The sequence below is a fragment of the Lynx rufus genome, unplaced genomic scaffold (genome assembly GCF_022079265.1).
Source record: "Lynx rufus isolate CCGP_SWC_20201006 ecotype Redwood Valley unplaced genomic scaffold, mLynRuf1.p SCAF_7, whole genome shotgun sequence".
In the NCBI taxonomy this organism is placed as follows: Eukaryota; Metazoa; Chordata; class Mammalia; order Carnivora; family Felidae; genus Lynx; species Lynx rufus.
Genome location: NW_025814889.1, coordinates 31684838 through 32261553, shown reverse-complemented (window position 1 = coordinate 32261553; position 576716 = coordinate 31684838). Strand labels below are relative to the sequence as shown.

At 38.3% G+C, this 576716-nt stretch overlaps 3 protein-coding genes, 1 long non-coding RNA gene and 2 pseudogenes across 29 annotated transcripts; 3 read left to right on the top strand and 3 right to left on the bottom strand.

Annotated features, from left to right (window-relative positions):
• Nucleotides 1-4793: 4793 nt before the first annotated feature.
• On the bottom strand, nt 4794-237306 carry CCNY (cyclin Y). Its single transcript, XM_047067359.1, has 10 exons — nt 237059-237306; nt 83186-83260; nt 62639-62673; nt 46718-46818; nt 40326-40361; nt 36864-36921; nt 36658-36777; nt 18373-18539; nt 9367-9529; nt 4794-5542 (listed from the first exon to the last, which is right to left on the bottom strand). The coding sequence occupies exons 1-10, from the start codon at nt 237210-237212 to the stop codon at nt 5426-5428; spliced, it is 1026 nt and encodes a 341-aa protein (XP_046923315.1). The 5' UTR covers nt 237213-237306; the 3' UTR covers nt 4794-5425.
• Nucleotides 237307-272720: 35414 nt separating this feature from the next.
• On the top strand, nt 272721-274105 carry LOC124502568 (transmembrane protein 126A-like; annotated as a pseudogene).
• Nucleotides 274106-314389: 40284 nt separating this feature from the next.
• On the bottom strand, nt 314390-321394 carry LOC124501834 (52 kDa repressor of the inhibitor of the protein kinase-like; annotated as a pseudogene).
• A 17128-nt stretch (nt 321395-338522) lies between these two features.
• Nucleotides 338523-345634, top strand: LOC124502569 (uncharacterized). Its single transcript, XR_006959935.1, has 3 exons — nt 338523-339081; nt 343959-344069; nt 345229-345634. It is a non-coding gene; the product is annotated as an uncharacterized LOC124502569 (long non-coding RNA).
• Nucleotides 342812-414815, bottom strand: CREM (cAMP responsive element modulator). 20 transcript variants are annotated; one of them, XM_047067264.1, is made up of 10 exons: nt 414558-414813; nt 405671-405771; nt 394800-394923; nt 377056-377202; nt 374116-374213; nt 373380-373522; nt 364478-364666; nt 353249-353284; nt 349113-349269; nt 342812-343552 (listed from the first exon to the last, which is right to left on the bottom strand). In XM_047067264.1, exons 2-10 carry the CDS (start codon nt 405712-405714, stop codon nt 343408-343410), a joined length of 1083 nt encoding a protein of 360 aa, XP_046923220.1. In that variant the 5' UTR covers nt 405715-405771; nt 414558-414813; the 3' UTR covers nt 342812-343407. The 20 variants fall into 20 exon arrangements, with proteins under 20 accessions (XP_046923220.1, XP_046923224.1, XP_046923228.1 ...); XM_047067263.1 differs by lacking the exon at nt 342812-343552 and adding an exon at nt 343617-343963 and having other exon boundaries at nt 414558-414809; XM_047067266.1 differs by lacking the exons at nt 342812-343552; nt 414558-414813 and adding exons at nt 343617-343963; nt 414155-414360.
• A 338-nt stretch (nt 414816-415153) lies between these two features.
• Nucleotides 415154-574438, top strand: CUL2 (cullin 2). Of its 7 annotated transcripts, none has more exons than XM_047065424.1 (21): nt 415154-415998; nt 492969-493109; nt 502680-502782; nt 506794-506888; nt 514312-514417; nt 520541-520623; nt 544072-544168; nt 544261-544371; nt 547647-547809; nt 550685-550809; nt 552327-552434; nt 553375-553434; nt 554126-554254; nt 554364-554450; nt 555443-555595; nt 555857-555934; nt 561104-561170; nt 567017-567219; nt 568960-569061; nt 570392-570508; nt 571533-574438. In XM_047065424.1, exons 2-21 carry the CDS (start codon nt 492991-492993, stop codon nt 571662-571664), a joined length of 2238 nt encoding a protein of 745 aa, XP_046921380.1. In that variant the 5' UTR covers nt 415154-415998; nt 492969-492990; the 3' UTR covers nt 571665-574438. The 7 variants fall into 7 exon arrangements, with proteins under 7 accessions (XP_046921380.1, XP_046921379.1, XP_046921374.1 ...); XM_047065423.1 differs by lacking the exon at nt 415154-415998 and adding an exon at nt 470933-471024; XM_047065418.1 differs by lacking the exon at nt 415154-415998 and adding an exon at nt 471132-471273.
• The last annotated feature ends 2278 nt before the right edge of the window (nt 574439-576716 follow it).

Genomic DNA, 576716 nt, shown 5'->3' with positions numbered 1-576716 from the left:
AAGAGCAGGATGTTTAACCAACTGGGCCACCCAAGTGCCCTCAAATCTCCCCCTATAAGGACACCAGTCATTGGATTTAGGGTCTACCTTAATCCAATATGACCTCATCTTAACTAATTACATCTGCAAAGACCCCATTTCCCAATAAGGTCATTTTGCAGGTTTTGGAATGGCATGAATGTGTGTGTGTTGGGGGGCAGGGAAGACTAGAACACATTTCTTGACAGGTTTTCTTCCCTAATGAAGGCAGTAAAAGACCATATAGCAGGCTGGTTAAAATTAAGCTCTGGAGTCAGGCGTCCTGGCTCAACTCTCTGACTGTGGGCCCACCTCTGCAAGCCTAAGCATCATCATCTGGAGTAGCAGCAGCTACCTTGAAACTGATAAGCATTCAATGAATTAAAGTGTGCTACATGCTTAAAGCTGTAGTGGCCATCATAAGCATTTGATGTTTCTGTTCTCAGGTTATAATGTGATGGTTTCGAATGGCATCTCTGCTCCACTGTATTCTCTAACTGGTTAGTGCTGGTGACTAGGGAAACTATCACTTTTGTACAGTGACCTTATAACTGCCATTTTACTAAATTCTTATTTTCCAGTGGTTTCTCCTCCATGTTCCTGGTAGCAATCACATTAGCTTTAAGGACCTCACAACATACCAATCTGTAACACTGAATGATCGTAGAACTCCACGAATGTCTGTGGAAAGAAATGTTCAAGAAGCCCCTCATACACAGGTCTCTTACCAGAAACAGGTTTAGATATTCTTCTTCATGTTCATGACAGGATGAAATGTGTGTCTTATTTTCTTTACTGTCATGTCAGAACCACTGATCCAGACCAAATCAATTCAGCTTTACGTGGACGGGGGCCAGATTTTAGTCCTGATGGACTCCCACTGTGTGCAATGCCTAGTGGACAGCAGGTGCCTGGTACTTCTGACTAACCTCATGAGCAGGTCACCTGCAGTCAAAATGACCGACACAAGGGGAGATAATTCTCCCCAGTTGTTGTATGGCAAGAACCCTATCTCATGAATATGCTAGTTGCTCTTTATCCATATCCAAACAATGAAGGGCACAGAATTATTCTGGAATGCCCTTCTACTATCCTGCATTTCAAATAACTTATTTATATAAACCAAGTTTTTAAAGACCTGTACCTATATCAAGGCACTAAAAGACACAGGAAAACTTGGAGAGAACTGTAAAATCCAAACACCACTCAGTAAGGTATTTCAGAGCACATTTCTTACTGTCACAGGTCCGTCCAGAAGGCCTTCTACAAAGACCTACGACGGATAGCACAGAGGCTGGAACAAATCCTCACCTGAGTGCTCACCGCTAAGACCCACAGCAATGCAGACACACAGAACCCTGCAAAGACTTGCAGTCTAGAGATGTGAATAAAAGCAGACCATTTCAGTGCTGATCACTGAACTCTTGAAGCTTCGAACGGAAAGTGACTCAGTATTCCTTCAGCACCTTCATAAGTTCAAACTTAGAAAATCAAACAGGAAGACCGGAAAGGAAGTCAGCTGAACTGGTCAGGTCCACACTCCATCACCCATTTTGTGACTGCAAGCACATTTCTGCAGCTCCCTAAAGCAGGGGCGGGGTAGAAAGGGAGCATCTGGTTTAGATGCAATAGCTTTAGAAGGCTCTACACTCAGCAACAGCAAATCATGATCTTAATGAAGTTGTGTGTAGTACTTTCTTTGCATTCCCATATGGTTTAAGAAATAAATCTTAAGTATTCTTTTCCCATTTCAGCCTGAGGGTATGTTTCTTATTTCCTTCTCTTTTTCAACAATACAGGCTCTCTCTGGTTGGCCTTTCAAAAGACTATCCATGTCTCTAAGATCCACCCAACACAGTCTTGAGATGTGGATTCCAATGAAGTCAAAGGAGATAAAGTCATTAATACAAAATAGGGTATCAACACAAAAGTGACACGCAATATCTCAATTAGAGGTTTCTAAGAGGTGCTTGATACTTTTGTGAATTGCTCAAGACTTCCATGACTAGTAACACTTTTCCCATTGCTCTTGCAAAGAAGAGGTTCATACTCAGCATCTATAAAACCTGTTGAATTTTATCTCAACATAATATTCAAAAAAAATGCAGCAAGAAGGCACTATTTGTTCTATGTATTTATTTATTTAACACTTATTAAGTACCTACAATGAACCAGGAATTATATTTTATTGTTTAAAAAATTCAAAGCTGTAAAATATGGCCCCAGGTGAGAGGTTACCAAAAGCAGCCGGAAAGGATCAAAATCGCTCACTCCCAAAATTCTGCTTTGCAGTTAAGCTGAGGATCAAAATCCCCAGAACCAAGGGAAACCCCAAGATGGAGATGCCCCTGCCAAAGACCAAGAGTAGGAACTCGGGAGAGCCAGCCCAGAAGAGGAGCCAGACGATGGGTACAAGGCTCTGACACCGGCCTCACCTAGTGCGTTAAGGCATAGGAACACATCTCGGATCATGGTAGGATCTCCCACCTTGCCCTCCAATTTGGTTTTAAATCCCTGACTTCTTTCCCTTTTCCCAGTTAAGAAAGTGTAAAACAAATTAAAAAAAAAAAAATCACTGGGATGTACTTATTCTCCCAATGACTTTGTTAAGTCAAATCTAAAATTAAAGTCAACAAAATGTGTAGTTTTCTTCATCTTCTATTAATGATGAAAACTGTCCATTCAAAAACTACACTAAGACAATGTAGTCCTAAATAGCAATCCAGCTTTAATTGTAGGGCATCGAATCACCTTGCAAACAAATTACAGTCACTATGATTTGCCAATAGGTACTGTACTGGGTGTTGCTGGGGTTTCTTTTTGGCAAACTTAGAACAAACCAGAGAACAAAATTTAAGTGTTCATCATCATGTAGAAAAATAAAATAAACAAACCTAAAGTATCTACCTATGTGTCAAGTGATTCATACTGCAAAAGTAAAACTAAAATCTACACTTACAGCAGAGTTTTAAAAATCCTTAGTGCAAGAAACATAACCAATTAATACAGATCAATACTTATTAATGAATATGGAAAATTTTCCTATACAGAGGTAGAGTCCAGTGCACAAGGCTAAAACAATATTCAATAGTCTAAACAAGACTGAGTCAGGTTTTACGGAATCCACTTTAAATTTTAAGTTATCAGACTGTATGTACATACATACAATAAATAGACTATACAATTTTTTAAAGTAGTTTAATAAACTCCACAAAATAATAGCAGATGCATTGAAATATTTACATAATTCAATTTTCAAATCTCTCTCATTCAAATAAAAGGGATAAAAATAAGCTTTCTGCTTTAAAGGCAGCAGAACCTCTTTCCTGAAATGGATCAGTAAAATAAGATACTTTACATGAGAGGAACTAATTTATGCTTGAGAGGTATTCATATTCAGCTAAGAAAATATGTCCCTTTTTAAGCTATATAGATTAGGGAATATAAAATGATATTTTCTACATTTTTAGATCTCTAGTTAAAGTTCTAAATCCAACTCTTACTTGAAGAGAGAAGCTAATTTTGGTACCCATACAGAGTATATCAACACCATCACAAGGGAAAGATAATTAACTTTTCAGATTCAGTTTGTTTGCTTTTGGAAGTTTAGGCCAGAAACAACTTGACAATACTTCTGGTCCAAACAGTTGTTTACACATGATACAAATTTCATTGAAACCGGACCTAGCACATTTGGGTTGGGGATCTTGGGATTTCAACTTTCTGAATCCCCTCCATCTCCAAAGTACGTTCCATCAGGAGTAGGCCTGTCTGCGCACATGACCTTAGGGTACCCAAGACGAATAGGATTCCAAAGTTTTCCAAGTTCACAGAGGAGAAAGGTGAAACACAGAGTATCTGCTGCCATTTGCCTCGCAGAAACTTGAAATGGGAAAAAACTTAGAAACCTGTCATTGTGACCCAGGGAAATACGCAAAACCCCAAAGCAGTATATGCTTCATTGACTCAGATTCTTAGACTTAATATCAAATTTACTGTGATATTCTATCATTAACCTTTTTATTTTACTTGATATAAAAGATTCTTATCTAGCCCATAAGGAAATTAGGGATAGTCAGAAAACAAAAAAGTACGGTCATAATTAATGAAGCATAAACCTTCACAGTTTGAATTTTGTATAACTTCTCTAAGCACCCACAATGAAAATGCAAGTTGAGTTTTTTTTATTCAATCATCCTGTGAAAAATACCTCAGTTAATAGTTAACATTTTGCCCTTCATTGATCTTCCCACCGAATAACCCCTCACCCTTTTTTTTTAATTTTAGATTTTTAAAAAACTTTATACAAATAGACTAACTTTGATTTAAAGTAAACATATAAAAATTGAGAATATTGCTTGCAACAATGGACATGGAAGTAGAGGAATGAACTGGGCAGGGGGTACACAGAAATGGCTCCTACTCAGTAACTTCAAGCAAACACCTAGCACTCTGGAAAAAACTTCAACCAGAGGATACCCTCTGCTGCACATTGTTTCCTTCAGTTCACAAAGTCTGACTGATTTGTAACTACGACTTCAGGTCAGATAGGAAAAAAAAAACTGCAAGAAAATTGGAAGGCACAAGCACCCATGTGATCTAGAATTTTCTTGGGGTGAGGAAATAAGAAGGGAAAGGGATACTTTTGGTTCAGCACTACAGTCAAGTTAATTTTGCCACCGTTGGAGAAAAACTGTATATAATAAAGGTATACAGAAATGAAACAAGCGCATCCCACTTGTGAGGAAGAAAGCTCAGAAGACAGCTCACAGGAATAGTGCAGAGAGAAACAACCAATACTATTTATTTGGATGTCTGTGCCATGATGGGTACAAACTATATTCTCTGCTCTGTGGGACCAAAACCAAAACAGAATAAAAACAAACAAAAATCCCCCAAATCCCAAAAAAGCAGCTAGAAGGAATGCAAGAAGTCTTACAGAACATACTGATCCAAATGGAGGTGATAAACGCAGCACTCTTGTCTTTAATGCACATCCAACTTTGTTACCTACTGTTGTGTTTTTTCATCGTATTCATCTACTGACCAGATGGGGACTTAAGAAATGGCTGAGCCATTTAACCCTTTCCCTGCCTCTACACGACTTCCCTTTCCCTTTTTCTCCTTCTCCAGGATGAGAGTCCTTTTCCTCCATGAGGGAAGTGCTGTTAATCATGACGGGAAAGGCATGAAACAGGATTTCCGGAATACTGATTTCACTTCCCTCGAGGCCTTGCTGCGTGTGGGCCACGCAGCCTGGAGGCAGTCATCAAGGCAGCCTGACAGAGCTATGAATTAAAAAAAGAAAAGGAAAGGAAAACAAAAACAAAACCACCCCAAGTCTATCTTTTCTCAAACTAAAGGAGAAACTGAGGGATGGTACGGCCTCCAATGGGGACCCCCACGGTTAGGAGATGATGGCCGGGGACCACCTCGGCAGAGTCAGATTGTCAGCACTCGCTGACCGCTTCCTTGTGGGTCTTCTCAGGTCCTTGTACTTGTCCTCGCAGAGGCGCGAGATGGCCTGAGGGGCAGAAGAGAGATAAGGCAGGTCAGGGAGGGCTCCGGAGCAGGCGCCACTGTCCCCTCAGTGCCAGCCCCTCACTCCCTCCACACCCCTGACCACCGCTGCGCATGGAGGACAGTCAGGAAAAACACCAACAGGAGGTCCTGCCCTGCGGAGTTCACACCTCGTGGCCCTGATCTGTGCCTGGCACAGTGGGGGCTATTACAGAAGTGCAGACACAGGCCCTGTCTCCAAAGTGCTTACAGTCTAGTTGAGAAAATCATCTCAAAATGTGAAAAAATTACAGGATAGTGTGGCCTGGGGAGCAAGCTTAAGGGGGTGTGACCCCAGGTATGTTCCTGTTTTGAGCACCCCCCTTGCGAGGCCGTCATAACGCATCAGGGCTTCATGATGGGCCGTGCTGGGAACAGAGCTCAGTACTTGACAGTAGTCATTTATTGGAGACTGAGTCCGCACAGATGACCAGATGTCTGAGTCAACTCTACATGACTGATGAAGAAGGGAACCAGGAGGGGCCCAGAGCAGTATGGAATGAAAGCACAATCCACACTGTCTTCCCTTTCTTGATGAGGACAGTGAGACTCTGGAGGGGAAGGCCTCAGCCAAGAGCAAGGCTAGATCTTCCCTGGGGCTCAGAGCCCGGTCGTGGCTTTTTCAGGGTTGCTGCTGGGTGTAGGTAAAGGGCACGGTGATGACAAAGGCTGAGCCAGCTCACACCACCCCAGATGTCTTGTCCTAGTCACATTCACCTTCCCTTCTGTCAGAACGACCCAGGGGTGGAGCTGACTTCATTCCCGATGATGCAAACATCAAGTCTTTTAACTTGTATACAATTCAAGCAACAGGCCAAGGATGATGCAGGGGCCAGGGAGACAGACACAGTACCCACCTGCCAAGGGGTCACCATCAAGGGACAAAGGCACAGAAGCAGCCAACCCTGACCCCACATCATCACGGCTCTCACAGGAAGGACAACAATAATCCTTCCAGCTGCTCTCCCTGCTTTCCCGTTAGCTAGCTCTGCAATCTCCTCTCCCAAACTCCCTCCTGGCCTCACCCACCCTGTTCTGTGGCCCCCTCAACCCCCATCACCTAAGCCTGAGCTTGCTCCCAGCTGCAGGTTTTGCAGCATCTCTCCCCTCAGCCTGGAGGTTTCTGCAAGGCTAAGACGTCCCATGCTAAAGTCCTCATGCAAACACGGCCCACTCAGTGAGGCCACTGACCACAGCAACTCCCCACCTTTCTTCTATTTTACTCCCCTTCTAACATACTAGCCAGTTTATTATGTTTACTGTTTACTGTCCGTGTCCTCCCAGCAGAATATAAACTCCAAAAGGGCAGGTTCTGTTAGTTTTGTTCTTGATGGTGCCTGGTAACCAGTGTCGAGTATCAGAAGACCCTAAGTGAGTATGTGTAAATATGTGTCAAATGGATGTGTGAGTTCCAATCGAGATATGCACATAACAGAGGCATGCACATAACAGGGAATGCTCAAAGTATTGGAAACACAGGGTACTGTGTTTATTCTTGTTTATTCTCCAAAATAAAATGATTCTCGTTTAGTTTCCAAAACCCACCAAGTGCACTTTAGAACAGCAACTCCAGTGGCAGCAGGAGGAATGGACTGGAGGGGAAAGACGGGAGCTGAGGATGTCTTCCTCCAAATGACAGATGAATGAGGGCTATAGCACTGAGAATTCCTCATGTGAAATATATTTCATATACATAATATAGGTGACATACTCAAAGACAAAATCAGATTCTTTATAGACATTAGAGCAATGATTTTTGAAAGTAAATAATTTTCATTTATTTAAACATTTTGTGATTACCATCTGTTGTTTCTTAGCTTACAAACAGTACATGGGTCTGAATGTTACACCATAATAATGAATTTGCAATGTACTATCTTATTCTAGATTTCATTATGCAAGCTCTTTGCTTTACTCCCATCTCCTACATGCATTCAGAGATACTAATTTATTTCAAAGAGAAGTGACCAGGCTAATGAAAAGACCACTTTGCATTTGCCTTGGTTCCTGGTGTGCTCTTATTTCTACACTTTACCCTGCAACTAACATGTCAAGTCAGCCATTTGGCGGTTCATCTGAGCAGGCACAGAACTTCAGGTAACAGCAACTTCTAATATGTCTCACTCCTCCTCGCTTTCCATGACGGGATTCAGGCTTGCTAACCAGATGGACTAACAGGGATGCTGGAGTCTGGAAAATAATGAAATCTCCTTCCTTAAAAATTATTTCAAAGGCATGCCAACTGCTTTTCCAGATGGTGCCTTGTCCAGCCCTACAAAGGAGGGAAGGCCTGCATCTTAGGAAGCTCCGATTCTTGAGAGAAGAGAGTCTTGTCAGGACTACTGACTTCCTCCGCCCAGCGAGCCCATGGAGCAGTTGGCCCCAGGAGCAGGCGAGTGCTCCCTCTTCCCAATTGGATAACCTGCTGGAGTTAACAGCAGGCACCAACTGCTCCAGTCTCAGCCTGTGTGCCCACGACTTGGCTGACGTGCAACACAAGATACTGTCCCTCAGAGAACCACAGACCAGTGGCTCCTCTCCTTGGCATGAGAGGAGCCACTGGGCACTAGGGCTTCCAGAGCCTGCTTGCTGTCCAGGCTGAAACGGCTCCCATGCACCGTGAAATCAAATTCTATTTCATATGTATGCTCGTGAAAGTCTGACAACATTTGCCTTGGAGCATATCCTTCAGAGGAAGGGTTTTCCATTTCTTGCTCAAGAGAAATGGAAGAAGACTTAAACGAGAAGTTGCATCCTAATGGCTTGTACACAATTACAGCAGGTGGCAGAGTTCTGAAAACCTCACTGGCTTTTTATTTTAAATGCAGTGCTCTGCATTCAGTTGTTTCCATAGTTTTACTATGTTTCTTCTGGGGATTAGCATATTATTTACCTTTTACAATTTTAGTTAAAATTTTTGTTTTGTTAAGTTTGCAATCCATAATGATCTCTTCCCCACTACCTCTACACTTTGTTTTGTTCATAGCTAAACCTGTTAGACCACTCTGGCCATCCTGATCCTGTACTGAATAGGGGATAACGTTTCACTCAGACTGGACAATGGGGCAGGCAGCACAGACCTCTTGGGTGTCACCAAGCTTGGGACATGATTATACCATCCATTGCTTTGATCAAAGGTTCTACGGAATAAGACACAACAGTGCTTGAGGACGAAGTTACAGAGGGCTTCAGCCCCCCCTCTCTGGAGGGAGGCGCTTCACCAGTGGTCCTTCTTATCACCCCACTACTTTCCATCCAATCAAATAGTCAGATGGGAAGAGGTTGGTGCAAATATGAAGCTGAGCTACAAAAGTCATACTGCTTAACAGTGAAGGCCCTAAATCCAGACCAATGCCAATGATGCTGGCCCCAGCTCTCACTGGGCTATGGAGAAAATATTTTGAAAAAATAAAAAATAAAAAGTAGAATCAAACCTTTTGGGATTCCCAATCATTAGGGCCACCTGGTATCTTTTTCCTAATAAGAGTGCATGTCAAGAAATACTTTTTTTGTGACTTTATTTTTTTAAGAATTGGGTCTCTTTTTTTAAGATTTCAAGAATAGAATCAATGTACATCAAATAAAAACTGGTATTAAGAAGGTTATTAAAAATATGATAGTATGAATTATATAGTATGAATTGACCAACTCTAAATAGAGGGTAATTTGTCCTTATTTTACAACAACACATAGTGGGAAAAATTAGCATTGTGACTTCACACTTTCCATGGTACCAAGATGATGCATCTGCAATAGTGCATAAAACCCCAGTATGTTGAAGCATCTTACCTCAAGCTTGTGAGCCCTCTCCCTGCTCAGGGGCTCCAAGGGAAAGCTCAGGTTGTTTGCTTCTGCCAGAGAACGAAGATCAAAATAATACTTGGCATAAACACTGGAAGGAACATTGATGTTGAACTGGAGCAATTCAAGAAACTGTCGTTCTAGCTCATTCCTGCAAAGCAAAGACAAAACAGCACATGTTTAGCTGCCATACCAGGCTGCATGGCCCGCAAAGGCAAGCTGCTGGAGACCAGACTCCAGAAAATTGCAACCTCCAAGGGAGAAAAGATACCTAATTAATTGCCTGATTGGACACCAGAGTTGCAGCTTAACCACTAAATTGGTATTAAAGGCCGAATGATCGAGTGCCCAGAAGGATGAGGCCTGATTAACTGGGATGATCACTAGGAAGTGCTTCAGGGTGATTCATTTCATTGAGACCCAACACACACACAGCGGGCTCTGGCTGCAAATCTCAGCATGAACCATCACATAAGGGGCAGATGAAGCAGTCAAGGGCTGTCAAGTGAAGTCTGGTGAGGGCCTGAGACAGGAGCCCACGGGAAAGTCACTGTTAGCCTAGAGCCCTACCTTTCCTCAGTGGCTCTTCCTTGCCTCCTGGGAACAGTGGAGGAGCTGCTGTAGGGGCTTTCTTCCACAAAGCAGGGGGTGGGAGAGTGAATCACAGCCCTGGACTTGCAAAAAAGGGGACTTCCCAACCCAGAACAATGAAGGCAGCAGTTCCCAAACCTGAGCATGCATCTGGTCATGTGGAGGGCTTAACACAGACTGCAGAGTCCACCCCATCCTCTGGCTCAGCGGGTATGAGAATGTGCCTTTCTAACAAGCTCCCACAAGATGCTGATGCAGCTGGTCCCGGCCCATGCTTCTAGACCTACTCACCTACAGGGATTGGTCACAGGTATTAAGATCCATCTGGCTCACCCATCTATATAGTTGGATGAAAATGAATGATGGGAAGTCAGAATAAATGATAAAACATCTATTTGGAGAACTTTCCCATATCAATTATCTTTTAGATCAGGTTCATTTCTTGCTAGTTACTATCTGGAAGGGGAAAAGTCCTTGGTGATGGGTCTGTCTGTTGAGCACTGGTCCTGGGTTGGGCACACAGTTTCAGCGTCGCACCCTGTGCTCCCAAGCACACTACACAGCCCTCTATTTCTGTCCATCACACTTCACTCCAAGAGTCACCTTAACTCAGCCTCCTCTACCTGTCTCCTCAGAGACGGAAACTGTGACATCGGAGTTTACATACCTGGCCCCTAGCACAATGCCTGACAATTAGTGCTCAATAATTCATGTTACTGAATGGAACAGACCAAGCTCAGCCTGGGTGGAGAGACAGAGGAAGGCTTCCACAGAAGTAACAGATGAACTGAGTTTGGGAAATGCAGAGCTCTGGTGGAGAGGAAGAAGGGTAGGGGCAGGGTATTTCTGGCAGGGAGTGGGGGACAGGATACCTGATCACCATCTCCCGTGACTGAAGCTGAAGGCTGATGAACCAACCCTGTCCCACGTGCCAGGTCTCCCCAGTCCTAAGCCCTGACCCCACCTCCGCTGACTCCACCGAACGCCAAGCCACCCAATTCTGGCTCCTGTATATACAGACACCTGATTTTCTGCAATCTTAAACTAACGTAGCACCATCCTGTCCCCACAGTGTACCCTAGTCCCAGTCTGTTCCTGGTGTCACCTCACTAAGCCATCAGAGACTGAGGGGGACTCTGTCCCAGTCTCATGCTGCTGTGACAACAGGGGCCAGGAGCACTGAGGTGACAGGGAAGGAAGGCCAGGATTTGAGCAAGGGCAGGCGGCTTTAGAGATGAAAGGTATTGGGAAAATGAGTTAAGAAATGTCAGCAAGTTGCTAGTGAAGGTCTGAGGGCTTCAGATGGGAACATGGAAAAGTCACATTCAGATCTTTTCATCAGAGAAACAGCATAACTGCATTATGTTTCTAGACAGTCCAGTGAAGGTGGTGAGCTCCAAATGTGCATATTGTGCTAAATTTTATTCAAGAGTCTAAATTACTGACTTATTTGGGATAATTTTTACTTCAAATAACTTTTATTTATGCCTCCCTTAAGTGAGATGTAACAAAGATCATCCTGTGAAATACCGGAACTTAGCTAAGATTTTAATAAAACAAGAGAGCCAAAAATACTGCTAAGGCCAGAAGTGCCAAAACAAATGGGCTTGAAGGAGCTTTCCTGGGGGATGGTGGGAGCTGCCTGGGGACAGACTGCCGTCTGGTGGCCGAAGGTACCACTGCAGCTCTTACTCTCCTGATGCTAAGAAAATCTTGTCTTTTTAATTCTGTAAGAAAGCTAGTCTGTTAATCCTGCCCCAAATGGTATATAGATAGCAATGATTCTTGTTGAGGGTATACACTCTGATTAGAGTCAAGAGGAATCTTTTTTTGGACAAGATGGCATTCTCTCCAAGGTTCCTTGGGAAAAAAGAACAGCCTTTCTTCAGGCTGTTCTTGGATTTTTTTTTTTTTTTAAGTTCTGAGGGAAATATGGACTTTACAGCTGTTGTGCTAAGGCAAGATTTAGAAAATAAAAATAATTCCTCAAATCTGAACTTCCAAACTGTAGTAGTACATCTTACAGGGACATGCAACAACTTTCTATGTGATAAGTCATAATAATAACAGTGGGGTGCTTGGGTGGCTCAGTCAGTTAAGCGTCCAACTCTGTGCTGAGAGCATGGAGCCTGCTTGGGATTCTGTTTCCCTCTTTCTCTGACCCTTCCCTGCTCACACGTGCTCACTCTCTCCCCCAAAATAAATAAATAAACTTAAAAAAAAATACTAACAGTGACACAGAAAGAATGGGCTTGATGGATTTACTGCCCTCAAATGAATAATCATGAGAAAATAGTTCTGCTGTAAAATTTTACAAGAAATAAACTCAAGTCAATACACAAAACATATGTTCAGAAATATGTTATATTAGATCAAAACTGTAAAGAAACCCTGAATTCACACAATTTAGCAACTTACAAAGGGGCTTCTAAAACAGAGTAAGGAGAGTTGTTTTGATCATCTAAACATTTATCATCTGTCCACTTTTCTAGAAAAACGGGTTCACTTTAGAAACCAGCCACCCACAGTCTAGCAATCCCACTTCTGGCTATATACCTGCCAAAAGAACTGAATGCAGGGACTCAAGGAGATATTTGCACCCTGTGTTCATGGCAGCATTATTCACAATAGCCCAGAGGTAGAAGCAGTGCAAGTGTCCAAGTGTCTACTGATGGATGAGTGGATAAATACTGTATGTACACAGACTAGAATATTTTCAACTTTAAAAAAGAAGGAAATTCCAATATGTGCTACTATGTAGATGAATCTTGAGGATATTATGCTAGGTGAAATAAGCCAGTCACAAAAAGAGGAATACTGTGTGATTCTACCTAAATGAAGTATCTAGAGTAGTGAAATTTATAGAGACAAGGCAGCATGATGGCTGCCAGGCCCTGGGGGAAGGTGAAATGGGAACTTACTATTTTATACAGTTTCTGTATCCATTACCAGAATTTCTAGTTGGTGATGGTTGTACAACAATGTGAATGTACTTAATGCCACAGAACTACACATTTAAAAATGTTAAAGCAGTGAATTCTATGTCATGTATATTTTATCACAATTAAAACCAAAAACCAAAGACCAGGTACCCTACACCTATGGAGGTTTTGAGGATTTGCTCTGCGCCTCTATCTGCTCTGCAGCACTAAGACAAGTCTCTTGGCTTCTCCTTGAGATTCCTTTGTTTACATATGAAAATGACTCTTACTAGGTTATTGCAAAACAAAAACAAAACAACCCAAAGTGTAATTTTTTTGACAGCATTTTTGCCTATCAAAGTTCATCATCCTCTTTCCCATCCACAGCAGTTGTCATTAGGTGCTCAATGTTGACCTACAACGGTGTGACCACTTACTGTTAACAAGAGAGAAAGAGACCTACTGGCCCATGGCCCTGTCTTGCTGCACAACATCAGCCTGAGCCTGAAGTCTGATGTTGGTGGCCCTGAGTGTTCTACCCACAAGTTTCAGGGTTACTTGTCTTACAATGTTCTTCAACGTACATTCCCAGCCACTTGCCCACACGGTCAGCTGCCTTCCAAGCCAGAACCCCACTGTCCCTTGAAAGGGGCTCCAAGTCACGTTCCTTACTGTTAGATGGTTCTTTGGCTGGAAATGAACCTGTGCACAGAAAGGTCACATCGGGATGCTAGAACACAGGCAAGGCCAGCAACCGAGAGAAGGGTACAGAGGGAGACAGAAGGATGCCTGGAAGTACAACACATTTTATAAAGCTTTCCATCTGCAACTTGTGAATCCTCTTCCTGCTAAGGAGCTCCAAAGGAAAGCTCAGATTGCCTCTACCAGGAAATGAACACTAGCTACTGACATAACATTGACACACTGTGAAGTGCCATAGCTCTTAGCTTCCAGTGATATCCCACAATGCTCCTTCTTCATAGACAGGGGTACCTAGAAGCCATTTTCTCCCCAAGCTCATAGAGATTTCCTGGAAAAGACTGAAATCAAGCACTCATTTTAAAAAGTCCCAACAGTAAATCTACAATTCTGTATAGATGATACAAAATCACTTAAAGCTCCTATCTCTACAAGCTTGTTCAGCAACACACACCTCCGAATGGCTTCTTGACCACATTGGATTTCATTTCATTCCTTCTTTCAATAATGTTTACTGGATGTATTTGTTTGCTAAGGCTGCTATAACAAAATAGCACAAGACTGTCTAATCTCTTAGAGGGCACATCATATTGGATTAAGGTCCATTCTAATGACCTCATTCTGACTTAATTAATTCTTTAAACACTTTATCTCCAAATATGGTTACATGTTGAGGTACTAGAGGTTAGGCCTTCACATATGCATTCGAGAGAGAACGCCCTCAACCCTTCTGGTCCACCTCACGTGCAGAATACATTCACCCAATCCCAAAAGTCCAAAAGTCTTAACCCCTTCCAGCATCAACTCCAAGTCCAAAATCTCATCTAAATCTCATCTAAATCAGACATGGGTGAGGCTGGAGGTATGATTCATCCTGAGGCAAAATTCCTCTCCAGGTTTGCACCTGTGAAACCAGACAAGTATCTGCTTCCAAAGTACAATGGTTGCACAGGCATTCCCATTACAAAAGGGAGAAATTAAAAAGTAGAAAGGGGTGTTGGGTCTCAAGCAAGCCTGAAATCTAGCAGGGCAAATGCATTAGATCTTAAGGCTTGAGAATAATCTTCAGCTGATGCTCTATCACCCAGCCTGCTGAGGTGGCAGCAGCCCCACCTCCTCTGGCCAGGAGAAGGCAGCTTCAGTGTCCCCAGACCTGTACCTGCTGTGCCTATGGTGGCAAAGGCAGCCCTGCCAGTTTCCAAACTGTCTTCAGGGTCATTTTTCCCCTTTTTTGAAGACTAACACTTCACAGCAGGACAGCTCTGTTGGTCCATCTGGTAGAATCCCAGAAGTCTGAGAGCCTTCCTTCATTTTGTCCTGTCTCTGTTCACTTTAGTGTAAGCTGGCAACATGTCTGCTGAGATGGTTGATCTGATCACTGAGCCACTCTTGTAATCTCTTTGGCAAACACTGTCCAGCCATACCCTTACTCTTCTCTCCAGAGCACACTTTCTCATTCTTTGCAAAAGGGATAGGCAGAGATTAGAAAATTTGAATTTTTCCAAATCTTCAACATCTGGTCCCTTCTTACCTAAAAATTCCTTCTTCAATTTCTCTCTCCTCAGCTTTTATTAAAAGCAGCAAGGAGAAACCAGGAAGCACCTTTAACATTCTGCTTAAAAATCTCCTCAGCTAGGGGCGCCTTGGTGGCTAAGTCAGTTAAGTGTCCAACTCTTGATTTCAGCTCAGGTCATGGTCTTGGGGTTCGTGGGATGGAGCCCCGCGTTGGGCTCTGCACTGATGGTGTGGAGCCCACGTGGGATTCATTCTCTCTCTCTCTCTTTCTTCTCTCCCTCCCTCCCTGCCCAACTTGTGCTCTTCTCTCTCAAAATAAAAAAATAAAAATAAAATAAACTTTAAAAAATCTCCTCAGCTAAATATTCAAATTTGTTCCTTGAATGTTCTACTCTCCACAAACACTAGAACACAACTTGGCCAAGTTCTCTGCCACTTTATAACAAGTATTACCCTTAGCCCAGTGTCCAATAGCATGCTTCTCATTTCTGTCTGATATCTCACTTCAGAAGCACCTTTCACATTTGTATTTCTAGCAACATTCTGCATTCTGTTGGTGGTCATACATGTATACTCTAAGGTGAGAGAGGCTTCCTCTAAAGCTCTCCTCTTCCTGAGTCCTCATCACAACCACCTTTAACAACCATATTGCTACTAACAATCTCTTCAGGGTAATCTAGGGATTTTCTAACATGTGCCTCAGAACTCTTGTAGCTTCTACCCATTGCCCAGTTGCAAAGCCAGTTCAGCATCTTAGGTATTCATTACAGCAGCACCCGACTTCCCAGTATCAAAATCTGTACCAATCTACTGGGGCTGCCATAATAAAATACCATAGACTGGGGGACTTAACAGAAATTCATTTCCTCACAGTTCTGGGGGCTAGAAGGCCAAGGTCAAGGTGACAGCAAGGTTGGTTTCTTCTAAAGCCTCTCTCTTGCTTGCAGATGGTCATCTTCTCTCTGTGTCCTCACATGGCTGTCCTTCTGCCTATGCTGTCTGACCCACCCTAATGATCCCATTTAACTTAATTACCTCTTGAATGACCTTCTCTCCAATACAGATACATTCTGAGTCCTGGGGGTTAACTTCAACACAGGATTTTGACAGAACACAATTCGGCCCATAACACTGGGTATCTGTTGCAGCGCTCGGAGGAGCGCTGGTCTTCATGCTGGCGTATGTGCTCCCTTACAACACACAAAGTGTTCCGAGTACGCCTAAAAATACAACTGCATTAGGGAACAGATTTCTAGACCTGTATCTTTCATTTCTCATTCTTTAAAGTGACTTCCCCAAGAACACACCAAGTGTGTGGGTTCTCCTTTTGGCTCCTCCTTTCCCACTCCTCTGCTCTGGGAGAGAAAGGCAGGCCACCACCAGCCCTTACTGAGGCTCACTGTCCTGGAAGGAAAAGCCTGCATGGCCATGGCAGGGCAAACATGTGATTACCAAGCATCTGCTCTTTTTATCTTCCTGTGAACTGCCCTCCTCCCCATTGAGGCCCTAGGCCCTTATCCCATTCCTTAGCTCAGGATGGCATACAAGTCTCACTTGCCTGACTGCCTGTGAGTCCCATATTTTTATGGGGCTCCCATATATGCAAAATGGAATGTGTTTTTCTCCTGTTTATTTGTCTTACATCAATTTAATTATCAGACCAAACAACCTAACAAGGGAAGAAGGGAAAGTTTTTCCTCCCTTATACATACATCATCAGCACAAACAAGAAAATGACAACCATGATGTCATTCCCGCAGCACACAATCCAGTGTCAAATGATGTCAAGAAGTTGAGAGAGTAACTCCCAATAAAGGAAACAAGTCAGCACTTCTTACCACCTTGCACCCTCCTTTGTGGTCTGAATAACAATTATTTTAGTAGCTGTTTACACATTGAAATATAATCAAGACTAATTTTCCTTACTATCAAAAACTTATTTAGACTTTTCTTACTTTTTATAAGAAAGAATTAGAGACACAGGAAGGAGTTTTTAGGTCTATAGCAGAAATAAGCTCTGCAACAAAAGACCTACGAATATAAACAAGTGTGCTTCACAGGGTACCACAAAAATGAGGTGCCATCAAATCAGTAACCAGAGGCAAGAAGGGTGCTAGGTGGTGATATGTCCACATGACACCCCCACAATGGAACCGTGAGGGTTCCGCATCTCCAGGATTATTGGGTCTAGGGAATGGAGGTAGACTGACACAGCTGGGAACCTCCTCCAGCCTAAAGCTTTCTCAAGGAAGCTGAACGAACATGAGAAGACTTTCAGCAAGAGCAGAAATGCCTAAAAACCATAAGGAACTGTAAACAGTTCATCCTGATTGTTTTACAGAACAGCTTCTTTTATCCTCTAAGAGGCTTTAAATCTATTTCCTGTATTCCCAGATCCCAGAAATCCCAGATTATAGGCCTGCAGGTCTCCTGTTAACAATCCTCACCTCAATCTATGGACTGAATCATGTGGGAAATCCTAACACTGCCCTGAGAGCTGCAGGAGTGGATGCCCCCCACCCTCAAAGCTTGTGACACTTCGCTGAGCTGGGGCTCTGAGACCAGCTGGAGGAGAAATGCAGACCAAATGAGACACATGAAAGGGCTCATGAACAAAATGCTGATTTTAAGCAACTGAACTTGCAAATTCTCTCTGAAACTAAACAGAAACAGATAGTATTTTAGCTCTTCTGCTTTTTGGGTTAGGCTGTTGGTATGGAGCACTGTTATTGGTCTGCAGTGAGATACAGAGCCAGAACAAAATCCATCACAGACTGCTTACGGCATTAGTCAACACCGGTCTTATTTATTTATTTTATTATTTTAAATTTTATTTTTGAGAGAGAGGGTGGGGGAGGGGCAGAGAGGGAGACAGACTATCCAAAGCAGGCTCTACGCTGATAGCAGAAGCTCAATGTAGGGCTCAAACTCATGAGCCATGAGATCATGACCTGAGTCGAAGTCGACCTAAGCGCCCTAGTCTACACCTTCTAAAATTAAGGTAAAGGAATGTTTGCCTAGAATATAAATACAGTTTCAGAAATTAGTTTTACAAAATCAAAAAGTGTAACCAGTGCCTGCTCATGATCCCCAATGAAGTGGAGTACAGGTTTTTGCATGTAATATTCCACAAGTGTGTCCTTGTTGTGCCCACTCACAAGAGACATTTAGTCAAATTCATTCACTCCATACCATACAGACTATTCAGAAGGGATGTGGTTCCTACCCAAACTGTGCCTCACTCCCCAACCCCAATACACACACTCACATGTCCTCCACCGTAATGTCTTTCAGGATCTGGCAGTAATCCACATTCCACACAGCCTGGTCATCCCAAACCTTGGAGGCCAAAAGGATCGCCCCTAGAACAATCCGCTTCCAGTTGGCCGGACAGATGTCTATCTCTGCGTATGTTAAAAGTCTTTCAAGGTACACCTGGGAAGACATGAAAATGCCAGAAGTAAAGGACTTGAGCTGTTTTGTCCTACCTGCTAGCACACATAAATTCTAAAACGGACTCCGTTTCACCAGCCTTTAAACAAATTTATCATCTGATCATACTTATTTTTAAAGAGTCAAAGAGCTCAGCTAGTCTAATGTAAAACAGACACATGCTGTAATTGAACAATGTGGATGTAGCTGTATCTTAAAAGACTCTAAGGTAGGAGCAAATTCCAGGTACCACAGGTTAATTTCTTACTCTATCAGCTATGATATCAATACAAATTCAACAAAAACAATATAAATTTCAACGAACAATGTAAATGGAACAAACTTATGTTTCTATATGTAAACTTTTTATTTTGAGGCAAGTGTAGATCTAAATACAATGTTGATAAACCTATTTTTTATTATTGTGCTAAAATATACATAAAATTTACCACTTAACCATTTTTAAGTGTACAGTACTGTAGCACTAAGTACATTCACACTGTTGTAAAATCACCAGCCATCTGTATTTCCAAGAGCTTTTTCACCATCCTAAATTAAAACTCTACCTACTAAACAACTCCCTGTTCCCCCTCCCCCCAGCCTTTGGCAACCACTATTCTACTTTGTCTCCATGAATCTGACTACTCTAGGAATCATTCAATACTTGTCTTTTTGTTCTGGCTTTTTTCACTGGGGACATGGCAGTGGAGCCGACAGTCCTATCCCTGAGTCCAGTGACCCCAATAACCAAGAAGGTGGGGCTGCTGTAGGAGACTCCGAGGCTTCCTGAGATGGGGAGCCCTCGTGGGGGAAAGGCAGTTACAGGTGGACGTTTTATGTCTGAGACACCCCAGAGGATGCCATCCATGCAGGAAGTGCACTCGCCTTTGTAAAGTTCAAAGGAAACAGCATTCAGATAAGAAATGCGAGTGTCTGTGACACACAAAACAGAATTAAGCATGGATACGATGACCTGGGGATACAGCTTAGGAGAGAGGAAAAAAAAGGGCCAGGTCCGAGCCTTAAGAGCCCCTCCTGTTTTAACATCTGGAGAGAGGGTGAAGGAGCAGCGAAGAAGTAAAATCTACAATGTTCTGTGCTTAAGATGTGTATACTTTGAAGAAGAAGCTACAAAGCAAACCTAGGTGTTTCTAAGTGCTGAATTGGGCTTACAATATTACACAGGTGTCAAAGAAAGAAATGGAAGTGGTCCCTTTCACAGTGAAAAATAAAATTAAAGATGTGAAAACACTTCAGGCAGTGCCTGTGTGGGTGGAGAGGAGCAGGGGAGGTGAAGGGGTGAAACAGGAGGGAGAATAGGGAGAGAGAGGGAAAGAGGGCAAGAGAAGGAGTGGGGAGAAAGAGAAGAAGGGAGGGAAAGAGGAAGAAATGATCCTTAATGGAAGCAAAACTCCAGGCCGATCAAGAAAAGTCAGACCATCAGCTCGCAGCTCCTCCACAGAGTCTCCCGTGGTTCTCTTGATCCCTAAATCACAGGCAGAGGAGAGTCATATGCTTCCTCCAAAGCAGCAGAAGTCATGGCTTCTTTTGCCAGTTTGTACTGGTCAATTGTCTGGGAAGTTTGGAGGAGGGTTCAGAATGTTTCTCTTCCACTGAAATAGGGGTTTTGCCAAGATGAGGTGGTGGCTGGCACTCAAATGTTTGCTGAAACAGTAAATAGATGAACAATGGTTCTTTTGCTTTAGAAAGGTTACTGTTCTGTTTTTAGTGCTTTATTAACGAAAAAATAATTTTTTAAATCTTAAAAACCTAGATTCTAATGGGTCATCTCAGATACCAGGTATTCCTCAGAACAGATGAGGGGCACTATACTAAAAGATAAAATCATGAGATGAAATTACTAACATATTTCAAATCCCAAAGACAAAATAGCCAATAAACTGTTAAGAAGAAGTCCAGTCCTAAATGTACTGAAAGTAATAAAATAGGAAACCATTACAGGTCAAGTCTACTTTGACTTACCCCAAATTAGTTTGGGTGACCCTCCCATTCACTCCCATTGCTGTGTTTTTCTCAGTATAGCATATGTAGTTGCCTCACCAGTCTCTCCACCTAGTAAACCACAAATTCCCAGAGGACAAGGACTGCATCTCATTCCCACTGTGTGCCCAGAATCTAGCACAATGCTCGGACAGGGTGTGACCTCACGCTGCTTAACAGATACATCATCCTGCAGAACAAATAAGGAATAGCATCCACAGAAGAGCTTTGGCTCTGGAATAAAGCAACAGGAGGGTACATTTTAGTGTAGGAGATTTAGGGAAGAAAATAATCACAAGAAAGGGAACTGCATTTATGAAGGCAGAGTGGACTTAAAGGTAAACTGAGTGCTTGGTTTATAAGAGAGGTGCAGTGGTGAACAAGGAAGTTCAGAGGACACAGCCCCAGGGAGACAGGGTCCACTCTGCTGTGCCAAGTGCAGAAAGTCAAAAAGGCTTTCAAGTAAGCCCCAGGAAGTCACAAAACATGGCATTCTAACTGCATCCTATGGACCTTTGTGGGAGCTTCCAAATGTCTCTCACTGAACAGTAGCATGACATAGCATTTCGCTGTGACAACTACTGGTGAAAACAAGTAGGTGATTGAATAGAGCTCAATGATCTTTTCAATTTTTGAAGATTTTAGTTTTTAATGGCATTGATTATATTAAATGAACAAAATGAGTGAGCTAATGTTTAGATCGTGACTTTTATTTGTGTGAAAATTAATTCTTCAGGTAAAGATCGAGGCCAGGTCAAGCAGAATTTCAGCCGGATTCTGTCTGTCCTTGGGACCCCAGATTGTGTATTTTAAGGCTGACAACTAACTCTTTTCATTTTCCATCAAGAGGAGCTACACTTGCAGTGGGCATAGCATAATGTATAAACTTGTCAAATCACTATGTTGTACACCTGACACTAATGTAACATAGTGTGTCAACTATACTCAAAAGAATTAAAAAGCAGAATCATAAAATGTGTAATAAAAGTGAACTAAGAGCAGAAAACTAAGACTGGACCTAACTAAGCTTCCAGATTTTTAAAGCATGAGAAAAAGGAGGTTGTGAAACAACATTCACCCTACACCCTAAGACTCTACTCCTGTCCATAGATAAAGTAAGCAAATCTCTCCTAGCTCCTCACTGAAACAGATTCTCACTAGCTCAGTGCAAATGGGTGGCCACTCAATTTTCTTCTTACTTACTTTATACCATAGTTGGTAGACATTAATAAGTATGCTAGATGATATTTAAGATAATATTTAATGCTAAGGAGAAAGGGGAAACCTGTTACATTGCTGGTGGGAATGCAAACTGCTATAGCCACTCTGGAAAACAGTATGGAGGTTCCTCAAAAACTTAAAAATAGAACTACCCTACAACCCAGCAACTCCACTACTAGGTATTTACCCAAAGGATACAAAAATACAGATTGAGAGGGGTACATGCACCCCAGAGCCCAAATGTCTGTTGACTGATGAATGGATAAAGATGTGGTCTGTATATACAATCTACTACTCAGCCATCAAAAAGAATGAAATTTTGCCATTTGCAACAACCTGGATACAACTAGAGGGTATTATGCTAAGTGAAATAAGTCAGAGGAAGACAAATACCATAGGATTTCACCTATATGTGGAATTTAAGAAACAAAACAGATGAACATAGGGGAAGTGGGAAAAAAAAGAGAAGGAAGCAAACCATAAGAGACTCTTAACAATAGAAAACAAATTGAGGGTTGATGGAGGGAGGTGAGGGGGTGGGCTGAAATGCCTGATAGTTATTAAAGAGGGCACTTGTCAGCTCAGAGCCTGCAGCCTGCTTCGGATTCTGTCTTCCTCTCTCTCTGCCCCTCCCCCACTGTGCTCTCTCAAAAACAAACTTTAAAAAAAAAAAGGGAGGGCACTTGTTACTGATGAGCACTGGGTGTTAATATGTAAGTGATGAATCACTAAATTCTACTCCTGGAACCAATATATGCTAACTATATGTTAACTAACTAGAATTTAAATAAAAATTTAGGGGGGAAAAAAAAGGAACTTGGTTGAAATACAAATTCTCCAAAAATAAATTTAATGCTAAAAAAGAACCTAAAAAATATCATTCCATGTCTGATCTTCCATTAGGTCTAACTAAAGGAATTAGATATTACAATACACTCCATTACCAAGGGAAGCAGGTTGTTATGTTAGGAGATGAGGCATTCATAATAAGCTCCACTTAATAGCATGTAATTTAGCAGAACTTCTCAGTAAGGCCATATTCAAGGGTCAGCTGCAATTTCTTTACTAAACTCCCAGCTGGGTATTTTAATTCTCTGCCAAGTAAAATAATAATTGATTTTTCCTAAACAATATTCCTAGACTATTCATTGCTAATAGGACATTCTTGCTCAATTAAATTTTCAGATTTAAATTCATGAGGACTATCCTAAGGAGTCTCTAGAAAATATAGGTTAGTGAGCAATTAGAGTTACAGGGTATTCAGTTGATCACACACAACAAAACTGTTCAAAGGCATGGGGGAGGAATAAAAAGCAAATACAAATACATATATAACAAAATCTTGATGATACTGAAATTATTCCAATCCTTTTTTAAAGAGTTAATCTAGAACTCCCAAGGAAGATGGGGTAGGAGGACCCTAAGCTAACCTCCTCCCATGGATACAACTAGGTTAACACCCACATCAGCATAAATAACCCAGAAAACAACCTGAAGACTGGCAGACCAAACTCTCAACAGCTAAATGTAGACAAGAGGACACATCAAGAGGATAGCAAGGGCAGAGATGCGGTTGGGAGCCAAATGGACTTGTAGGACTGTCCCCAGGAGGGAGGGGCACGTGGGCATAGAGAGGGGAGAGAAACAGAACCTCACACCAGGGAGCTTGCAGGCGGAACTCACAGGGGAAGACAAACCCCAGTAACACTGGGCTTTGAAAACAAGAGGGGCTGAATTTTGCAAGTTCTTACAATCAGTGGGGTTTAACACCACCTTCAAAATCAGTGGGTTCAGCTCTGGGAGAGCAGGGGAGTGAAAGGAAACTGAGTCTCTGCCCTTTAAACAGCACAGTAAACAGCCCCATGGAAAATAACAGCATAATAATTGCAGTCTGAAAAATGCCTGGGGCATAGGGGTGGAAGATTTGTTTACTAACCTCAAGCATGTCCGGAGGGCAGAGATCCTTGGGAGACTTCTCCAGGAACAAAGGAGCCGAGGGAGGGGGGCATTTCCCTCCTGTGCTCCCCAGCATAAACACATGGACACCTGCTGGAACCGCACAGTGCAAACATTTTCCACCTAACTTGCTCACGGTGTGCCCCACACTTCCACATTCTCCTGCGGACATGCCACCTCCAGCCAGGCCTCTGCTCCAGATGTCCTCCCACAACAGACCCAAGCAAACCTTGCTAATACTGCATGTCCTGAGCCCAGGTGCTTCTGCAAATCTACCCTCTCCAACCTGGCAGGCCTCAGTCCCTGAGGCTTAGGTCCCCTACCTTAGCGGACCAGCACAAACCTTGCTAACAATGGTTGTCTGCACCTGTGTTCTCCTGCCGTCTTGTCCTCTCTAATGAGGTCTGGCAGTATGCAAAGAGCCCCAACCAGGACTAGCACAACCCCAAAGTGACTGCTGACCCAGGAACAGGGAAGATAGTCACACATACCAGTTCAACTGTGGCCCCAGGAGTGGGCTGAGGGCAGACATCTGGTATGACTGCAGGTTCCCCCCCTCCACCAACGAAAATGTCTCTGACAACAAAACAGGGAAAGCCCACTGCTGTTCGGTGCTACTACATCTCTGGCAAATGTTTAGTCTGACTCAACTCAAGCCCAAGGCAGTCCCAGACTAGCGCACTAACAACACAGGGACTAAGCCTTCCCAAAACAGGCAAAGAGAGCCATTGTAGACAACTAGACTGAAGGCAAAAGTGGCTTAGCCACAACAGCAGGGCACACAAAACACACATGGGAGATACCCCTGAAGCGCCAGATTCTGGTGACAGAGGACATTGCACTTCAGGGCACTACAGGACCTCTTCTTCAAAAGGCCACTATTTTCAACAGCAGGAAATGTAGATGTACTTTCCTAATACATAGAAACAGACACAGAGAGACAAAATGAGGAGACAGAAGAATACGTCCCAAATGAAAGACCAGGACAAAATCACATCAAGAGACCCAAAGAAAACAGATAATAAGCATGATAGAAAATTGAAAATAATGGTCATAAAGATATTCACTGGACTTCAGAAAAGCATGCAGGACTTCAGTGAAACCCTCAACAAAGAGACAGAAAACATAAAAAAAAAAACCCAATCAGAAATGAAAAACTCAGTAACTGAAATTGAAAATACACAAGATAGAACAAATAGTAGACTAGAGAAAGTAGAACTGATGAGCAACAAGAGGACAGAGTAATGGAAAGTAATCAAGCTGAACAGGAGAGAAAAAAATAACAAAAAAATGAAAATAGGTATGGGGAATTCAGTGACAACATCAAGCATAATAACACTGCATTATAAAGATCCCAGAAAGAGAAGAGAGAGAAAAAGAGGGCAGAAAATTTATTTGAAGAAATAATAGCTGAAAACTTCTTGAATCTGGGGACGGAAACAGAAATCCAGATCCAGGAGGCATAGAGAGCCCTCAGCAAAATCAACTCAGGGATCTAGACCAAGACACACAGTAATTAAAATGGCAAAAAGTAGTAATAAAGAGAGAATGTGAAAAGCAACAAGAGAACAAAGACTGCTACATATAGGGAAACCCCATTAGGCTATCAGTAGACTTTTTAGCAGAAATTCTGCAGGCCACAAGGGAGTGGCATGATATAATCAAAGTGCTGAAAGGAAACAACCTGCAGCCAAGAATACTCCATCCAGCAAGACTATCATTCAGAATAGAGGGAGAGATGAGTTTCCCAGACAAACAGAAGTTAAAGGAATTCATGACCACTAAACCAGCCCTCCAAGAAATGTTAAAGGGGACTAAGGGGATTGTTTTGAATGGAAAAGAAAGACCATAAGCAGAAGTAAAAAAATAATAATAATAATAGAAATTAAATTAAATTAAAAAATGGCAGCACAAAAAGCAGTAAATTAAGTATATTTATAAAACAATCAAGGGATTCACAAAAGGATGTAAAGTATGACACCATATACCTAAAATATAACAGGGAAAGTAATAAATGGGTTCAAACTTAAGTGATGATCAACTTCATACAGACTGCTATATGCAGAAGATGTTATATACAAATCTAATGGTAACCATAAATCAAAAACTGGTAATAGACATGCAAAAAATAGAGAAAGGAATCCAACACACAAAAGAAATCCATATCACAAAAGAAAGCCGATAAATTATGAGCAAAGAGAGTAAGAGAAGAAAGGAACAGAGAAGAACCACAAAAACAACCATAAAACAAGTAATGGCAGTAAGTATGTAACTTTCAGTAATTACTTTGAATGTAAATGGCCTACACACTCCAGTCCAAAGACACAGGGTGACAGAATGGATAAAAAACTAAGCCCCATCTATATACTGTCTACAAGAAACTCATTTCAGACCTAACAACATATGCAGATTGAAAGTGAAGGGATGGAAAAGTACTTATCATGCAAATAGAGTGAAAAGAAAGCCAAGGTAAAAATAATTACATAGGACAAAATGGAATTTAAAACAAAGGTGGTAACAAAAAACAAAAGAGGACACATTTATAAAGGGAAAAAATCCAACAAGAAAATATAACAATTGTTAATATTTACGGACCATACGTGGGAGAACCCAAACACATAAAGCAGCTAATAACAAACATAAAGGAAGTAATCAACAGTAATAACAATAGAGGATTTTAATACCCCACTCACAGCAATTGGTAAATCATCTAAACAAAAAATCAACATGGAAATTAGCTTTAAATGCAATATTGGACCAGATGAATCTAACAGATATATTCAGAATATTCCATCCTAAAACAGCAGAATACACATTCAAGTGCACATGGGACATTCTCCTGAATAGATCATACATGAGGCCACAAAACAAGTCTCAACAATTTAAAAAAGATCAAAGTCATACATGCATCTTTTTTTTTTTTCCTAATGTGTATTTTTAAGAGAGAGAGCATGAGCAGGGGAGGGGCAGAGAGAGAGGGAGACAAAGGATCTGAAGCAGGCTCTGCACCATTAAGAGCATCTTTTCTAACCACAGCATTATGAAATTAGAAATCAACGACAAGAAATGTTCTGGAAAGAATAGAAGTTAAAACAGGTTAGTAGACAATGAATGGGTCAACCAAGAAATCAAAGAGGAAATAAAAAAAATACATGAAGATAAATGAATTTGAAAATACAATGATCCAAAACATCTGGGATGCAGCAAAAGTTGTTCTAAGAGGGAAGTTTATAGCAATACAAACCTAACTCAAGTAGCAAGAAAACCCTCAAATAAACAACCTAAATTTACACCTAAAGGAACTAGAAAAACACGTACAAATAAAACCCCAAAACAATACGAAGAACCAAATAATAAAGATTAGAGTAGAAATAAATGCAATAGACGCTAAAAAACAACAGAACAGATCAATGAACCTAGGAACTGGTTCTTTGAAAAGATCAACAAAATTGATATACCTTTAGCCAGATGCGCCCCCCCCAAAAAAAAACAGTGAGAAAGACTCATATTCAGAAATGAAAAAGGAGAAACAATAACCAACACCACAAAAATATAAAGAATTATAAGAGAATATTGTGAAATATTATAAAGCTAACAAACTGGACAATGTAGAAGAAATGGATAAATTCCTAGAAATGTATAACCTCCCAAAACTGAAACAGAAAGAAGTAGAAAATTTGAACAGACCAATTATCAGCAATGAAACTGAATCAGTAATCAAAAAACTCCCAAGAAACAAAAGTTCAGGACCAGATGGCTTCACAGGTGAATTCTATCAAACATTTAAAGAAGAGTTAATATCTATTCTTTCTGAACTATTCCCCACCCCCCACAAAGAAGAAGAAGAAGAAGAAGAAGAAGAAGAAGAAGAAGAAGAAGAAGAAGGAGGAGGAGGAAAGATTCCAAATTAATTCTATGAGACCAACATTACTCTGATTACCAAAACTAGATACAGACAACACACACAAAAAGAACTACAGGCCAGTATCTCTGATGAACACAGATGAACATAGACTCCTTAACAAAATATCAGCAAACTAAATCCAACAATACATTAAAAAAATCACTCACCACAATCAAGTGATATTTATTCCTGGGAAGCAAGGGTAGTTCAATATTTGCACATCAATCAATGTGACACATTACATTAGTAAAAGGAAGGATAAAACTTAAATGATCATTTCAAGTCATGATTGAAAACCCTCAACAAACCTCAACATAACGAAGACCATATATGAAAAACCTGCAGCTAACATCACCCTCAGCTTTTCCCCTAAGGTCAGGTACAAAACAAGAACATCATTCTCATGTTTATTCTACATAGTACTAGAAGTCCTAGCCACAGCAATCAGACAACAAAAAGAAATAAAAGGCATCCAAATCGGTAAGGAAGAAGTAAAACTTACACTATTTGCAGATGACATGATACTATCTATATACAGAAAACCTCAAAGACTCCACCAAAAAACTGCTAGAAATGATAAACAAATTCAGTAAAGCCACAGGGTACAAAATCAATGTACAGAAATTTGTATTGTATTTCTACATACCAAGAAGGAACCAGCAGAAAGAGAAATTAAAAATCCCATTTACAACTGCACCAAAAATAGTAAGATACTCAGGAATAAACCTACCCAAAGAGGTAAAACACCCCTACTCTGAAAACTATAAAGGAACTGAAGAAATGAAAGAAACTGAAGACGACACAAAGAAATGGGAAGACATTCCATGCTCATGGTTGCAAGAACAAATATTGTTACATGTCTATACTACCCAAAGTAATTTACATATTTAATGCAGTCCCTATCAAAATATCAACAGCATTTTTCACAGAACTAGAACAAACAATCCTAAAATTTGTATGGAAACACAGAAGACCCCAAATAGCCAAAGCAATCATGGAAAAGAAGAGTAAAGGTGGAGGCATCACAATTCTAGACTCCAAGTTATATTACTAAGCTGTACTAATCAAAACAGCATGGCACTGGCGCGCACACACACACACACACACACACACACACACACACACACAAAGACACATAGATCAACGGAACAGAAGACCCAAAAATAAACCCACAATTATATCGTCAATTAATCTTCAACAAAGCAGGAAAGAATATGCAGTGGGAAAAAGACAGTCTCTCCAAGAAATGGTGTTGGGAAACTGGACAACCACATGCAAAAGAATGAAACAGGGCCACTTTCTTACACTATACACAAAAATAAACTCAAAATGTATTAAAGACCTAAAACCATAAAAATCTTACAAGAGAACACAGACAGTAACTTCTTTCACATCAGGCATAGCAATTCTTTTTTTTTTTTTTTTTTTTTTTTAAGATATGCCTCCTGAGGCAAGGAAAACAAAACCAAAAATAAACTCTTGGGACTACATCAAAATAAAAAGCTTCCACACGGTAAAGGAAACTATCAACAAAACTAAAAGGCAACCTACACAATGGGAGAAAATATTTGCAAGTGGCATATCTGATCAAGGGTTAGTATCAAAAATATATAAAGAACTTAGAAAAACTTCAAACCCAAAACCAAACACTCCAATCAAAAAATGGAGAGAAGACATGAACAGACATTTCTCCAAAAAAGACATACAGATGGCCAACAGACACATGAAAAGATGCTCACCATCACCTACCATCAGGGAAATGCAAATCAAAGCCACATTGAGGTACCAACTTAAACCTGTCAGAATAGCTGAAATCAACAATACTGGAATCAACAGGTGTTGGCAAGGATGTAGAGAAAAAGGAACACTCATGCGCTTGTTGGTGGGAATGCAAACTGGTGCAGCCGATGTGGAAAACAGTATAGAGGTTCCTCAAAGTGTTAAAAATAGAAATACCCTATGATCCTGCCATCACACTACTGCATACCCAAAGCATACAAAACACTAATTCAAAGAGATACATGCACCCCAAACTTTATTGCAGCATTATTTACAATAGCCAAATTATGGAAGCAGCCTAGTGCCCCTTGATTGATGAATGAATAAAGATGATGTGGTGTGTGTGTGTGTGTGTATTGCGTGTATATATATATATATATATATATTGCATGTATATGTGTGTGTATACAATGAGATATTATTCAGCCATAAAAAAGAATGAAATCTTGCCCTTTGCAATAACATAGAAGGAGCCTGAGAGTATAATGCTAAGCAAAATAGGTCAGTCAGAAAAAGACAAATACCATATGATTCCACTCATATGTGGAATTTAAGAAACAAATGAGCAAAGGGAAAAAAGAGAGAGACAAACCAAGAAACAGACTCTTAATTATAGACAACAAACTGATGGTTCCCACAGAGGAGGGGTGCTGGGTGAAACAGGTGATGGGGATTAAGGAGTACACCTACCATGATGAGCACTTAATGATGTATGGAATTGCTGAATCACTATATTGTACACCTGAAACCACTATAATACTATAAATTAATTAACTGGAATTAAAATAAAAACTTAAAAAAAAAGAACAAGGAAAATCTGAGAAATAATTACAGACAAGAGGAGCCTAAGGAGACATGACAACTGAATGTACTGTGGTATTCTGGATACGATCCTGGAAAAGAAAAGGGATAATGGGTAAAAACTAAGGAAATCTGAATAAAGCACGAACTTTAGTTAATAATGTTTCAGTATCAGTTCCTTAACTGGAACAAAATATCATACAAATATTAAGCCAATAATAATGTTTCTGGATGTTATATAATATTATAGATGTAATAAACTGGGTGTGAGATATATGGGAACTCTGTACTATCTTCACAATTTTTCTATATATCTGAAATAAAACCTTACTCAAGAAAATATATCTATAAAAATTAACATACCAAACAACATACCAAAATATATGCAATGAAGCTTAGAGGGAAATTTATTAAATTCCTATATTAAAAAAGGAGTATCTCAAATCAGTAACTAACCTTCCACCATAAGCTAAAATTTCTTTGGTTAACTCCCACTTGGGTATTTTAATTCTCTACCAAGTGAAATAATATACAATTGATTTCTAAATAATATCTGTAAGAAACTAGAAGAAAAAGAAGAGCAAACTAAAACTAAAGCAAGCAGTAGGAAGGAATTAATATAGAGAGGAAATAAATGAAATGGAGAATAGAAAAATAGAAAATCAATAAAACTGAATGTTGGTTCTTTAGAAAGATCACTAAAATTGATAAACCTTTAGTCAGACCAAGAAAAAAAGACTGCAATTAGTAAAAGCAGAAACAAAATGAGGCATTACGACAGATTTTACAGAACTAAAAAGAATTTTAAGAGAATACTATACACAACTGTTATCCAACAAATTGGATTAAGTTATGAAACAAATTCCTAGAAAGACACAAACTGACTGAAGAAGAAATAGGTTAACTGGAACAGACCTATAAGGAAAGAGATGGAATTCCTAATATAAAAACTTCAAGAAAGAAAAATCCTGACCAATGGCTTCAGTGGTGAATTCTAACAAACACTGAAATAAGAATTAATACCAAACCTCAAACTCTTCAGAAAAACAGAAGAAGGAATGCTTCCTAACTCAGGAAGTCAGTATTACACGGATTCCAAACCAAAGAGATCACAAGAAAATCAAAGAACACTATCTGCTACAAATAGAGATGAAAAAATCCTCAACAAAATACCAGCAAACCAAATCCAGCAACACATAAAAATAATTATATACCACAATCAAGTGGGATAATTTATCCCAAGAATGCAAGGTTGATTTTAACATATCAATAAAGAACAAAAATCACATGATCTCAGTACATGCAGAAAAAGCATTTGACAGAATCAAATACTCTTTTAAGAAAAAAAAACACTCCACAAAATTAGGAACAGAAGGGAACTTCCTCAATTTGACAAAAAGCATCTATAAAAATAACATCGTATTTAACAGAAAAAGACTGAAAGCTTTCCCATTCCCTGTTAGGTCATGAATAAAACAAGGATGTGCACTCTCACCACTTTTATTCAACAATAAGCTAGAGGTCTAGCCAAGGCAAATATGCCAGAAAAACAAATAAAAAGCATCCAGCCTGGAACAGAAGAAGTAAAGTTTGCAAATGACATGATCTTGCATGTATAAAATTCTAAGGAATCTAATAAAACACTATTAGAACTAAAATGAGTTCAACATTGTGGGAGGATATAAGCTCAATTTACAAAATTAAATTCTATTCCTATACACTAGCAACAAACAATCTGAAAATGAAATTAAGAAAACAATTCTACTTAGGAATTGCATGAACCAGCATTAAATACCTAGGAATAAATTAAACAAAGTATAAGACTTATGCACTGAAAACTATAAAACTGCTGAATGAAACTGAAGAAAATCTAAATGAAAAGACACCCCATGTTCATGGATGGTAAGACTTGCTAGTGTTGGCCTAAAATATTTCCCAAATTGATCTATGTATTCAATGCAGTCCCTGTCAAAACCCTAGATGGTTTTGTTTGTTTGTTTTGCGGAAATTTAACAAGCTAACTTTAAAATTCATATGGAAATGTAAGGGTCACAGAACAGCCCAAAAAATCTTGAAGGAGAAGAACATAGTTGGGAGAGTTTTACTTTCTGACTTCAACTACAAAGGCATGGTAATCAAGACAGTGTGGTATGGACATAAGGAAATACAGATCAATGGAATAAAACTGAAAATCCAGAAATAAACTTGCACATTTATGACTGATTTTTGACAACAGTGACAAAACAATTCAACGAGGAAAGTGGAATTCAACAAATGGCAAGGGGAAAACTGGATATCCACAGCAAAAGAATGAATTTGGACCCCTACCTCCCAAAAACGAGTTAAAAATGGATCATATACCTAAATGCCTTAAACTTATCATAAGCCTTAAAATTACATAACTCCTAAAAGAAAATACAGGAGTAAATCATATCACCCTGAGCTCTTCAATGGTGTCTTAGATACAACACCAAAAGCACAAAAGATAAAACAAAAAAATATATATAAATTGGGCTTTATGAAAATGAAAACCTATGTTGTAAATGATACCTTTAAGAAAGTGAAATGACAACAAGAGAACAGGAGAAAATACTTGTGAATCATTACGTGACAAGGGACTTGTAAGCCAGAACATATAAAGAACTCTTAGAATTCAATAATACAAAGACAATCCAATTTAAAAATGGGCAAAGAATCTGAATAGACATTTCTCCAAATGGCTTCCTCTCTCCCTCCCATAACCCATCACTGCCACTCTCTAGATAGAACCATTCTTGTAGACAACACTCAGTCAGAGGCTTGGCTGGGCAATGTCTCCAGAGCTAAAGACTTTGCCACCCTCCCTTCAGAAAGCTTACCTTAATAACGTTAAGCAGTGAAACAGCAGAATAGGAGTTAAAGTTATAAAACGCCCGGGGTACGGGAAGACTACAGCAAATAGCTACTGAATGCTCCCTGTGTTTCAGGCAAAGTGTGAGGTACATCAATACCACTTTTATTTACTTCAGCAGTAGGTAGTTATTACTATACTTACTCTGACATTTAATAAATATTTATTAGGTACCTGGCTGTGTTCCAGATGCTGGTCATATTGTAGTGAACAAGAAAGACAAAAAGATTTTTTAAAAAATCTTAATTATAAAACTTACAAACAGGGGCGCCTGGGTGGCGCAGTCGGTTAAGCGTCCGACTTCAGCCAGGTCACAATCTCGCGGTCCGTGAGTTCGAGCCCCGCGTCAGGCTCTGGGCTGATAGCTCAGAGCCTGGAGCCTGTTTCCGATTCTGCGTCTCCCTCTCTCTCTGCCCCTCCCCTGTTCATGCTCTGTTTCTCTCTGTCCCAAAAATAAATAAACGTTGAAAAAAAAATTAAAAAAAAAAAAAACAAACTTACAAACAAAATAAGATAAATGAGTAAAACCTAAAGAATGTTAACTGGTGATAAGTGCTATGAAGAAAAAGAAAGCAGGAAATGATGAGAAGGGAATGTTGGGGGGGGAGGAAGCAGTTTATAGAACTACCCTTTGAGCAAAGACTTCAAGAAAGGCAGGGAGGCACCACGTGCACATCCTTCAAAGAGGATTCTAGGCCCAGATGGTGTCACGTGCCCAAGTCCCAAGGCAAGTACTGGTATATGCAGGAAAGACCAAGAGGCCCAGATAGGAAGAGTGGTAGCAGCTGAGCTGAGATGAGAGGTGGCCTAATCTTGCTACAGGTCATGTAAGGGCCTTCTCTTTGTCATCCTCAGAGAAAGATGGGGAAGCACCAGAGATTTTGAGCAAAGGAAAGTACACAGTGAGAAAAACAATGGCTCAGGACAGAGCCCTGGGCCCCTTTCAAAGGAACTGAGCCAATCACTGATGAAGGCCATCAAAATTCATCCCCTCTCCAAAATCTAAACTAAACACCAGAGGTTCAATTAGCCAGTGTTGGGCCTTAAGTGAAAAAGTGACGGAGAGTCAGGGTTAGGCCAGCTACTTCCCGGCCACGTCCATCTGAACAGAAGGCAGCCTGGAATTTAATACTGGTAGACCCAAAGGGTGGAGCAGAGGCAAGAAGAGACAGCCCCAGAGAAAGGAACCTGCTGTTGATCTCATTATAGGGTGAGGACAGGCATGTATGGGACTCCTGAGTCTTCCAATAAATCTCCTGCCTTAGCCTCTTTGTGTGGGCTTCTCATCCTCATAAATCAAAATCCTTGGCTTAGACAGGGAGCTATGGTTTGTTATCCAGGTACCACACAGGGGACTGAAAAGATTGTTCATGGCTCTAAGTATAACCCAGCTGCAATAAGTCCTGAGGGAAAGGATGGGCTGTATGGAGGGGCAGTTGGGCACCACAGCCTTCTACCCAACCCCAGCTTTCCACAGCTGTTGTTGAGAATATTACACAGTGCCCTTATGTGAAAACATCAGAGATCATCAAGGTGCAATATCAATTACCTCATCTTCTTTTTTAAAATGTGTCAGTATCAATAACAGAGCTTTTAGAATATTCTGCAAGGCTAAAAAATATATTCAGTGATATTTAGTTATTGTTACTCTTCTAAAACAAAGTTAATGAAGCTATGAAATATCTGCTTTGAGTTATAACTCCATTCTGGGTATTTGAAGGTCCTGGAAGCTCTCTTACCACAGGGAGGCTGTAGTTCTGTTCTTCGTGGGCAGCAGGACGAGAGAACTATTGTCCTTCCCCTACCACCCACCTCCTCCTGGGTGGCATGCCAAGACGCCAAGAGAATGCCCAGGAGAAAAGTAGAGATTAATGCATGTCTGTCAACTCTAGACTGAACCTGTTCTAAATGGCTACTTCTAATTCCAAGGGACACAGAGAAGGGAAGAATTATCATACAAGGGTCTTGCCCAGCGCATGCATCTATCTGCCTTCTGCCCACAGGTGTGCAGGCTGACTCTCAGTCACAAGAGAATCAGTCTGCAGTGCTGTGCCCACTATGTGGGACCCCAAAGCTGCTCATCTTTGAACTGTAACTATCAAGACCCCAGTACAAGCTAATCTCCTGCTAAGCCACCAGTTTATCTAACAGGACGAGTGAAGATGTCAGTAGTTACAATTACCAATAAAAATGTACCACTCCTTCAGTACTCTAAAGACATGAACTAACCAATTGTCCCCATGACCCTCTGGGGGAGAACACTTTAGATGTTCTCTCAACATCTGGGCTAAACTGGGGAAGCAGCAGGGATTAAGATCTCAGTCCTGTGTCCTCCACAGGACACTAGGCTTCTCCTAACAATCGAGTCAGAGTCAGGTCATAATTTTCGTAGGAATTAAACGTAAAATATGCCCACCACATTCCATCTCAGCAGCTTCAAGATAAATCTTTTTCATGGTATGAAGTTTAGTACTAATCTCATCCATGGTTTCATCTGGTTTTCCTACCCATCTTTTCTCTTCATCGCCATTTCCCTTTTCAACAATTTCAACCCTGTTTCCCTGCAGTTTGTTTTTTAAGAACTTGAAATCCTTTGGAGGAAGAAGGCTAAGCAATAAATATACTTCTCAGATATGACAGAAGAACGTAGAATCATTCTAAATCACCCAGCAATTACTTAATGAATGTCCGTTTTACCCAGTAGGTGGCAAGTTTAGTGAGAGAGTGAACAAACAAATGGATGAACAAATGAATGAATAAACAAACAGGTTTACTGTTGAATTAGCTGAAGGGCACAAAGCTCTTAGTGTGGCAGAGATACAAAAGGTCCTTGGGTGGCCTGCAAACTTTCTATTAGACAATAATCTCTTCTCAGAAACAACAGGGAATGGCATTCTGATCTTCCTCTGGTATGGCTCATTCACAGGCAGAGCTAACTTCTTACCTGAGTTGCACACAACATAAAGGTCAGTGAGAATGGGTTCCACTGTCAAATCTATTTCCCAAATGAGAGCTGACCTAAATAGCCCCTAAAGTTTTAAGAATCTAAGTAAGAATATAGATATTTATCTCTTATTTGAGTCTTAAAGTGCAGATTACCTCCAAGTTGTCTTTGAATATCTTACAGATGCATTATTATCACAAAAATCACAAAAGAGAAGACAGTAATATATAGCAGGCATTCATATAGGATGTATATGTTCTTCATCTCTAATTCATGTCATTAAAACCTTTGTAGGGAATCAACAACAGGAAACCTGGATGTTAGCAGGAAGTGAGTGGCTTTAGTTCTTCTTATTTCTCTTTAGCCCAAGGTTTTACTTACCTGCATTTAACATTTTGACATTTACTGGCTCTGAAGGTGATTTTACCACTGACTTTAGGTGGGGACTGTGGAACAGACTTCACTCCCTCTATTGGGAGATCCATTCTCTACTCTCCCAGAAGAAAAAAAAAAAGACAATCTTGAAGGCAAAGATGTGGTTTCCCTAGGGCACCTGGTGAGATCCCCTGCTTGCACCCCACCCCAGTGGACTACAGAATGGCTGTGTCATCGTGAAGGCACTCACCAGGGTGACAATGGCACATTCAGCCGTCAGCTGAGCAGCACTGAACAGTGTCCGAACAAACCGGTAAATCTGCTTCTGCTCTGGGTTGTGTTTGTCATAATCTGGTGGCACTTCGGATTTCTGGGGAAGGAAATGTTTTCAGATGACTGGCCACCCAATAAAAACAAAAGAGAAATAATTAAACAACATCAGAAGGTGGAGATTACCGAAAGAGGGTGAAGGTTTTCATCAAAAATATCTAAGAGCATCCTTCCATCTGGGTCCCTGGTAGGGAAAATAAAAGAAAATGGAGTTTACTTTCTATAAGAATGTCATTCAAAATAAAATAAAAATATATTTTGATTTAATGTGTTTTAAGAAACTGAAGTCAGTGTTAAATGTAGGAGATGCTATTGGCTACCCATGAGCAATAATTTTTCTTATGTACAATATTTAATCATTTTTGTTTGAGCACTCTATGAAATAAAGTCTATGAAATAAATTAAACCACATTTAATTGAATTAACCTAAGGTAAAAAAAATCTAGACTTTCATTTTCTGAGTTTTCAAATGAACCTAATCTAAGCAAGTGATAAACTTCTTTAAACATCTTTCTGAGCAAAGGCTGATGGATATGCTTAAACCATTACTATGTTGTAGTTGATAGGAAAGAAGTTCAAGGGCAAAAATGAACATTCAGTGTGTCCTAGAAACTAATTTGAAGTTTTCACAACATGCAACTTAAACACTTTGTTAATTAAGAGTTTCAAAATTTTACATTGAAAAACAAGAGGTGACATGTAGAAAAGCTTAATTCAGTAACCTATAAACCTATAAAAGAATGGCTCGTTGTTACCAGGGCCAGTAAATGCCATTTAAAGTGATGGCTTTCCCTGTAGGCACAGTGCTTTGAGTGGGGCTCTGTAGACACCAACCATACTTCACCAGCAACAGCTCTACTTTCATCTGTTTTATGTCACTTGCCTTCGGCCTAAAAACTATTCTTTAAAAAGCAAATTTGGAAACCATTGCTTTTAGTAACATCATATAATTTCCACAGTCTGTGCTTCCAATGCTGATTAGGCTTGTGAATATCAGAAGGGTACAGACCTGTCCCTAACATATACCCTTTGTAGCAAACACTATAATTTCTGCTCTACAAATTTACTGTCTGTATAAAAATAAAACAGAAAGAAAGAGCTTAACAGAACAACTCTGTTTTCATTACTATGTTTACACAACAGAAATTATTTTTAAAGCTTTGGGCATTCATAGCTGTGCTCATTTTCACTAGCCTACAGGAAGACAGGCAACAAAGATTTAGATAAGCCTAAGTAAAAGAAAGGTTCAACTAGGCAGGACCTGCTAACAGGGTCTGAAAACATAAAGACAGCTCCTTCTGGGTGCACCCAGTTACACTTCTTTTATAACGACCAGGCTAGTAAGAATCAGTTGGTCCCTCATCTCACTAACAGCCTCTGCAAAGATCTTCAAGGGGCTGTGTGACAAAGCCTGGCCCTGCATCCCATTTCCTTGGGCAGTTCACTCCTGTTCAATATTTCTGATGAATGAGAGACCCTAAAAAGCTATTCAGCATTCTAGAGAAATATTCACCAGAAGTAACTTTAAAAATGAAAATATAGGATCAAAAATATAAAATAAGGAATAAGAATTTAAGCTAAAATGACTGGGAAAAAAACTGACTCCTCTGAGAAAATGGATTTTCCTCTCACTTTTATTGAAAGCTATGTATCCCAGCTGAGCAGCACCCTCTCAATCAAGCTACTGGATCTTCACCAGTTCCAGAGGTTAGCCCAATATGATTTATCAGGAAAAAGTCTGCATAGTCATGCCACCTCTTTCCAAAGGCCTTCAGGTTACAATCTGTGGACTTATCATGCCTGTTCACAAACGCTCGCTTTTTTTAGTTGGATTTTCCACTTCTACTCACTAACTTTTGTTCCATTTTATCACCATTACCCCAGTAGATTATACGATTTAAGGTCTCAGTATATTGCTTAGGTTCAATCCCCAATTCCCCAATTTATTAGCTTTGCACTCTTAAGCAAATTATTTCTCTGTGCCTTAGTTTCTTTACTAAGATAAATGGAGATAATATCAGTATCACCTCATGGAACTGTTTTATAAACTAAATGAGATAATGCATATAAATAGCAACCAGGGTAGCCAGAGTAAATGCTTAATAAAGATGGTTCTTATTACTGTCAGTTGTGGCTACAAATTAACTTTGAGATGCACAACAGTCTAAGAACTGAGAAATCACTTACAGAGAGATGCTAATGCAAAAGTGGTTTGAGAACACATTCAAGTTTCACTAGTGGTATTATAGTGTTATGTAAGACTTAAATGTTTAAAAGTCTGAACTGTTATCTTAGAAACAGGCAGCAAGACCAAATCTGTACTTTCACTGATAAGTTATTCTGGGCAAGGTTCAAAGTTCCACTATGCTCCATATTCTAAGTTCTTACATCCAAAATTCTCAAGCACCAGAAAGAACTTGGAGTCACAATTACAATACTGAAAAAGGTCACTGTAGAGAACACCTTTCCAAGTGTTTGCTTCCAGGTATTTGTGTTTTCCCATAACATTGTTCATTCATTAGACGCTCTGTCATGAAAGCTCCACTTCTCTGACTTACCACAACTCTCCAATGTCCCCCTTGTAAAGCAGACTGACGATGATGTGGCTCCCCTCACTGAGAGCCATGCTAACCATGAGGTGGCTGTGCTTGTTCCCAGAATTGGTTCACACCAGTTGTACTTGTTATATTCATGTAACATATGACAATGTTAAATATCAATCAATGAAATATGACTGCAATGAGAGTGGCTTTGTTCTTATGAAAATAAAGAAGGAATGCTTTGGAAACACCCAATAAAAAGTTATCACTAAAAATAAATTTGTTGTAGATTATGTGTGGTCATAACCTGAAAGATTCTACACTCAAATTATTTTAGAAATGTCTTAAGTTTTGTCACTATTGACTTAAAAAAATATGGAAAGGATGAATTACAGGTGTGGCTTATAAAATAAAGTCACTTTGGTACTCTAACCAACGCCCCAGACTCAAAGCAAAAGTTTTGACGCTGCATAAAAATATGGCAATGAATGTACTTTTTACACATTTTATGTTGAGATAAGATGTTTAAAGTAAATTTTTAGAATGATTTTTCTATGATTTCCTGTTAACTTTAAATTAACTAAATTGTCTCCAGATTCACTTATATCAGAGAGAAGGATTCTACTACATTAAAATAGTTTATATCTAAATTTACACCATAATTTATTATACTGATTTAAAACTATAAGCATTTTTTTCTCATGTTGAAGTTGCACATAGTAAATTTTTAAAATAATTTTTATAAAAGAATGTTTAAACAAATTATACAGGAAATCAAGAGTGAAGAGGAAAGCTGAGCATTATCAAGATGTGTTCTGTTTTGCTGACTTCAAACACAAGCACCCATTTGGTTTCCTCTGATTGAGAAGCAGTTTGGCACTTACCTGGGAAGTTTTGGTAAATTGTACTAACTCTAGAAATTCCAAGAAAACATGACTAGAGAATATAAAGGCTGAAGCAAGTAGACATAATAGGGAAAAAAAGAGAGAAAAAACATAGTAGGAGATAACGTGTAACGTTTTTAGCACAAAATTAATCATCCACATACCTGTTTTTGATGTGGTAATATATTGCGAGAGCTACACTGTAAAATAAAATGCAGGGTTCAATGTTTCATAAGCATATCCAAAATGTTATATATTACCTGTCTAATCATAAAATATTTAAATTTAAGTAAAAGTCAAACAATCCATCTCAAAAGTCCCAATTAAAGCAGAATGCTGATCAAGAAATCTCTTTAAAAAAAAAAAAAATCATTCTTCAAAGTAAATCAATCTTGTACTCATTTCCAGCAATTATTAAATCTTTTCCAGAAACACCAAAACCTCAAGAGGTATTTAGAAACAAATTCTCTTTCTACTTGAAATTTTTAGCTTTCTTCACTTGTAAAATATAGACACTATGTAAAAACAGGTAGTGCAAATCAAGCACCTTTAGAAATTTCCAACTTATTACCTCCCAGTTTAGAAAATTTTTGGTTTATTTATAACTACCAGAAAAAAGTGAGTATCACCCACAGTGGTTTGCTGTTCTTTTCTCTTACATCAGTAACCTCTTGGCAATCCACCTAACTTATTCATTCACTTGCTAAAATAGTAATATAAATCCTATTTGTAACACTACCTTAAAATTTTTATTTAACATTTTAAAAGATCTGAATTTAATTAAGACACTCCCTTCTCCCGAATATTTTTTTTTCAAATAATGCTTTTCTGATTAAAAAGACGTTATATTCATATTGTAGAACTTCTGGGAAATATAGGAAGTGTAAAAAAAAAAAAAAAAAAAAGTAAACCCTTTGCCCAAAGAAGACTACTTGAGATATGCAGATATCTATTTCTGTCTCTCAATTATATGTGTAAATAGGTTTACATCCTACTTTTGTCCTCATTAATATTTTTCTTACCATTAAAGTACGCTTTAAAAACAGGACTTTAAATGGCTGATTATATTCCATTTATATAGTTACTGAATAATTTATTAACTATCCCCCTACTATTGAACATTTAAGTTGGTTCTAATATTTCGTAATTATAATTAACACCATACTGATATTTTCAGAGACAAGTATTTGTGCAACCTATGACTATATTATTTCCATAAGAAAACATTCTGTAATGTGAATTACTCAATCTAAAGTCGTTAATAACTGAAGGCTCTCCACATAAACTGACAAGTATTTTTGCAGAAAAAAAAATGTACCAGTGTATTTCCCCATCAGTGTCTGTTTTAACCCTTACACTTGCTGACACTCACCTTGAATATTCTGAAAAAATGTTCTCCAACGTAAAGTGTACTTGTTTTCAATTTGGGTTTCTCTGATCACCTATGAAGTTGGTGGGGTTATTCATGTTAACTGGCCACTTTTTTTTTTTAAATTTCCTTTTTTGTAAGCTGTCAAGATCATTCCACTACTTTTTGTTTTACTTTAAAGTTTATTGAGGAGACCAAAATTTATTTTTTAAGCTTCTAAGAATATCACTAACTGACTGCATCAGATTGTGTTCTGGGTACTTGGAGCACAGAAACTGCCATCCAGGCACGACACGGAGGGAGGTAGAGGGCTCAGTCCTAAACACAGCTGACTCAGCGTTGGATTCCAAATAGCTCAGTGGCTTACCTATGACTTCCTATGACAATAGACAAGAAATCTCTAGTCTTCCAAATGTCTCTCCAGACCTATTCCTTCAAAATGATTTTTGAAAAACATTATTCAGATAAATGTTAAAAGTCCTCATGAGCAAATGGCAATATATTCTCTTTCTCCTAACATATTCAAGAGCATCTAAGCTGATGAAGGAATTGTAACTTGGGTGAAAGGACTTCAGAATCAAATAATAATAATAATAATAATAATAATAGTAATAATACTGTTTTCAAGCATACATTAACAGCATACATTAACATTGATATGAAAAGCAGCAGATGTTATTGACTCTATTTCACAAATGAGAAAAATTCAGGTTCAGATACTGGATACCAGGATTTCTGACTAGTATAATGATTTTGTGCCCTTTAGTTCTAACACGTTGCCTCTAGGGAAAAGGATGAAATTATCATTTAATTTGTTTAACAGTCATACTGTGTGACTGCTTTCTAATCTAATGTCAGATTTAGATTGACGTTTCATATGATTGGGTTTGGTGCAGTGACTAGTTTAGTCACTTTGATTGCTTGCAAAAGATAATGGTTCTTGCCTCTTCTGTGTGGAGTGTGACATAGGAAAAATATCCCCGGACTAAGTCAGAATAAGCTGAGTGTAAAACCTGGATCCTTCATTTATTACAGTTCATTCATCTCTCAGAGCCTACATTTCCCCATCTATAAAATTAGGACAATTCAACCTACGTCACAAAGATGTTATTATAACCAAATGAAATATACAAAAGGATTATTTCAAATACAAAAATCCAAAACAAAAGACATTATTATCATGGTTACTCCCCTATCAGTAATTTCATCTCAAGCATCTCATAATTTGCTTCTGCAAACTGAGTTAAAATCTTCAGGGCCCCAAGGTCACTATCTTCCAAATCTCCTGAGCTGACTGCAAGACTGGACATTATCATGACCTTACGCCTCCATGAAAAATAGAGCCACACTGTAGGACAAATTCCACTTGAGGTTATATCCCCAAAAATTAAGAAAACCAAGCTCAGAATTCACATACAGTACAGGTCCATAGGCCAGTTTAGTCAGTCATCTTGGAAGAAGTGATTGCTGGGGGCAAAGGGCAGTCAGTGGAAAACTGCATCAGTCCCACACTTTAGGCTTCAGAGACCTACTCAGTTCTGATACATACTCAGAAAATGGTGAGGTCTCACCAAAGATGGGCTAGACCCAAACCAGAAGTACGTTTGGATCAAAGGGTTTGCTCAACTGCTTTTGCCACATAGCTTGGAATAAAGAAATACTATTTTCTTGACCAAGAAAGCAAAACAGATTTGTGACTGTTGGCCCTGTACTTGTAGGAGCCTAGAGCTAATACAGCAAAGCATGTGACAAGCCTAAAACCTTTGAAGACCAAGAGGTGGTGGGTTCTGCCAGGGCTGAGGAGCTCCCACCTGCTCCCCACCCTTTCCTTTAATCACCATACCTATGCCCCTCGTAGGGGATTCTGGCTGGGGGGGGCGGGAGGGGAGACAGAGGTCAGCTGCAGAGGTGTGTGTGTCGGAGGGGGCGGGGGGGGATGGCTAGCAAACTCTAAATTCAATACCACAGCTGTTGGCATTTAGGGGAAAGATGGGAAAATTCAAATTGTCAAAACAGAAATCGTGCCTATGAAAAGAATGAGCACAGAATGCTCCCACTTTTACACTTCAACTTTCCATTCAGAACAGCACTCACCCCTCCATGCACTCCTCAACTAGAATTTGTAAATACATGTATTCATTTTGGCAGCCCACAACTTGAAGAAGGGGTTTCTCTTAAAACTTAGGTTAGAAATCGATGTTTAGAATTCAAAGGATTTTCTCAAAGAAACAAGGTCATACTTGGTTTTCAAGAAGGAAGTTCAGCCCAAAGATACTCACCGTGTCCATAATGAAGCTCAACTGTATTAATGGTTTTGGTATTTTTAATGTCTGGGGGGAAGGGACCAAGAAGAGGCCTTGGATTTAGGTAAAGCAGAAAAAGCAGAAAAGGGAAAATAGGGGTTTCATTTTGATAGGTGCAGGATAAGTTTAAGGCACAATTTTAGAACAGGAGGGCATTCAGATTTAGCTTCTTTCTACCCTGCTTTTTGACTCTTCTCTCCCTTCCGAGTACCCCTTTCTCCTTACACCTTCAAAGACCCTGGCTGGAGCTCACCCAGGCCTGCTAACACCCTGAAATATTTTTTTACTTTTTACCTCCTTGATTATAACCCAGCCAAGAGTGAGATGGAGGCATTTACAGGGAAGATTCTGATCGTCCTACTTCAGTTAGGGACCACCCTGCTCTGAGGTCCAAAATACAAACTGTTGTTGTTTATTTTTAATTTTTTTTTTTAACGTTTATTTATTTTTGAGACAGAGAGAGACAGAGCATGAACAGGGGAGGGTCAGAGAGAGAGGGAGACACAGAATCCGAAACAGGCTCCAGGCTCTGAGCTGTCAGCACAGAGCCCGATGCAGGGCTCGAACTCACGGACCATGAGATCATGACCTGAGCCGAAGTCGGACGCTTAACCGACTGAGCCACCCAGGCGCCCCCAAAATACAAACTTTGAAAAAAAGGGGGGGGCACTTTTTAAAATAAATGAACTACTGACTGAAGAACTTTCACATTTAGCTAGTGCAAAGGAAATGTCATTTGGATCAGGGAAGTCATAGTATTCACACTGAATGTTTTGTTTCAACAGTCCACTATTTAACTGGGCCAGCTTTTCAGCTCTTTTTCCTCCATTTATTAGTCTATAATTTAGAAGTTTCAAGGAACTTTGGTGGGGGGACAGGAGAGGAACTGTCTACTTACATCAGGAGTTCTCAACCTTGGCTGCCTACTACAATCTCCTAGGGAGGGTATTAAAAATCCAGATACCAGAACTGTATGGCGAGACATTAAACTGCTGATGTCAACATGTTTTTCAGCTCCCAGGTGACTCCAGGATGTAACCAGGGGTTGGAACCACTGATTTGCACAGCAGCACATTTGTAACTTGGGTGACACTGACATATCAAAGTGCTATCCAGTTTTCCCACTAGGCTCCTAACTGTCTATGTCACAACCAGTGGCAATTTTAAGTTACCCAAGGGTAAAGTGTTGAGCAACTGAGTCGGATCCATTTGTAAATTCCAAGAGCTCTTGTTGGCCCTGAAAGTAAAGGTGCCCTCTGCTCCACTTGGCCTCCCTTCCTGTTGAAGAGGATCCCAGGATTAAAGAGAAGTTAGCAGCTTCTGTTCTGGGCTCTCTGGAACTTGTGCAGATGCTGAGAGCCACATGGTATACAGATCTTCAGGGCTTTCCACTCCTCTCCACAACCACTAGTGATTTACTCCAGAAAATACTTCCAAGAGATACTGTACTTCCTATGTCCTGGCAGTAAGCCGTGGCACAAGTGGCTTAGTGAAGGCCACACACTGTGGAGCTCTGACATGCATACCTCTTCCCAGCTACAATCATGGACTGTGAGTTTTTTTTTTTTTTTTTAAATTTTTTTTTTCAACGTTTATTTATTTTTGGGACAGAGAGAGACAGAGCGTGAATGGGGGAGGGGCAGAGAGAGAGGGAGACACAGAATCGGAAACAGGCTCCAGGCTCTGAGCCATCAGCCCAGAGCCCGACGCGGGGCTCGAACTCACAGACCGCGAGATCGTGACCTGGCTGAAGTCGGACGCTTAACCGACTGCGCCACCCAGGCGCCCCTCATGGACTGTGAGTTTATGCCCACTTGTCATTTATCAGGCCCTTAAAAGCCAAGGTAATAAGGGAAGAAGCTACATTTCTACTTAGATCTTAGAAAACATGCAACCTTTCAGGAGAGAAGGCAGCTTGCCTTGAAGTGGTTCTATCTTCCACCTCTCCCTCCCAGCTGGAGTGGATGCTGTCCACAGAAGACTGCTACAGTCAACACTACCTGACTGAGGCTGTGATTTATTGTCACACATTGATCACACTCAGAATAGGGTTTCTAAGTCTGAAAATGTAAGCCACTGAAATAATACTTCTTATTTAGGAATTAAAACACATCATACACTAAACTGGACTGTTGTTAAATGTGTAATTTCTGAAGCACATATAGAAATAAAATATCCCAGGTTTTTGGCAGTTGAACTGATGACCACAGACCTCAGCACATCAGGTTTTCTGTGACCTCTGTCAAAGGTCTTGATTATCACAATGCTAATGGAAACATAAAAGAAAAAAGTGTTCCTTTCCTCTTATCTTCTATTTTAAAATTAGGAAACTGAACCCCAAAAGGGAAAGGATTTTATCCAAAGACTCCCCTTCCTCCCTTAAACCCCACTTTAAAACAAGGCTACAAAGAGAAGGGTTTTACTAAACCCTCCCTGTTGGTGAGAGACTCAATATCAGAACTCAGATCTCTCGACTCTGGGCAAATACACTTTCACTATCAGGCCTGCTTTCTACTGTAGCCTCAAGTCTTAAAGGGGACCACAGAAGCCCTGCTTTATTTCAAAGGTAAAATATTAGCAGAGTTACTCCAGGATGGCTTTAATAAAAAGTGGGAAGGTAGGAGGTATACACAGAAATCAAATACATGCTTTCACCTATATTTGAAATAATTTTTAAATTTGCTCTTTTATGTAAATGGTAATGTGCACAAATATTTTGAACACCCCACGTTTTAACTACCCAAGTTACTTTTTAAACAGATTTCCTCAAGAGTCAATGGCTTTCTCCAGCCCAATCTTACCACTCTCAGACCCCACAACCAACCAGTTAGCTATCAGGTTAAGTAGAAAAAGCATTCAGTTAAGCAAAAGTGTGTATACCCACCATTTAATTGTATACTTGAGGTTTGGTTGACTGACTGTGCTATCATCTAGGAAAATAGTGGAGCAGGAGCTGTATTTCCTCGCTATTTGTCCTGGAGGATGCTAGAAAACAATGGCAACAAAGAAGGAAAATTAAATGGAGCTCAAAATTCTTCCAAGAAACATCATCACCTTAAACTTGATAGCAGACCATAGAAAAAAAAATGTCTTAGCAAGAAACATTAATACTACCAGCAAGAACAGTACAAAAATACTTTCTTCCTACAATGAAACTCCTTGTTCTTCCACATGTAAAAGTCACCAAAAGCACTGTTAGCCGCCTTCAGTGGGAGTACAGTATTCTCTTGCAATCAAGCATCAAAGAGTGTGTTACAGAGTCCATAAAAATCACCTGCCCTGGCTGTGTAAAAAAAGAAACACACTAATCTTTACATCAGTGAAAGCCTCTAATTAAGGCAACATCCCAGTTTTATGCATCAAGATCAAGGCAAGAGACAATTGTACCCATTTTCTCTATTCTTGAGGTACAGCTGATTTGGAGGCCATGGAAAATGCAACCAATGTAAATTTAGATCTTCTGGTTAATCTGCTTCAATATCAGGAAATGAAGTGATAAAGAATAAAGTATTCTTTTTTTAGGGGCAAAAGATATTTTAAAGGGGACGGTTTCTGATACTTTGGAAAATACAACCAATTGATGACCTTCAGGTGGTTCCTATTCAGTCTTATGACTGATTCTTTCACAAATGTATAAAATATGAGCTCTTCGAAGAACTTCAGAACTGAGAACTACTTCTGAAAGGTATTAGTAAAGAAAACAGAATTTAAATCATATACTGATGACATCTAATTGAATACTAGGTAGATTTTTGGCAATATGATTAGTAGACATTACTCCAGATAATTCTTGTTCAAAAGCAAGTAAGGGAAACAAAAAATCAAATCACCCAAACAAGTTCCCATTTGCCTGGTGCTACGTTGACGGTCCAAGTGGCATTTCCAGCAACCAATACAAATAATCCCTCAGGGATAATAAAATTGTCTGCCTCAACTGCCAAACTGCAACAAAGTCCTCAGTGACCACACTTTACAAGGAAGCCTTAAAGGTAATCAGAAACCAAATGCTCTATTCCACACTTTAAAATTTACTTCTTACTTAATAAGGTCTTCTTTGCAATAAAATTATGAAAATATGCAATAGCCTAAGAAATACAAAAACGATGATATAAATAGAATCTCCCCTCTAAACTATAAATGGTAATCGTCACTATTTGAAGTATCCAGTTCCCTCAATCACAGCTAGAGGGCACCGCACTACTGAAACATTATAAGCCTCCCTAGCACTGGTTTTATATAAATAGCATGTGGGTCAGAAGGAAATAACCAAAGTCAGGAAATTCAGTTCTTGGGCTTTCCTTCTTAAGTTCACATTGTTCTGTGCCTGTGTAAGGAAAGGGCACAAAGAAAACTTGCAAAGATCAAGTTACAATTAGAATGTCAATTTTAAAATGGCATTTTCACATCCAACAAGTTAATCACAACATTCTCATTAAGACAATCGAAAGGCACTAAAAATTCTTTTTCTCTTCTTAAGCTCTTACAGCAATCATATTTAAGTCACACAAGACACACTAAAAACTCAGAACGTAATATAGCTATTTACGGTCTTGTGAAATTTTCCTCATGGGTGCAAAATCTACCACAAACAGATACTATGTTTAACACCAAAATTCAGTAATTAATTGATGTATTAATGAATTTTCAGAGATAACAGGGTAATTTTAGGTATAATTCCAAACATGAAGCAAAAGGACAATAATAACTCACTTATTTTTTGAGTAGTTTCAACTATTCCCTCTGACATAAATTTCACAAGATTAAAATGTGAGGGGAATTGCATGAGCATCAGAGTCAATGAGAGGAGATGAGAGATGCACTCAGGTGAACACAATCTCCCTCATAGTCTAAGAAACCCCTTTCCACAAGCCCACGGGCAAGCACACCCCAGGGCACACACAGTCCCTAACAGTCAGGGTTAACTCGAGACCAGCACTACAGAGCACAGCCTCCTAGCACTCATGGTTGGTGTGCCAAAGTCCTCAATTTGCCAGGGGAACATCAACCAAGCGTTCAAACTACATCACAATTTCCAAATTGAAAATAAATCCTAGGTATTAAGTTATAAAGATTTTTAGTTGCAGGGTGCCTCATCACTCTAAAATATCATTTGGGTGTTAAGTCACTTGTTGAATGTCAGGACTACAAGATTCAGAAAATGCAAACTTCTCTGGATCTGAAATTCACATCACTAAAAAGCTGAAATAATTATAAGCCTGTAGAAGAAAAGCTCTTGACTCTGGGGTTGCTTTCCTGCTTTGGTTTCTGTTTTGAACTGTTCTGTGTAGCAGAGGGAAGAGACCAGCCCGGGCACCAGCACCTTCTGACATGCAGCACCACTACTGTGTGTGTCCTGCAACACGGACAGTTTGACCTCTGCAATGCCTCTGAAGCATCGGAGACCCACGGACATTCACAGAAAACTGTGTTCTAATTTGTTAAATATTTTTCATAAGCACAGAGCGCAGTCTTAGTATTACATAACATAATATAAAGTTAACATTAATTTATTTGTCCCATGATTCTAAAAAGTCAGTATGCTTGTAGACGTGTATGTTTGGCACATATAAACTCTTCCCCTTAGGTTCTAGTCCTGCCTCATAAATCCTACGGCCATGGTGCACCGGAGAGCAGCAGGTGAAAGGACAGGTAGGTGCTAGGGTCACAACCCCAGGTGTGACCCTGACATGGCCATACTAACTCTGTGAGCCAGGCAAGTTGCTTAGCCTCCCTCTCTGTGCCTCCTTGTCCCTGTCTGTAAAACAGAGATGAAGATAACAGACGCTACCTTACAGGTCATTATGAGGAGTAGATGAGTTAGTATTTGTAAAGTGCTTAGAGCAGGGCCAGCACATAGTACTCGTTAAATAAAAAGTACATTCAACATGTCAAAGAAAGCGATAGGAATGCTATTTATGCTAATGTCTGTTAACATATTAGAATACTAGAAGTATATAGAAGAAAATGACAAAGACAGTGTTTTACTGGAGAAGGAAGGGCATAGCATTATAGTTAGCTGCCTTAGAAAGACAGTACCAAGAATGACAGCTGTCTTGGTGAGAGATCAGATATTATAATGCCAACCATAAACTGCTTGGAAGGGGAGCAGAGAACAGTCCAATTAGCAAGAAGCCGATTATGGATTTTAAGGAAATAAGTTTTAAACTACTGTTCAAAGTATTTTGAGAAATAAAAGTTACTGTCTTTGAAATAGTATTTTACAAATTAAGTACTAAATATGCAGAATAAAAGTTTAGAATGGAAAGAAGAACATCTAGTCCACCTATTCACACCATGCCCACAGTATAAAATAACCTATTACTTCTACCAAGATCCACTAACACACAATTGCTGGACTGTATATTTAAGAGGATTTTATTGAAGAGTTATCATGTGTGCCAAATAATGAGACTATCCTTTTCTGTAACTCCAATCAGATGTCTGTCAGATACAAAGATATATACACACACGTGCACGTGCACACACACACAATCTAAGTGCAGGACAAAGAGAAATGGGGTCCAGAGATAAGACCTCCACTGGACCCTCCACAACGACCAGAAATTCTTCTCCCAACTATTTCAACCCCCCCTCACCACCTTCTCAGATCCTCTGTCTGCTGCCTCACCCTGAGCTCCTGTCTGCAGGCAGCATACATCTCAGAAAACTGAGAGGCCATCAGGCAAACACCCACTCACCTTACTGCTTCTTCTTCCCTGGAAAATGAACCTATAGTACCGCCTCACTCACCTCCAGTGAAAGACCTAACACCCTCCAGGCTGGGGCTAGTGAATGACTCAGCTTCTTCAAATTTTCTAAAAGTTGGCTCACACTCCGCACACAATACCCATTCACAAACAGCTCCAAGCTCTACCACAAAGAGTACTTTCCATCCCTAGCTCCCTCCTAGCCTCCTTTTATCCTTCTGGCTACTCAGTCCCCTTTTGTGGACTCAGCTTCTCTCAATTCAGTGGAAGGTGACTGTCTTTTAGCCTCCCTGTGTTCTTTCCCCCCAAGGGGTTCCTGCTCTATTCCTGTTAGTTCAACTTCCTCCTGCTCTCCTTTGAGCCCCAAATCTCTCCTCTCTGGCCCAGCCTCTCTCCTGAGCTTTCCACATAAATGTTCCTCGTAGGCACCTCAAATGGCAAATTAATCTCTTCTTCCATTCAATTATGATGACTTAAAACCAGAAATCTACAAAATATTCAGGAATATTTTGTCTTTCCTTTGGTCTCCTTGCAAAAAGTACTATTGATTCTACTTCCAAACTATATTTCAAAAGAATTTTCCTCTACATCTTTCCAGCCACTAACCGGCGTATGAATGGCTTCCATTATTTCTCACCTTTATTACTGCAAAAACCATCCTGCCTCTAGGTTCATTTCTCTCCAAACCAGTATTCCTCTGATGCTACTGTGATCTTTTTACAAAGCAAATCAGATCATGTCACCTCCTTGCTTAAATGATTCAGAGGTTCTCCACTGCAGGAAGAGGACATTTATCATCTCTTCATCTTCCCAGGTCACCACTTCTTCCTTGCATGTACACTACACTTAGGCATAATTAAATGATGACAGTAACAACAACTTTTATTTAATGGCCATGAAATAAAAGCCAACAGTATTCTGGATACTTTACATGTATTCATTTACAGCTCACAAACCCCTAGCAAGACAGGCAGAATTCTCATTTTACAGATAAATCAAAGGAGGTCAGAGAAATTAAGTCATGTTTCCAAGGTCAAATCTAAGATACCAGAATTCAAAGCCACATTTAGAGCCACATCTGACTCCAAAGTCCATGCGTTCCTACCAAGAGCAGAAAGGAGAGTGCCATTTATTAACAACTTGGCAAACAGGAGCTCATGGCAAGGGCTCATGGCACTGGACAGTGAAATAATAACATGTTCAGGACATACTGTGGTGTAGCAGTGGTTGGCAGAAAGGGGCCAAAGTCCTGGCTCTCCTGCAGTCCTGCTAGGAATTAGCTTGATGTGGATGAGACACTCCAGGACAGGTGAAGCAAGATTGTTGTTGGAGTTTGAAAGCCTAGAGTTCAGGATGTAGCTCTGCCACTGATTGGCTGTGTAAACTTGGGCAAGTTGGTTACGTAGGATGATGACTCGCTGGGGACAGTCCTAGTTTGCCCTTGTTGTCCCCGAGTAACCAATAAAAGCACCCCCTTTCACATTCAGTAGAGTCCCAGTTTGGGCAGTAAGTTATAAGGTCACCATATGCTTCAATGTCTTCATCTGTGAAATACGGGGAGCAGAACCCACCCCTCATTGTGGTACTGTGAGGGCTCTACCAGGACAATATGTGGAATGCTTATTAGCACATGGACATGCTCAATGAATATTATGAAGTCACTTAATAACACTTCCTTAATCTCTGTGCTTTAACTTCCCATTTTCAGTGGCTGGACAAAACTGACCTTCTTAGGGTTTTGTTAAGGGTCAAAAAAAAATAAAGCATTAAAAAATATGAGGTAGTATTAGCAGGGGAAAAAAGTTGGAAAAGTTTGGGAAAAAAATGATATAAAAATGAAAGTTCCCTCATTTTTTTTTAATCCTAAGGAGAGCAAACCATGACCTTGATTGAGAAGCTTAGATTCTCAAAGCACAGAGAAATGAAATTTGCACCATTATTCCTTTATTAAGAATTAACTGAAGGCCTAATGTGTGCAAACATGTGTAGGAAGAGCACAGGAGCACTGGACAAAGAGACAGGTGGCCAGTGCCACTACCTGCCACCACCTGAACACTCACGGTGTGCAGATAGTCTGACAAAATCATGAAGGCAGAGTGTGATAGTTTCCTCACTGGGTTAAGAAAGTATCATTACCCAAGTCACAGCCAATACAGAGTGGATACAAGGGCATTCTGTACAATTCCCAAGTCCATATAAACTCAGGGCACTTATCCAAGAGCACAGAAGCACTCACAGCCAAGAACAGGGCTGCGACACAGAACTCCACCAGCCCTTCCAATACTACCACAGGCCTCAGACACAATGACAAAAGAAGAAAACAAACAAAACAAAGACCCCTCATCTCTGATCTCAAGGTAGTAACAAACTAATATTCCATGGGGGAAAAAAAGGGGGAGACTGAACAGCTTTTGGCAGGATCAATTTTTATATCAGGAAAGACTATAAGTTCTGAAAGACTAAAAGATGAGAAGAAAAAAGTAAACAACCATGGAATTAAGAACAGAGCAGACAAAATCATTAATTTATGAAAGCAGAAAATAAACCAACATTGGATCTCAAGAACAAAAACTGGGCAAATGCCAACACTGAGGTCAAATTTTGCTCTATTGTAAGTCATGCATGCTGTCACCACAAAATAATTACATTCATAATGTACTTTACTCCCAGGTCAAATCTCAGCTTTATTATGGCTCAGTGTACTGACTCTACAATGGGAAGTACTTTTTCTCATTAAAGTTCTGGCTGTGAGGCAAAATGCAGAACTATAATCCTTTAGGCTTGGCATCATCTGACGTAGAGGGGTTCCCTGATAGCACTGAGGGCCATGCAGGGGCCCCTTGCTCCCTCAGGAGGCTTCTGCACATCAACAAGCACAGGGTTTACTTACTGCTGCAGCCACAAAAGAAACAGAGGTTTATTTTCCAACTAATATTTTTCTGTTACTTAATTTCTTAAATGCAACGGCATATATAGTCCAGGCTGTACTTTTTGGGGCAGGGTGGGGTGGGAAACAAGCATATTCCAGAATATTGGGGGTAAGTAGGGTGGATGTTCATCCAATGTAGGTCTTAAAATGTAAGAATATACATTTGCCTCAGAATGTAAGAAATTCAAGTTTCTTTCCTGTTTCGTTTGAGCTTGCTCTTCTACATAATTAGAAAACTGTTGCAGAAGTGCAAATATGCACAACTCAACTGTTTAAGGGTCCACACATATCCTATCTCCATTGCCATTCATAACTATCTTGGGAAACAATTCTGGGAGACAAGTGATATCATTCCTCTTTATGGGTGACAGAAGCAAAGCATTTCCCCAAGTCAGACAGGAACTAGGCATCACAAAGCATATCAGAACAATCAGAATTCAGGCCACTTGACTCCTAATAAAGTCTTCTTGCTACACCAAGTTGTTCTTAAGCAACATCCCTTCAGAATTCTCAATGAAAGCAGCTATACTGCTAAAAACATTTCTGGCTTCAGAAGGTCATTTCTTCTTTTAGGAAAAATTAAAAAAATAAAAGTTGTAACCTGAAGAAACAAATAGCTTATTGTTGATCAGAGTTTAAAACTGAATTCATAAGACCACAAATACAACATTAAAAATCAAAGACCAGCTACTTTGAAATGTTTGGCAATTCCTCAAAATGTTAAATATAGAATGACCATATATCCCAGCAATTCCACTGCTAGGTATATGCCCAAGAGAAATGAAAATACATGTCCACACAAAAACTTGTACAAGAATGTTCATAGGAGCACTGATGGTAATAGCCAAAAGGTGGAAACAACCCACATGTCCATCAACTGGTGATTAGATACATAAAATGTGGCCTATCCACACAATGGAACAGTATTTGGCCATGAAAAGGAGTGGAGTTCCAATACACACTCCAATATGGATGCACCCTGAAAACATGCTAAGTGAAAGAAGTCTGTCATGAAATCAGACCACATATTGTATGATTAGATTTATACAAAATGTCCATAACAGACTAATCTGTAGAAGCAGCAAGCAGAATAGTGGCTTCCAGGAGCTGGGGGGAGATGAGGAACAGAGAGTGACTGCCAAGGAGTGCAAGGGTTCTTTTGGGGTAAATAAGTATGCTCAGAAATTGACTGTGGTAATGGTTGCACAACTCTATGAATATACTAAAAGCCATTAAATTGTATACTTTAAAATGGTGAATTTTATGACATGTAAAGTATACCTCAATAAATCTGTTTTTTGGGGCGCCTGGGTGGCGCAGTCGGTTAAGCGTCCGACTTCAGCCAGGTCACGATCTCGCGGTCCGTGAGTTCGAGCCCCGCGTCAGGCTCTGGGCTGATGGCTCAGAGCCTGGAGCCTGTTTCCGATTCTGTGTCTCCCTCTCTCTCTGCCCCTCCCCCGTTCATGCTCTGTCTCTCTCTGTCCCAAAAATAAATAAACGTTGAAAAAAAAAAAAATAAATAAATAAATCTGTTTTTTAAATTAATAATTAATTATTAAATAAATAAATTTTTCACAAAAGGAAAAAATAGTCAAAAACCAAAAGCAAGAAAAAAACCTGATAGGATGGACTAGAACTGGAAATTAAGGCATCAGTACAAATTAATGATTTCTAAAATGTCTCTTTCCTAGATATGTCTGCTGAGTGGGCCAGCTAGAAATGCTGACAGCAGCAATGAGTACACATGAAGTCTAGATCCGGGTGTCTAATACTGCTTGCGGCTGAAAAAACAAATCAGGGCTCCCTGGAGAAATGGCTACTTCCAGGGAGGACCCAGGGAAGGACAAAATGAGCTTAGAATATCTTACTGTGCCAAAAATTTGGCAAGAGGGTGCCAGAAAGAAAGAAAGAGACAGAGAAAGAGAGAAAGAAATGATAGGGCCATGCCACAAGAACACAGAGCCAGTTTGGAAAGATTGCCACTAGACAAATCTAGGGAAATGTGAGCATCAAAATAATTAAAGACAGGAATGGCTATAAATCACTGAAAAAAACCCAGAAATCCAGAAGTCCATATTAAAGATGGATGGATGGTAGAATGGGCGGACGGGAAGAGAGCACTCTCCCCTGAGAGCAGAATGACAACTGCCAAATGGGGAGGAGGCAGTGGGGCTGGAAAATTAGCATTTTCCAACCAAAATATAAGGATTGGTTCAAGCAAGAATGATCAATAGATGCTAAATCTGGGGATGGAGATAAGGAGAAGGATGTTTGCATGGCCCACAGACTGCTTAATAGTTGGCAGGGGAAAAGCAGTTAAATACATGGTAGAGAATCTGGACAGCATCTTGCAGGGTGATCAAAATCAACATCACCAATGAAGTCAGATGGATATTGTGTCTCCAGATTTGAAGCACTAAGAAGGACAAGGGAGGATTCCATGAAGTAGTCTGGCTGCAAATGTTTCACACAAATCCAAAATAAGAAATAGTCTGTTAAAAATAACATAAAATAAAATAAAATACCTGGCCTTGTATTCTTCAACAATGCCAATGCCATGAAAGACAAGAAAAGGCTGAGGATCTCTCCAGATTAAAGGACATTGAGGGGCACATCAAGTGAATGCCATGTGTGATTCTGGATTGAAATCAGTACCGGAGAAAAACAAGCTACATAGGACATTATCATGCGGCCACTTAACACAGTTGGACTATGGCTACTTAATTTAAAAGAACTGTACCAATGTTAAATTCTTGATTTTGTTTTTTGTTTTCATAATTATTATTTTTTTTTTGAGAGAGAGAGAGAGAGAGAGAGAGAGAGAGAGAGAGAGCGTGCGCACGCACACACAAGCAGAGGAGTGGCAGAGGGAGAGGAAGAGAGAAAATCCCAAGCAGGCTCCAAGCCCAGTATGGAGCCCAACTCAGGACTCGATCTCACGACCATGAGATCATGATCTGAGCCAAAATCAAGAATCAAACACTTAACTGACTGAGCCATCCAGGAGCTCCAAATTCTTGATTTTGATAACAATGTTGTAGTTATACAGAGAATACCCTTGGTATTAGGAAATACACAGTACAGTATTAGGATGTAAAGGGAATGATGCAGACAATCTAACTCCCAAACATTCAGAAAAAATAATATTGGATAATGATCAGAGGATGCGTATAAAGTGATAAAACCTGGCCTAAAACTGGTGAATCTGGGTAAAGAGCATATGGGAATTTATTGTATTATTATTACAACTTCTGTAAGTTTGAATTTTTTCAAAAAAAGTTAAATATAAATGTGTGTAGAAGTTATATGTGCTTATATGACTATATACCATATATAACTATAAAACACATATAACTTTATATATATACATAACTATATATATATAACATATATATATATAACTTTATATAACATACATATATATAACACATATATAACATATATATAACATACATATATATAACATATATATAACATACATATATATAACATATATATAACATATATATAACATACATATATATAACATTTATATAACATACATATATAACATATACATATATAACATATATATGTATATACATATATAACATATATACATACATGTATATACATATATATGTATATACATATATAACATATATATACATATATGTATATACATATATAACATATATAACATATATATACATATATAACATATATAACATACATATATAACATTTATATAACATACATATATATAACATATATATAACATATATAACATACATATATATAACATATATATAACATATATATAACATACATATATATAACTATATATATATAAACATATATATATAACTTTATATAACATACATATATATAACAATGTTTATATAAAGTATAAGAGCAGACTGTAACACACAGATGCTGGAGTGGGAACCTCTGCTTAAAAGGTAAGAGGAAAGACAATCTGCTTCTTGAAGGGCTTTTCTGGCAAAGTCCTTGCTCATTCTCAGACTTCATGTTTTTTCTTTGCTTTCTCTACTCCAGAAGTCCCTAAGCAAGGTGATGAAGTTGAAACAGGTTACGAGAGCAAGGAAGTGAAAAATAAAGTGGCATAGTAAGGAGGGTGCCTGTCTGGCTCACGTGAGGAACAGCTGTGTCCCCTCTACCCTTAGTGAATGACAACAAAGGAACTAGGAAGTCACAGACTGAAGTCCTATAAGAACAGCTCCTTCTGTCCATATAGCAATGTCTAAGCAATATGAAAACCAGGTAACCGTGGTCAAGAATTTGTGCTGGCTTATTCACAGATGAGATCCTAACAGTACATACAAAAGATCAGGGTTTCAAACACAGCAACTCCCACCAACAATATGCCGTGAATTTTCTAGGACAAAGCCTAACACTGTTTCAGTGACCCCTTCACTTGTCTTAACAAGGATAATGTAGTTTTCAAAATGACCTAGGAAGGCACCAGGGAAGCAATTCCACCTGTCAGCTATATTTGTACAGAGCATTACATTTTACAAGCCTCACTTTACTTGTGCCACACAACTAGAGTAACAGAATGAAGAAAGGGAAGGGTGGGTAGGAAAAAACATGAAAGAAACAGGGCAAGAAAAGGTGCTCTATATACATAACCAAGACATTCAAAGACCTGACATCCTACACAAACTTCTCATTTGTCTCAACATTATCAGTATGCACACCATTATTATTTCTAGACACTCTAGACACTGAGAGAATATAACAAACTGTGTCCACTACTTCAGCATTCTGTGTCAAGTGAACGAGTGTGTAAGAACCAGAGTATCTAAGGTTCCCGTGGTAAGCTGTAAAAATTCTGTACTCTTGTATTACTACAACTTTCCTATAAATTTGAAGTCATTTCAAAATGTAAGTTGGATTCTTTAATCTTCCTGGACTTTTAGATTCTTACTGAGATTAAAATCGTAATGAGGCTTCTTTCATACCGTCCAAGCATATTATGTTGATGTTAACATAACAGTTAGTCAATAAGTTTGTGTTATATTGAGAGATAATTTCCCAAAGAAGCAAAACAAGATTTAGAATTTTTAAAACTTCAGTTCCTGAATCAAACTCACTTCATTCTTGGGCTTCTTCTATGGGTTAACAGATGAAGAGTATAGCCAGAAGAGACACATTTTAGAAGGAATCTACTCTTATCCCATTCAAAGCTAGAAGGCAGAAATCAATTCAGAATTCTACTACTTAAGAGGACTGTGAACTCTCTACAATAATATTCTCAAACAAAGTTGAATAGAATATATTCCACTCTGATCTTAACAATTATGAAAACACTATATCCATACTCAAAATACCAGAAAGACTTTCATCAGTTTTGGTACTGAACTTGGAAAATTAAACAAAATTTACCTATACTCTAATAGACAGTAACAGTAATAACATCAGCATATTTATATAGTGTTAAAATTAGTTTGCAAATCACCTTCCTTTCTATTATATCATCTGAGTCAGGCAGGCCAGGAATTATGACCCATTCTATGAGACGGAGACTTTTTCAAGGTCCCCAAGTTATCAGGTGGTAGGTCTAGGACTTGAGTAAAATCCTTTTGGTTCCAAGTCCAGCTAAAAGTGTGTCTGTTGCTTAACTGATAAATAACACCCTTTAGTTATTTTATTCTCTCACCAAGTTCCTAGAACTATCACCTGTCTCATTATTAAGACAAATACTGTTAACAGTTTTGCATGAGAGTAAGGTAGGCCAGCCACTCAACTTCCTGTTCATTCTTTTTATATCTTTTTTTTTTTTTTTAAAGACTTCTTAGAATGATCAATTCACTTTAGGTATGCCATCACCAAGTAGCAAAAGGATGTCATAGAAAAATTAGACCGAAGTAAAAGGCATGAGTTTTCCCTAAGTTTCAAAAGTGATTCCAGACTCTAGATACTTGCAATGCTACTCGCAATTTATAATCAGAGATTTTCACATTTTAATTAAAAGATTCATTAAAGTAGCTATCCTTAAAAAGCAAAGCCAAAACTTTAGCAAATGTTGAATAAGAGCTTTAAGTAAAGCTCTTTAGCCCACCCTCTTTTAATAACCTAAGTGTCTTTCATAATGTACTAAATTTTCCTACAACTGTTAATACTAATTACATCTAAAATATAGATGATGATTCTAATACTAATCTTTATAATTCACCCTAATTTAACTAACTGTCAAAATACCAGAGAACTTTACCCTCAAATGGTTTCAAGCTTTAGAACTTATAATAATTCTTTTAAAAGCAGCCTCCTTTTACTTATTCCTTTATAACTGTCTTAACTCTTCTCAGGCAATTAAAGGCCCATCTCTTTTCCAGCCTGGGGTTCCATTCTCTACTGTAGATCCTTTCCCTGTAGATTGTTCCCAAAGTCTACTCCTGTCACTTACTAAGGTACCAATAGCCAGGAGCCAGAAAAATCTTATTCTTCTCCACTTGGTGGAAGTTATTTCCCCTGAAGTCATCATTATCCAGGAGGGAAGCTGACTACCCCCACCATTCTCAAATGGCTTACCTACAGCCACTGCTTTCATTTTTCTTAAACAGTAGCCTCTTTGTAGATTATCTTAGCAACATGTACTAAGTAGGTTATTCAGAAACTCGGAGAAATTAAAGAAACAATATCCCTCACAATAAAGCAAATAAAAAACAAAGTGTTTTATAAGCAAGGGCAAAGAATAACCATCATTCCACAGTTTAACAACAAATTAGATACCAAATTTTGGTTAGGGCCTGTATTCAGAAATGAGTCCTACAAACTATCCCATAAAAATTAAATGATCTCTAACTTCAGATAAAGAAGCTAAACCTCCATTCAAATGGGAACTGGCAAGAACTGGCAACATCCTCTGAGAAACAGTATATAGGGATGAGAGCTAAGAGGGGAGTTCTGGAGCCAGATCACCTGGGTCCCAATTCTCGTTCCACTGTTTATTTGGCTAACTGCTTTGTGCCTCACTTTCCTCATCTGTAAAATGTAAATGATAAATAGTACCTACCCAGCATGGTTACTGAGTAAATAGGTTAAACCAATTAGAACAGCCTGGCACAAACATGGCAAAATACTCAATAGACTGTACTGTTGATGATGACTCATCCTTTGTCTACTGCTCTAACTTATAACACCCAAGTGTCTCAAAATCTGAAAAGCACAGTTGGTTTATAAGCCTAAATGAATCTGCAGTAATTTCACTCAAATGACATTTCAGTTGGTTGGAATAGCACATTCCAATGGCTTTTCCCAGCACAGGCAGAGCCAATATGCTACTTTGCAACTGGTCTATTCATGAACTGGAGGGTCATGCTGTTGGCACAGTCATCTGTTATATAAGACAGCACAGAGATTTCTTTTATGCAGGAACAAGTACATGTGAGCAGATTTCAACAACTGTGTGATTTCACTCCTTGTGTCAGGATATGAGAGGTTTTATAGTAAGAGTCTGAGGGCTGAGCTGGGTTACAACACATAGCCCACCACTCTAATCCATATTCTGAGCCCAAGAGATATTTACTCAGTGTGTGCCATGTCTGTATACAACACAAAGTGTGATGTTAAGTGGGAGAAAATATAAAAACAGATCTTCAGATTAGCACTATGAGAGCACAACTCTGTCTTGCTAGCCACAATCAGAACAGGGTGGCATGTTCTTCCTCTTTCTTCAAAACACCTTAATACAGCTGCAATGTAAAGGTAGCGTGACTGCAGTATCAGTTCCTCTTTCCCTTGCAAGCTCCTTGGCAGACGTGCTAATGAGTCAGAAAGTATCCAAGAGCATCCAGCAGGCAAATAGATGAAAAGTAAGGATTTATAAAATTAGTTCAAATCACTCAAATTTCTATGTCTAGGTATATACCACTTTTTTAAAGAAAGGTATATATTTTCCTTGTGACATAACATTTAACTTCAGAGATGCTTTACACATTGATGCTTCAAAATTTGAGAAGGCCAGGGAAGAGGTCATGAATGCTTTAAGAATCTGAAAAAAAAAACTACAGACCCCCTCTCTGACCCTTTGAACATTGTATATGCATATATACACTGACACTGCCTAAGAAGGAATTACTGACCTCCTAATGGCCAAGCATGGAGCCCCTTGAGAGCATGGGCCCAGCTTATGAATTTCTTTTCAAATGCATTTTTCCAGATTTCTAAAGGTCAGAGAAGGCAGTATTATAGCTATAAGTCTCTTTAACACAGCCTCAGTGCCATATACTTCATAATCGACAAATACTTACATACAGACAGTCTAGAAATTTTGAGGAAAAACCCTTGTAAGGTCAAATACATCATTCCTTTTTTCAGTATGAGCATATATAGCACACTTATTTTGGTAAATTTTACCTACTTCACCATTCCATACCTCATGGAGACAGTTTTCCTTCCTAAATGAAGAGACATCTATGTGGAGGGAGAGGAAAGTGGCAGGTCTCCACACTCCTGCAGGATACAAGCTGGGGTATCATGAGGTGGGGAGGTTAGTGGGAGGATGAGTGGAGCAGAGATGTAGCCAGACAGTTGCATCTGCTGTTCAAGGAGGAACAACAAAGTAGCTCACAGGGACACTTTATGCCTGGCCAGCAGGGGATGGAGATACAGCTTGGGACGGCCAAAAGTCTAGAGCTGAATTTTTGTAATCCTTTTAAAACTAAAGAGTTATCAAGTTTATTCTTCTGTGAGCAAAAGAACACATAAACTCTACTAGAGGATCTGTAAATAACAACTGAGGAGAGGAAAGAGTGTGTGGAGGCAGATAGCCTCTTTGAAACAATTCTGTGTTTATTCAAATAGAAGTGAGTTACAGACAAAAAAAATAGTAATTTGGGAGTTGGGGTAGAAGAAGGAGAGAATGAGGAATTTAAAAGAAGTGGCTTTCATTTGTACCTGCATAGTATGTGCTATGGTGTTGTTCACACACATCTTCCCATGAACAACTGCAGTTTGGGGCTTCTGAAAAAACACTTGGGGCAATGGAAATATCAAGCCATGCTTGTCCAATTACAAACCAAAGTGAGTACATCATAACATTCTTCACATTCTTCCACGTACTGATAAAATACATGAACCATCTGCACCTATTACAGACATGGTTATTTAAGCTCTTTACACAGTATAATCATTATGAAGAACACAAGGAGACAGCTTCACTTACATGGTTAATGAAGAGACTCTTGCGTTTTTCTCTCACTGTGAAGACAAAAGATGCAACAGAAATGTTACATGCCTGCATGCCAACCCCTTGCAGGTCGTTGAGAGGACTGGGCCTCTTGTGTCACAGTCCCATCCTTCCATCAACCAACATACCTAGTTGCTCAATTCCTATTTATAAGACTATGTGACCTGCACAAATGCAGATCTGAACTTGGCTAACAGAGCAAACCATACACCCACTTAAGGTATAGCACCCTAATAAAACAACTGCAGCTATGATTAACTGAGTGGTGACAGCTTTCCGGTAACTAAACAATATATTAATTAGTAAATTTCTCACAAAACCTATATGCATCCATTAATTTAAGATGATTAATCAATAATAAGAATACTTGTTTCTAACCCACCAGACCCATTAAGGTCCCTAAAATCTTGGTGAAATACTTAACAACAATACCCATAACACAGCATTAAGACCAGGGAAAGATAATGTACATCAATGGTGCTCTTTATCACAGAAACCAATTACTCTCCGTGCTGGGTGCTAATGAATAAAAACCAGGCTTCTCACTAGGCAGCCTCCTGGAGCATCCTGCAGCACCCTCTCCCTCAGAAAGGCTGGTAAAAGTCACAATAAAAAAAACATTGCCCTGGAGCGCCTGGGTGGCTCAGTAGGTTAAGCGTCCGACTTCGGCTCAGGTCATGATCTCCCAGTTCATGGGTTCAAGCCTCACGTTGGGCTCTGTGCTGACAGCTCAGAGCCTGGAGCCTGCTTTGGATTCTGTGTCTTCCTCTCTTTCTGCCCCTTAACCACTCGCTGTCTCTCTCTCTCAAAAATAAACATTAAAAAAACAACCACCAAGAAAAAAACAAAAAACACTGCCCTGTCTAAAAGATCATTTCTCCTATTGCTGTCTATGCAGCATGACCTATACTGAATGGCTCAGCCTTCCTTACACCAGATGTTAGTGTTCCCCAAAGTAGGGGTCCTCAGCCCCAAAGATGTAGAAGGGTGACAGGGAGCTCAGAGGATTATTAAAACTATTTAGTATAATTGAGTTTTGCCTCTTCTTTCCTGAAGACTTACTTCTGAGGGTACATAATAGTCAGCTAACACATTTATTGAGTAGATCACTGCAGAGGATATGAAGAATGGGCCTCCTTCAAGGAGATGACATCCTTGGTCCCTGGGAATCAATAATGCTATCTCAGGGTATCCTGAAATAATAGCATACAAATCCACCTCATCTGAGGTGGACTTTTTTCTTGGCAGGCCATGACCCAAATGCAGATTCACTAGTTTTCAAAAGCCCTTCAGCTGCTCTGACTGAGGGGCCTGTGAAATGTTTTCCTATGTTTACATTCTGTTTTCAATTCACAAGGAAACATTTCTGTTTTCCTGAGAAGTCCTAATATCCCTGGAATGACTGCTGTCCCTCTTCCTATGTCAAAGATATTTGAGATACAAAGCAAAAACCAGCCTGAGGATGCTGCTGGGAGAAGGTGCCTACACCTGGCATCAGAGGGATTCATCTGCAGGCCACTGACATGCACAGCACACAGAGTGTGAGTCACCCTGGCCATGCTGGAGACCAGACCCACACACAGAGAGCTCAAGTGCATATACAACAGTGTCTGCTATTCACAGTGTGGAGGCTGCAGGGTTTCTTCTGACCTAGTTCCAAAGAAGCATCATCCACATGTGAACCATAACAAAAGAAAAGTCAGGATCTAACAGGAAGCACTGGGTTTGAACTTCCTGGCATACGTACTTTGTGTGCATGTGTGTGTGCACATGTGCATGTCAGTACTAAATTATTATGCATCTAGTCAGAGCTGCTCTATCACATAGGGGTAGGATGACATTTCTGTGGTGGTTTCCATTGGCTGAAGGGATCTGGAAACACTTTCTATACAGGCAGTAGACCTGATGAGTTTTCCAGCAAATTCTTTGGGTGACATTTAGTCCTTCCAAGGGCATCCAGAAATAGGTTTGTGCAGAGGCTCTGTGTCTCCCAATTATGGGAACTGCCTCCAAGGTCACCTTAATGCCCTGTATCACCCAGCTTCCAGCAGACAAAAGATATCCATGCTTCAAGGAATATCAGAGATTCTTTATGGATGCTACTGGAAAAATTAAGAATTAATCAAAAACAGAGGAGAATCTTCAATAGTATGGGCTGAAAGTTTTAACAAGAAAGTTTGTAACCAAAAAATAAAACAAAACCACACTAAACAAGTAGGAATACTGTAAAAGTATATACTCTTCTTGTACATCTTCTACAAATATAAATCTGAGGGAAGAATCGGGAGATTTCCATGAAGCCCAACTGGTTCAAATTAGAATAGTAAAAACCAAACTTCATGAACAATTATAAAATACCCAAGGATAAAGTATCCAAATCTATTACAGAATTATCTTAGGCCCTCACTGTTATTATACAAATAAATACCTACATATTACCCTATTTCCCTCAGAGCAACTGGGCCTGCTGAATCTGATCCAAAATCTGGGTTCACAGGGCCTGAATCATTATTTTGTATTTTGTATTATTTTGTGATGCCACCGCTAAGAGGGCCTTTGCAAAATCAAATCTACATTGTATCTGAGAGGCTTTTCCACACATGCATACCTATGACTGACTCCGTGATGGAGTGTCTCCTGAATTCCCAAACCAACTGCCAGTCCCTACACAAACAAAAATAACTCCCAATACCCATGCTTGTACTAGGTGACCCTGGCCATAACTGCCTGGAATCACCAGGTAGATACCCATTCCTAGCTGGGCTAATTCTCTCTCCTGGGAACCTGCTGCTGCTAGCCATCACTGCCAGCACCTTATCTGATGGTATGGGGTGGGCGGGATGAAGTGCATCTCCTGTGCAGAGAAGAGTGAACACAGAAGGTCTGACTGCCATCTCTAAAATGGCTTGTTTGAAAGAGAGGTGCCTGGGAATATGGATTTGGGGATGGTTCCTGCCATTCCATAACTGTTAAAAGTGGCTCACTGCACAAACAATATGGCTTATGCTGTATGCCTGCTTTCCTCCTGGGAGTCTAGAATTTTGGTACATACTAGGCAGAGGCTGCCTACTTAGCCAGTCCTCAGTAAAAATCCTGGGCAATGGGTCTCTAAGGACTTTCCCTGGCCAGCACATATCACGAGTTGTCACTGGGAAGACCTAGTGCATCCTGCAGAACTCTATTTGGAGCCTGTCCCTGGTTTCCTCTGGACTTTGCCCATGCACCTTTTCCTTGTGCTGATTTTGCTTTGTATATGCTCTTTGTAATAAGCCATAGCCATGTGTATGACTATATTTTGAGAGCTATGACTCCTCCTACTGAATAAGCAAAACTGTTGGGGGGGTGGTGGTTAGTCTTGATCTCTAACACAGCTGCCATGCAGAGATGAATGGAGGCCAGGAGAGTGATGAGGGGAAGGTAGGTGCTTCCTTAGTTCCTAATGGATTTTAGTCCTTACTTCCAATGACTTGTAAGGTTTCTCGGATACCCTGGTGCCCTTACAATTAATGATTCCTTTTCCCCTAAGCTAGCAGGAGCAGGATTAAGATACTACCATAGGAGGGGCACCTGGGTGGCGCAGTCGGTTAAGTGTCCGACTTCAGCCAGGTCACGATCTCGCAGTCTGTGAGTTCGAGCCCCGCGTCAGGCTCTGGGCTGATGGCTCAGAGCCTGGAGCCTGTTTCCGATTCTGTGTCTCCCTCTCTCTCTGCCCCTCCCCCGTTCATGCTCTGTCTCTCTCTGTCCCAAAAATAAAAAAAAATAAAAAAAAACGTTGAAGATACTACCATAGGAGAAAAAATACTAAAAATAAGTGGAACCTCTTACAATGGTATCACCAAAAAAAGATGAATTATATTACCTAAATCCAAATCTGTCTTTAAAATAAATCTGAAACCACTGAGGCCATTACTCAGCTCTGAAATTGAAATGGCTTTTACACATTTCGTTTTGTGTAATGGGATAAGCAATATGCCAATTCATTTCTGATATTAGCTTTAATCATCTTTAAACTTGAATATTTTTGGTTACTAATAACCTATCAATCAAAATCTCTGGAGTCCTCAGAGTTCTTACATAATTGAGAGACTAATAGTCATATTTTGCTTTGTTGGGAAAACAGGCAATAAATTGGTGTCAATTATAAATCTCACTTTCCTGGGAAAGAAATAATAGCTATCTCCTTTGATCCCATCTATGATGGTTTAAGAGAATTTTTAAGTAGCTATTAAAATAGTCCATAATGACTTAAGTAGAAAACGTATTTGAGGCTTTAAAAATAAGCCCTCTAAAATCAGCAAAGACGCTACGGTTAGCATTAAAAGTCTTCTCCAGATAAAATGAGGAGAAAATGGCAGAGTCTGTAATCCGAGAGAGCCAAAACTTCACTTAGGTTGCTATGTGACATTCCCTTGTCACAATGTCACAGAAGAAAAATTTTACTTTTAAGAATACAATTTTCTATTTAAAAAATTTTTTTAATGTTTATTTATTTTTGAGACAGAGAGAGACAGAGCATGAACGGGGGAGGGGCAGAGAGAGAGGGAGACACAGAACCGGAAGCAGGCTCCAGGCTCTAAGCCATCAGCCCAGAGCCCGACGCGGGGCTCGAACTCACGGACCGTGAGATGGTGACCTGAGCTGAAGTCGGACGCTTAACCGACTGAGCCACCCAGACACCCCAAGAATACAATTTTCTTAAAAAAAAAAAAAAAAAAAAAAGCTTAAAAGCTTAATTGCTGAGGATTTGTTAACAACCTAAATGCAATTTCAGCTAATCTCCTGTATAGATAGGCATTTAAAAAATTATCTTGGTTTTCCCTGTTCCATCTGTAAAATAGATCTCCCAATGGCAAGTGGACACAAAATGTGAGGACTAAGTAAGTCCTTAAATAGGTAAGCCAACCTCCTTCCTCTGACAATGAGGAAGCTGCCCTTGCAGGCCCAGACAAGGAGTGACTACAAGGGAAAAGACAGGGATGGCTTGCTGGGTTCCCCAGGCTCCTTTCTCTGCACTACCCTCCTCCCAAGGCAATGTCCCTGGTGCCTGTAACCTGAATGAAATGAGTTCCATTTGACAACAGATAATTAGTATCTGATATGAACAGAGCTAAACTACTCCACAAAGAAAAATTATTTAGCTTATTAATTACTCTGAATGTGAGGGACTGGCAGGCCACACAGGGAGGCCTTGATGACAATGTAGAGAATTACAGAATTTTGTTTTGAGATGTAAAAGTGATTGCTGGGATAGCAGAGCCAATTGGGACCACAAAAATTTGTTTCAAAATAAATTTTTTTCTTTTCCTTTCTTTTTTCCTGTGGGTAAGCATGAATCAGGCTTTAAACAATTAAAGTTCACATTAATTTTTCTTATAATAAGTTTGAGACCACCACACAATTTCCACAGTTTTCAATAATTCAGTGAATTCAATCATTCACTTAATTCAAAACACAACCATTGAGTCCCATTAGAAAGCACAGCTTGAAGGCAAATGCAAAGACATTTTGAGGTTCCAGTCTTTCTAAGCTCATAGCCTGCCAGGGGATGTAAGTCATGAACACCAATGGCAGGCACAGATTTGTGCTGTGTAGGAACATTCACCCCATGCGTACAGGCCCTGCACTGGGCATCCTGATGAGGTCAGTACCCAACAAGGTGCCCCTCCTGCACCTTTCCCAAGAACTCTGGCCCACTCTGAATTGTCCTACACCAGCATTTATTTTTTAAACGTGAGTATAGAGGAAGGGGGCATTCTCTACATTCAAAGTGAAATCTAAATAAGCAAGGCAGATAAAACAAAAATGAAAAGGTAAGAAGAACTGCAAAGACGTCTAGGGCAGATCAGCTGTGGAAAACAGAAGATTCCAGAAGACAGAATAGGTGACAAAAGTAACAGTTCTCCATAGGTTTATGGAGAAAACCATTCAAAGATCAAGTGTCCATCTAATAAACTACCAACTAACTTTAAATGTTTTGTTTACTTTGGAGAATACTTAGGGTCAAAGGATTTACTCAGAAGCACAGAAATATAAATAAAATGGATTCTTTTAGAACTTTGCTGATTATAAAAGAAATGTATGCTTACTGTAAAAAAAAAATTGGAAAATGTAGAGCAGTATAAAGAAAAAAATACAAATAAAAATTTAAATTAGGAAAATATAGAGAAACATAAAGAAAAAATATATAATCCAACAACCCAGAGATAACTTAGTATTTTAGTGTGTTTCCTATCAATGGAAGTCTTTTCTCTATACATACTTACACAGATGTGCCATGTTCATTTTTGCATTTTAATATATTTATATATAAACATGTGCAAACATGTATGTGCACATATATCAGCACACCAACAGAAATACTGACCATTTTTCTGTTGGTGTTAGCAGTGTCATTGTTTGTATGACAATTCTTTAATACGTAAGAGTATATTAATCCTTTGTCGTTAAGTATTAAAATATTGTTCCCATTTGATGGTTTAATTTTTATGATGCATTTTGACACAAGTTCTCAATTTTAGGCAATTTCTCCTATTGGTCTTACAAGCTTACATGCCCCCTTCCCCATTATGAGATTAACATTCACTTATACTGTTTGTAGATATTTATAATTATATGCATCACTGTTAACCTACAACTAGTTGACCTACCAGAAATCTATTCTGGTACATGGTGGTGAAGTTATCACTTGATTTTTTTAAATATTAATTTATTCATGCATTTTGAGAGAGAGAGACAGAGACAGAGAGAACAGAGGAGGGGCAGAGAAAGGGGGAGAGAGAGAATCCCAAGCAGGCTCTGTGCTGTCACAGTGCAGAGCCTGACGTGGGGCTCAATCCCACGAACCATGAGGTCATGACCTGAGCCACAGAGTCAGACACCTAACCAACTGAGCCACCCAGGCACCCCTCACTTGATTTTTGAAGGTGAGATTCAAAGTGCTCTGTATAGTTTTTATAAAGGGCTGCTATCAAATGCTGTTTGCTATCTGACCTCTTCCTGGTTTGCTTCCAAGGTGTGTGGAAGCAACTTGTAAATGAGAGGGTCGACCTATCTGTATCAAGAAATGTAGACAGAAAAAGATGGGCCTGGGCACAGCAGAGCCCAGACACCACCCTTCACTCTTCCACTGGTAGTCAGTCATCACTCCTCTTCCCAGTCACACCCAGTGTTCAGCGTGAAGGACTGAACTGCAGTCAGCATAAAGAAGGACCCACATCTGAGACATGCTAAGATGGCAGAGACCGAGGTCAGGGAAGAAACTCAATCCAAGTGAGCAAATGAGTACCTACATCCCAGAATAAGGACTGCACCTACTGAGAACCTATGCTCTCTCAGGTACTGCACTCAGAGCTTTGATAGATTACATATTTGGTCTCCCTGACAAGGTCATGAGGAGGTACTCTCATCTACTTTGGTTCAGGAAGACCATATGGATCAGATGCACAAGATCATACAGACAGTGATGGATGTAAACTTGCAGCTGGTTGATTCCAGAAGGTTGTGCTTTAAATTTAAAACAAGACTATCTTCAGGAAATCTTTCCAAGGTATTATTTGCTCTTGGTACTGACTGACTCAGACTTAGCAATGGAATTCAGCTGCCATCTGCCCCTGCCAAACATGAGGGGCTGTGACAAGGACAGAAAGGGTCAGCTTGTGCTAAATGAAGGGAGACTGAAGGTCCTCACAGTTTAAAAAGGAGAGTTGAAAGTTGTTTGTTGAAAAGAGTTTATCATTACCAACACGCCAGAGGGCGATAGGCTAACAACAGAATACAGCTGTGGTGGAGATGGCATGAAGCTCCACCCCACCTGGGATGAATTACCACCCCAAGCCTTTGCTCTGGGTCTCAGCTCACTAAGCAATTTTCTGACGACTAATCTGGGAAAAGCACAGATAGGTTAGGTTAGGAGAGATGATAAAGTAAAAGGCATATTAAGGAAAAACTGACATGTTGGGTCTAATTTGATTTCAGCGGAGTTTGTACTGTGCAAACAGCTTTCTCCAGAATGGAAGGCCCAAGAGATCAGACACTGGAGCAAGGCGATGTTTCCAAGAAAAGTGGGTCATAGAGCCCAAAAAAGACCTCCCTTGTCCATTTAACTTACAGGGCTTAGTATGGCCAAGAGTCCCCACATCACCCTACTTCATTAAGTCAAGAAATGATTGTAGAAACAGGGGAGCTGTCCTGAAGCTGGGATGATCCTGTCAAGTTCAGACCTGGGAGGGGGAAGTCCAAATACACTGCCTAAGCCTAAAACAAACCTACATTCTCCTGCTCTCAAGTAATGAATGTGTTTTTAATAAAGTTAGGAAACGTGGAAGAAAGTGATGCTGCGGCACAAAACAGAAAGCCACTTTGTCACGGAGACTGTCACAATGCTGTAGCATGTCTGCCCAGGATGCATCATGATTCCCTGGCTTCATTCTTTCATTACTTTATTCATTCAAAACATTTTCTTTTTAAGTTTCTTCTACCTGCTAGCTTCTGTGCTTGGTACACAGAATGCAAAATGAGGAAAACAGTCTCTATCCTAAAGCAACATGGAATTTAGTGGATACATCAACCCACTATTTCTTTATTTACAAACAACAATAAAAAAAATCAACTCCACAATAGGGGAATATACAAACCGCACTGCATTTAATGCCACTGATTTTATGGTACACCTTTATTCTGTTTGCCACTAAGAAAGGAAAAAAAATCCTGCCAACTAAATTTTGAGAAGCCATTGCCTGTCCTGATTTCAGAGATGTTACATTTGGGGAAATGTCCATCAGAATGGGTGAAATGTGGGGATGTCCAGGAAGCACCACCTAAGAGGCAGACTTAGGGAAGGGCACTGAGGACAGAGGATGCCGCATCAGCTGTGGTGTGACAGAGCAAAGGGACTGGCCTTTCAGGACTGGAAGCAGCGCAACTGTGGGAGCACACAGCGGGAGGCACAGGAGGATTGGCAGGGAAGGCAGAAAGGGCCCAAGGGGAATGAATGCATGCCATCCCGAGGGCTCACTGTCCCTTGTGGGTGATGGAGAAGGACAGTTTGAGCAGGAGGGGTCCTAGTGGAACTGTGTTCCAGAAAACTCTTTCTGGCAGCCAGAAAACTCCTTCTGGCAGCTTCCAGAGATGGAAACAGGAAGATGGGAAAGGGCGGTGGTCATAGACCAAGGGAATATGAGCTGTGGGTCACGACACTGGAAGAAGAGATACCAACTATCTAGGTGATAGATGGGATGTAAGACGTTGATCACAGGCCTGTAAGATGATCACAGGGCTCCTGGACTGCTGGTTGGGGACCCAGACTAACCACGGGTTTATCCTTGAAAAAAACAGGAAGAGGAGGTAGACAGGAGAAAAAAGATGGTGACTTCCAATTTAGATATGACAACCTTGAGGGGTTTGTGGGATTGCCAGATGGAATGTCTATCAGGTGGTGGGAAATACGCATCTGGAAAACATAATTACAGTGCCAAGAGAGGGGATGGCTTCTCCTTGCCTGAGGTCCTGGGATAGGATGGCTCAGGGGAGTCCCAGGTATCAGCACTGAGGGACCCAGGTATCTGCTTCACATGTACAAGAGTAGGCACTGACTGTAAGCACTGACTGAGTGCTTACTAGAAGTTCAAGACATCTTCCTATTGCCTCATGACAACAATCTACCAATATGACAGCTATGATCATTGCCAATTTATAGGAAAATATGACCCAGGAGATTACATAACTATAAAGCTAACTAATGGCACTCAAGAGCCTAAGGTCAGTCCCAGAGCCCTGGCTGCCAAATTGGAGAACAAAGAATGATTCCCTGCAAGCAGGGGCTTGGCACAGGCTGAACAAAATCACAGTCAGCCCCATACTTATGGACTGGCGTTTCACTACTCTGGACTTCTGATATGTCTTAGGCCTCTACTCCCCCAGACGAGAAGGAAAAGATAGGGTAAGGCAATACTAGTTTTCATAATTCTTTCCCCAAGATGATCTTGTCAAAGGAATCTCAGGGCTGGATTAGAGCAGCAGTGTTCAAAGAACTCCTGAAGATGGCTGAGGTGTGAGGCAGGGGCTCCATCCCCACCTCCTCTTTCACAGCTACCTTTCTCCCACATCTCAGAAAAAAGACATGACAACCCATCCTGGGCATTCACCAACCCAACATGAAAGACCTCTGCAGGGGCACCAAAGGGGACAAACAAGACACTAGGACTGAGTCTGCTGCCTTTAATCCAGGTTCCATGACCCAAAGCACAGCCTGGAATCGACCCAGTCCTGTGGACATTTCTACTAGGGGTGCAGTGAGGACTTTTGGCTCCGAATCTACAGATACCACACAATGATGACAGTTTCTATTAGCACCAGGCCTCTTCAAGGTTTAGACTCCTTCAAAGATGCAGGCTCTGAAGGAGAGGCCAAGGGGAGCACAGGGATGAGCATGAAGGTGCAGCAGGCTGCCGGCAAGACACATACTTCATTATCCCTGTCTGGAAATTTACCAGGATCAGAAGAGTGAAGGTGGTCACGGGCATGTGTACTGACACGTGACATGAATTGAAGAGAAATGAAATCAGACCATTTCTGACAGAAAGTAAGTCTGATTTGACCGTCTGGTTTGACAATGATGCCTACCTTTGCCAACAAGATCATGTGAAGGACACAGAACATTCTGACAAAAATATATTTAAATCAAAAGAGAAGCTAAAAACATTAGTTCAGAGGAAAAGGACAGATGGGGATGTTTCATCCAACATATATTAGAGTTTCTTCTATGGGCTACTCACTGTACATGGCTTAGAGATGTAAATGCAGTAAAACATAATACAGTGAAGATCACCGCTGCTTTAGGGGGGTATACAGACTGCAATCGGGTCAGAGGAATCAAACAAGGGGTTCTGAAATGAATCACAGATTTATTTTCCCAAGGCTCCTGAGTGTATCAATCAGGTTAAACCCAGTGCCACCAAATGCAAATGCTATTCTTTAACAACAGATATAATTAAAAGTCATTTTTATATGTCTGGTAAAGTCTTTTTGGTGTACTTCCCAGAAACTGCAGAAGTGAGAAGTTTCTATAACTGGGTGAGAAATTCTCTTGCAAATCAAAGGATTCCAATTCCTTTCTGCCAACAAAGCTGAAGGAGAACAAGACAGAACTGTAGCTGATTATTAGGAATTATTTTGGATGATAAATCACTTGGAGATTTTTTTACATAAGAACCAGATGAAATAGAAAGCATTTAGTGATATTACTATAACAAATCTCCTACTATTCCCATGTTATTTGTGTATATGAGCAAAGTTCCTCAGCACTTACATCTATAAAAACAAAGAATTTGATGATGACTAACACCTCATTCCAGTAATGTGTAATATTCTTACATAGAAGCATCTCAGTAAGAGATGTTTTTCTAAAAATTATGTCACTTTTCTGTTCAATAATTATTCATTAAAACTTTAATATGTTTGTGTTGTTTCCATCGACTAAGGGCTAATGATAACAATAATGATACATCAATCCAGAATTTACTTTTAACATTTAGATACTCATAATTGTGAGAAATAAAAATTAAAATTAGTTCCATATTTTCATGGAATGGAGTATAACAGTGTGATAAATGACTTTTAGAAATGTATTACATTGGGGGGAGCCAAGATGGCAGAACAGTATGGAAGTTTTCTGTGTGTCTCACGTCCACGAAATATAGCCAGACCAACACTAAACCATACTACACACCTAGAAAACTGATCTGAGGATTAACACAACAATCTGCACAACCTGAACCACAGAATTCAGCAGGTATGCGGTGCAGAGAGGTGAACTTGGGGAGAGAGAAGCCACGGAGGGCACAGAACTGCTTTTGCGGGGGGGGGGGGGGGAGAAAGGACAGAGATGGGGGTAACGAGGGGGTGGGGTGGAGAATATGGGAAAAGCACCCCTCCCCAAAAGCAGCTGGAGAGAAAGTGTTAAATTGGAAACAGCCACAGGGACTAAACTAAAAAGGGAGAAAGGAGAAAGGAGAGGGCTTAAATTCCATTAAGACTGTAAACAAGGGGAGCACACAGTCTGCAACTCTGCAGCTCGATACCTGGCAGTGCTCTGGTGGGAAGGGCGAATCCCCAGGAGCAGAGTGAGGTCCAGGAGATTCTTGGGCCACATGGGGAAAAGCGGTTCCACTGCTGGAAGGACATTTGGTATAGAGGCTGTGAGGACACCTGGGCCCAACAGACCCCTGGAGAACGACCACATTTGCTGGCGCTGGAACAAGATCGTTAAGGGTGAAGCCTGGTGCCAGATGTGTGTTGTGATTTTCCAAAATCCCTGAAACACTACTGCTACACTATCTCCTGAACTTTTTCGGGGGCACACCGGCACCTGGCCACAGTCTCTTGTCACCAGCAGCAGCATGGTCTCAGGAACTTTCCTGGGTGCAGCCAGCATTTGGCCATTGCTCGGTGAGACCCCCCACAGAGGGGTGGAATGGGTCAAAGCCGCAGTCCCTCAGAAGTAAGGGGCCAGGGAAAACAGCCGTATCTGAGACAAAACTCGGGAGAGAGGTACTACCTAAGGCTTGGTCACGGACAGTGAAAAAGCAGGGAGTGGACGAAAGCTGAAGACGAAGGATGGGTGCGCAATTGCTGATTGGGGAGAACATAGTTCCGATACTAGAGAATGGGTAGCTGGGTGAGGCCACTTTCACTGCTCCCGCGCATGCGCATACGCACCTATGAGCGCTACGACAATCCACCCCAGTAGGCTAGCAGCGCCATCTAGTGGAGAACGGAGCCATTACACTAAGCCCTGCCCATCTGGGCCAACCTCACTCTTCAACAACACAAGTCTCACCACCTACTTAATTTATGGAGTATAAAGCGCTTCACAGCCTGACTTCTACGGGAAAATGTAGTAATTTCAGTCATATTTCAATCTGTTAGCAGGTCCATCTATTCAATTTTCTTTCTTTTTTTTCTCTTTTTCGTTTCTTTTCTTTTTCCTGAATACAGAAAGAGTAAAAATTCATTTTTATTTTCAATTTTTATTTAAAATATTTTTAATTTTTTCTACTACATTCTTTACTTTTGTGTAAATTTTTTCAAATTCTATTTTACTTCCATCATTTTATTTTAGTCTACTTCAGTGTATTCACTTTTTCAAATATTCAAACAATTTCCTTTTTTTCCTTTTTTCTTTTTCATTTCTTTTCTTTTTCTTGAATACAGAAAGAGAAAAAATTCATTTTTATTTTCAAGTTTTATTAAAAATATTTTTCTTTATTTTTTTCTACTATATTCTTTACTTCTGTGTAAATCTTTTCAAATTCTATTTTACTTCCATCATTTCATTTTAGTCTACTTCAGTGTATTCATTTTTTCAAATTGTCAAAGGATTTCCTTTTTTTCCCCCCTTTTTTCTCTATCAAGCCACTTTCACCACCCAGACCAAAACACACCTAGGATCTAGCATCATTTATTCGATTTCGTGTGTGTGTATGTGTGTTTTTAATTTTTTAATTTTAATATTTTTTTAATTTTAAGTTTTTCTACCTCATTAATTCCTTTTCTCCCTTCAAAATGATGAAATGAAGGAATTCACCCCAAAAGAAAGAGCAGGAAGAAACGACAGCCAGGGATTTAACCAACACAGATACAAGCAAGAGGTCTGAACCAGAATTTAGAATCACGAGTATAAGAATACTAGCTGGAGTCGAAAATAGATTAGAATTCCTTTCTGCAGAGATAAAAGAAGTAAAAGCTAGTCAGGATGAAATAAAAAATTCTATAACTGGGCTGCAATCATGGATGGATGCCGTGGCGGCAAGGATGGATGAGGCAGAACAGAGAATCAGTGAAATAGAGGACAAACTTATGGAGAATAATGCAACAGAAAAAAAAGAGGGAGATTAAGGCAAAAGAGCACAATTTAAGAATTAGAGAAATCAGTAAAAAGGAACAACCTCAGAATCATAGGGGTCCAGAAGAGGGAGAAAGAGAGAAAGATAGGAGTAGAAAGGTTATGTGAGTAAATCATAGGAGAAAACTTTCCTAACCTGAGGAAAGACACAGACATCAAAATCCAGGAAGCACAGAGGACTCCCATTAGATACAACAAAAATCAACCATCAACAAGGCATATCATAGCCAAATTCACAAAATACTAAGGCAAGGAAAGAATCATGAAAACAGCAAGGGAAAAAATGTCCTTAACCAACAAGGGAAGATAGATCAGATTTGCAGCAGACCTATCCATAGAAATATATTATATTAGACGCACCTGGATGGTTCAGTCGGTTAAGCGTCTGACTCTTGATTTCAGCTCTGGTCATGATCTCCCAGTTGGTGAGTCTGAGCTCTGTGTCAGGCCCTGGGCTGGCAGCTTGGGGCCTGCTTGGGATTCTCTGTCTCCCTCTCTCTCTCTCTCTCCGCCCCTCCCCTGCATACAGGGATGTGTGCACACTTACTCTCTCTCTCCAAAATAAACATTAAAAAATATATATATTACATTAGGATAAAACTCTATGGAGAAAATGACATGGAAATACAAGTTCAAAATGAAAAAGAAATCATATGAAATTTCCAACTGTTAAAGAAGAGTTGTTCATACATTTTTAAATTATGGTATATTTATGGTGGATTATCAAATCACTAAGGTATTGAGATTTTATTTGAAACACTAAAAAAATGTTTTTAAATGTTTTATTTATTTTTAAGACAGAGAGAGAGACACAGCATGAGTGGGGATGGGGCGAAAAAGAGGGAGACACAGAATCTGAAGCAGGCTCCAGGCTCTGAGCTGTCAACACAGAGCCCAACGTGGGGCTTGAACTCACGAACTGTGAGATCATGACCTGAGCTGAAGTTGGACGCTTAAACAACTGAGCCACCCAGGCACCCCGGAACATTTTTTTAAAGACAGATAGTTTTACTCTAAAATGTCAATATTTACAATACATCAAAAACTACATCCTTGGATAGGATGAAAATTTTTTGGCAAACATAAAAATGTTCAAGGAGTTCATAGTTTTTCAAAATTAATTCCCATGGTATGTAAGCAAAGGAAAAAAAATTATGAAAATCACTAGTGTAAAAGCTTTGGGGTCCTATGGATTCTTCCATATCTAACAGCAAAAATATTCCCTATGGAACCTGATAAGCTGTAAGGGAGACACAGAGAGTGACTGACAGAGAGGTGGAGAAAAGGGCATGGTAGAACACAGCACAAGAGAGGGTAACAAAGAGAACCGGGACATGTAGGAAAGGTGACAAGAGAAAGGTCATGGGAATGCTCAGATGGAAGAGATTCTCGGCAGGGCACAGGGTCAGCTGCTTCTAAATGCCAGATAAAAGGAGTTCAAAAAGGTTGGTTCCCTCATGACAGAGAAGTTCAACACTGCCCAGGAACAAAAACATGACCCTAAACAAAGGAAGGCCACAAAACAGTTTTTTCAATTTCAGTATTTCTGAAAGAATGTGCAAAAAAACCATGGCTCATATTTTTATTTCTGAATTTTAACACTTCTACTTTGGCTTCAAGTCACTCAACAGTGGTTTTTATTCCTTTAATTGTTTCAAGGAACTCTTGAACACAGATTACATGCGCACGCACACACACACACACACAAGCACACACACATAAGTTTTTATTTTTGTACAAATTCTTTTTTAAGGCAAAAGAACCTCTATAAACCATACCTAGTTAAAATTAAAAAGATGTGGTTTGGCTGCTTTCTCCTAGTACTTAAGAGTAGGCTCTCACATCTTTAAAACAATACATAAAATAGTATAGAAAAGGAAAAGCTACTAGGAACTGTAATTCTTCCCCACAAGCCAAAATGATAGCATGAAAAACCAAGGTAGGCCAAGCTAACTAATTTCTCTCTCACCTGGCAACTCCCCAGGACCCCACCTGCTCCTGAGAGGAAGCCCTGGTCCCTTCTTTGTTGAGTGGCTCTCATAAAAGAAATACTGCAATGACATCCCATTTGTGTGAGGAAAAGACTGAGTGAGCCGTCAGTCTGGCTTTGGACAGAATATCCCTAACTTCAGCCAGCTGGTAGAGATCTAATTAGGCAAGCACTACATTATCATTCTGTTATGATAAACTTTCCAGTCTCCTTTTGAACACTGAGAAAAAGGATCCAAGGCCAGCTTAAATCTCTTTGATATCACAGAGAAAAGAATTTAGTAGATTCTAATCTAACTTCTAATGACTTAATACAGATACCACCTAGAGCAAACAGCAGGCCAGTGGGGAGCATGGCAGACAGAGAGTGTTCATCAGACCATAAAGTATTGAAGAAGGAAAGAGGATGATGGGTCTGCACAGCAGAGAGCTGCAAAGGCAAAAGAACACCTGGCTGTGGTCCCAGGCAGTAGCTGCCCTAACATAACTGCCATCACCCCAACAACAGCCTCCTACCCACAAATGTAGTCAAAACTACTAAAGGAGTACATCAACCTCAAGAAGAAAGGAGGGATCACCAGATTCAAAAGAAAGGAATCTAAAGGGTGCTGTGTGCCTTATAATCTCAGATTATGACATTTCTTCCAATTAAAAATAAATTGGTATAGGAAGGACCTACAATTTTGAACTGCTCTACTACTCTTAGAAGTATGAGGGTCTATAGGTGCCTAGGTGGCTCAGTTGGTTAAGCATTCAACTTGGGCTCAGGTCAGGATCTCATGGTTCATGGGTTTGAGCCCCACATGGGGCTCTGTGCTGACAGCTCAGAGCCTGGAGCCTGCTTCAGATTCTGTGTCTCCCTCTCTGCCCTTCCCAGCTCATACTGTCTCTCTCTCTCTCTCTCTCAAAAATAAATAAACACTTAAAAAAAAAAAAAAGAAGTATGAAGGTCTTAGGGGTGTCTGGGTGGCTCAGTCAATTGAGCATCAGACTCTTGATTTCAGCTCAGGTCATGATCTCAGGGTTGTAGGACTGAGCCCTGCGCTGGGCTCCACGCTTAGCATGGAGCCTGCTTAGGACTCTCTCTCTCTCTCCCTCTGCCCTTCTCCCCTGCTCACACTCTAAAATTAAAAAATGTTTTAAATTAAAAAAAAAAAAGTATGGGAGTCTTGTAATGAAAATGTAAGTCTATGCAAGTAAAGAATGATGACAAATAAAAAATGTCTTATGGCTGTGTCATTTGTTTCCTTCTTTCAATCATCTGAGTTGAACATATCCTCTGTACCAGGCAGAGCAGGGCACACAGGGAATACTGAGATCCTTTATCACATGTTCCTTTCCCTCTGGGAGCTATTTGGCAACACAGACAAGAAAATCGCTCTAAATACCCCCATATGGTTCACACTATGAAGAAAGCATTCAGATACTATAGCACAAGCTCACCAAAGGCCCACTTAACCCAGCCCAAAGCATCAAGGACATCTTCAGGGAAGAAGTGATAGCTGAAATGAGGCTTGGCAACTGAAGAAATGAGCTGTATAGAAGACAGAAGGGGAACTCCAGGTAAATGCAAAGGCACATGAGGGCACATGGCACACCAGGGGCAATGCAAGGGATTTCATATGGCTGAAGCACAGAGATTCAAAAGAAGGAAGTGGGCTGAGAAGTCAGGCACTTCATGGATGACGAAGGGTCCTGTCTATTATCATACTAAGGCATCTGAAATTTAATTCTAAGGCAACTGAGGAGCCACTGAAAAAAATTTAAGCCAGCAAGTGGCATAATCAGATCCGATTTACAGAAAATCTTTTCACCTAGCAATAGTAGAGACATAGGGCTGGAAAGAGATAAGGTCAAAGGCCAATCCAGAGGCTACTGAGTAATCCAAGTGAGAAAATATGAGTCTCGACTGAGGTGGCAGCAATGGGAATGGGTAAAGAGCAGTCAGATCCAAGGGACATCTAAGAGGTAAAAAATAATACAACCTTGATCACCTGGCTGCAATGGTGTGCTGGTAAAAGTTTAACAGCTGCCTTAAAAAAAAAAAAAAAACTGCCCTGATTTGTAGCATTTGCCAACTTCTATGGTGTAAAAACTCCTATTGTGGCTATTTTCAAACTCCCAAGATGGTGTCAATGAACTTGGAACTGGGAAGAGATGTGCACAACCGGCTCCTGCAAGTCAGGGTGAGTCCACTCCAGCACTACTGCTAGCAATGTGAGATTTGGGAAGAGGGGAGAGTCTAGGAAAATTCAAGGCCTCCCTGGCCTGGGGGACCTGTAGATTACAAAATGCAGGGCGTCAGGTGTAGTTACTAAGTTCTGATTGGGACATGCTGAATTAGAGACAGATATAAAGATATCCAGCAGGCAGATGGACACAAGGGATTTGAACACTGCAGAGAAAAATCTGGCTAGACATTATAGTTGAAATGGATACCATAATCATGGAACTGTGTGCAAACCCAGAAGATAAGAGAGTATAATAAAGCACAGAAACCTAGAAATACCAACATTAAAGGGATAAATGGACAAGATGCCTGAGAAAGACCTTAAAGAAAGGGAGGGTTTCTCAGGACCAATTCCCCAAATAACTCCCTGACTGATAATCAATATACCGAAGAATTAACTTATTAAAGTTACCAAATTTACCTATATTTAAAACCTATTTCTTTCAATTATTTATAAGGCAATTGTTCGTTAGAGAGACTTGTTTTCAACAAATTGGCCTGTTTAAATATAAAAGGCCAAAACAGAGTTTTAAGGAGCAAGGCAGCAAATGCCACATAAGAGGTCAAAAGAGCTAACAGAAGCCAAAATGTCCCCAAGCAACCTTACCATATATGCTCCACAGAACTGCATTGGTGGGAAGATCCCAGTGGAAAAGAGAATGCTGAGATAAGCGGAGATAGAGAGGAAAGCTCAGGGAGAGACTATTGATTATTTTTCCTTTTCTTGTATTTCTTTTTTTTTTTATGAAATTTATTGTCAAATTGGTTTCCATACAACACCCAGTGCTCATCCCAACAGGTGCCCTCCTCAATGCCCATCACCCACTTTCCCCTGCTTTCCACACCCCATCAACCCTTTTCTTGTATTTCTTGTGTGACTCAAGTAGGTTTACATGTTGAATGGAAAGATCCAGCTTTTAAGGAGAAACTGAAGGATTAAACAGAAGGGTCTGAGTAACCAATACCCTGATGTTCCAGAAGAGGAAGGGGCAATGAGATCTACAGTAAAGGTGAAGGGGGAAGATACACTTCCTCCCAACTCATTTCTGAGCAATCCTTCTGTTAGGTCAGAAAATCTCATTTCGTTTTACCATGACAATCAAGGTATATGTCATCTATTTAGAGGCTCTTTTGAAATTCTATTTGCATCTAATTAGAAAATATCTTGAATGATGTTGGTCTATACTTTGAAATCACAGGAAACAGGACCCAAACCTGAAAGTATGCCAACCTTGCATTCATTAAGTACAAAAACTTGTTTTAGATTCTCATTGTTCCAAATCGTCATCCCCACTGTCACTTTTCTTCCCTTGTAATATCCTACCCCCCAATGGCTTCCCACTTTACCAGGCCAAGAGAAAAATGTTCTGTTTTGCTTTTACCCAATATATTCAAAACTTATTTCACAGGTATTTGATGCCTAGAATCATCATTCTTACACTTGGAAACGTTGATTGTTTTGTAAATGTACCAAATTCTTTCAGATCAAGTCAGTGGCCTGCTTACGTAAAGATCACCAATATTACTTCAGCATTATGCCATGTCAAAATTGTCATCTAAACATTATGGAAAAGTTATCAGTTCTTATAAATGAAGTCTCTGTCTTAACATATGTTTGATTATTTTCTAGTCAATTTCAGATTTTCTCTAAATTAGAGCTTAGCTTAGTGATTCACGGATTGAATCACATAGAACTCTAGCATTGTAAAATAATATCCTGGTCACTACATTGTCATTTAACAAATTTCTCCTGCTACTCTTTTACAGGAAACCAACTGAGAAGTTTCATGTTCACTATACTGTATAACTTATATCTGTCCTTTTGTAGCCAAGGGCCAGGGAACAGTGAGATAAGCTAGGGGCTGAAAAAGAGAGAAAACCTCCTAATAGAAATTCCACACATACCTGGGACAAACCACAAAGATCGCAGAATAAGCTGGTTAGTAGATGTTTGGCAAAAAGAACACATCTACCTTAGTATACAGGTTCAATTCAGTTCTCAAATGGCACAACAGAGATATTACTGCTTATATTTAAGGATTATATTTTGCTTTCTTTAACTAAAAAAACAAACACTTCTGATCTTTAGAGTTTTATGTAAATATTAATTCCTAAAGGAAAATGTCTGACTCTAGTGTAAAAACTGCTACTATAGAAGGTACACAGAAATAATTCAGCAAACTTGGCAAAATGAGGATAGTTGCTGCAAACAGGAAATTCTAAAAACGTAACTTACTACAAAAGAAAGAAACCCCAGAGAACACCATCAAACAACACACTTTGGGGATTACTAAAGGGGATTCTATTTTTACCTTGAGAATCACATCCAGTAGAAAATCAAGACTTAGGTTACCAACATGAGCCTTTTTTCCCCCTAAGAAACAGAAATAAATTAGTAACCTACCGTCTGTCTGAGATTTACTGAGGAATATTGTGCTGGCCCGAGGATGGTCTGAAGGATTGAATTCCATGTTCAAATCTTTAAAGAAAGAAAAAGAAAATACATCAATATTCATTTGATAACTAAAGGAAGTCAAGATTAATTTTCAGTTTTTTTTTAACCTTAAATTGCTAATACGTTCAAGGATGTATTTTAAAAAACCTAGTTATTGTGTTGATAGATCCTTCTAGGTTCAATTGAGAACACTGCTATTTAGAAATCTGAGAAAGTCACACACACAAATTAGACACTTGCTGGGAGATCTGTTGGCCTAAAACTCCATTTTCTTTTTAAAAGTCTGCTCTGTGCCCAGGATACTACAGAACAGCAAGAAAGAGTTATACCACTGAAGGAGAATTATGTGCTACAATGGACTCACCTAAAATCTGCAGTTATGTGAGTGGTATTTCCTTATTACAGGTGATTGAAATAGAATGATCTAAGCCAAATCAGCATCCACAAACTCTGCTTAATTAACAGTTCTTTTCTAAAAAGGCGAAACTTATCCTTCAGAGTAGAGGCCTCAGATTAGCCATCTGTGGGCATAATCTGGGGCCATGGATATGTTTCATCTGATTCATCCATTTCTTTTTAATTTGAGCCAACATAAAATGATTTTTATATATCAAGCATACACCACAAAGAAAAAAAATCTATATTTCCAGCTTCTCTTGAGAAATCAGATCATTTGGCAACACTGGCTCCCCACCCCAATGGTACAATGGGCTGGGACGCAGCAGCTGCTAGCCCCTCCAGGTGGGACCTAAGATTCCACTCTCCAGTAGTCAACCTTCTCTGCAATCAGAATGAAAACTATTTTGAGTTCAATTATTTCAATAAATTTTCAAAGAAAACTAATCAATACCAATAAAAATGGATGGTATCTATCTTTAGTTTTAACAGCTAATCAAGTCAAAAATAAAAGGAAAGGGAAAAAAAAAAGGACGGTCATATACATACCAGAAGCAACACCTACTAATCACTCATCCACAGAGACTCACCTCAGCAAACCTCTGAAGTGAGGCAATCTTCACACATCAGTCAATCACTTACTGGACTATAGTTCCTGACCTCTCACTGGGTGCTTGATTAAAGAAATGCAAATTGAATCTTAAATGCTATTTCAATTATCTGGTCCTTCTTCTATGACAACTACTAAAATTATATACACAGTGTAGCAGTTTCATAGCTAAAGCCGATGGGAGGAAAAAGGCCAAAAAAGACAATTCTCATACTTGCCTCAGTTTGAACTAGATAAATTTAGGCCAGATATCTCCTGGTGAAAATGAGTTTTTATGAAGGGGTTTCCTGTTCAAGTAGAATTTTGTTCTAAAAACGTCAAATAACAAATGTGCTACTCACAATTATTTTTTTGAAGACTTCAGCATATGAAAACTGAGGGCATATATGTAATCCAGCCATGATGAATGTTGTTAACTTCCAAAACCTTAACTTATAGTCCCCACAGAAAAATATCAACTGAAAACCAATGTGCCTGTGGTGTTCCATGCTGGTGGTGGAGCAAAAGCAAGCACCCAATTCCTCAGCTTTGGACAGTGTGAGCACTGCAACCTCTTGGTTGGTTCCCTTAATACCCATTTTGGACTCATCTACCAAACCAGGTTGGTTGGTTTGTTTTCTGTTTTGTTTTGTTTTGTTTGCAGGGGTGTGGTTGTGGGAAGACTGTCTAATGACAGATTTTTAATCTAGATGTTTGAAAAATAGACAGGCCATCCTATGCAGACCAGTTCTCTTTAAGAGTCATTTCACCGCAAGCAAAAATGTAAAGTTTTTCTGTTTCAAGCCAACAGTGGAGCCCACAAGACTGCCATTTCTTAGGGAATTGAGAGCCTGCCACTTCAAAATTCAAGAATGGGGGTACCTGGGTGGCTCAGTCAATTATACATTGTCACAATCTCATGGTTCATGGGTTCAAGCCCCATGTCAGGCTCTGTGCTGACAGAGCAGGGTTCTGTCTCCCTCTCTCTCTGCCCCTCCCCTGCTCATGCTCTCTCTCTCTCTCTCTAAAATAAAAACATTAAAAAAATTTTTTTAATTCAAGAATATCCTGGAAGACAATCCCTAAAGATCAGGATTCTATGCTATAATGGTCACAAAGCCTAGAAATTGCTAAGAATGGAGACATTCACAGATTGTGAGAGAGGGCTGCCAATAACAGGGCATTTGTTCTAGTAAATAATAGTGTGCCTAGATGGTGGAATGTTATGCCACCATAAAAAAATCACGTGAACTACATTCATCATGGGGAGCACAGTATAATGTATAGAATTGTCAAATCACTACGTTGTACACCTGAAACTATATTTTGTATGCTAATATACTTCAACAAATAAAGACTATTTCATAATTAAAAAAAAACATGAAATATTCAACATGAATATTTTATTAATGTTGAAAGAGCAATACCATATGCCATTAGGTGAAGACAGCAGCATGATATCATCTGGAGGGAGGATATGCATAGGTATAGAATACATTTTAAAAGAATATATACTAACATTTGGTTACCTTTGAATAATGCAACTGAGCCCTTTTTTTCTTTTCTTTTCTTTTCTTTTCTTTCTTTCTTCTTTTTTTTTTTTTTGCTTTTCCATGTTTTCTAAGCTTCCCTTGAGCATATTTTTATTACTTTGTTTTTTTTTAAGTTTTGTAATTTCAAACACTTACATTTTAAAACAACTTGTGAAAAATGATTTCAAGCCTTCATTATCTTCTAGGTGCCTGGCCTATTATTTCTACAGCCCATGCTGGTGTTCCCATGAGATGCCCTGAGGCTCTCTTGGCTGTGGCTGTCACACCCCTTTCCCACAGGTCAGAGAGGACTGGCACACAGACACCAAGATGAGTGTCCCCACCGGCACTGGCCACGTGCTGTAAGGAACTCATGACGAAAGACTATGGGCTGTGAGAGACCCCTGAGTGGAGGTGCCTTCGTCCTGCCAGCAGCCACCATGTGTGTACACCAACACCTCCTGGTCTAAACAGAACAGGGCCACAGGCGGCAGGGGATGGTAGCAACTGCTTGTTCTTCCTGGCAGAACCCAAACAGCAGGAATCATGTTTTACACTGTCCCTACCAAGCGTGATACAGCAAGAGGCTACTGTAGGTTTCTTTCATGGCCAAGTCATAATTGTAGGTCTGAACATAACACTCACTCATGTCAGAGATGGTTTCCTGTGTGAGTGACAGGCCAGGTATCATCTCTATCCAGTTCAATGACACAGAGCAAGTCATAAAGAGTTCAGAGGAGTCTTCAAGATCAGAGTTTGACATGATACTCACAGATAAGGCAAGTGAGGCTGAGAGAGGTTAAGTGAACCAAAACTCTGGTCTCCAGCTGAAATGAAGAGTCCAGGGTTTTTCCCACTACCCCTTCTAGGCCTGATCTTGCCTCAGGTCCTGACCGCCCTAGAAGGACTAGAGTATGAAATAGGAAGCAGGCAAAAGACAACACAGAGGAAAATCCAGAAGCCCTTAAAGCTGGGTTCACATAATCTTTCTCAAGTTCTCCCTGGAATTTAAATTTTAGGATCTAGATCCTGGATGAAATAACCAGGAAATCTCTACACAAAGAAATATCAAGGAAATCTCTTCTTCTAGATGCAAGAGTACATGCAGCACTGCTGAGGACATCAGAGATCATCAGCTAATTGTCATCTGAAAGCATGCCCAGATGTTGATACATTAGAGCACAACACTTTCACAAGCTGCCAGGACATTACTCAGAAAAAAGCATTTAACAACATGCTGGTTTGCATTTTCTCCAATCCTAACCCAGATTCATATTTCCTAACCACAGAAAGGAAAGTGCTAAAACTTTTGCCACGTACAGGCCGACAGGCTAACTTTGCACAGAACAAGTCTAAAAGCCAGACCTCTCAGAGCAACTTAATGTGAAGGTGGGCCAACCACAGAACCCAGTTTATCTGTCACTGATTTAAATATGCACAACGGCAGAAGACAAAGAAAGGTACAAGGAACTGCAGCCATATCCTACACACAGGTTTAAAAGAGCAACCCCAGATCCTGAAGAGAAATATGGCAATTACAATATGTGCTTTGGCAAGAGAACTCCAACTTTTCAGGGAACAAAAAATGGGAAAAGGCAGCATTCTCACAAGCCAAGCAAAATAAACCGGCCATATCACCCAAACTTATACTCTGAAGTCAAGCATGACAAAACTACTACTTTAGACATAGAGAAAAAAATCCCCATACTGCAGACAATCAGGAAAAGTGATACTCCAAATGTTAACAAGTTGAACACACATGGAAGAGTGTAGTCCTCTCAGTTCAGCTCAGTGATGTTTCTGAATGGCAAGAATCAAAAGGAAGAAATTCATGAAATATTAAGCTTAAAATCAGAAATTATAGATGAAATAAACTTCACTGCTAAAGAATGCTAACCATTCTGCTAAAGTCCTGACAGTATACTGCCTATCTTAAAGTCATAGTTTAAACACTAATTGTTCCAATAATCCTCCTTCAATCCACCACCATATCAAGTACTCCTCACCCTCCACAAATCCTCTCCTGGAAACTCACACAGCCCTAGCCTTGCCCTCAAACTCACCTTCCCAGAGCACTCAAGGCTTTGATTTTTCCCACCTGGCCCATCAAACTCCTGAAGTACCTAATGTGCTAACTTATCCAGAAGAAGTAATAACTTACAAAATTAAATATCTACTTGACAGGGTGCCATTTAAATATAATTTTAGTGGAGACCACACTATTCTTACTAAAAAGAGTAAATCCCCACTGCAGTACTTCCATCCCCAAGAAAAGACCCACAGAGATAAGCTGGCTAGTGACACCACATAGGAGCCAACAGCTCTGCGATGTCAGCAGTTGGGCAATCTCTGGAAGGGGCACAGAGAAGGCTGAGATGCAGTTTATCCAACAAGAATTTACAATTTAGTCAGTGAGACAAGATGAAGTACATGACCCCATCAAAGTACAGGACCAGCAATAAATAATGAAGAATGAAATATCTAACCAAATCCTATGAGACAAAGAATAGTGTGCTTAAAAATGCTTAAGGAAAGCACTGCATCTGTTATACTGCGTTTTCCCCTCCTGGCAAGTCCATTCAATTCAATTAAGTTAAACTGAACAAACACTCATTGAGTCTATACTATATGCCAGGTACTGTGCTCAGTCCTGTGATAACAAAAGATGACTTTGGGTTGGTAAACATGTCTGTGTCTTTCTTTACCTTTCCTATTATCTACATGAACTATTTCCTACACATGAGAATGCATTCTTGATTTTCAAAGTAATGGTGGTGAGACAAAATATGTATTTAGATGATTTTAAAATGTTATTTCTATCACATATTTGCCTTAATAATTACATTATGATGGGTCAAATTAGCATTTTATTAGATACCATGAGTATGAATACTGTGGATGTTTGTCAAGGCAAGTCCAACCTGCCAAGTTTTTCATTCATTCATTCAACAATCAACGAGCATCTTCTAAGTGCCAGGTACTGTTGAGTTCCACATACTGAGGATACAGAAGTGAACAAAACAGATCAAGTTCCTGCTCTAACAGAGCATCCTTCTAATTCTAAGGTGTGAAATTCTAGCAGAGAAAACAAAAGAATAAAAAACCAATCAAGAACACTCTATGAATTCTACAACCCACATTAAGAATGCTGAAAATCAACTGTACTGGAGTTTTCAGAATCATTCACTCCCCAAAGAGAAGCTCAAATGGTGGAGTAGAAATAGCACCCTACATAATGTAAAAGATCTAGATTTGAATACATCTCTGCTAACTCCATGCCCTTAGGCAAATTGCCATACTATTCTGGGTTTCATTTTCCCCATCTATAAGATGGACAAATAACCTAACTTAGAGGACTCCTGTGAAGATTAGAATTTTTTCATATAAAGCAAAAAACAGGATATCTGACACACAATAGGTGCCCCATAAAGAATGGCTATTAAAATTTTAAGGTATTAAAAAAACATTACTCCACAGCATCTAGCTCAGTGCTAAAGACAAAAAACGCTCAAAATATGCATGCTAAAAAAGACAATAAAGATAATGCTAAACCATCATTATACAATATCTGTTTTCTAAGGACTCCCGGTTGGAAACTGATGTTTAAAACTTCAGTGTTTCACACTCCTGATACAGGTTCTCCTACCTCTTAAAAAAAAAAGGACAAGGTGATCCATAATGACAAGATGAACTAGCCTCTGAGGCAGTGATACTTCAGAGAGAAAAGGCAGTTTTAAGAAATGTTATGGGATTCCTAGCACTGACTTCAACCTAAATCTTGGGAAGCAGAATTTTAAACTACTGACTGCTTCTTTATCATGATGATATTTATTAATTCACAGTCAAATTAAAATATTAATGGAACAGACATTCTAATACTCTACAGCCTGAATTTCAGGTGATAACAGAGATGTTCGGTCACACCGCTCTCAGACCATTTCAGCTGAGTACAGGTGATGATGGAATCCCTTTATTCAAAACTGAAAAAAATCAAAGGGTGTGCTTGCCAGCCAGTTTAATTCAGCAGTATTTTCCTATGCCAGGTAACCTAATTTTCTTGTTCTTTCCACAGATGTCGCAATATCAAAGGTCCACAATTACTCATCTTGGCTTTTAAACCAGCACCAGCATTATAAAGGACTCATGTAATAAAATAATTCCCAGGATAAGCAGGAGTCATCATCTATCATTCCTGGCCTAGAATGCTAGGAAAACCAAAAAAGGAAAACAAGAAAGTGCAGCAAGGCCTAAAATGTACTGGGTCTAATATGGATGGAAGAGGAGGCACCAAAGACAACATGCACAAAACAGAAACTTTCCACCTTCTACCTCTTTTTTCTGCACTGCCAGCCTCAGGTGACCGTCGTTTCCTGTCTTTAGACAAATATTTGACATGATCAAAATCTCAAACTTTTAATTTCAGTTTTAGGTAGATATATTTCTAAATCTGGCTATGATCTTCAAGGCAATGATGAAATCAACAAATAGACTGTTAATTTTAAATTAGGTTCGTTTACTTTTTAAAAAATTACTATTGTCCCACTGCTTAAAAATCAGTGATTATTTCCATTTATTAGTGCAATGAGCCCAAAATCAAATGCTTGACCCCCATGCCCCGACTGGTTTGCTCCATCGGTTGCTACCAGGCAAGCCCAATGCCAACAGCCCACATCACATTCCCATTTATAATAACCACTGTTGCTGTGGCCGCAAACTGCTGGTTCCAAAATTCCAGTTAACTCTAAAGCCATCTTTTCTACTCCCGCTGATTTTGAGTTTATTCCTACAACTATTCTAACACTCTTAGATTTGGTTATTTTCTGTTTTTACTCTCTACTTTTAGCTGCCTGCACCCCTGAGGGTGGACCATGTATGCGGCTTTGTGAGCACGTATCTCTGGGTCCACACACCTATGTGGTGAATTTCCAGGTCTGAGTCTGTGCCTGCATGTTTGTGTCTCTGTGTGCATCTCTCTGCACACATGTCTGACTCTCATTCGTGTGCTCTCTTTCTCTCCATCAACCTACCTATCTGCGTCTCTACCTCTTTCCAACCTGTCTCTCAGTATCTCCTTCACTCACTCTTTTCCTCCTCTTACTCTCCCTCCCTATTCCCGTCCCCCCCCAAGTCTCTCCACTGTCTCTTTCTAATACTCTATCTTAAGATGAACCAAAGGAGATAAAGATCTTTTTTTTTTTAATGTTTGTTTATTTTTGAGAGATAGAGAGGCACAGAGCGTGAGCCAGGGAGGGGCAGACAGAGATGGAGACACAGAATCTGAAGCAGGCTCCAGGCTCTGAGCTGTCAGCACAGAGCCTGACGCGGGGGCCCAAACCCACGAACCATGAGATTGTGACCTGAGCTAAAGTCAGACACTTAACCCACTGAGCCACCGAAGTGCCCCTTAAAGATCTTAACATTGAAACTAAAGATAGATTATTCTGCCAATACAGCAGAAAAACTAAAAGCTCTCACACTACAAGCACTTAAGAATGTGAAATAAAATATAAGACATCCTTTTAAAGGCCTACAAGAGAGTATGCCAAGAAAATGAGGGACATGACCTGAGGCCTAACGAGAAACAGAACTGAGGTCTTCCAGCATGGATGGGCCATCCAGCAATGTGAGCTGGGTCTTAGGTCTCACCTATTATCCTGGCATAATTACTAATCTAACCTCATTTATTTAAAAGTGCTTTGGGGGGCGCCTGGGTGGCTCAGTAAATTGAACGTCCGGCTTAGGCTCAGGTCATCATCTCACGGCTTGTGAGTTTGAGCACTGCATTGGGTTCTGTGCTGACAACTTGGAGCCTGAAGCCTGCTTTGGATTCTGTGCCTCCCTCTCTCTCTGCCCCAACCCACTTGCATTCTGTCTCTGTCTCTCTCAAAAATAAATAAACATTAAAAAAAATTTTTTTTAATACATAAAAAAATAAAAGTGCATTGGTTTAGGGGCACCTGGTGGCTCAGTCGGTTAAGTGTCTGACTCTTGATTTTGCCTTCAGATCATGATCTCACAATTTTGTGAAATCGAGCACCGCATGGGGCTCTGCACTGTCAGTGCAGAGCCTGCCTGGGATTCTCTCTCTCCCTCTCTCCCTGCCCCTCCCCTGCTCATGCACTCTCTCTCTCAAAATAAATTTAAAAAACTAAAAAAGAAAGTGCTTTGGTTTAGAAACTTTATTTTAATGTCCTACAGGACAGAATATAAGCCCTTAGAGTGGACAGAAGTTAGAAGTGATGGTTTTACATATATGGGCTACAATCTCAACAAAACTAAATTGGAAAAAAAACAATGTCATGAACCCAGAGTTAAAAGGAGGCTGGACTGAGACAGGGAGAGAGGAAAAGGCTCCTAATCACCTAGTAACTGGTAAACATTGGTGTGTCCGTATCTCTCATGTGGTTTTGGAATTCTGCTCTATTCTACACACATAGTTCAGGAATCCCTAGATACATTTATACAAAATTGGTCGCATGTCAGATATCCCCGGCTACCTGACAGAATTAATTGTAAACCACTTGAAAAATCCTGCTTCCCAGAGCTCCACCAGCTTATGCTCTCTAAAGACAGTCTCACCATTCCAAATGGCAAGACACAGGAGGAAATAATCCATTACAAGCAAGAGTCAGAGGACACAACACATAGCAAGATTAGGCTTCCAAAAACTTGGGATAATAAAACAACTGTATAGAGACCATTAAATAAATATGTGCTACCTAAACACATAAAGAAAAATATAAGGCAAAGAGAGCATTTTGGAAAAAACCCATGTCCATATATATGTTCATATACACATACACATGTATGTATACATATACATGTAAACACATATATATTCCAGAAATTAAAAACACAGTCATTAAAATCTAAAACTGAATAGATGGGTTAAATTACAGATTAGACACACCTGAACACAGAATTGGTGGCCTGGAAAACATATCTAAGAAAATCACTTAGAACAAAGCACAGAGAGATAAAGAGTTAATAATGTATAAAATGAAAAAGTCCAACTAATAGTGGTTCTGTACTCCATAACCATTCAGGATAAAAAAGACTCTTAGCAAATCTCTTTAACCTGATAAAAGACTCTTAGCAAATCTCTTTAACCTAAACCTTAATAAAGGCTGTTAGCCCAAAACCTAAAGCAATCCTCATACTTAATGGTGAAACATTAGGTGCATTCTCCTGAGGTCAGGAATGAGGCTGGGATCCAGTTACCTTCGGTGCAACATTGTTAAGAGATGGGACAAGAAAAAAAATAATAAAAGGAGAATTTATTGGATTGGAAAGAAACGTAACTGTTGTTATTTGTATATAATCCTATACTTAGAAAATACAAGGGGCTTTACAAATCTATTGGCATTATATACAAATTAAGATATAGAAATTACTATCATTCATTTACCTTAGCAATAGTGCTCAGCTAAAGGAGCAGCACTATCTCCCTTACCCCAGGGGTGTTTAGAAGTGTATGGGGACAGTTTTGGCTGTTATGATACTAAGCAGCTGCTACTTATCTGTTACCATAGTCCCACACAATGAGTAACTGTGCCTCACAATGCCAATGGGGCATTCACGGAGAAACACTGTGGCCTAGAGCAATAAACGACTAACAAATGTAATAATGATAATATTAAAAAGGCTCAATTTACTAAGCTACAAAAAACTATTGTTAAATTTAACAAGACTGTAAGATCTTATACAGAAAATTATAGTATTTTATAAAAAGAGCTAAAATAAATGTCTATGTATAGATATTCTGCACGCACGCACACACACACACAACTCATACACACATACAATTATTCACATACACACACATCCTTATTCAGCATCATACCTACCCCATGTCAGACCCCTTGCTACATGGTGAGCTGGGGATATAGCACTGAACATCAGACAAGGTCCCTGCACACAGAATTACCAATCCAAGTGTTTGAAAGTTTAAAGATTATCACCCTGTCTACTCACAGTTCATATTACAAACTATCTCTTCTACTTTAAAACTGAAAATTCAGGCAGTGGCTTTTCCATTGTTTCACATTGCTTCACATTGCTCTCCTTTGAGCATTTTGCTGATTACTATTACATCCACTAGAGGTCAGGCAAGGAAGAACATAAAAAAGGTTATGAAAGTCATTTGGGTGGGGGGGGAGCAACAAGAACAGTGCTACTGCCTACTCCCATATTAGATTTAGTGGAAGCACAGATACAAGCTGACACATTCAAAAATATTTTGTTATACGCACAGTACTGAGACACACAACAAAACTGTTATTTGCATATAATCATCCACTTAGAAAACAGGACTAGCTCTCACTGGCTTACATGCTCAGTCATCATTCCTCTGTATAACTGGTCAGCCCTATACAACTGGCTGACCTGATTTCCCACTTATCTTTGACTTATACCCTTATACTTTGCCACTCCCCCCCACCCCCTCAGCTAATATCCTTGGTTTTTCATGGGCTTGACCAGACCATCCCCTCTGCCAAGAACAACCCTCTCTAGGTCAGCACATTGCTGTTCCCACCTCAAGTCCAAGGCTTGTAGTCCCTGGAAGATTTCCTGATTCATCTAGGTTCACTCACTTGTCCTTCTCCACTCCAACCAAGCTTGGTGCATGTTGTGTTCTAGCAATTTTCTTCTACCTCCACAACCATTGGTTTGACTGTCCAATCCCCCAAATGCATACTGACTGCATAAAGGTCAGGGAATGTATTCAGATACCTTCTATACACCACCACAGTACTGAACCAAACACACATATTAACACAAAGATTCTCCAGTACGGTCCACCCTATCAAGGAGCTTCTATCTCCTGACACATATGCACACAAATAATCATACACACAAATAATATACACAAATATAAAATATACACACAAATAATATTTCCTCAAATAATCCTTAAGAGATTCAGAATGCAGAAAGGATCACATGAGGGAGGTGCTCCAAGTTTTACTGGTAGAACAGAGATGATTTCCTAGAACAGATGAGATTTCAGCGAACCTGACAGATTTTTATTTGAAGAAAGGTGCTCAGAGCGGGACAGCATTTCAGCCAGAATGAAGAGGATGGGCCAAGGCACATGGTGGACAAAAACTTATTAGGGGATAGCCAGGAGACATACAAGCAAGCCTGGAGAGTTCAGAAAGAAAAGCAAGAAAAGTGGATTCAGGCCAAACTGCAGAACACCATGAATGCCAGAACAAGAAGCTGCATTTTTCCTGTGAACAAAGTGGGACAAGCCACTGATGATGTTCAAAAATACAAATCTGGCTGCTGGTCTCTGTTTAGAAAGATATCCACTGGAAAAAAATTTGAAAGTGAAGGGACAAGTTTAAACTTAAAAAAAAAAACAACAGAAAAATCATGCATCAGATAAATTAATTGAACAATGCTTAATTTGTCCTGGCATCAGATTATTAACCACATATTACAGTGTTTAAAGTACAGCAGAAAACAAGATCAAAAAATGTGCAATGGAAAGCTAAAAGACTGAATTCTGGTTTCTGCTTAGCCAATTAGTCATGTTACTTCTTTGAGTTTAATAAAATAAGGACAATGGTAACTGAGAGCTTCATTGGGTCCTGTGATGGTCAGAGACAGTGCAGGTTAAAGCCTTGTGGGATTCATGGGCCCCACATAAGGCCTGAGTGGAATCAGTACCACTTTAGGATAGGGACCATGTGTACAAAGTCCAAATACTCAATAAAAATTAACAGAAAATGGAAATGACATAAAAGAATGATCAAATGAAGGAGCTCTTCTCAATAACTAAAGGAAAGAAAAAAGAAAAATTGGCAAGGATCAACCATTAACACAAATGTAGATTAATTCAAAGAGAAAGAATCTCCTAGCAACCAGCCTCTCCTGAGAGGCATGAATTAGCACTACCATTGAAATAGGAAAACACCACTTGGATCACTGATATTTTAATACCAGGCAAATAACTAGGTCTTTTATGTATGGGTAATATTGAAGAAATCTGCTACTGTAGACAACTAAAAACTGTCCAAAAATGACACTCTGAAAGCCAGGAAAAGAGACATTTAACTCCCTTATCATTACTTAATTCAATAATCAACAATTATTTATTGAGAATCAATTTGATGTAGGCATTATGTGCAAGAAATATGTCAGGAAAGACCCTGTGGCCCTCTAGAGTATAAAGGCTGGAAGAAAGGCTAGCATGAAGCAGACAAATCAGTTGTGTTTTACTAGGGACAAGTGCTATCGGAGAACCAAGGAGAGAGCTGAGGCTTCCAGAAAGAATAGGTGGGTCAGCCACCCTAAAGGGGAGAAGAGTAAGGGTATTTAATGCAGACGAAACCAGTGTATCAAAGACAAAAAGTTTAAAAAAAAAAAAAAGGGCATACCAGGCCTTTAAGACACACTTAAAATATGTCATAGTACAAGGAGGAAGTGATGAGAAAGAGTTCTTGAGAAGTTAGGATTTTATTGCAAGGACACCAGGGAACTACTGAAGGAGTGATGAGACATGATCAAATACACACTTAAGAAAAATCACCAGGGATGCACAGTAGGAAAAAACAAACGAAAGGAAGACAAGACTGGAAGATAGGATATTGGGAAGGAGGCCGTGGCCATAATCCAGGTGGGAAGGAAGGTGGTTAAGGGAAATGGATGGTCCGAAGATATTATAGAGGAACAATGCACTTGATAATGGGGCCAACCACAGAGGTTAGGCACAGAGGATGGAGGAAGCACGGGAAGACTCACAGGATGGGTGTGCTGCTGGGTTTAACCTACCTGTGGGAAATTAATCCAGTTAAACCCCAAACACTTACAGCTGTGCTAAATGCCTTTAATTGCTCATGTTCCCCATTTCCTGGAACCATTTTCTCCACTCTAAAGCTAACCGGGGGCGCCTGGGTGGCTCAGTCAGTTAGGCGTCCGACTTCAGCTCAGGTCATGATCTCGCGGTCCGTGAGTTCGAGCCCCGCGTCGGGCTCTGGGCTGATGGCTCAGAGCCTGGAGCCTGCTTCCGATTCTGTGTCTCCCTCTCTCTCTGCCCCTCCCCTGTTCATGCTCTGTCTCTCTCTGTCTCAAAAATAAATAAACATTAAAAAAAAAAAATTTTAAACAAGCTAACCTGTTACCATCCAGCATAATGGAGGCAAACCCAGTATGGGCAGCAGTTTCCTGATCCTTCTCTGCCTAAGGTTTACTCTGAAAGCTTCAATGATAACTGTGTAACTCTTGACCTTCCATGATGTAGTTTCTTTGTCCATGATCAGAGAGGAGGTCAACAGCATGAATTTATTTCCCAAATCAGGCTTACAACTGCATATTTTAAATTTTTTTTTTTCAACGTTTTTTATTTATTTTTGGGACAGAGAGAGACAGAGCATGAACGGGGGAGGGGCAGAGAGAGAGGGAGACACAGAATGGGAAACAGGCTCCAGGCTCTGAGCCATCAGCCCAGAGCCCGACGCGGGGCTCGAACTCACGGACCGCGAGATCGTGACCTGGCTGAAGTCGGACGCTTAACCGACTGCGCCACCCAGGCGCCCCGACAACTGCATATTTTAAAGCAAATGATGGTAGAAATTTTAAGCTGTGCAAGTGTTTATCATTTGCTTCCATGCACAAATTCCCTTTGAAGGATTATTTTTTCACTCCCAAATTTAATCAGTTTTTTAACTATTTTAATAAATCTTTTTAAAAGTTCTGTTTGACATGTACTTCCCAAGTTCTTGTAATGATGTCATTTGTTTCAAATTATAATCAGTATCATTGATTCTGCTTCCTTTCTAAACTTGGTGTTGCTGGGGTTTCATTATTCATTACCCTCCACTAACTCATGAATCCTATCACCAATCATTGGTTTGGTTCTTCCAAAAATCATTGGTTCTTCCTTCTGCAGGAGTCTGTAATGCAGGGGGTGCCTGGTGGGCTCAGTCACTTAAGTGTCCAACTCTTGATTTCGGCTCATGTCGTGATCTAATAGTTGTGGGGCGGAGCCCTATGTTGGGCTCCCTACTGAGCATGAAGCCTGCTTGGGATTCTCCCTCCCTCCTTCTCTCTCTCTCTCTCTCCCTCTCCCCACCTTCCCACTCACACACATTCTCTCTCTCTCAAAAATAAACAAATAGCATGGAAGTTTTTTGTGTGTCTCGCGTCCATGAAACAAGCCAGACCAACACTAAACCATAGAAAACTAAACACTAAACCTAGAAAACTGATCTGAGGATTAACACAACAATCTGCACAACCTGAACCACAGAATTCAGCAGGTATGCAGTGTGGAGAGGTGAAATTGGGGAGAGAGAAGCCACGGAAGGCAGGGAGCCACTTTTGTGTGCGGAGAGAGGACACAGATGGGGCGGGCAGGGGCGGGAGGAGAATACAGGAAAAGCACCCCCTCCCCAAAAGAAGCTGGAGACAAAGTGGAAAACTGGAAACAGCCTCAGGGACTGAACTAAAAAGGGAGAAAGGAGAAAGGAGAAAGAAAGGAGAGGGTTTAAATTCCATTAAGACTGTAAACGGGGAGCACAGAGTCTGCAACTCTGCAGCTCGATACCTGATGGTGCTCTGGTGGGAAGGGCGAATCCCCAGGAAAAGAGTGGGGTCTGAGAGGTTCTCGGGCCACATGAGGAAAAGCAGTTCCACTGCTGGAAGGACATTTGGTAGAGGTTGTGAGGCCACCTGGGCCCAACAGACCACAGAGAACGGCCACATCTGCTGGTGCTGGAACAGGGTCGTTGGGGGTGAAGCCTGGTACCAGATGTGTGTTGTGATTTTCCATAATCCCTGAGGTGTTGCTGCTACACTGTCTCACAAACTTTTTCTGGGGCAAGCTGGCACCTGGCTGTAGTCTCTGGGCATCAGCAGGAGCACGGTCCTGTGGGCGTTCCTGGGTGTGGCTGGCACCCAGCCATTGCTCGGTGAGACCCTCCACAGAGGGGCAGAGTGGGTCAAGGCCGCAGTCCCTCAGAAGTGGGGGACCAGGGAAGGCAGCAGCATCTGAGACAAAACCTGGAAGGGAGGTGCTGCCTGGGGCTTGCTCACAGACAGTGTGGAAGCGGGGAGTAGACAAAAGCCGAAGACGAAGGACAGGTGTGCAATTGTTGTGCGATTGCTAATTGGGGAGAACAGAGTTCCAATACTAGAGACTGGGTAGCTGGGCAACACCATTTTCACCACTCCCGCGCATGTGCATAAGCACCTACAATTGCCACAACAATCCACCCCAGTAGGCTACCAGCACCATCTAGTGAGGAACGGAGCCCTTACACTAAGCCCCGCCCAACTGGGCCAACCTCGCTCCTCAAGAACAGAAGTCTCACCACCTGATTAGTTTATGGACTATAAAGCACTTCATAGTTTGACTTTTAGGGAAAAACAAAGTAATGTCAGTCGTATTTCAGTTGGTTAGATGATCCATCTATTCAATTTTCTTTCTTTCCTCTTTTTTCTCTTTTTTGTTTCTTTTATTTTTCTTGAATACAGAAAGAGAAAAAATTCATTTTTATTTTCAATTTTTATTAAAAATATTTTTAATTTTTTTCTACATTTTTTACTTTTGTGTAAATTTTTTCAAATTCTATTTTACTTCCATTATTTCATTTCAGTATTCACTTCTTCAAATTTCCAAATGATTTCCTTTATTCCCCCCCCTTTTTTCTCTAATCTATCAAGCCACTTTCAACACCCAGACCAAAACACACATAGGATCTAGCATCATTTATTCGATTTGGGGGGGGGGGGTGTTTGTTTTTAACTTTTTAATTTTAATATTTTTTAATTTTAATTTTTTAAATTTTTTCTACCTCATTAATTCCTTTTCTCCCTTCAAAATGACAGAATGAAGGAATTCACCCCAAAATAAAGAGCAGGAAGAAATGACAGCCAGGGACTTAACCAACACAGATACAAGCAAGATGTCTGAACCAGAATTTAGAATCACAATTATAAGAATACTAGCTGGAGTTGAAAATAGATTAGAATCCCTTTCTGCAGAGATAAAAGAAGTAAAAGCTAGTCAGGATGAAATAAAAAATTCTATAACTGAGCTGCAACCTCGAATGGATGCCGCAGTGGCAAGGATGGATGTGGCAGAACAGAAAATCAGTGATATAGACGACAAACTTATGGAGAATAATGAAGCAGCAAAAAAGGGGGAGATTAATGCAAAAGAGCATGATTTAAGAATTAGAGAAATCAGTGACTCATTAAAAAGGAACATCAGAATCATAGGGGTCCCAGAAGAGGAAGAGAGAGAGACAGATAGGGGTAGAAGGGTAATGTGAGCAAATCATAGTGGAAAACTTTCCTAACATGGAGAAAGACATCAAAATCCAGGAAGCACAGAGGACCCCCATTAGATTCAACAAAAACCAACCATCAACAAGACATATCATAGTCAAATTCACAAAATACTCAGGCAAGGAGAGAATCATGAAAGCAGCAAGAGGAAAAAAGTCCTTAACCTACAAGGGAAGACAGATCAGGTTTGCAGCGAACCTATCCACAGAAACTTGGCAGGCCAGAAAGGAGTGGCAGGATATATTCAATGTGCTGAATCAGAAAAATATGCAGCCAAGAATTCTTTATCTAGCAAGGCTGTTAGATAAATAGAAGGAGAGATAAAATGGAGTGATAAAAAGTTTCCCAGACAAACAAAAATTAAAAAGGAGTTTGTGACCATTATACCAGCCCTGCAAGAAATTTTAAGGGGGACTCTCGGAGGGGAAAAAGGATGAAAAAAAAAAAATAAAATAAAAATAAATAAATAAATAAATAAATAAATACCAAAAGCAACAAAGATTAGAAAGGACCAGAGAACACCACCAGAAACTCCAACTCTACAAGCAACATAATAGCAATAAATTCAGATCTTTCAGTACTCACTCTAAATGTCAATGGACTAAATGCTCCAATCAAAAGACACAGGAAACAGAATGGATAAGAAAACAAGATCCATCTACATGTTGTTTACAATAGACCCACTTTAGACCTAAAGATACCTTCAGATTGAAAGTAAGGGGATGGAGAACCATCTATCATGCTAATGGTCAACAAATGAATGCCAAAGTAGCCATACTTATATCAGACAATCTACACTTTAAAATAAAGACTATCAAGAGATGAAGAAGGGCATTATATCCAAATTAAGGGGTCTATCCACCAAGAAGACCTAACAATTGTAAACATTTATGCGCCAAATAAGAAAGCACCCAAATATATAAATCAATTAATCCCAAACATAAAGAAACTCATTGACAGTAATACCATAAGAGTAGGAGACTTCAACACCCCACTCACAGCAATGGACAGATCATCTAATCAAAAACTTAACAAGGAAACAATGGCTTTGAATGACACACTGGACCAGATGGACTTAACAGATATATTCAGAACAATGCATTCTAAAGCAGCGGAATACAGATTCTTCTTCAGTGCACATGGAACATTCTCCAGAACAGACCACATACTGGGGCACAAATCAGCCCTCAGCAAGTACAAAAAGATCAAGATCATACCATGCATATTTTCAGACCACAACACTATGAAACTCGAAATCAACCACAAGAAAAAATTTGGAAAGGTAACAAATACTTTGAAACCAAAGAACATCCTACTAAAGAAGGAATGGGCTAACAAAGAAGTTAAAAAGGAAATTAAAAAGTATATGGAAGCCAATGAAAATGATAACACCACAACCCAAAACCTCTGGGACGCAGCAAAGGCAGTCATAAGAGGAAAGTATATAGCAATTCAGGCCTTCCTAAAGAAGGAAGATAGATCTCAGATACACAACTTAACCTTACGCCTTAAACAGCTGGCAAAAGAACAGCAAATAAAACCCAAAATGAGTAGAATACAGGAAATAATAAAGATTAGAGCAGAAATTAATGCTATGGAAACCAAAACAAAAAAACAAAAACAAAAACAAAACAAAAAAACAGTAGAACAGATCAATTAAATCAGAAGCTGGTTCTTTGAAAGAATTAACAAAATTGTTAAGCCACCAGCCAGTTGGATCAAAGAGAAAAAGGAAAGGACCCAAATAAGTAAAATCAAGAATGAAAGAGGAGAGATCACAACCAACACAGCAGAAATAGAAACAATAATAAGAGAATATTATGAGCAATTATATGCCAATAAAATGGGCTATCTGAAAGAAATGGACAAATTCCTAGAAACATATACACTACCAAAAGTGAAACAGGAAGAAACAGAAAATTTGAACAGACCCATAACCAGTAAAGAAATTGAATTAGTAATCAAAAATCTCCCAATAAACAGGAGTCCACGGCCAGGTGGCTTTCCAGGGGAATTCTACCAAATATTTAAGGAAGAGTTAACACCTATGTTCTTGAAGGTGTTCCAAGAAATAGAAATGGAAGGAAAACTTCCATACTCTTTCTATTATGCCAGCATTACCTTGATTCCAAAACCAAAGACCCCACTAAAAAGGAGAACTATAGACCACTTTTCCTGATGAACATGGATGAAAAACTCCTCAACAAGATATTAGCCAACTGCATCCAATGGTACATTAGATTATTTTCCACGACCAAGTGGGATTTACACCTGGGATGGAGGGCTGGTTCAATATCTGCAAAACAATTAACATGATTCATCACATCAATAAAAAAAAGGACAAGAACCATATGATCCTCTCAATAGATGCAGAGAAACCATTTGACAAAATACAGCAACCTTTCTTGATAAAAATCCTCAAGAAAGTAGGGATAGAAGGAGCATACACGGAGATCATAAGAGCCATATATGAACGACCCAACGTTAATATCATCCTCAATGGGGAAAAACTGACAGCTTTCCCCCCCAAGGTCAGGAACAAGACAGGGATGTCCACTCTCGCCACTGTTATTCAACATAGTATTGGAAGTCTTAGCCTCTGCAATCAGACAACACAAAGAAATAAAAGGCATCCAAATCAGCCAGAAGGAGGTCAAACTTTCACTCTTTGCAGATGACATGATACTCTATAGGGAAACCCAAAAGATTCCACCAAAAAACTGGTAGAACTGATTCATGAATTTAGCAAAGTCACAGGATATAAAATCAATGCACAGAAATCGGTTACATTCCTATACACCAACAATGAAGTAACAGAAAAAGAAATCAAGGAGTTGTTCCCATTTACAATTGCACTAAAAACCATAAAATACATAGGAATAAATCTAACCAAAGAGGTGAAAAATCTATACACTGAAAACTATAGAAAACTTAAGAAAGAAATTGAAGACGACACACACAAAAAAAGGAAAAAGATTCAATGCTCATGGACAGGAAGAACAAATATTGTTAAAATGTCGACACTACCCAAAGCAATCTACATATTCAATGCAATCCTTATCAAAATAATACCAGCATTCTTCACAGAGCTAGAACAAATAATCCTAAAATTTGTATGGAAACAGAAAAGACCCTGAATAGCCAAAGCGATCTTGAAAAAGAAAACCAAAGCAGGAGACATCACAATCCCAGACTTCAAGCTATACTACAAAGCTGTAATCATCAAGACAGTATGGTACTAGCACAAGAACAGACACTTAGATCAATGGAACAGAATAGAGAACCCAGAAATGGACCCACAAACGTATGGCCAACTAATCTTTAACAAAGCAGGAAAGAATATCCAATGGAATAAAGACAGTCTCTTCATCAAGTGGTGCTGGGAAAACTGGACAGCGGCACGCAGATGAATGAACCTGGACCACTTTGTTAAACCATACACAAAAATAAACTCAAAATGGATGAAAGACCTAAATGTAAGACAGGAAGCCATCAAAATCCTAGAGGAAAAAGCAGGCAAAAACCTCTTTGATCTTGGCCGCAGCAACTTCTTACTTGACACGTCTCCAGAGGCAAGAGAAATAAAAGCAAACATGTACTACTGGGACCTCATCAAAATAAAAAGCTTCTGCACAGCGAAGGAAACAATTAGCACAACTAAAAGGCAACCGACAGAATGGGAGAAGGTATTTGCAAATGACATATCAGATAAAGGGTTAGTATCCAAAATCTATAAAAAACTTCTCAAACTCAACACCCAAGAAACAAATAATCCAGTGAAGAAATGGGCAAAAGACATGAATAGACACTTCTCCAAAGAAGACATCCAGATGGCTAACAGACACATGAAAAAATGCTCAACATCACTCATCATCAGGGAAATACAAATCAAAACCAAAATGAGATACCACCTTATACCTGTCAGAATGGTAACATGAACAACTCAGGCAACAACAGATGTTGGCGAGGATGCGGAGAAAGAAGATCGCTTTTGCATTATTGGTGGAAATGCAAGCTTGTGCAGCTACTCTGGAAAACAGTATGGAGGTTCCTCCAAAAACTAAAAATAGAACTACCCTATGACCCAGCAATTGCACTACTAGGTATTTATCCAAGGGATACAGGTGTGCTGTTTCAAAGGGACACATGCACCCCAATGTTTATAGCAGCACTATCAACAATAGCCAAAGTATGGAAAGAGCCCAAATGTCCATCAATGGATGAACGGATACGGAACATGTGATATACATATACATATACATATACATATACATATACATATACATATACATACACACATATAATGGAGTATTACTCGGCAATCAAAGAGTGAAATCTTGCCGTTTGCAACTATGTGGATGGAACTGGAGGGTATTATACGAAGCGAAATTAGTCAGAGAAAGACAAATATATGACTTAACTCATATGAGGACTAAGGAATCTACTCCTGAAATCATTGTTGCACTATATGCTAACTAATTGGGATGTAAATTAAAAAAAAAAAAAAAGTTAAAAAACATAATAAAATAAAAAAATAAAACCTGTAAAAAAATAATAAAATAAACATTAAAAAAAAAGATTTTATAATGCAAAACCCTAGCTTGAACTCCTCTAGTGAAGTAAGTCACCTACAAGCCATGAAGATTAGGAACATCCATCTGCTGAAAGAGATGAATGGTGTGGTGCATTCAATGAATGGAAATCCCCACAACCTTACCATTGGCTTTTTTGTTTCCATCTTCCCAAATATCCCTAATAAAGGTAGAATATCACGACACATGAACAAAAATATCACTTCTTCTCTTCTTTTGCCTTCTCCATGGCAAAGCAGTGAGCAACACCTCCTGAGGACACAAAACACTGCAGTCCAGGACACAGCCTACACAGGCGGTTCCAGACTTGCAAGCTGTTGCTGTAGGGGGAATAGCTGGTGCTTCTGACCCGGGCTGGGGAGTGACTTTTCAATCCACTTCCACCCCTGTCTGCCAAATGCAGCATGCAGTAAAGGTTATGGCAGAAAGGGACCTTACCCTCAGCATTTCTGAAAGTTAATCTGCTTCCTGTTAGGCTCAGAATGAAGCTCACCTTGGTTCCCAGCTTCAGAATGTCATAGTTTTCAAGGATTCTTACAAGCTTGTTCTCGAGGATCCTTGCGGATTGCAATGGCAAAACAACAGCAAAGGGGCAAGTGCAGGGATGGAGAGAAGTTAAATGGAGATCTTAAGGAGTGAAAATATGGGACAAAAGCAGAGAAGAAAACTATCCAGTCATGAGATCAAGATCCTTCTGTTGCTGGCAGAGTAGCTCGAATGCCATTCCAAAAGAGGCATACAAAAAAGGTCCACTTCTTAACATGGCCACTTGGAAAAACACTGTTTCTCTGGATACAAAAGTGCAATATTGTTCTTTTAGTAAAAATATCAGCTTTCCTTTATGGTAATACTAATACTAATTAAGGCCACCATAAAAATTCCTATCCTTTTGGATTCCTACTTTTGGAGGCTTATGGATGAGCTGCAAAGACTTTATTGTCAGTGTCAGAATCAAACTCCAGTATTCCATTGCTTAGAGTGTGGCCACCATTCAAGCAAATGCCTTAAGTTGGAGGCAGGAGCGGGGTGGGGAACGGACTATGAAGCAACTTACATTTTGTGTAAGGTGAGAGTGTGTAGGGGAGTGGGGCATGCTAGGGATAAAAACATAAAAGCATAAGGAAATTCAGTCCATAACAAAATTTATTTATGCATTTTAGAAGCAGGCTACATTGAATAACATCGGGGCAAATAAAGTTACTAATGTTGAGACAGCCACATAACAAATCAGACATTTTTTTTTACACAAAACCACTGAAAGCCCATACCTGCCACAAAGAATATACGACATAAGAAACTGGGCAGCAATTTGATCTTTGGGTCAAATTCTCATCAACTGGTCTAAGGGTTCCCTTCAACCCCCAAAAAAGGATCTCCAAGATGCTGGGCAATGGTCCTAAAGAAAGTGCTTCTGGACTCAACCATCAATCAAACCTCAAGCACAGGAAATAAAAAGTGTCATCCTGAATTCAGACCTTTTCCTTTTGTTTCCATAACTAGGAGGCCATCAGCCAAGCCATGAGAAGGCCTTGGGAGGTATCCAGGTCATGAGTCAGTGTTTCAGGCTGACTTTGTCCACAGTCGGCCCTGTCCTACTGCTCTTACCCTTCATATTCCTTCTGCAGTTTATGATACCTGGATGTCTGAGCCCAATCTCCACATACAAGCTCCTCTGATAACAAATACTATATCCTGTTCACTTTAAAACACATATAGTGCTTAGCACAGAGCCTTCCCTATCATGTATACTGAATAAATGATCAAGAAATAAAAGGACTGAACCTCATGTGCCAAAATGAGGAAGTAACTGAATTAGGAATCTTACAGTACTGTACTGTGTCATACTACTGTGATGCCATTTTCATGAAACTGTAGAAAACCTTTAAGTAATGGAGCAGATAAAACAATAAGTGTGTTCCACAAACATTTTTCATGCTGATTATTTCCTCAGAGCTTCTGCTACAAGTATTCCCCTTTTTCTCTCCCTTCGCTCATTTTCTATTTATAATAACAGCTTGATTCTTACTGTACCAAGGCATTTCACCTACAGGAAATCCAATTCTCCACCATAACCTTGAAGTTGCTATGCTTGTCCTCACCATAGTTTTTTTTAATGAGGTTTAGAGAAGTTAAAGAAAATCCCCCAAGCTCACTTGTAAGTAGCAGACAGATTCTGGGCCTGGAAGATCAGGGAGATCTGACGGAAGCCACAGGTCGTCATTCTTTTCTGTAACACAATGCTACCCTGGACCCATGAAGCTGGCATCCACAGATGTCATGTTAATGTCCCCTATTGTTCCACAAGCATGCAACAGCTACAAGGTCTTTACAGCTTTTGTGTCTTCATTTCCAGGCTGTCGGATGTTGTTTTACACTGTACCAATCAATGCATTTACCTCAGCCAGTAATCCCTCTTTTTTCTTTCTTTCCTTCTTTCTTTCTTCCTTCCTTCCTTCCTTCCTTCCTTCCTTCCTTCCTTCCTTCCTTCCAATCAGTCAGGAACTGGGAGATCAATTAATTATACTTATTAGACCTGGTGTGAAATACCCTCCCCCCCACTGCCATGATATGCAACATAAGGTGAGCCCCACGTAGGTGCTTACCCAGTACATGCCTGATTAAGGAATGGGTATAGTGATTACCCGCCCATCCTTAGTCTCCAGGCAAGTCATAACAGCATGATGGGCTGAGCTGGGGTAGCAGCCGGAAAGGGCACACCACCATTCTCCCAGTCCGTCTATTAGACTGGGAGTCATTCCAACAAAACATTGAATCTTCTACCATGTAACTTCCTACAAACTCTAGAAAACTGGGGCCCACCTTGCCGCAACACTAGGTGTCATGGAGCCTCAGAAGATGCCATCCACTTCAGTCCTTCCCCGCTTTGGAGGAGACTGCATGGCCCTCTCTGCTAACAGTGCCAGCCCTTCTCTCTGCTCTCCCTCACAGTGGGTTCGCATCCCTCCGCATTCCACTGAGGAATCCCATCTGGGCAAACTCCATCTCATTTTACCCTCTTCTAAACCCAAAACTTAATTTAACAGACTAAAACTTCTTTACAAAATATGATGGACTTCCCTGCATGTGCTAAATAGAATTTATTCTCTCTGATGTGGCTCAGCCTTCAGGTCCTGAGGTGTTTGAAGGAGTTCTGCTTCTCAGGTTTAACTTTTCTGTCTCCTCTCTCCCTGTGTGTGGGTCAGCACTCTTGCCTCTCCATTTTCTGCTTTTAATCGACTAAGGGTTGAGAAAGGAAGCTATTTCACTTGCTTAGGACTGAATGCAAAGGAGGAGCATGAGGAGTCTGCCTAGGGAAAGAGCCTAGGGCAGTGGTACCCCCTCATGCCCAGGGCACTGAGTCCCTGAAAGTAGAAACCCCTTGTGAATAAGACATGCAGCCAGACTTGGGGAGCACTGGTTTAAAATTTCAGCACACAGACTTTAGGAAGGGCTTCAGCCACACTCCCCATGTGTCTCCTGCATTCCAGACAGCTGAGAGAATAGATAAGCAAGATTATAGTACTTTGTTTGTCCTCTGCTTTCACCCCTCCTGGCTCACTACAATGGAATCTCTGAGGGAAGAGATCTGAGGGAAGGGACTTTCTATCTTGTTCACTGTGGAATCACTGAAGCCTACAGCGCCTAACAGAGTGTAAGCATTCCACAAATTTGATGAATGAGAAAGTAATGAATGAGTAATCTAGTTAAAATTTCTCTTCCATAATTAACATCCACAATTCAAAATCTTTTATAGACTCCTTATGAGCTAAAACAAATAAATTCAGGAAAATACCAACAAACTGTGACAGCAGGCCAAAGTTGATTCTTTTCAACCTTAAAAGACAGGCACGTACAATTTCATCAAAGTAACCAGTTATAGGTATGTAGCCACCAGGATCAACAATTCTTGAGATGTGCTGGCTGGGGTCCTTCAGCACACTGACATGCCCCCCCCCCCACCATCACCTTGCAAAAGCCCACTTCCCCTACAGAAGTCAAGGACAAATATACAGAAACTACCCTCCTAAACACAAAACACCACTTTTACCTTGTAGAGGAGGTACTGTCTCCAATTGTTTTTTAAACAAAGAAAAAAAATACATATCATGTCCTATCCCCACCAAAAAAAAAAAAAAAAGGGGGGGGGAGGGGAAAGGGAAAAGGAGGAACCAAAAAATAACAGATGGAAAAAATTTTAGAGAGAATCCAACTCATATTTTTGCATTTATGATTTCCCTAGAAGAGAGTTAAAAACTAAAGCCTGAATTTGGATTACAGTGAAATAAATGTGCAGGATCCAATATAAAGATGACTATAGATTCGTTACTTACTTCCAGCAAGGCACATCATCTGTCAGAAGAAACTAAAGGCACTAAGAGGCACAGCTCCTCTGGCTGAGCTCTGTCTACCCAGTAAGAAAGAATGGGTAGGGAGAACATGCAATGAGACCTGTGGACAAAACAACCAGGAGCTCCTAGACACCAACAGATGAGAACAAGAACACTGATTATACACCAGACTGAAGCGGGGTAGTCATAGAGATCTGAATTAGGAGTAACACCCAAAGCAAATGGAGAAAATGGAACACTAAAATCATGCCTATATAATCAGAAATTATCTGAAAGTAATAAAGAAACTAGATAAGCCAAGTAAATAAATAAGATTATAAAAGTATTACCTCAAGGATGGAAAACCAGAATATATAATTCAGGACAAACACAGTGGAGCCAACACATAAGAAAATATGGTCAGATAGCTACACTGAAGTGTAGCTAACATGTATTCCTCGCCATCCCCTTCAGAATTTTCAGAGAGAGAGAATAAAGAACTGGCTCACTGCTTGAATCAGATGGCATATATTAACAGATGACAAGAGAAAAGCAGAACAAGTCAACCTCTTTTTACAGCCATTTATATCCCACAGAATCTGAAGATTATTTTTTCAGTCCCTGTATGGCATTCTACAGCACTTCTATGATTCCTGGCAGTCAAATTCATCACATCTGCAAATGAGAAAAAACCACCCATCGGTATTTTACTCACTTTCAGATGTGATATATAAGATGATGTGATATATAAGATATTTTAAGAAAAAAAAAAGAATTTACTTCCTACCTCAATCTGTAACTACAACCTGCCTTTCAAACATTCTGATTCTGAGGAAAATAAAAAAGGAATACTGTGTCTTCTGAGGGTCACCTCAGACACAAGGAAATACGATGCATAACTAATGACAAAATTTGAGATGCAACTACCAAGGCAGAGCTGTTCTGAATTTAATCAAGTCTGTTGAGCTTCAGAGGGATGGATAATAGGCAGCCAGATGGACAAGATTTGCATTCAGAAAAGCTACACTGGAAGATCCAAATAAACGTGCCTCAGAATCCTGGCATCAAAGATCTTCTGCCCAGTTTAATAAAACCTGAATTAAAACAATCACAAAAACAAAAATGTTTAAACAATCCATTTCAATTCTAAAGCTGAATCAATAATAAGGCAATTAGCCTAGCACAATAGAAGCTCAGTCCTAATTCTTTTTTTGTTCCATGTGAGTGCTCAAGCATTGCTGCCACATCAGGCTCTGATCCAGGTTGCACTAAGAGAAACAGACACAGAGGATGAGAATGTGTGAATTACCTCTCCATAACTATTTGGTGAATGGTGAAATCAACTTTATAATCCTGAACACATGTGAGTGCAATTATACACACACCAGTGCACAACAATAACCGTTACTCCTCTGCAAAATCTGAGACAATGAGACATGGGGTAAATATGAGAGGAAAAACAGCTATAATGTTACTGCAAAGTACCTAGAGTCTGCTACTTTAAGTCAGCATGACTATAAAAGAAAAATAAAGCCAGATTTTATCACGGTCTTCAAAGGGTCATTCACGTTTTCTGGTTTATCAATCTACTAAATAGAGTTCAATAAAATAAAATAAAATGAAAGCCAAGGCTCAGCACTAGTCCTGGCTCCTTCTCCTCTTAAGACCCAGTCAAAGGACGGGTGGCCAAGCCAACCACTTCCTGCAGAGCCCTAGGCATGTTAGGTAAGTGGCCACGAGATGTCAAGGACCCATTTTTGCACTTGCCTAGCTCCAAAGACTAAGTGGAGGGGCTGAGATTCAGAGCTACCCCAGGCATGTCCAGTCTCATTGGTTCAGTTAATCGCAACTCCATGGAGAACATTTTCTTTTAAATTTTTGAAGGAAATTTAAGTGGAGCCGCTGGTAGAGTCCCTGTATCAGAGAAAAGAAGGGGAAAACATCCACATTTATTCAATTTTTTTCCTACTGCAATCTGCCAGGTTTGATGAAGTGTGATTTTCAAGGCAATATTTTTCTCAGTATTCCAAGAAATCCAAAATCAACAATATATGTTTACTTTCTATCTTTCAGTCAATCAATGTGACTGTGTTGAAAGTAGAAAATGTTACTTGTTTACATGATATAATGACCTGCCCTTTAAGAAGAGAAAAATGTTATCACTGATTAGTGTTGATTTCAGTGATGGCTTTATAACTCACGAGGAGAAAGAGGTATCTTCTTCCATGATTATAATATCCCAGAGAGAGCATTAAAATCTAAACTTTTCATGGTTACTGTCTCCAATGGAAGGGTACATTTCATTCAAAGAAAGTTTTCAGTAACATCAGGCTCTTCTGAAAACCCTCTAAGTAAAATGCCCCTTTCCACATGCCATTCCCAGCTGGTCATCCACATTATCCTGAGAAGTTTAAGCCTTTCAAAGTTTTGTTGTAAGTTAATGCCAGCCTCCTCCACAAAGCACTCACTGGACTTACTCTTTTTGGTGAGGACTATTCAACAACAAAGCCAGAACGAAGTCTGTGACCAGAGAGAGCACTCCCTTCTGGGCATAAAGTCACTTCAGTAAATGAGACTGGGCACTGCACACACCACCTCCTCCAGATACACTTTGCTCAGCACCTGCTGGACATTTAAAGGCAAAGAGAAGCCACTGAGGTTGTGAGGGACCAAGAAAAGTAATCAGACTTGCATTTTCAACGGATCCTTCAGCCCTCTGTGAAGATCTTCCTCCACTGACCAAAACCTTGCTTTCCACTTCTAACTCTCCACCATTCGTGACCAGGTTTGCCTGGTTTTTCAAGGAGCAAACTTCAGAAAGAAAAGTTGTGTTATGCCTTGGTTTACTTCTGCTTGTTGTGCCACAGTTCTTGGGTGGGTTTCATAGCCCATTCAAGGTAAACAGCGTTTCAGTAAACCTGTACCTAACCAGCTTGGCAGTGTCTTTCCTACAGAAGTCGTGTGGTCCTCCTCTTGGATACACGACCCAGGGTGGAATGGCTTATGTGCTGTAAGGTGTAAAGGCTCCAGAATGCATGGTGCTAAGATCCCGGGCCTTGGAGTCACCCAGAGCTGGCTCATGTCCCAGTTTGACCACTAATAGCTATGTGCCCTTGGGCAAGATACTAACGTGCTTACGTCACAGATATTGCCAGGATTCCTACCCACACAAAGAATAAGTAAAGGCAGTCAGAAAGAAAAAAGAAACCATGTGTTTCACTGAATTCATATCTGTTATATAGTGCAATGTTTTTTCAATCCAAGTTGGATCCTTTAGGAAGATATGGCATCAATTTGGAGGACCATGACTCATATTTTTAAAAAATAAAATAAAACAGAGTAGAAAAGTTCAGAATATAAAATGATAAGGGTGAATATTGTTTCATGTGTGTCCATGAGTATAAAATATAGATTTGGATTCAAATGTAAAATATTTTCTTACTACAGATCACAGTCAAAAACCTGGAAAACCACAAGTGGATCAGTAAAACACCAATATGGTTATTACTAGAGAGAGTGAGGCCAACTACAAAGAGCCTTAAATATACCAGGTTTCCTTTCATCTACTGATTAAAATCTTTCAAAGGATCTAGTAACTTAAGAGAAGAAACTAAAAAGAATCCAAAACAAGCTACCAAATACTGCTCAATTTAGACATCCAATAAGTAGCTCCTGCTAATCCAAATATTAGTATCACGTATCTTCTCATATAGTAATTTTATACAGTGCATCTGCAACTTTAAGTCATTAACTCCACTCCTGGGTTTCTACCTACTGAGATGATCTGATGTGCAGACAAGGCTTCAGGTTCAAAGATGTTCATTACTGCATTATTTATAATAGGAAAAGGAAAACAGGAAATAACCTAAATGTCCAGCAATAAGGAACTGAATAACTAGGTGGCAAATTTACTATAAGAAAAACTTTATAGCTGTTAAAAATGATAAATGTTTATAAAATGCTTAATACATTGGTAATTGGGGAAATCTTTGCTAAGTGAAAAAGAAGATGCAAAATTTATATGCAGTATCACCACAATTATATTTTATATAGATTGGGGGGAGCAGTTTGCTGTTTCAGTAATAGTAGTTTTCTTTTAAGCAAATCCAGCTTCTTACAATACTAGAAGAAATTACACATAAATATTCACAGAATATTCTCCTTGTATAAGTAGAATAAATATTCTCCTTGTATAAGGCAAGCTATAGGAACTTTTCCTTTTGTTTTTAACTTTTATGTATTTTCCAATTTTTCTCTAATGGGCATATTGTACATTCAAAATGGAGATAATGATATACCAAACTTCCCTTTTTAAGTATACCAATGCCACAATGTTTATAAATTCTACCATTAAGTTTTCAACCTCAAAGAACAAAGAAATTTATTCCAAAATAGCAGAAATGTCAGTAAGAACTTCAAACCATGAAATGGGAAGACAAACATTAAAAATTAAATAAGGTTGAAATTTATTTATCTCTGAATAAGAATACTGCTTCATTCTAAGATAAGCAGGGTTATGCTTTATTTAAGGCAGACCACCCCAATATTACTACTGATCTGATATGATCTAAAAAGCTACTCTGATGTCTGAATACAAGGGAAGAAATCCGTATTTCATGTCTCATTTCTGCAGCATTTAATCTAAAGGTATATTCAGAGATGCACAAAATTCATAGAACAACTAATAATCACTCTGAGCTCCCAATGTAGAATGAAGTACAAACTGTCATAGGAGGATATTTTCAACATGCTCACCAACAGTTTACATCTCCAATAGGTAGTCATTATTTACCATCTTTTCTCTGACACTCAACAGGACAAGTTCTACCCTATTCCTTCACTTGCACCCATATACATTAATTCATGCAGGAACACAGAGAAAATTATTAAACTAACAAAGTATTACTTGGATCTTGGCATACGTTACTATTTGAACTATTAAAGAAAAAGGGGAACAGGGTCTTATTAAATACTTCACTATAATACAAAGTTGAAATAAAAGTATGAATAAAAGCTCAATGTTGCTGACACTCAAGTCGCAATGGAATGGACAAAAGTGTTCCACAGAGCAATGTGTGTTGCTGGCTTGGGGTGAACAGTGGGAAGGAGACGGTGTGCACTGCCCAGACAATTCCCCAGGAGGAGTCCGTAACCCAGGCAGTCAGCAATCTCACACTGAGCTGCACTGTTCTTGGGAGTGAAGGACAAGAGCCCCAAGCCTGCCCCCAGGTAACAGGTCAAGGCTGGGCTGACCCAAAAACTAGAAGGGACTAGCTTCAGGATGCTCTTTGGTGTCTCTGTGTCTGTTCTCAACCTATATGGCAAACTTTTACTTCTCAAATCTAACCACTTCAGTTGAGTGTCATACAGAATTATTCCTCACAAAGGCTAAAAAAAGAAGAACCAAATCAAACAAAACTTGCTTGGAAAATTACTCTGGTTTCACTTGTTCAGCACAGCCTTTAGTCTGGCTATACTCTGATATCAAGAGAATCTGTGTTAATCACTGATTTTCTAGTTATTTTAAGAAGAAATGGAAAATTACCACCTCATTCTAAGTCTGAGGCACTTGGTAACATTTACAATTTCCCAAGTATGCACACAAAAAGCTAAGAATACAGCCAGCTCTAAGCCTACCAAAGAAAACAACTACACCCAAGCAGCTGATCAATCTGTGATGAACAAATCATGTTTCTTCTCTCCTCCTCTCTACTTCTAATTCACTTTTATATAAGGAAGGAGAAGTATGGGAAGAAGATTATTTCACAATTTATAAAACATACATGGTCTCAGTGTTCTTTAAGTCATCCTTCCCAACAGTACCTCCTCTGCAGGGAAATTTCATGTTTATTCTGTAAACACACTTTAAAAAGAATACTAACTTGTGTAGAAAATTTGTTAGCTGGTGTGTAAACATGCAATAAATAAACTTAAAAAAAAAAAGAAACTGGAGATCATTATTGCAAGAAACATTTTTAATAAATTTAATAAATGAATGGAAGAGTTTAATTCTAAAACCAAAATATTTTATAGTAGAATCCCCCCACCCCCAACTCACCCTTTTTAAACAAAGGAGTAAAGTCCCAGAGGAAGTAATCTCTGCAAGGTCCCAGTTAAGTGACACAGATGCCTTGGCTCCCAGCCCACTGCTCTAGCATACTCGGCGCCCTTTAGCAACACAATCTACTTTAGACAAGAAATTTGACCCCTTGCATTTAATAGTGTCCTGCTCCAAAACAGAGGAGAGAAAATTTTAAAATTAAGTAAAAAAAAAAAAAAAAAAAAAAATTAAAAAAAAATCTACCAGACCTTATTAAGAAATACTGATCTACAAAGGGTAAAAAATAAAAACCAATAATATCACCATCCCTCTTGAGTACTCATTTCCAGTATTCAGAATATAAAGCAGCAGCTCTAGAACTATGAAATCCTGACAAGGTATTCTTCCTAATACACTACAGAAATCTTTCACAGAATAATCCCTTTATCCCTGTTTATCTCAGTCAATTCAAGAAACCTACAACTCTGTCCCTTAACATCTGTCTCAGTCAACTCAAGAAACCTACAGGCTGTCCCTTAACATCCCAATTCTTACCCTCAAAAGGCTCTGCAACTCCCAAAACCCTTCCTTCTGAAACTCATAGTTATCCTCAGCAAAATACGCTATATCCGCCACACTCAGTGTTCCCTGCACCTCCCTGCTCTGAGGACACCACTTCTCTACACTGTCTGGTATTCTTCTCTCAAACTACACTGCCACATTCACACCATGACTCATTTTCCCTACGGGCCATGCTCATCACTTTCTCTCCCACATTAAAAATCAAGGTAAGTGACCCTGCCACTGTTCTGCCCTCTACCCTTGACCTGTCTGCCATGACCATGTCCTCACCCTACCCTGGCCTTCTGTCTCCACAGTCATACACCTTGTAGTAACCAATGACGACACTCCCTGACCTCAAAGCTAAGCAGTCCCCTCCAACCATCATCATCCCAGCTCACTTACTCTGGTATTCCAACCCCAGTTCCAATCAATTCTTCAACCCATCAAGACCATACACAATGAATCTACTACCTTTTTGCTACCTAATCCCTTCTGTGCCCTCACTTCCCTCTTTATCCAACTCAGAGTTAATGAGTCATCAATGTAGCGGCTCCCTGGTATAGAGTTTGTCATCACACCCCTTCATCCCTCTACAGAACTCATTGGTAAACCCCAAAGGAGGTTAAATTCAACTCTTCATGCTCTCCGTATCTGCCCCAGTGGCTGTACCCAGCTGGAGAAACATGCACAGTCATGTGACTGGTCCCACTCTTAATTCTTGACAAACCTCCAGTGGGCCCTTGGTGTTGCTACACAGCCCCTCTCTATTTGCAGAGTCCTTGCCCTCCCTCTCCTCAAACTCCTACCACCCTTCTCACACTTAACTTGCTGCCCATCCAGCTGAGAAGACAGCCTGGAGAAGCACTGTACCCACTCCCGCCTCCACTCTGCCTACCCACCTGCCTCTGCCCCTCAAACACTTCCACCCTCTGGTTCCTTTACTCCTTCCCAAGGCTGACCGCCCCACCCCATCTCTCAGCTCAGGTTACCACACTGGCAACTCCTCTTCATTTTCCCTTGCTCCTTCTTCATCTCCCCTCCCCAGGACTCAGGACTTAATCCTTATACCTCAGTCTTTTCCCTTTCTACATAAACTAGCCTACTTGGTAATCTCAGCCACCAGACTCTAAATAGCCTCAACATGCAATGACTTCCACGTGTTGTCCCCTGCACTGATCTCTCTCTCCTGAACCCCCACACTGACCATTTTACAACCTTGACTACCTACTGTATCAATCAAAATTAACATGTTCAAAACCTACTCCCCTTCCAGTCTTTCCCAACTCACCAGATGGTAGCTCCACCCCTTAAAGGATGCAGACCTGGACTCATGTTCCACTCCTGTTTCCCACACCCACACATCCAATACATTAGCAAATCTGGTCAGCCACACCTAGGATGTAACTAACCACTCCTTACTACTCATGCTGCTGCAACCCATCATCTCTCCCAGATCTCATGCTTCTGCCCTTGACTCCTCCACAGCAGCCAGAGGAATCCTGTCAAAACCTAATTTGGAGCATGTCTACTCAAACCCTGAAATGGTAACTATCTCAGAGTACCACTGAGAAAGTCCTCACAATGGCCCTAAGGTGAAACATGCTCTGCCCCTGCTGCCCCTGCAACCTAGCTCTCAGGGTCCCACTTGCTCCCTCTGCTCTCATACATGAGCCATCTTGGTGCTCCTCAAACCTACCAGGCACACACCCATTATGCCTAGAAGGTTTCTCCCCCAGATAGCCACATGGCTCATTCCCCCACAGCTCTCAGGTCTCTGCTCAACAATGTCACCTCACATAAGAATAACATCATAATAACAGTTTATATAAACATTATCACAATAATACCTAAGACACAGCGGCTATGAATCAGGCACTGTTCTAAGAACTTTATGTATATTAACCTATTTGTTGTTTAATACGATTCATTTAATGGTATTATCATTCTCATTTTACCAACAAGGAAACAAACATGCAGAAATTAAAGAGCTTGCCCAAAGTCACACAGCTAGTAAGTGCTGGAGGATGGATGTATTGCAGCTCCAGCGGTTCACTGCCTTTCCCTGGCGGCAGAGGTGCTCTCCTCCACAAGCTACAGGACGGGAGCAATGGGCTGGAGGCAAGCTGAGCACAGAAGCAGAGACGTGGAACAAGTGGCCTTTCGGGGAGGAGAACATGAGCAAGTAGGTATACCATGAGCAGCCAAGTGCTGCACCAGACACCTTTATCAAAGGAAATCCAGGGATCAACCTACACATTTTGGTTAAAAACATATCATTTGTTTCTTGCCTGTTATTTCCTTATAAACCATCAGTGATTACAGCCACATCTTCCAATAAAATTATAGACCAAGCACAAATAGCCAACATTTGCAAAATATATTGAGCAAACCAGTGAACAGCAACCACATAATACCCAAAAACTCCCCAAAGTGTCATACGTGCTCATTACTTCTGGCATTACATGGCAGAAATGCTATACTTGGGTTATTATTTATAAATCTTTCAAGGTACTTAAATGACACTGCTAAAAAACTTTAAGTAACACCTAAAACTCATAAAACTTTAGAAATTAAGATTTTATTTATATGACTTTCAATCTTGCCAGATTTTCTTAACAAACAGAACTGTGTGGCTAAAAATCCATAAGAGAAACAACTGAGATGATAAGGATGATCATTAACATCTGAAGAACCAGAGCAATGTTTCCTATCATCTGCTTTTAAGTATAAATAAAAATATCTCTCTGGTTTACCATGTTTTCACCAGTAAAGCACATCCATCTCAGTCTGTCCTGGGCCCAGCAAGCTGGTGCCAAGGAGGCTGGACACAAATGGACCATTGCTCTCCAGCAATAGAGACCCTTGCAAAGAAGGGAAGCCACTCATGAAAGACAACTTGATATAACATTGTAATTCCTATTCATGAGTTTTATGTTCAAAATATACACTATACATGGCAACTGTACGCTACCAAGCCTTTACTAAAATGTTCTGTATTTAGGGGGGGAAACTCCACATTTTTCCAGTAAGCATATCTGTCCAGTGCCTAAATCAGAGATAACACTTTAGAGATTTATTAGACTTGTTAAGTATTTTGAAAAGAATTTTGAACCTCACTGATCTGTTATCTCACTTCTCAGACAATAAGTAACAGAGTATTACACTGTGATATCAAATATTGGTTAAAAGTATATCATTGCTTTCTTGCCTGTTATTTCCTTATCAGACTATATGATTACAGCCACATTTATTTCAAAAAGGTCTAAACTGCCATCATTTCCTTTCACCTTTTCTGCTCACCAGTACCCACCAACAGAGATCAATATCTAAAAAAAAAAGTTGTATTTAAGTCTTCAGTATAGTACAATCCCAAATTTTCTCCCATGAGACACATAACCACAAAAGGTGGAGGAGACTTTCTGATTGTTTCTTAACAGAGCTTCCCAAAGACCTTTTCCTATGAGAGTAAAGGCTAAGTACAACCCATAAAACATGAAATATTTACAAGCAAAAGTACCTACTGCCTTCAACTGATTGTCAAATAGTTCAGGGGAAAAAAAACAGTATGTATGAAGAAAATAATAAAGCAAATGTGGCAAAATGTGAACTGTTGACTACAGGTGAAGTTAGTGCTTCTAGTCCAATTTGAAGTTTGAAATTGTTTGCAAATAAAACATTAAAGAAGATGTATCAGCAGGTTTACTACACAGAAGAAAAGTTATTTAAGATATGAACTATCTCCCACATACATTCCACACCTTTTCTTCCCTCTGGTTTCCACCCTGACTACCTCCTTTCCTAATCAAGCTTCTATGAAAAGTAGTCTGTCACCTCCTACACCCTGCTCCAAGTAGCTTCAAAACATGGCTTCTGTCTCCTCTCAAGTGAAACTGTTCTCACCAGAGTCATCAACGACTTCCTAGTTCCCAAATCTGCCAACAAATTTCAGCTCTAACTGCACTCCATCTTTTCTGTTAGGGATGTAGATTTAACTCCTCCTTCTAAGCTCAATGTCTCCATGCAGTTTTCCTCCTCTGACCCTTACATTTTGCTATTTCATAGAAGATTGCCCCAACTTGTGTCAATTCTTCATGCACTGCCTTGAGAAGCTCTTGAGGATCCCACAGGCTCAGTGGGAATGAGTGGTGATCATTTAGCAATGTCTGCAGTGGGGAGAGAGTGGGAGGTAAGAGTGGAGGAGGAGCAGCGTGTCTCCTGGAATCTGACATCCCTCCCTGCTCTACCTACATCTGATTTCTTGCTCTACATGCTCCGTTATGTGAAGTTATTTCCTGCTACAATTGCAACTGCTTACTTACAATACCTGCCAAATTTTATCTTTTAAGGCATTCTTCTCCACTGATTTCCAGACCTGTACTGCCAACCACCCATGGGTGGTTGCATTTACTGTCCCAGAGGTGTGAACTCATCCACCACCAAAATGCACCCTTTATTCCAAAACCACAAACTGAGTTAAGTGGCACTGCTAGTCACCTTCTTGTCCAACCAAAGCACAAACCTAAACATTTCCCAGGATCCTTCACATGTCCAAATCCAGTCAGTTCTCCCACTGAACTGTATTTAGAAGGTTCTCTCTCATCTGCATCATTACTTCCACCACCTTAAGTCCTCATCATCTGTCACTTGGACTACTGCAATATACTCCTAATTCCTCTCTCTACCTTTTGTCTCCTCCATCCCCAAACCTACTCCCCACACCGCTTTCTTAGGATTATCTTTTAAAAATACAAATCTAACTTAATTTGTAAAAAAAACCCAAAACCTATAAAACAAAAATACATGAAATGAAGGGGAAAAGTAGCAGGTCATGGCCCCATCCCACAGTCCTCTAGTTTCTCACCACCCATCATCAGTGAGGCTGACATTCCTCCCTGGGGCCCCTCCCAGCTTCATTTACTCACAGTCTGTATGTTCCAAACATGACAATGTCTTTTGTTCCCAAAAGAATCATGTTGTTTCATACCTCTGTACTTCAAATGGTTTTCCTTAGTCAGTCCTTGTCCTACAGGCAAACTCCTATTTGTCTTTTAAAACTATGTTCAATGTCAAGTCCTATAAGTAGGCCTTCCTAACTCCCACCAAAGAACCTGCTATGCAAATGATTTTAGATGTCTCTGGTCACGTTATTTCAAAACCTTTTAATTATAAAACCATCTCTCTCCCCATACTGATTATGCCTGATGCATAATTGATGGCTAATAAACTGAATTAATTTTATGTCCTTTTAAATTTTTTTTCAACGTTTATTTATTTTTGGGACAGAGAGAGACAGAGCATGAACGGGGGAGGGGCAGAGAGGGAGACACAGAATCGGAAACAGGCTCCAGGCTCTGAGCAGTCAGCACAGAGCCCGACGCGGGGCTCGAACTCACGGACCGCGAGATCGTGACCTGGCTGAAGTCGGACGCTTAACCGACTGCGCCACCCAGGCGCCCCTTATGTCCTTTTAATGACTCACATTGCTTCTGCTTAAAAGTTCTAAGTTTAACATTCAAGGTTACCAGTAATTTGTCCCTTATTTATTTCTATTATGTATATACCTACATCTTCCACTTCTACCAAACTGATGTACTTATCCATGAACCACCCCTAAATGGTCAGCAAACTTTCCCCATAAAGGTCTAGATAGTAAATATTTTAGACTTTGTGGACCATGCAGTCTCCATAGAAACTACTCAACTCTGCACTGCAGAGCAAAAGCAGCCAAAGACGAGATGTAAATGATAGTCGTCACTTCAAGCAGCATAGTCTGCCCTATGCTAATTTTCACCCCAGGTTTGTTCACACTATTCTTCTAGCCTAGAAAGCCTTGTTTTCTCTCTTCTGTATGCCTGAGTTCTGCTCAAACCCAACTCTGATCTAGTGCCTTTACTCTGAGACCTTACATGATGCTCCTTTCTCTACATTTCCTCAGTACTTAAAATAACAGCTCATTTGATATTTAACCTCTGCCATCCAGTGAACATAGAGCCATTTATTTCTCTGATTTACCACCATGAGCCTTGAAGGGCAACAAGCCCTGACTTCAAGGTCTGCAAAGGCCCAACCCTAGCCCATGACCCTATACATAACGAGCATGTTAACACTCTCTGCCAGTCACGTAGGGTAACTGACATTTCTATCCCATGTGTTATGCCCAGGTACACTCTCACTATTGCTTTATTCTTCAGACATTGAAACTGTTCTTCAAAATCCCATTTCTTTATAACTATTTCACCATTTTATATGTTTTCTATCTAAACTATAACTGAAAACTTTCCCTTTCATATATTCTTTTATAAGGTTGAGTATTTTCTTAAGTGTGATCATCTTAAATCCTAATCCCAAGTTTATTTTCCAGAGAAACACATTTTCTTTTATTTTACAATGAGTCAAAGGTAAAAAGCTTCATTAACTGAATTAACTTTATTAAAGGAATCTATACTTTAAAATAAGGTACACCAGTACCAACTGAAGTACCTACTGCTTTTTTCCATTTACAAGCCCAATTTCTAAGCTAACGTCGTGTTAATGGAGCACTAAAATTAAGAAAACAAGTGTACAAAATGCAGATACACAGGAAAAGAAACCCTGTGTCATTTTCTAAGGCCACAAGCACATAACATCTGGGAAAGCTCTTATTCTTCTTGTCAATGTCCCTGCCAGAGTAAAAGTAATTTCAAAAAAGACTGTTTCTGCTGCTTTGCTAACAATAGCTTAAAAGCCAACTTGTTCTCCACTTACAATGGCTCCATTCTGCAACATGGTAAAACAGGCTGTATTCAGAAGGAAGAGGCTAAAACACCTGTCAGTGCTGCAGAATCTCCCCCACCCCCACCACTCCACCTCACCCTCAAACCACAACATTCCCCATGGGGAAAGGTCATGCAAAGGGAACAAGAGCCCATCTTCTGAAGTGTAAGATATTATTGAGTATGTTTTTGCTCAGGCTATTTTATAATTGTAGCACTTGGAAATCAGAATTAAGTTTCTGTATTAAACTTCTACTTACTAGATTCTATGTCCCTTTAGCAAGAGGAAAGCGTCTATAAAGCTGAGATTTTCAAATATTTTATATTTCAAGCAATTTAGTCAGTATAATCTTAACATATCCCTTTCTTTAATAAAGATGAGGGAGTAAAAAAGAAGAAAATTTATCGTCTTTGATTTTCTATTACAGGCCTGGTCTCAAGTAAATATTCTATATGCATGCTATTCATTTCATTCTAGCTCCCTGAGAGACTCCTCCTTTCTATTTCCAGCAAATGGGGTCTTGTCAGGGAGGTGCTGTTAACAACATAGAATGAACTCTGGATTGGCAACGATGATACTCTCGGCTGGAGAAAAATCACACCATTTCTCAATGCCTCAATGCCTCGGTCCCATGGCTATATAATAGAAGAGCAGCCGTCCTTTAACAACTTCATGTGAACACAAAGCAAATCAAATGATATGTAAAAAGAGAGGTCTTAAAATAATGACGCTACATGAAAATCTATACATATTTCAGCTTAGTTAATTTATAAGTTAGACAATCTCTCTAACAGCATAATTAACAAGTATTATTAACAAATGTATGTAATGTTTATGAGAAGTCAAAATAACAAGGGACTGGAGTCCTAGTGTACTCAACTACATATAGGTCATTCTCCTTTGGAATTTGCTTCAAGCTCCATCATTTCTGCTACCCAGGGTCTCTATATTTCCAAAAGTCGGAAGGCCTTTTTTTTTTTTTTTCCTTGAGGTCTTTTTTTCCCTTCCTACAGGCAACTGCCACTATTGGAGATGTTCCAAGGCGCAACTGTGCAAAAACAAGATGCCACAGACGGGTCTAGAACACTGGTATAGCTGCGCTAAGAAACCTCAAAGCTTATTGGAGGACATCTAGGAAAGAACCATCTGGAGGAGACATGGGAAGTAAAAGTCCAGGGCAAGTGTAGGCAAATCCTGCCCCAAGTTGTTTTTGTAAGTAAAGTTCTACTGGAACTCAGCCAGGCCTATTCATTTGCCATGGTGACCTCTGTACTACCATGGCAGAGCTGAGCAGCTGAAACAGAGATCATGCTGGCCTTTCCAGGAACAGTCCACTGACTGCTGGTCTAGAGCTAAAGTAAAAGGCCAATGCTGAACACTGGGAACCACTTGGATACAGGGAGTACAGATGTCATTCCCCAGGAAAAGAAGAATGTCTGAGGTAAGTTAATTTCCAAGAGGCATACAGGAAAAAGTAAGCACAGACCACCCCAGAAGCTCTAGAAATAGTCCCACGTTCTCTCCCTCCTGCCTCCCAGTAATACCCTTCCGCAGCTGCTCTCTTCTAAGCAGAATCATAAGCAGATTAGCTCTTATAAGAAAAACCACAAGAAATGGAAAATAATTGTGTTTTAGCTTTCTGAAAATGATTGTTTCTTTAAAAAAATAAACAAACAATATTATTCCATCCTTTTTATCCATGTATGGAAGAAATATAAGGATAAATCATTTATTCAAGAGTCTCCTACTCTATTAATGATAATTATCTCAAAAAATGTTCAACACTTAAAAGTGTTTAAGGGGTGCCTGGGTGGCTCAGTCGGTTAAGCATCTGACTTCAGCTCAGGTCATGATGTCACAGTTCATGGGTTAGAGCACCATGTCAGGCTTTGTACCGACAGCTCAGAGCCTGGACCCTGCTTCAGATTCTGTGTTTCCCTCTCTCCCTTTGCCCCTCCCCTGCTTGTGTGTGCTCTTTCTCAAAAATAAATAAACATTTTTAAAAAAGAAAGTGTTTGAAAAGCATTTATATAACCTAAATATATACTTAAAAATAATTCATGCACTTTGCTCTCATGAGAACATGTTTATGTCCTCAAGCCCCACCATTTGCCTTTCCTTTGTACACAATGATAACACAGATAGGGTGTGTGTTGATGTGTTCTGCATATTGTGGAAGTTAATAAAGTTCTAATGCAGTTAGTTAAAGCAACCTTATAAAAGTAGTTTATTTTTTTAAGTAGTTATTTTTGTCCCCATTTCACAAAAAGGAGAACTCCATAAATGTAATTTCAACAATGTAAACAAATATATTAGAAAAACCAAACTGGGAGGAAATAAAATGTTAAAAGTGATATTCTGAGGGATATGGGGCTTCAGAGTGAATATTTTTTTCTTCTTTATATTTGTATCCAATTTTTAAATTCTCTGTTGAGCATTTATTATTACTATAAACAGAAACAAATAAATAATTTTTCAAAGCAATATTTTTAGAAGTACAATCATTCAGACCAGTTGAAGGTCAGAGAAAATAGTTTCATACATTTCAATCAAGGCTGATAGTCACTCTGTATTTGAGCACAATTAAATAACTGCCGAATCATCAAGGAGAGTTGAATCCTGTATAAAAAACACTGCATTAGAAAACAAGAAAGCCCACCATACATACCATAGATGTGTTTACTTTCAGAACCAGAATGGACCTTAGAGATCATTGGGTCCAACTTACTTTACAGATGGACAAACTGAGGCCTTTCCCAAGGATATGCCAAAAAAAAAGAAAAAAACAAGTTCTTTTGACTATACCATATTAGAAAGATTTCTATCAAGTATAGGCAAAATTAAAAGTTTCAATCTTTAAAGTTGTTAAAGTGGTAAGCTTCAAGTCTTAGGAAAGTCACATGTATGTAATTTACTTCATTCCCCAATTACGCCAATAAATAAGACATTTCTCATTATTTCTGAGTGGCTGTAAAAATAAAAGGCAATGACTACATCATTGTCATTATAAACATTTCACTACATCTTATTCAGCCTCTACTGCAAGGCTGCCTGTCCACCATGGTTAATTTCTAGATTTGTTGCTAGAGCTTAGAACAGCATCTGTGCCATTTTCTAAGCTAAAGACAATCATTTGTTTCAATGCTAGCTACTCTTTCTTTTCCTTTCTTGGCAAAACTGGATCTGTGGCTACTAATACAGAGATCTGGATTTTGTAATTCTGTTCTACAATCACCTTTAGTGACAAAGTAAGGAAGTTAGCATTTGTTTTCCACCCTTCACTCCTTAACACACACAACACACACACACACACACACACACACACACACACACCCTTTTCCTGTTTCTAATACATGTGTAACATGCAACCACAAAGTGATTTCAGTTTATGGTTCAGTTATAGGTGGGCATGCTTGCCAAAGATTAATCATTATGGTATTATCTCTGCAGATGTGAGGGTAGCATTCTCAAACCGCTGAATTCTGAGCATCTACCTTAGAGAGAATAAGGAAATCCCACAGGATTATTTTAAACAGTTCTCTCAAGAAATTCAGACCATATTCTATCACAGTAAGCAGTAGGAAATCCTGAGCCATTCTTCAGAGGCTTAAAAATGAGCAAGAAATTTTCCCTAACCAAAGTAATAAACAAAGAACATCTTCATGAATACCTATAAGAACCTAAAGAAAACTGCAATCACAAAACTAACTTTAGCAGGAATAACTCTTTTAAGATCATCCAGTTTAATCCCTTCCATCTGTAGATGGTCAAAAAGCACGCGACAGCAGCCCCTGGTCATATAGCCAGTGAGTGACAAGGCGGGGGAGGAGGGACCAGGGCTTCTATATACCAAAACTAGCACTTTTTCTTCCACATATGCAGCCTGAAGATTCCAGAAATCCAGCTTCCAAAGACAAAGGTACAAGGTAGACTACAATAGGGAAGACTGTATCATGATGGGGAAGGGGAGAGTGGCATGCTACTCACAGGTGCACTCAGCAAGCACCTTGTATCATCTGTCCCTGGTGGATTCCCTCTTCTTTCTGCTCCTAGTTGGGAAGAGAGGATGGGAATGTAGGAACCTCAGGCCCATGGAAAGTCAAATAAGGACACCCAGAAGATGACTTTCCTGGTCACAAAAGACCATTCGGAGTGCCTCTCTAATTCTCCCACCAGGGCACTTCAATCAAATCAGATAAGTCATGGGATTTGGACACCTTAGAACATTCTACTTTTAAAAATTCCCAAGTTGGTCCAGGCACTCTAATATACTGCTGGTGGGAAATGTAAACTTCTGTGGTGGGGAATTTGAAAATACCTAACAAAATCAAAATGCATATGCTACTTCCACTTTCAGGAAGATGGAATGAATGTATTTTCCCCTATTTTTCCTGCTAAATACAAAAAAAATCCCTGGACATTACATATAAAACAAACATAAGAAGACTCTGAAAGGTGGAGAGAACAAAGCAGATTGGCTAGAAACATCAGGACCAGAGGAGTAACACACAGTGGTGGGTTCTGTGATTTTTTTTTTTTCTTTTTACCTCTTACAGCTGAGACTTGGAGCTGAAGAAGCTGGTAAGTGGCAAAAGGAAGAAATGCAGACCAACAAAAACCTGCTGTCTCTAGACAAAACACAAAGGTACCCATCTAGTAAGACACGAAACTTTTAAACAATAACCACTCCAGACAAACACCTCAGAAAAGAGTGTGGCCCCAGCTCCACTCATACCAACAAAGGCTAAGTAAGAAGCTAAATGTCTACCCTCAAGAGGCAGCTACAAGGTGCCCCAACACCCCCACCACAGTAGGGTCAGAGAAGGCCAACTGGGAGCTAGCTGGGACTTCCATTGCCCACTGACCAGTAATAAAACTCCCTCAACAGCAGTAATAGAGAGCCCCCCACCTCAAACACTCCCTTTAGGTATCAACAGAACCTGAACTTCTACCCCTATCAGACAATAACAAGGCATTGCCCCTTCTGTCTCCTATCAGTGCAATGTTACAAAATAGCTAAAGGAGAAGGTTTAGGAAAGAGCCAAGGTCTTAAAGCATGATAAGAAAACCAGGTTTCAATCAAAAAATCACTCATCACACCAAGAAGCTGGAAGATCTCAAACTGGAAAAAAAAAAAAAAAAGAAAGAAAAAGAAAATCAATATATGCCAAAACTAGGATGACACTGTCTCTGCATTATTAGAAATAGTATTAGGGGCGCCTGGGTGGCCCAGTCAGTTAAGCATCCGACTTTGGCTCAGGTCATGATCTCGCGGTTCATGAGTTCAAGCCCTGCATCGGGCATCTGTGCTGATGGCTCAGAGCCTGGAGCCTGTTTCAGATTCTGTGTCTCCCTCTCTCTCTGACCCTCCCCCGTTCATACTCTGTCTCTCTCTGTCTCAAAAATGAATAAACCTTAAAAAAAATAGTATTAGAATTATCTGACAAAATTTTAAAGCAGCCACGATCATATTCAACAATCAGTTATGAACACACTTGAAACAAATGCAAAACTAGAAAGCAGTAGCACAAAAAAACCGGAGTCTCAGATCAGACACAGAAAAAGGAGAACCAAATGGAAAATTTAGAGCTGAAAAATACAACACCCAAAACAAAAAGCTCAGTCGATGGGCTCAACAGCAGAATGGAGGAAACAGAAGAAAGAATCAGTGAACCAGGGGGAAAAAGAAAAAAGAGAGAGCAAAAGAAATTATCCAACCTCAACAAAAGAGAAAAATGGAGAAACAGATTGGAATTTTTAAAAAAATCTATATCAAAAACAAAAACAAGTAAAGCCAATAGGAACTTTTGACAAAAGATCTAATATCCATGTTTCTGAAATCCCAGGAGAAGAGACAGAACTTGAAAAGTACTTGAAAAAGTAACAGCTGAGCAGTTCCCAAATTTGGCTGGCAAGAAACATAAACCTACAGACTCAAGCTGAGTGAATCCTAAACAGAATAAACCAAAGAAATTCACATCAATAACTTAACTTCTAAAAACTAGAGACAAAGAAAACTTAAAAAACAAATTTAACGTTTACATATTTTTGAGAGATAGAGACAGAGAGACAGAGCACAAGTGGCAGAAGGGCAGAGAGAGAGGAGACACAGCATCGAAAGTGGGCTGCAGGCTCTGAGCGGTCAGCACAGAGCCTGACACGGGGCTCGAACTCATAAACCGTGAGATCATGACCTGAGTCGAAGTCGGATGTTTAACCGACTAAGCCACCCAGGTGCCCCTAAAGAAAACTTCTTGAAAGCAGCCAGAGAAAAATGACACCCACCTATAAAGGAAAAACAAAAACAAACTTTCTCATCAGAAGAATGTAGCACAACTGTTAACAGGTGCTAAAAGAACTGTCTACCCAGAATCTTATACTCAGCAAAAATATCCTTCAGGAATGAAGAGGAAATCACATGAAAACTAAGAGAATTTGTTGCTACCAGACCTACCCTGAAAGAACGGCTAACAACAAAGGAAACACAAAGGAAATGACAAAAGTAAAAACCAACTTTGGAACATCAGGAATGAAAAAAGAATAGGGTATGCAAAAATATGATAAATACAAAAGGCTTTCCTTCTTCTCTGAATTTTCTAAATTATACTTGACAGTTGAAGCCAAAAGTGTAACACTATCTGATGTGGTTATGAATGGGGCAATATTTCAATTATTCAGGTTGTAACAAATGACCTGTTACTTACAAGGATAGTCACTGAATAACAACAAAACTCTGGAAACAACTTTAATGTCCACTAACAGAAGACTGGTTAAATAAACAATGGTACAGTTGTACAATAAAATGTTACATAACTGTTAAAAAGAATAAGTTAGAAATTTACATTCTGGATACAAGAAGAACCCTAAGGTAGACTGTCCTGGAAAATAAGCAGGCCAAGGCAGTGTGTATTATGCTATCATTTGTGTGAAGATAAATACACACGTTATATCAGTATATCTATAAATGCAGAGACTGCCTGTGGAGAGCTACAGAGAAGCTGGTAAGAGTGTGCTTGCTTACAGAGAACTGGCATCTATGGAGCAGAGGAGGCTTTGGGGCAAATGGGTCAATTTTCTCCATTTACTATTTTCATTCCTTTCCATTTTTTTATTATCTAAATTTAATACTTTGTAAGAGAAAGTAAAAAATTCTCAAACTGAAGACAAGACCTAGAAGGATTCATCTAAAGCTAGGAAGGAACTTACTTAAACACAGCTACAGATTTTATAAACCCTGAACTTACCAAGCAAATTCTTGCTATATGGATATCTAGCTTCATTTAAAAGAATATTTTTAATAGTCAAATAATAACTGAACTAAAAAGTATGCTAGAGGTGTACCTGGGCGGCTCAGTTGGTTGAGCGTCCGACTTCAGCTCAGGTCATGATCTCACAGTCTGTGAGTTCGAGTCCCATATCAGGCTCTGTCCTGACAGCTCAGAGCCCGGAGCCTGCTTTGGATTCTGTGTCTCCCTCTCTCTCTCTGCCCCTCCCCTGCTCATGCTCTGTATCTCTCTCTCAAAAATAAATAAAAACATTCTTAAAAAAATTTTTTTAAAAAGTATGCTATAAATGTTGAGCCTAATACCACAACTATAAGAAAGACATTTCAAAGGATCAGGTCTTTATCTGAAGACACAGGACAAACAGGACATAAAACCCTCACCTGTTTTGATAGTTCAAACCCAGTTCCATCAAGTCACACCAAATATAGAGCTTTTATAAACAGGCATTTTAAATTATGAACCTGTAAACCAGGTCACTGATAGGGAAGAAATGAAAAAAAAATTAACTCATTTTAAGCTTTCTGAAAATTCCATTTTCATCAAATGGACAGACATCAAAACTGGTACAAGTTTTAAAACCTCAGAAACATCACAATCATCACAATACATCTCTCCTTGGAGCAAGGCTCAAGCTGAGATGTGACATGGGCTAATACACTGCACACTCAAGCCAGATTCCCTCATGGTCACCCCACTGTAGACCAACTGGAAACTCTTCAGCCAAGTTGGGAGGTAAAGTGAGAAATGGCAGCAGTGGACAAGGCCATGGTGAAGAGAGTCAGAAGCGAGACTGGAGTGATGCCTGTGCTGGGTTCTGACAAAAGGAAGGCAGGGGGAGTATCAGACTCTAGAGCAGCCAATGCTTTGTGCCTCAGGACAATCTTCTTAGATACGTGTTAAAGAACAGGGAGACAGGGAATGCAAGCTGGTGCAGCCACTCTGGAAAACAGTATGGAGGTTCCTCCAAAAACTAAAAATAGAACTACCCTACGACCCAGCAATTGCACTACTAGGCATTTATCCAAGGGATACAGGTGTGCTGTTTTGAAGGAACACATGCACCCCCATGTTTATAGCAGCACTATCAACAATAGCCAAAATATGGAAAGAGCCCAAATGTCTATCGATGGATGAATGGATAAAGAAGATGTAATATATGTATGTGTGTGTGTGTATATATATATATACACACACACACACAAAATGGAGTATTCCTCGGCAATCAAAAAGAATGAAACCACGTGGATGGAGCTGGAGGGTATTATGCTAAGTGAAATTAGTCAGAAACAGACAAATATCATATGACTTCACTCATATGAGGACTTTAAGATACAAAACAGATGAACATAAGGGAAGGGAAGCAAAAGCAATACAAAAACAGGGAGGGGGACAAAACATAAGAGACTCTTAAATATGGAGAACAAACAGAGGATTACTGGAGGGGATGTGGGGGGGGAGGGTGGGCTAAATGGGTAAGGGACACTAAGAAATCTATTCCTGAAATCATTGTTGCACTATATGCTAACTAATTTGGATGTAAATTTTAAAAAATAATAAAATTTTTTTAAAAAGAGAGATTCCATGTTAAAAGATATTTGCAAATGACAATATCGGATAAAGGGTTAGTATACAAAATCTATAAAGAACTCACCAAACTCCATACCCGAAAAACAAATAATCCAGTGAAGAAACGGGCAGAAGACATGAATAGACACTTCTCTAAAGAAGACACCCAGATGGCCAACAGGCACATGAAAAGATGCTCAACGTCACCCCTCATCAGGGAAATACAAATCAAAACCACACTGAGATACCACCTCACGCCAGTCAGAGTGGCTAAAATGAACAAATAGGAGACTATAGACGCTGGAGACGATGTGGAGAAATGGGAACCCTCTTGCACGGTTGGTAGGAATGCAAACTGGTACAGCCGCTCTGGAAAACAGTGTGGAGGTTCCTCAAAAAATTAAAAATAGACCTACCCTATGACCCAGCAATAGCACTGCTAGGAATTTACCTAAGAGATACAGGAGTGCTGATGCATAGGGGCACTTGTACCCCAATGTTTATAGCAGCACTTTCAACAATAGCCAAATTATGGAAAGAGCCTAAATGTCCATCAACTGATGAATGGATAAAGAAGATGTGGTTTATATATACAATGGAATACTACGTGGCAATGAGAAAGAATGAAATCTGGCCATTTGTAGCAACGTGGATGGAACTGGACAGGGTTATGCTAAATGAAGTAAGTCAGGCAGAGAAAGACAGATACAATATGTTTTCACTCATATGTGGATCCTGAGAAACTCAACAAAAGACCAGGGGGGAGGGGAAGGGGGGAAAAAAAGTTACAGAAAGGGAGGGAGCCAAACCATAAGAGACTCTTAAATACTGAGAACAAACTGAGGGTTATGCAGGGGGGTGGGGGAGAGGGGAAAGTGGGTGATGGGAATTGAGCGGGCGATGGGAATTGAGTGGGCGATTTTGGGATGAGCACTGGGTGTTGTATGGAAACCAATTTGACAATAAATTACATATTAAAAAAAAAAAAGAACAGGGAGACATATTGAGAATTAACTTACCTTGGAAAGAGTTACTTTGTGAGCACTGTGTCCCACCATCAGACATACCTTTCAAAAACTCTGTATTCTCCAAAAGTCAATGTTCCTGGTGTGGCATTCTAGGCCCTGCTCCCTTGACCCTAAACAAAACTTCCCAAGCTCCCATCCCACTATTGCCCTCCCCTGTCCTTCATGCCCACTCTCTCAAACTGGGCTGATGTGCTGACCCTGCTCCCCCCCACCTCTCCAGTTCCCATCTATGCATTCCTCTGTCTACCTGATATGGGCTCTTATCCACTATCCAGAGTGTATCCTTTGTAATTCAGTTTATGTCTCCCTCACTTTTTAAAATTCTTGCTGACCACCTCCACCTATAATGAGCTTTCTGATTCAGAATGCTAAGAGGAACTATACATCATCATTATTACTATGGTAATATGCAAGGAACTTAAACATCTTACTGACCATTGTGTGCCAGATATTATCTCACTCAATCCTCACCCAAACCTACCAATTGATACCTACATAGCATAAATGAAGATGAGGCTCAAGGAGGTTAGGAAGGACACCTTAGTATAAGTCCACATACTCCTAAATATAAAAGCTTTTGGCTATACCAACAATTCAAAGTTTGTCACTGAAATATTCTAATGAGCAAAAAAAAGTAAGTCAACAAATAACTCAGGAAGGGCACAGAGATATAATGGCAGGTTGACCATGTCATATTATCTTTAATATAAGGAAAAATGTTGCATTCTATGAATACAATGTGCATTTGCTTATTTTAGTATAAAAATAATCCTTCGGGGGTGCCTGGGTGGCTCAGTCAGTTAAGCGTCCAACTCTTGGTTTCAGCTCAGGTCATCATCTCACAGTTTGGTTCGAGCCCCATGTTGGGCTCTGTGCTGAAAGCACGGAGCCTGCTTAAGGTTTCTCTCCCTCTCTCTGCCCCTCCCTGGTTTGGTCTCTCTCAAATAATTAAATAAATAATCTTTTTAATAATAATCTTTCACATTACTTACCCTCAGGCAGAACCAGTCCTCCATGCACGTGGGCCATATGGCCTACAGTATAGCCCTGTATGAGACCCCCTAGGCTATACTGCTTCCCAAGGATATGCAGGTTTATCCTGCACACTGGACTTAACCCTTTATAAGGGGCCTCTGTGTACATTCTATCTTATTTCACCTTCACAATAAGGCTGTGAATAGGTAGAGTGGATGTTATTTCCATTATTTTACAAATGTGAAAACAAATTACCAGGGAGGTGAGCATTTTATCTAAGGGTTCTGCAGCTACTAAATGCCCTGGCCAGGATGGGCACATGGCACTTCTGACTCCTATTCCTGTAATATTTGTTTCCAACCTTTCTCCTCCATTTACTTGCCTTCAACAGACAGTGTCCCTCCATCTCTGGGACATGTACATATCGATGTCTCATTTCCCCATGCCGTTAGAGCCTGTGAAGAAAGGGGGCTGGGTTTTCTCCTTCAGCACCTCTCCCCCTGACTCTCCTTCACCAGCCCACCATCCTTCAGCACTGCAGATAGAGAATTCTGTTCATTTACATTCTAAAATTAAGTTTGGGCAGGGAGAACATAGAAGATAATACATTAAAAGGCAAAAAAGGAAGACTAAGGGGCACAAAGTGAAGAAAAGGGGAAACGAGAACCAATAAATCAGATAGCAGGTAACTGTATACCCCCAAGTAACAGCTATAGTTATGAACAGTAAATTTGCCTAGACTTGGCTAAAAAGTACATTCTCAGGACTGCAATATAAAGGAAACAGGAAGAATCATTCCAAAGACAGCTACGTATTGACTTCATTCAAAGCATGCCTGGGATTAGAAAGTAATACTTCATTAGCAGAAAAGGGATTCTTTTTCTTAAACTTAAAAAAAAAAAAATTTGAGGGGCGCCTGGGTGGCTCAGTCGGTTAAGCGGCCAACTTCGGCTCAGGTCATGATCTCGCGGTCCGTGAGTTCGAGCCCCACGTCAGGCTCTGTGCTGACAGCTCAGAGCCTGGAGCCTGTTTCAGATTCTGTGTCTCCCTCTTTCTGACCCTCCCCCGTTCATGCTCTGTCTCTCTCTGTCTCAAAAATAAATAAATGTTAAAAAAAATTTAAAAAAAAAAAAGAGGGGCGCCTGGGTGGCGCAGTCGGTTAAGCGTCCGACTTCAGCCAGGTCACGATCTCGCGCTCCGTGAGTTCGAGCCCCGCGTCAGGCTCTGGGCGGATGGCTCGGAGCCTGGAGCCTGTTTCCGATTCTGTGTCTCCCTCTCTCTCTGCCCCTCCCCCGTTCATGCTCTGTCTCTCTCTGTCCCAAAAATAAAATAAAAAACGTTGAAAAAAAAAAAAATTAAAAAAAAAAAAAAAAAAAGAAAAAAATTTGACAAATAGTCACATCAGGACAAAGAATAAACACAGGAAATAAAGTTCAAAATTAATCCATTTGTCTTTGTTGACTTTTTAAAAAACCATTTGCCAAATAGTGCAAGTCCCTAAAATTGAACACTCATTTGAATAGTTTTAATCCCACCAATGAAGACAGGGTAAAACTCTCCAGGCAACGGCCAGTCTCCTTCCACCTTGTGGACATGCTACTCAACAGTCTGCCCAGCTGAGCCTTCATTGAGGGCCGTGGGAGTCATAACTAATTCATGAGGGTATAAAAATTACATAGCCATTGCTTTTCCCTGAACTTGTTATGCCCAAATCCCCTATTCAGACAGAGAGAAACAACATAATAACACATGGCACCAGGCCAGTCTTTTCGAGACTTGCCTTTGTAGGGGAAAAATCCAAACCCATAATGGGAGCCCACATCAGAATCACATTATCAACTTGGGCTGCACCTTCCTTCATGCTTCATGTCACTTAAAATACTCTAAAGAGAATTAATTAACAAAAGTTTATTCTCTAGCTAAAAAAAAAAAAAAATTCACAAGCAGCCACCCTCCTTCCCTCTCTTGTCTACTCACAAGAGTGTGAATATGACTGATGACACTTTGTAGCACTCCAATTTACTGTCAAGGAAATATTGCCAATACCAGTCAAATTCTCAGAATAAAAGGCATCACTGTCAAAAACTACTATTTCTGAAGACAGCAGAGCTAAGAGAATATATATATCATATATTGGATATACATTAGAAAATCTGGATATCTTTTTATCCATAACAGTTAACATCATCTGCTTAATTATTCTACCTTGCTTCTCTTCTTTGACAATAGATGTGTTTTACTATTTGACAAAAACCTGTCAGACAACTACATTGATATGAGATTTCTTTATAGTTAAAGGTTAAAAAGAAACTGAAAAAGTGTTTCATTAACTAAATAAAAAATAAGGCAAAAAAATAAATTTAAAAGCTGAGAAAAGAGTAAAGGGAAAATTATTTTCTTTCATTCAAAGGTCTCACAGTAGAAGGGGGGGCAGAGAAAATGGGGGGGGCACTTTAGCTGACATAATGTTTTAAAGAGAAGCTATGTTCATATCCCTGTCCCAAAGTGAATCCTCATTCAGGAGGTAAGACCAAGGTACTCATGGTAATAGAACATAGTCCAACTAAAAAGATTTAATAATGTTTTACCACATTCCAGATAGGTAAGGATCAAATAAAAGGCACTGATAAAAATGACAAGCAAATGAACACAATGAGCCCCAGAATGTCCTATGCTTAACAGAAGCCACTCAGGTGAGACTCCAGAGGCCAAGGTCACAGTTCTCAATTCTGCCACCGACTAGCTGTGACCCCTTTTGAGCATCAGTTTTCTCAGCTATGAAATTGAGCTAGATGTTCTATTAGGGTTACCTTCCAGTTCTAAAATTCTACATGGTGAAGAAATTGCTAAAAAAAAAACTTGGGGGAGATACCAGAAAATTTTATTGGAGATCTTGTCCTTTCTTACACTATGTAATTAAAATATGTGTTTTGTATTTCATGTTCTATTACTGTATTTTTCCTAGGAAGAACTGAAAAGTTCCTTTCCAGAAAACATTTGATTTTCTAAGCTTAAGCATAATTAAATTTATAAAACCCAAAATGTGAATTTGGTTTTGTTTCCATATTGAAGAAATTTTTATTTTGTGATCCAAATGTTTTACTGGAAGGAATGGATTATTTCTCTTGATGAGATATGTTCTACCAGATATCTTATTAAGAAAAGCAGAGAAGGGAGAAGTACTTAAAACATTATAAAAACACTCAAACAAAAGTATATATCGTAATCTTATGGCCACTGTGCACGGTAGTCTGTTCAGTTATTCTTTTTTTTTTTATATATTTATTTTTGAGAGAGACACAGAGAGAGAGAGAGAGACAGAGAAAGAGACAGAGAGGGGGGTGGAGGGGCACAGAGAGAGGGAGACACAGAATACGAAACAGGCTCCAAGCTCTGAGCTATCAGCGTAGAGCCCTACGCAGGGCTTGAACACACAAACAGCGAGATCATTACCTGAGCCAAAGTCGGACACTTAACCGACTGAGCCACCCAGGTGCCCCTGTTAAGTGATACAAAAATTACATGAAGGACTGGCTAAAATTCAAAGTTTCAGTCAAAGGTAAGCAGTTAGAAAGTTAACTTTACAAAATTTACAGAGTTCCTCTTTATTAGGGCTATTGTACAACAGGCACTCTTAGGGTTGTCGTTCCAATAGTCTTCTCAGGCAACTATGATTACTATTTTCATTCAGGATAAGGGCACCAAAGCTGAGAAAAATAAAAATATCCATCCAAATTAAAACAGCAAGTAATGGAGCCAGAATTCCAACCCAGCTCTTCTGATTCAATTCTAATGCTCCTTCCCCACTGTCAGACAATCAGTATTAACTTACACCAATAAAAATGTGCCATGTGACTCAAATATTTCACAATGATATACCAAGAAGGTTCGCACGCTGATACTCTGTCCACGATATGATCTCCCTATGCTTGTGCCATTCCTCAACAGTAGAAAATGCACCATTCTTCCCAGACACTGTGTTAAATACCTTACATACCTCAATACCATCAAATCCATGGTATAGATATTACTTTCTCCACTTTACAGATATGAAAACAGAGGATCATAATATGAAGCTACATGACTCAACATAAGACCAACACCCTCTAAGTGGTGGAGCCAGAGGGCTAACCCAGCCTGTGGGTCTCCTTAGCCTGATTATAGACCACATGCTTAGGATGCTTCACCTTACTCAACAAAATGAACGTGGCTTTACTGGGTTTTGCAATAAGAATACAAGTCAAAACTCTAAAGAATGACAGCTTAGCCATTTTTTTAAGTGCAGCATTGGCTTCTAAAGCATTTGTCTGCTAGATCAGAGAGAATTCAAAGGTTATAACCTCAAGGACTATTTCTCCCTCTCCTCTTCCTCCCCACCTATTTCTCCCTCTCTTTCTTCTTCCTCCCCACAGACCGCACCCCTGCCCCTTGAAAGCTTACAGAAGGGAGAGAGAGGGAGAGAGGGAGAGAATTAAATGTGAGCAATTTCACTTACAAGATCAAAGGACAGGAAAAAAACTATAACAAATTGTAACAAATTATATAATCATGTTTCTCTGCAATTAACAGGCTTAGTGTTTAAACACATTCATTAAAAAGGTTTATCCAGGGGTGCCTGGCTGGTTCAATTGGTTAAGCGTCCAGCTCTCGGTTTCAGCTCAGGTCATGATCTCACAGTTCGTGAGTTCAAGCCCCACGTCAGGCTCTGTGCTGACAGCTCAGAGCCTGGAGCCTGCTTCAGCATCTGTGTCTCCCTCTCTCTTTCTGCCCCTACCCCACTTGCGTTCTCTCTCTCTCCCTCTCTCTCAAAAATGAATAAACATTAAAAAAAATTTTTTAAAAGGTTTACCCAAAGTAACCAAAGATGAATTTAAATATTAAATTTTTTAAAAAATTCTATATACAGGGGCACCTGGGTGGTTTGGTCAGTTAAGCAACCGACTCTTGGCTTCGGCTCAGGTCATAATCTCACAATTCGTGAGTTTGAGCCCCACATCTGACTCCACACTGACTGTGGAGCCTGCTTAGGATTCTCTCCCTCTCTCTCTGCCCCTCCTCCACATATTTTGTCTCTCAAAATAAATAAACTTAAAAAAAATTTTTTTTAGTTCTATATATATAACTTTTTTGGAAATACACCTGTTGCATAAAACAGTAAGTTATACCAGTGACACAGGTATGAACAAAGAAATCTGTTTTCTTCTTAAATTGGGTTAAAACTTCAGTCATTACCCTCATTTCTGATAATAGTTACTCTTTAAACTCTAATTTTCATCTCTTAATCAGCTTCTGTGTTGAGCAGTTAATACTCTGCACTAAAGGTGCTATTATGCGGCCAATCTATTCCTAAAGTGAAAAATTCCTGTGCAATTCAAATGGTTATCTCTAATTCATCTATTTAATAACTTCTAATTTTCAGTCACAAAATCATCCACATGTTCTTCTTTCCCTCCCTTCTTCTTCTTCCTACTTCTCCCTCCACCTGTGCCTTTAAGAAAAAAAATCACTATGAAATCCACTATGGCTTGAACTTGAAACTCTATGGTAGGATTTCAGCATATCACCACTTTTTGTTTTGTTTTGTTTTGTTTTGTTTTGTTTTGTTTTGTTTTGTTTTGTTTTAATGATCAGCCTGAGAGGCAGGGACTTCTCTAAGGTCACAGAGTTCATGTGTGGCAGAGCCAGGAACAAGACAAGTGGGACATGCAAAGTCTTCTCTGTTCCAAAGCTGTTCTTTAATGTTATGCTAAAACTGCTACTGATAGAGCCCATCACTATTAAACTATAAATCAATACTTAAGGTCAGTTCCTGAATAATCAAGGATTATTTCAAAGGTACTCTTCTAAGACCAATTCACTTGTTTAATAGGTATTTTTTAAACACCTACCCCAGCAATAATAGAGATTCTGCATATTTCTAATACACAGACACATAAAGAGATTTACAATGTGGTTGAAATGACCCCAAAAGAGTAACAGTTACTAAATACTAGGAACTGAGCTAGGTTCCTTAAAAGAGGTTACCTCTATATTCATAGCAACCCCATTTTCTTCCCATTTTGAAGATAAGGAAACCGAAGTTAAGAGTTTAAATAACTTATCTAATGTTACACAGCCAGGGGGGACCTACATCAGTTATTTTCAAACTCTTTAGTCTTAGGACCCCTTTATAACTCTTAAAATTATAGACCTCAAATAGTTGTGGTTTATGTGAGTTGTATCTTCTGATATTTATTATTTTGGAAATTAAAATTGAGCAATTTTAATATTTCTTTATTCATCTTAAAAAGTAAGTTTTATGTTACAATAAAAATGTATTTCTACAAAAAGTAACATTTCTCAAAGCAAAAATTTTAACAGTGATGTTATCTTACATTTTTGCAAATCTCTCTCATGTCTGGCTTAAGAGAGGACAGCTAGTTTTCCTATTTGCTTCATTATTCAATCGATGCCAATACACTGCTTTGATTGAAGTAAATGTAGAAAATCTGGCCTCATATATATGAAGATGGATGGGGAAGAGTATTTTAATAGCCTTTTCAGATAATTATATTCTTCTTTGATATCCTGCCAAAAATTTGACAAGTGTTAGTTTCTTAAAGGTTAGCTGCAAATTCAGAATCTGAAATCACATCAGTGAACCTTTGTAGTATGTTACATAAAAATCCATTGGTCTCTCTTGTGCTTTGAATGGGTATTTTATTCAAGCAAGATTCCCTAAAATTTTATGTTGATCATTTGAAAAATATTTATTCATTGAATTATATAGATCTTCTAAATATTGACATATTTCATTATTCATTTTTTTAAAAAATTTTTTTAATGTTTATTTATTTTTGAGACAGAGAGAGACAGAGCATGAACAGGGGAGGGGCAGAGAGAGAGGGAGACACAGAATCTGAAACAGGCTCCAGGCTCTGAGCTATCAGCACAGAGCCCGACGCGGGGCTTGAACTCACGGACCGTGAGATCATGACCTGAGCCGAAGTCCGTCGCTTAACCGACCAAGCCACCCAGGCGCCCCTCATTATTCATTTTTTAAAAAAAAATCACATTAGTATAACCCCATCTCATCAGAAAAGTCTTTAAGTAACAGTAAACTGTTAAAAACTCAGGTAGCCAATACAAGTTTCCCCAAATTCTAATTTTTCCATGAAAGCATAAACTTTATCACTGGCAACAAATATTGACAGCCATTTCCTTAAAGGGACCATGTCGTTTTATTTATTTTCAGGAAAATAGCCACCTGAATAAATCACTCAATTGTTCTTTCAACTAAAACTGATGTTCCATGAAAAGAAAAAAAAAAAAAAAACAAAAACAAAAGGAAAGTTTAGTTTGCAACTCAATAATCCCCAGTTGCTTTTCCTGGAGACAACCATTGTACTTTGGTATGAAGCAGATGTGCTTCATATATACTTTCCATTTCTTCACACAGAATACGGAAAAAAATGTATATGCAAGAGGCAAGATGTAATAAAATTAATATTTTTATTGCTTTGTTGAGGATATTCTGAAGTAAACTTTTTTTTTCTTTTTACTGTGAGTTTGCAGCAAGAGAGAGTAACACACAATGTGCTGTCACTGCCTTAATGCCTGGTAATGAGCCAACAGTTCTACCCACCACTGCCCCTGTACCATTAGTGCAGCGTCATAGTGAAAAACACAAATAATTATTGGCATTATTTTGAAAGTATTTTTGACCTCATGAACTACCCCTGAAAGGACCAAGGACCAGATTTTGAGAGCTGCTGATCTACATACCTGAGACAGCTAGAATATAACATATCCAGTATTAGAACAAGTTGTATAGCATTTACTGAACGCTTATTACATATTGGGCACTGAGCTAATTTTTTTATGCACATATTCATTTAATGTTCAGCTAGCACTGGGGCACCTGGGTGGCTCAGTCAGTTGAGCATCTGACTTCGGCTCGGGTCATGATCTCATGGTTCATTGAGTTTAAGCCCCACATCAGGCTCTGTGCTGACACCTTGGAGTCTGGAACCTGCTTTGGATTCTGTGTCTCCCTCTCTCTGCCCCTCCCCCGCTCGACTCTGTCTCTTTTTCTCTCTCAAAAAAATAAACATTAAAAAATTTTTTTAAGAGTTTAATGTTCAGATAGCACAATGAGATGATACAGATGATAAAACTGAGGCATGAAGAGATTTAAATAACTGGCCCAATGTCTCAAAACTAGAAACTGGCAGACCAAATATTCAAACCTCAGTCACCTGACCCCACAACTTATTAACCATTTTAATCTTCTGCAGATCTAAATGATAGGTGAACTAAACATGCTAGAAAAGCAAAAAGGTACTTCCATGCAGTGCTGCCTCTAGGGTATGATGAAAAAGGACAATTGCCCAAGATGCTTTCTCTTTGCCGCCTAAGAAAAGTCAAGACCCAGGAATGCAGTAGTTAGGTGAGGAGCTGATGAGTCCTTGGTACATTTAACCAATCCCCAAATCTACACCTCCCCTCCTAAGGGCCCTTGTGGTAAATTATAGTCCCCTCCAGGATAGTCATACATGTTATTTAAACCATTAACTATCATTATTTTGATTGAAAAAAGGGAGAGAAGTCTGGATGTGGTTCAGGCCCTGAAATTACTTCAGTAAACTCTGGACTCAGTATGGGAGGTACCTAAAGAACCCAAATTTCCCAACCCAAGATGATCCTGGTGTTTCTCAATAAAAATTAAAACAAACACAAGGCTCTTCCCCACCAACTGATACTTGTTTAGTGAATCAAAATAACTTTAAAAGAGAAACTAAAGCTGGATGTTTCATCTCTTTTGTCATTTCAAGTTTTGTGTTTCACAATATCCAGTCTGATTTTTACTGCAGCATCAGCCGTAGGAAGATTAGAAAGAAAAACAAAACAAAGTTGGCAGCTTCCACCTTTAACTCCCATAGCGCTACATTTCTGGCCAGTCTCACATCCTCATTCTATTTACAGGATGAAAACTCGTTGGAGAGCCAGGACTAGATTGCATTTAATGGTTGCATTTTGGTTCGCCCAGCATTTACAAAATGCTTACTAGGTACAGGACAACAGACCAGCTCTGGGGACATGCCCCTGAGTCCCAATCTTGCTCTCAAAGAGTTCATGGGACAGTACCGGTCAGCTTAAGATGCAGACAGGCTGACAGATATAAGAGTATACATGCATATACCCCTCGACCCCTGCCAGTGCAATCTCCAATATCAACATCACGTTCTTTAACACAATCATCTCTCATTGTCCTCATTGTAACAGATTTCCCTTGGTCAAGCATGCCTTTGAGAGGTGTACAGGATCAAGAAGGAACAACTGTTGTGTGGTTGAGTGATACCTTCCTTCAAATTATTTTTCTAAACAAGAATACCTTAAGATATTCCCTTGAATATCTCAGTTTGTCAGATACAAAGACAATCTAGTGAATTTATCACGTTTCTTTTAAGACAGCATCTCTAAATCAAAGACTATGTCACACTACCCAGACTGGTTAGATCGCTAGCACTTGGTGTTGTGATTCTAGTAAAAGGTGACTAGAAATACTTGTTATGAGCTTAAAGTGTATATGGAAAAAATCCCATCAAGATGGAAAAAACAAACAAAAGGAGAAAAAATACTAAAACTAAACAGTGTGGCTGCTCTTCAAATATTTAGGTTAAAAAAAAGTACTTGTGCTGTACCCTGAGTAGGGGCCAAGCAAGGACTTTGCTACCCTAGGGAGGGTAAAACTTTCCCTAAAGCTTACTCAGTAAACACGATCCTGAAAAACTAATTCCATGTGAAAACTAAATTGTCAACGTACATACGAAATTTGAGAAACAGCCACAATAAAGACTTAAGCTAGCTTCAAAAAGGATTGTACTCAATTCTTCTCACATGTCAGGAATCTGTCTTACAAGCGGGTGAGCCGTGGGGAGTCAGATTTTTGCAGGACAGATTAACTCCAGGTGGCTGGTTTTTCCCATCTATGTTATCACTCAGTCACCAAAAGTAAGAACCAATAAAATACCACATTTGGCAGTAAAATTCAGTTTCACAAACATGCAATCTCTCTTATGTATGATCTAAATTTCTTATGCACTAATATTTGAACAATACAGACTTATACTATCTTTTTAAAAATTAAAGTTCATCAGAAAAATTTTTTTAACCTTTATTTATTTTTGAGAGAAAGAGAGCATGAGCAGGAAAGGGGCAGAGAGAGAGGGAGACACAGAATAGGAAGCAGACCCCAGGCTCTGAGCTGTCAGCACAGAGCCCAACATGGGGCTCGAACTCACAGACCACGGGATCATGACCTGAGCTGGAATGAGATGCTTAACCAACTGAGCCACCCACGCACCCCTGACAACAATTTTTTAAATGTTAAACCATGAACACCATTATGCCTCCTGACACATTTGAAAGGTTAATGTGTTCTGACACACACATTACCATGGTCAGACGACATATACAATGACTACATAATTAATCCAATTAATGCTCCAAAACCTAAGATAACATTTTACTTATGCTGCATATGGATATGCTATTTTCAGTGAATGCTATTCAGTATTACGTGTCACTAGTTAATGCTTAGAGACTTACAATAAGAAAAGTGATGTCAGATGTTATCAAGTAAATAAAGTGCTGCAAAATGACCAACTTGATGCTTTATCTATCACTCAACTACAAGGATCCAAATTTTAAAGATCTTAAGGTCACAGCAAGGGGTTTTGCCAATTTTACTATACTCTGGGAATGAAACTCCCTTTATATTTATGTCTATCTACTGTTTGACTCGCAGACTCTCTTCAAGGGAACCATTATGTACAAATGAAGCAGTTTGTCTTTTAAATTTATTGCCAAAGTCACTGGTACCAAATGATCACTGTGAAATGAAATCATGCTTTGCTAAGATAAAGAGCCAGCTTAACTTGGCTCCAAAATTGGTATTTTAAAAGAAGATATAAGATAAACCATATAATATGTAAGAAAAACCATAATTCAATATGTCTTAGGAATAAGACACATTTTCTACCACACAAAATATTTCCTTTCAGAAATCATTACTGGCCAGGTGTGCCTGGGTGGCTCAGTTGGTTAAGTGTACAACTTCAGCTCAGGTCATGGTTTCACGGTTTGTGAGTTCAGACCCCACATCGGGCTCTGTGCTGACAGCTCAGAGCCTAGAACCTGCTTCAGATTCTGTTCTCCCTTTCTCTCCCTCCGCCCCTCACCTGGTCTCTCACTCTCAAAAATAAATAAACATTAAAAAAATAAATAATTATAATAGAGTGTGGAATATACGAAATACTGTAAGCTGGATTTTATTGCCTATTTTCTTCATTTTAAAAATATATATGCTCATTGCAAATTGTTTAGAAAATACAGGAAAAATAAAAACCCCAAATCCCTCCATTTTGTCAACATTATACAGTATTTCCTTCCATTCTTTTTTCTTTTATTAATACAAAGTTGAATTCTGTGTCCATATAAAAAGTACTTTATTCTAGCACAATTAGCACTGGGACATTTCTAGATGCTATTTGGAAGGTAACATAAAGAAGCACTTCCTTACAGAAAATATTTACTTATGGGTTTTGTTTTGCCATATAATTTCTAAAATACTTACTCAAGTCATTATACATAAATCTACAGACAGAAAACACAGTTACTGAACTTTCTTGGTAATGAAATCACCACTATGATAATTTTTATAAAATTCTATCTTGGCTGAAGGGGTAAAAAAAACATAGTGTAATTCTCTTGGCACATTATCTCAATCACATAAATACTAGTTTCATGTTATTATAAGGTCCTTAAGTACTGAGAGAGATAGAAGCCTCTGCTCCTAACTGGAAATGAGGAACATTAAGACTGTGTCCTGAAACACTATCAAATCTAAAAAGATCAGGAAGTAACTATAAATTGGCTCAGAATTTAGCTATAAAAAGTCACTGGTACACCAAGATTGCATCGGTTGTTATAACAGCCCACCTGAACCTAATCCCTCCCCTCACACCAGATTCTAGCCCTTCTTATCTTCTTAGAAACCTTAACACTATAAATTATCCCTTCTCTCTTCTGCATTGGTTTTAATCTCATCTATACTTAAACATGCTCAAGTCTCATTTTTAAAGGGAAGAGGAGAAACTTTCCTTTCATTTAGTATCTCCACCCCAACCTACAGCTACCAACCAAAAGCTCTTGACAGAGTCACTAGATATGATGTCTCCATTTTCTTACCTCATCCTCACTTCTTAACTCACTCCACTCTGGCTCTCTCATCTTGCTGCCAAAACTTGCCTCCCCATGGCTGCCACTGACTAACATGTGGCTAAGTGCACAAGCTTTGCAAAACCCTCTTGACTGAAGCAGCATTTGTGTGCGCTCACCATTCCATTCTTCTCCGCACGCTTTCTTCCTGCCAATCTAGCTACCCCTTTGCAGGCTCCCTCAGACTCAGCCTCTTTACCACGCCATTAAGTATTAGAGGCACTCAAGGTCCATCCTGAAGGCTACTTCCTGACTCAGCCTCTGTACCCACTCCTTTGGTAGGCTCACTTGTGACCTCTTTGGTAGGCTCTTTGGTAGACTCAGAATCATGCTTTAGTCTTAGACCTCTCCACTATGCTCAAGACCAATCTGTCCAATTTCCTACTACACACGTCCATTTGGAGTTCAACGGCAGTTCATACTCGAATATATCCTCGTGCTCTGAACCTGACCTCTCTTGCGCTTGAAGTTGACAATGCAGTTGCACAAACCAGAATGTAGTTCCTTCACCCTGCATATCCAACACAACCTATCAATGTTACCACCTGATTCTCTCTCAAACACATTGACTTCTCTTCATTTCTACCACCTCTCACTTATACAACTCATCTTCACATATTCAATCTAGATCTTTCTAATCTATTCTCCAGAGCAGCCAGCCAATTCTATGTCTCTCTGCCTTGTATGCATCTCCCTCCAGCCTTCCATCTTTCTCTCCCCCCACTCCCTTGCTTGAACCCCTTGCTTCTCATTGCTCTTAGTAAAACTTCCAAAAGTGTTAATATGTCCTACAAGGCCTTACTTAAACTAGCTCCTGCCTGTCTCTCAGGGCTCACCCTACCTCACTCCTCCTCCCTCTCACTCTCTTGTTCTAGCCAGACTGGCTTCCCGCAGTTCTTGGATGACAGTTCACATGCTTTCCCCTCTACTCAACACACCCCACACCACCACTCCCCTAACCCATCCTTCAGATCTCAGCTCAGTGATCACATCTTCAGCAAAATCTTCTCTGAGCTAGGGGTTGTCAGGTTCTCTTTGCTCTAGGCTTTCATGGGATGCACCCAGCACTCATCTCATCAAGGTGGTTTTTTCTAATTCCCTTTTAGCCCACCTGACTACAAACAACAGAAAAGCAGTGGCAACATCTCTTTTTGTTCAACATTTTAACCCAATGCTTGATTTACAGTAAGTGCATAATAATAGACATTAAATGAATAGAAGAATAACTTATAACCAGAATGTACTTATACATGTATAGAAAGAATGAGTCAATCAAGAGTAGTCCAATTTATGCACCCACAAACTGTAAAAGTGACTTTCCCCCACCTTTATCACTAGGTAATAACAGGTATTTTACCAAAAGGAAGTGAAGTTTAGATGTCTTGGCTAAGTGGTTCCTGCGAAGAACTGTTGCCAGGCCCAGAGGGGATCGTGATCCAAGAAACAGCTTGTGGTGCTAGATTCCTCTAACAGTTGGCAAATGTCAGCACCTGGTTTGCTTTTCCTTAAACCCAACAAGGGATATAATTTGAGACTGGATTTCAGCCTGTCTTACCAAGACCTGTAACAAGTTCCACCTGGCATTATACCTTATTTTTGGTATAGTCAGTTAAAAGCTAGTTCCAACTTCCTTGTGACGTATATCATTTATTTATGTATATGACTCTGTGGTCACAACAAATTACACACACACACACACACACATACACATACATATATATAAATTTATATATTTATATAGAGAGCATGTGTGTGTATATATACCAATAAATATTATATTATTTATACAAACACATACTAACACCTATAGAGCACTTATTATGTGCCAGCATAACACAAAAGGTTTTATGTGCATTATTTCAGTTATTTCTTACCACAAGGCTTTTAGAAAGATTCTATTATATCCATTTTAAAATAAGGAAGTTGAGGGACCGAAGGGATATGTAACTTGTGCAAGATCACAGGCTGGTAAGTGGCAAAGCTGGCACTCAAAGCCAGTCTGTCGGGCTCTATACCCATGTTCTCTATCACATCTCTGTCATCTCTTCTCCCCAAGAGATCCTTTGGATAACTTTCCTATGCTTCTGCCAACTAGAGGCAATAATCGGGAGCTCATGGGGAGCTTATAAAGAATTTGTTATTTGGGCCTTTTGGGGGTGGGGCAGAGAGAGAGAGAGAGAGAGAGAGAGAGAGAGAGAGAGAATTCCAAGCAGGCTCTGCACTGTCAGCATAAAGCCTGATGTGGGGCTTGAACACACAAACTGTGAGAGCATGACCTGAGTTAAAACCAAGAGCCAGATGCTCAACTGACTGAGCCACCCAGGCTCTGAGGCTTTTTTTTTTTTTTTTAAGAGGAAAAATAAAAATACCATCTGTAGCTTAATGTTTCCATGCCAAAGGCAGGCCCTGGCCATATGATGAGCTACCACAATGGGTTTATTCTGAGATTCATCTCCACCATGGAGTGAATTTGGGGGCCAGACATACTCAATCATATGCATCAAAGAAAAGGGGGGCGGGGGAGCTGCAATGAGTAATACAATTTATTTTGTAAGTTTTTTGAAATTAGCTTTTTTGATTGCACCCTTGCTGGCATAGATGGAAAACTACGATACGTGCTTATGAAGTAAGATTTTTAAGCACTGAGAAAATAACCATGTCCCTCCCTGGAAAATGCTCATGACATACAAACCCCAGATACACAGCAACACCAGCACTCTCCACTCACACCATTACTCCTTGTCCACTTTTATCCCTTGTCTACTTTTTAAAAACAGGCTTTATTCAAAATTGTCAGAGAAAGACAAATTAAATGTGGAATTTAAGAAACGAAGCAAATTAACATGGGGGGGCGGGGAAAGAGGTGAACCAAGAAACAGACTCCTAACCATAGAGAACAAACTGATGGTTAGAGGGAGGTGAGTAGGGGGATGGGGTAAACAGGCAATGAGTATTAACGAAGGGCACTATGGATGAGTACTAAGTGTTGTATGTAAGTGATGAATCACTAAATTCCACGCCCGGAACTAATATTACACTATATGTTAACCAACTGAAAGTTAAATAACTTGAAAAAAATAAAAATAAGCTTTACTGAGGTAGTAATTTACATATTAAATGTACCTACTTGAGTTTCAACAAGTTTATATACCATATATCATAATCAAGATATAACCTCAAAACATGCCCTTGTACCCCTTCTCAATCAATGTACCTGCCCTCACTCCTGTGTCCAGGCAAGCCCTGATCTGCTTCTGTCACCGTAAACTGGAATTGTCAGTATAAATTGGATTTGCCCATTTCATATAAATGGCTGTATACAGTATCTACTCTTGTCCACTCTTTACTTATGAATCTTTACCCACGGTTTTGTGCACAGTTTTGCAAATGTTGACATTTAATGTATTCCAGCTGTTCTACTTCATGCAGGAATGCTTTATTTCAGTGAATCACAAGGGGTGCCGAGGCTGGTTCAAAACCACATTTACGTATGTGTGTGCGTGCTTGTGTCCACACACACACAGTGTGAAAACACAAAGCCCTGGCATAGCACTCTACCTAGTGCATACTGCTGGCAGCCCAGATAAGCCCAGATGGGCTGAAGTGAACAAAGAAAGCCTGGGAACCACTGGTTTACTGGCTGCTACAAAACTGAGAACCTAAGTCATAAGAGGCCTTCAGGTCTCTCATTTAAGCCTCATTTTGGTCTCAGTTTACATTTTCAACCTCAGTTTTCTGGGTTTTTTTTTCCTTCCATTCTTAATTTATGAACTCTAACAAGTGTGATATATCAAAGAGAAGAAGGTATACTCATTTCTTCATATGGACATTTGGGCAGGAAGGCAAGAATGGAACTTAAAACACTGTGTGTTCTTCCTCACACAGGGAGAGCTGTTCTCCACAACAAATACTCATTAATCCATCCCGTCTGCAGCAATTCTCAACGCTGGCTGCACAACAGGGAAGTTGCACAACAGGGAAGGCTGCACAACTTCTCTGGGAAGTTTAAAAAATGCTAATGTCTGAGTCTACCCCAAAACTTCAAAATCAGTAGGTCTGGGATGGGGCCCAGGCCTGGCAGACTGTAAGTCATTCAGGGGATTCCACTGGGCAGCCACAGTTAAGATGCACTGCCCTGGGGTTAGCCTGTAGGCAGGGCTCCTTATCTAGCTAGCCACACTAGTATGAAAGACACAACAGAGGCGACGATCTCTGATATCTGCCACAGTTCTTCATTCCGATATTTTAATGCCTCAGAACAGTCAGGGACCAATTATGTCATATGACAAAATTCATTCCTTGTAGCATTCCCCTACCGCACCAGCTTAGGCAGTGGGTTTTTCAGTTATGCTTAATAAACCTGTGATAAGGTCTGTTGCATTTAATTACTAATTTAGGGGTGCCTGGGTGGATCAATTGGTTAAGCATCTGACTTTGGCTCAGGTCATAATCCCGCAGTTCTCAAGTTCGAGCCCCGCATCGGACTGTGTGCTGACAGCTCAGTCTGGAAGCTGCTTCAGATTCTGTGTCTCCCTTTTTCCGAGCTTGGGCTCTCTCTCAAAAATAAATAAAAATATTTAAAAATATTTTTTAATTTAAGTACTAATTTAAAGCTCCCAAATATTTTTTTAAAAAAATTTTTTTTTTCAACGTTTTATTTATTTTTGGGACAGAGAGAGACAGAGCATGAATGGGGGAGGGGCAGAGAGAGAGGGAGACAGAGAATCGGAAACAGGCTCCAGGCTCTGAGCCATCAGCCCAGAGCCCAACGCGGGGCTCGAACTCACGGACCGCGAGATCGTGACCTGGCTGAAGTCGGACGCTTAACCGACTGCGCCACCCAGGCGCCCCAAAGCTCCCAAATATTTTTTAAAAATCTTAGTTCTACTCTGCATAAGACACAAATATACTTTCTTTTTATATTTTACCTCACTGTGAAAAGTTTTATTTCTTTTGGATTTTATTTTTTATTTTTTAAAATTTACATCCAAATTAGTTAGCATATAGTGCAATAATGATTTCAGGAGTAGATTCCTTAGTGCCCCTTACCCATTTAGCTCATCCCCCCCCTCCCACAACCCCTCCACAGTAACCCTCAGTTTGTTCTCCACATTTGACTCTCTTCTGTTTTGTCCCCCTCCCTGTTTTTATATTATTTTTGCTTCCCTCATGTTCATCTGTTCTGTATCTTAGAGTCCTCATATGAGTGAAGTCATATGATATTTGTCTTTCTCTGACTAATTTCACTTAGCATAATACCCTCCAGTTCCATCCACGCAGTTTCATTCTTTTTGACTGCTGATGGATACTCCATTGTATATATATATATACTACATCTTCTTTATCCATTCATCCATTGATGGACATTTGGGCTCTTTCCATACATTGGCTATTGTTGATAGTGCTGCTATAAACATTGGGGTGCATGTGTCCCTTTGAAACAGCACACCTGTATCCCGTGGATAAATGCCTAGTAGTGCAATTGCTGGGTCATAGGGTAGTTCTATTTTTAGTTTTTGGAGGAACCTCCATACTGTTTTCCAGAGTGGCTGCACCAGCTTGAATTCCCACCAACAACGCAAAAGAGATCTTTCCCCACATCCTCACCAACATCTGTTGTTACCTGAGTTGTTAATGTTAGACATTCTGACAGGTGTCAGGTGGTATCTCATTTTGGTTTTGATTTGTATTCCCCTGATGATGAGTGGTGTTGAGCATTTTTTCATGTGTCTGTTAGTTATCTGGATGTCTTCTTTGGAGAAGTGTCTATTCATGTCTTTTGCCCATTTCTTCACTGGATTATTTGTTTCTTGGGTGTTGAGTTTGAGAAGTTTTTTATAGATTTTGGATACTAACCCTTTATCTGATATGTCATTTGCAAATATCTTCTCCCATTCTGTCGGTTGTCTTTTAGTTGTGCTGATTGTTTCCTTCCCTGTGCAGAAGCTTTTTATTTTGATGAGGTCCCAGTAGTACATGTTTGCTCTTATTTCCCTTGCCTCTGGAGACGTGTCAAGTAAGAAGTTGCTGCAGCAAAGATCAAAGAGGTTTTTGCCTGCTTTTTCCTCTAGGATTTTGATGGCTTCCTGTCTTACATTTAGGTCTTTCATCCATTTTGAGTTTATTTTTGTGTATGGTGTAACAAAGTGGTCCAGGTTCATTCATCTGCGTGCCGCTGTCCAGTTTTCCCAGCACCACTTGCTGAAGAGACTGTCTTTATTCCACTGGATATTCTTTCCTGCTTTGTCAAAGATTAGTTGGCCATACGTTTGTGGGTCCATTTCTGGGTTCTCTATTCTGTTCCATTGATCTGAGTGTCTGTTCTTGTGCTAGTACCATACTGTCTTGATGATTACAGCTTTGTAGTATAGCTTGAAGTCTGGGATTGTGATGTCTCCTGCTTTGGTTTTCTTTTTCAAGATCGCCTTGGCTATTTGGGGTTTTTTCTGGTTCCAAATAAATTTTAGGAGTATTTATTCTAGCTCTGTGAAGAATGGTGGTGTTACTTTGATAGGGATTGCATTGAATATGTAGATTGCTTTGGGTAGTATCGACATTTTAACAATATTTGTTCTTCCTATCCAGGAGCATGGAATCTTTTTCCATTTTTATGTGTCTTCTTCAATGTCTATAGTTTTCAGTGTACAGACTTTTCACCTCCTTGGTTAGATTTATTCCTATGTATTTTATGGTTTTTGGTGCAACTGTAAATGGGATCGATTCCTTGATTTCTCTTTCTGTAGCTTCATTGTTGGTATATAGGAATGCAACCGATTTCTGTGCATTGATTTTATATCCTGCAACTTTGCTGAATTCATGAATCAGTTCTAGCAGTTTTTTGGTGGAATCTTTAGGGTTTTCCAAATAGAGTATCATGTCATCTGCCAAGAGTGAGAGTTTGACCTCCTCCTGGCCGATTTGGATGCCTTTTATTTCTTTGTGTTGTCTGATTGCAGAGACTAAGACTTCCAATACTATACTGAATAACAGTGGTGAGAGTGGACATCCCGGTCTTGTTCCTGACCTTAGGGGGAAAGCTGTCAGTTCTTCCCCATTGAGGATGATATTAGACACAAATATACTTTCGAAAAGCATCAAAGTTTCTACAATTGTGGTTCTATCTGTCTAGGCCAAAACAGGAAGCCCCAGAGGCACAGTAGTAGCTCTTTATAAGTCAATCTAATACAAATGAATACACCACAAAGTCTATTGTGGTACATAGGCAGGTGAAAATTTGGCTCCTTCCTCAGGAGACAATTGCCAAGGTCTTTTCTGCTGGAGTGCTTGCTTATTCAGAAATGAAAATTCAGAATATTGCTCCAGCATGGAGGAGTTTCCAGAAAGATTTTTGGCCTCAAGTGGACATTTTACATTTGAGACAGAGAGTATCAAGAAGAATCCATCAAGAAGATGGATTTTGGCTTTAAAGTCAGTGAAACCATTGGTCAGCCTCAGAAAATTTCCAGATAACCTACACTTTAATATACCACACTATGAAACAAATTCTAAGAGAATTTTTAAAAATATATTGCACACAATTCTGTCTTCCTAAACAGTGTTTTAAATAGTATTTCGCCTGTTCTTGATGCCTGTCCAATGTTACCATAAACCTCAGTGACCATGTATTAACAGTGAAGTACCCTGGGATAGTTGCATCAACACTAAATGGAGTTTGAATTGTGGTGGGGTTTTTTGAGACCTTGGTTTATATTTCTTTTTATTTTTTTAACGTTTATTTTTGAGAGAGAGAGAAAGAGAGAATCGGGGAAAGGCAGAGAGAGAGGGAGACACAGAAACTGAAATAGGCTCCAGGCTCTGGACTGTCAGCACAGAGCCCGATGCAGGGCTCGAACCCGTGAACCATGAGATCATGACCTGAGCATAAGTTGGACTTTTAACCGACTGAGCCACCCAGGTGCCCCCCTTGGTTGTTATTTCGATGGTTTTTCTGTCTCCTTCACTTCAATAACTGTTGCCAGCTGGTAAACCAGGCAACACAGCCAGTTTCTAGAGGTTTCAGAGCAAAGGCTTAAGTGCTACTCATTGTGTGTATATATTGGGGGAAGGTTGGGATGGGGCCTGAGGATATGAGAATGGGTGTGGATATGCATGTTGTATGTGTTGGTGCAGTGCTGGGCAAAGAGGAGCCAGGGTTTCCACTGAATGAAGGCTCTGATGTGAGAAGGCCGATCAGGCTTCTTGGTGGTGTTGGCTGACCACAGGGCTGAGTCTCCCAAGGAGATAGCAAGAGACTGCAGTCCCTTCCTGAAACCTCTCAGCAGCATGAAAACCTCCTCTTCCAAAGGTTCAAGGCTGGTCACGGGCACTGGCTGAGTCACTGACAAGGAATTATCTGTTGGTTTTGTTTTTAAGTTTTTCTGAATGCAAAAGCAATACATGTAACTATTTATTTAAACATTTAATACAGGGGGCACCAGTGTGGCTCATTCAGTTGAGCATCCAACTTTGGCTCAGATCATGATCTCACGGTTCTTGACTGTGGGCCTGTGTCAGCTTGCTGTCGTCAGCGCAGAGTCCACTTCAAGTCCTCTGTCCCTCCCCAGCTCACATGCACGCTCTCTCTCAAAAGTATATAAAAATTTTAAAAATTAACACAATACATAAATGTTAGTTTATGAAGTGGAAAGTCCTCTTCAGTAATGTTACACTCCCTGGGGTGCCTGGGTGGCTCAGTCGGTTAAGCGTCCGAATTTGGCTCAGGTCATGATCTTGTGGTTTGGGAGTTCGAGCCCCACATCAGGCTCTGTGCTGACAGCCTGGAGCCTCCTTCAGATTCTGTGTCTCACCCTCTCCCTGCTCCTCCCCTGTTCATGCTCTGTCTCTTGATAATAAATAAATGTTAAAAAAAAAATTTTTTTTTTAAATAGTTAGACTCCCTCCACCCAGGTATACTACTGCTCTAAACACATAGACTACTGCTCATAAAACGTTTTTCTTACTCATTCCTTTCTTCCTCTGTAGTCTGTCACTCCCCCCACACTCTGTTTACAAACCAACATTGGATCATTCTTACCTTACTGCTCTTCAATGAGCTCCTCTTACTTATTTGAGGTACCTTTTCATAGTAGTACTTCACAAAGCTTATTTTAAGCCTTGTATAATATCCCAGTCTAGGAATGTACCATAACTTATACAACCAAGCTCCAATAAAGAGTTATTGTAAACTATGCTGTGATGAACTCTCTAGACCTCTGCAAACTTGTACAACTATTTCTAGGATAAATTCCTTGACATGGAAACTCCTAGGTCAACGGGCATGAATAAATTTAAACAGATATTGTCCAGCTGCCTTCCAATCAGGTTATACCAATTTACAGAATAATTTTTAATACAATACCAATGCAATAATCTTTAGGCCTGTCCAAAGTTCCTAGCCAACATGGGGGAGAAAATAATAAAGAACAAATAAAATAAATGGGTTGTATCACTAGTTGCTTTGGGAACTGCAATTCCAAAACCAATCCTATTTGGAGGGAGACCCTCCCATATCAGTCTGGCAATCTCTGCAGCAGGGAATGGTGCCTGCCTCCCTGTATACCCAGGAACATGACTACCCATGCACAGCATGGGAAGAGGGGTTTCCACAGCTACTCTTGGGACACAGCATACAGGACCTCTTCAGAACCAGAAAAAATACCCAGAGACTAAGATCCCAGCCAGTTTATTAGGGCAAGAAGAGGGTATTAGTGGCAGAAACCATGGTTCTGTTTGCTTTTATAACCAATGCTACATCTGACATTTTTACTTTCACATCCCGAGCTGGTACAGCTGAAGGACAATGTGAATTAGGCATTTCTCTAGAACTGTACTAAAAGCAAATCAGTTCTCAACAAAAGGGCTATCTAAAATCACACAGTGCATGAGTTTTAAAGCATGAATTTTGTAACCCTTATGTGCCTACTCAGGAACATTTTGGGACACAACACATTGGTTTTGAGCTGCACTCCCATGTTGTAAGACAAGGCACTGATCCTGCCACTTGAAAGCTGGATGACCCTGGGCCAGCACTCAATAATAACAGACATGCCTCCATCAGATGATTCTGTGAGCATCAAATGAGATACTGAATGAGAAAATACTCCAGGAACCACAAATTACAGCACAGGAAGAATTACAACCCACTTTGGGCAGATGAAGAAACAAGGCCAAGTCAAAGCAACTTTTCCAAGTGCCCAGATGCATAGGCAGCCCAGGCAGTCTGACTGCAGAGTCAGGCTCTTACCCTCTCTGGGTCTGACACCATATGACTGGCATAGGAATTACCCTCCCTGGCCTCAGTTTCCTCACTGCTACACTCAGATGTCATTCAGGAAGGCTCATTCCCAACCCTGATGTTCTAAAATGTGATTTCTACTAGGCAACTGAAAAACTGACCTTTGGATAAGTGTATCATTACTGGAACTTAGAAAAAGCTAATTTGATAATTTTCAGAGGACTATGTTTATGAAAGAGTTCTGCTACTTTTAATCATTTACCTCATCTGGCTATGGCCAATCATTTACCTAATCTGACTATGGCCAGTAACCCCAGGAATTAAGGCAGGCCAAAGTTCTTGGACAAAAGATTTCCTTGCACAGGTCTCCAAAGGACTTAATTATTAAAACCAAACTCAGACATCTGCTACCATTCAACAAACTCAGGGGGAAAAATTCTTTAATAAAGTGTTAGTTTGCAGTATATAACCTGCTGCTTATAACACACATCATCAATGCACATGCTCTTCCCCCCAAAAAGGCTCTTTCAGTAGAAAACTATTAAATAAAATAAATGAAAGGAACCTACCTATAAAGAGTCAACCCGAATTAAAGGCAGACATCACAGAGATGAAATGCTACCCAAGGAGGGCCAGTCATCTTATTTTAGGAAACTGAGGGAGGTGGAAAGCTCAGTATACAAAACATACTCAGAATTGTAATTCATAAATCAAGTGATTTTTTAGCCCTGGTAATTAAGGCAGTAACTGGATGATTTCGGACCACCTAACACAATTTGAAGTCAGTTTCAAAGACTGCAATTTACTGAAAGCAAATACTATTTTATCGTGCTTTTAGAAAACTTTTGTAAGTGCCTTTACTCTAGCTAGACAATTAAATGAGTCAATAGTTTTTAACGATAAAGTAAACAGGAAAAAATGTGCAGAAGATTAAGTATCTTCATACTTAACTAGATGCTAAAAGTATTTTGTTTTGAATGGCAAAACTTCCTCCTATCCCTTCAGCTCTTAAGTGATAATAAATAAATAAATAAGTCCTTGCTTTCTCCCAAACTGAATGAATATTATGAGAAACCTCTTTTTGGTCCCATCCATTATAAACCAGATTTGACTGATTAAATGCTAACTAAAAATAGATACTTCTAAAGTTAGTAAGTTCCTAACATTTTTAATAATAAGCATAATAACTGCCATTTTGTGAACATCTACAAAGCACCTCAGTACTTACTCATATTTAAACTTCCCAAACCCCAGTGAGTTAGATCAGACCATAATATGAGGAAACTGAGGTATGAGAGGTTAAAGAAGCCTGCTGAAAGTCACACGATTAGGTAAATGTTGAAACCAGGACCCCAGACCTAATTCTAAGCCAGAAGCTTTTTCCAAAATATCAACTGCCTACATAAAACTGTGGCTGAAAACCATATGAATGGGCTAACCCATTCATGGGCCATGGTGGCCAGATGAAAACAAAAAAAGATTCCAGAGAGCAGAGATACCAAGAATTAGCAAGTGCTATACAGCACTGTTTACAACCCAGGGTCTGGAGTCAGGTTGTCTAAGTTCAAATTCTGGTTCCCCTACTTAGCAACTTGATGACCTGGCACAGTTTCTTACCCTCTCTGTGCCTGTTTCCCCACCTGTGAAACAGGCATAACAGGAGTACCTACCCTCATAAGACTTTTGAGGACTGAGTTAAAATTCACCCAAGACTGAGAACAATTTCTGACCTATACTAACCGCTGTACTCATATTAATAGCAAAAATAGAAGGAAGTACAGAACGACTTGATTCAAACCTAACAGGCCAAGAAAGAAATGAGAAGAGAAGTTATAAAAATACAAACAGGGTGAGAAATGGCATCCTGAATGAAAATGAGTGACTAAGCTCAGAAAACAGGGAGGGAACTTCCCATAACTAGAGGAAAAAGTTTACTCCAGACTCCAGGTTAATGGAATCTGGGTAGGCAAACTCACTAGCAACTGAGTAAGACTAGCAGGGTGGTTTTGAAAACAAGCCAATGGGGCCTGAAACTGAGTGCCTGACAAAAACAACCTGAGTCTTCTAAATACCAAAGAGAATTGAAAGAAAATTACTTGGCCTTAGACTGGAGATGAGAACATGAAAGCAGACTAGAAAGCTCTGGGTTGTTCATGGTAAAGGGGTCTAGAAAAACGCAGAAATGTGGCAGCTGGATAGAACAGGAGGACACTGAACTGTTAAATCTGCAACAAGCTGAGCAGGAGAAGAATTGGGATGTATTGCAATTAAAGAGGGAGTAGCATAAAACACCCATGTGCTGTTACTGATGAATCCTGCTGTTGAATTTATCCTACAGTATGAAGACATTAGCTTCCAGAGAAGAGAAAGTAACAAAAAGTCCACAAAGCAGGAATGCCCTGTTAAAGAAGAAATGTCCTGGGATGCCTGGATGGCTCAGTGGGTTAAATGTTCAACTTTGGCTCAGGTCATGATCTCACGGTTTGTGTGTTCGAGCCCCACATGAGGTTCTCAGCTGTCGGCGCAGAGCTTGCTTTGGATCCCGTCTCCCTCTCTCTCTGCCTCTCTCTCTCTCTCTCTCAAATATAAACAAACATTTTTTTAAAAAGAAGGAAAAAAAGAAATGTCCTTTCCTTTTACACTTGGCCTTAGAAAAGTAACCTAAGAAAACACATAGGTGGGCTTCTCCAAAGGTGGCTTTTTGGACACTTGTGTGCCTACATCCTGTGGCCTTAGCCGAGTTCTCTGGACTTCATCCTGCACCTAAGACCCAGCACCAAAGCAGAGCAGGCACCAGCATGAAGGCATGCAGCCTGAGCTCAGATGACAGACCTATCAATTCAGCTGGCTGTGTTGTTAAGAAATAAATGAAAATAGGCAAATTTACATTTGGCTATGACAGGCTCAAATTTGGCCTAAAATGCTACAGGGTATGATTCTGAATTAGTAAACAATGACACATTTTTCACTTCAGGCAGCCAAAAGACATAGTTCACATAAGATTTGGAAAAGACAATTCAGACTCATTTCCACCTAGATTCCAAATTAACAGTTAAGAGTTATCCTCCATTCACATTCAGCTTAGGTTTGACAAGCAAAACTGCCAAAAGAAAGCATCTATTTTTGCAACCTGGAAGCTAATTTTTTTTAAAATTTACTTATCATTCAGTTCTTATTTTTTAGATGAGAGCGTTTCCATTTTCAAATGAGATTTTGAGGTAAGACAGTGATTTTCTTCATGATTCAATTATCAGTGACTGGATAAGGTGATCCTGGATCCCACATTCACTCTCTAGAATCCCCATCACAGGTGTGGGTTTTACATCATTCAAATCACACTCTGGCCATTTTCATCTTTTTTTGCACCTCCAGTCAAAGATATTCAGAAAGAATAGGTGTAAAGTCACCAAAAAGCTACCTGTGCCGAGTCTGAGGCATAAAAATATGATCACAGCAGCTTCACATCTTCTCAAGAAAGAAGACATCAGTGAGAAAGACCCAGAATATCCAGGAGGACATAGTATCTTGAACCAGCCCCAACCAGGCCATTAGGACCAGATTCCACAACCTAGTCTCTGTTGCATACAAGGCCTAACAATTCCAGAACTTTACTAAACACTTCTCTTGCACAGAGCGGGACATGAATCATTCAGGAACTATTATATACACTCCTTACAAACAAAAAATAAAGCATGATGCAGGTTTCTCTAGGAAGCAAGGCTGTTTAAATGAAAATTTCTGGAATTTATATACATGATGATATTTCCACTATTTTATCTGTAAAAGTGAGACAGCACAGGAAAAATATCAGGAAAGCACAGGCATAGGACCCCAATTAAGAACAACAGACAGTGGTTCAGTAGGTTGAGCGTCCGACTTCGGCTCAGGTCATGATCTCACAGTTTGTGAGTTTAAGCCCTGCATCAGGCTCTGTGCTGACAGCTCAGAGCCTGAAGCTGCTTCAGATTGTGTGTGTGTCTCTCTCTGCCCCTCCCCTGCTCTCTCTCTCTCTCTCTCAAAAATAAATATTCAACCAAAATTATTTAAAAAAAAAAAAAAAGAAGAACAAAAGAAAATTAAGAACAGGAGTCACCAAGACTCTTCATGTAGAGAAAAACAAAATTGGATAAGGAAGAAATCATTTCCTGGACCAAATTTGAACTGTGCTTAATAAATATGACAGTCATGTTTCTTTTTCTTTTAATTTTAATTTATAGCATTTTATGAAATAAAGCATTCACGATCAATTCAGGGGCCCCTGCATGGTTCAGTCAGTTGAGTGTCTGACTTCAACTCAGGCCATGATCTCACAGTTCCTGAGTTCGAGCCCTGTGTCAGGCTCTATGCTGACAGCTCAGAGCCTGGAGCCTGCTTCGGATTCTGGGTCTCCCTCTCTCTCTCTGCCTCTCTCTGTCTCAAAAATAAATAAACATTGAAAATTTCCTTTAAAAAAGATCAATTCAAAGAACTAAATGAAACTAAATTTAATGGCATGTCTACAGAGGTCTAGTCTGGGATAGTCTCCAAATTATATCTCCAGTCATTTTCTCAATCTATAATTTAGCACCTCTCCACACTGCAACGAAAGGGAAAGGTCCAATGTAATCCAGCCATCACCCTTACCAGGTGCTTACCAAACACACCTGTATTAGTTATTCCAATAGGTTCCAAGTCCGTCTTCCTGCTGCAAGTTTCTTTCTACCTCAGATCCATCCTGGACCACTCTGTCAGTGTTCCAATGTCCTGAAAACACTTTCTTCATGCCACTTATTTACTTAAAATTTTTAAGGCTTATAGGATAAAATCTAAATTCTTTAGCATCATATCACACTAGAGATGCTTCACAATAAACTCAACCTACTTTTTAATTTTTCTTCAAAAACTCCTAAATAATAACTCATAGTATGTCAAGATAGCATCCTAAGTTCTTTACATGCATTAACTCACAACTACTGTATGATATAGATACTATTATTATCCCCATTCCATAGAGGAAACTGAACACAAGCAAATAAACTGCCTATGTCTGATCTCCTATGAGTAAGCAATGGGGCCAGGATTCATATAAGTTGGTCAGACTCCAGAGCCAGATGGAACCACTATGCTAGAACCACTATGCTATGTTTGTCTCTACCTTCCATGGTCCCCCTACATGCCTCTCATGCACACACTCTCCCTACTCTGAGTTCCAATAGCATATTCTCAGTTATAACTTATCTCATTTGTTATAATTTTATGTAGAACTACGTACACACCACACCTGAGTGCACAATGTCTTGCAGACAAAAGAGTTACCTTATATGAAATTCTGTCTGGGTTGCCTGGGTGGCTCAGTCCATTAAGCATACGACTTCAGCTCAGGTCACGATCTCCTGGTTCACAGGTTTGAGATCACATTGAGTTCTGTGCTGACAGCTCAGAGCCTGGAGCCTGCTTTGGATTCTGTCTCCCTCTCTCTTTGCCCCTCCCCCACTAGTTCTCTCTCTCTCTCTCTCTCTCTCTCTCTCAAAAATAATTTAAAACATTAAGAAAAATTACAAAAAAAAAAATTCTGTCCATACTACATGGCTCTCAGAGCTTGATATATAGAAACTGGTTGACTAATTCCTCTGCAGGCTCAAACAAGGACATGTTTTCTCTGCCTCGTTCTCTGCAATTTCTCCCTCCCAGGCAGAGTGAGCTTTTGCGGCACAGTAGCTTTCCTTGGAAAAGATGCAGTGATATAGCAAGGAGGGTTTCCAAGCCCTTCTATTCCTCCATCCCAACTGTAGGCAGATACAAGTATGTACTGGTTGTGAGACAAGCTCATTAAAAAAACTTTTTAATGTTTATTTATTTTTGAGAGAGAGACAGAGAGAGACAGAGTACGAGTGGGGAAGGGGCAGAGCGAGAGGGAGACACAAAATCCGAAGCAGACTCCAGGCTCTGAGCTGTCAGCAGGTAGCCCGATGCAGGGCTCAAACTCAGGAACTACAAGATCATGACCTGAGCCGAAGTTGGAGGCCCAACCGACAGGGCCCCCTAGGCAGCCTGGTTGTGAGACAAGCTCATTAAACACTCTACCCAGGCCACAGAAGAAAGTTTCCTATTTGTCCCTGCTGCCAACCATTAATGTTTGCAAGCCCTGATATAAAAGAGAGCACTTAGCTCTGTTACATAAATTCTCAGCCCTTCACTAAAACTGAGGCTAAATGATTCAGTTTCTACCTTGCAGCAAAAAATCCATTTTACACTTAACAACCTCAGCCTCAAGCTTTACTGATGATTTTTCTCCTAAAGAAGACACCCTCCAAAAGGCCATGGGTTTAAAGTTATTTTAGACTGACTGCAAATGGTATCAGCTGAATGTCACACAGCATCTTGCTGAAGGCTTCCTTGGAAACAGCTGATGAGAAAAGAGAACAGATTGCTGGAGAGGTCAACTATTCCTAGTGGCTTGCTGTTTGTTCACTCTCCTAGCTCTGTCAATCCACAGACATGTTGAGAGATCCTTAATGCATGCAGCATAAAATCTCTTACAATTCTCTGGAGCATAGCGAAATCAGTTTTGATAGCTGCTTTGTTCATTATTACTGAAGCACGCAAGTTAAAATAAATTAACACAATTAAAAGATGCAGATTTAATTCCCTCAAATACCTAAGAGAAGCCACCGAAGGCAAACACATGAGAATTAAAATTGTGCACAACCCAAACCATTACAAAGCATCCAATGTTTACAAATGCATCCTGAGGAATTGGATTTTAACCTTTCCCTTCATTAAGACAAAGAAACATACTCAAACCTTTTAATTGAAACTGACCATCATCAACTTTTCTTTCCCCTATAGATAAAACCAAAAACAGACATGAGGATTACTTATTAGCTCTTGATATACACACATGCAAAGGACCAATGATCTTGCTAGCACAGGATTAAAAAATACAGTGACAATGATGATAAGTACAGACAGTATTCTAAACTTCACTCGCTTAATAATCATTTTATGTTTGCAACTGTCCTATGAGTGACCCCGTTTTACCAATAAAGAAATTGAGGCAGAGTAGCTTAATAATTTGATCACAGTCACACAGTAAGTAGTGGATCAAGAATTCTGACTCTGATGCCAGAGCCCATGCTCTAAGCCACTATGTTCCACTGCCTATGGGGTCAGCCTTTTCTACTACTCCCTAAAAGGCACTGCAGAAAGAAAACACCTCTATTACAATCCATAAAGATGACTGTTTCTGGCATACCTCCTTGACAGAAAAGCTACTACGAGAGGTCAATGCAGTGCAGGAAGTATAGCAAAGACTGGTTAGTGTTTCATGTGCTTCCCTCATTTCCCAGTCACCCTTACAATGAGCTGGGGCCAAGTGATGGGTTCAGGCTAATAAACTGTAAAGGAGAAGTGATGTTTCTCACTTCCAAAGTAAGGCAGTTAAATACACCTCTTGCATCTCTCTCTTCTTGTTGAAGTGACCCTGGAGAAGATGGAAAAGGGTCACCTCGCCAGCATATGATTTTGTGTAAGCAAGAAATAAACCTCCATTGTATTAAAACCTGAGACTTGAGTGTTGATGAGTTGTGAAAGCTAGCATTAATGATATGACTAATATAAGAGGCTTAAGAACATGTTCCCAGGCTTGAATTTCCTTCCTGTTGTGCTTAAGCTGGACTCTTCCTTCCCCAGTTTCCCTCTAGGCTAGAGTGTGATCCCCCATCACCTGTTTGAACAAGATTATTTTGCTTCCAGAGGCCAACTTAGTCATGGCTGGAGTGATCTCTAGGGCAACAAGGTCATGTAAGCAAGTGGTTCGGGTCCGTCCTTCCAGCTGGGCCCTATTCCAACCATCTATTAAACACTCCTTATGTTTAGACAACGATAATCAAATCGCTGACATGTACTTTTGCATAAGAAAAAAAAAAAAAAAAGCCCAAGAAGCAATTGAGAACCTTGCTCTCGCTCTGTGGTATCTTCACTACCATTTTCTCAGGTAAATTTAATACAGTGTAACTTGGAAATTCAGGAGATAATTTGGCAGCTACTTGGCATCACGCTTTTCTAAATTTATGACTTACTTATAATTACAATTTCTTCTCAATCAAAAGCATTCCCCATTCTCTTGGACAATGAATGACCTGAAAAGATCCATGGGACCTCCATGAGCCCAGCTCACCTGCACTCCTCATAAAGGCTATATAAGCCAGTAAGATCTTGGTGTTGTTACCCCAGTAAAGCTATCCAAGACTTTCTACAACATTCCAGATAGTCATCAAATTTCAGATTAAACACAAACATTTAGGGAGAACTCACCACTTTTTAAAGCACCTTGCATCATTATAAAATATTTCTTAATACTGATGCCAAATTTACATCCCCCTATTTTTCAACCTTGAACCTACTCTTACCCAGAGATATTTTGTAAGACGCATAGAACATCCTCCTATTTGTAAACAACTGTCATGTGATGTCTTAGACTCAAGGCTAAGCATGCCACATTCCTCCAACCATTCTAGGTAATCTCTGTCCATCAACATTCCTTTAAATATCTTGGTCTTGGGGCGCCTGGGTGGCTCAGTCGGTTAAGCGTCCGACTTCGGCTCAGGTCATGATCTCACGGTCCGTGAGTTCAAGCCCCGCGACGGGCTCTGTGCTGACAGCTCAGAGCCTGGAGCCCGTTTCCGATTCTGTGTCTCCCTCTCTCTCTGCCCCTCCCCTGTTCATGACCTGTCTCTCTCTGTCTCAAAAATAAATAAACGTTAAAAAAAAAAAATTAGGGGCGCCTGGGTGGCGCAGTCGGTTAAGCGTCCGACTTCAGCCAGGTCACGATCTCGCAGTCCGTGAGTTCGAGCCCCGCGTCAGGCTCTGGGCTGATGGCTCAGAGCCTGGAGCCTGTTTCCGATTCTGTGTCTCCCTCTCTCTCTGCCCCTCCCCCGTTCATGCTCTGTCTCTCTCTGTCCCAGAAATAAATAAACGTTGAAAAAAAAAAAAATTAAAAAAAAAAAAAACATAAATATCTTGGTCTTATCCCTCAAAATATACCCTCAATTTTGTCAAAATCCTAAACTATGGTGCTAGAATTATAACAAATGGCCTGATAGATATGGCCTGACCTTGGAAGAAATCCCTTAGGAGAAAACAAAACGTATCTTGGCTTTTTCTTTTCTTTCCCAGTTTAGCATAGCAGCACAAACATGCTGCAAGATGGGAAAGATACAGCCTACCATAACCTTGTTTCTTTTTTTTTTTTTTTTCAACGTGTATATATTTTTGGGACAGAGAGAGACAGAGCATGAACAGGGGAGGGGCAGAGACAGAGGGAGACACAGTATCAGAAACAGGCTCCAGGCTCTGAGCCATCAGCCCAGAGCCCAACGCGGGGCTCGAACTCACAGACCGCGAGATCGTGACCTGGCTGAAGTCAGACGCTTAACCGACTGCGCCACCCAGGCGCCCCTACCATAACCTTGTTTCAAACAATATTGTAGTCAACCCAAATCCCTAAGCCTTGATCCTAGGAGATGATTTCAAGCCTCCTATATTTATATAGCTAACCTGCAGACATTTCACATGTATCACTTCTAAACATTACCTTGTTTTATCAGTCCAACATCCCAATGTACCAAGATCATTTAAACCCACACTCTGCCATTCAACACTATTAACTAGCCTCCCTCTCCAATTTTCTGGTGCTCCTTTTTTGACAAACACATTTTTTGTCATTTTAGTCTCTGATGAAATTATTTAACAGGTGAGGGTCAAGGTCGGGGTACTCTAACAACACATGGAAGAATCTGTTCAAGGTAAAATGGTGATGACAAAGTTGCATATGCTGTTTAATCAGACAGAAGCCCCTCACCCTCCACCAACCACCATTAATACTCCCAACCGACAATGTCTTTCTATATTCTCCAAAAGTTGTAAGACTTGCCCCATGTCCAGCAACAGTAAATATATGAGCGGTGTTCTCCAGACCAGCAGCAACAGTGTCACCTGAAACTTTCAGAAATGCAAAGTTTTTGGGCCCATCCCAGACCTACAGTGTCTAAAACACACCTATCAGTGATTTGGATGCTTTGAAGCAGAGCTCTAGAGCACTTCCTTGACTGTCCTGTCCAGCAACTCTCTCAAAAATGAGTATGGTATCTTTCTGCTGATTTCCGCTGTTTGAACTTAGGTCTGCTCTCAGTTAGCTCTTATTTCTGAAAGCCATTAACTGTTTAATTAGCCTTTCTAGCAAAAGTAAAAAAAAAAAAAAGCAAAGTCCACCAGTCCAGAGTGCATAGAGGTTGTCTTTGCTCCCTTTTAGGAAAATCAGAACATTATTTACCTTATCTTGTAACATTTCTTTCCCATTGTTGATTTCTCGAAAATTATCCACAATGCTTCTGTGATTACATGTGGTAGGTCCCTTAGCCTCAGAGAACTTTTTAAAATCTCTCTTAATAACTGTCCCCAATCTGGGGCTTCAAACTGTGAGACTGGTATACAACTAGAGCAAGGATGGAAGCCGGAAAGAACCAAGTTCTTTGTTTTATATCCACCTGTATCACTCATGAGCATGTCTCTTTTCTGGTCCTGCTCAAGACATAAGATTCTGTTTCACTGTTTTACTTGGTCTTCAACAGTTGGGATGGGAAAGCCTCAGTTTAGTCTGTGCTTTGACATTGTTCCAAAAATTCAGTGCTTCCCACATATCTATAGTTTCCTCTGAGGGGGACAGAACTAGGTTGATTTCTTTTTTATTACTTTGCTCTCCTGTACATTTAAGTAGTAAATAAGAATCATAGATAACTTGTTCACACAGGGGCAGAATATTTCTACCTACATATTTAACTTTTATTTTAATGTGAGTTCTCTGAAGCATTCCCTACACTATGCCTTTCTTCCCTAGGAATCATCTGCACATCAGTTTAAATTAAGACTTTCTTTTTTAACTTTAGAGTTATATTTTTCTGCTCCTTCATCTTCTTGCCACTCTGGCCCAGCCTCCAGTGAGCAGGACATCAGCCCTTTTTCTGTTCACAGCTGTTCTTTCCCAGCTGCCTGCAGTTACTTCACAGTGACTCAAACTTCTTGGAGTGTGTGGCCCAGCCGCCCTGCGTGCAGCTGTCCCACCTCAAACACTCAGACAGCAGCTGCGACAGCAGCATGCCGTCACCCACAGCCAGGCACCCATGCCTGCTTACCACCGTGGGCTCTCTCAGGCAGAGGACCTGAAAAAAAGGCAGTGAAGGCACTGAAGCTATCATTGTTACAAGCTGGGCACACCACAGCAGGCTCATTGGTATTCAAGTGAACTCACAGCAGCAGATGCCAGACTTATCCCCATGAAGGCAGCTGGCTACACAGCATCACAGCCCCCGACTTGGATTTGGGGCAGAATCTTGTTAACTCCTGGTTGCAATATATAGCCTAACAGTCTTTGGGGGCAAAACAAGGCGTTCTTAATGTAGTCTGTTTGCCTAGTAATAAGGTATCACATAGAGTAAATGTGACTTCTCCATCTCTGCACCTGGATCAAAGCAAAAGACTAATTCTTTACTTTTGCTTTTCTCCATAACTGGAAAACACGAACAGTAATTAAGCAGGATGATGGAAGGAAACAGAGTTGAGCCCCTAATAGTGAAACAGTATGGTTTGCTGGTTTGTTTTAATCAACTTCTACTGTCAGTTTCTCTAAGCCTTTGTTCATTGCACCTCCAACATCCCGAAGTAAAGCTGGAGATTTTTGGTTCCTTTCCTCTTCTGAGAATAAATTTCCCTCAGTTCATTATTACACTAATTTTGAGCAAAAAAAAAAGTACTTCAGAACGAGAAAGGAAGATGCCTTTGCTTGAAAGTAGCCACTCCCTATCCACACTCCAAAAAAATACTTTGGGAAATTTAGAATTGATTCTGTTCAGGATAGCTATTCAAAGAGAAGACTAGCAGATAATCATTTCATTTGGAAATAACAGAGCTAAAAGGAAACTGTGTTTTGGGGTCCTCTCACAGATTCTAGGGTTTCAATATTACCACACAAGCAATGAAGATTTAACTAGACAGATAAGCATCACGATCACAAAAGAACACATCTGCAGCTTTGTCTCAAGTGAATATTCTTTCACGTAGAACTTTGCACATGTCTCTGCCCCTCAGCTCCCCTGTTTTACTCTTATTAGACCTGAGAAGGAATCATCACAAAGGCAGCAAGAATCCAAGGCTTCTACGCAGTGGTCAGTATGAAACTCCACCAAAAAAGGAACTTCTGGTGCCAGACATAAGCAAACGCAACCGACACTTGGCTGGGGTCTGTCATGCTGCACCTTTGTTGTGGACAATTCTGCATGTCCTTCAGAGCACAGTTTATTTCAGTGTTCCATAAAGCACACATTCAAAAGTCTCTTTTCTTCTCTACCATCTTCTTCTCTCAAAAGAAATAAAGTGCACATTAAAATAACAGATCAATGCCACTGTATGCCTATTATTAAAAAGACAAACACCATAGTCTGGAAATTCATGCTAAGGTTTCCACAGCAACTGTTCAACTTACAACAATAACCATTCCATTCCAAAATGATTTAAAGGACTCCAGAAAAGAAAGGGGAGGGGGTGACCAAGTTATAGTACTGGGAGGAAGGAAAAGATATTCCCTTGTTTTCATGTACTTGAGTTCTCCCCATTGAAAATACTGTTTAAGTACATACTGCACCATTAATAGTCCCAATCCCAATTATCTAACAAACAGATAACTCTGGAAATATCTACTGATAGTTGTTTTGGTTGGAGGATAAGAGAGATGTTCAGGAAAAGTCCTAATTTTTAAAAAATGTTTATTTATTTTGAGAGATAGAGCATGAGTGAGGAAGGAGCAGAGAGTGATGGAGAAAGAGAATCCCAAGCAGGCTTCATGCTGTCAGCACAGAGCCCAATGTGGGGCTTCATCTCACAAACGCTTGAGATCATGATCTGAGTCAAAATGAAGAACAGACGCTTAGCCGACTAAGCCACCCAGGCACCCCAACTCCTAATTTTTTAGGACAGAAATATGCTTTCTCAATAAAGCATAGTCTTCCCCTACTTCAACAAAACATAGTTTTAACCAAGTATTTTCCCCCCAACAAAGCACAGTCTTAACCAAGCATTAAGCGGTTATTTCAAATAATCCAATCAGGTCAGCAACTACAAGGCTCCAGACAATGATACAAAGTGTCTTTTCCTTCTGTGAACTGGCTAATTCAAAGGGACCAACAGGGGGCGCCTGGGTGGCGCAGTCGGTTAAGCGTCCGACTTCAGCCAGGTCACGATCTCGCGGTCCGGGAGTTCGAGCCCCGCATCAGGCTCTGGGCTGATGGCTCGGAGCCTGGAGCCTGTTTCCGATTCTGTGTCTCCCTCTCTCTCTGCCCCTCCCCCGTTCATGCTCTGTCTCTCTCTCTGTCCCAAAAATAAAAAAAAAAAAAAAACAAAGGGACCAACAGAAATGCCCTGAACATTCATTCCTAAAGTTGAGGAGAGGGGATGAGAAGGCATTAACTGTGCTGCTTCCTCTCTAAGAGGGGAACAAGCCCTGCACCAAGGAGATTCTGAATGAAAGGCCTATTCACCAAACTACAAGTTAAAATATTTAGGACTTCACAGAGCTCACCAGGATTCCTCTATAAAACTGCCCACATCAAGTATATGTTGCGGGAAGGGAATACAAATATAAAGAAAGGCTATCCATGTGGCTTAAACCAGAAAAGAGAGATTGGCATGTCCAAAAGGCTTCGGTAAGACTCCAGCTCCACATATTTTCTGAGTGCCCCTATAAAAAGGAAAACAACAAGCCTGGCCTTTCATTGCAATATGGGTATGTGGCCTCAACCACCAGTTTGGAGGCTGATCCTGTGTTCAGCCCAAATATCCCCATTCGATAGAAGAAAGCTCCCTCAGGGTTCTCAATACAACAGCTGTAGAATTTTCTCCCCCATGTGACATCAAGGGAGCATATTATTGGGATCTGCAAAGGGGAAATCCAGTTATATATTTCCCTGCCAAAACTCTGACATATAAAAATAAAAAATCTATTGCATAAAACATATAACCCCTTTTTAATTAAGGAAAAACAAACAAACAAACATACAAAATAGCCTGTGTTTTCCTTTGCAGTAAGATGCTCATCCCTGATTTTAATCTATAAGCGTGCTTCCTGTGTTGATCCATATGGCAGGCAGGCTGGGACCTGAGATCATATAGCCATCTTCTCATCACTTCCAATATTCTAGCACCCAAATTCAGTGGTGGGGCAGGAGTCTTCCAGGAGAGGAGAGCAGAGAAGCACAAGGCACCAACCCCCAAAGGAAGCCTGACCCTGGCCAAGCATCCTTGAGCATGGAAAAAAGTCCTGAGTGTGGAAAAGAAACTCTGGGCAGTCAAGCTGAGTGTCAGCAGCCAGGCATGGGGTCCACAGCCTTCACAGCCTGTTAGGGAGTTATGATCTGAACACCACATTAGGGAGGATGTTCACAATGACTCCGTTTTCAAGATGCATTTATGATCAACTGTCTTATGATCAAGCACACACAGCAATATGTCTAAAGCAGTAACTTCATAAACTATGAAATGAAAAAAAATGGAGAAACCTAGTCAGCCTACAATATTTATTTAGGACTCAAAATGCATTTCTGCAGCAACTCTGCTATAATCCTGCGCTAGGGTGGATTTAAGGGCAGAACTAAAAGACCATGGAACCCATGTGTTGTGTATGTCTATTCCCACACAGAGGAAGCTAGGTGGGGCAACCAGGCTCTCAGGCTAACCATCTTCCAAGAATAGCTTAAGAATAACTCCTACAGATGTGGTTTAGTTAAACTATACAGTAAAAATGAAGCACATTTTCAGTTTTAAAAAAAAAAAACATTTCATCGGAAAATTTGCTTAACTGGACACTTTCATGTTATGCATTCGGTAAAATACAAGGAGCTCCCCACTTCAAGAGCAGTTACTAAAACTTATGTTTTTGGGCACCTGGGTAGCTCAGCTGGTTAAGCATCCAACTCTTGGTCTCAGCTCAGGTCATGATCTCACAGTTGGTGAGTTCAAGTCCCGCATTGGGCTCTGCACTAATGGCTTCAGATTCTTTCTCTCTCTCCGCCCCTCTCCCACTCGTGCACTCACACGCCCTCTCTCTCTCTCAAAATAAATAAGTAAAAAAAAACTTTAAACCTATGTTCTCGGAGTTTGAATTACAGACTGACATTTAAAGGAGTGGATGGCAAATGATTTCAGCCACTGGGAACTCGGTGATATCTGTATCACACAGAGCTGTTGGCCCCAGATGTCAGAATATAGGAACTAAAAGGCATCGAATGGAAATATAAATAAGCTTGGAGTAATGACCAAACAATAGGGCTCCATGACCATAACAAAAATACTTGCTAAGAGGACGAGAAAGGGCAGTAACTCTGAATCTACCTCACACAAAAGGACAAACTTCTGAGGAATGCGAATTGTATCATCTAGCCAATTTCCACTTGCTTTTGGGCCACTTCTGTTTCTCTGGCAAAATGTATCCAGTCTTCTGATTTAATGTATCAGGATCACATCTGTCTCCACACCCACTGCAAAGAAAGGCAGCTGCACACAGCCCCAGGCTCCCACCAAGTGGCTCGCACGTGGTGGAAGACCTCCTACTGGCCTGTTGGCCCTACTCCACAACCATGTGCCTGTGTGCTCCGCCTTCCACAGGCCCCTGGAATACTACTATCCTCCGCTGCTGTCACCAACACCCCACTCCATCTGTATAAGGACGTTTCTCCTACACCACTGCTTGGAGAACAGAATAGAGTCACACTGCTTTTCCATTCGCCTCTTGTCCTGGAAACATTCACATAAAAGCAGTGATTCCTGACTCTTTTATTTTAGGTCATCACTCCTTCTGAGAATCTTAACCCAAGGTTAGAAACTGGCAGTTTAAAGTCTTCTGTGATGCTACATTACATGACCATCTTTCAGCCAGGTACCAAGCTTAAAGGCAGGGCTCAAGTAAAATCTATGCCAATTTCAAAGGAGGTTCTAAAAGTCACTTATTATTATCCTGGGCACTACAGTGAGAGATGAGCATGATGAGCCTACAAAAGTGGATCCTGAGCCTGGAAAGCCAACTGGCCCCTTCCTTCTCCCTGACACACGATAATAACATCACTCTCCAGAACAGCCTCCACCTCACATGGGGAGCAACATGAGAAGCTGAAAGGAAAGCAGAAGGGAAGGACACACATGAGTAGGTGGGCAGGAAATGAGGTAGCCAACAGCTCACTGAGGCAGCTTTTGGTATCTCTTCATAAATAAGGAATCTCCTGGGATTATTCAGACATAACTCAGGCACTGCCAGCATTACAACTTCTAGGCAGAGTTCTCAGTCTTCAGTCTAGGAAAAGGGTTCTTTTGGTGCCCTGCATATAAGGCTGACCCCAGAAATATATATTGATTCCTTCCCACCACAAATTCTGTGTCTCTCCCTCACCTCCTAGAACTTATCCTCCTCAATCCAGGGCCCCATGTCAAATACCTGTCCTAGCCTCCAAAGTATACTTAACCCCTAACTATCTGAGTGTCCCTAACCTCTGACACCACCAATCAAAACTTCTTCTTCTTTAGTTTGGAGATCTCAGCTAGGTGGCCAGTCAAAAACTACCTAACTGAACTACGGTGGGAGAAAATAAGTGACAGCCCCTTAGAATCCCAAAATCCCAAAAATATTTGTATCTAAAAAAACAGTAAAATTTATTGAACTTAGTAGGCCAATTTCAGGCCAATAAAGCTAAATATATTTACCTGGGATAAAGAGACTTGAAAGGAAGAGTCTACCAGAGACCTCACTGCTGCTTGCACACAGGCCCAGATACCAGGACAAAACCCCTGGACACAGCTTCTTTTCTTCAGAATACAAAAGTTTCCTACTAGCCTCACATTTGTTTTGCCCTGTTTATTTTCCTTAAGAGTTAATGCAGCAATGGGAGAGGGACACTGGCCCTGGGAGGGAACAGGACTGTGTTATGAAGTGTAAGGTGGTGGTTCAAACAGGTCACTGGGGCATCTCTGTAATAAGCATTACTTTGAATAACCCCCCCCCCCCTTTAAACCCAACACTGGAACTGTAATAGGCAGAAAAACTGATCTGATTCTAATGCTTCCAAATTTTCCATACCAAATAGGAACTAGGATTACAACCCTTTAAAATTGAGAGGCCTAGAAACACAGAACTTTAAAGGAATCTTGCAAATGGCCATTTACCCCACAAGAAAAACAAAGCTGCATTAGTAGGCTAGAGCAGACGTACAGATTCCTGCCTGGTGAGCTTCATGGGGAAAGAGCCAGCAGAGGACTCCAGCATGCTGGACCCAACCTCAGCAACCACCCCTATAGTTGCACAGGTAGGAGGTGACCCTTGCCCAGCAGGAATCTTCTTTTCTCATAGAAGTGCCCCCTTGGCCAATGTTGAATTGTCCTGAGCTCCCCCATCAACCCTACAGAGCAAAGCTGGAGCACTGCCCCACCTCCACAAAAAGAGAACCCAGAATGGAAGAAATTGTTCCTTAGAGAGTCAGTGGAAATATCAGGGCACCATGGCTCATTAACGGTACCACAGGAGACTGCATAACATTCAATTACTCAGGACCAAGAAGAAGAGCTAATTATCCAATGCAGGGATTATCCAGGCCTCACTTCCCCCTGCACCCGTCCTTCTCTTGGCGGCCTGCCTTCTCTCATGCTTCAGCTAGGGAGGAGTGAGGTAAATAAGAGAGGTGAAACACCAGTCAGCTTGTCTGATAAGTGGTTTGGGAAGGAGTGAAACTACTAATCAAAAGGAAGCTTTCAGAATAATTACAGCTTTCTCTATTCTAGGCTCCTTCTATTGGTTTCCATATTCCATGACTCCCCTGATCTCATTACCATAGATTACAAGAGATGGTCTAATTTTCATTAGAATGACACATTCATTGCTGCATGTACTATTTATTGAGCACTTGCTCAACACTGTGCAAAACACTGTGCTGGGACAAGCGATATGAAAAAGCTTATAGAGATCCTAGCCCTCTGGGAGACCAACTGCACTGTCATATAGCAATATGTGTGCTAGAAGAGACCAGAATCTTCTCTTAGGTGCCAATCCCATGACACTCACACACTGGGCTCTCAGGTAGCCACAAAGGATGCAAGCTCTGCCTCTCCAAAGAGCCCCAAGCCCTAAATGGAGTCTTCTGTCAGAAACAACAGAACATGAGGTAATGCTTTTTCAATTTAAAAAAAAAAAAAGGCTATAGGAATTAAAAGTGACATGCAGTCACACAACACATAGCTCAGGAAGCCAGCACTACACCTATCTCTTTCTGGTGAAAGTATTTTTTTCCCCATTATTACTACCCCAGTGAACAGGACTCCAGGGAGAATAATGCAGGAGTCACTAGTTTGGGTCACTTTTAAGAAAGCAGATTAATGAGGAAACGTAGGAGGATAAAACAAAACAACTATTACTTTGTTAAAGGAAATGATGATGCTTCATTATGCATCTACTTCTCTTCACCCCTAAATTCCTAATTCCTATTTTAGAGAGGAAGAAAAAGCAGGGAACAGGAACAAAAAGAAACAAGTAGAAATGAGCATGAGGTTTCAAAAGAGAAATCCTTGAGTAGGACCCTGGGGAGACAGTAGGGAAGCACCAGCAACTTGGCTCCCTCCCCAACCTGCAGGGGCAGAATCTGTCTGAAATAACTACTTTGGCCCTTTGAAGTCTGTTGAAGACTTGGGCAACTTCCAGGGAAGAACCAGACAGTATATTGTGGTTGGGTCAATACCAGCTCCTAGCAGAGTAGTAGCAATTCATCCCCCACTCCCAGTTGTGAGTGTGTTCCTGCAGCAGCTTGCATACAGCTTGCAGGAGCCAGGGTGGGCAAAAACTAACCTGTCCTCCAAATATCAAGGATCCATGTTCTGACTGCTGACTGTAGCTTCTGACCACAGAGGCTGACAGAGGCTGGCAACTTTTGTTGCAAGCCCCTCCCCTTCTGGATGAAGTGTTACCCTGGGGACTTAAAGAGCTGGCAGCATTTTGCCCCCTTCATTTTACCCATTTTCCTCTCTGGGGAGCCAGATGTTAAAAAACTAGAAATAAAAAAAGCACACACTACATACACAGGGAAAATCAGAAAGTCATTGCACATGCCCAAGGAAAGGCTCAGAAAAGACTTAACGCTCAATACTAACAACAACAACAACAACAACAACAACAACAACAACAACAAAATAGCAAACCCTGGGGAAAGGAAAGAATCTGATTTCTAAAGTTACTACATTATAAAATTCAAATGTCCAGTATTTAACAAACAACAACAAAAAAATCACAAGACATACAAAGAAAGAGGAAAATATGACCCATTCAAAGGGAAAAAAAATCAACAGAAATGATTCCTTAAAACAATGGATAGTATACATACTAAAGAAACACTTTTTTATTAATAATTTATTTATTTTTGTAATTTACATCCAAGTTAGTTAGCATACGGTGCAACAATGATTTCAGGAGTAGATTCTTTAATACCCCTTACCCATTTGGCCCATGCCCCTTCCCACAACCCCTCCAGCAACTCTCTGTTTGTTCTCTATATTAAAGAGTCTCTTATGTTTTGTCCCCCTCCCAGTTTTTATATTAGTTTTGCTTCCCCTCCCTTATGTTCATCTGTTTTGTATCATAAAGTCCTCATATGAGTGAAGTCATATGATATTTGTCTTTCTCTGACTAGCTAATTTTGCTTAGCAAAATTCTGCTTAGCAAAAATACCCTCCAGTTCCATCCACGTAGTTGCAAATGGCAAGATGTGATTCTCTTTGATTGCTGAGTAATACTCTATTGTATATATATACCATTTCTTCTTTATCCATTCATCCATCGATGGACACTTGGGTTCTTTCCATACTTTGGCTATTGTTGATAGTGCTGCTATAAACACGGGGGTGCATGTGCCCCTTCGAAACAGCATACCTATATCCCTTGGATAAATACCTAGCAGTGCAACTGCTGGGTCGTAGGGTAGTTCTACTTTTAATTTTTCGAGGAACCTCCATGCTGTTTTCCAGAGTGGCTGCACCAGTTTGCATTCCCACCAGCAGGGCAAAAGAGATCCTCTTTCTCCATATCCTCACCAACATCTGCTGTTGCCTGAGTTATTAATGTTAGCCATTCTAACAGGTGTGAGGTGGTACCTCATTGTGGTTTTGATTTGTATTCCCCTGATGATGAGTGATGTTGAGCATTTTTTCATGTGTCTGTTAGCCATCTGGACGTCTTCTTTGGAGAAGTGTCTAATCATGTCTTTTGCCTATCTCTCCACTGGATTATTTGGTTTTTGGGTGTTGAGTTTGATAAGTTCTCTATAGATTTTGGATACTAACCCTTTATTTGATATGTCATTTGCAAATATCTTCTCCCTTTCCATCAGTTGCCTTTTAGTTTTGCTGATTGTTTCTTTCACTGTGCAGAAGCTTTTTATTTTGATGAGGTCCCAACAGTTCATTTTTGCTGTGGTTTCCCTTGCCTCTGGAGACGTGTCGAGTAAGAAGTTGCTGCGGCCAAGATCAAAGAGGTTTTTGCCTGCTTTTTCCTCTAGGATTTTCATGGTTTCCTGTCTTCCTTACATTTAGGTCTTCCATCCATTTTGAGTTTATTTTTATGTAAGGTGTAAGAAAGTGGTCCGGATTCATTTTTCTGCATGCCACAGTCCAGTTTTCCCAACACCACTTGCTGAAGAGACTGTCTTTATTCCATTGGATATTCTTCCCTGCTTTGCCATAGATTAGTTGGCCATACGTTTGTGGGTCCATTTCTGGGTTCTCTATTCTGTTCCGTTGATCTGAGTGTCTGTTTTTGTGCCAGTACCCATACAGTCTTGATGATGACAGCTTTGTAACACAGCTTGAAATCCGGGATTGTGATGCCTCTTGTTTTGGTTTTCTTTTTCAAGACTGCTTTGGCTATTCAGGGTCTTTTCTGGTTCCATACAAATTTTTTTTTAAATATATGAAATTTATTGTCAAATTGGTTTCCATACAACACCCAGTGCTCATCCCAAAGGATGCCCTCTTCAATACCCATCACCCACCCTCTCCTCCCTCCCACCCCCCATCAGCCCTCAGTTTGTTCTCAGTTTTTAAGAGTCTCTTATACTTTGGCTCTCTCCCACTCTAACCTCTCTTTTTTTTTTTTCCTTCCCCTCCCCCATGGGTTCCTGTTAAGTTTCTCAGGATCCACATAAGAGTGAAAACATATGGTATCGGTCTTTCTCCGTATGGCTTATTTCACTTAGCATAACACTCTCCAGTTCCATCCACGTTGCTACAAAGGGCCGTATTTCATTCTTTCTCATTGCCAATGTGGTTCCATACAAATTTTAGGATTATTTGTTCTAGCTCTGTGAAGAATGCTGGTGTTATTTTGATAGGGGTTGTGTGGAATATGTAGATTGCTTTTGGTAGTATAGACATTTTAATAATATTTGTTCTTCCTATCCAGGAGCATGGAATCTTTTTCCATTTTTTTTGTTGTCTTCTTCAATTTCTTTCATAAGCTTTCTATAGTTTTCAGTGTATAGATTTTTCACGTCTTTGGTCAGATTTATTCCTAGGTATTTTATGATTTTTGGTACAATTGTCAATGGGATCAATTCCTTGACTTCTCTGCCTGTTGCTTCATTATTGGTGTATAGGAATGTAACCGATTTCTGTGCATTGATTTTATACCCTGCCACTTTGCTGAATTCATGGATCAATTCTAGCAGTTTTTTGGTGGAAACTTTTGGGTTTTCCATATAGAATATCATGTCATCTGTAAAGAGTGAAAGTTTGACCTCCTCCTGGCCAATATGGATGCCTTTTATTTCTTTGTGTTGTCTGATTGCTGAGGCTAAGACTTCCAATACTATATTGAAGAACAGTGGCGAGAGTGGACATCCCTGTCTTGTTCCTCACCTTAGGAGGAAAGCTCTCAGTTTTTCCCCATTGAGGATGATATTAGCATTGGGTCTTTCATATATGACTTTTATTATCTCAAGGTATGATCCTCCTATCCCTACTTTCTTGAGGGTTTTTATCAAGAAAGGATGCTATACTTTGTCAAATGTTTTCTCTGCATCTATTGAGAGGATCATGTGGTTCTTGTCCTTTTATTAACGTGATGTATCACACTGATTGATTTGCAGATATTGAACCAGTCCTGCATCCCTGGTATAAATCCCACTTGGTCACGGTGAATAATTTTTTTAATGTATTGTTGGATCCGGTTGCTAATATATTGTTGAGGATTTTTGCATCTATGTTCACCAGGGGAATTGGTCTATGGTTCTCCTTTTTAGTGGGGTCTTTGTCTGGTTTTGGAATCAAGGTAATGCTGGCTTCATAGAAAGAGTTTGGAAGTTTTCCTTCCATTTCTATTTTTTGGAACACCTTCAAGAGAATAGGTGTTAACTCTTCTTTAAATGTTTCGTAGAATTTCCCTGGAAAGCCATCTGGCCCTGGACTTTTGTTTATTAGATTTTCAATTACCAATTCGATTTCTTTACTGGTTATGGGTCTGTTCAAATTTTTATTTCTTCCTGTTTCAATTTTGGTAGTTTATGTTTCTAGGAATTTGTCCATTTCTTCCAGATTGCCCATTTTATTGGCATATAATTGCTTGTAATATTCTCTTATTATTGTTTGTATTTCTGCTGTGTTGGTTGTCATCTCTCCTCTCCTCTTGAAAGAGGATTTTATTTATTTGGGTCCTTTCCTTTTTCTTTTTGATCAAACTGGCTAGGTGTTTATCAATTTTGTTAATTTTTTCAAAGAACCAGCTTTGGTTTCATTAATCTGTTCTACTGTTTTTTTGGTTTAGATAGCATTGATTTCTGCTCGAATCTTTATTATATCCTGTCTTCTGCTTGTTTGGGGTTTACTATAGAAACACTTTAAAACAAATGTCTTGGGGCGCCTGGGTGGCTCAGTCAGTTAAGCGTCTGACCAGCTCAGGTCATGATCTCACATTTCGTGAGTTCAAGCCCCACGTCGGGCTCTGTGCTGACAGCTCAGAGCCTGGAGCCTGCTTCGGATTCTGTGTGTCTCTCTCTCTCTGACCCTCCCCTGCTCATGCTCTGTCTCTCTCTGTCTCAAAAATAAATAAAACATATAAAAAAATTTTTTAAAAATAAAAAAATGTCTTGGGGTGCCTGGGTGGCTCAGTTAAACGTCCAGCTCTTGGTTTTAGCTCAGGTCATGATTTCATAGTTCATGAGTTCGAGCCCCCAGTAGGGCTCTGTGCTGAGAGTGCAGAGCCTGCTTGGGATTCTCTCTGCTCCTCCCCCCACTCGTGGTGGCTCTGTCTCTCAATAAATAAATAAACTTTAAGGGGAAAAAACAGTCTTAAAGATACGCAAATAACTAAAGGAAGAAGTGGGAAAAGTCAAGAAAACGATTTGTGAACAAAATGGAAATACTGATAAAGAGACAGAAGCCCAAAAAAGAAATTCTGGAGCTGAAATATATAATACCCCAAATGAAACATTCACTACAGGGATTCAAAGGCAGATCTCACCAAGGAGAAAGAAGAATCAGTGAACTAAACAATAGAACAATGGCATTTATCGAGACTAGGGACACAAACAAAAATAAGAAAAGAAGAGAGCCTAAGGGACCCACGAAACCCTATCAGGAAGACCACCATATGCATCATGGGAATCCACTGCTCTACTCACAACTCTGCAGCACCTCCAGAGCTCTCCAGGATGAGCCTGGGATTCAAGGTGTTCCTCACCTTCTCCTACGCTCTTCTACAAGGACATGCCCTTCCACCTAATTGGCCACCTGCCCCTCACCTCTCCTCTACCTGTTTCCCCACCACCAGAATGAACCCCTTTGACATCTAATGAAATCCTAAATCATTTCAAGATCTGGTTCTAATCCCAATGTCTTTGAAGTCTTCCCAGACCCTCCCAGCTGGCCATGACCTCCTCATCCTTGATAAACCCACAGATTATTTTTCAAAGCATTTAGCCCCATCTGAGTTGTAACCTCCCTGAGGGCAGGGATCCTGCCTTGGACCACTCTACATCCTTCACAACACTTAGAAGAGTACCTTCCTTTGGTCTTTATATTCATGGGAAAGACCTTTCCCTCCTTTGCCATAAAAATCAAATTAGCCAATAAAACACCAGAGGCTTAAAACTAATAGGAATAATCTATCAGAAAGTATGATTACATTCATAAATCAGGAAGAGAAAAAAGAATAAAAAGAGCGCTCCTGTCTTCAAAGATTTTACAGCTATTTTCTTCTAGGGTTATATACATTTTCTAAATGTTCTGCAATAAATATATTACTTTTATCAACACAAAATGTTGTTTCGAAAACACTTTACAAGAGCACATAATAAATGTTATCAGAACTTAGAGACGGCTAAGATTCATGTGACTAGGAACAGACAATGAGATGGTCATGGAGAAAGTGGGACCAGTACTAGCTAGGCAGGGAAGGGCAGGCAGATAAAAAGAGAACTGGGAAAAGGAAGGGAGAAGAGGTAAGGGGAAGGAGAAAGACAAAGGAGGAGGAGGAGGAGGAGGAGGAGGAGAACAGGAAGAAGGAGAAAGGGGCAAGGCAGAGAAGAATCTCAAAAGCAACAACTGAGGCTATCATTTACTGAGAATCTACTAGATCCCGGCCATTTACAAACATAATCTCTACTAGTCCTTACAACCACCCCGTGAGGTAGGTATTATTCCTATTTTAAAGATGACAAAACTCAAAACTAGGGTGTTACTTGCCCAAACCCACACATCTAGTGAATGATGGCATCTGTGCTCTTTCCACTCTGCTAGGAATTTTTCAACTGAGTTCTGTGTTTGCCAGAGGGATCTGTAGCTACTCGGCCTCAGGCCCCAGCACTGAGCAGGAAGGCTCTGGGCTCCCACTAAGCATCAACCTGAGCATTTCCACCATAAACCATTTTGTATACTTTGAGTGTCAATATAAGATGGCATTTTTTTTAAAAACCAGGAGTTCCAGCACTTCAAAACATAAACAATAGTTTGAAAACCACTGCCCAACAACAAAGACCCCTGAGGTGGCTGAGGTACATTTGGTAGGTCTGCTGGGCTGGGGAATGCCAAAGAAGAAAGCAGCCTGTCCTGGATATGTGTTAGGAAGCACAGAGAAATGAGACTGAAACATGAGGGCTCAGAAAGTTCCCAAGACCCTGACATAAGGCAAAGGTAAGGAAGCCCTTTTAAGAGTTGACAATTGTCAACCTTTGGCTCACACTAAAACCAGAGGTGCAGGCACATCCTCTAAGAAACCAACATTTAAACAAAAATTTCAGAAAACCTCATGTTTTCATCAAGGTTAGCTTCGATATAAAAAATTCCAAATGCCAAAACAAATGCAACAGATGTGCAACTCTATTTTAAAGCCACTTGAATATGTGCCAGTCTTCCCAAATAATGTAAGTTTTCTCAGCATTCCTGCCCCTGGGGTGAGGATACTGTCTGCTGGCTCACCAGGCATCTTGGGCAAGTTTTTTGGGGGTGTTTCTCCATCCCAGGTTTGCTCCTACCAATTAATCATTGAAAGATAACACAAAATGCATTTAGACAAAGTCAAAATTAATTGACAAGAATTTATCTATACTCAGCCATAAAGTAGGATCAAATTATGCTATTGTATTAATATATAACTATATTTTATAAAAAACATAATCTGATAGTTCTCACAGTTTGAAAGTATAATCCTTATAAGCAAGTCAACAAAATGCTTGGTATGAAATTTTCCTCACTTTCCATATACTAAATGCCGAGCTGATTTATTACTAAGTGATATTCTCTGTTTAGAGGAGAGCAGCCTTCTGATACACAAGCGGTAATTCATTTTGTTTATTTGGTTTCATGCTCATGACCAGTATCAGATGATGCCTTTATAAGAGATGGTAACAATAATGCATTCTTACTGCACACACAGGTTTTCTGAGCCTGGCATTTAATGGCTTTATGGAAGTCAACAGATAAAAGGGTTTTTGAATTCTCTCTGCTTTGCTGTAAAAGTCACAATTCTCTAGTTCTTAAGTTTGTTCATAAATAAAATCAGGGAGCTCAAACAGTTCTGTTTGAGCAAACACTTAGCACCCTATTATATGTACACCAGGTGCTTTGGTAATACTGGCAATTCAAAGATGATACAGACACAGAGCCTGCCCTTGAGAAATTTATGAAAGGTAGTAGGAGTGAAATACATATAAACAGATAAGTTCTACATAACTCGGTACAGATCAGGGTACAAAAACCCAGAAAGAAACAGTGGTAGGCAAAATAATGGCCCCAAAGATGTCCACATCTTAATCCCAAGAATTTGTGAATATGTTACCTTACAGTAGCAAAAAGGAATTAAAACTGCAAGGGAATTAAGGTTACTAATCCACTGACTTTAGGACAAAGAAATTGTCCTGCATTATCTGGTGAGCCCAATATAATTATACCACTTAAATGGGAAGAGGTGGGATGTCTGGGTGGTTCAGTTGGTTAAGTAAGCATCAGACTCTTGATTTCGGCCCAGGTCATGATCTCATGGTTTGTGAGTTCAAGCCCATGTCAGTGGAGCCTGCATGGGATTCTCTCTCTTCTCTCTCTCTGCCCCTTCTCTCTCTCTCTCTCTCTCTCTCTCTCTCTCTGAAAATAAGCTTTTTAAAAAAAATACAAAATGAAATGGAAAGAGGAGACAGAAGAAGAAAGAGATGTGAAGACAGAAGCAGAGTTCAAAGATGCTATGTTGCTGGCACTGAAGATAGAAGAGGGCACCAGGAGCCAAGGCAATAGCCAAGATGAGGAAAGAAAACAGGATTTGCCTCTATAACTTCCATGAAGAACTGCCAACCCCTTGACTTTAGCCCACCTAATACCCATGTCAGACTTCTGGAGTAGAGAACTGTAGGATAATACACTTGTACTGGCTTAAAGCACAATGTATGTAGTCACTTGTTAAGGCAGCAATAGAAAATTAATAAAGGGCCCTTCAGTTGGAAAATATAATTATTTATATGTGAAAAGAGCACATTTATTCTTACCAACCCTTTATCAGCCATACTCAGCCAGAAGATCAAGGCCAGTAAACCTTAAAGCTCAATCCAGAAATGCAAATGCCAAGTTGTACACATTCATCATGTTATAAAAAGTCTCCAGGGACTGCTCCTAAAACATCCTTCATATACTCACCAGCAAAAAGAGCTGTGCTTTGGGAGACAAACTACTCACCAAATTCAAGGCCACAACTATTCTGCCAGTGCTGCCACTCTGAACACTTAAGTGGCATGTATACAAATGCTCACGTACCTTCCAAAATGTCTGCTGTACGTCTATTCTGCTTCAGTCTCAGTCAACTGAGACTCTACAAATATAGCTTTCAATGGAGCACAACATTAAAATGTGATAACCAGGAAAAGCTGCAGAATCATTTTCCAAACACTGGCCTGGAGCCAGAGAGCGTCTACTCCTCTGGAATTGCTCTCCAGAGGAGTCCAAAATAGCCCCCAAATTACCTGCCAGGCCACATTCTGAAAACATTAAAGAGCATGAAAAAGCAAAGGGGGTGGCTTCCCCTGGATACCAGCCCAGTATTTGTTTGCTCACTTGAGATGACTCCAGGGAGCACAATCTCAGCAGGACTGAGGCCAGAGGGGAAGGGCCACACCTAATTTGGTTATTTTCAGGGAAGCCAGGCTTGGGTACAGAATTCTACAGCTGTGTTCGCAATCTGTCCAAAGATCTGAGGCTCTAAACATTATCTGGTGGATCCTGGTGGTAAGTTCACCCAGGGGGTAAATTCTACATTCTATAATGCATGAACTGCTAAGTTTATTATTACGTTAAATCCAAAATTTTGTCTCATTTTCTGAACTTAGAAAATTGCCCACAATAAGTTTTTAAATAACCAACTGCATGTATAACAATCACTTTTAAGAACATGTGTATGAGTATACTTCCCTCCTCCCTTTTCTTGATTTCTTTCTTTTATCTGCTCATCTCTTCTTAGGATTAACCACCTGACATTCTACTTTGCATATCTGATCAACAGACTAATTAAAGCCAGTCCCCTTTCCTCTATCCTTGTTCCATATGTGCATGCGTGCCAAGAGAACACTGAGCAAACAGTCTTGCTGCACCTTAGGGTTTACTGTTATCTTAGTGTGGAGCAGCTTCCTCTTCACTTCTATCCTCCCCTGGCACTCAGAGGGACTCACTGTCAGTCGTTCTAATTTTATGTTTTCCTACCGGAATTCCTCCAACCTCTAAACACACTAAAAGGGAAAAGAAACATATAACCACGATACACACAGCTCTCCTAGGAGAGGCCTGCAAAATTAAAATAGTTAATATGTTTTACTAAGGATTGCCTTTCCAACCCAGACCTGCCTTTTCTCTAACACCAAGGTTAACAGAAGCTAAGGATCATAAGGCCCCACAGACTCTGGCATAATACAAAGATAACAAAAGAAATCACAGAAGTATGTGGTTAATGTGAATGTGATGAATGATTTTTCTACCAGATGATACCACGGTAACCATCCCAGGTAACATGACACACATTCTGAGCTAAATCTAATGGAATTATACATCCAGAGGTCCAAAAGTACAACCATTTCCTATTCCTCTATTTATTTTAATCAGACTGTTGGAATAAATATATAAATAAAGGAGCAAGACACTTAAATCAAGGGAAACACTAGTACAATACACAGTGATGTTTAAAACTCACACATATTTATGTCTATAAACTGTCTTAATGGTCACTGAAATTGACAGTACAATGCTAACCCTTTTTCTTTCAAGTGGCTCAACAAAGAGCTACTGCCACTTTCAATTAAAATACCTAAATATCTCATTCTTGGAAGGAGAGACCACAATTTTCTCATTTTTGGAACACACATCAGTATCTTACATCAGATGGTTCTAATGATGCATACTGCCAAGGGCAACTGGGTTTTAAAACCTTTTTGTCTACTATTAGGAGGAGCACGGTGAAACTAAATTTCCCTTGTTTAAAAAGTAACATCAGGTGTTGGTGAAGATGTGGAACAACTGAAACTCTCAAACTTCGCTGCTGGGAGCATATATTTGAAAAACTGTTGACAAAGTAGTTCACGTATGAACTAACATCTGCAAGTACCTAATAACATTATATCTCAAATTCTTTCATGATTTTAAGTTTTAAAATATTTATTTATTTTTGGGAGAGTGCAAGTGGGGGAGGGGCAGAGGGAGGAGGACTGAAGATTCGAAGCAGACCTGTGCTGACAGGCTGACAGCAGCAAGTGGATGTGGGACTAGAACTCATGAACTGCAAGATCTTGACCTGAGCCAAAGTCGTCTGACTTCAGTCAACCGACTTAGCCACCCAGGTGCCCCGTAAATTTTAAATACAAGCAAAAACTCCCATGGTCCTACAGAATGAGAGAATTACAATGACTGTGCTAGCACTGTTTATTCAATCCACTGTTTAACACAGCAGTACCACAGGGGTTGGAGACACACATAATGCCCAAAGTGAGCTCAAGTTCACAAATCATTATGAACTTCCTCATATAACTAATGTGTAAACCACCATAACATATATGGAGCCAAATGCACAACATCTAACTTCCATGTAAAATAGAATGTTGATTAAAGTAAAACAAAAGGGGCACCTGGGTGGCTCATCGGTTAAGTGTCCAACTCTTGGTTTCGGCTGACAGAGCCTGTTTGGGATTCTCATTCTCTCTCTCTCTCTCTCTCTCTCTCTCTCTCTCTCTCTCTCTCTGTCTCTGCTCCTCCTCAGCTCCTACGCACTCTCAAAATAAATAAATAAACTTAAAAAAAAAAGGAAAACAAAGTAGTTACTACAGCAAATATTTGGAATTTAGACCATCAAAAGATTTGGTGGGGGAAGAATTATCACTGACACTGTTTAGAATAGCAGGCACATGGCAATTTAAAAAAATTTTTTTAAAAAGTCTTACTTTTTAGTCAGCTTTCTCACTGATCTTAAATCCTCTCCAGACAACAGACCCTTTTATTGCCTACACAGGGGCAGGGGGAGGCCAATCATTCCCACCTTCCTATTCTTGGTTAATCACTGTGTGCCAATTAGGGTTAAAAAGGGTAAGTAACAAAAGTGTGTTAATCTGAAGTTTACATACATTTTACAAATATATGAAATTTCTTTGACCTAATACCTCCACTTCTAGGCATGTATCCTGTAAAAAACATGCAAATGTGTGCCCAAAGAGACATGCAAAATGTTCCTGGCATCAATATTTGCATATACTATGAGAGACAATACACTGCATTAATGAGTTAGAAAAAAACAGAATAGCTAAATTAAATCGAGTATAAGGATACTATTGAATAGTGTATAGCAATTAAAAGGCATAAACTGGTAGAGCTCTAGGTTTTATCTCTAATATTCTAATTTTTAAATTCACATATTTATATAATTCAAATTTAACACTTTCAAATTCAATAATGAAAGATGTAAGCAACCAGATTATTAGCCACCATCAATTCTCAGCAGGCCTATAGCTGTTACAGTCTTGAGTCTCTGCTATCTTGCTACCGATGAGCTCAATCCACATGTTGGGAATAAAGGTCCCTGGATCTGATTTTGTGCGTTAATGTGAGTTCCTAGAGATGAAGTGGCGGTCCAAAAGGAATTCATCAGTCATCTAAGCACTGGCAGAAATTTCTGAGTCAAACATGGGTGTACATCTAGGGGAGAAATCAGATAGCCCTCCCAAGGCATCACATGAGGAGCCAATAGAATTCTCAGAGGGCAAAACTGCTGCCATCATAAGTCCACAAAAGTGTTTGCTAAGGGAAGCTCCTCCATAAATGCAAACTGAGAGTATGCTAGGCCAATCCTATGTATGGGACTGGCCTGGAGCCATGTCAGTGCATAAGTGTGCGGACCCAGATGGAATCAATGCATGTTCAAGTTATATTCTACTGAGTCATGATCTGTATCAATGCCATTCTTCCACTGCAAGGTCATTACTCCCATCTGCTTATCTTCCAGGCATTACAAAGCCAAATAGCTATCCTGCTAAAACACTAACAGGAAACCCTCCTTTAACTAGAATTTGTCAAGAGTAAGTTGTTATAATTCACTGTTTCTGAAAGGGTTGTCTGTGGAATGTCATACTGCCATGTGCTTATTAATACAAAGAGGATTCCATATGTAAGTAAGTTTGGGAAATGTTGCCTTTATATATTCTTACTCCCACTCCCCATAATGCATGCTATTTATCACATTAAACATTCAGCAAAGAGCTGTATAAAAGAAATCTGCTTAACTCTAAGTCAGGGATTCCCAAACTTATTTGACAAAGGAACCTTTTTTCCAACCTCAAAGGGCAGTTTCCCATAAGTGATCTTAAAAATCACCTAGGTTTACTGTTAAAACTAAGGATTCCCAGACTATAACCTCTTGATCAAAATCTTCAAGGGAGGGCTTAGGTCATTTAAAATAAACATCCCAGTTAACTTAAATCAGAGCAGTTTGAAAAACACTGACAAACTAGCACTTAGTCAAAAACCCTACTTTTTGTTAAGAATGTTTCTAAGTCAATTCCCTGATTCAAGGTCACTATTCTGAGCATTATTATCCGCTTACAGTACTAAGGAGATAAACAGTATAATATCCGTATGGGTCTTGAGAATATGACAGCAGCAGATTTTTCACCCTTTGGGTTTTCTAAATTAATCATAATCATTACAGTAATAACAACTGAGCTCTTAAATGTATTAACTCCCATAGTTTTTCACAAAAAATTTATCAGAGAAGTATAATTATTTTCCCCATTTTGAGGACATGAGGAAGCAGACTAAGGAAGTTTAAGCCATCTGCCCTAAGTCAGAGTTTCTCAGCCTCAGCACTATGGACATCGGGTGCAGGAAAACTGTCTGTCAGAGGGGTAGACAGCCTGTCCGGTGCCCCACAGGATGTTTAGCGGCATCCCTGCCTCCACCCACTAGATGCCAGTATCACTTCCCCCTCCAGTTACAACAACTAAACATGTCTCTAGACCTTGCCAAAAGTCCTCAGGGGGCAAAATCAGTTAGGAAGCAAAGGTAAGAGCAAGGAGCCAGACCTCTCACCACTAGTGTCAAGGCCAGTCAGCCTCCCACAGCAGATGCTCTTCCCCCCTTTGCACGCTTCATCCTTTGCATGCTTATAAACTGAGAAGCAAGCCCAGCAGGCCCTGCTGGGAGCTCTCACAGCTCTGTCTCACAGCCAGTCAGCACTGACGAAAGGCCTGAAAGAAGCTCAGCAGGTGACTTAGTGAGATAAAGGTGAATCAAGTGCCAGCAATTTCTGGCACAGAGTACTAAATACCTCAAGAGAAGTAATGTCTGTGTGTGTTTCTTCCTGTCTGGACACTGCAAAGGGTCCAGATGCACATATGAAAGATTCTCAATTGGCCTCTTAAAAATGAATCATAGAGGGCTGCCTGGATGACCCAGACAGTGAAGCATTCAACTCTTGATTTTGGCTCAGGTCACAATCTCATGATTTGTCAGATCAAGCCCCACAACAGGCTCTGCACTGAGCACAGAACCTGCTTGGGATTCTTTCTCTCCCCCTCTCTCTCTGCCCCCTCCCCTGTTTGCATGCACACTCTCTCTCTCTCTCAAAATAAATATTTAAAAAAATGAATCACAGAAAAAGCATCCTGCCTACAATGGCATACCTAGTTAATTCAACACCTGGGAAAGATTTTTTAACGCACTCTCTTCATATGAAAACATTATTTTCTATTACAGTTATGTAAAAAATCAATAACTATTGTTTTTTGAGTTGTTCTTTAGTATTAAAAGAATCCATTTTAAAATGATAAATTTCAATACATATTATGCAAATTTAGCAAAACACTTATTGCATGAACTAAAATTGGCACTTACCAAACAAAACTATTACACTTCAAGGTTTGCACTGTTCCACTGTTTTAATTTTTTTTTTTTTTAATTTTTTTTTTCAACGTTTATTTATTTTTGGGACAGAGAGAGACAGAGCATGAACGGGCGAGGGGCAGAGAGAGAGGGAGACACAGAATCGGAAACAGGCTCCAGGCTCTGAGCCATCAGCCCAGAGCCTGACGCGGGGCTCGAACTCACGGACCGCGAGATCGTGACCTGGCTGAAGTCGGACGCTTAACCGACTGCGCCACCCAGGCGCCCCTCCACTGTTTTAATTTTTAAGCAGAAACAAAAACTCCAAGTGGTCACACGCAATGATAGAATTATAAACCTCAATAATACTATCATTGTTCATTTCAAATCTACTGTTTAAATGCAGAAATATGTAGCCCCACAGGGGTTAAATGCAAGAAAAATGTCTGAGGCAAGCTCGAACAATTTTAAACTCTTAAAAATCTCTCAAAATGAATGCGTGTAGCTGAGTCCCCAGTGTTGGGGGCCAACTGTATAATTAGGAGTCTCTGATTTAAATTCCATGTAGTACACAATTTCTATTAAAGGATAATCAAAAAGTGCTCATTTGAAGCTTACATATATATTATTAAAATTAAGTTACTTTAGCAATTATTTAGAACACACACCAACAAAAGACTTTTGGAGAAAGAATATGTTATCACTGACACTGTTTAGAATTGCAGGCACATTTCTAGACTGTTAGACTTCACAAACTTCTTGGATGGCTTTTTTATTGTCATTAAATTCCCTACAAACAATGCACCCCTTATCACCTGCACCAGAGCAGACTATTCTCACCACTCAGTCCTTGGGATAACACAGTCTCCCTAACATGGTTCAAATGTTGGGTAAAATTAGATGGATAAAAAAGACTAATGGAAAGAGATAAGTCACAGGAAAATAATCATGATCAAGAAATGATGCAATGGTCAGATCTCTTGTTCCCATTTGTAGTCCAATTCCAGCTTACCAATATGTAAGACAAGCTGTAAAACTTCTTCAGGCAATGCAGTGAACAAGGTGAAAAGACAGGTTTTGAATGCTGGCTCCTGTGTAACCGTGGGTAAGTTACTTAACCTCTCTGGGCCTTTCAGCTTTCTCATTTTCAAGGTGAAGATATAGGGGCATCTGGGTGGCTCAGTCAGTTGAGCGTCTGACTGTTGATTTCAGCTCAGACCATGATCCCAGGGTTGTGGGATCAAGCCCCTCAACCAGCTCCATGCTGAGTATTGGTCCTGCTTGGGATTCTCTCTCTCTCTCCCTCTGCCCCTCTCCCCCATTCATGTGTGCTCTTTGTCTCTCTCTCTCTCTAAAATAAAAAAGTAAAAAAATATATTAAAAAAAAACAGAAATATAATAATATCTGCCCCCCATGGGGCTGTTGAAGGTAATAAAAAGAAAGCATAGTTAAGGGCTCTCTACATAATGGCTGCACCTGGGCAGTATCTTGAAATTACTGAATCTGGGTGATGAATATATAAGGATCTCTTTAATTTTGTTGTTTTTTTTTTTTCAAACTAAATGTTTGAACTTAGTTGTTATCCTAACATTCTTTATAGAGGCACACCTCAGAGATATTGTGGGTTCGATTCCAGAACATTGCAATAAAGCAAATCAAATGAATTTTTTGGTTTCCTATTGCACATACAAGTTATATTTAAAATTTTAAAAAAAAGTTGTATTTATACCATACTGTATTCTATTAAGTGTGCAATATCATTATGTCTAAACACAATGTACATACCTTAATTTTAAAGTATTTCAGTGATTTTTTTAGAAAAAGCTAACCATCATCAGTTTTCAGCAAATTGTAAATCACTTTGCTGGTGAAGGGTCTTATCTCCTTTTTCCTTTTTATTTTATTTTTTTAATGTTTATTTATTTTTGAGAGACAGAGGGAGACAGAGCATGAGCAGGGGAGAACAGAGAGAAAGGGAGACAAAGAATCTGATGCAGGCTCCAGGCTCTGAGCTGTCAGCACAGAGCCCAACATGGGGCTCGAACTCACAAACCATGAGATCATGACCTGAGCCGAAGTCAGATGCTTAACCGACTGAGCCACCCAGGTGCCCCTCTTATCTCAATGTTGATGGCTGCTGACTGATCAGGATGGTAGCTGTTGAAGGTTGGGGTGGCTGTGGCAATGTTTTAAAATGAGACAACTATGAAATTTGTCATACTGATAGACTCTTCCTTCCACAATTTCTGTTTGATAGCATTATACCCAGGGCAGCACTTCTCTTGGAATCAATCCTCTCAAACCCTGCTGCTACTTTATCAACTAAGTTTATGTAATATTCTAAATCCTTTGTTGTCATTTCAACAATCTTCATAGCATCTTCTCCAGGAGTGGATTCCATCTCAAGAAACCACTTTCTTTGTTCATCCATAAGAAGCAATCTTGATCTGTTAAAATTTTATCGTAAGATTACAGCAATTCAAATATAACAATAATGAAAATGTCTAAAATACTGCAAGCATTATCAAAATGTGACACAACACAATGTGAGCACATGCTGTTGGAAAATGGCACCAACTGACTTGCTCAATGCACAGCTGCCACAAACCTTCAATATGTTAAAACAAAACAAAACAAAACAGTAACTGTGAAGTATAATAGAGCAAAGAGCAATAAAATATGATATGCCTACATGTAAAACACAGGAAAAAAAAAAATTTCTAAGATCTCTTTGGACTCTAAAACCCTATTATATATCCTACACTGGAAAGACAACTCCATTCCTTGGTGCAAATCAGGAGTGAGGTTGAAGAGGAAAGACATTCCAGAAATAAGCTCAGACCACCAATCATCTCCCAGAGTAATCACTGCATAACCAATGCTTTACACATGAATGTTCAATGACTGGATGTCAGACTAATTCTAGGCATTCATTATAAAGCACAAACCAAAATGGGATGAGCATTTCCAGATCCAAGCCCTCAGTGATCTGAGAATGGTGACTGACCCCAGAAATAACCTGACTCTTTCTACCCTTCATGGATAAAAGACCAGTAACAGATACAACAATGTTAATCCTGAGTGAGGCACTTACCCCAAAAATTGCTGTAAGAATTGAATGAATACATATCACAAATGACTCAAAGGCTTTCTGCAGAAATTTTACTTTCAAAAGATGGAAGAATGGGCATTCATAATTAATCATATTTGCTAACTGTACAAATAATGAGTAAAATGTCAGCAAAACTTAGAGAATCTATTATAAACCAGGAAAAACACCTACGACCAGACAAATACACTTTCTATCAAGCTGGAATAGAATGTCTGTCTGAATGTACACAACACGTATAGTTAAAATAAAACTTTAAAGACAGGAAAAATAGTTCAGACAGACCAAAACAGTGGGGAAAAAAATTACAGTACCTTAGAAAATGACATAATTTGACTTAAGAAAACATCCTAAGAGTCATGATATGTTTCTGAAAGACACCACTGACCACAGCAAAGTCACCTTCTGAAAAAAGACAAACCATATCTCTTCCCTAGCTCCGAGTGAACCTCAAAGCAGCATCTTCCCTTCCACTAAAGCAATGCAAAAGTAAAAGCAAGTTTTAAGAACTAGAATAGAGGTTTCAACTTTGATATCCAATATTATAATTCCTCAGTATTAAAACATATAACTACATAGTAGTCTGTCAGAGTTCATGTCCTATTGGCTTCCAGAAAACATCTTCCATTAACCTAACCAATAACTGAAGGTTTTCCAAGTTCAAAAAGTCCCATCACAAAGTAGTCCTCCTCATTCAATCTACTAATCTGTGTGCATTTCTTTACCCAGCTGTGCGACCTGCTTTATTGCACAGCTTCGGCATGATAAGTACCAAAATTTCTGGAAGAGACAGCTCAAATTCCCCATCCTGTGTGGTGAAACAGGGTTTCAAATCTTCCAACAGATGGCTCCACTGACTGTTGGCCCAGATTAACTCACTACTTAACAACTCCCAGGGTAAAACAGGGCTGGGATGGAGACCAGACAAGCAAGAGAGAGCTCTCAGTAGAAGAAAGCAATATCCCTGCATTTGTGGTCTTTCTATATACCACTTTCTCTTCTTTTCCCACACACTACCCTTTGTTCCCAATAGTCTAACACTCTAAATCAGCTAAAATGCCTAATTCTATCACGGGAGAGGAGAAGTGCAGTTACAGGATCCGCAGAGCTGAGATCATGCAGAGTTATAATCATAGCTAAATCCAAAAGTCCTTCCAGCTGCTCACTCAATCACTCCCCTAGAATCAAACTGCTACTTGCTAGGTCCCTGGAGAAAGATGTCTTTGCCTGTAATACAGTCTGGCTCCGTTTCTGATGTTGGAACGCTGACAGCTTTCAAGCCCTACCCCTCCCTGCCCCACATTTGGACAAGTTGGTGAGAAAACCCAGGGCCCCCTCCTTTGGCACAAGCAGGAATTTCATATCACCCAAGCCCAAGCAGGCAGGCAAGGAAGACCTCAGCCAAACTCATCTCTACACAATAAAGCCAAGCCAGTCTCTTCTCCCTGCCCTCTCACAATACTGTTGACCTGCTTCAAAACCTGCCTCGTGCTCACAAAGCTTCAATATGTGAGTATGAGCCTTCTCATACTCTCTTGGTGGTTGTGGCCTCATCAGTCTTTGACATATGAATCGAATTTTGAGTAGGGTCCATCCTACCTTTGCAGAGTAGCAACAGCATTTCCCCCAAGCAAAAGACCCCAAATACTCCTGACTTCAATTCAAGCCTGTTCTAAGGCAGCCACTTAGCACACCAACTCCTCCAATGTCTCTCTTGACTCTGGCCATGAGAAACCTCCCTCACTAATTAAAACACACAAGTGTCCATCAGGAAGCAGGAGGACCGAGGACTGGTGCCCATTCCAGCCCATAATTATATGCCTTTAGACTGACATTCATGAGTCTCATTTTCCACACCTATAAAACAAGTATAGTAATACCATCTCCCTGTAAGATCATGGTGGGGATCAAAAGGGGCAGAATACAGGACATCACATGGACAATCATAATGCCTACATGTACCTTACATAGGTCCTTGAGGTGGGAGCCCATCTTCCTCAAAACATCCTGCATTCCAGCTCCCTCCTCCAACATGCAGCTCTGCTCTTCCAGTGTCCTTTAGGCTCCCTTCTCTCTCTGCTCTAACGGCTCTTGTAGGGAGCTACTAGTTCACTAAAACAAAACAAACCAAAAACCTTCCTAATAACTCTTTTTACCACACATACACCCCACTGTAGCATAAGAAGCAACCAGAGAGAACTCCAGGCAACCTCTTCTAGGAAGTTAGGTTCCTAGGTTAGGACATAGATTAACACCAGGTAAAATCTCTTTTTTATGTAGTAAAACACTAAAGATCACGTCTTATCACATCCACCAAGACCAACATCTGAGGTCCTCTTCCAACTCCTGAGCCCTTTAGAAAAAGAGAGGTATTTTGGTCACATCACAGAGAATCCACTTACAAAGGAAAGCAACTTCTCCAACTTAAAACAATATCTGTAATAAGAAAAAGCTTAAAAGCCAAGCAGATGTACATTTTGAAAAATCTAAATATGACAACAGTCACTTGCAGGTTAGTTATCAAAATAGCAGGGTTGGGAGAAAGTGTACAAAAAAACTCCTCCAACTCTTTAACGTATTGCTCCAGTACTCATAAACATTTGTCATCAAATGAAACAAACAAATAAGACACACTATTTAAAGTGCTGAGAAGCCAGGTCGTAATGCAAAAACGGACCTAGGTGAAACGTGATCCCAGTATTGGCACTGGTTGTTTTGGGGCAAAGTACTCCTCAACCTGCCCATGTCTGTACTGCACAGGCATCTGCATTCTGTCTACATGTCCAAATGAACAAGGGAAGAGCGGGCTATGGAAATTACACACACTCTGCCTGCCTCAGACATCTTCATGAGCTCAAATACCACCCACAAGCACCCTTCCTTGACAGGTAGGAAAACAGCCAGAAGTCAAATATACAAATTCTTCAGCTATCATTCATCATTCATGCATTCGTGCATTAATCTCATAATTATCGATGTCCTAATCCCTCTGGGACACTATGTCCAGTACCAGGGATGAAAAATAAGAGCTTGGATGAAGGAAGACAGACCTACAAATAATACAAGACAATAATATCAGTTTGGATATACATTCTTAACATCTACTGTATGCTAGTCCAGCAGTTCTCAAAATGGGGTCTCTGAATCCCTGGGGGTCACCAAGAAACTTTCAGGGGTTCTGCAAGGTCAAAACTACTTGCTTTGTAATACTGAGACTTTCTGTCTTTTCACTGTGTTGACATCAGCAGTAACGGTGCAAATGCAATGGATAGTAAATCTGCTGACACCTTTGCACAAAGCTAGTCAGTGACACCACACTGTGACAGTAGTTATTCTATTCTTTACCTCACGCACTCACAGGGGAAGAAAAGAAAAAAAAAAAGGTCAGTTTCACTTAAGAATGCCCTTGATGAAGCAGTAAAGATTATTAGTTTTATTAAAGCTCTAGCCTTGAGTGGGTATCTTTTAATATTCTGTGTGATGAAATCAGAAGCATTTCAATGGTCACCTTGAGGAAAAGCACCTAAGAATGTGGCAAAGTTTGAGTTGTAAACTTACCCAGACACTTTTTTCACAGGATACCATTCTTACCTGAAAGAACTAATGACCAACCATGACTATTCAGGCTTGCATAGTGGTTAATTTTTGAGAAAATATTTGACAAAGGAAGCCTGTTACTTTTAATACTAACGGCCAAAGATAAAACTGAGCTTTCACTAGAAGTCAGAACTCTGGAAAACTCCTATCTCCCACAATAATCTTGAAACTTCCCAATAATTAAAAGACTTTTCTGATGAGATCACTGATGAATCAAAAGCAATCTTAGATAAATAGGTTGATGAAATATGTCAACAATAGGAAGATCTGCATTAACAGTAAAGCAATATCTTCCAAATGATCCAAGCATGGTGTTACAAAATCTTGCATGGGTAAAATACCCCCTTCCAAGTACAAGCTAGATTAATAAATTTTAATATAACAAAACAAATGGTTTCAGATTCCACATTGGAATAAACTTTAATAAACTATCTTTAATAAACTATCTTTAATCTTTAATAAACTATCACCTGTCAAGTTTTGCTACAGTATCAAAGAATATCCACATTCATATTTAAAAAGCTAGAAGAAAAATACTCCCAATCCCACAGCTAACATCATAGTCAATAGTGAAGGGCTGAGAGGTTTTCCTCCAAGATCAGGAAAAAGACAAAGGTGCCCACTGTCACCACTCCTTTTCAACATAATACTGGAAGTCCTAGCCAGAACAATCAGGCAAGAAAAAGAAATAAAAGGCAGAATTACAAAGAAGGATGTAAAACTGGTTCCATTTGCAGATATGATTTTGCACACAAAAAAAATCCTAAACACTCTACCAAAAAACTGTTAGGTATCATCAATGAATTCAGTAAAATTACAGGATAAAAATTTAATGAAAAATAGTAGTGTTTCTAAGCACTAACAATAAATTATCTGAAAAAGAAAGACACTTCCATCTAAATAGCATCAAAAACAATAAAATACTTAGGAATTAATTTAGCCAAGAAGGTGAAAGATCTCTACACTGAAAATTACAAGACACAGGTGAAATAAATTGAAGGAGACACAAATAAGTGGAAAGATATTCCATGCTCATGGATTGAAAGAATTAATACTGTTGAAATATCTAAACGATCCAAAGCCATCTATAAGTTCAGTGCAATCCCTATCAAAAGTCTAATGGCATTTTTTACAGAAATGGAAAAAACAATCCTGAAATTTATTTGGAACCACGAAAGACTCCAAATAGCCAAAGCAATTCTGAGAAAGAAGAACAAAGCAGGAGGCTTCAAAAGATCAACAAAATGAAAAAACCTACAGAATGGGACAAAATATTTGCAAACCATCTATCTGATAAATATCCAAAATATATGAAGATATGAAATATATTTTTCAATCATCCAATTGAAAAATGGGCAAAGGACCTAAATAGACATTTTTCCAAGGAAGATATACAAATGGACAACAGACACATGAAAAGATGCTCAACATTACTAATCATTAGGAAAATGCAAGTCAAAACCACAATGAAATAACACCTCCTACCTGTTAGAATAGCTATCATCAAAAAAGTGAGAGATAACAAATGTCGGTGAGGATGTGGAGGAAAGGAAACCTTTGTGTACTGTTGGTGAGGCTGGAAATCAGTACTGCCACTATGGAAAACAGTAAGGAGGTTCCTCAAAAAAAAAGAAGGAAATCCTGCCATTTGTAACAACATGAATGGACCATAAGGGTATTATGCTAAGTGAAATATGTCAGAGAAAGAAAAATACTGCATGATATCACCTATATTTGGAATCTAAAAAACAAACTCATAGAAAAAGAGATCAGATCCATGGTTGCCAGAGGGGAGAATGGATGGCAGGGGACTCATATGAAGTCATATAAAATACAAACTTCCAGGAATAAGACACATAAGCACTGGAGATGTAATGTACAATATGATGACTATAGTTAACATAGCTGTCTGATATATTCGAAAGCTGCTAAAAGAATATAAGAGAGTAAATCCTAAAATTTCTCATCACAAGGAAAATCACATTTTCTTTGTTTCTTTTCATATGTATAAGAGATTCTTGATGTTAACTAAACTTTTGTGGTAATCATTAGACAATATACGTAAGTAGTTACTATGCTGTATACATTAAACTTACACAGTGCTGTATGTCAGTTTATCTCAGCATAACTGGGAAAATAAAAACATAATTTTTAAACATTTTTTAAAAGAAAATACTCCTTTCCTTCTCCAACCACATCTGTTTAAGGCTGGATTTTCTTCTAATACTTCAATCAAAGCAATGTATCACAAAACAGACTTTAGAAGCACATAATAAATGATATAATAAAAAAATATATAAAATGTAAAACAATGCTACTCTTAACACTAACTTGTTTTGTTTTGGAAACTTTAGTTATTTTTTTATAAAATATGTCATATATGTTAACATAATGGGTATAATGTTTTAATAAATTATTTTTTAAATTATCGATTTTAGTTTCTAGTATGATAAATATCTATAGACAAACTCTCTTTGAGGAGATTCAATAATTTTTCAAATTTTTTTAATAAATAAATTTTTTACTTAGATATAATTCACATACCATACAATTCACCACTTGAAAATTCAGTGGTTTTTAGTATATTCACAAGGTTATACAACCATCAGCATTATCTAATTCCAGAACATTTTCATCATCCCAAAAAGAAATCTCATACCCATTTGCAGTCAACTCCCATTCGCCCCTCTTCCATTCCCTAGCAACCACTAACCTACCTATTTCTATGAATTTGTCTATACCACATATTTCACATGAATTGAGCCATACTGTATGTTACCTTTTCTGAATGACTTCTTTTACTTAGCATGTTTTCAAGGATCATCCATGTTGTAGTATGTATCAGTACTCCACTCCTTTTTATGGCTAATTAAATAATACTCCATGTACACAGACACACCACATTGTGTTTATCCATTCGTCCACTGATGAATATTCACATTGTTCCCACTTTTTGGCTATTATGAATAACACTGTTATAAACATTTGTGTACATGTTTTGGTATTAACATATGTTTTCAATTCTCTTCAGGATATACCTAGGAGTGGAATGGCTGGGTCACACAGTAACTCTGTTTTACTTTTTGAGGAACCACTAAACTTTTTTCCATTGTGACTATACCATTTTACATTCCTGAGGGTTTCAATAATTTTTAACACTATAAATGGGGTCCTGAGACATAAATTTGAGAATTGCTAGGCTGAGGGAATACTGAGATAAAAGATAGTCCCCTTCCTTAATGAGGCCATTATGTACCACAGCTCAGACTCAGAAACTGACAGATTCAAAAATTATCCCCTAGAGTTTCTGAGATACAGTATAGGTAGCAGCTGTCCTGCCGCCAGCCCACTACCAAGCATGGAGCAGTTCTCTGCCATTGCTGACCATGGTTCTAACACCATTCATTGTCCCACCACTGTATTCTCTCTTATTCTCTCATCTCTGCTTTACTTCAGTCCTTAGTGTTTCTTTTTCTCCTATTGTTTTTGCTTTGCTCCATAGCTTTCCATAAAAGACTGCTAAATATATCAGCAGGCAAACAGGGCACTTAACTTTCTGCCCTTATTAAGCTCCTCTCCATGCACCTGCCATAGTCTGAGAACTTGTTTCTTTACCTACCGATAAAATTTGTCTCAATTACTTCTAAGTTTCAGTGGTGCTCCTGATTTCCAAGGGTATACTCTGTGTAACTGAGGTTTTGCAATATTTATTACATTTGTAAAGCAGCAAAAACTAAGGCCTAACTATACTGAAACCAAGTCTCAGATGATTTTTGGAAAGAGTAGTTTCCCCTGAATTTCAGTACCCTACCAAAATTCAAATATTATCACTTGATACTCAGAACACTGAAAACTAGTATCCTTAGGAATACAATCACAGAAGTGGGAATGTGCTTTGCAGTAACACAACCCAAAAAGCTTCCTATAAATTTTAACGGGAAAAGTGCCTGGGTGGCTCAGCCAGTTGAGTGTCTGACTCTTGATTTTGGCTCAGGTCATGATCCCAAGGCTGTGGAATCGAGCCCCACATCGGGCTCTGAACTGAGTGTGGAACCTCCTTAAGATTCTCTGTATCTCTCCCTCTGCCCCTGTCCCCTGCTCACATTCCCTCCCCAACTCCACCTCTTAAATAATTAAATAATTAAATAAATAAATATTTTAACTGGAAGAAAAGTATAAAACAAAATTGCATAGTAATGACCCCCAAAGATATCTATGTCTTAATACCCAGAACTTAGGAAGATACCACCTTTCATGGCAACAGGGAATTAACATTGCAGGCAGAATTAAAGGCGCTAATCAGCAGACTATTTTTCTTATTTACTTATTTAAGTAATCTCTACACCCACTAGGGGCTCAAACTCACGGCCCCAAGATCAAGAGTTACACTCCCTACCAACAGAGTCAGCCAGGCACCTCCCTAACCAGCAGACTTTAAAACAGGGAGAGTATCCTACACTTTCCAGATAGGCCAAATGTAATCGCCATGATCCTTAAAAGTGAAGAAGGAGACAGAAGAGGAAATCAGAGTGATGAGGTATAAGAAAGACTCAACCCACTGTCGCTGACCTTAAAGATGGGGAAAGGGGCATTACAGCCAAGGAAAGTGAGCAACTTCTTAAAGCAGGAAAAGGCAAGGATATGGACTCTCCCCTAGAGCTTCCAAAAAGAAACACAGCCCTACTGACAGCTTGACTTTTGCACATTGAGACCCATAGCAGACTTCCAAGCTACAACACAGAAATAACAAACTTGTGTTGGTGTAAGTCAAAATTTGTGGTAATTTGTTCTGGCAGCAATAAAGAACTAATATAAGTTCTTGTTTTTCCCCAGAAATTATACTTTTAAGATTCCCACCGTCCCCCACTCCAATACCCCGCCCCCACCCCATTCCATAAGAGGCAGGGATCTGTCCACACTCTTCCCCTTGAGCTTTTCAACTTCCTTTCTTATAGTTTGAACCCTTATTCTTAAGCCTTTTCTTCTGTGAAATGACAAGCATCAGAGTACATGCTTAGTTAGTACCACTTCCTAACAAGTGGTGACACATGCTTTTGTCTCCTTTGCATCCTGTTTTTAACAATACTAATTTCTTACAAAGAAATTGCAATGAAATTTCAAAGTGGCAATGACCAATTTTCCCTCTTCTGTCAGCATTATCTTTGGCATATTTACGTATCTTCCAGACACATTTATTAGGATATCTAACATGCTATGAATATAAATTGTTTCAGAATGCATATATGACAAACCACAAAGCAGTTTGCAAAGATCAAAGCTGCATCACCACTCAATAATACCTTCAGTTGGCTCAAGTATGAAAGAGTACCTGCAACTGCAAAACATGTCAACACAATCTCTTGTTTGAAAGTATGTTTTGCCACTGGTCTCTATGTCATAAGACATATTTATAGCATTGAAAATTAATGTGCACTCATTTATCACAAAGATGAATTACACATAAAATTCCTTGTGACTAGCTTTGGATATCAACAGAGTACTCTGTTAAAACATTTATATTGGTTTGTCTAGTTCTCACAGAGCAAGTTTCTTTTTACTGTTTCTCTGTTAGGAGACATTTGTATTCCTACTGAGAAACTGAAGGACCCACTACCCAGGAACAACCCCAAATGCATTAAAAATTAATAAGAAAAAAATTAACCCCATGGTAATATTCCATCTCTAGTTTCATAAGCTTTATGATATGTACACTTCACACAGCTGCCCTACTAAAACTTTGAAGCCTCAGCATTTGTTTTGAAAAGGAAAGGGCCAAAAAATAAATCATTCAATATGCCCAGAAGTCTTTGGGCAAGAACAAAGCATAGTGACTTTAACTGGTAAACTTTAACTTTATAAGCTGCGCTTCTTGCTATAAATATTATAAACACCTAATTATGTGCTATTTCCAACTAGTTTTCAATAAAAAAAACTGTACAAAATGACACTATCAACCACATGTATACTACTTTCTTAGAACAAATACTTCCTTCTATTCAATCACCATGAAAAAAAAAATGAAACTGTTATTTGGAGCACTTCAGAAAACAAATTTATATAGTCTTAAAGAGTCATTCACTTCCTCTTTATGGTATACATTTTAGTAGCTACATAAACACTGGAACAAAAGTACAAAGTAGAAGAGAATCCACCATCCTTGCACTCAAGGTAATGGGGAGAGGACACTAATCCACTCTGCTCAATCCTTCATCATCTATCCAGATATTCAGCCAAATATTGTTGGGAAGCAAAGAATCCATTATTAAATCTACTCAGCACTTATTATGTGTCAGGCCTAGACTCTACCTCCCTAAAAAGTAGGTTTTATTATCCTCACTTTCTTTTTTTTTTTATAATTTTTTTTTTTAACGTTTATTTATTTTTGAGACAGAGAGAGACAGAGCATGAACGGCGGAGGGTCAGAGAGAGGTAGACACAGAATCTGAAACAGGCTCCAGGCTCTGAGCTGTCAGCACAGAGCCCGACGCGGGGCTCGAACTCACAGACCGCGAGATCATGACTTGAGCCGAAGTCGGACACTCAACCGACTGAGACACCCAGGCACCCCTATTATCCTCACTTTCTAAATTAACAAAGTGATATCAAACTATATCCAGGGAGAAGCAGAATCAGGATTCAAACTCGAGTCAGCCCAACTCAGGCATGTCCACACTGACACGTTTTCTTATTTTATTTAAAATTACCCCTGGATTTAAAAATTCTTCCAGTGCCTAACCTGGCAGAGAAAATAAAAGCACAAATAAAAACAACATTAATTTTAAGCAGTGTGTTTCAATTCTCTATGAGATGAGATACACGGTTAACTAGCACATAATGAAACACAAAGGAGGAAGGCGGAGCAGGAAAGGGTAACTCCCGGCAAAAGAATGAGCCAATGTGAGCAAAGGCATGGCGCAAACCCTGCAAAAGAATGAGCCAATGTGAGCAAAAGCATGTCGCAAACAAGCTAGGGAATATTCAGAGAATGACAAATGGAACAGTCTGTGAAGGCACACTGTGAGAGAAATGGCCTAAAAGAGATGGATTGGAGACACACGTCATGGCCCTTGCATGCCATGGAAGACCCTGGGGCTTTATGCCAAAAACTCACATTGAGTCGCCTACAGTTTGTGAAGAGAAGATACACAAGACAGACTATTGCAAGATTAATCTTCATAGAATCAATTCAAACTACCCCATGCACACTGCTAACAAGTGAAATTCCTCTTCTATGTGACAGATAAAAATGAAGCAATCTGAGTGCAGTGGCTCCCTTCTGCCTTCATTCTCTCCTCCTTCCTCGCTGTCAAGAGTTAAGGGAATCCCTGGGAGAACGCCATTCTTTGCCTCCTCCTCTAGCTTCGCTCTTCAAATTATTTTGAATCTTTTCTTCTATACTGGCTCATCCTCTGAGCCTTCAAAACACATAAGCATCTGCCATTTGGGGGAAAAAAAAATATGCCTTTTCACTTTCAAGTCTCAAAATGAGTTGTCTGCCCTCATTGCTGCATCCTTTGTCACCTTAAAAGTAGCAGTGTAGCTTCTGTTCTCATTTCAATCTTTAAGGAACATTTTGGGATGAGCATTGGGTGTTGTATGGAAACCAATTTGACAATAAACTTCATATACTGAAAAAATAAAAATAAAATAAATAAATCTTTAAGGAACACAGGAGAGTACCATTAACAACCCACTGAATGCAATGGAATTTACTCAACCCTCACCAGCTTGCCTAGACAATACTATTGATGATCCTCTTCATCTTGAAGTTCTTTCTTCCTTTGACTTTTATGGCTGCCTCTCCTGGTTCCTGTCCCAACTGGCCATCCTTAAAAGGTTTCTTGTTCCTCTACTTGCCTTCCCAACATGGGTATTGAATTCCCAAGGCCTACTGCCACTGCCATAGGAATAACCACGTCTCTGTCCTGCCCTGATCCTCCTAATCTCAAGTCCCACATCTAAAACTGTGAGGAGGATGAAAAGACCCGTCATGTCTGGTACAGACTTGGTTTGAAAAGGGCAGGATGAGACCTTTGGAAAGGCAGATAGAAGTGAGATTTTGGAGGGTGTCACGTGCCAGTGAGGGTCAGTGAAGGTCACCGAGGAGGGAAGTGGCTTGTTCAAAGTAATGTCTGCAGAAAGTTAGCCTGGCAAAATTGTGAAGAATGGATTTAAAAGCAGAAGCAGAGGCAAGGAAGACCATTAAATAAAACCTTGGGAAGCCTTGGGAAATAAAAAACAGGCACTTCTGTGACAACAGTGGAAACAGGAAGGGGAGGTTTTGTGAGAGAGAATCGAAGTGGAATGAACAAAGAAACATTAGCTGTCCAGGTCCCCTCTCATCATCGCTCAGCCAGTCACTGAATCACCTCCTCCTGTGTTCTTGCACTGGGCTGGGCAGTGGTATTACCAACATCACCCATATACAGTCCCTATTTTGAAGGAACACACAGGCCAAGTGGGCAAGACAGGAAAAGAAATCCAGCCTCTTTTTTTAAAAACTTCATACAACAGTAAGTGAAATAAGCCACTAAGAGACAATCAACAATGAACTGGGCTTCTATCTAAGATTAGATAGGAAATGGTAGACCCAAGGAAGAAGAGTAGTAATAAGGAAAGTATGAAGTACTTCACACTATCTGGCCAAGTCTCTGGAATAACTAACTGCACAGTGATAAAAACAGAGCAGAAGACTGAGAATCTTTATCATCGAAGGTCTATAATTAGCTAAGTTTATAATTATAGTGTTCAATTTAGGTTTCATACCTAGGCCGCTTCCAGGCACACAGCAAATATACATAAATCCCCAAAGAATATGTGGGGTAACAGAACTCACTCCCCTTCTTTAAGCATATACCCTCATCTGTGAAATCCTGGGATTGAATCATGAGGCTTGAACAAGGTATAAAGCAAAGGGCAAATCATCTGCACAATTACTGAAAACACATGTTCCCCAGTCACATACCTATAAATTCTAATTTCAAAATCTGTATTTTTGTTTATTTACAAAAAACATTTTTAAGTTTATTTATTTAGAGGTGCCTGGGTGACTCAGCTGGTTAAGCATCTGACTTCAGCTCAGGTCATGATCTCGCAGTCTGTGGGTTTGAGCCCTGCATCAGGCTCTGTGCTGATAACTCAGAGCCTGGAGCCTGCTTTACCTCCGTCTCTCTCTGACCCACTCCCCTGCTCACAATCTGTCTCTCAAAAATAAACATTGAAAAAAAAATTGAGTTTATTTATTTTGAGAGTGGGGAGAAGGAGACAGGGGGAGAGAGAGAGCTAGAGCAGGGGAGGGGCAGAGAGAGGGAGAGAGAATATCCCAAGCAGGCTCTGCAAGGTCAGTGAGGAGCCCTACAGGGGACTCAAACTCACCAACTCTAAGATCATGACTTGGGCTTAAACCAAGAGCCCGAGACCCTCGACTGACTGACCCACCCAAGTGCCCCTAAAAATCTGTATTTTTGGTAATTCTGATGCACATACATGTACAGGTCACACTTAAAAACGTTCTTAAAAATGGTCTGAAAATTTTAAGGTTACACAGGTCAGAATTCAAATGCAGCTTTTAAAGTATTTGGTCACCTCTGATATAATAAAAATATTGATTTCCTGGGGGTCCAATTCATGAAATACACACATGTGATAATGGGCAGAAGCAGAAAAATATTCAATTGTACAGTAGTATACTTCATCTGTTAAACACATTTTAGTTGCAAATGTTTCTATATCTTTAGCTTACTGAAGTGTCGGTTCAGCACAGTAATAAAAATCCTATGAAAATCTTAGGTAACACAGACTCAACAGGGGAAAGCCCAATGGAGCAGTTTTCTCAAAAGCATATATTAAGTCAAGAATTTATTCTCTTAATTTATATTTCCACAAATCTTTCCCATAAACAATTGATTTCTTCTGTGTTTTCTGAAAGCAAGAATCCTAAGTTTTCAGTGATTACTGACAGAGTTCTTTTTAAGCCTTACTAGAGACCACAGCTCCTAAACTCTGTTGAGCCTTTTTACCCTTAGCTTTGCAAATGTGATTAAGAACAAACCTACCCCTGACACCAAACAATGTTCACACCCTTAACAATTTGGCCGATGCTCCTGGCGGGATGAGATATGAGGCTCCTGTGTCTAAGGTCACAGGCAGGATCTCTGTCAAGGCTCATTTGTCCTGCTTTGTCCCTCTATCCCACTGATACCCACATGGGTAGAAGTCATCACCTACGCAGTCACCAGCACTTAATATACTCATTACTCATCCTGTCCACAATACACTGTAAGGCTATTCCTGCCTGATAATTTATTAGTCTAAACTGCTTTTTATAAGTTTAGCACTGGACTACTCCCACAAAGAAAACTGGACAGATTTCCATGATGTCAGATCAGCAGGAAGTTCCACAAGATAACAGGCAGGCTACCACTATTCCATCCTGTACACCAGAAAAGCGGAACACTGAATAATCTGAATATAAACAGTGATAAGATCTCAGAATACAGTAGTAGAAAGCATACCAGTGTGGAGCCTGGAGATCTACTCATTCAGTCCAACCTGGTGACCTCAGATAACTCTGAGCCTTGGTTAAGGAGAGCCCAGTAAGATGATCTCTGAGGCCCCTCTGAGAACCTAAAAATCTATGATTTTATGACTCTTTCCACCGAAACTCTTCAACACCAACTGAGAAGGGCAATCCCCATGCCTGCAGCAGGCCTACCTCAACCCAATACGCTCAAGAGGGAAGAGATCTGCTTCTAACTCCTCTAGAAGAGGCCACCTCGGGGAGGCCAGCTCTTTCAGAACTGCATTCCAGAGATGTCTAAACTGTCAAAAGTTTTTTGTTTTTTTTTTTTTTTATTTTTTTTTTTCAACGTTTATTTATTTTTGGGACAGAGAGAGACAGAGCATGAACGGGGGAGGGGCAGAGAGAGAGGGAGACACAGAATCGGAAACAGGCTCCAGGCTCTGAGCCATCAGCCCAGAGCCTGACGCGGGGCTCGAACTCCCGGACCGCGAGATCGTGACCTGGCTGAAGTCGGACGCTTAACCGACTGCGCCACCCAGGCGCCCCTAAACTGTCAAAAGTTTTAAAGTGTTTGTTTTATTCTGTAAAACCCATGATATTTAAGCCCATGTTATAAGAAATTACCTTTACCTAGCAATATTATTAATAACTAATATTTACTGAGTGCTTACTTTGTACCAAGCACCTTATCTTTTCTTTCATTTTTATGCCTGCAACAATTCCATGAGGTAGATATTTTTATTATCCCCATTTTACAGAAAAGGAAGTTGCAACTGAAGAAAGTTATTAAGTAACAGACCCACATTCTCACAGTTCGCACATGGCAGAGCAGAGAGTCTAACCTGCAACCTGACTGGAGACCTACCTCCTGACTCATGGGTCTTCCTGCGTTTCACTAACTTTAAAGGTAAGAACAACCAATGACATTGGGAAATATCCCTGTCTCCAGACAGGAATTCTGATTTCCCTTTTTTTAACTCCCCCTCCAATATATCCTACCCACGAATACCCAGTGAATCCCCTAAAAACTCCCAACTCAATCATCCCCTGAGAAAAACATTCCTCACTGCCTAAGAATAATGCTCAAATTCCCTAGCAGAGCCTCAGATGACTTCTCCAGTCTTCTCTCTTCACTTCTATGAACTTCTTATAGTGCCAGAAATACTCTCTAAAACGCTTGCTTCAAATTCACTTTATTCAAAATAATTACTGGGCACCTACTACATATCACTTATTCATTACTTTTTGTTGAACATCTATAAGTGCTGTGTTAGACTCTGTGCTAGACTCTGGGGTATGATGGTAAACAGGATGGACTTGCCTCTGCCCTCACAGAATTGAGAGGCAAGCCTTATTCGTACCACCCTCCATGCCTAGAAAGCTCATTTTCCCCTTTTCATCAAAATTCCACATAGGCTCCAAGGTTCCACTTGAACCCTCCTCCTCCAACATGGATCTCATGGCCTGCAATACTCACACAACACTACGCATCGGTACCCCTGATATTCTTCTACGGCTACAACAAAGTCGATAATGGGCATGAAGCACAGCACAGTTCCAGGCACACTACACATATTCAATAAACATTAATCCATTCACCTCTTTCACCTTTTTACATAATAAAGATTTCTTTTTTTTGTAACTTTTCACTGTAAATCTTATTTCCCACATAAGCTCTCTATTCTTTAATGAGCAAGTATGGTTATATTGTCATCCATATGCAGCCCTACATTTTGCATATGTTCAGTACTTTTAATTAAAAGATCTCTTCATCATCCATTCTACAATGTGAGGATTTCATCTCCCTGCTAGTAGTCCAGTCATGCACCATCCCCAGCTACTGTTTTAGTATAGGTCTATTCCCACCACAATTTTAAAATTATTACTTATGGACACCTGAGTGGCTCAGTCAGTTCAGGTCATGATCTCATGGTTTGTGGGGTGAACCCCACATTGGGCTCTCTGCTGTCAGCACAGAGCCTGCTTCAGATTCTCTGTCTCCCTCTCTCTCTGCCTCTCCCCCTCTAGTGCTCTCTCAAAAATTAAATAAACATTAAAAAAATAAAATAAAAAAATTACTTAAAATAATGCAAGTAACTAAGCACCTGAAAAGATGTTCCACATCATATGTCATCAGGGAAACGCAAATTAAAACAACAAGATACCACTACACACCTAACAGAATGGCCAAAATACAAACCAGGATGCAGAACAACAGGAACCCTCACTATTAAACCGCTAGCGGGAATGCAAAATGGTACAGCTACTTTGGAAAACAATTTGGTGGTTTCTTAACACAGATGATGATACTCTTACCATACAATCCAGCAATCACATTCCTTGGTATTTAGTCAAAGGAGCTGAAAACTTATGTCCACACGAAAACTTGTTTGCAGATGTTTAGAGCACTTTTATTCATTAATTACCAAAACTTGGAAGCAACTGAGATGTCCTTCAGTAGGTGAATGGATAAACTGTGATACATTCAGAAAACAGAGTATTATTCAGCACTAAAAAGAAATGAGCTATCAAGCCATGAAAAGACATGGAGGGACCTTAAATGCATAGTACTAAGTGAAAGAAGCTGTAGGGGCAAGGGCAGGCTGCTCCAAAATGTGCCACTTTGGCATACTGATTATTCTGAATAAAAGGTACTTAAGAGACATCCTACCTAAGACGAATATTCACACCCTCTTCTGTCCCCCTGAAAGCAGGAACTAAATCTCCCATGGGAAAGCTGCCCTCCCTGTACCTGGAGGTAAAGAGACATCCTCATCACCAGAGCTGGGAAATTTAGAGCCCAGAAGGCTGCATAAATAACCCTTATTACTTTTTACTTTTAAGTGCCCCAGCCCAAATTCTACTTATAATTCCTTATAATTGATGCTTCCAAAGTTAGGGGTTTTTTTGTCTTATCAGTTCCTTGCAGATGTATTGTCTCTTTGTCTAAAAAGTATAAAAATTGCCTGCCTCAGTCATTTCCGTGAGGTGTCAATTTCATTATTGTGCCACCTTGTGCACAGAATAAAATTTTGGTTATTTCTCCTGTTAATCTGTCTCATATAAAATTTAATTCTTAGTCCAACTATAAGACCTTAACGGATAGAAAATAACTTTTCCTTTCCTTCAAAACCAATCTGAAAAGGCTATATATACTGTGTGACTCCAGCTATATGACATTCTGGAAAGGGCCAAAGTATGGAGACAGTAATAAGATGAATAGCTGCCAGAGGTTGGGGTGGAAGGGAGAAACAAACAGAAGGTATACAAAGGATTTAAGGGTAGTGAAAATATTCTGTATGATATGATAATGATGGATACATATCACTGTACATTTGCCCAAAGCCACAGAACATAGAACACCAAGAGTGGACTCTAAGGTAGACTATGGACTTTGGGTGATTATGATGTGTCAGTGTAGGCTAATCAATTGTAACAAATGTTATCACTCTTGTGGGAGATTTTGGTAGTGGGGGAAGCTATGTATGTGGGGCAGCAGGGGGTATAGGAGAAATCTCTGTACTTCTCAATTTTGCTGTGAACTTGAAACTGCTCTATTTATAAAGATAATAAAAAAAATAACACAGGCCACTTTCTTTCAAGAAGCCTCTGAACTTGAGACCTTTTGAACACTAAGATAAGGTAGCATCCTAACCAAAAGTGTGAAAAGAAAAAAGGCCCCCTTTTGTCCCAAACGTAAAGTAAGCACCTATTTTCAATGCCAGATTGGAGGCAGTGACCAGACAGCTAGCTGGCTAACTCCAAATAAAGATGTGCCAGCTTCAGGAACACAACACCACTATGCCTTTGGTATCAGAGAAGGCAGCAGCACTGGTGCACAGGGAAATAACACAGAGCCGTGTTCCTCAGCCTGTGAAGAGAGCGCTGAAGGGCTCCAGGAACCAGGTTTCTCTATTAAGCAATGCAACAGGCAGCATGTACAGAACCACAGACAGAGAGAAGGTGGGCAAGAGCTCCCAATGGACCAAATGAGCTTCACCCTTGCTCCACAGAGGCCCTTTTAAAGACATCCCCAATGTCAACCCAAGAATTTAGGGTCACTTTATTTTTGCCCTGAACAAAGCAGAAAAAATAGACAAAGATTTATGAATATGTGGATGCTACCTTAAAGCTACCTTTGTGTAAACATAAAACCCTTAAAATGTTTCTTGTTCTGATAAACCACCTTTCACAAATGCCAATTTAGAAGGTAAACTGGCACAACCTTGTGGGGAAGGTGGGAGCAGGTGGCAACAGGGAGTACTTTGGCAATGTACATTAAACAAACCAGAATCTAAATATATACCTACCCTTGACTCATAAAATCTAATCCTAAGAACTCCCTAAGGAACAAAGCAAAGATGTGGCCCCAAAATGTACATACTCGATTAGTCTTCTAAGAATTTTATGTAATATAAAAATTGTACGTAATATAGAAAAGGATGAATAGATTAGAAGAGCAAATGATGGCAGGGTCATAAAATAGAATACAGGGATTAAAAATGATGAGACTTGGGGCGCCTGGGTGGCTCAGCTAAGCATCCGACCCTTGACCTTTGCTCAGGTCATGATCTCACAGTTTGTAAGTTCAAGCCCCCAAATCAGGCTCTGCACTAGTAGTGCTTAGGATTCTTTCTCTCCTTCTCCCTTTGCCCCTTTCCCATTCTCTCTCTTTCTCTCTCAAAATAAATAAACTTTTTTAAAAAATGATGAAACAGAAGTATATTTACTGACATGGAAAAGCGAATGTGAAAAAAATTAAGTTTTATAAAAGTACCCAAAAGGTACCTCTCACACAAGGTATCCCAATGAGTCAACAAGGTAACATTGTTTCCACAGCAAGTCAGTTAAAATCCTTTTAATGGAGATTTTATCTTGAACAGTGGACAATTCAGTTACTCTATGAATGTCTGTCTATTCCCTTCTGTCACACTTAAACTGGCATCCAAAGTACACATGCAAGAACTAGCAAGGACAGCCCTAGATCTGTGCTATCCAACAAGAGACACTAGCCACATGACTATCTACATTAGATTCTTTAAAGTTAAATAAAATTCAAAATTCAGTTCCTTGGTTACACTAGCCACATTTCAAGTGCTCAGCAGGCAACATGTGGCTGTGACTACCATATTAGCACAGATATGGAACACTTCTATCATCACAGAAAACTCTAATGGAGAGCACTGCCCTAGAACAAAAGGAAAGGGTTAGTCTCAAAGAAGATAAAATAGGGCTTAACTAATAAAAAATGGAAGTGCATGCAGCCCAAGCTTCCAGGTTAGTGTCCACACTAAGCTACAGCATGGCCCATATAGCAATTGCTGAAAAACCTCAAACTCTTTTCTGTTAATACAGATGTCACCAATAACTTAAACATAAAGTATGCATCTCAGTGAAATCCTCTTAAGCTGAAACCTAAAAATGTTAATATTAGTTCAATAATATGTCCACTGCATAAAAAGGCTTCTTCACTGTTCTTGGGAAATGAATTCAGAACCGGTTCGTTTCAAAAAACAAAACAAAACAAAATCAACCTCATTTCTTTCTTATAGTTTATTTATTTTGACAGAGCAGAACAGGGGCAGAGAAAGAGGGAGAGAGAGAAGCCCAAGCAGGTTCTGCACTGTCAGTGCAAAGCTTGATCTGGGGCTCGAATTCACAAACCACGGCATCATGACCTGAGCTGAAATCACACGCTTAACTGACTGAACCACCCAGGCACCCCCAACCTCTTTTCTTAAATTTAGATCCAAATCAGTAGTAAAGCATTTGATCACTCAACTTGCACATGAAGCCCCAAATCACATGCTTTTTGCAAAATAAAAGAATCTATTTTATTCTCAAAAAGTAAATCATTGCCACCATCCCATCAAAACATATGTCTAACAAGCTAAAATGAAATTAATATTTTTAGAAAGCCAATGACTTCATTTAGAGGCACTTAGGGCATACAAAAATTGGTATCTGTGCATATATTTACACATACAGATACAAAAAGTGAGAAAGAACAAGTATGCAATTTACTAAACACACTTAATTTTTCAGGTCAATGAACATGAACAAGAAATTCAATCATCTAAAGATAAAAGAATGTCTTCCCATTCACTACAACAGATAAATAAATTCTTCCATCTGGTTTTGTAATACACTAATCATTTTGTAGTTGATAAATGAGCCTAATCACTTTTAACTTATTTTGAAATAATTTTCAGATTACAGAAGAACTGTAAAAATTTCAGTTCCCTTCCCTCAGCTTCCCCTAAGGTCAATAGGCATAGTATAATTTTTAAACTAATATTAATACTATTAGCTAAAGATTTTATTTAGGTTTATAATTATTTTCTTTTTATCTAATATTACACTTAACTGGAAATTTCTAAGCATACAAGGATTAATGGAGGCAAAAGAGAACTGACAACTCAAAACCCAGGGAAGTTAACCAAAACCATCTCAATTTGCAATAGGTAACCCAATAGCAGGTAATCCTGACAAGAGCATACAAATCAGACGATTTTAGCTCTGGTTATTCTGTGGCTTTTAATTTGTGAAGTTTATAATTTATCTACTAGCAATAGGAGGCACAGAAATGTCTCCTTATTTGTTAAGCACAGAAGAAATGAATCTAGCTTTTCTTTTGACCTTTTGATGAGGGGGCATCTGGGTGGCTCAGTTGGTTAAGTGTCCAACTGTTGATTTCAACTCAGGTCATGAGCATGGTTCGTGAGATGGAGCCCCGCATGTCTCTGTGCTGAAACTGGGGAGCCTGCTTGGGATTCTCTCCCTCTCTCTCTTCTCCTCCCTTGCTTATGCTCTTTCTCTCAAAGTAAATAAATAAACTTCAAAAAAAAAAAAAGATATTGGGGCAACTAAGTGGCTCAGTCAGCTAAGTGTCTGACTTCGGTTTAAATCATGATCTCATGGTTCTTGAAGTTAGAGCCCTGTATAAGGCTCTGTGCTGACATCTCAGAGCCTGGAGCCACTTCGGATTCTGTGTTTCCCTCTCTCTTCCCCACTAGTCCTCTCTCTCTTTCTTTCTCTCTCTCTTTCTCTCTCTCTCTCTCTCTCTCTCTCCCAAAACTAAATAAAACATTTTAATAATTAAAAAAATAAAAAGATTAACACTGCAGTTAAACAATCAACCACTCATTGCCACCCAAGTCTTTATATCAAGAGGACAGTTAAACATAAATATGAAAATAAGTATTTTTTATTTTCTAGCTGAGTAACAAATTTATGTTATTCTTGCTTTCAATTTCAAATGTCCTCAAGAGAAGATAAGCAATGTCCTCCAGGAAAGATTACCTATCTTATTTATACTCCATAAGCCTCACCAGCTCAATAAACATTACCAGGTAAGTTTGAGATAGAACAGACTCTTAAGTATGAAGCCCAGTGATAAAAATCTTTCACCTGCATTTGGAATTTCCCACCTTCCAAAGTACTAATCACCAAATTTCAACATGATAAAAAAAATCACACCTTTGTTTAAAAATACCTTTGTTTAGGGGCAGGCACCTGGACAGCTCAGCCAGTTAAGCATCGGACTTCGGCTTAGGTCATGATCTCTCTCGGTTTGTGAGTTGGAGCCTTGCGTCTGGCTCTGTGCTGACAGCTGGGAGCCTGGACCCTGCTTCATATTCTGTGCCTCCCTCTCTCTCTGCCCTCCCCTGCTCACACTCTGTGTCTCTCACTCGCTCTCTCTCAAAAATGAATAAAAGGTTAAAACAAATTTTTTTTTAAATACCTTTAAGTTGACTGTTAAACATATAGTAACATATGTGTGTGTGTATATATATATATACATGTATATATATATATATATATATATATATATATATATATATAGTGTACTTGGACTTAAACCAGCCTAGGCAAACTCACAATAAAAAAATGTCCACATTTCAACTAAAACAGTAGCTAGAAAAAATGAACTAGAAAAATGAAAAACATGCACAGAAGTGAATTGCCTAATAAACATACTAATGTAGATAATGTTCATATGGGGCACCTGGGTGGCTCAGTCGGTTGGTTGGTTAAGCGTCCAACTTCGGCTCAGGTAGCGATCTCACCAGAAGTGCGGAGCCTCCTTGGGACTATGTCTCTCTCTCTCCCTCTCTCTACTCCCCCCCCCCCACCACCACTTGTGCGCTCTCTCTCGCTCTCTCTCTCAAAATAAATAATTTTTTTTTTTTTAAAGCTGAGTTCGAGCCCCGCATCAGACCCTGTGCTAACATCTCAGAGCCTGGAGCCTACTTCAGATTCTGTGTCTCCCTGTCTCTCTGCCCGTCCCCTGCTCCCACTCTGTCTCTCTCTCAAAAATAAATAAACATTAAAAAAAAAGCTGACTTTCACATAAGAATTCAAAACTCTTTAGAAATGTCATCTTTAATATTTTACACTACTACAAATATGAATTCAAAGATTATCCTAATGATCTGACCCTCCCACCACATTTTTAAATTAGTTAAATGCAGGGCGTGCCTGGGTTGCTCAGTCGGTTGAGCATCCAACTTTGGCTCAGGTCATGATCTCTCGGTTAGTGAGTTTGAGCCCCGCATTGGGCTCTGTGCTAACCGCTCAGAGCCTGGAGTCGGCTTCGGATTCTGTGTCTCCCTCTCTCTCTGCCCCTCCCCCACTCATGCTCTGTCTGTCTCAAAAATAAATAAACATTAAAAAAATTTTAAAAAAATTAATTAGTTAAATGCATAACATTATTTTTAACCAATTTATAAACATATGTCTGGTGGTCAAAAAGCAACCTTTTGGTATATCTAATTACATGGGGGACAAATAGGATGCAGAATTTAGTCAACTTTCTGTTACTAGTGTTGATGTAGAGCAATGCTAGCTTGAATAACCTAAAGACAGGAATTAAAAAAAAAAAATTCTGTTATCTGAGTACTTCAATTTCACCCCTGCATGCCTGGTGTCTTGTTCAGATGGATGGGGACTTTATGGGTCAAAGAACTAAAAGACCAGAAATCATCTGAGATATGAGATCAAAGGATCCCAAACCACCAAGAGCACTGTAACACACATTCTCATCAAGTAAACTGACTATAAATCTGGATCCTTCCATCATCTCTCTGACACCAGTCCAAGGATAAGAACATTGAGATTTTTCCATATTACTTGAATTAGAAAATTATACTCTTTTTCTTTTTTTTTTTAAGTTTTATTTATTTTGAGGCAGAGAGAGAGAGAGAGAGAGAGAGAGAGAGAGAAAGCATTAGTGGGGGAGGGGCAGAGAGAGAGGGGGAGGGAGAGAGAGAATCCCAAGCAGGCACCACACTGTCAGCTTGGAGCCTAATGCAAGGCAGGAAACCAGGGAGATCATGACCTGAGCTGAGTCAGATGCTTAACTGACTGAGACACCCAGGCACCCCTAGAAAATTATATTCTTAGAGGAATCTATTAAAATGAATTTTGGAAAAACTATCACTTACCATCAAGAAAGACTGTATAAACCCATCTAAAGTCAAAAATTTCACCTTCTCCCTTCTCAAAGCCAATTCTTCCTCCTTACTTCTCCAACCTCCTTTACTAGAACAGCATCCATCTGCAAAGATTTAGGGTCAACTCTTGAATCTTCCCTCACTCTTACACCTTTAGGCACAAAATTATATTGCTGCTTCACTCATTTCTTTCAACAATGATTTCATAATTACTCAGTATCAGGTGGGTAGAAATACAAAGACTTCTGTGAAAGCCTTTGCTCTGACTCAGCACATTTGCAATGTCAGAGTTGGGGAAAGGGAGTGTGGCAGTAGCAAGATAGCTTCTTTGTATACCCTCCTTTTCAATCCAATTGTCTTACACAGATATTCTCAGTGAACCAACACAACTGATGTCACTGATTCTGATCTTTTCCCATTCCCATCTACTTCTCATATCTCCAACATATTAATCTTCCTGGGGCCTCTTTAATCAAGTGAGCAGACTACCCAAAAACCCTGACGCTCCCCAACTTGGCATTCAGGGCCCTATACCACATGAACACATTAGGCTGCAACGGACCCAAGACCTGTCCAGACTATTCTACCCCTCTTCTGAGAATAAACTGACTCCATTCACCATGACCCAAATAAATCCTGTACTTTCCCTCCTCTAGGCCTTTTCCACTGTCATTCCCCCTTTATCTGAAAAGTCTTATATTTTTCTATTCACAAGAACCACCCACCCAAAAGACCAAGCCCAAACCATTCTTCCCTGAAGCTATCCCAAATCACCTGCGGTCAAAAGTCATCTCTTCCACCTTTGACATCTTACAGCACATTCTTTTTGGTCTGACTTTAGCACCTACTTTTGTAACAACTAACATGGTACATATGACACAGTGCCTTAAATGATAATGTATATACTTCTTATCTTCACAATTAGAATTTCATGATCTATTCAAGTTTAGCGACCTAGAGTCAGAGGCCATGTCTTGTGTATCTCTGTAATACTTACGTGCTTAATATAATGTTGTGGTCCTCCATAGATGTTGAGTATTATTTCTTTAATGAATTAATGAAGATTTCAGTGAGCAAATTGACAATTCTCAAACCTATCTTACAAATTACTCACATATACTTGAAAAATAGCATCCAGTTTTTTTTAATTCCTGCCTACTATGTATCAAGTTTTCTTTGTCTCAAAAACATGACTTTTAGAAACATACCCTAAGGAAATGTCGGCAAAGACATGCAAACAAAATACTGTATTTTTTTTTTAAGAAAAGAAAAACTTGAAGGACAAAACCTAAGAATTCAACGCTACAGGGGCATCTAGGTGGCTCCCGGGTTCTGGTGAAGTATGGGGCTTTCTGCACACTCCTCCACCCCACACCGAACAGAGTTCCAAAATGTAAGCTCAGTTAGCTGCAACTAACCTTGGCTTCTTGGCAGAGTGTATCCCATGACACATGCACCCACTGGCCTCTCTTATTTAGTGTCACTTTGGTGTGTTGGAAAAAGGATTACAGGAAGCTGGTACCTTTGGCTTATTCTTTTCTCTGTGTGTAAGTAATCAACCATCAAAATTCAGAAGTGATTTGTTGTATCTTTACCGACCAAATTAGTCAGGCCTTGGCCTTGCCTTGTCTTGTGTGTATGAGCTCTAGAAGAGGTGGTCACAAATGGCGCCAAGTTCTTGAGACTACTGCTACAAACCAAATGATAATCTTTACATGTAAGCAGGATAAAGAAGACAGTTAGTTGCAAAAGTTCACCTTTTCAATTTCACTTGTTCTTATGTGCAGTACAATCTTGTCTTCCTCCACTAAACCCATCCTTAAGAGCAGAGATATGCTCTCTTCTACTTTCCTTTATAGTTTTATCAGTTCCGGGTAGATAGCTTTATTCAGTGGCAGTACTCAATAAATATTGCTGACCATCTCACACAATGTTATTTTGTCCCTAAGCTACAGGTAGATAAGCTGCTGCTCTTTGATTTCACAGAAACAACAGGCAAAATCATGACAGCTTAAAAAAGAGAGAGAGAGAAAGTTATTTAAGGTCACATTTTCAGGCATCATGATTTGCTACTGACGTTACAATGATGTTCTGTAAAAGAAAACATTACATCCATATTTTGTAAGAGGGAAGAAGGCAGATTTTCCAAACCAAGATAAAAACTATTTCTAAACAGCAAATATCCTGCCAGAAACTAAGGAAGTGCTCAGGAATGATGAGGACCCATCTAAAGAACACAGTCTGGAAAGGAACCAGTTTGAAGAGGCTCCCACCAACCAACTCTGGGACAACTGAAGCAACAAAAAATAACAGGTTACAACTCACTGAATACAATAAAAATCCATGACTCAATGCTGATAATTATACAAATGGGGAGAAGGAAGACCTGTTCCTTATAGTGCCTACTAGGAAAACTGAGATGATGCTAAAAATTATCAACAGACATTACAACTAATGAGTGAAACTTTGATAAGAAATAGAATACAGACTGGCATGCCTGGGTGGCTTAGTGAGTTGAGCGTCTGACTTCGGTTCAGGTCATGATCTCACAGTTTGTGAGTTTGAGCCCTGCGTTGGGCTCTGTGCTAACAACACAGAGCCTAGAACCTGCTTCGGATTCTGTTTCTCTCTCTCTCTCTCTCTCTCTCTCTCTCTCTCTCTCAATCCCTCTCTCTCCCTCTCTGCTCCCATTAATGGTCTGTCTCTGTCTCTCAAAAATGAACAAACGTTAAAAAAAAAAAAAAACTTAAAAAAAAATAAAAAGAAATAGAATACTTACATACTCTCAATCTCCATACAAATTACTTATTAATTATTATTAATTAAAGCTACTTAAGAAACCTGAATGGAGGGGCGCCTGGGTGGCGCAGTCGGTTAAGCGTCCGACTTCAGCCAGGTCACAATCTCGCGGTCCGTGAGTTCGAGCCCCGCGTCAGGCTCTGGGCTGATGGCTCAGAGCCTGGAGCCTGTTTCTGATTCTGTGTCTCCCTCTCTCTCTGCCCCTCCCCCGTTCATGCTCTGTCTCTCTCTGTCCCAAAAATAAATAAACGTTGAAAAAAAAAAAATGAAAAAAAAAAAAAAAAAAGAAACCTGAATGGTACCACCCTTAACCACACAATAAAGTTAACATCACCAATGCTGAGACAGATAACATGTGCCTCTTGATATGATGCATCATATCTGCAGTATTCCTCCCAAAAATGTATATAAAACCTGAATCTAATCAAGAGAAAACATCAAACAAACCCAAACTGAGTGATATTTTATAAAATAACATGTGCTCTTTAAAAATGCCAAGGTTGTGGGGAGCCTGGGTGGCTCAGTTGCTTAAGCAGCCGACTTCAGCTCAGGTCATGATCTCATGGTCCATGGGTTCAAGTCCCATGTCAGGCTCTGTGCTGACAGCTCAGAGCCTGCAGCCTGCATCAGATCCCGGAGCCTGCTTTGGATTCTGTGTCTCCCTCTCTCTCTGGCCCTCCCCCACTTACACTCTGTGTCTCTCTCTCTCTCTCAAAAATAAACATTAAAAAAAAATGTTTTTTAATGCCAAGGTTGTAAAATACAAAGAAATGTTTATTAGATGTTAAATGAATGCAGTATCTCTACCCATTCAAATATTTACTGAGCAACTACCATGTGCCAAGTACTGTTCTAGGTAACGGGGATATCATGGTGGATATCATAGTCCATATCCTCATGGAGTTTATCTTCTTGTGGGGAGGGCAAGACATACAACAAATATGCAAACAAGGTAAAGTGAGAAAATGAGGGAGCTGGCACAGTGGTGGGAGGGTTCCTTTCTCTGGATTATGTTTCCAGGAAAAGACTGTCTGAGGAGGTAACACAGGATGTCCAGGAGCCAACCAGCTAATCATCTCTGGTATGACCTTGTAAAGTCGAAGCAATAACAACTGCATAGACCCTGGGACAGGGACAAGCTTGGTAGTTTGAAAAACATGAAGGAAGCCCTTATGGCTGAGGTCCCTTCATGAGAAATGAGGTTTTATGTGGCAGGCAGCAACAAATACTAATTAATGACTGTGAGCCATCGGGCGGTGTTTGTGTTTTACTCGAACCATAAGAGCCAAGCAGGGTTTTAGGCAGGGCAATGACATGATCAACTCCACATTTGTTAAGGGGAGAGACAGGATTGTAAGAAAGAACAGACTAAACAGAATAAATCCTAAGAGGCAATTAATTATAAGAAGCCAGAGAAACTTGCTGTATCTTCCCAGAGATCTCTGCAACTACAATACAGAGTCATTTTTCTATACCAGACTCTAACAGGAAATAGCACTATTACCAAACCTAAATCTACAATAATGGAATATTATGTGAGTAATACATTTGGTTAAATAGTAGGAATAGATTTTTCCAAAGGAGCACCACCCAGCAAACTTTACTGAAACCAAGTTAAGTAGACCCTGCCATAATTAGAATCACTCTTCTGCTCTCCACATCCACCTTGCCCCAAAGCCACTTGCCTTGCTTCCCCCATTCATATATATCACCAGGTTCCCCGCTCAGAGACTTCTGAGCTATCTACCATACAGCAATTCCCAGAGGCTACTCTGCCAGTCTCAACTTTTAGCCAACAAAACAGTGTCTTAACATGCATATAGCTAAGCATTTACCACATACTTACTCTGCTTTAATTGCTGCTATTGACTGCTCAAATCAAACTCTAAGGGCAAAAATCTAATCAACTGAGTAATCTATAAAGCAAAAAGAAAAACACTACCAGGAAAGATTTTCAGTTTCTATCTTCATAATGCAAAAAAAAATTTTAGCTGTTTATTTTTCAGAGAGAAAGTGGTGGGGGGAGGGGCAGAGAGAAAGAGAGACAGAAGATCCGAAGTAGGCTTTGTGCTGACAGCAGCAAGCCCCGTGTGGAACTCGAACTCACCAACTGTGAAATCATGACCTGAGCCAAAGTTGGACGCTTAACTGACTGAGCCACCCAGGCACTCCATAATACAACAATCTTTACAGCTATGTCAAAGTGTACACTATTTTAAAATGCTATGGAAGTAAACAAACATGCAAAAATGTCAATAAAAACCTTCTTAGCATTTTTATAATTTATTTAATCAATTAGAGCCAAAAGCATAGTGAATGTTAAGACACTAAATGGAACATTCTAGAAGTGCTAAGTTAATTTAAGTTATATAAACTGCTAAAAAAAAAATCTAAGATGGGAGAGCTGACAGATGTTCATAGCATAAGAACATTCTGTAAAAAGTGGACAAACCTGGAATTTATAAGGGGCAAGTTCAGAGAGAAATAAATTGTAATTTTATTTATAATTTTATTCAAAACTTACTTATTTTCTAGCTTTCAAGTCACCTAAAGTCTCAAAGACTTTTTTTTTAATTTCTTAACATAACCATGCTTTTCTGCTAACGCTAAGGTTCATCTTTTCAAAAGAGGGTGCTAACTTCTCCCCAACCTGAGTTTTACCCAAATTCACTCATTTTAGGTCTACTATATTTGGGAATGCCTTAGGAAAACCAAAACAATGATCTTAAAAAACAAATATATGAGAAAACTATTTCTAACTGCCATTCTCTGAAATCTGCTTCCCCCAACCATTCACTAACCCCTCCAACCTCACCCCTTATATTCATTCTCCACAACAAACAGTGGAAAGGCTTCCTGTCTATATCCCCAACCTTGACCTTCACTACGCCATAGATGACTGGACACCTTTTGTCGGGGGGAGCCATCCTATTAAATAATCTGAGTGAACTCAATCCTTTCTCCTGGGGAATTAGAACACAGAGATTCTAGTCAGTCTTTTGTGGACCTAGAATTGAAGACATTGGGGTAGCCATTTGTACCATGTTCAAAGAAAGAAAGCTATTTTATAAAGAAAATAAAGATTTACAGAAAAATAAATATGAGACACAGAGAAAGATAAGATCAACTAAAACTGACCAGAGAATTTAAAAGCAAAATACTGAAAGAGATAGCTGCCTCAATTCCTATAAGCTATTCAACTCCCAATTCCAAGTCCTTGTAAGACTCAGTTATGTTCTGCACCATGGCAGTTCATAAAATACGCTCATATACTTCCAATAACTCTTCCTTCCCCCATTCTCCACTCTAATCAGTTTTAGTGGACTTCTGTTACAACCAAAAGAAACGTAACTAATGTTTGTGGTAACTAGCCTCCAAGAGGCCCCTAAAGTATCTCTAGGTTTTCACACTCTTATGTAATACCATCTCCTTGAGTATAGGTTGGATTTCAGAGACTTGAGCCTAACAAACAGCAATGATGGCATGTTACTTCCAAACTCAGGTTATAAAAATGCTGTAGCTTCCATCTTGGGGGTCTCTCATGCTCTCCCTCAGATTGCTTCCTCTGGAGACAGCCAGATACCACGTTGCTACCTGCCCTAAGGAAAGGCAAACATAGGAAGGAACTATTGACAACAACCAAAGAGCATCTGTTGCCATGAACATCCATTTGAGTAAGTTTAGAAGCAGATTCTCTCCTAGTTGAGCCTTGAGAGGACTATAGCCCCAGCCAACAGCTTGACTACAATCTCATGGAAGAACCTGAGCCAAAGGCTCCCAGCTAAACTATGCCTGAAGTCCTGACCCACAGAAACAGAAAAAATACTGTTGCTCTAAGCTGCTACATTTGGGGATAATTGGTTACACAGCTTAATAACTAACATAATTCTCTAAGACATAATTATCATTCAGGTTGTAAAAAAAAACAAAACAAAACAAAATTAAGATGGGTCAAGATTAACTTCTTCTTGGGAATATTTAACTTTGTTGTGGGAACTGTAGTGTTGAGTGAAAAGGCTCTAACCTTCCTGCCTCTTTTCCTCCCCCAGCCCAATCAGGGGACTTGCTCTCAGGCTGCAAACCACTATACACTAGTTGTGTGATGCTGAGGAGCAATCCCTCTTAGCTCAGTTGCCTTATCTGTAAAATGAGGATCTCTATGGTACTTGACAGTATGAATGCTCTAGGACTCTATTTTCTCATACTCAACAAAAACAGCATATTGCTTTCATAGGTCTGAAAACCTCTATTCTGTCTTCCATGTTACAACTTTGAGTAATCCTTTTACAAAATCTAGAAGATATGCAAAATACACAGAACTGTTCTCCAATGCACATCCATCCATTATGAAATCTTTTAGAACAAATGTCCTCCTAATAAGCATAATCCATTATGTAAGATTTTTGGGTATTAAGCCACCAAAAAGTTCCACATTACTTACTAACTTCAGAATGAACCTATGTCCCAATGCATCCTGGATCTTTCAGAAACAGAGTTTCCATCTGCCTGTAGCACACTTCCTGTCTCTTCCCCATTCCCACCCCTCTTGTCATTGCCATAGGGCTGTCCTGGCAAAGCCTTCCCTGACCACATACCCTTATCACCCAGGGTAGAGGTAATCATTCTGGCCTCCCTTCTACCTCTGTACATTACAATCATTTATTTATAGATCTGTCTCCCTTAATAGATCATTAGGACCTTAAGGGCAAGGTCCAAGTTATATTGCTACTGCATTCCCAGCATCCAGCAGGGAACAGGGAACTTAGCACTTAGAGGAACCAATGTTTGTTGACCTACTTAAGAACTGAACCTTAAAATCCTATAGGGGGAGGGGGCAGTGGGCATCAAATTCTCACACTTCTTAAAAATGCCCCCACCACAGGGGGAATTCAATGGACCGACTAGAGTAATCTGACTACTGTAGTCGTGACTCTGAGCCTAGGCATTGCAGGTACCACTAATTTCCCCCTAACGTGTTGGAGAATAGGCATCTCAGCCAACACCTGCCTACTAAATTCCATTTTCTCTCCAACTTCTTCTCTGTGGTTGAAGAGAACACATTCTAGAATCACATCCACATAGAGGATTTACGACTTGCTAAAATGCTAGTTTAAAAGGAAAGGAACTCGCCCCCACTTCTCTGTTTGCCTAGTTCCTCCAGTATTAGCACTCTGCTTAATACGGTCTCTTTATCTGCAGCACGAATTCCAAACTAAAAACCTGTCACCACTTTTGAACTCTGGTTCAAAAAAAAAAAAATTGTGATCAGTTTTCAGCCACAGCCACCATCAGCATTAACAGTTATTTTCAAATAAAAAATAGTTAATAAGACATGTATTCTAGATAGACTTCAGTGGAGTAAAAAAAGTGAAATGAAAGCCAAAACATCATTTACCAAGCATCTTATAATAATATCTAAATTAGATGAACTATTTACACGGTCTGAAACAAACAATACAGCTAATTTAGATCTGAGTGATCACTCCCACCATGGGCTGGCTAAATTGAACCACCAAGCTGTACAAGGAGAAATGGCTCCATAAACTGGTAAGCTAAAGACACTCAAGAAAAGCATCCGTCTTTATTAAGAGAACAGGATTTCAATGCATCATAAATACCCCTTTATATACAATACCCTAATAATTAGCTAGTTAACTGTTCACCAAAAGAGGTCCTGTAAGGGCACCTAACAAGCAGCACTTTTGTTCCTCTTGTTCCAATGCTTTTATATGCTTAAAATGAAAATATCTTAAATATTCTATAATCATAATTTTCTGTTTCAGAATTATATCCCTGGTCCCCACAAACTGCTGAAAGCCCTTATGTGGTACAAAATATGTTTTGTCATATTTTCATTTTGTGCAAACAGGCTTTGTATATAATTTGCATCTGAAAAGCAGGTGAAAGAGCTCAAGAATACATTTAGCTTGGGTAAGGCTAGACCTTCCCTGAGAGACCTTATTTCATGGAAACAGGCATATACTGGGGTTGGTTAAGCTTTAGATTCACCGTAAAAATAATACTTAATGTCACTTTGGAGAATACAGAAAAAATAAAGAGAAATAACCAAGGTCTAACTATTTCTTCATGGCTTAGCTTGATCAGATGAGTTTATCTTCCACGTCCCTTCCAGATGTGCCTTATAAACAAGGTAAGGCTCCTTCTTATGACTCCAAAAATGCTACTAATGGTTCTGCAGACACTGACAGCCCCAGAAATAGTCACAGCACCGAACACTTGGTCTTCCCATCTTTCTACCAGGAGCCTTTTCAATCCTGTAGTAATGGCTCAGGCAACCCTGTTTCCCTCTGTGCTCTGTAACAAGGGTGCTGAAAACCACCTCTCTAATGAATAGCTGCATTCTATAATGATAACGTTTCCTAACAATGTGTGCTACATGGGCGCAGAAGAGGTTGATTATACATTTTCAAACCTCAGGCTTTTGGAAAATATCTTCAAGTTCAAGAATCACTTCCATTTGTATCTTTATACTTTTACATCTAAGGGACTGACATTTTTGGCTCAAATATTTTTAGAGAAAACAATTAATTGTCAGGAATACAACACCACCACATTTCTTGGAGCATTCTTCATCTAGACAAGCTATAAATCAAGACTTAAATTTTTAACCTCTATTTCAAGAAACCAATGCCACCACGTCCTTATTCCAGCAGAAGTGTCCTCAGGTAAAGAAACTGACTCGAAATCAAATAAATAGGTACCTCCTTAAAATTTTTTCCCTAAATGTGTAACAGTGCCACACAGATGCAACAAGGGTTTCCCCACTCCGCCCCAAAGGCTTCTACTAAGATGTTCTTGAATGTCAGACCCAAGAATCAAACATCCTGTGTTCACTGCCTGCCCCTGGAGGCCAGGTTATCAAGCTGTGGTTGGTGAAATTTCAAAAGATCCATAAAATACTAAATTGCTCTGAGCATTGTCAAACCAAGCCAAAGCTACTGTCACAAAACATAGACCAGAGAATTACAGACTATACAAGACATTCCATTTTTATATTCTTTATCAGAATAGACTCTCAAAAGGAAAACCCACTGTGAGTACTATAAAATATGAAAAACCCACACACAGCACTAGCCGATTTTAAAATTGAAGTAAAAAATAAAACTGTTGGTTAAAAGAAGAAAAACTTACCGTACCTTTCAGTATATTAAAAATAAGAAAGAAAGAAAGAAAGAAAGAAAGAAAGAAAGAAAGAAAGAAAGAAAGAAAGAAAGAAAAAAAGAAAAAGAAAAAGAAAAAAAGGAAAAGGAAAAGGAAAAGGAAAAGGAAAGGAAAGGAAAGGAAAGGAAAGAAAAGAAAAGAAAAGAAAAGAAAAGAAAAGAAAAGAAAAGAAAAGAAAAAGAGAAGCTGTAAGGGAAGAAGATTAAGTGATTTTTGAATTTGAGTAAATAAATTACACAACTCCCTGGTGCACACCATCCATTGTCAGAAATGCAGGCAATGTCTATTCTGTCAATAATACCATTAGAAGCACCATCTTAGAACACGATGCTAATTCTAAAGAGTTCAAATGAACAATGCAACGCTGTGCAAAACTGGTAGAGGAGGGGCAGGGCATCATTCACATCAAGTCTGAAGTTAATGGCACTCCCTGGAGCAGTGCAGCCTAGAGTCTATAAAGTTCTACCCCAGGCCTTGAATGCGTGAAAGTGACCAAGATAGCCAAACCACTAGGAAGTTACTCTACTGTTTATTTTTCACCTTGAATCCTAGAGCCTGTAACTCAATGGTCCTCAAGAGAAGTAGAGGGAGAGTCGCTCCTTGGGGAAATTGTATTTGGCAATGTATGGAGACATTTCTGGTGTCATGACTGAGAGTGGGGGTACTCTACCAGCATCTAGTGGGTAGAGGCAAGGATGCTGCTAAACATCCTACAATGGACAGGGCAGCCCCCACCACCAACAACAAATATCCCACCCAAAATGTCAATAATGCCAAGGCTGAGAAACCCTGGTATAGCTTCATTAAGAACTCCTGCTTTACTGAAAAGGTCCCTGAATTTTACACTAAGAAGCTAGGCTCAGTAAATACACTTTCACATGTGAATGTGGCTAAACAAGACAAAAACCCATATGAACATTACTTTGAGAAATAAAAAACTAAAAAGTACATTGTCAATTTATACTGTTATTCTCTACTAAATATCAATATTATAGTTTGACACGTTTCAGTGTTAATTACAGCCAGATACAGATAGCAAGGAAAAAAGCACTCATTTGATACCATGAAGTATCAACCTTCCATGTCCAAAGTGAATATACAGATCCAGTCTGAGGACACAGGAGACTAAGGGGCAAGGACAAGGCTGCATTAAGCCATGCCTAGTGGAGGTAAGTGGCTTCCATCTAGCAGAATACTGTACACACTCACCTACAGACATGAGCCCTTTGCACTTAGATTTTCACTTCAGCCAAACACTCCTTCCCACAATCCCCTTCATTCTTTCCTTCTAGTCCTGTCACAATGTTGTCTTATAAATACCCAGGCACAAGAACAAATTTCATTTTCAAAAAACTCAACAAATGTTCCTCTCAATATGTACTAGTTAAATGAGAGAAGACAATTTTATCTGGATATCCAGTCTCCTGGTTTCATGTCAGAAGTCCACAGGGCCTCTCCCAGGAGACCATCTCCATCAACTCAGCAAATCACTGCCACGCTTGCTATCCATCCCAAATTGGTCTCAAGGATGCAGAGGCACCCAAACATCACCAATTATAAAAGCAACCATTCCACTTCTGATGCCTATTTCTCACCTCTCAGGGCCTGGCCTGGCTGTTACAATGCATGCTGCCTTGCATTTGGGTCCTCCCTGACTTATCCCACCTTAACCATTCTGCCACAGCTCCTCCTCACCTCCTTTGTTCATACACTTGACCTCCAACACCCAGAGGCTGCCAAAAGCTTCATAACCTGAGCTACAAAGTAACCCTCCTACTGCAGAAGAGAACCATACAACAGCCCAGTGTGCACAGAGAGCATGCATGGTGCTTAAGATATGTGGCCTGTCAGAAACAACCATCTTCTACAGAAGCAAATGGTTTACAAAGCAAGAATATATTCCCTACCCCTTAAATTTATCCCTGAGTGGTTAATACTTCTGAATATCAGCTTTGCTAGGCTTTACTTCCTACAAAATATAAGAAATGGAAAAATCAGACATTAGATTTACTTTACAGAAAAGAGTCAAATATATGCCAAAAATAAAGTGAATAAACAACTTGTATCTCTTCAGTAACATCAACTCTAGCTCTCAGAAGAAAAAAGGTGATCTCTAATGCTATATAAACCCTATTAACCAATGCTTTCAAGTAAAACTACACATTAAAGTAACAGCACGCTTACACACAACTGGAGAGAAAAAACTGAAAGAGAAAAAACTGTGGAAAAATAAAATTACCCATATAAACTGACAACAGAGAAAACTGGAGAGAAAAAACTGAAAAGAGAAAAAACTGTGGAAAAATAAAATTACCCATATAAACTGACAAAAGTAATACTCACTGTAAATGAAGTAATCCTTGATGAATTTGTGAGTTTGAAATTTTTGAAACTAAATTAAACAAAGCATCATGATTTCATTTTTCAACCTGGACTTTGACAGGATACACAGGAAGTCCTAAAACCTAGACTTTTAAGCAACTATACAAAGTCTGCATCCATACCTAAAACCAAGAGACAGCTTAAAGGATAATTATGATTATACTTAATGGAATAGCTGTAATCAATTAATATTCTATAAGAATATAGAGTCATAATGGACAGAATACTGAATTTAGAGTGAAATCTTTTCTTGAGAGGCAAAGAACGGACCTCTTAACCCATCTATCCATGCACTAATTCCTCTATTGGTAAATGTGCAGAGTGAGACATGGAGTTTACCAAATATAATCAAAATATTTTTAATAACTTCTTTTCCCTTTTTGCCCACCAAGAACAGAAGCATCCATCCAAAGGAAAGAATTTGTTTATAAAATGTTTTAAACACTACATTTACAGTTTTGCAACACAAAGCTATATTACGCATGAACTCCCAATGCAGGGTATTTCCTGTTCTTCCTCCTTAAAGCCAGAAGGTCTATAATCAGAGGTATCCAAAATAGAAGTGACTTGCATTTCATTGTCCAACTAAGATTTCTGCAAGGCTCAAAAAGCAAACTGGCAAGGATACAATTGCAATTGCTAACAATTATCTTTACTATACCTAGCTGTATTTTTCTCAGTGCCAAAAGCCAATTGACATGTCTACAGATGCTAGTACATTTCCACTGAGCGTGGCACTTACAACTATCATACCCAATGAAGCCCCCCTATACATCCCCAGTAGGGAATAAAGCGTACAAAATAATGACCCAGGAATTAAAATTCATGTACCAGGTAATGCAGCTACAAAGTAATGAAGCCAGGTTACAGTAATTTTTTATCAAGGTAGTATAACCATGGAAAACTAGACACTTAGCCTAGAAATATTACCATCGCCAAACATTTTAGAACTTTTTAGAACCGCCTTTCAGTCCAATTTTTCAACCATATTAAAAAACAAATCAAAAATAAAATTTTCTTTACAAAGTCAAAACTAATGTATAAAATGTCAATATTCTGGGGCGCCTGGGTGGCTCAGTTGGTTAAGCGTCCAACTTCGGTTCAGGTCATGATCTCGCAGTCCGTGAGTTCGAGCCCCGCATTAGGCTCTGTGCTGATGGCTCGGAGCCTGGAGCCTGCTTCAGATTCGCTGTCTCCCTCTCTCTCTGCCCCTCCCCCGCTTGTGCTCTGCCTCTGTCTCTCAAAAATGAATACATGTAAAAAAAAAATGTCAATATTCTGACAAAGATGAAGAAAAAAAGATCTCAAGGTTTTCCAATCCAGTTTTTAAAAACTTGGTGCACCTGGATGGCTCAGTTGATTAAGCATCCGACTCTTGATTTCAGTTCAGGTCATGATCTCACAGTTCATGAGCTCAAGCCCTACATCGGGCTCCACACTCTCAGTGTGGATTCTCTCTCTCCCTCTCTCTCTCTGCCCCTCCCCCACATTCTCTCCCTCTCTCTCTCAAAATAAACATGTTAAAAAATAATAAAATTTAAAAAATTTTTAAAAATAAAATAAAAACAACCTTCACAGCAAGGCAACAGAGATGTCCAGAGTGTAGTAGTTTGTAGCTAACCAACTCCTGAGGTGATCTCTTCTCTCAGATTCACTGAAAGACTTTCCAGGCAAAATCTTACTGATTTGAAGTTATCTGTCAGATGACAACAATTGATTGGAGCTTTGGAACACCCCTTTCCTCCAAGTAGCAGATAGTGAAAAGAGCCCCTAGAAGTAAAGGAAGAGAGCCAGAGGAAACAGCTACAAGCAGCTGAGAGAAGGAAGGGAGAAATGGGTTAGAGATCTGAGCTCTCTGCAATTGTGGATCTAGGTAGCCTCCTTCTAGAAAGAAATGGGCACAAACAACCCCCAATAACTTGTTTCAGGCTGACTGAGCTCATTTTTCAGCCCATCAGTTCTCCTTTATATTTTTTTGTTTATTTATTTTTGAGAGAGAGAGAGAGATCACAAATGGGGGTGAGGCAGAGAAAGAGGGAGAGACACAGAATCCCAAGCAGGCTCCAGGCTCTGAGCTGTCAGCACAGAGCCCAATGTGAGGCTCAAACTAATGAACCCCAAGATCATAACCTGAGATGAAGCTGGAAACTTAACCAACTGAGCCACCCAGGCACCCCAAGTAGTATTTTAATATAATAAATTTATGCACATGTGCACCTTAAAAGTTTCTCTGAAGAATAAAAACAAAACAAAACAAAACAAAACAAAAACCTGGCTTCAGCCTCCATCTAAGGGTACATACTAACATCAGTAGGAACGTCGCTCCCATGGCACAGTCAGCAGACTGCCTGGGTGGACTCTATTATTCCCAGGAGTCCCACTGCTCATTGCATGCCATCACGGTATGACTTTGGAGAGATTGCAACCCAGAAGGACAATAAATGTTAGAAAGAGTAATATTTCTATTCCAAATTCTACTGCCAGCAAGATTCCCATTCAAAGGTTATACAGCTGTGTATAACCTCATCCTACCCAGCTCTAAAATTCCAGTTATCTTTCTGGCACTACCTTATGAACACTGACTGCATTGATGTCTTTATTAGGATGAGCCCCTCAGGCTTCTAGCCTCTCTGGTTATGGAAAGTTCAAACACACTTTGTTGTATATCTTGGAACACATTTAATATTTAATGCAAGAAAATCAACATAAGTACTATGTTCAATGACACACATCCATCTAGTACTTTTTGGTTTATTAAGCATTTCAGCTTCATTTTGATTCTCATTTTAGGTACCTCAGGGCATAAGGCAAGACAGTAATCTTAGACACATTCTTTTTAAGCAAAAAGGAAAGTGAGGCCCAGCAGGACAGAGGTCCCCCGGTAAAGGCAGAGCCATGTCTGAAACACAGGTCTCCTGATTATTCAGTTCCTGCTCTCATGTGCTCCACCACACTTCACAGATCTAAAGGCACATCCCATAAACCACCTGGGAAGACCCTGTCCTGGATTTATCCTTCTTGAGCCCTGATTCATTCTTCAGGAAAGGTAGGATAGAATAATGTTGAGAGTCTCAGAGTACAGAGAAGAAACAATCTCCTGACCAAGAATCCCAGCAACAAACTACTCAACGTTTCAAGATGATGCAAAATGCTGCAGGGAAAATGAACTCTTTCCCTCCTTCCAGCCATACGCTGAAAATCTGAAAATGATACTGAACACATGATATCAACTGCTATTGCCATGGACTGAGCCTGGCTGCCTATATGTTGACTCATGAAAGGATTTGTACTCTGAAGTATGACAAGCATGATACCATCAACAGCACTCTTGTGAAAAATACCAAATACTGCTTCCTTAAAGTAAACTAAATATGACACGCTTGGAGCTAAATCTCTGACCTTGTGTGACTAAAACAGAATTTCAAAGCCACTCACAGGTCCTGCATCTTATTATTTTTTTCCTTTTGGTTCTGCTCTTTCCTAGATACCAACAAAATTTAATCTTTGTGTTGGTTTCATCCAACCAGAAATGTGAAAGTAATTTGTCTCCTTAAGATAACAGAGACAATCAGCTTTGTAGAAAAGGGTGAGAAAATTTACCATTCAACAAAATCATTTAATCTTTCACTCCTCTCAAAAAGCAGGCAGAAAAGTAAAAATCCTAATCACAAAGTATTGTCAACCCAAAGAATACAGACAATGAACGAATGGCTTAAAGCAGGCATGGGCTAGGCATGGGAAGAGGGGGACCAGATTTTAGACCCAGGTCACTCCCTACTTAGCTGTCACAGGGCAGTTGGGAGGTGGAGCTTTAGCAAGTGACAGCAGATTGAATCCCAACTCTGCCATTAACTAGCTATGAAAACTTGAGCAAATTTCTTAACCTGTGAGTCTCAATTTCCTCTTCTGTAAAATAGAGAGAAAGATATAAAGATTTTTAAAAATACAGATCAAGTAATCAGCACAGCACTTGGACCAAAGTTAACACATAGTAAATTCTACTGCCCTTGTCCATGATTGGCATAACCTGGGTAAGAGACAGCACCTCTCCAAATTTCAGTTTCCTTACCCGTAAAATGAGGGTGGGGAGCAATGACTCCATGATTCTAAAATAGAGAGGAAAATAAGTGTAGTAGAGGTCATGGAATCATCATAGTGCTTTGGAGAACAGCACTCTCAGCAAACCTTTAAAGTGTACCTCTCTGCATTGCCTAATATGCATCAGGCCATGCTTGATCAGGGTGTCTTCCCAAGTCTTACAAGCAGTGCAGCTAATAAATCTTAGCCTGGAATGAAAGTCCAGGTATAGTTTTGTTAATCAGGCTGGAAATGGTAAGTGGGTCTGAGACACAAGAAAAATGAAGCCAAAGAGATGAGGCTGCAGATATCCAAAAAAACAAAAAAAAAAAAAACAAAAAAAAACCACCAAGAACAATAATTTAAGCTAATACTATAACAGGTGCTTAGATCTTAAATTGCTCTTTTGTCTCCCCACCCTTGTAACAGTGAGAGCACTTTTTCCAGTCATCTTTCCCATACCGAGGATGAGCCCCTTAGGCTTCTAGCTTCTCTGACTATGGGAAGTGAAAACATCATTTGCTGTATATCCTAGAATACAGTTCATGTTTAATAAAGAAAATCACCATGAGTGGCTATGTTCATAATTGCATATGTTCATGTAGTACTTTTTGGTTTATTATGCATTTTGGCCTCTTTAAGTATGGAAAGCCACCGCTAAAGCCATTCATCTGAAGAGATAAGGAAAAAAAGATTAAATATATCACATTGTTAAGCAGACTTCCATTAGCCATAGTTTATTTCAGTTTAGGTTTTTTTTTTCTTTTGTTATGCTTTCTTTGTTATGTTTTCTTTCTTTTCTTTTCTTCTTTTTTTTTAAGTTTACTTATTTTGAGAGAGAAAGAGGCAGAGAGAGAGAAAAAATCCCAAGCAGGCTCCACACCATCAGTGCAGAGCCCGATGCAGAGCTCGAACTCCTGGAACCGTGAGATCATGACCTGAGATGAAATCAAGAGTTGGACGCTTAACCGACTGAGCCACCCAGATGCCCCACTTTAAAACCTTTCTTAAGTTTCATTTTCAGGATTTTGCCGTACCTGCTACCTCTCAGGTCAAAACACAAACAAAACCAAAAAGTTTCATATCCACTCTACTTTCATTATTACAAGTCTTGTCATTCTCTATTTCCCTCCTATGCTTCTCATGCAATAAATACTCAAGATGATACTCTGACTCCGATGTCTTGAAGTTGCTGACTTCACTCATTCATTCAAACAAAGAGTGTCTTCAGGGCAGCAGGCACTTGGGTTACATCAGTGAACAAAATGAAAATCTTCTAGTAAAACTTAAATACTAACAGACAGAAATAGTTGTTGTTATGACATATGTATATAAATATTTATAATGCACATTATAGGTGATATGGAAGAAAAACAGTAATTCAGAGAATGTGTACCAGGATTGCTGATGGGGTAACAGGAGAGATGTTAAATGCAGGCCCATCAGGAAGGCTTCACTGAAAAGGTGAGGCTTGAACCAAGACTGAAGGCAGTTGAGAGAGTTAGCCAAGAAGAAACACTGAGAAAAACATTCCAGGCAGAGGGACAGAGCAAAGGCCCTGGGGTGAGAACATGTCAGGTTTATTCAAAAACCAGCACTGAAGGAGGCCCATGTGGCTTGTGTGAGCTAGCAAGTGAGCCAGGAAGGCAGGAAGATCACACAGGGCCTTGAAGTCTATTATGACTCCATGGTAAAAGTCCATTGTAAAGTTCTTATTTGATGTGGAATAAGGAATCACTCAGTTTTTGAGCAAAGGAGTCACATGCTAGTTTTTTTGTTTGTTTGTTTGTTTTTAAAGGATCTCACCATGGCTGCTGTGTTGAGAACAGACTGTAGTGGGCAAGGGTAGAAGCAGGGAGACCAGTTAGGTGGCTTAGCTCAGAAGAGCAGCAGGAGAGGTTTTGAGAGCAGTTAGATTCTGGATATATTTTGAAGGTTGAGGGCCATTTTTTCCTAACAGATTAGATACAGAATAATAGAGAAATTGGCTTGTCAAAGAAGACAACTGATCTACAAAGGATGAAACTGCTAGCAATCATTTTGAGGCAAAACCCTAAATTGACACTTTGGTACAGATGTTACAGGCATCCTGTTCTACTTCCCTCGGTCTCATCAAATCTCAAATTCTCTTTAAATCCACCCCTCTTTCTCTCCTCCCACAGAAATAATCTAATTAGAGAAGGACACTCTACTGCAGATAGATGATATTTCCTCTGAGAAACTGTGGCTATGACTGCAAAGACAGACACCCTGCCCCAGGCTATCCAAGCAACAATGGAAAGTTTCCATGTGTCATGTACTGGCTGTATGACTTTGGGCAAGTCATTTCTCCTCTCTCTGCCTCATTCTTTTGTCTTAAAGTTAATACTATCCACAGGGTTATTGTGAGTATTAAAAAAATGAATAGATATCAAGCAGTTAGAGCAGCATCTGACACAGAGTACACAATATATAAGGAGTACAATTATTACTGTCACTGTCATTAAGTCTTTCTGTTATTTCTCAGTCTCAGAATAATTTTATGAGAAATAATATCTACAGAGCTGATGAGTCTAATATGTATTATTCCAAAAACATGAATAATCTAACACTAAGGTACTGAGTACAGGGCAAGTTGCTGGTAGGTGTCATAGAAGCCTAACTGCCCTAACTCAGTCACTAAAACAGTACAGGACAAATATTACCCATTGTGTGTTTTAGGCAAGGAAAACATGGATTCATACCTCATGTCTCTGTGATTTTAAGAAGCTGACCTATCACAGAAGCCCCATGAACTTCTCTGAACTTTTCAACTCTAGTTGTCTGAGATGTCTTAAGGGATATAAAGATGGTATCTAAGCACTTCAGCTTTTGTTACATACCAGAATCAAGAATGTTTCAGCTGTGGTTTTAAAGTGTTCACTAATCATCTAGCAATATAATTCAGAACTTAAAATCTGTATCTATTTCTATATGCTACTTAACTTAAATCTGTTCTCTTCTCCCAGCTTCTGATACTGAATGAATATCTATGGAAAATGCCACCGAACAACAGGTAACACTTTCAAGACTTATCCAGCCTGGGATTCTCAATCCTACCTGCATATTAGAATTACCTGGAGAGCTTTAAACATATTAATGCCAACGCCCACGCCTAGATCTCTGGTGTAATTGAAACCAACATTGAGAACTATGGATAGGCAAATCCTATAAGTATTACTTATTGAACTGGAGAGACAAAGAGAGTATTGTTTAAATAGTGAATTAGTATATCTGGATTTAAACTAGCATCATCTGGGGTGAGTTCTGGGATGGGAAGAAACTACTAACCTAGATTAGAAATCTTCTTAAACTGCCCCAGAGTCTCTTACACTATCCTGAACTTCCAAAACAAGAGGTGGTAATCTTCCATATGTTTTCTCAAAAATGACTTGATGACCAAAACTTAGTTTTCTTGCAAATGAAAGAACACACAATACTATTCTATTTTCCTTTGGCAAAATCCTTCCAAGACTTAGTGCCAAATAAATGGTTATAATTACTATTTTTCTCCATTTCCTTATTATAGTCAATAATAGCATATAGCTTGCCTTTAAGAAGTATGAATCTTCCTTTCATCTCTATTTTTTAATTCATTATCTAAAACATAAAGCTTCTTCTCAGTAATAGTGCATAACATGGAGAAATTATTTCCAAATGTTTTTGCCTGTCAGCATTGTATAAGACTGGGTAATAGCTTTCTATAATAAACTCATTCATTCATTCACTCCTTTAAAATACAATACTTACTAAATCTTTACTATACACTAGAAATGACATTTCTTTCAGCTGCTTAGATCATACCAGTGATCAAGACAGACCAGACCTGAATATTCTTCTAGATGCCTTTAAATGCATAAAATTAAAGTAGAACTATAGGGCAAAGACATCTAAATAATAGGTTAAGATAATGGAAATCTAATATAACTACACTACAAATACCATATGGAACCCTAATTTACTAAATGTCTACTATAAACCAGATGTTATATTACTCCCTTTAATATATGGTATTCATTTAATAAAACTGCTGTCCAGTAGAGATGACATTACTATTTAGAAGAAATTAAAAGAGGCTAAACAGTGAGAAAATTCTTTCTTTTAGCAGTTTAAATTTGGCTTTCCACATTAGAGGAAATTCTACATCCCAAAGCTGTCAAGAATGACTTGTGACAGAGTTGTGTCAATTCATTTCAACAAAAAAATTTTTCATCTTAGTTCAACTACATCAACTGTGAGATTTGGGGGCTTAAAAAAAAAGAAATAATCACATTGTCATAAGAATATGTTACCAATTTCACATTTTTTTAAGTTTTTTATGTAAACTGTGTTTCAAGCATAATGCATAAACTACCTATCCATAGATATTAAACCACGCAGCTTAAGGATAACTTAGTATTAACAAATATACTGAGACCAATAAAATACATAAACATTACTAGGTACAGTGATGAATCCTTTAACTTCCTTTACAAACACTACTCCAAACCAAACGTCACTCAGCTCAATCAGAAATCTATAGGACTGTAATTCCACCCCAAGGAAAAACTGGGTGACAACCCAAAGCTGTCTCCAAACCATTCTAATAATAATCTAGTTTTGTTTTTTGTGTTTTTTTAATTATTCGTGTGAAGCTATCCAATCCTACACGACCCCCCCCCCAAAAAATCCTTTTTTTTTTTTTTTAAGTTTTTAACGGAAATAGGGAACTGCCAATTGGGGTCAATTTACAAGTTTCCGGGGAAAGCTGATACATGCCAACCCTGTTAACTAACTCTAGGTAGAGACTGATTCCAAAATGGGATTCACTCCTTCCTCATTTACACCAAGGATCATCCATTCCCTTCGCCTTTTAAAGGACAAACAAGCTCACTCTGATCGTGCACAACTTGGCTTGTAGCTACGTTCAGACAGTGCCTGGAACGCAGGCTTTCGGGCCGCCCCCGCCCCAGAACTGGCCGCTCAAGTCTGGACGAGGGCCAGCTCCTGTCACCTCGCGACCTGCGCCCCTCTGCCCCCACGGTACTCCCGGGCCGCCCGCCGGCAAAGTTTCCCCGCCGCTCACTCGGGGGTACATCCGAGGGGGCCACTCGGGGTCGGGAGGACCCCGAGCTCCCGGGTTACGGAGACGAAGACATCGTCCTGCCCTGGTTACAGAAGCAGGCTGAGAAAGCAAAAGCAGCCTCGGCCATACAGACGCCCGGTTGTGCAGGCAGAGCACCGCGGATGCAGGCGGGGTGCGGGGACGTCAGAAGGGGGCTCAGCGAGGTCCCCGCCCCGCCACCCGGACTCGCCCGCACTCACCGTCGATGTTCTCCCGGTCGCTTATGTGCTGCAGGTTGCAGCCCGTGTCCTCGCGGCTCAGGTCCGTGTCCGGCCGATAGGACTCCAATCGGGAGTGGGCATTCCTCCGGAGCTTGGGGCTGGACGACACGCAGCACGAGGTAGTGTTCCCCATCTTCGGTGGCCCCCCGACTCCTGCTGCTCTCGCCTTCCTCCCCGTCCCCGGGCGCGGGGCACGGGCGGCGGGGGCGTGAAGGGGAGGCCCGCCCGCCCGCCGCCGCGGGAGGGGGCGGAAGCCGCGGCCGGCCCCCGGGTCAGCAGCAGCGGCGGCGGCGGCGGGGCCTCGCCATGGGCGGTGGCGGCGGCGGCGGCGACGAGCGGGCGGCGGCCCCGGCTCCCCAGGCTCTCCCTCGGCCTTCGCGCGCGCCCGCCCTGGCCCGGCGGGCCTGTCTGCGGCGGAGGAGCGCTCGGGTCCGCGCGACTGCGGCCGCCGAGCCTAGCTCACCCCGCCGCGGCCATGGCGGGCGGCGCCGCGCAGGCCGCCTCCCCCCTGCGCTTCCCGGTCGGCCCCCGGGTCCCCGGCGGCGGCGCTGGCCTCCGCAAGAGGTTCCGGTTCAAGCGGGGGAGACGCGTGTCCGCGCGGGGCGGAAGAGCTGGCGGGCGGACGTGGGCACGGCCCTCAAGCCCCGCGCAACGAGGCGCGGTGCTGCCCGCGAGGATGCTCGGGCGCCCTCCCCCGCCGCAGCCCCCGCCCCGCCCCGTCGCCGCCTCTTCCCTCTGCCCTGGAAGCAGATCGGCGGCCGAAGAGGGAGGTCCCGTGCCGGCGCGGCCGCGCGCGAATGTGGGGTCGGGACCTGGGGCCGCGCCTCACGCAGGCAGGCGTGAGGAGCCGCAGTCCACGCCGTTGGAAGCTTAGCGCCTCGGTGTCCTTACCCTCCCGGTCTCCGCGTCCTCCACCTCCCTCGGGCCTAACACTGGGACGAGAGGTGTGTGTGGCGGGCCTGCGCCGCCCTGGGCCCGGCCGGGTCCCGGTAGTCCGCAAAGGGGCCGGAGCGAGCGGGGGCGCAGACAAGGAGCCGGAGGGGAGGGCGCGGGGCACGGGGTGGAGGAGGGCTGGGGTCGCGGCCGCCGCCCTGGGGTGATGGAGCCTGCGTGGCTCACACCCGGCAGGGGGCGGGGGGGGGGGGGCAGGGGGAAAGCTTGCTTGCTTGCTTGCTTGCTTGCTTTTTCTTCTCTTAAGCATTAAAAAGGAAACGATGTTGATTTGGGACTTCTCACTTGTTGATGTTTGCCAGGATTTAGTGGCCTTGTATTAAGCGGTGAAATAATTCTTGGGGCCCCCTGGGTTACATTAATGTTGAATTAGCTGTAGAGTGCTTTGAGTTTCTAGGTAGTTAATGTGAAGTAGAGACAGCTAACTTAACACCAGTTATCTTTCTTTACTTTTGAATGCTGTCGGGTTGTGTCCTGCCGCGACCAGTCTGACCTGAGGCATGTTAGAGTGCCTGGCTCACAGCAGAAGTTCAGGAAATCGAGGGCTCCATTCCCTCCCGACACCCCAGAAAGACCTTCTTGCCTCAAGAGCATAAGGTGGCAGAAATAAGCTCCCCACTCTTTTTCCAAGTAGTCAACGAAGAAGGCACGAGGAGACTCAGGGAAAAAATGGTTTTGAGCACAGAAAAATCTGGCACAACCTTCTTAATTTTATATATGAGGGAACTGAAGTCGCGAAAGATTAAGTGCCTTGATTTGCTCCATGTCTCAGTACTAGTTAGTGACAGTTGCAAGTACTAAAAGGGAAGGAAAAGAGTAAGGGAACTAACACTTATGTAGCATCAGCAACGTGTTATCCAGTTAATGCTCTGAACTGGATTAATGCCATTTGTTGGGATCAGTAGCAGATGTCCTTGGAAAATAAATGGCGTCAAAGTGCTGATGCTGACAGGATGAGAAAGGAACTGTAAAGGGAAGTTCCAATGAACTGCAGCCCTGAAAAGGTGGGTAAAGAGCAACAAGACACAATAATGCTCTTTATTAAAGCAGTTCTGACCGTCTTGCTTCCCAGGAAAGTTTGGGACATAACTGCAAGTCAGTGAATGCATATATTCACATTTTCAAGGCCACAGTGTGTGGGTAAGATGGATGAAAATTGGGACAGGGGTTACCATATTGTCTGCTCTGATTGCTGTTTTATAATTTGGACATTATAAGCACCCAAATACTGAACCATATGTGTATGGCATATCCACTCATGCATATTAAATACTTTTCATTTAATTGCAGAATTTTTAGTATTTATATTAATGATATGGCTTGAAGGGGTTAATAGGAGAGACAGAGTGCCATCTGCAAGCTTACTGTGCTGGCAGGTCATTCGGGAGTGTTAACTGAAAAGAGCCTCTGGAGGTGAGGGAAGACAGGACTAGGGGTAGAGATAGCCACAGATTTTTGGCCAAAGGATGGACAGCCACTGGTCAGCAGAGGTTTTTTGGTTCCCCACCTTCCCCATCCCCTCTTTGACATTCCTGCTATGTTCCCTTTAGGAGTGCACCTGTTGGGCTTATTCAAAAGTGTGACTTTTGGTCAACAACAGGCCCAGACCTAGTGCTAAATCCTCACCAGTGATTTACCTGAGTGCCACGCCCCCTGCCCCTCCCAACACACACATACCTCAACACAAACATACCTCCTCCACAGAGAGCTACCTCCTCTTTGACACACAATGAGACTTTAGAAGAGGTTGCAGAAGCAAGGTGATACCAAGATGATAATGAAATGTGTCATTTATTGAACATCTGTTAGAAGCCATGCTCTGTACTGTTTTTTTTTTTACATCCTCAGCCTATGCTGTTTCCCACATTTTACAAATCAAGACACTTTCTGATAATTAAACCCAAGATCAGACTACTGAGAAAAGGTGTAATCAGATTTGAACCTTGGTTCTTACTGTGAAGTCTGTAAGATCCCCTTTCAGTTGTATCCACCCCAACACCTCCTGCCCCCACCAGTAGGTATCACTGAGCAGGAAGGGAGGAGAGAAGCAGGTTAGAATAATGAGAGAAGAAATCTGCAAAGCTTTGGAGTGAAAAAGAGATTCTAGTGTTGCTTCTTCCCTTTTCTATTCTTTTTGAAGGAAGCTGGCAGTGACTGCTTAGGACTAGCTCTAGACTTGAAGAAGAGAGGGGAGCCTTATTTCTGTGGGCACCGCCCTTCTGACCAGAGTAAGTAGACACACAAGAAAGTTGAAGAGAAGCAAGAGAAGCGTATGCAGAAATAACATGTGCAGTTAGCCACAGCATCTTTGACATTGTGCCACGTGGGAATCTAAATGCAAGAACACTCCCTCAGTAGGGTAAATCTAGCCCAGGATTGGGCCAGAGGGAGAGACAAAAGATGAGCACTGCAAGCCAAAAACCCTGTCCTCAACTCAGTCAGTTTTGAGAAAATACCAACCTGCATCTACTCATAACCCACACCCTGCTCTTTAAGCAAAAACAATCATTTGGGCATTTTTCTTTCCTTCGGCTTTCGCTACGATGACTATTTAAGATTGTGGTCATTGTGAAGAGTTAAATATGGAACTTGGGTGAACCAGCTAAGTCAGTGCTCCTAAATTTTTTTTTTAGGAGTAGTAGCTTTTTTTGAACAAAATTTTCAATGGAACCACAGTATTTAAAACGTGATTGGTATTAGTATTAATCTATAAAATCTACTTATAAAAAAACTACTGAGAATAAGCTACCTTAATTGAATCAGATCTTCAGTCACACTTCTATCCATGAAATATGGATCAGTCACTTGCACAATGCCCTGAATCACCTCCTAGAATACAGAAAACACTGAGCCAAGTTAACCCAGGACCTGGACTTTTGGTCAAAAGAAGAAAAATGGGTAGAGTCTTGGGGGAAAAAAACCTTCTCAGAGTATATCTGCCCTTTCCTTATCACTTGGTAACCAGGTTTCTGTGTTAGTTACTCAACATTTGTGAGGCAGTTATGAAAAAACCAAGACCCTTTGTGGTACCACCAATGCTCTTCCTGTCACCCTCTTATTTTCTAGTGACCTCCACTGTAGATAAGGCCTCTCCCTAGTACTTGAAGGTAAGTAGTCTACAATGTAACCAGCTATTGAGGAAGTATTTGCTTTGATAGCCACTTGACCTTGACCAAGGTAGGTGATTCATTTATTGATAAAATATTTCTCAGAAGTGTACTGAGCCAGGCACCTTAGGGATACAAAAATGGTAAAATATAGTTCTTGCCCTTGAGAAATTCATCATCCAGTAAGGTAAAAAAATCAAAAGATCAGATGTAGAACATGTCCATCTGTGTGAGTGATTGTGGTCACTTAGTGGTGAAATCTGAAGAATGCCAAGACTATATATTAAGTAATTTTCTCCCCTGTGGATGCATGTAAAATTCCACTATAAGAGATTTATTCCTATGAAGTAAAGAATTATACCCAGAGATTCTGTCAGAGTGAAAATTCCCACAAGCAATTAACAATGGCTAGTATATTTAAACACTAATGCCAAGTCTTTTGTACTAGAGTAACTGCCAGGAACAATATGTTGAGAAGGATTCTAAGGTCCTGTTTCCAGCCCAACAGGGAAGAATGCTGCCCTAAGGAAAGGAGGAGGAGGAGCAGGAGATAGCACTTGTGCCACATATTTCCTATCCATGAGTCAAACCTTTGTTTATGGAACAAATAATGAAGCTGGGGACAGACAGAGTCTTTGGGTTTCTGGGCAAAGGCCCACAAGGAAACTGATTTATCTACCACACAACTGAGAGTTCACCACCTGTCCCCAGGCTAACCAGCCTTAAGAAGTCTAATCTTTCTCTTGCCATTGCCAAACTCAATCTTTATTCTTCTGTGCTCAGCAGGAATAGAAATGGTAAAGGTATGTGCAATCTTTGAGAACTAGGATAAGGCAAATCCCAACATCTCACAGGGTTGGTCTGACTGGGAGAGGCTGTTACTTCTCTACTCAGGATCAGTCCTCCCATCTTCCCTTGTTATGGAATCCTCCATTTTGTGAGGACCAGCAGCATGCCCCCCTCAAAGATGACAGCTGGCCATGTGACTAGTTTGGCCAATGATATGTGAGGTGAATCTTACAAGAAAGCTCTCTGGTGGTATTTCCTCTTTTGTTTCTTGGAATGTGGACACGGTGGCTGAAATTCTAGCCTGTGCTTTGTAATACCAACTGACCTTGAAGATGAAAGCCATGAACTAAGATCTGTCCCTGTATGCTTCTTTTACATGAAAGAAATAAACTATGTTGTATAAGCCACTGTTATTTTGCATTCCCAAGTAATGTGCAGCCAAATCTGATCCTGATTTGTTGAGGATCTGATATTATCCTTTGATAGAGTTTTATGTCTCTGTGTCAGCAGTTTTCACTCATTGGCCCCCAGAAAATGGGGATTCTGACCTACAACTGGGCAGTCATCATGTGTACTTGGCTGCCCATAGTAGAACACAGTTTGGAATGGGAAAATGCAGTAGGCAGGCTCGAGCCAAGGTAAGATTTTGTAGCAAAAAGAAGTTGTTCCTCCAAAAGGCAGATTAGTCCCCATGGAAATTGAAAGAATTAACTGCCTGATGCATTATTTTAATACAGCATTCTTTCAGTATTCCCAGAACTGGAACTGAGCATACTATGCTGTATGTGTGTCTTACAGACATACTGTGGTAGATATTAAAGATCCACCTGACCCAGGAAATTAATTCTCTCCTGTTCAAAAAGTTTTTTCTGGACCTCTCTTCATGACTCCTCCACTGACTATTTGGAAAAAGGCTAGAAAGTTGGTTTCTGCTACCTTATATTCTTCCAAACACAGGCAAGAAGTCTTTCTAGTCAAAGATGGTTGGCATTAGGGATGTTGGAGGGGATTTCTCCCATGAGCCAGGCACTTTGCATACCTTTATGTTAGTTAACTGGCCTCACGTTAGACCCTGTTGCCAACATGACAAAAACCAGCAGCATTTTAAAAGTAAAATAAAGATAATTGATAAATTGTGTTAACTTATTGCCTGTACCTCACATTTATGATCTCGAGGGAACTTTAAACACTACAGCTATAATTCAACATTCAGACAGCCCTAGTGTCCCCAGGAGCAGCTGGGTAGATCCTGCTGAAGTGGGCAATCCTGTCACCTCCCTGCTTGAGGTTTGTCAATAGCCTCTCACTGGCTATAGAATAAAAACTCCACTCTGCCTGGCATTCAGGCCCACCTTTCTCCAGTCCATCAGCACTGTTCACAGTTAACAGGCCTGTCATTCTGGTCTCACTTTACTCGTGTGACCTCATTGCCTGAACACCTTTCCTCCTCTGCTGCCCAGCTCCACGTGTTTTTAATCCTTCTTAGCCTTCAAGGCCCAGCACAAGCACTGTTTTTTCTCAATCCCTCATGCTGGAAACCATAAACTCACATAGGTTTTATCTAAAACCATCCATCTTTTCTAGTTGTTGTTTTTATGCATTTATTTCTTTTATCTTGCCTACTAAACTCTAAACTCCTAAAAGACACCCTTGTTTGCTTCCCTGAATCTTCTTTGCAGCACTTTGCCACGTGCTTGGCATGTAGGAAGTGCTCAAGGACTATTTGTTACCTGATAAGAGGTTAGACAACCTGAACACGCTCCTTTTTTAACCCCCTCAGTCTTCTGGTACTTTTCTTTCTCTCCATCCTTTATTCTCAGCAAGGAAGGACCTACCGAACTGGAGGCAGGGAAAGGGGGTTGTGTTAGTGATGATTGTAGAAAGTCTTCACTGATAATTCCCTTTTATTGTGTGTTGAAATATTTGAGGAAATATTTCTTGCGTTGTAAAGCTTTTGAGATCCATAGAGATCTACAGGCAATAAAGTGTTTATTACCTTTTATGCCTTCTTGCAAATTAATTAGCCAGGAAAACAGCTTTATGAAATGAAGTTATGCTTTTCAGAGCCTGGTTCTGACCGTATTAGGAAGAAACACATTAGAGAGTGTCATTCATTAACTTGTCCACTTCAAAAAGAGAAGATGGAATCTCAGAGCTTAGATTGCCATGCTTCATGTTTTTTTTAAACCTGAAAGCACCCAAATCCAGAAGAAAAAAGGTAATATGCCGTATATGTGTATGCATGTGTGTACGTGCATGGAATATACATACATGCTCAAAAGCCATGTTCATTCAGTTGACAAATTTTGCCAGTTTGTCCAAATCAGTGAAAGGGCAGATTGCCCATGTCTAGAGACCTTTCTTGTCACCACTGGGGAGGGAATGCTCCTACATCTAGTGGGTAGGAGCCAGAGATGCTGCTAAACACCCTATAGTGCACAGGACAGCCCCCACAATAAGCACTGTACAGCCCAAAATGGCAGGAGTGCCAAGGTTGAGAAACCCTGTCTAAATTTGCCAGTTATTCACTTCACAAATGTTATTCATTCTTTCTATTAGGAGGTACACATCCTTACACTTTTCATAGCATCTGAAAGAAGATAACAGCAATTACACTCTATCACGAATTCATTATCTAGTTTAGCTTCCCACTGAAAATGGTTTAAAAGGAAAAAGTAATACTTGTTTAAAAAAGAAAAAGAAAGATTGTTGATTTCAAAATACTTCTTATAACTTCTACAGGAGGTCTTTTAAACAGTCATTCTGGTTCCAGTTTTCCCACGTCATTCTAGAAATATATATATATGTGAGCTTGGAAACATGCCCAGTTGCAGATAAGCAGGCCTGTAACAGACATTTTTTTTTTTTTTAACTAAATGAGAAAAAAAATCTAAGAGCTTAGAAGCTTAAGAGCCTCTTTGAGAACATTGTTGAGATGATGTGCAAGGCACAGAAAACACCACTGGATTTACTCTATTTAAAGTCAGATTAATGACATTTCCTTCGTATTAGCTCTCATTCAGTGTTTTGCTAATACTTTCCCCTTTTTTGAGGGGAGCATGATTTCCTTCAGCCATTTGATCATTTCCCATATATTTTCTTTTATGATAATGTGATCGTATTGTGTATATATATATATATATATATAAACTTTATAGCCTCCATTTTTTTTAGTGTCTTAAGTACTTTCCCAAACCAGTTAACAGTTTTTAAAAACTATCACAACAGCAAAATATATCCTATATAGATGTGCCATAACTCATTAAACATTCCACAATTATTGGACATTCCATTTGTTTCTTTTCAGTATAATAAAAAGTTCTGAGGTGTGCATTTTGATATACTGATCTTTTTTGCATCTACTTATTTCCATAAAAGGAATTAGTCTGAGTCATTTTGACCAGATAGGAACATCTTAAAATCTCTTGATAAGTGTTGCCATATAACATTTTAGAGAGTTTATGCCATTTTGCAATTGTTTCCTTACTGAAACTCAAAGCTCAGAAAGTAACTTCTGGCCATTCTATGATCTGTAATTGGATGAGTTTCCATTGTCTCTGACAACATTTTATACACACCTTTACCCCAGGATTTATTATATTTTACCCACCTCTCTCCAAGTAAACTCTGAAGTAGAGAACAGAACTTGTCTTATTTTTTTGTCGCCCCAGTATTATGAAAATAAACACCTAACAGGCATCAAGGTACTGTCAGGTAAATCTCCGGAAGCAGTAATTGTGTCAATCTTAGTTTCCCTGTGATGGACCACAGTGGTTTTATACATCTAACAAAGGGAGGCTGCATATAGAGAGCTGTGTTCTAAATCCAGTCCTGACAATTCTTCAGCATGTTGTTTTTCCAAGTTCTGAATTGCTTCAGTGTGTCCTGTTATTTCTATTTTCCTTCTGTCCAGCAGGTGAACTTATAGCTGATAATAACCTGCAATGTTTCTTCATAATGTCACCTTATCCCAAGACCTTCAAGAGCCATGATTGTTGCAAACCTAATAGAAACTTCTTTCTGTTACTTAGTTGCTATCCTTCTGCATTTCTTGGGAACTTTACCTTGGCAGGATATGTGACGCTAAGTTTTAATGAATGTTGAACAGTCATTGTATGGTAAATACCAAGAAAAACAATGAGTGATGCAAGGAAAGAAGTGAAAATCTGTACCTTCTGCCTTTAGCCCCGTTTCATATCTATACCTTTTAGCATCAGCCCCAAGGATTGGGTCTTCTGTTTGAAAATGAGATCAATTTCATAAGTTTTGAATACTTCTTGCTATGATACTGGGCTGGAGAGAAGCTGGCACCTCCCTCAATAGTGTGGCCTGAAGATGCAAAGTCCCCCCTTTGCTTGGTGATAATGCCATCAACTGCCTAACAGGATGCTTGAAATTCCCCATTGGCCTCCCTTGGCAATAAGGCTTTAGTCTCATTTTGCCTTTGATAAGTGTTATTTGGGTTATTCACACATGAAAATGTTACTGTTCTCTACTAGCACAGTACCAGTTAATACATCTGATTAGCCAGATGGATCACTTCTCAAGGCTCCAAAGGTACAACACAGGGCAACATCTTCACTCACAAAACTCAGAGGGACTAGAGAAAAAGCCATGGGAGAACAAGACGCACTCTGAGTGGAGCTCAGCCAGGAGGCACTGTGGTGGGCCTGGGGTACTCAGAGGACAACCTGATGGAGGAGGGGTGCACCAAGTGATGGGGGAGGGGCTCAGGTGAAAAACAGTAAAATCAGTGCAGAGAAGACTCAGACCTAAGGCCTTCCACTACTTTAACCTGCTCCAAGAATGCATAGGTCACAACTCTGCTTTGGGACACTTCTGTATATAAAGTGCTAAACAGGGGCGCCTGGGTGGCGCAGTCGGTTAAGCGTCCGACTTCAGCCAGGTCACGATCTCGCGGTCCGGGAGTTCGAGCCCCGCGTCGGGCTCTGGGCTGATGGCTCAGAGCCTGGAGCCTGTTTCCGATTCTGTGTCTCCCTCTCTCTCTGCCCCTCCCCCGTTCAAGCTCTGTCTCTCTCTGTCTCAAAAATAAATAAAACGTTGAAAAAAAAAAAATTTAAAGTGCTAAACAGGGGGCACCTGTGTGGCTCAGTTGGTTAAGTGGCTGACTGACTCAGGTCACGATCTCATGGCTCATGGGTTCCAGCCCCATGTTGGGCTCTGTGCTGCTGACAGCTCAGAGCCTGAAGCCTGCTTCAGATTCTGTCTCCCTCTCTCTCTCTCTGTCCCTTCCCTGCTCACTCGCTCTCACTCTCTCTCTCAAAAATAAATAAATGTTAAAAAAAAATTTTTTAAGCGCTAAACAGATGAGAGGAATAAGATTTAGGTTCCCTCTCCCATACTCTAAAAGGTGCACATGGTAATATTGTGAATAGAGTAGAAAAAGGTTTTCCTTCTCAGGAAATAAAAATACTTCCACTCTTGTTAACAGTTTTCTCCACTCACAAATCTGTAGAACTGATTTAAAAAATATTTGAAAAGAATATTAACATTCATAGATGTTATTTGTGTGAAATATGGTAATTATTGCCATTTAATTTATAATTGTGAAAAAACTGGATGCAACCTAAATGCCCTTGAAGCAATGACTAGTTAAGTAAATTCTGCTACAAACAGTAGGATCTATGAAGTCATAAAACTAAAGATGTATATATATATCTATACTTATTTTAGAGAACCATGAAATGTTGAGGGGAAAAGCAGATTACATACCTGAATGTATCATTTGATTCATGAAAAATTATATATCCCTATGAATATACATGCAAAGGGATGTGTTTTGGGATTCATTAAGAATTTTTGCATCTACAGCACCTGGGTGGCTGAGTTGGTTGAGCATCGCCTTTTGATTTCAGCTAAGGTCATGATTTCAGGGTTCATGAGTTCAAGCCCCTTGTGTAGAGCCTTCTTGGGATTCTCACATGCGCACCCACTCTCACGCTCTCCCTCTCTCTTTCTCCCCCTCCCCTGCTTATGCTCTCTGTCTTCCAAAATAAGTAAATAAAATTTAAAAAAAAGAATTTGGGGCTCCTGGGTGGCTCAGTTGGTTAAGCATCCAACTTTGGCTCAGGTCATGATTTCAGGGTTCATGAGTTCAAGCCCCACATTGGGCCCTGTGCTGACAGCTCAGAGCCTACAGCCTGCCTCAGATTCTGTGTCTCCCTCTCTCTCTCTGCCCCTTCCCAACTCATGCTCTGTCTCTCATCTCTCTCAAAAATAAATAAACATTAAAAACTTAAAAATTAATTAATTTAAAAAAAATTTTTGCATCTATGTTCAATGAGGTGTATCAGTTACTAGTTTTCTTGTACTATCATTGGCCTCAAAAAAAAAAAAAGTGGAGAAATGTTCTCTCTTTTTTGGAAACGGTTTGTACACAGTTGGTATTACTTCTTTCTTAAATGTTTGGTAGAATTTACTAGTGAATCCATCTGAGCCTGGAGGTTTTTTTGTGGGTAGCTTTTAATGAATGATTTTTATCTTTATTTTAATTATTAATTTTAATTACTAATCTTTAGTGAATATTGGGCTACTCAGATTTTCTCTTTTTTCTTGAGTCACTATTGTTAATGACTTTCAAAGAATTTGTTGTAACAACACCTATGTTGTTATATTTGTTATATTTTTTGTTGTAATATTCCTTTATTTTTTTTAATGGTTGCAAGATCTGTGGTATTGTCCTGTCTTTTTTCTACTAATGGTCATTTTTTTTTTTTTTTCTTTTTCTCTCTCTCTCCCTCTTTCTCCCATAACTGGTCTGGCTACAGGTTTATCAAGTTTCTCATTTTCCAAAGAGGTTTTATTAGGCTTTATTGATTTTCTAATATCTATTCTGTGTTACTATTATTTTGTTTCCTACTTTATCACTTTTAACTCCTATATTTATGATTTCCTCCCTTTTACTTTGATTTAATTTGCTACCCTTTTTCTGGCTTCTTAAGATGGAGACTTAGATTGATTTTAGCACTTTCTTCTTTTATAACATGAGCATTTAAAATTACACATTTTCTTCTAAGTATTCTTTTTATCCTACAAATTTTGGCGTATTTTAAAATTTTCATTCAGGTCAAAATGTTTTATAATATGTGATTTCTCCTACCCATAGCCTATTTAATTTGAATGTTTTGTTGTTTGATTTTAAAATATTTTAGGATTTTCTAAATAATTTCAGAAAATGCGATCTATAATTATTTCAATCTTTTTAAATATGATGAAGCATATTATATGACCCAGCTTTTGATCTATTTTAGTAAATGTTTCATGTGCACTTGAAAAAAATGTGTTTTACTGTTGTTGGGCTAAACATACTATAAATATAAATTAGATCCAGTTGTTTAGTAGGATTGTTCAAATCATCTATATCATTAATGATTTTCTATTTTTTCTTTCAAATACTAGGAGAGGGGAAATGAAGTCTCCAACTGTACATTTGTCTGTTTCTCTTTGCACTTCTATCAGTTTTTCCTTCATATGTTTTGAAGCTCTGTTTTAGGCACATGCAGATTTAGTATTTTTATGTCTTCTTGATGAACTTCCAAATCTACATTGTTCTTGTTTCTTTTCCTACCTTCTTTTGGGTTGTTTTTTTTTTTTTTTTTAATTTTTTTTCAACGTTTATTTATTTTTGGGACAGAGAGAGACAGAGCATGAACGGGGGAGGGGCAGAGAGAGAGAGGGAGACACAGAATCGGAAACAGGCTCCAGGCTCTGAGCCATCAGCCCAGAGCCCGACGCGGGGCTCGAACTCCCGGACCGCGAGATCGTGACCTGGCTGAAGTCGGACGCTTAACCGACTGCGCCACTCAGGCTCCCCTTGGGTTGTTTTTTAAAAGCCCATTTTACTTCCACTAGTAGTTAATAAGCTATTTCCCTTTGTCCTAATTATTAATGGTTGCTCTAAGATTTACAATATTGTTCTTTAACTTATTCAATCTACATTGAAATAATATTATTCCATATCTTATATAAGATATGTAAGACTCTTACAATATTATGCTTGCATTTTTCCTCTCTTGTCCTTTGAGCCCTTGTTGTACATTTTATTTCCACATGTGTTATGATGTGCTTTTGTTGTTGTTGTTTTTTGTTTATTTTTGCTTTGATCAGTTACCACTGAAGAAATGAATAAATTGATTCAAAAATTATTTTATATTCACATATTGACCATTTCTGGTACTCTTCATTCCTTTGTGTAAATTCAAGTTTTCCATCAGATAGCATTTTCCTTTGGCCTGAAGAACTTTAACATTTCTTCTAGTTCAAGTAGCAGGTGACAAAGTTTCCATTTTTGTTTATTTAAAAGTTTGCTTTTGTTTTGAAGAATATTTTTACTGGATATAGGATTCTAAATTGATTTTTTATTCTTTCAGCATTTTATAGAGTCATTTCACTTTTTCTTGCATATATCTGCTGAGAAGTCTGCTGTAATTTTTATCTACATTCCTCTGTTTGTAATGTGTTTTCCCCTTCTCTGGCTGCTTTTAAGATATTTCTCTTAATCACTTGTTTTAAGCAATTTTTCTGTGATATACCTCAGTTTGTGATGCAAATATGTGTATTTATTCTGCATGGGATTCCTTGGGCTTCCTGGTGTGTGGTTTATAGTTTTCATTAAATCTGAGAAGTTTTTTAGCCATCTGTTACTCACCTTCCCCTTTCTGGGAACTTGGTTTCATATATGTGAAATGAATTCATATTGTCCCTGAAACTATGTTCACTTTTTTAGCCACCTTATTGAGATATAATTTACAAACCATAAAATTCAGCTGTTTAAACTGTACAAGTCAATGGTTTTTAATATATTTACAGACTTGTGCAACCATCACCATAATCTAATTTTAGAACCTTTACACATCCCCAAAGGAACCAATTAGCAATCATTCACCATTCCTACTCTCCCTACCCCTTCCAGGTCTAGGCCAGTAATCTGCTTTATGTGTCTGTGGACTTGTCTATTCTAGACATTTCATATAAATCATCATATAATATGCGATCTGTTGCAACTGGCATCTTTCATTTTGAATAATTGAGGTTAGCATGTAGTGAGGTTCATCAATGTTGTGTAATTTATCAATATTTCATTCCCTTTTGTCACCAAATAAAATTCCTTGTATGGATATACCCTTGTTTATCCAATCATTAATTGATGGGCATTGTGTGGTTTTCACTTTTTGGTTATTATAATTCTGCTTTGAGAATTATATGTCCACACAAGTGTGGACATATGTTTTCATTTCTCCTGGATAGATATCTAACAGTGGAATTGTTATAGATTGGAATGGGATAGATATCTAACAGTGGAATGGGATAGATATCTAACAGGGTCATATAGTAACTCCATGTTTAAATTTCAAGGAATGACAAAACTTTTCCAATATGGCTGCACCATTTTACAATTCTCATCCACAATGAATGCGGATTCCAGTTTCTCCACATCCTTATCAACATTTGTTATTGCCTGTTTTTCACTATAGCCTTCCATTGGGTATGAAGTGGCATCTTATTGTGATTTTGATTTGCATGAAGTTCAGTATCTTTTTGTGTGCTTATTGGGACTTTGTGTATATTTTTTGGAGAAATGTCTATTCATGTCCTTTGCCTACTTTAAAACTAGGTTATTTATCTTTATGTTACTGAGTTGTAAGAGTTCTCTACATATTCTGGAAATAAGACATTTATCAGATATATCATTTGTAAGTATTTTCTCCCATTCTACGGGTTGTCTTTTTAACTTCATGGTTCCTCACACACAGAGTTTCTGTCACATGAGGAGGGTTCTCCCATGTTATGGAAGGGGTGAGAACACAGATCAGCCCTTAGTGTGAGAATATAGAAAAGATAATACTGTAATATGTCAGATATTGATTTGCCACTGTTAACCGATTTTGAGTCACTTGAGTGCCTTGGCAAACTTGATTTGTGGTATCAAATATTGTTAGCAGCCAGAATCATGGTTGGTGGGAGATCTGTTATATAGAGATTAAATTCAGACATCAAACATCAAGAAGCTATTTCCGGGGCGGCTTAGTAGGTTAAGCATCTGACTTCAGCTCAGGTCATGATCTTACAGTTCGTGAGTTCGAGCCCCGCATTAGACTGTGTGCCAACAGCTCAGATCCTGGAGCCTGCTTCAGATTCTGTGTCTCCCTCTCTCTCTGCCTCTCCCCCACTCATGCTCTCTCTCTCTCATGAATAAATAAACATTAAGAAAAAAAATTTTTTTTAAAAGCAGCTATTTCCCTAAAATCTAGGAGTCACCTCATGATCTATACAAAAGAATTAGGTAATTGGCATGGTTAATCTTCAGAAATGTACCTAGGTTCAAAATCATAATTTTTTAAATTCATCTTTAATAAATTTCTCATGTTTAAATGTTAGTCCGTACACTTTGTAACGTAAAACATCCTCTAACCAATACATCAGTTATTGATTTCTTGTCTATCAGAATGCTTTATCAACACATCCTGGTATTCAGTTGTGATTGTACTACACTATCTTGGTATGTTCGGCTTTCATTCCTCATTGCTGCAGTTATTCCCTTAAAAGTAAACAAGAACATAAACAGTTTCATAACCATCTAATAGAGTCCAAAAACCAAGAAGTTTCTTTGGCAAGATACCCATAGGACAACTTAGTAAACAAACAGAAGTATTCCCGCTGAAAAGTATGCTTGTTTGTTTTTTATTTTTTGTTTATTTAATTTGCATCCAAATTAGTTAGCATATAGTGCAATAATGATTTGAGGAGTAGAATCCAGTGATTCATCCCCTACATATAACACCCACTGCTCATCCCAACAAGTCTTCCTTAGTGCCCCTTACCTATTTAAATAGCCCATTCCCTTACCCACAACCCCTCCAGCAACCCTCAGTTTGTTCTCTATATTTAAAAGTCTTTTATGTTTTGTCTCCCTCCATGTTTTTATATTATTTTTGCTTCCTTTCCCTTATGTTCATCTGTTTTGTATCTTCAGTTCCACATATGAGTGAAGTTATATGATACTTGTCTTTCTCTGACTGACTAATTTCACTTAGCATAATACACTCTAGCCCCATCCATGTTGTCGCAAATGGCAAGATTTCATTCTTTTTGATTGCTGAGTAATACTCCAGTGTGTGTGTGTGTGTGTGTGTGTGTGTGTGTGTGTGTGTACCACATCTTTATCCATTCATCTGTCAATGGACATTTGGACTCTTTCCTTACTTTTGCTATTGTCAATAATGGTGCTATAACCATTGGGGTGTGAGTGCCCCTTCAAAACAGCACACCTATATCCTTTGGATAAGTACATAGTAGTGTAGTTTCTGGGTGATAGGGTAATTCTATTTTTAATTTCTTCAAGAACCTCCACACTTTTCCAACTGCACCAGTTTGAATTTTTTTTTTCAACATTTATTTTTGGGACAGAGAGAGACAGAGCATGAACGGGGGAGGGGCAGAGAGAGAGGGAGACACAGAATCGGAAACAGGCTCCAGGCTCTGAGCCATCAGCCCAGAGCCCGACGCGGGGCTCGAACTCACGGACCGCAAGATCGTGACCTGGCTGAAGTCGGACGCTTAACCGACTGCGCCACCCAGGCGCCCCCCAACTGCACCAGTTTGCATTCCCACCAGCAGTGCAATAGGGCTCCTCTTTCTCCACATCCTTGCCAACATCTGTTGTTGCCTGAGTTGTTAATTTTAGCCATTCTGACTGGTATGAGGTGGTATCTCATTGTAGTTTTGATTTCTATTCCCCTAATGATGAGTGATGTTGAGCATTTTTTCATGTGTCAGTTGGCCATCTGGATGTCTTCTTTGGAGAATGTCTATGTATGTCTTTTGCCCATTTCTTCACTGGATTATTTGTTTTTTGGGTATTGAGTTTGATAAGTTCTTTATAGATTTTGGATACTAACCCTTTATCTGATATGTCATTTGCAAATATCTTCTCCCATTCTGTCAGTTGCCTTTTAGTTTTGCTGATTATTTCCTTTGCTGTGCAGAAGCTTTTTATTTTGATGAGGTCCCAGTAGTTCATTTTTGCTTTTGTTTCCCTTGCCTCCAGAGACATGTTGAATAAGAAGTTGCTGCGGCTGAGGTCAAGGAGGTTTTTGCCTGCTTTCTCCTTGAGGATTTTGATGGTTTCCTGTCTTATGTTTAGGTCTTTCATCCATTTTGAGTTTATTTTTGTATATGGTGTAAGAAAGTGGTCCAGGTTCATTTTTCTGCATGTCGCTGCCCAGTTTTCCCAACACCACTTGCTGAAGAGACTGTCTTTATTCCATTGGATATTCTTTCCTGCTTTGTCAAAGATTAGTTAGCCATACGTTTGTGGGTCCATTTCTGGATTCTCTGTTCTGTTCCATTGATCTGAGTATCTGTTTTTGTCCCAGTACCGTACTGTCTTGATGATTACAGCTTTGTGATATATCTTGAAGTCTGGAATTGTGATGCCTCCAGCGTTGGTTTTCTTTTTCAGGATCCCTTTGGTTATTCAGGGCCTTTTCTGGTTCCATACAAATTTTAGGATTGTTTGTTCTAACTTTGTGAAGAATGCTGGTGTTATTTTGATAGGGAATGCATTGAATATGTAGATTGTTCTGGGTAGTATTGACAATATTTTTTCTTCCAATCCATGAGCATGGAATATTTTTCCATTTTTTTGTGTCTTCTCCAATTTCTTTCATAAGCTTTCTATAGTTTTTAGTGTATAGATCTTTCACCTCTTTGGTTGTGGTTATTCCTTGGTATTTTATGGTTTTTAGTGCAATTGTAAATAGGATCAATTACTTGATTTCTCTTTCTGCTGCTTCATTATTGGTGTATAGAAATACAATGGATTTCTATGCTTTGATTTTATAACCTGTGACTTGGCTGAATTCATGGATCAGTGTTAGCAGTTTTTTGGTGGAATCTTTTTAAAAAAATTTTTTGTTTAATGTTTATTTATTTTTGAGAAAGACAGAGACAGAGTATGAGTCAGGGAGAGGCAGAGAGAAAGGGAGACGGAATCCTGAGCAGCCTCCAGGCTCTGAGCAAGCTGTCAGCACAGAGCCTGACACAGGGCTTAAACTCACAAACTGCAAGATCATAACCTGAGCTGAAGTCGGACACTTAACCAACTGAGCCACCCAAGCTCCCCTTGGTGGAATCTTTAAAGTTTGACTTCCTCATTGCTGATTCAGAATGCTTTTATTTCTTATGTTGTCTGATTGCTGAGTCCAGGACTTCCAAAACTATATTGAATAACAGTGGCGAGAGTAGACATCCTTGTGTCTTATTCCTGACCTTAGGAGGAAAGCTCTCAGTTTTTCTCCATTGAGGATGATATTAGTGGTGGGTCTTTTGTATGTGGCTTTTATGATCTTGAGGTATGATCTTTCTATTTATTCCTACTTTCTTGAAGGTTTTTATCAAGAGAGGATGTTGTATAATGCTTTCTCTGCATCTATTGAGAGGGTCATGTGGTTCTTGTCCTTTTATTAATGTGATATATCACATTGATCAATTTGCAAATATTGAACCAGCCCTGTATCCCTGGTATAAATCCCACTTGATCATGGTGACTAATTTTTTTAATGTATTGTTGGATCCAGTTGGCTAGTATCTTGTTGAGAATTTTTGCATCAATGTTCATCAGCAAAATTAGTCTCAGTGGGGTCTTTGTCTGATTTTGAAATCAAGGTAATGCTGGCCTCATAGAATGAGTTTGGAAAATTTTCTTCCATTTCTATTTTTTGGAACAGCTTCAAAAGTATAGGTGTTAACTCTTCTTTAAATGTTTGGTAGAATTCCCCTGGAAAGTCATCTGGCCCTGGACTCTTGTTTTTTGAGAGGTTTTTGGTTACTGATTCTTTACTGATTTGGGGTCTGTTCAAATTTTCTATTTCTTCCCATTTCAGTTTTGGTAGTTTATATGTTTCTAAGAATTTGTCCATTTATTACAGGTTGCCCAATTTATTGGCATATAACTGCTCATAATATTCTCTTAATATTGTGTGTGTTTCTGCAGTGTTGGTTGTGATCTCTCCTCTTTCATTCTTGATTTTATTTACTTGAGTCCTTTCCTCTTTCTTTTTGAACAAACTGGCTAGGGGTTTATCAATTTTGTTAATTCTTTCAAGGAATCAGCTTCTAGTTTCATTGATCTGTTCTACTGTTTTTTGCTTTTTGTCTTTTATAACATTGATTTCTTCTCTAATCTTTATTATTTCTGTCTTCTGCCATTTGGGGTCAATATTTCTTTAAATATGTTTAAAGAAAATTACATGCAAGGAGCACCCAGGTGGCTCAGTCAGTTAAGTGTCTGACTCAGCTCAGGTAATGATCGTGGGTTCAAACCCCACATGTCAGCCCCTGCTGTCAGCACAGAGCCTGTTTTGGATCCTCTGTCTCCCTCTCTGCCCCTCCCCCACTTTCTCTGTCTCAAAAATGAATAAACATTAAAATTACACCCCATGTTGGCAATAACACTGAAGAGATGAAGAGTATTTTACATTACTCCAGGAAATATAAGTTGGTTCTAACTTTGACATTTTTGCAATCAATACTCATCAAAAGCCTTAGAATATTATAAGCCAGTTAATCCTAAATTTCCATGTCTATGAGTTCACCCAAAAGAAGTAATCATTGATACATTTAAAAAGAGAGATATATGATGGGGCACCTGGGTGGCTCAGTTGGTTAAGTGACCAGCTGACTCTTGATTTCAGCTAGGGTCATGATCTCACAGTTCGGTTTGTGAGATCAAGCTCCACTGTGAGCTGACAGTACAGAGCCTGCTTGGGATTCTCCCTTCCCTCTCTCTTTGCCCCTCCTTCACTCACGCATATGCGCTCTCTCTCTCTCTCTCTTTCTCTCTCTCTGTCTCTCTCTGTCACTCTCTCCAAACAAACAAATAAAATAAACTTATTAAAAAAATACAGCTATATGAGATATGCATTGCAGTAGTGAACATGTGGCTAAGTTCTACCATTAAGGAAATGAGTGAAAAAGAACACAGGGGAAAGGTTCACCTGAGTATCTTCTTTGGAGTATCTGCTCAGGGGAAACCCTCTGTGTCTTTCACTTCCCATCCCTGCCCACTGGTCAGCTCTGCTACTCTGCAGGCAAAATACCACCAAGTGTTCAACAATAGCCTATTGTTAAGTAAATATGATCCATTCAATGGAATATAATCCACCATTAAAAATCATATTAGAAAGGAATATTTAATAACAAGATACACTGTATGTTATTACATATTTTAAAATAATATTACTAAACAATGACTTTATTCCTATTAATAGAAGGGAGAAATGGTACCATTTACACCAAAATGTTCAAAGAGGTTGGGAATACAGGTCATTTTTTTTTTCTGTTTATCTCTCTTTCCTAAATTTTCCAAACATTGAATCATCAGAAAAAATTATTCAAAAATGATTCTAGCCCCACACAAAAAAATTGTTTTACTTTCATCTTGGTTATTTAAGCAAAGCAAGTTGTGTGGTATCTTTCTGTGTTCTGAATTGTCTGAGTGGTGTATAGATTGGGCTTTGGGTGTGCCTGGCAGAGTCCATACTAAGGGGAACCATCTGGAGACACTTGCCCATCAAACAGGCAGGAAGTGCAGGCATGAGACTTTGTTGACAGGAAAAACAGGGCTTTTGCGAGACAATGTGAAACAGAAGGGACCTCAGGGAAGTAACAGTTATATGCCCAGTGACCCCAGAAAGCAATGTGTAAGCATTGCTAGCTAACAAGAAGCATAGTTCTGCCTGTAAGCATTACACTTCAGTGACTTGAAGTAATAATGATCAAAGGATTTGCTACATTGTAAAGAATTTGTGTGTGGGGGGGGGAATGGTGTACCATGTGGAATCTGTGTGGTCTAGAGATGAAATTGCAATGCATTTGGCCATTTTCCAGTTTTTGTAACACTTTCACATACATTAGTCCATGAGAACCTATGCAGCCATTTAAGTAAGGTATGACAGGTCTTTTCATCCCTGGTATGTGAATTAGGAAATTGAGGCACAGGGAGGTAAAGCAGCTTGCCCTAGGGCATAGTATACAAGTTGTAGACAAAGAGAAAGTTAAGACCCAAGTTCCTGATTCCCAGTCCAAGGCATAAAACCTACACTAAACAAAAAAGAAGTGCTGCGTTGTAATAATAATAAGTGTGATTCTCCCATTTCCTCAGTTTTTCACTCTCTAAAGTTGTGTTCTCCAAGGCAGGGGTGGGGGCACATACCCCAAGGTAAGATGATTTATTGGGAGGTAAGAGAAAATAGTAGAGCATCTATGGATATCCATTTCGTAGCAAGGAAGGAAGGTAGAGGGGGAAAGAGGGAGGGAGAAGAGAATTAGGCTGTATGAATGTTTAATATATAGACTGACCCTGGTATACTCACACAGTCCTACATTAGACAGCCATGGGTGAAGAATAGGATGTGTGATTCCCTGAAGAAGGGGCCCACTTTCTACAGACAGGAGTTTGCAAAGACCTAGTTAATATGGATTATGTTACATAGCTTTACTAAACAAACCCTCAGCCAAGTACAAGGTAAAAACAATGACAACATAATCAATTCTAATAGGAAATCACCCCAAAATAATTCTAAATTATCAAGAACAACATTTTTTTTAAGTTTATTTATTTATTTTGAGAGAAAGAGAAAGAGAGAGATGAGCAGAGAGAGAGGAAGAGAGAGAATCCCAAGCAGGGATTCTGTGCTGTCAGTGCAGGGCCTGATGAGGGACTCGATCCCATGAATCATGAGATCATGACCTGGACCAAAATCAAGAGTTGGATGCTTAACTGACTGACCCACCCAGGAGCCCCAAGAACAACATTTGAATTATAAAATTATATCCACATTTTTAGTAATGTACTCATCCTGGTGAATGATGTACCTTGAGATATTAGCTAATCATGGTAGTATATGTATATAAAATTCAAAATTAAATATGTATATATTGAAACTGAATTCTCAAAAAAATTATACTACTAGATATAAGCAACCAAAAAAAAAAAAAAAGGCTTGGAGGTCACTGTGATAAAGTCAATGAAAAATCTCCACTTCTGTTTGAGTCGGGGGCATGGTCTGAACTGTCCCAACTTCCATTTAAGAAAACTGCAAAAAGATCCCCTCCCCAAAGTTTTTTATGTTAAACCTATCTGTTTCATAATTGTAGAGGTGTGAAATTCTCCCTGTCCATGGCCAATCACATGCCTTCAAACATCCCCACACCATTTAATTCTACAAAGAAACAGAGACAACCTTCCTTTGGCCCTGTGTCCCCTTCCACAGTAGGCCTATCCTAATTCTCAACTCCTGGAAGTCTGTAGATTCTCCATCATCTCTGCTCACTCCCTTCCATTCCTCCCCCACCTACTTCTTTCTGTGTGGCCTCTCTCCACCTTCACAATCTACTGAGCCCATGAGCTTCCTTCCTCAAAGAGCCCAAGTGATCACCTTCTGACCTGTCTTATATAGGGTGCCGTTATTTTTTCTATTTTCCTGATTTTCCCATAACTATCCAAAACAATCACTCTCTTTCCCTTTGCAGCCTCTTTTCCTTTTTTTGGCACCTAACCCTATGCATTATCATTGCCTTAGAGATATATCTTTTTTTTCTCCACATGGCTGATTCTCAAATCTTTGTCTCCAGCCTTGACTTCTCATGCATACTGCAATCTCCATTAGCCCAAATGTTTTACAGGGTTCCCAGAGGCAGCTTTAAGCTCAATGTACATAAAACAACAGCAACAAAAAGCCTTCGCCACATAGCTTCCTGATTTTCATTGCTTCATCAGAAACATCACTATTTTCAGTACTGCTAGGGCAAGAAATTCTGGAACATTCTGATCCTTCCTCTCTCGTGTACCATCCTCATCCAAGCTGGCACAGAGACCTGGCAATTTGCCTTTAAGGAGTCCCGTAGATCTGATGTTTCCTCTTTGTTCTCTTCAGCACACCCTGCTCTGGGCCCTCATCAGCTCACATCTGCATCCATCCTACTTCCTTTGCCTGTCTGCCTTCTCAAGCCAAAATTGACCCTTCTAATGTGTCACTGCCCATTAGGCTGGAGCCAGGCTAAACTCGGTAATAACTTGTTTCATCATGTTTCTCTCTCCAGGGCTTAGGAGCTAGTGAGCTTCCCACTGCCACCAGGGGAAGTCCAAGCACCTTTACTTGCCCTGTGGTGTCTTTCTAAGGAGACCATCCATAGCAATCCCATTTTATCTCTAGCTCCCAGTAGACTCTCTGTTCCCACTAGAATTGGCTTCATTGGTTTCCTGCCCTCCACACCTATTTCAGTCAGCCTTTCACACCTTACACACCCCTCTTTTTGCATGCTCTTCCATCAGATAACCTGTGCTCCAGTCCCAGCTCTGTCATTTATTACCACTGTCACCTTAAAGAAACTAACATCTCTGAACTTCAGTGTCTTCATATGTAAAATGGAGATATGACCACCTAATTCTAGGGGTGTTGAAAGGATTGAATGGCACAATGTATAGAAGGGTTATTTAGCCCAGCACCCAGCACAGAGATCATAACTATGCCTCTTCTTCAGAGTAGCAAAGCATGGTTAGCAAAGTGAATGTCATGGGGTAAACGCTCAGTTGGGTGACTGAGTAATAGAAGTAGTAAGTGCTTAGTGTATGTTGGCCTCAACAACCTTCAGCCTCTATTAACATTACCTGATCACAGACCCTGAAAAATTTCATTCTTCTTTAAACTCCTGTGACATTTAAACCCTAACACGTAAAACTTTATGACAGACTTTCTTTTGTAAATCTTTCATGTCTGTTGTCCCATTTCCCCTAGTTTACAAGTTCCTTGAGGACAAGGATGGTGATATCATTATACCTGACATTTATTGAGTGTGAACTATGGGCTAGCACTTTATATTGATAAACTATTTAACCCTCGTAACAACCTGATGACAGCTTGCTGTTGTCACTGCTGTGTTAGGAATCAGGGAACAGAGGCCTGAAATCCAGGATGCTAGTGAGTAGTAGAGGTGAGACCCTGCAGTCTGGCCCAGGGACCAGGTGTGCTACAGTCTGCTGCTCCCCAGGGTGTGGGATCCCACCCACTGGGGTAGGGATGAGAGTACTCAGTATTTGGTACAATTCCCTTATAGCAGATGGTTGAACTCCCAGACACGTTGTTTAAAACTATTTGAGAGGAGAGGTGCCTGACTGGCTCAGTAGGTAGTGCATGCATGTGACTCTTGATCTTGGGGTTCTCAGTGCGAGCCCCACGTTGAACATAGAGATTACTTTTTATAAAAACTATTTGAGAGGAAAAGAACCCAAAAAACTATTTGAAATAGAACTACTGCCACCTTCCTGGCCCCCTAAAGACTAAACTTTTCCTTAAAGAGCATCCTAAAAGAAATCAGAATTATACGCAGAAGCCAAGATTATTGTTGGATGCTTTGCAACCTGAAGGTTGTTATATCATATAGGAAATTGTTATAGTGTAAATGTTTGTGTCCCCTTACAAATTAATATGTTAAGTCCTAATGACCAAAGTGATGATACAAGGAAGTGGGGCCTAGAGGTGATTAGGTTATGAAGACTCAGACCTCACGAATGGCATTAGTGCCCTTATAACAGGCCCAAGAGAGCTCCCTAGCCCCTTCCAACATGCAAGGACACAACAAGTGACCCCAAGAGAGTCTTAACCCTACCCTGCTGGCTCTCTGATCTTAGACTTCCAGCCTCCAGCACTGTGAGAAATAAATTTCTATTGTTTATAAAGGACTTAGCCTACAGTATTTTGTTACAGCACCTGAAACATGAAGAAATGAAGGAAGAAAGGAAAGAGAGAAGGGAGAAAGGGAATAGAGGAATATGGGAGAAGTAGGGGGAATAGCGAACAGAAAAAAAGGGACACCAGAGAGGAGGACAGATCTTCCCAAATAGCCTCCACCAGTATGGATGTCTCATTCTGAATGACCAACAACCTTCATTAATTGTTGCTTTGCACTTGCCCTTTATTGGTCCCCACAAGGAGGGGAAGAGTTCTACCCTGAGATGCTGGAATGGACGGACTGGAAGCTAGGGAAGAGGCTGCTGGAAACCTAGAGCAGAGGCTGGTGGCATTAATGCCCCACCAGGGAGACCTCTCCTCCACCAGAACTGTCCTGTGAGATTGAAATATTGCACAAGGAAACACAATGGTTGGGGCTGACTTTTACACTGTGCCCGATGATAAATTCAAGATGGTATATAAAACAAGAATTTATTTTTTTAATTTTATTTATTTCTGAGAGAGAAAGAGAGAGAGCGAGAGAACATGAGTAGGGGAGGGGCGGAAGGAGAGGGGGACAGAGAATCCCAAGCAGTCTCCGCGCTGTCAGTGCAGAGACCCATGTGGGGCTCAAACTCACCAGTTGTGAGATCATGACCTGAGCCAAAACCAAGAGTCAGATGCTTAACCAACTGAGCCACCCAGGTGCTGCACAAAACAAGAATTTAAAGTGCAAACTCACACAGGATGTTTTCCAACCCTAGAAACTCACTTTGAAAAATATGAGTGGATTTCATGCACCTTTTATCAACCAGTTTCATGGTAGAAATGAAACACAGTGTAAGTGATCCCAAGCATATCTGTGGACTTTTATAAGGGGCCAGACTGGCACCATAGTCCCAAGGGTTGTCACTTCTAAAGATCATGTATCAAGAACCTCTAAAGATTGTGTATCAGGACCCAGATTCCAATCAGAGAATTTCATGTCATCGGTGTAAAGGCCACCAAGCAAATATCTTTTCCAGATGAACATATACCTAGAAGCATCCACATATCCCAATTATCAACACTCAAATACAGAAAGATAGTATGACTGTTCTTTAGTTCTTACAGATGCAGAAAATAAGGAGAATTCAGAAAATGAAGCATGGCAGCAAACCATGGGCAGCCTAAACCTCACCTAATCTCTGCCTTGAGCAGCAGTTCTGTTAAAACTATACCAGATGCTGCAACATTAGTTGGTTACAATGAACTCACTATTAGCTCCTGTCACTGGAATAAACAACAAGTGTGCAGTTTTTTCAAAACCAAATTGTTTTGCATCTAATATCTACTTCATTTTCCTGCTCCCTCAAGCCTCTCCTGAAACCAATTTGATAATATCCACTACATTTTAAGGAGTGTTGTTTCACATTGCAAAGGGTAACAGCATGGATTTTTATAATCTACGTCTTAGCAGGAGGGAATTACAGCATACCCGCAGGAAAGTTTTCTCTTGCACAATAAACGGAAAGCTTTGTAAATATAAAATAACAATTTGCATTAAAAGGTGCATGTTTAAATTTGGTATTTCCAGTTATATAAAGGGGAAGTTAATTCCAGCAAAACGACAATCGGCCACAACCTTTCCATAACAACTCTGGCTGTGGTTTTCTCCAGGCAATGTAAGGATTCATATTTTTCCGGAAGAGACAATAGGGAATCCCTCATGAATTGTTCCTTAGATTTTTAGTTCAGTACGACCCAACACTTCTGTATTAGACTCCAAAATACTACATGTAGCTGTAATAATACCAGTAATGAGTCACTATCTTTAGATCAAATTACACTTGAATTAATTATCTTCCATCTACCTCCTTTCTTTGGCTCCTCTTCCTTTGATCTGAGCATCTGATATTCCCAGCCTCTAACATCACCATTCCCTCTTACAGCCTAGTTGTTTCCAACTGTGGCAATTTTGCTCCCCAGGAGACATTTGGCAATGTCTGAAAAACATTTTTGGTTGTTGCACCTGCAGAGTGCTACTGGTATCTAGTGGGTAGAGGCTAGGGATTTTGCTAGACCTCCCACAATGCACAAGGACAGGCCCCCAACTGGGGGTTTAAATATATTCATCTCACTTCCCAAAGTGGTGTTGGTTTGCGCTGTTCCACAGGGCAGTGCACACACCTTTAATGCTGGGGCCAGGGTGTGGCCCCAGGGCGCCTGGGTGGCTCAATCGGTTAAGTGTCTGACTCTTGGTTTCAGCTCAGGTCATGATCTCACGGTTCATGCGTTCCAGCCCTGCATTGAGCTCTGTGCTGACACATGTGGAGTCTGCTTGGGATTCTCTCTCTCCCTCTCTCTCTGCCTCTCCCTGCCATCTCAAATAAATAAATAAGTTTAAAAAAAATCTGGTCCCAAATGTCCATAGTACCAAGGTTGAGAAACCCTGCAATAACCTAACCAAAACATTAAAAAAAAAAAAAAAAAAAAAGCCTTCTCAAGAATCTGCAGTGGATCCTTACTTATTACACTATACATTTTAACTTCCTCAGCTTTACTTTCAACAACTTCTAACGTACAACTTTTAACCATAACTAAATAAATATCTGATGAAATTCTATCATGTGAGGAGCTGCAAAGATACCAGAAGAGTCAGAGAGGTTGGTGCCCTCTAGAAGTTCAGCCTCTGATGCAGGATACAGATCATTGACAAGGTGTCTAGTACAGGGCTAGCACCCGGTAGGTAAGAGGAATGGTCTCTCTCCTGCTTCTGGTTAACTCTCATCCCAGGCAGACCGTGATGAATGCCCTGTACAGAGCAATGGAAGCTTGCTTCCCACTATTCCCCATATAAACCCAACTCTTGGCTTTCTTGCAAAGAGATCAGGGCACAACATTCAGATTTCTCAGTGAGTAGTGACTATGCACTAAGCGTTCTCCGCTCCTTCCTAGCCCCGCTTGAGGGTTTGTATGCAGCCAGCAAGGCCTAAAAGTGTGTGCACTGCCCTGTGGAACAGCGCAAACCAACACCACTTTGGGAAGTGAGATGAATATATTTAAACCTATATCACTAAACTTCCATTGATCAAAATCCCCAGGAAGAAAAAAAAACATTTGTAAGTCCAATATGCATTTGTTATATGGGAGAGGACTATCATAGAATAGTCCTCTCCCATATTATATCATAGAAACTCATGGTTTTCATTTTCTCTTCCTCCTTTGTCTCTTTAATTCCTAATAAATTATTTTGGTTATACTGATTAAGAATATGGTACCTATAATAAGTATTTATATTTGGACTTCTCAAAATGCAATTTTCTACTCAGGCTTGATTATCTTTTAGTGTGCATGGTCACTCCACTCTTACTGCTAATTGAGGAATTAATGTTGTTGTCAATGGCTATGATCTAGATTGAATTTGTCAACCATAAATTGTTCCTCCTGAGATGCCTTTGGGTGTTCCCAAATTGTTTATCTCAGATTGACAGCTTTGTTCTTGATTTCAAAATATTAACAAAGTATTAACCTGTTTTGATAGAAAGATAGCAATAAAAACTTGCTTCTGGACAGAAGAGAAGACTTTGTATGTCAGATTCACATATCTCAGGTGTTGAAGAAATGAGAAGAGACATTCAATGCATAAAAGCTCTGCGCAGTGAAGAACTATCTGCAAAATGATGATTACAATTCACCACAGACCTTCATTCTCCTGGGTAGGACATAAATGATTCCACTCTAGGATATTTCCAGGGATGTCTTTATACCCTCTTTCAGACATCTTTTTCTAGTGTTGATGAAAACATATTCATATTTCAGTCTATATTCATAGTTGGGCCTCCATCATGTCTAAACATAGTGACCATAAATCTATTAAAAAAGGGATATTATGCCTGTGTTCAGATAATGGTTGTTCTGAAAGCTAATAGAGTGTCCTATTTTTTTTCCTATTTTTTTTTCTTTTTTGCTAGTAGAGTGTTCTAATCAAGATCTTAGCTCTAAGGCCAGCCAGACTGTCTGAGTTTGAATCCTGATCCTGCCACTTACTAGCTGTGTGACCTCTCTAAAGAGGTCTTTCCTCCAATTGTCTTAACATCAATCTATCAATCTTTTCCTGCTTCAACAGCTATAAAGGAGGTTAAAAGTAGAACCTATCTCATGGGGTTGTGTTGGGCCCTAAATCAGTCATAAAAGGGGCTAGCTAGCACATAATTGACATTCAATAAATGGTAGCTTTTATTTCATCATGTGTGCATAGGCAATATCCATTCATTATGCGCTCATTCTTCAAAATGAAAAAATTTCTGGGGCAATTGGGTGGCTCAATCAGTTAAGCATCTGGCTGTTAGTTTTGGCTCAGGTCATGATCTCAAGATTCATGGGTTCTGACCCTGCATCAGGCTGCAAGCTATCAGCTTGGAACCTGCTTGGTTCTCTCACTCCCTGTCATTTATACTATCTCTCTCTCCTTCTCAAAAGGAATAAACTTAAAAAAAAAACTGAAAGAATTTCCTGGAGCACCTGGGTGGCTCAGTCGGTTAAGTGTCCCACTCTTGATTTTGGCTCAGGTCATGATCTCGTGGTTTGTGAGTTTGAGCCTCCATGACAGGCACTGCGCTGACAGCCTGGAGCCTGCTTGGGATTCTCTTTTTCCTTCTCTCTCTGCCCTTCCCCTGCTGGTGTTCTCTCTCTCTCTCTCAAAATAAATAAATAAACTTAAAAAAAATTTTCCTGATTACAGTTGTTACAGATACTAATTGTAACAAAATAGTAATGACATAAACAGACATGAAAAAAGGAAGTAAAAGTCCTTTCTGACCCTTCCCCTTAAAAATAACCACTATTAAGAGCTTGGTATAGATCTTTCCAGACATTTTTATGCATAAGCTCATTCAGACATACACACACACATACCCGCACATACACAGGCTTATACATTCATACCCATGTACATGAGCTAGTATTTTTCTTTCAGGTTTCTGGGTTTGGTTTCCTCTCCTTTAAAATTGTGAATATCTTCTCCTCAGTGACTTAACTTTTTTAATGTTTATTTATTTACTTTGAGAGAGAGAGAGAGAGAGAGAGCGCACAATCTGGGAAGGGGCAGAGAGGAAAAGAGAATCCCAAGCAAGCTTCACACTATCAGGGTGAGCCCAATGCAGGGTTCAATCTCATGAATTCTGAGATCATGATCTGAGCCAAAATCAAGAGTCAGACACTTAACCTACTGAGTCACCCTGGTACCTCCTCAGTGATTTATCTTTATGTTTAACTCTAATCCTTTTGGACTTTATTTTTGTATGTATTATGAAATAAGAATACGATATTTCCCCACATGGTTATCCCATTATCTTAGCACCAATTATTAAACAATTCCTTTCTTCCCTCATTGATTTGAAATGCTAATTTTAACATATACTAAATTCTTATATATTTAAGAGTCTATTTCTAGACTCTACTCTCTTCCATTCATCTATCAATCCATTCCTGCCTCAATAACACACTGTTTTAATTATACTGATTTTATAATATATTTTGGTATTTGTATAGTAATCTCTACCTCTTCTTAGCAAAATCATAGTTATTTTTAATTTCACAGATACTGGAATTCACTGAGGTAAGAAAAATAGGGAGTCACTATGAGTCAACTACTCAGAGAGTATTATATAAACTGAACTTTATCAATAAGAATAGGATCATGTTGTTACCAGAAGTAACTGAGAAATGTTTTTAAAAAATATAAAGTCCCCAAATAGATATTTGGTGCTTCCCACTGCTGTATAAAAAATACCATTTCTTTATCAGTAATTTGAAACTTGGGCAAATGAAATCTATCTAATCTTAGTTTCCAGTAAGGATAGGAAAAAAGAAGATAAACTTCCATTATAAGACAAGTTTAGGCTAATACATATTGGAATTTCCTAGTTATGAAGAGAGCATACTTGAGTTATGTTATCTTTTTTACTGTAAATTCTTAAGAAAGGCTCAGCTCACTACTTGCACAAAAGTGGCATGAATGTAGTTCTTTCACCCAACAAGAAATGAGACTGAAAAACCTCCTGTCCAATACCTAAGTCACTCTGAGATTGTGATGTTTCTGTTGTTTAAAGTCACATTTTTATTCTATTTAGGAGCCAATGAATAAAATTACATACACTAAATACTAATTAATAATAAAAATGTAGTGAAAACTAGCTTGAATAGCTATTAGCTTGAATAAATAATAGGCCTTGTATCACTTGTCTGAAAAAACCTCGTATTTAGCCTAAAAGTTCTTCAAGCAGTATATCTGCAAGCCTATTTTACCCTCTGAGAAAGCAATTACTAAGTAGTAGAAAGGCATGAACATGTATTTCCATGTTATATATGGTAACAATAAATAAAAAATAGATCATATAGGCAAATGCAAAAATAAAGTTATAAGAAATACAAATATAACCAAAGAGTAAACAAATGCTTCTGACCTGAAGCAGTAACTGGTACTGGATTTGTTCTACTGTAACAAACAACAGGACACCAGAGAAGATACATAAAACAATTGTTTTCAGACAGTGAATAACAGAGGAAGCAGAACTATAACCCCTGAGAGAAGCGATACAAATAAAGTGAGGCTTGTGATGGTCCCAGTTTTCTTTCAGGAGCTACTTTTTGGATTGTGATGCAGGGAAGGGTAATTCTAGGAGAACATGGCAACTTTGCTGAATTGAGGAAACAGTGATCAGAGTTAGGGAGGCTGAGGCAGCTGGAATCTTCAGGGCAGAGTACCAGAAACGAGTAAGCTAGGCAGAGCAAGAGCTAGAAATCTGAAGAGGATCCCCCTTGCATCTTTGGTTAATACACAGAGTAAGACTCTATGAGGCCAGGCAGAGAACATTAGTGAAGGAGCTCTAAGATGAACAACCCCCAGAGCTCACAGAGATCTGCAAGCTGTTTAAATTCTGACCAAAGAGAAGGACCGTGGAAGTACAGTTGACCCTTTAACAACATGGGTTTGAACTACACAGGTACACTTACACATGGACTTATTTTTGATAAATACAATACAGTACTGTAAATGCATTTTTCTTATGTTTTTCTTAATAATATTTTCTTTTCTCTAGCTTACTTTATTGTGTGAATACAGTATATAATACTATAACATACAAAATATGTGTTAGTCTTCCTGTCAACAGTAGGCTATTAATTAGTAATTAAGTTTTGGGACTCAAAAGTTTTATGTGGATTTTTGACTGCACTATGAGAGGGGTTGGATCAGTGCCCCTACCCCAGTGTTCTTCAAGGGTCAACTACACATTGATGAAAATTCTTACATTATTGCAGAAGTGGCACACCACTATTTAAAGGTACACTAATAATTTAAGATGCATGCCATAAACCTTATATCAACCATTAAAAAGTAAAATGAAATAATATAATAAATTAGTTAATGGAGGACGTAAAATGGAATACTAAAAAATATTCAATTAATCCAACAGATAGGAAAAGAAGAAAAAAGAAAGTATATGGGGCAAGTAGAAAACAAATAGCAAAACAGTAGATTTAAACCTAACCATATCAATAATTACACTTAATGAAGATGGACTAAATTTTCCCATTAAACGTCAGAGGGGCCCCTGAGTGGCTCAGTCAGTTAAGCATCTGACTTCAGCTCAGGTCTTGATCTAACCATTCGTGGGTTCGAGCCCGGTGTCGGGCTCTGTGCTGACAGCTCAGAGCCTGGAGCCTGCTTCAGATTCTGTGTCTCCCTCTGTCTGTGCCCCTCCCCTACTCACACTCTGTCTCTCTCTCTCTCTCTCAAAAATAAGTAAACATTAAAAAAATAAATAAGTAAAAAGTCAGAGATTGTCCAACTGGATAATAAAGTCTAACTACATTCTGTCCACAAGAAATTCACTGTGAATGTACAGAGGAAAAATATAAGTAAAAGGATGGAAAAAGATATACCATGTAAACATGAAACATAAGAAAAGTGGAATGACTATCTTCATATTAGACAAAGTAGACTTTAGAACAAGGAATACTCCCAGAGATAAAGAAAGATGTTTTATAATAAAATGTCAAGTCACTAAGAAGAAATGACATTCCTAAATGGGAATACACCCAATTGCTTCAAATTACATGAAGGAAAAACTGACAAAATTGAAAGAAAAAGACAAATCCACAATTAGAGTTGGATATTTCAGCACCTCTCTCCACAATTAAAAGAAATAGTAGACAGAAAAGTAAATAGGAATATAGACAACTTGAATAATTCTGTCAAATAACTGAATCTAATTGACTTTTATAGAACACTTCACCCAGCAATGGCAGACTTTACAGTATAATCAGTGCCAGTGGAACATTTACCATATACTGGGCCGTAAAACTAGTCTCAATAAATTCAACAGGATGGAAATCACATGGAGGACTTCTCTGACAAAATGCAACTTGTCTAGAAATCAATAACTGAAAGGTATCTGCAAATTACAAAGTATCTGGAAATTAAACCATGAGTCACAAAAGAAATGAAAAGAGAAAAAGAGAAAATATTTTTCAAAGTTTGTGGGATGCAGCTAGCTAAAGCTTGGCTTTAGAGAGAATTTTATTGTACTTTTGTACTGTAAAATTTCCATTTGTTTTGAAAAATAATTTCTATACCTTTATACATATTCTTTATTTGATGTGACATTGTCATCATAGCTTCTTTGTTAAGCTGTCTGCTTCATTTGGTATTATACATGAATATTGGGCTTCACTAATTGCTAGATGATTGCTCTGTTGTTCTACAAAATGTCCTGGGGAGGTAAAAGGCCATGGCTCAAGTGCCACAGAGTCTGGCTGTTCTTACAGATATTTAATAAATTTTTTTGAATAAATGTTTCTTCATTTGATATATTCCCTCAGGACAATTACTATTTACCAGTTATGGTTGTTTCACTGGGGAACAGGTACCTGGAGTGCCTCAGATAACCATTCCAGAAGAACCCCCACACTATTTTTCCACAGTGGCTGCACCAGTTTGCATTCTCTTTCCAAAGGGAAAGAGAGTTCCCTTTCTTGTGGGATACCATTAAGTACACCAACATACATGTAACAGAAGTACCAGAAGGAGAGGGGAAAGGAGCAGGAAAAAAATTAGACAAAATGATGACTTGAAAACATCCCAAATTTTATTTTTAAAAATCTACTCACTTGGAGAACCTGGGTGGCTCAGTCAGTTAAGCGTCCGACTTCAGCTCAGGTCATGGTCTCCCAGTCCATGGGTTTGAACACCGTGTAGGGCTCTGTGCTGACAGCTCAGAGCCTAGAGCCTTCTTTGGATTCTGTTTCTCCCTCTCTCTCTCTCTGCCCCTCCCCCACTCACACTGTCTCTCTCTGTCTCTCAAAAATGAATAAATGTTAAAAAGATAAATAAAATAAAAATCTACACACTGAAGAAATTCAAAGAACTCAAAGTATGATAGATGCTATATAGCAGTAATATCTATATCTCACTGGAATTAAGCTAGTGTAAGTCTAAAGTAGGTTCTAATATGTTAAGATGTATTTAGTAAACCCTAGAGAAACCACTAAAAAAATAATTAAGAAAACAACAAAAAAGTGAAAAATATTGTTAAAAGAAGTAAAATGTTCCACTAGAAAATATTTACGTAAAACAAAGAAAGCAGTACAGGAAGAAAAAAGGAACAAAAAAGATGAGACATATCGAAAACAAAATGTAAAATAGCATATGTAAGTTCAACTATATCCATAATAAATTAAATGTGAGTGTACTAATCAATCAATCAAATAGCCAAGACTGTCAGGCTGAAAAAAAAGACTAAAAGAAAAAATATATATATATTCTGTCAGTTTTGCATTTTGGTGGCTCTGTTGGTAAATGCATATATATGTTTATAATACAATTATATAAAAATATATGCCTATAATACAGGTAAACATTTATGTTTATAATTGTATTATAAGCATAAGTTTATAAAAAATTATGTTTTTATAATACAATTATAAACATATGTTTGTAAAAAATCGTACTTTTATAATATAATTATATAAACATATGTTTATAATATGCTGTTGTTTATACTACAATTATAAACCTATATGTTTATAATACAATTATAAACATGTTTATAAAAAATCATGTTTTGAGAAGGAGGGCATTTGTTGGGATGAGCACTGGGTGTTGTATGTAAGCAATGAATCACGGGAACCTACCTCCAAAACCAAGAGCACACTGTATTCACTGTGTGTTAGCTAACTTGACAATAAATTATATTAAATAAATACATACATACATACATACATACATAAATACATAAATAAACTTCAAAAAATCATGTTTTTATAATGCAATTATATAAACATATATGCACCTACCAACAGAGCCACCAAAATGCAAAAACTGACAGAATTAAAGAGAGAAATAGACAATTCAACAGTAATAGAGGCTTCAGTACTCCACTGTTGATAATAGAATAACTAGAAAGAAGATAAACAAGGAAACAGAGACTTCAACATTTATAAACCAACTATACTTAAAAGACCTTTATAGGCCACCCAAACAACAGCAAAATACATATTATTCTCCAGTGCACATTCACCAGGATAGATCATTGCTAGACTATAAAACAAGTATCAGTAAATTTTTAAAAATTTAAATTATATAAAGTATATCCTACAGCCATAATGGGGTGAAAGAGGAAAATCAAGAACAGAAAGAAATTGGGGACTCACAAATATGTGGAATTAAATAATATATTCCTAAATAACTAATGTATCAAAATAGAAATAACAAGGAAGATATAAAAATACTTTGAGAGGAATCAAAATGAAGCTACAATTTGCCAAAAATTATGTAATGCAGCTAAAATAGTACTTAGAGGGAGAGTTATAAATGTAAACACCAAATTTAAAAAGAAGAAATATCTTACATTGATAACCTAAACTTCCACCCAGAAACACTATGGAAAAGAAAGCAAAATGAACCTGAAGCAGACAAAAGGAAAGAAATAACAGAGATTAGAGCATAGATAAATAAAATGGAAAATTGAAAAACAGCACAGAAAAATTTAAAGGATCAATTTGGCTCTTTGAAAAGAAAAGAAAATTGACAAATATTTAGCTAGTCTGACCACACAAAAAGAAAAAGACTCAGATTGAAATAATCAAAAATGAAAGGGGGCACAATACTACTAACTTATAGAAATTTTAAAAGATTATAAGGAAGAGTCACTTGTCAGCCAAAGATGGCTGCACTCAGGCTAGTTGAGCAAAGGTTGGAGTGAGCCCCCATTCACTCAGCCCCCTGTCAGAGGAGGACTGGTGGAGGCACCAACTGCTGTGCAGAGAGCATAAGGCTCAAGATGGATAATCGTGAACCAGATGATATTGTCAAGGAAATATAATTTTCAGTACCATAACCAGAAAAATTAATGAACTCCCAGAAGCAGAAAGGAATCTCTTTGAACATGGATCAACATATATTGGACTTAATGCTGCTTTCTGTGGTCTAAGAGCAAATAGTCTTTATCAACACATCTTAAATGTGACACAGGCTCTATAGCTGCTGGCTTACCAATCGCAGTGATCCCATTTATTACAGCACATGCATCTTACAAAGGTTTTGTAAATTTACCTTTGAATACAGATGATTTGACTTGTGAAACCTGTACCATAACACAGGTCTTATATCCTGTTTTCTTGGTGATACCTATGAATGGTTGCAGAGCAGTTAGATATGAACCAGCCCTGCTACCAGAGGAAGGAAGCATCTTAACTTACTGGACTAGAATTTCTAAGCCTGTCTTTAGAAAGATGTTACTTCCCATTTGCTCCGACTGTGTTTGTAGCATACCTTGGATCTAGACAATATAAACTAATTAGAAAGTCTCTTCAGTTACCTGAAACTGGCCTGGAAATTCAGTGACTGTTAAACAAATGTGCACACAAAAATAAAATTGTAATGTATGATTAAACATCTAGGTGTGAATTTTAAAAAGATTATAAGGAATACTATGAATAACTGTATGCTAACGAATTAAATAAGTAGAAGAGACAAATGCCTAAAAGAGACACGGAAAAATTGACTATTGAAATTGAATTAAAAAAGAAATCGAAAACTCAAATAGACCTATAACAAGTAAAAAGATAGAGGTATAATTAGAAAACTACCAAAATAAAATTTTCAGGCCCAGATATCTTCACTAGTGAATTCTACCAAACACTGAAATAAGAATTAATACCAACTCTTCACAGACTCTTCAAAAAAATAGAAGAGGATGAAACACTTTCAAATCATTCTATTATACCAGTATTCCGCTGACACCAAAACCAGAAGACATCACTAGAAAAGAAAATTGACCGATAGCTTCTGTGAAAACTGATACAAAATTCTACAACAAAATACTAGCAAACTGAAACCAGAAACATATAAAAAGAATTATGCACCATTATCAAGTGAAATTTATCCCAGAAATGTAAAGTTGGTTTAACATCTGAAAATCAATGAATGTAATACATATCAACAAAACAAAGGACAAAAACCACATGATCATCTCAATAGATGCAGAAAAAGCACTTGACAAAATTTAAACTTTCACGATTAAAAAAAAAACTCGGGGCGCCTGGGTGGCGCAGTCGGTTAAGCGTCCGACTTCAGCCAGGTGACGATCTCGCGGTCCGTGAGTTCGAGCCCCGCGTCGGGCTCTGGGCTGATGGCTCGGAGCCTGGAGCCTGTTTCCGATTCTGTGTCTCCCTCTCTCTCTGCCCCTCGCCCGTTCATGCTCTGTCTCTCTCTGTCCCAAAAATTAAAAAAAAAAAAAAAAAAAAACGTTGAAAAAAAAAAAAAACTCAACAAGAAATAGAAGGGCACTTCCTTAATCTAATAAAGGTCATGTCTAAAAAATGTACAGCTAGCATAATGGTAAAAGACTGCTTTCCCCCTCAGATCAGGAATAAGACAAAGATGTCTCCTCTTGCTACCTCTATTCAATATTATACTGGAGATTCTAGCCAGGGCAGTTAGTCAAGATAAAGAAATAAAAGGCATCCAGATTGGGAAGGAAGAAGTAAAATGCTTTCTGTTAGCAGATGCAATGATTTTTATGTAGAAATTCTAAAGAACTTACTAAAAAAGATTAAAACTAGTAAATGAGTTCAGCAGGATGGCAGGATATAAGATTGATATACAAAAATCAACTGCAGGTATATACATTTCCAATAATCTAAAAATGAAACTAAGAAAACAACTCCAAAGAAATAAAATACTGAGGAATAAATTTTAGTAAAATAAATGCAAAACTTATGCTTTAAAATATATTTCAAAAACTATAAAACGTTGAGGGGCCCCTGGGTGGCTCAGTCAGCTAAGCACCCAACTTCAGCTTAGATCATGATCTTGTGACTCCTGAGTTTGAGCTCAGGCTCTGTGCTGACAGCTCAGAGCCTCGAGCCTGCTTCAGATTCTGTGTCTCCCTCTCTCTCTGCACCTCCCCGCTCACATGCTGTCTCTCTCTCTCTCTCTCTCTCTCTCTCTCTCTCTTAGAAATAAACATTAAAAATTTTTTTAAAAACTATAAAATGTTGAAAAAATTAAGATGATTTAAATAAATGGGAAAACAACCTACATACATGGATTGGAAGACTTAATATGGTTAAGATAGCAATACTCACAAACTGGTCTATAGATGCAGTGTATTTACAAGCATTCCAGCTGATTTCTTTGTAGACATTTCAAGCTGATTCATATGGAAATTTAAGGGACCCAAAATAGCCAAAAAAATCTCAAAAAACAAGAACAAATTTGAAGAGCTCCTACTTCCCTATTTCAAAACTTATTAGAAAGCTAAGTAGTCAAGACTGGTTTTGATGTAATGACTCACACTGAAAGTCAATAAATAAATACACCTTCACATTTACAATGAATTGATTTTTGACTACAGTGCTGAGACAATTCAATGAAGGAAAGTGTATACTTTTTAAATAAATGATGCTTGGACCACGAATATTCACACACAAAAGAATAAATTGGATAGCCTACTTCACACCATGTACAAAAACTAACCCCAAACGAATCAAAGACACAAGTATAATAGCTATAATTATAAAACTCTTAGAGGAAAACATAGGAGTAAGTCTTCATAATCTTGAATTAGGCAATGGTTTCTTAGATATGATACTGAAAGCATAGAAAAAAAAATAAGCGTTATAAAAATTAAAGACTCTTGTGCTTCAAAAAAATTAAAAAATAAATTAAAACTCTTGTCCTTCAAAAGATACCATCAAGAAAATGAAAAGACAATTCACAAAATGGGAGGAAATTTGTAAAGTATATAAAGAACTCTTGTAACTCAGTAATAAAAAGACAACCTAGGTAAAGAAGGGCAAAAAATTGAATTTCTCCAAAGACGTACAAATGTACACCAGCTATTAGGGAAATGCAAAGCAAAACCACAATGAGATGCCACCTCATACCCAATAGGATAGCTATAACCCTAAAGATAATAACAAAGATGGTAAAAATGTGGAGAAATTGGAGCCCCCGTACACTACCCCTAGGAATGTACAGTGGTACAGCCTGTAAGCAGTCTGGTAGTTCCTCCAAAGATCAAACATAGAGTTACCACATGGCCCAGCAATTTTACTCCTAATATATACCTAAGAGAAATGAAGACCTATGTTCATGTGATAAGTTGTGCACAAATGCTATAGCAGCATTATTCATAAGAGGGAAAAAAAAGTGGCAACAACAACAACAACTGATGAATGGTTAAGTAAAATGTGGTCTGGTTGTATAATGGAATATTACTTGGCAATACAAAGAAATGAAGTACTAATACATGCTATACCTTGGATAAATTTTAAAAACATTAGCCTAGGGGTACTTGGGTGATTCAGTCAATTAAGTGTCGGACTTTGTCTCAGGTCATGATCTCACAGTTCATGTGTTCAAGCCACACCATCAGTGCAGAGCCTGCTTGGGATTCTCTCTCTCCTTCTCTCTCTGCCCCTCCCCAACTTGCACTTTCTCTCTCTCAAAATAAATAAATAAACTTGAAAAAAAAATTTTAGTCTAAGTGAAAGAAGCCAGCTTCAAAAGACCACACATTACATGATTCCATTTATATGAAATGTTCAGAATTGTCAAATCTATACAGATAGAAAGTAGATTATTGTGTACCCAAGGCTGGAAGAGTTGGGGGTAAATGTGCAGTGACTGAAATGATCTAAAATTAATTGTGGTGTTGATTGCACAACTCTGAGAAAATACTAACAACCATTTAATCATTCACTTTAAATGGACAAATTAGGGGCACTTAGGTGGCTCAGTTGGTGAAGCATCTGACCTCAGCTTAGGTCTTGATCTCAGGGTCGTGAGTTCAAGCCCTGAAATGGAGGGTACTTAAAAAAAATGGATGGGTTATATGGTGTTGGAATTATATCTCAATAAAGATATATTCATTTCAATAAATGAAAAAGAAAAAAAATCCATTTAAAAGTCATAGCAAAATATAACACACTTTTAAGGTATAAATACCAACAAAGCCACTTTCTTAATCGAGGAGTAATTCAAAGTAATTCAAAGGCAAAGTAATTAAAAGGCAAAGACCTGATAAATGGCATGTACCAAAAAAAACCCCAAAACCAACAACTAAAACTGAAAAAACCCTAAAATAAAACATACCTAATGGTGAAGCTACCAGATGCTTTCACGCTAAGACTGGCAATAAAGTGGGACATTTACTTTCACCACTTCTCCACTTTTCTGGAGGGCCTATCTTTGCAATAAAGTCAGAAAAAGAAAGGCTCAAAAGTTGAAAAGAAAGAAGAAAAACTTTCTTCATTCACAGGGACATATTTGTGTCTGAAGGAAATCCTAAGAAGTGTACAAAAAGGCTTATAGGACTAATAAGTGATATAAATAAGGTCATATGATACAAGGTCAATATACAAAAACCTATTATATTTTTATGTACCATCAACAAATAATTAGAAAATGAATATTAGCATCATTTATAATAATATGCAGAATGAAAGGATAAATTTAACAGTATATACAAGATACAATGAAAACTCAAACATTGCTCACCACAAATTTTTTTTCTTTCTTTATGCATTCTTTTTTAATTTTATTTATTTATTTATTATTATTTTAATATGAAATTTATTGTCAAATTTGTTTCCATATGGCTGAACAAAAATTTAAAAGACCTAAGTAGTGAAGAGATATCTATGTTCATGCATTGGAAAACAGAACCTCAATCTATAGATTCAACGCAATCTCTATCACAGTTTCAGAAGGATTTTTGAAATTGAAAAGCTGATTTTAAATCCAAAAGACCTAAGATAGTCAAAATAGCTTAGAAGAAGGACAAAGTGGAGGTCTTCTTACACAGCCTGATTTTAAGACTTACTATAAAGCTATAATAATCAAGAAAGTGAGGAAGAATCCAGAAATATATTTATGCATTGGTGGATATTTGATTTGATCAATTGACTTTCCCCAAAGTTTGCAAGGTGATTGAATGGGAAAAGAATACTCTTATCAACAAATGGTGCTGGCACAACTGGATATCCTTATGAAAGCAAAACAAAACGCTTGACCTTTTTCTCACTCCACACACAAAACTTAACTCAGAATGTCTTATATACCTAAATGTAAGAGCTAAAACTTCAAGGAGAAAACTTTGGAGAAAATCTTTGCAATCTTGGGATAAGCAAAGAATTCTTATGACACAAAAAGCACAAACCATAAAAAAAATTATAAATTGACTTCACCAGAATTTAAAACTTCTCCCCATTAAATTTTTTTTAATGTTTATTTTTGAGAGAGACAGAGACAGAATGCGAGTGGCTTGGGGCAGAGAGAGAGGGAGGCACAGAATCCGAAGCAGGCTCCAGGCTCTGAGCTGTCAGCACAGAGCATGACGTGGGGCTCGAACTATTGAACTGTGAGATCATGACCTGAGCCGAAGCCAGACGCTCAACCGACTGAACCACCCAGGTGCTCCAAAACTTCTCCCCATTGAAAGAAAGCATTAAAGAAATAAAAAGGCAAACCACAGACTACAGAAAATATTGAAAATACATCTATCTGACAGGTGATTCATTACTAGAATATTACTAGAATAGAAAATAGAATAATGAAACTTCTGTAACTCAAGACAACCCAAATAAGAAAATGGGCAAAAGATTTGAAGAAGTATTTCTCAATAGAAGAGCTAGAAATGACTCATAAGCACATGAAAGGATGCTCAATGTCCAGTCATCAGGGAAATGGAAATCAAACCATAAGATTTACTACCCACATTTAAAAAGACTGCCTGCCAGTACTAACTATGAGTAACTTAGGTGCAGCAAGTTCAATACTTGTATGTCGCTAATGGCATGTAAGTGATAACATTTATTTTGGAAAACAGTTTGATATTCTCTTAGAAAGTTAAATATGTTTACCATATAGCCCAGCAATCCTACTTGTAGGCATTTACCTAAGAGAAGTGAAAACACATATCCACACAAAGACTTTCACAAGAATGTTCATATCAATTTTGTTAGCAATAGTTAACACCTGGAAACAAACCAAAAGTTCATTAAAAAGTGAAAAGTTAGGGGTGCCCCGGTGGCTCAGTTGGTTAAGTGTCCAATTTCGACTCAGGTCATGATCTTGAGGTTCATGGGTTTGGGCCCCGCTTCGGACTGTGTGCTGATAGCTCACAGCTGGAGCCTGCTTCAGGTTCTGTGTCTCCCTCTCTCTCTCTGCTCCTCCCCCTGCTTGTGCTCTGTCTCTATCTCTCAAAAATAAATAAACATTTTTAAAAATTTTTAAATAAAAATCAACAAGAAAGTTTCACTTAGAACTACAAAGTCAGAACATGATATTAAGAGTAGCCTTTAGAGCTGATTAGAAACTCAAACTCACTTCAAACTTAATGATATAGGTAAATTAAAAGTAAAAGAAAAAAAAAAGATATACCACCCCAAAAAAGATACCCTTCAAACATTAATCAAAGGAAACCTGGAGCGGTTATATTAACATCAAAGTAGACTTTCTAACAAAAAAATTACCAGGGATAAAAAGGGACATTGCACGATAATAAAATGTTCAATTCACCAAGCAGACATAACAATCTAAATGTGTGTACACATGACAACAGAACTGCAATACTGCATGAAGCAAGAGCTTTCTGACTTTATTGCAAAGATAGGCCCTCCAGAAAAGTGGAGAAGTGGTGAAAGTAAATGTCCCACTTTATTGCCAGTCTTAGCGTGAAAGCATCTGGTAGCTTCACCATTAGGTATGTTTTATTTTAGGGTTTTTTCAGTTTTAGTTGTTGGTTTTGGGGTTTTTTTTGGTACATGCCATTTATCAGGTCTTTGCCTTTTAATTACTTTGCCTTTGAATTACTTTGAATTACTCCTCGATTAAGAAAGTGGCTTTGTTGGTATTTATACCTTAAAAGTGTGTTATATTTTGCTATGACTTTTAAATGGATTTTTTTTCTTTTTCATTTATTGAAATGAATATATCTTTATTGAGATATAATTCCAACACCATATAACCCATCCATTTTTTTTAAGTACCCTCCATTTCAGGGCTTGAACTCACGACCCTGAGATCAAGACCTAAGCTGAGGTCAGATGCTTCACCAACTGAGCCACCTAAGTGCCCCTAATTTGTCTATTTAAAGTGAATGATTAAATGGTTGTTAGTATTTTCTCAGAGTTGTGCAATCAACACCACAATTAATTTTAGATCATTTCAGTCACTGCACATTTACCCCCAAGAGCTGACAGGACTGAAGGGAGACATAGACAAATAGAAAGATTTGACAATTCTGAACATTTCATATCTATACAGATAGAAAGTAGACAAATCCACAGGTAAACACTCCTCTCCCTGTAATGGGACCAGTAGGTGGAAGATTAGCAAGGATCTAGAAGAACTGACTTGTGTACCCAAGGCTGTCATAGCTGTCCGTACCCCTGCACATCATTCCTCCACCATTGACTTTCTCAAATCACAATAACCGTCCCTACCTAATACTTCTAGTGTGTACAATAAAATACTATATTTTCTACCCACTCCTATCTCATCTTCGATGCACTGAATTATAAAACTGAAAGAAATTAGTGTCTACTGTGGCTTGATTCACTTAAGTAGAGAATAGTTTCTATCGTCTAGTATCATCAATTATAACAGACTGGAATTATTCACAAGTATGTTCACCAGAGAGTTCCTAAAGGAACATGAGTCAAAAGCCAGTTTGGGCTCCAGGGAGAATCCACTGACTTCAGTAAGGCTGTAGATTACAGAATTTTACCTAAATGATCCCAGTGGGGCAGTGAAACCCAGGTGAAGTTCATTCAGTGCACAGCACATCTTGACACTGAAAGAAGTACAACCTTGGAAACATAGCATGTAATTACAAGCTAGAACTCTCTCGGGCATACAATGCTTGAGCACCATAAGATTGATCTCTTTGCTTTCATTTTTTGTTAAGCAGCAATATACAATTTATGGATTCTAACATCACAGTAATAGCTAACAAGCTATTACTTCATTGAGAATTCACAACAACATATACTCTCACATTCCCGTTTTCAGTGTGCAGCAAACACTTGATTTCAGGAGGCTAAAAGACAGAAAGGGTGCACAGAGTGAGCCTCCTTTTTGGTGGAAGCTTTAATTCACACATTTCTGTGTTGGTACAACCTACTTGGGAGCTTTCTCCTCCTACTCTACCCTCATCTAGCTTCCTCCATGACCTTCCTCTCTCCTGTCTCATCCTATCTATCACAGAGTAGTTTACAGCATGCTCTACCATATCTTTGTTCCTTTAAAAACGGAGATACAAACACCTATCCTGCAAGACTAATGTACAGATTTGAAACACAAAAACACACACAGAGCAAACACTAGCAGAGTGATCTGTATAATAGACACTCAAAACAGTGCAAATTCACTTTACTTTCACCTTCCTTTCTAATACCAAAGTAGCAGCAACCAGAGAAAAGAAGAAAATGTGCAGGCACAAGAATGGTGAAAAGCAGAAGAATCGTGCCAAATACCTGTTTTCTCTTCTCAGAACACAAGTTTTGCTCAAAATGATCACTCTTGAGCATATCCCTCTGTTCTATAGCAGTTCACCTGGCTCAGGTAGGAGGCTTAGGTGGCCCAACTACTAACACACTTCTATTCTTCCTTTGCTTCAAACCACCACTCAAAAATTGCTCATTTATTTGGAATATCGTAGATATTTAACCCACCCTTTTCCTGGCTATTATCTGTCATTATTTAAACACACTAAGACTCTACTTAAAGAAGGAAAGAAAAAAAAAAAAAACTATCTCTAGCTTCTTCCCACTCCACCTATAAATGCCTGGTCTCTTGCCTCTTTTTCATAGCCAAACTCTATAAATGTTTTTCCACTTCTCACCTCACATTTACTCCTCAATTTACCACAAACTGGCTGCTGCTCAAATCATCTAACCATTTATTCTACAACTACTTGAAGTGCCTCTCCTCTCTGCTAGACATTTCTAGGTGCAAAGAAGCCAGTGTGATTGGATGGAAAGAAGCATGAGATGTAATAAGAAGGGTAATCAAAAGCCAGGTCATGGAGCACCATGTGAGCCATAATAAGAATTTGGATTTTTCTTTGAGTGAGATGAGAAGCCATTGGGAGATTTTGAAAAGAAAGATATGACAAGGTCAGGGGTGCCTGGGTGGCTTAGTCAGTTAAGCGTGCAACTCTTGATCTAAGTGCAGGTCTTGATCTCAGGGTTGTGAGTTCAGGCCCCACATTGGGCTCCACTCTGGGCATGAAGCCTACTTTAAAAAAAGAAAAAGAAAAAGAAAAAAGAAACATATGACAGGGTCTAATTATATTTTAAAAGGATCACTGTAGCTGCTATAAGAATAGACAGAAGCAAGGGGTAGGGGGCAAGGGTCAAAACAGAGACAAGTAAAGTGATTACTGAAATAATCCAAGTGAAGGATGATGGTGTCTTGGACCAGACGAGTAGCATTGGAACTAGTAAGAATGATTCTGATTCTCATTGGTTTTGAAAATGAAGTTGATAGAATTGTTAGAAGGGGATGTGAGAGACAAAGGAAAGTCAAGAATGGCTCAAAGTCTTGCCCTAAACAACTGGAAAAATGAAGCTACCATTTACTGAGAAAGGAAGTCACAGGGAGGGTCTGATTTGGGCAGGTGATGGAAGTAGAAAATCAAAAGTTCAGTCTTGAGGTGCCTGGATAGCTCAGTCGGTTGAGCATTCAACTCTTGATTTTGGCTCAGGTCAAGGGACTGAGCCCCACATCAGGCTCTGAGCTGACAGTGCAGGGCCTACTTGGGATTCTCTCTCTCCCTCTGTCTCCGCCTCTTCCCTGTGTGCAGGTGGTGCGCTCTCTCTCTCTCTCTCTCTCTCATTCTCTCTCTCTCTCTCTCAAAAATAAATAAATAAATAAATAAATAAATAAATAAATAAATAAATAATATTTTTTAAAAAGCTCAGTCTTATATATACTAAGTTTGAATTGCTTAGTACACAGCTAATTTGAGAATGGTTAATTTTGTGAGTCTGAAATTCAAAGGAGAGGTCTGGGCTAGAAATATAAATCCAGGAGCTATTAGCATATAAATGATATTTAAAACCACATGCCCCAAAAATGGATCCATAAATATAGAGAACAAACTGATGGTTGCCAGAGGGGAAGGAGATGGGGGATGGCCAAAGTGGGTGACAAGGAGTGGGAGATACAGGCTTCCAGTTACGGGATGAGTAAGTCATGAGGATAAAAGGTACGGCATAGGGAATAATAGTCAATGGTGTTATAATAGCCTTGTATGGTGACAGATGGTAGCTACACTTGTGGTGAGCATAGCATAGCATATACAGTTGTCAGATCACTATGTTGTATGTATGTATGTATGTATGTATGTATGATCACCTAAAACTAATGCAGTGTTGTGTGTCAACTATACTTCAATTTAAAAAAATTAAGATAAAATAACCTAGATAATAAGTAGCAAGAAAAGTTTAAAGCCTGAGCCCTGGGGCGCTCCTTTATTTAAAGGGTAAAATGAGGAAGATCCAATGAAATAGAAGGAGCAGGCAATAAAATAAAGTAGTAGTAATGTCCCTGAAGCCAAGCAAAGATAGTATTTTATGAATGGGGAAGAACTCTGAATTGTTTTTGAGAAGTCCAGTAAGACGAGAACTAAAAATTAACTATTAAATTTAGAAACATTCATATCTCTTTTATTGTAACAGCTTTATTGAGATATAATTCACATATCATACAAGTCACCCTTTTACAGTGTAGAATTTAATGGTTTTTAGTATATTCAAAAAGTATTGCTGCCATCATAACAATCAATTTTAGGACATTTTCATCACCTTACCCATGATCATCCATAGTTGTAAAATATATCAGTACTTCATTCCTTTTTAAGACTAAATACTATTCCATTGCATGGATATGCCAAATTTTGTTTACCCATTCATCAGTTGATGGACATTTGGGTTGTTTTAATCATTTGGCTATTATGAGTAATAATATGCTCCTCTGAACATTTGTGTACAATTTGTTTGTGTAGACATATGCTTCCATTTCTATCAACTATATATTTCTGGGTCAAATGTTAACTTTTTGAGGAACTACCTAATTGCTTTCCACAGAGGCCATACCATTTTACATTCCCACCAGAAGTTTATGAGGGGTTCTAATTTCTCCATATCCTCACTAACCATTCTTATCTGATGTTTTTATTATAGCCATCTTAGTAGATATAAAGTGGTATTTCATTGTGGTTTAGATTTGCATTTCTTTAATGACTAATGGTGTTCAGCATCTCCCCATGTGCTTATTGGCCATCTGTATATTGTCTTTGGAGGAATATCTATCCAAATCCTCACTCATTTTGAAATTGGGTTGTCTTTTTATTATTGAGTTGTAAGGGTTATTTATATATTCCAGATACAAGTTCCTTATAAGATATGATTTGTAGAAATATACTCCCATTCCATGGGTTGTCTTTCTACTTTCTCATAGTGCCCTTTGAAACACAAAAGATTTTAATTTCCTTGCTGTCCAATTTTTTTCTTTTCTGGTTGCTTGTGCTTTTGGTGGATCCATTGCCAAATCCAGGGTCATGATTTCTATGTTTCTTCAGAGTTTTATAGTTTGGGCCCTTACATTTAGTTATTTGCTCCATTTTGAGTTAATTTTTATAAATGACGTGAGGTAAGGATCCAACTTCATGATTTTGCATGTAGCTTTTCATTTGGCCCAGGGCCATTTGTTGAAAAGACTATTCTTCCCACATTGAATGGTCTTGGTATACCTGTTGAAAATCAATTGCCCATAGAAACACGAATGAAACATCGAGATTTGGGTATCTGCAAAAAACAGTTTTAATGAAATGATGGAGACAAAAGTCTAATGGGAATGAGTTCATGACACAATGAGGGGAAAGAAATTGGAAAGAATGGATAGAAAAAAGTTTTTTGCTAGTGGGAAGGGCAGAAAAATGGAGCCATAAGAAAAGGGTGAGGAGTCTAGCTCCAGGCTAAAAACTTATGTGTTGTCAAAAAGAAACCCACAGGCCCCAAATGGAGCCACTTATGTTAAAGGGCCCCATGCCACCAAATTAAGATTTAGGTAAATACCTAACCTAACTACATTTTTACCCCCTGCCCCAGTCAACCTGGAATTTCCTGGTCAACACTGGGAAATTTACTGATAGACTCCTGTTCCCCTTAGGAGGGTGACCTTGCCTAAAACAATGCATTCTTTGCTAATAATTTCATTTTTTCCATTCCCTCTTTGCCTTGCCTTTCCTGCCAAACCTTGCCTTTCCTGCAGCTCAACAGAGCTCCTCTCTCTCTACTTGTTAGATAGGATGCTGCCAAATTCATGAATTCATTAATAAAGCCAATTAGATCTTTAAAATTTACTTGGTGGCATTTTTGTTCTTCAACAGTGTGATCTTTCAAACTTGACCATAGGCAATTACAAAGGCCTTCCCTGGCAGACCTTACAGGGGAAAGCTGTAAGGTGCACAGACTTGGTGCACAGCCAGTGTGCTGCAGCCTCTGAAGGGAGTTGCAGTTAAGGACTCAGATTCCTCTGGCTTAACCTTGCTCTTATGCACATTTGTAGTCTGATCCAGACACCTCCAACAGAAGCCTCTTTTTTGGGGAACCTCTTGCACTGCTGGTGGGAATGCAAATTGGTGCAGTGACTCTGGAAAACAGTATGGAGTTTCCTCAAAAAAATAAAAATAGAATTGCCCTACGACCCCGCAATAGCACTACTAGGAATTTATCCAAAGGATACAGGAGTGGTGGTTTGAAGGGGCACACTTACCCCAATGTTTATAGCAGTGCTTTCGACAATAGCCAAATTATGGAAAGAGTCCAAATGTCCATCAACTGATAAATGGGTAAAGACGATGTGGTTTAATATATACAATGGAGTACTATTTGGCCATGAAAAGGAATGGAATCTTGCCATTTGCAACAATGTGGATAGTACTGGAGGGTATTATGCTAAGTGAAATAAGTCAGAGAAAGACAGATATCATATGATTTCACTCATTTGTGGAATTTGAGAAACTTAAAACCATAGAAGGGCAGGAAAAATAAGATACAAACAGGGAGGCAAACCATAAGAGACTCTTAAATACAGAGAACAAACTGAGGGTTGATGAGGGTGGGGAGTTGAGGGTGGGGTTGGGAAAATGGGTGATGGGCTTTGAGGAGGGCACTTGTTGGGATGAGCACTGGATGTTGTATGTTAAGTGATGAATCATGGGAATCTATTCCAGAAGCCAGGACTATACTGTATGTTAGCTAACTTGACAATAAATTTAAAAAAAAAAAAGCCTCTTTCTCTGAGGTCTTCTGAAGCCTTCAGATGCCTCTTCTTTTGGAGAAAGGAAGGGAAACCTTGGAGACATCCTTTCCACCCTGACTCAGTGCTCAGTTTTTTTCCATTCCCAGCACTTCTCCTTTTCCCTCTCCCCAGCCCAAGGGTCCAGAAAACCCCAGGATCTTTCAGCAATGAGACACTGAGAAGGATTAGCCACCCCTAATCAACTGACCCTTGACTGACAGGCAGTTCTTTGAGGGAAACAAGAAGGCAGAGAGAGTCAGTGATTTCTCCAATTTAGCTTCTTGCTCTACACTATTGCTTTAAGCAATTAAAGTCTTGACTCTCGCTTTCATTTTGGCTTGTTTTTGATAATTATTGCAATACCTGGAGGCTCAGCTCCCTCAAGCTCCTCTGAGCCAAGCCAATAACAAAGGTTTATTTCTTTAATGGAAGGGATTACCAGCAGAATTGTACGCTGAGGAGGATGAGACAATAGACAGAGAAGAAGGTAAAGTGAGAGAGAGATAGGATTGCTGGAGTGATCAGGCATAATAGATCTGCCTAGATCCTCTCTTTAGGGCAGACACACTCACCCACAACTGCTTGCAGCATAGGCTCAGAGCCATGTCCTTCACTGGGAAATGCCCTCAGCCACAGGGCACTGCCTTGCCCAAGGCTACTTCCCTTCCCAAGACTAGTTTACACAGGGACACAAAGGTATATGCTTCATCCCAGAGTACCCTGTAGGAGTGGCTTAGCTGCAACTGCATTATAGGTCAGCTTCTCTCTCTGCTCTATTGTGTCTACCTCACTTTCCTACACATGTCTCTCAAGCATTTCTCAACAAACCTTGAGCATGCAGTGCTCTATCTCTCTGTTTCCAGGGAATAATCTAAAGATTGGAGAGCTCCTAGGAAGTAGACTCTAAAATGGAACTTTTGAGCTGGATCGCTTGCTGGCAGGCTAGCAACAAGGACCTCATCACTAGTAGTAGTGCAGTGTGTACAGGTCTTGGAATGCCATAGTTCTGTTGCTAAAACTTTTACCCACAGTGAACTAGGCTGGGATATGACTGGAATAGGATACAGTGGCTGGTATAATACCTCTGATCCTCAAGAGGTAAGAGGGAAATGATAACTATAAAGACTATGGAATTGGGTGGCTGTCGCTAAGCACATAGGTTCATTGAAAAGAAATAACAGGTGTTATTGACAGGTGTTCAGGAAAATTGATTCATCACCAATTCAGGACAAAACATTAGAGCTAGCGGGTCTCTTGGCAATGTTTAAGGAAATCCTAATCTGTACCTGGAGAGCTGATAAAAAGGAGGATGGGGCTCAAGGCTTAATCTTAACAGTAGCAGAGCTCAGAGAAGGTTGACTTCTCGGCCCCTTCTCATCTCTGTACAGGGTCAGGGTCTAATAGCAAAGAAGTGGAACCCCTAAAACTTGGGATGAGATTATCTGTAAAGATGCAATTGAGAACCTTGAAGCCACTGGGCCTGCAGAAGTGATCCATTTCCCTTTATTAAAAAATAGTACCCTCCCTTTGCTTAAAGATCTTGTAGAGGCCTCAAATGAGGCAAGTGCTTTGCAACACCATGCTATCAACCCTAAGGATTACTCCCATCTCCTCTCCTAGCAGCCAGACCATCACAGGGGTCAAGCCCCAGCATAGCCCATCTGAGGATGTCCTGAGCCTACCAATGGAAGAGAGGGACTATACACCAAAAGAGCCGCAGAATCCAACTAATATATTCCTGCAGGAGCTGGGAATATACATGGAATGGAATCCCCAAGGTGCTAGATACAGAGCAACTGAACATCAGGTTGAGTAAGTAGGAGTTATCCACTCCGGTAATGCAGGATTTAACACACTGGCAGTGTTGAGACTGTGAGGATAGCTCTTGGAAGCTTGAAAAAAGTGCTGGGCCACATGAAAGGAAGGCATGTCTCACAAAGCCATGTTCCAAATGAGGGCCCGGAAGACACTATTTAGCAGAACGATGGGGACAGGACTGCTGGTGAGGGGTGAGAATTGTGAGGAGCTCAGTGGTGACTGTCCTCTGGAGGCTGTCACCAATGAAAGGAGATACCCTTCACAACTGGGCTCCTTGACATGCAACAAGCACTGCAACTGTCCAAAAGGATAGAGGCAGGTGGCAGCATTTAACCATTAAAATCAAGGTGAGTGAGGACAAGTTGGAGTAGCAGCTAAGGGAGTCCCCATACAGGGAACCAGGAAGAGGGCTAATTAGAACACATTTTTTAAAAATCAAAGTCATTGATCCCTTGCCCACCTTCTGAACCTGAGCCTGTTCTTAGACCCAGAACTTACTGACTGAAGGAGAAACCAGTGTCTGCAAAAGAATGGCAGGTGTATTCAATAGTGACTCCTCAGTACTTCCACAGAGAACTATGGCTGCTTACACAGGTAACCATGCATTGGAGAAAGGAGAATGCTTAGATTATTTTGAGGATTATTGGACAGTCTGAATTGACATTGTTACCCGGGGATCCAAAGTACCACCATACCTTCCCTGCTATACTGGAAGTGGATGGGACCAGAGAGTCAGTGGGATCCCGGTCCAGGTTCAGCTCACAGACCTACACATTGGTCCCTTCAGCAGTCCCAAATTAACAATAAAACTGGGCATACTTTTTAGTTGACAGAACCCTCACCCACGTAAGATAAGAGCTTTTGCAGTGGAAAGGCCAAGTGGAAACTTCTGCAACTCCTTCCTTCCTCAGTCAAGGTAGTAAATCAAAAACAATGCCTCAAAATCAATACCACCTTCAAAGCCTTAAAGAATGAAGGGCTAGTGGTCTCTTTCATATCCCCATTTAATTCACCAATCTGGCTCCTACGAAAGCTGGATAGATAATGGCAGATAACAGGGGACTGTGGTAGCTGTAACCAAGTAGTAGCCCCGATGGCAGTTGCTGTGCTAGATGGGGCATCTTTGCTACAGCACATTAAAGCAACCTCTGGTACACACATATGTGGCCACTGATCTGGCAAATGTATTCTTTTCCATCCTATCAGAAAGAAGGATTACAAGCAGTGAACATTCACATGGGCAGGAAACAATATACATTTCACTCTTTCCCCAGTACTATGTTAGTTCCCTGTCTTCAGTCACATTCTAGCTGAAAAGGGACTTGGACATTCCACAGAGTAAGACATTGGTCCACTATATTGATAGAATGGTGCTAATCATACCAGAGGAAGAAATGAAGACACCAGAAGTCTAGAGGATGGGAAGTAAGCCTGTCAAGGTTTAGGAGCCTGCTACATCACAGTGAGGTGTTCAGAGCTCCAGAGGACTGGGGCATGCTGATATCCCATCACTAAGAAAAAGGCACACTGCGTGATCAGCCTCTCAGGGTCTGGAGGTGGCATATTCTACACTTGGGAATACTGCTCTATCCCATTTGGCAGATGACATGGAAGGCTGCCAGAGGGGACCCAGAGCAAAAAAGGGACCTGCAGCAAGACCAGTCATGGTGTGAGCAGTCATGTTGCTGGGCCCTCTGAGGTACCTGTGCTAGGAAACAATGCTGTGGGAGTTTATGGCAAGCCGGGTAGGAGAAGCACAACGTAGACCCCTCAGGTTCTGAAAAAAGGCTGGCTACCACTTCAAATAAGGAAGCTCCTGTCAGGCAATTGGTCTTGTGAGAGTTGATATATGTAACCACAGAACATCAGGTAACCCTGAGCCAGAGCTGCTCATTGTAACTTGTGTTTGCCAAATGCACTGGGTCATATGGTTGGGGCAAGGGGTGGTCAACAGCAAGCCCTCATAAGAGGGCACGGGCACACCCATGTGGGATTGGACCCAGGCCAGGCCAGAGAGTGCCAGCAAGCTGCCTGACCTGTTGAGAATAAGAAGGCAGTGGCTTTGGAGACTTGAGGACAGAGAATGAAGGCAAGATGCACATTTAGGGGAGTGCTGGACAGAAGGGGATAGGGAAACATGGGCTTCTAGGCAACACAGTTTTAGTCCATGAAACAGTTTTAAGTCAGCATGGGTTTGCGTTTTTCTCCATCCACATTCAGTTGCCTGGATGCAAGTTGGGTATTATTATTACTTTTTTTTTTTTTTACCAGGACTGGGATTGTTGCTTCTATAAATGCAACAGAGGAGAGAGGGGCATGTGAGGTGAGGGTGTAAGCCAGGGAGTAATTATAAGGATGGACTGGGGAACCCAGCAGGTACAGAAGAAAACAAGATGCAGGCAGTGAGGTAAGTAGATTGGAAGTCCCCCTGGGGTTGAAGGGCCACTGGCATAAGGCTAAAAGAGTGAGCTGGAAAGATAGGTGGAGGTGACTGAGAGGGAAACTCAAACTCCTGAGCCTGTCAGAGGACAGGGGTCTGACCAGAAGAGGCAGAGCCTCTAAGGACAGGTTGCAGGGACAGAAAAGCACCTAGCAGGTCACCTGATAGGAATCTCACTCTTTCAAGGGACACAGAAGTTCTGACACTAACCTGCAGTCACCATAGAGTCTGGGAAGCCTTGTGGCATTAAACCTTTAACCCATCCCTGGAACACTGCCTGTGGATTTCCTTGACACTGACTTGGGGACTTGGAGCAAGAATGATTTGTCTTCAACTTTCTACTGCGTGACAGACCCACAGTTGCTAGACCCTGCAACTACCTTAAGGAATTTGAGAATTAAATGAGCTGATAGGTATACAGTGCTCAAAATAATGACTGGCATATAACTAACTCTCAGTAGGTATTAACCGTCACTATCTAGAGAACAAATAAAATAGCAACAATACACACACACACACACACACACACACACACACACACACACACACAGAAAGAGAGAGAGAGAGAGAGAGAGAGAGAGAGAGAGGATGAGAATAAGCAAATCTATAGAGGCAGAAAGTAGATAACAGTTGGGGATTGGAGAGAGCAATGAGGATTGAGTGATAATTGGTACAACATTTTTGTGTGTGTTGGGGGGTTGAGTATAAAAATTAAAGTAAAATTAGATTGTGGTGATGATTGCACAAATTACTTTAAAAACCCCATAGAATCGTACACTTTAAAAGGATGAATTTTATGGTATGTGAATTATATCTCAAGAACTGTTTTTTTAAAGAAGCAATAATGAAAGTTATCCCAGATAAAGCTCTCAGATTGTTGCTATTGAGAATGATGCTTATCTTCATTACTCTTCAAGGGAATTTTTCTATATTAACTTTGTAATATCCTGTGGCTCATTTTTACCATTCCAGTGATAGTACCACACATATGAGAATCCCGAGAAATATGAAATCACAGTATAAATGATTGTACATGCCAGGTGGCTAGGAAGTGTTTATTTGAATGCATTTTAATTCGTGTAATTGCATTTCTTGGAGGGAGCATTTTCTTCAGTGTCTCATTCTGTGTTGGCTTTCTTACTAGCCTGTTATCTACTCACATAGAGCAAGAAAACCATGCACTCCTAGGGGATAGGAATAATGCTAATTTTATTCATTTGGCAATACCAGGGGAAAAGATAAACTGATACAGAAAAAAATAACTGATACTTTTCTTAGAAAAGATGTTTTCATAGAAATATCTGCTTGTTTAATGCCTTTGTCCTGGTTTAGGCTTTAATGCTTGACTGAAGGTACCCTCAGGCACTCCTCATTCATTCATTCAACAACTATTCATTGAACTCCTTCTGTTTACAAGAAATAGAATACTGCTGTAATGTGAGTAGAGAATTATCTTATGAAAAAATAAATTTAATTTAACTTTTTATAGCTTCTACTTCAAAGCTTCCTAGTGTGTACATACACAATGGAGGAGGCCAAATCTAAACGTAATTCCAGAAGAAGCATAAGGGAATTGAGCAGGTGCCTGGTGGTGGTGGTGGCCATCATACAACTCACCCTTGCAGTGACCTCTCAGCAGCCCACCCAGGACTGGCCTTCTCCTTGTGGTTCTCAAACTTGCTGTCCATGAGGACCGCCTGTAGGGCTTGGTTAAATACAGATTGCTGTCTTTTCCCTAGAATTTGATTCAAGAACTCTAGAATGGGGCCTAAAAATGTTCATGTCTAACAAGTTTCCATGAGATGTTGACACCACTCTTAGAAACGCTCCCCTAGCCAGCACCATGAGACAGGAGACATCTTTAGGACCACTGTCTTTCTTCAGCTTCCTTCTTACTTTTTGGTATGTATAGGAACTTATTACTAAAAAGAGCCCCCTACCTTGGACCAAACCCCGTATTCTGATAATTTCCTTTTTGTCCCCTCAATACACCCAACTTCTGGGTCCCTTCTATTCAAGGCCCTGCTTTTTGTAGGGAACAGCCAGCCAATCTAATAAAAGAATCAAAGGAATGCTTAGTTGTTGCCAAGGCATTCATGGGTGACCTTATGCTATAAAACTGCTTCCACTTGATATTCAGCTTGAATTTTCTCAGCCTTCCTTCAGGCCAAATCTGTTGTTCTATGTATGACAGCTTTGGCAGTAATGTCTACACTAATACTCCATTTTAATAGTTTGTTATCAGTTAGAGAAGGCATAGCTTCATTAATAATTTATTAAATTATTAAAACAAGAGAAATCTATCAGTCTCATATTCTCAGCATGGGAATCAGGCAGTATCTTTTAAATGTCTGGCACATAAATTCTCCTAAGATGCTTTAGGAACAGGCTCATAAGTAGGTCTTACAGCAGAAATCAGGATTTGAGCAATGCTTTAAAATTCTTTGTTGATACCCATGCAGGTGGCCTCTGACAAGTTGCTTGACTCCCCCTTAGGAACCAGAGGAGTGCCTTAAGCCAGAATCCATGCAGTAGAATGAAAGACAAATACTGGGAACCATAAGGCTAACCACCAAATCATGAGTAGAGACTGGATTTTATCTTACTTTACTTTATTTTAATGTTTATTTATTTTTGAGAGAAGGCATGAGCAGGGGAAGGGTAGAGAGATGGGGACAGAAGATCTGAAGTGGGCCATGTGTTGACAGCAGAGAGCCCAATGTGGGGTTTGAACTAATGAACTGTGAGATCATGACCTGAGCTGAAGTCAGCCGCTTAACTGACTGAGCCACCCAGGCACCCTGAGACTGGATTTTAGAAACAAAAGTTCTATGCTGTAATGGAAAGTAGGTTGGCAGGAGTTGTGAGAAACTAGGAACTGAGGAGCAATCTTCAAAACCAGTTCATGTTGCCTTCATGGCTTCACAGGGGCATAATTCTTGGATGGGTTTCCTTACCATAAAGGTCTTTGTGGGGTGGGCAGCTGTGAAGTCTATATGTGTATGTGACTAAAGTTAATAAGTCATTGTATCTACAGAACCAAAATTAGACTTTTTAAAAGGAAGGGAAAAATTAATGTGAAAGAAGATTTAAATAATACTGTCAACTACTTTGACCAAATAGACATATACAGCACCATACCCAACAACTACAAAGATATATATTCTTTTTAAGTAAAATGGAGAATTCATGAAATAGACACATAATGAGCCATAGATTAAGTCTTATTGTCTCAAAAAAGGGAAATATTATAGCATATATTCTATAACAACACAATTAAATTAGAATTCATTTAATTAAGATATGAAGAGGGGCGCCTGGGTGGCGCAGTCGGTTAAGCGTCCGACTTCAGCCAGGTCACGATCTCGCGGTCCGTGAGTTCGAGCCCCGCGTCAGGCTCTGGGCTGATGGCTCAGAGCCTGGAGCCTGTTTCCCATTCTGTGTCTCCCTCTCTCTCTGCCCCTCCCCTGTTCATGCTCTGTCTCTCTCTGTCCCAAAAATAAATGTTGAAAAAAAAATTAAAAAAAAAAAAAAAAAAGATATGAAGAAAAGCCCTAACACACTTTAAATAACTTATGAACAAAAGAATAAATCACATGCGAGTTAGAAAATATTTCTAACTGAATTATAATGAAAATACAACATATTAAATTTTATGGGATGCAGCCAAAGCAGTACTTCCTTAGAGGGAAATCAATACTTTAAAATGCTAAAGTATTATGCAATAAGAAAAGAAAAAATATTGTTTAAATATCAATGATCTAAGGTTGCAACTTAGAGGCTTCATACGTAAAGAAGAATGAATTAAATCCAAGCTAAATAGAAGGAAGGAAATAAAAACCAGAAATCAATGAAATGAAAAACAAACAAATAGAGAAAATTAACAAAGCCAAAAGTTGATTCGTCAACAAATTCAAACAAGGTGATAAACCTCTAGTAAGACTGATCATGAAAAATATAGAAAAATGTAAATTCAACAATTCAGATGAAGTAGGCAAATTATTTGAAAAACACAATTTACCAAAAAGAAGATAACCTGAACAGTTGTATATCTACTAAGTAAATTGAATTTGGTAATCAATAATTTTCTGACAAGGAAAACTCTAGGCCAACGGTCTTGGTGAATAGTTAAGGAAAAAATAACGTCATTGTACACAAATTCTGTCAGAATAGAGGTAAGGCCAGGAAAACTTATAAGACAAGGAAAGAAAATTGTAGAACGTACACAGATAGAGGCAATAATCCTTACCAATAATTAGCAGTTGAAGTGAAAATGGATAACATATCATGACTAAGTAGGGTTTATCCCAGGAATGCAAGATTGGCTTAATATTTGAAAAACAATGTAATTCTCCGTATTAACAGAATAAAGGAGAAAAACTATGATTGTCAATATACTCAACCAATGCAAATCAAAATCCCAGTAGACTCTTTGTAGTAATTGAAATTTTTTTAATGTTTATTTATTTTTGAGATAGAGAGAATGTGTGAGCAAATGAGGGGCGAGAGATCGAGACACAGAATCCAAAGCAGGCTCCAGGCTCTGAGCTGTCAGCACAGAGTCCAATGCAGGGCTAGAACTCACAAACCGCTAGTTCATGACCTGAGTTGAAGTCAGACACTTAACCAACTGAGCCACCCAGGTGCCCCTGTAGTAACTGAAATTTAATGCTAAAATTTCTATGGAAAAGCAAGGGGCAGTTTTTATGGAACTACCCCATGACCCACGGGAAGTGAAATTATGTGTCCACACAATCTTGTGAGAGAATGTCATAATTGTTGGGGCACCTGGGTGGCTCAGTCAGTTAAGTGTCCAGCTCTTGATTTCAACTTAGGTCATGATCTCATGGCTCATGAGATTGAGCCCCAAGTTGAGCTGTGCACTGACAGTATGGAGCCTGCTTGGTATTCCCTCTCTTTCTCTGTCTCTCTCTCTCTCTCTCTCTCTCTCTCTCTGCTCCTCCTCCATCATGCTCTCTGTGTCTCAAAATAAATAAATAAAGTTTTTAAAAACTCTTAAAAAAAAAAAGAATGTTATAATTGCATCACATATAAAGCAGGAACTTGACACAACCCAAATTTCCATCAGAAGAAGTATGATGAATTGGGGCACCTGGGTGGCTCAGTTGGTTGAGTATCAGGCTCTTGGTTTCAGCTTGGGTCATGATCCCAGGGTTGTGAGATTGAGCCTTGCATTGGGCTTCATGCTGGGCATGTATCTTGCTTAGGATTCTCTCTCTCTCTCTCTCTCTCCCTCTGCCGCTCTCCCCCACTCATGTTCTCTCTTTATAATATAATATAATATAATATAATATAATATAATATAATAACAAAAGAAGTTTGAATAGACAAATTGTGATGTATTTATTTAATGCAATATTACTCAACAATAAAAAAAATGAACTACTTATACTTTCAAAACTATGGATGAATCTAAAAAATATATGTTAAGGGGCACCTGGGTGGCTCAGTCGGTTGAGTGTCCGACTTCGGCTCAGGTCATGATCTCACGGTTCGTGAGTTCGAGCCCCACGTCAGGCTCTGTGCTGACAGCTCGGAGCCTGGAGCCTGTTTCAGATTCTGTGTCTCCCTCTCTCTGACCCTCCCCCATTCATGCTCTGTCTCTCTCTGTCTCAAAAATAAATAAATGTTAAAAAAAATTAAAAATAAAAAAAATAAAAAATATATGTTAAGTGAAAGAAGGCAGACATAAAAGAGTATATACTGTATGATTCCTCTCAAATGAACTCCAAGACTGAAGTAAACCAATATGTGGTGATAGAAATCAGAACAATAATTGCTTAAGGGAATGGGTACAGGAAACCTTTCTGGGGTGATGGAAATGTTCTAAATTATGATTTGGTGTAGTGATTACATGGGTATATACATTAATCAAAACAGATTTAATTATACACTTAAGATCTGTGCATTTAACAGTATATAATTTTTTAATAAACTTTATTTTTAGAGAAAGTTTGGTTTCACAGCAAAATTGAGTGACAAGTAGAGAGTTTCCAGATATTCTCTATCCCCATATACACACAGTCTCCCTCACATCAACATTGTGCAACACAGTGGTACATTTGTTACAATCAGCAAACCTACATTAACACATCATTACCCCAATCCATAGATTATATAAGGGTTCATTCTTAGTGTTCTACATTCCATGGTTTTTGTTTTTAATTTTTTTTAATGTTTATTTTTTGAGAGAAGGAGACAGAGTGCGAGCAGGGGAGGGGAAGAGAGAGGAGGAGACACAATCTGAAACAGGCTCCAAGCTCTGAGCTGTCAGCACAGAGCCCGACTCAGGGTTGGAACGCACGAACTGCGAGATCATGACCTGAGCCGAAGTCGGACAAAGTCGGATGCTTAACCGACTGAGCCCCCAGGTACCCCTACGTTCTATGGGTTTTAACAAAAATATAATTACATGAGGGAGAGGGAGTTAAGATTAGTGGAGTATTAGGGGAATCCTGGGCTTGTCTTGTCCCTTGAACACAGCTAGATTAACAGCAAATCATTCTGAACACCTAGGAAATCAATCTGAGGCTTAAGAGAACAAGTTGCACAATTACAGGGAGAGAAAATGTCTGGTATGAGATGCAGTGATGTGAACTGGGGTAGAGGAAAGCTATATTGCCACAGAGGGAACCCTTTTGTGGAGAGAGAAGAGAGAAGGGGAGAGCTGCATATTGGGTTTGCACAAGAAAAACACTCCCCAAAGCAGGGAAGCTCAAATTCTGAGGTTTTAGAAGTCTGCACCATTGGCTGCAGTCAAGCCAGCTGGGCAGCAGTGCACCTGGGGAGGAGGGCAGAAGCCTGGGAGCAGACAGCATGGTGTAACGATCTCCTGGGTCCCACTGGGAGAGAATGTTCCCCTTCTTAAAGGACATTTGGAAGAGGGGTATATTGCCTCTCCAAGGACAAAAGACCCTTGCCAGCACCATTGAGTGGCCATTCATCAGCAAAGGACAGAAATACAGGCCGAGGGCATATAATCTGGTCTCTGCTTTTTGCTGTGCTTCACCATAAACTCCAAGCACCGGTGCAGCCATGCAACTGCTTTTCTGGGACAGAACGGCACAAGACACAGCACTATGAGGCTCTCCTCTGAAGGACAGGAGCAGGTCTGCATCGTACCAGGCCCTTCAAGGTTTGGAGTTTTGGATCTGGGCTGGGTGCCAGAGGTAAAACAAAGGAGAACTGTGACACCGGGTGTGTTGACAGCTTGGGCACAGACATGGTGAGGGCAGGGATCTGATGGAAGCTGGGACACAAGAGGGGAGATTGTTCCCTTGTCTGTGAGTGCTTCCTCAATAGTGGCAGGTGCAAGCTTCCCTCTCTAGAGACTAGACAGCAGTGTAATGCCATCTTCCCCTGGCCTACCAGTGTGGTTGGAGTTCAGTGAGCAACACAGCACCCCCAGTGGAGGCTGAGGCTGCTTACACCAAGCCCTGCCTCCCTGCACCCTGCAAATGCATCGTTACTAGGGCAGGTCTGACTGTGAGCCAGGACAGTGGACCTCACCCTCAGAAGACCATCACAGGCCCCCACATTCACCAAGTCTATTAATCATAGAGTGCTCCAAATCATCAGCTTCAGTTCTGGTGGAAATAGGACCAGGCATTTATTTATTTATTTCCCTTGGAATCAGGCTTATAGTTTTTTGTTTGTTTGCTTTTCTTTTCTTTTCTTTTCTTTTCTTTTTTTGAGATCAGGCTTCTTTTTGTCTTCCTTTTTCTTTGAAATCAGGGTAATGTTTTGTGTGGCTTTTTTTTAAGTTTATTTAATTTTGAGAGAGAAAGAAGGCAGGCAGGGGAGAGGCAGAGAGAGAGGGAGAGAGGGAATCCTAAGCAGGCCCTGCACTGTTAGCACAGAGCCCAATGTGGGGCTTGAACCCATAAACCTATGAGATCATGACCTGAACCAAAACCAAGAGTCAGATGCTTAACCAACTGAGCCACCCAAGCACCCCAGGCTTATAGTTTTTTATTTGTCTATTTGTTTTGTTTTGTTTTTTATTCCTTTTCCTTTTCTCTTTATATATTTATTTATTTTTGGATTGGCTTTTTAATTTTTTTTAATTAGGCTTATTTTAACAAGCAAATCAAAGCACACCTAGTTAAATGTCAAAACACTCCCCACTGTAAGCAAGGAGAAACTCTACAAAGGACTGACCTGGGGGAAAGAGCAGTCAGAAAAACAACAGCAAAGTATATACAGCATACACCAGAAACACTCCCTGAAGCACCAGGTCCTGGGATAGTGTATGACCCCCTTTTTATATAGCATTACTCTCAGGAGCAGGAAACATAACAAGCTTTCATAGCACACAAAAGACAGAAATCAAGGCAAAATGAAAAGATGGAGGAATTCTCCCCAAAAGAAAGATCAAGAAGAAATCACAGCCAGGGATTTACTCAAAACAGATATCAGCAATATATCTGAACAAGAATTTAAAACAACAGTCATAAGAATATTAGCTGGGCTTGCAAGAAGCATAGAAGACTCCAGAGAAACCCTTGCTGAAGAGATAAAAGACCTAAAACTAGTCAGGCTGAAATAAAAAATGCTATAACTGAGATGCAAAACCAACTGGTATAATCACAACGAGGATGGAAGAAGCAGAGGAATGAATGGATGATATAGAAGATAAAATTGTGGAAAATAATGAAGCTCAAAAGAAGAGGGAAAGAAAACTATTAGTAAACTATTAGATCACGAATATAGACTTAGGGAACTTAGCAATTCCATAAAGTGCAATAATATTCAGATCATAGTAGTTGCAGGCGAAGAGTGGGGAAAAGGGGCAGAAGTTTTATTTGAACAAATTATAGTTTAGAACTTCCATAATCTGGGGAAGGAAATAGGCATTCAAGGCCAAGAGGCTTAGAGAACTCTCCTCAAAATTAACGAAAACAGGTCAACTTATATCATAGTGAAACTTGAAAAATACAAAGATATGGGATTATGAAAGCAGCTAGGGACAAAAATTCCTTAACCTAAAAGGGTAGGCACATAAGGTTAACAGCAAACCTATCCACAGAAACTTGGCAGGCCAGAAGGGAGTGAGTGGCATGATATATTCAACGTGCTATATGGGAAAAATATCCAGACAAGAATACTTTATCCAGTCAGGCTGTTATTCAGAATAGAAGGAGAGATAAAGAATTTCCAAAACAAGCAAAAACTAAAGGAGTTTGTGACACTAAACCAGCTCTACAAGAAATATTAAAAGGAACACTTTGAGTGGGAAAGGAAGACCGAAAGTGACAAAAACTAGAAAGGAACAGAGACAATCTACAGAAATATCAGCTTTACAGGTAACACAATGGCACTAAATTCATATCTATCAATAATTACTCTGAATGTAAATGGACTAAATGCCTCAATCAAAAGACATAGGATATCAGAATGGATAAAAAAAAAAGACACATCAATATGCTGCTTATAAGAGACTTATTTTAGACTCAAAGACACCTCCAGATTGAAAGTGAGGGGATGGAGAACATTTATCATGCGAATGGACATGAAAAGCTGGAGTAGTCATACTTATATCAGACAAACTAGATTTTAAAACCAAAGACTATAATAAGAGATGAAGAAGGGCACTATATCATAACAAAGGGTCTATTCAACAAGAAGATCTAACTATTATAAATATTTATGTCCCCAACTTGGAGAGAAGTCAAATATAAACCAATTAGTAACAAACTTAAAGAAACTCATTAATATTAATATAATAATAGTAGGGGACTTTAACACCCCACTTATAACAATGGATAGATCATCTAAGCAGAATTTCAGCAAGGAGACGACAGCTTTGAATGGCACACTGCGCAGGTGGACTTAATAGATGTATTCAGAGCATTTCATCCTAAGTAGAAGAATACATATTGTTTTCAAGGGCACATGGAACAAACATTCTCCATAATAGATAACATACTGGGTCACAATTTATCCCTCAATGGGTAAAAAAAGATTGAGATCATACCATGCATATTTTCAGACCACAACGCTATGAAACTTGAAGTCAACCACAAGAAAAAAATTGGGAATACCACATATACATGGAAGTTAAAGAACACCCTACTGAAGAATGAATGAGTTAACCAGGAAACTGAATAAGAAATTTAAAAAATACATGCAAGGAAATGAAAATGAAACATGACAGTCCAAAACGTTTGGTATGAAGCAAAGGTGTCATAAGAGAGAAGTATATAGTAACACAGGCCTAAATAAGCAAGAAAAGTCTCAAATACACAACCTAACCTTATACCTGAAGGAGCTGGACAAAGAAGAGCAAATAAAGCCTAAAACCAGAAGAAGAAGGGGAATAATAAAGATTAGAGCAGGAATAAATGATATAGAAATCAAAAAAGCAGTAGAACAGATCAACAAAACTAGGAGCTGGTTCTTTGAAAGAATCAACAAAATTCATAAACCCTTAGCCACATTTATCAAAAAAAAAAAAAAAAAGAGAGAAAGACCCAATAAATAAAATCATAAATGAAAGGGAAGAGATCACAACCAACACCAAAGAAATACAAACAATTACAAGAGACTATTATGGGCCAACAAATTGGGCAATCTGGAAGAATTGGATAAATTCCTAGAAACATATAAATTACCGGGGTGCCTGGGTGTCTCAGTCAGTTAAGCATCCAACTTCAGCTCAGGTCATGATCTCACAGTTTGTGAGTTCGAACCCCATATTGGGCTCTGTGCTGACAGCTCAGAGCCTGGAGCCTGCTTCAGATTCTGTGTCTCCTTCTATCTCTGCCCCTCCCCCACTTGCGCTCTGTCTCTCTCTGTCTCTCAAAAATAAATAAGTGTAAAAAATAAAATAAAATAAAATAAAGAAACATATAATCTACCAAAACTGAAACAGGAAGAAATAGAAAATTTGAAGAAACCCATAACCAGCAACGAAATTGAATCAGTAATCGAAAATCTCCACAAACAAGAGTCCAGAGCCAGATGGCTTCCCAAGGGAATTCTATCAAACATTTAAAGAAGAGTTAACACCTATTCTTCTGAAACTGTTCCAAAAAATAGAAATGAAAGGAAAACTTCCAAACTTGTTCTATGGGGCCAGCGTTACCTTGATTCTAAAACCAGAAGAAAAAAAAATCCACTAAAGAGGAGAATTACAGACCAGTATCTCTGGTGAACATGATGCAAAAATTCTCAACAGGATAGTAGCAAATCAAATCCAAAAGTACATTAAAATAATTATTCACCATGATCAAGTGGGATTTATTCCTGGGCTGCAGGGGTGGTTCAATATCCATAAGTCAATCAATGTGATACACCACATTAATAAAAAAAGGATAAGATCCATATGATCCTGTCAATAGATGCAGAAAAAGCATTTGACAAAATATAACATCCATTCTTGATTTTAAAAACCCTCAACAAAGCAGGGATAGATGGAATATACCTTAACATCATAAAGGCCATATATGAATATATGAAAGACCCACAGCTAATATCATCCACAGTGGGGAAAAACTGACAGCTTTTCCCCTAAGGTCAGTAACATGGCACGGATGTCCACTCTCACCACTTTGTTCAAAATAGTACTGGAAGTCCTAGCCTCAGCAATCAAACAAAAAGAAATAAAAGACATCCAAATCAGAAGAAGTCAAACTTTCACTATTTGCAAACAACATGATACTTAATGTAGAAAGCCAAAAAGACTCCACCAAACTATTGCTAGAACTGATACATGATTCAGCAATGTTGCAAGATATAAAATCAATGTACAGAAATATGTTGCATTTCTATACACCAATAATGAAACAGCAGAAAGAGAAATCAAGGAACTGACATCACTTACAATTGCACCAAAAACCATAGGATACCTACAAATAAACCTAACCAAAGAAGTAAAAGATCTGTACTCTACAAAACTATAGAACACTTATGAAAGAAATAAAGAAGACAAAGAAATGGAAATACATTCCATGCTCATGGATTGGAAGAACAGATATTGTTAAAATGTCTATACTACCCAAAGCAATTTACACATCCAATGCAATCTCTATCAATACCAGCATTCTTCACAGAGCAAAACGAACATTCTAAAACTTGTATGGAAACAGAAAAGACCCTGAATAGCCAAAGTATGTTGAAAAAAAAAAAAAGCAAAGTGGGAGGCATCACAATTCTCAACTTCAAGCTATATTACAAGGCTATAATCATCAAGACAGTATGGTACAAAAACAGATACATAAATCAATGAAACAGAACAGAGAACCGAGAAATGGACTCATAACTATATGGTCAACTAATCTCCAACAAAGGAGGAAAGAATATCCAATGGAAAAAAAGACAGAGTCTTCAACAAATGGTGGTGGGATAACTGGACAGTGACATACAGAAGAATGAAACTGGACCACTTTCTTACACATACACAAAAATAAATTTAAAATGGATGAAAGACATAAATGTGAGGCAGGAAACCATCAAAATCCTAGAGGAGAACACAGGTGGCAACTTCTTTGACCTCAGCTGTAGCAACTTCTTACTAGACACATCTCCTGAGGCAAGAAAAACAAAAGCAAAAATCAACTATTGGGACTTCATCAATATAAAAAGCTTCTGCACAGTGAAGAGAGCAATCAAAAAAACTAAAAGGTAAACTACAGAATGGGAAAAGATAAGTGCAGATGACGTATAGGATGATAAACGGCTAGTAGCCAAAATCTATAAAGAATTTATCAATCTCAACACCCCCAACATAAATAACCCAGTTAAGAAATGAACAGACATTTCTCCAAAGACGACATACAAATGGCTAACAGACACATGAAAAATGCCAAACATCACTCATCATCAGGGAAATATGAATCAAAACCACTACCTCGCACCTGTCAGAATGGCTAAAATTAACTCAGGAAACAATAGATATTGGCAAGGATTTGGAGAAAGGGGAAACCTCTTACACTGTTGTAGGTGGAATGCAAACTGGTCCAGCCACTCCAGAAAACGGTTGGAGCTTCCTCAAAAAGTTAAAAATAGAACTACTTCATGTCCAGCAATTGCACTACTAGGTACTTATCCAAAGAATAGATAAATACTGATTCAAAGGGGCACATGCACCCCAATGTTTATAGCAGGACTATCAACAATAGCCAAATTGTGGAAAGAGCCCAAATGTCCATTGACTGATGAATGGATAAAGAAGATGATATACTCAGCCAACAAAAAGAATGAAATCTTGCCATTTTCAATGATGTAAATGGAACTAGAATGTATTATGCTAAGTGAAACGAAATAAGTCAGAGAAAGGCGAATACCATATGATTTCACTCATGTGGAATTTAACAGACAAAACAAATGAACATAGGGAAGGAAAAATAAAATAAGATAAAAACAGAGAGGAGGCAAACCATAAGAGACTCTTAACTAGAGAACAAACAGTGTTCCTGGAGGGGAGGTGGGTAGAGGGATGGGCTAATTGGGTGATGGGCATTAAGAAGGGCACTTGTGATGGGCACTGGGTGTAATATGTAAGTGATGAATAACTGAATTCTACTCCTGAAACTAATTTTTTAAAAAGATATAATTACATGAATCCACTCTTGTAGTATCATGTGTCATACAGAATGGTTTTCACCACCTATGTGCTCTGGCTATTCTTCCTTCCTCCCCACCCATCCTCTGGCAACTACTGATGTGTTTATTTTCTCTACAGTACTGCATTTTTCAGAATGTCTTGAATACAGTATGTATACTTTTGAAATTGGCTTCTTTTACTGAGCAATATGCACTTAGTCCTCCATGTCTTTCATAGCTTGATAGTTCATTTCTTTTTTAGCACTAAATAATTAATACTCCATGATCTAGATGTACCACAGTTTTGTTTTGTTTTGTTTTACTAATTTACCTACTGAAGGACATCTTGGCGGCTTCCAAGTTTTGGCAGTCATAAATAAAGGTGCTATAAACATCTGTATGCAGCTTTTTGTGTAACCCAGTTTTCAACTCCTTTGGGTAAATTCCAAAGAGCATAATTGTTGGATCATATGGTTAGAGTATGTTTAGTTTTACCAAACTGTCTTCCAAAGTGCCTGCACCTATTGCTCCATATCCCTAGCAGTATTTGTTATGAGTGTTTTGGATTTTGGACATTCTAATAGGTATGTATCTCATTGTTGTTTTAATTTGCAATTCCCTAATGACATGATGTCAAATATCTTTTCACATGCTTACTTCTCATCGGTATATCTTCTTTAGTAAGATGTCTGTTCAGGTCTTTGGCCTATTTTTCAATCAGCGTGTTTAACAATCCTTTATCAGATGTGTCTTTTGCAAATTCTCCCAGTCGGTGTTTTAACTTCTATTCTCTGTACATTGGGTTTTGCAGAACAGAAGTTTCTAATTTTAATGAAATCTATCTTATCAAATATTTATTTCATGGATTGTGACTTTGATGTTGTATCTAAAAAGTTATTGCCGGGGCTCTTGGGTGGCTCAGTCGGTTAAGGTTCTGATTTCAGCTCACGTCATGATTTCACAGTCCGTGAGTTTGAGGCCTATGTTAGACTCTGTGCTGACAGGTCAGAGTCTGGAGCCTGCTTTGGATTCTGTGTCTCCTTCTCTCTCTGCCCCTACCCCATTCTCTCTCTCTCTCTCTCTCTCTCTCTCTCTCTCTCTCTCTCTCAAATAAAACATTTAAAAATTTTTTAAATAAAAAAAAGTCATTGCCATCACCAACATTTGGGTTTAGTATCTAGGTTTCCTCTTATGTTGTCTTCTAGTAGTTTTATAGTTTTGTGTTTTATGTGTAGGTCTATATTTGGATCAATTCTGCATGTTTGTGAAAAGTTTAAGGACTGTGTGTAGATTCTTTTTGTTGTTGTTGTTGTTGTTGTTGTTGTTGTATGTGGATGTCCAGTTTTACCAGCACCATTTGTTGAAAAGACTATCTCTTCTTTGTTCTCTTGTTTTTGCTCGTTTGTCAAAGATCCATTGACTATATTTATATGAGTCTGTTTCTGGGCTTTCTATTCTCTTCCTATTCTTTCATCAATGCCACACTGTCTTGATTGTGGTAGCTTTATAGTAATTCTTGAAGTAGAGTAGTGTCAATCCTCCAATTTTGTTCTTTTCCTTCAATATTGAGGTGGCTATTTTTTTTTTTTTTTTTTTTGCCTCTCCATCCACAATTTAGAATCAGTTTGTTGATATCCACAAATAAATTGCTGGGATTTTGATTGGAATTGTGTTGAAAATAACTGACATCTTAAGTCTTTGTATCCATGAATATGGATTATCTCTACATTTATTTAGTTATTTGATACCTTTCATCAAAGTTTTGTAGTTTTCCTCGGATAAATCTTGTACATATTTTGTTAAATTTATACCTAAGTATTTCACTGATTTGGGGTGCTAATGTAATTTGCAATGTGTTTTTAATTTCAACTTTCAGTTGTTCATTGCTGGTATATATGAAAGCAATTGACTTTTGCATATTAACCTTTTATATTGTCACTTTGCTATACTTGCTTATTAGTTCCAGGAAGGTTTTTGTTGTTGTTGTTGTTAATTCTTTTGAATTTTCTACATAGTGATCATATCTTCTATGAACAAAGATAGTTATTTCTTCCTTCTCAACCTGTAAACCATTTATTTCCTTTCCTTGTTTTATTGCATTAGCTTAGGACTTCAAGTATGGTGCTGAAAGGCAGTGGTGAGAGAAGACATCCTTGCCTGGTTCCTGATCTTAGAAAGTTTCAAATTTCTCACCTTTAAGTACATTAGTTGTGGGTTTTTTGTAGATATTCCATATCAAGTTGAGGAAGTTCCTACTTTGGTGAGAATTTTTATCATGAATAGGGGTTGGATTTTGTCAAATGTGTTTTGGCATCTCTTGATGCAATCGTGTGGTTTTTTTTCTGCAGCCTGTTAATGTGGTGGGTTACATTAGTGATTTTCAAATATTGAATCAGCCTTGCCCACCCAGGACAAATCCACTTGGTCATAGTATATAATTCTTATTTATCATTGTTGGAGTCTATTTGCTACTATTTTGTTGAAGATTTTGCATCTATGTTCACACATATATCGATCTGTAGTTTGTTTGTTTTTTTCCTTGTAATGTCTTTTTCTGGTTTTGGTATTAGGGCAATCCTGGCCTCAAGGAATGAGTTAGAAAGTATTCCTCTTGCTTCTATCCTCTAAGAGATTGTAGAGAATTGGTATGATTTCTTCCTTAAATATTTGGTAGAATTCACCCGTGAACCCATATGAGCCTGGTGCTTTCTGTTTGAGAAGATTATTAATTATTGATTAGATTTTTTTGATACAGGCCTATTCAGAATATCTATTTCTTGAGTTTTGACAGCTCGTATCTTTTATTTTTTAATTTTTTTAAAGTTTATTTTATTTTATTTATTTTTATTTTCCACAGGGTATAGAATTCTTGGTTGTTGGTTTTTCCTCCCTACACTATAAATATCTCACTCCACTCTCTTCTTGCTTGCATGGTTTCTAAGCAGAAGTCAGATATAATGCTCATCTTTGCTCCTTTTTTCCCCTTTTTTTAAATGTTTATTTTATTTTAGAGAGAGAGAGAGAGAGAGAGAGAGAGAGAGAGCAAGGGAGGGGGCAGAGAGAGAAGAGACACAGAATCCAAAGTAGGCTCCAGGCTCTGAGCTGTCAGCACTGAACCGGATGCTTGACCAACTGAGCCACCCAGGTGCCCCATCATCTTTGCTCCTTTTTTTTTTTTAAATGTTTTATTTATTTTTGAGAGAGAGAGAGAGACAGAGTACAAGCAGGGGAATGGCAAAGAGAGAGGGAGACACAGACTCTGAAGCAGGATCCAGGCTCTGAGCTGTCAGCACAGAGCCCCACATGGGGCTCAAACTCGTGAACCACCTGAGCCAAAGTTGGACGCTTAACTGACTGAGCCACCCAGGCTCCTTTTTAAGTAAGGTGTATTTTTCCTGTGACTTTTTTCAACATTGCTTATCTTTGCTTTTCTGTACTTCGAATATGATATGCCTATGAATAGTTTGTTGTTGTTGTTGCTGCTGTTGTTGTTTTAGCCTTTATCTTGCTTGGTTCTTTGAGCTTCTGGGTCTGTGGTGTGGTGTCTGAAATTAATTTGGGGAAAATTTCCAGTCAGTATTGCTTCAGATATTGCTGCTATTCCTTTGACTCTTTCTCTTCCTTGTGGTGTTCCTGTTACAAGTATGTTATACCTTTTGTAATTGTCCCACGGTTCTTGGATATTCTGCTCTGGCTCCCCCCCCCCCCCAGTCTTTTTTTCTCTTTACTTTTCAGTTTTGGGAGTTTCTGTTGTCATTTCCTTAGAAATTCTTTCCTTAGCCATGTCCAGTCTACTAATAAATCCATCAAAGGCATTTTTTTCTTTCTGTTACAGTATTTTTCATGTGTAACATTCTTTTATCCTTTCTTGGAATTTCCATCTCTCAGGGTGCCTGGCTGGCTTAGTGGATGGAGCGTGCAACTCTTGATCTTGGGGTTCTGAGCTCAAGCCCCATGTTGGGTGTAGAGATTACTTAAAAATAAAATCTTAAAAACTAATTTCCATTTCTCTGTGCTTACATTATCTCTCTGTTTTTGCATGTTGTCTACCTTTACTATTTTGGCCCTTAAATATTAATCAAAGTTTAAAAGAATTCTTGGTCTAATACTTCCCAACATTTCGGTTTATGGTTCTGATGCTTGTTCAATCTCTTCAAACTGTATTTTTGCCTTTAGTATCCCCTTCAAATAGAGAGTTCAGCCCCACCTCATATCCTTCCAGACTTGAATGCATCAAATGTAATGAGTTGCCTGTTGAGGACCATGGGCCTGACTTCATATAAGCATGCCAAATATTGTGATTCAGTTACAATCTCAGGTTCTCTCACTTTTTCAGCTGGGTGTTAACCTATCACCTTCTCAACTTTGTAAATCAATTACTTTATTCTGCCTCCCAGCTATTTACCTGACATTACTCAACTCAATCAGGAACTTATAAGGTAGACAAAAGGCCACAGTCATGCCTGAACTGTTTTGTTTTGTTTTGTTTTGTTTTTTTAATTAGTCGCTTTGGTCTTAATTCTGGGAATCAACACTTGGCATCTTTTTCTATCACAAATGAGAGCAGGAGCCCCATCATCTTCCTTCCATACCTGCATCTTCAAAGGAGCCTCTCCCTTGGCTTCCCACTGAATTCAGACCAAATCCACTCCCATCTTTCCACTGCCTAGAGACACTGGACGCAGGCTGATTATCCCAGCAGAAATGAGTGCTCTCTGCTATGTGAAAGCTATGAGCTGCTCCCCTCAATGGGCTGTTTAGTCCATTCTTCACTTGGCAGTTGTAGAACTAGACAAACCAGGAAATTTTGAATATGTAAGCAGAACCCATACAGGGAATAGCTTTGCAAAAGTCCTAGGGTGAGGTGAAATGAGTCTCTTCTGGAAAGGGCTGTTCTGTATGCTATTGTTACTCACAGTATGTCATCCTTCAAGGTAAGCCTTAGAAAGTAAATAAATTCCATTCAAATCAAATCAACAAATTCTTGCTAAACCACAAGTAGGAAACAAGAATCCTGACTAAGATTTATCTTGCTGCTAAGGATTTCCCACCCACCATCTGCTGGAGGGAGGATCTCTGTGACTGAGTCTCCATTAGGGCTCTTGTTCCATTCTGTTCTATTCATTCACTGTCACTGAGAAATATTGTTAGTTCTACACAAAAGGATCCTCTCTATATGGCTTACAAATAGAACAATAAATGTGTCTGCTTGTGTCCAGCTTGAGAGAGTTTTAAACCAACAGCCCTCCCACAGGGTAATCAAGAGACGCATGCTAAGTTTCTCCTTTAACAAATTATCTGAAGGTAATGTAAAGCCTCTTCTGTCATCTTTTCTTCTCCATAACCTACCCAAGGATGGCGTATGTCATTTAGATTGTAAAAGATAATTACACTTGTAGAACATGAGGAATGGGGCTGCCTTCTGCATTGTGACTCATAGCCTTTCCTGCAGGTGACTTGCAGGTGTGTCCCTCAGAGTGAAGGGAGGAAGTAAGCATGTCAATGATATGCTACTGAGGCTGCATGTCCGCCTCTGCCTTGACCAACCCACCAAGACTTATTCTGTGTTCCTGATCCTTGTAAGCTGTATGCTTTAGAGCACCATACCCTGAAAAGCCCACTTTGTCCTTAACCGCTAAGGAAAATTAGCTAACTCAAGGCAACCACAGGCCACACTTTAGTGGCATGATGCCTTTGTACATCCTGAAATCCTCATTTAAAGTCAGGTGTGGGAGGAATACCTTGAGTCCTTTGGCATTGTCCTTTCAATACTCTATTCAAATGGTTCTCAACTCTGGCTGTACAAGGTAAAGATCCAGTACACATGGGAGTCACTACAGGCAAAATGCCCTCCAAGGAAATAAATTATGTAAGTGCAAAAACTGCAAACGTATGTTCAGTAAGTGACAATAGAAATAACCCAGAGATCCACAACCAAAAGTATTGCAGAAACCCTAACCTCCAACTCTCTTCTCCATTTATCTAATTTTTCCCCATTTGTCAAGAAAACATACAGGTGTAGAACATAATATGCCCCAAATTATTTCTTCACACTATTATCTTCATTATCATATATCTCCAGTCTACTAATATTCTCAGTATATATCTAGTCCTTCAATTGTTAAGACTTTTATTGTGGACCATTCCCAAGCATATCATAGCATTCTTAAAAGTAGAAACACTCTTCTCTCAACATCCACTTTAAGAAAGTACAAATGCTTTTTTTTTTAAGTAGGGTTCGTGCTAGGTGTGAAGCCCAATGTGGGGCTTGAACTCACAACCATGAGAGCAAGACCTGAGCTGGTATCAAGAGTCAGATGCTTAACTGATGGAGTCACCCAGGTACCCCTAAAAATGCTTTTTAAATGATATATCTTACTTCTTTCCTTCCATCCCACTCTGCTCCTTTCCCCTCCTCCTCTCCTCTCTTTTCCTTTCCTTCTTCCCTCTTCACTGTTCTTATCCTTTAGAATGCTAGTAATACTTTCTTATGTTCTATTTCTACATATTTTCTCAAGTCATGTTTGGGTCACGGTACTTGAGAACTCTTTCCAGAAAAGACTGGTTCAGAGAAGTCCAAGGTCAGTAGTGTTTCCTCAATATGGTTTGTAGAGAATCTAAAGGGAAGTCAATACCAGGATAATCCAAACTTTTAGAGTCCTGGTCCCAATATTAATCAGTGAAATTCTCAACTTGTAATGGATTCACCCTGACTTTCTTCAAGTTTTAGGTTTGATGCTCATGCTATTCATTATTTAACACACCAAGCCTTTCAGGAATCCCAAAGAATTTACAAAAAAATTTTTTTTTAGTTTTATATATTTATTTTGAGAGAGAGAGAGAGTAAGTGTGCAAGTGGGGGAGAGGTAGAGAGAAAGAGAGGGAGAGAGAGAGAATCCCAAGCAGGCTCTATACTGTCAGTGTGGAGTGCCATGTGGGGCTCAAACTCACAAACTGCGAGATCATGACCTGAACTGAAGTTGGACGCTTAACTGACTGAGCCACCCAGGTGTCCCCCAAAGATTTTTAAATTTAACTGTTAGATTCTAAGGTAATTCAGGGATCTCAAAAGTTCCTTCAGTTATCTTTAGTTGGGATTTGGGTGTAGCAGAGGGAAATCAAGCCCTGATGACAGGCCCTGCCTGGTGATGAGAACTGGAGAGTGATTTTAAACCCTGGAAAACCATCTGATTGAGCTCAGGTGGGCCTCAGGCACATTTTTCTGAAGTTTTGTAGGTAGTCCTCATGCTTAGCCAGTGTTTAGAAACTTTATTTTAGGAAAAACTTGTATCTTTTAGGGTTTGCCAACTGGATGCTTTCTCAGCCTCGTCCCTGATCCAGGTCCTAGACTTGAAACACTATGACAATTCCAAGAGGGAAGAGGGCAGTGGGAATGATGGAATGGTTTCAGTCCACCCTGGAATGGGGCTATGGCAGGAGCAGGGTCATTGTTGCAGGAGGTAGACTCTTACACGTAAGATTTGCTCTGCTTTGACCTAAAATAAAACCCATGATTCAAGATTCTCTTCCCTCTAAGGTCTTGTCGAACAGACTCTGAGAGGAGTTAGCAGGAATTAGTTCATCAGTTGCTTGGTTGTGATAAGAAGAATCAGGTAACATGATACCACTACAGAATAAGTTGTGCTTTGGGAGCAGGAGGGCCCAGAAAAGAACAGAAAAAGGCATTGGAAGTGGAAATAGACAAAGGACAAACTGGATCAAATTCTCAGTCTGACAGGGAGACTGTGCTTTCTCTGACCCTACTGCTCTTGTTTTCTTTCTGAGATATTAGTAGAAGACCATCCTAGGGGTGAGGAGAGCGACTGAATTTCCATAGCGATGTGCTATCTCAGGGCCCCCCTTTCCAAACTGCTGGTTGGTTATGTTTGAAACGTCTAGGAGACCCATTTTTTTTTTCTACTTTGAGAAATTAGGCTGAAAATACAATCCCACCCTGGGAAGGGTACCAGAAGTTAAAGTCATGATTTTTAAAAAGGCCTGAGTTTAAATCTAGGGCAGTGGTGGGCAAACCAGTCCATGGGCCAAAGCCCACCTGTTGCCAGTTTTTGTGTGGTCCAGTTTTTGAGTGGTTTTTAGATTTCTAAATGATGGGAAAAGAAATCAGAAGAATAGTATCTTGTGATGTGAACATCATGAAATTCTTTTCAGTGCCCATAAATAAAGCTTTATTGAAACATGGCCATACTCATTTGTTTACATGTTGTGTACTTCAATGGCAGTTGAGTAGTTATGACAGGGATTGTATGATGTCCTCTATCGCTGTGCGGAACTGCTCAGTGACACAAGCAGTGTCACAATTTTTAATTCAACAGCATTTTGAGTGTTGTACATATTGCCATAGCATGACATTTTATATATATTTTTTAAATTCACATTTTATTTAGATTGAAATAAACTATACAAAATCAATTTTCTTCACCAAAAATAACGGCAATATTTTCTGTATTATTTCTAGATAAACCACAAAGCACTTATTTTTGTAAGTTTTCCAGTTTTGTTTATAAGATGAGATGAAGCAGTACATACAGCCATGGAAAAAGAGGAAAACAGACAAATCAGTTGTTGGTGTCCATGGCCTCTGATCCTGTCTTGACCATGAAACAGAGGTGTTCGACATATACCTGCTAAAAAGCTTATGAAGATGGAGGCTCAACAGAAGAGTCTAAACAGCAACAAACTGATGCACAACAATGGCAGGCTTGCCCATTTACACTTTTAACTGTAACTTGTTCCTCTAAATTCATTTGATAAAGACAAAATCTACACTGAAATCCTTGCTTGGCAAACTCACATGTTTCTCTCTCACTGTCTGGTAACTCCCTTAACTGTCCATTACAGGATTTTTTGGTAATGTTTATTTCATTATTTTGAGTGAGAGAGAGAATGTGTCTGAGTGGGGGAGGGGCAGAGAGAGAGAGAGGGAGAGAGAATCCCGAGTCAGGCTGTGTGCTGTCAGCATGGAGCCGGACTCGGGATTGGATCCCATGAACTGTGAGATCATGACCTGAGCCAAAATCAAGAGTCAGGACAGACACCCAACCAATTGAGCCACGCAGGTGCCCCACAGATCTTTAACATACTTAACATTCCTACTATTCAAAGGTCACTTGTGAATTTCATTATAACATTTTATAAAATGTATTCCTTCCTCCCACACCTCTTCAAAATCTATTTCTTCTAAGAAGTGATAACTCAATACCCAACAATTGGATCCAGTGATAATAAATGTTATGTCTAAAATGACTTAACTAAAAGAATTTCAAAGTGCCATTAGCAGAGATCCTATAGAAGTGTAATATGGCACTTTCAATGCTATCTTCTGGAATAACAGTTATATCTCCAAAACATGAGAGTTCAATCAGGGGCCATTTAAATAGGCAGATTATCAATGGCTAACATACTCCATGAGAAGTCAATAGGTCAGGATATTCAGTGAGTGGGGCACCTGGGTGACTCAGTCAGTTGAGTGTGGTCTCTTGATTTTGGCTCAGGTCATGATCTCACAGTTTGTGGGTTCAAGCCCTGTATTGGGCTCTGCACTGACAGTGCAGAGCCTGCTTGGGATTCTCTCTCTCCCTCTCTCTGCCCCTCTCCTGTTTGCATTCTCTCTCTGTGTCTCTGAAAATAAACATTAAAAAAATATTTTCAAACAAGATATTAGTGATTAAATGGTCTATATACACCGGACAGCTTTTCCATAAGATGTTTTCACATTTTTTACAGATTTTTCCAAATAACAAGCATAAGAGAAAGCTTACTTTATTTTTTTTAACTTTTTTAAATGTTAATTAATTTTTGAAACAGAGATAGACAGAGCGTGAGTGGGGGACTGGCAGAGAGCGGAGACACAGAATCTGAAGCAGGTTCCAGGCTCTGAGCTGTCAGCACAGAGTCTGGCCCGGGGCTCGAACTCACAAACCGCAAAATCATGACCTGAGTTGAAGTCAGAAGCTTAACTGAATAAGCCACTCAGGTACCCAAGATAAAGCTCACTTTAGAGGTCTCTTAGGTATTTTCAATGGTTTCTGAGTTATCTGTAGGAAGCTCTTAGTTGTAGAGTTTGATATATGTGTCTACAATTAAATCAGGATCATGTTTTATATCAAAATTTAGGTTCAGTAAAGCCAAGTTACTTGACCTTTGGTCTGTCAAAGTGTTCCTCAGGTATGCTTTGAGGCAATTTTACCCATGTTCATAGCATTCATTCTCAACCTTCATCACAGGAAGAATACATAGGACTTTCAGCAATGCATAAACACTAGGAAAAACTTGATGTCTTGCAGGTGCAGGGTTTCATAAATGGTGAATGGAAGCTCTATGTCTTTCCCTCTGTGTTTCCACTTGATTCTCCAATAATGCAGCTCAGGTGAGAGTGTGTCATGATTAGGCAAGTCACTTCTGTACATGTCAGCATGGTGCCCCCCCCCTCCCAGTGTATTAAATTTGAGCTGTCCCATGACAGAGGGTACCAGAGATAAGCATTTAAGAGCTCTGAGGTGCTGTTCTGAAAATGTATCTTTCAGTTCCTGAATAATGAGTTCCACTGTTGGGACATTAGAGTTTCTTTATAATAACTCTCAGAAGTTAGCTGGGATTCCAGGTTACCTCGCTGGGCTCTGTGGAATTCTCCAGGGAGTTTCAGCTGAATATCAAATTTGGTTGCCAAATTTATAGCTTTTTCAAGCCGAAATTCATGATAAACTTCAATATTTTCCATCATTTCATTTAATGAATGCAGCACTGCAGTCAAGTTACTGGCTACAAAGAAGACATCAGAAGTTTTCCCCTGGAGATTTTTCCCAAAGGCTCTTGTAAAAGATAGAATATTTTTAGGAACAACAATGGTAAGAATGAAATCAAAAGCTGTTCTCAGCTATATAGTTACCAGCTATATAGTTATTCCACCCAAGGTGTGTATCACTATACCATCTAAACATAAAACACGTGTTTGCAGGAGGTCCACTAAAATTTCACAAGCATCATGCCTGCCTGTCCACTGGGAATGACAAATTTCCTTCAGTTCAAGCTCTAAAAGCAGTTGTGGAGATCAATGGAAGAAAGAACAAACTTCCTCTATTGTTCCTAATACAGCAGGTACTCTCACAACAGGCACTGATTTTGCCAACCAAATATTTAAGGCACAGGAAGAGCAAAGTGTATAGACAGCTTGGGGATATTTCTCTAAAAGTGTAGAAGCAACAACTTTCATTTTGGAAGCAAATCCACTGGACACAATGTAAGCCTGGCCATGATAATACTCCAGCTTAATCCCCACTTCTCCATTATCAACAGTATGAAATTTCAAAATTTCTGCATCAACCTCATAAGGCAAGAAGCCTACAAATTCCTCTCTCAGGTTATGAGATTCATCAACAAACCTCACCAACACAGACAAATATTCTTCCCTGATATGGCCACTATGGCATCAGTGATCATGGAAAAGAGGAAGTGGCAGCCTCTCACTCCCCGAGGGTTTCCTCCCAAATGCAGCTCTCACAGATCTCTAGCATCTGCCTCTGCTATGTTTTCAAGCAGAACAATGTGTTAACTGCTATTGTCTCAATGCTTTCTATCAACTTCTTCACCAGAATTTATCCCACGCTCCAGCAGTGCTTGAACAAAGAGATCCTCTGGGAGTTCATCAGTTTCATGCCCTTCCAGAGGCATGTCTTGTTTTCCCATAAGAATAAAAATTTCAGGGGCACCTGAGTGGCTAAGTAGGTTAAGCATATGAGTCTTGCTTTCAGCTCAGGTCAAGATTTCACTGTTCATGAGTTTGGCCCCACTGTCAGTGCAGAGCTGCTTAAGATTCTCTCTCACTCCCTCTCTCCCTCTCTGCTCCTCCCCTGCTTGTTGTCTCTCTCTTTGTCTCTCTCTCAAAATAAATAAACTAGAAAATTTTTTTAAAGAATCAAAATTTCAAATAAAGATTTTAAGTATTCTTTTTTTTCTTTCTTTTCAAGAGTTGATGAAAAATGTCTTCATCCTGTTCTTCAGCCCCTTCTTCCGCACTGGGATTCTGAGCATTGCTGTCATTTATTTCTTTGTTTTTATTCCTCTTCAGAATTTTCATCGTTTTTTCTGTTTCAGTTTCTTGATTTTATCTTCACTTATTTCTTTTGTTAGTTTTTTGTGTCTACTATGTGGATTGTTTGAATGACTGGCAAGAACAAACAAATATTGTTGGTATTGCATTATCTCCAAGAACTGTCCCATAAGGACTAGTTCTACAGATCATAGAGGTCTCAAAATGTTTGGCACATAATTGATAATGTTTATTTAGTTGATCAGGTGTTTTATCTTCTAAGTCTGCTCTCCCAGAATTCTCCACCCACTTCTGACATCTGGTGGGACACCTTGGGAACCCAAAGAAGGACAGATCCTGAAGAAGGCCAGATCCAACTTCCTCGTGCAGCTGGGGGTAGCGTGGAAGTTCTAGAACATCAGCGCCCACACAGACCCACACACCCTCCCCTCCTCTCCTCCTCTGGGCAGCCTTTCTGCAGGTTGGGTCTGGGAGGGAAGTCAGGCTGGAGCACCAGGGGGAGGGGCCTATAATTTTTTATGACAAGTTCATGCACATCATGTCAAGACAAAAATGGGAGAAAAGTAAACTTCAAATATTACACGTGTAAGACATAATGGATTATGGATTATTTTGTCATCAATTGGATGACAAAGAACTGTGTTTTTTATTATGAAGTGATGTTATCACTGTGCTAAGCCTACAGTATCTGTCAGTATTACTTAGGACTAAGCAATCATAACAATATTCCCAACTTACAGGAAAGCACTTGTCAGAAAAAGTGGAAAGTAGAAGAAGGAATACTTCATTAAGGTATAATTTTTTTCACTAATTTTTTTGAAATGAAGCTGCAACCGAAGTAAGTTTCCAAATAGTTCATTTGTTAGATAAAGCGAGTCATTGACCAGTGGTGTTAATTAAGTCATATTTGATTCCAAGCCAAAGAAATGTGTCCAGAGAAAATAAACTGGTTTAAGACTATTAACTTTGGGGGGGAAAGTGACTCAAAAGAGTTTAGGACATTGGAAGCAATATCAATAGTCCATTTAAAAAGAAGCCAAATGGGGGCGCCTGGGTGGCGCAGTCGGTTAAGCGTCCGACTTCAGCCAGGTCACGATCTCGCGGTTCGGGAGTTCGAGCCCCGCGTCAGGCTCTGGGCTGATGGCTCAGAGCCTGGAGCCTGTTTCCGATTCTGTGTCTCCCTCTCTCTCTGCCCCTCCCCCATTCATGCTCTGTCTCTCTCTGTCCCAAAAATAAATAAACGTTGAAAAAAAAAAAATTAAAAAAAAAAAATAAAAAAAATAAAAAGAAGCCAAATGATTTCAAAGGGTTTTCCTTGGCTTTTGATAAGTCAACATACTGTTCAGTTGTTTTTTCAAGGACTAATGACAGATCCAAAGTCACTGAGTTTCACCTATGAATGGTCTGTATGAAACAATTATAATTGAGAATATTTTTGAAAACAGTGAGAAAACACTAATCTAGTACAACCTGAAGTAGAATCTGCTAAGATGTGCTATAACTGATGGTGATAAAAATATATGTGGAGAAGAAAAGCTCTTAGTTGGATGAATTTACAGATTTTGAAAATTTAAGGTGTTTAAAGACTACATTATATTCATTGTATTATTTATCAGCAGGTACTTCTTTTTTAATGTTTATTTATTTTGAGAGAGGGACAGCATGTGTGCAAGTTGGGGAGGAGCAGAGAGAGAGGGAGAAAGAATCCCAAGTGGGCTCTGCACTGAGATCATGACCCGAACCCAAATCAAGATTCGGTTGCTTAGCTGACTGAGCCATCCAGATGCCCTTATCAGCAGGTACTTCTGAGGAGCATATTTGATATCATGTCTTATGGAATTGGCAGTGTCAATAGTGAAATTCTACTCTCATGGACTTAATATCTTCAGCACCATAAATTTTGTCATAGATAGAAGTAAATCCTTAATTGTCCTACCATACAGCAGTGTGACATTTTAGCACTGATGAAATTATATTGAGATTATATTCAGCCCAGGATCAAGATTGAAATTCCTCTGAATGAGGACTTTCTTCAATCACTGTTAATTAACAGTGAGTGAATTTGGAACTTAGCTTTTGCTGCAGATTTGATGTTTCTTAATGAATTGAACCTAAAACTATTAGGCAAAGCTGAGCTTACATACAAAACTTACACTTCAGTAAAGTCATTTTGATGACAACTAATGTTGTTTGAATCACAAGTAGTATCAAGCTGCTGTATTTACTTCCTATGTTGTCAAAAATTAAAACAAGAAGTTAAATCTCCACCCCACACGAATTTTCAGAGAATATATTTTCCAAGCTCAACCTACAGTTCCAGAAGTATTTTTTGGACCTTGCTTCACATGCAAAAGAAAAGTCAAATATTTCAAAATCCATCTAATTGTGCAAAATCCATCTAACTTCCACTTAACTTTCAATTGAACTGATTAATCTACAGTAACATACTAAAAGGTACATGTCAAGGAAAGAATATAATAGAATTCTATAAATGACTCAAGTAATATTTCCTATTGAAATCACATGCTTATGATTGGTATCACTATTCAGCAGTACCGATTTGTGTGACAAGACATTTTCTTATTATATAAGTACCTGCCTCAATTTTGTCTCTTAACCTATAAAACCTATGGATTTACTATCTGGCCTTTTAGAGAAAAAAGAAAAACCCCTGATCTAGAGGACTGTGGGTGTCTGAAAGATACAGGGAGACCTCATTGAAGGATTGCTTGCTAGAAAGTTTGGTTAAGTATGAAGTCTAATTATTCTGATTTAGCAAACAAAGCTTTGCCTGCGGTCATATTACTTTAATCAAAAATAGAGCTGGACCCAAAGCTATATCTTTCTGCTATAAACCTAACATGTAAGATTTAGTTTCAGCAAACAACACCAGCTGTCTCACATCAACGTTGCCAATTTGAATTTTTATTAGTTTTATAGTTTTGTTTGTATTTCATTTGTACATCTTGCTTTGGCTTCAGACATCAGTAAGACTTACTCTCTATGTGAACATAGGTGAGGGCCCCTTAACCCTCCCAAATGTATTTTCATTTCTTGAAAAGGAACACAATGAATGCACATGAATCTGTTTCTTCAGGAAGTGTTAAAAAAATTAAGTGAACTATTTTTCATTCAGAGATTGTGGACACAGGGTGCCTGGGTGGCTCAGTCAGTTGAGCATCTGATTTTGACTCCGGTCATGTTCTTGCAGTTCACGAGTTTGAGTCCCACGTCCAGCTCTGTGCTGGCAGTTCAGACCCTGGAGCCTGTTTCTGATTCTGTGTCTCCTCCCTCTCTCTCTGCCCCTCCCCTGCTCGTGCTCTGTCTCTCTCAAAAATGAATAAACATTAAAAAAAATTTAAAAATAAAAAGAGATTGCAGACATGATAGAGTGTCTAGAAGAGACTATGTCGGGCAGAATTGACCTTAACAAAAGTTAGGTCTTTCCTCTTCAAATGTATTGGTTCTCAAACCTAACATGCACAGAATAACCTGATGAGCTTGTTTAACATGCACTGTCCCAAACTTTTCTTCCAAGGCCCAGGAGTATTCACCTCTGTCACACATCTCAGAACACCCTGATTGATGACACACAGACCACCATATTTTGAGAAACATGCCTTCAGATTCTTGATTTCCACCGCTTCATTCTGCCCTTTACTTGAGAACCGATAGGATCCTTCATGAAGCAACCAGGTGATTTTTTCTACAAGAACTCCTTACCATAAGAGGTGAGATAGGAAGAAGGGATTAGCCCATTTCACCTTGGTATCTTATTGTTATTACAAATCCTAAACTACACTTGTTTATGGAACATTCTAGAATACAGCAAGTGCCTTGAGCTATTTTGTGACTAACTAGAAGTAACTAGGGCTTTAATATTCAACCACCAAATAAAGAAAATTTCAGGTAAAAAATAACATGTGACAGGAACACATTTCCTATCAATCTAGTTATTTTTTCAAAAAGCTTTAAACAACAATCTCAATAATCTTACATTTTAGTGATTTTCTGCAATTTCCACTGAAGGTTCAAACATACCTGAAAAGCCCTTGCTTCATTGCCTAAAAAAACAGATGAATAGATATTCATTTATATAAAAATCATTAGATAAAAATCATTAGTCCAGCACATACTTAATGGTTAATATAGAATCAGAACTACTGAATTGATGTCTCAGTGTAAAGGCATCAAAAACCTAGTGTCTCTAAACAAGCAAAATCACCTAAATTCGGGCCACTTCTTAAGCTAACATTGCTGAAGACTTTTACTGGATAAGTTTGTACAAGTTCCCCTGTCCCCACAACCCACTGCCCATTAAAACATAAGATACATTTATTAGAAACAAAAGCTTTTTCTAGGAAAGAAGAGATTTTTGGCACTGGAAAATTACGGATCAAGGCTCACCTGTTAGCAAAATGCTGCAAGGCGGTGAATTCCAGTCCTAATTCAGCTTCTGATGTTGATATGACTGAAGGGGCTTGGGTTCACTGCCCAGTTTCCTCACCCATGAACCTGGAATAACAACACACCCTCCTTTACAAAGGAACCATGTTGTGTAACACAAAAAAGTGACGACAGCCTTTTCCCAATTCAAGAGATGAAATTATAGCCCCATTGTGATATTCTTCACACATACTTCAACAACTCCCTGACATTTTAACTATTAATTACTTGTTTATTCTCAGTTTCAATACCTTTTATTCAGATCCCTTTGCATTCCTTAACCTTGCTTGTCTCCCTGGCTTTTGTATCTGTTGGTGAACCCCTCACCAACCTTTTGGCAAACATTACTCTTGACTCCCAGATCACCTATCTTTCCTAGCGACTCTGGGGGGTCCTCTCATGCTTCACACACAGCGCTCACCACCATGCCTCTGCCTGCTGCCTCTGGACACACCTGTCAGCCAGCCAGCTATCAATGGGCTGGCAGCAGTAGCTCTTGCATGGGATGGAGTGCACATCCCTCCCTGACTTTTACCCATTCCTCCCATGTGCAGCCCCGCACACACTGTAATAATGCCCCTTATGTGTCATAACTATGTCATTACCCCCCCTCAGGGCGTATGTCACTTCCTGACTTCTTTCAGATTCCTGGCATTCTGTACATGAGGCTGTTCAATATACCCCCCAAATGGTAATTAATTGTTAGACTTGTCATTCTTCAATGGTTTGGTTTGTAAATTTGGCTTAGAGAAAGATGAGATGAGAGGAAAAAGGATAGAACTCCAGGAATCCTATAGAAATCTGAAAACTCTAATATCCGCCTCAAGTATCCTAGATCTTAATATTCAACTCCCCAAGATTGTTCCCAGCTAAATGGATTCCCTCTTTCCTGAATCAATAAACATTTTGCCATCACATAGACACCATTAACTGAAAATGTTGTTTTAGTGTAGTGTTTGTACTTATTATATCATGATTTATATTTGAAAGGCATCTGTATGATTATTATATATGTAAATAGTAACATCGCACTAATGTGGCATTACAAGGAAGGCCTCCATTCCATGCAAGTGAAACTTCTGGATAAATGAAAATTGCCTCCTTAAAGACCAATCTTTTGATTGGTCTCAATGATAAATAAACATTAAAAAAATTTTTTTAAAAAAAGGAAGGAAATTCTGTCACATGATACAACAAGGATGAACCTTGAAGACATTGTGCTAAGCGAAATAAGCTAGACACAGAAAGACAACACTGTGACTCCACTTATATGAGTTACCTAGAGTGGTCAAATTCATAGAGATGGATTGGGGGGCTGGGGGACAGGGAAAACAGGGAATTGCTGAATGGGTCAGAGTTTCAGTTTTGCAAGATGAAAAGAGCTCTAGTGGGGCACCTGGGTGGCTTAGTTGGTTAGGCATCCTACTCTTGATTTCGGTTCAGGTCATGGTCTCACAGTTTGTGGGATTAAGCTCCGCGCCAGGTTCTGTGGTGACAGTGTGGAGCCTGCTTAGGATTCTCTCTCTCTCTGCCCCTCACCCTGCACACATGCGTGCATGCTCTCTCTCTCAAAATAAATATTTAAATAAAAGAAAAAAGAAGAGAATTCTAGAGATTTGTTGCACAGCAATGTGAATGCACTTGACACTACTCAGCCATATATGTAAAAAGGGTTGAAACAGTAGGGGTACCTGAGTGGCTCAGTTGGTTGAGCGTCCAACTTTGGCTCAGGTCATGATCTAGCAGTTCATGAGTTCAAGCCCCACATTGGGCTTGCTGCTCTCAATGCAAAACCTGCTTCAGATATTCTGTCCCACTCTCTCTCTGTCCTTCCCCTGCTCTTGCTCTCTTTTTCTCTCAAAAATAAATAAAACATTTTTAAAAAATTAAAAATAAATAAAAATGTTTGAAATGGTAAATTTTATGTTATGTGCATTTTACCACAATTAAAAAGAAAGATATATAAAAAAGGTAGAAACATGCATTAATTCATTCAGTTAATATTTCTTTTGTGCCTACTATGTATCAGACCCTGTATTAGATCCTGCTCCCTGTTGGTGCCAGGGAAAAAGTGCTGAACAATACAAAGTTTTGTCCTTTATGGAGGTTATATTCTACTGTACAGTATTTAACAGGATATATACCTTTGCAATCTACCTAATAAAGTACACAATTTTAGGACATTGGTTTTTAGAACATAAATGATTTGTCTGGAAGATCTGCAACCTGACCTGTTTGGGTGTAGGATATATCTGAAGTTTAAATATCTTAATTCTAGAAGATTATAATGATTAACATTTTAAAACTGACCTATCACCAACACCTTTTGGGTATGTTTGCTTAGTTTTTCTTTCTGTTATTTAGATTATGGAATGGGATATGACAGACTGAATATACAAATGGTCAATGGCCAGACCATTGTATGAAAATAAAACTTTGACCTGCAACCTGCAGCAACCTGTCCAGGAAACCAACCTTTTATCTACAATAAACAACCCAGGAAGCCAGCCTGCTATAAATCAGACTTAAGGGGAACAAAATTGCAATCTCCAGTGACACTGCAGGAAGCTCAACAATAACTACTATAACAATCAGCCTAAAATGGCCAGGACTTGATTAATAACTGACAGCTTCCCTAATTTTTGTCCCTGCTTCCAACGTAGGACCAACCAGAGAAAGCCAAATATGCACCCTGACCAATCACTTAGGATGTCTTGTTTCTAGTTAGACCATCTACAGCTTCCCCATGCCGACAACTTCCAATCAAGCACTCCTGAAGCCCCCACTTTGTGCATTTTATAAAGCTTTCCCACTCCTCTGCCTGCCTTTGAGTCCCCACCAAAACACAAGGGACGGTGGCTGTCTCCCTTACTATATAGCAAGCTCACAATAAATAGCTTTGGCTTTTCTCATTTTGGTGGTCTTTGTTTATTTCCACAGATGTTTGCTATATACTTGCAAATTGCTATTCAAACTTTTAAAATGGTTAATAACTATCCACACATAATTGTTCCAGCTCCTTGGTTACAAGCAAGATCTCTGTCTTGCCCATCACCCTCTACCTGGTTCCCAGCTCTCACACCAGGTTGCCCAACATTAACTAGTCATGCAGTAGATGGCATGATTGCCATGCACCTGCCCCAGATCAACAGTTCTTTTCATTATTACAGTGGCATAATTTTTAACAATGAATGATCATTTGAAAAAATTCTTTTAGAGAAATTATTTTTCCACTTAGATTCCTAGTTAATCTTCTACTGTAGTTCAGGCATTGAGAAATATTTTCCATTTGTTTGTTCTAATGTTTGTGGATAGTTGGATGACCTCCAAATAATAGGAACATTTCTACATCCTACTTGAGAATATATGTGCAAGAACTTAGGAATGATTTCTGTTTGCTTGTATCTGAATAACTACTGGATAAACATCAGGTGTAAGAAAATACTTGATAAAGCTGGGTTGACTTTGGTGCTGAATAATCATTGTAATGAATATTATCTTTAAAATACATAATGTTCTTTTCTCCCTGTGCCTCCAGGTATATGACCTCCTTCTATTCTGTTGGCAGCATCCATTTGCCTCAGGTAGGATTATCATTCTTATGGCAGGAAGGCAAAGAGAAAATATTACATATTTTTTGCAGTCTAGTCTTTGAGAATTTTGAAGATCACAGGCTTGCAAAACAGGTTTTAAAAGAGAAAGACGCACTAAATTCCAAATACTCTCTCTTTGTGTTTCAAGAGGCAAATCTGGCTGGCTTATAGATTATTCCAAGCATATTGTTCTTTAACAAAGGATGGTCATTTGAAAAATTTAAACGTAGAACAATTTTGCTTTTTTTTTTTTTAATGTTTGTTTTTGTGAGAGAACATGAGTGGAATAGGGGCAGAGAGAGAGAGAGAGAGAGAGAGAGAGAATCCCAAGCAGGTTCCACACTGTCAGCGCAGAGCCCAATGCAAGGCTCAATCTCCCCCACTGCGAGATCATGACCTGAGCTGAAATAAAGAGTAAGACATTCAACTGACTGAGTCACCCAAGCACCCTGAACAATTTTCCTTTAAACAGAGTGTAAGGGAATCCTTGGAAAGGAAAAGGAAAATAGAAAAATCTCTTGTCTTTCAGGTCTGGGGAGCAACAGCAAGACAAATGTATGCTAAGATTTCCCCTCTAATGAGAGAATTACTGGGGAGGATGACATCTCCTGGGCTGCAAGGAGAGATTTTGGAGATTTCTTGTGCTTTTTCAGGCTCAATAAATCATTCCTCAGATTAGATTCTTGTTTATAATGTTAAGTTAAATGCATTGTGCAATGAGTCTTAGAATTCGGTATTCGGTTATTTCACACGAGTCTCTGCTCTATTCCCTGCTCCAGCCCATCTTCACCTGCAGGCAAATGGAAAAGGTATAGCACAAGGGATCCTTTTGTTGAAACCCATTTATTGTTTGTTACCTTTTTTTAGACATTGAATGTCCTAATTATGTTATTTCAAGAAAGTAAAAAATGTATACCTTTTAGAAAAGTGACTGATTCACACATAGGGCTTGTTTTGAATCTGCAGGAAGACTAATCAGCCCAGGATATGGGGTGTCATTTGTTTCTTTATCAGTTTGGCTCCCTCTAGCTGTTAGTTTGCAAATTTTAGTAGGTTCTAAAATTACACATTCTTTGCCCCTTTCTATAGCACAATTTTTTCATAGGAAGGTTTTGGGGAAAATGATTAACTGATAGAATATATTTTTAGCAAAGATCATATTTAGCCTTTTTATGACAAATTACTAAGGTTCATATATAGGGTTGACAGATTTAGCAAATAAAAATACAGTGTACCTAATAAAATTTATATTTCAGATAAAAAAAACCAAGTAATTTTTTAGTGTAAGTATGCTCCAAATACATTAATTGGGCAACTGTATATATTTGCATAGTGTTTTACATCTCATTTAACAAATGAGGATTCTGAGGATCAGAATTTCCAATTCCAAACTATGTTTTTCTCATTTCCCATGGCTTGTTCTTGCTTTTTCATTCTTAGTTTCCCTGTAAGTTCCCAAAAGAAATCAGGTCAGAGGTCTGATCACAGGACACTTGATTTCAAGTTCCAAGGATCCTAAGATATCTTTGTTTTAACTTCACTAAAGGAAATGATTCAATAAGTACGGTCTATGTGCAAGTCCCCAGGAGATCTTTACCTCTCACTAAATGAGGATTCAGTGAACGTAGGAACTATTTCTGTTTGCCGGGTTCCATTTGGACCCTAGTGTTGACCTGCATATCTATAGGCAAAGAATTAAGGCTTAGAGTCACTTGTCCAAGGTGACACTAGTACTAAGTAGGGAGCTGAGATTTAATTCACATAGTCGGCCAGAACAAGATAGTAGCCGTTCCAGGCTTTGTGGGCCATGCAGTCTCTGTCAGGACCACTCAACGCTCCCATTGTAGGGCAAAAGTAGCCATGGGCAACACACCAATGAACAGGCATGGGTCGCCAAGCTCCAATAAACTTCAAAATTTGAATTTCAAATAATTTTCACATAGTATGATTTATTGTTCGTTTGAATTTTCCCAATCATTTAAAAATGTAAATACTTGGGGCGCCTGGGTGGCGCAGTCGGTTAAGCGTCCGACTTCAGCCAGGTCACGATCTTGCGGTCTGTGAGTTCGAGCCCCGCGTCAGGCTCTGGGCTGATGGCTCGGAGCCTGGAGCCTGTTTCCGATTCTGTGTCTCCTTCTCTCTCTGCCCCTCCCCCGTTCATGCTCTGTCTCTCTCTGTCCCAAAAATAAATAAACGTTGAAAAAAAAAATTTTTAAAAATGTAAATACCATCCTTAGCTCTAGAGTAGGGATTGGCAAAGTGAGCCTGTAGGTCAAATCCTGCCCACTGCCTGTTTTTGTAAATCAAGTTATTCATCATTTCTCTCCTTGGTGTTCCTCTTGAAGGACAGTCCCATTAATTCTTCATGGTAGATTAATTCATACAGCAGATGTTGTGATTAATCAAGTCCAATGTTTCATCTTTCCCTGGTGCAATATAAGGCTTTTACTAAAGTAATTGGCTTATATTCTTCAGGAGCTCTTTTAAAAAGTAAATTGGTAACATTACATTGTATCTATGCATTGGCATAAAACTAGTGGTTATTTTAATGAAATTGTTCTTTAATCAGATAGTCCATTAAGCATTTTCCTCCTAGTTGGGCACTAATCTATGCACAATAACTAGAGAAAGAAATACACTTACCTTTGGTGACAATTCATCAGGAGCATATACTTGAATTTTTCTTTAGAATTACATCTGTGCTCATCCCTTGTGGAGGGACAAATAACTGTGATAGCCATTGAAATCCTGGTGGCACCTCACTGAGTATTCTCACTTGTGCTGCATCCAGGGGAAGGTGAAGGGAAAATGGAGACATCTACTTGGGAGTTTTGTTTTTTTCTAATACCTATTATTAACATGTTATATTTTTTCCTTTCAAGCAGTGACATTTTTTTCCTCCTAAAAAAGATTAAATCTTTTTTTTCAAATATTTATTTTTGAGAGAGAGAGAGACAGACAGACAGACAGTGAGCAGGGAGGGGCAGAAAGAGGCACAGAGACACAGAATCTGAAGCAGACTCCAGGCTCTGAGCTGTCAGCACAGAGACCAATGTGGGGCTAGAACTCACGAACTGGGGATCGTGACCTAAGCCAAAGTAGGATGCTTAACTAACTGAGCGACCCAGGTGCCCCAAAATAGATTAAGTCTTAAGCCCAAAACAAAATTTATAGCATCTGAGACAAAAGGTGAATTTGAAATGTCAAGATTTAGATTTTTAATTATTTTTACTGTGTCTTCTTAGCTTTCAAAAGAAATGTATGAATCATACTGGATTATGGGAAATGGTTAAGGTATTAGGTATTGTAGGGTGTCAGAATATGCACCCCAATATATACCACGTTTGCATAAGGATTATTTTGAGCTGAAGGCAACTAAGAAGCAGATACAAGAAAAGCTCTCTGCCCTCCCCCTATTTGCCTGAAAGCAAGACATATGTTTACAAAGGTGTCCCCCTTCCTTCTCTATTAGTAAGGACCAAAATTAATCTCCAGAGACAACTGTAGACCTTAAGCACCCTGGAGACAGCACCAGAGGAATCTACATAACAACTTCTACTAAACTTTTATTTACTATTAGTTTGTCATAATGTGCCTTCCCACAGTTTGGCTTGCCAGAGACTCAAGGTTCTTTTCCCTTGTCTCATTGCTTCTGTAACACATTAGTGTTCCCTTGCTGAGATTCCACATAAGCCCGAGTTCTAAGCACCACTTTGAGTTACTCATCTCTGAATACTCCAGGTGTAAGGGTGGTACACATGCAAATGAACTTTTGCTTGCTTTTCTCTCATTGATTTGTCTTTTATCAGCCTAGTTTATAGGGCCCCAGCCAGAAAACCTAGGAGAATGTAGGAAAAATAATTTCCGTTCCCCTACAGTATCTTGAAATTATGTTCTCTGCTTCACAAAGGGATTGTGCTCCTGGTTCAGCATAAATCCATTCCTCCAAACACATCCTCTGAAGCCTGAGACCCTGGTTATGGCAGGTGAGGAAAAGAAGAGTCTTTACAGATGCAGTTGTCACCTCTAGCTGGGTGTCAGAATTTTCTGGAGGGCTTTTATTTTTTAAATGCTTATTTATTTTGAGAGTGAGTGAGTGTGAGCAGGGGAGGGGCAGAGAGAGGGAGAGAGAGAATCCGAAGCAGGCTCCACACTGAGCCCTGGAGAGCTTTTAAAACTGAAGTTTTGGGGCACCTGGGTGGCTCAGTTGGGTAAGCTTCAGACTCCTTTTTTTTAATTAAAAAAATTTGTTTAACATTTATTCATTTTTTTCAGAGACAGAGACAGAGTATGAGGGAGGAGGGGTGGAGAGAGAGGGAGACACAGAATCCAAAGCAGGCTCCAGGCTCCAAGATGTCAGCACAAAGCCTGAGCCTGACACGGGGCTCAGACCCATGAACCGTGAGATCATGACCTGAACTGAAGTTGGACGCTTAACCGACTGAACCATCCAGGCACCCCTAAGCTTCAGACTCTTGATTTTGGCTCAGGTCATGATCTCATGGTTAATGGGATTGAGCCCCACGTAGGCTCCGTGCTAATAGTGTGCACCTCCCTTGCTTGCACTCACTCACTCACTCTCTCAAAAAAAAAAAAGAAATTAAATCCACAGTTTCCCTAGAGTTTTGGATTCAGTAGGTCTGGGCTGAGGCTCCATAGTTAAGAGCACTTCCTCTTGTAGGATTGAGTAGGAATCTGTAGGAATTTCCTGTGGCTGCTGGAATAAATTACCACAAACTGGGTGGCTGAAAACAACACAAATTTATTATCTCAATGGTGGAGGGCGATGCTCCATCCCCAGCACTCCGCCACACACAAACATCACTAATTGACCCACTCTTCAGCTAGTCTTTGCTTTTGCAAGAGAGGAGGGCAAGGAGAGAGAGAGAGAAAGAGGACTAGGGTGTCAGAGAGGTCTTTTTTGGCTCAGCCACCTTTGCCCTCCTTGACGTCTGCATGACTAAAGTAGGGATTTTACCACAAGGAGAGTATCCTATAAAAATCCCATCCTCGGGCACCTGGGTGGCTCAGTTGGTTACACATCCCACTCTTGATTTAGGCTCAGGTCATCATCTCACAATTCAGGGGGTCGAGCCCCCACATCAGACTCCACACTGATGATGCCGAGCCTGCTTGAGATTCTCTCTCTCTTCTCCTTTCTTGCTCATGCTCTCTCTCTAAGTAAATAAACTTAAAAAAAAAAAGTCCATCCTCTTTGCAGCCAGTGCAATAATACACATTTCAAACTCAGTGAATCCCCCAAAGCCATGAAGTTGTTGCCATGGTAGGCAACAACTGTGCCCTAGCAATACCTGTTGGTCATCACAACACTAACCATGACTTAAGGCCCCACACTGGAGAGAAAGTAGGGCATACATAGTCTTGATCATGGCCTTGGGCTTGCTCCAAGGGCACTTTGGCTCAGCAGTGAGACATGTCTATCTCTGTCTCCCAGAACTTTGTGGTCAAGAATTTAGCATCCTGAGTTATGCTTGCTTCCACTCCACTGTTCACATCTGACCACTCTATTGGTCCCAGAAGACTCTCGATGTGGTTTCTTCCCTCTCTTCCTCTTGAACTTAGCTTCCTTACCAGATAGAATCAGGGCCTCTGTTTCCTCAGTAGTGCTCTGCTTTCCTGGTAACTTGGTCCAATAGAGCCCAATTTCACAGACTGCTTCCAGTAGCTCCACATCTGCCCTGTGCTTGTGGCACAAGTCTTTCTGGTTTAGTACATATGCAGAGGTCTTTTCTCCTGTCAGTGTGTGTTTAGAAATCTGACATATGATTCCTGACAACACACTTTACTGCCGAGTCTCCCTCTGAATGTTTCCAAGCATTCTGCCACAGGAACCAGTGGGTTGACAGCACTAAATCCACCCAATCCACTACTGAAGGTGTGAGTCCATAAATTCTTTCTTAAATCTCTCTTGCTCTCTGCCTCTGAGGCTCCCATTGCTGCAACATTTTGTGGCAAGTTCCAAAGATGGACAAAAAAAGTCCCTATCTAGTTCCTGGCCTGCATTCCACAGTAACATACCTGGTTTCTGGTATCTTCTCACCTCAGATGAGTTTCCCCACTTGCTAATAGCCAGGATCATACCCAACCTGATACTGCAGGCTCCAGGGGTTCCCCTTTTATAGATAAAATAGAATATGGTCTTAATCCAAACATGATTGCCACAGATCCTTCACTTTCCCATGAAAGTTGCCAATTTCTCTTTTTAAATTATATGTCCACTCTGGACCTTGAGTGTAAAATGGAGAGAGAGTTCAGAAAAGATAATATCTCCCCCCAAATTAATGATTACAAAAATGGGGAGATTAAAAGCAAAATGATGCTGTAGCAATAAAAAAGGTGTGTGTGTGGGGGGGGTGTCACACTTATATCATAATCTTTAAAAACTCATCAACAAGAGAGAAAAACAGCAGATTCCCACTATCTTCTTGACTGAGCAGGGTTCTAGATGCTTCTAATTCATCCCAGTTCCCACCCCCAGGAGCAGTATAAGAGGAAGGTAGGTGAGTGGGGGGGAAATCCCATAAAAATCACCTTAATACTCCCAACAAAAGAGAGACAAGTCAAAAAGATACATAGGAGCCCAGGGCTAAGTTTTCCTCAAGAACAGAAGATGCTGCTTTCCACTCACCATCTTGGTTGCTCTTTGCTAGAGAAGAAGGCAGAGCAGTGGAAATCAACCAGTGGTGATTATAGCAATAAATGGAGATTGGGGAAAATAGAAGACAAAATGAAAATAAGATAAGATTTTATGAGGAAAGAGGGGTCAAAGGAAAAATCAGAGTGGTCAGTTTCATCTGTTTGTTTTCCTTTATTGATCTGTTGTCCTCAGCATCAAATATGATGTTAACTGGTGCTTTGACACACATGTATTTAAAATCATACAAACCTTTCTACTATAGATTTTTTAAATCAGAAACGGGTGCTGAAAGTAGTAAAAATTTTTGGCATCTATAGAGATATTTTTTCCTTTTTAATAAATATGTGAACTATATTCATAGATTTATTAATACTGAATCATTTTTACATTCCTGAGATGAACTCCACTTAGCCGGTCTCTATTATTCTTTAAAAGTACTGTTAAACTATATTTGCAAATAGTTTATTCAAGATTTTGGCTTCCATATTAAAAACCTAAATTGGTCTGTAATTCTTTCCCAATCTCTGGCACCAAGGCAGGTTGGTTTGACAGCCACCATGATGAGAAACTTCTGACTAGATTCTAGTTTATTTCCAGCTGTACCCACTGTCAGAGATAACAGGAAGAACTCCAAAACGTGAGCAAGACATCAGCTGCATTCCCTTGTTTCTGCAACTATCATGCTGTCTCTATTTGCCCTGAATGTATACATGGATACTACTACCACAGAGTTACACACACACACACACACACACACACACGTTTTCCTTTTGGAGGATCTAGGGCAGAGCAACTGGAAATGGATTCCTCTCACTGCCCAGGAAACCATCCTGGTAACCTAGAGGGGTTTCCAGGTGCACAAAGACCTGTGCTGCCCATTCTACACCCTTTTCAGGACATCAGAAGTACATAAACTATCCACATATCGTTAATCAGGCCACCTATAGATACGTCTTGAAACGCACACAATGACCTGTCAGTATTGTAACTGGAACATGGTGATTCTCTTTGTATCCACCAATAAGACACAAAGCCCAAAGACACACAGTGTCTTTGTTGGTGAACCTCTCTAGGCATAGAGGAGTCAGTGCCAGTTCTGAGTCTCAAATTTACATGGTATTCCTACTATTAACGCACACAAAATTTCTAGTGGAGAATGGAATGTACAGAATAGGATGAAGAGCTTGATATGTACAATCAACAATTCCAGTCTTGATCATGAAACCCAAGACAACCATATACTACATTATATTCTTTCCTGTTATTCTAAAGTATCAAGATCAAAAATAAGAAGCGCCAGGATTCACAATTATTCAAATAGGGTCAAGACACCTCTATAAAAATATATAATTTCATCAGTGAAAATTTTGCCTTAAGTCCCAATATCTATTCCATTTCTTCTCCCTTTTTTTTAACCTTACAATGTGTTGAGGTACTTCAGAGTCCATCGAGGGGTGAGGAGGTGAGGGAGCAAAGGTTGATGGATTTTTAGTTTAATGTTCTATTGATAAACCTGATAAACCTGATCTGTTGATCTCAGGACCAGATCAACAGAAATGACAAATAAGCTTTGCAAAAACAGAGGCAGTGTTTATGCCTCTGATCCCTAACAGCTCGTACAGGGTGTAAGGTCCTTTGATTTGGATAAGCCTTCAATTATAAACAAATCCTTGAGTGGCAAATACGATATCAGTAAAATCATAATACTTTAAAAATACATGTTTAATCCCTTAATAGGCTTAATAACAATGGATCTTTTAATTTCTGAGTGTAGTCTTCACCTGATTGTGTGAAATGTACTCAACCAAAGATGTAATAATTCTGATTTTTTTTCTAAGTGTGGCTCAAAGCCATCTGAAGAAATACAAAAAAACAAAAACTTCAGGAATAGAAATTTCTAGTTATTTTGAAATTTCCAGGCACTTCAAATTACAAAAACTACTTAACCGTTTCTGTATCACAGCAAACAAAATAAAACCAAATTAGTTGACTATTGGAATGTGAAACACTCTTATTGGAGTGTGAAAGTGTTCCAAATCTGGATAGTGGTGTTGATTACACAATTTAGCAAATTTGCGCAAAATCATTGAATTGTATACTTAAAACAGGTGAGTTTTATGGCATGTAAATTATACCTCAAGAAAGTTACATGCAACAAATTAGTTGCAATGCTTCCTATGACCACAGAATGTCAGCAAAGTCAGCCATGAAGGATTTTTCCATAAACCTAATTTTCTAAGAAGAAGCCAGCAACTGCTAGATATAGCTGTCTTTCACTACAGAAATGCCTTTGTTCTGGCTCTCAGGTGCTTGAAGTTATCAAAGAGTTAGGCATCAGGAATAAGGAAACATTTTCTTAAGTTTTTTTAATGCTTATTTATTTTTGAGAGAGAGACAGAGTGCAAGCAAGGGAGGGCAGAGAGAGAGGGAGACACAGAATCTGAAGCAGGTTCCAGGCTCTGAGCTGTCAGCACAGAGCCTGACGTAGGGGTCAAACTCACAAACTACAAGATTATGACCCGAGCAAAGTCAGACACTTAACCAACTGAGTTACCCATGCGCCCCAGGAAACATTTTCAAATGTTGTCTTATACAGATCTACAATGATTGAAGCTATCAAATCATTTTATTCATGGTATATACAATAAATAAAACTAACCAAGCCACAATAGTTTTGAATAAGCTATTCATTCTTACTGAAAATAACAAAATCATTAAAACTAGTTTTGGACTACTTATACATTGTAGTAAACATATAAACTTTGATTTTTTTACAACTATTTTATCTTACATTGTACATTTTAAAGGGGAATTTTTAAAATGGTCTAATTCCCTTTAAGTTAGACAAACATTAACCAGTGAACTTTTCAAGTAACTAGGTAATATGAAGAAATCTTTTAAAAGGAGTACAGTCTCTCTCATTACTTCCATAGATCTTCTGAAAACATAAAATACATTGGATTATAGGAAGGTAAACCTAATACACATTGAAAACCACAACTATTTCTGGGGTAAGACTTCCTTTTGCTCAGTGCAGCCCTGTTATGATTAAGGGCGGAGGAAACTTGTGAGCTGGAAATTTTTCTCTCACATTTTAAGCAGATTTACAAGTAAAGTTTACCTTATTTCTAAGGTTTGTCCAAATAAAGTTTTCAAGTGTCAAAATATTAACCTAGGTTTCCCAAATCAAAATAGATGCCCTGCCTTCATCATGAGGTCAGTTTCAATCTAAGGGCTTTTTGCTTTTGAATTCTGGTTAATACTAAAAGCAACGTGAATGACAATTTCTTGGATTAATGATTTGAATACCAGGAATCCAGAAACTGCTCACAGAGATAAGAAAAAAAGGATCTGATGAGATGATACTTACATTAACTTTTCTCAGAAATTTGAGGGTCAACTGTTTCCTTCACAGTATCACCAAATGTCAAGGTCAAAGTAGAGAAGACAGAGGTTAAGTGACATGTTAACTGATCTGCCCAAAGTGACAAAGGTGGTTAATTGAACAGTTAGGACTAGAACCAGGTCTGGTGAGCTCTCAGCCATAGACCCTAGATTCAAACACATGTCCAGGGCACCTGGCTGGCTCAGTCAGTTGGGTATCCAACTTTGACTCAGGTCATGATCTCACAGTTTGTGGGTTAGAACCCTGCATCAGGATCTGTGCTGACAGCTTGGAGCCTGGAGCCTGTTTCGGATTCTTTGTCTCCCTCTCTCTCTGCCCCTCCCCTGCTCATGCCCTGTCTCTCTCTGTCTCTCTCTCTTTCCTCTCTCTCAAAAATAAGCGTTTTTTAAACAAAATCACATCCGTTATTCATTCTGCAATTTATATGATCTGTAACATTGGGGATTTTTTTTGTTGTTGTTTCTGTAGTTCTTTCTATCCAGGGCAGATTTGAAAAACACAGATAACCACTGTCTGATTCAAGAACCGTGAAGTAAGTCATGAGACGATGCTTGGGATGCTAAATGCTCTGCAAGAAATATTCAAGTAATTAGTTAAGGTGAAAATGCCTTATGACTGAAAAATTACACATGGAATCCTAATGTGCTTTGGTGAATGAAGTCTATGCCAGCAGTGGAAGGGGCCCCTAGCTGTTCTGCAATCCACGGCAACCCAGTCTTTTTCACTCTCTACCATTATGCTGGGAGCTCCAGTTACTAAGCACTGGTCTGCCAACTTCCCCTGCCCTCCCCCAAACTGCATGATCCTATAAGTATTTCTGGAGCAAGAGCAACCAGGCATTTAATGACGTAAGTCATGTCTCTTGACTTGAAAGATTAATGGGTCAGGCATGTTATGTACCCTTGATAAAAGAGATTTGTGTTCTGCCCTTCAGGGTCTAAATTCCCAACAAAATCCAGCTGGGTAGTATCAATTCAGACATCTCAATAAAAGGATAAATGAAACCATGCAAATAATACAGACCTATACTATGCCTGAAAAAATATGTATATTTTTTGCATTGTCTAAAAGCTGCAATCTTAGTGGCAGCAAATGTGTTTTTATTTTTAACACTATGAGCTAAGTAAGGAAAAGGATAGTAAGAATTCTGGCTGATCAAAGTAGCATACATGCCTGTGTATTTTAAAACATTTTTGTATGTGAAAAAAAAAATCTGTGTATTTATTTTTTTAAAAATTCATATTGAAATGGATTAATGTGGGGCGCCTGGGTGGCGCAGTCGGTTAAGCGTCCGACTTCAGCCAGGTCATGATCTCGCGGTCCGTGAGTTCGAGCCCCGCGTCGGGCTCTGGGCTGATGGCTCAGAGCCTGGAGCCTGTTTCCGATTCTGTGTCTCCCTCTCTCTCTGCCCCTCCCCCGTTCATGCTCTGTCTCTCTCTGTCCCAAAAATAAATAAACGTTGAAAAAAAAAAAAATTTAAAAAAAAAAAAAAAAAAAAAAAGAAATGGATTAATGTTACAAAATCTGGAATTTCTAACATTCTGCTATTATTCCTAATTTCATATATCACATCAAAAGTCCCTGAATTTCAGTTGTTCAAAGGCATAGCACTACTCTGTCACTAATCTAACTTCTAAGCAATTGCCAAATATCATCAGTGCCTTAATCTGCAATCACATTTTTTTGAACTTTCAAGCTAAGATAACAAAACAAATGCTGATCTTGACATCTACTAAGCAACAAGATATACTACATTTTTTAAGCTTGAAAATATCACTGCTCTCCCACAGTGAATGAAAGATGTACTTTCCCAGTATTGTCAATAATTTCTAGTGATATGATCATGCCCCCCGATCCTTTGGAACCCCACAGTCTGATAACAGGTTAAGATAAGAATTAAAATGCTATCCATGGCCACAACTGAGTGACACCCACACATAGTATGGGGGGCAAGACTCTTTAACATTGGTCTTATTTTCCATTATGTTCTAACCACCTAAAATCACTAATTATAAGCAATTCAAACAAAATCAGCAATTTTGCTACAAAATGATTCATTTTAAAATCACTTATTTACCCATCAGTTTTTAAGCCTTCATAGACTAAGAATGGTTAAAACAGAATAAGGAGTTACAGAAATAGCACATGCATCATGTTGGGCTGTGGCTATAACACTAAATAGTCTTGTATGCTCAGTAAATATTGGATGGGTGCAACCATCCATGACTTAGGGGAAAACTGGGTGAGGCCTGACCCCAGAGTGTGTTCTCCAAAATTTAATGTGCTTCAGAAACAGGAGTGCAACTGGGTAAAAATAGAAATGCTCATACCTACTAAATAAAAATTCTAGATATATGGAATGCCAAACAATAAACATATAGGTACAGTCATGTTATCCTTTATCTAAAAAGCTGATTTTTAATAGCTTCCCTATTAGGCTACTTACTTCCTCAAAAGTGTATCAATAGTTACTGTGTTTAAAAGGTAGGAATTTTACATTTTTTTAATGTTAATCTTTGAGAGAGAGAGAGACAGAGCATGAGTAGGGGACAGGCAGAGAGATAGAGAGAGACACAGAATCTGAAGCAGGCTTCAGGCTCCGCTGTCAGCACAGAGCCTATGCGTGGCTCAAACCTATAAACTGTGAGATCATGACCTGAGCTGAAATCAGATACCCAACTGACTGAGCCACCCAGGCACCCCTAAAACGTAAGAATTTTAAAGTTTATTCCTAAGTCAAACCCTGACACTGGTCTGCCATAAGTCCGTGCTTTCCAGAGCTCATCAAACACTTGTTTGGTGTTAAGGCTTGTTGAGAGCTATTTGTTCTAGAGACCCTTACACCGTATGTCAAACGTCCTCATAAAGTAGTAGACCACGACAGACCTGACAGGGTCCCTGCATCCTCCCACTGTTTCCCAGAGACCAGCGGGACTTTCCTACAGTGAGTGACAAGGCATTCCTTCATGAGCTTCCCTCTCATCAGACCACAGGGGCAAAAAAAAAAAAAAAAAAAAAAAAAAAGAAAAGAAAAAAATCAAGGCATCATGGTAATATAGATTACTATACTAGTTAAAAGGTCTGAGTATTCTGGTCTCTCCATGGCCAAGAGCTATCAGTAGTTAAGTAAATTAACCTGAAATTTGGCTTTCTTGTCTATAAAATTAAAGGAGTAAACTATAGTTGATCCTTGAACAATGCAGGGGTTGGGGTGCTGACATCCCCTTCCCTACTGTAAAAATCCAACCCTTTTGACCCCCCCGCAAAACTTTAATAGCCTACTATTGACCAGAAGACTTAATGATAACAGTCAATTAACACATTTTATATATTGTGTACTGTATTCTTACAATAAACTAAGCTAGAGGAAGAAAATGTTAAGAAGATCATAAAACACATTTACAGTTTTGTACCATAAAATAATCATGTACAAGTGGACCCATGAACTTCAAACCATATTGTTTAAGGGTCAACTGTACACTTTCGGGATTTCTTTCACCTTGATGATTTGACTTCAATGAGTACAACTGTTGATGTGATGTGCCAATAGCCAGTTAAACTACAGAGTCATTTTCTTCTGATCAAAATCAGGGATTTTAGAAACCAGAGAAACTAATAAATGCTTTCGCTCATTAGGAAATAAAAAGTTTGGAGATTTCTAGATCTAACCACTTGGAACCACAGAACTATCACCACAGCAGCCATCACCTGCTTGGCCAGCATGCACTTCTTATGGTCCCTCTCCTACATTTGATCCAGGCTAGGTCAGAGCCCTGAGGCAGAGGCATTGTGTCCCTTGCCTGGTTCTTTCATTTTTTTATTTCTTTTTTTTTTTAATGTTTATTTATTTTTGAGAGAGAGAGAAACAGAGACAGAGTGCGAGGGGGGGAGATGGAGAGAGAGAGGGAGACAAAGAATTTGAAGCAGGCTCCAGGCTCAGAGTTGTCAGCACAAAGCTTGCACAGGGCTTGAACTCATGAACTGCAAGATCATGGCCTGAGCCAAAGTCTGACACTCAACTGACTGAGCTATGCAGGTGCCCCTCCCCTTGCCTGGTTCTGCTCTTGATCTTGAGCTCTGACAGCTATGGAACCTTAGGCAAGTTACTTGTCCTTGTCTTCAAGCCTGTTTCTTCATCTGCCAACTGGGGATGACAATAAAAGCACCAACACTTGTTGGGTTATGAGAATTAACTGTGATAAGCCCTATATGGCACATTGTTTGGTGCCTGGCACAGAGTAAGCACTCTGTAAATGGCAGCAATTATTTTTGATGACAGCCGCATGGTTATAGCATCCATAGAACTCAGCACATGACTGAAGAAAGTCCAAAAAAAAAAAAAAAAGTCCATGAAGTCACATGGTTGTCACAGCCCCTGGTCCTCTCTTCTTCTGGGCTTACTCTTACTAATGCAGCCTCACTTGTTGACTTGAAGGAATGAATGAACGTGCTGACTCTCTATATCTCTTTCCAGAAACTCCAGATCACACAGCTCTGACGATGGGATAATAATTTAAGGAAGCAGGTGGCATGATCGATGAATTAAAGGTATCTCTTTCACAAAAAAGAAACTGGTAATAGTGGTTGCCCTCCCAGGAGGTGGCATCAAATCAGGGACAGGAGACTGACTTTTCACCATATGCCATTGTAGCTCTTGAAATTTGAACCTCAAATATGTGCTACCTACATTAAAAAATGTTCTTTAACGTGCTAATTTTTGAAAAGTAAAAAGTCAATTTGTAACTTAGAAGAGCATATGCCTTCCCCTCATGAGAGATGGGAAGCTGAACGTCCAGCCTCACGTGCCCTTCAGAGTATCTGAGTGCCCGTGGTTGCTACCCTGCCCATGCACCCCCACAACTGGGAGGTGATGGGCAGACCCCATGGGAGGTGGGACAAAGAGAAGGAAAATCTTTCTGGTTCAGAATTATTTCAGGTTTAGACTGGTTTCTGCACAGAGGAATCAAAGGAATACCTACTGTAGATTTAGAGCAGGGCTTTATGTCCAGTTCTATTCTGCTGCCCAGGGAAGGCAAAGACCTGAATTAAAAGAAAGAACAGAGAGTGAATGAAGTGTGTGTGTGCGCATGTGTGTGTGCGCGCGCGTGTGTGTACTCCAAATAACCCATGCTGGCTCAGCTTTTCGATGCTCTTTTCCCAAATATTTTTCTGATAAAGAAATCTGAAAAAAACTCGGCATCCTTTTGAAAATTAAGACTGGCTTGGAAATAACAAGGGCCGCACTTTATTTGAGCAAGTACAATCTAGTACAACAAAGTTATATAACAAGGTTAGCTTTCTCCTTTTACTCATCATTTTCCATCCCTGATGGAATTAATTATGTGTGGGTGTGTAAAGAAGATGGCCCTGAAAAGAAATATCTTAAATCTCATTGTAAGCTATCACACAGCACCCCATGGCAAAATGGATCTTTGAAGAACAAACATGTTAAAAATGCTTTGCACTAAAATACATTTGGAATTCTAAAATGCATAAATATGAAACGTAGCTATGATAAAATGGATTTATATAGAATATTGAAATATACCATGCTCAAGTAGTTCAGAATCAGGCCTGTGTCTTTGGGACGACCTTAGAAAAGATGAGCCACATTTAAGTTCCTGAAAACCTTGGTACATACTATAAAACAGGAAAATCAGTGCATCATGGCTAGCCGGCTGGCTTGCAACTCTGCTTAGCGTGTCCAAATTGCTTCATTCTTTTTGGTTTAGACTAGAAAAACTGTGTTGGTTTCACAAGTCCTCATTTGTTTTCAAAGTGTACTTTCAGCACGTAGGAAACAGACCATACTGGACATTAAGAAGAATATAATAAAACCTAGAAGTGTGGTTGCTGATGCGAAAGGTCCTACTTCAAGCAAGCCTAGAGCTGAAACACATTTAAATGTGCGGCAGAAATTCATTTCCTTTATTTTCTCGCTTCAAATGATTTAACATCGAGAACTACCTAGTTAAATCTGAAAAGGAGGCGTAATCCCACGATTCACGATCGGTAATTTCTACACGCATAAGTCCAGATTCTGAAAATTAGAGGAGAAAAAAAAAAAGAGACACAAATGCAATGACAGCTGTGGATTCTACGCAACACTGTTCTACAAGGTTTACAATATCCATGCAGCTTCCAATTCTCTGCTCGCTGTTTAGCGAGAGGTTGTAGTCAGTATCTGTTGAAGGCCGAATGGAGAGCTATCAAACTGTATTTTTAGCAGCACAAGTTTTTGTTTCAGGGACACACTGGAGAAGTAAGAATTAAAAGTTCCCACACACCTCTGAGAGCTTGGCCCAAGTCCCCTCTTAACAACCTCCACTTAACTTCCTGGACAGTTGAAGCACTCAAGCGTCTTCCTTACGTTGTCAGCTGCCCACACACCATTCTCCCAGAGCCCCAGTTTGATCCAACACTGATGGCCATATGCTTCATAGAAGCCTGAAACCCTCTCAGCCCCAAGGGTAGAATCTTCACTAGTAATCCACTCCTCTTGCCAGCGATTGGTTATGGAGGGAGGTTCTGGTGAAAATCTAGCTGGTAACACTCGAGGGAATCTGCTGCTGAAGGTCTGGTGTGCAAGTCTTCCTTGCTCTTAAAACAGGACAGAAGAATGGGGTGTGCCACTTGTCCCCTCTCCGGTGTCTGCATCTGTAGCAGCAATATCGAGATTGGGGGAACCAGCCAAAACAGGGAGCAATGATCTGGTCGTGAGGCCATTGTTAAGTCACTAAATTAAACAAGCATGGGATTTCCTACCTCTGCACTTCTTGTTTGGGGAGGGCATAATATCTCCTCCTAGTTTAAACCACTGGGGAATGAGGAGACACTGCTTTTTGTGGCCCCAAGTAATCAGATGCAATCTCCTTCCTCTGAAATAACAAGCTATTTTATAGAGCAGAGACCACACAGGAACACACGCACAGGCTTTCCCTCTCTTGGAAACTGAACTCTTGTGCGAGGAATAACGTTCTAAATTCAAGCTCCTTGGAGTATAGCGCATGTGCTGCATGCCCCATCCCGAATACCCTCCTCCCCCACACTATCACGTACTTCAGACCCAGTTCAAAATCTGCCTCCTCCACGATAGTTTCTTATTTAATCCTTGCCTACATCTGCCTGTAATTCTAACATATGGCATTCACTGCCTCTAACTTTTTTACATCTTGTCTGCTGATCCTTGTGTCTCCCTCTCAGCTCCACACTGAGCACACATTTGATTTACAGCGACTGACTGAATATGAAGCCCCATTTTCCTTCACCTGAAACTTGGGATTTTCCTTTCCTCTTTTCTTCCTTGTCTTCTTTCCTCATCTTACTTCTCTGTAGAAGAAAAGACAAAAATTGAGATAAAAGAGATTCGGAGCTCAGATTCTGAAGGTAGGTAAGTCTTTCTAAAGAAAGGCCCAAATGGCAGGCCCTACCTTCTGGGAGTTACAGATAAGGGAAAGAATTATGGCTGGTGGGGGCTGGGGGTACAGCAGTTAGACGCGATACAAATGACCTCCTGTTTCTGTACCTCCCTGACATACTGACCAGGTTCCACTATTGAAAGTAGGGGGTGGGGGGGGGGACATCCTGAACAAATCAGAAGTTATGAGAGAACATAGAGCAGAGTCTAGCACATGGTAGGCACTCAACAAATGTCTCAGGAGTGAATGAGAGATGACAGAGCATCTTACCAGTAGGGCTTCGGGCTTATACCTTGAAGGTTTTTATTATAAAAACAGAACAAAATGTAAATACCAGTAATAACACTGGTAGTGAACTTCATCTGAATGTGCTGACAAAAAAATCTTTGATCTGGTGTAGATTTCAAGATGTTTTGAAAGGGAAAATAAAATCTTGGGTTGTTTTGGTTTTTACTTTAAAACTCCTATGGCTGTTAGCTCAAACTCACAACCAGGGGCCGTCAACAGATTTCCAGAATATCTGAAGAAAGGCCTACTCCATCACACAACCTGAATCTCCAGCAGCCACTCTTCTGTGTAACAGCTCTGGGGCCATCCTACTGATGAGATGGCGCAAAGGGCATCTGCAAAGAGCATGACCCAGTGTAGAAACAGGCTTCCACACACGTGAAGCTATGCAGATACATTTTTAACGTCAACTTTTAACACGTTCCAAATATTAAAAATTTGTCATAACTTTCATTAGGCTATTCATTCAAACCGACACTAAGAACTTTTCTGCAAGATCTTTTATATTACACAATAGAGTAAAAACTGTAGTAAAGGTTCAGATAGTTAAATGAGCACCACACACTACAAAGTGTAACCAACATGGTTCTATTAAAAACTCTCTTCAACTATGGCATTCAAGGACAGCAATACAATATTTTCTTTACAAAGCAAGTAATATAAAAATCTGCAAATGCCATAAATTCATTTATAGGCTATTATTTTCATATAGGCATATCATTAGATTCTTTCAATTTTTTCTTTCAATTCTTTCCTGAGGTATTTTTTTGTTTGTTTGTGGTTTGCTTTTACTGTACTGCTGGATGCATTATCTTGATCATCCTTTCCTAAAATGATTTTTAAAGACCTGCAAAAAATTTTTATTGCATAGGACACTATTCATGACACAGAGGTTAGGAACTGCAAATATGTGGCATTGGAACAAGTCTTACAAATACTGCATTTTAAGAATTTGTTACATACATTTTTTACAGCTGTCTCTTTTTAAAAAATTGAAGTTATAGCTAATAGTTAACTACGTACAGTGAGGCATTTTAGGAATGTCAGAGGTTAGAGAATATGATGAATGATACAAAGGAAAAAAGCCGTAATTCTTGCTGGCTATATATTGTATTGCCTTCAAAAGCAACTGTACATGTTGTAATCAGTTCATAGTTAAATATTTCTACTAATCTGTTTTGGGAGAGCAAATGTCTTTCAAAGTTTCAAGTTCCTCTATGAGCTTCTTGTTCTGAACCTCCAGCACTGCAACTCGACTCTCCAGACATTTTACATATTCTTTCTTTCGACGTCGACATTCTTTAGCAGCTTCCCTGAAAAAAAGTAGAAGCAAAGGGGGAAACAAAACACTTTTTTGCATGCTATTGACAAGCAGGCTGAAGTAAGCTTGCTAAATGTGATCATGGCTGCATTCCAAATCTTGGAACAGCGTTCCCAATTCAATGTCAAACACTAAGCCAAACTGGATTCTTAAGGGTCACAAGTGTCCCTTCCACAAGTCCACATGGCAATTAGTAGAATTGCTGCATCTCCTGCCTTGATTAGAGTTCATAGTAAACAAGGTCCAAGTCAAAGACAGTTACTCTGCTTTATGGCAATAAAGATCTTTGAGGGCCTTGAGTTCCTCAATGAGAGTCTTGTTTTGGTTTTCAAGCACAGCCACACGATTTTCAAGACATTTGACATATTCTTTCTTCTTCCTGCGACACTCCCGGGCAGCTTCCCTGGAACCAACACAAGGCAAATGACTACAGGAACAACTTCCCAGCACAATTCAGACCGGCTCAAATGAACTTCTGCCCCCCAAACTCAACAGCCAATCAATCCTAGGTAAGGTTTATACAAAGCCACACAACAAATGTTACCAAGCACATGCCTTTTATAAGATTACTTTAAAACAACAGGACCGACTTGAGAGCACAATTTGCCCATCATTCGTTGTACATGGTGTTTTCTTAGGGCACACATTCCATGATCACAGTGACCAGAATGGTTTTCAGTAACCTAAAACAATAGGACCACATTCCCAAGTGGAAATTCTACAAAAACACTTACAGATCCTTTTAAGTCTCTTCGTTATTTTTGTCCACCAAAAGCCACATATTCCATCACAATGAATTAACTTTATTTGATCAAAAATACTGGAAAAAATTAATCCTCAGAAACGTGAAATGTCATTATTGCAGATTTTGATTCTTCAAGACTAAATACCAGTAAAACAAATAAGCTCAACCACGACTGCAAGAAGCAGTTTATTGGCTAGAAAACAACCTGGATACAGACAACAGGAAGCAAGTCCTGTACATTTTCATGAACCAAAATGAAATGGACTCTGCTTTTGAAAATTAAGGAAGAGAAGAAGGGAGGGTACATAATACAACACTCAGTAATTCAGATAATTTAAAGCCATGAAGTGAAAGCACCACAATTAAAATTTTGGAAAGGAAGCTACTACATAACCCAAAAGTGTATTTCAAGACTGTTTTCTAATCAAGTGCATTAATTACCCAATATACGGATTGTTGAAGCACTGTAGGCATGCCCAAAGGACAGACCAGCCAAAGCAACAAACACAAACAGATGAGCTAGTCATTTTCATGTATAGCCCCACCAAAAAAGAATAAATACAGCCAACATTTTTCTCTTTCTCCTGATTTTTAGGGTGGGAGGGGGTGGCAACCACATCATTTAAGTCCTCTGTAGAATGCACCCTCTGATAACAGTGTTATTTTGGAGTAGTCAACTGAAAATAACTGCCTTTGGGGTGTGCTTCATATCAAAAAAGCCTACACTGAAACAGATAACTCACATATATTAACAAAAGCTGTGTTGGATGGCTGAACACCAGTTACTATAATGCCGACTCACAGTGCCCCAATTCTGAACCAGGAGTGATGTGCACAAATAGATTTGGCCAATTCTGCTGTATTTTTAGGATGGTTTACTCTCACTAACAACTTGTTATCTGTGTTTTCTCCATGGGACCCAGTATCAGCAGAAAAAAGACCTTGAAATCCCAGTGAACTGCAGGAAAAGATCAACTCCTACTTCCTAGCCAAGAACAATGCCCTCACCCTGTGAACTCACAAAGCTCTCAGACTTCTCAACTAGTTAACAACAACAACAAAAAAAAAAATGTAAAAAGTGAACTGAATCTGTTTAATACAGATTTATTTAATCTAAATGATGCATTGGGAAAAATTGAGAATAAATCCAAGCACACTCATAAATTTGCCAGTTTGAGAACATAATTAAACTTTTCTATAAAGGAACTAAAATACATTTATTAATACCAAGATTTTCATGATTGGATCATTATATTAAATTCTAGATTTGGAAGGGAGATAGTCATTTTACAAAGCAAGTTACCATTAAATGAAATTTGAAATATCTAATAGCAGTGTTGTGAAATATTTATTTTTTTTCATTTTCTTTACCAAAGTATACTATTTGTCATAAATATCATAATTCATATCTCATGTGGGTGCAGGTGCATGTTACCAGTGAAAATGTTCCAAACACAAAGCTTTAAATGATCACACCAGTAGATGGTACATTCCTAAGTATTTCCCAGCTATGGAAAACACCTGTTTCTTCTATTAATAGTTAACTCAGTTTTCAGGCCGTGCATTTATTTGGATATATCCTCAGCATGAAGAGGAAATACATAGCAAAGAGGAAATGTTGACATGGCTGTAAAGAAACACAAACTGTCACTGGACTGGGAGAAATATCTATCATATCTATCATAAATGCCAGCCAAAGAATAAAGAAGGAAATGTATAAGAGGTCTTTCAGGTTAATAAGTAAAACCTACATACGTTCCATGAAGTTAAATGTGAAGCTTACTCTGAGATCTTTCTGAGATGACTCTGGTATAGTACAGCGGGCAGGCTCTGGAATAAAGACTGCCTGATCGCATATCCAGGTTCTGTCCAGTGCAGGATGCTACAACTTACTACCTAACCTCTCTGAACCTGAGTTCCTCTTCTGTAAAGTAAGGATCATAACCACACCCTTTCTTATGTGAAAGTTACATGAGAGTTAAAGAAAGAAACAGTAGAAATGAAGCACTTAAAACCTACCTATGGAACTTGCTCAAGTGAGCAACCTATTAGCCATTGATCATCTACTTTTCCCTTGTCCTGCTCTGAAATTGAGATCTGGAAAGTTAGAATAGATCCTTCTCAGAATCCCTTGGAGCTAGGGATTCTATTAGCTATTTCTAACCAAGGAAATGTGGGTGAAAGATGCAGGGGGGTAGGGGGGCTGGTATACCTGGGTGGTTCAGTCAGTTAAGTGTCCAACTTTGGCTCAGGTCATTATCTCACTGTTCATGCATTTGAGCCCAAATCGGGCTCTGTGCTAACAGCTCAGAGCCTGGAGCCTTCCTCAGATTCTGTCTCCTTCTCTCTCTGCCCCTCCCCCACTCACATGGATGCTCTCTCTCAAAAATAAATAATAAAACATAAAAAAAAAAAAAGAAAAAAGGAAAGAAAGATGCTGGGAGGGTCTTCCAGGAGAAGTTTTCAGAAAGGTTAGACTCAGCCAGCCCCAGTTTTGGGCTCTAGCCCTTTTCCCTTCTTCCCGCCTGATGAAATGCCTAGATATGTGGCAGCCATGTTGTGATGATAAGAACAAATGTCAGTGCTGAAGATGACAGAGCAGGGAGGAGAAACCTGGATCCCTGATGACACTGCTCAGCTTTTGTTCTGGCTGTACATATCTCTGGACCAGCCATAGAAGATCAAAATAACACCTACAAGGTTAGGGCTCCATTTCCCTTGGTTATTCACAGCCCAAACACAAACGCTATCCAATAGTTGTTATTTGCTGATTATTTTTTTAAAACCTAAATTTCATGATTTTTCTGGCCAGGGAAATTTCTTATGCATGTGTAGGTACTTGTGGGGCACATTTATAGGAACCCACTGCCTAACAGTTCATCTATTTCATTTTGATAGTTCTACTGACACAATTTTTTAATCTAAAAATAAAGGTACAAAATAATGACAAAAGGGAAAGAAGAATGCTACTTTCTAGGTCTTTCTATTTTCTTTAGGAAAATAAGACACCAATGAATAATTTTACAGTCTGCATTATGATCACATTTTATATTTCTTAACTGAACTTCACAACTTCCTGCTGTGACCACACAAGCAATTATGTTCACAGCTCCAGAGACCTTTGAAAGTACAGTTTCATAATATCCATATTCCTCCATCACATCTGAGTTAGAGACCATCCATAAAACAACTATGGATGATACCATGTGAGCCCCATCCATTCAGCTCCTTCAGGATTTCTGAGCAAAACACTGACAATGGAAAATATGAATCCAGCATGACTTAGTTAATTTGGAACAAGCACTGGGAAAGATGTGTATATCTGAATAATCCTATTTCTGATAATCTGTACAAAACTCCACCTAGTGGTCTGTGATAATTAATTTGCTTGGGAACTGAAGCCACTTTAAGGAGTTCTATAATGTATAAAAATGTGACATTTTAAGGGCTGTTAGTAAACTGAACATAGCTGCTACTGGTTCACATTCAGTTACAAAGGACAGTTAGGAAGTCACCACTTGTTTCTGAATCATAGCGGCTCAGAGGCCACAATTTCTAGATTAACTAGCTTGCTAATAATGCCTACTAAACAAACTACCGCCATGTGGTCCTGGTCATAGGTAAGCACATGATCTCCTCTGAAATGTTTTGTGTTCTTACAATGAGAACATTATTAGGAATAAGGCAACGAGACTTAACTGAGAGAACTCTTAGACTATTCTGTTCATTTTGAAAATCAGATTAATTGGCACCATTTTCCATCATAAAAACTTAACCAAGAAATATACAAGTCAAATTAAAGAATTTTGGAAAACAGCATTTTTAGGACATACTCCTGTTTAAAAAATAAAAATACAGAGACATGGTACAAGAATGAGTGAGAAAAGGAGACAGCATAAACTGAAAGTACATATACTATAACATTAATAGGCATCTCTAGATGATGGGGCTATGAGTAATTTTATTTCTTTGTTGCTTTGTATTTGCACTTGACTAAAATTTATCAGAATTAGTATGTATTTCAGTATAACAGAGAACCAACAAAGTTACAAACTAGATAAAAGGAAACTACATAGGGGCGCCTGGGTGGCTCAGTTGGTAAAGCACCCAACTTCAGCTCAGGTCATGATCTCGCGGTTTGTGAGTTCAAGCCCCGCGTCGGGCTCTGTGCTGACAGCTCAGAGCCTGGAGCCTGCTTCAGATTCTGTGTCCCTCTCTTGCTCTGCCCCTCCCCAGCCCATGCTCTGTCTCTCTTTCTCTCTCTCTCAAGAATAAATTTTTTAAAAAGAAGGAAACTACATATAAAAGGCTTAGAAAAGATTTTTAATTAATTTTTTTTTTAGTAAACTCTACCCACAACATGGGGCTTGAACCCATAACTCCAAGATTAAGACTCTATGACTAAATCAGCCAGGTGCCCCTAAAAGGTTTAGAAATGCTTAACTCACACATTTATTTTGCCCATAAAGAAACTAAAAAATTATACTCATTACCTACTTCACAAAGTAAGTACCAAGTTAAAAAAAAATCTTTATTTGTAATAAAGTACTTCCATCATGATTAAAAACATTAATGTATCTTTCACACATTACCCTTATGACACATAAGGATGTACCATGGTTTCATGGCTAGGCACTCTCATTAGAAGACAATCTAATTACCATCACATGCAGAGCACAAACCCAAATATGCCACATAACAGTTAACTTGGGAGAAATGGCTTAGAAAAAGCAATTTCTTTAAAAGCCCCACAGCAATAAATTATGTGCCCAGTAAGTGGTTCCTGATTCCCAGTGAAACATCCTACCTGTTTTTCATTAGCCTCAGCTCTCGTTTGCGTGTTGCTTCTTCTGCTAGTTGCTGGGGACTGTGCAAACTTCCTGGTGAGGCAGCCATCACTACTCCCTGTGGCAAAGCAGTAGTAGGAGCTCGGATCTGGTAAGTTGGCATGTCACCAGTGGCTGCTGCAATGAAACAAAATATTACAAATTTATATAAACAATTTGCAACTTGATATTTTATATAAAATTGACCTGGAAATAACATATTTCTTTTTACATGTCATAAGAGGTGAACTTGCTAATGTTTAAGATGATTATTCTGAGCATTAAAGAAGTCTGAGGTATCAGACACCTGGAACAATTTGGAACAATAATCTTCAGCATGCTCTATACATTTAAGGTAGAAAAACATCCCAGTGCATTTTAGAAAGGTGTTTATCAAAGGCTAAAGTAGAGAGTGCTTCAACTGATAGTTCATTTAGCCTAAACTCAGTGGTATGCTGACAAATGTTTAATAACCAGCTCTCTGGGGGTAAACAGTCCTGACCTGTTTATCAATGCGTATGACGGAAATACTTTCACCATGGCCAATTTCAGGCTAGCAGGGTGGCCTCCCGGAATGTAGAGATGGGAAGACATACACAGTAAGTAGCACATACAGATAAAACACATGTAAATAACCTCAAGAGCAGAGATAAAATTATGAGAAGTGATGAGTTTTGAGTATTCATTGTTTTTTAATGTAACTTATTTATTAAATATGTATGTATTTCTTTATATATAATCTTTAATAATGGCTCTTTTTACAACCAGCTTACAAAAACCCTGAAAATTTAATAATCACTCTACATACCAGTGGGAGCTGGTTCTAGCATACCACTGCAAAAATTTTAGCTAAGCAGAATATCTCCATTCTCTGAATATTCCAGATAAGAGGTCTTCCTGTACCCTATATCAGGCCTGAAACAGTTACTGAATGTCTTTAAATACAAGTCCTACTAACAGATGAGTGAGGTACTGGAAGGAAAATACTAGCTTACTATATTTTCAGTTTAAAAACCAAAACAAAATAAAAAACAAAACAGCAAAGCTCTACTTAAATCTAGTTTCTCTGGGGAATGATAATTTTTGTCTTTTGAGGGTTTCTTGAGAAAATAATATATTTCTACGTATTCATTTAAAAGGTTTTCTAATTATAGTACAATCATAGTCAAATGACAGACTTAATATTTACTTAGTATTCAGATTGAATACTAAAAGTCCTCCAAGTTTCCTAATTTATACTCAAAATTTGCTTTTCTACTACAATAAACATAGCTAGAAAAGACAGATGGATTTAAGTGATGAAATATGTTTCTACCACCACTGTTTCAACTTTGAGAAGGTATTGTCCAGAGTTAATTTGACACTCCGACATATTACAAAATTCATGCTGTCTCAAAGCTAAAGGCAAGAAAAAGAGTTTTTAAAGTTATTAAATCCTACAAAAATTGGCCTGAACCTATGCCAATCAAAATATAAAACACATCACTTCCATGCTTCATTAAAATGTATTCTAACTATTAAGAACTGAACTTTTACACCAAAGGGACACAGACTTTTTCCACTTAAATGGAATATTATCACTGAAAATAGCCAACCAATTTAAAGGGTCAAAAACTAATCTGTGTGTTCCTTTTGGGGAAATGCCAGTTCCCCCCCACCTCCCAGAGCTTAAGAATTAGGTGAAAAATAAAGAAAAAAATTTAAAAAATGGCTTTGGGGGAAGATCACTTAACGGTCTTCATAAAATTAACAAAAATACCATTTATAAGGTTGCACTGCCCCTTCCTTCTATAATTTGAAAAACAATGGTGATTAATAGTAACTGTGATAAATATAATGATCACCAGCAAAGTCTCTATTAATAAACTTGGGGAAAATCCTAAATTGGTTTTTGTGACTATTTAAAATACTATATACACAGATATCTCATTCTATGCCATATTATCTTACAGCTTGGAAATATTTAAGAAGATAATTTTATAAACAGTTATAAACTGCTGACTAAAGATTTTTTATATTTTAATCTCATTGTCAGAGGAGATAGAATGGAGCATAGAATTGCATTGTTCTGTCCTCTTTTCTCTTTACCCACATCCAGGGAAGAAGGTTATGGGATAATAAAGGTTGAAACAATAGAACAGCTGGAGGCTACACAGACTTTCTAAAACTGGAACAATAGCCAGTGACGGATGAGAAGTTTACATGTCATCATGTTGACATTTGCAGGCAGCGTGGATGCAGACCTTGGTCTGGGTTGTTCTTTTGCACACACACTGGTCACAGAGAAGTGCAACAAAATTAATGGGAAGGTACAGAGGGGTTCATTATACTCTCTCTCTCCTTTTGTATACATCTGCTATTTTCTGTACTATAAAGTTAGAGCAGAATGCTTATATGATCCATAAAAGTTTGTTTAAGGATATATATTTTTTTTAAAGGAAAAAAGGGGGGCAGGTATAGTTCACACATGAAAAATAAAGTTAATTCATTGGTCTTAAAACCAGAAATGGTTCTAAACTTTTGCCTGTTTCCAAAAGCTGAAACCACCCTCAAAGGACCAAATTTGGTGCCATGGAGGATAAAAGCAGTTCAAAACAAGTATGCTTAAAAGATTTTGAGGAGCGCCTGGGTGGCTCAGTCGGTTGGGCGTCCGGCTTCGGCTCAGGTCATGATCTCACGGTTTGTGAGTTGGAGCCCCGCGTCGGGCTCTGTGCTGACAGGTCAGAGCCTGGAGCCTGTTTCGGATTCCCTCTCTCTCTGCTTCTCCCCTGCTCACATTCTGTCTCTCTCTCTCTCTCTCTCAAAAATAAACATTAAAAAAATTTTTAATAAAAGATTTTGAGCCAACAGCTAGGGAAATAAAATACCACTTCAAAATGATAACTTGGAAGGGGATGATATATTTAGATGTATTAGTTCTGCGATGTCAGCTAATATATTGGGTTTTATTACAATGTTTGAGACATACTCTATATTTATCTCCTTCAATAAAAATCAGATTGTAGCTCAGTAGTTTATGACAGAAATATGAATTAGTATTAATTAGTAGGAATTAAGAAATGTCTGTAATATCCCAAAGAATCTATATGATGGTACACTTTTACTGGTCACAGAGTAAATGTCAATGGATGAATTCCATATATCCAACTATGATCTTAGTAAATACATTAAAAAGATATGGGCAAAGAGAATCTCTTATTTTGAGAAAATCCAAATGTCAAAAAATGTTGTTGAAACAAGTGACAAAAAAAAAGTTTTTCTCTTAGTTAACTTCAGTTTCCAGAAGTATGAATTCAGTGGTAATTTAAAGTAGATTGGATACCTAGAATCACAGTTCAAAGAACCATCTTACATTCTTTGATGACACAGTCTTATCTCTGTACTCCTATAGAGGCCAATTTCTGTTCCATCTAACTACTAAAAGTGTCCACATTATTTTTTGTTCTAGTACTTCACTGTATACATTATTTCTGAAAGTAAATGAGTCATCAGTGGGGGCTTTGCAGTTATGACTGAAGATAATAAGAAAAAGATATTTACATACTAATTTATTCTCAGGCAATAAAATTTTTAAATACAAGTCAAGGATATCTTTTTTTTCCTTTGGTACTCTCTATAATCTAGCATGCTACTTGGCATATAATGGATGCTTGATGGGTTTACACATACACTACAAAGTAAATTTTGAACTTCCCAGGGTTTTGAACAAGCCCACTGTCATTTGAATGTTTAAAATAAGCAGTCTTATTATTTTAAGACTATTATTAGCTGTTATTATAGCTAAGTCTTTAAGTCTTTAACACTGAGACATGGGAAGCCCTTACAAGATGCTCTGTATTTATTCAAAGTGGCATTATTTCCTACTCTTCCCTTAGATACTAGTCATCTGGCACCTGAGAAGCAGATGAGTTCTAACTATAGTATATGTCCAACTATCCCGACATGAATTTTTTAGTGTGTTTTAGGTTTAGTATCAATATTTCATGGGAAAAGAAAATTCCTAGAACTCTCAATTTTGGTCATTAACTTCGTACCTCTCTTTGCAAGCTATAAACACGGTATAGGAGAAAAAGCACGGGATTTGGAGACTGGATACTAGTCCAGCTCTGCCACTTACCAGCCATGTGACTTGGGGCAAGTTCAGTTTCCTCATCTGTAAAATGGGGATACATTATCTCATTTAATACTCACAATAACCCCTGTAATGTATGTCAAAGTGTCTAGCACAGTGCCTGGCACATGGTAGGCATTCAGCAAATGTTAGTTCCCTTCCTCTTCCCTTCCTTAAGTTCTGAAAGACAATGTTCCAAATTATGCTTATGCTGTATATTAGTTAAAAGGCATATAACATCCATAAATATATTTTCCCCTGGAGTTTCCCTTCTAACAAACCTGGGTAATAGAATGATTGAAATGTATGGCTCTTATTCCTTATTTTGTCCAGAAATATGCCTATTAAAAATTGTTATGCTGTATTATATTCCTTTAGAAAATAAGTTATTAAAAGATAATATAAAATGTCCTTTTCAATGTTTGTAATCATTTAGAATGGAACCTCAAAGGTGGAGAAACACAAATAACCAAATGGTGCAAGCTCATCAGACTGGTAATAAGACAATGAAAAGCCTCACAAGTCAAAGAGGTGTTGGTTTCTTCCTAACAAAGACAGAAATAAGAAATTCAGCCAAATGCCTATCCTGATAGCTTTCAAAATGGAACAACTTTTCTGCATCCCAAATGGTGGTGATCTTGCTTGTGTATATATCTTATTGAGATCTCTGCAGTACTGAGCACATTAACTGAATAACAACATTCTTATAAGTGGAGCTTCCTACCTTCATGTGTCACTTTGCTAGGTGTCCCTAATCCCAAATATACCTAAGGAACAAGCAATAGAGGTAAGTTTGAAGTCATACTTATAAAGCGGGGGACTTTTTCTGTAGCTCCAAGAAGCTACCGATGTCTTCACTTTTCTCATTTGGTTCGCTCCTCTCCTACCACCACACCAGTGTTCCCAATGTGCAAATCAGTTGTGTCCTTGCCTGGTGTCTCACACTGTCAGAGACTGTCCCTTCTTCACTGCTCTACTTTTCCCAGGAAAATTAAACCCTATATAAACATGACTGTTTAAACACTGAACATTTTCAAATTTGTTACAGTAACTATGACACATAGACCACAAAGAATTAAGCCATTAAATATTTTTACTTTAAGGTACATAGAGGTAACTTCCTGAATTGTTTAAGTGAAAATCTTGAGTCAAAAAAAGTTTCCGTAGATGAGAAATTATAAATATTGAAATTAAAGGTTCTATATCATAGCAAATACACACTCTATTGTCCTATGAGAGTAATAATAAATACTCTAGAAAAAATCCACTTTGACTACTTAAAATGATGCTAACCTAATTTTGTATGTTTTATAACTAGCATGTAGTATTCTGTGGTAGGTAACTCATCTAACATTAACATTAACATCTAACATTAGGATTAATTTCTCAGGTGACCTTTGTGGAGCAATGTTCTGTGTGAATGTTCTGTGGAAACAGAACGAGACAAGGTCTGTTCTGGAAGTCTGAAGATCCAAACTGGTTCACCACTTGTTAGCTTTGTAAACTTGGAAGAGTTATTTACCACACTAATCCATGTTGTTATACAAAAAATGAATATAATAGTATCTGCTCGGAGTGCATCAGTAAGAATACATGGAAAATGCTTCTCCTTTTGGGTATTTAAATATAGTTTCTTCAGTGAGGCCTACCTTAACCTATATTACCTGCTTCCTATAGGTCTCTCATGATCTGATAGTTTCTTTGATAGCACTGACCACATTTGTATTTGTATGTATACTGCAACATTGTTATTTTTTTATTTTAATGCTTACATAAATGCAAAGTATAATTATTTTATTAGGTGATATAGTCATATAGGCAAATAAAACCAGGCAGAGTTTTACAATCATCCCAAATTATATTTCACTGAAATTTTTTCAAAAATAGTGGGAAAATAGCACAATAGAAATGTCAGTAAACCCTCCATACACATTTGGAGTTTAATTAAAACTTAAGGTAGATAAATGACTTGGGTTTTTGTCCCACTTAGAACATAATTATAACTTGCTTTGCTACCAACTTTAAGCTGTTACACCTAATCCAAACCATTCTTTATGTGAAAATTCCCAAACAAAAACCTTTTCGAGTACCCTCCTTTCACAAGGTGAAATGTATTCTTATTCTCATGCGTCAAATATTAACTAAGATATCATTTTCCAAATATGAATAAGTTGGAACGTTTGTTTCTAACAGTTCAGAAATCCAGGCTGAATACAACATATTAGAATTTTTTAGACTCAGAGACTAAAACATATGGAATTAGGCTCTTAATGTAATCAGCTTATCAATAAAGCCAAAAACTATTTCTAACAAAAAATTAGACTATACCCAAAAGAATCAATAATACAATTCTATAAACCTTAGATATTCGCTTTCTGCCTTTGATTCTATGATCCTATAAGTAAATACTCCTAGGGGCTCCTGGGTGACTCAGTCGGTTAAGTGTCCAACTTCAGCTCAGGTCAGGATCCATGAGTTGGGAGTTCATGGGTTCGAGCCTGCTTCAGATTCTGTGTCTCCCTCTCTCTCTGCTCCTCCTCTGCTTGTGCTCTCTCTTTCTCTCTCAATTTTAAACATTAAAAACTCATAAAAACTCTTCCCAGACCAGTCATTGTTAGGAACCTGATTTTGGTCTACATCAGTTTTTCAAACTACAAGTTGTAGCCCATTAGTAAGCTATAAAATCAATTTCATGGGCCAAGAATAGCAATTAAAAAAAAAAATAGAAAAGTACAAGTACATCATCTTTACCCTATGTAAAGACAAGCATTATTTTTAAAATTTGTTTTATGTATACACACACACACACACACACACACATACACACACAGGTCTACTGCATCATGATATAAAATGTGGGCCATGGTAAAAAAAAGTGCATAAGCCAAATATCTAGATCAGTCCATTCGGTTCACCAATCCACACAAGTAGCCCAAAATGATATAATCCAAAGGTGGGTCCTAAAACTGCTCTACTATTCTTTCAAAAAAGTCTCTTAAACCCTATGCTCTTTGGGCTCTTCAAAAAAAAAAAAAAAAAGTTTCTCATTTTTAAACAGCATTTCAAAATAGAATTGGTTCTGTGAAAACTAATCAGATTTTAAAAATAATGATTTCCAAAACTAAATGAGGTCTTGTGCAAAAAGTTTGACATTTTTTAGTTTTAGCATTTGGAAATTTTTAATTTGGAAAAACTAACTCATGTTTAACCATTATGAAAAAAACTGTGAAAAAAAAGTCCATTCAAGGATGGTGTATGCTCATTTTGTCACATAAATGTATAAAAATGTTCACTTATTTACAAACAATGGTTAAAAATATATGCAAATTTTTACCTTTAACTTTCATCTTTAAATATATTCTGTGTATTTTCAAATCTTTTATATTTTACTTTTCTCTCATGGTTAGACATGAGAATTGGAATTAAAAGTAAGAAAGATATAAACCAATTAAAATTTTTAGCAAATAAACATATGCGCAAAATGCCTTTTGCTTCTAGCATATGACATGTAGTATTTGAGATTAAGTCCATCTATATCTTACAATAAATTTGTTATTTGAGAACTTCTGTAATCTATAGCTTCTCTAAAATTTCATAAAAACTCCTGAGAAAAATAATAGTGCCTCAAGATAATTTTCAAAACGCTTTAATACCGGTTTTAGCTGCTCAAAACAATGGAATGTTCTCATCTAGGAAGAGAACCGAAACCCACTAACTCTGAAAAACTAAACCGTGGTGAAGCTGTTGATAATCATCCATTCTACAGGAATTCAAGTGCAAATTCAGAACAGAGTTAGAAATGAGACATCCCTGAATAAACAACGATGCAACCACATACAGGATATTAGTAACTAAGTCAGAATCATTACCTGTACTTAAGAAAAGCAAACCACGGAAGGATTTCGGGTTACAACTTTAAAGCACTGTTACGGGGTGGGAAACAATTTAAGCCCAGCACTTCCCTGACTGAGCACTAGAGGGCACTCTGACTAGCAAGTGCCGGGAGCGACCAAAGGGTACGGAAACCCTCGAGCTCCTGAGCCCACCTCTCCCCGGGCACGTGCCGGGCGGCCTGAGCAGGAGGCTCAGCCTTCCCACGTCCGTCCACAGCGGGACAGACGGCTGCGGAGTTCTGCTCAGCCAAGCATTACAGGTTTCACAAAGCGTTCCCCCTCGTCAAGCAGATACTTACCTCAAGATCAAGAGAAATGTTAAAGTAAGGCTTACGAGAAAAGCTATTCAGTCTAAGAGCGATCTTGGAGATAGTGGCAGCGGCGAGCTAGTTAACAGCTCTAAATCTGTCAGCAGCACTTGACAAAGCAGAAAGGAACTGACTAAATCACAGCATGACTCGGGGCTGACGTCAATGTGCAGCTCGCTTGGAGTTTAACTTTTCCACTTCCCTGCGGAACACGATTCCAGGAAATGTAGTGACGTCAGCCCTTTGAACTCGATTAGCTGAGGTACAGACCATTTTAAATACAGGAGGAAAGAAACAAGTAGGCACACAAACACCCCTAACACGATGGGTTTTCCTATTCTGTTTTGGAGTAACGTTTGTACACAACAATGAAATCGGAAGCTTAATTTTTTACAAGTTGAACACTACGTATGTTTAACTTGTAGCTGCATTGGATTTGCAACAGGTTGCAGATGAAGTAACAGCTTATTTTAGTAAAGCAGTATGTGGAAGACGAGAGACAGGATTACTGCCTTGGTCAAACAAACGATATGCTGAGCAAAGAAGCACTTACACTAAGATGCTTTAACAGAGTGTGTTGAATACATACAGATACATATTAAAGGAAACTTCTTACCCCTCAGCTAATAGAAAATTAGCACTTTTTGAAACACTGAGGGTCCTCATTTTTCTAAACTTCAAAAAAAAATCAGAATTAATTTAAATCTCTCTTTAAAATCCTTACCTGTTTCATCTCCAGTTACAGCCATGATGGGCTTCTGCATACAGAACTGTCTTGCCTCCCCTATCACAGGTCCACATACAGTGTTCCAAACTAGCAAGCATGTGCAGGATAAGTAGGAGTAACTGACATCACAATGACATCATTAGCCTATCACTGCCATCAATTTGCTTTGTCACAGAGGAGCTCAATGAAACCAAACCCCTATAAAAAACCTTCCTGTAATAAACCATATTAATGTTTTTGTTTCTTATTTTTACACAGAAATCTGTGGTGGCTCTGGCAAAACAAAACAAAACAAAACAAAAAAAACCCAACTCATTAGCATTAAGGTCCAAGATTGTTTCTTATGGAGCAACTAACTTCTTTATTTTTGTTCTATCCAAGGTTTCTAGAAAAACAACGAGGGTATAAACTACATTTTTCGTAACTTAGGAGAAAAAACATGGAGATTAAAAACAACAAAAACCTGATAATCAGCCCAGAAAAACATTGTGAAATACAGAAATGTATTTCTTAGACACTTCTAAATTCATAAAGAAAGAAATATCCATCCACCTTCGTTCACTTAAGTTTTATTCGCTGTACTATTGCTACAGCACCATAAAATCCAGCTGTTCCTAAGGTGACACAGAATTTGCTAATTTCATTTAAAAGGAGTAAATACATTTAAAAAATTCACTGTGCCAAATGTAAGAACTATTATGTAGCATTCTTCCATAAATATTAGTTTGAACCACAGGAATTTGCTATTTGATCTTTTTGACCCACAAAAACAGCAACTTCATGAGGCTCAATTATTTTATTAAGTTAAAATCCCATGAAAAGAATTCGGGGATTAAAAAAAAAATTCATAAATAAATCACAATTACTACTCATAATTTTTCTTAAAAAAATTTTTTTAATGTTTATTTATTCTTTTTTTTTTTTAATTTTTTTTTCAACGTTTATTTATTTTCGGGACAGAGAGAGACAGAGCATGAACGGGGGAGGGGCAGAGAGAGAGGGAGACACAGAATCGGAAACAGGCTCCAGGCTCTGAGCCATCAGCCCAGAGCCTGACGCGGGGCTCGAACTCCCGGACCGCGAGATCGTGACCTGGCTGAAGTCGGACGCTCAACCGACTGCGCCACCCAGGCGCCCCTAATGTGTATTTATTCTTGAGAGAGAGACAGAGAGAGAGAGAGTGTGAGTGGGGGAGGGTCAGAAACAGAGGGAGACACAGAATCCAAAGCAGGCTCCAGGCTCCAGGCTGTCAGCACAGAGCCTGATGCAGGGCTCGAACTCACAAACTGCGAGATCATGACCTGAGCCAAAGTCGAACGCTTAACCAACTGAGCCACCCAGGTGCCCCTCATAATTTTTCTTTTAATGCCAAATGTTATTTGGATCACTTAATGACTGTTCAGTGCATGAAGAGCTAGATCATTACAGGAGATTTAACAGTGGCAAGGTTAGACAAAAAATTAGGTCTTGGTCCATATAACAGACCACAGTCTGGGAAAAGAAATGATTTGCATGTCTACTACACAAAAATAAGTGACACGGCACTCAGGCCTTTATCTTCACCAGTGGGTTGAATAAAACCCATTCACTTACATGATTAGAATTCAACCTAACCTTATGCCAACGAAAGGGCATTCCACCACATTTTTCCCTTATTCAACTAAGCACTTTTTAATAAAGGCAGGACTTTATACTCAGATGGAGGTGGAATTTCTGGGAGTATTCAAGATTCTACTAATTCTCCAAAGCACATGAACTGAAGACATGTAGTTAAGTAAGAAAGTCTGGAGATCAACCCGGACATTGATCCCAATCAGAGGCTCCATGACAGACTCTTTTCCATTCCAGCCCTACCTAAGGGTTTGGGTTCAAGGGTACTGGTCAATTTTATTACCAATTTCAGAAATTTCAAATTGATTTTAATCTAATTTCTTTAAATTGGCACTTAGGTGTTCAATAAATATTAGTATAAAAAAAGGTGAAGGAAAGAAAGGAAAGAAGGAAGTTCGCTGTTTGGTTGATAACTGCTGTTAGTGAAGTTTTAATACATTCCATGGACCAGATAAACTCAGTTAACCAGCACATAGAACTAATAACATTTTCACAGAAGAAGAGAATTTCACTTTCATTTAATAAATAGTTATTAAACATTTATCATATGCCAGGGACTGTGCTAGGTACTAAGGATCCCTATCGAAACAGAAGTTACTGTCTAAGCATGTCTCATGTAGTCTAAGAAGGTACAGTAGGAACTGACCGCACGTTACCTGAACCAGATCTGCAGGATTGGGCAAGGCTTCCTGGAGGACATACTGTCTAAGATGAAGCCCAAATACTGCAAATGATGGGCAGAAGTGTTCCTGTCAGGGCAATGGCTAAGTGTGAAGCCCTGGAAAGGTGAGAGAGCATGGCACAGCACGGAAAATTAAAGAAAACCAGCACACAGCTGCATTACAAAAGAGGGAGAAGTCTAGTAAAGGAAGCAAGGCCTAGATCAAGCAGCAATTTGGGTGTTAAAGATTTTGGACTTTGTCTAACAAGAAACAGGCAATCACTGAAGAATTCTGAACAGGAGACTGACATGATTAGATTTGAATTTTAGAAATACCACTCTGAACTGCAGAAGTGAGAGTAAAATGGAAAAAAGAAAAGGTTGAAGGCAGAGACTTTTGTTTTTAAGGATTATTAGTAGCTCCCAGAATTACTGAGAGGGATGAAGAAAGGGAGCCTGAACTTTCAGGAACGATTCTCAAAAAAACTGGGCCAACGAGGGATCTGCCACCTCTAGCATGATTAGGAAAATCAGGAAGCTACTCCACAACTACCAGCTTCAGGGCAGCCACCTGGCAGAGGGAATGACAGGTCAGAGGGGATCGTAGCCGGAAGGAGAATGAGGACAGAGTGGAGAGGGGTGGAGAGATGTGTGGTTTGGCTGGGAGGAAGAAGGGATGACACACGGGTTTCTAGCCTGAAGCAACAGGCTGGGCAGTAGTTCATTGCTGAAATAGGGTAAACCAAAGGAGAACTGGGGTGGGGAAAATGGATGTGGTTTTGGTCTTAAAAAGTCAAGATATGTGTGTGGAACCTCTAAGTAGCCAGCTGGAGTCAGGGGCATGGTCACATTGAACTGAAGCCATGGTCAGGCAGAGTGCTCAAGTCAGATGAAAGAGGGCCCAGGATTCAATTTTGACTAACACCGCTAACACTGAAGAGATGAGCAGCAGAAGACTGGACCAACCAAGGAGACTGAGAGAGATGTAGAAGAAAGAGAAGAAAAAATGGTAAGAATGCAGTATCAGGAAAGTGAAGGAAGCAGAAGTCAACCGTGTTAAATACTGCTGAGGGATCAATCTAGAAAAGGTCTGAGAACTCACAAATTGCTGTGACCTTCCAAAGGAATGACAGGATGTAAGGTGATAGAGAGGAACATGAGAATGCCCACTGACCCTGTATTGAACATAGAAGTGGAACTCCTACCCACCAGTATTTTAAAGAGAAGGGAGAAAAAGGAAAGGAAAGGGCAAAAAAGGAAAAGGCAAAAAAGAAAACAAAAGGAATAAAGCCTGAAAGGGAAGAAACAAACATCTTACTAGTATTTGATATAAACATTCACATACTATCAGAGATAGATTCACAAAGAATATGCACGTTACTAGAAGTAATTTTCAGTTTGGCAAGATTAATAAATAAAAAAAACTTTTTAAAAAGTTCGTGATATTTACCTACACCAGCAACTACTGAAGAATGTATCATTCATACTAGCAACAAAAACCATAAAGCATTTAGGAACTAACTTAACAAAGAATATGGAAGACTTCCATTCAGAAAATTTTCAACTGTTAAAATAAGATCTACATAAATGAGACATTCTGTGCTTTGGAATAGGTCAGTTTAACATTATGAAGACCTCAGTTCTCCCTCACCCTTGTATGCTGTTGGTAGGAATGTAAATCAGTGCAGCACTATAGAAAACAGTATGGAAGTTCCTCAGTAAGTTAAAAATAGAACTACCCTATGATTCAGCAATTGTACTACTGGGTATTTACCCAAAGAAAACAAAAACACTAACTGGAAAAGATATATTCACTCCCATGTTCATTGCAGCATTATTTACAATAGCCAAGATATGGAAGCAACCTAAGTGTTCATTGATAGGTGAGTGGATAAAGAAAATGTAGTGTGTACACACACACACACACACACACACACACACACACGCACACACTGGATTATTATTATACATAAGAGAAGGAAATCTTGCTATCTGTGACAACATGGGTGGAACTTGAAGGCAATAAGCTAGGTGAAGTCGGACAAAGGAAAGACACTGTATGATGGTACTTGCAAGTGGAATCTTCAACAACAACAACAAAAAACCCAGAACTCAGATACACAGAACAGACTGGTGACTGCTAGAGATGGGGAGGGAGGTGCTGGCAGGAAGGGTGTAAAATGGGTGAAGGGGATCAAAAGGTACAAAACATACTATGTTGCCTATTTGAAAATTGCTAAGAGACTAAATCTTAACAGTTCTCATCACAAGAAAAAAGCAATTTGTAACTGTGGTGATGGATGTTAACTAGACTTACTTGTAATCACTTACTGTATTTTAAACAAATGTCAAACCAGTACAGTTGAAACTAATGATATATGTCAATTATATTTGAATTAAAAAAAAGACTTCAGTTTCCCCTAAATTAATCTATAAGTTAAATGCAACCTCATTGCTGGTTTTATTATTGTATGATTATTTAGAAACTCAAATTTGTTCTAAATGCATATGGAAGAATAATGGGTCATACAAGCTAAATCAGCACTAATAGAATTTTTTTTTTAAGATAAAAAAGGGAAACTTGTTCTGTTTGAGAACAAATCAGTATGGTACTGGCATACAGAAAAGGAGACCAATAGTACAAAATAGACAGTTCCGAAACAGATCTGAGAATACATGAGAGCTTACTATATAATTAACATTGCCCCACAAGTTAATGGGGAAAGGATAAACCATTAGTAGGAGAAAACTGGCTCCATATGTGGAGAAAAATGACAGTGAATTCCCACCTAATACCATATACAGAAGTGGACCTGGGGTGGACTAAGGACATAAATGTGAAAGGTAAAGCTATAAAGCTAATATAACTAATATAGAAAAATGTCTTTGGCTTACAGAAGATTCCTTCAATAAAACCCCAAAAGCACAAAACTCATTACTGTATGATCTATGCAAAACAGAAAACATTTTTAAAGCTCTCCTTATGTTAAAATATCAGGTTTACAGTAGATTTTCCACATAAAAAAAGATAAATTAGAAGAAATGATGACTTTTTATGATTATTTAGACATAGAGGGTTCATGGGAATCAGGGGAAATAAAACAGATGATTTTGATTTTACAAAGTAAAGAAAACAAAATACTAGGGAAGTACTATGAATTTTTTTACTCCATAAATGAACTCCTTCAGTTCTTCATATACTTTTATTATAGTCCACATTAACCTCCAAAACACCTAAGGGTAAAGCTAATTATCAAGAGACTAGTCAGTCAGAATCTGCTTTTTTTCCATACTTGCAAGACTTTCAAACCAAAAGAATGAATATTATCCCCCTGAAAAATTGTGCTACATCAAACATCTAAGCAAATGCCAAGAGGAATAGAGTTATTAAATTAAAATATAGGGTTTTTGCAAGTTGTATTAAACACATTATAGTTATTATGAGCACAAATGAATGATATTAAAACAATGTATAACTTGAATTTAACTGAAATCTTAGGTTACCCTGAAAGCTTAGGGCTACATCCCAACTACTTTATTTCACTACTTCCATATGAAATACAGTGGATACCTGGAATGGTCTAGAGAAACAAATATCAGCATTTGTTTTGAAATGAGATGTCTAGAACTTAGACTTGAGTGTAACATCTGGGGAAAACCCCCAATTCAGTGCACCATGCACTGGATACTTAAATCTTCATAGACCAGGTAATAAAAATATGTATTAGGTATAATATTTATAACCTCCAGAGAAAGGATATTTAATTAATTAAAAAATTCTCTCATGTGTCCAAGTCCTTTTTCCCCATCATGCTACCCTGATTGGAACCTTTCTTTAAAGCCAATAAAGCCCGTGAAAAAGTAAAAATCATATAATTTAGCTTGTTTAACGTACTAAAATATTCCCTCTTCAAGCCTTTTAAAGTGCCTCCCCCCACCCCAAATCTGCCTCCTGTATATTTCATAAAACTATAAAATCACCACTAAATGGTGTGATACAGTGTATTCTAAATGTATTAGATTAATAAAATGTACCTTGCACAACAACCTGGCTGCCTGGGACAAAGAACTGCTGTGTGCCATCAGCTGACTGTGCTGCATACTGTACAATTGTAGCACCTGGAGGAGGAGCTCCTGAATTTGTCATTGTTAATGCCTGTAGTCCCTGAACACCATCAGATCCTGGGTTAGAAATCTGGATTGTTCCACCTTGGGCTATAGCAACTTAACAGAAAGAGAAAAGAAATATTAGAGAATTTCAAGATTCATTTTAAATAATCCCGTATTGGAAGAATATACTGCGGGCATATTAATTACCAACGCTCCTCATTCTCAAGTTACCCTTATTTCTCTATGCTGAATTGATAGGGAGGTCCTTCTTCATGGGAAAACACTCTGAAAAATCTCATCAACCCTTGAAGATATGTTATATTCAGAATTATTTGAAATACATAGAACCCACGGAGTTTCCCTCCTCCATGATATCCAACCAACTAAATTATTTAAGAGGAAGAGTGGAGATGCAGACAGGGAGAAAGTTCAGCTTCTTGATTTTCTCCACTCTTCCAGATGTTTTTAGTTATAGATAAATAGCATTCTTCTAATATTTAAAACACGGTCAGTGCAATTCTATCGAGCATCACAACTACAATGAATTTATACCTTCATTCAGCTAACTACTTTCTAACCTATCAAAAGAAAGTAGCTTTTAATGGAACCTATATTACTATATATTTTGGTTTTAAAACTTAAGTCTACAAAACTGCAACCTTTACCATTTTGACTATGTGATGAAATATAAAATATGAAATATAAAATGTTACATTGGAAAGGATCTTAAAAAATAACTACTGAAAGAATTTGTGCTACAATATTTATGTCTACCAAATGTCCTGAATAACTGCAGCTCATAGCAGCAGATAACGAGGTAGACTTCCTCTGAACACTGAGATCTGCCAGCCATGTTTAAAAGTTAACATATTAACCAAAAGTTTCCAAAGAACGGATCAAATGTTTTCTTTTTGAATTTTACTCTAATTCAATTCAATGCTAATTCAATTTCAATTCCTGTTAAAATATCCGAGACTTCAGTATAGTTTAACATAAATAGTATGACCCTATGTTTTAGTTTAAGTACCAGACATTAAGTAGAACCCTTCAAAAAAAAAAAAATCACATATAAATCAGCTCACTAGATTTACAATGAAGGTAACAATACATCAGAATAACACAAGGCCTATAGATCAATGCAAATGCCTTACAGGAATGTTACAGTAGTGGGGGAATGTATGTCAATATTTCCAACTTATTCTCTACCATTTTTTTCCAGGATCTAAGCAAAGGCCCATTTAGGTGAAGACCTGATTGTATAAACCTGTCAGAACTACTGGAAAGAGTAACGACAAATCTTTAGTTCTAGGGCCTAAATTAAGAGAAAGATGGGTTAATATTTTCAAAAGGTTTCAGCAAGATGCATTCTCTGTGTTTTTGTTCTTTGACAGGCCACCATTAGGATATGATTGACAAACAGTGAAGAATCAGTTATAGAATGTCAACAGTGCTGAGGCTGAGAAACTCACGTAATAGCCCTTTGTTCATCTGGCTCATGTAGAGCATTATGTTCTGTACACATTTTATTTTTTAAAGTTTATTTACTTTTGAGAGAAAGAGAGAGAGAAAGTGGGGGAGAGAAGCAGAGAAAGAGGGAGAGAGAATCCCAAGCAGGCTTCACACAGTCAGCGCAAAGCCCAACATGGAGCTCAATCCAAAAAACTGTGAGATCACGACCTGAGCTGAAATCAAGAGTCATACGCTTACCCGACTGAGTTACCCAGGTGCCCCTCTGTACACATTTTAAAAATAAGATTTCAAGGGTCTCAGGGTTCACCCTTTATAATAAATAAAAGCATTTGGAAGAAACCTAACTATGCCTACTTTCTTAAAAGAGAAGTAAGAAAAAGAGGAGGTATTGCTTCCTCAGATCTTCATGCCTGGATGTGAATGAATTTCATATGTTATCATATATTTGAATGTGTGTTTTCAGTTGACAGTTTAGTGTCAGAAGAAGAGGCACAGGCCGTGTACGCACAGTGTGGGAGAAGCAGAAAGCTGAGTGTATTAACGATGAATGATGGCTATCATTTCGTGACAAACTGTATCATAAACAACTGAGCCATTCCTGAATCTAGAATTCAATAAAGTATGGCTTTACGTTCTAACTACAACTTAATTTTCAATGCCAATGCAATTAGCAAGCTTTGGGACTAGCCTTTTGTAAAAAAAAATCTAAGGCGAGAGTAGTTGCTGCTGAGGGTAAGAACATGAAATAGATAACAAAGACCCTTACTTTTTTCTTTCCATATTTTCTTCAATGTTTCCTCATAATTCCCATCAAAACTTCTTTGCTTTCACACAGTGAAAAGTTGATATATCAAGAATTTGTTCCTCTTAGCATTTTATTTTCTGGTCAAGTCATTATATAATTAGATGTGGAAAATAAAGCTAAACACACATATGCATACAACCTAGCTCTAGGGGAGAACATTTCTACTGATAAGTCTTGTACTTTAACCTGGCTTTTATTTTTTATACCAAAGGCCCTCTTGATTTTGGCATTATCAAATGGCAGAAGATCTTCCCATTCAAAATGTTACCTCTCATCTGACAATTAACAAGATTTCCCAATGCTTCAGGATACTAGAATTAGATTTTGTGTGTGTGTGTGTGTGTGTGTGTGTGTGTGTGTGTGTGTTCAAGATTTGAAGAGCAAACTTTTAGGCTACAAAATATTCAAAGATAGCAAAGTATGTGCTTTCAGTAAACACACATCAAGATACATAGCAGGAAAATTTATGATGAAATTAACTGAGTTTAGTCACACCTTTTGTTTTACTTAATTATTTTTAAATTTTTTTTAATGTTCATTTATTTTTGAGAGAGACAGAGAGACAGAGACAGAGAACAATCAGGGGAGAAGCAGAGGGAGAGGGAGACACAGAATCCGAAGCAGGCTCCAGGCTCTGAGCTGTCAGCAAGAGCCCAACGCAGGGCTCAAACCCACAAGCCACGAGACAATGACCTGAGCCAAAGTTGGACGCTCAACTGACTGAGCCACCCAGGAGACCCTACCTAATTATTTTTTTAAAACTTATGGAAATTTTCTAGCAAACATAGAAGTACAAAGAATTTTGTATCATCTATGTTCCCTGCCCACTCATTCCCAAACTTTTTTTTTTTTCTGTTTTTGGTCTGGAGTATTTCAAAGCAAATCCCAGATACATCTGGTTAATCATTTTTAAATAAAATGATAGGCCCCTCTGAAGGCCATTAGTAACTAATGAAGTTAAAATACCTTTGTATTTCCTACTAATTTTACTTTGGGGACCTAGGCTTTATTAATGTTTTCTTATAATGACACATGCAACTGGGGCATAAAAGCTTATTATCTGTGGCCACACTGCTGATCACAATGAAGAGTTCACACTGGTCCACGAAGACTGATTGGGACTCAAGCATAATTAAAAGTGTTTTTATTTTAGATTATATGCATACTGATTTTCCTCTTTTAAATCATCAAACATTAGTTTGATAAAATTATCTAAACTGAACTAAAATTGAACAGCTAGATTATATAATCAATTAAATTCTACTTCAATGTCTGTTATTAAGTGATTCAAGCCTGCTAGCATATTATTGGTAGTAGTAATGGTGGGTAGAGGGTAGTTGTCCTAGTTGCTGTGAGAGTTAGCTTTTTCTTTTTTTTTTTTTTACTCCTAAAGTCTCAGGTAAGCTATACCCCATAATTAAGTAGCTCACTCTATACACAGGTTGAATGTTGAGCACATTGACCTTACATGAAGAGTATGTCTAGAGTGTAATTCATTAATGCACTAAATATTGCTCTACTAAGGTGGTTTTAGTGGTTATACAAATGTCTCTGTGTACATCCTTATACAGTCATGGTATTTGGTTTCAAGTCTGTATTAACCCAAGTATGGTTTCCCCATCTCCAACTTACCATACATCACAGTAACCAGTATGATGTATCAACTAGTCTAGGCATTAAGTTCTTTAAAATTCCTGTATTTAAAAAATCTGTGACTTCTACTCATTGCCATTGAGCACTCCTCCCCTAGAGCTACTAATATCATAGGAGTAAGGAAAAGATTATGTGTGGGATGAAAATTTGAGGATTTTGGTAAAAAAATAATTTTTAATTTAAAAAAGTAGTACTTTCAAGTCTTCATAATAAATGAAGAAGAGAAAGATAAATAAGGGTGGAAAACTAAAAAAAAAAAAAAAAAAAAGAGTTCATAACCAAAAGAGGAAGGAATAAAATTTACTTAAATTAAGATTTCATCTGACTTCTTTCTACTTGATACTAACATCTTTATAGTCCTAAACTTGTATGTAGGAGCCAATTCAAACACATAAACATGTAAATGTTTAATTATAACTTAAAACCATCTTTATTCCAAATTGCAAAAAAAAAAATGTAAATAAAACTTCACTGAATTATTTTTAAAAAAGAACAGCAGACCCTAAGTCAGTGAATTCTGACTTAAATTTAAAAAGTGATGGGGCGCCTGGGTGGCTCAGTCGGTTGAGCGTCCGACTTCGGCTCAGGTCATGATCTCATGGTCTGTGAGTTCGAGCCCTACGTCGGGCTCTGTGCTGACAGCTCAGAGCCTGGAGCCTGCTTCACATTCTGTGTCTCCCTCTCTCTCTGACCCTCCCCCATTCATGCTCTGTCTCTCTCTGTCTCAAAAATAAATAATAAAACATTAAAAAAAATTTTTTTAATAAATAAATAAAAAGTGAGCATAGAACAGAACCTGTGAGTACTTGTGCCTTGAAAGCCAAGAGGTGCATACAGCTAAAGAAAGACCAAAACAGCCTCATGCTATAACAGTAGCAACACCAAGATTAAAAAGTCAGATTTACATTAAGCAGATACCTTCCATGTTTGCTTTGAAAGCTATCTTGGGAGAATTTAAGCAAAGTCACTACTAAGAATTATAAATGCAACTGCATTTACTTTAGAATGTATGCACCTATCATGCAAATTCCTTTTATGAGGGAATGGAATTGGTGTTTACTCACAGGAGAGGTCTCCTGAGAATTCTAAATTCTTTTAAGCAGCCCAAAAAGTTCACATAGATCTCTTTTTATGATGGATTTTGGACTGAGCCACTTACCTTTAATGTGTAAGAATTCCAGTAAGGATGAGTTAATACAGACACATTTTAATAAGGTTCGTCATAAAATAGAGTAGGAGCAAGTGGAGACAAGGGACATTTAGGAAAAAAAAAAAAAATCTTGGGTGATAGTCCTTAATTGGTAAGAGAAGAGGTCAGGTATAGCAGAGTAAGGGATTAGAAAACAAAAACCCAAAACAAACAAAAAAAAACTTTTTCATTAGAGAAAATTTAATGAATTAAGAAACTGCAAACTTAAATGTCTTTAGTTGCTTTTACTCAATATATGTGTATGACTCTCATTTAATGGAGATCTTAAATATCTTAGGCACAAGTAACATTCTTTGCTGATTCTGAGATTATCTGAACTGCTATCTTTCAGAAATATTCTTTTGAGACATACAAGATTTTCTTTGGCCAGAATGACTTAATTGGCATACAACAAACCTATCACTAAGATCTGTACTTCCAGTAAAGATTTTGCAAGTGTAGCTCTTTTACGTGGTGTTGCAATAATGAATCCCTGCCTATTTAGTTATTTTTACTACTCCCTGGGAGTAGCCTATCCTAACTTTCACTTCTTAGTTTCTGTGATTAAAAAAATAAGTCGAAACAGTAAGGCCTACTTCTGTCATATAGCTAACTTTCAATTATTAAAAATATAACTGATTATATATGGGAAAGCCTGAGTACACTCATTTATATTTTATTTCTTCAACTTTGACACACAAAGTCCTTTAGTTTATTTCTTTTTGTTTTTAACCCCAACTACCTCATTATACCAAATTAAAAATAAGCAATCTAAAATAATAATCTTTGAGGGAGCCTGGGTGGTTCAGTTGGTTAAGCGACCAACTCTTGATTTCAGTTTAGGTCATGATCCCAGGGTCGTGAGATAAAGCCCCATGTCGGGCCCCACACTGGGTATGGAGCCTGCTTAAGATTTTCTCTTTTTCTCTCTCTTTCTCTCTGCCTCTCCCCTGCTCATGTGCCTGCTCTCTCTCTCTCTCTCTCAAAATAAATAAGCATTAAAAAAAATGATAATCTTTGAAAAAATAAACAAAGTTTGGGGGAAAGTCATCCACGAATAAAAGTTGAAGAAAGAATTAAATACCTAAAAAAACACATTTTACAGTAAAACCTTATAAAAGGGTCTCGAAAACAGATACCCAGAAGAATCTCCAAAAATTCTAGTAAAATAAACTCCTCTAGCTAAAAACCAGTAATTGTTTCTATTTCTAGATATCCAGGAACAACATGAAAGCATTAATATCTGTTAAGTTATTCCTACTAAGAAATACGATTAATGAAAATGGATCTTGTCTATATGTAAATATACATTTACCCTCCAATTAAAGTAAATGTCTTCTAGAAACTTTAAATGTTAGTATTCACCTTTCAGAAGAAACAATTATAAACCTAAGCAAGTGTCCCTAAGTGTCTAACAGATGCATTTTTAACAAAGTTAGTGTCACTTTTCATGAACCAATAAAACTGGTAATTTTTACCTGCAGACAGCACATACAGAACAAACACAGCTTTTAGTTAAAATAACTACCAGGATCTAGTGTATGGGTCCAAATTAAAGAAACCTCAATAAAAGACAGTCCATGACTTGTAACGTGGCAAACAGATAAACGTCCGACTTCTAAACTTTTGACTTGCTATTCTCCTGACTTGACCACCCCACACCCACACTGACGTTTCACACAAAGCCCCTGCTGCAGGCACACACACTCAGAGCACAAGAAATAAAGGTTCTGTTGTTAGCTGGAGGGAAAAGTTTAATGACCATGTAGGAGACACTGCCATAGCTACCTTACAGCTCTGCTTTGTGTCAAAAGTAGCATGTCTGGCTTTCTCCCACTTTTACCTGTTATTTCCTTTTGCCCAGAGTTTGGCAATTTTGTATTATTCCCAATTCAAAGACCCTGAGATGGGAAAATAAAGCTTCTCTCTCTGATCCAGTTAGTGAATGGCAGGACCCAGTGCCTCCTCCACATCATCTGTAGCCTCAAAATTCTCTCAACCCAATGTTTTCACAATTTCAGATTTTCAGCTAATAAACTAGGCAAAATAAACTATAGCACCCCCCTCTGTATCACTTGTAAAGAGATCACCACTTCTATAAACTCTGAAGCAGCACTGGGAAATGCCAGGAAATATTTAAGGTGACAGCATCTTAGATCGTTCCCCAAACTTTAAGATGTCTTAGCATTATTTTATCAGTAATTTCCAACCTTTTTCCTACCACATCACAAATAGAAACTGATGGTATGTACACAGCCCACTGCTCAAGGCCAGATCTGAATAGCCAGGAGTCTCCAGCAGCTCCAAGCCCTGGTGGGCCACGCTTGGGGATGGAGGCATGAGGCACTCACACTCCCGTACCTGTGTGCTACACTGCAGAGGCATACCAGTTGGCAAATTCTGACTTACAGTTCTAAAACTCCCACCATATATTCCCACTGGGCCAGACAAAAAGGCATTTAAATCAGAGAAGTAATACAAGAAAAATAACAGTTAAAACCTCAAGGTGTGACTCTTTACAGAGACAGTGGGGAGTTTCCTTTTCCTAACATTGACTTTGGACATGTCCACTCAGCACCCTATAGAGGCTGTGGACAAATTATACCCCAATTCTGCTAGGTATCATGGTATGAGCTACCTGAAGAACCACAATTACCAAGGGAGATTTAGTTTAATATTGCAAATCTGCCACCACCAAAAGAAAAACCTCTAAAAAAACTAGTGACTACATAAGATCTGTTCACATATTAAGGATTATAGTTTAACAGCCACATCTTAAGATTTGAGAATTTTTCTAGGTATTACTTTTTTTTAAAGGGAAAACAGAAGACATATGTAAAATCTTACCATCATATTTAAACCAACATAGTACTTATTACCACACATATTCCATTACCTAAGTAGCTTTTTTTAAAGATGGTTTTTTTTTTTTCTGTCCTTTTTCTGGCTTTTCTTCCCCCTTTTTTCTTTTCTTCCTAGCTCTTATTTTTTTACTAAAGCATTTTTATGTATATCAAATGTACTTGATTTGGGAAAAAATTAGTGCTTTAATTAGAGCAAAAAGCACAGAATTAACAGCCCATTAAAATGCACAAGACTAAATGTGAATGTATCTGTTTATTTACAGCTTTTGATGTTTAAAATTTCAAATAAAATGATCTGTCCAATGGCTGCAGTTTTTAAAAATAAATCATTTTTCCATTCTCTTCTAGAAAAAGCTGCAGCACAAATTAACAAAGAGTAGTGAAAACATAATTACATTTAAAACATAATTTAGAAAACATTATGTACCTCTTTTAGATTAGGAAGCATAATATGTAATTGTTGGTAACAAAAGCCAACAAGAATGAAATACAGACATTTATAGCTTATGTTCACATGCATCTTATAAAGACAACAAAAAACAGGTAAGTTTTAAACTTTTACTAGACATGAATATAAACATATAAATAGGCAAACCCTTCCTTTATTTTCACCCAAAAGTTTTCTTCTATATTCAGTCAAAAAATTTTGACTTTTCAAAAGTATACGACAGCTGTCAGTACAAATCTCTTACTTCTTTAACATTTACTTTTCATTCTATGATACATAGTTTGGATATTATGATGCATTTTAAAATGGAACAGTTTAATGCTGAACCCAAGTTGCTTCAATGTAACTAGAGAAGACTTAAAGCTAGCACTGTACCATATCGAATGCAGCATACATACTGTATTGCCCCGTGCTAGTCTGATATATGCTAGTCGGTACTGCCATGGTAGCGATGTTAGGTGGCGTTCCTTCTTCCTCTGATTTTTCTTCTTCAATCTTGGGAACACCAGGCACATCAGAGGAAAGTTCATTCAGTATTTTTCTAAAACATAATTAAACAACAGAAATAATTAAGATATTTGAATGAGATTTAAAACAAAAAAGCTATAATGGACTAACTGCTTTGATATAAAATTATTCTCCTTTTTAGGAAAAAGTATCATTACAGGGGCGCCTGAGTGGCTCAGTCGGTTGAACGTCCGACTTCAGTTCAGGCCATGATCTCGCGGTTTGTGGGTTTGAGCCCAGCATTGGACTCTGTGCTGACAGCTCAGAGCCTGGAGCCTGCTTTGATTCTATGTCTCCCTCTCTCTCCGCCCCTCCCCTGCTTGCACTCTCTCTCTAAAATAAATAAACATTAAAAAAAAAATTTGTGGGGCGCCTGGGTGGCTCAGTCGGTTAAGCGGCCGACTTCGGCTCAGGTCACGATCTCGCGGTCCGTGAGTTCGAGCCCCACGTCGGGCTCTGTGCTGACGGCTCAGAGCCTGGAGCCTGTTTCAGATTCTGTGTCTCCCTCTCTCTGACCCTCCCCCGTTCATGCTCTGTCTCTCTCTGTCTCAAAAATAAATAAACGTTAAAAAAAAAAAATTAAAAAAAAAAAATTTGTTTTAAGTATCATTACAGTAGGAGACTTACCTATAAGAGGGTCTTCGTGAAAGGATTTCTCTACGTTTATGAGAATCAATTACACCTTCTGAATCTGCAGACTCATCTGTCTCTGCAATCGTTGCTACCTATAATACAAAAGTTTCTGAAATGCATCATAAAATATATGACCTCCTTCAATCAAAAAATGGTGCTGAAGGGTCTGTGTGTGCAGTACTAAACCAGCTGCTGGCAAAGCATCCAGCAACAGAACACACAGAACCTACACTAAAGCAGCTCACACCTGGCATTAGGAAAAGGAGCACAGACATACACATTTCAACTGTAGAGCAGGTATGTGTGGAAAGGAATGGGACAGATAATAAATAGTACAGAAATGCAAATGAAAGTCGTTGGAATGGCAGGTGAGGCTTCACAGGAAAGGACTAAATATAAGATACATAAGACCTAAGATCTCAACCTTGAACATACTCTTACAAATCCAGCGGGGGATTGAGAGGCAAAATAAAGCATCTCTACCTCACTGCCCTCTTCACAATACCACAGCTGACTTGAGAGAGGTCTTCAAGTTAGACATTAGATAGGTTCAAAGAAGCAAATAAAAAAGTAAAGGGGTGCCTGAGCGGCTCAATTGGTTGAGCGTCCGACTCTTGGTTTCATTCAGGTCAGGTCATAATCTCACAGTTCATGGGTTCAAGCCCTGCATTGGGCTCTTCACTGACAGTGTGGGGCCTGAGTGGAATTCTGTCTCTCTCTGCACCTCCCCTGCTCACTCGCTCTCTCTCTCTCTCAGAGTAAATAAACATTAAAAAAAAGAAATACTAAAAAAAATTAAGAAGCCTGATTAAAGTTAGGATTTATATATCAAGAAGGTTGGGGCTTGATGGTGGTAACTCCTGAAAGTCAAAATAAGGAATTTCTCCTTAAAAGAAAGGTCAGAGTTTTAAGTAAGGTTTCATTTTTCAAGTCACATGATAATAACATGATTATAAGGAAAGGGTGAAAACTAAAATAACGAATCTCTACAACATGACAGTTCTCAATATATTTAGCCATTATAATTCAGGGCATAGGGTAGTTCTGAGTTTATAAAACTCACTTTCCTTATTGTTATAATTATATGAAAATTTGATTTGGGCAAAATCAAAAGAACTTATTAACATGTCAACAATATGAGCAGGAATATATACTTCCCAAGGCACGCTGATGTACATCTATGTTCACCTACACATATAATCTTACACATCTCTGGTCATAGGCACTCCACACATAAGCACACATACCAATAGAACTTAGAAAAAATGTTGTTGCAATCAACAATCATGTATCACCACCAAACATTTACCACATTATACTGGGCTTTCACACATCTCTCATATAATTATAACTAACCCCTTATGTGAGGTAGGATACTATTTTAACCATTTTAGAAAGGTGAAGCCAAAGTTCATGTACAGACATTAAGTGACTTGACCACTGTTCAACAAGTAGGAATTCTAAGACAAGATCCACTGGCACTTACCTCTACCAAGACAATTAAATCATCCACATAACAAAATCCAAAAAAGCTTACTGAATATAAGGTAATACTTTCTTCCAACAGCAGCCAAGTTAAAACTAGAGTAGAAATACCTGCACCCCAACAGAAGTCATAATTCAAAAAGGAGAGTGGAAAGACTTTCTTGTTTTATAATTACAGTCAGAAAGATTCAGAAAGTCTTGGAATCAAGAGTCATTATGGAAAAGAACAAAAAAAAGACTGCTAAGAATGACTCTTACTCTTTTGAAAAGATACCTGTGTAGGAAAGATAGCTAAGCTTTTAATGAATGTGGATTTATTACTTCAAATATAATTTTGCAAACTGTTTCATTATTCTGCAATAAGCTGTACTCAAATATGCAAGGGACGAGATTAAGTATGCATATCTATGTTTTCCTCAAGATCTTTCTGTCATCAACTATGTTCAAGTAAATTTCAACATTTAAAGGATAATTACTGAAATAAAAAAGGAACGGAAATAAATTCAATAACCAAAAATTACACTGTTAACTGCAATTAAAATAAAAACTTGGGGCACCTGGGTGGCTCAGTCATTTGAGCATCCAACTTTGGTTCAGGTCGTAACCTCATGGTTTGTGAGTTCGAGCCCCTAATCGGACTCTGTGCTGACAGCTCAGAGCCTGGAGCCTGCTTCAGATTCTGTGTCTCCCTCTCTCTCTGCCCCTCCCCCATTCACATTATCTCTCTAAAAAATTAATAAACATTAAAAACATTTTTTTAAATAAAAACTTTAAAAAATGCATACTTAATTTATATCTATTGATGCAAAAAATGTTTTAGGTTCAAGAAATGTTAAGGATTTGTGACCAACTTTGATAATAATAAATAATAAAATAGATCTCCAGATCATAACCACAATAATCCTGTCTACAAAAACCAAGGTTTCATCTGAGAGGGGTTCGTGATGTAGAAGTCTAACACCAAGGTGACAAAAATATCCTATGTTTCCTACAAACTACACATATTAAAGATAAACTTAAATTTCCACCTACCTACTAATGTGAGTATTCATGAAAACAGCCAATACTATAATCTTTACTATGTTTATCAGACATCTTTGCCAAAGAATCCTCAAAATATTTTTAAGCACCACTGGAGAGCTTTGCCAAATAAATCTGTGCTTGAGTACAGAGCAACAACTCAAAGAATTACTCATCTGACAATTACTCATTCTGCAAATTGAGAGCTAACAACCAAACTGCAAATCTTTGGTCAAATCTATGTATCTCACAGGGCACAACACACTCCACATAGGAAAGGGAAATTCCTCCAAACTTCTAATAAAAAGATTTGAGCATAAAAGCTACACAAAGAAAAAAAAAGATGGTAAATGAATTCGTAAAAGGGGAAAAAAAAAAAACAAAAAACTGAAGAAAGTCAAAGACCAATCATCCAGGAAGGAAGCTAACCTGAACAGTTTGTATTTGTGGTGACTGAATAACCGATGGCTGTGGTGTCTGAATTACTCCCTGGACATGCACAGTCTGGCCCGAAGGTAACTGCACTAGAGTTACAGCTGGGGAGCCTCTTCCGGTGCCTGATCCAGCTACAGAAACCTGCAAAAACGATCATCATTGAGGATTAAGGCTGGATCATTTTGTTTTTGTTTTTGTTTTTTTTTTTTAAAGAAATACCAATCACTATTAGGACTGGCCAATTCTTCCTTTCTTTCTTCTGCTTCTAAGAAACGATGAGCGTGCTGGGGTACTTACCATTAGGAGGCGGTTACTGTGCTGAACAGTCATTCTCTGATGTGATAGATATTAAAGAACCCATGCTCCTCACTTTCAGTTCCCATGCTTCGCTGGCGAAGAATGTTCCAAGCGCAAAGTTCTAAAGCAGTTAAACTACCTCACTACAACCTCAAGACTACCAACAGTGAATCCTTATTTTGGCCAGAGTATAAACTACCTAACTTCCTAAGAGAAACTGGAGACAGAACTTAAATGTGGTGAATTATTTTTTAATAAATGAAATGTTTGCCACATTCTAGTATTACTCCAGATGCAAGTTAATGCCTTGTCTCTATGCTAATGGAAATCAGTTACTGTTATCCCCCCATAATCACAAAAAAGGCACAGGCCAGAGGAATTCCAAGACCCCTCATGCCCTTAGTGTGTGTGATCCAGAGAAAGTACATGCCTTGGAGCTGGTATGGCCCTCTTACAGATTCCCTCCCTGCTAGCTCGAGCATCTAGAGAAGAGGGCCAGAACCATCATTCAGCTTGCACAGAGTACAGCCATCTCCCAGCACCCCTGAGTGCTTTCAACAGAGACCTGTACCAGCAAAACACAATACCTCCACTCCCCTGGATTTAAAACCTGCTAAGTTTCCGACTGAGTAAACAACCCAATCCTATAGGCCAATGTAATCTTAGAAACTTTGCCTCCTTTTACTGTTTCACTACTCATTATAACCTACTCAAGAACCAAAGACTTTGGATATGAAATAAGTGAAATAAGCTACCAACTTCTATCATGAATGGTAGTAGAACCACAAGATCTAAAACAAACTTTGAAGGAAGTCTCTGTGTAGTGCCTCACATTAAGAAACACCAATCTAAAAAGAGGTTAGAGTGGGAGAGAGCCAAAGCATAAGAGACTGTTAAAAACTGAGAACAAACTGAGGGTTGATGGGGGGTGGTAGGGAGGGGAGGGTGGGTGATGGGTATTGAGGAGGGCACCTTTTGGGATGAGCACTGGGTGTTGTATGGAAACCAATTTGTCAATAAATTTCATATATAAAAAAAAAAAAAGAAACACCAATCTACTTTCCAATCTACTTATACTTTAAAGCAATTACTAAAAACTGGGTTTATAACAAATAATAAGATTTATTTACAAGATCATTTCCTTAGAAAGCAAACTTCTTCGGTAACTTGGAAGTAAAAATTGTTCATCCATGCAAGAGAACCTATGTGGTGAGCATTGTACTGGGTGCACTAGGGTATAAAGTAGAATTGACAACACTAACACCTAAGAAACAATAGCACGCCAAACAGTATAGAACTAATTGCTCCATTGTACAGGTCATGAAAGTCAAGGAGTACAGAATAGAAAGATCAGCATGGGCCTGAACAGTAAGTAGAGGCTTTGTGTAGAAGCCACAACTTGAGCCAGGCCCTGATATGAGCTTGCATAACCAACAGAACAGGGCAGAGACACCCAAAATGTAGCCCACAGAGAAAATTCAGCCCACCTGCCCCTGCAGTATTATTGCCTACGTTAGATTTTTGGGGAAAGAAAAAGATCATGCCATAATAGAATCGATAAATTTAATAACTAGAAGTTAAAAAAAAAAGGGGGGGGGGGAGGATTTGTTTTACAAATGACAAACCAGCACAAAAGACAAAGCTGTATGAATAATAAAAGGGCATCCACCCCTTTGTGGGCCAATTACCAAAAGGTATTCTTTTCACCACACAAATAATTCTCAAACTTTTTAGTCTCTCAGGACACCTTTATACTCTTAAAAATTACTGATGACTCAAAAAGCTTTTGTTTATGTGATTTATATCCAGTAGGGTGCTGTCAACATTTGTCAATCAGTTTTTGGGAAAGGAGAACCTTGATTTGAAAGGTTTGCTGATTTCCATAATGTAAAAACTCCTACTGTGGCAGATTTCAAGTTACCAATGGATGACACTGAACATAAAGTTGGAAAAAGATGCACATAATTGGCTCTCACAAGTCAGCTCCAGCATACCATTGGTTATGTGCATTGATATTTATCATATTAGAAATGAAAACTGAAACATTTTTACATTTTAAAAATAACAATTCCATTACATGCTAACATAAATAGCATTTTATTAAAAATAATTACATTTCCAAAACAAAATATTAGTGACAAGAGTATCAATGCTTTACTTTTTTATAAATTCTTTTAATGTCTGGTTTAATTTAAATCAGCTAAATTCTCATACCTACTTCTGCACTGAATCTGTTGCAATATGTTATTTTAGTCAATACCTGAAGAAAATTTGGACCTCACAGACATATCATTGGAAAAGGAAGAGTAATATAATAGCTTTTTCAAAATATGTGGATAGTGTTCTTTGTTACTACACCAAAACTCAACAGGTGGTTGCTTCACATAAAGATTAGTTGCAATGTGGAATCTGGAACCATATCAGTTACATCCACTGACCAGTCTTATACTTTGAATGGATCCCATGCATGATTCTGTAACACGATGCAGTAGTTATCTGGAAAATATTGGCTCACTCAGTTAAGCAGATCTCCCAAATGCGGCCACATTTCATGATACTTTATCAGAAAATCTCATTCATTAAAATCAACATCAATCTCATCAGAATACTATAAATACTGAAAAACTATCAAGTTCACAATGGTAGATGCAGGACTTCCAAAATTCAAACTGCTTAAAAAGCTTAAATTTTTTCATTGACAATAAACACTGTCAATTGTTTTCCTTGAAGTGACAAGCTTACTTCATTTGCTTTTAAGAAAACGTTTTCCAAATGCTCAAGTTTGAATAGCATAGTTTGGCTATTGGCCATTCTTTTAAGAAAACTGATGTCCTATGGGAAAAAAACCCAGCTAGTTCATCTCGCCACTCAATTACTCAAGTGTTTTTCTTCAAGAACACCGTCAGTTTTTACTAGACAGAAATGCTTTCAGTAAACATACCGATTTCCTAACACAGAATATTAAAATAACATGTACTCAAGGGTCAAGGTTTGATACAATGGGTAATATTTATTGCTTCACCAGGGTATTTTTAAGTGAAACTGGTATTTTTTTGAAAACTGCAAGAGAATGTCCATGAAGAACACAATGACTACTGGTATAGTTTGATGCCTCTGACTTGATTCATGCTAAGGCGCCAACAGCTTTACCCCTACCCTCTTCTATTTTTACACCCATCAGTGCAAGTATCAATATAGAGAAAAAGGAAAAGAAGCCTTAGCATTATTATGAAAATACTTTAGTCCTCCTAAGCCTCCTGAAAGTCTCCTGGAGTCTCTCCTAGGGTTGTGCACACCACACTTTGAAAACTGCTGCTGTATCCCAATGTAGCTCTTAGGCCCTGGCTCACAGCGTAAAGAACTGAGCAACACAGCAGGCTGTGATATCAACTACACCACAGCAGCACAGCTGGAACCAATATATCCAGTAACCCTGATAGAGAGTTCAGATGTCAGACTGAGTAAAATATAATATGAATTATACCCCAGGGTACTATAAGTATTACAGACTGGACCTGCAGATTGCGATGGCAGATCAGTTTTCTCAAAAGAATGGCCAATAGCCAAACAAATTATGCTATTCAAACTTGAGCTTTAGGAAAACATTTTCTTAAAAGCAAATGAAGTGAGCTTATCACTTCAAGAAAAACAACTGGGGCGCCTGGGTGGCGCAGTCAGTTAAGCGTCCGACTTCAGCCAGGTCACGATCTCGCGGTCCGTGAGTTCGAGCCCCGCGTCAGGCTCTGGGCTGATGGCTCGGAGCCTGGAGCCTGTTTCTGATTCTGTGTCTCCCTCTCTCTCTGCCCCTCCCCCGTTCATGCTCTGTCTCTCTCTGTCCCAAAAATAAATAAACGTTGAAAAAAAAAAAAAAAAAAGAAAAACAACTGACAGTGTTTATGGTCAGTGATAAAATTCAAGCTTTTAAGCAGAAGTTTTGAATTTTGGAAATCCAGCTTCAAAGACGTTAGATATTTTGAAGAATGAACAACTCAAGAAAGATTCATACAGGTTTGATAAATATAAATCATGTTCTAAGTTGCTTTACTTACCTTTCAAGTATAATTTTCAAGATTTTAAATTATTAAATAATCACTCTATCAAAGTGGCTTAGTGTCAAGAATACCTGCTGTGGAAAGGGAGCTAATATAAACGGTATTCCTAGAATTCTGGAGATGAGTTATAGGAATTCTATAACTACAGTGAAACTTCTCTATGTCCAAACTCTGGGCAGTGCAAAAGCTCACAGGTCAGCTCTTTTGTTAAACTGCTGAAATACACGTAGAGAACCAGCAGAAATGACATACCCTAGAGTTAGAATTAAGATATATCTTTGGGGAAAAAAAACAAAAACAAAAACAGAAAAACCCCTTAGATCTAGAGACATTCTATATTCAGACATTCTATTCCCATTGATTTTACCAAAACTGATGTGACTAGTATTAGTCCTATCACTGAACTGGTAGAGTTAATAGGCTAAACCACCGTTATTCATTAAAAAACACAACAAAACCTCATGTGGCTCCCTACATTTACATCTTAGTATTATCATTATATTATACTGATCACATGGGCCACAAGTGGAATATACAGCATCTTGAAGTGGTGTATTGTACACAGGTGGCATAGAACGAACACTGGCAATGATTCAAGAACATGCATGGAAGTTCTAAAGCCAAAAGTGGGTAAATAAAGAAGCATCTTTTTGTTTTGTGTCAGGTGGTAGATTCAGTTTTAGGTAGGCCAGGTTGAAAGCAATGGTAGGGCAACGAAGTGAAAATGCTAATAAGAAGGAGAATTGTGTGACTGATGCCTTAGAGCCAAAAAAACAAAGATCTGAGCAACACTAAGAAAGAGCAATCTATTAAAAGTATTATAATTACTTTATTCATAATGTGCAAACAGAATTCTAAAGAAGCTCTGGAAAAAGAAGAGAATTAATAGTCTTTCCTAAAAAGACATTGGTAAAGGGACATAAACTTTAGTTCATCTGAACTAAAATATGCATACTGCAGGTAGAAATAGAGAAATATTTCTTATAAATGTCAACTACTCATTCCAAGGCTAAATACACACAAAAAATCGCACAGAAACAAGTCATACTTATGAATTAACTCATTCTTTTATTCTCTTGACAAATACTTATTGGGAGCCTGCCATGTGGACCAGTCTAGACAGTGGAGATAGTGAAAAAGTTTCTGCTCTCCCAGATCAGGAGACAGAAAACAGATGAAGAGACAAATGTATCATTTTGGGTGGTGTTAAATTCTTCAAAGAAAAATGAAGCGGAGTAAGAGATCAGAGAGTGACAGGCAGGGGTAGTGTGGAAGGAGGCTAATCAAAATATACCTGTTGTGGAAAGCTTCTCAGAGGAGGGAACAGTTGCTTTTATAGAAAGCTTAAATGAAGAGAGGGAGAAGGCCATAGGAAGATCTATGAGTATATTCATCACATTCCAACAGTCATGTAGACAGCTCCTCAAAAAACAAAAAAATAAAATGGGTATATTTTATATTTCATATTTATATCTCTTTTTATGAGGCTCAAAAAGTGTGTAGAATGAACTCATAGTAGACATAATTTACCTTTTCTTCCAGATCCCCTGAATAATCCTCTTCTATTGGATGCCTGAAACATAGATTATGCTGATGCCACCACATCCACCACCAACCCCACTAGACAGTAGTTGATCTGAAGTTAAACTGATGCAACCGACAGCCTTACTTGGCTTTGCAATAATAATTTAAAAATCCTTATAACGACACTTGTAACTGGGAAAACCTCACAATGTTGAAACACAGCACTTGATTAGCACCTAGTGGACTACCTCCAATCCGTAGCCAGGTTCCCTTATGATGGGGTTTATGATGTCACAGTGCAGCTGCAAACGTCACAGAGCTATTGGGCCTGCATTCAAGACAGTTAATAAAGGGTGGGAAAAAATATGAATTCACATCATAGCAGATCTCACTGTCACTTCTGCTCCTGAGAAATCAAATCTAAACATTACCTATTTTAAGGACTACAATTAAAATCTACTAATACTCTAAGCAAGAAGATGGGAAACTATCTTGATTTCTGTGTATTAAAACAAGATTCTTAAAAGAGTCTGTTTCTTCTATGAGAAAAAAAGTGTTTACAGAATATTTCACATATTTTAAGGTTGGAATCAGGGAGATAATATTATAAAAGTGAACACCTGAATAAGATGCAAAATATTTCATTTTATTTTTTTTTAAAGTTATTCTTGGGGCACTTGGGTGGCTCAGCTGGTTGAGAGTCCAACTTCGGCTCAGGTCATGATCTCACAACTCATGAGTTCAAGTCCCGTGACTGGCTCTGTGCTGACAGCTCAGAGCCTGGAGCCTGCTTCAGATTCTGTGTCTCCCTCTCTCTCTCTCTCTGCCCCTCCCCCACTCACTCTGTGTGTGTGTGTGTGTGTGTGTGTGTGTGTGTGTATCTCAAAAATAAATAAAAACATTAAAAAAATGAAAAGTTGTTCTTAATTGTACTAAATGAAGAAAACACAAAATGGAAAATATAGACTTTGTCTCATTTTTAGTGTCCTTCTTTCCTACAGAGTTTCTTTTCTTTTCTATTTTTAAGTGTGGCTAACAGACTGCAAAATTCAACACAGTTAAATTTTACTTAATTTTACCTTGGGAATTTCAAATATTTACTGATAACACACTTAGCACATAAGACTCAGATTTTTGTATCTACTATGTTAAAATTCTAAAGAGAACTCCATGGGAATGCTGTTGTCTCACATCCTTTTATTGTGTGTGGGGCATAAACAGATACTATATGAAATCTATAATCTGAATACTATAAGAAGGGGGAAGTGGGTCACAGTTTCTGGTACTGTAAATATAAATGGCCGAATATTAAGTCTCTTTAAAAAAATTCTCCTCTTGGGGCTCCTGGATGGCCTAGTCAGTTAAGCATCTGACTCTTTGGTTTTGGCTCAGGTCATAATCTCATGGGTTTGTGGGATCAAGCCCTACATTGGGCTCTGCACTGACAGCACAGAGCCAGCTTGGGATTCTCTCTCTCCCTCTCTCTCTGCATCTCGCTCGTTCTCTTCTCAAAACAAATAAAAAATGAAATAAAATAAAAATAAAAACTAAATTTTTTTTAAATTCTCCTCTTGAAAGCAAAGCAAATATTGGAATCAAGTCATTCTCAATTATACAGAGTCTATTTTGATTATACATACATCAAATAAGCAGGGAGGATCGTTTGAGCACAAATTAAAATTAGGGGTTCTTCAGCCTTTGAAAAACAATGTTCTAGCTGATTTGTTTTTCCTACCTGATCCTTATAGTATCTTGAACTTCCTATTTGTAACAGTTGGAACATCATTTTTTTATGCTAACCAATATGAGATGTGCTTCATTAATCATACTATATTTTAAAAGCACTATGAAAATGAGTATTATCTTAAAGAAGTCATAATTCTTTTAACTTGAGAACTTTTAAAAATCAATTTTATATTTGGTTTCAGTAAGACTGAAACTAAAACTGATTATAATTACATATTTGCCAGATGCAAATAAGCACACCTAATGAAGCTGCAGTGAAATCCTGAGCCCAAAATGGCATTTACCGACCAGATATAAGAATCATAAATATTGAAACTACTCTTAACAATAATACAGATCATTTCTAATAACGAATAAGAAATGTATATGCCAAAAGCCAGAAACCACAGAACAAATGTTGAAAACCACTTATTAGCCAAACTTCAGGTTAATCTTTATTTCTGAGCAAAAAACTCTTTGTAAGAATGTCTATAAAGCAAATTGCAATTCACTTGAATTATTTTATTTTGTTTCTTCAAGCAATAACTTGGTGTAAGTTCCTAAAGTGTACTGAACTGGCAAAAAAAACAAAAACAAAAGCAAATACAAAACCCCGTAAAAAAAGTAGTAACAGGGGCACCTAGCTGGCTCGGTTGGAAGAATGTGCGATTCCTGCTGTAAGTTCGAGGTTCACATTAGGTGTAGAGATTACTTCAAAAATAAACTTCTTTAAAAAATAGTAATAATAAACAAAATGTGGTGTAAATACACACACACACACACACACACACACACACACACACACACAAAGGAATATTATTCAGCCTTTAAACGGAAAAAAATCCTATCACATACTATGACACGGATGAACCTGGAGGACATAATGCTATGTGAAATAAGCCATTCACAAAAAGACAAATACTGATCCATCCACTTACATGAAGTATCTAAAAGTAGTTAAATTCATAAAAACAGAAGGTAGAGTGGTGGTTACCAGGGGTGAAAGCAGGGGTAAAAGAAAGTTTGCATTTAATGGGTACAGACCTTTGGATTTACAAGATGAAAATATTCTGGAGATCTGTTTCACAACAATGTGAATATTCTTAACACCACTAAACTGTACACTTAAACTTGTTAAGACTGCAGATTCATGTATTTTTTTACCAAACACAAAAAATAATAAATAACTATGGCCCCATATTTGGTGGATATAGTAACTAACTAGCTTCTTGGCAGGAAAGCATTCAATAAATTGATTGTACCAAAGGCAATGGGACTGATTTCTTCATCATCTTATAAAATATAATTCTAAAACTCTGGGTGCTCTTGGCCCAGAGTTATGGTTCAACACTTAAAATGGGTACTGGGGCTAGATATAACATGGAAATAATTAATAATACATCAAAATGGATAAAATTTAAATTTTCTATGCTCTTCACACACCCCAGATGAAAAGCTGAGTTGGAATCTAAATATGTAACTATCCTGGGGTGTCTGGGTGGCTCAGTCATTTAAGAGTCTGATTCTTGGTTTCGGCTCAGGTCATGGTCTCACAGTTCCTGAGATCAAGTGCCGCATTGGGCTCTGTGCTGAAAGCGTGGAACCTGCATGGGATTCTCTCTGCCTCTCCCTCTCTGCCCCTCCCCTGATCACATGCTCTCTCTCTCTCTCTCTCTCAAAATGAATAAACTTAAAAAAAATGGAACTATCTTAATCTGCCACTGAACAATATAGGAATAACAGTTTACAGTCTATATGTAATAGATACTGCATAGTACTGCATGTGTGTGTGTATACAGCAACTATATATAACATGTATTTATTATATTCCATTATTATGGAATTTCCAAGGTACTGTCTGGTTCAACACAGAGTACCCTATGTATTACAAGTAGACTGCTTAATGAAATCTAAAACCAGATTGCCTGGGTTCTAATTTTGGCTCTGCCTCTAACTAGCTGTGTGAACTATGAAAAGTTATTCAGTCTCTCTATAACTTATTTTCCACAAGTGCTAAGAATGAAAGAAGTACCTTTCTACAGAGTTGTTATGAGGACAGAGCCCAAGTGCCTGGCATATACTGAGCATGCAGTAAATACTCACTTTTGTTATTTTTATTATTGTTGCATTTCATTTAAATAATTTAGTCACGAATTTAGAGGTTAATTAATTTACACGTATTAGTCCTCTGATTTGCAAAGGTTAAAATACTTTTTAAGTCCTCCTCAAAATTCAGGTGGGAAGTTAACAAAATTCAAAATCCAAATCAGTGACAGAATATGACTAGACCAAATTACATCCTTAAATTTTTTCAGTTTCAGTCCAAAGGTCAGAGTACATACACAGGCAAGTTAAAGAATTTTGCTCCTAAAAAAAGCATTATAATGAAACTTGGTCTTAACATGAACTCTAAAGTCTAGTAATAAATCATAATTTAGGTTTTTAGAGCCAAAATGGCATAAAGAAATTCTTGCAATGTTTTTAAATCCCTAAAAGAAATCCAAAATATAAACATTTAGGAGCATAGGGCACCTGGGTGGCTCAGTCGGTCAAGCATCTGACTTCAGCTTAGGTCATGATCTCATGGTTTGTGGGTTCAAGCCCCGCGTCAGGCTCTGTGGTGACAGCTCAGAGCCTGGACCCTGCTTTGGATTCTGTGTCTCCCTCTCTCTCTGCTCCTCCCCCACTCACACTCTATCTCTCTCTCTCTCTCAAAAATAAACATTAAAAAAAATTTTTTTTAATTTAGGAGCATGAAACATACCAATTAAAGAAAGTTCATGGCATCATAGCAGAATGTTGCTTATAAAACAACTATAAATTATCTTTCCTTTTCTATACCCTCTGGAGGCCTATTTGAGCACAGTCAGTAGATTTATATTACTTTTGAATGAATTTCTAATACAATGTATTTTTAAACCAGTATAAGCCACTTCGTCTTAAAGCCTAATGGCAACCACTGGCCTAACTGCTACCACTCTAACCATCTGAGGCAGGTTGGTGTAATGATAAAAGCAAACAGGTGCCAAGCACTGTACTTGCACTTCACACACCACATCTCCTTTACCTTAATCTATGAAATTAGTATTCTTATGTTTTTAAGAAATGAAGATCAAAGAATTCAGTCTTAAGTATTAACTTAAAACTATATATAAACATTAAGAAAATAATTTTGTGTCTTTAGTGTTACAAAATAGTACGAAAAATACTTCACTACTTTTAAGTAAACAGCTACATTTAATTCAAACTGTGCATATATGTATTCATGAGAGTTCTTTTTCCTTACACCAAGTGCAAAGTAGTAAACAAGTCTTTAAAAAAGGTAAAACTAGAAAGTTCTAAGGACCTGGGAGACCAACTTACACTAGCAATACCTATCAGTGTATTAACATATCTGATTATCAAATATATACCCATTATTATTTTTTTTTAAAGGTATTATCTGCCAAAGTAGAGGTCTACTGCTGTATAGAACATACCTATTTAAAGGTAAGTTTTTTTTCCTGAACTATTTCTGTTTGCTTCATCTTCATTTGATATTGTGTCTACTTAATACATTCACTACCATAAGCAGGCTTTTCTCTCCAATGCCATTTTGGAGAACCATGAGAGATTTAGCTGTCAGGCTTATAAAACTCACATTTCTGAAGAGCACTATTAAGCTGCCATCACAATTAATCAATGAAGTGAAAATTTCCAAAAGCCTCTGTGTTTTGTAGTTCTTTTAACAAATCTAATTCCTTTAACAGTTTGGAGTTTACAAAGGTCGTAGCAACGTTAAAAATTAAAATCAAACTAAATAACCTCTGAATCTTATTCAAAGAAACCACAAAAATTAACATTCCCTTTTTTCAAATTTCAATGTCTACTTTTTGTTGTTTTTTTCATTATTGTCATAAAGTTAGAATAAAATTTACCATTTAACCATCTTAAGTTTATAATTCAGCAGTAAGTTATATTGACACTGTCGTGAAACATTCATTCAGAACATTTTCATCTGGCAAATCTGAAAGTCTGTACCTCTTAAACGTCAGCTTACCTATAAACCATTCCCTGAGCCTACTCTTTTACTAGAAAACAATCACAGAGAAAAGGGTAAAAAGAATAACTATGTTTACACTCGGTTCTTTTTCCATTACTGCTAGTGACAAACCACATGTTTTACTAAAGCTGAGAACTTGGAACATGAAACAAAAGGTATCCAAACCTCATAGAAAATCATTACAAATGAGGGAAAATCTTTAACAATCTCTCCAGCACTAAAACTAATTTGTATGTATTTCTTTCTGATTATAATAAGTATAAAAACTAAATCTTTTTCTGCAATTTGCCTCTGATTGCTTTAAACCTGCTTAAAGCACCTTTAAACATCAAATTTTATTCAAAGTTTTATCACTAAGATGCAAATGTAGAGTGCATCCTACAACTAAAAACTAACGTTTAAAGAAATGTACTTAGCTATTATATACAAAATTACAAAATATGAGTACAGATATAGAAAAATAACATTCTTGTTCAAACTGAACAAGTTCACAAATTACTCTCACTTATGTCCCTCAAACCTTGAATTACCTTCATGAATGAGTTATATTTCAAAACTGTATTTTCTTGAATTAGTTGACTAAAGAATATCATACAATGCAGATTTCACATTTACTGAAAAAAATTCAGTTTTACTTTTTCCTCCAACTTTTGTTCATTTTTGAGATCATTCTAAGTGAATAAAACATTACATAAACAATTAAATTAAGGCAATGAAAAAGAGCCAGAAGAAGGAATACATAAAAATAAGGAGCAATAGAAAATTAATACTGAAATGAAAATTTTTACCTCAAAATCTTGAGAGGAATATTTTTCTCCTTCAGGAAGAATCCCTCAAGTAACGGAATTAGTAAGTTGAAGTTGGAAAACCAAGATTCAACTAAACACTAAGCTTAAACTAGATTTAGTTAGCTAACAGTAAATATACTAAATAAACTAAACACAATGCAGCCGATCATTAGCATACAAATAGGAAGCTGCTGACCCATTATCAAGAGCAAATGTTGCTTTTATTTTGTCTCATTTTGTGATAGCCAAACACATCCTTCCTGGTCCTACTTAGGGCCAAGAAGGTGGATTTTTGGCACAGCTAGCCAAAGCAATGAGAAATGTCATCGTAATTGTCCACCAGATTGAAACAGAAAACATAAAACTCATACATTAAAATGTGTCTTTTGTTAAATCATTCCTGCTTCAACCCCTCGCTGCATGCCAGGCCTGCTTTCTTCTTCTTTTTAAAAAAAAAAATTTTTTTTTTAATGTTTATCTTTTGAGAGAGAGACAGAGCACGAGCAGGGGATGGGCCGAGAGAGAGGGAAACACAGAATTTGAAGCAGGCTCCAGGCTCTGACCTGTCAGCGCTCACGAACTGCAAGATCATGACCTGAGCCAAAGTGGACGCTTAACTGCTAACTGACTGAGCCACCCAGATGCCCCTGGGCCTGCTTTATTCTGAGGTGCTTCTTTAAATACTGTTTGCATTTAAAACAGACAGGATAAGAAAGGAGATCAGCAGAGCATATAATCCTTGAACAGTCCCTAGTGGTTTTCTCTGCTGCCTATAGTCTCCTTGTTTCTAAAAATACACAGGTCCAAAGGAAAGATTAAATTTATATTGGAACAAATTCTCTTGAGGCAATATAATGACCCTGATTATCTCCAGAGCTTCGAGCTCCATGACTCCTGTGATTCTGCTCCTTTCATCTTTGCTGAAAGCTTGAGAACTGGTCATTTATAAAGAAGAGGTATTTCAGAGAAGAGGTGCCAAACTCAGGCCCACAGACTTCATCAGCCGCTCTAAGGAATGAGGCTCCAGAAAGCCAGTTTTAAAGCACATCCTTTCCAGTGGCTCCATGTGGATTATTACCTCACCTACCCACATCTTCATGGTGGCATTAACAATCCTCAAGAGGCTTACAACAAGTAAAGTTCAGGGTGTCCTCAATCTTGCTTTCAGAGTAGAGTACACATTTGTGAGATAAATGGGAAATGTGAATAAGAAGTACATATTATGTCAAGGAATTATGCTTGATTTTATTAGGTATGACTGTGACATTTGTTACAGTAAAAAAAGTCCATAATCTTTTATAAGTTGTATACTCAGAAGTAGGAGTAAAATGACATGATGTCTGAAATTTGCAGAGTTGCTTAAAATACTTCAACAAAAAAAGAAGATAGATGAGACTATAAAATCTTAGTAACTGTTTATATATACATACATATAAATTTATAGTAGCATTGTTCTAGTCTTGTATATGTTTGAAATCTTACATTATAAAAGAAAGTTTAACTTCCCATTATCCATTTAAAGATTGTATTATTTCCAGAGGATGTGCGACTATTTTAAAACTAATTGTATATACAGTAATATATACATATGTATATACTTATGCACACACACGCGTGCACACACACACACATACACATATGTGTATATACACATATATAGTAATTTTGCTTTTCACCATTTTGGCTTTTGGACAGGACTTTTTCCTGGTTTGGTTATCTAAAATAAACTCTCCAGGGATGCCTAGGTGGCCCAGCTGGGTTAGGTGTCCGACTCCAGCTCAGGTCATGATCTCACGGTTCGTGAGTTCAAGACAAGTAGGGATCTGAGCTGACAGTGCAGAGCCTGTTTCAGATCCTCTCTTCCTCTGCCCCTCCCCTGCACGTGTGTGCTCTCTCTTGCGCGCTCTCTCTCTCTAAATAAATAAATAAAAATTTTAAAAATAATAATAAAGTAAAATGAAATAAACTCTCCAATTTATTACCAAGAGTTTTTCCAAGGGGAGAGGGGAATGGAATCTAGTCTTACATGGCAACACATACACTTAACGAAGAAGAAAGCAGCTTCAATTAAAAATAAATCAACATGAAAAATAACTCAGGCAAGAAGAAAGCCAACTCACAATTTAACCTCCAGGATTTGCCACCCCAGGGTCTGTTTATGGAAACTCCTGCTTTCCAGCTCTTTGACATTATCACCACTGTGACTTCTATATACTTTTGAAGACACACAGAAGGAAAAGACTCCACTTATATCTGGGAAGTTATAAAACAGAAAAACTGGAAACTTAAAACTCTAGCCTCCCTTTGTACACACAGAGGCCTGAGGGCACAGAGCAAGCTCAAGCTGTCAGATCTTCATGAATGTGATGGTTTTTGGAGTACCCTTGATTTGGTTTTTGGAGTACCCTTGATTAGCAGAAGCTTTGGAAAAGCCAGGGTACTCAAAACTACTACTAACAAATGATCAGATGCAAAGGATCAAACTGATCAAATCTTTTGGTCTTTTTGTTCCTATACTAGTTAATGGTAATTTGACCATGTAAAAATGAAATTAAATGTTACAAATTCCTCTCTATACAAAATAGTCCTCTAATCTGAAAAAAAATGAAACAGGTGGCAAGTATACATTGACATCAGGAATTATTCAGAAGAGTAGTCACTTTTAGTATGCATTATAGGTTTAAAAAAGAGTTCAACCTGATTTCCTAATACTTATATAGTATTGCATAATAATGAATACCTCATAAATGAACAGCTTCAGGCATCACAAGAATATAAATTGGTAATCATGTTTAGAAAATTTTGACTACTAAGAACTGTGTCCTAATTCTTCAAAAAATCATGATCCATGCATGGCACAGAGAATAACTCTTAGTTAACCAAAGTAATCACTGATTCGACACAAGGGTTATCTTAATCTCTCAACATGCTTAATGTGTGTAAGATAAAAACCATAGTTTATTTTTTGATCCAATCTTTAAGACACATAGAAAATAAAATACTAGAGCAAGTTCATGTACTTGCTATTCAGATTTAATAAATACCAACATTTGATTAGTTGAGACAGTTAAAAAAGCAAGCATTATAAATGTAAGCCACAGGCTTTTCCTAGGTCTGATTCAGCCTTCTCACATGTGTCTCTCTCTTTCCATTTTCCTTAAAACACTCAACTTTCCCATACCCCTGTTCTAACTTTCTCATACCCCTGTTCTCATTCCTTTGTCTCACAGATCCATCTTTCTCTATAATTACACAGAAAAATTTTGTGAAGAATCTATACTCCCAATTTCTACCTCCTCTACCTCTTATTCATTTTCTAATCTACTAAAATCTAGTTTCTGTTCGCTGGACTCTTATTTAATTCTAAGACCTCATAAATTCAAGGTTATTTTTTAGACTTCATATTACTTGAACTCTTTACTAACTTCTGAACTGACGCTCACAGAGCTGGGTGTCACCCAGGCTGAAGGTCCTCAGAATTGCAAATTATCAGTTTTAGACAATGGAGAGCTATTGTTTTGACTGTGCAGGCCCACAAGAGGGAGGGGGAGGCTCTGTGAGGGTAAGTGAGCCAGTACCTAAGAGGAGGGCGGTGGAGGCGAAAGGAAGATTTGCTTTCAAATACTGCTTCAGCAAAGAAGGGCGGAATTACAGATCAGGAATCATAGTGATAAAAGCTCTAGAGGATCACAAATTTATGAAAATATATATGTGTACTGTATTCTATTTACACGGATCATAAGACTAAAAGATATATACCAAAATGTTAACAATGATTAAATTTCTGGATTTCAAGATTATGGACAGTTTTTATTTTCTTCTTTATAATAATACATATTTTGTTAATTCTCTACAATGAACATACATTTTGTTAATAAGAAAAAGGCTGCCCCCCCTTTTAAATAGCAAAAGGTCTGCATGCCTGTGTCAGGGTAACAAAGAGGGGGTGTTGCCAGGGAGATGCAGTTCCACAGAACACTTGTGAGAAAACCCCCAGGGGGTGAGTGGGTGTTAGAAGTTTGAAGGAGGAAGGAAAAGCAGGCTGGGTGCTTGGGGTCCTGTCCTGGGGATGAAGGACCTCACAAGAACCAGTCTGGCCTGAAACAACCCAGGAAGTACCTGGTGTTCCCCCTGGACCTCCAGTCAGCCATCTGGGTCCTTTCTATCCTCCCTTCAAGATCCTATGAAAATCTCACCACTCCACCATATCCCATAATACCATGATTCCACATAAATGGTGTCCTCTCTACCCGTTGGCTGACTTCCAATCCAACCTCCACATAGTCCACACAGCTACTAGTGTTCTAAACATAGTGAACATGGAAATATTTCAAGAATATTTAGAATCCAGGATACTCTACACTCTCAAATGTACATGACCTCTGCATACCTTCACCAACTCAGCATCCCAGCCCTGATGCTGGGCTCCAATTAGCTTCTACACCTGTAGTTCCCTGACACCATGTACTCTCTGGCTTTGTGCCTCTGCACACACTCTTTCCTGGCCTACCATATGCTTCCCTATCCTTGTCCGCATGGCAGACTCCTACATCAAACCCTTTACATCTAGCTCAAAAGTAAGAATCCTCCGCAAAGTACTCCCAGTTAGCAGCTGCTCCCTCTCCTCTGTCAGCCTTACATAAAGTTTTATGGCACTTCTTACACTATTGGAATTATCATTCAAACACCTGTCTTCCCCACTAAACCATGAGATATTTAAGGCCAGAAACTACACCTCCCCATGCATCTAGCAAAATACCTACACACTGTAGGTACTCAATAAATATTTGATGAGCTAAATAAATGTGTTTGTTTTTACTACATATTTTTATACATATCTCAGAAATAAATTTTAGGAGCTGAAAACCAGGCACTAACTCATACTGGTAGTCTCTAAATGAGACCAATTCAAAGATCTAGCTAAAAAGAAAGTAAAGATCAAAGCAAATATATACCAGGCAAATGGGAAGATTTCTGCAGTATTTCTACCCGAGAATATAAGACTATACCAACTTGGAATTACCAACCTTCTCAAACAGTAACTTGAGGATTACATATCATGGACAGGTTTTTGTTTTTCCTTTTGCATAAGTGGTGGTGGTGGAGGGAGCACGGCAAAGTGTCTGTTACAAGGCAAAAGTAATTAAAATACATATCTTCTCTTTGAAATCAAATCAGCAAGAATGGCTGATAACCAGGGAACAGAGGAAACTTAAGGTCAACTTCAAGAAAATAGAATCTGCACATACTTCTTATTTCCATATAGTTTAACTTTCATCAGTGCCTGCCTACTGCTTACATTAAATTTACCTGAGCTAAGGTAGGGATTGAATTTTGACCAGTCTGGGTCTGCATATCAGCAGATTCTCTCTCTGCCACAGAATCTGTTACACTTCCATCCTGCTGAGATTCAATTGTTTCCATGGTCATTTGTCTGAAAAGACAATAAAAAGGAAGAAGTATTAAGGCCCTTTCTGAAAGATTTCTCTGCTTTTACCTGGCCTTCTGATATTCATTTCTGTCATCCAACTGTTCTGCCTTACTTTTTAAGAAATAGGTTCAGTGGCAGTCTTAACTCTCCAAACTAACTCTGCTCACCGGACACAAACATTACCAAGGGAGCCCTGCAAAATGTTTTATGGGAATTCATTTATTAAAAAAATTTTTTTAACCTTATAAGAATGTCTCCTTGATAATTATTTTAAGCCCTCTAGTATAAATGAGTGAAAAAAGTAGGTTTTCTATTTTACAGTGAGTATAAATATTCTAGGACTCTCAAGGCCTAATATACCTGCTTGATAATATATACTATCAAAGAATTTCCCCATTGTCTAAATTAAATGCATTATAATATAAAGATGTGTCTAGCTTTGCCAGCACTAAGTTTCTGATAAGCCCCTCAAACTGAATCACACAGGGTTGACCACATGTTCTGCAACTCCCCAGTTCTTTAAAAAAGAGAATCCAGGGGCGCCTGGGTGGCACAGTCGGTTAAGCGTCCGACTTCAGCCAGGTCACGATCTCGCGGTCCGTGAGTTCGAGCCCCGTGTCAGGCTCTGGGCTGATGGCTCAGAGCCTGGAGCCTGTTTCCGATTCTGTGTCTCCCTCTCTCTCTGCCCCTCCCCCGTTCATGCTTTGTCTCTCTCTGTCCCAAAAATAAATAAACGTTGAAAAAAAAAATTTTAAAAAGAGAATACAATTTTTTCAGGAAAAACTTTTGACATAATTTTGTCTGTGATTTCAATTTAAGTTAATGATTTCTGTATTTCTATATTTTATCCTGCTAGAAGAAATTACAAAATACAAACAATAAATTAAACAAAATCAAATTTTACAAACTTATAGGAACTATGTTGCCTACTCTTATGCATCTTTTCAACTGTCAATGATACAATGTGTTTTTCTCAGTTGGTAGTCTAAATACATAGTCCATAAGTATGCAAGCCACTTAGAACTTTGAATTAAAACGTACAGACCTTTCTTCCAGAGGTAGTTACAGATCCTACAGATCTTTCATCTATGTCTTGCACTCAATTATCTTCTTTTGTATTTCATTAGTCACTACCTGAATCCAAGCCTTCCATCCTCAAACCTATAAGTTACTCCTCACTACTGAAAAGCATTTCAGTACTTACAACTGATCATGACAATTTAGAGCAATTATAAAAGATAAAAATCTACAGTCTACTATAAAAAAATGTCTTTCCCTCAACACTCCCCAATTCCCCTTATCTCTCATTATTTTCCAGAATAGTCTAGCTAAGGATAGATCATCACCCTGTATAAACTGACAATTCTTAAGGCTCTGCTTTTGCTTATGTGAACAGTTCCCAAAAAGAATACCTCAGAACATTAGTTCTGCAGGATATGAAAAGGCATTATCATTAAAAGAGGGTAAGGGATGGGGTGCCTGGGTGGTTCAGTCAGTTAAGCGTTCAACTCTTGATCTCGGCTCAGGTCATGATCTCGTGGTCATGAGAATGAGCCCAGCATGCCCTGTGTTGACAGCATGGAGCCAGCTTGGGACTTTCTCTCTGCCCTTCCCCATCTTGCTCTTGTGTGCACTCTCTCTCTCAAAATAAATAAACTTTTTTTTTTTTTTTAAAGAGAGGGTAATGGAACACTTAATGAAAAAGTTGTAAGTATCCAGGGTTAAAAGGTTTTCTTTGCTGAACTTCTAAAAAGCCTGAATATGCTAGTGTGCTTTCAGAAGGTGAAGGGTGCAATAGGCAGCATTTTCCAAAAGTATCTGCCCACCAAAGACTTTTTCCACCTGGTAGGTCCCAGAAGTGGTGTTTTGAAAACAACTTGAGAAATGCTGTCTTATGCTATTTCTTACACCTTTTAAAGCTCTCTTAAGGCTCCGCCAAGAACTTGAGTCTCAACTCAAACACTATATATGCTAGAAGGCCTTCTCCAATAAACTATTCATTTTAGAAACATTTAGTTAGCTCCATCTACATGACAGGTCCTGAAAATACAAAAGTGGGTAAATCACAGTCCGTGCCCTGAAGGAATTTATTCATTAGTGGGTCCCTGGACAACCCTTATCAGAAGTAACTAATGTACTTGTTTTGGGGTGGGGGGTGAGAAGCAGATTCCCAGGCTCAACCCCAAATCTACTGAATCAAACTTTCTGGGACATCCAATTTTTTTAAATCCAAGAGATTCTGATGTATATTAAAATTTAGGAAAAACTTAGCTTATTGGTCAATTCTATCAGGTAGACCCAGAAAAGGGGAACACAAGTAAAGTAACTTTTTTTTAATGTTTATTTTTATTTTATTTTCAAGACAGAGAGAGAGAGAGACAGAGTGAGAGTGGGGGAGGGGCAGAAACAGAGGGAAACACAGATTCTGAAGCAGGCCCCAGGCTCCAAGCTGTCAGCACAGAGCCTGATGTGGGGCTCAGCTCAAACACACAAACCACAAGATGATGACCTGAGCCAAAGTCAGACGCTTAACCAACTGAGCCACCCAGGAGCCCCAAAGTAACTTCTTAAATTGTGTCAAGGATGTTATGCATAAAATGCTTTGGGAAATATAGGAAGTAAGGATTATACCTGCCTGAGGATAGGGCCATATGAGTTGTGTATTAAACAATAAGAAGAATTTAACCAGGTAGAAGAGGAAAGGAGAACTATGAGAGGAAGTAAAGTATGGAGCATAGTTAGAAAACACAATAGCTGATGGTGGTAGAGAATCTGGCTGCTAAGCGAGCCTACTTAGATTCAGTGAGGAAGAGGCAACGCAGGACTGTAGAAGTAGGGCTAGAAAAGGTTGAACAGAACCAGAGAAAGAATAGCTTTTAATGATCTAGAGAGAAAAAAAATTTCCACCTCACTCATATGCCTCCTCTACTCTAGGTCCTTTAGTGTATTTTGTCCATCTATATAGTATAACGTTTCAACTATTTGATATCTACATAGAATTCAGTAAGCAAGTCAACAATAAGCCAAAGTTTCTTGTTAACAGGCAAAACAAATGGCCTAAGATCCATACACTAAAACTTATAAAACAAAGAGAACTTCTCACGGGTTCATACTTTAAACTCATTGATTTTTATTTCAAAACAATTCTCAATCATCTAGTTTCTAAAAATACTAGATATAAGAAGTGACAGCTGACAATGGCAGGGATGGAGGGGGAATGATACAGAACATAATAAGCAGATCTAGAATTCCAAGTGTGTGGCAATTGGGTCCATACAGCATAAAGTTGCCAAGTTCTTTACATTCAAGAAATTGAAAAATGTAGGAGTTAAAATTCAATAATGATAAGTATCATAACTATCCTGAGTCATCAACTAAAGGTTAATATACTCAGTCTACTTTAAGGAAAGAGATACACATAATAGAATGCAGGAAGACTCTCATCATAAAAAGCTCTATTGGGGGCACCTGGGTTGCTCAGTCGGTTAATCATCTGTCTCTTGATTTTAGCTCAGGTCATGACTCACGGTTCCTAAGTTTGAGCCCCACATTGGCTCTGTGCTGACTCCACAGAGCTTGCTTGGGATTCTCTCTCTCCATCTCTCTCTGCCCCTCCCCTGCTCGTGCTCGCTCTCTCTCTCTCTCTCAAAAAAAATAAACATTTAAGAAAAAAAAAAAAAAACTTTAATGCTTAAAAGGTCACCTGAAACTAGGACTCATTTTTTGAGATATAATAAAAGACTCTGTAAGTTATTAAGCATTTTAATTGTTTTACACATGAACGTGTTTTTATATACATTATCTCAATCACCTTACTTGGACCATTTTTCTCCTGGGTATTTCCCACAGTTCAATCCTTTGCCCTTTTCCTTTTTTCAATCTACATACTATGGCTCCTTCAGTCCTGTATGCAGATGACTCCCAAGTCTGTATTTGTGCACACTACCCTCCTATGATGCACCTCAATCTACAGTTTTCACATACCTGTCCCTTCCCTAATATTCCTTCTTTTAGTCAAGAGTATTCAAGCACCAAAGCTACAGGTTACAAACGTGTGTCTACATGTGAGTCAGTACCAGATCAGCTACAAAAACCCACAGAGCTAAATATCAGCCAAATCAGGATGCCATGATGAGCTGAGCCTCCCAGTAAAGAAAGGCAGAAATGGGAGGTCAGCAGCCACCCCTGTTCATCTTCCCCGCCACATGTGGTGTCATCCATTATAACTTCCTTTCCCAACACTGGACCAAGCTGCTGAGTTGCTGCTCCTCACAACTGCTGCTGTCCATTCTAAAGATGACATATCACACTTGGCCTCCCTGTAAGCCATGACTAAACCATGATGCCCCTTCCTCCATGCCAGAATCATATCCATTAATACCTCACATTCCTATTTCCCCAGTCACCATCAAAGATGTAAGCTCCTCCCATACTCCACTGTCCCTCTCATAAATAGTGCTTCCTTTCCCTCCGTATTTCAGTTGCTTATACCTACTCCTATTCTTCCAAGCCCTTGCAATGTGCTATCTGGAACTCCCAACACTCCCTTCGGTCCTCTCAAGAGGGACCAGCTTGTCTTCCCACACCTAATCAGGATTAGAATGTTGACCTGGTATCATCTTTGTTCCTCACTATTTCTCAGCTGTTCCTCCTCTGTGTCTTTGTAGAAATCCCTGTTCTGCTGAGGCCCAAGGATATTAGGTGTACCATCTTATATTCATCCATATGATAATCATCTTCTCTACATCCAGGATATAAAGTGAAGACTTTAGCACTTGACTTAAGAGCTTTCCTCTCCACTATTCTATGTTCAACACTCAAAGGAAGGACCCCTGCCTCACCCTGATGCTTTAGTGCAAGATTTTCTCTACTCCACTTCAGCCATCTACTTAGCTGGTCTTACAATGGACCTAGACCATGTCCCAAACTATTCCACCTATGAAATGATTCTGACATCCCACCCTAACTACAACATTCTATTCTCCCAGGTGACACCCACCCTTGATTACTCCCATCACACCTGTTGTTCCACCACACTGAGATCTCCAGACCACTTTCTCCCTTTCCATCAGCCGCCCCCTTTCTTCATATCTCATCCTACTCAGCTTAGAATCCATGGTTTCTCATTTCAATTACTGTCTCCCAATACTCTAAATTCTCTTGTCCCTTTTCTTTTTGTTGTATCTGCCTAGTAAATACCAATTTCAGATAAAACCAATTCAATCTCCTCTATGACTCTATGAACAATACTGAATAAAATTATAAAACAATATTATTAAGGCTATTGAATTCATGGTTTTTAACCTCAAATGGGAAGCAATCTTACTGTTTCCCTAGTGAACTTACTTTCCCATTCTGTACAACTCTTTCAAATGTTTCTCCCTCTTCTCAAATCCCTGAGCTCACCTACACTCAATGTAAGACCTTGCTTCCTGTTTCAGATGAGTACTCCCTCAATTTCCTGGTACCATTATCAAAAACCACTTACCTGTATACCCACTATTTTACCTTGCCTCCTGCCTCCCCACTCTTAAACTCTTTTATCTATCCTCTGGATCTCTAGGCACTATAGTATCAACTATCCTCTCCCCTCTCCAATGGTTTCCTCCTATCAAGATTTAAACCTATTCAAATCTCTTCAATCTCAAACACACACACACACACACACACACACACACACACACACTGAACCAGAAGTTCTTTTCTAACTATTCCCTTGAATGTCTCTTCTTCCTCTCACTGCTAAACTAAAGAATTACCAACACTATGTCCATTTCTTTCTTTCTTTTTTTAAAGTTTATTTATTTTTTGAGAAAGACAGACACAGTGTGAACAGGGGAGGAATAGAAAGAAAGGGAGAGAGAGAATCCCAAGCAGGCTTCACATTGTCAGCACAGAGCCTAATGTGGAGCTTGAACCCACAGAACTGTGAGATCATGACCTGAGCCGAAACCAAGAGTCAGCTGTTTGAGCCACACAAGCGCCCCAACACTATCCCATTTCTTTACCTCTCACCTATTCCTACAAAACCCTAAACTGACTTCTGCTTCACTAAACTTCTCTAGTAAAGGTAACCAATCTCTGTCACTAAATCTAATGTTCATTTTAAATCCTATCTGGTTTGATCCCTCAACAGTATTCCAAACTGTTGATATCATCCTTCTTAAACTCTATCTTGATGTCATTATACTGCATTTTCTGCTCTCATCAGATTCTCTGACAATTCCACAAGCTCCTTTGCTAATTAATTCCTCCCCTTACTCAATGTTAACCTTCACACTGCATGTCTTCAGGAATCTGTTTCGCCTTCTCACCTCACTCTCAAATCTCCCTCTGGGTATTGTCATCCATTTTTCTAGATTCAAACACCAAGCTTCAGGGTTATCACTCTCAAATCTAGATCTCTAGCCCAGAGGTCTCTCTTTAATTCCAAAATCATATATTCGAATGCCTAACATCTCCAAATAGGTGCCCTACAGGTACCTCAAACTCACTGGATCCAAAACTAACTTCCTCTTATTCCTCCACAAATATGTTCCTTTTCTGAGTTTCTTACCTCAGAAAATGGGGCCTCACCATCCATCCAATTGCTCAGTTGAAAAGCTGGGTGTCATCTGTGAGACTCTCTTTCATTCCCTACAGCGTTATTGCCAAGTGTGATGACTGTACCTACTAATGAACAAGTTAATCCCCTTCTCCACCACCACTCAATCTCCCTACTCCAATCCCTGCTAACAGTTCCCTTTCTCAAGCATACATTTCTGCTTAAAAGTCTTTAGTAGCTCCCTATTGACTGTAGGATAAAATTCAAAGTTCTTATGATAATCATAACCACAACTATTAGTTGGTGCCTACCATGTGGTAAAATCATACTAGTTTTAATCCTTAACAACTTTATAAGACCTGTATAGTTAGTTCTTCTTTTAGAGATAAAAAGCAAATATAAGGAAGTTAAGAATCTGATCTTACCATCAAAGTTTTGGGTGGCATAGCCAGGTTCTAAACTAAGGTCTTTTTCCAAAGTCCATATTCTCAATTACCAAACCAAACCAAACTGCCATTCAATCTCTTTCACAATGTGACTCCATTTCACTTTTATGGCCTCATTTCCAGTCACTCTATTCTTTCCCACATTCTCTATTCCAGCCTCCTCATAAGCCATCTCTTTCAAGTAAACATCCTATTCCTCCAGTTCTAATCTTTGCTATCTGTTCTTCCCTTTTCCTGAAATACCCTTCATCCATTCTTTGTCCAATAGGCAAATTCTTACTAGTTTTTCAAGGCCTGGCTGAAGGACACCATCTTTCAAAAGCCTATTCTAACAGCCGTGGACAGAATTAGTTGTTCTTTTCTGAGTTCCCAAAGGATTTTATGCAGTACTTCCATTATAGCACTTGTCTAGCATAGAATACATTTGTTCACAAAGTACTAACACTAGTGTAAGAAGCTCAAGGACAGGGATTACATTTTATACTTCAATGTATTCCTAGTGCCTACTACAGAATCTACCATAATTGTTAAATAAACTAATCAACTTTTGGGAAGACTATGCAACTGTCAGATGTCACTAAAATGATAAAAGTACAGTTTAGAGAGATCAAGTGACTTTCTATAGGGTACATAATAGGTAGCATGACAGAGAGTGAACAAGAAGTCTTATGATTATGACTCTAGGGTTCCTTCCACAGCTAGTGTTCTGGGCATTCCAGTTTAGGCAACATTTTATAATAAAGATGTGCTTTTGAGTATGCTGCAACTGTTGTTATAATCTTCATCCAGACATGCTTTGTTTTTACACTGGGATATAGGGGATCTAATTTTATACCATTTGTATTCTTCAGGAATGCCTAGTATAATGCCCAGTACAGATCATTCAGTAAAAGTTTGATACTAAAATCAATTTATTTGAGGGGCACCTGGCTGGCTCAGTCAAAAAAGCATGCAACGCTTGGTCTCAGGGCCATGAGTTTGAGCCCCACACTGAGTGCAGAGATTACTTTAAAAATAAAAAATAAAAAATAAAAGCATATTAAAAAAATAAAATAAAATCTATTTATTTGAAGGTAAAAATCATTTACAGGAGAGTAAAGCCAGCACTATCAATTTAAAATACATACTTTATCATTTTCAAGCAATTTTATTCTACTGTCAATATCCAACTGTTTTCTAGTACAACTCTTCTCCTAAACCCACTAAAAACCAACCCCAGGACTCAGGGAAGAAGAGTCAACTAAGAGTTAAATGTTGAATATGGGTCAAGCACTATACTAAGCATTTTCAAACAGTATCCCAGCAGGAGATACAGGACCCAGAACTCAGTATAAATGATGTACATAAAATCTTAACACCTGTAAATCAGCCTCACTAAGTCCAGACATAATTCATCTATAAAGTATAAGAGAGGGGTGCCTGGGTGGCTCAGTCAGTTAAGCGTCCGACTTCGGTTCAGCTCATGATCTCATGGTTCATGAGTTTGAGCCCCCACGTCGGGCTTTGTGCTGACAGCTCAGAGCCTGGAACCTGCTTCACATTCTGTGTCTCCCTCTCTGCCTCTAACCCACTTGCTCTCTCTCTGTCAAAAAGAAAGATTAAAAAAAAAATTTTTTTTTAATTTTTTTTTTAACGTTTATTTATTTTTGAGACAGAGAGAGACAGATCATGAACGGGGGAGGGTCAGAGAGAGGGAGACACAGAATCTGAAACAGATTCCAGGCTCTGAGCTGTCAGCACAGACCCTGACATGGGGCTCGAACTCACGGACCGCGAGATCATGACCTGAGCCGAAGTCAGCCGCTTAACTGAGCCACCCAGGCGCCCCCCAAAAAAATTTTTTTTAAATAAAGTGTAAGAGAAAAATCCATTATAATCCTTCATTGTTCATTGTTCATTATGGTATCATAAGGTATTTTCCCTAAAATCTCATTTTCTATCAATATTAAACATAGTTGTACTATAGTTAATAATCTATAAATTAAGCAATATTTTAATCTGTAAATTTTTTTAATGTTTTTATTTATTTTTGAGACAGAGAGAGACAGATCATGAGCAGGGGAGGGGCAGAGAGAGAGGGAGGCACAGAATCCAAAGCAGGCTCCAGGCTCTGAGCTGTCAGCACAGAGCCCTACGCGGGGCTCGAACTCATGGACTGTGAGATCATGACCCGAGCTGAAGTCGGACGCCCAACCGACTGAGGCACCCAGGTGCCCCAAGCAATATTTTAATCTTAAATAATAATCCTTATTAGAGAGAAAGACCAATTAGTAATTATAAATTATACAATATTTAAAAATAAGACATAGAAGATAATAAAAAACTAAAAAAAACAAAGTCCATTAAGCACTATAAACTAATAGCAAGCAAAATACTGGCAAGTAGTTGGTTCCACAATTCTAAAAAACAGATAAGGATTGTTAAAATGGGCATATTTGAATTTATAAATGATTAATAGTAGTAACAATATACTTTTTTTATGAAGGTTGAATTTCTTCTGAAATGCAAACCATTTTCTTCTTTGATAGAAAAATAAATGTTACCCCAATATGCTCTGAATATATCAGGATTCAGTTTAATAAAATGTTAATATAGCTATGTCTTAAAATAATAAGATCCATCCATTAGCACAATTTTCAAAGACTTCTAGGCTGAACTACTTTCAGAGGGAGAGACCTGTATTTGTTTGCTTACTCTGTTATTTTCCAGAACTTTAATAGAACTACATCACACTGCAATAACTTCTGAAGTACAGCAGTAGAGTACTATTTGTACAGTACAACATAATAGGTAGACAACTTATTATATACCTTCTAGAAATGAATACAAAGGCATATATTCATAAAATTATATTTATAATTATAGAAATACCGAGGCAATTAATGACCAGGGTTATTTAGGATCCCTTTGCATCAAGAACATATAAAACATTTAGTAGAAGGAAAAATCAGAAGAAAAAGGAAAAACATTTTAAAGGGATGCTATCATGGTACTTATGAAAGTGTTTTTAAAAGAAAACAAAGAAGAGAAAAGGAAATATAGGTCAAATATACCTAAATGAAAAATAAGACAAAGGCAGTTGCCTAATTAAAGTGTTTGATTAACTAATAAACTTCTAAAAGCTTAGTTGTATTCCATTTGCAAAGACAAACTACACTGCAGAACAACTATATTTCCACTTGTAAAATTTTAAAAATAGAATCCAGCTGCAAAAGGAAAAAGTATTAGTTCTTTCTATTCTTTGTGAAGAGTTTTACATAAAATGTCATAGAAAATTTATTTTCTTTTTAAAGCTATATCCAACAAATGAACCAGAAGGTCTCTGAAAGCAGCCAAAAGAAAACTTGAAAAACTCTATATGGATTTTGTAAAAATATGGTAGAGACTTTGTTTTGTTTTACGTTAGGTATAAGCATAGCTTAAAGGCAAGGAAAAAAACTAAGACTCTGTCCACATCCTTATACATGGTCTCCTTTCTAAATGAAAAGGCCAGCATGCAAAAAAAAGCTGAATGTAAAAGGTTTGCTGCTCCCCCCATTGCCTAGCACAGTACAGGGCAGAAGATGAATGAATGTCTTAATTGAATGGCTGACCACTTTGGGTACACACTACCATTCTCTATTAGTATAATATACACATATACACATACATATACATTTATGGATGCATGTTAACATATATACATTATTCACTTATCCATTATTTTAACTTTTACCTAAGCAAAATTTTCAAAAGAACAGAAAAACATATATCCACCTACCTTAGATTTGTCTTAATATATTTTTTCCTGCCACATTTGCTCATTATTAAGACATTTGTAATCAATGCTTTGTTCCTTCCCCGTTTTCTTCTTTATTTATCCTGCAGAAAAATTATAATGTTGAATTGGGAGATCATAACATTTTATTTTTAAAAAAAGTCTCTCAAAACGGTAACAGAATACCCGAGAATATCCTAATTTCTATAAAACTGAAAAAAAAGAATAGAAAGCTGAAAACAAGTCTGTATTTTTTTTTCAATCTCACTTCTATGCAATTTTGTTCTAGGAAAAAAATTTAAAACATAAATCATGAGCTATTTATCAGGTTATTTTCTACCAAAGAGAAAGTAGTGTTGTCTAAATCATTTAATACATGCTACATATAGTTCATGGAATCAGCTATATTTTAATAACCACTTAATAAATGGAGTGAATTTATCATTTACTTAAATTTCATTCCACTGCAACAAATTTGTCAACCATTTTTTATTTACCTTAAATTTAAAACTGGCTTTTTTTTTTAAGTTTATTTATTTTGAGAGAGTGAGAGAGCACACACACGCGCTCATGAGCTGGATAGAGGGAGAAAGAGAGAATCCCAAGCAGGCTATACACTGTCAGCATAGAGCCCAATGAGGTCATGACCTGAGTGGAAATCAAGAGTCAGACACTTAACCAACTGAGCCACCCAGGTGCCCGTCAAAATTGGCTTTTGTCAAAGAATTTTAACTCTAAGTAAAATATTACCAGTTCCTTTAAAATCTCCTTCACTAGCCTTCAATCCATTTAAAAAGTTGTTTTAGACACTCTACCAATTAAAACCCATTTTTTGTTACTAATATCCTTTAAAAATATGAAGTAAAACTGGCAAAGAAAAAGACAAAGGAATTGGGAGCGCTTATTTTAGAAGTGGAAAAGACAAATGTCCACAGCCCTAAGTATCTTCTAGGCATCTTCAACAGCAATGGTTGTGCTTAGCTACAGACATACTGCTTTCAGGGTTCCCTCCTAAGCGGCCCCCTCTAAAATGGTGTCCTTTTAAAACTGAGTGGGCAGGTTGGCCTAAGGGCACTAGGGCAATGGTTATAGCTACCATCTGTCCCCCATCTCCCAGCATAGGGACAACAGGAGATGGTCATTTGAACCAGGCTACTTACAACATGAACAAAAAGCGAGGATGGCGCTGTCCTTTGGATTAAATCTTATTCTGCTATACTCTACTGTCGTTTTACATGGGGACATCTTAACCTTCCATAAAAATTGTGTAACCTAAAGGCAGGGACCATTTATTTATTAAACAGTGATTGGCACCCATGATATGCCAGGCCTTTCAAATGATAAAATGTCCCCACTCTCCAGGAGATTGCATTTTAATGAGGGAGACACTTAAACAAAGAATACTAATAACATTATTTGAATAATAGAGAGAGAAGTAAACTACTAATTTCTATATTTCTCTTGGAAATACCATTTTCTTTGTTTAATTTCTGACTTGGTAATAAATTCTTATGGTTCAGAATTCAAAAAGTAGCAAAAGGTATTCACTGAAGTCCAGGAACAGCCACCCACTTGCTCTTCCCAGAGGCAATCAGCATTGAATAAAGTACGAGCTTCGGCCACCACAGATATCAAGAGAAAATGAGAAAATGACTAGTCTCGTACCCAAATAATGACCATCAGATAAAACTGATTCTGACTCAGGCTTATCAAAGAATGATTTCTTCACAACTACTGTCTAAGAAATCATCACAGATTGACTGCCTGCTTGCCAAATCTAAAAGGATGCTTTCTAGTCCCTATCTTTATATTCCTACAGTATTTCCTACTCCACAAATTTTGTCCTCCTTGAACTCTTTAGGACATCGTGTTCATGCTTTTCTTCCAAATTATCCAGCCCTTTGTCCTCGGTCTTCTTTGGCCACTCTGTAAAGGCTGGTATTCCCAGGCTTCCCATCATAAAATTCTCCCCCCCACACTCCCTAGGCTTACTTCATCCTTACTTGATAGATCTCAGATTTCATATCCAGTTTACACTTTTCTCTCCTGAGCTCCAATCCATATGTACCTGCCTTTAGATATATCTCTTAATGGTTTGCTCACAGATCCTCAAGCCCCAAATGTTCAAATCTTTCCTCTTGCTGTACTCTTATCTTAGTGACTGACATCAACACTGCCTCAGCCACCCCAGCCACCCAATCTGGGAGTCCTCCAACATGGCCTAGTAGCAACAATGTGTGGTATAAAAACACACTATTAACAGTCAACCTGAGTTCTATTGCTTATTAGCTATATGAGCTCAGACAATTAGAAACTTCTCCAAGCATTCCTTCCTGTCAAACGGAGATGTTGTTGTGAGGAGAAAATGTAAATAATAAACACAAAATGTCTAACTGTGCTTGGAATATAAGCAAGGACCATTACCTTAATGGGCCTCAATAAATATGTCTCCTGTATCTTGACTCTGCTGTATTCTCTCTGTCCTCACTGCCACTCCTTTAGTTCTGAAACTTATTATTTGACATGATTAAAGCAATAACTGCCTCCCTATAAAGCAATTCATCTCTCCCTATAATAACTTCACTAAACCTCTCCCTCACCCCTCTTAATCCACTCCACTAGACCACAACACTCTACTCAAAATGCAAATCCAAACATGCTATTTATTTCCTTATTCAAAATCCTCCAATAGACCCCTTGCCTTAATAAATAGCCAAAGTTCAGGGCCCCTGGGTGGCTCAGTTTGTTAAGTGTCCAACTTCAGCTCAGGTCATGATCTCACAGCTCGTGAGTTCGAGCCCAACGTTGGGCTCTGTGCTGACAGCTCAGAGCCTAGAGCCTGTTTCAGATTCTATGTCTCCCTCTCTCTCTCTGCCCCTCCCCTGCTTACACTCTGTCTCTCTCTCTCAAAAATCAATGAACATTAAAAAAATTAAAATATATATATGTATATATATAGCCAAAGTTCTGACATTATAATTTGAGGTATTTGGTACAGGCTTCATAAAGTTTGTTGCAAAAGCATTCAGATTTTAAAGTATACCAAACCTTTCCATTACATCAATTTTCCAAGTCCAAAATTACCTTGTGGGGATTTGTAAACCAGGTGATCCCATTTTACTAAAGCATAAACTATGCATACTTTGAAAAACTTAGCTGTATACTATTGATCTCATCCAAAATCTGGTTTTAATGTCCTAGAACATGCTATCCTTGGGTAGACAAGGATTGACTTAGCATCCCCTGCTCCCACATACCCAAACACCTGAATGGTTTTGAGCACAAATATCCTAATGTGTTCTCATACTGAGCTTAATATGATAAATATTCTACTTAGCCTAAAACATACCCCTTGAATTCATCATATTTCATGATATAATCTGAGGTTATCATTTTTAAGCTGATCTCCTTATGCCTAAAAATCACAAAGGGTACTGATGAAATGTCCTGTATACTACCAATTTTCTACGAAAATAATTTTAAGGTCCTATCTGCTAAAGAAATTTTCTCTTTTAGAGTAGAAAGCACATCACAGATTAGTTTTTTATAGACAAATAAGAGCTTATATTAAGGGAGAAAATGAGTTAAAAAATCTTTGCCTATATGTGAATTTCTGTGCTGTATCTGGAGAAAAACCACTTACACTGATAAAAATTTCCTATCATATATTAGGTTTGAATACCAAAATAACATTTGACATTCACCTTACTCTTCATCAGTGTGTTGTTCTATTCATTCTCCAGCGTACAGATTCAATTAATTTCATTGCTTCAAATACCCCTTAATATAGAGCTCTCCAGAACAGGGATTTAAGATATGCTGATTAGAGAAAAACAGCATTATATTTACACTTACAAAATCTGAGTATCTACCATGCTGTGGTTAATTACATTCTATCTTAATTTAACTTTTTGGAAAAATCAGGTTTATGTAAGAATCAAACTTCTTGAGCAACTTTACTAGAACATAAAAGCTTACCTAACCAACTTCCTCCTCCCCAACCAACTCTCTGTTATTAGCCAATGTTCTCCATTTCTTCTATAAAACCTAAAATGTTATAACGGCCACAAGTTATTCTCTAGTGTTCCCAAGCACTTCTCTTCCTAACAGCTGTGGAGTTAGTCATATTTATCACCAGACTTGATTATGCCAGCCATACTTACTATTGTAATTTTGATATTGTTAAATATCATGTTAGATTAAATTATTAAATAGATTTAAAAGATTTAAAAAGGAGAGCTGCTTCTATGAAAACTAAGTTGAATGCCTTGGAAAGACAATAAAGGCAAGTTCCTTTAAAAAAAAAAAGTCCTGCTTTTGGACTAGGGTCAAAATAAAAAGAAAAGAACATGGAATAAAAGGCAGTATACCCTCTTATGGAAGCAGAAAGAGAGACCACAGAAAAATACAATGTTTCTCTGGTTCTGGGATGAAGCAAGGTGTTACTTCCTTGGGAAAGTAGGAGATCTCCATAGGTTAATCATGATTTAAATACGAACAGCAAGTAAGGTTTGAAAGATAAGGGAAGAAGAATAGAAGTGCATATAAAGCTGGTTCTTTTCAATCATGACGATTAAAAAGTTAGGCAAAGGTAGGACTGGCTAGAAGCGAGAACTAATTCCAAAAAGCCAAATACCTTAAGTTGACACTGATGAACCTACGCTTGTTGTGCATTTTAGGTGAAGGAGAATCCAGGAAAAACAAAGTGGGATAGCAGTAACAGGACATTATACCACTTTTAAAGTTTTGTAATCATTGTGACACAAAGTTAAAATAACTTTCCAATAACATTCTTTACACTTTTGTGTAAAAACAGAAGTACCCAGGAACAGTACTTAGAAATAATTGAAACACTTGTAAATAATGTCTTTAATATTTTAAACATGAATCAAACAGAACATCAAGTGGTTTTTTAATACAGATTCAAGGCCACTCCAATTTAACTGCTTCAGAGAGCTACTGTCTAAGAAATCTTAACTCTATAAAATCACCAAAGGATTAACTATTTCAGTATCACTTTCTCAATTTACTCCCCACCGGGCACCTGCCTTTGGCTATTTGACAGTCAATGAACAGCAAAATTGGCTGCTGGGGAGGAAATGAAAAAATTCAAATAATCATCACCTACCTCCATCTCTCCAAATACCACCCTCTCCACTACCACCAGTTCAGGGAAGGAAATAAAATTTAAAAATCTTCTGTGGGAGCTATTTGCTTGACTAGAGTCATTGCAGGGCTTTCTTGTTCAGCATCATATTACTGCACTTTAAGTACATTTTAAATACTTATCTACATGAAATACAACTCCAGTGACTAGTAAATCTGGGAAAGAGTAGATAAGACACTTGAATTAGTTAAAACTTAGAGAAATGAATTTCAACGTTATTATACTTAACTAGATAGGTCCTATTTTGTGTATATGAACAAAACTGCTACCTTTCAAAGTGCTGAAACATATTTAAATGTGTTAAATTTATTTTCTCCATCAGTATAAAGAAGAGCAAACGCATCCCAACTGTCCACATACAGTATATTGGTCTTTATGCATGATACAGTTTTCCAACACTTGAGCTAGAAGCTTTTATCATATCAATGCTAGGACACAAATTCCAGTTTAAAACATTTCTAAGCAAAAAAAAAAAAAAAATCATTTTGGGCTATCAATGAAAAAAATTGAGGCTATTTGAGATTATGAGCAAAACTGTATGACATTTGACTTTGAGTTTGGATAGTCTAAATTTAAGTCTGTTGTGTTTAAAAACAAAGCTTTAATAAGGTAACTGAAAAAACTGAGTTTATTTTATGAAATTCTCGAAGTAAAATATCAGAATCACACGAGCTCCATTGTTAGAATTTCATATGGTTTTGGGGCACCCGGGTGGCTCAGTCATTTAAGCATCTGACTCCAGCGCACGTCATGATCTAGCAGTTCATGAGTTCAAGCTCCTCGTTTGGCTCTGTGCTGACAGCTCAGAGCCTGGAGCCTGCTTCGGATTCTGAGTCTCCCTCTCTCTCTGCCTCTCCCCTGCTTGTGCTCTCCTTCTCAAAAAAAAAAAAAATAAATAAATAAAAATTTAAAAAATGAAAAAAAAAAGAATTTCACATGATTTTGACATTTAATTGGTCTGGTTATCAGTGTTCAGAAAATATGCATGAAGATGCTTCCCACTTTGGGAGAGCTGTAATACTTCAAAACAGCCTCACAAAAGAGCTCCTAGCGAGGTTTCTCAGAGGCAAGTATCCGCCCTAACCAGTGAGTTATTCCAATAGACTTTAAGCAAAATTCCCACATAACTTCCTAGATTATGCTTTTCCTCAAAACTGTTTTACATTCACCTTGCTGACAATTTCCTCTAACACTCCTGGCAAGGTCAATCAAAAGATGTGCAAGATCGATATTTTACTTTTTAAACTTTGCTATAACTGAATTATACCAATAAGACTCAAGTTGTCTTCATGAGTAATATTCCACTTAGTGGGATAAAATCACACTTAGTGTTATCCTTGGGTTTTTCTCTTCACTCTCCCTTATTCTCTCCTGGATATCCTAAAGCATCAGAAAAAGAAAACCCATGTGTGAAAGGATTTACTCTTAAGAACAGTGCACTCTTTATTGCACAGTTCTCAGGATAGAAAGTATTTTAAATATATTACAATATCTTGTATAGTCTCTAAAAGGAAGCTAACAAAATGATTTAAAATGTTTCTTTCTACCTATGTGTACTGGATGAGAAACTTTCCCTGAAATCTTTACTTGTATAATCTATCTGTATTGATAATATTGAAACTGCATTCAATGTACAATAACTCTTCTCAAAGTTGACTTTTTAATACATATATGGAATCCATTAGTTCAACAGAAAATACTTAACAGAATTCAAAGATCTTTCAGGCTTATTTCCTTAATGACCAATGTTGATTAGATGTCAAAATATCAAAGGTTCAGCTGTTGAGTGTTAGGATTCTTCAGTTTTACTTAAAAAAATCTATCTATATGGAACAGGGCATTTGAGTGCTTTCCAACGGACTACCACTTCAACAATAAACCTGGCTCAATTTTCTGGCTCATTATTCACTTGGAGAGAATATCAAGTTGGAGAAAACAGATCAGAAATATATGTAATATACTAGTCAAGTTTCAGTCAGGATTCCTTATGTATGTTAATAACCTACTTTTCATGAAATGGCCAGAATTCTAAACAAGATTTCATATTTTGATCATGTAAAGACTTGCCTCACTAGGAAACTAAATGGTCCATGGAGTCTGGAGTTTGTTAAATTCATCAGTAGAAGCAAATTTTATTAACTTTCCAGGACAATGCAAAAACAAACACTGAAGAGCTCCTCTGTGTTTATACATTGGATAAAAATTTATTCATATACTCTTACAAGATATGTACACAAACATCGGTATAATTACAACTTCACACTCACCAAAACGATACCAGGTTGACCAGCAAAGTCACTGGGAAAGCATCTGCTTACACTGATCTATTTACAGATTCATACCAAAAATGTTTGTGTAATTATTTTAATATGACAATGCTTTAAGTGTTCACTCATTCAAGATCAAACCCATTTCCATTTAAATATCTTTTTTAAAGTTGTATCTGGATCAGTAAGCAGTTCTTTAAACACTATTGTTTTAATACCTAGCTTTTATTGGCCAAAACACACTATTTGCAATTTGCCTTCCTTGGGAGAAAAAAATTCAAAGATTTAAAAACTGTGAAGGGAAAGCAGCTTGTTAACCAAAAATAGGACCAAGACCAGGAGAAAAATGTGGTATCCGAAGCGGGGCGGGGGAGGGAAGGGGGAGGGGAACCAGAGAACATGAATTATTAATGAAATCTAATACGATTTTCATACAGGACCTCTATCGCTGTGCATCTAGGTTTGTATTTCTCTAAAGGGAAGCTGGCTGCACTCTCATCAGCCCGCCAAATTAAGCTTGAAAAGGAAGACATTTTAAGAAGTTACGTGGGTAAGAGGTACTGTTAAAAGGGGCTCTCTCAGTTTTAGTCACCTTCAGGCTGATCCTGTAAGTCAAAACTGCCGAAAATGTGATCGTAAGCTGACAGCTGCTCTGCTGAGCGCAGTTCAGGAAACGTCTCAGCGATTTCAAAGTTAGGGATCTAGCATACGTGTAATAGGCAGTAAGGTGAATAATGTGTCTATTCCCTCTTCCGCAAGTTCTGGGAATCTTACTAGGTGGTTCTAGAAAGGCAAACGTCGAAAGTACAGAACAAAACCTGAAATTTCTGTTCGCTGTCACGGATTTGTTCCTTCTCGGCTATCATAAAAGTCTTCGCACTATATCATCAGGTCTATCGTGTGTGAAGACCCAGTGACTCAACACTGCTGTCCCCGACTCTTGTTTCGGAGAAGAAAGGGGTTAACGCTGATTTATATCTAACCTGAGTACGTAAAATTGAGACAAAAGTGCTACTAATCGTCGGCTGTGAAAATAAAAACCAACGTCCTTACTTCTCGCTTCCTTTTCTTCTCAAAGAGGGAGGACCACACTCATCAGAGCAATAAGGCTTTTTCCGAAAGACTTGTCCAACTTGTACCAAGTTCAAAAGGAGTCAAGGATTGCTGAGAGAGCAGACCAGCCCCGCTGTCCTATCGGGAGAGCTCTGCTACTAAGCCGAAGGCAGTCCGCGAGCGGAGCCGGAGACTGAGCGGCCGCCGCACCGCCGGGTGGCCCCGGAGCCGGCGCCCGTGGCCGGGCTGCTCCCGCCCTCCCCGCTCCCCCGCTGGCTCCGGCGGCCCCGCTGCCCCGCGCCCCCGACGCCCCCGACCCGGCTCCGCTCCGCCTCCTGCGTCCGCCTCCTGCGCCGCGTCGCCGGCTCCTAGGTCTGTGGGTCCCGGCCGACGCACCACTTACCCGCCGCGATGAGATTTACGTAGCGGACCTCGTCACTGATTACGGACGGGAGGAGGTGGAGACGGCGAGCCCGACCGCCGCTCAGGAGCGGCGCCGCCGCCCAGCAACCCGGCGCCGGCGCCGGCGGCGGCCCCACGTCGCCCCCACGTCAGCTCTGATGCGGCAGCCGCGGCCTCCCTGCCGAGCCGGGACCAAAAGTAGCGCAGCAGCCGACCGAACCGCGTCCTCGCGCCCCGCCCTCCCTTCCCCCACTCCACGACTGCTTCCCCGGGGACGCCCGGCGGAAAAATCCAAGCTCGAACTCTGCCCCCTGCTGGCCGCCAGCGGGAGTGCAGCGCTGACAATCCAACAATTAAATGGAACGGAGGGAGGGGGGAGGGGAATGAAGGGCCAGGGGGCGGGGCCTAAGTGGTAGTGCGGTAGGGAGGCGGGGCCCAAGGGTGGAGAGGAGGACTAGATCGGGGGGGCGGGGCCGGAGGAGGAACTAGGCTGCCCCGGGAGGAAGACCCAGTCCAGGGCAGGGCCTGAGGGGTGGGCTGGAAGCCGGAAGCTGCCCCGCCGCGCGTGCGCCGGAAGCCTGGTTAATTACAAACTAAGCTAACGGCCGTGTTGGATTCTCAGCTTCGAGGTCTCTTGTTCTCTGGGCTGCGGCCTAGAGCGTCTCCCATCCCAACCCAAGCTGAGGTACGCGGGCGTTGTGGGTCTTTACCGGCCAGAGGCGCTTCCTGCGGATTCCCGGGGCTGCTGAGCGGACACCTGGAGCGTCCCCACTCACACGCTCCTGCAATGTCTGCCATTCTGAAAGACGCTTTTAGGTCCTGGACTTGAGCTTTCTGGGAAACCCAGCTGGCTTGTTCTCAGACTGCTGCCGCCTCAACAGTGACTTTGTGCGTCAGTGTCGTGGAGAAACAGCGACAGTCCCCACTTGGAGATGTGACAGAGGAAAGGAAGGCTTTTGGTGACAAGCAAAAATCCCTGCCTTTAAAAAGAGGAGAGTTTAGTTTTCATCCAGTGGAAACCGAGGGCTTTCCAGTAAGAGAAACGTTGCTGACCCGTTATAAACTAGGAACCCACTTACGCATACTCAGAACGTACTGAATTGTAAAGCTGAGTAAGCCCTCAGAAATGGAGGCTTTGTAGCCTATAGATAAGTCTCTTTACATTAAGGAAAAACGAATTCAAACAATGATTACCACCCAACTTTATAGGACTCAGGAATGTGTCACGCCCAAAGCCAGTGTCAAAGACACCACTTGAAAAGTTGCTGAGAAAAAAAAAAAAAATCTGTCAACGTAGAGCAGGTAGAAAAGGGAAGCTTTGTGAAATATTAGAATCCCCGTAGAGTGGGAGAAAATTCTGAACTGTCTTCACTGCCAGTTTTTGGCCAACCTGAACTACTTTCAGCTGTAATGCATACTAACAGAAATAAGAGGAAAACCTGGTAAGTTCACTTCCTCCTATTGACATAAGCAGAATTCTGAAGTTCCTCCTTGCAGTATAGTAGATAAAGCCCATCACCGCCTGATAAATAGTAATTTCTTAAGGAACACTAGCGAGTTTACAAATTAAATTTACAAAACAACCAAGTCTGTAGTTAGACAAGGCTGGCACCGAATATTTATGCATCCATAATACAACTCATTTTAGCTCGGGGGAGGGTCATTAGAAGGGAAGAAAATAAAAAAGGATTACCAAATCCCCAAAATCATACCATTCATTGTGGTCAAGGTTGACCAGTGCAAGATGAATGGATTTTTAGCTACAAGTGATTGAGGGGAAATTGTGATCATTCTTTCCCAGAACATTGTTCTCCACCTACTTGTTTGTTCCTAAATTTCTTTAACAAAGTACACATTCTAAAGGGCTTAAAATGGGGGTGCCTGGGTGGCTCAATCCCTTAAGCCTCTGACTTCAGCTCAGGTCATGATCTCATAGGCTCTTGAGTTCAAGCCCCACATCTCCGCATCCAGCTCTGTGCTGATAGCTCAGTGCATGGAGCCTGCTTTGGATTCTGTGTCTGACCCCCCCCTGTGATCCTCCCCCACTCACACTGTCTGTCTGTCTGTCTCTCAATAAAATGAATAAAGGGCTTAAATGTAAGAATTAGTGGTAAAGCAACATACACTAAGATGTAAATGTCGAATCCTTCTTGAGAGTACCTGCTTTTGAGAACAGGAGAGTACCTGGGATCTGAAAAGAGAGGGCATGACATAGCAGCGGGGAAGGTACATGCAATTTCCTAGTGCTGCTATTTGAAATTACCACAAACTTACTTAAAACAACACATTTATTATCTAACAGTCCTATAGTACTCAGGAATGTGTCATGCACAAAGCCAGTGTCAAGGACACCACTTGAAAAGTTGCTGAGAGGGGCGCCTGGGTGGCTCAGTCAGTTAAGCATCCAACTTCGGCTCAGGTCACGATCTCACGGTATGTGAGTTCGAGCCCTGCATCGGGCTCTGTGCTGACTGCTCAGAGCCTGGAGCCTGTTTCAGATTCTGTGTCTCCCTCTCTCTCTGACCCTCTCCCGTTCATGCTCTGTCTCTCTCTGTCTCAAAAATAAATAAATTAAAAAAGAAAATTTTTTTTTAGAAAAGTTGCTGAGAAAAAAAAAATAAACATCTCAATGGGCTAAAATCAAGGGGTTGTGGGCCCCAGGGAAGAGTCCATGTCCTTGCATTTTTCATCTTCCAGAGACCACCCACATTCCCTGGGTCATGACTCCTTTTCTCCATCTTCAAAGCCAGCAACAACTGGTTCTTTCTCATGCTGCCATCTCTCTGATTCTCTTGCGTCCCAGTTCTCCTTGGTAGAACCACTGGGCCCACCCTGATGATCCAGGATAATCTTCCCGTATCAAAATCAGCTGATCAGCTGCTTAATTCTATCTGTAATACAGCTTAGTTCTACCTGTAACTTTAATTTCCCTTTGCCATGTAATCTGACATGTTCATAGGTTAACAGTGATTACAATGTAGACATCTTTGGGGAGTGAGAGCATCATTCTGCCTACCCAAAGTGAAGGATTCTAAAAGAAGCTTGAGCTCTGAGACAAATCACCTGCCTCTCAGGGGTATCCCTTTCAAATAATTCAAACATTTCATTGGAAATGCCAATAGCTGATTTTTCAGGGTTTTTTTTTTGTTTTTGTTTTGTTTTTTACATAAGATAAAGATAGAAAAAATTTTAATGGGATATCAGGGATAAAAAAGAGCAGGTTATGAAGACATAAGTTTTAAAACAGGAAGAATAATAGTACCTACTTCTTTGCATTGTTACAAAGATTAAATAAAGTATCTACCATAAAGTGTGTGCTCAATAAAAAAAAACTAGCCATTTTTACTGGTCTAGTGTCTAGATTTTTGGGTTCCTCACCTAGGCAATATTTAATTCTCTGTTGAGGAGAAACAACTAGAGCACCTACTTTCCTGAGAAAGTACGGGCTGTCAGTCACACCCAAATACTCCCTCTTCCCCTGAAAATCTCTTAAATTATACCTCCCTTTGTGAGTCAGGAGGAACACCTCCTTCCAAATACAGTTGTAAGATAGGTGTCATTTTTTTTGATGTTTACTGTTTTGTTTTTTATTTTTTTATTTTAGAGAGAGAGAGGCAGTGATGGGGCATAGGGAGAGAGAGAGAATCTTAAGCAGGCTCCAAGCTCAGCACAGAGCTTGATACAACAACCATGGGATCATGACCTGAGCTGAAATCAAGAGTTGGGTGCTCAACTGACTGAGCCACCACACCACTCCAAAATAGGTGTCTTTTCTTTCCCATATTGTACCTTTATTCTCTCTCTTCCTCTTAGCTCCTTCTCCTCTCCCTGAAATGTGTTCATATCTAGCCTCTACTTGAAAACTGTTGACACTGCTTTTCCCAGAAGGAAGGCTACAGAGTTTCTAGCTCTAGGGTGCACGTTCACATAACATTTTTTTGCCCAGATGGTTGTTGTTCCAGCTCTTGCCAATCCTCTCGCTATCAGAATTCTCAAGAATAGAAAGCACTTGCTATTTTCACTTCCTTACCACCTACTCATTTCTTATTTCCTGGCTGTCTGATTTTTGCCCTCTTTCCCCCTTCTTTCTGATTAGAGAATCTGAAACTTTTTTTTACATTTTTCATCCTCCTTGACCTCTTTTCCTAATTAATACTACCTTCTTAAGGTCTCCCCCCACCTCTGAATTTCCATGACATGTGACTCTCTTGGCTTCACTCACCTTTGTTTCTCTAAATGCAGATAGTTCTGAATTTTCTGCCCTTGATCATTTTCTTCTACATCGTCCTCCTTATTTCATCATTCCCATTTCTGTTGGAAAAGAAATTCTCAAAGTTATACCCCAAGCTCCCAGCTTCTCTTCCTAGCACCAAATCATATTTCCATCTATCTGATAGAAGTTTCACTTACATGGCCTATGATCATTTCTAACTCAATAGATTCAAAACTGTATCATCTTCCCTTTCCATTCTTGAACATTGTTTTTATTTCAACAATGTAGCAACACTTTTCAGTTCCCGGTCATCCTGCCTTTAAATCATGGAGTCATTTTGGTCATTGTATACTCATATCATTGAGGATCCATTTAGTTTATAATTTAAAGAGCCTGCTATGTTCTAGGTCCTATGCTAACGCCAATCCTATTGCTTTCATGTGTAGAAATTTGCATCCATCCTTTCCTTCTCATTCCCACTATGACCAGTGTGACTGAGGTCATCCTTGCCTCCAATATAGTTCTTCTTAAATATTTCTATCTGGTTCATTTTCCCAATACATGGCTCTTGTGATTTCTTTTCTTAAAAATCCTGAATGATTAAGAGAGACTGGGACTTAAGGAGTCCAAGGTGGAAAGCAGATTGAGTACCTTTTGTTGGCCTCTTGAATTTTCTCCTACATGCATGCATTACATATTCTAAAAATATAAAATTTTAATTAAAGCAAAAAAGTCAGTGAGATCTTACTGGCTGAGTCCAAATATCTTAGTTTGGCATAAAGCCCTTGATGATCTGAGTCCAACTTAGGTATACAGGCCTATTCCATGTTAGTCCTTTGTGTTTTATACCACACTGCTTCTTATCCCTTGCTGCACATCAGAGTCATGTGAAAAACTTGTTGAAAAGATGTTCCTAGGCCATAGGCCCTACCTGTTGACTTACTGAGTCAGAATCCCCAAAAAAAGAACCTATAAATCCACTTCTTTTAAGATTTCCAGATGAGTCTAGTGTGCTGCAAGATTAAATGTTGGCAGCATTTTAGCCAAACCTTACTACTTACTGTTCCGTATAATTACCTTATATTTTCCAATCTTTTTGGGCTTTATTCACTCCATTTTCTCCTCAATTCTCTATATCTGCCGGTTAAAATCTTCTGCATACTGTAAGACCTAGCTTACATACTATCTCCTTTACTGATCTTCTTAGAAATAAAATGTCTCCTCTTTGCTTGCGATAAATGATTGTTGTCAGGAAACAGGGGCCAGAATTCTGAGTTAAAATTCCAATTTTGATACTTTACTAGCTGTGCAAATGTTGGGCAAGTTCCTAAACTACTCTGTGCTTCCATTTCCTCGCCTATGAAATGGAGATAGTATTAGTACCTGACTCATAGGTTGTTGTGAAGATTAATTCATGTAAGTATATAGAATTTTGTGCTTGGCCCAAAGTAAGCACTGAATAAATCTGAGTTATAATTAATACCTTATTGTGCAAGTTCCTTCATTGACTTGTGTGGAATCTAAGCTCTAAATCCACCCCTTTGTTTTATAAATTAGAAAGTGGAGGGGCGCCTGGGTGGCTCAGTCGGTTAAGCATCCAGCTCTTGATTTCCGCTTCAGTCATGGTCTCGCGGTTTCATGAGTTCCAGACCTGTGTTGGGCTCTGCGCTGATGCTGACAGTGCAGAGGCTGCTTCAGATTGTCTGCTTCTCTCCGCCCCTCCCCTGCTCCCACTCGCTCTGTGTCTCTAAAAATAAATAAAAATAAATTTTAAATGTTTATTTATTTTTGAGGATTAGAAAGTAACAGAGTGTGAGCAGGGGAGGGGCAGAGAGAGAGGGAGACACAGAATCTAAAGCAGGCTCCATGCCCTGAGCTGACTGTCAGCACAGAGCCCCACGCGAGGCTTGAACTCACGAACCATGAGATCATGACCTAAGCTGGTCAGACGTTTAACCAACTGAGCCACCCAGGCACCCCGATAAATAAATAGAATTTAAGGATACTAAATTAGGAAGTGGAGGCTGAGTAGTTACAATACTTGCTTTGGCTAACCAATAGTAATATCGAGACTAGAATCCAGGATTTGTGACTTTTAACCCTGTGCTACTACTACTATACCACAAGATCTCAGAATTTTGCATTGTTTAAATGGCTACCCTCCTTTTTTGTTTATTAATTTACCGCAGGAGAGAATTAGAAAATGGATTCACTTGAAAGGTATTTACACAGGCCCTTTCTATTCAAGCTTTAGGATTTGAGACTCTAACAAATATAGTGTGTCCAGTTTAAAAATTTGAGAAAAGGAAAAGAAGTCAATGTAATATGCACTTGATTTATGATGTCTCCAATTTGCTGTTTGGGAAGAAATGTTTCCTGCTACAAGAAAGTTAACAGTCCTACTTCCAGCATAGGAAATATCCTTTTATATGTGGGGGTGTGTTTTTTTTTTTTTTTGAGGATTATAAACTTAAACATCAATATCTACTGGCTGTGAACTCAGCAGAATACTTAGAACCACGGTAAAAGGATGAGTATTATAATACAAACTCAGGCCACTGAATTCTTTAAAACTAGGAGATTATTTGCAGTCATTAAACTGTCACGTATCATTTTTTAAATCATGAAAATCTACTTTCAAATGTTTTCTACATGTTTTTATTGACCACAAATTCAGTTGCCTGCCAAGATTTATTTTTTTTCACATAGAATCACACTATAGCTAATGTCAGAGAGAACCATAAGGACTGGAAAACTAAGAAGCTTGTCTAAAACTGACCACTGTTCAACCTTGGAAACTGCAGAATTTGATAGAATTAGTTCTCCAAATCTTTTTGATATAAAAATGATAGTAATTAGTGTTTCTTTTTTCTATTTTTAAGTACGTAAATGAGATGCCAGAAGAACACCAGCATGGCAGAGACATGAATGATGACTCATAGAGCATATGAACTGCTGAGTACTTCATTAATTATTTTAATTATTGAAAAGAAATTTGAAACTGGTCTCAGAATTAAATCCAATGTAAAATCCTTTAAAAGAATTGAGCCCCATGTTACGAGAGGATTAGAAAGTAACTGGATTGAAATAAAACAGCATCTCCCATGACCAAGAGGGCTCATTTCAACAACTGTTTCATCAGGACTAAATTCTGAAGACTAAATTCCATTACATTGAAATGGCAGCTATTGAAACTCAGATGTGTGCATGGTTGTCAGAAAAAGGAGAAATCAAGTAAGCCAAATTAAAAACAGATATCAAGAGCCAGCAAGAACTGAGTAAAAAAGCATCAGGATCAATTCAGATGGTGAAATGGGCTACTTATCAGATCAAAAGGAAGGGAAAAAAAGACTAGGCTAACAGGAATAGAAGGTGTCAGTGCTATGACTTGGGGTCACTGTTCTGGAAAATAAATCAGGTTATCAGCAAAAAGGTTTAGGGGTGGAAAGAAAGAATAAGAGAGGAAAAGTAACAGGGTAGAGACTGTTTATATATATACATATATATACACACACACATATATATATATGTATATATACATACACATATGTACATATACATACATGTATATATACATATATATGTGCATACACACACAGACCTCTTCAAGCCTTTAAGAACTAGAGCATGGGAGAGGCCAGGCATTAAGAACAGAGAGATTGTTATTACCAATACATCTCATATTGGAAAAGGGCTCTGTGCCACAATTTTTGCCAAAATTATGTCAAAAATTTTAGCCCCACTCTCAAGCCTACTTTTCCTTAGCTGTAGAAGAGGAATCATGATACTGATCCCATAAGGCATTTGTGAAGAATCAATTAATAAATATAAAGGCTTTAATATAGTACAAAGCTCAGTAACTATTCACTATCATTATTTATATAGTCAGTTTATATCATATTCATAGTATGGTAGAAGACGTGGTAGAAACATTTTGAAATCATCTAGTAAAGTTTAATCCTTAAGACATGTACAGTAGTTACATTTTGAACTTACAACATGTGAAAATGGTATCCAGAGGAATAACCAATTGTACACTGCACTTTAGCCTGACAAATAGTCTCTCCTTAACCAAACTTTACACAGGCTACTCTGAGCCCTTTTCTTGACTTCTAACCTCATCCTTGACTTCTAAAGACTTGAACAAAACACAAACATAGTTTCTAACAGCTCAAGGTGTCAGCCCTAGAATGACTCTAGCCCCGTTTGAATTGCTTGTCCATGAACATTGGGGTACAAGTGCCCCTATGCATCAGTACTCCTGTATCCCTTGGGTAAATTCCTAGCAGTGCTATTGCTGGGTCATAGGGTAGGTCTATTTTTAATTTTCTGAGGAACCTCCACACTGCTTTCCAGAGCGGCTGCACCAATTTGCATTCCCACCAGCAGTGCAAGAGGGTTCCCGTTTCTCCACATCCTCTCCAGCATCTATAGTCTCCTGATTTGTTCATTTTGGCCACTCTGACTGGCGTGAGGTGATACCTGAGTGTGGTTTTGATTTGTATTTCCCTGATAAGGAGCGACGCTGAACATCTTTTCATGTGCCTGTTGGCCATCTGGATGTCTTCTTTAGAGAAGTGTCTATTCATGTTTTCTGCCCATTTCTTCACTGGGTTATTTGTTTTTCGGGTGTGGAGTTTGGTGAGCTCTTTATAGATTTTAGATACTAGCCCTTTGTCCGATATGTCATTTGCAAATATCTTTTCCCATTCCGTTGGTTGCCTTTTAGTTTTGTTGGTTGTTTCCTTTGCTGTGCAGAAGCTTTTTATCTTCATAAGGTCCCAGTAATTCACTTTTGCTTTTAATTCCCTTGCCTTTGGGGATGTGTCGAGTAAGAGATTGCTACGGCTAAGGTCAGAGAGGTCTTTTCCTGCTTTCTCCTCTAAGGTTTTGATGGTTTCCTGTCTCACATTTAGGTCCTTTATCCATTTTGAGTTTATTTTTGTAAATGGTGTGAGAAAGTGGTCTAGTTTCAACCTTCTGCATGTTGCTGTCCAGTTCTCCCAGCACCATTTGTTAAAGAGGCTGTCTTTTTTCCATTGGATGTTCTTTCCTGCTTTGTCAAAGATGAGTTGGCCATACGTTTGTGGGTCTAGTTCTGGGGTTTCTATTCTATTCCATTGGTCTGTGTGTCTGTTTTTGTGCCAATACCATGCTGTCTTGATGATGACAGCTTTGTAGTAGAGGCTAAAGTCTGGGATTGTGATGCCTCCTGCTTTGGTCTTCTTCTTCAAAAACTGATGAATGGATAAAGAAATTGTGGTTTATATACACAATGGAATACTACGTGGCAATGAGAAAAAATGAAATATGGCCTTTTGTAGCAAAGTGGATGGAACTGGAGAGTGTAATGCTAAGTGAAATAAGCCATACAGAGAAAGACAGATACCATATGGTTTCACTCTTATGTGGATCCTGAGAAACTTAACAGGAACCCATGGGGTAGGGGAAGGAACAAAAAAAAAAGAGGTTAGAGTGGGAGAGAGCCAAAGCATAAGAGACTGTTAAAAACTGAGAACAAACTGAGGGTTGATGGGGGGTGGGACGGAGGGGAGGGTGGGTGATGGGTATTGAGGAGGGCACCTTTTGGGATGAGCACTGGGTGTTGTATGGAAACCAATTTGTCAATAAATTTCATATACATTAAAAAAAAAATGAATTGCTTGTCCAAGAAAACTCAAAGCTGTCAAAAGAAATTATAGCTTGTTCTCTTGCCAACACCTAAAGAAAGGACCCCTGTCTCCCAATCTCTGTGGGAGGGTAAGAGATTCCATAAGTACCAGTTAACAAATCTAAATGGCTCAACTCTGCCTTGTCACTTTTTGTAACTGATCACTTCCCAGACTCTGTTGAGCTCCATTCTTCCCCCTCCCTATTCCCCCCTCCTCCCTTTAAAGCACCCAATCACCTCTCTACAAATCCAAGTTGAGTTCAGTTCATGCTGGACTCTTTTCTCTATTGCAATAGTAGAGACATGATTAAAAACCTGTCTTTACCACTTTCACTAGTGTCCAGCTTTATCTTTGACAAGTCACAGGATGCTATTAAATATCCCTGGCTGACCTCACTACCTGTGACAGAGGAAGGGGGGTTCTGATCTACCTTCCTTCTATTACTTTCTTCATTGAAGAGATTTTTTTAACATCTGCCATACTCCCTTTCTTGGTGCCTTTAAGTGCTCATGTAACTCAGGTTCACTATAGGCTGCAAAACTCTCCTTTTGTCACTGGGATGCGGTGGCTTCCTCTTACACAGCCCACTCCCCCATGTTCACACACTCACCCTTTAGTTTCTCCTTTCCTCTTTTGAACTCCTGCTCAATTGCTAAAGGAGGGGAAAGACCCCTTTCTTCTTACTTTCTCTGATTCTATTTCATTTAGGAACTAGAACACATTTAATCATGCTGTTTGGGCAAAAAAAAGTAGAGCTAGTAATACAACTATACCAAGGAAAAGAAAGTTTCAAGTTTTAAAGTAAAATTAGGCTAAAAAGGAGTCAATGCCCTTAGTCTGTAAAGAACTCTTTAATGTGCATAGAAGTTCTGTTTAGAACTTCCAGAAGCCTCCATTGATCACCTAAAGGTTTTTCTAATTAAATTATTCTCTATCTTCAGCATACAATATACATTCTAAAATTACTTCTACTTTATCTTTCTTCTATTGTTAATTATTTATAATGCAGAACTATTGTTTATTTAAGGCATTGAGAAATATATATGGGGAACATACTTTATTCAAGGAGAACAGTCCATTGTAATTACAGTGTGGCTTAGATAGGCTTCATAGTACTATTATTTATACTATTTTTGCCATGGAAAAATATGTTTCCTTCTAAACAGCTAATTTTCTATCAAACTTAAAATATAGTTCATCTGTAAATTGGATACAGTGTTCACATTTAGAGATCAATGAACTGATAATAAAACATTTGAACTAAATGCTGATTTGTATAGATCAATCAAAATGGGATGGCTTTTTGTTAATGTTCTCAGTTACTGATATATGCTGCCTCAGTCCTTTTGCACATGCGGTTCCCTGTGATTATAATGCTTTTCCCTTTCTTTTACCTCTTTAATTTTTTTAAAATATTTTTTTAATGTTTATTTTTGAGAGAGAGAGAGAGACAGAGTGTAAGCTGGGGAGGGGCAGAGAGAGAGGGAGACACAGAATCTGAAGCAGGCTCCAGGCTCTGAGCTGTCAGCACAGAGCCCGACGTGGGGCTCAAACTCACAAACCGCGAGTTCATGACCTGAGCCGAAGTCAGACCTTAACTGACTGAGGCACCCTGGTGCCCCTTATCTCTTTAATTTCTAATCATCCTTCAGAGCTTGCCTCATTCATGATTTCTTCTTCAGTGAAGCTTCCTTTTATTTGGCAGACTGGATTAAAACCCTTTAACCATTTATATGTTTTTATTTTACTTAGACATCTCCTTTGTAGCGTTTACTATAATTGTAATTAATAATGTCAACATGTAGTTAAAGCCTATCTCCCCTGCCAGAATATAACTTCATGATGGCTCTGTCCCTATTCCTAGATTAGCCTTTAAAATAACCTATGGGAAGACATGACATTATGGGAATGCATTAAGTAGCTTCCAAAACAGTTGAATGCTCACAACAGGCTTCTAAATACCTTTTCGTTTGGTTTCGTTTGACCTATCTAGTTCAGTGCCATATGCTAAAAATGTTTAATAACTGTTTTCTATAAGGTCAGAACTAAGATGCTGTTATTAAATGAGCCATGTGAAAAATGCACTGGAAATTAAGTATTAGCCAGTATGTCTCTATAAAATATAAAGGAAATGATATCCATATTATCTGTATATAAAATGCCTTATTTTTAAGCATGTTTCATCAATAGCAAGTACTCTAGAATATACCAAGTTCTTGGTCTTCATAAATTGACAACCTCTTATTTTGTAGGTTATAGTGCCATCATGTGGATATCATTTTCCTAAAATGAAATGTAACATTTTTTGTAATAGAAACTATTTTCATGGTTGGGAAACCCAGTCACCCACATCCAGGCATGACAACTGATAATTTAGCATTGATTTCTAAGACTGTGTATAGATTCACTTGAGATTTCTGAATCTGAGTTGTTAGTATGAAGAATTTGGAAACATTCACATAGAGATAAAAAGAAACTTTCTGAATATAATAGTTTGAAGATTCATTCGGTCTCTACAGATGGCCAGGTTTTTTTTTTTTTTAATTTATGTTTATTACGAAGGATACAAATGAACAACCAGATAAAAAGATACATAGATCTGGAAGGATCCCAAGCACAGAAGCTTCTGTCCCTTGGAGTTGGGGTGTGCCCCCGTCCTGGTACATGGATATGTTCACTAACCTGGAAGCTCTCAGAATATAGTTTAGCGATTTTTATGGAGGCTGCATCAGATAGGCAATCTCTAGCCCCCAGAGGAGGGGGGTGGTTCTAAAAGTTCCACGTTTCTAATCATGGCCTGGTCTTTCTGATAACCAGCCTCCATCCTGAAGCTATCCAGGAGGCCACCAAGAGTTGCAACATTAGAACAAAAGATGCTTCTATCACTCAGGAAATCCAAAAGAGGTAGGAGCCCTATGTCAGGAACCAAGACCAAAGACCAAATGTTAAAACAAAAGATGCTCCTAACATCCCTATCACTATGCAAATTACAAGAGTTTTAGGAGCTCTGTCAGGAACCCAGGGGCAGAAACCAAAAACATATTTCTAATTATGTTGCAATTAGCCATTCTATGGGTATGCAGAGATATCTTGCTGTTATTTTTATTTGCATTTCCCAAATGTCTAAAGATGTTGAGTTGAGCATTTTTATGTGCTTATTTTCCCTCTTTATATCTTCTTTGGTGAAGTATTTTTGCTCACTAACAAAATTTTTTTTACTTTATTATTGAATTTTGGGAATTATTTACGCATTCTGATAAATGTCCTTACGCTATATGCATTCTGCAAGTATTTTCTCCCTTTCTCAGCTTGTTTATTACCCTACTAAAGCCTTTTGAAGAGGTTTTTAACTGCTGAAATGCAGTCTATCAATTTGTTATCTTATGGATCAAGCCTTTGGTATCATACATAAGAAATCTCCTAGAAAGCAAAGATTTTTTCATATGTTTTCTTCAAGAAGGATAATAATTTCAGCTTTTACTGGTCAGTTTTCTTTCTTTCTTTATTTTCTTTATATCTGGTTAACTAGGTTATGAATAAGAAATCAGAAGCCAAAGTCTTTTTTGTTATGTTCTGAAAAGTTAATAGTAAAAAACGGATGTTAATAAAAAGAATCAACAGAATCACTTCAGAATGGTTCAGAAGAGCAATTTAGTGTAAGGAAAAGCATTCCAGAAGAAAAACCCTCCTTGAAGATTTCTAGTAAATCTAGATGTAAATACGAAAATATTTGTGTAGAAGGCTAGCCACAGTGACTTTCACCGAGAGCTAAAAATTAGCAATGAATCCTCTCAATGTTAAGCTGACATCCATCAGAGACTAAACATGGCAAAAGTATATGGTTCAAGCAACTCTACAGTACAAATGTGGACCCACAGAAATATAGAGTTGGGAGGAACTTTAGAATTATTCTGCATTTAAGTTTTGTTTAGCAGTTTAACTCCTTTTTAAGATAAATAACTGAACTATTAAAAACAAGTACTCTGAAGCTGAGAGTACTTAGCTCCTCCAAGAAGAAAGATGTGGTTGGAAAGGTCCTTTGGCTTTTTCAATTAGAAAATTGTTTAACACTGAATGTTATTTTGTGCAGGCACAGTGTAAAGGCAATAAAAATGTAAACCTGCCCAGTGTTACAGAAAATAGGAATGTGCAAGGAGCTTTAGAAAATAGCAACTTTTAAGTGGTAGGTAGAAAAAACAAGAACTGCCAAAGACATTTGCAAGTGTGGCCTATGAGACAGGAGCAGAGCACAATGAGTATGGATTGGCTGGCCTGCACCTCTACTCTCCCACCAGTAGCAGTGACTGGTGAAGAGGGATTGTCAGATACCCTGGAGGGTAGGTGATTGATGCCCAAAGTGGAGAAAACAGTGAATGCTTGAGCCAGATCACTACCCTAGAGACACCATTTCCCCAGTCCTAACCTCTTCTGGAGGAGCATGAACCAATATTTAGGCTTTTCTGCCTTTCCTTTGGATAGGCATTACTAGCCAAGGCAGCTGATGATCCCAAAGAGTAAATATAAACAGAGGGGGAAAGCTTCTGAAACATATAAGGAGCAATATAACCAATTAAAGTAAAATGATTATAGAAACTACTTGTATCAGAGGAAGTCCAACTAATGGATCAAAGTGGAAAAGAATTTAAAATAAACTTCGGGGTGACTGGGTGGCTCAGTCAGTTAAGTGTCCAACTTTTGATTTTAGCTCTGGTCATGATCTCACAGTTTCATGAGTTTGAGCCCCCTGTCAGGCTCTGCACTAATAGCACCAAGCCAACTTGGGATTCTCTCTCTCCTCTCTCTCTCTCGCAAAAACAAATAAGTAAACATTTAAAATAAGCTTCATAAAAAGCTTCAGAGAAAGAAGGAAGAATTTTGGAAACACAATGCACAAACATTTGTGAGTTCGATTGGGTTGAAGAGCAGAACAGTATACTTCCAGAGTTATTTCATGAACTGGATGGTCAGATCAAGGAAGGAATTATGAAGTGGAAAACAAAACAGGAAATATATGAAAGGTAGAAGTATCAATATTTTTCCTAATGAAAATCTCCCAATTGAAAAAAAAAAAAAAGCTAAGGGAAGGTGGAGGAATTATTGTTGAGAATTTTCCAGAAATCCCAGAATAAATAAAATACATAAAATGAAATGCAGTTGTGGAATTCATGGTCACATATTTCTGTAAATTTTTTCTTTCACACCTATGGTCTACACAGAATTAATATAATCCTCTAGTAATATACCACTTCACATATAACATAAGGTCCTTGCAACAGTATATTCCCATATCCTCCCTTCCATTCATTGTGCTATTGTTGTCATATATTTTGCTTTTACATATGCTCTAAATATACAAGACTTTGCAGTGTTTTTACTTTAACAGTTATCTTTTAGAGCAATTAAAATAAAAAATATTTTATCTGCATTTATCCATATCCATCATTATTTCTTTGTGTACATCTAAGTTTTTCAAAAAAATATTTTTAATGTTTACTTTTGAGAGACAAAGGAACAGTGTAAGTGGAGGAGGGGCAGAGAGAGAGGGAGACACAGGATCTGAAGCAGGCTTCAGGCTCTGAGCTGTCAGCACAGAGCCTGATGAGGGGCTCAAACTCACAAACCATGAGATCATGACCTGAGTTGAAGTTGGACGTTTAACCGACTGAGCCACCCAGGCGCCCCTGTGTACATCCAAGTTTTAATCCATTATCATAATTTATCCTCTTGAAGAACTTCCTTTAGCATTTCTTGTGGAATAGATCTGATGGCAATGGAATCTCTGTTTTTTTGTTTGTTTGTTTTCTTTGTCTAAAGAAGTCTTAAATTCTGCTTCATTTTTGAAAGATATTTTTGCTAGGCATAGATTTCTAGGTTGATAGGTCCCCCCCTCAACCCCCCCAGTATTTTAAAGATGCTACTCCATTGTCCTCTGGCTTGCCTGGTTACTAACAAGAAGTCTGCTGTAATTCATGTCTTCATGTCATTCCCTCCTCTCCCCTGTGGTTGCCTTCAAGATGTTATCTTTGTCTTTTGTTTTTAACAATTTGCATATGATATACCACTGGTAGTGGTGGTGGTGGTGTGTGTATGTGTGTTTTAATTCATCTTGATTAGTGTCCTCTCAGTTTCATGAATCTTTGGTTTGGTGTCTACCATTAATTTTGGAAAATTCTTAACTGTCCTTTGCTTGAATATTTCTTCTGCTGCCATATTCTCTTCTTTTTCTTGGGTTTGAATTATGCAGATGCTAGACTGCTTGATATCTCACAGCCCTTGGATTTTTCTTCCCTGTTATATTTTACTCTTATTTCTCTTGGTGTTCTAGTTTGGGTACTTTCTATTGATTATCTTCAGGTTCACTGATTCTTTTCTCAGCTATGTCAAGTCCACTAATGAGCATATTGAAACATTCTTCATGTCTGTTACTGTGCTTTTTGTTCTAACATTTTCCTTTTGATTCTTTCTTGCTAAAATTGCCCATATGATATTGCATGTTGTCCACCTTTTCCATCAGAACCTTTAAATGTTAATCATAGTTATTTAAATTCACTGTCAGATAGCTCCAATATATGTGTCATATCTAAATCTGGTTCTGATGATTGCTTTGTCTCTCAGGAATGTGTTTTCTTTGCCTTTTTGTATGACATGTAATATTTGGCTGAAGACCGGACTTCTTGTGTTGGGCAGTAGAATAATTTCTATGCCTGGAAATGGGTACCTTTCCTCCTCCTAAGCCTTTAGTTGGAGGGGAGGCAGGAGGTTAATCTAGATAGGGCTTGAGCTGAGTTTAATTTTAAAATTTCTGTAGCTAGATTTTGTGTTTAGGGCTGGGTTGGGTTCCCAGAGTAATGTCTGTTCAACCCTGAGCTTTAGGTCTTGCTTTGTTATATGTCTCAGAGATCTCTTTGCATACTCTTATACATCTGCAGTCATTCACCCAGCAGTATTTTGATGTTATTTTTTATTCCAAATTTGTTAACTTGGAGGGGAACAGTGATGGGAGGGGGAGAGAGAAGTGGTTTGATCATACTCTCTCTCTTTTTCTGATTAAGCCTTAGTTTTCAAGCAGAATCTATGGATCCCTAGATCTCTGAGGCTGTGTTCTTCTCAATTCTCCTGTCTCTCCACCAAGAGTGGGATTTTTCCCCCTGTTCCTTCCCTGCTGAAATTACTTTTCCTCAGCACCCTGGGTACAATAGTATGTGTTGCTCTTCATTTTAATGAAAGATTAAGACTTTCATTCCATAGTGAAGAATCACAGAATGAGCTGTCCTCTTCTACATTGTACACCACTGGACACTTTATTAGGGCTCTTTCCAATCTTTCTTATAAGTGCTGGTAAGGTTTGTGGAGAAAGAGCCCATTAGAAGGTGTAGACACGGTCCATTTCTGCAGCCACTATGATTTTCATATTGTGCTGACAGCTCACATTCAGCCTTCATGAATTTCTCAATTATTTTAGCTGAACTTATCTTACCAGTGTCTGGTTGTGTCCATCCCAGTATGTTAGTGCTGATATATCTTCTCTTTCTGCAGACATTTGTATTTCCTTAGATTTTGGGCCAGTTGGTTGCTCTGTGACCTCAGCTGTCTGACAGCTTCAAATATAGTTGGGCATTTGAGGTTAGTTTACCTGATTTCCTTTTTTTTTTAATTAAAAAATTTTTTTTAATGTTTATATATTTTTGAGAGAGAGAGAGACAGAGCACAAGCAGGGGAGGCGCAGAGAGAGAGGGAGACACAGATTCCAAAGCAGGCTCTAGGCTCTAAGCTGTCAGCACAGAGTCTGACCCAGGGTTTGAACTCATGAACCACGAGATCATGATCTGAGCTGAAGTCTGACACTTAACCAACTGAGCCACCCAAGCACCCCAGTTTGCCTCTTTTCTATTGCAGTGATGAGAGAAGTGCTCCTTCCAGCTCTCTATATCCCCAAAACAAACTGAAAGTCAACTCTGGGTAACTTTAAAATATACAGATACCTGGCCTTGCTTAAGACTAATTGAGGTATAATATCTGTGCATGAATTCCAGAAACTAATTTTTTTTTAACTCCTCAGATGATTCTTATGTTCACTCAAGTTTGAGAAACACTGGGAGAATGAATTGGAGGGATGTATTGGAGGTGGGAAACATTTAGAATTCTAGTAAGTATGGTGTCAGTTCATGGTGACTTGTCTTTCAATGGTGTCATTGGAAATGCAGATAAGTGGACTTACCAAAATCACTTTTATGACTGATGGACTGGAGAAATAAAGCTAGATGGAAATCTAAGGAAAATTTCTAGGTTTTTGATGGGTTTGAAGTCACATCAAGTAGGGGAAATTTATAGGAGCATCATGTTCGACAGTAAGTATAACTCATTTTTGGACATGTTGATTTAAAATGCTTATGAATAGGCAAATGTTGAAGTAGACAATTTGATATACCAGTATGGAGGTAAAAAGAAAAAGAGAGATTGGCTGAAGATACATATTTGTGAGTTGTTAGCATAGAGATGGCAATAGAAGACACACAGTGTATTATGTTAGCCAGCCTTTGAGTAATAAAGAAGACAATGTCATTATTCTACTAGAGCTAACAGTATTGAAAGAAATGCCAAATATTCATTTATTTGGCCAGTCATAACACTTAGACAAATAATAGCACTTAAATTTACTGAGTAGTGCACATACTAAACACTTGACATAGTGTTTTCAAATTCTTACAAGTCATATTCCTATATTATATAAAAAAAGAATAGTTTCAGATTGAAAGGGCTTGAAGAGTGCTAAACAAGAAGTAAGAGGAGAAGTCACACCCAGACACATTATTGTGAAATTAAAGACCATCAGAATAGAAACAGCGGGTAAACTGGTGGTTGCCAGGGGCTTGGGGGGTAGGGGAAATGGGTGGTATGATGGTCAAAGGGTACAAACTTCCAGGTATAAGATGAATACATTCTGGGGATTTAATGTACAATATAGGAATTACAGTTAACAATGTTTTATTGCATACTTGGAAGTTTCTAAAAGGGGATCTTAAAAGTTCTTAACACACACATACACACACACACACACACACACACACACACACACACACACACACACATAAAGGTAACTGAAGTGATAGATGTATTAACTAACCTTATTGTGGTATACCATTTTGTAATACATTCCTCTATCAAACAGTCACATTGTACACCTTAAACTTTACACAATGTTATGTGTCAATTATATTTCAATAAACCTGGAATAAATAAAGACTATAAAAAAAGTAGATATATGTATTTTCAGGTTATCTGTTTCTTCTTGAGTAAATTTTGGTAGTTTGTACTTTGTAAAGAATTTCTCTTTCATCTAAGTTGTCAAATTTATTAGCACAAAATTGTTCACAGTATTCTCATATTATCCTTTAATGTCTGTAGGATTTGTAGTGATGTTCTCTCTTTCAAGCCTAATATTCGTAATTTTTGTATTTTCCTTTTCCCTCTTTTTTTCTTTATCAATTTTATTGCCCTTTACAAAGAAATGGTATTTGGATTCATTGACGTCTCTCTGTTTTTGTTTTCTACTTCATTAATTTTTGCTCTTTTATTATTTTTTTCTTCTGCTTACTTTGGGTATAATTTGCCCTCTTTTTCTATTCCTTAAGGTGGAAACTTGAATCATTCATTGGTTTGAGACTTTTCTTGTTTTGTAGTGAAAGCATTAATGTCACAAATTTTCCTCTAAGTACTGCTTCAGCGGCATCTTACAAAGTTTTACACATTACATTTTCATTTTCATTAAGTTCAAGGTATTTCCTAATTTCTTTTTTGTTTTCTCCTTTCCCTTATGGGTTTATATTTTTAAAAAGTCCTGTTTGTGTTAGTGACAAATTCTCTTAGCTTTTATTTTTCTGAAAAAGTCTTTATTATGACTTCAGTTTTGAAAGATGTTTTTGCTGGATAAGGAGTTCTATATTGAATTTTTTTTCAATGCTTTAAAGATACCTCTCCATATTTTTCTCACTTTCATTGTTTCTGATGAGAATTATGTTTTAATTCTGTTTTTTCTATATAATGTATTATTGATGTGCCTTATAATGTTTTTCTTTATTCTGTTTGTGGTTCTTTGAACTTCTTGGATCTGTTTAGTTTTCATCAAATTTGGAAAATATTTTAGCTATTATTTCTTCAAAACTTTTTTTGCCACCTCCATGTTTCTAGACTCCAATTACATACATATAGACCATTTCATAGTATCCCACAGGTAACTGATGCTTTCTTCATTTTGTTTTCTCTTTGTGCTTCATTTTGGATAGTTTCTATTTGCTCTTTCTTCAAATTCACTGATCTTTTCTTCTGCAATATCTGGTCTGCTTTTAATCCTATTCAATGTATTTTTATTATTTCAGGCCTATTTTCATTTGAAGAAGTTCTACCTGGGCTTTTAAAAAATATTTTTCTTTCTCTCTTCATCATGGTCATGTTTCCCTTTACCTTTGTGAATATGTATCTGTATATATATTCACATGTATCTGTAAAATCTGTTTTAAATAGTTTGCTAGATCCATTATATCTGTTATTTCTAGATTTGTTTCTATTGATTGATTTTTCTATTTTTCTCCTGATTATGGATATTTTCTTGTTTCTTTGCATGCTTCATAATTTTTTAAAATATTTTTTAAATTTTTTTTTATTTTTAAGAGGGAGAGAGATAGAGCACGAGTGGGGAGAGGCAGAGAGAGAGAAAGACACAATCTGAAGCAGCCTCCAGGCTCTGAGCTGTCAGCACAGAGCCCGACACAGGGGTTCGCGGGGCTCGAACCCACGAACTGTGAGGTCGTGACCTGAGCCGAAGTCAGACGCTTAACCGACTGAGCCACCCAGGCGTCCCTGCATGCTTCATAATTTTTAATCAAATGATAGACATTGTGAATTTTGCATTGTTTGTTACTGGGTTTTGTTGAATTTCTTTAAATAGTGTATAGGTAAGTACTTGAAATCAGATCCTTTTGAAATTAAGATTAGTCAGTTAGGTGAAGAGCAGCCTTTATTCTTGGATGATTTAATCCCATAATTAAGGCAATAATCTGTTGAGAATTCTATCTGACTTCCCTGTATAATGCAAGATCCTTCCACTGTGTCTTATGGGATCACAAATAATTTATTCCCAGCCCTGTGTAGGGTCTAGGAATTAATTTTGTCTACTATTTTACATAGGTCATTTCCTTGAACCCAGTTACATTCTTTTCCTGCACGCACAGCTCAAAATTCAGCCAGTCTCCTTAAGGTCTCAACCTGTCCCTACAGAGCTCTGTCCTCTGAACTACTCTGTCCTGCAAAATCTGGGGACTTTAGCCTCCCTGAACTCTCATATCTATCTCTTCAACTCAGCCAAAGATCCAGGCTTTGGGTTCTCCTCATCTGTGCTGCAGCCTGGAAACTGCCTCCAGGCAGTAAGTAAACTGGTTCAATGTAGGGCTCACCGTTTGTTCCCCCTTCCCTCAGGGATCACAGTCCTGCACTGCCTGTTATCCATTGTCTGAAAACTGCTGTTTTATGTGTTTTGTCTGAGTTTCTTGTTTTAGGCAGGAGGATAAATACAATTCTAGTCTCTCCATCTTGGCTAAAAGCAGAGATCTAGCAGATGAGATTTCTGCAAATTTTTGTAAGATTGAATATATGGAAGAATGATAGCTAATAGTAGATAGGAGCTACAGAAGGGGATACCACTGAGAAGCAATTTGATTCACTGTGAGGAACTTCAAAGAGGTTCATGACAAGTAGGTACCAGGTATGTCATAATATGGGGGCTGAAAGTAGGATTCAGTTGAGAATTTATAGAGGCATCAGGTACACTTTTGGATTCCTCTTCACACAGAGATCCTTGTGCATTTGAGTGAACCAGTCCTCTCTGACTGCAGTCTCAATTTCTAGACAAGAGACTGGAAGTTTGTACTCTGCAGAAATTGAATCAGGCAACAAGAAAAGTTTTGTTGAGTAGTATGATACCTGAAACACTGATGATTCCCAAATGAATTAATATATATCTGTCCCTGGTCTTCAGACACACATGTGTAACTTTCTATTTAACATCTCTATTTGAATGCCTAATAGGTATTTCAGATGTAACATGTTCAAAATAGAATTCTTGATTCTTGTTTTCTCTGCAGACTTGTCCCATCCTGGTCATCTCAGTCTCAGCAAATGGCAACCCAGTTGCTCAGGCCAAACACTTGATAATAATCCCTGAGTCCTTTCTTTCTCTCACTTAGAGGTAGCAAACTCATTCATGCTACTTCTAACATCCAACCATTCCTCACTATTTCCTATGCTAAAAACCCTAATCCAAACCACTAGCATCTTTAGCTACAACACTGCAGTAGCATCCCAACTGGTCTCTATGTTTCCATTCTTTCTTTTTTTTTAAGTGTATTCATTTATTTGGAGACAGGGGTGGGGTGGGGGGGGGTGGGGGGGGGGAGAGTGGCAGAGAGAGAGGAAGAGAGCATTCCAAGCAGGCTCCACACTGTCAGCGCTGAGCCTGACACCACACTGTCAGCGCTGAGCCTGACACCAGGCTCAAATCATGAGATCATGACCTGAGCTGAAACCAAGAGCTGGTCACCTAACCTGAGCCATCCATGTGCCCCTTTGTTTTCATTTTGCCCTCTATTATGGACTGAATTGTGTCCCCCTCAAATTCATATGTCGAAGTCCCAATCCTCAAATACGTAATCATATTTGGAGATAAGGTCTTTAAATTAAAATGAGGCTATTAAGGTGAGGCCTTAATCCAATTCGACTGGTGTTCTTACAAGAATAGGAAGAGATAGGGTGTGTGAGAGAGAGGGTGTATGCACAGAGGAATGAACACATGAAGAAGCAGGAAGCTCTCTGCAAGCCAAGGAGAGAGACCTGGAACAGACCCTTCTCTTCTGGCCCTCAGAGGAAACCAACACTGCTGATACTGTGATCTTGAATTCTAATTTCCGGAACTGTGGGGAAATAAATTTCTGTTGTTTAAGCCAACCCAACCTGTTGTATTTTTGTGTGGCAGCCCTAGAAAACACCAGTGGATTTTTAAAATATGGTAAACCTGATCACTGGATTAGATTGCCCATGCTTAAAAACTCCCAGTGATGGCGCGCCTGGGTGGCTCAGTCAGTTGAGTGTCCCACTTCAGCTCAGGTCATGATCTCACAGTTCGTGGGTTCGAGCCCTGCATTGGGCTCTGTGCCGTTAGCTCAGAGCCTGAAGCCTTCTTCGGATTCTGTGTCTCCCTCTCTGTCCCGCCCCCTCTCGCTCTGTCTCTGTCTCTGAAAAATGAATAAATGTTAAAAAAAAAATTAAAAAAACAAAACAAAAAAACTCCCAATGACTTCCCATGCGGTTAAAATGACATCTAAAATGGGGCACCTGAGTGGCTCAGTTGGTTAAGCATCAGACTTTGGATCAGGTCATGATTTCACAGTTTGTGAGTTCAAGCCCCACATCAGGATCTGCACTGACATTTTGGAGCCTGGAGCCTGCTTCCCATTCTGTGTCTTCTCTCTCTCTCTCTCTCTCTCTCTCTCTCTCTCTTTCTCTGTCTCTCAAAAATAAATAAATATTAGAAGAAATTTAAAAAATGACACCTAAACTTCTTACCATAGTTTGTAAGCTCTTCTTCCTAGAAGATCTGGTATTTGTCTTCCTTTTCAGTTCATGCTGTAATGCTCTCTTATGTGTTCACTATGCTCTGATCATAGTGGCCATCTTTCTATTCCACAAACATACCAAACTCATCCATTCTTCAGGCTTTTTTCACTTGCTGTTCCCTCTGTCTGAAATCATGTTCTGCATATTATTTTGTGACTGGCCACTTCTTGCCAATTAAGCTCAGATGTCACCCCATCAAAGAGGCCTTTCCTAATTGCCTTAGTTATCACCCCTATCACCTTATTCCACTACTATGTTTAATTTTCTTTAGAGTACTAATTACTAGATTAAATTATCTTTTTTATTTGTTTACCTAGTTTTTATCTGTCCCTTCTTGTTAGAATGTAAATTAATTGAGGCCAGGACTCTGTGAATGCTGTGCCCAACACCTAGAACATTGCATGGCACAGAATAGGCAATAATGATACAGTGAATCAATGAATGAAAGGATGGGTACATAAATGTATAATTCTTGTTGAAATGTTTAGTTTCTGAGGTTTTTTTTGTGTTTGTTTTTTTAAGTAGGCTTCACGTCCAGTGCAAAGCCCAACACAGGGCTTGAACTCATGACCATGAGATCAAGATCTGAACTGAGATAAAGAGTTGGATGCTTAACCAGCTGAGCTACCCATGCACCCCTATTTTTTAACATTAGTTCAGTGAACACTGAATTCCTATGTGACAGCTAACATGTTATGAAGAGACTCAGGCAGTCCTTTGTAGAGGTCCATACAGACGACATGGAACTGAGGCCTCCTCCCAACAGTCACTGAGAAGGTGATGTTTTCCACCAGCAGCAATGCGAGTGAACTTGGATCCTCCAACTACAGTCAATCTTTCAGATGACTGCAGCCCAGGCCAATATCTTGACTGAAACCTCATGAGCAACCCTGAAATTCCCAACCTACAGAATCTGTGGAAAATAAATATTCTTTTAAGCTATTGTGTTTGGGGATAATTTGCTGCCCAGCAACAGATAACTCATATGTTCACAAATCTGGAAACTAGGATTCTTCCTCGATAACTTTCTTCTCCCTCAATTCCAATATCAAAGCCATCAAAATATCTCCCAAACCTTCCATTTTTCCCTGTCTTTCCCACCATGATCCCATTCTAAACTACTGTCAGTTCTCACTTAGGCAAATACAATAGTCTCTTTCCTGGTCAGCCTGCATCCATCTTGGCCTCCCTTTAATTAATCTGTTCTCCACTTTGAGGTTAGCATGTTCTTTTCCAAATACATAAATCTCATGAATTCCTCAATTCCTCTAAAGAAATTACAATGAACTATGACAAATTCTAAAGCAGAGGTAATCTCTGAGCAACAAACTTATTAAGAGTAGAAACAAGGTCTTGTACTTGTTTTATTAATAGATAATACATAACCTTGGTACAAAATTCAGTGACACTGAAGGGTTTGCAGTGAAGATACAACTCTTTCTCATCTTTGTGTCCCTAATTGTCTCCAGAGGTAACACTTATGCACTAGACTTTATGCGTATCTGTTTATTGGCAATTATGGGAAGTGCTTGAAGTAACCTACCTTGTCTCTAAAGTTTTGGCCTTCACCCTGCTTTCAAACATATTGCCTATAATCTCTTTTTAGATTAAAATCACTCTTCTTTCAAAACCAGGTAAGGGCAATGCAGACGTAATTTATCTTTTTTCTTTATTGCCCAGAGGAGTTATAATGGTAACAGTAGATCTACACATTTTGATTTAGCCTGCATCCCTCTAGCCCATTAATCCTTTATTTCAATATTCTTGAGGATATACTTTTCTCATCTTTCATAGCTATCTACATATAAAATACATTGGCCCATGCCAACATCTCATTTTTTTGTGTGTGAAGTTTTTTTTCTTATGGTGTTTGTAGTGTTTGTTGATGTTGTTTACATTTTCACAGATTTTTTTTTTTTTTTTTAAGGAGACTACCTTTTTCAGGAGCCAGGTTTGTGGCTTTCTTTTAAAGCTTGTGATTAGGGCTCCTAGGTGGCTTGTTTAGTCTGTTAAGTGTCCAGACTCTTGATTCTGGCTCAAGAGTTTGTGAAATCAAGCACAACCTCCACCTCCCATGTTGGATTCTCTTGGGTTTCTCCCTCTACCTCATGGAGGGTAAGATGCCCCCCTCCATGCAAGTGCACACGCTCTTGCTCTCTCTCTCTCAAAATAAACTTTTAAAAAAAGAGGAAAAAAATAAAGCTTGTGACTAACATTAATTGTACTCTCTTTATTGTGTGTAATTATTTAATTATTTTGAACCTAAATCCAGGGCATCACATTTAATCTTTCCTAAATGTCACATTATTTGTTTTAACCCATTTCTGGAGCCTGAATGTACCTTTAAGAATCTTGATTCTGTGTTGACCTATAAATTGAATTAATTTGACATTGATTTATTGAATGCCTAGTATTTGCACACTACTATGCTTTCCTAAAATTTCACCTATCTTTAACACAAAAACCAGAAAAGAGGGCCTGCAATCTCCCTTCCTCTGCCACACCAAGGTTCTAGGCAGCCAAAATAAACAGGAGTAGAAAACACTGAGGAAGTGAAGAGGGAGGAGAGAAAAGGGAAGGAGACCAGAAAATCAAGGGGTGAAACTCAATGGGAAAAGTAAAAAAATAGGGGTGCCTGGCTGGCTCAGTAAAGTATGTGACTCTTGATCTAGGGATCCTGAGTTTGAGCCCACGTTGGCAGTAGTTTACTTAAAAAAAAAAAAAAAAAAAAAAAGTAAAGAAGCATCTGGCGCCATCTTCTGGATTTGTGCATCCTTGGGGGTATGTGTGTGTGTAAATGTGTATGTGTGTATCATAGTACCATTCTTTTCTTGCAACTAATGGGCTGTATTTAAACTCTTCTAAATGTTGGAGACTGAAGTGGTTTACCATAAATCTAGTGAAGCTTAAATTTCCTTTCAAGGTCCTTCTTGCGGCCCTAATATTTTTTAAAATTTACTTTTATTTTTAATGTTTATTTATTTTTGAGAGAGAGAGAGAGCCGGAGCAGGGGAAGGGCAGAGAGAGAGGGAGACACAGAATCTGAAGCAGGCTCCAGGCTCCGAGCTGTCAGCACAGAGCCCAATGGGGGGCTTGAACTCACAAACTGCAAGATCATGACCTGAGCCAAAGTCGGACACTTAACTGACTGAGCCACCCAGGCACTCTGTGGCCCTAATATTTTTTATTTGTAACTTTATATTCTTTTTCTTAAAGAGGAGCCCTCAAGTCCTGGATTTGGTGAAGTTTTATCTCATTGTGAAACTTTAAATACAGCTGGGGAAGGATGAGTAAGGGGCAGTATATGAGAACAATATTAGTCTAATCAGGCTGGAGAAAATCATACATTGAAATAAACATTATGCAGCAAGTAGATTTGGGGTGGAATATCCGGAAATCTCATTGGTTTCTGGCTTAGGTCATTTACAAAGACCCAACATATTAAGCAATGAAAAAATATTAGCTTTTCATACTGATTTTTTTCTTTCCCTTTCCATTATTTAGTTTAGTTTTTATGGAATTTCAACAGTTTGGGCTGGAACTAACATTGAAGATCACCTAATTCAAGTTTCTTATTACTGACTCACAGACATTTAAGTGACTTGTGTGATGTTAGAGCCACAATTGGATCTCCTGTTTCTCGTGGTCTGTTATTACTACTCCCTTTAATTAGAAACCATTCCCCTCTGGTGTGCCAGAATTAGAGCAATGAACTGAGCACAAGCTGTGCTACTACCAATATCAAAAGCAGCTGCTCTCATTCTGGGCTTACCTGGCACATCTTCCCATTATGTTTTTGTCACTGGAGTAGACTGAATTGTGCAAAAGATTGGTTTGGAGTTGGAGTATTATAGGAGAAGTAGGAGTTGATTCAGAGGAAACAGGAGTGTTTGTGTGAGTGGTGACCGGGCTGTAAGAAGATCCAGCATGCCATTACCTGAGAGGGGTTGAAATCTTGGTCTCAGAGGTTCTACACTTGGAAATTAATAGGCACGAATCTATTGTGTTGGCACTTTCATTACTCAGCTCTTCATTCTAACTTGCAGAATAGCAGGGATAATTATTTACCCTAAAAATCAAATCAGTGACATTGATTAAATTAATCTGATAATATTAAAACAGTTTTTCATGTATGGCTAGTTTATGCTACTAATGAGGTCAAAATTTGATCTTCATTTATACCAGTCAGTTCTGTGGTGAAAGCAACTGGTTCTGTAGCCACGGACTGTCTGTCCCACAATTGTATGCCACTGTTGCCAAAAGAGATGAGGTAAGTGAATGTCTGTTGATGGCTTAATACCTATCATCTTTACTAGAAAAAAAAAAAGTCAAATTACGTGCTCAATTAGTCATTCTAAAATGCTCTTCTTGATATTGAAGTAGTGACCCTTGGGGCATCTAGGTGGCTCCATTGGTTAAGCCTCAGACTCTCGATATAGGCTCAGGTCGTGATCTCTCAGTCGTGAGATAGAGCCCTGCATCAGGCTCTGTGCTGGGCACATGGAGCCTACTTGGGATTCTCTCTCTCTCTTTCTCTCTGCTCCTCCCCCGCTTGCACTCTCTCTCTCAAATAAATAAATAAACATTAAGAAAGAAAGAAAGAAAGAAAGAAAGAAAGAAAGAAAGAAAGAAAGAAAGAAAGAAAGAAAAGAAATAGTGACCCAGCAATGGGCTTTGAGAATGGTGAAATAGAGATTTTTAAATTCTGGTTATTATTCTCACAGACAAAGTTCTCATCTCTGATGAAATTATGTCTTTTAGTCTTTCTAGACCTCAATTTTCTCTTCTGTAAAATGGGATAATAACACTTGTCCTGCCTATCTCAGAGATTGAAGGACAAAATTGGACAACATGAACTCATACTTTTCTTTATATATTAACTCATACTTCTTGTGTTCTTTGTAGCAGGGTGTGGAAATTTAACACTGAAAAAAAATTAGCATGGCTTCTTATTTTCCTTTCCTGCTTTGGGAGTTCTCCCACCCATTTTTAGGGGGTAGGAATTGGAGTTAAGTTGGAAGGGAACATTTTCCTGAATGGAATGAAAAGGTACTAGTGATTTGGGTTTGATTTCCCAGAGGGTGATCAGGAATTTTAGCAGGAAAATGGGAAAAAAATTAGGAGAAAAGAGTTAAAGAGGGTAGGGCTGGAGTTAATAGTCACAGGAAGCTATAGAAGAATATTTAATATTTGTGATACCCTCCCTATCAGGAAAATGACCTAGGCAGGTCTCCCAAGCCCAGAAGATGTCTAAACCTGGAAGTAAAAGATTGCTGTTGAGATACTGCTCAAGTACCTAGAAACTGTGGGATCAGAGTGTTGGTGGCTAACTGACTGCTAAGGTTATGAGCAGTCTTTTCTCTGCCAACATCATGTTCTTCCATGCACATACAGCCTAGCAATACCTCCCCCCCACACACAAATCTGTTAACCCAAAGAATTCCCCTTTATTAGCTTGATGGTATATGAACCTCTACTTCATTTCCAAGAAATAGACTCTTAACTCCAGAGAACAAACTGATGGTTACTAGAGGGGAGGTGGATGGGAATATGGGTAAAATAGGTGATGTGGATTAAGGAGTGCACTTGCTTTGATGAGCCTGGGTGTTTGTGGAAGTGTTGAATTGGTATGTTGTACACCTGAAACTAATATTCCACTGTATGTTAACTAACTGGAATTTAAATCAAAACTTTAAAAACAGAGACTATAGGGACCACTGGGTGGCTTAGTTGGTTGAACCTCCAACTCTTTTTTTTTTTTAATTTTTTTTTTTTAACGTTTATTTATTTTTGAGACAGAGAGAGATAGAGCATGAACGGGGGAGGGTCAGAGAGAGAGGGAGACACAGAATCTGAAACAGGCTCTGAGCTGTCAGCACAGAGCCCGACGTGGGGCTCGAACCCACGAACTGTGAGATCATGACCTGAGCTGAAGTCGGACGCTTAGCCGACTGAGCCACCCAGGCGCCCCTGAACCTCCAACTCTTGATTTACACTCAGGTCATGATCTCACCTTTTTTGTGAGATCAAGCCCCACACCAGGTTCCACACTGACAGCATGGAACCTGCTTAGGATTCTCTCCCTCTCTCTGCCCCCCCCCACACTTGTTCTCTCTCTCAAAATAAATAAATAAATAAACCTCATATAAAAAAGATACTGTATTTTCCCTATTGTATATTACCTGTGCTATGCATGGTTGATTACCCACAGATGAGATCATGAAGTATGGGCTCCTCATATCCTCTAGCTCTGTGAATGGCACTGGGATCACCATCAACAACCTAGAAACTTAAGCGTAATTATTTTTCATTTATGGATAAACTAAATGGGTATGAGTAATTATAGTTTGGGTGAGAAATTACAATTCTGGTAGTTACCGTGAAAATAAGTTTAACAAATTTTTAAAATGAAAGTCATTTTGAGGAAATTATGATCAGAGAATATGACCTATAATTTTTTTAATTCTACTTTTAAAAACATTCTAAATGTTCCTCTGTCAAGTAACACCAGTTTTGGGGTACCTGAGTGGCTCAGTCGGTTGGGTATCTGACTTTGGCTCAGGTCATGATCTCATGGTTTGTGGGTTTGAGCCCTGCATTGGGCTCTGTGCTGACAGCTCAGAGCCTGGAGCCTGCTTCAGATCCTGTGTCTCCCTCTCTCTCTGCCCTTCCCCTGTTCATGTGCTGTCTCTCTCTCAAAATTAAATAAACATTAAAAACATTTGTTTTTTAAAAAGTAACATCAGTTCTTGTAAATAGTCTAGGGCATCCAATATATATAAAGTTCTGTGTTTAAATGCTAAATTTAGTTCAGTTATTTTGTATTCCTGTATTGAAATATGATTTAAAAAAAAGTAAAAATCATGCCTTTCATGTAGGAACACCACATGTCAAAGACTTTAAAATTGTTGCTATTTATCTTCCTTTTTTTTTTTTTAAGCCCCTTTATTGAGGCTGACATGTAAAAACCTGCACATGTTTAATGTACTCAACTCTACTTTGGGATTAATACACTCATGAAACTATCACCACCATCAAAGTTGTAAACATTTCCCTTACCTCCCCAAATTTCCTTACTTTCCCTTTATGATATGATGACATAGATAATGGTGATTATTTTAAGAACACTTCACATAAGATCTACCCTTTTAGCAAAATTTAAGTACACAATGCAGTATTGTTAGTTAAAGGAACTATGCAGAATAGCAGATCTCCAGAACTTATTTACCTAACAGAATAAAACTATGGGCCTTTTGACCTTCACCTCCGCATTTTCCCTACCCCCTGACCTTGAAAATCACCATTCTTGCCTCTGCTTGACTATTTTATTATGAGTTTGGGTATTTTATTTTATTTTATTTTATTTTATTTTATTTTATTTACTTTTTTAAAAGTAGGTTTCATGCCTAGCATGAAGCCCAACACAGGGCTTGAACTCACAACCATGAGATCAAGACCTGAGCTGAGATCAAGAGTTGAATGCTCAACCAACTGAACCACCCAGGCGCCCCGTATTTTATTTTATTTTAAGTTTTATTTATTTAAGTAAACTCTACACCCAACATGGGAGTTGAGCTCACGACCCTGAGATCAAGAGTCTCAGGGGCGCCTGGGTGGCGCAGTCGGTTGAGCGTCCGACTTCAGCCAGGTCACGATCTCGCGGTCCAGTGAGTTCGAGCCCCGCGTCGGGCTCTGGGCTGATGGCTCAGAGCCTGGAGCCTGTTTCCGGTTCTGTGTCTCCCTCTCTCTCTGCCCCTCCCCCGTTCGTGCTCTGTCTCTCTCTGTCCCAAAAATAATAAAATAAACGTTGAAAAAAAAAAAAAAAGAGTCTCATACTGTTCCGACTGAGCCAGCTGGGCACCCCAAGTTTGACTATTTTAGATTCCACATACTATAAGTGTTTAGATTCCACATACTGTAAGTGAGATCTTATTGTTCTCTGACTTCTTTCACTTAGCATGTTGTCCTCCAAGTCCATCATGTTGTCACAAATGGCAGGATTTCTTTCTTTTTAAAGTCTGAATAATATTCCATTGTATGTATATAAAACACTTTCTTTACCCATTCATCCATCAATGGACATTTAGGTTGTTTCCATATCTTACCTGTTGTGAATAATGCTGTAGTGAACATGGGGGTACAAGTATCTCTTCAAAATCCTGATTTCAGTTCATTTGTATAAATATCCAGAAGTGGGATTTCTACATCATATGGTAGCTCTATTGTTTATTTTTTGAGGTCCATACTGTTTTCCTTAGTAGCTATTCCAATTTACATTCCCACCAACAGTATGCTAGGGTTTCCTTTCCTCCACATCTTCACCAATGCTTGGTATTTTCTGATTTTTTGGTAATGTGCATCCTAACAGGTGTGAAGTGATATCTCATCGTGGTTTTGATATGCATTTCCCTGATAACTAGTGATGTTGAGCACTTTTCATGTACTTTTTGGCCATTTGTATGTCTTCTTTGGAAAAATGGCTGTTCAAGTTCTTTGACCATTTTTAAATTGGATTTTTTTGGGGGGCTATTGAGTTGTAAAAGTTCCTTATATATATTGATTATTACCCCTTATCATATATATGGTTTGAAAATATTGTCTCACATTTTATAGGTTGCTTTTTCATTTTGTCAATTGTTTCCTTTGATGTGCAGAAGCTTTTTAGTGTGATGCACTGTCACTCATTTATTTTTGCTTTTGCTTCATGTGCTTTTGGTATTATATCCAAAAAAAATCATTGCCAAGACCAATGTCAATGATTTTTTCCCCTAATGTTTTCTTCAAAAAGTTTTGTGGTTTAAATATTTAATCCATTTTGGATTGATTTTTATGTATGGTATAAGATATGAGTCCAATTTCATTCTTTTGCATGTGGATATCCAGTTTTCCCAGCACCACTTATTTAAGAGACAATCCTTTCCCCATTTTGTATTCTTTGTGTCCTTGTTGAAGATTAGTTGACCATATGTGCATGAGCTCTATAGTCTTCCACTGATCTCTGTGTGTTTTAATGCCAGTACCATACTGTTTGATTACCACACCTTTGTAAAATAGTTAGAAATCAAGAAGTGTGATACCTCCAGCTTTTTTCTTTCTCAAGATTTCTTTGGCCATTTGGGACCTCATATATTTCCATATGGATTTTAGGATTGTCTTTCCTATTTCTATGAAAACTTCCATTGGAATTCTGATAGGAATTTTATTGAATCTGTAGATTGCTTTTGGTAGTATGGACATTTAACAATAAATATTGATTCTTTCAATCCATGAACAGAGAATATCTTTCCTTTATTTGTGTCTTCTTCATTTCTTTATTTTTTATTTTGTTAATTTTTTAAAATTGAAGTATAGTTGGCATACAATATTACATTAGTTTCACATGTACAATATAGTGATTTGATATTTATTTATATGATGAAATGGGCACCGTGATAACTCTACTTACCATTTGTCACCATACAAAGTTATTGCAATATTATTGATCATATTCCCTATGCTGTACTTTACAACCCTGTGACTTATTTATTTTATGACTATCAATTTTTAGCTTTTAATCCCCCTCACCTGTTTCACCCATCCCTCCACACACCTCCCCTCTGGAAACTACTGGTTTGTTCTTTGTTTATGGGTCTGTTTCTGTTTTGTTTGTTCCATTTTTTAGATTCCATATATAAATGAAATCATGATATTTGCCTTTCTCTGTGTTATTTCACTTAACATATAGGTGCATCCATGTTGTTGTAAATGGCAAGATTTCATTCTTTTTATGGCTGAGTAACATTCCATTCCATATATATGTACCACATTTTTTTTATTGATTCATCTATTGATGAACACTTATGTTGCTTCCATATCTTGCTTATTGTAAATAGTGTCACAATGAACATAGGGATGCGTATAGCTTTTAGAATTAGTGTTTTTGTTTTCTTTGTATAAATTCTCAGAAGTGGAATTGCTGGATCATATGATATATTTATTTTCAAGTTTTTGAGGAATCTCCATACTGTGTTCCATAGTGGCTGCACCAATTTACAATCCCAGCCAACAGTGCATGAGGTTTCCCTTTCTCTTCATCCTTGCCAATTGTTATTTCTTGGCTTTTTGATACTAGCGATTCTGACTTGTGTGAGGTGATACGTCATTGTGCCTTTGGTATGCACTTCCCTGGTGATTAGTGATGTTGAGCATCTGTTCATGTGTCTGTTGGCCATCTGTATATCATCTTTTGGCAAAATGTCAATTCAAGTCATCTGCCCAATTTTTTAAACTGGATTATTTGGCATTGTTTTTGGTATTGAGTTGTATGAATTCTTTATATATTTTGGATATTAACCTCTCATCAGATATATAATTTGCAAATATCTTCCTGCATTCAGTAATATCTTCATGGCTTTTCTTTCTGTTCTTGGTTTACTTTGCTGGGCAAAAGCTTTTTAGTTTGATATAGCCCCAAGTGTTTATTTTTGCTTTTGTTGCCCTTATCTAAGGAGACAGATCCAAAAAAATATTGCTAACACTGATGTTTTCTTTTTAGGAGTTTAATGGCTTAAAATCTCACATTTAAGTTCTTTTTAAAAAAATATTTTAACATTTTATTTTATTTTTTGAGAGACAGAGACAAAATGCAAGCAGCGGAGGGGCAGAGACTGGGAGATACAGAATCCAAAGCAGGCTCCAGGCTCTGAGCTGTCAGCACAGAGCCCGATGTGGGGCTTGAACCCAGGAATGCAAGATCATGACCTGAGCTGAAGTCAGATGCTTAACCAACTGAGCCACCCAAGCCCCTTAGGTCCTTAATCTATTTTGGTTTTGTTAATTGTGTATGAAAGTGATCCAGTTTTATTTTTTTGCTGATATCTGTAAAGTTTTCCCCAAGCCATTTATTTTTTCAATGTTTTATTTATTTTGAGAGAGAGAGCATGAATGGGGAGGGGCAGAGAAAAAATGGAGAGAGAGAATTCCAAGCAGTCTCCACACTGTTAGTACAGAGCCCGATGCAGGGCTAAATCCCACAAATCCCATGAGGGATCCACAAATCCTCAGATATCATGACCTGAGCCGAAATCAAAAGTCAGATGCTTAGCTGACTGAGCCACTCAGGCGCCCCTTCCCAAAACCATTTATTAAAGAGATTCTCTTTTTGCCTAGTGTATGTTCTTGCTTCCTATGTTGTAGATTAATTGACCATGTGAGTGTGGGCTCATTTCTGGGCTTTTTATTCTGTTCTATTGATCTATGTGTCTATTTTTGTGCCAGAACCATGCTGTTTTGATTACTATAGCTTTGTAGTATAGTTTGAAATCTCGGATTGTGATATCTCCATCTTTGTTCTTTCTCAAGATTGCTTTGACTATTCAAGGTTTTTTTGTTGTTGTTGTTCCATATAAGATTTAGGATTATTTGTCTATTTCTGTAAAAACTGCTATTGGTATTGTGATAGAGATTGCATTAAATCTGTAAATTTGTTTTGGGTAGTATGGAAATTTTAAGAATATTATTCTTCTGGGTCACCTGGCTGGCTCAGTCAGTAAAGCATGGAACTCCCGATCTCAGAGGTGTGAGTTGAAGCCCCATGTTGAGCATTGAGCTTACCTAAAAAAATAAAATTAAATACCTAAAAAAATAATTATTAATTCATCCAATTTACGAGCATAGAATATCTTCAATTTCTTTCATCAATGTTTTATAGATTTCAGAGTATAGGTCTTTTACCCCCTCGGTTAAGTTTATTCTTAGGTATTTTATTGTTTTTGGTGTAATTTTAAATGGGATTGTTTTCTTAATTTCCCTTTCTGCTGTTTCATTATTAGTATATAGAAATGCCACAGGCTTCTGTATATTGATTTTGTATCCTGCAACTTTACTGAGTTTGTATTAGTTCTAGTAGTTTTTTGGTGGAATCTTCAGGGTTTTCTAAATATGGTATCATGTCATCTGCAAATAATGATAATTTAACTTCTTCCTTACCAACCTGGGTGCTTTTTATTTATTTTTCTTATCCAATTTCTTTGGACTTCCAGTACCATGTTGAATAAAAGTGGTGAGAGTGGACACCTTTGTTTTGTTCCTGACCTTAGAGGAAAAGCTCTCATTTTTTTACCATTGGGTATGATGTTAGCTGTGGGTTTTTTATATATGACTTTTATTGCATTGAGGTAGGATTCTTCTAAACCTATTTTGTTGAAGGTTTTATCATTAATTGGTGTACTTTGTCAGATGCTTTTTCTGCATCTATTGAAATGATCATAGGATTTTTAAAGAAATTTTTTACGTTTTTCAAATTTATTTTAAGAGAAAGAAAGAGCATGAGTGGGGGAGGTGCAGAGAGAGAGAGAAAGAGAGAATCCCAAGCAGGCTCTATACTGTCAGTGCAGAGCCCAATGCGAGGCTCAATCTCACAAACCATGAGATCATGACCTGAGCCAAAATCAAGAGAGTTGTACGCTTAACGAACTGAGCCATCCAGGAGCTCCAAAATGATCATATGATTTTTATCCTTTCTTTTGTTGATGTGATGTATCACAATGATTGGTTTGTGACTATTGAGCCATCCTTGCATCCTGGGAATGAATCCCACTTGATTATGGTGACTGAATTTTTGAATATATTGTTGGATTCTGTTTGCTAATAATTGATGATTTGTGGATCTATGTTCATCAGAGATATTGGCCTGTAGCTATTTTTTTTCATAGTGTCTTTATCTCATTTGGTAGCAGAGTAATGCTGGCCTCATAGAATGAATTTGGAAGCTTTCCCTCTTCTATTTTTTGGAATAGTTTGAGAAGTATAGGTATTAACTCTTCTTTAAACGTTTGGTAGAATTCTCCTGTGAAGCCAACTGGTCCTGGACTTTTGTTTATTGGGAGGTTTTGATTCTTAATTCTATTTCATTGCTATTAATTGGTCTGTTCAAAATTTCTATTTCTTCCTAATTTCTGTTTCTTCCTATTTCTTCCCTGTTTGGGGAGATTATATGTTTCTAGGAATTTATCCATTTCTTTTATGTTGTCCAATTTGTTGGCATATAATTTTTCATGATAATTCTCTTACACTCCTTTGTATTTCTCTGGTGTTGATTATTATTTCTCCTCTTTAATTTCTGATTTTATTTGAGTCCTCTCTTTTCTTCTTTCTTTCTTTCTTTCTTTCTTTCAGGTAAGTATGTCTAAAGGTTTACCAATTTTGTTGATCTTTTCAAAGAATCAGCTCCTGGTTTCATTGATTTATTCTATTGTTTTTTAGTTTCTAATTCATTTATTTCTGCTCTAATCTTTATTTTCTTCCTTCTACTGGTTTTGGGCTTTTTTTTTTCTTTTTAGAGCTCCTTTAGGTGTAAGATTAGGTTGTTTATTTGAGATTTTTCTTGCTTCTTGAGGTAGGTCTGCATAGCTATAATCTTCCCTCTTAGAATGGCTTTTGCTACATCCTATAAATTTGGGACCATTGCATCTTCATTTTTATATTTCTACATGTATTTTTTATTTCCTCTTTGATTTCTTGGTTGATCCGTTTATTATTTAGTAACATGTTATTTAACCTCCATGTGTTTGTGGTCTTTCCAGATTTTTTTCTTGTGGTTGATAGCAGTGTGGTTGAAAAAGAAGCAGGATATGATTTCAAACTTTTTGTACTTGTTGAGACTTGTAAAATGGTTTTTTCTATTGATGTAAGGAAGAGAGGGAAGAGTGAAATCAATTGCATGTTTATGGTGCAAGAAGTATTTCAGTTGCTGTAAGTTATTTACAAATTGGAGAGTATAAAATATTCAAAGACAATGAAAAGCAGATTCCCCCAAAAAACAGATAAGCAAGAAAGATGTGCTATAAACAAGATGTGCCTGATTTTCCTTTGAAACAAAATTTTTCCCTATAATCTTCATCTTGTGATCAAAACAATCTTAAAAGAAAAAAATATTGTTTATCACAAAATGAGACCAATTTCATTAGGTTTGGTCTGATTGTTGGTATAGATATAGCTCAAGTGTTATTTTACCATATGGGCCTCCTTAAATTACTTAACTTTGTATCTACTTATTTTTATTCAGTATATATATCCAAATCTAAAAGCTGTATATATGTTGTATTTATATTTATCTTTCCTTACATATTGATTATTTGTGCTTTATGTGTAATATAAATATTATATATACAAAGTTGTACCTTTTATCATTGTATAAGTTTTTTTCTTGCTATTGTTTTACATACATATTATTTCATCCAGTAAGATGCACTATTTCACCCAAGAAGGATTGCCCTTTTACCCAAACAAAATGAGGTCCATAGAGTAAGTTCATTCTCTCATATCCTTTTCTTCCTTCTGCCCTCTGCTCCTCCTATTTTTCTTTTCATTCTATTTTTCTTTTTTATTTTTATTTTTTTATTTTTTTTTTCAACGTTTATTTATTTTTGGGACAGAGAGAGACAGAGCATGAACGGGGGAGGGGCAGAGAGAGAGGGAGACACAGAATCGGAAACAGGCTCCAGGCCCTGAGCCATCAGCCCAGAGCCTGACGCGGGGCTCGAACTCATGGACCGCGAGATCGTGACCTGGCTGAAGTCGGATGCTTAACCGACTGCGCCACCCAGGCGCCCCTCATTCTATTTTTCAAGTCATATAACCCAGTCACCCACTGAAGGAAATCTGGGTTCTTTCCAATTTGGAGCTATTACAAATAAATCTTCTTTGAACATTTATATACAGCTTCTTGTGTGAATTTAAGTCTTCATTTCCCTAATATAAATGCTGACAAGTGAAATTGCTAGGTTGCAGAGTAGTTGTATGTTCAGTTTTTTAAATGTTTATTTATTTATTTTTGAGAGAGAGAGAGAGGGAGAGAGAGAAAGAGGGACAGAGCATGAGTGGGGTAAGAACAGAGAGAGAGAGGGAGACAGAGAATCCCAAGCAGGGTCTGCACTGTCAGCACAGAGCCTGATGTGGGGCTCAAACTCACAAACTGTGAGATCATGACCTAAGCCAAAATCAAGAGTCTGACATTTAACCCACTGAGCCACATAGGTGTTCGTTTTTTAAAGAAACCTCCAAATTGTTTTCCAGAGTGACTGATTCCATTTTGTATTCCAATCAGTAATGTATGAATAATTGATCAAGTTCTTTTGCATTCTCACCAGCAGTTGGTATTATCACTATTTTTTATTTTAGTCATTCTAAAAGACATATAGTGATAGTGCATTGTGGTTTTAATTTGCATTTTCTTGAGAGCTAATGAGGTTGAACATTGTTTAGTGTGTTTATTTTTCATATGTATATCCTATTCAATGACATGTCCCTTCATATTTTGTCTATTTTCTATTTTAGAATTTTTGGTTTTCTATTGAGTTTTGAAATTCTTTCTACATTCCAGGTGTGAGTACTGGTTTAGTACATTCGGGCTGCAATAACAAAGTACCACATACTGGTAAATAAATAAGAGAAATTTATCTCTCACAGTTCTAGAGACTGGAAGTCTGAGCTCAGGGTGCCAGCATATTTAAATGAAGGCCCCCTGCTCTGTTGTAGACTTCTCATTGTATCCTTACATGGTGGAAGGGGTTAGGGACCGCCATGGAGCCTTTTTTATAAGGAACTAATCCCTATCATGATGATGGAAACTTCATGACTTAATTACCTCCCAATAATCCCACTTACTAATACCATCTTCTGAGGTTAGTTAGGATTTCGACATATGAATTTTGGGAGGATACAAACATTCAGACCGTAGTAAACCCCTTGTCAGGTATATGGCATACAAGATCCCACCCTGTAGCTTGTCTTTTCATCCTCTTCACAGAATCTTATGCAGAATGTTTTTAACTTTGATAAAACCCATTTATCAATTGTTTCCTTTCATAGGACATGTTTTCATTGTCAAGTCTAAGAACTCTGTGACTAGCCCTACATCTTGAAGACTTTCTCCTTTGTTTCTTTCTAAAAGTTCAATAGTTTTAAGTCTGTTATTCAGTTTTGAGTTTTTAAAAAAAAATTTTTTTAACGTTCGTTCATTTTTTAGAGACACAGACAGGCAGAGCATGAGCAGGGGAAGGGCATAGAGAGAGGGAGACACAGGATCTGAAGCAGACTCCAGGCTCTGAGTTGTCAGCACAGAGCCTGATGCGGGGCTTGAACCCATTAATGCAAGATCATGACCTGAGCTAAAGTCAGATGCTTAACTGATTGAGCCACCCAGGGACCCCTGAGTTAATTTTTATATAAGGCATGAGACTTATATTGAAATTCTTCTTCTTCTTCTTCTTTTTTTTTTTTTTTTTTTTTTTTTGCCTGTAGGTGTCCAGTCACTTCAGTACCACTTGTTGAACTGGTCTGCTGAACTTTTTAATTGAAAAATTATTTTTAAGTGTTGTACTTGAATCCCTTTAAGTACTTTTGTTTGTTCATTTTTTTTTTTTATATTCAGATTTTTATCTGTCTTTTCCAGCACTTCAGTTTAATCATTATTAGAACTCCTTGTCCTGCCTGGCCTTTCTCCCTTTGGGAGCTATAGAATGACTATTCCTTTTCTTATTTTATCATTGAACTTCAGGTCTGCTTATCAAGGTATATTAATGAGCAGAAAGGCTATAGGAGGTGAAAGATGAATAAATGCTAGCCTGTTACAGTGTTCAGGCAGGCTAGTATTTTCTTGCTGGGAATTGTTCTCTTCCCCATTTCCCCTGTGTTCTTCTAGCCTCAGAGCCGGGGGGCAGGGAGATAAAAAATCTACTAAAAGAGTAGCCCTTTTTTAGCATACTAATATTGGTATTCACCATGGAGTTCTGATCTCCTCACATGAGTCATCACTCCCAATAAAGACCAACACCTCCCCCAGCTGCTTTTGATCCCAGGAACTATTTCGTGTGGGAGAAGGAAATAGGCTGGGGTTGGAAATGCAGGAGAAAGAAGGTCTATTTAGTTCCTGAGAATACGTGCTTCATGAAGAATCTTTGATCTTATTGTTTTTAACAGCCGCATAGTATTTCTCACATAAGAAATTCTGTGTTTCTAGTTTTGTTACTGAATTGCCTTTGCTGTGGTGTTACTCTGGGTCCAGTGTTTAACTAGAATAATCTAACATATATCCCTAATACTCAAAGTTTAGTCTTTAATACTAGTCACTACTATAGGGAACCGGTATTCCTTGTAAAGTTTCTTGATTTCTTATCTCCATACAGGGAATTTTTAAATGGGCACAGAGCATCTTGTTGCCAGAATCAAAATTCCGGAGTACCAGTGAACAGATATAGGAACAAATAAGATCTCCCTGGCCAAACTGTAATAATTTGAGCACTCAAAGAATTATAATTATACTTTATTAGAATAATTTTAATCTATAAAAAGCTATGAATGCAAAAAGATACTCTAAAGTAAAAGCATTAAAAGCAATGTTCCAGATCAACATGGTAGTGTAGGAGACCCTAGCCTCTGTCTCCCTATAAAGATAAAAAATTAAATAGCTATCCATGACCAAAAACAGCTCTGGGAGAGATGTGGAGTCCATTTAAAAACTCCAGAAACACTGTGGAACAAAAAACTGGAGAATTACTGCACAAAAGGGGAAGGAAAACATCTTCATTTTTCCTGCATCATTCCATTTTCCAAATGGGCATTACTCAGTGCCAAATAGGAACTCCCAAGCTAGAAATAGTTCCCTTCACTGGGAAAGGGAGAGCAGAGTGAGTAATCAGCTTTCCAGCCTTTCAAGCACTCCCCACCCCACCCCACCCCATAAAGGACCTGCTTTGGTTTTATCCCACTCAGAGACAGGCAAAGTTGAGACTTACAGAGATGGCTAGGAACACAGAATAAAAACAGGAACTACCAATGTCAGTCTCTCATTGGGATTGACCTTGGTTCCCAGTGACCAGTACTACAGAGTACTCTAGCAGGTTTCACCACTGAAGAAACCAGTGACCAGCACAGCTGTCACAGGCATCCTCCAGATTTTACCAGTTTTCACCCCATAGGTATTCCCATTCCCAGACGCCAGGTGCCTGAGTCTCTTCTGGCTTCATAAACATCCTCTCCTCCACCCACACTACCCCCTTCCCTGTGCCTGCTGAAGTCCAGGCCTTTACGGCCAACAAATGCAGGATGCCAACCTAGACCCTGACAGCTGTCCTCCACCAATGTGTGTACAGTCAAGCCCCTTTAGGTGTACACCCACATGCCAGTGGCCTGATGTCTGTCACTGGCCTCCACTGATGTGTGAAAGCACATGGCAAGATCTTGCAGCCAGGGAAGTACATGCTCACGGCCAGGACTCTCACAGCTGTTTGTGGGCCTAGATTCAGCCCCATCTCCTATTACTGGCTGGCACTACTAGGGTCACCTGCAGCTATCCCATCCCTGCTGTGTGCCTGTATGCTCCTGCTTCAACCCACGTCACAGGCCTCCACTGCCATGCACCTGTGGAGAGACCATGGCACCACAGGAGTGCATGCACATAGCCTAGGCTCCTGCAGCTTCATGTGGGTACAGATCTGGCCCTGCCTGCTGCCACTGGCCTGTACAGTGAGGCTCACCTGCAGCTAGCTAGCCTGTCTAGTTATATACCTGCATGAGTCCAGACTAACTTCCAACTCCATTGCCTTGCACCTTTGGCAGGACCCATAAGCCATGGTAGTGCATGTTGACAGCCAGCACCCCTACAGCCACCAGTGTACCCCACAGTTGGCCCTGGTTCTTGTTGCTTGCCCTGGTTCCCACCAACTAAATTTGTATATTCAACTGGCTCTTGCCACTATACAGACACCTACAGCTACCAAGGCTGAATCATAAAAAAATAGAAAATCAGAGCAGACCAATATTGTTATTGATACTGATTTAGTAACCAATATCCTCCCAAAAAAGAAAACCCCAGGACCGGATGGCTTGATGGGTAAATAAATGATACCAAAGACTTTATGAAGAGTTAATACCAATTCTTCCCGGGGCACCTGGGTAGCTCAGATGGTTAAGTGTGCAACTCTTGATTGTGGCTCAGGTCATGATCTCACGGTTTGCAGGATGGAGCCTTACTTTGGGCTCCCTGCTGACAGCATGGAGCCTGCTTGGGATTCTTTCTCTCCCTCTATTGCTCTGCCCTTCCTCTGCTCATGCTCTCTCGTGCTCTCTCTCTCTCTCAAAATAAATAAATAAACTTCAAAAAATACCAATTCTTCTCAAGCTCTTCCAAAAAAATTGAAGAGAAGGGAATACTTTCAAACTCATTTTATGAGGCCAGAATTACTCTGATACTAAAGCCACACAAGGACACTGCAAGAAAAGAAAATTACAGGCCAACTTCCCAGATGAATGTATAGGCAAAAATCCTCAACAAAATACTAGCAAACCGAATTCAACAGTACACCATAATCCAATGGGATTTATTATGAGGAGGGAAAGATGGCTCCACATATGCAAATCAATACATGTGATATACCATATTAATAGAAAAATAAAAGCCATATGACCATCTCAATAAATGCAGAAAAAAGCATTGAACAGAATTTAACATGCATTGGTGATAAAAACACTCAACAAATTGGATATAGAGGAATGCACTTCAACTTAATAAAGGCCATATATCACAAAGCCACAGCTAACCATCATACTAAATCGTGAAAGGTTGAAAGCTTTCTCTTTAAGGATCAGAAACAAGACAGGGGTGTCCACTCTCACCAGTCTTTTTCAACATAGTAATAGAGGTCCTAACCAGAGCAATTAGGCAAGAAGAAGAAAAAAAGGCATCCAAATCAGAAAGGAAGCAGTACAGTTGTCCCTGTTAGCTGATGATATGATACATATATACAAAATCTTCAAGCAACTACACCAAAATACTGTTAGATTTAATAAATGAATTCAGCAAAGTTTCAGATACAAAACCAACATACAAAAATCAGTTGCATTTTTATACATTAGGAATGAATTACCTGAAAAAAAAAAAAGAAATGAAAAAGAAACCCATCCCTTTAAAAATAGCATAAAAAATACCAAATAACTAGGGCGCCTGGGTGACTCAGTTGATTAAGCATCCAACTTCAGCTCAGGTTATGATCTCACAGTTCACTAGTTCGAGCCCCACGTCATGCTCTGTGCTGACAGTGGAGCCTGCTTCGGATTCTGTGTCTCCCCCTTTCTCTGCCCCTCCCCAACTCGCATTCTGTCTCTCTCTTAAAAATGAATAAACGTTAAAAAAAATTTTTTAAATACCAAATACTTAGGAATAATAAATCTAACCACAGAAGGAGAGATCTATACACTTTAAACTATAAGACATTTCTGAAAGACATTGAAGTCACATAAATGGAAAAGTGTTCCATGTTTATTGATCACAAGAGTTAATATTATTAAAATGTCCATACTTCTCAAAGCCATCTACAAATCTGATGAAATTCCTATCAAAATTCCAATGGCATTTTTTTCAAAAATAGAAAAAACAATCCTAAAATCTATATGGAATCACAAAATACTATGAATAACCAAAGCATTCTTGAGAAAGAAAGCTAGGGGCATCAGACTTCTGGATTCCAAAATACATTACAAAGTGATAGTAATCATAACAGCGTAGTACTGGCATAAAAGCAGACACAGAGACCAATGGAACAGAATCAAGATCCCAGAAATAAACCCATGCATATACTGCCAATTAATATTTGATAAGGGAACCAAGAATCCTCAGTAGGAAAAAAGAGAGTCTCTTTAATAAGTGGTGCTGGGAAAACTGGATATCCACACGCAAAAGAATGAAATTGGACCTCTGTCTTACACCACTCACAAAAATTAACTCAAAATGGATTAAGAACTTAATTTAAAAGTGGAAACTAAACTTCTGGAAGAAAACATAAATGATAAGCTCCTGATATCAGTCTTGGCAATAGTTTTTTTGGCTATGACACCAAAAGCATAAACAATAAAACAAAAATAAACAAGTGGGACTATATCAAACTGAATGGGTCTGCATAGCAAAAGAGACAATAAGCAAAATGAATAGGCAACCTGTGAAATGGGAGAAAATATTTGCAGATCATTTATTTGATAAAGGGTTAATATTCAAAATGTATAAAGAATTTCTAAAACTCAATAGCAAAAAAAAAAAAAATACAAATACAAAATGGGCAGAGCACTTGAACAGACATTTTTTTCCAAAGACGACATTCAAAATAGCCAATAAATACATAAAAAGGTGCTTCACATCACAAATCATTAGGGAAATACAAGTCAAAACCACAGTGAAATATCACCTCACACCTTATTAGAATGACTATTATCAGAAAGAGATAGCAAATGCTGGCAAGGAGGTAAAGAAAAGGGAATCCTGGTGCACTGTTGGTGGGAACGTAAACTGGAAGAGCCACTATGGAAAAGAGTATGGAGGTTCTTCAAAAAATTAAAAGTAAGTTTAAAAAATTAAAACTGCCATATGATTCAGCAATCTCAGCTCTGATTATATATCTGAAGGAAATAAAATCCTATCTTAAACAGATATCTGTACCCCCGTGTTCATTGCAACATTATTCACAATACCCAAGACATGGAAACAACCTAAGTGTTGATGAGTGGATGAATAGATAAATAAAATATGGTACATATATGCAATAGGATATTATTAAGCCATGAGAAAGAAGTAAATCCTCCTATCGTGACAACATGGATGGACCTTGGGGGCATTATGCTAAGTGAAATAGCCTTAGTTAAAGACAAATATTGTATGATCTCAGTTATATGTGAAATCTAAAAACATTGGCCTCCTAGAAACATAGTGTAGAATGATTGGCTGTCAGTAGCTGAATGATGGGGGAAATGGGGAGACGTTGGTCAAAGAGAACGAACTTTGAGGTGTAAAATGAGTAAATTCTGGGGATTTATTATATGGCATGGTAACTATTGTTAACAATACTGTATTGTATACTTGAAAGTTGCTATGAGAGTAGAGCTTTAATGTTCTCACCATAACAACAACAAAACCAAAATGATAATTATGTTAGATGAATGATGTGTTAACTAACCTTACTATGGGAAACATTTCACAATATACATATATATTAAATCATTACATTGTACACCTTACACTCGCACAATGTTGTATGTCAATTATATGTCAATAAAGCTAGAAAAATAAATTAAATGAATAAGCAAGTAAATACAATACTTTCCCACAAAAACCCCTAAAACAAAAAACAATGCACCAAAATGGTAGTTGTAAAATTCCACACACAAAAAGTGGCTCTATTAGGGTATATTCACATTAAATCTTGTTATTCACCTTGTTTTTGCTGCTTAGTATTAGTATTAGTTTTGCTGCTTTGTGCTTATTATAAAAGAACAATACAAATTATTATGTTAAGTTTTACTTTAGAAGTCCAGCTTTAAAATTGAAGAGTAATAGTGTAGCTCATTAATAAGAGGGGGATTATCAACAAAATAGCTGTAAAATGATGGTTGATGAGATCTCTAGGGAACACACAAAGAAGCCACAGTGTCTCTTCAGTGTAAATCAGGCAATGCAGATACTGGTTGTAATTCAGATAAGAATGTTAATCTAATCTATCTCAATCAGGCCACATGAAATTATATAGCAAACCAAAGTAAGAAAATGGGTAAGATTGAAACTTAAGGTATACCCAGAGGACACGTTAAAGTTATACAAAATTCAAACTTACTCTAAATCCTAATTGAAAGCCAGGGATTTGGGTGGGAACCCTTGTTACCAAAGCAGGTCAGTGATGACAGCAGGAAGGGCTAGTGTGTTACTGCAAAATAAAACAATCATGCTGGAAGTAGCATTCTGAACCCATGTCCTAGTCCAGAGTCCTGACTACAACTCAACCCTCCCCCTGTGCCCAGTTCTGAATCGCATATGGGGTGACTTCAGCAAGTCTGAGAATATTTCTGTTCTTCTATGTTGAGAACGTGACTTTGCAGGCCTGGGAAGAGGTAGAAATAAACAGACATGTAGAAAAGGTAAATTAAGCCCATGGTATTAATACTTCATTGCTTGGTTTAAGAATAAGCTTTATTGGGGTGCCTGGGCGGGTCAGTCAATTAAGCAACTGACTCTTGATTTCGGCTCAAGCCATGGTCTCCCAATTCACAGAATTGAGCCCAGCATCAGGCTCCATGCTGTCAACTTGGGATTCTCTCTCTCCCTCTCTCTTAGCACCTCCCCTGCTTGCTCTTTCTCTCTCTCAAAATAAATAAATAAATAATCATTAAAAAAAAAAAAAGAATAAGCTTTATGGTAATTGTGTACCTTGTCTATGTTATTTTTGTACTTTAAAAAGTTTGAGACTGATGGAATATAGTTTTAATTTGACATATTTAAAAGAACATGATGGTAAGGATCTGATTAGTAAGCTGGTATGTTTAGAATAGGTTTGTAAAAGTATTTATGTCCTAAGGAAGATTTGTCATTACTGCAGTAAAGTTGACATCGCTTTGTTTAGTGTGTGAAATGCTTGAACAATTTTTATATGTTGACTTTGTGATGATGGTTTAAAAAGTTTAAGAGAAATTACTTAATAAAGCTTGTATATGTTTGGGAAAGAAGTTTAATCCATCAAAATTATAAAGTGAGCATTAATAACAAGAAGAAGTGAAGGCAGGTATTTTTAAAATTTTAATACAGAGTATACTTGATTTATAAACAAAGATTTGTTAGTGGAGCTTAAAGCCTTCTGACAAACTCAGCTATTGACTTCAAGTTTAATAATTGAATATGAATTTAAACACAAATAGCATATTGTTCTTCCTTTGCCTGGTTAATATCTAGTATTTAGCTTTTAGCTTTCAGGTTATATATCTTTCCAAAAGGAATGCATCTGTATTGTTTAGAAATGCATTTAGCTAGGAGTAAAATAAAATCATCAGTGGCTTAAAGATGTAATGGGTTTATTTGTCTCACAAAATAACAAATATAGGGATGGAACAGTGGCTTAAAGATATTTATAAGGACTGGGGATTCTTTTTTCTGCCTTGCCATCCTCAGGGTGTGTCCTTTGTCCTTAAAATCACTGGATGGGTTGCTGCATCTAAAGACATTGTGCCCAAGTTCAGGCAGGAAGAAAATAATGAGAGACAAAGGGCAAAGAACAAAAGCCTCTTGTGAGACTTTTTTCTTTTTTTTACTCAGGAAAGATAATTTTTCCCCTGGGACTTTTGCCTACCTCCTCATTGGCCAGAAATGTGTCACATGGTTATCCCTAGCTGCAAGGAAGTGTTTGCTCTATGTAGAGGGAGGCAAAGGAGAAGAGAATTGAATGGGTGCTGAATGAGTCTGTATCTCTGATCTCTGAGACTGGATTAGATGCTCCTTTTTTATTTTCCTCATAGTACCCAGTAAATGAGACCAACTGGAATATCTTTGAATGCTATAATCAGTGCAGATTTGAAGTGTAGTAGTGGATATGAAAATGCAAAGAGTATATTCTATTATATTTTGCCAACTTAGATGGTGTCCATATATATTAAAAACAGTGACTAGATTGAAAACTCTTTGAGAGCAATATATTGCATATATGATGGTTGCCTAACACCTTTTCTCTTCACTTATTTTGGTTGCATTTTTTGAGGTATAATTGACATATAACATTTTATTAGTTTCAGGTGTACAACAATGATTTGATATTTGTATACTTTATGAAACGAACACCTCAGCAAGTGTATTATCCATCATCATACATGGTTACAAAAATGTTTTTTCTTTTTTCTTTTTTTTCTTGTGATGAGAACTTCTAAGATTCACTCTCTCAGTGACTTTCTCAGCACCTTTTCCTGAGCTTACTACTCAAAGTGTGGTTGTGGACCAGTAGCATCAACGTCAGTAAGGAGCTTGTCAGAAACAGAATATCAGGCCCTTCCCAGATCTATGAATCTGATCTGTATTTTAACAAGATCTCTAGGCATTTGTTTGGACATTTAAATTTGAAAAGTACTGCTTTAGGGCATCTACCTGTGCCAGCTAGCTCTCTGGACTTCCTAGTTAATGTGAACCAATACTGGGGCACCTGGGTGGCTCAGTCGGTTAAGTGTCCGACTTTGGCTCGTTATGATCTCGCGGTTTGTGGGTTTGAGCCCCGCATCGGGCTCTGTGCTGACAGCTCAGAGCCTGGAGCCTCCTTCTGGATTCTGTCTTCCTCTCTCTCTGCCCTTCCTCCGCTCACACTCTGTCTCTCTCTCCTTCAAAAATAAATTAACATTAAAAAATTTTTTTAAAAATGTGAACCAATACTTTTCTTTTGTGCTTGAACTTGTTTCTGCCATTTACGGTTGAAAGAGTCCTGACTGATCCAAACAGTAAACATATATTGTTAGGTGCTTCATTCTTTACAGTGATTCATACATTATTATTGCTTTGAACTTATAATGGAATCAATCAATTATATATACTTGGGGGGCGCCTGGGGGGCGCAGTCGGTTAAGCGTCCGACTTCAGCCAGGTCACGATCTCGCGCTCCGTGAGTTCGAGCCCCGCGTCAGGCTCTGGGCTGATGGCTCAGAGCCTGGAGCCTGTTTCGGATGCTGTGTCTCCCTCTCTCTCTGCCCCTCCCCCGTTCATGCTCTGTCTCTCTCTGTCCCAAAAATAAAAATAAATAAAAAAACGTTGAAAAAAAAATTATATATACTTGGATCACAAAACAAATACATCAAGAAGAGCAATTGCATTTCAACTCTCATGCTGACCTTGGTCGATTGTTAATGGCTCCCTGGCCACAGTCATTGTGTTGAGAAGGACTCTAGATTAGCATCAGGTCTCAACAGGAAGGAGTACACTTAGTGATGACTGACAGTCACAAGTTATAAGCATGTGGTGACATTGATGCTACCCTTTTATCTCAGAGGCACATTCACATTTCATAGTGTAGAGAGGGGTGGTGGTGATAGGGAGGTCAGCGTCAATATTGCTCTTCATTCATTGATTCAACTTATATATTCTTTTCCTGCACATAAGTAAAGCCTGTAATAGAATTGTAAAATGTGGAATTGGGACTCTTCTAACCTAGTATTCTTCTGCAACCTGGACTTAAGTGTTCTATCACTAACGGTAAAAAAATAATTGTCTTAGTAAGAAGCATTAAGCTAGTAGACATAATCTTTAAATTTTCTGTTTATCTTCAAATTTTTACATAGTTTGTGGTTTCTATTTTAGAAAATAGAATCTAGATAAGACAGCATCTGAATTAGAATAAAATTACATATTAACTGTTAAAATTGTAAAAGAATTTTTTCATCGTAATCCTGTAGAACATCTTGACTTCCAGGTGCTGGGCTGTGTCTCTTACATAAATTTAAGCGCTCCCAACTCCTTACTTTCATAGGTGAGGAAGCAGAGACTTCCTTGGTAATGAGACTTATCCAGATGGAAGACTGGAAACTGTGTTCTGAATACATTTCCTGCTTTTCCACTACCCAGAGGGCTTCCTCTCCTATTTCCTCTTCCTCTTTCTTTTTACTACCAGATACCCATCCACAAATAACAGTCATTGTCTTTTCCCATATTCTTTGCTAGGATCAATTGGTCAGAAATCAGAGAAGATGAGAGAAAAACTTAAATGAGAAAGAACTTGGATGAGAACCCAGGATGACATGGAAAGAAAACAAAGCAATATCAAGGAATAGCATGAAATAGCTTGCTGAGGGTGACAGAACTCTTCTGAGTTCCAATTCTGTGGTGGCTACATAAATCTACATGGGTGTTAAAATTGATAGAACTGTACACCCCTCCCCCAGTCAGTTTTACTGTATGATAATTTAAGATAAAAATAAATAAATAAGATCGGAAAACAAACTGTCAAACAGGGCAAAGAGGCCACACTTCCAGTCTTCCCTGAACAGTCTTAGAGGAAATGTGATGAGGATCTAGGCTATACAGTGAATCCTTGTCACAAATAGTGTAGGTTAAAAGATCTACCAAATTTACACATACACTGATTTCCAAGACTATATATTGTAAGTGTTTCACTTTGTTTTATCTTTTTTTACCAGCAAAGTACATCTTTTTGGAAGGAAGTAGTTGGTAACTTTTTTTAGGTTGGTGTGATACATGAATTGTTTTCATAGCATGTTTTTATTAAATAGTAAGCTATTGTGCAATTCTTAGTATAATGGTAGTCTTATTTGTTTCCCACAGAAATCTAGCCAAGTAAACTGTAGGTAAATGATGGTGTGTGTGTTTGCTTACTTGACTCATGTATGGCTACTTATTGGAAAAGGCATTGATGCCCAGCTAAGGCTCTTAACCTTGCTTTGACTTAATACTCTATTTTAGAAATCTGGTTGCATATTCTTGTATAGTTCCTATACAACATTGATGTTAAGCATGCTTAAGCATTTAGGACCCACTCAGCACAAGTTAACACTGTTGACTGACCACCTTCCTTTGTCCAAAGAGTGTCTTTTAGCCCATTTACCCTTTCTGTAAATTAGTTTGCTTCCAGATTTGCCACATTTGATTTGCTCTGCTTTGTCCCTTTCTCCTTAAAAAGGATGGCCTATATTACTTATTTTTATGTTACAAGTTCTCCCAACTTCCCCATTGCATTTATCTGGGTGGATCATGATTCTTGTTCTACGCTTAGTGACACATATATTTTCATACGATCTAACCATTGAGGAAAATGTCACCTCTCCTTCATTCATATATCACATCTTACTAATTGTAATCCATTACTCAGATTCACTCTCTCTTTCCAATTCCTAGAAATTACCTTCTAAATGTACTATCTTAAATCGTGAAAGTTATATTTCTTTAAAATGAGCTCTCTTTCAACACAGTTTTGGTCTTTGGTCTTGTTAAATTACCTATCTGAATGTGACTACAAAGAAATATAAAGGATTTACAGGCTTTTTTTTTAATAAAAAAATTTTTAATGTTTATATATTTTTGAGAGAGAGAGACAGACAGAGTGTGAGAAGGGGAGAGGCAGAGAGAGAGGGAGACAAAGAATCCAAAGCAGGCTCCAAGCTTTGAGCCCAAAGTCCTAACTCACAAACCCACTGAGCCATCCAGGCACCCCTCCTTTTTTTTTTTTTTGAAAGAGAATACCTTTTTTCCCCCTCTTTAAATAGCTTTCAACCAGAATTGTCTAGGAGAGGCAGAGATATAACCTGTTCATCTGGTTCTACTTTGCATACAGAAAAATCTCATAGACTCCTAGCTTTTCTGATTAGAAACCTTGTACTTTTTCTTTTTTTACGTGTACAGTTGTATGAGTTTTTTTCATTGATAGACTTTTAAAAAATTATTTCATATTAAACAGAAATTGAGCAGATAATGGAGAAAGAATTCCTGTATACCCTCTTCTCCACAGCCCGTTTTCCCTGTTAACATCTTACGTTATTAGTAGGTATGTTTGTTAAAATTAGTGGACCTATTCTGATACACAATAATTAACTAAAATCCATATGATTCTAGGTTCCTTAGATTTTCCCTTATGTATTTTTCTGTTCAAGGATCCTATCCAGAATGCACATTACCTTCACTAGTCATGTCTACCCTTGGCTGACAATTTCTCAGACTTATCTTGTTTTTGATAACCTTAACAATTTTGAAGAGTACTTCTCAGGTATCTTACAGAATGCCCCTCTAATGAAATTTGTCTCATGTTTTTCTCATGATTAGATTGGAATTGTGCGTTTTGGGGAGGAAGATCACAGAGGTCAAGTGCCATTCTCATCACATCACTTCAAGGGAACATATTATCAACAATGAGTTATCTTGTTAATGTTGACTTTAATCATCTGGCTATGTGATATTTCTCCACTGTAAAGTTACTCTTTTTATTTTTTGGAAGCAAGTCACTTTTATGGTGCACACCCCCAAAATGGGGAGTCATGCTCCCCTTCCATTTTTTTTATGTTTATTAATTTTTTTTGAGAGAGAGAGAGAGAGAGAAAGAGAGAGAGACAGTGTGAGTGGGGGAGGGACAGAGAGAGAGGGAGACACAGAATCTGAAGCAGGCTCCAGGCTTTGAGCTGTCAGCACAGAGCCTGATGCAGGGCTCGAACTGATGAACTGCAAGATCATGGACACTTAACCCAGGAGCCCCGATGCTCCCCTTCCTTTAGGTGGAGTATCTACATAATTTATTTGGAATTCTCCTACAGGAGATAAGATTGTTTCTTCTCCCCCATTTATTACTTTATTCTATCATTTATTTATATTAGTATGAATCCATGGTTATTTATTTTATACTTTGGGCTATAATTCACTAATACTTTATTTTCTTTCCCAAATTGTTCTAGTTATGGCCATTGGAAATTCTTTCACTTGGCTCTTGTGCCCTCATACATACTCCAGTCAATATGCATGTTTTTATTTTTGAGGACTTCCTTACCTTCTTACACTACAAGATGCTCCAGGCTCATCTTGTGTATTTTCTGCCCCTGTCCTACAGTCAGATATTTCCCCAAAGAGCAGCCTTGCACTTTTATAAGCACAAAGCAGCTTCTTAATCAGCTACTCCAAACATGAAAACTGTTCTTCAATATCTCTCTTTTTTAAAGTTTTATTTATTTTGAGAGAGAGAAAAAGAGAGCAAGTGGGGAAGGGGCAGAGAGAGAGAGAAAGGGAGAGAGAGAATCCCAAGCAGCCCCCATTGTCACTGCAGAGCCCAATATGGGGCTCCATCCCATGAACTGTGAGATCATGATCTGAGTGGAAATTCAGAGTTGGACACTGAACCAACTGAGCGACCCAGGCGCCCCCAATATCTCATTTTTTTGTTTACTAGAAACAAAAGGTGGAAAAACATTTAAAAACTATATAACCAGGAAATGCAAATTCCCAGTGAAGATTCAAGGACAGATGAGTCAGATTTAGTATACAGAATGTAAAAATGAGACAAATTGTTTGAAATCACAAATGTCCAGGAAAAATAAGGGTTTTTTTGGGTTTCATGTGTGTAAAGGAAGCTTATAAAGGCAGAAGATGATTCTGGTTGGGCTCCTCAGATAGTAGGTACAGGGAGATTAGGAAATGAACTTGGAAAATTTTTAAAGAGAAGATTATGTATATTCACAAGTGGGAAATGAAATAGACACACTTTTTTTTACTGATTTATATAATGACATATTAGGATATTCTACATAAAATATTTTTCATTAGTTTTCTTCTTTAAATACTAATTTATAAATTACTGTGCCTAAGAATTATTTAATGGTCTCAGACCAAAATCATAAAGATTTTGAAATGTAAATAACTGACTACTAAAGAGCATATCTATAACAGGATCTGATTTGCATAAATGTATTTAATTATATTCATGGAAAAAATTTTGAGAAATATTTATCAATTTAAACATGGTCATCTTTTTCTGCAATATAGGTAGAGTTTTTTTCTCTCTCTCTGCTTTTTTTTTTTTTTTTTACAAAAACACATGTATACTTTAGAAATCAAGAAACAAATAAAAGAATTCAATAAATATTATGTAGGCCAAAACACATTTTTAAATTTTTTAATATTTTTAATTTTAAGTGTTTATTTATTTATTTATTCAGAGACAGGGTGAGCAGGGGAGAGAGAATCTTAAGCAAGCCCCACCCTTAGCTCCGTCCCACAACCCAGGGGTCATGACCTGAGCTGAAATCAAGAGTCAGATGCTCAAGTGACTGACCCGTACAGGTGCCCTGAAAACACATTTTTTAAGTAATATATGTAATTTCTTCTAAAAATTAAAACAAAGAAAGGATTCATAGATGAACTAAGGTTTGAGGTTAGGTTTGAGGGTAAAGACCAACATTGCTTGAAGTAGTGGGTTGAAGTGTTGGCCAGAAACAATATCTTTTTTTCTGGAATGAAGAACTAATCTCAATTTAATATTAAAAGGCTTGGATGCTATAATTTTTTTCAAAACGTAATTTCCCTATTATATAGGTTGGATAAGCTATGAAGGGATAAGAGGTTTCTGGAATTTAGAAATAGGGGGTGTTACAATGATAGTGATTCATGTCTGTCACCCTTCATGCTAATTCACTTCCACCTAGGGTTTAAAAGGAAAGTGGCAAGAGCAGGGGCAGTTCATAACTTAGGGCACTGGTTCTCAACTTTTTGGTCTCTGCACCTCTTAAAAATTATTGAGGATCACACTCTTAAAAATTATTGAGGATCTCAAAGAGCTTATGTTTATGTGGTTTATATCCAGCAATAGTTACTGTGTTAGAATTAACAAGGGAAATTTAAAAACCCTAATTATTAAAAAGTAATAAATGCCTACACATTTCTACATACATCACATGTTTTTATGAATAATAACTATATTTTCCAAAATAAAAATTAGAAGAATGGCATGGTTTTACATTTTTGCATATCTCTTTATTTTTTTATTTTATTAAAAACAATTGTGGGGCGCCTGGGTGGCTCAGTCGGTTAAGCGTCCGACTTCGGCTCAGGTCATGATCTCGCGGTTCCTGAGTTCAAGCCCCGCGCCAGGCTCTGTGCTGACAGCTCAGAGCCTGGAGTCTGTTTCAAATTCTGTGTCTCCCTCTTTCTCTCTGACCCTCCCCCGTTCATGCTCTGTCTCTCTCTGTCCCAAAAATAAATAAAAACGTTAAAAAAAATAAAAAAGAAAACAATTGTAATGTTTATTTTTGGGAGAGAGAGAGAGAAGGGGAGGGGAGGGGCAGAGAGAGAGAGGGAGACACAGAATCTGAAGCAGGCTCCAGGCTCTGAGCTGTCAGCACAGAGCCCGATGCGGGGCTCAAACCCATGAACCATGAAATCATGACCTGAGCTGAAGTTGGACGCTTAACTGACTGAGCCACCCAGGCGCCCCCGCATATCTCTTTAATATCTGGCTTAATAAAAGTGTTCTCTATGATTCAAGTATATGAAGAAAATAGAAGGCTCTAGGAGGAGAATTTAATAGTCTTTTCAGTTAAGTGTGAATATTCTTCTCTGAGACTATAGAAACGTTGACAAGTGGTAATTTCTTAGAGGTTATTTGCAATGAAGAATCTGAAATCATATCAAGGAATCTTTTGTACCTTGTTTTTATGTATTTGTACACACAAACACACACATACATATATTTAACTATCTCCATTGGTCTACTTGGAACTTTGAATGTATCCTTTACCTATGCATGATTTTGTTATGTCCTGCGTCGGACATTTGGAAAATATTGGTTCACGGTGTCATGTAGATCTTTCATACGTTGACATATCTCATCTCACAATATCAAAAAGTCACATTTATTAACAGCACCAAAGTCTCATCAGGAAAGTCTTCAAACTCTGTTTACCTCACAAATCAATCTGCCAATTATTTTAACAGCAAAAGATGGGTTTATGTGAGAATAGCAGAGAATTGATATCCTGGACAAGGAAGCAAACAGGATTTTCTAATGGGCCTTAAAGGATTGGCACAGATAGTTTTAAGAAAGAGCGTTGGAAGGGAAAAGGTTTCAGAATTTGGCTATAGACAAAACCTGCTAAAGGAGTATGTCAGAAGGGAAGGTAGTTTTGCTAATACATTTTTGATCATTTGAAAAGATCCCCCATTGTGGGGGTATCAGAATATTCACATAGGTCTGGAAAATACTTCTGTTGAAAATACCTGACTAGTAGTATTGTGACTAGTAGTGCCCAAACTTGGTGGGTCGAGTCTCTTGTGCTCAGCCAACTACGACTGCCTCATTCGCAGGGAGTACCGCAAGGAGTCACTTTGAATGCCGATTTCCGTGGCCTTTCGCAATTGCACTAAACCAGGCTCTCTGCGCTTGCCGTAACGCGGACTCTACCATTGCTTTCTGAGGGGGGAATTGGAGGTAGCGAAAGAAGGAGATCGAAGCGTGTGTGTCGGGGGGAAAAACCGGGCGATCAAGAGGACGGTTGTTTTACGGATCCCGTAACCAGCCCCTCCTACTCCCTTTTCCCCTCTCCCCGCCGCCCCTGTCCCGTCCTGGAGCGGCGGCGGCCTTGAGCTTTGCTGTGTTTGCGCGCCGTGGCAGGTGAGCGTCCGGCGCGCGGTCTCCCCGGGCTTCGCTCCCACCCCCCGTGTCTCCTGGGCCGGTGGCGGCGGCCGGCCGGGGAGGCGGCCTCGGCGCACAGTAATGGCAGCGCTGTGAGCAGGGGAACGCGAGCTGACAGCCGCCGCCGCCGCCGCCGCCCACCTTCCTCGCCGGGGGCTTCGTCCTTCACTCCTTCGGGCTGTCTCCCCCTCCCCTTGTCCCCTGTCCCTTGTCCCGCTTCTGCAGAAGGTAACCCCGCTGAGGGTCGGGGAGCCGGGCTGCAGGCGCCGGGAAACTTCGCTTCCCGGTTAATGGGTGGCGGGGATGGGGCGGAGGAAAGGAGTTGGGGGCGGGGAGGGGGGAGGGGAAAGGGATGAAAGGGGGGCGGCTAGGGAAGATGGTGTCCTATAAGGGACCCCGGCTCCCCGGAGCGCTGACCCCTAAGCCCGGCCACCCCCTGGACTGGATCCCGGGCCTCCCCTACCCGGCCTTGGCCGCCCCTCCCTCGGCCCCATTTTCTTCCGAAGGAGGGAAGGTGAGAGTGCGTGTACTCTTCTGCTTGTTTACGAGCTCACACGGATACACAACTCTGTGTTTGGGGGTGTGGGGGGGGGCATCAGTCTCTTATATCCTTACCACGAGTATTTTCACTTTTGTTTCCGCAGACAGCGAAGATTGATAGCTGTGGGGAGGAGTATCCTATGTGCACGCCAGACCTGTCTCTACAGTTAGGGTCTGGTGAAATAAGATTCTTAGACTCCTCAGAGCATTTACACACAAGGGAGCCTGGACCATTACCTACAACCCCAGAGATACGTTCATGTAAATAAAATATCTCTAAATTGCAGACTGTTATTATTGTTAAATCATCTCCTTTCCCTCGGATATTACTATTACCAGTTGATGGGCAATACCGTAGAAGTTAAAGTTTTGGAGATAAGATATAAACTATTAACATTCACTGTAGGTGTTTTGACTTGACAGTATAAAAATCTTTGAACTAGGTCTGTTCCAAATGTACAAAGTAAAATATGAGAAATAATCACTTTGTTCTGATTGACTACTGACTACCTAATAGAAATTTAAAAACACTCAAAGGGCAATACCCTACCCTTTAGAATCTCACGTTCCTAAGACAGACAAATGAACAAATTGGTTATCCTTTGCCTCTTTTGCCCAAATACAGTGTTCGGAAGGCCCTTCCAAAAGAGTCCCAGATGAAATAACAGATGTACAGTGTTTTGAGTTATCCTTTTTTTCTTTTCAGATGCTGTTTATAACTTGGGGGAACATTTCTGCAGTGTGCATGCACATAGTGTGTGAAAAATACCTTTTCTATGTATTTGAATGTTCAGATGCATCTGAAATAATCTTACTTCAGGCTCCATCCTCTGGTGATTTTCAGTGTTTTATGACTATTAAGATGGTTTATCCATGTCTTTAATCCTCAACAGTCTAGTCATTAAATTAAATGTTGTGGACCTTCTTTAGAGCCGGTTTTGCCTTTTCACTTAAATATTAAGTATTTCGTTTGTATGTCAAGCATTATCACAGGCATTAGGGGATAGAGCAGTAAGCAAGAAGTGGAGTTTCTGCCCTCCTGGAGCTTCAATTCTGGTGTGGGAGAGAGAGACATAATACATAAGGAATAAAAATAATTTCAGAGAATCATTAAGTACTATGAAGGAAATAGGGAGTTGTGGTATTAAGACTGAGCTGCTGTGGTCAGGAAAAAAACCGGTCTTAGGGGACCTTTGACCTGACAACTGAAAAGTCAGAAGGATTTAGCCTTTGGAAGTCTGAGGGGAGAGTATTCCTATCTGAGGGAACAGCACGTGGAAATTCTCAGAGATGATATCAAGCTTGGGGTCAGCAAACTGAAAGAAGCTCAGTGAAGGTGGACCCTAGTGGGGAATAAGAGGTTAGGTCATAGCCAGGGGCCAGATCCTGTGAGGTCTTATTGTCCAAAGGAGTTTGGCCTTTATTCTTAAAGTACATTGAAAAGCTGTTGGAATTTTTGTCAAGATGGAAGTGATTTGCAATATGACTGGAGGAGGAGATTGAATAAAAGGAGAAGAGAAGCAGAGAGACCGAGAGAAGGCTGTGGTAGATTTGAATAGAATAGTGACTGGCGTGTTAGAGACAAGTTACAAAAGATTTTTGAGGTATATTTTGGAGCTAAATGTATTGATTGAACTTGTGGCTTGCATGAGAGTGTAGTTGCTTGGATCAGCAGTGACTCCTGGGTTTTGGGCTTCAGCTGGAGGCTGGTGATGCCATGTATTGAGATGAGAAGGTGGTGAGGGAAACATATGGATAAAGCTGGATTGGACATGTTAAGTAAGACCTGTTAGATGTTCAAGTGAAGGTGAGAACATCTGTATATCCAGATTTGGATATACAAATCTGGAATTTAGTGGAGAGGTTAAGAAGTCATTCATTCAACAAATGTTTTTCAGGCACCAGCTATGGTCTTGGCAGTGGGGATATAGTAGTGCAAAAATAGACAAAAATCTCTGTCTTCACAGGACTTCAATTCTAGTGGGGAGAGAAAGAGATGGGGAGTCATCAGCACTTACTGGTTGGTTTGTTTATGTTTTGAAAAGAAACTACATTCATATGATTCAGAAAATGTTTGGTGGGGTTTAGAGAAATTTTTCCCTATTTCTTGTCTCCCATCATCACCCAGTTTTTTTGGAGCCAAACAGGGTTCGTGTTTTCTTACATATCTTTCCAAAGATATATTTTATGAACATATAGGCAAATATTTATGTATCCCTCTCCTCACTTTGCCAAAATGGTAGCATACTTCACTTGCTTTGACACCTTGTATTTTTTAGAGTATTAAATAGTATTTAAAAGTTAATGAAACAGGATGAGACCACCTAAGGAAAAAATGTAGAAAGAATTTTAGAAGGCTCTGGAATACTGCAACATTTTGTAAGTTGGTCCCTGCTCTCTGAGTTTTGGACCTACAGATGTGAAGTTGTTTAAAGAGCTGTTACTTTTTGTGAGACTTTTTATAAAAGTTTGCTCTGTTTCTTTTGTGTTCACTTTATCTTCCTGTTCTCTTTATTGGCTGGAAAATATCTGTGATTGGGAGCAGTGTTTTCCTGTATATACTGTCAATTAAATTCAAGTAAATTAATGACAGGATCAGCCCTGGAATCTTAATATTGTGAAGACTTTTGACTGGCTATTGTTAAGTCTAGGAAAAAGAGGCAGAGATTTGGAATGTTAGGAGATTATAACAAGTTACTGATGTTTAAGATGTATGAGTGAATCCTCTCTCAGTAATCAGTTAATCACAATATCTGTTCAGAGCAATCTGGCTCTTTGCCTGGGTTTGAATCTTAGTAGTAATGTTTCTATTACATTGCAGATGTTAGTGTAAACCTTGTATTACTATCTTTAAGAATATGTAGAGTTGGGGCGCCTGGGTGGCTCAGTCGGTTAAGCATCCGACTTTGGCTCAGGTCATGATCTCACGGTCTGTGAGTTCGAGCCCCGCGTCGGGCTCTGTGCTGACAGCTCAGAGCCTGGAGCCTGCTTCAGATTCTGTGTGTGTGTGTCTCTCTCTCTCTCTGCCTCTTCCCCATTCATGCTCTGTCTCTCTCTGTCTCAAAAATAAATAAACGTTAAAAAAAATTAAAAAAGAATATGTAGAGTCATTCTGTTACTTTTTGTTTAGGAAGGCTTATTGGAGAACACTGCAGTTCTTTTGATTCTTAAAAGTTTTGAGACAATGAGTAGTGTTAAGATCATGATATTGCATCTGCTACACCTTTTGTGGTATGATTGAACTCTGTTGATTGACTTATGTGGAGTTGGGGAGATGGAATATTTTTTATTGAATGTATAACACTTTATATATTGGTTGACATTTTGATTTCCTGTTAGCTGTCTTTAGCTACTTGCTATATAAATTTTAAATTTACCTGTTTTTTTTTTCTGAGATTTTTCTTGATTTAAAAACTTAGTTCAGTTCTATTTTTGTGGTTATTTTTGCTATTCTCTTGTATTCTTTTTGCTAGAGATTAAAGTAAGCCAACTTATTTCTGCGTTGGATAAATATAATCTTTGATGGAAAATATTTAATGGTCCTTTTTGAAGTATTAGACACTAATTACTAGGTATAAGACTACCATGTGAAATATATGTAGTGAATGTGTTTAGCTAACTTAAATTCTGTAAATGTGTAGGTGTTAATGTCCTATTTCAAGGTTTAGTTATCTAAATGATTTTCATTTATATACTTTATGAATGATGTGACTAATTGTTATTTAATCATGGGATTATAACCTGATTGTGTCTGTGTCAGAGTTTTTTGATTATTGAGGTTGACAGTTATCATTGTTTCTCTTACCAGCTGTAAGTTTCTTGAAGGCAACATCTCTGGCATCTGTAAATACATAATAAGTATCTATTAATACCTTAAGTCTTGTTTCAATGTAGGTTGCTTTTCTAATAATGAAATGTTGGATTTATGCTGTGTAAATACTTCTTGAATTTCTCAACTTTGTTTTAATTCAGTTGAAGGAGAACATGCATAGAATACTTAAAATTTTTTTTTGTTAAATTTTGAAACATATAGCCTTCGCCCAGGTGCCCTTTATCCAGCTTTCCCTAATGTTAATAACTTATGCAACTAGAGCACAGTGATTAAAGCCAGGAAATCAACATTGGTACAATACTACTAACTACAGACCCTATTTGAATTTCACTAGTTTTTCCAATAGTATCCTTTTTCTGTTTCGTAATTCAATTCAGAATCATACATTGCATTTAGTTGTTGTGTTTCCCTAGTCTCATATGATATGATCTTTTCTCAACTTTCGTGACTTTCACACTTGTGATGAGTGTGGCCATTTATCTTGTAGAATTGTCTCTCAGTTTGCGTTTGTCTGATATTTCCTTGATTTATTGAAGTTATGCGTGTTTGGCAAAGATACTATAGAAGTAATGTTGAGTCCTGCACATCACAGAGTACAGGATGTCAGTATATCCTATTTGAGATGATGTTAATTCTTATATGGTTGAAGTCGTGTCTGTCATATTTCTCTCCTTGTAGAGTCACTATTTTTCCTTTTGTAATTATAAGATATCTTTGGGAGATTCTTTGAAAATGTGCAGATATCCCTGTTCTTCTCAAACTTTTGCTCAGTCATTTCAGTATTCTTGGTAGATCTTTCCTGAAGCAATTATCATAGTGGTGTTTGCCTGATGGTGATTTTATTTTTCTCATTTCCTTCTATATTTCTTTGTTTGCCTTCTGTATTTATTTTTAAATTTTTGTTTTCAAAAATTTTAAATTTATTTTAAAATTTTGTTTTCCCTTCTACATTTATTTTTAAATTTTTGTTTCCAGCTTGATCCCCCCTCCTTTTTTTTTAATTTTAGAGAGTGGGAGAGAGTGCACAAGTAGGGAGAGGGGTAGAGGGACACAGAGAGAGAACCTTAAACAGGTTCCATGCTCAGCATGGAGCCCGACATGGGGCTCAATCCTATGACCCTGGGATCATGACCTGAACCGAAATCAAAAGAGTTAGATGCTCAACCAACTGAGCCACCTATGTGTCCCCCTTCTACATTTATTAATTGGAATTCTTCTGTAAAGAAGAACTGCCCCTTCTCTTTATTTAGTAATTTGTTTATATCTGTACTAAGTCATAGATACTTATTTTATTCTGTGGTTTATAATCTAATGCTGTCATTATTTTGTTGCTCAGATTGTTCCAGCTGTGGCCTTCAGGTTGGCTCTTTGTCTTTTCGACATACTTCCATTCTCTTTTTTTTAAGAAAGCACTACTTTTCTGGCACCAAAATTTTTCCAGGTTCATCTTATATTTCTCTGCTGCAGCCCTAGAATCAATTGCTTCTCCAAGGAGCTCTGGTTCCTTCTACTGGAGAATGATACTTAGAAACCAAGATCTGGATGCTATGTGTGCTTATTACTGCTGAGGTGTCATTCCTCCTAGGCCCTCCCAGCAGAGCTAGAAATATATTTATGTATACACATTAATCCATGTGTGCACAAACATCCATGTTTATTTCTGTACCTTTTTATTTGTATGTGTGTATGTATGTTGTATTAAAAACCATGAGTTCATACTGATAACTGATTCCAGTTAGACACTGTAGAGTTTATGTTAGCCATCCCCCTTTTTTATAACTATTTTCTGACATTGAGAAATAGAGCATACTTTTCTTACAGTCCTAATAATCACATAAGTAGTATGAAGTTACCAAAATAATGAATGTGACAAGAAAAAGATCCACAAATAGTCCTGAGCCTGAAGAAACATGTTAAACTATCTGTCAGAGTATTTCTTTTATTTGGTAGAAGTCTATATGAACCAAAAATAATGACACTTTGTCTTCTAAATATTAGAAGTATTCCAAGTATTAGAACTTCTAAATATTGTCTTGATTACATTTAAAATTTTTTGGAGATCACTTTGCACTGAGATTCAGATACTTTCTTTTGCATCAGAACTTTGTTGTCCATATGATCTGGAATTTAAGCATTTATAAGGACAGCATCTTTTTTAGGGGGGCACCTGGGTGGCTCAGTTGGTTAATGTCCAACTCTTGATTTTGGCTCAGGTCATGATCGTGGTTTGTGGGATCAAGCCCCACGTCGTGCTGTACACTGATAGCACAGGACCTGCTTGGGATTCTCTCTCTCCCTCTCTCCACCCATCCCTTGCTCACATGCATGCTCTTTCCCTCTGGCTCTCAAAACAAATAAATGAAAAGGACAGTACCTGCTTTTGTATTTTTTTTATTGTGGTAAAACACACGTACCAAAATTTCCCATTTTAACCATTTTTAGTGTGTAGTTAGTTCGCTAACAGTAATTGTACTCACAATGTCTTCACAACCATCACCACTATGTATTTCCAAAACTTTTTCATTATCCCAAATAGAAACTGCAACCATTGAGCAATAGCTCCCCATTCCCTCCCCTGCCAGCACCTGGTAACCTCTAGTCTACTTTTTGTCTTATGAATGTGCCTCTTTTGGTACCTTATGAGAGGAGGATCATACAGTATTTATTCTTTTGCATCTGGCTTATCTGACTTGACATACTGTTTGGGGGTTCATCCATGTTGTAACATGTATCAGAATTTACTCCTTTTTAATGAATGAATAATACTTCTTTCACGTGTATTACAATTACTTATGTATTCTTCTGTTAATGGGCACTTGAGTCCTGTCCACCATTTGGCTATTGCGAATAATGCTGCAGTAAATGTTATAACACGAGTATCTTTTCCATTGCCTACTATTCGGTTCCTTTGGATGTGTACCTGGAAGAGAAGTTGATGCTCTTGTATGGTAATTCTGTATTTAGGTTTTTGAGGACCTGTTGAAATGTTTTCCATGGTGGCTGCACCATTTTACATTCCTACCAGCATAGCACAAGGATTCCAATTTCTCCACATCCTTTCCAACATTAGTTATTTTTCATTTTTGGCTTGTTTGCTTGTTGTGATAATAGACATCATGTGAAGTGGTATCTTACTGTACTTTGGATTTACATTTCCCTAGTGACTTGTGATGTTGAACATCTTTTCATGTGCTTGTTGGGCATTTGTGTATGTTTGGAGAAACATCCAGGTTCTGTGCCCATTTAAAAATTTGTTGTTGTTAAGGTGTTCTTTTATCTACTCTGGATGTTAATCTCTTATCAGACATATAAGATGTAGATATTTTTTCTCATTTTGTGGATTCTTTTCACTCTCTTGATAGCGTCCTCTGGTGCATAAAGTTAAATTTTGATGAAGACCAGTTTATGTTTTCTTTTGTTTGTGTTTTTGGCATCATATACAAGAAATCATTGCTAAATCCAGTGTCACAAAGCTTTTCCCCTGTGTGTTCTTCTATGAGTTTTTGTTTTTTTGTGTGTTTTTGTTTTTTGAGAGAGGTAGTAAGCAAGAGAGAGGCAGAAGGAGAGAGAATCTTAGGCAGGCTCCATGCTTGGTGCCTGACACAAGGCTTGTATGTGACCGTGAGGTCATGACCTGAGCCCAAATCAGGAATCTGACGCTTAACTGACTGAGCCACCCAGGCACTCCTGAGTTTTTGTTTTCGTTAAGTATGGATTTTTTAAAAATAAAATTTTTAAATGTTTTTTTAGTTTTGAGAGAGAGAGAGACAGAGCATGAGCGGGGTAGGGGCAGAGAGAGAGGGAGACACAGAATCCGAAGCAGGCTCCAGGCCCCAAGCTGTCAGCACAGAGCCCGATGTGGGGCTTGAACCCACGGACCATGAGATCATGACCTGAGCCAAAGTTGGATGCTTAACTGACTGAGCCACCCAGGCACCCCTACCCCTGAGTTTTTTGTTTTTATATTTTTATATTTTATTTTATATTTGAAATATTAAATATTAATTTATATTTATTATATTTATTATATATTATATCTATAATATTTTATATATTTATATTGTTCATCTTTTAAGTATATGTCTTTCATCTTTAAAAAAAATTTTTTTAATGCTTTTATTTATTTTTGAGGGAGAGAGAGAGAGAGAGAGAGAGAGCATGAATGGGGGAAAGGCAGAGAAAGAGGGAATCTGAAGCAGGTTCCAGGCTCTGAGCTGTCAGCACAGAGCCTGACACAGGGCTTGAACTCACGGACCGGGAGACCATGACCTCAGCTGAAGTCAGATGCTTAACTGACTGAGCCACCCAGGTGCCCCTGTTTTTCTTCCATCTTGAGTTAAGTTTTGCATATAATGTAAGTAAGGACAGGGTATTTTGTACGGATTTTCTGTAGATGGCTTTATGTTGGCACTTAGAGATCTCCAAACTTTGACTAGAGCTTGGAAGTTAAATTTTAGAGGGCTAAAAAAAGCAGTTATGAAGAAGATAATTGAGGATTATGGAAATTGGCATTATGATGAAAGGAATTGTATTTTTTCCTATCTGAAACCCGTAAACATTAAAATGAACTGCTTATGAGAAAAGTAGAATGAAAGAAAGTCTTTAATTGATAGTTTGGGAATAAAGTATGAGAAAGAGTAAAGGCATAAAGATCTCAGCAGTGATACAGTTTTGGTCTTCATTAGATTCAAAAGCATGGATGGAAAATTTAAATTACAGAAAAGAGTAGAAAATAATACTACCTGAACTTAGCATTGTCCAGCAAACTTGAAATGTATTTATAAATATTGCCTTGTTATACTGTTTTTATGTTATTTAAAAAGTTTTTTAATGTTTGTTTATTTTTGAGAGAGAGAGAGAGAGAGAGAATATGAGTGGGGGAGAGGCAGACAGCCAGGGAGATGCAGAATCCGAAGCAGGCTTCAGGCTCTGAGCTGTCAGCACAGAGCCTGATGCAGGTCTGGGACTCATGAACCACAAGAGCATGACCTGAGCCAAAGTCAGATGCTTAATCGACTCAGCCACCCAAGTGCCCCTATACTGTTTTTATGTTGTGCGGATGGAAAAAATGAAATAGTAACTAGTCTAGGATCACATTGCCATTGACAGAATAGTTTCTTGATTGACACCCTTTAATTTTTTTTTTTTTAGATGTTTGTTTATTTTTCCGAGAGAGGGAGAGAAACAGTGACAAAGTCTCAAGCAGGCTCTGACATGGGACTCGATTTCACGAACCATGAGATCATGACCTGAGCCAAAATCAAAAATCGGCTGCTTAACTGACTGAGCCACCCAGGCACCCCCACACCCTTTCATTTTTGAGTCTAGTATTTTCCTTCCTTCCTTTCCTTCTTTCTTTCTCATGTTTTGTTTGTTTTTTAAAGTAAACTCTACTCTCAGTGTGGGGCTCAACCCACAAGAGTCAACCCTGAGATCAAGAGTCATATGCTGTACCAACTGAGCCACCCAGGAGCCCCTCTTTCTTATGTTTTGACATCTAGCAGAAACTTCCTCCACCACTGAGACATTTGACTTTTTAGGTGCTACTTGCCTTCTTGTAGAAGGCTTAACTATCATCCATCCACTTGCTCCGAGCCAACTGTAGTTTCTAATAATAGCCATTTTGGGTTATTCTGAGGAATTAGATAATGTATAAAATGTATACAGGGGCGCCTGGGTGGCGCAGTCGGTTAAGCGTCCGACTTCAGCCAGGTCACAATCTCGCGGTCCGGGAGTTCGAGCCCCGCGTCGGGCTCTGGGCTGATAGCTCAGAGCCTGGAGCCTGTTTCCGATTCTGTGTCTCCCTCTCTCTCTGCCCCTCCCCCGTTCATGCTCTGTCTCTCTCTGTCCCAAAAATAAATAAACGTTGAAAAAAAAAAATTAAAATGTATACAGCATCGTTTCTGGAACATATGCAGTCAATAAAGGTTTGCTATTATTATTGTTATTAACAACCCTGTAGTTAGGTGTTGCGATGGTGGTGAAGAATGGGCAAAGTACATCCTGCTTAGTGTCCCCCTATGGGAAAATTGGTGTCATTATGGTGTCATTTATTTTTACAACTTGCTATGTTGGATTGTCTTTATTCTTTTACCTTAAGGGACACTTAAGTGAAAGAATGGGATGGTAAGAGGTTGTGTTGTTCAAGCTGTGTTCGGGATTTTAAACAGGAGGTGGTGGTCAGCAAAGCTGATGTGTATCTGCCATAGCTGTATCACCTTTTCTTTCTTTTTTTGTTTTAAGTTTATTTATTTTCGAGGGGGGAGGGGCAGAGAGAGAGGAGAGAGAGAGACTCCCAAGCAGACTCTGCGCTTATAGCCCATCTCATGAACTGTGAGATCATGACCTAAGCCTAAATTAAGAGGTGGATGCTCAACTGAGACACCCAAGCGCCCCTGTATCACTTTTTTCTTATTCTCCCATGTCTGTGTCTTCTATAGCTGTGCCAGAACTTACGTGGGAATTAATATACAGGAGCTTGCAAGTACATTAATTTGTCTGGAAAAAAGGACCAGTTGAGAAATAGTGATAAATCAAGTTGGTAAGAATTGGAAGGTGAAGCAAGGACTCTGAATTTTAGTACAGCCAATAATAAACCAGTAGCAACTGTTCAGAATGTGATTCCCCTCCTCCATAAAAGTCATGTAACCCATAACAAACAAAAAACTCGGCTAAAGCAAATTACTATTAATCCTTGTATTTGTGAAAAAAATTGAAGTCCAATATTTTAAAATAGATATGATTTATCTTTCAAAAGAATAGGATAACAAATACTGCAAGTCTTTGGGTAGTGTAAAGACAGGGTGATTAGGGTAATCCTTTTCAATGTTTGGGTAGGAGATCAGGCCTAGGAAAAATTGTGCTCTGGATGTTGCAATTATTTGTGAAAAGGCTGGCTGGTAATGGCTTTGTCTAGTATGCATGCCAGTTTGAGCTTGCCTACCCATGAGGGAGTTAGATTCACATTCTGTAACTCATTTGAGATAGGTATATGAGAATGTTTTTGTTTTTTCTTTGAAGGCTGGTTGATGTCTTAAAGTCCTTGCCTAAATTACTAAGAAAAGAAAAAAGTGAGAAAGCAAGTAAAAAGGACATTAAACTTCATGCTGATAAGAGCGATGTGAAAACTTGAAAAAAAGTACAGTCTATACTGACTTGCGGGAGAATTTCAAGTTCATTGAGGAAAGAAGGGTCTTTAATTCTGGTCAGGTGGATTTACTTTGGAAGCACTTGCCTTCTATAACTTATTTATTATAGCATAAATATATCCCTTTCTCCCCACTGTCCTCCTCCTTTTTTTTTTTATTTGAGACTTATGGGTTTTCTTCCTGCAATCTACATTTTGCCAACCAAGATTGATGAGAGACTACTGTATTTCTCTTTATTATTTTTCCCCCACTTCCTCCTCCTTTTTTTTTTTTTGAACATACAGAAATGACCGTTGTAGAGTACTTAGAGCTCTGTGGATCAAATCTTATTGCAACAAAAAGCATTGTACGGCATGTCTCCAAACAATAAAGATATCTCTTCGCTCTATCTAATGGCTCTCTCATTTGAATAGAGTAAGAAGAAATTGTTTAGATGAATCTTGGAGCTTATTTTTAAATGAAACAACAGTAGTGTTTTTAGTCAGTGTGTAGTAGAGGTAGCATTTCTTATGGAAATGGAAAATATTCCAAAGTTAATAATGCTCTGTATTAGGCTTTAAAGTATTTTCTTTCAATTTATATTAATTATAATTAGTTATATTCTAATTATATTAATTCAAATATAACCTGCTGTAAGCCCGCTAAATGTCATTTAAAAAACTAATTATGGGGACACGAGGGTGTCTCAGTCTGTTAAGCTTTTGACTTCAGCTCAGGTCATGATCTCACTGTTAGTGGGTTCGTGCCCCTCATTGGGCTCTGTGCTGAGAGTTCAGAGCCTGTAACCTGCTTTGGGTTCTGTGTCTCCATCTCTGTGCCCCTCCCCCATTCTTGCTCTGTCTCTCTCTGTCTCTCTCTCAAAAATAAACATTAAAAACTTAAAAACAAATTATGGGAACGTCTGGGTGCCTCAGTTGGTTAAGAATCTGACTCTTGATCTGAACTCATGTGTTGATACGTTGTGAGTTCAAGCCCCACATTGGGTTCTACACTGAGCATAAAGCTTACCGAAAAAAAATTATATGGTATGTTGACTTACCTGAAATTAATTTAGGCCCCAGTATTGTATCTTATTGGTAATTTTTGGAATAGTCAAATTTTTGCCTGTATTTCAATACTGAAATAAAAAGTCATCATTTGGTAGTTTTGTTTTTTACTAAAAAGAGAACCATAATATTAAGTGTTTAGCTATTTACATTATTGATGAATCCTACTTTTGGAAGTCAGCTGAAATGTGGCACACTAAAACATTTATCAATAGTTAAGCTACAGTCACCTTCATCAAGATGTTAAACATGGTTATACATTTTACTAAAATAGTTTATACTTCAAATAAAATATTTATCCAGTTATGTACCAACCTCAGTTCTATACTTAAAATTCAGTGTTTTGAGATTCTGTTAACTGCTTTACCTGCTGAAATGTAATTATCCAAATTAGTTCTTTATATGAAAAATGTCTAAGTGAAGAACAATATTGATTCAAATTAAAATCCATCTGATCTTGGCAAAGTTATATCTTTTTTTAAATTTCTGTTATTACTAGTAAATTTGTTTTTAAAACATTTTTAGGGATAGGAATTTTGTCAGGCTATGTTACCACATCATAGTTTGGGCAGTAACATGTTCTTTTGGAGCTCTCTTTCAGCCTCAGAAACCTAAAACTTACTGGAAAGTTAAGATTCTCAGGAGAAAGGAAAGGCTAGTGACAGGTCACCTTTTAGTGTTCTGAGGAGTGAGGTATGTGTAGTAAGGAGAAAAACTTAAAATTTGAGATTTTAGAACAGTTCTGTCAGAAATCTAGATAGCCTATCTATGTGATTTTCCTGATTATTTCTTTATTCTCTTTATCTTAGGTTGCCTAGCTATTCTCTTAGAACTGGTAACTGATTAAAAAATTTTTGTTTTCAGAATATTAGTAAAATATTTACCAAATTTTCTGGGAAGGATGTCAGAGTATCAAATTAAGACAGCACAGAGTTTTATTTTTTGTTAAACAGTAAAATATTTGATACATACTAAAGATTTTAAGTTAGAGTCTTTGAAGAATTTTAAGCAGAGGGTATGAAATGATAAGATTTGCATTTTAGAAAGCTTACATTGGCCATGATATGTGGCATGTACCAAGGCGTCAAAAAAGGATATAGGCAGGTCACTTAGGAAACTATGGCAGTAGCCAGGTAAGAGGTGGTGGTTTGGATTAAGGTGTTACCAGTGGGAATGGGAAGAAGCGGATGAATTCAAGAGTGGTTAGAAGATAGAGTTGGAATAACTTATTGATTGGATTGATTTGTAAAGAACAGTAAGAGAGAAATCAAGAATGACTAATAAAATTTCTGGCTTGATGAATTCAGTGAATGAGGATGTCATTTACTGAGATGTGGAATATTGCAGAAGAATGGACATCTTGAGTTTGAGGGGTCAAGTTTATGGAAGTGTAATTTACACCTAGAAAAATTTACCCTAAAAAATTCTTTGAATTTTGATAGTTTTATATGGTCATGTAACTACCATCATAGTTAATATCACCCCAAAAATTTCCTATTGCTCTTTTGTAGTCTTTACTGAGCCTTTGACATCAGTGATCTGATGTATGTCTATTTTTGCCTTTCCCAGAATGTCATGTAAAGTGAATCCTACAATAGGTAGTCTAATGAATCTCTTCTTTGGCTTAGCTAATGCTTTTGAGAATCAATCATCTGTTCTCATCCATATATCAGTAATTTGTTCCATTTTTTGCTGAATAGTATACCACAGTGTGGATGCACCACATTTTGTTTTTTCTTTCACCAGTTGATGGACATTTGGGTTGTTCCAGTTTGGGGCAGTTATGAATTAAAGTGCTCTAAAAATTTGTGTTTAGGCTTTTTTATAAATGTCTACCTTTATTTCTAATACTCAGGAATGGGATTACTAGGTCAAATGAAAAAATACATGTTTAAGAGAAGCTGCCTAGTGGTTATTTCATGTTAAATTTCCACTTGCACAAATGAGAGTTTCTGTTGCTCCACATCCTCATCAGCATTTGATTCTGTCAGGTTTTTTGACCCATTCCAATAGGTGTATAGTGGTATCTTGTTGAGGTTTTAATACGCAGTTTTCTAATGACTAATGATGTTGAATTTCTTTTATGTTCTCATTTGCCATCAGTATTTCTGAACTCTTTGGGTCTTTTCGCTATTTGTTAATTAGATTGTATGTGTTCTTATTAATTGAGTTTGAGAGTTCTTTACATAGACTTCTTTGAGAGTTCTGGTACTAGTCGTGCGTGTGTGTGTGTGTGTATGTGTGTGTGTATCTGTCCTATGCCAGGTATGTCTTAAAATATTTTCTCCCAGGCTGCAGCTTTTCGTTTTCTTTTCATTCATTTTTTTTTCTGTTGAGGTATAATTGCCGTATAACATATTAGTTTCAGGTTTACAGCATAATGATTCAATATTTGTATATATTGCCAGATGATCACCACAGTATGTCTAGTTAACATCAGTTATCACACATAGTTATAAAACATTTTTTTCTTGTGATGAAAACTTTTAAGATTTACTCTCTTAACAACTTTCAGATATGTAACATGGTATTATTAACTGTGGTCTTCATGTTGTACATCATATCCCCAGGACTTGTTTATTTTAATACTGGAAGTTTATACCTTTTGACCACCTTCACCCATTCTGCTCACCCTTCACTCCCCATGTTTGGCAGCCACCAGTCTGTTCTCTGTATATGTGAGTTTGTGTTATTGTTTTGTTCCATAATATCTTAGCATTGTTTTTTCTATTTCTGTGGGAAAAAAATGCCATTGGAATTTTGATAGGGATTGCATCGACTTGGTAGATTGCATTAGATAGTATGGACATTTTAACATGGAGTGTCTTTAGCATGGAATATCTTTTCATTTGTTTTCTTTAGTTTTTCCTTCAGTGTCTTATGGTTTTTAGTGTACAGGTCTTCCACCTCTGATTAAATTTACTCCGAAGTATTTTTTTTTTTTTTGGTGCAATTGTAAATGGGATTGTTTTCTTCATTTCTATTTCTGATAGTTATTAGTGTATAGAAATAAAACTTTTTTTTTTTTTTTTTTTAAATTTTAAAGAGGGCACATGAGCTGGGGAGAGAGGGACAGAGGGAGAGAGAGAATCTTAATCAGGCTCCACGCTCAGTGCAGAGCCCAGTGCGGGGCTCAATCCCACGACCCTGGTATCAAGACTCAAGCTGAAATCAAGAGTTGACTGCTCAACTGACTGAGCCACCAGGTGCCCCAATGCAACAGATTTTTATACACTGATTTTGTGTCCTACAACACTACATCGTTGATATGATTCAGGCTTTTTGTGTCCTAACTAGGAAGTCTTTACTTAATCCTTTGTTTACGTTTTAATGTAATGCACCTAAATTGCCCCCAAATTCTCCACCAGAGCTGCCAGCTTCTTTCTGTGTCCAAACATAGCACCCAATGAGAGTGAGGGTGTGGAGGGAAGGGCCCAGACTAAATACGGCCCAGGAGCCAAATCTTTCCCTCTCCCTGTTTTTCGTAAGTAAAGTTTTATTGGCGTACAAACATGCTCATTCATTTACTTGTTTTCTGTGGCTGCTTTTGTGCTGCAGTGGCAGAATTGAGTAGTTGTAACAGAGACTGAATGGTTCTCAAAGTCTACAATATTTACTTTCTACTTTTTTTACAAGAAAAGTTTGACACCTGAGATAGTCTATTAGTTCCTGCTTCTCCTTTTCTTGGGGATAACACTCCTGGAGCCTTTTATTCTTCTGTGTCTATCTGGACAGATTGTTTTTATTTTTTTATTAAAAAAATATTTTTTAATGTTCATTTGTTTTTGAGAGAGAGGGAAAGAGAGAGGGAGACACAGAATCTGAAGCAGGCTCCAGGCTCTGAGCTGTCAGCACAGAGCCTGACATGGGGCTCGAATTCATGAACCATGACCTGAGCCAAAGTGGGAGGCTTAACCAACTGAGTCACCTAGGTGCCCCTGGGCAGATTGTTTTTAAAATCTGCATAGGTGCTATTCTGAAAAATTCCTGTTCCTTTCTCTTTTGTTAGATCCCTCTCTTTCTGGGATCCCAAGTCTTTTTTTTGTTTGTTTCATTTCCTCCTGATAGAATATATTTTTTATTTTCCTACAAAAAGAGACTGGATGGGAAGTAAATTGATATCACTCTTGATAGAGAATCCTAGGTGGTTAGTTTATTTTCCCTGAGAATTTTGAAAACATTGCTTTATATTACTTTCCAGCTTCCAGCGTTGCTGTCAATAAATCTAAAGACTTTCCAACTTAGGGTTTGTTGTAACCTGTTCTTCTTTTCTGAAAACTTTTGGAATCTTTTCTTCATCCCCAGTCTTTTAATGTGTCAAAGAGAGGTGCCTCTTGTTTATTTTTAAAACTAAATATTCTGGGTATTGTGTTGATCTTTTTTAGATGGAAAACTCATGTTCTTCATTCTAGGATATTTTTTTCTCTGATGATTGCCTCTCATTCTGATTTTCTTAGATACATACTGATTGCATGTTGGACCACTTAGATTAATATCTTTTTTCTTTTTTAAGTATTCTTATTTCTTTTATGTGCTCCCCTACCCCATGTTTATGAAACTATTAATGCTGTTGAGGAGGAGAATTTTTACCTTTTTCCTTTGGAAAATTGCAAATATATACCAAAAAAATAGTGAAATAAACCCTCAGGTACTTGTCACTCATTCTCAACAATTATTAATTCATAAGCAAGCTATTAATTTTGAAGCATATCTCAGAATTTCATTACATTCATACATATTTTGGAATATGACCCTAATAGATAAGGACTTTCATTAAAAAAATTATCATTATAAAGACTATAAAGATTAATTTTTTAAGGTCATCAGATATCCCCTCATTGTCTAAGTTTCCAGGGGTATCATAATTTAATGTAAAAGACCTCAAATCTGCACCCAAACAAAGTCATTCATACTGTGATTGATTAATGTGCTTTTTAGTCTTAGTTAAATTCCCCCTCCATATATCTCTCCCTCTCTCTTTTTCTCTTCTCTCTTACCTGTGTGCATAGTTTATTGAAGAAATCTGATTATCCAGTAGTTTCCTACAGTCTGGATTTGCTGACTTGCAGGTTGAAGGTTAGTAATGCTTGAATATATAACATATATAGCGTAGAAGGCATTCTGAAGACTGCCTTTATGACCAACTTCATTCTCTTAGTATAATGGTTTTGAGGTTAATCCATTTTGTAACATCTATCAATACTTCTTTTTCTTGTATTGAGGAAGAATGATCCATTTTATGTATATAATGTATTTTATCCATTTAAGTATTGATAGATACTTGAGTTATGAATAATTATGAATTTCTGCCTTTATGAATAATGTTGCTGTGAACATATGTGTACAAGTTTTTGTGTGGCCATGTTTTCTTTTGGGTATATATGTAGGAGTGGAATTTCTGGATCATATAACTATAATTATGTAAATAATTTTTGTAATTATTTAATATACTATTTTTTTTTAATTTTTTTTTAACGTTTATTTATTTTTGAGACAGAGAGAGACAGAGCATGAACGGGGGAGGGTCAGAGAGAGGGAGACACAGAATCTGAAACAGGCTCCAGGCTCTGAGCTGTCAGCACAGAGCCTGACGCGGGGCTCGAACTCACGGATCGTGAGATCATGACCTGAGCTGAAGTTGGCCGCTTAACCAACTGAGCCACCCAGGCGCCCCAAATTTACTATTGATAATACATATTAAGAAGTGGTTCTCTGAGAAAATCTAGTCTATAAGTTGTTTTCAAATGCAATGAAAAGTTTACAGATACTATAATTAATACTGATGATGTTATTTGGAAATAAAATGACACATGAATTTTTTTTGTTTTTTTTTTTGTTTTTTTATTTGGAGCCTGTGATTTGTTTTCAGGGCTCATAATACTCCTGGGCCTTAGGCATGGTACCTATGTACTGCCTAAGTGTTGCAAATCCTAACATTGCATGAGTGGAACTCAGAAGAAAGCTAAAGTGGTAATGTGACACTTGAACTTTGTGGATACTCAGTGGGACATAATCTGAGTGGGGATGGAAATGGTCCTGGCAGGCTGTCAGGCATAGGACCTTGATGTGGTCCCTAGTAGAGCACAGGGATGAAGAAGACTCTTACTTGTTTTTATGAGTTACCAGACAGCTTGGAAGATGTAGGAGAATAGTGCAGTGATTGTGGCCCTGTTTCTTTATTTGCTCTATAGTATTCTTACATAAATTCTTAATGAATAAATTATCATGTAAGCAATTCAGATAAAACAAAAGAACTTAGATTTTTTTTAGTTATGTGAGCTTTCTATTGCACAAGCAGAGAATTTAGTAGACAGTTTTAGCATACTTTCAGCTATCGGTTCATGAATTTCTAGTATGTTTCACTAGGCTGGTGTTTTTTTCACCTTGACCTCTGTCTAAGTATGGATTATCACTGCACATGATCCCACTTTACCATAAATCTTTTGGCCTCAGAAGAGAAGTCAATGACACTATGATTCATTTGAATCAAAACTTGAATGAAGCTAAAAGGCAATCTATGCAACCATTAAAATAATTTACAAGCAGTGGATAGTGTGTCCCATTTTTATAAGGGAAGAAAACTGTTATGAAGGGAACATTGACAACTTTTTGATAATACAGTTGGAAAATAGGCCCTACCCTCAGGAAATACTCAGATAATTACAGTTCAGGTTGGTTAATACTCTAATAGAAATAAGCATAGAATTCTCATGTAATATGTAAGATAGCACACCTAACCTGGTTTAAATGGGCCCAAGAAAGTTTTTTAAAGGCAGATATACTGAACCAAGGCTATATAGTATCAGTAGGAGTTAGGTGAATGGGTAGAAAGAGGGAGGAAGAAAAAGAATTTTAGGTATAGAAAACAAAATGTAAAGGCTGGTTATATGAATCAGCCTGTTGTGTTCAGTGACCTCTAAGCAGAGAGAAATTACTGGATTGTGATGTTAAGGAAGGGAGTCCCATGAGAAGAGGAACCTGGAGAGAGGCTTTAGTCTAAGGTCAAATCATAGAATCATGTTGTCAATGAGCTTACACTTAGTGCTATCTATAGTGGGAGACATCAAGCGGCTATAAGTACAAGAGTGACGTCAACTTTTTGGTTTAGGTAGGTAATTTGTCTTTGAGTGTCAGTTCTGAGATTCTGACCTTGAAGGTCATGAATTTAATTTTTTTTTATGTTTATTTTTGTGAGAGAGAGCACATGCGCATGTGCGTGCGCAAGTGGGGATGGGGCAGAGAGAGGGAGACACAGAATCTGAAGCAGGCTCCACATCTGAGCTGTCAGTACAGACCATGAAATCATGACCTGAGCCTAAGTCAGACGCCCAACTCAACTGAGCCACCCCGGTGCCCTGAAGGTCATGAATTTTATTTATTGACCACTGTATATACTCAGAGGCTAGAATGGTACCTGGCAAGTATTTAAGTATTCACCAAAGATGTGAGTTAGGCAGTATAGTTGCATATAGCAGTTAAGAGCATGGGATCCAACACAGGTCTGAATCCTCCTGATGCCACCATTAAGTAGTGCTGTGACCTTAAGTGGGTTTCTTAGCCTTAATCACCCTGACTCACTTTTCTTATCTGGAAAATGGAGGAACGAGTTGGACCTACCTAATCAGATGATTCGGAGAATTGAATGAGTTTATGTTAAAGCACTTGGAGTAGTGCTTGGCTCATAGTAAGTACCATATAAATATTAAGTTATTATTTATTTGGTGAATGAAATTTTAATACAAACTAGAGTTGGTAAGGCTCTGATCCCAGAGCATTTATAGGGTTACACAGGAATGGATAGGTTTAAGAAATATTCAGGAACACAGTCGGATAGGATGTGGTAAATAAGAGTGGCAAGGAGTTAAGGTTAATTCCCTGATGTAAAGCTAGAGATTTAGGTTCTCCCCGCCCTCCCGTTTCTCCCCTACCCCTTCCCAGCACACACGCACGAGCGCGTGCGTACACACACACACACACACACACACACACTCACTCCCTCCCTCCCTCCCTCCCTCTCACTCTCACAGATTACTGCTTATCCATTCTGGTTAGTACCAGAAGTTTAAATAAAGCCCAGTGGTTAGTCTTTGGTATGTTGATTCAGTGTGACATATCCTCTTGAATTTTGTTTGGTTTCTTTCTGATTCCCTTTCTCTTCCTCGAAGTCTCTTGGACTCCTTGGATTCTTCTCAGAACAAGTGTAAGAAGGGCTTAGGGCCATCTCCGGTTGTGTACCTACTTTCCTCCCCTTGTCTTCTCTTCCTTTTCTTTATGCTTCTTCCCCTCCTCCCCATTGATTTGGACTCCTACAGTGGGAGATAAGAGAAAGGGTTTCCTCCTTAGTTGGCCCTTGCCTACAGACTAGCTTGGTGTTCACAGTTCCAGTCATAATGGAAAACTTCGGGGAGTGTGTTAAAACACGTGTCAGAAAAGTATTCCCTTCAGCAATTAAATTTAACTTTAAAAGAGGTCTCTTTTAATTCTGTTTTTCTGATGTGATATTGAGAAGCGTTTGGAATCTAGCACTTGAGCCAGCTAACCTTAGGATCCTTCTGTTATAGAAACCAGCTAACTTGTAGAGTATAGCTTGTCTGTTAGGCAAAAGGAATCTTTTAGCTTGCTGCCAGGCAGGTCAGGGTCACCTGAACCAGAGGTTCCGTGCTAGAGCTGTGCTTTCATTAGGAGAATGGGACTGGATACTCCGAGAGTCTAAGATGGAGCCTCAGCTCTCTGCTGCGGCCCTGCTAGTCTTTGAAATCCATACATTTTTAAAAAAATCTTTAAGTTCATGTAAATTTTGCGTTCTACTCTACAATTCATTTGTTTTGATAGAAATGTAAATTTCCTCCCCTAATCTTTTGCCTAAACTAGTGCTCTGGGAAAATAAACCCTTTTACTTTCTTGTGTCTTCTCATATTCCCCCACATACTACCTCGTTCCCCAGTTTAAGAAACACATACGAGGATTTGGAGCCAAAACCTTTTTATTAAGTGTCTCTTGCATATTTCTCATGATGAGTTTCTCATGAGGAGTTGGTGTTTTGGCTAATACAGTCCAGCCTTTTTTTCCTCAACACATTAAGTGAGGCTTCTAAATCTTTGGAACAACATTCTTGGTCATAAACAGTTTGTAGTAAAAGCTTTCCATTTCCCAGAGTTTGTAATGAATGTAAATATTCTATGTAATTCCTCATCTGGGTAGTCATGAAAAGATAGTAGCCAGTGTTTATTGTCTTTTTACTATGTGCTAGGTTCTCATCCCTTTCGTCTATCATGCTCTTGAATTATGTGATGCTTTGAAAACAATTAACTTGTCTGTAGAATTCATGCTAACATTACTATTGTTTTTAATTAACAGATTTCAACACTAAACTTGCACAATGTCTTTGAAACCAAGAGTAGTAGATTTTGATGAGACATGGAACAAACTTTTAACGACAATCAAAGCTGTTGTCATGTTGGAATACGTTGAAAGAGCAACATGGAACGATCGCTTCTCGTATCCTTTAGTGGCATTGATAAATGTTCTTGTATTGATAGTGATATTGTATCAATAACTGTATCAGTGAACGTTGATAAATGTTCTAAAATTGACAAACTTGTTGAAAAGTGAGAACAGGTTTATGCTTTTGTGACTACTTTCAAATGTATTGTTTACATTTCTTAGTTCATCACCTGTATGTGGCAGTCAGCAATCTGATAACATTTCATTTAAAAAATACTTATTGAGCACTTATGTATATGGCAGGTATGCTTGAGACTTTGGGAACACAGTTGTAAAATACAAACCACTTTCCCTTCACTCTACTAAGGGAAACAGACAATAAACAGGTATTAAAATAATCTAATGCCAGTGCTTCTACTAACAGGTAGTAATAAATATTGTGGAGAAAAATCAAGCAGGGTAAGGCCATGGAGAATGATTAGAGTATGGCAGCTCTTTCAGATGGGATAGTCTTGGAAGGCCTCTCTGAGGATAGTGATATTTGAACTAGACTAAAGTGAGGAGCAAGTCATACAGATACCTGGGAGAAGAGTGTTCTAGGTAGTGAATGGCAAGTTTAATGACTTGACAGTTAGAAATATGTTTCTTAATTGGTTTGTTTACATTTATGAATTAGCAGTTTTATGTGAAAATACAAATTTGTGGTTTCCCTAGAACAATCTGAACCCTGATGTCCTGCATTACTACATGACAGCTATCTTTTTTCTTTTTTAAAATATATACATAATATATATTACTTACAAATGTATATAAAATTACTATTCTACCCCAGCACTTGGGGTATAAACTCTGGCACCAAGAAAAAACTCTAAAATATTAAAATACTGCAGCTTCTTGGTATTTGGAAGGTTAAAGGGGTCTCTAGGAACCCTTGGCCACAGGTATCTGGGGCAAAGCTGTGGATGGCAGTCTCACCAACTGTACACAGTGTCTTCCAGGGCCCAAGGCTGGGTGAGCATGGGGGCAACATACGTACTTTGGAACATATTTACTGTCAGACTCCTGAACTGCTTCAGTCTTTTACCATAGGAAACCCCACACATGTCATGTCTCAGGGTAAAGAAAAGGGATCGGGTTGAGATCTGGTTGTCTCTGGGTTCAAATGGCATGGCAGTAACCCAGGGCCCTGAAGGAGGCCTTGACGACTGGGTGGATACTGTAAAAACCAGATTCTTTCCCCAGAAAGGGAAATTGAAATGTGAAGGTATTAACCAGAATGTGTGTGGAGGTTCAGAGTTCTCAAACTCTATGCTGCCCTCTCTAGCCGTCTTCTGGGTCTAAGGGGTGGCTACCCTCTCTATGTAGGCATACATTCTTTAGAAAAGCTTGGATTTTATAACAGTGATTCAACTTGTTCTCAGTGCCTAACTCAGTTTTTATATTAAGCTGAATATTGATACAAGAACAGCGAAGTTCTTTTAGACCAGTAGCAAACCATTTCTTTCATTACAGTTGTAGTCGTTAGTAAGAAACATTTGTTAGGCTACCTATGTTCTAGGCACTAAGATAAATAAAATGATGGTAATGTTCCTGGGAGCTTTCATAGTTTGCAAAGATGTTTTTATATTACTTGGTACCTCAAACAAGACTGTCAGATTGTGGGGCGGATATAATTATTGTCTTTATGTAACAGATGAGGAAATTGATATTCAGAGATTAAAGGACTTGCCCAGACTCATGCAGGTAGTAATTGAATGAGCACAGACTTGAATATGAGATTTTCAGCATCTAATTCCTATGCTTGCCAGTGTATCTAGAGGATAATTGATATAGATTCTGCCTTTGAAGAACTTATTATTAAATTAATTTTTTCGTAGAACATCATGGATTGGTTTTGGGTAGGAATCTTTTTTTTTTCTTTTTTGCATAGGATCTTAATAAAATGGAACAAGTGTTAAAGGCCACTTGGGTGTTAATGAGATTTCATTAGATGAGTACATAGGTAGTTTCAGGGCTATTTCAACTAAAATAATGAACAGAGAAAGGAGTTGGTCTTAGAAATACCCAACTTCTCTGGAAAGTGCCCGTCCAGTCATTATTATTTCTAAGATGTTTATTGTGTGATTCATCCAGTTATTCTTGACCTGTGTGTGAATTTTCTTCTCCTCCCTTTACAGAAAGCTGCAGAAATGGTAAAGTTAAGAATGGAATTTCTTACTTTAAATTTTATTTTGGAAAATAAAGGACTGTGTTACTAATTGTTTTGAAGTACAATTCTCACCTTTTCCCTATTATTTTTGCTTAAGAATATAAGGTGACTTCTGACCCTCAGATTTCTTAGGTATAAATTTTAGAGGCTGTAAAACTTTAATCTTTTGAAAATGGAAAGCCTCCCCCAAATTGTGTTATCACTATGTGTGATAGTACGTGATTTAAAAAAAAAATTTTTTTAATGTTTATTTTTTTGAGAGAGAGAGAGAGAGAGAGAGAGAGAGAGAGAGAGAGAATGAGCGGGGGAGGGGCAGAGACAGGGAGACACAGAATCTGAAGCAGTTGACCCTTGAAGAGCACAAGTTTGGACTCTGTGTATCCACTTATAAATTTCTTTTTTTAAATAAATACAGTATAGTATTGTAAATGTATTTTCTCTTCTTGGCAATTTTAATAAGATTGTCTTTAGCTTACTTTATGTAAGAATACAGTATCTAATACATATAAAATACAGTATATGTGTTAACCAACTGTTCATGTTTCACTTGAGGCAAAGTCAACAGTAGGGTATTAGCTTAGTTTTGGGGAAATGAAAATTTATACGTGTTTTTTTTTTCTGAGTAGCTTGGTGGGCCTCACTCACATGTTGTTCAAGGGTTAACTGGTACATATGTTAAAAAATTCCTAAGATGTACGTGTGGGATTGAACAGATAATTATAAAGCAAACACCCGCATAATAACTGCACAGGTTAAGAACTAGAACACTGCCAGAATCCAATTCTCCCCCCTACTTACAGGTCTGTCTCAGTTCATGATTCCGCTCCTTTACCTTGGAAGTAACTACTATTCTGAGTTTTGCAACTGTTGTTTCATTGTTGTTGTTGTTTGTTAATAGTATAACTGCTTATATATACAGCCCTAACAATTATTGGTTATTTCTGTGTTTGGAACTTTATATATATAAATGGAATCATACTGTGGTACATTTTTTTTGTGTGTCGTAATTTTTTCTTTCAACATGTATATGTATGGAATTAATTTGTTACCAGTGACATTGTGAAATATGCATTACTAGCCCCATTTTACAGTTGAGAATGTTGTGGCTTACTGATGTGGTAAGATGCTTTACTGATACTGTAGGATAGAATGCGGAGGTAAAATGCTCAAGTCCCCTTATACTCTTTTTTAAAAAAATTTTTTAATATTCATTTTTGAGAGAGAGAGCGCACAACCAGGGAAGGCAGAGAGAGAGGGAGACACAGAACCTGGAGCAGGCTCTAGGCTCTGAGCTGTCATCACAGAGCCTGATGTGGGGCTCAAACTCACGAACCATGAGATCATGACCTGAGCGGAAGTCGGATGCTTAACTGACTGAGCCAATCACGAGCCCCCTCTAATATATATTCTGTCAGGCATGTTTTCCAACACAGACCAGGTTTGACTACATTGAAAAGTATTGAAGTAGGTCGTCTCCATCCTTGACAATCCTGACAAAAATTTTAGGAGAACTTCTTACTAACCTTGGCACTTAGTAGCCCATCATTCTTAGATTGTACAGATTGGAAAAGGTTTTATCTGTAGTTGTCTCTGCTTGAAGCATCAGTAACATTTTCACTCTATTCCAAATTAAATCAGACTAATTCAGTTATTGTCATTCTGTACTTACACTTAAAATTTTTCCATTTAACCAATAATTTTATATCCATGCTTGCTAGTAGATGATTTCATAGATACTGCATCTTTTACATGTTGTGTGTTTTTTCTTCCTCTTCAGAAATGTCAATAAAGAAGATCTTTATCTTTTATTGCCGCTACTGTTTTGGTCATTGTACCATTTTCAATTTTCAGATCATCTTTACCTTTTTTAAAAAAAAAAAACTAAACCAGCACTGTTTAAAGTTTGTTTCCTATTATATGTAGTATAAATAACTTAAAAGCACATCTGTACAAATCTGCAAGCTATATCTTCATAATGAGAACCCATTGTACTTCTCTTCCTTGGGCTTGGTTTTCTTTTTTTCTTTTCTTTTTTTTATATAATATAATTTATTGTCAAGTTGGCTAACAGAGTGTATACAGTGTGCTTTTGGTTTTGGGGGTAGATTCCCATGATTCATCGCTTACATGCAGCACCCAGCGCTCATCCCAGCAAGTGTCCTCCTCAGTGCCCATCACCTGTTTTCTCCTCTCCCTCACTCCCTGCCCCCCCCATCAACCCTCAGTTTGTTCTCTGTATTTAAGAGTCACTTATGGTTTGCCTCCCTCCCTCTCTGTAACTATTTTTTTCACCAGGGTTTGGTTTTCTGTCTTCACTTTTTTCCCTTTTTCTTCTTTCTTTTTATTTTTTTTTTTTTATGTTTGTTTATTTTGAGACAGAGAGTGAACAGGGGTTGGGCAGAGAGAGTGGGAGAGAAAATTCCCAAGCAGGCTCCATGCTAGTAGCTGGGCTCAAACCCATGAACTGTGAGATCATGACCTGAACCGAAACCAAGAGTAGGATGCATAACCAACTAAGCCACCCAGGTGTTCTGTCATTTCATTTTTTTTGGTAAAGATTTTATTTTTAAGTAATCTCTGTACCCAACATAGGGCTTGAACTCACAACCCCAAGATCAAGAGTTGCATGGTCCACCGAATGAGCTAGCCAGGTACCCCTCTTTTTCTTGTCTCTCATGAGAGTCACCTGCAGTGGCCCTCAGCAGGACCAGGACACACAGGATGAGGGCCGTGGGGCGGGGGAAGCGGAGGCAAGAGCCCAGACAGGAAAAGACAAGACAGGGATAGTGATAGTTGAGGGGAAGGAGAGGCAGAGGAAAGGAAGGTGGATTTTGCAGCTCAGTGTCAAGACCCCAAAAGTAATAATACAGTGTTCCTTCTTTCTTAGAAAATGGTTGATGGTGTGTGTCTTGCTGCTTTGGATGATCTTTACTTTCATTCCCATTGTAGAACTCATTGTCTTTGACCCACGGCACAACAGAGTTAATAGTGTTAAAATTCAAAATTAAACCCAAGCATAGGAAGCACCTTTTAATAGAGAAAATGAACTAAAATAGTTTTGCTGCTAGTCAGCACTGTCTTTTGGTTGTAGCAGGGTTCAGAACTTTTCCTCTGGAACAGTTGTGTGCTTTTTTAAAAAAAAAATTTAATGTTTATTTATTTGAGAGAGAGTATGCGCACGCATATGCACACATTTGAACTGGGGAGGGGCTGAGAGAGAGGGAGAGAGAATCCCAGGCAGGCTGCATGGTCAGTGCAGAGACCTTCCCAGGGCTTGATCTCACCTGTGAAATCACGACCTGAGGCAGTATCAAGAGTCAGAAGCCGACTAACTCTTGATTTTGGCTCAGGTTGGAATCTTGCAGTTGGTGGGTTCAAGCCCCAAGTCCGGCTCTGCACTGACAGCATGGAGCCTGCTTGGGATTCTCTGTCTCCCTGTCTATCTCTGCCCTTCCTCACTCTTGTTCTCTCTCTCTCTCTCTCTCAATCTTTCTCTCTCTCTCAAAGATTAAAAAAAAAAAAAAAAAAGGAGTCAGATACTTAACTGACCGAGTCACCCAGGCACCCCTACAGTTTTGTTTTTTGTGTGAATTTATAACTGGAAAGTTCATAATAGAGGGATTTTTATATCCTGGGTTACTAAAGAGTAACTTGAGGAAAAGAACTTTGGAAATGACAATGTTTAAATCTGACCTCCAGTTATTTACCATTTTTTTGTCTTTTAAAAGTGCCTTGTCTATAACGAAATCACAATTGAATGGTAGAGAGTTGGGTGCTCTTCCTAAGGCCTAAACATTTTCAGGGTGGTTAGATATTTCAGTAGGTTAGAGAAAAATAACATTTTGGAATATATTTTAGACAGTTAAGTGACATGATACAGTGGTTAACTGAGACCCCAAACTATGATGAGATAACCAATTAAAAGATTTATCAAGGTGGACGCCATTAAAAAGAAATACAAGAGTAGGGATTACCTGGGTGGCTCAGTCAGTTAAGCATCCAACTTCAGCTCAGGTCATGATCTCGTGGTTTGTGGGTTTGAGCCCCACATTGGGCTCTGTGGTGACAGCTTGGAGCCTGGAGCCTGCTTCAGATTCTGTGTCTCCCTCTCTCTGCCCCTCCATCACTCAAGCTCTGTCTTTCTCTCTTAAAAATAAATAAACATTTAAAAATTAAAAAAAAAGTACAAACCCAAAAAGCACAGAGATACCATTAAAAAAAAAAAAAGAAAAATGCAAAAGTACATTCTCACTGAAGATGTCAAACAGTATATAAGTCCTGTATATGGGTTGAAATAGTTTCCATGTATTTCCTGCCCTGCACAGATCCTTTTACCCTAAGTGGAAAGTCCTTTTAATCAATTTTGCTTACATGTACATGTGGTGGATAAATTGAGATCCTAATTTTGGTGATAGAAACAATTTGGGCACATAATTAGCATATCATGCTGAAATTAAGGTATTGAATCATGTTAATTTTTCAGTATCAAGTAAGTTGTGTATTCTAGAATTAAGTGTATATATGGCTTCAGGAAGAAGAGAGCAAATATGGATGAAATTTCTTGAAGTAGGTATTCAGAACTTAAAAGATCTTAAATATACCATATCTCTGCTAAAAGAATTGTTGATCTGGATCCTGGCTAAATTTAGTCTTTTTTAAAAAATTAAATTTAAATTTAAGTGTAGTATACACTGACTCATTAATGTACAGGTGAATTTTCATAACATAAACATACCCATGGACCCAATAAATAGAACACTCCTAGCATCCCAGAGCACCCTTTCTTACCCCCTCAGTCACTAGAGGTAACCACTCTCCTCACTTCTTTTTTTTTTTTTTAATTTTTTTTTTTACATTTATTTATTTTTGAGAGACACAGAGAGAGACAGAGCACAAGTGGGGGAGAGGCAGAGAGAGGGAGGCACAGAACCCAAAGCAGGCTCCAGGCTCCAGGCTCCAAGCTGTCAGCACAGAGCCCCATGTGGGGCTCAAACCCACAAACCATGAGATCATGACCTGAGCTGAAGTCGGACACTTAACTGACTGAGCCGCCCAGGCGCCCTTCTCCTCACTTCTAATACGTTTAATTCTGACAACACTTTTATATCTGATTTTACTAGGGTAAGATTGAGATAACTAATTGAGATTGAATATAAATCTCTATGGTAAAAAACCACAAAACTATTAGAGATTTAAATTATGTAGTGAACTAGGACTTCTTTTTTTCCCCACGGAATTTATAACAAACCTAGAGGGCTCCAAGCTGGATCCAGGAGCTCATCTAATACATTATTTTAGGGCAGCTTTCTTCTGTATTTATACCTTTCTTCTTCTCTCTCCACACTATTATCAGTTTTCTGTAAAATTTCTAAATTTTTACAAATTTAGATATAAATTTCTATATTTATATAGAAATAAATTTCTATAGAAATAAATTTCTAAATTCTTAGGCGATGCATGTTAAAATTTCTACTTTTTTTGTGATATAGGTTAATATATTTATGTTGCTGTTGGTAAGTAGTTCTTTTATGCTATTATATTTAATCTTCTATTTTTTAAATTTTCATTGTATGTAAGTTGATTTAAAATAATCGTAAGGGGTACCTGGGTGGCTGAGTTGGTTAAGTGTTGACTTTAGCTCAGGTCATGATCTCATGGTTCATGAGTTCAAGCCCCACGTGGGGCTCTGTGCTGCCTGCTCACACTCTGTCCCTTCTCTCTCAAAAATAAATAAACATTAAAACAAAAATAAAAAATAAAATTGTAATAGTTTGTTTCATACTGTACTTTTTTCTACAAAAAAATCTGGCGCAGCAGTATTGCACTATATGGATATTTTTGCTTCTCTTTTTTGCTGTAAACATTTTTTGTTTATGTTTAGTATAATAGTATACCGAAGAAATATGTACATATATACATGAAAATATTTTATCAATTACTAATTGTAATTAAAAATAAAAGGATTTAGAAGGAACCTGGGAAAGTCTGACCAAAGTCTACCTGTCAGTGACCTCATGTGGAGAGGGCTGCTTATTCTTTCTGGAGTAAGGCTACTAGGTAAATAGGCAGAGCATGTGATACTGATTCCCTATCTTCCTTCCATCACCAAGTGTTTAATAAATGCGTATAATGTGCCAGGAATTGTGCCTTGAGGCTGGGAATACAGAGATAATTAAGAACAGGCTAGTGTGGATGGAAAAGGTATAAATAATTTCTATTATATAAAAATGAATTCTGTAGAAGAAGAATATGTAAAATGTTATGGGGCTATAGAAGAGGAAGAACCTGCATCCTACCTCTGTATTTTTTAATAATGGAAATTTTTTTTAAGCCCCACACAATGTGGGGCTTGAACTCACAACCCTGAGATCAAGAGTCACAGCCAGGTGCCCCTCTACCTCTATATTTTTAAGTACAAATTTTTATTTTGCCATATTTCCTGATCCTTATTTTAAGTATATTAATTGTACTTATAATATAAGAAAAGCATATTAAATAATTGGCTCCATCCCAAATAATTAACCTTATTTTCAGTTTTTATCTGCATCTCCAGTTAGGCTGTTCCCAGGTTGCTTCATGTGTTCTTTATCTTAAACATCTGGTCAGTAATGCAGTTTATGAAGCATGTTAACATTGATGAGTTTATTTGGTTTTTACAAAGATTCTGTAAGAGATATCAAGAGACGGTTTGTTACCCTTACCTTAGAGATGAGGAAATGACAATTGAGAAAGGTTAAGAGACTTGGTCAAGATCACTGGCTAGTAGAGCTAAAGTCTCATTCAGATCCCATTTCCTCTGTCTCAGATTAAAAACTCTGCTACAGTATATATCTACCATTTGTGATACCTAGCAGGGTACTTAGTTGGTATTCAAAAACTTAATTGATTAATTGATATTACTATTCATATTACAATTCTTCTAATGGAATAAATGCTGAAGGATAGTGTATCGGTTGCAGTGTATTTTGATGAGTACCATGATGTAGGAAAATGTGTCACGTTAGTAATTTTTGTAACTTTTGTTTCTCAGAATTGCTTATACATATCTACTTCTTATGATATTCTATAGCCTTTTGTTGATATTATGCTTATGTCCATTCTTACATAAACTTTATTTTGTAGGTTTCTGGGTAACTTGATTTCCCAGAACCCCCTCTGAATTTTAACCTCTTAGAGAAGAACCATTTTCCTTACAATGCTGTCTAATAATTCTCAAGAAATATTTGTCGAATGAGTAAATGAATAACTCTTTCAGTGCTTTTTAAAGTAAGCATGGCTATGTATTTTACTCTTTCTATATCTGTAGAATCCTAAATTGCATGAAATATTTCACTTTTTAATGGCAAACTTGAGTTAAATCTTTTGTTTTAAAATAATATCTCTAATGAATATGCAAACCTTAACAACTTAACTAGAGATATCTATGCTTTATGTGTGGCCTATCCTGAACCCCTTGGAGAAAGACTTTATACAGAAACTAAGATTTTTTTGGAAAATCACGTACGGCATTTGCACAAGGTAAGGAGTGATACATACATGATATAAGTATGTTTGTAGCTGGGTAGTCACTTGACTAGTTTACTGTTTTCCAGTGCAGAATTTATATCAGATTAAGGTTATTTGCTTTGTTTCCTAAATAACATTTTTCTAATTATATATATTTAAGATCTATGAGTTAAGCATTACGTTGTTAGATTCTCCAAAGGATATCAGGTTTAGTTATTCAAGATTGTATAATTCGTAACTGAAAGAGTGGGGTTTCAAATCAAGGTTTGCTCAACTTTAAAATTTGCTTCTATGTCCTCTGGATGGTGTTTACTAGAACCAAATTTTCTCTTATTCTTCCCACCTCTTGGTAAATCTCTATTATTTTCAACCTTTTAGCTGCCTCTTCATATCCTACATAAAGTCTTACAAAAGCCTAAAACTAAAAAGGGAAATGATAAATTAAAAAGCATGATAGAGACTGTCCTTGTGACCAGTTACTTTAGTTAGTAATGTCATATGTACAAGGGCAACATCACAGATTTGATCTTTGTATGAACAAAAGAATTTCCATGTTGGGGCTATAAACTGGACTTTACCTTTTATTAGCCATGTGACCATGGGCAACTCACTTAATCTACCTTGTGGATTGAAATGTCTTTGTTTTTTTTCTCTTTAAAGTTTATTTTGAGAGAAAGAGGGGGAGAGAGCATGTGAGCAGGGGGAGGGGCAGAGATAGAGAATCCTAAGCAGCTCCAAGCTGTCAGCGTAGACCCCAACTCAGAGCTCAATCTCACAAACCATGAGATCATGACCTGAGCCAATATCAAGAGTTTGATGCTTAACTAACTGAACCACCTAGGTGCCCCATTTCTTTATCTTTAAAATGGAGATAAAACAACACTATATAATAAGGTGTCTGACCTTGGGCGTGGCTAGGTGCAGTTATGTTTTAAAGTGGTGATAACCCAAGAGCATAATTGATTGTTTGATGTTTCCCTTAAAACCTTTAAAGGTAATGCTCTACTTTTTATTATATATGGCAGATACATTTTAGTGTTCTAATATGTACATTTGTTAGTTGATAAAAGCAACTTTAATAACATACTTTAAATTATTCTTAAAATGTTTAGTATGTGAAGTTTTGAAGTTCTGCTATGATAATCTAGTGAACTTTGGTTATACCATGATTGTTACCTGTGTGAGCCATTTATCAATTTTGTACTTTTATATATTAGCATAGTTTGCATTTCTTTAAATGTTTTATTTTGAAATACTTTTCAGACTTACAGAAAAGTTGCAAAAATAATACAGAATTCATGTATCCTTTTTACCAGTTTTCTTAAGGTTAACGTCTTGCATAGCAGTGGTACAATTATTAAAGCTAGGAGGGGCACCTGGGTGGCTCAGTTGTTTAAGCATCCGACTCTTGGTTTCGGCCCAGGTCATGATCTCACTGTTCATGGGATCGAGCCCTGAATGGGGCTGTCAGCACAGAGCTTCCTTGGGATTCTCTCTCCCTCTCTCTCTGCCCCTCCCCTGCTTTCTCTCTCAAAATAAATAAATAAACATTAAAAAAAACTTCGAAATTAATAGTGGTATAATTGCATTTAAAAATGATACTGTGAAATAGTTTTAGGAAAGTTTAGATTACTTATATAATTATGCACCATATGTTTTCTCAGATTCTGTGACAAAAAAGAAGTTGGCTAATTTATTGATGACAACGTAAATTATTAACATAACCAACAGATTAGAAGCAGTTTTACCTGTGAGAAGAAAATTTGATTTGTTGGGGGAGGGAACTTTTTAAATTACTAAAGCATTACATTGCCGTTTTAGATAATTTAGAACATTCTGGTAAGCAAAAACAGGAAAATCATCACCTAAACATCACTCCTGCCTTCAGAATTAACTACATCTATTTTGGCACATATTAATATATATACATATATATAACTTGATATTTGTCTTTTGCATACTTTTGCTTTATTTTTTTATTTTTTATTTTTTTAAAAATTTTTTTTTCAACGTTTATTTATTTTTGGGACAGAGAGAGACAGAGCATGAACGGGGGAGGGGCAGAGAGAGAGGGAGACACAGAATCGGAAACAGGCTCCAGGCTCTGAGCCATCAGCCCAGAGCCCGACGCGGGGCTCGAACTCACGGACCGCGAGATCGTGACCTGGCTGAAGTCGGACGCTCAACCGACTGCGCCACCCAGGCGCCCCTGCTTTATTTTTTTATTAGAAAACTGAATCATATACAGGTTTTTTCCTAATAATTTATTTAGTTTTTAATTTACATCCAAGTTAGTTAACATATGATTTCAGGAGTAGATTCACAACAGTGATTTCAGGAGTAGATTCCTTAGTGCCCCTTACCCATTTAGCCCATGTCCCCTCCCACAACACCTCCAGCAACCCTGTTTGTTCTCTATATTTAAGAGTCTCATATGTTTTGTCCCCCTGTCTGTTTTTATATTATTTTTGCTTTTCTTGTCTTATGTTCATCTGTTTTGTATCTTAAAGTCCTCATACAAGTGAAGTCATATGTATTTGTCTTTCTCTGACTAATTTCGCTTAGCTATAATCTGCTTTTCGATTTTAATAATAATGTAAGTCTCTTTCTTGTCATTAAATGAACTTTTATAATCCTGGCAATGATGTAAAAGTTTTCATTGTGTGGAGGTACTGTGATTTGTTTAAATATTCTCATACTGCTGGGCATATGGATTATTTCCAATTTGTGTAATTTGTTTTTATAAACAGTGCTTCTGTGAATATCCTTGTAGCTAAATTATTTTTGTGCAGCTGAGTTTTTTATAGGATGAATTCCTAGACATAGAATTATTGAGTCATAGGTCATGAACATTTTTTATTGTTTTGACCTACAGTAACAAATTGTTCTTATATTTATCCAGCCAGCAGTATCAGTTCCTGTGGGTGCTCTTTTCTCTAGCATTATTAATAGCAGTTGCTATTTTTAATTAATTTATTAATATGATAGGCAAAAAATACTATTTATAGGTTATTTCTGTCTCTTGAGCCTTAATTATTAAAATCCCAAGTTTGAAAGCATAGCATTTTATCAGAGAATTAATTAGATGGAAATTGAGGTCGACTTACTTAAAGTCATATGGACAGTTAATAAAAGAACTGAGATAAAAGAACCTAAGATCTTTTGAACATCATTTCAGTGTAGTTTTACTGTTAGAATAGATTTATTTTAAAAATTAGACCTCACACTAAATGTTTCATTTTCATTTTTCAAAAAATAATAGATTTCTACTAAGTAAATATAAAACAGCTTATTTGGGGAATATAGAAAAGGTGTTAATTTTCATAAATAGTCTCATTTACATAAGTGAATAATTCAGAGTGATAATATACTTATGTAACTAGCAGGATGATCAAAAGTGAGGGATTTGAGGAAGTACACAGATACATGGCAGTAGAATTACATCCTACTTTAAACTGATTTTAGGGGCGCCTGGGTGGCTCAGTCTGTTGAGCGTCTGACGTTGGCTCAAGTCATGATCTTGCAGTCTGTGAGTTTGAGCCCCGTGTCGGGCTCTGTGCTGACAGCTCAGAGCCTGGAGCCTGCTTCTGATTCTGTGTCTCCCTCTCTCTCTGCCCCTTATGCATGCTCTGTCTCCCCCTCTCTCTCTGCCCCTCATGCTCTCTCTCTCTGTCAAAAATAAATAAACATAAAAAAATTTTTTTTAAATAAAAAATAAAAATAAATAAACTGATCTTAATAAAATATTCTAGCCCGAAGACAACTTCACACCATTACATTTTGTCCTTTTAGAGAGTGAAACAGTTTACTCTTTAGTATGGATGCTTTATTTTCATATCTAAGGCATATTTTTTTCTGGTCATTTCAGTGTTCTTAAAAGTAGTTAAATTAGAATGTAATTTGTAAATGTAATTTACAATAGAATTATGTCATTTTAGAGCATTAATTTTTGATAAATTTCATACCTTACAAATGAAAATAATTAGTGCTTTCCAAGTAAAAGTATATTTCTTCTTTATATAGAGAGTTCTGGAGTCTGAAGAGCAAGTACTTGTTATGTATCATAGGTATTGGGAGGAGTATAGCAAAGGTGCAGACTATATGGACTGCTTGTATAGGTAAGTATGCCTTGAAACTCTTGAAAATCTATAAATAGTATTGCCTGCATTCAGTAATTGAAGGAGTTTTGGTTTTTGGTTTTTGAATCACCTCTTACCCATAGAAATAAACAGAGCTAAAGTGTTCCCTGCTATATGGACTGTGTCTGCTATGGGGAAAATGTAGTCTGGGTCATGGAGGAATATGGGAGCCAGGCAGTGTGTGGAAAGTTATTCTCTGAAAACTAAAACTGTATTTAATTCTGTAGTTCTGTGTGCTAAATCTTGACAAGAGTTCCAAAGTGGAACTTCAGCTTGGATGAAGCTTAGCAGAGTAAATCCAAGCCTGTGTTCCCTGCCAGTATGCTCTTTTTGGACTCTAGGATTCAGTATTTCATGTTTTGTGGAAACACTTCTTTGTCAAAGCACTCAGCAGTTTTTCTCTTGAAGTTCTACCCTATCCTATAGGCATATTGAATTACCTACAGTGTGTTAATGCCCTATGGTCTCTCACATTTTTGTCTTTCTTGATGCTGTCATATCTATCTAGATGGCTTTTCTAGAAGCCAGTCTTTTCTAGAACTAATTCTTTTTTTTTTTTTTTAATGTTTATTTATTTTTGAGAGAGAGAGTGCGAGCACTGAAGGGGCAGAGAGAGAGAAGGAGACAGAATCATATGCACGCTCTAGGCTCCAAGCTGTCAGCACAGAACCTGACACAGGGCTGGAACTCAGAAACTGAGATCATGACCTGAACTGAATTCAGACACTTAACCGACTGAACCACCTAGGCACCCCTCTGAATGAGTAATCCTGATGTATTTTTCCACATTCTCCTCTCTGAACTTCCCTCGTCCTTGCTCTACCTAGTTTCCTGCGTAGATCTTTTGTGTTAACTGTCATTCCTGCATGTTCCTATGGTAGTCCACACTGATCCTCTCTAACCTATTCACATAGATGATGGAAATAAATTTCTGGGTACATGAAGCAGAGACCTATTTATTGAAGAATGTTGGATAAATAAGGAATAGTGGCGTTAAGTAACCTAGGCCTTTCACCCTTGGAATTAGGGTGTCTGCTCTTGAAATTGTTGTGGCCTCTGATGAGGCAGTGATAATTTTGGCATCTGCATTGTGGCATGGGCTGAGATGGACCCCTGCCTTAGTTTTTCATTGGGGAGAAGCCGAGGAGTGAAGCTGATTCTCAAAACATCATCTGTACAGTTACACTCTGCATTGCTAGAGTAGCACACTGAGACCAGGGCTTGGTTCTCTTGCTTGGCGTGTTTGTCCTTTGTCACTGGTTCATATTCCTGTAGGTTTTTATAACAACACTGGAGTTTACTCACTGTAAGTTGCTTCTGTTAGAAACTGGAACTTATTTCAACAGCCATTAGCTTTTATATCTTCTTAGAAGAGCTAAGTGTAATAAAATCAGAAGCCAGCAATTGCTGACAGGCACAAGATTTACTGTGGCTTTGGCTTTTATAAACAGTGTTTGCCATACATTAAACATCTTGACATTTCATGTTTTTTTTTTTCCTCATCCACCAAAGTGAGATAGGCATAAATAGAACTTTAAGAATTCCCTAGCTAAATTAGGAGAATTACAGGAATTTTGAGGATGAAAGTGAGAGCACATGCATGCTTTGCTATTGCTGAGAAGCTTGGGCCACTGGTATACAGATAACATGAGAGAGTATTTAAGACTATATGCCAGTGCAGTATGCTGTGTGCAGTGGGATACCTCTTGAGCTGAGACATTGTGGTAAAGATTTAAGTTGTTTTTCTATTTTTTCTTAGATTTCTAGGTTCTCCTATATCTGCATCTCTGTTTACCAAAATTAATTAATTTGGTAATTTAAATTAATGGTAATATTAATAAAAAAATTGGTAATATTAGTGAACTTTTATTAAATATATATTGTATATACACAAATGTGTGTGTATATAAACCATGTGAGATAGTTGATATTGCCAAATTTGCAGCTGAAGAGACTAGACTCAGAGAGGTTAAATGACTTTGCTCAGGGTCATTCAGTGGAAAAAAATTTTTGCTAATACCAACCCAGATTGGTCACATTAAACCCATTCAACTTCTTCATTCTACCTTCGTCTCATCCTAGATTCACTCTTTTAGTCATTTAGGTAGATTTTTTTCTCATCTTTTATCTTATACTTTGCATTCTTTCTAGGATGATCTCAATTACTTCTGGTTTTAGCTACAACTTACATATTACTAACCACCAAAATATTTGTATATCCCAGGTGGTCTTAGGTTTCAGAGGAGTATTTTTACCTAACCCGCCTATACCTCCAGGTTATTCTGTGGGTACATTGTACTATTGCAGATTTCAAAACTGAGCATGTAATCTTTTATATACTGTCCCCAGTATACTGTCCCCAGTATTACTATTTTTAATTGGTAGTAATACTGTACACCCAGGCATAAATGCCGAAAGTCTCAGTTACCCTTCCTTCACTTAGGGTTGTCCTTTCTCCCTGATCTCTATTGGTCACATCCTCCAAATGTCTCTTAAATTCATTATTTCCTTTGTATTGCTATTATAGTTCAAGCTTTTTATCATTTCTCACTTGGACTATTAATGATAAAGTCCCTATAACCAGTCTTCCAACCTTTGATTGCTAATTTATCCTATTTAGTAAACTCATATTTTTTTAACATGCAAATTTGATCACTCTCTAAAATCATGTAGTAACTTTCCACTATCTATAGCAAAGACTTAGAACTAATGGCTAATGGGATTCACATACAGAGAATTGTATTTGACCTCTGTGATGCTGGCATCATGTGGCTGACCATCATTTATTTAATTGGTAGAATAGGTGGTAAGATCCTTTTTATAGAGGATATAGTTGGCAGTAATTACATGAAAACTGCTTAATGATAGTTTTTAATTGTAGGGTAGTGAGGTTATCCAGGCTAGCTATCATTTTTAATCATAGTCTGTAAGGATATATTTGTAGAGAAATATAAAGGAAGAATTCAATTTTGTTTCAAAAGTGTTTTTAAATATTTTTATGAAGTAATTTCTACCCTCTTGTTTATCCTGATTGATTTCTAAGATGGATATGCATTAATATAGGTAATTTAAGGATTCTGACTATAAGGAAAATGCTGATACTCCTGCCTGCCTTTCCCAGTACTACATAGCTCTTTAGACCCTGCTGGCCCTTGGAGTATTAACGACTTTTGAAATCCAGTAGGTATTAGCATGAGAACAATTTTTGTAATGCAATTTCCTATGATAGATTGAAATGCTTGGTTTCTCTGAGGCTTCAAAGTTACTTTAGGCTGTTCATTATTGGCAAGTACTATTTTTAATTGTATCAGTGCTAATACTCCAGAAAAGTGAAGGATACTTATTAAGCACTTTGTAGGTAAAGTAAATTATAAAAACATAAAAGTTATAAAAACTATTGCATCATACATGAGAAGAACAATCAGGTATTGCCTTTAAGAAATTATTGGGATCTATTTTCTTTTATAATTTCTTAGAACATATGTCTTTAAAAACAAATGTGTCATTGATAAAATTGACTGTAAAATATTAAGTTAAGAATTGTATCCATGTCGGGGTGCCTGGGTGGCTCAGTCTTTTAAGCTAAAAGTCCAGGTCTTGATTTCAGCTCAGGTCATGATCTCATGATTCATGGGTTCATTTCATGGGTTTGGGCCATGGCTGGCAGTGTGGAGCCTGTTTGGGATTCTCTCTCTTCCTGTCTTTCTGCCCCTCCCCTGCTTGTGTATGCTTGTTCTCTCTCTCTCTCTCTCTCTCTCTCTCAAAATAAATAAACTTAAAAAAAAAAGGTATCCATATCAAAATGAAAACTTACACTATTTACATTTTAAGTTACATCTTTAAATTATTTTAAAAGCTTGTCTTGTCAAGCTTAAATTTAACATTAAGAGTAGAAATCTGGAATGAGAAAGCTACAATTAATGGAAGTTAGTTTTATTCCATGAGGTAAAGAGAACAGTGACTTGTCCTGTCAGAATGGAAACATAAAGCTCCACTAAACCAGTATACTGGCTCAAGAATATACATACAGATCGTTGAAACAGATTAGTGATTCCAGACTTCTGCAGGTCTAGCAGCTAGTTCTTCAGAGTTAACAAACCACTATGCTAAGAAGTTTACTCTGTAGGTATAAGGGAGCTACTTAGGATTCTGAATGGGTTAGTGACATCCTGAAAGTGGAATTTTTAGATGAATTGGAGATGGCAAAACAGAAAAAAGAGACCAGTCATGAGAGTGTTGCACATGATCCAAGCAGAGAATTAACAAGAGACATTGGAAGAGAGAAGGAAAGTAATGGGAGAGAATAATGAATAGTTTAGGAGGAGATGAGGACTGGCTGATTAAAAGAGTAGAATGGAAGGATGAGAGAGAAGTGTTTCTAATCTTTTACTGGGATCGCCGTGGTGGTACCACAGACCAAAAAAGAAACTGGTTGGGAGCAAAGGATTCGTATAGGAAGGCACATAGAAATGGTAAAGATATGGTAATTAAGTCGCTCCACTCAGGGAGCATGTGTCACAGTTGAAATATTGTATTTGTTCATATTTGTATATTCTCCCAGATGTGTAAACTCTGTGTGGAAAGACCACATTTTTGTTTTTCATCTTTCTGTCCCTAGTGCCTGGCATTGTACCTGACATAGAATTCACACTCAGTCAATATTTGTTGAATGAGAAAGGGAGAACTCAAGAGTTTCTGTGCCAGCTCTTCCACTTACTAGCACATTGACTGTTGGCAAGTTCCTTAAGCTCTCTAAGCTGCAATTTTCTTACATATAAAAGGAGGATCATAATAGTACCACATGTATGTACCTGATAGTATTCAGCTGTATAAAATGCTTAGGGGTATGCCTGACATGTAACATAAGCTCTATAAATGTTAGTAATTACTTGTATTTCCTGGCACTCATGGCTTTTATGATCCGGCTCCAGGCTGCTTTTCCAAGTTTGTGTTCTAATATTAGCTTTTGTTATTCCTGTTGTCTGGAATGTTATCCATTTATTTATTCAGTAATTCATCAAGGAAATATTTTTTGAGGATTTCGTATTTACCTGCCACTGGTTCTGGATGCTGTGTGTGTGAGCCAGGTCCTTGCTTTGTGGTTGTTATAATCTAGAGAGGTGACAGATGTACAAAGCAAGTAAACAAATAACAGAATTGGATTATTTCACACCATAGTGAGTACCATGAAGAATATAAAACAGTTGTGTATAGTCACTTCAGTGGGAGTGAAGTGGCGAATTAAAGTTCATTTGGTTTGGGATCAGGTCAGGCCTGAGAGAAATGTGTTTGAGCTGACACCTGAATGACAGAGGCCAGAGGTTAAAATATCTCTCCAATTTATATATCTTCATTTCAGGCCAGATATCCCAAATCTTCTATTTCAGGTAAAAAAAAAAAAAAGCCATTCTTTCTTTATCTCTTACTTCTGTCTCTGCCAGTCCTATTTCCCTTTCTTCAATTGGAAGGCATGGTTGAAAACCCAGCATAAAATTATGAGGATCGTAGTGAGAATAGAAGGAAGGATGAAATGACATTTTGCAGGAAAAATATATTAGGACATTGTACATATGGGTAGAGGAGACTAAAATATCAAACAGAGTACCAAGGTTTTAAGCCTTGGAGTCTAGAGGCTTGAAATTAGTGTGGGAGTGCAACTTGTGTACATGGTTGTGTCTATACAGCTTTGGAGTTGTACTTTCAAGAATTGTATTTTGCATCATCTCCTAGAGTTGGTGGTAAAATAACACAGTTGAAATTTTTGTTGCCTTTGTTTTCAGTTTTAGTTGTCTGCACATGTAAAGTGGACTTTTCATTTTGATGCAACGAACATTAGAAAGTGTGCGTTTTAATATAAAGATTTTGTGGTTATTGCCTAAGTATTTATATGTCTTTAACTATATACACATGACAGAACCTTTCAGGTGGTAAGTAAGCATTAAAGGCATTGTAGTGAGGGGCGCTTGGGTGGCTCAGTTGGTTGAGTCCAACTTTGGCTCAAGTCTTTATCTCGCGATTTGTGAGTTTGGGCCCTACCTCGGGCTCTGTGCTGACAGCTCAGAGCCTGGAGCCTGTTTCAGATTCTGTGTCTCCCTGTCTCTCTGTCCCTTCCCTGCTTGTGCTGTATCTATCTCTCAAAAATAAATAAATGTTAAAAATATATGTATCAAAGGCATTATAGTGAAATCTAGGATTGTGAAAAGTGAGTACTAGAATGTTTCTTTTTAAAATTTTTTTTAATATTTATTTATTTTTGAGAGAGACAGAGGCAGAATGCGAGTGGGTTAGGGGCAGAGAGAGGGAGACACAGAATCCGAAGCAGGCTCCAGGCTCCGAGCTGTCAGCACAGAGACCGACGCAGGGCTCGAACTCATGAGCTGTGAGATCATGACCTGAGCCTAAGTCGGATGCTCAACCGACTGAACCACCCAGGTACCCCAGTACTAGAATGTTTTGAGCCCTTTCTACATATTTTATTTACTTTAAAGAACTCTATTCATTTCAGTAATTCTTAGTTACTTGTCTTAGAATATGTTGAAACATTATAAAGCGATTGTCCTGTGGTAGACAAAGTGATTTTACCTTTGTCAGTTTTGCCCATACTTTCTACTGTCTGTAACAGTCTATTTCATTTTCTGTCTACTGATCATGATCTCTTTTTGTTGTTGTTTAATTACATCTTTTCCTGGTGATGAAATATAAGTTGAATGACTACCTGGATTTTTATTTTTTAAGCATTTTTTTTTTGTTTAGTTCTTTACAAAGTGAACTTACCAAGAGAATCTGGGAATGAGTTAATTAGATGGTAGAAGGATTATAGAAGCCCCTTGGGGAGGAGTTATTGGGCTATAGGAGTACTGAAAAGTTTTAGACCAAATCCTTGAGTTAAAAAAAAATTTTTTTTAACGTTTATTTTTGAGAGAGAGAGAGAGAGAGAGACTGCGCATGTGAGCAGGGGAGGGGCAGAGAGAAAGAGGGAGTCACAGAATTTGAAGCAGGCTCCAGGGCTCGATGTGGGGCTCGATGTGGGGCTCAAGCTCACGAACTGCGAGATCATGGCATGAGCCAAAGTCAGACGCTTAACTGACTGAGCCACCAGGCGCCCCTACCCTTGAGTTTTTTAAAGTGAAACTGGGGTGATAGGGTTTTTTCCCCCACTCTAGAGGTCATATATTTTGGCTCTTAAGGCCTTGCAGAGAAAGTTTGGCTAATACTTTTGTTCCTTTTTAATTATATTTCTAATTTCTGCATAATTAATTTGATATATTACCAAACTATTTTATAGTTGATTTAAAACCCAAAATTATTGTTTTAAAGTTGCAAGTTATTTGTTTTACTACTGATTTTAACAGTTATTTGTTTTCCTACTTACTTTAATAATAATATTATATTTGTTTTTCAGGTATCTCAACACCCAGTTTATTAAAAAGAATAAATTGACAGAAGCTGACCTTCAGTATGGCTATGGTGGTGTAGATATGAATGAACCACTTATGGAAATAGGAGAGGTAGGAAATTCTTTAAATGACTGGCAAGCATAGGAGTGTTTTTATATATATATTGAGTTAATTTCATTCACTGTCCTTTTTTCAAGGACACTGTGTTGACTACCTTAAAATTGTCGAAAAATTTTTTTTAAGTTTATTTATTTTTGAGAGAGAACAAGCAAGGGAGGGGCAGAGAGAGAGGAAGAGAGAGAATCCGAAAGCTCTCACAGCAGGCTCTGTGCTGTCAGTGCAGAGCTTGACATGGGGCTCAAACCCATGAACCAGGAGATCACAACTTAGACTGAAATCAAGAGTCAGACACTTAACTGACTGAGCCACCCAGGCACCCCCAAAATTGTCAAGATTTGAGACATCCTAAATGTTAATAAAACACTGCAGTGATTTCCTAAGAATCTTCACATAGATGAGAACAGAAGAGATGTGATTAGTATTATTTTAATAATTAAATTAATGATGGATGAATAAATGACAAGGTTAATAGTTCCACTATGAAAAAAGCTCATAAAATGCATTTTAAAAATGTTGAGACTCTTGCAGTTAAAAAAGTGGAAAGGTCATGGACTTGAGAGGAAATACAGATTTATGGATATAAGAAATTATTTTTTAAGTTTATTTTGAGAGAGAGGCAGCATGTGTGTGTGCATGCGCGGGTGGCAGAGGGGCAGAGAGAGAGGGGGGAGAGAGGGAGGGGGAGAGAGAGAAGGAGGGAGGGAGAGAGAGAAAGAAAGAGAGGAGAGAGAGAGAGAAAGAAAGAAAGGGAAGGAGGGAGGGAGGGAGGGAGGAAAGGAAGGAAGCAAGGAAGGAAGGAAGGAAGGAAGGAAGGGAAGAAGGAAGGAAGAAAACCTTAAGCAGGCTCCACACTCAGCACAGAGCCTGATGTGGGGCTTTATTTTACAACCCTGGTATCATGACCTGCACCCATATCAAGAGTCAGACGTTCAATCGACTGAGCTATCCAGGTGTCCCATGACAAATTTATTTTAACTTTAAAAAGTAATTAAATCCAGAGTGAAACAATTAAGTGTGCAGGTCAAGTAATTCATTCAGATTCTTGAGGCACAGTGCAAATTTAAATGTGGGAAGTTACATAAAGCATATATTCATTGTGAAAGAAATACTCTAGTACAATGTTTGTTTATTTCACGTACTACGTATTTGTTGACTAACCAGACACTGGGGATACAATGGTAAACAGACAGAAGTTCCCTGTCCTCATGGGGAAGCAGTGCCAAATAAGTACAGAAATTAATGTCAAACTGTGATGGGTGTTAATAAAAGAAATAAACAGCTAAGATGCAGCATGAGGAAAGTTTTACTAGAATAATCCTTTTAGAAAGAAATTTGTCATCGTCTTTCAGTAGACTTTAAAATGTTTAATATTTGTTAATTAGGTAATCCCATGTCTAGTAATCTACACTGTGAAAATGATAAATATGGAAAAAAAAGTTTAACTGTTTAAGAGTATTCCTTGTAATCATTGTTAGTAAGGGTGACTAATGGGTAGACAATCCAAATGTCCAATATCCAATAGTAAAAAATCATACATAGAAGAATATATACAATATGATTTTGTTATAAAGGCAAAGAGATGAATTAGTAATAGAAAATACTTCATAGAAACTTTAATAAAGGGGAAAATATTTTATGAAAAAATGTGGACACATTGTATGTTTAATAGGAATAAAACTGCAGGGGGAAAAAGGATGCAGAGTAATGGATTAGTGGGAAATAACAAAATCTTAACAGTAGTTGCTTTAGTTAGTAAGGTTATAAGACTATTTTAATGATGGTCCCTTATCACCAGCGTTGTCAAGCTCACTCCTCCCAGAGGAAATCACCATAAACCATTTGGTTTTTGTCTTTTCTGAATTTTACCTGCACATTTGCATGTAAATATTTATACATACAATTTAATTTTAAATGTTAATGGAATCATAGCATATATACCATAATGATATCACACCATATATCTTGGAACTTGTATTTCTTGCTTGTTTTGTTTTGTTTTTTGGTTAATGTGTCTAAGTGTTCTTTTTTGTTGTTGTTCATTTATTTTTTTAATTTACATCCAAGTTAGTTAGCATATAGTGCAGTAATGATTTCAGGAGTAGATTCCTTAATGTCCCTAACTCATTTAGCCCATCCCCCCTCCAGTAACCCTCTGTTTGTTCTCCATATTTATGAGTTTCTTAAGTTTTTGCCCCCCTCCCTGTTTTTATATTATTTTTGTTTCCCTTCCCTTATGTTCATCTGTTTTGTATCTTAAAGTCCTCATATGAGTGAAGTCATATGATATTTGTCTTTGTCTAATTTCGCTTAGCATAATACCCTCTAGTTCTATCCACATGAGGTGTTCTTTTCATATAAGTTTATTTTTGTGAGAGCTCAGTTTTCTATAATAGGGATATAAAATAATTTATTTATCATTTATTAGACTATTCTCCTTAGTTTACAGTTCTTGTTGAAAATACCACTGTGAATATCATTGTTCATTTGTTCATTTATTAAGTATTTTTTAAACCCCTTTGTGTGCCAGGCACTTTTCTATATGCTCGGAATTCAGTAGTGAACAAAATAGACACAAACCTCACACTCAGGGAGTTAACATTTAAGTATATATCTCTTTGTACATGAGCAGAAATTGTCGTAGAGTTGGTACCTGGAAGTCAAAGCATCCTGAATTTTGATAGCACCACCAGCTTGCTTTCAAAAGGCTTTAGTTTTCTCTCCCACCACAGCTATAAGATCACATTTTCTTTTGTATCACTTTCTTTTTTCCCTGTTGGTGCTATTTAAAAATATAAAAATAAGGGGAAACTTGAAGAATGTTCCTTCTGGGAAGGCAGATGCTTTTACTTATTTGAAATGGAATTACCAATTGATCAGAATAAAGTTACCCCAGGGAAACAGAATAGAGGCTAAAACCAGACTAATAGCTGTATAGATGCAATTAAGTTGGAAACAGAGGAGCAGTCAATTTTTGATACTGAAATAATTTGTACTCTCTATGGGAAAAATGTATTGGAATTTAAATGTGGAAGGCAAAACTTGAAAACTTTTAGAAGGCAATATAAGAGCACACATATCCCTGACATTAGGCTAGGGAAGTTCTTAAAAGACATGAGAAATACAAACAATAAAGGAAAAGAGTGATAAAATGGAGACATTAAAATATAATGTATTTTTACTAAACACTTTTAAAAGAACTCAAAAGTTAAGTCACAAAACTGTGACAAATTGCAGTATATATGTCAAGGGATTAATTTCTACAGTATTTAAGAACTCCTAGTTTTTATTGAAAACAAGATAAATATTAATAGAATAATGGGCAAAAGAGATGACTGGGCATTTCACAGAAAAAAAACTAAGACATACAATAAAAATATAAAAAGATGCCCAGCCTCGCTCAAGAAGATGCCAGTTAAAACCAAAAGGAGTTAAGAGCACCTGAGTGGCTCAGTCGGTTAAATGTACTGACTTCAGCTTAGGTCATGATCTCATGGTTTGTGGGTTTGAGGCCCGCGTCAGGCTCTGTACTGACAACTCAGAGCCTGGAGCCTGCTTTGGATTCTGTGTCTCTCTCTTTTTTTGCCCCCCCCCCCCCCCCGCTCGTGCTGTGTCTCTCTCTGTCTTTCAAAAATAAAGAAACGTAACAAAAAACAAAAAACCAAGGAGTTACCAAAACAATCTACAGATTGACTGTAATCCCTAACAAAATATCAATAACACTTTTCACAGAACTAGAACTGATAATCCTAAAATTTGTATGGAACCACAGAAGACCTCAAATAGCCAAAGCAATCTTGAAGAAGAACAAAACTGTATCACAATTCCTAATTTCAAACTATATTGCAAAGCTGTAGTAATCAAAACAGTATGGTACTGACACATAAATACACATAGATCAATGGAATAGGATAAAAAGCCCATGCATACAAACCCACACTTCTGTGGTCAATTAATCTATGACAAAGGAGGCTGGAATATACAGTGGAGAAAAGAGTCTTTTCAGTAAATAGTGTTGTGAAAACTGGACAGCTATATGCAAATGAATGAAACAACCACTTTCTTACACCATACACAAAAATAAACTCAAAGTGAGTTAAAGATCTAAATGTGAGACCTGAAACCATAACATTCATAAAAGAAAAAACAGGCAGTAAAATCTTGGACAGCGGCCTTAGCAACATATTTGTGGATGTTTCCTTCAGGCAAGGGAAACAAAAGCAGTAAGAAACTATTGGGACTATACCAAAATAAAAAGCTTTTGCACAGCAAAGGAGACCATCAACAAAACAAAAAGCCAACCTAGTGAATGGGAGAAAATATTTGCAAATAACATATCTAATAAGGGTTAATATCCAGAATGCATAAAGAACTTATACAACTTAGTACCGAAAAAAACAAACAATTCAATTAAAAAATGGACAGAGGACCTGAATAGACCTTTTTCCAAAGAAGACATACAAATGGCCAACAACCACGTGAAGAGATTCTCAAATCACTATCAGGGAAATGAAAAAATCAAAACCACAATGAGAAATCACCTTACACCAGTCAGAATGGCTAGTATCAAAAAGACAAGATAGAGTGAATGTTGGTGAGCATGTAGAGAAAAGGGAATTCCCAAGCACTGTTGGTGGGAATGTAAATTGGTGCAACCACTGCGGAAAACAGTGGTTAAAATTAAAAAATTTTAATTTAATTTTAATTCCTCAAAAAATTAAAAATAGAAATATGATCCAGTAATTCCACTGCTGGGTATTTATCCAAAGAAAATGAAAACACAGATTCAAAAAGATCTATGCACCCCTGTGTATATGCAGCATTATTTACAGTAGCCTAATTATGGAAACAGCCCTAGTGTCCACTGATATAGATGAATGGTTAAGAATTGGTACGTGTACACACACACACACACACACACACACACACACACACACGATGGAATACTACTCAGCCATAAAAAATGAAATCTTGTCATTTGCAACAACATGGATGGATCTAGAGGGTATAATGTTAAATGAAATAAGACAAAGACAAATACCATATGATTTCACTCATAAGTGAAATTTAAGAAACAAAACAAATGGGGAAAGAAAAAAGAAGCCAAGAAACAGATTCCTAACTACAGAGAACTGGTTACCAGAGAGGATGTGGGTGGGGGCTGGGTGAAATAGGTGAAGGAGATTGAGTACACTTATCTTGATGAGTACTGAGTAATGTATAGAATTGTTGAATCATTATATTGTACACCTGAAACTAATAGAATACTGTGTGTTGACTATACTGGACTTAAGACAAGAAAAATATTATAGGGACATGTAGACATTTGGTAGAACTATAAAGCAAGGGAATGATTTAACACAAATTTCAGGGTGGTTGTAACCTTTGAGGGGAAAGTAGGAGGATATGTGGTACAATGGTAATGGTAATGTGGAAGTTGTGTTTCTTAAACTGGGTGGTGAGTACAGGAATGTTTTATTTTATTATTCTTTTAGTTGGCCTTCCTTTTATGTTTGTATGAGAGGTTTTGTAATTTCAAAAATCAGCCAACAGCTAAATCACTTTAACATAATTCCTTTATTTCTATTAGTCTTAGCCTTTCCATAATACTGGGCATTTAACATTCAATAAATTCTATTTCATAAAAATCTAATCAATTATGTCTTTAAGACTTTCAGTTAATGATAAAACCTTAATTCTGTTTCTTGTACAAGTCTGATGTGGTAGTCATTTTCATTTTAAATTAGAAATTTAGCGGCGCCTGGGTGGCTCAGTTGGTTAGGCATCGAACTCTTGATTTTGGCTGAGGTCAGGTTCTCTAGGTTGTGGAATTAAGCCCCGCCTCAGGCTCTGTGCTGAGTGTGGGGTCTGCTTAGGATTCTTTTTCCCTCTTCCTCTGCCCCTATCCTGCTTGCCCTCCTTTTTGCGTGCGTTCTCTTTCAAAAAAATAAATAAATAACTTAGAAATTTATTTTTTATGTATATTCAGTTTTCATTTGAATTTTGAAATTTTGGTTATAAATACTTGAAAGAGTATTTTTGCTTTGAAGAGTCTTTTAACATTTTAACAAATGTTAAAAGTAGTTCAGCCTTGATAATTTTTATTTTTCCTGGCAGCTAGCATTGGATATGTGGAGGAAATTGATGGTTGAACCACTTCAGACCATCCTTATCCGAATGCTGCTCCGAGAAATAAAAAAGTGAGTACTGATACTTATCTTCTTGAGTCAATTCTAATTTGCTGTTTGAAATGGTTTCAAATAGTGTACCGCTGCATGGGTGTTGACTAGACATAGGCCATGTGTTACTTAAATGAGCCTCATTTTCCATCTAAATGGCAATGTTTTAAATTGTTTCATAATTTTTTTTGGCAGGTCTTTGGTCCAATGTACTTAATAAATAAATAAATCCCTGAAGGAAGTGACCTATCATTTGTTGTTGCAAGCCTGGTACCCTCTTGGATTTTCCAGGGCAGTGCTGAATTGTTTGAACATGTTCTGTCGGTTTCAATCCTGATGAGGGTAACCTACCTATTCAAGAAAACAGATTTTTCTAGGTAGTTGGTTACTTCTTAGCCCCAGTGTTAAATCAGTAACTTGCCTATTAATGTGAGGTTGGTTTATGGGAAAATGGCTTCTCATTTTACTCAGGACCCAGTGTTTTGGACTTTACCTAATTGCTTTGTGAATAGAATTGGAGACAAAGTAAGTTTTCCCGTGGAGTCCAGAATAGAACATCCTTGCATCCATTCTGGCCTAAAAGATTCTTACTAGGCTTCAGCTTTGGGGAACCTAAAGCACTAAAAGTCACTCATACAGATGTGTATATAATAAATATCAGGTTATTGGAACTGATATTGTAGGAATTATCTAGACCAGTGAATTGCAACGTGATAACGGCCACTCCATCTGAAAATGCTTTCTCTAAAGAATACCCAAATATGGAGTTTTTTATGTGAGGGAAAAAAAAAGGAAAGCATTGTTCTTTCTGTGAGCTCCTACTGGGAAATAAGGGACTTAAAAACAAAAAACTAAAGAAAAACATAAAGCCACGAAAAAGGTTAATGGAATATTTTAAAATTTATTGTTAATGCTAAGTAGAAAGTAGATGGTAGCAATTAATAACTTGGTTTTAAAAACCTGTTGCTTCCCTTTTAATTATTCCATTTTTTCTAAAGGTAGTGAGGAGAGAAAAGGCAATACTAAAGCAGTAGGGTGGAACAATTTTTTTCTTCTCTTTTCTCTACTAAACTATAATTAAAAGAATACTCCCAACAATATTTATAGGTTCTAACATAATTTATTTTTCTATTAAATATTAACTTTTTTCTTAACTTGGAATTCAGTTATTTTACATTGAAAGTTTATTGAAAATATTGTTAAAATTTTCTGAATGTTAGTTTTTTGAAATGTCTCTTTTAATATGTTTGTCCCAACCTAGTAAATTTTCTTAAGTGTGATTGTTAGCTTGTTAAAAATGAATTTGATGGAAGATTTTAAGAAATATTCTAACTGTATAAGAAAAATAATGCAAGTATATGATATTCTGGAAAAGATGCATAGATTATTTGGTTAGAGATATTAGGCCAACTGTTCTTAGTTTTGTTGTTATAATCAGCTTCCATTAAAGTATTACTTGACGTGCCCTACTAATACCTCATTTATTTTTCATGTGTACTCTATTAGGTCGGTGTTATCCCACCTTTTACAGCTAAGTAAGCTAAGGCATAATAATAATAACAATAATGGGGCACGTGGGTGGCTCAGTTGGTTGAGTGTCTGACTCTTGATTTTGGCTCAGGTCATGAGCCCAGGGTCATGGGATCAAGCCCTGCATCAGGCTCTGTAGTGAGCATGGAGCCTGCTTAGGATTCTCTCTCTCTTTCTGCTCATCTCCCCTGCTTGCGCCTTCTCTTGCTCTCTAAAATAATAAATAATAAATCAGTAAATAGTAACGACAACAAATAATAAATATGGGAGCTATGTGCCAAGAAGTGTTCTAAAAGCTTTACTGGCATTATCCCATTAATCCTCACCACGCTGGAATGTTGGTACTATTTCCGTTTCCATTTTACAAATGAAGACATCAGTGGTGGCACTCTAAGAAGACTAATTTGACTCCAGCCCCTATTTTCTTTTTTTTTTTTTCTCTTCAGCTCCTATCTCCAACTTACCAACTCTATATCCATTAAGCCTGTCTTTTTAATTCACAGAATATTTCTTTCATTCCCAGTTCCAATATTTTAGCTTTGATATACATTTGAGTTTTATAGTGCTTTGAGTATTCTAGTATTTTCACACATAGTACTTTGTATGATCTTAAGGTGGCAGTTTTATTTATAAGTAAATAAATTGAACTTTCAATAGAGAGAAACGAACTCTTGAATTTGATATAGCTAAGGAAAGAGAGTCCATGCCTAGAAACTTCCAATTTGGGTCTTTCTACTATGTTGCTTTAGTATTGTTAGTATTGTTTAGTATTGTTTCCACTATGTTGCTTTACCCATTGTTGTTTGAAATAATATGGCCAGATATCATAACTTCCGTTACATGGACAAGTGGCTGTGTTAAGTATTTCCCCATTGATAAACTTGTCTGAACAGGATGTGAAGGTGAATATTATCATAGACTCATTTACAAATGGGGAAAATGAGGCTTGCGAAGGCAATCACCTTACTCAGGTCACATAACTAGTACATGGCAGAATGAGAATTAGGATTTAAGGCTAACAGAGAGGTATTTTATTATATGTACCTACAACTTCTTTTTGGAAAGAGCTCCACTAAACTTACAGTTTAGCAGAGCATATTACAAATTTGATTTCCTATCAGCTTATTTAGTTTCCTTTCCTGTAATCACCCTGCGTTCCTAGGAATTTTCTACAAGCGTCTAAAGAATAGGGGTGCCTGGGTGGCTCAGTCGGTTAAGCATCCGACTTCGGCTCAGGTCATGATCTCGCGGTCCGTGAGTTCGAGCCCCACGTAGGGCTCTGTGCTGACAGCTCAGAGACTGGAGCCTGTTTCAGATTCTGTCTCCCTCTCTCTCTGACCCTCCCCCATTCATGCTCTGTCTCTCTCTGTCTCAAAAATAAACATTAAAAAAAAAAATTACTGTGAACTAATGGTTTCTTAAATCTGGCCAGGGAAAAGTTTACACAAGGGATATTTAAAAGTATTGCTCTACAAAAAAATTATAAAATATGTTGATTGTACACAATTAAAAATATATAGAAAGTTAAAAAAAAATTAGAAGGCCTTCATTTTTCCCCTAATACCTTCAATACTGTTATTTAAAGCAAATCACTATTAAGGATTTAAAGTATTTTCTGAAAAAATTCTCTATGCATTTAAGATTGTGTGTACATTTGTTTATATGGATGTGCATATGTATATATCTACATACGTATAAATACCACATACAGTATTACACACACATATGTACATGCATTGGGGGAATTTACAGAAGTATTACGAATACCTAATAATATATTCTTAGAAATTAGAATAGATTAGTGGTTGGTATGAGGCTATAAGTATGAGGGAGTTGCTTTATGGTGATACAGTAGATGTATATTTTGAATATGGTGGTAGTAACATGAATCTAGGTATGTGATAAAATTTCATAGAATTACATAAATACAAATATACACAAATGATTATGTGTTAAAGCTGGCAAATTCTGAATAAGGTCTATAGATTGTATCAATGTTGGTTTCCTGATTTTGGCATTGTGCCATAGTTACGTAAGATGTTACCATTGGAGAAAATTGGGTGAACATGTCCAGACTGCTTTCTGTTGTTTGCAGCTTCCTGTGAATCTGTAATTATTTCAAAATTAAAAAAATTTTTTTAAGTTTAAATGGCACATAATATGTGAATATCCCTGTTTTCTTCCTTTTAGCTGTAACTTTCTTTTCTTCATAAGTAACTACTGAGAATAGTTTGATTGTACTTAAATATTTGTTTATTTAAGTACAGTGGTTATATTTATTTTTTGTGGAAACTTTATATTCCTTTAGGAAGATGATGAAAGCTTTAGAGCCTCCCCACATAAAAATACTCAATATGCATATGCACACAAAACTTTATGTACGTTTTAGAAGGTTTATGGATTCCTAGGATCAGAATTGCTGCCTTAGCATTTATATGGCAGATTTCTTTTTCCCTAAGAGAATCATTTGGCAGATTGCAATCTGAAATAAGTCTCTATGCTTAATCTTTGTTGAATTGGAAAAGTTTTTATTTATTCTGACATTATAATTCAGCAGCAAAACAATCATGACTGTAGTATCCTTTCTGTTGCATAATCAGAAACAAAGACAAGAGTTTAAGTGACAAATGAGAAAAAAATTTTAACTTTATAGCACCTTTTTTTTAAGTTTATTTATTTTGAGAGAAAGAGAGAGAGAGCATGAGCAGGGGAGGGGCAGAGAAAGAAGGAGAGAGAAAATCCCAAACAGGCTGTGTGCTGCCTGAGCTTGGGCTTGGTCTCATAAACCGTGAGATCAGGACCTGAACCAAAACCAGGAGTTCAACGCTTAACTGACTGAGCCACCAAGGCTCCCTGCTCCTTTTTTTTTTTTTTTTTTTTTTTAAATATTCTTCCTACTTTCTGTTCTGACATCATACCTCTGTTAGATACCAAAGTTTTCCTACAAGTGTGGTTCCATATCAGGGCTCTGTTCCATTTGTTTGTCTATCTTTGGCCCATATCTCACTCTGTTCATTATTATAGCATAATAAGTCTTGATATCTGGTCGGACAGACTTGCCCTCCATAAGCTAGAAGTGTTCTTGCTGTTATTTGGCCCTTTACTTTTTCATAAGGCCCTTTACTTTTTTTTTTTTAATTTTTTTAACGTTTATTATTATTTATTTATTTATTTATTTATTTATTTATTTATTTTAACGTTTATTTATTATTGAGAGACAGAGAGAGACAGAGTGTGAGCAGGGGAGGGGCAGAGAGAGAGGGAGACACAGAATCTGAAGCAGGTTCCAGGCTCTGAGCTGGCAGCACAGAGCCCAATGCGGGGCTCGAACTCACAAACTGAGATCATGACCTGAGCTGAAGTCAGGCATTTAACTGACTGAGCCACCCAGGTGCCCCCCTTTACTTTTTTTTTCGCACAGATCCTGGTCATATTTTGTAAAGGTGATTATAAGTTGCCTAGAATAAATTTTTTGTAGGATTGAAATTCAGTTGAATACATAAATTCATTTGGAGGGAATTTACATCTTTACTGTATTAAATCTTCCTATTCATGAACATATCTGCTATTTTTAATGCCTTCTTTAATGTCTCCTAAGTTTTTATAAATATATCTATAAAGGTTCTTCACTCCTTTGTTTGATTTATTTCAGGATACTTGGTATTTTCTGATACTGTTAGAAAAAATTTGTTCTGTGTAATTATGTATTCTATTTGTTTTCTGCTAGTATATTGAAATACAACAGGCTCTTTAATATATAAATCTTAACATTTAGCCTCTGTGTTAACTTCCCTCATTTGTAGCTTCTTTTCCAAAAAAAAAGGTCATTTCTAATAATTTGTGCTCATTTTTGTGCTTTCTATGTCAGCTGTCATAATCTGTAAATGATAGTTTTGCTTCCCTTGTGTGTGTGTGTGTGTGTGTGTGTGTGTGTATTTGCACACGCGCACACGTGCACTAGCCTGTGCACACACACAACACCTCATTGGCTAGGACCTCCACAGCAGTGTTGAAGAGGAGTGATGGATAATGAGCATCTTTGTCTCACCCCTGATTTTAAAGGTTACATATGTAACATTTCCCTATTTAAAATGATGCTTCCTTTAGCTTTTTTTAGATACTCTTAATCAGAATGATGAAGTTAATTTGAATTTGGTGTTGGATTGTATAAAATGACTTCTGATTCTATTGAGAGATAAAGTTTTTTTTCTATTAATCTTTTAGTGTGGTGGGTTACATTTATGAATTTTCTAATATTAAACTATCCTCATATAACTAGAATAAAACCCAGGTTGGTTGTTGTCTGTAATAATTTTATAACATGGCTGCATTTGATTTGCTAATACTTTGTTTAGAATTTTGAATCTATATCCATGAGTGGAATGGGCCTATAATTATTCTTTCTCATAATGTCTTTGTCTGGGTTTGGTATTAGGCTCATTCTTGTAGGTTGAATTAGGAACTATTCCATCTTTTTCTTTGGAGTAGAAGAGTTTCTGTAAAATTTTTCAGTGTTTAGTAAAACTCCCTGCAAAACCATCTGCGTCTAGGGTTTCTTTGTAAGAAGAATTTTTTTTTTTTTGCACATTCACAAAATAACCTTTTGCCTTTATTTTATTTTGAAGTATAGCTGACATGTTAGTTTCCGATGTACAAAATAGTGATTTGACAATTCTATACATTACTCGGCGCTCATCACAATTAAATGTGGTCACCATCTGTAACCATACATTATTACATTATCATTGACTGTATTCCTTATGCTGTACTTTCCATCTCCGTGATTTATTTATTTTATAACTGGAAGTTTATGTCTCTTACTCCCCCACCTATTTCGCCTATCTCCCCTATTCACCTCCCCTCTGACATCCACCAGTTTGTTCTCTGTATTTAAGAGTCTGAATTTTTTGTTGTTACTTGTTTTGTTTTACAGATTTTACCTATAAATGAAATCACGTGGCATTTGTGTTTTTCTGTCTGACTTATTTCATTTAGCATAATACCCTTTAAGTCCATTCATGTTCTCACAAATGGCAAGATCTCATTTTTTTTTTTTTATGTCTGAGTAATATTCCACTGTATATATACACCATATCTTCTTTATCCATTCATCTATCAGTAGCTATTTGGGTTGCTTCCATATTTTGGCTACTGCAAATAATGTTATATATACATAGGGGTGCCCATATCTTTTTGAATGTGTGTTTTAATTTTCTTTGAGTAAATACTCACTAGTGGAATTACTGGATTATATGATATTTCTATTTTTAACTTTTTGAGGAACATCCATACTGTTTTCCACAGTGGTTGTACCAATTTACATTACCACCAATAGTGCATGGGGATTCCCTTTTCTCCATATCTTCACTAATACTTGCTATTTCTTGTCTTTTTGATACTAACCATTCTGACTCATGTGAGGTGATATCTCATTGTGGTTTTGATTTTCATTTTCCTGATGATTGGTGACTTGAGAATCTCTTCATGTGTCTGTTGGCCATTTGTACATCTTCTTTGGAAAAAATGTCTATTCAAATCCTCTGCCTGTTTTTTAATTGGATTTTTTGGGTTTTTTGGTGTTGAGTTGTAGAAGTTCTTGATGTATTCTAGATATCATCCTTTCTTGGATATATCATTTGTAAATACTTCTCCCATTCACTGGGTTGCCTTTTTGTTTTGTTGATGGTCTCCTTTGCTGTGCAAAAGCTTTTTATTTTGGTGTTGTCCCAATAGTTTCTTACTGCTTTTGTTTCCCTTGCCTGAGGATACATATCCATAAATATATTGTTAACAGTGATACCACCTGTGTTTTCTTTTAGGAGTTTCATCATTTCAGGTCTCATATTTAAGTCTTTTTTTTTTTAAGAATTTTTTAAATGTTTATTTTATATTTGAGACAGAGAGAGCACGAGTGGGAGACGGAGAGAGAGGGAGATACAGAATCCAAAGCAGGCTCCAGGTTCTGAGCTGGCAGCACAGAGCCTGACGTAGGGCTCAGACTCATGAACTGTGAGATCATGACCTGAGCCAAAAAGTCAGATGCTTAGCCAACTGAGCCATCCATGTGCCTCTCACATTTAGGTCTTTAAGCCATTTTGATTTTATTCTTGTGTATGGTAAAAGAAACTGGTCCCAGTTTCATTTATTTGCATGTAGCTGTCCAGTTTTCCCAACACCATTTATTGAAGACACCATCTTTTCCCCATTGTATATTCTAGCCTCCTTTGTCATAGATAAATTGACCATAGAAGCATGGGCTCTCTATTGTGTTCTATTGCCCTATATGGCTGTTTTTGTACCATACTATTTGGATTACTACAGCTTTGTAGTATATCTTGAAATCTGGGTTTGTGATACCTCCAGCTTTGTTCTTTCTCAAGATCGCTCTGACTATTCAAGGTTTTTTGTGGTTCCATACAAATTTTAGGATTACTTATTCTAGTTCTGTGAAAACTGCTATCGGTATTTTGGTAGTGATTGCATTGAATTGGTAGATTCCTTTTGGGTAGTATGGACTTTTTAACAGTAGTGATTTATTCAATCCATGAACATTGTTTATGTCATTTTCAGTTCTTTTCATCAATATCTTACAGTTTTCAGAGTATAAGTTTTTCACTTCCTTGGTTAATTTATTTCTAGACATCTTATACTTTTTGGTATAGTTACAAGTAGAAATTTTAAAAAATTTCTTGGGGCGCCTGGTTGGCTCAGTTGGTTAAATAAGCGTCCGACTTCTGCTCAGGTCATGATCTCATGGTCCATGAGTTTGAGCCCCGCGTCAGGGTTGTTGGGGTCAGTGCTGACAGCTCAGAGCCTGGAGCTTGCTTCAGATTTTGTATTTCCCTTTCTTTGTCTCTGCACTCCCCACCCCCTCTCTCGCACTCTGTCTTTCTCTGTCAAAAATAAACTTCAAAAAAAATTTAAATTTCTTTCTGTGTTATTAGTGTATACAAAACACATTTCTGTATATTAATTTTGTATCCTGCAAGCCTACTAAATTCATTTATTAGTTCTAATAGTTTTTTGGTGGGATTTTTAGTTTCTATATATAGTATCATATCATCTGCAAATAGTGACAGTTTTACTTCTTTCTTACCAATCTGGATGCCTTTTATTTCTTTTTTGTGTGTGATTGCTGCAGCTAGGACTTCCAGTGCTATGTTGAATGAAAGTTGTGAGAGTAGACATTTTTGTCTTGTTCCTAATCTGCAAATAGTGACAATTTTACTTCTTTCTTACCAATTGGGATGCCTTTTATTTCTTTTTCTTGTTTGATTGCTGCAGCTAGGACTTCAGTGCTATGTTGAATGAAAGTTGTAAGAGTGGACATTTTTATCTTGTTCCTGATCTTAGAAGAAAAGCTTTCAGGTTTTCACCATTGAATATGATGTTAGCTGTGGGTTTTTCATATATGGCCTTTATTATACTGAGGTATGTTTTCTCTAAATCACTTTGTCGGGTTTTTTGTTTTTTTATTACTAAATGTTTATTAATTTATTTTTGAGAGAGAGAGACAGCAGAGGAGGGGCAGAGAGGGGAGAGAGAGAGAATCCCAAGCAGGCTCCATGCTGTCAGCACAGAGCCCAATGTGGGGCTAGAACCTACAAACTGTGAGATCATGACCTGAGCTGAAATCAAAGAGTCTGACGCTTAACCTACTGAGCCACTCAGTTGCCCCTGTCGGGAGCTTTTATCATGAATGGATGTTGTATTTTGTCAGATGCTTTTTCTCTATCTGTTGAGATGATCATATAGTTTTTATCCTTCCTCTTGTTAATGTAAGGTATCACATCGATTGATTCATGAATACTGAACCACTCTTGCATCTCTGGAATAAATCCTACTTGATTGTGTTGAATGGTCCTTTTAATGCATTGTTGAATGTGGTTTGCTAATACTTTGTTGAGGATATTTGCATCTGTGTTAATCAGGGATATTAGACTGTAGTTTTTGTTTTGTTCTTTTTGTTTTTGTTTTGTTTTTTAGTGATTGTCTTGGTTTGATGTCAGGGTAATGCTGACTTTGTAGAATGAATTTGGAGTGTTCCCTCCTCTTCTATTTCTTGGAATAGTATGAAAAGGATCATTGTTAAGTCTTCTTTAAATGTTTGGTAAAATTTGCCTGGGAAGCCATCTGGTCCTGGACTTTTTGTTTGTTGGGAGTTTTTCGATTACCAATTCATTATCATTACTAGTAATTGGTCTGGTCAAATTTTCTATTTCTTCCTGATTCCGTTTAGGAGATTGTATGTTTCTAGAAATTTATCCATTTCTTCTAGGTTGTCTAGTTTATTGGCATGTAATTGTTAGTGGTAGTTTCTTATTCTTTGTATTTCTCTGGTATGGGTTGTTATCTCTCCTCCTTCATTTCTGATTTTATTTATTTGAGCACCCCCCCCTTTTTTTTTGTATGAGTCTGGCTAAATGTTTATCAGTTGTGTTCATATTTCAAAGAACCAGCTTTTGATTTCATTGGTGTTTTCTTGTTTTTTCTTTAGTCTCCAGTTATTTCTGCTCTAATCTTTATTATTTTATTTTCGTTTAAATTATTTATTTTGAGACAGAGAGAGAGAGCATGAGCAAGCAGGAGAGGGGCAGTGAGAGAGGTAGAAAGAGAACTCTAAGCAGGCTCTGCACTGTCAGCACAGAGCCCAGTGTGGGGCTCCAACTCACAAACCATGAGATCATGACCTGAACCGAAAACAAGAGTCAAATACCCAACCAACTGAGCCACCCAGGCGCCCCTCTAATTTTTATTATTTTCTTCCTTCTACTAACATTAGGCTTAGTTTGCTCATATTTTTCTAGTTGCTTTCGGTGTAAGGTTTGATTATTTGATATTTTTCTTGTTTCTTGAGATAGGCTTGTATGAACGTATACGTCTCTCTCAGAACTGCTTTGCTGTGTCCCAAAGATTTTGGACTATTATTTTCATTTGTCTCCATGAATTTTTTGAGTTCCTCTTTGATTTCTTTGTTGACCCATTGATTGTTTAGTAGCATGTTGTTTAGCCTCCATGTATTTGTGTTTTTTCCTAGTGTTTTTTTCCTTGTAATTGATTTCTAGTTTCCTACTATTGTGGTTGGTAAAGATGCTTGATATGATTTCAGTCTTCTTAAATTCATTGACACTTGTTTTGTGGCTTAACATGTGATCAGTCCCGGAGAATGTTCTATATGCATGTGAAAAGAATATGTATTCTGCTGTTTGTGGATGGAATGTTCTATATGTATCTTGTTAGGTCCATCTATCTGGTCTAAGGGGTTGTTCAAAGCCATTGTTTCTTTATTGATTTTTACTATTAATGTATTACTGTCAATTTCTCCTGTTATGTGTGTTAATATTTGCTTTCTATATTTAGGTGCTCATATGTTGGATGCATAGATATTTACACTTGTTCTGTTCTCCTGTTGGATGGATCCCTTTATCATTATATACTGGTTTTCTTTGTCTCTTGCTACAGTCTTTGTTTTAAAGTCTATTGTGTCTGATATATGTATTTATATTCCAGGCTTTTTTTCACTTCCATTTGCATAGAATGTTTTTTTCCATCCCTTCACTTTTACTCTGTATGATGTGTCTTTAGATCTGAAGTGAGTCTTGTAGGCAGCATATAGATGGGTCTTGGTTTTTTTATCCATTTAGTTACCCTACGTCTTTTGATTGGAGTATTTAGTCCATAAATATTTAAAGTAATTACTGATAAGTATGTACTTATTAAATATTATTTTGTTTGTTGTTTTCTGGTTATTTTTGTAGTTCTTTTCTGTTCTTCTTTTCTCACTCTCTTCCCTTGTGGTTTGATGGCTTGCTTTAGTGTTATGCTTAGATTCTGTCCTCTTTATTTTTTGTGTATCTACTATAGGTGTTTGATTTCTGGTTACCATTGGGGTCATATATATCTTATGTGTATAGCAGGCTATATTAAGTTGATGGTTGCTCAATTTTGAATACATTGTGAAATCATTAAATTTCTACTCCTTCCCTCCAATTTTACTTATATGATAGCATATTTTACATCTTTTAAATTTATCTCTTGACTGATTTTTGCAGATATAATTGCTTTTAAATTGATGTGAAATTAAATACCTTTATTTTCTTTCCACTTAATGAACTCCCTTTAAACATTTCTTGTAAGGCTGGGTTACTGGTGATAAGTTTTAACTTCTGTTTGTCTAGGGAATCTCTTTGTCTCTCCTTCAATTCTGAATGATAACCTTGTCAGGTAGAGTATTCTTGGTTGTAGGTTTTTTTCCTGTCAGTACTTTGAACATCTTGTACCACTTTCTTCTGGCCTGCAAAGTTTCTGCTGAAAAATCAGCTGATAGTCTTATAGTATTTCCCTTGTATATAACTGTTTTCTCTTGCTGCTTTTAAAATTCTCTCTTTGTCATTACTTTTGCCATTTTAGTTATTACGTGTCTTGGTGTGGGCGTCCTTGGGTTTGTCTTGTTAAGAGTTGTCTATACTTCCTGGACCTGAATGTTTGTTTTCTTTCTCAGATTAGGGAAATTTTCAGCTATTGTTTCTTTAAATAAATTCTCCAACCTCTTCTTCCTTCTTTTTCTGGGATCCCTGTCATACAGAAATTATTACTCTTGATGATGTTGCAGAGTTCTTTTAACTATTCTTACCTATTCTTACCTATTCTTATTTTTTATTCTTTTTTTTTCTTTCTCTCTCTCTTTCTCTCTCTCTCTCTTTTTTAGGTTTGTTTTGTTTTGTCTTGTCTTTGCTGTTCAGCTTGATTGCTTTCCATTACCCTGTCTTCCAGATCACTGATCCATTCCTGCATTTTCTCATCTGCTGTTGATTCCCTCTAGTATATTTTTTATTTCAGCTAATTGTGTTCTTCAACTCTTTTTAATATTTTGTATCTTTGTTGCAGTTCTCACTGAATTAATCCACTCTTCTCTCAAGTCAGGTATCGTAATGACCATTACTTTGAACTCTTTATGAGAAATATTTCATTTCATTTAGCTCTTTTTCTGTTATTTTGTCTTGTTCTTTCATTTGAGGCGTATTCCTCTGCCTTCTTATTTTGTCTAAATCTCTCTGTTTCTGTATATAGTAGGTTAGCTGTGTCGCTTGGTCTTGAAAGTAGTAGACTTGTGTAGAAGTCCTGTATTGCCCTGCAGCACAATCCCCCCATCGTCAGCAAAACCAGGTGCTCCATTGGTGTCCCCTGTGTAAGCTGCATGGGCCTTCCTGTTGTGGCTGAGCCACAGTTGCTGTGGGCATGGTGGTAGATGGGACTGGCCTTCAGCCCAACTGTCTACAGTAACCTACTTTGCCTGCTGTTGGGGCACTGGACAGGATTTGTTCCCCACACTGTTGAGAGGCCGAGCTGTTAACTGCCTGGGCTAACTGGTATTTGGGGCCAGCACTCACCCTAGCTGTCTGCAGTTAGTCTCTGCCACCACTGTTAGCATACTGAAGAACAAGGGCTTGCTCCATGTGTAGCCAGCTAAGAGGCCTGGCTGCCGGAACTGCAGATGAGCTAGTGTATGGTATTGTGACAGGGCAAGAGCCACTTTGGAAGGATGTCTGCTGAGATGGGTTTCTTGGGTGGAGCAGGTCAGTAGGAGAACACTGGGGCGGTGAGGACCAGCTGTGGTAGCAGTGTAGATGGGAGAGTGTTAGAACTGTGTCCAATTATATAGATCAGGGAGTAGAAGAGAAATGGCACCCACCAACACTTTAGCTCCTGGAGAAGTCTCCTGCAGATCCCTGCCCCGTCAACATATTCTAAGATTAGTCAGTAAATCTTCACATATACCCCAAGCACCTTCAAACTGTTTTTTTTTTTTTTTTAACGTTTGTTTATTTTTGAGAGAGAGACAGTGCAGGCGGGAGAGGGGTAGAGAGAGAGGGAGACACAGAATCGGAAGCAGGCTCCAGGCTCTGAGCTATCACCACAGAGCCTGACACAGAGCTTGAACTCATGAGCCATGAGGTCATGACTTGAGCTGAGGTCAGATGCTTAACCAACTGAGCCATCCAGGCACCCCCAAACTGCTATTTCTATGCTGTGTCTCTGCCAAGTTATTTAGTGTGCTGGTTCTTTAAGGGCAAGGACTCGGTTTCCTATTGCCCTCCAGGCCTCCAGGGGTTAAGCTCTGCTGGTTTTTAATGCTCCTGAAATTAAGCCAGATGATTTTCAAAGCCATACATTATGGGGACTCATCAGTGTGGGTCCCCAGGGCTGGAGGTCCGTGGTGTAGGGTCTAATCCCCTCACACCTTCTTGTTTGTGATATCCCTCCCACTTGTGGTTAGTTGCTTAGGGTTTGGTTCCTGACTGCATTTCTGTCTCTCACATCTTTTTTTTTTTTTTAATGTTTTTATTTATTTATTTTGAGAGACAGAGAGTGAGAAAGGGGGAGGAGCAGAGAGAGAGGGAGACAGAGGATCCAAAGCAGGGTCTGAGCTGACAGCAGAGAGCCCTATGTAGAACTCGAGCCCATCAACCCAGAACATGATCTGAGCCGAGGTCAGAAGCTTCACCAACTGAGCCTCCCAGGCGCCCCTTCTCACACTTTTTTTTGATGTGGCTTCCTCTACAACTAGTTGTGGAAGATTTGTTCTGCCAGTCTTCAGGTTATTTTCAGAATTGTGTAGATGTAGTTGTTGATTTGGTGTTTCCATGAGATGAGGTGAGCTCACTATCCTCCTACTCTGCCATCTTTCCAATCTCCAGCTTTTGCCAAATCTTAGAGTGCTGGATCCCAAAACAGTTGTCTCAGAATTTTTTACACTGCCTGTAGTTTTTTCAGTAGTCAGATATTTATTTCTTCTGAGTCCGTTGTGAGTTATTTTTTCAGAATTTTTGGAAGTAGTTGTTGACAGTATTTACTTTAAAAAAGGTGTTATTTGAAAGAACTTTAAATTTATAGAAGAGTTGCAAAGCCAATACAGAAAGTTCCTGTATACTCCTCTTTTCCTAATATTACCATCTCACAACCCATGGTATATTTATGAACGTTAGTATAAAACTGTTAACTACAGATTGTATTTGTACTTTCTCAGTTTTTCACTGATTCTGCTCCAGGATCCAGTCTAAATCACAACATTGTATTTAGCTGTCATGTCTCTCTTGGTCTCTTTTACTTGGTGGAGATATTTTTAGTCTTCCATTGTCTCTCATGAATTGACACTTTTTTTTAAAAATTAGTGATCAGGTATTTTGTAGTATGTCTGTCAACTTTGATTTCTGTGATGTTGGGTCAGATTGAGATTATGGGTTTGGAGGAGGATTTCCACATGGTGATATATATGCCCTTCTCATCATATAATATCAAAGAGTAGAGTATATCAACAATACTTTCTTTTTTTTACTTGTGATACTAACTTTAGTCACTTGGTATTTTATTTTCCTTTTAATTCCCATCTGGAGTGATGTATTCACTCATAATATTGCTTGCATGTATCTTTTCGTGAGGACTTTTACTAGAGATTTGTGTATTTTGTTGGATTTTTTTTTCAAAGAATCAGTTTTGTCTCAGTTGATCTTCCCTGTTGTATCTTTCTTTCTCTTTTATTATCCCATTCTTATTTTTCTTTTCTTTCCTTCTTCTGGGAGACAAGACTGTTTTTAGATTGGACTGAAATGTATATAGAATCTTTGGTGAGAGGGACACTTTAAAATCTCTAACCAAAGTTTTGTTTTTTTTTTACAGGAATCTGTGTATTCGTTCAGCTGAGATATGATTATATAGTGTGGAGGTTGAGGAAGGGTTCCTAATGTAAGACAGTATGTAGAATTCCTGATATTTAAGCATTGTTTCCTATCTGGTAATCTCAGTTAAAGAAAATAAAGACATTAATAATTTACCTAGCTTATTGTAGACCTGTGTTAGAGCTCCATTAATAATTTTTAAAAGCATAAGAAATAGTTGAATTACTGCCCATACTTCCTACTGCAAATGATGAAATTTACTTTTTAAAAAGAGCGATTAGGAGTAAGAAGTAAAATAAAGTGAAAATTGATTGAAAATTACAAGTTTTTAAAATACCAGAGTGGAGTAACTTGTTCCCTAGGGAATATTTTTACACACTTCTGTGATTTAGCTGCCAGCTATTTTTCCCTTGATGCCAAAAGAATTTTGTCTAAATCAAGTTATTAAAAGAGAGTGTTAACAATACCCATTTTATATTGCTGTTGTTGAGATGAAATGAGATGCTTTATGTAAAGTATTTACTACACTCCCTGAGGCATAATAAGGTACAATAAGTATTCAGTAAAATTAATATCCAAGTGAAAACTTTTTATAATAACTCCTTAAAGCAATCCAGTTTGTGTAGGTATTTTTCATTAAACAGGTTCTTATGTAAAGCTTGTCAAGACAGCTTAACCTTTTAACACTTCTTATGAATTCAGTTAACATCTGTTATTCTTCAAATCTGTAATGGATTTAACAGGTTGAAACGCCTTTTGGTTGGATCAGTTTTTTTTTTTTTTTTTCATCCTTGGGGGTTATGCTTTTTTACTTCCCAAACTCTTGAGAAAGTATTTATAGATGTTTTCAGAAAAATGATTCTCAGCCTACATAGTCTTAATCTTCCTTGATTCCTTAGGTCTAGATTCTTGCCCCTCCCCCCACCTCCTTTTAAATTTTAAGCAACCCTCTCTAAATAATTTGTATGAACAACAGACAGATTGGAAATCAGGGCATTCCAATTTCTTTTATAATTCTGTTTCCTGAATAAATTACCTCATTGGATTCCTGTGAAATAGGGAAGGTTGTATCAGCTGACCTTTGGAGGCCCCTTTCAACTTGAAATTTCTGTTTTCCAGTATATGGTTTTATATGAGGTCTAATTAGATTTAAATAAGAAAGCAACTGTCATAAACAGGATGACAATAATGCAAGAGACTTTGACAAGAGACTGGTAAATTGCTGAGAGCACTAGGATACATAGTTTGAAAACAATGCACAGAAGTAAAGAGAAGATTATACGTTAAAAAACTTCAGAGTAGAGAATGCTAACAAACCAGCAATCCTTGACAGATAGAACTCGTTTCCTTCTTCTGTAGATGGGTCTTACTTAATACTAAAATTATTTAATGTAGTCTGAAAGATTATTTTTATCACAATGGCCAAGAGTTGCTAAAAGATAAAAACATATGTCTTTCCTAATTCTTAAATACTTAGTAGCATGTTTGCTCTTAGATATTAACCATACCAGATACTGGTACTTTGAAACTGTGTTCCAGCAGCTGTCTACATTTCTTTTTTTTTTTTTGACCCTATGATTTTTAACACTGTCCTTTAGCTAAAAATGCTTGCTTCTACCACATAGGTAGTTATCTGATACTAATGTGATTGCTCTTTCCTACAATTTGAGTTAGATAATCTCTACCTCAGTTAATTTTATAATGATTATAATTTTTTTTAAAGCAGAGTAATACACTTTTTCCCCCCTTTCAGCTGTGTAGTATTAAACTCATCAGTAAAAGAATTAATTTGGTTGCTATCTTTAAAGAAAAGATTACTTCTTAATGTAAGTTTGGTTATGTGTATTAGGTATATTTTATGCCCTACCACCACCCATGAGCCTAGGAATTTTTGTATGTGATCTCACATGCAATTGTCTTACATTTCCCATATTATAAGAAAAATATATAGATCGTAATATTTCCAGTCCTGAGGTAACTTCTTTGAAGATTTCAGAAAATTGAGGCCCATCTCAGCGTTTGAAGAAGTAAAGTTACCTGTCAGACTAATGGTAGATTTTTCCTTGTGAAATCAGTATGTTCCACTAAGTGAGGATTCTTACGGAGCATGAATGCTGAAATACTTAGTAAACTATAGTTAGAATTTCATGACTTTTCAGTTGGGTGAAGTGGGATCTCTGCAGGAAAGACAAGAAGAAGGTTTAAAAGGACAGACAGAAAAGACAGCAATGTAAAATGATGTAAAAGGACAAAAGGAGGAGCTGATGGCTTAAAGATCATGCATCATCTGCTTTTAAGATATAAATTGGGACTGAACTCTTTCAGCTTAATTGTATTCTTATAAAGATGGCTTCTCTTGAGCTATGTAAACACTATAGGAATAATCACAGTTTCATTCATTTTGAAGAAAAGTGTTTCAGAGAAATATTAGGTTTAAAAGTGGAATGTAGGTTGTAGAATTTTTAAGTAAAGGTGCTCCTTCATATATATATATATATATATATATATATATATATATATATATATATATAAGGAAGAAAACACATGATGTAACCATAGATTGTATATTGCATATTTTTCAGTATTTACTTCACTTGGAAAGATAGAAGTAATTTTGTTCATATGGTAACTTATCTATCTTTCATATTAATATAGTAGAATTGCCAACTGGGACTTTCAGTGCAGTAACAACCTAAAGTTGTTTATAATTTTAATAAATAAAATAGTGTAACTTCATGGATCCAAATGTTGTAGTATAAGAATTTGAATATTTTCAGTAATATATAAAGAGGCAAGCATAAATATGGAAAATAAATATTGTGAAATAAATTTTCTGCAAGGACTTTAGTTTTACTTAAAATTAAAATTGGATATATGAAATTATAAAAAGGAAATAAATAGATATATTTTTAAATGCTTATAAAAGGAATTACTTAGATACTTAAGGATACCATTGAAAACCCTGAGTTTTTAATGTTAGAAGGACTCAGAGTTGCATTTCTTTTCCCCAGTAATTCTGTAGTAGTTAACTTTTTAGTGTTGAGTACTCTGTGAACAAAAGCAAAAATTGAAATGAAATTCTCCTCTTTGAATTTGGAACAGTTTGTAACATAGCCTGGTACGGCTGATGTATGCTTTCTCTGATGCATCCATGGTTTGTCATTTTTATTTATTAGTTGTTTAGACCCTGGAGACTTCATTGAGGGAAAAATACAGTCTTAGATAAAGACAAAAATCTAACTCAGTCTTTATTCTTTTGAATCTCAGAGTTTCTGAAAAATGTATTTTAAAATTTCCCAGCTCAGTTTTAGATTTATTGACTTTTTTCCTTGCAATTAATAGTTTTTGTTTCATACATTTTGAATCTCTGTTTGTTAGTTGAGTAAATATCAGGATTATTATCTTCATGGTTAATTATTTTTATTGTTGTAACATCATATATCTTGTGCTCTTTTTCTTTATTCTGGCACATATTAATATTGTTATATCAGTTTTCTTTTGTATTTGGGGGGATTTTGCTGTGTGTGCGTTATTTAACTTTTTAAATGTAAATTAAAAGATACAGAAAACTGCACAACACAATTGTACAGCCTAATGAATTATTATAAAGTGAATATTCTTGTTATTACCACCCAAGTCAAGAAATAGAACCATGCCAGCCACCCCTGAAACCTTTGTATGTGTCCCATCCCTTCCTTTATGCAAAAGTTGCCTTTATGCTGACTTGTAAGGTAGTTCCTTTCTTCTATTTCTTATGATTTTATCACCCACGTGTATATTCCTAGACTCTGTAAGAGTTTAGTTTTGTCCATCTAAAAAATGTTCCTTTGTCCTCTTTATTTCCTGCAAATTGGCAGACTCCTTGGTTCCCTCGGACGAAACTATAGATACTTTGTTCTTTCATAATGTCTGTTTTTTCACTTGTTTTGGATATAAGCAACCACCGATGCTGAATACTGACATCTTTTGTTTAATGAGGTTTATAAAACTGTCACTCTATTTCTATCATTTTGTTTTAACTCCTACCTGGAAGCAATAATTTTATAAAGACATGCTTCCCTTCGTCTACTATTTGGTTACCCAATGGTGAAGTTCATATAGGAAGGGTAAAATAACTGCTTAGTTTGTTCTTTACCCATTTGTCAAGATAATGAGTTGGGTTGTTGTTATCCTCAGAAAGTGACCAATTAGCCTTATTCCCCCAGTATATTATGATGATCTTATAGACCTAAATACATTTGATTTGTTTCTATTCATTGTGGTGTTTTACTAAAGTTTAAATTGCTTCCATTTGGTTAGGTGGCACCATGGTCTTTTTGAGAAGATCCTAGTCATCCTTGCAACCTTTCTTGTTACCTAGTGTGTCAGGATGTGCCAGACTCACCTTGTACATTTTCTTCCCTGGACCATGTAATTAGCTACTCAATGAAAAACTTAGTTTTAAGTACACAAGTGGTACATACATTCTTGAAAAACTTTGAATGTTCCAGATCCTTTTCTTAGGCTTTCTCTTCCCAGAGGTAATAATCCCTGTTATTATTTGCTTAAGTGTCTTTACAAACCTTTTCCTAGGTCTTTTTATGTTTACATACAGAAATAAGTACAATACAGAGATTGTTTTCTTTTTTATGTGATTTTTTTCGAACTTTTTAAAATCATAAATGATGTACATACTTACTTCTTTTTTTTATTCAATTATATATCTTGATAATTTTTCTGTTAGTATATACCACATTCTTTTTAAACTGTTACTTAGTATTTATTTAGTATGGTCCTACCTCATTTTATTAAACCCTTCTCATGGTGTATATTAGGTTGTTTCCAGTTTACCCACTAATCCCACTCTCGCTTTTTATCGTGCATGAATGCAGATGTTTGTTTGGAGCCATAGAGTACATGCATTTAGAATTTTGCCAGTTTGCCCTCTGATGCGCTTGTTCTTCCACAAGCAGAATGTGAGAATGCCTGTTTCTCTGCCATTCAGCAATACTTGCTGTTAGGAAATCTTGCCAGTCTGAAGGTAAAACATTTCCTCGATTTCCCATTGCCTTCCTCGGGTGGGAATAGGGGAAACTAGAAGGTGTTCTCAGGTGAGGGCCGCAGCAAGTCTTCTGGTTGCAGCGGTTTCCCTTCTTGAGCTCCGCTGCCTCTCATGCCCCGCTTACCGCCCCAGAGGGTCACACACACAGAGCTGCGACTCGTCTTGCTTCAGAGACTGACTCTTGCTCCTCATGTCCTGGATGGTTTTATCAACTTTCTGTGCTGTCCAGCTTTCAGTGTCTGCCACTTCTTTGCCTGTCTTCCTCTACTCCCTTCCCATCCTCTCCTTGTAGCGTTTCATTCTCTTGTGCATTTTTGCATATAGTTTTATTTTCCCACGCTGTCCTGTCTTCTTTCCATCTTTTTTCAATTTCTTTAAGTCCAAGGGCTACCACCAACAATGGGGTACTAAAAAGTAACCTTCCTGTCATTTCCCAGATTTACAGTAGGGACAGGGGACTGCATTTAGTTTGCTGGAACGCTACTTTCATTTAAACATACGGGTAAAGGGAAGGTTTCACTAAGAGATTAATGTACCCCTTGTCATATATCAGTATCAAAACTTTTGAGAGTTCCAGCCTAACTTTTGATGACTGTCACAAATTTGGTCTGCTGTTTGAGTTAAAAGCTCATTTCATAGGCTTTAAAAGCTTTGATTTTAAAATGACAATCAGTGCTTTTTTGGTCTCTTTATTCTCTTCTCTAATATATTAAAAATGCTTCCATTTTGTTCCTATTAGTACTTAAAATAATAGGTGGTATTTATTAATTGTTTATTCCTATACCAAGCACTGTGTTACATGCTTTCTAGCGTTATGCTTAATCTTTACCACATCCTCACAGCCATGAGGTGTAGGTACTTTTATTATCCCCACTTTACAGAAGAGGAGATCTGAGTGAGTACCAAGAGGTTAAGAAGTGCCTGCCCAAGGTGACATATTAATGCAGCCAGAACTCAAACCCAGGCAGCCTGACTCTAAAATCCTGGTCTTAAGGTCTATGCTAAATATTCCTTTTGGTACCTATCATCTCAGCTGATTGGTTTCATTATGTTGGTAATTTCATTATGACTTTTGTAGGCATTTGCCACACAGTCCTGTTAAGATAAAATAATTAGCAATATTTCTAAAAAATCATTTCTTTTCTCAGGGTTTATCTCTTGGGACCAGGTTCTTAGATGAAAACTAGAGTTTATTCAGATGACCAATTTAGTCAGTGCTTTTGTGTATTACTAACTTGGTATCATTTCAGTTTATTTTCATTATCTGTCAGCCTAATAGAAATACTGTATATTTATAATGTTTTGTATAGTTATAAAAGTGTGTGGTGATCTTAAAGATTGAATAATTATGCCTAAGAGTTTCTGAATTCAGCTGTTACCTTTTTAGGGAGGACAGCTTAGTTATTAAGCACTAGGAATATCTGTGTTTCTTCTAGACAGTGTGTTACCCAATTCCAGCTTACCTGGGCCTTTTGGGATCAGAAACAAATGGCAAGAGTGCTGAGAATATCAGGAGTGGAAGTTTTCCTGGTGCTGAGCAGGGAGAATAGACTTTGGTCATGAAAAGAATTTTAGTAGTCTAATTTTCCAAAAATTCAGACGTTTCTCATTCTTGACTGATTTTTATTTGGCCCTAGGCAAAGTTAAAAGAAAAAAAATCTGGTGTGTTCCAAATAGATGAGATAGGTTAGATCATTATTTCACCAGATTTAATTTGGATTTAGGAAGGAACTGATAGAAGGTGAGCAGAGCAGTATATGTGACATTATAGGAACTCATTGCTTTTGTTAGTAATATCAAAATGTAGATTTTGTATCTGAGATTTTATAACTGACAATTATTATACCTATATTTGTTCAAGTACAAAAACCTTCCCCCAGACTATCCAGATAATTAAAGAAAGAATGAAAGAGTATTAGAGAGATTCAGAGGCAGGGAGGGACACTAATATGTAAACATCATTGCCTCAACACTTTTCAAAAATGTTAGAAAGTCTTTTTATCCTACTGTAAAGAACAAGATATTTTTACGATGGAATGGTGATCATGTATTTTCTGTTGTTCTCTCTGTAAAATAAATATTAACTCAGAGGAAAAAAAAAGACATTTTAAAGTGAGGTGAAAGATTGCCAGGAGGAAGGTAAACCTTTGACCGCATAATGGTTTGATTTGAGCATTAGTACTGGGGTCAGAAACTCCCAACTTTGGGCCAGACTGTTGGTCTGTGGCTTTAGGCAAACTATTTTTTTCTATTTCATTTTCTCTTTCTGTAATTAGAAAGCCTGACATTCACCTACACTTGTTACCGTGTTTAAAACTTGCATCTTAGGGGCGCCTGGGTGGCTCAGTTGGTTGAGTGTCCAACTTCAGCTCAGGGCGTGATCTCGCGGTTCATGAGTTCGAGCCCTGCGTCGAGCTCTGTGCTGACAGCTTGGAGCCTGGAGCCTGCTTCAGATTCTTTGTTTCCCTCTCTCTCTGCCCTACCCCCGCTCATGCTCTGTCTCTCTCTCTCTCAAAAATAAATAAACATTAAAAACAATTTTTTGATAAATAAAACTTGCATCACAAATAGTGCCTTGGCTAAGTAGGAACTTACCAAATGTCACATGAATAATTGAGGTGATTTTAGATTCCTTTGCAGCTGTAAAGGGATATAGAAATACTGAAACAAATCTCACTAAATGTCTAAAATTTCCAAAAACCTTTGTGTTTGCATGGGAAGCAACTCAGTGGCAGATCTCTTAGAGAATAGCACCTATTAGTCCCTTCAGGGAGTAATAATATATAGAGTTTATGTGTACTGTCAGATTATTATGGGCATACTTGTAATGGTCCAGACTGAATTCTGACCAAATCCTCTAGTAACAGTTTGTGGCAAGTCAAATTCAAATATTTTTAACCATCAGTATTAAAAGTCTTGAATTGATGGCCTCATGTCTGCTCTAAAATGAAAGTAGTATCATCCGAGTATCAATGTAGTATTTACAATTAACACTTTTCTCATTTATTGAAATGACATCTAATGACTACATTAACTATCATAAATATTAATTCAGCTATGATATGAAAAAAATTATTTTTAAGCATCAAGCATGCATTGATCTTTAAAATGCTTTATAAATTGATTAGACCAATAGAATATTAACAGCCATATTTTGGCATTCTTTGCTATTTTTCCATAGATAATTGTATTCTCAATATTTTTTGTTATACCTTGTTTTAGTGATCGTGGTGGAGAAGACCCAAACCAGAAAGTAATCCATGGGGTTATTAACTCCTTTGTTCATGTTGAACAGTATAAGAAAAAATTCCCCTTAAAGGTAAAAAGCCTCCTTTAAAAACATAATCAGACCTTTAATTTTTTAAATTACTTGTTCTAATTTTTTAATTAAATTTTAATTGATTTATTTAGTTTTATCAGGAAATCTTTGAGTCTCCCTTTCTGACTGAAACAGGAGAATATTACAAACAAGAAGCTTCAAATTTATTACAAGAATCAAACTGCTCACAGTATATGGAAAAGGTAAGAAAGAGCATATTATGTTAAATGCATCATCTCTTATATGTCAGGCATGGTTTTATTTAACATTTGTTTTCTTAATTAAGAAAGTGGAAAAAGCTTTTATTTGTTTGATCATTACTCTGGGTTATAATTAATGTGCAATTCCTATTGATAGATCATTGTTCTTGCTGTGGCATTTTCCATAAGAAAAAGTGCTATCCAATTTTCATCATGGTTGATGCTTTTTGATAAATCCTGATTGCTTGATTGGCCTTTAAAATTAATATTCACAGTCTTGGCTAAAGGATAAACTATATTTACGCTTAGTAGATAAGTTTAAGGCATAGGATAAACATAGAAGCGAGGTATGTGGGTTTTTATCTTTTCTTCTTTAAAATGGAAGTGAAAATAAGGAAAAATGTAATAATTCTAGATATTTGGATAGGTTACTCTTTGGGTCTGTTCAACTTTTGGAAGACTGAGTAAAAGCTCCAGAAGAAACTTTAATTAATCCTTAAACCAACATTTATTGATTACCATATTTAAAACTGTATGTGTATTTTCTTGGTAAAGGAATAGTTATAAAGTCAGCCATCATATAAGATGTATTAAATTTTTAGCCAGGTTTTTTCACTTGCTGTACTGAATTTCAAGCATTTTATTGTAGGATGATATCTGTTAGTTTGTTTAGCCAAGAAAAATAACGTATTATAAGTGGAATAATTATAGACTGGCCTCCATAGATGACAGGTTAAGAAATATCAGTACTTACTGATACATTATATATTCCACAAAGCCCAGGTCTAGAAGTCTGAGCTCTTTTATTCTCTTCCTGCTGTTGTCACTAGCTCTGGCACCTTGAGTAAGCCTCTGGGACATTTTTCTCCATCTATTAAGAGGTTACATTAAGTCAGTGATTCTTAGCTCCAAGCCCTTTTTGCATCTTAGACTCTTGTTAAAGGTTCTAGGTCCAATCCTGAAAAGTATGCACAGAATATCAGTGATACGTACACTCCTTGTTACATTTGGTTCACAAGGAGGCCCTTGGCAAAAATACTGTATTTTCACTTATGTAGAACCATACACTGTCTAGAATGTGGGATATCTAGAATAGATAAATTAATGGAGACAGAAAGTTGTTGAGATGTTACTGGGAGGAGGAGAGAATAGAGAGTTATTGTTTAATGGTTAAAGAGTTTTTGTTCGGTGTGGTGAAAAAGTTTTAGAAATAGTTGCACAACACTGTAATGTAATTAATGCCACTGAACACAGTCAAAAAGTGGTTAAAGTGACATATTTTATGTTATATATATTTTACCACAATTTTGAAAACACTAATAATGTAATACACCCAAACAATTGAATTATATTTTAAATGGGTAAATCATACAATAAGTAAATTATATCTCAAACTGTAAAAAGGAGGGCCTTTGGAAATTATGTTTGGGAAATAGCATGTATAAAAGTAGTTCATTTAATTTACAGACTAATGTAGCCGTCCTACTTCTCTTTCTGTATTTTACCTGTAGTTTTGGCCTTTCCTCCCCAGCTATAAGTGATTTTGTAACTATTTGAAGCCTTGCAATACTCCACTCTTGTCTACCTTCCTCTTGATATGTACCCTTCTCCCGATTGTCATTATTTTTTTTTTCCTTTACTCATCCTTCCTCACCTCCAGACTCTAATTCTTGTTGCATTTAGTTAACCCATAAACACTAAAGTCACTTACAGTGCACTATAATGATTAATAGGCATAATCCTTTTAAGGGATATTTTTGTTTTGAAAGAAAAACTTACTGACCAAAATGACTGTCTTTGTTGATTAAATATGTGCTATAAACATCTTATAGGCTATTATTATTATTATTATTTTTTGAGAGAGAGAGACAGTTCACACATATGCACATGAATGAGCAGGGAGGGGCAGAGGAAGAGGAAGAAAGAGAATCTTAAGCAGGCTCCATGCCCAGCACAGAGCCTGGAGCCCTATGTGCGGCTTGATCTCACAAGCATGAGATCACTTGAGCTGAAATCAAGAGTCGACGCTTAACCAGCAGAGCCACCCAGATGCCCCATCATCTTTTAGTCTGGATACTTTTTTGGCTACCTTTGGTTTCTGTGTCTGCCCTGAACTCCTGGTTCCACAGGGTGGCAAAGATAGGGCCATGAATCTCTCTTCCATCTTTACCTCATTTTCATCAAAAGGTATCTGAGAGGTATCCAGGAATGATGTCTTATTTCCCCTCTCAACATCACCTTTCATCCCAGTATTAGCTTCTTTTTTTTTAAGTTTTGTTTGTTTACTTTAAGAGAGAGGGAGAGAGTGTGAGCAGGGGAGGGGCAGAGGGAGAAGGAGAGAGTAAATCCCAAGCAGGCTGCATGCTATCAGCGTGACTCAGTCTCTAAACCATGAAATCATGACTTGAGCTGAAACCAAGACTTGGATGCTTAACCAACTGAGCCACCAGGCACTCCCTCCCCCCAGTATTATCTAATTATGCCCAGACAAATCAGTAGTACTCCCTAAAGGCTTAACTATACATAGTTCTCTGGGACCTGTTAAGTTCAAAAACTCTAGTTATATAGCTTTGCATTGCAGGGTATTTTCAAAGTCTATACTATGCTAGCATGATTTTTATTGCAAATGCAGTTTTGTTTTGAGGTAGAAATTAGCCAGATTCTCTAGCTATTATCTTTATTAGCTGGTTCTTATTATTAATATTAATCAGTATATTGTTTGTAGCCCAATGTTTCTTATATAGGATAAGCTTTACTAAAGATCTTGATTGACATATTTAACTAAGACTATATTTGACTGTCAGAAATTTTAATGAAATCTTTAATGTGATAATTAATGTACATACTGTTTACACTTACATTTTATAAGAGGAACCAATATAAAATAATTAGATTAATCTACTTGATCCAGTTGATGTAAATTATTTTTTAGTTTGATGGTTAAATATTCATAAAGTAACCACCTGTTTTATTTTTTAATAATTTTTACCCACTTTTCCTGTTGCATATTAACTTGCCTTTAAAATGAAGACAAAATGTAGACCACTTAACTTTATTAGTTCTTATTCATAAGATTTTGGTGAAATGTAGGTGATAGCTAGTAGCCTAAATAAAAAATTGAAATCATTTATGGAATGTGGACTTACGTTGGTTATATAATCCTTATTTGTTACCTGGCCATATTTAATTGAGCCATTAAATTGAGGCTACCTAAGTTACTTACTGATAATAGGTTTTTCCTCATAGTAGGTCATGACTATAAGAATATATTTCTAAAGGTTCTAGGTAGATTAAAAGATGAAGAAATTCGATGTCGAAAATACTTGCATCCAAGTTCATATACTAAAGTGATTCATGAATGTCAGCAACGAATGGTAGCAGACCACTTACAGTTCTTACATGCAGAATGTCATAATATCATCCGACAAGAGAAAAAAAATGGTAAGTGATATGAAACAGTAACTATGAATAGATATTAAATTATAAACCCACTTTTTACATCATCTTCAAACTTCCTTAGATTTCAAGTATTTTTAGTAATAGTCTCTAAGATATTCAATGTGCCTTTTTACAGATTTTTAATAATCTACGTTGAAAGACTGTTTTGGAAAAGTATATGTTCAAAGTATATTCCTAAGTCAAAAGTAAAACTAGGAAAATGTGTTTGCACATTTTTGTGTATCACAAGGGCTAATTTCCTTAATACATTAAGAGTTTCTCATAAATAGTAAAAACAGCAAAGGAGATGAAGAGGAAATGTGAATAGATTTTAAATACACGGAGATGCTTAATCTCACTCAAAATAGAAGAAAATACAAAATAAAGATGCAATGAGATGCTAGTAATAAGCAGTAAAAAAATGGGATTTTTTTTTAAAAGACAAAATAGCACTAAAAATTTTCACTAGCAGGGAGTAAACATAACAAGATATGTGCCAGACTTACACAAAAAACTAAACATTGGTTTTTTTAATGTTTTTTTGAGAGAGAGAGAGAGAAAGTGTGTGTGTGTGTGTGTGTGTGTGTGCGCGCGCGTGCGTGCGCATGAGAGAGAGGTGGGGGGAGGGGCAGAGAGAGAGGGAGACACAGAATCCAAAGCAGGCTCCAGGCTCTGAGCTGTCAACACAGAGCCCATTGTGGGACTGGAACCCATGAATTGTGAGATTATGACCTGAGCCGAAGTCGGACTCTTAACAAACCCAGGCGCCCCAAAAAACTAAACACTGTTGAAAGCAACATTGATTTATAGATCAGGAGAATATACTCAAAACTGAAGTGGTTTGATTTTTGTTTGTTTGTTTTAATTCTGAAAGTTAAACTCTTAGACTGAGAAAAGTCAAAACAGTCTTAAAGACCATAATGGGAAGACTACAAGATAGCATGATTTATGATAAAACTACAGTAATTAAGACATCGAGGCATTGGTGTAAGAGTAGAGAGATAGACCAATAGAATAAAATAGCATAGAAAGAACCCATGCATACATACAATAGATACTTGATTTACGATCAAAGTAACACTGTAAAGCAATGGGTGAAAGATACAGTCTTTTTAACACATAGTGCTGAGTCCATTGGATAATCACTTGGGGAAAAAAGTAAAATTTGATCTGTACCTCAGACAGCATGTCCAGAATCAGTCAATACATTGTAGGCTTTTGACCTAAATGTAAAACAGTAACACTGTGAGAAGATAATGTAGGAGAATAACTTCATGATCTTGAGGTAGGGAAAGATAATTTTAAATAAGACACAAAAAGCACTAACCACAAAGGAAAGATTGATCTAGTGGACTGCATTAAAATTAAAAACGTTGGGTCATTAAAAGACCATTAAAAGTATCAAAAGACAATCATAGGGTAATATATTTGCAATGACTGAAAAAGGTTTATGTCTAAAGTATAAAATGGTCAAGAAATTTGAACAGGTACTGCAGAGTAGAGGGTATCCAAGTAGCCAGTAAACATATACAAAGGCCCTCAATCTTATTAAAATAGGGGAATACAAATTAACCACACTGATATCAATAGTCACATTTTGATATAAAATTTAAAAGATTGAATATAATAAGCATTAGGAAATATGTGGAGTACAGAGAGCTTGTTATACACTAGGCTCAGAATATAAATTGATGCAACTACTTTGAAACACTGACATTGTCTCCCAGATACATAATCCCCTGCCCAAACTGTGTGCAAAAACGTACAAAAAGGTACAAGAATGTTCATTGCAGTGTTATTTGTTTCAGCCCCAAACCATAAACAGTTCAAATGTTCAATAACAGAATAGATGAAGTACAGTATATTCATACAGTGAAATATTATAGAGGAGTGAAAATGGACAGATTACAGCTACCATACAAAATGTAGATCAACCTTATAAATATGTTGAACCAAAGTAACCAAACATGAAGGAATTGTATGATTCCATTTTTATAAATCAAAACAAGCAAAACTAATCTGTGGGTTGGTAGTCATGACAGTGATTGCCTTTGAGGAAGAGCAAGAGGAGTAGTGATTGGGAGGAGGCGTGCAGGAAACTTGTAGGTGTAGGAAATGTCTGTTTCTTACCCAGGGTGGTCACGTGGGTGTTTATGTGTTCACTTATGACAATTCATTTAGATACATGTTTGCACACTTTTTATGCGTGTGTTATATTTCAATAAAAAGTTTAAAAATACTGCACGGAGACATCATTTTCACCTCTCAGTGGGAAAGATCAAAACATTTGATAACATTGTTGGCAAGGGAACTTCCTGCTGTTGGGAGCTGTGTTATAAGGATCTGTTTAGAGGATGAAGCTTTGACATAACAATCCCACTTTCAGGGATTTATACTACAGATATGCTTGCTAATATACAAGTTTAGTAATTGTAATGTTGTAATAGCAAGAGATTGGAAACAACCAAATTTTCATAAATTTGTAAGCATTTGTAATATAGCCATATAATGTGGTGCTATGCAGTTATAAAATATGTGAAATACACTGTGTAATGATATAAAAAGATCTCTTAAGTTAAAATAGTGTGTTATACAATTGCAAATAATACATAAAACGGGCTACACTTTTCGTGTAAAAAGATGCAGAGGAAAGACTATATGTATTTGTTTGAATGTGCACGAAACATCTTTGAAAAGGTATTAACTACAGTATTCCTTTCCTGTGGGAAAGGAGGACTGGATGGTTGGAGATGGGTGTGGGGGACTTTCTCTGCATTCTCTTGTAACTCTGCATTTTGAACCATATATTACCTATTGCATTAAAGTATTATTTGAACTCTTTGGAAATTTAATAATCAAATTTTCTTTTTCTCTTCAGACATGGCAAATATGTATGTCTTACTTCGTGCTGTGTCTACTGGTTTACCTCATATGATTCAGGAGCTGCAAAATCATATCCATGATGAGGGCCTTAGAGCAACCAGTAATCTTACTCAGGAAAATGTGAGTTATATAAGGAGCTGGGATGTTTTTCTCTTAATCAGAATATCATGGAGTTTTTCTTTTGACTTCACTATTTTAAACAATGGCAGAAGAGTCCTACCATGATAACAAATGAAACATATTTATTAAAATATGTTTTAAACCTATAGTTTGTTGTCCTTATTTTGGAATTACCATATTATTAGAAAGTCATTGAATGAGATAGGCTTCTTAGTTATACTGATGTGTTCATTTAGCAATTGTTAATTAACTTCTCACAGAAAAATATGTTTGCTGTTTGTAAATGATTGTGTTTCTATGTAACTGGCATTAATAGTTATAGTAGTAATGGTATCTATCAAAGGCAGTATAGGCAAATTACAATTTGCTTTCTTTATAAATGCTCTGAATTTGGTAGTCCAGGAAGCAAATTTAAATTAAAACAATCTTCCCTAAATATATGCTTACTACCCAGAATATCCCGCAGTATCCTCATGTTCCTAACACCCATCTTTCTGAAGAGTTCCTTGTCAGTCAAATGACTGTTTACAACAAGGTGTCTTTCTTCTCAATATGTGTTCGTATCATCAAATCTTTTTGGATCACCGCCTTTGTTATCACTAGTGATGGCTTGACAAATAAGATAGACATGACATGAAATGTAACTTCTTTCTCTTCCTGAAGTAGAGCTTTTGGCTCTTCATTTGCAGTAATCTCTATATGGATATCATTGTTTAGGAACATTTATTAAATGCTCATCACTCCAGTGATTTTTATTTCCTACCACAGTAATGGTTTTGCCACACTAATAAGTTTTCCATTTTTGTAAAGCCTAGGTTTATTAATCTATATTTTTTAGATTCTGGGTGTTAAATGGTACTAGGCAAAGAGGCAGAGATTGGTGTCAAGGACAAGGGGGTGGAAGTGTAAGAGAATACATTTGTAGTAGACCCAAATAATTTTAGCTGACATAGTTCCCTCCATTAAGATAAAAAACTCACTTTTGCACTGCTAGATACTTCTTCCCTCTGAGATGTAGGGAATTGTACTGCTTAGTTCCAGGGGTCTCTGTTTTCACAGATTCTGGCTTTTTAACTCTCCTTTCCCTCTCAGCCTTCAGTAGCTTTGAAGGCAGTTTTTGTTTATATAATCCTCTATGAAAGTGATAGGCCTGGTAGTTGAGAGGCTGTATCTTGTTACCCTTAAGATACAGTATTCCAACACAGAAGTGTTTTTAGTCGGTTTTTCTGGCAGAAGAACTAGAGTCCTGCATTTCAATGATGTTGAATGACAAGCTAATTTCCATACCAAAGTTTTAGATTTTTAAAGCCATCTTAGTTAAAAACATTTTTGAGGGTCTATATATAGATATATATCTAGATATCTAGTTATCTAGATATCTAGATACTAGATATATAATGTGTATATAACATTAATTTGCTTGGGAAAAACTTTACACGTAATGAAGCAATTCTTTAGTGAGCCTAATTTTATCCTTCTTAAAATGTGATTTTGTACTTTGTATTTCATATTTGTAGATGCCAACACTATTTGTGGAGTCAGTTTTGGAAGTACATGGTAAATTTGTTCAACTAATCAACACTGTTTTAAATGGTGATCAGCACTTTATGAGTGCATTGGATAAGGTAACTTTTTAATCTGTATATATAATTCTATTTAATCACTATTCTTTAGGCAGTTTCAGAATTTGAGCTTCTAACTGATTATGTGTATGACTTCTAATCTAGACAAAGTCAAAATTGAAATATAACTTTTTTTCTTTTTCTTTTTCTTTTTTAATGTTTTTTATTTATTTTTTGAGAGAAAAAGAACAAACAGGGGAGGGGCAGAGAGAGGAGGGAACAGAGGATCCAAACAGGGTTTTGCACTGACAGGTGACAGCAACAAGCCCATTGCGGGGCTTGAACTCACGGACTGCAAGATCATGACCTGAGCCAAAGTCAGACGCTCAACCGACAGAGCCACCCAGGCGCCCCAAAATAAAACTTTTAGGTTAATAACTGAGTGGTTAAATCAAATGTTTGAATTATATGGGAATTGAATTTCCCATGAGTATGCAATATAGGGGAAATTTTTAATAAACTAGTATCTTCAAAAATGCATGTGTAATTTTAATATTCTTTAGTAGTGATTTTTCCTTTAAATATAATACTTAGGCTACTATATTTGAAATATTTGAAATAACAATGATATTTGAAAGAAAAATAAATACGTTTTACGAACTTTTGGATTTTAGTATACCTTAAAGGAAAATTTGCTTACATAGCTATTGTAAGATTTTTTAAAATGTAGTCTTATTTTATCTGTGTTCAAATAGCAATAATGAGTTATAGAGAATATTTTCAGTAGGAACAATATATATAATTTTTATGTAGTTACCATGAGGAATAGAGTTAGAGAAATTTACCCTGTGTTAAATATGAAAACAAGAACACTACCATCAGAATGCCATGTTTTGTGTGAGGCACTAATTTTTGGATTTACAGATAATAACATTCTCTGTTGAACCATCTGCACTTTTCCCCTATTCCTGGGGACTAATTATTGGTCTGTTTTCTTACGTAGGCCCTTACATCAGTTGTAAATTACAGAGAACCCAAGTCTGTTTGCAAAGCACCTGAACTGGTAAGTTTGATGATTGCTTAAAAATAATCTTACGGAAAATCAGTATTAGAAAAAGAAAACTGAGGAGAACATCAAATTAATTTGCTTTTGTAGTCTCTTTCAGAAAAATAGATGAAATTAAATTATTAAAAATAAAAGTGATTATATACATTGTGTATAATTTGGCATTTATTTAAGGAATGCAATTGGCCATATGCTGAAGCCTTTTTTGTTTTTAAGGAATAACTGAAGGAGAAAATATTCCATTTTACGTTTGGGGTTTAAAATACGTTTGCTTTGAAATAATTTGCATTAGGGATTTTTTTTATCTGAACTCTAAAAAAAAATTGATAGTAAGTTTTTGATAGCCTAAAAGAAAAGTACTTATTTAACATAATAAATTACAGAGCCTCTCAAAACTCATCTAGGTGTTCTTTTGAAACTTACATTATTTGTATCAATGCTTTATTGGTCACTACATGTTGATTAGATTTTGGGGTTGTTTCTACGTGTTTTTGTTTTTGTTATTGTTTTGGTTTTTACCTTAAGACCTATATTTTAAGGTCACGTTCATGTTTTTAAAATAAAAGCTTTAGGATGCCAGAGACCCTGTCCATTGATCTTATTTTGTATTTTTGCCACCTTGCCTCCTTTGAGGCATGATATGTACAGAAGGGCCCTTTCTAAAATTTACTGTCAATTTCTACTTCAGCTTGCCAAGTACTGTGACAACTTACTAAAGAAGTCAGCGAAGGGGATGACTGAGAATGAAGTAGAAGACAAACTCACGAGCTTCATCACTGTTTTCAAGTATATCGATGATAAAGATGTTTTTCAAAAGGTAAGTTGTAAATAAGGAAGTTATATTTGTGTTTCAGTCTGCTTTGATTTAGTTTTGAACTTTAAATCATCAGAAAGGAAGTAATCTTTAAAAAAATTTTTTAATGTAGTTCTACGCAAGAATGCTGGCGAAACGTTTAATTCACGGGTTATCTATGTCTATGGATTCTGAAGAAGCCATGATCAATAAATTAAAGGTAATTTAAGCCTGTGATCTAATAATGCCCTAAAAATTATTCCACTAGCACATAAATATATTTATTTGCAGCATTATATGTAGTAACGAAATCTTTCATCAATAGGTAATCGGTTAAAATGTAGAATGTATATTTGTGTGGTGGGATATGCAAATTCTGCATTGAAAGGACAAAATCCCTCTCTATATATTGATATAAAATTATCCACAAGATATAAACAGTGTTAATTTTACAAAAGACTTGTATTACTTATAAATGAATACACCGAAATTATTCTTTTAAGTACAAGTTTTGGAGTACAGTTGAATTTCATTTTTCCTTTGTAAATATTTCTACATCATTTTAGCTTATGGACTGATGAGATAAGTAGTAGCTGGTTCTTATCCTGCGTTATTCAGTAGTTGATCATTTTCCTATATAGTAGACACAGAATATAATATGTGGTCCTTTTTAAATATATCAATAACTTTTTAAATTTTAAAAATGATGTTAACACAAAGCGTTTTGTATCCCAAGACTAGAGATCCAAATTTTCTGGCCTGGTGATGACAGAGTTTTAAATAATTTCAAAGAGGTAGATTTCAATAGATGGCATTAAAAATATGTCTAAATACCCTCCTTTTTAAATTGACTACTGGCTCAAATATTCCCAGTCATCTTTCATGTGTGTTTGATACTATATATAAACCTTAAAAGGTGTCTTACATATAGTGGACATTTTGTAGTGTTGAAATAGGATATATGAATTTATAGAAAAGTTTTTGTTTAAAAGGGAAATTTATTGTTTCATAAATATGTGTTCTCATTTATTCTGCATTTAAACAGAAAAATTTTTTTGAAAGGTTTTGTTTTGAATAGCTGCTTTAGATTATGAATAATATAGGCCTCTGGTGTAAATATACAAGCAGGATGTTTGACTGTAGACCTATCACATTCTTTTAATAATCAATGTGGTTTTTTATTTTTATTTTTAAAAACTGTTTCTTTTACAGCAAGCCTGTGGTTATGAGTTTACCAGCAAGCTTCATCGGATGTATACAGATATGAGTGTCAGTGCTGATCTCAACAATAAGTTCAACAATTTTATCAAAAATCAAGACACAGTAATAGATTTGGGAATTAGTTTTCAAATATATGTTCTACAGGTATGACTAACCATTTCAAAAACTCTGATACAAAGGATTAATAATGGATGCCTGAATACATTTCTTTCAGTCAGTGGATGCTATCTTCTAAAGTTACATGTTATATTGATTTGGAATGAAATATGTCATGATAGAAATGTTGATGGGCTTTACCAACATTTTAAGGGAGATTAAAAAAAAGGGGGCTTTAGTTGCTTAAATCATTTTAAAAATATTTACTTTTAAGTTAGATATTTATTTGTTTAACTTTTTTCCTTGTAGGCTGGTGCATGGCCTCTTACTCAGGCTCCTTCATCTACATTTGCAATTCCCCAGGAATTGGAAAAAAGTGTACAGATGGTAAGTTTGCAGAAAATAATATTAGAAGACCAAAGAAATTTTAATAATTGTCTTCACGTTATATTTAAATATTTTTACAAAGCCTTGGGGGCTCATGTGATATAAAAGTATATTCACAAATTATAGTTAGTCTGCCTTGTAGGAAAAATGTAAATTATTGTGGTTCCTAATATTAAAACTAAAATGCTAAGGCAGTGCCTTGGTTGCTCAGTCAGTTAAATACTAAGTTGGCTAAATGCTAAGGGGTTGCCAGGGTGGCCAAGTCAGACTCTTAATTTTGGCTTAGGTCATGATCTCAAGGTTAGTGAGACTGAGCCCCATGTCAGGCTCTGCACTAACAGCACAGAGCCTGATTGGAATTCTCTCTCTCCCTCTCTTTCTGCCCCTCCTCTTCTCATTTTCTCTGTCTCTCTGTCTCTCTGTCTCTCTCTTGCTCTCTCAAGGTAAATAAACTAAAAAAAAAACTAAAATGCTAAGTGTGTCATCCAGTTCTTTGTCAAGTGTGTCTCATTTTTATTAAATCTGTTATCTGCTCTTAAGCAGTTTTAAGTTACAGAAATTTTGATATTAGAAGACAGCTTAGAACACAATACTTAAAATGATCATTTTCTAATTTTTCATTCAGTTTTGGAGCCATTTTTGAGCCTCCACATTTATCCCCTGTGATAGTTATTTTTATTTCTGGACTGTGATTTAGGTAAATATATGGAATGTGAAATAACCTAGAAAAAATGCTTTAAGTGCAACTGTAAATAAACCTTACAATGCTTACCAAAAAGCTTTTAAAAAGACTGTAGAGACTGTATCTTTACAGCTTTATTGAGCTATAATTCGTATAACATATGTCTTAGCCTGTTCAGGCTGCTCTAACTAACAAAAGACCACAGCCTGGGTGGCTTATAAACAACAGAAATTTATTTCTCACAGTTCTGGATGCTGGAAACCTAAGAACAGGGTGCCGGCGTGATTGGGTGAGAGCCATGTTCAGGCCACGGACTTCTTGTGTCCTCACATGGTAGAAGGCACTAAGGAGCTCTGTGAGGTCTCTCTTCTGTTAGCACTAATCCTGTTCCTGAGGGTTCCATACTTATGATCCAAGCACCTCCCAGAGGCCTCATCTCCTAATACCACCACATTGGGCATTAGGATTTTAGCATAGGAATTTGGGACGGACACAGATGTTCAAACCATAGCACTATACAATTCACCCATTTAACATGTACAATTTCAGTGGTTTTTAGTATATTCACAGTTGTGCAACCATCACACAATCCATTTTAAAACATTTTTATTACCCCAAAATCGCCCCTCCAAAACCCCCTACCCATTTGTAGTCATTCCTCATTTTTCCTTAACTCCCTTCACCACTCCACTCATCCCGAAGCAGTCTACTTTCTTTCTCTATAGATTTGCCTATTCTGGACATCTCATACAGAGTCATATCATTTGTGACTGACTTCATTCACTCAGCATAATGTCAGGGTTCATCCCATGTTGTAACATGTATCAGTAGTTAATTCCTTTTTATTGCCAAATAATATTCTCTTGTATGGATGTACCACATATGTGTCCACTCATCAGTTGATGGACATTTGGGTGGTTTCCGCCTTTTTAATATATGCATAATGCTGCTGTGAACATTCGTGTACAAGTTTTTTAGTGGACATGTTTTCATTTCTCTTGCAGCTAACCCTTTTTGATTTACTAACTCACCAAAAGAGGTTTCTTATTTCTTGACTGATTAGAAGTTTGGGTAGCATTTTTTTCTAGAGAAATCTTCATTATTGTTTATAGTCCCTTATTTGGACACTAACTTGAGGTTGTTCATGAACCAGTGGGTTATGCATACGTTATGAAGTTAAAAATGAAAATGGTATTTCATTACACTATTCCCTAGAGATATATGTAATGGATATTTTGAGTCATGTTTTAAAGTAAGTATGTTTTTTGTTTCTTTCAAAATAAGCATTATAAATAAAATAACAGTACAGGCTTTGGAATCATAGTTTTTTATTTTATATTCCTATCCTGCTATTTACTATGTATGCTCTGTGACTTTGGGCACATAACTTTCTAATATTTTAACTGATAAGAGGACTACCTCAGAGTGCTGATACAAAGATAAAATGAGATCATGTAAAGCACTTAGCCTGGTGTATAATAAGTACTCAATAAATGGTAGCTAATATAGAAGAAGTAACAGTTATAGTAGTAATGGTAATAGCAGAGTTAGAGTAGTGTAACCAACCAGGTAGATTTCAAGATACTAGGCATAAGGTAGGCTTTCAAAATAGGAGTTGAACTTAGGGACTTCTTGCATCTTCCTTAGAAAGGCATGGTGGCACGACCATCTTAGAAACTACATGAAGAAAAACATTCATTTGGGTGGGCATAGTATGAGCCCAGGTTAGTACAGATTTTGCAAAAAGGATAGATGCAAGCTAGGAGTAGGGGTTGGGTAGCCTGGTAAGGCATTTTGATGTATTTGTGATCTGGCAAGTGGAAGAAAATTAACCTCTCATCTTTGACAGTATTAAAACTTACTTCTTAAGGGCCCAAGTTTTTGAATCACAATTAAGGCAGAGAACAAGTGCTGCCACAAATAGTTTCCTTTTAACTTTATGTTGTTTTTTTTCTCTCCTCTTGAAATAATCATTTTCCAACATCAGGTTTTTAAACCCTTCAGCCTTTATTAATGTATAACTTTTATCAGGTTTCACTTTCCTCACTTATAAACAGCGGGTTTTTTTTTCTAACTATTTATGATTCCAAGAATATTGTCCTCTCCATTTGGATTTTCGCTAATTACCAGTAGAGGGAGTTTGTCCTCCTATTTTTTTCCTAGTAAATCCAAGGGTTCAGTTACATAGGAATGAAAATCCATCTGTGTACTTAACAGTGTACATTTTTACATGTAAATAATTCATCTTGCCTTAGTGATCTTTTCTATATTTTACATCTTAAAATATGTAGTTATTTTACAAAAAATTTACTTTCATTTTACACATGCGAATCTTAAAACTATAGAAATTAAACTTTAATTAAAAATAATTTATTTTTGGGGTGCCTGGGTGGCTCAGTCAGTTAAGCGTCTGACTTCAGCTCAGGTCATGATCTCGCGATCCGTGAGTTCAAGCCCCGCGTCGGGCTCTGTGCTGACTGCTCAGAGCCTGGAGTCTGTTTCAGATTCTGTGTCTCCCTCTCTCTCTGACCCTCCCCTGTTCATGCTCTGTCTCTCTCTGTCTCAAAAATAAATAAACGTTAAAAAACTAAAACAATAAAAGATAATTTATTTTTGCATATTAGACCATTAAATCTTGTTATATTTCCTTTGTACGTGGTCCAGAAATCTGAATAATACTGAAGAAATATAAAGTAATCTGTATTAATTCAGCTCTCTATTAGAAGTGAATAGGAATTATTCATTTTTAAGGCCTCTTGAGTTCTAATTAATACCCTCAAACGGCATTTAAAAGATGCTGTCCTAGCCTGTTACTTATTTTAAAATTAGAAGTTGAGGCAAGACATATTTTTTACTACTAAACTTTGGTAACATAATTGTTTAATGATATAATGAAGCAAAGTTTTATAGCTTTTATCTTTGAATACCAGATGAATATTATAACATTTCCATTTGGAACTGAGACTTTTCTTGATGATTTACAGAAATGAAAATCTTTATAATCAGATTTTAAAGTTAAGGTAAAAGAATGTTTTCTGTTGATGTATCTATATCATTATCAATAAAACTTGACTGATAGATCTAGGAGTATAAAGAGGCAAGGCATGTGCCTTCAGAGCTTGGAATATTCATCCTGGAGCTAGTTTTGCACTTAAATAATTTATAAAGAGCATTTTAAAGTTTGATTTTCTTGATTTCAAAATGTTTTATTTTGCTTTTGTCCACAAATTCATTGTAAATTATTCATCATAAAATTATGAGTTATGTAGTAGTAATTGAATTTATTGACACCCCTGGAGATGATTAGTCAAAGCCCGCTTCTAGGATTCTTTGATGACATTATTTTGACTTTTCTCTTTGTCTAGATTAGAACCAAGCAGAAAATCTTAAGTATTTTAGGTGCCAGGCATTTCCTATTTATCATGCTATTGGAGGGAAAGCGTGCTGAACAAGTTTTAGCTTCCCAGGACCAGGCAAACTTGGAATAAACTGCTGAAAAGAATTCACTAATTCTCTTGGCTGACAGCTATAAACTTCTGCTGTAAAGAATGAAAGTATGCAGCTGGCAGGTCAAACATTGGTGATTGCTTTATTGAAACTTTGTTTTGGGAATATAAAAGGTTAAGTTTGATATACAGATGAAAGCTTTAGGTGTAACTATTACCTGTGGCACATCATGGCTGAAAGTATGTCCATAATTCTGAATTGTGACATGATGCATTTATTTTTTAGTGTTATAATGAAATTGAGGTTTGTTTTTTTTTACATTTCAGCATTGTTTTCTCACTATAAATTATGTACTGGCTCTTTAAAAGGTACTTTTTGGATTGATGTCCTACAATTATACATTCAGTTCAAGGAAGATGTTTTTTAATTTTCAAAGCTACAATAATAGAATGTTAATTTTTTTTATAATAATATCAACAAAAGAAGATACAAAGATGAGTACCTTGAAACTTTGTTTGTATTTGTGTTTGACTGGATGTAAAGTTAAATTGTAGATGTCACCTTATAGGTAACCACAGAAATATTAATCAACCTGTCACTTTAGCAAGGGTATATATGTTGGCAAATAGGAGATTAGAAATGAAGGTATGATTTCCATTTTCATATTGGAAATATATGATGATGTTTTTGGTCTGTAGTTTGTATTTGTAAAGTCCAAATGGCTATCATTCCAAACTCAAAATGAATCATTGACTATGTCATTTCTGAATTTATACAAATAGTCAACTGTACAGGGCTGTGGTTTAGTGGAGAGAATCCTGGACAAAGTTGTAAGTGAAAAGAGCTGGACTAATAATTTAAGATCTTGGTCAGGGACTTGCCATGGATATGTTTTCTCATCTATACAATGAGTAAGTATACCAGATGGGTTATAATGTCTTTTCTAACATGAACATTTTTTTTACTTTTTCAATGTAGTAATAGCTAGGTAGTTATGTTATAGTAGCTGAAATTAACTTGATTTTTTTCTTTTTCTACAGTTTGAATTATTTTACAGCCAGCATTTTAGTGGAAGGAAACTTACATGGTTACATTATCTCTGTACAGGTAAAATGCATTTAATTATATCTAGTGTAGTGAAATTTACCTGATATAATTATGTTAATAATTTAATGCAAGAGATTTCTTACAGCTTAATGATAGTTTTGTGTTTTTTTTGTTTTATTTTTTTCTAATGATAGTTTTTAACCTCTTTTCCTCTATTTGCCTTGCTGGTTATCATTAAAGCAACTAATAATGAAGTTCAAGTGCAGCACTTTTTAATAGTATAAGTATAAAATTATGCTGTTTTTATTACTGCTTGGTAAGAAAATGTCTGAATTTTATAATGGTTTCTTACATTTCTGTAACAAACCACTTTATATAGACAGTAGAAATTTTATTTAGAAACCAAGACTTGACAGGTCAGATACTCTTAAAAAAAACCTATTTTCTCTAAATATGTCAAATGTCCTCAGAAATTTCATTAAACATTATAGGATCATAAGGAGATCCAAGCATTTGATTTTTCTTTTTGGTGCTGTAGTGAACTGCAATAGTAAATACTTTTTCCAGAGTGTCCCAATTAATTTCCAGTAGTTTTCAATTTTAGAAAAGTTAAGTCAGAATCTGGTCCTTTGCTTCTTTCTGGAACAGTAGGGTCCACTTATTTGACAGTAGGATTCATAACTGAATGACTGTAGACTGTGTGCAGTTGCTCTGAGTTGCCTGAAGATGTTAGCCAAAGCAAACACTCAAAAATTTCTCTACTTTTGCTAAAGCTCTGCTTTGAAAAGTTCATTGAGTCAACTTTCTCTTTCTATAAGAAGGAAAAGGTATCTCTGTTAAGGGTGTATCTCTTAGAAATGGTATAAGAAAATTTGATCAATCAGGTGCCATAACCTTTATTAGAAAATTCTATTCACTCACTTAAGAAAAATTTCTCTTACCATTTATTTGACTAATTTATATTTGGAATATGATGTCTCATTGTTAGTAATACATATTAGTACATAATCAGTACACGATAAAACATACTTACACAAGTTTAACTTTATTGAACAAGTTGGGCATTTACATTTTTTCAGCAGTTTGTGAAATAAATGATTAAAAAAAAATTTTTTTTAATGTTATTTTTGAAAGAGGCTGAGCGTGAGTAGGGGAGGGGCAGAGAGAGAGGGAGACACAGAATCCGAAGCAGGTTCCAGGCTCCAAGCTGTCAGCACAGAGCCTGAAGCAGGACTCAAAACTCACAAACCACGAGATCATGACCTGAGCCGAAGTCAGATGCTTAACTGACTGAGCCACCCAGGCGCCCCAGAAATGATATTTAATAAGTGGTCAATTTGTACTTGACCTTTAATTTTACATCTGTTATGAATTTTTTCTATTCTCATTTAGTAAATATAATGGGTTTTAAGAAAAAACATGCTCAACCAGTGTTTTAGATAACTAAAAGAACTAATATATCTTAATGTACTTGAATTTAATTTATTTTTGATATCCATGAATATCTGTCTTGGTGAGTTTAAACTCTCTTTGTTTTTCTCATTACCTCAGCAGTAATCAACCTCCTAAAGTATTTTAATGAGGGGCTCACTTTTTTGGTGTTCAGCAACTTAACTGTAATAGAAATAAAGAAAAAAACGACATAGTTTTTGCTCTTGGAATTTGACCTGAAAACTGTTACTGATGACACCTAGATAGGAAAGAGAACAACATTCCTTTTCTGTTTTTGAACATACAGAATTCCAAAGCTGGTCCATGATAACCAGATTTTTGGAGCTCATTTGTTTGTTTTTGTCTTGTTTCAATGTTGTGTATATGTGTCTTCATTAGAGTCAAATAGTTTATTCCTTGGAAAAGATATTGTTAACCTTGTAAATTCGTTTTTGTTTTGAATCACTGAAAGCACTGAAAATACCTGTGATCTATCAGTGAAACTATTGGGTAAAATTTTATTTTGGTTTTGTTTCTCATTTATTCATTTACTCATTAGCAAAAGTTGTCAAACACCATCTATCATTAAGATGCTTGTTCTGTGGTTCCCACATTTGTCATAAGGTTCCAGGGCTCCTTTAAAACATTGGCTCTCATTCTAGACTAAGAGTTTTGTTTCTTGAGAACCCCTATTACTCATACCTTTACATATAATCAAAATTATTCTTTCCTAATCCATTTGTACATTATTCCAGGTATTATTTGTATTGTAATCCAAGAGTCTTTACAAATGGTTGGAGATGGGGTATAAAGTGATGTTTGGAGAAACTTAGAATCAGGAGATGTCAGGTTATTAGCCTATTAAGTCTATAACCTTGAGCAAATTACTTAACTTCTCTGAGCCTATTCCTTCATCCTTCACTTTGAAAAATTCATTTATAACCCAGAGAACATCTTTGTCCCAAGTACTTCTGTATGCCAAGTACAGGTAAAATACAGAGCCTCAGCCCTCAAAAAGCTCACATCTAATGGGAGGATAGACAAGTAAATAATTATGGTAAATGTTTTGAATGTTGTAATAGGTGAGCCCAGGGTTTTAGTTTCCCATAGATTGGTGGTAGCAAATAGCTCCTGGTGAAGGAAACCGTCTGAGTAAATAACATCTAAACTTGGTTTTCAAGGATGAATAGGACTTAGCCAAGATAGGCAAAGAAGAATGTTGAGAGCATATTACCAACAGAGGTAAGAATTTTAAGAAGTAAGCAATCTATGCTATCAGGTGTGACAGAGATACTGAATGAGAGAAAGATAAAAATTCCATTGGATTTATGACTAGGACATTGGGTAGAATTATTCTGAGAGAACAACTGGATGAAGAAATGACAAATACAGAACCTAGAAACTTACACTGGATATAAATAAATTTTATTTATGGCACATCAAGATTTTATAGGAATCCCAAGTCAGCTGCTGAGAGATAAGTTGAGAAATAAATTCAAGGGAAGTAACACTTCATTGGTTAATACATAGCTATGTAGATAATACATAAATAATACATATAATTAGATTATATAAGCAATTAATGAACTATAAGTCATATAAGTATTGATTATTTGCCAAAATCTAATCTGGCAAATTTGCCAAAATCAAAATCCCACCATATTGCACATACCTTAAAAGGTAATAATGATCCTATCCTTGACTGAATTCTCTTTCATTATTGATTTCAAATACTTTGACAGTTAAAATTGTGAGGGATTTTAATATTACCTAATGTCCAGTCCATATTTAGATTTCCTTGGTTGTCCCCAAAGAGACCTTAATGCCTGTTTTAATGTAATCAGAGGTCACTGATTGCATTTGTTTATTGTGTCTTCCTACTTCCTTTCCCTACCACCTCTTCCTTAACCCCCTTTAGCCCTCTTGATATACTTTTTTGAAAAGACCAGACAGTGTTTTGGATTTGTCACATTATTGTGATGTATTTGATTTGTTTTCTATTCCCTATACTTTCTGTAAATTAGTATTTCTGAAATTAGGTTCAAAAGTTTGATTCTATTCAAATTATATTGTCGGCGAGAATACTTCTTAGGCAGCTCTATATACTTCATAATGCACCAGAAGGCATATAATATCAGGTTATCCCACTATTAGAGACTCTAATGTTGGACACCTGGTTAAGGTGGTGACCACCAGATAGCTTCATTGTAAAGATACTCTTTTCCCTTTTCAATTAACAGGTGATCTGAGGGGAGATACCTAGGTCCCATATGAATACCCTTTTTCAGGAACAGCTCTATCTAATGGTTTTGGCACCCACGGATGATCATGGCTTGAATCAGTTATTTCATTACTGATTGCAAATTGGCAATACTCTATCACTCATTCAGCATTTAGTAGCTGACATTCTTCTGTAAAGAAAAGCTTTCCCTTAGAGACTAAGGAGCCGACAGGTAATGGGAAAGTAACTTGGATGAAACTATTAAGAGAGTTCTGCCCACTCGTTAACTTCTTGTAGTTGTAAATACCTCTTGAGTTATGGTTGGCTTATTTTTTCAAAGTATGTGCATATCAGAATGTTTTGTTCTAGTTTGAAGTTTCATCAAGTTTGCCAGCCTGTTCTGTAGGTAAAATGACCTCGTTTGTATCTTCTGTTTCTGTTTATGGCAGTAGTTAAATGAATCGTCCAAATTTGGGATTTCCTACCCTGCCCCACATATTCCCTCTACGCTTTTCCCATTTTTTTTTCTTCTGTGAGCTAATGAGTACTGTGGTACTTTTCAGTGGTACTGAAAAGGTGGCAAGAGGCCCATGTGCCCCTAATGCTGACAACTAAAAAATAGCAGGGGAAAAAAAAAAGTATTACAAAACTAGTTTTCCTCTTATTAAATGTTGCAGAATGAACTTAATAATAAATGCTACATTGACCCTTTATTTACATTGACCCTTTCCTTGCATTGTCTCTTAATGTTCCTTGGGTTCTGGTGGTGATGAAAGACTGCTTGGTGTGGCAGGAGATGCATTCTGTGTCCAAACCCATGGCAACGTGTTATAGCATCCATAAAGTGTCGCCTGAGGTCCCACTTCATCATCTGCGTGTTTGATGCATTACTTCGTACTTGTTTCTGACATATGATTGAAACAGTCATTATACAAATTATGTACAGTTTATGTGATATCTTACTTCTCACCATATTTCCCAAACTTAAATGTTGAGGTGAGAGTCCTTAAAGTATTTTTGGTACTGATTGTTGGCAGGACACTCCTAATGTTAACTTTTTACTTAAACTCTGTTAAGCCCTCCTTTCATGAAAATTCAGAGATAAGGCATATTTTTCTTTAGGTGTTTCTAAATATCTGAATAACAGTTATTTTTGAAATAGGTTGAAGCACAATAAAAATTGGAATAGGCATCTGCATGATAATCAGTGGCAGAATTGACTTGATATCCTTTAAATTTTTTAATTACATAATGAATAAATAAGCACAACATCTTGATCAGAGATCCTAATTACCACTCACAGGGAGAATGTAGCCTCTGGGGTAAGTTCATGTGAAATATAGCCTCCTTGAGTATAATGTAGAGCTTTAAAACCAGATCTTTTAATGGTTTAGTTTATAATCCATTAATAGTCGAATAATTCAGGGTGTGTAAGAGACAGAGAGAAATACAGCCACTAAACCACAGCTTTATGCTTTATGTCCTAAAGGAAATTGTTGGTTGACCTGCGTTAACTTTACATGTTATAGAGTGCATACATGTTTGTCATACAGTTTATTATAAACTTTTCAGTGCACTGCCTCCCTGGGGTGTTGCAGAACTTCAGTGAGCCTAAACCCACTGTATCCTTTATAGCTTTCCAGAGTAGTGTAGTATCTAGAACTTGTTTATTCTATCAAATATTTCATCAAAATAATGTATCTTTTTGTCTCTTCTCCCATTTGTTTGCCCCTAGAAAGTTACTGAGAAGAAAAATGTTTGTTTATGAGACAAAATAGCATTGTTAAATTTTGGCAGAAACTGCAGGTTAGAGCCACAGGAGAAGCATCTCCCGTGTGCTTGTAGACCTCCCTGTGTGCTTGAACCTTGCCAGATAGACACCCCTGAGGCAGTTACTGGTAGCAGGCTGTCATTCTCTCCTTTTGTCTATTTCTCCTCCTACCCTCACCTCCTCTTACTGCTTTTTTTCATGCCTAAGTCTTAGCTTTCCTATTAACTTTTAGAGACATTGTTACCTACTGGTAGAGGTATTTTAGTTTAATTGTGATTTATACTGCCTACTCAAAACTAACAGCCCTCCCTCCACCCCCCAAACAAACAAAATGATTACATTGCTGGCAAGAATGGCTTTATAACAATTTAATAAGTCCTTGGCTCATTCTTTCAGGAGAAAGTAGCTGAAATAAACACTCAAGTAATTTTGAAATGTTTCTTTGATGATCAGTTTATTGTCACAATTTTGTTTTAATTGTAGGTGAAGTTAAAATGAACTATTTGGGCAAACCATATGTAGCCATGGTTACAACATACCAAATGGCAGTTCTTCTTGCCTTTAACAACAGTGAAACTGTCAGCTATAAAGAGCTTCAAGACAGCACTCAAATGAATGAAAAGGAACTGACAAAAACAATCAAATCATTACTTGATGTGAAAATGATTAACCATGATTCAGAAAAGGTATGGGGAATTTAAGCATTATAAACATTACAGCTTTTTCATGAGATGTTTGCAGTTTTTCAAGTAAGGTTATAATTGGCGATGTCCTTTGTACTTTGGAACACACTTGAGTGCAGAGCCAGCTGCATTACTGTAGACTCCTTACAGCTGTGAGCTTGTGCAGTCACAGAGAAGTTGTGTGCCCTTTACAGTTTGATTTTATTTGTCCTACACTGTGACAGTTTCCTGAAAATTGTGTAAGAATTGCCACTGAGTAGATACTGGTTAATTGAGGTTAAAAACAGTAGCATATTGTAAATCTTTCTGTTTGTTTTTTTTTCCATGTGTTTAGTTGATATTTAATTACATGATTCTGTAATAGGAAATGACCATCTATTGATGTTTATTTGTGTGCATATTTAGTTTGTGTAACCATCCCAAATGCTCTCACTCTCCTGTTCCCTCATTCCAGGACTCAACTAATAACCACCATATATTTGTAATATCTGTCACAAGAAGAGCAAGCCAGTAATCTACTTCTTTTCTTTATAGCTTTTTTTCCTAATAACAAGTTTTTGTTGTCGTTACAGTATATTTTAGACACTTAAATCGTGTTTAAAAAGCAGATATGAGTTAAGTGTCCTATTTCAAATTGTGCCTATAAGAAAAAATTCTCATAAATTGTGTTTCATTTTTGTTTTGGTGAACTTAATAGCCTACAGTTTCTCTCATCAGTTCATTTAATCCGATATATTTTGTAGCCTATGATTGAGCAGCTTTAAATAGCATGTATTCTGAAAGTCAGATAAAGCTTTTCTTAATACTGAGAAATGATTAATTTTTCTGACTTCAGAATCTTAACGAAATATTATATTCTTAATATTAAGATTTTAATTAATGCAATTATAATTTAAGCATGAATTTTTAAACTTAAAAAAAAATTTAAGTATAAATTTTTAGCTAAATTAAGTGCTTAAGAAGTTGTATAGTTTTCTAAAATGTATTATTTTTGCTGCCCAGGAGTGTTCAAAATAAATACAGATTGCTTATTCGCACATTAAATTTTAATTATGAATGCCATTCCTTAGCAGAACTTCTTAGGTTATTATTGAAGATGGTTCATTTGCCAAGTGCTTTTTGATCCTGCTGATGGAGAAAACTCACTATAGAACATGAGTGGCTTTCTTAAGCCTGATAGAGAAGTTGTGATTATAAAAATTGGTTTGACAACTTTCACTTGAGAAAAGGCCACTTGCTTCTGGCAGAGTGAATAAAACATGAATTGGAGGGTAAACTTCATCAGAACCACGCCAGAGTCACGTGTGCCACGGGAAACCAGTTGCTTCTGTAGTCCAGTTATTTATCATCGATATTTTGTTACTGCAGCACAAGACCATTGGTTGCTCACTTTTTCAAAATGGGGTGACAGTAGGTCATAAAAATTAAAATGTTAAATTCTGTTTAAGCCAATGAGCTTTGACCCTTTATCTAGTGGTAATATACATAATAGTTGGGCCATAAAATAGCTTATTTCTAAATGTTTAACAGATTAAAATTCAAGTGTAGAACTAGAAAAGAATTGTTTTTTGCTTTCTTTGACAGAAGACAGTTACTTTTCTCTTAAATAATCTTTGTAATGTAAAATGATGAGAGTTGAGTCTTCTTTGCTTGGCCATTTCATTTTAAGGCATATTATTTGCAGCAACTCCTATTTAATGATTTTAATTTTGATAAATATGAATGAATTATTTTTAATTATAGGAAGACATTGATGCAGAATCTTCATTTTCATTAAATATGAACTTTAGCAGTAAAAGAACAAAATTTAAAATTACTACATCGATGCAGAAAGACACCCCACAGGTAAGTGCTTTTTAATGTTGTTTCTCTTGGAAATATTTAAGCATTGGACTTAACAAGTGTAACTGAGAGAATGCAAAACTTTGCACATCAAAAGTAATAATGTGATGCATTTTTTTCTGGTTTATTCTCTGCATTTACTAACCTTACAAACAAACCCGCTGCCAGTATCTTAGATTATAAAAATAGTAATATAACATTTATTTATTTTTAAGACAGAGAGAGACAGAGTATGAACAGGGGAGGGGCAGAGAGAGAGGGAGACACAGAATCTGAAACAGGCTCCAGGCTCTGAGCTGTCAGCACAGAGCCCGACGCGGGGCTCGAACTCACGGACCGTGAGATCATGACCTGAGCCGAAGTCGGACGCTCAACCGACCAAGCCACCCAGGCGCCCCTATAAAAATAGTAATATAATGGGTATTTAAGGAAAAGGGTATTGTAGTATTGTCACATTTGCTTTTAGACAAAATGTGGAGCATTGCTTTGCATTCTTCACAAAAATTCCTACCTTGACTAGTGATATAATCTCTCACATTTTTCATTTGTAAAATAAAGAAAAGCTTTATAACACGTTTCTTTCAAAGAGAAGTTGAAAATGTTTCTAACTTTACATCCTGCCCCATGTCCAGTTAAAAGATAGGATGTCGGGCCCTCTCCAAGAACTTATTCCCCCATGGGAGACAGATGTTAGTTAATTATGACTAAATTTCAACACAAAAATGTTTGAGATCTCATTTTTCTCTAGGCTATTGAATAATAATTTATAATATGTGGGTTGTATTTTGTCTGTTAAAAGCTGTTATGAGAGCCCTATTGTGGCATTGCCTGCTTCTATGCCTCACTCTACTGTGTTTCCTTGAGCTGTGTGGAGATAGGCCCTTTGTGGCCCATCCTTCCCTGCTTCTCTGCTTGAGCCAAATAGAATCTTTCACAGCTCTTCTCCTTGAGGCCTGATCCAGTATGCACAGTTACTAAAGCATCTAAAAGCATATATGTGGTATATAGTCTGTAATCCACAACAGGACAGAAATTTGAAAATTATTGAAAATCTGAAAATCATTTAAATTCTCCTTTATTGCTTATTTACATTAAATACATTTTACAGTAGTGTTAATTTTTTTAATAACCTTCCAACTTTAACCCAAGAAATTATAAATAACTCACTGTAGATATTCCATTGGTAATGGTTATGTGGTAATGGGCACATGTTAACTACATAATTTGATGCTCAGTATTGATTGGAAATTTATTTAAACTCATTGATAGAATGAGTTATGAAAGGTTCAGTGACTAGTGTCTCATTTGCTCTTTTTTCCCCCCTGTGAAACAGGAAATGGAGCAGACTAGAAGTGCTGTAGATGAGGACCGGAAAATGTATCTCCAAGCTGCTATAGTTCGTATCATGAAAGCACGAAAAGTGCTTCGGCATAATGCCCTTATTCAAGAGGTAAAAGGCGGGGAAGTCCTCAAGGCTTTTTGGGGCAAAGGGTATTATCAATGTATGGATTAGGAATGTTTCTTTGTAAACATGATACAGAAATAATATGATTCCCAAATAGCATAAAGAAATGTCTCATTACTTAACGAGAACAGTACTCACTTATAATTTCAGTATTAAGTTCAGATTTCCCTTGGCTTAGATTTAGAGAGCTAAGTTCACCAGTATATTGAGCCTCCTGTCCAGTTATTGAAGGAAATTGACTGTATCAAGTATTCATTCATTCCATAAATATAGGAGTGTCTACCATGTGATAGAGTGTTATGCACGTCATTAGGGATGCGGTGCAGAGCAACACAAGATATGGTTCCTGACCGTCTAATAGGGAAGAAATACATGACTGAAGTAGTATGCAAGCAAAAAATATAAAATTCCATTAACATGCACTGAGAAAGAGATACAGTACTGTGAGAATGTACACGGAAGCATTGACTTAGGGGATTTGGGGGGAAGGTTTCTGGAGAAAGTGTTAGTTCAGCAAGGACTTGAAAGTTTGGCAAGGGTGAAATGGAAGTTGGAGCATGTGTACGTGTATTTAGATAGATTAGTGTATAGTTTAATTTTGTTATGTGTGAAAATTATTAGATTTTGCTATATCTGTGTTTTGCATTTTAATTCCTTCACAACATAAACATTAGGCTTTTCCCCTATTTTACATAAAAATTTTTTGTCATCAAAATTGATTTAAATTGTTCCCTCTCTCCTTGTGTAATGCCCTCTGAGCTAAAACAGTTTAATACTGTTCATGGCATTCACTTGTTTGATGTATCATACCCATGCATTTAGGATGATTTTATTCAGTTTAATTAATATAATTCATAATTACTTTAAGCATACTTTTCCCATATGGATTAGGTCTATTTGATGGAACCTCACTCAATGCATTGGAAGCACGTCATAGCCGATTAGTTAGTAATGATTTATAACTGACTGATTAGTAGTAGTTTGACACATCAATGTCTCTCTCCAACAGGTGATTAGCCAGTCAAGAGCTAGGTTTAATCCTAGTATCAGCATGATTAAGAAGTGTATTGAAGTTCTGATAGACAAACAGTACATCGAACGCAGCCAAGCGTCAGCAGATGAATACAGTTACGTAGCGTGATGTCGCTCTCCTCTAGTGTGGGTGTGAGAAGATCATTGCCATCACCATTTGGTGTGTTCCTGTGGGAAAAAGCAGGCCTGTGCCTCCATAATTTGGTCATTTGGCAGCCCCTGTTTTTCTGCTGTTTACAACATCACCAGTGCCACGTCATGAGCGTCAGAGAAAATGCCTAGAGATATTTCAAGCTCATGTCATTATGACATTTCTTAAAACTTTATTAAAAGAATGAGTGAAGTATTGCTGAAATGTGGAAATTTGGTTGGGTACCATGCTTTTTCTCCCCTTCACGTTTGCAGTTGATGTGTTTTTTTTTTTTTAATGTATCTTAAAGGACATAAAATAAAAAACTTAAATATTGTAATATGACAGATAACCTAATAATTGTATCTACATTAAAATGACAAACATGATATTGCTGCTTGTCAAATAAAAAAAATAAAGAAATAGAATGCCTTTTTTATGTGGATGAAGCATCACACATAATAGTATAAATATAAATGTTCATGAGTCATCAAAGCAGCTAATGAAGCTTTAGTTGCATTTTTATCTGAATGGTTTAACTCGCTTTTTACTCCTACTTAAGTCCTACATGAAAAATGTCTAGATTATTGTTCTTGAATGCATAAAAATGCATTCAACATAAAGAATGTTTTATTTTTATGGACTGGAACTACATTGGATATGAGCATTTTGAATGTTGAGGATTTAATTCTATCAAGAGTTTCTGGTGATACGCTTACACCGCAGAAATAAAGGATGAGGAGAATATGTGGTGGCCTCAAGTCTGGATAGAAAGCGTTTCTCATCCAGAAGTTGTCTTTTATTTTCATAATACATTAATTCTAATGTAGACAAATACCCAGCTGTCTTACCTCTCCTTCTACCTTTCTCTGAGTTATAGGAGATCCTGTGATACCAGTGTATTCCTTCCATTCTCTTACCTGTGTATTACCCTTACACCCCTATACATTTTGATACTAAATTCACTCTCATAAGTCATAGGTGTGCTTAGCAATGCGTAACCTAAATACCTTTTTTTTTTGTCTGTATGGTGCATTACACCGGATGCCACTTATTATAGACATGAAATTCCACTATTTTGTTTATTATATATGTTAACAGCAGTATTAGACTACTCCAGTCTATTATATTTATTACCCATCTATAAGCTGGAATATTTTAAAGTGTATCCCATGTGAATCATTTTACTTACAGTACTTTAGTTTGTATCTCTGACAGATAAGATCTTTTTTAAAAACAACAAAAACACAACTTTAATGACATTATTTCACCTAACAAATAATTACTTAATATCATCTAATATGTGGTCTTGTTGCAAAAATGGCTTCTGCAGTTGGTTTGTTCGATTGCACTTTTTCTGACTCATGTCTCTTTAAGTGTTGGAAAAATCTAAGCTTATAACGACTTACTTATAAACTGTATCTCTCATTTACCTTTCTTTCTAGAGAGGAAGTAATGGCAAACCATACAATATTGTACATTCACTGTCAAAAAACAAACCTTGTTTTGATAACTTGTTGATAAAGTTTCCAAATTGACTCCTTTTTTCTTAAATATTATAAATGTTAAATTAAGTCTTGGTATCTAAATTGTCAAGAAAATATATTATATTGAAAAATGGACAAAATACTTGTGCTGAGGTCTACAGAAGTGACTGCCAAGAGTTTTCTTCACATCTTTTTCTCATTTTACCAGAAAGGAAACATTAAAGATATACTCACGCATGAGGAGGAAGAGGCCAGATACACTTAACCAAGTCACCATCCAAGAGGGAGCAGCGTTCAGAATGAATTCTAGCACAGACCTTCTGCTGAGGAGAATGAAGGGAAGGCTGCAGTCTTGTCAAGTTAGGTCAGGCACTTGAAATCATTATGAGCCTAGCGCACAGCTCAGAGCACTAACCTGACAGGCCCTGTGTACGGCACCTAGTGCTTGTGGGCAGAGGAGGTCAAAGCTACAAAAGGGGAAGAAGCGGAAGGAGAGGAAAGGGTTCTCTGTGCTTTATCTTGGAAAACAAAAATAATGTGAGCAAAACTTTCAGAAGTTCTTAAAAAATTATTATTAATACTGAGGTAATGTGTGAGTCAGTGATACATTTTCCAGCCAGACAGCATGCTGCTTTTGTTCACGTTCTGTCCTTCTCTTTGAAACCAGATTTTAATTGCTGCTGTAGTTTTATTCTAGGGGTTTAGTCTAAGATTTTATGACCGTTTGCTTTAATATAAACAAAGATATACTCTGGGGTTTGTGCTTTGCTTTATTTATAACGTACTACCTTTATAGGATTTTATAACCTGTATATGCTACAATGCTATAAAGTTCTGTTAATTTTTTTAACTTTTATTGAGTACAGACTGTGACTGGTGCTTCCTCATATGTTATTTTGTTTGACCTTCCGATAATCCTGTTAACCAGGCAATGCTCCTCTCTCATAGAAGAGGAAACCAAATGAAGAGTTTTCCAGGAGTCATTGTCAGGGACCGCAGAACCTGAATTTAAATCCTAGTCAAAATTGTGGACCTAATAAATACAGTCTCTCTCTTTCTCTTTCTCTCTCTCTCTCTCTCTCTATATATATATATATAATAGCCTGTAAGATAGAAGTAACTTCATTTTATACGTAAAGAATAGTTTTTCCTGACTTTTCAGAGCAAAAATTTGTTTCTAGGTGATTTGTGAGAATAAACACTTCATATTTGGGATGCCTGGGTGGCTCAGTCAGTTGAGTGTCTGACTTCAGCTCAGGGCATGATCTCACAAGTTTGAGCCCCGTGTCAGGCTCTGTGCTGACAGCTCAGAGCCTGGAGCCTGCTTTGGATTCTGTGTCTCTCTCTCTTTCTCTGCCCTCCCCCACTCAAAAATAAACATTAAAAAAACTTTTTTTAAACACTTCATATTTCAGTTTCTTAAGATATTTAAGATCTAAATATACATGTTAAACAACTTTGCTCATAGCTGATTCATGGCGGAAGGTACTTGTGAATTTAATATTTTACCTTCACATGTACAGCTATAGAATATCTATTTCGAGTGTATATATATATCCTTAATATACATATACTTAATGCAAACCTGTGTTCGGTTAAAATTTTTTGAGTTATAGTAGCAGTGGACAATTTATTGAGCTCTTAATCTTTGGTTCCTAGTACACATTCTTAGTTGAGCAAGGTCAAAGTAAATATATGAACTTTTAAAATACTAGGCCTAAGGGCAGTTGTACATAGACTGTAGCTAAATGAGTAGAAAAATATGGAGAGGTCCACTGGTTGAAGTTCATGAAGCATATCTAAAGCTGAAGCAATTAAGTGAGGCAATCCTTATGTGAGACATACAACCTCAAGGGCTAGACTTCATTAAAGGTAGGATTCACTGATGGGGAGAAGTCATTTTTATATGTAGTGACTATACGACACAGGAAATTCTAAGGATTTTTCCTTCCCCTGCTCTCCATCCATAGTTCAGCCAATTCACCTTTCATCATCTAACAAACATTTACTGGTGCCAGGGTATTATGTGAGTACAACTGCTGAAGTGATAAGCAAAAAAGATATAGTCTGTGCCAACATGGAACTTTTAGACTTGTAACAGTCATAAATACACCATTTCAAGTGTACATGCTTATGAAGGAAAGCCTCGGGTACTTTGAGAAGGGTTGCATAAGAGAGGTTAGAAGGGCAGGAAATGAGACAGGGAGAGCATATTCTAACCAGTAACAGCAAAGATCCTGAAGTAAGAAGCACCAGCTACAACCTAAGAATCAAAACATCTCAGAATGAATGATGTGGATTTTACACAGGGGAGTTACATTTGTGCATATATATATTTTTTTTCCTTGGGTGGTAGGTGTATGAATATTCATTTCATTATGCTTTATAGTGTACATATTTCAATTTGTTCTTTGGTGTTTGCAAACTATTTCAAAATCCTGTTTGCAAATTACAGTGGAAAACGGGTAACCTGCATTAATGTGAAGAATAGACTCTAGAGGGCTGATGGCAAATAGTGTGGATACTTAGGAGACTGGTGAGGTGAGCAGTTACGGTGGTGACAGCGGCCATCTCCAGAGTGATAAAGTAGATAAAATTAACATCTTAATAATGGGTTAATTTGATAACACATCTTAATGGGTTGGGATAGGGTGAATGAGGGAGGAAAGGGGTGAGTCAAAGATGGCCTATTGATTCAGTGAGTTAGGAGAACTTTGGAAGACGAAGAGGAACATAATGAGCTTGGTTATAACACCTTGCATCTGATGTGCTTTTGAGATAACCTAATGTAACAGGCCGTTGGCTATACAGGTCTGAAACTACTGCGTAGGTGCTCCTCTCCTGAATCTTAGAAACTATTACCTAGAGGCTTTTTGATCCATTCTCATTTCTTTGACTCTGTGCCATGAATTAACAATGTCCAGGTTAAATGTGATCAAAGAGAAACATTTATTACCACACAAATGTATTACATTTTGAATCACAAAAACAAGAATGGAAAAGCATGAGAATAGTCGTTTATACACGTTCTAAGATTTGTCTTTCTGTGCTTAAGTGGGTGGTCTTTGTTATCCCACTTTGAGGCAAGGACACATTGAAGTAGAGAAATTGAGCCAAAAGTTAATCTGCCATATGATTATTTCTTATATTCAGAAATCTTTGTCAGCTACTTGTTACACACTGTCCTTGAGGGAGAGATCTATCTGTGTTGCATTCTTCTGACAAGCTTAACTATATCATTTTTCAGCAAAAAAGAAGGAACTTTTGGGAACCAACTTGTGGAAAAGAACATAAAGGGCTTTTCTATTTTTATTTATTATTGTTTTCTTTTTCTCCATTGTTAGTAGCTTACTATTTATAGTTACAGTAGTCGAAGAATTATAGCTTGTGTTGAAGTTAGCAATCCTGGGAGCAGGTAAAGTTAGGGGATTGGCCAGATTGATACTTTCCTTGAAGAACTTTCTATGACCTTTATAAGCAGCCTGGGTTAGGTAGCTCGTGAGACTACCCCTAGCACAGCACTCAGTCATCTGCTGAGAGCCCC

Coding starts and splice junctions, on each gene's coding strand:
- CUL2 (XM_047065424.1), top strand. CDS start 492,991: ATGTCTTTGAAACCAAGAGTAGTAGATTTTGATGAGACATGGAACAAA. Junction 553,435..554,125: donor TTTGCAAAGCACCTGAACTG/GTAAGTTTGATG, acceptor TTTCTACTTCAG/CTTGCCAAGTACTGTGACAA. Junction 567,220..568,959: donor TTAACCATGATTCAGAAAAG/GTATGGGGAATT, acceptor TTTTAATTATAG/GAAGACATTGATGCAGAATC.
- CREM (XM_047067264.1), bottom strand. CDS start 405,714: ATGAGCAAATGTGGCAGGAAAAAATATATTAAGACAAATCTAAG. Junction 373,523..374,115: donor TCACGAAGACCCTCTTATAG/GTAAGTCTCCTA, acceptor ATTATGTTTTAG/AAAAATACTGAATGAACTTT. Junction 349,270..353,248: donor TGCCCCAAGTCACATGGCTG/GTAAGTGGCAGA, acceptor GTTTCATTGCAG/CAGCCACTGGTGACATGCCA.
- CCNY (XM_047067359.1), bottom strand. CDS start 237,212: ATGGGGAACACTACCTCGTGCTGCGTGTCGTCCAGCCCCAAGCTCCGG. Junction 40,362..46,717: donor CTCAAGTATACAATTAAATG/GTGGGTATACAC, acceptor TTTATTTTACAG/TGTAGCTCTCGCAATATATT. Junction 5,543..9,366: donor AGAGGGCTCACAAGCTTGAG/GTAAGATGCTTC, acceptor TCTGCCCCTCAG/GCCATCTCGCGCCTCTGCGA.